General features: G+C 39.6%; 5 protein-coding genes and 2 long non-coding RNA genes across 10 annotated transcripts in view; 3 read left to right on the forward strand and 4 right to left on the reverse strand.

Annotated features, from left to right (window-relative positions):
* Positions 1-16,665, forward strand: part of CCT2 (chaperonin containing TCP1 subunit 2) — an 18,307-nt gene extending 1,642 nt beyond the window's left edge. For both annotated transcript variants that reach the window (XM_004281881.3, XM_049694989.1), the window contains exons 4-16: positions 232-343; positions 1,163-1,239; positions 1,372-1,484; positions 2,330-2,532; positions 3,603-3,703; positions 3,999-4,126; positions 6,237-6,340; positions 9,748-9,867; positions 10,234-10,362; positions 10,559-10,662; positions 10,951-11,050; positions 12,471-12,612; positions 16,384-16,665. In XM_004281881.3, coding sequence (XP_004281929.1) covers positions 232-343; positions 1,163-1,239; positions 1,372-1,484; positions 2,330-2,532; positions 3,603-3,703; positions 3,999-4,126; positions 6,237-6,340; positions 9,748-9,867; positions 10,234-10,362; positions 10,559-10,662; positions 10,951-11,050; positions 12,471-12,612; positions 16,384-16,414 — 1,464 coding nt within the window. In that variant the 3' untranslated portion in view covers positions 16,415-16,665. The remainder of the gene's footprint in view (positions 1-231; positions 344-1,162; positions 1,240-1,371; positions 1,485-2,329; positions 2,533-3,602; positions 3,704-3,998; positions 4,127-6,236; positions 6,341-9,747; positions 9,868-10,233; positions 10,363-10,558; positions 10,663-10,950; positions 11,051-12,470; positions 12,613-16,383) is intronic.
* Positions 16,666-23,347: 6,682 nt separating this feature from the next.
* On the reverse strand, positions 23,348-24,944 carry LRRC10 (leucine rich repeat containing 10). Its single transcript, XM_004281882.3, has one exon. It carries the CDS (start codon positions 24,327-24,329, stop codon positions 23,490-23,492), a length of 840 nt encoding a protein of 279 aa, XP_004281930.1. The 5' UTR covers positions 24,330-24,944; the 3' UTR covers positions 23,348-23,489.
* A 4,101-nt stretch (positions 24,945-29,045) lies between these two features.
* On the forward strand, positions 29,046-196,671 carry RAB3IP (RAB3A interacting protein). Of its 3 annotated transcripts, XM_049694991.1 has the most exons (13): positions 29,046-29,335; positions 29,838-30,049; positions 34,345-34,428; positions 159,303-159,578; positions 160,285-160,543; positions 174,264-174,359; positions 180,291-180,368; positions 181,034-181,237; positions 185,757-185,885; positions 187,132-187,244; positions 190,714-190,813; positions 191,174-191,243; positions 195,442-196,671. In XM_049694991.1, the coding sequence occupies exons 2-13, from the start codon at positions 30,003-30,005 to the stop codon at positions 195,522-195,524; spliced, it is 1,539 nt and encodes a 512-aa protein (XP_049550948.1). In that variant the 5' UTR covers positions 29,046-29,335; positions 29,838-30,002; the 3' UTR covers positions 195,525-196,671. The 3 variants fall into 3 exon arrangements, 1 of the variants encoding a protein (XP_049550948.1); XR_007470348.1 differs by lacking the exons at positions 29,046-29,335; positions 29,838-30,049; positions 34,345-34,428 and adding exons at positions 146,783-146,977; positions 194,025-194,346; XR_007470349.1 differs by lacking the exons at positions 29,046-29,335; positions 29,838-30,049; positions 34,345-34,428 and adding exons at positions 147,804-148,066; positions 194,025-194,346.
* Positions 56,040-98,196, reverse strand: BEST3 (bestrophin 3). The gene is made up of 10 exons (XM_033409615.2): positions 98,053-98,196; positions 96,247-96,422; positions 92,253-92,347; positions 91,556-91,789; positions 80,564-80,718; positions 79,071-79,148; positions 78,810-78,962; positions 75,770-75,850; positions 74,844-74,995; positions 56,040-57,290 (listed from the first exon to the last, which is right to left on the reverse strand). Exons 2-10 carry the CDS (start codon positions 96,396-96,398, stop codon positions 56,360-56,362), a joined length of 2,031 nt encoding a protein of 676 aa, XP_033265506.1. The 5' UTR covers positions 96,399-96,422; positions 98,053-98,196; the 3' UTR covers positions 56,040-56,359.
* A 5,183-nt stretch (positions 196,672-201,854) lies between the features above and the next one.
* On the forward strand, positions 201,855-317,633 carry MYRFL (myelin regulatory factor like). Its single transcript, XM_012537447.3, has 25 exons — positions 201,855-206,983; positions 240,068-240,158; positions 249,266-249,333; positions 249,439-249,697; positions 250,494-250,585; positions 256,960-257,110; positions 260,375-260,570; positions 262,538-262,614; positions 263,762-263,872; positions 266,004-266,094; positions 272,031-272,231; positions 278,458-278,566; positions 279,355-279,464; positions 295,646-295,809; positions 296,438-296,501; positions 301,102-301,187; positions 303,726-303,800; positions 303,884-303,936; positions 304,058-304,237; positions 311,080-311,142; positions 311,793-311,880; positions 313,833-313,907; positions 316,704-316,824; positions 317,150-317,224; positions 317,357-317,633. Exons 1-25 carry the CDS (start codon positions 206,938-206,940, stop codon positions 317,441-317,443), a joined length of 2,733 nt encoding a protein of 910 aa, XP_012392901.1. The 5' UTR covers positions 201,855-206,937; the 3' UTR covers positions 317,444-317,633.
* Positions 258,938-261,659, reverse strand: LOC125960562 (uncharacterized). The gene is made up of 2 exons (XR_007470361.1): positions 261,339-261,659; positions 258,938-259,284 (listed from the first exon to the last, which is right to left on the reverse strand). It is a non-coding gene; the product is annotated as an uncharacterized LOC125960562 (long non-coding RNA).
* On the reverse strand, positions 271,172-278,462 carry LOC125960560 (uncharacterized). Its single transcript, XR_007470355.1, has 3 exons — positions 274,701-278,462; positions 272,443-274,603; positions 271,172-272,336 (listed from the first exon to the last, which is right to left on the reverse strand). It is a non-coding gene; the product is annotated as an uncharacterized LOC125960560 (long non-coding RNA).
* Positions 317,634-498,645: the final 181,012 nt, after the last annotated feature.

Below are 498,645 nucleotides of genomic sequence, written 5' to 3' on the forward strand. Positions count from 1 at the left end.
GAACAGCCTTGTTCATGTCTCTCTGTTCTTCTGCTGTCTTTAGGGGTAGACAAAGGTTAGGACACCAAGGTTTGCTTTTGGGGGGAGTGTATGCAATGAAAAAATTTAAATGTATTCTGCCAAATAACCATCCAGAGTATTTACACATTAGCAATATATGAGAGTACTGATGAATCTGCGTTCTTCCAGATGTACTTATATCTTAACTTGAACCAAATATGTTCCTTTTAGGACAAAATTCTGTTAAGCAGTGGACGAGATGCTTCTCTTATGGTAACCAATGATGGTGCAACTATTTTAAAAAACATTGGTGTGGACAATCCAGCTGCTAAAGTTTTAGTTGGTGAGTCTGAGGATGACATTTTGTTAACATTTGGAAACAATTTTAAATAGGCTGTGTTGACTGTCCTTTCTATTCATTGATTATTTACTTTTTAATTGATTATTATCGTTATTAAAATGCAAGCTTCTCGATGTGGTATATATACACAATGGAATATTTCTCAGCTATAAAAAAGAATGAAATAATGCCATTTTCAGCAACATGGTTGGACCTAGAGATTATCGTACAAAGTGAAGTAAGTCAGAGAAAGACAAATACCACATACTATCACTTATATGTGGAATCAAATATGACACAAATGAACCTGTCTATGAAACAGGAACAGACTCACATACAGAACAGACTTGTGGTTGCCAAGGGTGGAGGGGGAGGGATGGATTGGGAGTTTGGGATTAGCAGATGCAAACTATTATATATAGAATGGATAAACAACAAGGTCCTACTGTGTAGCATAGAGAATTATATTCAGTATTCTGTGTTAAACCATAATGGAAAAGAATATGAAAAAGAATATATATATGTGTACAACTGAACCACTTTGCTGTACAGCAAAAATTAGCACAGCATTGTAAGTCAGTTATACTTCAGTAAAATTTTTTTTTAAATACAGTCTTCTGGAGTGCCATGTACTTACTGATGGTAAAACTACTGTATTTCGGGCTGAAAAGTTCAAAGAATTTGTCAGGTGAGGAAACCTAGATAAGTGAGGTTTAGATTGGTAGTGGATATATTTGGAGAATTAGGTAAGCTACCAAGAAGTAATTTAAAAAGCAGAATCAAATGTAAGTGAGTTAATAACTAGCTTTTTTTCCCCCCAAGATATGTCAAGGGTTCAAGACGATGAAGTTGGTGATGGCACTACCTCTGTTACTGTTTTAGCAGCAGAATTACTAAGGGTAAGAATATCTGAGCAACTTCAACTTCGTCTTATTGGGGGTTTTTTGCTACTGTGGTTTTGAGTATCAGAAGTAATCAACCTCTTACTACAGATTTAGTATTCATGCTTGTCTTCCACTGTTTATTAATAGGAAGCAGAATCTTTAATTGCAAAAAAGATTCATCCACAGACCATTATTGCGGGTTGGAGAGAAGCCACAAAGGCGGCAAGACAGGCTCTGTTGAATTCTGCAGTCGATCATGGGTCGGTATACCAAAACACTACTGTTTCAAACATTTAATGTTTAAATGTTCTTTTCGAAATACAGTCAATGCAGGAAGTCTAGAGAGCAGTGAAAAGCATACACAAACATGATTCTATTGGCTCATCCTGCCTCAATAAAACCCAGAAAAACCCCACCTTACCCCCCAGAGGTAGTAACTAAAGTTAAAGTTTGGGTTTCCAGGGGTTTTTTTGCACGTATAATCACAATAAATAGTATCATTGTATAGAGGGTTTTTTAGCCTCTTTAACCTAGTTGAATAACTAGAAAAGTTTCGAGGTGTCATTGTTCTCTGTAATATTAGTTTTAGTAGAGGTATGCATTTGATTTTGTGACTGCTGTAATTCATGTATCTATAATTGGAGATTTGTGTTTCGACAGTTTTTAGCTTTATAGTGTTGTGACAGACTTGTTATTTTAAAAAGTAAGTATAATTGCTGTGTCCAAAGATACGTATGTATTTAAAGGCAATTTTATTTACAAGTAGTGCTCTAGAAAAAATTCATTAATTTACAGTCCCACTAGCTGTATAACAATGCCTCGTTTCCCATGTTCTTGAAATTTTTGTTTGCTTGTGTTTCTCTTTTGGTACTTTGCCAGCTTGGTGGGGAAAATAGTATCCTTTAATTTGTATTTCTTGATTACTGATAAGGTTTAATTTTTTTCATGGGACTTAGAGCCCTGACTGGTTGAGGTGAAAGTCTATTGACAAAAAAGTATCTGGATAGATTTTGAAAAGTAAAACAGGGTTGATAACTTCAGAGAAGCATTTTAAGAACCGGCCTGAGTTTTTTTGTTTGTTTTTTGTTTTGTTTTGCTTTTTTAGTTCTGACGAAGTTAAATTCCGTCAAGATTTAATGAACATTGCAGGAACAACATTATCCTCAAAACTTCTTACTCATCACAAAGACCACTTTACTAAGTTAGCTGTGGAAGCCGTTCTCAGACTGAAAGGCTCTGGTAATCTGGAGGCAATTCATGTCATCAAGAAGCTAGGAGGAAGTATGGTAGATTCCTATTTAGATGAAGGTATGTACATATTGAATACGGGAAAGGAAGCCTTGACCAGTTGTTGAAAGCTAAGTACTGAGTGAATCCACTTTTAGTTAGTCCGGACTAGTGACACTGTGCAAAGCCAGAAAACTTATCTTTAAGGACACAAATCATATTGCAACCATTTTTGTCATCTTAATTCATTTGTTATATTGACAGTGTGCTTGATCTTCTCAAACTATCCCAGCATTTCTTTTGATAATCTCTAGGTTTTACTTTATACCATGAAGTAAGTTAGTCTCTAATAAAGAGAAGTAGTTGGTTTTGTTTTTGTTTTTTTGTTCTGTTTTGTTTTGTTTTGTTTTTGCGGCACACAGGCCTCTCATTGTTGTGGCCTCTCCCGTTGCGGAGCACAGGCTCCGGACTTCCAGGCTCAGTGGCCATGGCTCACGGGCCCAGCCGCTCCACGGCATGTGGGATCTTCCCGGACCGGGGCACGAACCCGTGTTCCCTGCATCGGCAGGCGGACTCTCAACCACTGCGCCACCAGGGAAGCTCCGAGTAGTTTGTTTGTTTGTTTGTTTTTACTAGAAGTCAGCTATTGTCAAATGGCACTTTTTCCAGGATTACATGTATTCTCTAGGAAGGGTTTGGGTAGGTCATACCAATTAGTTGGCAGGTGTTGAGAATATAGTTTCTGGTGTTCTTGAAGAGTGATAAATGAGTTAGCAGCTGCAGTTTCCTTAATAATAGTATGTTTTGTTCTTAGAGTGTGGATTTTTCAAAGCGTCTTCACAGTGTATTCACAAAACAAACGGTAGAAAGTGTAGGCATTCTATTCTACAGAGAAGGAAAAAATGGGGTAAATTGTGCTTTACAGTTTCTGCTCTACCAGTTCGTGATTTGGAGTCTGGGTTTTGTTGCAAAAATGCATGTTGTTTGTCTCTGTTTCACAGGAGTAACAATTCTGAAAATATTCTTGATTGAATTTATATGTAAGGGCTGTATAGCATTTCTAAAAGACTAATTTGATAAAGCAGATTACCTTAAGAGATTTATTAACACAGCCTTGAAATATTTAATGCAATACTATCCTTATATTGTAGGCTTTCTGTTGGATAAAAAAATTGGAGTAAATCAACCAAAGCGAATTGAAAATGCTAAAATTCTTATTGCAAATACTGGTATGGATACAGACAAAATTAAGGTACGTTAAACTACATTTCTTGGAATTCTAATTGCTAGCTGCTGTAAACTTGGGCTGGTAATCAGTTGCACTAATAAAAACCCTTATAGGGTTTATATACATTTGAATGTATATTTATTCTTATATAGTTTCTTAGTTTCTGATTTTATATATATAAATATATGTTTATATTGTACACATGCATACACACATGCACACATAGTTTTTGGTGTATTTACATTAAAAAGTTTAAATATGCTATGAAACTTGCGAGTAAGGAAAGTGATGCTATTTTTTATGATTTCCTTTGTCTTAGATATTTGGTTCCCGGGTAAGAGTTGATTCTACAGCAAAAGTTGCCGAAATAGAACATGCAGAAAAGGAAAAAATGAAGGAGAAAGTTGAACGTATTCTTAAGCATGGGATAAATTGCTTTATTAACAGGTCTGTGTATGCTTGTGCTGACAATATTTATAATAATCCAAGAAAGGATTGTTTTCTGCAAAGATTTAGGAAAATTCTTTTATATTGAATTTGTTATTTAGGAAGTGTTTTTTTCCAAATGTAAATAAAATTGTACAGCAAGGCATTTGCCTTACAATGATTTTAGTGAAAATGTATGTTAATATACTTTATTAAACCTTTTTGTGTCAACAATAACAGTTTTCTGTTTTGGCAGTTACATTATTAGTTTGGGCTGTAGTATACCTGTATTTGGAAGAGAGATTTAATTCCACATTAAATGATGGGGGTTTGAAGTAGGAAAAAGCTAATGGTAGCATAGGAATAAAACAAGGATGAAGAGGTGAAAGGTATTAAGGGTTTTAGGGCTTATCTTTAATTTGTGTGAAGAAAATATGTGTAAACCTTCCCCATGTATTCTTAATATTCAGTATCTAAGGTTTTTATGGATTATTATTTTTTTTTTATGGATTATTTTGAATGGAGAAAAATACCAAGAGAAACAGGGCATTTCAGTGAAAAGGCAGTAGTTAACTTTGAGAGAGATTTACCATTTGATGGAAAATAATTGTTTTAAGCCAAATGTATGTGGGCTTTTAGAAGTTAGTTACTAGGGACTTCCCTGGTGGTACAGTGGTTGGGAATCCGCCTGCCAATGCAGGGAACAGGGGTTTGAGCCCTGGTCTGGGAAGCTCCCACATGCGGCGGAGCAGCTAAGCCCGTGTGGCACAACTACTGAGCCTGCGCTCTAGAGCCCACGACCCACAACTACTGAGCCCACGCGCCTAGAGCCCATGCTCCGCAACAAAAGAAGGCACCACAATGAGAAGCCTGTGCACCGCAATGAAGAGTAGCTGCTGCTTGCCGCAATTAGAGAAAGCCTGCGTGCAGCAACAAGACCCAACGCAGCCAAAAATAAATTAAATAAATAAATTAAAAAAAGAAAAAAAGCTAGTTTCTAAACTTCTGTGAGATCTATGATTCTGATAAGGCACATTTTGCTTAGCAGTGCTTTATACTAGTTATGAAATTTTTTTCTTTGGCTTTTTTTAAGTTACAAACTTTTAAACAGATGTCCTTTTTACTCCTGTTGTATGAGTAACATTTGCTCATTTTGGGACGTTTGAAAGTATAAAGAAGGAACAGAATTCTCCCAGAAATTCTTTTATTAAATTGATTCGTGGTGTGTGTGTATGTTGTTTCAATTCTTCATTTAGTTGTGATCATATGGTATAAACTTTTATAACATGCTTTTTTAACCTAACAGTATATATATTTTACTTAAAATTACAAATTTTTCATAATTGGTAAGTTGAGATTTACACAAATACTCTCTTCACAGACATTGGAATGTTTTCTACATAAAAATTCTTACATATATCTTCATTTAATTAATATCTGAATTTTCTTGCTGTAGATTCTCAGGAGTAGAATCAAAGCATATAAACATAGATAAGAGTTTTGTTTTGGTTTTTTACTAAATTTATTTTTTTAATTTATTTATTTTTGGCTGCGTTGGGTCTTGTTGCTGCGCGCGGGCTTTATGTAGTTGCGGCGAGCGGGGGCTACTCTTCGTTGCGGTGCGCGGGCTTCTCATTGTGGTGGCTTCTCTTGTGGAGCACAGGCTCTAGGCGTGCGGGCTTCAGTAGTTGTGGCTTGTGGGCTCTAGAGCACAGGCTCACCAGTTGTGGCACATGGGCTTAGTTGTTCTGCGGCATGTCGGATCGTCCTGGACCAGGGCTTGAACCCGTGTCCCCTGCATTGGCAGGCGGATCTTAACCACTGAGCCACCAGGGGAGCCCATAGATACGGGTTTTGATGCACTACTGCTAAATTGCTTTTCAGAATTATTGGTTCATTTTATACTGTCAATGGCAATATATAAAACAATACCCATTTTCAGTACTAACATGGATGCACTAGTATAATTTATAAAGTATTATACAATAATAAGTAAGAAATGTTATCTTGTTCTAATTTGCATTTCTTTGATTACTGGTGAGATAAAAATATTTTCATGTCTTTTAGTCTAATGTATTTTATCTTGTGAAGTAACCACTTTGAACAATATTTTTTTATATTTTATTTATAGGCAATTAATTTATAATTATCCTGAACAGCTCTTTGGTGCTGCTGGTGTTATGGCTATTGAGCATGCAGATTTTGCAGGTGTGGAACGCCTCGCTCTTGTCACAGGTATGGGAAAAAGGCATTAATTTCTAACATAATAATTACTCTTGGATTTACTGAGTGTTGGTGTATTTAACTCATTGCTAAGAGGACAAAGAGATTCAAGGATCCTAGAATCTAAAGTTATTCTGAAATCTGACATACTTTTTGATATCTTTACATTATTTTTATTTATTTATTTATTTTTTTGCGGTACGCGCGCCTCTCACTGCTGTGGCCTCTCCCGTTGCGGAGCACAGGCTCCGGACGCGAAGGCTCAGCGGCCATGGCTCACGGGCCCAGCCGCTCCGCAGCATGTGGGATCTTCCCGGACCGGGGCACGAACCCGTGTCCCCTGCATCGGCAGGCGGACTCTCAACCACTGTGCCACCAGGGAAGCCCTACATTATTTTTAATATACCAAGTTAAATGCCAGCTTCGCCATAGGTGTAGGTTTATTTTTGCCGTTTTTTTTTTTTTTTTTTGCGGTCCGCGGGCCTCTGACTGTTGTGGCCTCTCCCGTTGCGGAGCACAGTCTCCAGACGCTCGGGCCCAGCGGCCATGGCTCACGGGCCCAGCACTCTGCGACATGTGGAATCTTCCCGGACCGGGGCACGAACCCGCGTCCCCTGCAATGGCAGGCGGACTCTCAACCACTGTGCCACCAGGGTAGCCCCTGTGTTGTTTTAAAGATACTGTCTTTTCTCACAAACCCACAGGACCACTGTTCTAAACATAGTCTAAATAAACTGAAGCTTAAAAAAAGGAGTCTTTTTTTTGTTTTTTGTTTCTTTTGGCTGTGTCGGGTCTTAGTTGCGGTATGCTGGATCTTTGTTGCGGCACGCGGGCTTCTCTTCATTAATGGAGTGCAGTTTAGTTGATCCGCAGCATGTGGGATCTTAGTTCCCCGACCACGGAACGAGCCCACGTCCCCTGTGTTGAAAGGCGGATTCTTAACCACTGAACCACCAGGGAAGTCCCAAAAAAAGGAGTCTTAAGTCTTACCTAGTTTATTCATTTAATTTTAGTGCTAAGTGAGTAGTTGAATGCTTTGTGCCCTGTGTGATAGTGCAGTTGGAATAGTAACCTTTATTGAACATTTAACTATATGCCAGACAGTGGGTCAAATACTTAAGCATTACTTCTGTTAATTTTTAAAAATTTATGAAAGTAATAAACGTTGAATAAGTGTGAAACATTCCAGCAACGTATGATGAAAAGTAGTTTACTCCAGTATCCTTCAGTAGAGGTATATGAGTTTTATAATCCCAGTATAGACTAGGAAGTGTGTCTACAGGTATGTGTACATCAAAGAGACATAGAGTGCAGCTGTTCACTTAAATTTGTTCTAGTAATGGTTTTTAAAGTAACCTCTATAAACAGCCCTTGAAAACTAAGTATAACAGTCTTTATCCTCTAACTTTCAGGCGCTTGAAAATGAATGAATAGGCTGGAAAGTTGGCTTGCTATCTGGCAGTGAGAATTAAGGAGAGTGGGGTTTTAGACGTAAAGCCACTAGGAACATCAGATTCAGTTCAGAACTGCTCTGTATTAGAAGAAATTAAATTATACTAAGTAGATGGTAGGATTGGTCTCATTTCAAAATAACTTCTTAAGCCATTTTTAATAATTTGAGAAGTATAGTGTTCTGACCTAAAAAGAGACATTTTACTTTCATTAATTATTTGGAAATGGGTTTACCTGATTTAAAAGTTATTACATACTTGATGCTTAAGGTAATAAAACTTATGATGCTCATGTTTACTTAATTCTTCCCTTAATGCAACAGAATTAAAGACATGACATAAGAACTGTGAATGATACAGCACATTCATGGGATAAGTTGATAACATAAGGACTTGATAACATGAAATTGCCACATACACTCAGGAGAAAATTAACTGCACCAAGCACACCAAACTGTATGGCTGTGAAGTAGACTCCATGGTGGCTCCCATCCTTAGTAACATCTGTTGTCAAGATGTGTGAAATTGCTTCTTGCAAATGTCTAGATATATTTTGTAAGCAGATGCACATGAATGAGTATAGGATAAGTGAAAATTCTCATAAGCCAAATTGGTCTCATTTGGGGGATATGATGTCCCGAACATCTATTGTGTCTCACATCTAGATACAAAGCAGTCTCAGGAATTTGCCAACCACAAGTAAGAAGAGCTTCAGCTATACAGATTATGAGTATAAATTAGTGGAGTTGGGAAGACCAGAGTCCCTTTTATAAATTAATTGTAAAATAGAAATAAAGCATCAGTTATTCAGCAGATTTATCAGTAAGGTGTAGGGAAAGGGGTTGGTTGATGATTGAGGGAATCTATTAAAAGAGAGAGTAATGAACTAGAGAAAAGGATTTAATTTTATTTATATATTTTTTGGCCAAGCCGCGTGGCATAAGTTACCCAATCAGGGATTGAACCCATACCCCCTGCAGTGGAATTGCAGAGTCTTAACCACTGGACTGCCAGGGAAGTCTGAGAAAAGGATTTTAAAATTGAAACCTAACTTTTGCTTAATTAAGAACCAGGAAAGGAAGTGTTTATAGCATGGAAGATGGAGGGAAAATAGGAATAAAAATAATACCTAAGGAATAAAATGAATTTAGTTTTTTTTTTTTTTTTTTTTTTGCGGTACGCGGGCCTCTCACTGTTGTGGCCTCTCCCTTTGCGGAGCACAGGCTCTGGACGCGCAGGCCCAGCGGCCATGGCTCACGGGCCTAGCCGCTCCGCGGCATGTGGGATCTTCCCGGACCAGGGCACGAACCCATGTCCCCTGCATCGGCAGGCAGACTCTCAACCACTGTGCCACCAGGGAAGCCCGAATTTAGTTTTTTGACTTCTCCTTAAGTTTGCTCTGGGAAATCCTCAGTATACATTTCCCCTTTTTTCTAGGCCCAAGTGCTCACTATTTTAAGCAGTTCCTAGCGTCAGTACATCTGTTGATATAATAAGATTAGTTAAATATTTTCATGTTTTGTTTCGGGATATTGGATCATAAGAGTACTGGTCTCCTATATTGAATTCAGAAGAGAATCTGAATTTAAATTCAGGCTTAAAGGTAAATGTCAGAATCTCAATTGAGGTGGTATTATTACACAGTGTGTCTGTCCATATAGGTCTGAAGCCAGATTGCTTGTATTTGAATTTCAGCTTCATATTTGTTCAAACTATGTAACCTTGGATAAGAAACTAAACATTTCTTTGCCTCAGTTTTACCACTTCTAAATGGGGTGATGATAAATGAAGCCTGTCTTATTAGGGTTGTTGTGAAGATTAAATAATTAGTTTGTATGAATTGCTTCAGAGTGCTTGGTGTATAGTAAGCAGTCAACTTAAATATTGTGTTTTCTGTTCATTACTGCTTGTTAGAAAACAAATTTTAAACCTGTTATGCATTTAATTAATGTATATTTTTGTTCATAGGTGGTGAAATTGCATCTACCTTTGACCACCCAGAACTAGTGAAGCTTGGAAGTTGCAAACTTATTGAGGAAGTCATGATTGGAGAAGACAAACTGATTCACTTTTCTGGGGTAGCCCTTGGTGAGGGATTATGTAGATCCTGGTTTAGGTTCCTAAATCTTTAGTAGGCTCTTTTGAAGTGAAAGAAACAATTACTCGTTACTATAGTTACTAGAATGTATGTCTTAGTTCCTGAGAAATTCTAATTTCAATCTCTTGAGGGCAGCCTCATGTTAACTTTGTGAACAGTACATATTCAATATAGTTGTTTTAGATAGCTTAGAACTGTTAGGAATGTGGATTGTTAGCAAAGAGAAGGTAGCAATGGAAGACATGTCAGCTTTCAAAACCAAGTATAACCTATATAAGTAATAGAAGGCAAACTTTTATGTGTTATAACTAAGTGTTCACTATGACATAAGAATATTATTATTTTTTTAACTTTAGGTGAGGCTTGCACCATTGTTCTGCGTGGTGCCACCCAACAAATTTTAGATGAAGCAGAAAGATCTCTGCATGATGCTCTTTGTGTTCTTGCCCAAACTGTGAAAGATTCTAGAACAGTTTATGGAGGAGGTAAGCATTTGAAAAATATTGAACATATTTTATTTCTTGAAGTGTAGTAGTGGCTTTGGCTTTAATGTTTCTTATAGGAACTTCATATTGTTTTCGCACTTAATAGTTAATGCTTAATATATCTTAAGGGAAGTCTAATTTAGTGTCTGGGAGACAGCTAAGCATAATGATATGTTCTTGGATTTTTAATCTGCAGGCTGTTCTGAGATGCTGATGGCTCATGCTGTGACACAGCTTGCAAGTAGAACACCAGGCAAAGAAGCCGTTGCAATGGAGTCTTATGCTAAAGCACTGAGAATGGTAAGTTAATGAAAAAGAGAGCCTTGAATTTAAATTTTGTAGGCATTGATGGTTTTTAAATGAATCCATTCTTCTCTCTTGGGCAGAAAATACTTAACTTTCTTGGCTTTAAGAATTGGTTCACACTGCTTAAATTTGATTTTGGAGTTTATCCTCTTTATGAGCAGTAATTAAAAGGAAGCAGGTTTTACGTTGTCTCTAAATGTATAATTTTAGAAAGCTTTTCTTATAGTTAGTAAATTAATTTTCTTTTAGTAGAATAGTTACCATGTCTTCTTCACTTCATAGTTGCCAACTATCATAGCTGACAATGCAGGCTATGACAGTGCAGATCTGGTGGCACAGCTTCGAGCAGCCCATAGTGAAGGCAATACAACTGCTGGACTGGGTAAGAAATTAATTGGGACCATGTGGTCTTTTTTTTTTTTTTTTTTTTTGGCTGCGTTGGGTCTATGTTGCTGTGCGTGGGCTTACTCTAGTTGCAGAAAGTGAGGGCTACCTTTTGTTGATGTGCACAGGCTTCTCTTGTTGCAGAGCACAGGCTTAGGCACATGGGCTCAGTAGTTATGGCACACAGGCTTAGTTGCTCTGTGACATGTGGGATCTTCCTGGACCAGGGCTCGAACCCGTGTCCGCTGCGTTGGCAGGTGGATTCTTCACCACTGCGCCACCAGGGAAGCTCCTGTGGTAGTTGTTCAGAGTAACTCTTGACCAGGTTCTTTTTTTTTTATTTTTTAAAAATGATGAATTCTCATAACCATATAAAAGATTCCTGTGACCTTTGCCTTTATAGCCGTTATACATTCTAGAAAAATGTTTAACTTCATAATCTCTACACTGTCAAAATTTTATTATTCTCTAAGGGGGGGGTGTAACATTAGTTAGAAGATTTTTAACTTGTTTGTTATGTAATGACCGTAGGATTTAAGTATATAAAAACAGTACTTACGTTCTCAAATGAGTGTAAATGTTACTGTATCTCTTATAATCAGTATTAACTCCTAATCTCACAGTAAACTTATTCTGAGACATTCTTTTTTTTTCATTGCGGTACGCGGGCCTCTCACTGCTGTGGCCTCTCCCGTTGCGGAGCACAGGCTCCAGACGCGCAGGCTCAGCGGCCATGGCTCACAGGCCCAGCCGCTCCACGGCATGTGGGATCCTCCTGGACCAGGGCAAGAACCCGTGTCCCCGGCATCAGCAGGTGGACTCTCAAGCACTGTGCCACCAGGGAAGCCCTATTCTGAGACATTCTTGAGAGTAGATCTCTGTTACATAACATAAAAATGGCCAAAAAGAGGACTTAATTCAGATTGGAAAATTTCCCAGCAAAATGTCTAGGACATATAAAAGGAACAATTTTAGAGGGTAGATAGTCTTGCCACTGGACAAGAGAGAGGTTAAGGAATAATCTGTCAGAAAATGAAGGGGCATTCTAATAAGAAAAGTAGATGACTTCTAAATTCTCTTCCAGTTCTTAAGAATCCATGGTGTGTTCAGTGATGAGCAAATTTTCTGCAGTTTTATTTGTAGATAGAGAAAGATGGGTGATACAGTGTTGTGTATAAATTTTTCATTATTTGACATAGTTACTCTCCATTGATACAGATGATCAGTAGTTGACCTTCCAGTTTTCTAAAAGGCTTTCCTTGAGTGATAGTCTGATGCGAATGCTCTAACTAAATTGAGTAGTTAGTTGTAATCTTATGTTTTAGAAGTCAGGATTAATTTTGTGACATCATTAGATATGTTTTGTAACATCATTAGATATGTTAAGATTAGTTGTTTATTTAGTAAATACTTTCCAGATATGAAGGAAGGTACCATTGGAGATATGGCAATGCTGGGTATAACAGAAAGTTTCCAAGTGAAGCGACAAGTTCTTTTAAGTGCAGCTGAAGCAGCAGAGGTGATTCTACGTGTGGACAACATCATCAAGGCAGCACCAAGGTATCGTAACACTTTAAAGAACATTTCTTAGGAAAAATTAACATGGAAACAAAAAATAGGTATATTTTTGATAATTGTAGTTGATGGGAAGTGGAGCCATTTTGTTTAGATAACAGTATTTTGCAAGGTATTTAAAATATGTAATCACACAACTCTTAGATTTAAGCCAGAAAAGCTTAGGTGGGGAGAAGGGTGTGGGTAACACAGGGTAGCCCTCAAGATTGAAAGGGCACATAAAGAGCCAGGCTTGGGAAGGTCAAAAACCAGAGAACTTGGGGGTGGGCGTGTAGTAGTAAGAACTGATGTCTGTTTACCAGGATGAGTTGGGTTCAGTCATTTTCTGTCCTGGGTACACTTTTTCATATATACATTCTTAAGCACATAATATGCAGAGTTCCCTACATGTTCCTATTCCAGCAGCATTTTTTTTTTCTTTTTTCTTTTGGCCGTGCCGTGTGGCATGCGGGATCTTAGTTCCTTGAGGCTTTGCCCTCTGCAGTGGAAGTGTGGAGTCTTAACCGCTGGACCGCCAGGGAAGTCCCTCCAGCAGCTTTTCTGAGATGAAAATTCTTTTAAAAACTCATTCACACAAAAATGATTGGCCAGAGAAATCTTAACATTTGAAGATTCAGTTAATAATTTTAATTAATTAAATTAACTACTAATTGCTAATTAGTAGTTACGAAAACCATTTATTTTACCTGTTAGTGGAAGTTCAGGGAGAGGGAAGGGGATGGTGGCTTGGACCAGTAGATAGAGGTGAAGGTGATGAGAAGGGATTGATAATAGATGTATTTTTGAAGGTAGAGCCGGCAGAATTTGATGATGGGATGGATATAAGGTCTGTGATGAAAGGGATTGGATAATTCAAGGGTGTTTGGGGCGGGGGGGGTGTCTTATAAGGTTTTTATTCAGAGCGCCTTAATAATTGCCACATTTCTCCAATACGTTAAACACACTTCCATTTCTTCAAGGGTAGAAAGAAAAAAAGAACAATTCTAAATAAATTTCATCAGAAAAATCTGAATTGTGGTTTTTTTTTTTGCGGTACGCGGGCCTCTCACTGTCGTGGCCTCTCCCGTTGCGGAGCACAGGCTCCGGACGCGTAGGCTCAGCGGCCATGGCTCACGGGCCCAGCCACTCCACGGCATGTGGGATCTTCCCGGACCGGGGCACGAACCTGTGTCCCCTGCATCGGCAGGTGGACTCTCAACCACTGCGCCACCAGGGAAGCCCTGAATTGTGTTTTAACATGACAGTATTAAACATTTTTAGTTCAGGAATAAAACATGGAAATTCCCAGCAAACAAAACAACAGTTACAAACAAAAAAAAAGAAAAAAGAGTACTGGGGCCCGTAATTCAAGGTTTTTGTTGAGAAAAATAAGAGTTTCTCTTAGGTGGAGGAAGGCTTTGGGAGGGAAGATGGGGGTTTTCCGTTTTTGGACATTTGAGATGTCTGTTGAGAAAGCGGTTAGTTGGATAGTTGAGTCTGTAGTTCAGGGGAGAAGTTTGAGCTGTAGTTATAAATTTAGGAGTTGTCAGCCTGTACGTGTTATATAAGGCCATGAGACTGATTGAGTCCCCAAGAGAGTGAACGTAGCTAAAGAAGGGAAAGGGGTTTTTTTAGGACTGAGTGCTTGAGAATTCCAGTAATAGGTTTGGGAAGATTCAGAGCAACCATCAAGGGTCACTAAGAAGGATTGTGAAGTATAGGTAATTATTAAACTGGATGATGGATACATGAGGATTCATTATACAACCTCTACTTTTATACATACTTTTGAAATTTCCCATAATACAAAATGCTAAGGGAGCGGGGTGCCACTGAGATAGGAGGAAAACCAAGGGAATGTGTGTCCCAGAAGCCAAATTAAGAAGTATTTGGGGAGGAGGAGTGGTCAACTGCCAAGATGATGCAAATGGGTCGAGTAAGATAAGGACTGAAAATTGATCCTAAAAATTCGATTTAGCAACAGAGGTCGGTGGTAGTCTTAACGAGCAGTTTTAGTGGAATAGAGGGGGCAGAAGTCTGAAGTAAATTCGATAGAGGCTGGGAAAAGAGGAGTTGGAGGAAATGTACATAGACTGCTTCTTCGGGGAGTGTATTGTGAATGGGAGTCGAGAAGTGGGATAGTAGCTAGAGGAGGTATGGGTCATTACTGTGACAATTCAGTGTGTGTAAGTGGGAGCAGTTTCATAGATAGGAATGATCGATGCAGAAGAGGCGTGCAGTCCACCAGCAGCTGCTGGATCTGGAGAACAGAGGAGGACAGGAGGGAAGTAGGAATGTTATTAGGAAAGTATGCCCTAAGTGGACTAAGTTCTTTGTGCAGAATCCTGCAGCACTCCTTTCACTGGCTCTCTTCTATGAATGGCAACTATCCTCTTACTATTAAAGGAAGGAAAGAGTAGAAAATAATGATTTGGATGTGGAGAGAAAGGCTGAAACGCTATTCAAATCTACTGTCGTGAGTGGAAAGGACTGGGCTGAAAAATCTAGATTCTCTGCTCCTGGTATTGGGAGGATAGGGTAATAAGGAGCACTCATACTTTGAAATGGAAAAATAGTGAGAGAAGGAAAAATTGACACAGTTTTCCTGGAAGCAGTGCCGCCAAAGGTGGTTAAATACAGTTACAGGGTCTGATGTCTTCTAGCAGAATGATAGCAAAAGGAAACTGAGTTCTATAAGTAAAATTTTCTGACTTGGGAGCAAGGTCACATAGCTGCACCCACCCTCAGAAATCTTTGTTATACCTTAGTACCTTCAACCACATTTGAAATATAAGCTATAGTACCTCGTTTGATCTGATATCACTGTTTTCAAAGTTTAAGTGTCTCTTTTAAATATATTAGAAATTTGCGTAATTTGCAGTAAAGAGACATGAGTAATTTTGTTTAACTCAGCCTTCCCAAATGTACTGGGCTATGCACTTCTTTTCAAACTGATTATTAACCTCCAGGGAATTAATTTTTCAGATCAGTGCTTTGTGACAGCTGCTTGATAACTTCTTCTATATTGACATTCTTGGGTCATACTCCTATAAGCTACCGAGGTTGGAAGGTTTATACTGTATGATCCCAGTATGCTGTACTCTCTGGATCTGTTTTTATGCCTTTTCTTCTTCTCAAGTGTTGTGCTTGCCTCTGGAAGCAGTGTTTCCACAGTCATTAAGTAAAAAATTTCGCTAGTATCCCTACCACGTCCCCTTCCTGATTCACTATGTATGGTCACCAGAAAATAAAAGTTTTAACATCACAGATGTGAGAGGTACTGTTGGCATACTTTAGTGAATTACCTAACCCCATCACCAGCTTATCTATTGGCATTTGTTTTTGTTCATTTAGAATAGTGATCCAGAGGTTTTAATGTAGAAACCCCAAAACCTTGTCATTTTACAACTTCTGATTGAGAGAACCATCTTTGACTAATTTAGTAAAATTCACTAACATATTGGTTAAAAACATGAATTAACCATTTTCTGGAGAATACATATTTGGTAAGTAGGTTGTTTGGATAAGAAGCTGAGAACTGCTGAATACCTACAGGCCTTCACATTCCACAGATTTTTCCTGTCCTCTTACTAATACAATAATTAAGGGATGTTAATTGTGAGGTAGAAACATTCTGTTTATACATTTAAAATTGGTTTTAGTAAAAGTAGGATTATAGCTGTGTTTGTATTTAATATAGACCTTTGGTTACAATCATGCTTTTCATTGTCACCGTTGCCTTTGTTTTCTTAACTGTACGTTTTATGATTCTTGCAGGAAACGTGTCCCTGATCACCTCCCCTGTTAAGCATTCCCATATGCTCTTGAGCTCTGGAGCAGTTCATAGTAAAGTTGTGTTTGAAAGACCTTGACCTCCTGAAAGAAGACTATAGAATTGAAGTTTACCTGTGGCTGTTATATCCTTAAGATTTGGACATTTAACTGACCTTCTATTTTAACATGGGTCTAATTTATTTGCTATTTCATTTTCCATAAGATTCAGTTGATTTAAGAGTTCATTTCTCATACTGTGCATCAAAATAAAAATTTGAACAGTTACCTAGTTCTTACCTGACTTTAGTGATTTGTATCCCGTTTTAACTCTGCTTAATGGGAGTGAATGATTATAGTTTCAGTGTAGAGTTTCCAGCTTAACTAATGATTGATGTTACACATTTTTGAAAAAAATTATCCTGATTAATGTAAGTCCAAGTGAGATGTGATAAACTTACATTAATCTTTTTTTTTTTTTTTGCGGTACGTGGGCCTCTCACTGTCATGGCCTCTCCCGCCGCGGAGCACAGGCTCCGGACGCGCAGGCTCAGCGGCCATGGCTGACGGGCCCAGCCACTCCGCAGCATGTGGGATCTTCCCAGGCTGGGGCACGAACCCGTGTCCCCTGCATCGGCGGGCGGACTCTCAACCACTGCGCCACCAGGGAAGCCCACATTAATCTTTTGATTCTCAATCATACATAACATTTATTAACCATTTTGTTTTGTGAAAGTACCATATACTTTAGTACCCTTCTACTTTTCTATAGTCTAAGTACTGTCTCTTACATAGGAAAAAATTTATGGTGGCTTCTGTTACTTCAAGGTGAAAGATATTTTAAATGTTGGTAGCTACAAGCTGCTTCAGGCACCTCTTTTTATAGGGTATGGATATAGTTAGACGTAAGCATTGTTGTTTGTTGTTTTGTTAGGGTTTCTTGTTTTTGTTTTTGGCAAATGGATCCTAGATAGAGTGTAAGTATGTGCCGAGTTTGATGGTTTAAATGTGAATTTAGATTTGGAGGTTATTGATTTGTCAGTATAGAGCAGAATGCACAAGAAATTAAACAAAAACCCAGCAGTAGTTTTTACTGAGTATCTCTGCTAGCATCATGGAGAGAGATTGTATTTGCACAGAGGAGTGAAAGTGTTTTCAAAGAAACACTGATAAACCAGCCTGTTCTGTTTTTGTCCAAAAGTGTGTCTCAGCATTTTAATACTACTTTGTATAAGCTATGAAAACTGGAAAAATTTGTTTTTTGTTGTGATAATAGCTTATATCCTCCAACGTTCACATAAAGGAGAAACTTCTGAGATCATCAGAGAATTATACAGATTTTTACTTTTTTCACTTTTAGAAACATAGCAGTATGTTTGCTATGTAATTTTTTAAAGTACTTTATCACACATCATAACATCAGTGTTCAGCCCACAACTCAGGTAGGTGGAACAGTTGAGCGTATCATGATCTAGAAAATGTGCAGAGGTTTCAGTGGGAGAGGTAAGTGGGTTTAAACATTTATCCTGAGGGACCAGGTAGCTTGGAGTAGGATTTTAATCTAAAGTGTATTTGGGCTCATTTTCTACAAAGGTCTTAAAAAGGATACACCAGTAAGTATTAAAGTTAATCTAAAAAGAGGTAGAAATGTGGGAGCTTAATTATATATCCAAGAATACACCCATGCTGCTTTTCCTCTGAATTCATATCCTTTGAAGCCTTTATAGATCTTTACATCATAGGCCTAGAATATCCCGAGTTCACAAATTACAAAGTTTTTTCCATTTCAGAGATAAAGTACCAACCTAGGGCCCTCTAATTCCTGTAAGAGTTTTAAGATGGAGTTTTTTTAAACTCAGAAACAGTTATGTAAGCAGTAAGTTTTTATTTTTGCAGTAAGTTATTATTTTGTGACATAGAAATGGAGATTTTTGTAATGTACATTAACAGTTAACTGTGTAGAAATTGTCTAAGTGCTTAGAATTTTAAAATCCATTTCAGTAGCCTGTTTTTCTTTGAAGAAGGATAATATGTGTGCTGGTTTTTCTTTTACTCTCCTCAAGTCAGAATCCATTCTTTGCCTGCTTGGAGGCCATGGGACTTATCCCTGCTAACTGCCTCACAGCTCCCTGTGGACTGGTTTCCTGTGGTTTAATTCAGGAGGCACTGGTAGGATTTGGGGAGAGGGAATTGGTATTTTCTTCCTGGTTTTGCTCTTTGTCTCTGGAATTGGCTGCATCCCTGTGAGACCTACCAGTATAGCTCTCTGGGCAAGCCCTCTTTTCATGACTCAGCTCTTACTGCATTTTGGTAACATTTCTGTTCCCACTTTCACTCAGCCTTATGGGTGGGGCTGGCGGCTGCTGTGACTCATGCCAAATACAATCACTTGTATTACCCTGATCTTTCTCCCCTTAATTCTGTTTAGTAACAGTTCCTTTGTGAAAAGTCTCTTTGTAAATCGTTTGAGGTGAATGCATTTTCTTGTCAGGACCGTGACTCATAGAAGTTAATAGGATACTTTGTATGAAATACTTTTCCGAAGTCTGCCTTGTCTTGTACCTACTCTGGTGTTTTAGAGTATTACTAGAGCAGAAATGTAAAGAGGACTTAACCTTTTTTTAATCATAGTATTATTGTAGAACGTTGTTGATTCCCAATATGAATAAAGAGTAAAGATTTTAAAATTCTGAGTGGTACATAACACCTCTTTCAAAGAGGTATTGAAAAGACTATATGAATAAATCTACACAAGACCCTGAGGATAGTGCCTGACCTACAGTAGTGCTCCGTAAGTGTCAGTGTGTCCCCCTGTCCTGTGGCCTTGGTGCAGGATAAAATCTCCAAAATTCAGGGCTTCCCTGGTGGCGCAGTGGTTGGGGGTCCGCCTGCCAATGCGGGGAACGCGGGTTCGTGCCCCGGTCTGGGGTGATTCCACATGCCGCGGAGCGGCTGGGCCCGTGAGCCGTGGCCGCTGGGCCTGCGCGTCTGGAGCCTGTGCTCCTCAACGGGAGAGGCCACAACCACCCCAAGTGCAATTTTCCAGTTGTTGAAATTATGTATAGACAAGAATTTATTCTTTTAAAGAATTTTGCACATACTGGTCAAGTTAGAATGAGCTTATCAAATTTACTTGAAGCAGTGGTTTTTTTTTTTTTGGCCACGCTGCAGCTTGCCAGATCTTAGTTCCCTGACCAGGGATCGAACCTGGGCCCCTGGCAGTGAGAGCGCCGTGTCCTAACCACTGGACTACCACGGAATTCCAGAAGCAGCAGTTTCTCATGTGTATCACATTCCTCATTCATTTACCGGTCATTTATTATGTGCTGTGCCATGTTCCAGTTAGCACACGACATGCCAGGTATACAAAATGAATAAAATGTAATCTCTGCTCTCAGGGACATTTTTTTTTTTTTTTTGCACGTGGCTTGTGGGATCTCAGCTTGAACCCGGGCCATGGTAGTGAAAGCCTGGACTCCTAACGACTAGGCCACCAGGGAACTCCCTCTCAGGGACCTTTTTTAGTGAGAGGCCCCCGTATCGCAAAAAAAAAAAAAAATCTCCAAAATTCAAGTAATGTGGTCGAATTATACCAGCCACTGGGGATTCAAAGATAAATATCACCTGTTTCGTGTTCTCAGAAGTGGACAGTCCAGAAAGGGGGAAAAGCATGTAAACTTGTTTTTTAATGGCATTAATATTCTTTCTAAGATAGAGTACAAGGTGTATCTTTTTTGTTACAGTGGCAAAGGCAGTAAATTATCTAGCAGACACACACCCGTGTCTTCAGTCTCATGTCTCTTGCCCTCATGACACGAATGGGTTTAGTGCCAAGGAATAGTCTCACATTTTCATGTACTTTGGTGATTTTGCAAATTCTAGCATAACAGGCAGAGGGCAAAGTATATTCGTTTAGATGTTTAAAAAAATGAATCCTTGGTAATCTTATCTGTGTTTTCCTGTATATGTAAACCAGAAGTGTTTGACCACTTTGCAGTTATATTTCTTATATTCAAGACTGGAGATAATATTGAAAATTCTGAGAAAAAGCTTTTTTTGTTTAATTGCTACTTACATTTTTTTCCTTCAAACAAGGAGTTGTACTGATTGTACGGTAAATATAAGTATTGTACTGCCATCGTATAACACTTAGTAAAAGAACATGTTAAGTAAACATTAGCCATCACCTGCCAATCACTGTTCCATGCACTTCATACACAGTAATTTGTTTAAACCTAACGGGGCCCTGAGAGACAGAAACTGTTACCACCTTACTGATGAGAAAACTGAGGCACACAGGTAGGTAACTGACCAGTAAATATACAAAGGTAGAATGTGATCTCAGGTAGTTTGAAGCGTCATGCTCTTAACCATCGTAGTACACTGCCTCCAGGTTACTGTGTGTAAGATATGGGCTTTTAGTTAAAGTTGAGTAGTTGATTTTTAGAGTACAAGCTGACTTTTCAAGTGTGAAATTGCAAACTTAGTATTGTTTTAGGACAAAAACCTTGGGAATGTCCTTAGAATCCACGTTAAAGATTTTAGTTGGCATCATTCATTTTTTTATATATATATATATAACTCCTTTAGATTATTGGAGCACTTTTTTATTATTTTTGGCTGTGTTGGGTCTTCGTTTCTGTGCGAGGGCTTTCTCTAGTTGCGGCAAGCAGGGTCCACTCTTCATTGCGGTGCGCAGGCCTCTCACTGTCGCAGTCCCCCGTTGCGGACCACAGGCTCCAGACGCGCACGCTCAGTAGCTGTGGCTCACGGGTCTAGTTGCTCCGCAGCATGTGGGATCCTCCCAGACCAGGGCTCGAACCAGTGTCCCCTGCATTGGCAGGAAGATTCTCAACCACTGGGCCACCAGGGAAGCCCCGGCATCATTCATATTTGTGGAAGCTAAAATCCTACATGAACTTCTGGAAGAGATTTTCCTCTGATGCACTTTGGGTTTCAGAACTTTTAAAAGTAAAAATGTTGGGGATTCCCTGGTGGTCCAGTGGTTAAGACTCGGCGCTATCACTGCCATGGCCCGGGTTCAATCCCTGGTTGGGGAACTAAGATTTTCGCAGGTCGTGTGGTGCACCAAATAAAAGAAGTTAACTTTTGGTGCTTCAGCATTTTTCCCTTTTTAAGTTTATAATTACGTTAGAATTTCAAGAAAACATCAGAGGGTTATGGAAATGTAAATATGCACTTACGTAGTCAATTTATAAAATTGATTGAAATCCTATAGTGAAAACTTGGACAGCAAAATTCATGGTGAACACTTAACGATGTTGTTTAAGAAGTGTTTATTTGTTGTGTATTGATTATTTTAGAACAAAACAGTTTAATTTTGTGTCAGAATGTTTATAATTGATATCTGTTTCAGACTAGTTAGCTCATTAGATGAAAATTCTGTAGGTCAATAGCTACAGCTTATGGCTTCCTTGGAAAAGATGGGCCCCGTAATCTTAGGAGGGGGAAGAGAGGGTCAAAAGAAAATCGTAGCCATTGTGAAGGATGAGCTGTGATTCAGCTCAGGAGGCAGTCTTGTTGGCAGAAAGTTTCTAGTATCAACTGAGTATAGTGTAATTGCAGTCATTAGGAGTGAGTAAATAGACTGAATCCTAGCTGTCTAATAGAAATCTGGACTCATTATTAAAGGAGTTAAGTATTTGACAATTTAGTGATTAAAAGGACCCTTTAGCAGTCTGATCAATGGGTTGTAGATACTCTACAGACTGGGAGGTGGTGACAGGAAGAGATTATGTGAAACCATGAAACTTTTTCTTCCTCAGGTTTAGCAAGAAATAATTGTGGTAGGAAAACATGAAAATAGTCTGCTGTATAATGTCATTTTAGAACCAAACTTTGCTGGGTTAAGATGCTTTTATGGCAAAAGTACTTTTTAAAAGCTAAATTCAGTATGTTTTAGTTAAGATGACACTTTTGTGTCCTTGACTACTGAAAGGGTTCAAGAACATAAAGGATTGTGTTATTAAACTACCCACTGACAGCAGTTTGTTTAAAATTGATGTATTCATGGGGAGAAGAAAAGGTCATGATTAACATCCTTCAGAGAAATAGCGGCCTGACTACCTAGGTTTATACACCGACCATCAAAAGATTTTATCTACAAAAATCAAACCAGAGCAAGGGCAGAGATACTGAGGCTGAAGAGGCAGACACTTCCTATATATACCACAACCTGCAATTCCAATTTCCAAATGGTTGTTGCAAGCGAACAGATTTCTCACCTACAACTTTTAACCTAATATGATTCTGGAAATGCCCTGCATGGCAAGAGATTCAATTCAATTCTGGTTCATTATGTGAGTAAACAGGAGGGCTCTGCTCCACAGAGGCAGCCATTCACAACGAGGCTTGATTTTGATGTGACCTCACTGCCAAGGAGAGATTCTGTTTTCTAGATGACTTTCAGCATTGCCCGTGACAGTCTACAGGTGGGTCAAGGAAAATGAGCGAAATCAGCATGAACCACTGTCAAGTTTTAAAGTGGCAGCTGGATTCCACCAGGGGGCATTCCCAGCCGGGGTGTCTTCTCAGCAGCCACTAAATTTCAGGGGAAAAGCTTCATCTTGAGCCTTTGCAACAACGAAGAGTCTGAATCGGACTGACTAGGTAGACATGTCATTTTTAAGTGGCCTGAATCGGTAATGTCTTCTTACCATTATGGTCATTCATAGTAAGAAAATACATCCTGCAAAGGGGTGGAGACAAGCCCCCTGAACTTTTAGATGAGCTCTGTAACAAATACCTTGTTTGAGGGGCTCATTGGCCTCATGACCAGCCACTCCTGGAGACTGGAGGAGGCCAAAGGGTCCCAGCCTTTCTTGCTCTTAAGTGTTTCAAAATACCTGCTCAGAGGGTGATTTTCTTGCAAAGAAGTTGTCATGCCACCTATAGCACACAATTTCTTCTGGGAGAGATGTTGGCCTTGAGTATTTTCTTCTTGGTGTGAGGTAGGCATTTCATTTGACTATTCCATTTTCCACTGGCAGAGCTGCCCCACCTGTCCTGCAGAAGTCCTTTGCATTCTAATGGAGAGGTCTCCAGAAGATGCTGGAGTTGGGTCCTTGGCATTGAACTACACCTGAAGCTTCTCAGGAGTTGCTAGGCGGAAGTAGAGGAGGCAGGGCAGGCACTTGTGCCTCCTGGCTTTCCTGCCTGGCCAGTGCGTAGCGCCTGGCTTTTCTGGGGTCAGGCTCTGGGGTCTCCTCCGCCCATCTTCCCACGCGACGCACCCCTTTGGCCACCTTGGGCGCATTCCTGCAAGGATTGTGGTCATAGATGACCAGCTTCAGGCTTGACAGGTGGGCCAGGCTGGGGAAGTAGCGGATGCTGTTCCAGTCCACATCGATCACCTCCAGGGAAGGCATGTGAAGCAGCACAGGGGGGAAGTCTGTCAGCAGGTTGCCTGAGAGCCAGATGGTCCTCAGCTCCCGGAGGCGCCGGAGCCGGCCTGGCAGCAGACGCAAGGCGTTGGAGCCAGCATGCAGAGTCTTAAGGAGACTCAGCTCACACACCACATCTGGCAGCTGGGTGAGGTAATTGGCCTCGACCCACAGGGTCTGGAGATTCTGGAGCAGGCTCAGCTCACCGGGGAGGTCGCAGAGTTTGTTGTTGCCCAGGTAGAGGATGCAGAGCTGTTTCAAGGTACATACTACCTGGGGCAGAGCCTTGAAGTTGTTGAAATCCAGGGCCAGGATTTGCAGATTTTGCAGCTGCCCCAGCTCCGGAGGCAGGCTGTTGAGGCGATTGTCACTCAGGTAGAGCTTGGCCAGCTGCTGGAAGGAGCACACGTGCACGGGGAAGCGACGGAGCATGTTCCCGCTCAGATCCACTGTCTTGTCCAGCGGCATCTCCTGGAGGTCTCTGACCATGTAGTTCTGGCAGCGGTCAGCCGGGACGAAGGCCACGAGGGCCCTGATGGTGTTCCCCATGGCAAGCCGCAGCCCGCCGACCCTGGGGCTGCTGCCTCTGCCCTGAGGCCTGTCCTCCCCTCTCTTTATAACCTGGGGATTGCGTGACAGAAGCCAGTCACTGCAACAGAGAGAAGTGCTCCTGATAGCAACTTGAGTGTTGGGTGACAGGCAGGGTCCTGAAGGCGGGGTCTCACATACTTGCTTTCAGTCACCTAAGCCCCAGTCCTCTTTATCTACATTTTTTTGTTTGTTTGTTTCAAACGGAAAATAGCTTCACTGTTTTTTTCTAATGATAAAACGTTGAGACATTACATAAAGGTGGAAAAGAAGAAAGTGAGAACAACAATAGTTACACCCACCAGGGATAAACACTGTAAACGTTTTATTTAACAGATGTCCTCCAGCCTTTTGCTACACATAATCAATTTGTTTAAAAAAAACATACACTGTTTAGGAGTCTTGTTTTTTATCAGAACATATGGACATATTTTTATGTTTGCAGGTATCCATGCAATTATTTTAAACACCTGCAAAGCATTCCATTATATGGATGCACTGTAATTTAAACAGGTCTGTTGTTGGGCATCTAGGTTGCTTACAATGTGTCGCTATTATAAATATCCTTGTACATACAGCGTGAGCAGTTATCCACTAATTTCTTTAGGAAATGTCCTTAGAAGTGTTACTGGGTCAAAGATATGCATTCTTTAAAGGCTTTTCATTGGTAGTGTCTCCCCCCTAACCCCACCAGATCTGAATGAGTGTATACGCTCCACAAGTGTCCGTTTTCTTATTTCTTCATTCTTACCAGTTAGTAGTTTTCTACACTTAAAAAAATTTGCCTTTGACAAAAGACAAGTAGAAAAACAAGAAAGAGAAGAGGAAAATCAGCCTTCTAAAGCTTAGTGAGGGTGTATTCCTACAATGTGTCTGTGTGGGATGTGGCTCACTGCCTCAAAGGTTTGAGCTTCCTTCCATGGAGCTGAGTTACTGTGGGAAGAAGCTGTCCATCTGGGACATTTCCTAGTACTAGTCTAGGGCAGTCAGGCTAGTTCTGGCCAATGGAAAGTGAGCAGAAGTGGTATAAAACATTTCTAGGCCTGGTTCATTTAGAACAAACCTCACCTTCCTCCACACACTTTCCCCATCTAATACCCAGGGTGACCTTAGAAGCCACCAAGTACGTGGAAGTCATATGTTGGAAGTCCTGGGTATCCTGGATCTTTGAATAAGTGCTAGGGTCAGAACACCTCCCCTCCCACACACACTACCACCAGTTGGATTGAGGTAAATGAGAAACTTCAATTGTGTTAAGCGTGGAGATCTGGGGGCTTATCTCTTAACTTATCTTAATGAATAGAGTAGTTGTTAAAAATGAGATAAATCCTTATATACTGATGTGCAAAGATATTAAGGATAAATAAAGGGCAAAAAAACAAGTTTCAGAACTCTTTTTACCATTCCATCTGGGGAAAAATACACATATTCTTGCATATGCCTAAAAGTATCTGTAAGACAAAACAGTGATTATCTCTGGGAAATCTGCCTGAAGGTTTGGGGGTGATAGGAATGCTGACTCTTCCATTTACACCCTCTTGTATTGTTTGATTTTTTTTAACTATATACATATATTACTTTCAAAAACTCTATTCCAAAAGAAACGGATTGTTTCCATTTCCAGAAGAAATGGGTTTCCATTTCTAGCAGCCTGCCTGCTGTCTGGATAGAGTGCCAGGTTTGAGGGGAAGGCTTCATGCACCATTTAGCCTCCTCCAGTGCCTTTACTGCTAAATTGCTTATAATAGACTGAACAGAGCAATACAGGAGCATTCCATGTGAATGACCATTCTACAGAGCTATTTGGCAGTGCGGCATCACTACCCACCTTCTTTCTTCTCAGTCATGACTAAAGCCAGTGTCCTTGGACTTTCTAAACATTAAACGTCAAGGGCTTATCTTAAGCCCTCTCTTTGCTTTGCTGATTTGTCCTGTAATAACTAGCCTCTCAACAGGTACTGTGCTTTGGCTCTATATTTAGCATGGTCAGTGGTGACCACAAATGGTCATGAAGCTGCTGCCCTGATGTCCCTAAAAATGATAACAATAATAATGATTGCTACCCATTATTATTTATAACTAAGTGCTAAGCACTGAACTTGTGCTTTACATACACTGTCTTTTCTCAAAACTCCTGCCAGGTAAATATTTTTTATCCTAAATTTTCAGATGAGAAAACTGAGGCTTAGAGAGGTTTAAGAATAACATCAAATATCTATTGAGCACCTGTTGTGTTCTAGATGCAGGGAATCTGGTGGCTAACAAGATAGATAGGATCCTGATCTCACAGAGTATACAGTTCTATCAGAGTGGAGTTAGGTCACACCAGTTGACAAACTACCCTCACACACACTTCCACTCAGCACTTTAATGCCAACCCCTAAATATGAGCAGGTGGCTAAGGATAACCACACATGAGACAAGCTGCCTCTGTGAGAGGTGGAGATTGAAATAAGCAGAGTAAAAGAAATCAAACAAAAACGATGGACAGAGCAGAGGAAATTCTTAACTAATTTTACTACAGTATCTTCAGAGAGTTAACTCTAACACTTGTGTGCTGCTTACAGTATTATTAGCTCACTTAATTCTTACAACCCTAAAATGTAGGCACTTGTGAGATAATAGAAAATATATATATTGGTTTCTACCCCTGTTTCCTGGTACAGAGCTCGTAAAACCCTTGTGATTTCCTGTGTGATAAGACCACTAGGAGCATCCCTTGTTCTAATATTTGGTCTTTGAACCCATCCAGACACAGCTCTCCTAAAACCCTTGTAAATTCCTAAGTGATAAGAACACTAGGATCATATTTGTTCTAATGAGCAACTCGGGGTGGGCTCCCGGGTGACTACTGGATAGGGGCTGGTCACTCGAAAGACCAAGTCATGATTAGAAGCTTGGAATGTTCATTCCCGCTCCGCCATCCTCCAGAGAAGGCAGAGGGGCTGGAAATAGAGTTAATGATGGTTCATGCCTACGTGAGGGAAGTCTCATAAAATCCCAGTACTAGGGGGCTCCGGGAACTTCCAAGTGGGTGAACACATCCACACTGGGAGGATAACACACCCTAATGCCACGGGAACAGAGGATCCTGTGTTCAGGACCCTTCCAGACCTCGCTCAATGTTTCTTTTCATCTGATTTTTCATCTATATCCTTTATCATATTCTTTAACAAACTGGTAAACCTAAGTGTTTCCCGGAGTTCTGTGAGCCGCTGGCAGGAGGGTGCATTGCTGTGCCAGGGGAGGGTGGAGGGTCCCAAAAGAACTTCCAGGAACCAGCCAGCATTTGAATATCTGCCATGACAGAAGGCCAGTTTCCACCAAAGGAGAACTAAAACTGTGCATCTGGAGTGAAGGAAATCACCTCTCTCTCCTGCTGGACCCAACCCCCAGGGGATCTAGGGGGAGGGGAGGGGAGAGGGAGCCTAGGGAGTAAAAGAAAAGACTGTGTATCCTACCTCCAGTGCCAACTGCTTTCTCTTTGTCGGTCCTCAAGCCACAGGCCAGGCCTCAGCTGGGCAGAAATAAGTTTGAAATTGGATGAGATGTTAAAATGTTGAGGTAGACTTGACTAAACTTTTAACTATCTGAAAGTGTCAAGAAAGCTGTAGGATCTGCCCAAGCTGCTCTCCAGGGCTTGGGGTAGGAATACGCAAGGAGTGTGTGTGAGATAGGAAGAATATGGCTGATCTTCACTACACTCTACTGGATTCAGTACCCATGGTAAGCTGGTATAAAATTAGCAAAGTGGCCCCTAGAAGAACAGCCTATATCAAAAGGAGAACACACTCTCGTGCACAGATATACACATCCCAATGAAAAGACAATCCATGTTGCAAGAGACATCCAGAAAACTCTTGAAAACAGAAAACATAAAGTGAATTGTGTTCCAGTAATTAGCTTTGAGGTACAGCTGGCTTTTCCTTTGTTAAAATTCATGGGGACCATGGTGCCGGATGCTGAGAAGGGTGTCCACTGCCAGAGTCCTGGGCCTTCAAGAAGAGTGATCCAGAAGCAAGCTTATCCTCCTCAAGCCTGAAACCAAGCCTAGACTCCTGCCTGACCATGGGCACCTGTTGGTTTTGACTCCAGACTCCTCCACTGGGGTGTCTGCACAAAAATTTTGTCTAGAACTAAGTGATGTCGGGTCTTCGGATGCTTCCAGGTTCAGTTCTAGTATTAGGGTTCTTAATTGCAATGCAATAAAAAAAAAAAACATCTTTGGATGATTCAGTGAACAGGAATTTATGACAAGGTGTTAGGATGCTCACAGACTCCCTGGGTGCCCTGAGGAACCTGGCTTGGATGCTGCAGCCAGGATCATGTCCTAACTCAGTGCAGAACTGGCACCCCTGGGCTCAGCCCCTCTACTTCTCCCTTTGACTCCCTGGTGCTGAACGCTACCCCTAAACCTGAATGTAGCCACGTTCCCCCTGACCCCCCGAAGGGATTTTTCATAGGCCCTGCTTCTTTGCATCACTGGCAGTTGAATCTGATGGAGAGATCTCACTGGCCACATGCACACCCTAACGTAAGAGAGGCTAAGGTTGAGGTTTTGGATTTTGTGATGGGGGGTGGCCTTTTTCCACCACCAAGATTCCTAAGGTGAGAAATTCCCCAAACACAGGAAGGTGAGTTGTATACTGACAGCCGAAAAGAATCACAGATACCCATCACAACTAGCCTGTAGTTTTAACTCTGACCCTCCCGTGGCTGTCTGACCTTGCACAGTTAATTTTTCTTCCTATATCTACAGGACTATTGGAGCAGTTTATTAAAGCAGACTTACTTAATATGGAATATATGTGGATTTCCCAGAGCTGGAACATGGCTAGTTTCCTAAACAATTGTGTAATGTTAAAAGACTGAATGGAAGCATTATAATCTTAAGGCCTTCAAAAGAATCCAGGAACATTCAGTGTGACAGCTGTATCAGCAGATGACAATACTACTTGGGGAAAATGGTATGTCAATTAAACATTAATGGGTAAGAACTATTTCCATCAGTTACTAGTAAACGTTTATTGAAATGAAATGAAAGCAATCTATCAAAACAGGACTCCTGCTAGGTAGCATTTTGTTAGCCTGGTTCTGTTATGTACTTAAAAGGAAAAAAGAAAAGATTTCATATTACTATAATCTATAATTTAGATTTATGATTAATTCTGACTTTTACTATCTTATTATGGTTTATGAGATGGCAGTACAGTTTAGTATTAAAAGCAAAAAGGTTTTGGCATTAAAGAGACCTTGTACAGTTTGAACCTGGACTCTGTTATTTATTAGTTTGGGGGCTTTGGGCAAAGTTTCTGTGCCTTGGTCTCCTCATCTTGGGAATGAGGAGAATTCCCATGAGGAGAAATGGGAATCACCTTGGGCTCCACCTCATTGAGTTACTGCGAGGATTAAATAAGATAATGTACTTAAAGTAATTAGCACAGCATCTGACTTACTAACCATGAGCAGGTATTATTGCTGTGCTTTCTTAAGACACTGTGCTGGGCTCATTGAAGAGTGAGTGAGCTGCAAATGTGTCCTCTGCCTACAAGCTGCCTACAACCTGAGCGAGTGCGTGGCTTAGCGACCCCCTGTCAGCTGAAGTAGAGCTGGGGTTTTGGAAGACTTCTGGGAATGTTTGCCCAGCATCTTGAACAGGACAGACACACAGTTGGCACTTGGTAAGTGTATGTGAATTACCGGAATGGATAGACTAAGTATCTGATGAGAGGCAATTGTATGCTTACACAATAAAGCCAAGGTAACCTGGGACCCTGTTTTCACATGGTGTTGCATCAAAAAAAAAAAGTCATACAGCATCCCAAAATAATGAAACCCAATTTAAATCTTTATCATAGTCACTTGGGAAACTGACAGAGGACAGATCACTTTCACGATGCCCAGCATTTCTTCTTAAGACTCCCTCTGCCTGCCTTTCCCTCCTCCATCTCCCACCGAGGCGCTCTCCCTGAGCACTGCCTCCATACTGTTCCAGGGGCTACGGGAGATGGTGCGGCCACCCTGCCCCAGCTCCCCGCCGTTTTCCTATTCCCACTCCCTGGCAGGCTGTCCTGTCTCACTTTCTCCTCGCTCTCTTTGTAGCCATTCTTTTTCTCCCCCAAACAGCTGTCAGCAGCCCTTTGAGGGCTGTCTCCAGATTGCATTTTCTCAATTTGCACAGTAAAGACCCAAAGCAGATGGGAAACCTCATTTGGGCACTTCCTGGGGGGCAGCCCAGACCGAAAATACCAGGCAGATCTGAATATCCCATTGCTTGTGTGGTTCTTGTTGCTCTGCAGATGGTTCCCCTTTCCAGGAGCCCTGTTCTCCCTCCCCTCTCCTTCCACTGGATTTCAACACCAGGATTCCCCAGAAAGCCGGTTTCCAAGGCAGAAAGGATCCCATCCTTCTTACTGACAGAGCAGAAGGGCAGTCCCGGAGACCCCTTCCCACTGAGGCTCCGCCTGTGGGAGTTGAAATCATTTAACCCTTTCTAGTGGATTTTTTCTGCTGTCTGGGTTTGTCCTGCCCTTGTTACCAAACTGAACTTCGGTCTGCTTGCCCTCCCTGCAGCAAAGCCAACCTACTGACACCAAGTTGTGGTGAAGGAACGTAAGTGCTTACTGCAGGACCAAGCAAGGAGAATGGGCAGTTCATGCTCAAAAGACCCAAACTCCCTGATAACTTTCAGGGAAGGGTTTTTAAAGATAACATTTGGGGTGAGGGCTGCAGGTTCCCTTGAACCAAAGGGTGTATGTTTGTGTGTGTGTATATGTGCATATCTGTATGTGTGTGTATTTATGTGGGTATGTATGTATGAATGTATTGCACATGTATGTATAGGTGTGTGTATGTGTGCATCCCTGCAAGTGTGTATGTGTATTTATATGTATATATGTGGTTTGCATGTATGTAGTGTGTGTGTGTGTGTGTGTGTGTGTGTGTGTGTGTATGTGTGTGTGTTCCCTTGAAAATCTTTTCAGGCCAGCTCCTGTTCTTCAGGTCTCAGCTTAATGGGTATTTTCTCAAAGAGGATCTCCCTGACCACCTTATTTGAGCTGGCTGCTTCCACTCCCCAGTTTCTCTCCACTTAGCTCTTACCACAATTTGTGATTGTTTTATTTACTTCTTAGTTCTCTTTTTTTTTTTTTTGTGGTACGCGGGCCTCTCACTGTTGTGGCCTCTCCCATTGCGGAGCACAGGCTCCGGACGCGCAGGCTCAGCAGCCATGGCTCACGGGCCCAGCCGCTCCGCGGCATGTGGGATCCTCCCGGACCGGAGCACGAACCCATGTCCCCTGCATCGGCAGGCGGACTGTCAACCACTGCGCCACCAGGGAAGCCCTACTTCTTAGTTCTCTTGCTGCAGGAGACCTGCCTGAAGGCAGGGCTTGTGCCAATCCTATTCACTGTTGAATGCTTAGCACTAACGACAGCACCTCAAACGAAGTGGGCATTAATTTACTCAACAAATAAGGACAGAATTCCCTGCCTTCCTGGAGCATTTGAATGAAAGAATGAGTAATGTATTACTCTCAGTTTGATAATGTAAACTCAAATTGCTGGTAGCCAATGACTTAATATATTTATGAATCCATAGATTTTTTTCCCTTACCATCGATGATCACTGAGGTAAAAGAGAGTGGCTCTGAGAAAGACTCAGAATTTATTGAGAATAGTTAACAAGATATACACAGGGTTGGAAAAACCTGGAAAGGAGCTCATATTTGCTTGGCAACCTGTAGGATAAACTCCAATTTTGTGCTTTCCTAGAGCACAATGCTGGGATGAAGACGAAGATTTCCCCTGAGAGTTCAGCCTACCACTATGAAATGTGCCTGCTCTGTGGACTTGCCCACAGCTGGATTCCAGAGAAGTCTCCCAAAGTACTCTGTGAAGTTGATTAGATTCTCACTCAATGTCGAACTGCTGGAACCTGTTCAGTAGCATTGCTGAGCTAAGACAATTATTCTGAGAAAGGGGGCTTCAGAAGTGAGCAGTGAAGTGAAACACAAACCCTGAAGGAGTTCCATCAACTCGATTCACAACTCACGGGTGGAGAGCCAGGGGGAAATGAACAGAAGTAGGAAAGGCAGCCTTTTTATAGCCTGTGTGTGAGTGAAAGGAACCAAAGCCAGGAAGATGGACCTTGAGGGGACTCAATCCCTACGAACCAGCAATGAGGGATACGCTCTCTGAAGCTGTGTTTCTTGACGGCCCTGGATAACGAACGGGCCTTACTCGTGATTACAGCCTAAGGCCATTTCAGTGACCATCTGCCCCCTGCTTTACAGAGTAGGATTTGCTATCAGAACATGCCTCAGTCCTTCTTACTTCATTGGCATGTTTCCTGGCTCTATAAGGTTTAGTGCAGCCCTTTGAGTAAATAGGTCCTTCTAGTTTATCAGCCTTTGCCAGTGGTTTTTAACTAGTGGTGGGCTTGCCCTTCAGGAGACAGCTGGCGATGTCTGAAGACAGTTCTGGTTGTCACAGCTGAGAGAGTGCTCCTGGCATCTGACAGGTAGAGGCCAAGGACCCTGCTAAACATTCTCCAATGCACAGGACAGCACCCACAGCAAAGAGTTATCTGGCCCAAAATGTCAATAGTGCCAAGGTTACCCTGGGTTATCCTAAAGCCGGAAGTTTTCTTGCAGGGAAATGCATCACTGTAATTGGAAAATGGGTACAACAGCTAGTATTTCATCTTCTTGACTAGAATACATTTTTTTTTCAGTTGTAGGGAAGATTTTCTTTCAATTTAATAAAGAGAGGTAAGATTGACTAGAAATACCCCATATTTAAGTATATTTTCAGGAATGTCCTTTGGCATTTTTGATACTCCTAGATCTTCCTGATAAGTAAAGGGCTGGTAATAGGAAAGCAGCTTTGGGTTTGGACCTGTGAAATTTGAATTAACTTAAACCTTATAAAGGAATCACGAAGTCTCTTGGAAGCTGTGTTTTGTTTTCTCAGGGAATGGGGGGTAGGAGAGTAGCAGGTGTATAGATCTGTTAATGCATTTTCCAGTAGAAATTATGCTATAAATGGTGATATCCCAGGTTAATCTCTAAGGGTTGTCTTAACCCACAGAACAGAAGTGTGCTGGTGATGCAGTGATGGCAGTCTTACTGACTATTGTGTGTAAGATGGTTTCTGAGGAAACGGATTCTGAGCTGCAGCTCAAGCGTCCGTCCAGTAGCTAGAGGTGATTTCAGAGGATGGTAGATGCTACTAAACTCTGGGGCCACCTGGAGCTGGGCACATTGTTGCCTCAATGCAACCAGGATTCTGTCAACAAGGAAGAAAGGAGAGGTTAGGTAGGAAACCAGCATTGCCTGCCATGGGGACGTCTGCTGTGTGTGGGTTGGCAGTTAGGTTTGGAATTTTAGTTCGACCGTTTCCTGTCTTTCTAGCCTTGGGGAACTTGCTGAACCTCTTTGAAAGTCTTTCTACATTTATCAACTGGAGATGATAGTAATATCATGGTGGAGATTAAATGACAGTAAATACCAGGAACACAGAAGCTTAATACATGTCAACTTTTCCCCCTCCGACTGCAAACTTTCTTATCAATACTTGGTTGATACCACCTCACATCTTTAAGGCATGTCAGTATTTGCCCAAGTTTGTGGTCAGCTCTAGCCACATGGTTAAAACTACTGCCAATGTAGAACCTTCTAGGATTAATGGAACAAGCTCATAACTTTGGGAACCAGTGAGCTATCAAAAAGCCTGGAGCGTTGCAAGCAACCACTGAACAAGGACAATGAAACTGGTCCTGGTGGCTCTGGTGTCTTTAAGGTCATCATGGCATGGAGAGCTAAGGGAAGCTTGGCGCAGCTGGAGGCTGTGACATCGTCTCTCCATGACTGACACCTACCATCCTCCACACACTGCTGAGTTGATGTTGAAAGAGATGAACTGAAACACGGTGGGACTGACACCACGAGCTCACTCATCCTTCTCTATCTTTTCAGGATTTCTTTGATCCAAGTTAAGTCCAGCAGACATCATCTTGGAGAAGCAGGGACCTTGGAGGAGTTCATGGAAGGCCACCAACCGTAAGTTTTTGCTTGTAGACATCTGTGATGCTTCCCTCAGGAAGTCTATTTATAGGAGAGAATGACAGAAGAGCAGTTATGTGATTACAAGACTATATTATGTGAGTAGATTGGGGATCTGGAGACATCTGGCTCTGAAAGGCCACAAACCAACCTGGACTCCCCAGAGGCTGTGTTTTTCTCTTGTTGGAGAGTTTCTTTCTTTAATTAAAAAAAGGTGTTTTTTTGGCCCGACCAGGGATCGAACCCAGGCCCTCAGTGGGGAAAGTGCGGAGTCCTAACCACTGGACCACCAGGGACTTCCCTCTCCCATTTACTTTTGGAAGGAACAGTGGCGTGGGCTCAATATTGCTCCATCTCAGGTGTCTTTGAGACGGGAGGGCTTAGTCTGAGTCCTGGTCAGTTAGGATCGTATTGATGGGATGGGGTTGATACTGCGGGAGGGGCTCCAGACTTGGACTCTGCAGATCTGTGTTTGCATTACTCTATGGCCTTGGGCAAGTTGTTGAACTTCTTGCTCTTCTTTCCCTCTTCTGGAGACAAGAGGGTTGGATCAGGTGGTCCGTAAGGTCCCCATCAAGCTTGGCAGCAGACATGTATCACTCAGCTGCAAATGCAGGGAAGTGTGGGGTAAATGGAGTGGGAACTGTGCTTAGAAAAACATCGTTGTTTTTGCTTCAGTTTAAATTCTGGGACACTAAGTTAAAACGGCAAAGAGCTTGACCCAGTCTCCTTTTGTGTAACCCCCTCCAAGACAGTTAGGGGGGCCAGCATGACAAATGAAAAGAAGATGTATAGGGTTTGGAGTCAGAAAAATTTAAGTTTGCATATCAGCTCTACCATTCAGTGGGCAGAAGGTAAACAAATTCTCTGAGGCTTAGTTCACTTACCTGCAAAATTGGAGTAATAACACCTACAGCATGGGATTGTCCCAAAGTCAATACCGTAATGTGTTTAAAGTATTTTGCACACAGAAGATGCTTGAAAAGGGTTAATATTATTATACTCTTATTGTTAATGTTATTATTAGCTGTTGGGTTATGTTTATTCTGAGGAGTTCTAATAGATGCCCAAGTGAGCTGAGCCCTGAGCCAGCTCTGGGGCTGTTTCTCTCAATTCCTGGGCCCTACCTGGCTTCCTGGTTTGGTGTTGGGAAGACCTAAAACTGACTGGGCCAACTCTACATCCTTTTGGTTCACTATCTACTCTCCCAACTCCTCCCACCATGATGATTAAAACATAAATTAATCCTACGGTCTCTCAAGCAGATATTTGCTTCCTTACAGCAAAAAAAAAAAAAAAAAAAAAAAAAAAGTCCCTTTATCGGCCTTAAATGGTATTCTTTGAAATGTTGGCAAGATGCTATTGTTTGAATAGTCTTATGTCCTCCTTATGTACAATGTCTTATGCCTCCCTTCCTGGGGCAGAAAGCAGTATCACACCGGCTTCTCTCAGCTGGGGAATGAGCTGGCGTTTTACAAGTCCTTTGATTAAAAGTTTTCGATGGTGGTCTACAAACCTGCAGAAAATGAGCCCTAAGGCAAACCAGTGGAAGTGGCTTGTTGTTCAGCGGCTATACCTTGGGACAGAGCTGGCTTGCTCCTTTGTCAGAAGAACAGCCCTGACAAGAATGCCTTTCTCTAAAAATAGGACAGTTGGAGGCATAGCTGCACCAGCAGATAGTCTTCCCAGCGGCTTTGGGACAGGCCAGCTGATAAAGCTTTCTGCCCCGGGTGCCCCAGATTACTCACAGCTGTTTTCTAGACCAAAGGGCGCTGGGGATGCTGGCCTCACGCCACACGTCAGGTGCTCTTCATCACACACTACCCGGGAGGCAGCCGTCGGCTTCATCAGCTATGGAGCCTTGCCCGCCCTCTAGAAGGGATGAGGGAGGGTTGGCAACCTGAACAGTAGGCACATTCCAAAACCCAGCAACCTCTCTGTTTTACTTTATATGTACATATTTTTTTCTTTTTTACTTCAATCAAAAGTTGGGTTGCCCTTCCATTAGAAGTTGGGAGATGGTATAATGCGGTGGTTAAAGGGGTGTGCTCTGGAACCAAACTCCTGGATTTGAAGCCTGTGTTTTATTTGGTTTTCTAATTAATACACTGTATTTTTAAGAGCCGTTTTAGGTTCACAGAAAAATTGAGCAGAAAGTACAGAGAGTTCTTATCTACCCTGCCGCCCGCAACCTCCCCCATTATGGACATCCTACACCACAGTGTATATTTGTTACAATCAATGGACTCACATTCACACATCATTCTCACCCAAAGGCCATAGTCCAGCTGGGGTTCACTCTTGGTGTTGTACCTTCTTTGGGTTTGGACAATGTATAAAGACATGTATCTCCTGCTGTAGCATCGTACAGAATAGTTGCACTACCCTAAAATCCTCTGAGTTCTGCCTGTTCATTTCTCCTTCTCGCATAATAGGCAACCACTGATCTTTTTATTGTCTCCGTAGTTTTGCCTTTTATGTCATATAGTTGGAATCATGCAGTATGTAGCCTTTTCAGATTGTCTTCTTTCACTTAATAATATGCTGTTAAGTTTCTTCCATGCCTTGTCATGGCTTGATAGCTCATTTCTCTTTAGCGCCGACTAATACTCTATTGTCTGGACGTACCACAATTTACCCATTCACCTACTGAAGGACATCTTGGTTACTTCCAAGTTTGGGCAGTTATTTGTAAATATCTGTGTGCAGGTTTTTGTGTGTATATAGGTTTGAGTAAACATCAGGGAACATGATTGCTGGACTACATGGGAAGAAAATGCTTAGTTTTGTCAAAAACTACCAAACTGTCTTCTAAGGTAGCAATAACATTTTGCATTCTCACTAGCAATGAATGAGAGTTCCTGTTTCTCCACATCCTTGCCAGCATTTGGTATTGTCAGTGTTGTGGATTTTTGAAGGCTTAGATGACCTGAGGCAAGTTACTAAACCTCTCTGCCTTGGTTTCCTAATTTGTGAAACCCGGAAAACAGTAACACCTCCATTATTGGGTTTTCGTGAGGATTAATTAAAGTAACCCATGTAAGGCATGTAGGACTGGGCTGGCCTATGTAAATTCTCAATAACCATTAGCTGTGTTGTTTGGATTAGGTTGGATTTCTGTTCTAAAAAGCACTTGAGATTCTTGGGCACAAAATGATGTTTAGGTTAGGGGTGGATTCCACAAAGCTATTTTAATAATAAGAGTCAACCGCATGCCATTCACCATGCTGAGGACTTCATATACCATCTCATTTGAATATTACAGAGTAGATACCAGCATTGCTCTCCATTTTCAGATGTGGAAATTACCACCTAGAGAGGTTGAATTAACTTAGCTAAGGTCACCCAGCTCAGAAGTAGAGTTGGGACTTGAACCTGAGTTTATGCAGTACCAAAATCCAGCACTTAGCCCCTTGCGACACTGTCCCTGGCGTCCCTGCCACCTTGCACCTTTGGTTTGGAAATTTAGATTTACAGGGTTACAGTCTTCCCAAACCATTCTCTAGTTAAGCAATAAGCCCGGCCCACGTGTTAGAATTAATTGCACCCCAAACTTGACACATTAACATGATTATATTGAAGTCCAGGTCAACTGTTTTGTTCTCCTGAGGGCTCAGCCAATCTCTGGTCTTTGCACATGCTGCTCCGTGCTTCCCCCACCTCTTCATCTGGCTAGCTTCCACTCTCCCCTCAAGTCTTGTCTTAGACATTACTTCCTACAGTGAGACTTCTGGGTTAGGTGCACTCCTTTGCTGCCTTAGCACCCTCTCTTTTCCCTATTGTAGCTCTTGTCACCCTGTATTATAGTTTTATGTCTGGCTCCACGAGTGCAGATACCCTATGGGTCTTGCTCACTGACGTATGCCCAGCCCACAGGAAGTGGACTTAATGAGTATTAGTGGAATGAAAGACTGAATGAATGCAAGGGGCTGGTGTTGGGCTGCAATATGAGTTTGGTGTATTCTTCTTACAGGCCCAGTCTCTGGGGCTGTCAGCCCTGACACCCGACTGCAGAAATTCACAATGGTGTTTGACTTAGGATCATCCAGCTTCTGGGTCCCTTCGTCCTATTGCGTCAGCAAGGCATGCAGTAAGGAATGACATGGATAGGGGAGTTGTAGCACTTGAGTAGACTCTTGGGCAATGAAGTCCTTTTCCCCAACTCACTTACTCTGCAACAAGGCATGGGCCCCAGATGGGCTTAACATAGTCTCTGGTCTCTGTGTTCTTCAGGGGTGTCCCACAATGACCTTCCCAGGGTCTCACCTCGGGGTAAATCAGTTGGTACTTGATGGTTTGGCCATATTGGTTGTTAAAATGTAAACTGATATTTCCATATCAGCTGGTAAAGAACCCTTTCCCAGAGGCTGCTAAGTATTCTTTCCATTGCTCCAGTTTCCCTGCCCCTGTCCTAGGACCCCTCACCTCCCCACAATCCAGGAAACAAGGTGGTAACACCTGGTACAACAGGAAGCTCCCAAGACCCTGTTTCAGCTCCATGGCTGGCACCATATTGCTTCAGTCTGAGTCTTTACATAATTTGAGTATTACCCCTGGTATGGTCCATCTGTATTCTTGGGAAATGGCACAGGAAGGAGGGGAGAGAGGTGAGGGGAGCAAGAGAGAACTCAGGCAGTGTCTCTGCTCCCCTGGCACTTGCACAGAGCTAAGAGGATGCAGGAATTTGGACATGCCAGGTGAATGACTAGTTGTTTACGTGTGGTGTCCAGCTACCCACTGCACAGACAGCTGCTCTACACCCTCCTTCACTAGCTCTCTGTAGAAGGTTTCGAGAACAACAGCCACCATACACTGAGGTCTTTCTGTGTGCTCAGTACTCAACTAAATGGCTATTTACTTTTCCTGACAACTCTGCGAGTATGAACAATTATTATCCTCATTTTCCAGATGAGGAAACAGGTCTGAGAGGTTAAGTTGGCACCCAGGTCACGGAGCTAGTAAGTGACAAAGTTGGGAGTCTGACTCTGGAGGCCCCGCAGGGACTGCATTCGTAGGGAGTATCTTAGTTCTAAGGTAGAGGCACAGAGGCTTCTGGTGAGGGGAAGGCGCTTTTCAAGAAACAGTGCAGAAAAATGGAACAGGTTCATGAGAAGGCTGCCACAGAGCCATGTCACTATGGTGGCCAGAGGAAAACTTCCCAAGAATCCTAGGTCCTTTGGATGGCTGCCCTGGGGCTCTCCATGGTCTGAGCCTCTGTGCTGACAGAAGTGAGTCAGCTACAGTCCCCAGAGTTCCCTCTGGGACACCTCCCCTGAGGGCAGTGCATTCAGAAGACTGAACCTGTGACCTGTCCTGAGGTTTCATGCTACGCTCAGTCTCCATAGTAACCCTGGCTCTCTGGGTGGTGCCCCAGGGCAGGCTAGGGTATTACAGAGCTCCTGGCTGGGAGCTCCAGGTCAGACTCTTGCTGGATGTCCAAGTAAATACCTGTTGCTTTGAGTAAAAAATGTGAAACTCACATCTAAGAACAGAAAATTCTTGAAGGAAAAAAAATCTTAAAGAATATTCTTCAGGGAATTCCCTGGAAGTCCAGTGGTTACGACTCAGCACTTTCACTGCAGGGGCCCGGGTTCCATGCCTTGTTGGGGAGCTAAGGTCCTGCAAGCTCTGCAGCACGGCCAAAAAACAAAAACAAAAATTCAAACCTTTTGGGACTTCCCTGGTGGCACAGTGGTTAAGAATCTGCCTGCCAATGCAGGGGACACGGGTTTGATCCCTGGTCCAGGAAGATCCCACATGCTGCGGAGCAACTAAGCCCGTGCACCACAATTACTGAGCCTGTGCACTAGAGCCTGCGAGCCACAACTACTGAGCCTGTGTGCCGCAACTACTGAGGCTGCGTGCTGCAACTACTGAAGCCTGCATACCTAGAGCCTGTGCTCCGCAACAAGAGAAGCCACCGCAGTGAGAAGCCTGCGCACTGCAACGAAGAGTAGCCCCTGCTCACCGCGACTAGAGAGAAATCCCGCATGCAGCAACGAAGACCCAATGCAGCCAAAAAATAAATAAATAAATGTTAAAAAAAATATATTCTTCAATGAAGAATTTATATTATACCTTGCTCATAATTAAGGGAAAAAAAGATGAAAAGGAGAAAAAAAAGATTGAAAGAAAGCATTTTTAAAGTGCTGATATGGTTTTTATAATAGGCAATTTATTTTTCTTTCCAATTTTTCCAAAATATGTAATGTGTTTACTTTTAAATGAAAAACATAGATATTTAAATTCCCCCTTAAGTTCTAGGATGGCTTATGTCTTTCTTTAGGAGTTAGAAAGGGATAGATGCCCAGGAGGAGACCAGCCAACCTCCTCCGCCCTTGGTGACTTTTAGTAAATCACCTGATTGCTTTGATCAATTTCTCCTTTGTAAAACGGGGAAAACAGTAGAATAGTAGGACTTCATAAGATTAGGATGAGCAGGGAATGGGTTAATCTGGGTAATTTTTATTAGGTCTGGCTCATGGTAAATGCTCCTGGTAAGTGTCAGTTATTCTGATCACTGGCTAACTAGCTCATGGTGTTAGTTATTCTCATAATCGTCAGTGTTATTATGACCACCAGAGGGCACTCCTGGCTCTGGGAGTCTGCCTGGGGATACGGTGTTTCATGGGACACCAGGATTCCAGTGTTGTGTGCCTGTCCTAGGTAGGTAGATGTGAGAAGAAAGCACACAGATGCCCCTTCCTCCCTTGTTGATCTCTAAGTTTCCGGCCATGTGCTGAGAAAGAAATCAGCTTTAGAGTTGGAAGGGCTGACCTTCTCTAGCAGTGGTGGAAACTGACTATGTCGTCACTCCCAGAAATGCACATGGCATTCAGATCTTTCCTCTGGAGTTCCCACAGACAAGGAGGGCAGACGTTTTCCCTTCAGTACCTGACAGGGACCTCCTGGGGATGGTGAGGGTGGATGGCGGGAAGGTGAGCGGGCCTGACAGAGGGAAGTTAGGTGTGGTGGACAGAGGAGAGGCCCATATTCTCTGTTTTACTGGTCACTGGCTCTGGGAGGCCACATGGAAAGAGGGTAGAATCCTGGATTAGTTAAATTCCTAGGCAATTTCATGCAATAACGTGGCTTCATTCTCTGTGAGTTGGTGACTCCACGACCTCTCTCCAGCCCTGAGCTCTCTTCTAAGCTCCAGACGTGTCTGTCTATCCAGTTGTCTATTTGATTGTCTTCTTGGATGGGGTTTAATATACATGAAATAAAACTGTTCCTCCTGACTATTAACAGCAAGTACCAACTACTACTGCAACAAAAACAAAACAAAGAGTGAGCCTGTATTCTCAATATGTCATTCATTTACTAAACAAGTGCTCCTTGAGTGTCCACCCAGTGCCAGACAGTGGACTCATCTCTTGGGGGGGTGGGCGGGTAGAGCAGTGAACACAACAGACGCAACCCCCCCATCACCGGGCTACATGAAGAGAAGCCGAGTGTCTATGGCAAGGAAGCTGACTATGCTGCTCTGCTGTGCACTGGTGAAGAGCAAAACACACAAAAATATGAGGAGTGTTGTGCTCGCTTCTGGGCACACATTTGAGTAGAGCCATTGTGAAATTATGACACATCCAGCAGAGAGAGATCAGGATGTGAAGGGACTCAAAATCATGAAATGCAAAGAACAATTTGGGTCTTGGTTTGGCAAGATTTGGTCTCAAGAAAACACTGTGTGTGTGTGTGTGTGTGTGCGCGCGCGCGCACACGTGCGTGCTCTGGGAGCTTGTATAGATGCACCATAATGGCATTCTTCAAATGTCTGAGGCTAGTCCCTAGTGTGGAGAAGGATGGACTACTTAGGTATGGACCCAGAGGCAGACTGAGAACCAGTGGGATCTGGTTGCAGCTTTCCTTCCAGGGTGGAGAAGGCCACTTCCCGAGTGTGACGTTCCAGCGTACAGTGGCTCGCTTTGCGGAGGTGAATTGTCTTTCCCTTGAGGGATTCGGCTAGATGAATCTTGGCAGGGATATTATAGGGAGAATGCTATCACACAATGGGGCACTGAACTAGGTGATGCCAAGATTTCCTTTCCACCCCAAGGTTCTGGGAACTGGCAGATCAATGGCATAGAGACCCAACATGAATGCATTCACTGTCACCAGCCTGGTGCCAGCGGGCTATCAGCAGCCTCTGAGGTCTGTTCCTTGGTGTCCTGCAGATGAAGAGACTCTCTATTCAATAATGTCCCATTGATTCAAAGAGAGAGGAGCAGCTAGATCTGAGGGGCCCCAAGATATGATGAGGCTGAAGCCCCCAGCTCGGCTCAGACTGGGGCATTAGGCTTCTTTTGCTGCAGCCTTGCCTTCTCTGTCCCCATCCTGATCTACCTCCCTCACCTGGCTAACATCCCCAGTCACCGGCTCACCCGGGACGGGAAGGAGCTTGTTCAGTCACATCCTTGATCTCAGATAACACACTCATCTTTATTGCATTTTCCCTCCTGATAAGCCTCTTAGCTGCCGATTTCTTGGTTGTTCTCTTTGGTAAACAACGTATTTGGGGCTTCCCTGGTGGCGCAGTGGTTGAGAGTCCACCTGCCGATGCAGGGGACACGGATTCGAGCTCTGGTCTGGGAAGATCCCACATGCTGCAGAGCAACTAAGCCCGTGTGCCACAACTGGTGAGCCTGCACTCTAGAGCCCACGAGCCACAACTACTGAGCCCGCGCACCACGACTACTGAAGCCCACGCGCCTAGTGCCTGTGCTCCGCAACAAGAGAAGCCACCGCAATGAGAAGCTCATGCACTGCAACAAAGAGTAGCCCCCGCTCGCCGCAAGTAGAGAAAGCCCGCACACAGCAATGAAGACCAAACGCAGCCAATAAATAAATAAATAACAAAAAACCCAACCTATTTGGAAGAGATTTTAAATGTTAACAGAGATTTTAAGAAATAAGTGTGTGAGACGGGCTGTCCTCAGCCCCAGTCTGGTGACGCCCCTGGGATTACTGAGGCTGTGTGGGCCTGCTGTTCAGTGTAAGGAGGGTCCAGGCCACCCACAGCCCTGGGGGCACTGGGTGGGCCTGGGAGGTTGTATGGGACACCCTTTCCCCATTTTGGGCTGCTAGGGAATGCCCCCGCTTTCATCCCTCTCTGTGGCCTTTGCCTTTGCAAGTGGAGTTTGCTATATGCTGTTTTATCAAATGGGCTTAAGGCAGAAAATTTAAGAAATTAGGTACTTAGATCTTTGACTCAGCAAGAGTCATTTTTGTGCTTCGGGTAAGAAACCTTAAACATTCTCAAATCTTACTTTTGTTCTAAAATCAAGCCCATTTCTTTAAATAATAATGAAGATAGTTAACAATTATTGGGCCATAACTTTGTACTAGACCCTGAATTAATTGCTTTAAATAAAGTATTTCATTTAATTGTTAAAACAACCCGATGAGGAAGGTACTGGCATGAATGTCATTTTATAGTTGATGAAATTAGGGCTAAGGCACATTGAGTAGCTTGACCAGGTTGCACAGTTAGTAAGTGTCTGAGCCTGACTAGAACCCGCTACCCCACTTCTTAATCACCATGCTATTTAATAACATGATGATATAATAATGAGAGCAAACATTCATCAAGTTCTTACTATATGATAGGCAATGTACTATGAGTTTTGTATGTACTAACTCATTTAATACTCACAATAATAGGGATTACTATTATCCCCATTTTATCTGTGAGGAAACCAAGTCACAACAAGGTTAGGTAACTTCACAGATAGTGGTGGATCTGGGATTTGAACCCATGTAATCTGAGTCCAAAAGCTCACATTCTTACTCTCTCTGTTCTCTTCTTAACACAGGTTGATTAGGCCACATTTGAAGTTTAGTTTTATCAGTGGAACATAAAGTAAAAACAAGAGCTCACTCTGTTTTCTGCACCCTTGGTATAGTGTGGACCACAAAAGACGAATAACTTACTTAACCTTTACCACTGACCAACAGAAGTGCACCCTGTCTACTGAATACCACATCAGAAAGGTGTGAGCATGGTACCCAGCCAGCCTCGTGTTGTGGATGCAGGGTGACTGTGATGCCCACATGACCCACGTCTGCTCTTTTTGATTCCAGGAGGCCCTGAGGGATGGGATTGTGTGTATCCGCAGCTTTCAAGTTCTAGATGTCACCACCAACTCTGGATGGCTCTGGATCGTAGGAGCTGTGTTTATATCAGAATTGTACTACATGTTTGATGGGGTACCAACAGGGTGGGGTTTGCAAGAGCTGTGCATGGGGGTGGCATCAACCCCCTCGATCTTGGGTAGTGGGTGAGGAAGCTTCCAGAACCGCCCTGGTGGCTGTGGGGCTGACCCCCATAGAGGCTGATGGGACAGAGGGAGAGGGTCACTTCTAATCTGACGCTGGGCTTTCTACTCTTTGTTCTCAAACTCCTCAGGGCTCCTCCCGCAGACTCTCTGAGTATCCCTTAGAGTATATTCTGAGGAAAGCGACCCTGGACTTGGTGTTGGCTAAAACACAAGCCAATGCCCTTCTGGGAAAGCACTACGAACAGGGGAGTGTTCTTCTCTCTTGTATTTGGTGCTTCTCCGGACATCCGGTCTTTTATGTTTCCTTTGTGGCTTTTAGAGGTTTTATTTCCCAGGCAGTGAGTGGGTTTGATCTACTTCCCCGCCATCACTTGCCCCTACTCCAGCAGGCTTTACCAACTATGGCTTAGCTGTTTCTTCTTCTCCCACTTACTGACTTGCCCTTTTCCCTAGGAGAGTGAAGTCGGCTTTTAAAAATTACACATCCTCTCCCCTCCCCTCCCTGTGGAGCAGCCCCTGTTATTCAGTGCTCCGTGCCACTTGCTCTGGAGCTGACCTCAGAGTGACTGATGGGTCCTGAGGTCGATGGCTGGAAATAGCACGAGGGCTCCAGGCTGCCTCTGCCCATAGACAGTGACAACCAGCCTGCTGGTGACTATGACCAGCAGCTGCAGCTACGCAAACCCCAGTGGAGAGGCTCAGGTTTCTCCAGTGGGAATGACACAGAAATGACATGCTGTTCTTGGGTCATCTGGGATGTGACAGCCCTACAAGGCCTGCTGCCAGTGGGGCTGTCAAGCAAGGTTGGTTAGTGTCATGAGTCCCTGTATCTCGAATGATCTGCACTGTTGTTGAGCCAGGGAGAATACTGAGACTGTACAGTTCTCCCGGAGACACAGGTCAGAAAAGAAATGAATGCAGGTTTAACATGTCTGATTGGCAGTATGGGGCTGCTGGAGTCTATAGCAATCCGTAGAAAGATGCTCTGAGATGATTGGCTTTGCATCTTCTTATTCTTTCCCTCTTTGCACAGTTTAGGGAACTCACAGTGGTTGAGGTCTCCATGGAGCTGGTGATGCTTTAGTAAAAGAGTTGCACTCTCAACTTACCCACCAGGGCCAAATAGGCAACGCAACTGATTGAAGTGGGCCTAGCATAGGGCAATGGGGAGTGGTGGAGACTGTGGTAAATTGGAGAATCCTGGCCAAGCAAGAGCTATCCGAAAGTCAGGCTCAGACCACCAACCACCACTTTCCCACCACAGACCAAAGCTGTGAGTCTAATTTTGTCTCAGACTGCTAAGTAAAGGAGCTTATTAGTAAACATTATTCCACTTAATGTAAAAAAAAAAAAAAAAAAAAAGACAAAAAACCAGATTCAGTAAAATTACTTTGTTTCTACTGGTGCACTTTCTCTTCATGGAAACTGGTACTTCCAGGATGCCCCAGTGTAAACACTTGGGTAATGAACGTGTCACGGGACCTTACACAGAGTTTAGGCCCTAAAGTCAGCAAACAAGGAGAACACTGGCAGAGTGAAAATTACCATTGAAAATCTCTTAAGGAGGTTACACGGCAGGCACTTTATTAGTACTTTTTCAGGAAGTCCACATGCCTGGATGCTAAACGTTGTTGGAAGTCTTTCTGTTGAACAGCAGATGAAATGGTTGGCTTGTGTTTAGGAGCCAAGTTGTTTGGGAAATCCTAGTGCTGTGCCTTTAAGCACCGGAGTCACTCTTAGCACATTGGAATTGGGGCTGATCGAGTGGGCTTTACATCTTGCATTTCCCACTCGCTCTGAGGGCTGTGTTCCCTGGGGAGAGGGTGAAAGTAAGGGGGGTCTTTCCTTTATGTGTGTACACAGTGCTTCTCTTTCCTTTGCCAAGCTCACTTAGTTGAATTCATATGGGTCACACACATTCAATATGATTTCAGCATTTGGAAGGATACACATGTACACCTCACATGTGCGCAGAGCAGAAGGAATTGGCAGTCTTGCACTGTATCCATACACTTGTTTCAGGCTTTGACTAGTGGCAAAATACAATCCTAGATTGTAGACAAGAGTTTAAGCTTGTTTCAGTGAAGGCAGGGATCATGCAGGCAGGTTTGATTGCAGGGAAGGTGTTTACAGAGAAATAGGCTCTGGGGTTGGGCTATTCTTTAGGGAAACAATGTATTTGCCTCATAGTTTATGTACAGACCTGATTTTGCATCCTTCCTCTGCCCATTAACAGCTCTGTGACACGAGTACACTATTTCACTTCCCTGGACCTCAGTTACCTTATCTGTAAAACGAGCATAGTGACACCTCACAGTTTGTTAAGAGAACTAGATATGATAATGTACCTACAGCATTTAAACTGTAGCATTTGGCGCATAATACGTGTTCAATAAAAGCTGGCTCCCAAGGTTCCCCACTAGTCTCTGAAGGCTGTCAGTGGGGCTGCTCGAGTGGTTATGGCAATTGACTGCTCAACTACATACAGAAATTTCTGTCCTCCCCTAGTTCATTGTTTTTTGGATGCAGAATAGGGTAGTAGAATCAGTAATGCACCTTAGAGACCTGGGTTGAAATCCCAGATTGAAATTTTAACTGTTATGAAACCCTTGGCAAGTTATTTAACTTCTCTATTTCTTCCTACACAATGGGTAGTAGTACCTTGTGAGGGTTGATTGAAATGATGTATGTGAAACACGAGGCGCACCCCAAGTACCCAACAGGTGTTAATTCTCCTCTCGCTCGCCCCACTCCCCTTTTTGTTTCTTTCTGCCACTTGGGTCCATTTTTTTAATATTCATCGTGAACGTCTCTTCCTTCCTCCCTGTGTATAGAATCTTCAGAAATGTTATTGGAACCAGCCTTTGAGAGGGACCTTAAATCACTTAGTCCAACCACTCATTTCAGAGCTGAACAAGATGAAGTCCCAAGGTCTGAGTAACTTGATTGAGTCCACACAGCTAAGGTTGTGGTCGCATTTGACTGAGATTTTCAGTTTTCCTAACTTTAGATCCAGGTCTAATTTGGTTTATTCATTCATTCATTTTTTTCTTTATTTCAAGCATTCATTCAGCTAAGGTTTTTTTGTTTTGTTTTGTTTTGTTTGAGTCATTTCAGACACTGTTGTAAGCACGGGGATACACTGGTTGAATAAGACAGTGAATGGAGCTTACATCCCAGTGGGCAGGGCATGGCTGCCTCCTAGGACAGGTCAGCATATGCCCCGTTTCCACTCTGCCTACGAGGCTGACCTCTCACAGCTAAACCTGAACCTTCTTCCTTGGTATATAGCCTCTGAACGGGGACCAGGGAAGGCAAACTTATGTTGAAGACAGGTGAATGTGTCATTTAGGAACTGGCCTGTGTTCTCACATTCTTTCATAATGAAAGTAATCAGAATCCACTTTCACTGGCAAAAAATATGATTGATCCTTTGTTCGAAGGTGTTTTCTAATCTTGAAAAGTGCTTTTCCCTTTGGAGTTTGTAGGGTCCCCTGACCATGTGTATGAATAACAAGCTTATCATTAGTGTCAAGGATGCTGCCCATTTTGGAAAGCTTTGTTTCTTGAGGAATAATGAGAAGGTGAGATTAGTTCTTTTCTGAAACCATCTGCAACTGTCTCAAGCATGGCAGCTGATTCCTAAGGACAGGGCCTGGGTAGCAGTAAATACCTGACATCCACCATCTTTGAGCACAGCCTGTTACAGGAGAGTAAAGACAGACTGTGGGAAAGTCCCAAAGGCCCAGGGCAGTCTCAGCCAGTGAGACAAGTGATGCTGGCCTCCTAGCATAGCCCCTCCTCCTCTCCGATCCCGGGCCCTAAATATAGTTTGGTCGTGGACTCCACCACTGTGGATTCGATCCTGCCTCCTTCTGAGTGTGGAAGGGTTCCAGACTATCCCTGTGACACCATCACCTTTTCTTCTTTAACAAGAGCACCTTATGTATCAAGCTTTACTCTTGCAGTTTAATCTCAGCCTGATCAAAGAGATGGCCTATTTTTAGTGGGCTTTTGTGCAGAGGTGTGTCGGAAGAGTTTACACACTCCAGGCACCAAAGGGGAAAAATCACCAGTTGAAAGGTAACAAGAGGGGGATGCATTTAGGAGAACACTTTATTTAGTGGGGAGGAGCATGAGTTTTATGAGGCTAAGGGTCGGCTTTCTTTTTTCCCATTCATACCACTCTGTCTTTCAGTTCTCTCCATTGCTATTTTGTTTCAAACCAGTGCCTCTGATTTACAGGAAATATGTAGAACTTATTAGATGTAATTGTTTAGTAGGGAGTATTGGGGGGAAATTGGCTCACTCTATGGAGAAAAATAAACCAGATCCCTACCTAACATTATAAAGATAACAGAGGGCTTCCCTGGTGGCGCAGTGGTTGAGAGTCCGCCTGTCGATGCAGGGGACACGGGTTCATGCCCCGGGCTGGGCAGATCCCACATGCCGCGGAGCCTGCGTGTCCGGAGCCTGTGCTCCGCAACAGGAGAGGCCACAGCAGTGAGAGGCCCGCTTACCGCAAAAAAAACCCAAAAAACAAAAAAAATAACAGAAAAAAGGGTGGGAGAATATTGTGACATGATGTGGAGAAAGATTTCAAACAACTTTCAAAAACGTAAAACAAAAAAAAGGATGAACTTGATTATATCAAAGTTAAGGATTTCACAGCAAACAATACCATGGACGCTTTTAACAGACACACAAAAAACTGGAAAAGACTATTGCAACGTCCAAAATTAACAAGGGTCTGCTGTCGTTCTGGAATATAAAAGGGACTCCCAAAAACAAACAAGAAAGATATAGAATCCCCGTTAGATAAAAGGGCAAAGAATTTGAAAAGGCAGTTTTCAGAAGAGGAGTCCCCAAAGAATGAACAAGTATATGAAGAGATACTTGATGTCATTAATAACTCAGATAACTGTCATGCAGTAACCAGTAATGTATAATTGGCAGGTAAATGTCAGTTAAACAGCAAGTAGGTGCCACTTTACACTTGTTAGACTGGAAAAATTAGAAACCTAGGTGATGCCAGGCATGTGGTGGGGAAGGGGCAGTGGAGATACGATGTGCAGTTGGTGGGGGGCTGCCCCTCGGTGCCGTTATTCTGGAGCGCCATCTGGCAAGAGCGGTCAGGTTAAATATATTCCCACCCTGTGACCCAGTGACTCTGCTCATGGGTTTACACCCCAAAGAAACTCCTACGGGGCCATAAAGGAACGCCTCTGAGGTGCTTACTGTGGAGGGTGGGGGGTGGAGGCAACCTGGGGAGTGGATAAGTCAGCTCCCAGACATCTTAGACTGTGCCGGACTTAGAAGCAATGGATGAGACGTACACAGGGAACTTGGGAGGACCTTAAAACATGGTATGGAGTGAAAAACAAACCAACAAAGAAACAGATGAAGCCTACAGTATAAACATTTACAGAAGTTAAGAACACTTGCACACAAAACAGTAACACACCTTTTGTAAGACTGCAAATAAAGGGCTTTACATTAAACAAACTAAAATGGTTGGGAGGGGGAACAAGATTGGGGATGAAAGGAAGCAAACAGACATACAAACAAGCAAACGAGCTGAACTTCAGAGGGCATTTTGATATTTACCTAGACCTGCAGAAGAGAGTAGCAGATGGGTGAGGAGGGTGAGAGGGACAGATCGCCCACCCACCCAGTTTTAGCTGAAACTGTAGTTGCTAATGTTTCATGAATGATTATGAATAAAAGTCCAACTGGTGACATCATCCAGAACTGCACTAGCCCTCTGATGTTAGCCTCCTGGAAGTGCTGGAGAATGCATGAGGTGGAGGAATCCGTGAGTTTGCTTGGCCCATGGGGAGCAGGTATACTGATCCTACCCATTTTAACTATTTTCTACTGAAAAATAAAGTACCAGATTATCCATCTAGAAGATACGGTTTATTTCTTTGGTCCTAAGTAAGACATATATAAAGGCCAAAGCTGGATCAGGTGTCTATCCATGGTCTAGCAGTTTATTGGCACAAACCCTTGCATAATATTTGGCAAAATCTATTGTCACCCTTTATATAAGCTACATTCTCAGAAAATTATAGTCATGCTAGCAATAGTGTTCAATTAATCTTACTGGTAAGAGCCATCCAAGGAATTCTCTAAGGGTGAAACTCAGGGTTTCCATCCAGTTTTTCGGGATTTGACATATCAGATCCTTTAGCATCGAGGGAGGAATGGTGATTAGTTCATAGCTTGTACACAGAATAAGAATTTCACCAGTTGCTGGGTTCATCTGTTCTCTTTTAGTTCTATTTCTTTCTCTGGATTATCTCTCTTCATTAATCTCCTTGGTGGTTGTCTCATTTACACCTTCCTGTTGGCCTAAGTCAGATTTCCCAATCTGATTATTTTTGGGCTCCACAGTTGTTGTGCCTGTCTGTCCTGTGCATTGCAGGATGTTTAGCAACATCCCTGGCCTCTATCCACTAGATGCCAGTAACGCTCCCCAGTGTGACAACCCAGAATGTCTCCAGACATTGCCAAATGTTTCCTGGGTACAAAAGTGCCTCAGGTTAATAACCATTAACTAGACAAAGAACTTGGAACACATCAGCATTTCTGTATAAAAGGTATTTTAGAAATGTTCTTATCCTCTTTCAGGAGACAAGATACAGCATTCCTTTTGCTGCTTCTGTTATGTAAATATCTAAAACTAGAAGTTCAGAAAAGATGGTTCCAGGGAACCATCTGGCCAAATCTACTTGTGGTGAAAGGAAGAGTTGGGCCCATTTTCTGAACTAATTCAGAAACAAAACACAAAAACTGACTCTCCACACATTGTTAACAGGGTACTTAGGGCAAATGTGTTTTTTGTGCCTCTGTTTTCCAGGGTAATTGCTTCCGTTTTCTTTTTGCCACATCTAGGGTTCTCTAAGATTTGCAATAGGAGAACAATTCTGGTATTCTTGAATTGGTTCCTTTGACTCAATAGCCACTGCCATAAATACTGTCTTAAAAATTAGGGTTCACAGAAAGCATGCGAGGGGACTTCCCTGGTGACACAGCGGTTAAGAATCCACCTGCCAATGCAGGGGACATGGGTTCGAACTCTGGTCCGGGAAGATCCCACATGCCGCGGAGCAACTAAGCCCGTGCACCACAACTACTGAGCCTGTGCTCTAGAGCCTGTGAGCCACAACTACTGAGCCCACGAGCCACAACTACTGAGCCCGCGTACCACAAATACTGAAACCTGGGCTCCTAGAGCCTGTGCTCCGCAACAAGAGAAGCCACCACATGAGAAGCCCACACACTGCAACGAAGAGTAGCCCCCGCTTGCTGCAACTAGAGAAAGCCCGCGCGCAGCAACGAAGACACAACACAGCCAAAAATAAAGAAATAAATAAATTTATGAAAAAAGGAAAGAAAGCATGTGAAAGGATTGAGGATCTACCTGAGAGTATTCCATAAGACAAAATGAGGAAGATCCTTGCTTATTCCTATTGATACCACAGCACTTCAGAAAATGACTGATGTTGATCAGATAGATGATGATTGTGAAGAGGAAAAGGAATTAGATTCTAAACTGGCTCCTGCTTAGGAATTTTTTACAGTTGTAGTTATTATTCCCCCTTAACTGATATAGGACCAGGTTTAGGGAGATTAGATGCCCTAAGAGGGTCCTCCAACTGCAAACCAGAGGTGCTAAATCCTCTAGAATTATAGTGGAAAGAACAAAGGCAATTGATTTTTTTTCTAGTTCCATATTTTGATTGAGGAGATTAATACGTAAAATGGGTAAGGAGCAGAATTTATCACCATGATGATGAGGCCGGCTTTTGTGGGGAGTGAAGGTTTGAGAAAAACGCTGGAGAAAAGGAAGATGTGGTAGACATTGGGAAGCATATGAAACAAAACAAAAATAGACGCCCAAAGAGAAGTGGCAAGCTGTCTGAATGAAAGAGCTCAGCAGCCTGGAGAACAGGGGATCCCGATAAGCAAATTACTCAAGTGGAAAGGGAGAAAAGGATGCCTTTTCTCTGCAGTTCGTGGTGAATCCACGGGGGCATCAATTCCCAGTTGGGCCAGTCACCTACACAGTGCTGCCTGGGGCTCCCCGCCTTTTCACATAAACTCCCTCAGCTCCTCATGCGGCCAGTGAGGTGGGGCAGAGAAGAGCCCATTTCACAGATAAGGATAGGAGAGATAGAGGAGGGGGCCTTGTTCAAGTTCACAAAGCCACTCAGAGGGAAGTCACACACCGGGTTTCTCATCCTCATTCCATCACACCACATGGCTGCCTGGGCTCAGCAGACTTTATGATGAGAAGGTCTTAGAACAATGAATGAGGATTGAATTAATTTCTCTGGAGAAGGAGGAAGCTAGAGGGGAAACAGTAAATAAGAGGGGTGTATAGTTGAGTGAGTCTTTTCTTTAAACTAATGGTAAATTATATATTTCTCCATTCTATTGAAAATATGTTTTCCAAAGCTTAGCTGAACTGGGCTGCAATGGATGCCTGGAGCTGTGGAGGCGATGCCCCAAGAAATAGACGGTACCGTTAAAGAGGGGAGAGAGTAACCTTCTTTGTTCTGGAGGGGCAGTCATCCCTAAATTCTTGGATGACAGAGAAAAAGCTCCTGGGCTTTTATCTTTGCTGACCTGGGGATCCTGGCATCAGGGCAGAGTCATCATCTCTGGAGAACAGAGAGAGAATGCAGTAAGTAGGGCTTGGCCTCATTGCACCTCTGGCTTGTGGATTACGTTTAATGCAGAGCAGAGATGAGCCTGTTCTTGGAATGGATGAGCCCAAACGACTAAGCCGCTGGACGTTGTGACCATTCATCCAGCGGGTGGAAGTTTCCAGAGCTCAGGAGAAGATGGGCTAGGCAGGCAATACAATCAGTCACAGGAGAAGAAATCATTTTGTTTTTGCAACTTCAGTCTGCATTGGGTAAAAACTCATGTAAGAGTGAAGAGAGAATTTCTTCATCTGATCTGGGCAACTGCTGGCTTGAATTTATAGCTGAATTCAACCACCTGGGCTCATTGAATGAGCCATTATTCAGTTTTCAGTGCAAGGAGGAAATAGAGGCCACCTCAAATTTTGATGAAATATTGAGGAAATTAAATAATTCTTTGGACAAAGATGCATAAGGGATGGAGGGAAGCAGAGATAAATGAACTCTCCCGGTCCTCCACAAAATGTATGATTCTATTTGTGTATAATATCTCACTTTGGATTTAGGAACACAAATTGATTATATTTCAAAAGCAGCTAAGTAGAAACTTATTTGAATTTGAGCAATAGATAAAGCCAAAGAGAAGAGAATAGAAGATTTCAGTTGAAACATCCAAGAAAATAGTGTTAGGAGGCTGGGAGAAGGTTAGGGTTCCTGCGTTTTAGCAGCGTTGCATTGGGGCCTGATTGCATAGTCCATATATAATGCTCCAGGAACATGGGTGCCTTTCCCAGGTGCTAACACTATTGACCAACACAGAGAACCATCAACGTAGAGCATTTCTTCCAACATTATTACCTTTTAGTCCTTTGAGAAAAATTAGTTCAAGAAAATGTCATTGCTGTCATGTAGCTGGGATGGCCCAGTTGGATGCAATGTCTTGTAAAAATGTGCTAATGTTATAGCACATGATAACATTGCATAATGAGAGGAGCTGGGGAAGGAAGGAGAGGGTTCTGCTAACTTTCATCTGTCAGAAAAATGAAGAGGACCATGGCTAGGCTTCAAGTTGGAGCACTGCCCTCCTGTACACATGCATATAAGGTCCAGGTGGACTTAAGCAGGGAGGACCCAGAAAGGCCTCCAAGGCTGGAGAGACTTAGGCCTGGCTCCCGTGGGGCATCCTCCGGAATTCTGGGCAAATTGCTGGTAGATTCAGGGCCCTACAGAGAGCACAGCATTGTCGAAGTGCACTGGACAAGAGTGTGGGCTCTTGAGTCAGATAAACCTGGGCTTGAACCCAAGCCCTGCCACTTCCTAGCTATGTGATTTTAGTCAAATTACTTCTCTAAAGCCTCTGTTTTCTTCATCTTTAAAATGGAGATAGGGACTTCCCCGGTGGTCCAGTGGTTAAGACTCTGCGCTTCCACTGCAGGGGGGTGTGGGTTTGATCCCAGTCGGGGGAACTAAGATCCCACCTGCCGCGCGGCCAAAAAGAAAAATAATAATAATAAAGAAAGCATTGGTCTGCTAAGGTATATTATTTGGATAAAAGAATAACAACTAACATTGAGAAATGAAAGACTCTTTTAAAAAATAATAAAGTAAAATAGAGATAATAGTATATCAATTCATAGGGTTCCTGCGAGGATTAGTGGGATTATCTGTTTTTACATGCTATTGTGAACACTCAATAAGTGGTAGCAATTAGGGCTATTTTGTTTTTGAGCTCGTAGTCAAGCTTCATCATATGACAGAAATAGTGAGAGCAGCACTCATTAGCATGGCCTTCCAGTTAAAGTTGGGAGCTGCCAACAAACAGCCACCCAGGAGCTCCTTGGAGGAAGTTAGTCAATGTCCCATCCCCATCATACAGTCCTGGACCCCCTTAACCTCCCAGCTCCAATACCCTACTTCATCCCAAACAACCTGGCAGACACAGTAACTGGTCCCATGTCATGACACGATGGGGATTTTTCTTTAAGAGTCTGAGTGGAACAGTTTGTTATTTGGTTATTGGTTATTTGTTATTTGGAAACCTTGTTATTTGGTTCCATAGCATTTGGTTATGCAGGTCTCATGCCCTCGTGGCTTCTCCGGTGTTCAAGACCTAAGAGTGGAGGCAGAGAGAGACGGACACGGCTGAGAGGGCATGGGGGACACAGCAGGTCCCATGCCCCTTTCCTCGAGGCTGGGAGGAGCCCGGCTGCATTTACTGACACTTTGATCGCTCTGTAGGAGGCTTTGCCAATGCCTCGTGCTTTTAAAACTGTGGCAAGAAGTAAGCAACAGAGTTGGCAGGAGAAAATGTTACAGCCTGAAAGGTGGGACGGATGAGAATCACCGGAGAAGGAGCAAGACTAGGGGGACGAGAAGAACAATAGGATGAGGGAATAAAGGGGGAAGAGAGAAAAATGAAGTCCGGGAGGTCGGAGGTCGGAAAGGAAATTGAAGGGAGATGGAGCTTCCTGATGCTGATGAGGCTTAAGAATTAGGAAAGATAAGAGTTATAGAAAGTGGAGTGAGATGGTTAGAAAGCCTCAAACAAGGAATCAGCATTAGGAAGGGGCTTTTGAGGCATCGTATGATCCATCTGCCTGTCTTTATAACTGAAGGAAAGAAGAAAGGGAAAAAAAAAAGGGAAGAGAGAATCCTTTGTTTCTCTATTGGCAAAACTAGGGGATTGGACCATGATCTATAAAGCCCTTTGCAAAGCTAACAATCTATGAATTTATAAGGCGTATATATTTATATATTTAAGGTTCCTTATTTGGTTAAGATACCTCACTGTGGTCTGCGTAACTTCCATGAAAGTCACTTTGTAGTGGGTGGCGTGAATGTGTTTGATTTTCTCAGGTCTCAGAAAGTCAGGATCATAATGCCCTTCAAAGTTTTAAGTAGCTTATACGGTATGATCATTTAAAAAAAAATTGACCAGCCCCCAGGGATGTTCTGGAACTAATACTTGAACTTTTGGGAAAGTAAGAATCTAGGCTAGAGCCAGGTCCTAGAACTTTCTGGCCTTCCTTTGGGTGACTCCTCCGTTTGCTCGTGGTTAAACTCTATGATATCCGTTTCCTTGGTGTCCAGGTTTTCTATTAAATACAGCACATCAGGAGAGACTCGAGAACCAGCCACAATGTTGATTCCACCGGTCTCTGAGGATGTTTCTGTGTCAAGTAAAGGAACTGGCTCAGGGCTCACGGGATCCGGACTTAGGCCTGCCAGGGAGGTGCGGCTGGACTCCACCAACCTCGGGAGGCTCCACCTTTCTGGGGACTTGTCACTCTCATGAGGGTCCTCCTCAGAGGCAAACTGGAGGAGGTTTCTCTCAGCTTTGGCTGGAACAGTCTGGGAACTGGGGTCCCTAGAAGGTGCCCCTTTCTCTGAGGGGAACGGGACTGACCCCACAGGGTCCTCCTGCTGCCCAGTCCTGCTCGGCTGAACCCCAGTGAAGTCAGAGCTCTGGATAGAGGCCATGGAGTCGTGGTGGTCGTCCTCTGCCCTGGACACTGCCGCTTCGGCTGCTGTGACCAGTACCTCAGGGACCCGCGGCGGTTTGGTGGGGTAGCCCCTCACACTGGACGGTGGAGTCAGGCTGGCCTGTCGGAGGGTGGGCAGCTCTCCCAGGCTGGCGTGCAGCTTGGGGCTCCCCTCTGGGGTGCAGGGGTGCTTCCAGGTGGCTGAGGCATGGTGGGGACTTCTCGAGGGCACGTGCAGCAGGTCCCTGGCTGGGCTGAGGTCGCCCGGGGGTAAGAACGTGGAGCTGTCGCTGGCCTGTCTCCTGTAGCTTCTCCTCCTGGGGCTGGAGGCGCGTTCGTGGGTGCTCAGGAACCTCTTGACTCTTCCGATCATGGAGCGGCGATGGCCATGCTTCTCGTAATCCCACAGCCAGTCCTCGCCAGGCAGGTCAGACCCCGACAGCCTGAAACACACAAGGACAAAATGCAGGCAGAGCAGCTTCAGGGGCCTAACTTTGTGTTGGGGCCAGAGGCTCAAAGGTAAGGACTGAGTTCGGTATTTTCACATTACAGATTTTGAAAGGGAGGAGGGAGGGGGACTTTAACTGGAGATAATCTAGCAGAGGTTCTCAAACTTTTGGGTCACTGGACCCTTTTAAACTTCTAAAAAATTACTGAGTACCCTGGCGAGATTTGTTTATGTGGTTATAGCTATTGCTATTTACTGTGTGAGAAATGATGACTGAGGAATATGAAAAAGCACAAGAATGTGCAAGCACTCATTCCATTAACTAAGTGATGACATCACTACATAGCCTCTGGAAAATTCTACCGTACCCTCACAAAAGGACAAGAGTGAAAAAGGCAGATAAGTTTCATGTTATTATGAAAATACTTTTGACCTTAAGGACTTGGGTCTTGGGGTCTTGGTTCTTGCGGATTTCCAGAGGTCCCCAGCCCATATTTTGAGAATCACTGATCTAGAGACTTAGACGTTGAAAAAAAAAAAAGATATAGTATGTGTTCTTTCTCCCTTGTTACAGGTGAACTAAAGTCATGTTTTCCCAGGACCCATATAACCCCCCAAAACAATGGATCACAGCTAAATTCAAGACAGTCCAAACAACAGCTAACATTTACCGACTATGCACCTTCCATGTATTAATTCATTCAATTATCACAGTAATCGTGTATGTTAGTATCATTATTATTCACATTCTGCAGGTGAGGAAACTGAGGCCCTGAGAGATTCATTAAGGCCATGTAGCTAATGAGGGCTAAACCCAGAAGTCTGATTCCAGAGCCTTTGTTCTTAATCTCTTCTATATAAAGTCTGCTATGTAGGTGTCAAGAGATGAGGTAGAGCCAGGGGCAAAATAATGTGTAAAATACAGTCCTTGCCCAGAGGTCATTTGCTGACATTCCTGGTCCATGCTTTGCACTTCTGTACTTGTGGGAAAGAGTACATCCATGAAGGTGATGTGGACTCGCAATGCACTTGGGCTCCGCTGGTGATTAAGTCTGATGGATTTGTTATTGCTAAGAATATCCTGCTGAATTTTTAACATTTCAGACATAAAACAAATAATCCTCCCTTTTTTTTTTTTTTTTTTGCGGTACGCGGGCCTCTCACTGCTGTGGCCTCCCCCGCTGCGGAGCACAGGCTCCGGACGCACAGGCCCAGCGGCCATGGCTCACGGGCCCAGCCACTCCGCGGCATGTGGGATCCTCCTGGACCGGGGCACGAACCCGTGTCCCCCACATCAGCAGGCAGACTCTCAACCACTGCGCCACCAGGGAAGCCCCAATCCTCCCATTTTTAATCTTCTCATTCAAGGCTGAGATAAAAGGATAACTGAGAAAACAGTAAGGGATGTTGGTTAGTAAGGCAGGCTCCTGCCTCAGATTCTGTGGTTATTTGTCTCACATCTCTGTGGATATACAGTCTTAACGAAGTTCCAAGAGAAAATGCTTAAAGCCCTGCCCGTGATCAGGCCAGCCTAGTCCAGTGTTCGCACTGACATCCATGGTGACAAGATGCTTTAACCAGGTGCATTTTATGGGACATAAAGGGAAAACTTGGAACAGCGTAATATTGGTGTAACCTGAAAGGGCAAAGTGAGCAGCCAAAGAAAACGTTGTTCCTCCATGTGTATGAATAAAAGATGGATGATTGAGATGATTAACTGGCTAAATGTCCCGGGATAGCATTCGGTTACAACCTTGTGCTGTTATTCTAAAGCCTCGGCAGTGCCCTTGGCTACCAGATAGCCTTCTGGCCCACCTTCCACTGTTCACGGCTCGGATTCTGTTACATTGACTTGAGAAACGCAGACTCATGCTTCAGCAGCCTTGGTGACGCTGCTTGTTGCATTTCATTAGGTCAGATCTCCAGTCACACTTCAGGAACCCATTTCGTTACGGAGGACACCAGAGCAGTTGGTCACTAAGATTGCTGTGCCGGATGTGCTCTGGGAATCCGAGGTGGAGCTGGCAGTGTCTCTTTATAGGACAGGCCTCTGTCCTCCATTTGGGATCTTCACTTTTTATTTGGGATTTGCCTTCCTTAATTACTCTTTAAGCCACACAACCTTGTAAGAATGACAGAATCTTCTAGGAAAAAAATGTTTGTATTACGGTTACTTCAAAACTTCGTGAACCCTAAGGAAAAAACTTTCTAACTATGCACTGATGTAGTGGATATGTACACTCAACTGAGGCAAAGGATTAAGGCCTTGGGTCACACACTGGAGAAAAACAAACCAGTTGCAGAGAGCAAACAGGCCAGTGCTCTTGCTGATGTTCTACTGATTCACCCACCGACGTCGGGCAGGACTGCCCATGAGGTCCTATTGCACCTTCCTGCCTCTGAGACTGTGGTGTGGACGCGTGAGATTTATCCACATAGCCAGCTAAATGCATTGAGCATCTGCCATGAACACATTTGTTGCATTAAGTTCTGTATAACATAGTTTAGAAGGAGGAAGAAGGCATGTATATAAATAGCTAAATTGGGGGCAAAGTAAGTTGTTGAGCTGGTCTTTGACACTGCAAAGGAAACAGATAAGCAGAGAAGGGACAGAATATTGCAGGTGGAAGAAGTGACTTGAGAAAATTAGACAGCAGGGAACTTCAGGTGTTTGTGAGGAATGGGAAATACTTGGATTAGTGTACAGAATAGTGTCAGGCATAAAACTGGTAGCCTTGGACTGCGTCATGAAGAGTCTTATATACCAGGTAGAGGGATTAGGGCTTTCCCCCAGAGGCAGTGGGCAGCTGTGGGTTGTCTTTGCGAGTGGAGGGCATAACTAGAATTGTGTCATTTGGTAGTCGTGTCCAAGTGGGAAAAGCTACATGGAAAGCAACACTGTTGAATGTTCTCATCCAGAAATGTTTTGGATAAGAAACATGACTTGGGAACTTTCTTTCTTTCTTTTTTTTAAATAAATAAATAAATAAATTTATTTATTTAAAAAAAAACAAGAAAACTGGGAAAGGCAAAGGAGAGAATTAAGAGACAAGAGACAGGTCTTGGCAGGGTGAACATTTTTAAAGGGTTATTAAGAAATAAGGCAAATAAAATGAATATTGATAGGAATGAAGCAAAGAGGAAAATGAGAGGAGAGAAGGACTTCCCTGGCGGTCCAGTGGCCAAGACTCCGCTGTTCCACTGCAGGGGGCATGGGCTCAATCCTTGGTCGGGATCCCGCATCCCACATCCCACATGACGTGTGGCACGGCAAAAAAACAAAACAAAACAAAAATCAGGGGGCTAGCAACCTGGGAGAAGGCGAACGTGAGTCCCAGAACCAGCTCTGGAGATTCTGCTTGGCCATGAAAGTTTTTAAAGGGGAAAAAGGGGAGGTAATCTCAATGACTTGGGAACTTTCCACACCATTAGTCAGAAAGACCCATTAGTGGGTCTTTGGAAGAACACTTGGTGGTCTGTGATCTGGGGGGGCAGTTTTCTGAATCTCATGCTGGAGTGATGAAGGAAGTCCTCGAGCTCTTCACGCTATCAAAGTGCAGAAGTGAAACTCCCCAGCGTGACAGACCTAATGACCTTTCTTCCAAATGTTTCTGTGATGGAGGTTTCATTGCCAACACACAAGACCCATCTCCTTTCTCTGGTTCCCAATATGACAGCAGAAACTGAGGTTTGAGGACAAAATGGTTTAAGGCTGAAAACATGCAGAATAGAATACATTAAAGATTATTTTTTTCCCAGTTGAAAGGATGTACCTTTTAGGTCCTTTGAGACTTTCTGCTCCTCCTTATTTGATTTCTATTTTATTTTATTATATTTTAAAGGGAACTTTATTATTTTTATTTATTTATTTTTGGCTGCGTTGGGTCTTCATTGCTGCACATGGGCTTCTCTAGTTGCAGCAAGCAGGGGCCACTCTTCGTTGTGGTGCGCGGGCTTCTCATTGCAGTGGCTTCTCTTGTTGCGGAGCACGGGCTCTAGGCGCGCGGGCTTTAGTAGTTGTGGCACGAGGGCTCAGTAGTTGTGCACGGGCTTAGTTGCTCTGTGGCATGTGGGATCTTCCCGGGCCAGGGATTGAACCCGTGTCCTCTGCATTGGCAGGTGGGTTCTTAACCACTGTGCCACCAGGGAAGCCCCTTATTTGATTTTTAAAGACCTTTAGTATAGGATTAGTACAATCCTGAGGTCCAAATATAACACCACTTAAAATGCCCCAAAACAATTATAGCAGAAACATTGTATGATAGAATGTAAGCACCCTCATTATATTGCTATATTTTAGAGAAGATCAGCTGAAAAACCTAGGTCTGATGTTCTGGAATTCACTCAGACTGAGATAGGCAGGTAATTAGAGACTGGAGGATGTGCATGGAAAGTGCCATGCAGCCATTAGTGTCCAGCAGGTGGAATTTGAGAATTGCCTCTGTGGTGAGGAGAATGATTTATTTCGGGGGCTTGCAGAGCCAGGTTTACTGCTGCCTAGGCTGACCCCAGCTGTATGACCTTCGGAGAGTCACTTAACCTCCCTGTGGCTTAGCATCATACTTGAGTACAACAATACTTACTTTACCTGCTTTGCAAGGGTGTTTGGAAGTTCAAAAGGAATAATATACATGGAAACGCTTTGAAAAGTAGACGATATAAAAAGGACTCTGTCAATGACTGGCACACTTTCAGAGATGGTTTCCAAATCATCATCGACTACGCATGGTTAGAGGAAATAATAGTGTCTGTCCAAAAGTCACTCCCTTTTCTCCTTCAAGCGTGTCCTTTAAAAATGCTGCTACACCTCGAAGCTGCCACCTAACAATTAACATGTTGGAAGGGATGACTCCAACAGTTGTTTATTGATGAGACTAGGGTACTGAGTAGGTGGAGGGGAAATATAGGATGGGAGGAAGCTGGGTTTTTTGAGAGAAAGAAGATAAGACCAGTCAGGTGGTGGCACAATATACATCATCAATGCAGAAAAAGTGAGAATGAGAAAGGTTGTGGCACGTATTGGGCTATTTGTGAAAGGGAGGAGAAGTGTACGTGGCGGGAGAGAGAATAGATCACGTTAAGCTCGGCGGGCTAGTTGGTTCTAGTTGAGTCTGGAAGGAGGCAGAGCATGCATTATTTCTACAGGTCAAATCGATGTCAGGATTGGGATGTGTTCTGATTTCAATCTCAAGTGTTAAAAAAAGACCCCCAATTTTCAAGATGCCTATTGAGCACCTACAAACCGTCAACCCCTCAGTCTCCCTTGCCAATGACTAATGTCTGAGGGCTCCAGCAGCTGTGATTTAATTAAGGCCTCTTGAAAAGATGCTTGGATGCTCAGGGGTGCAGAAGAATACTTGTCACCTCCTGTTACCATAACAAAGAGGCAGGACACAGGACTGTGGAAGATGGCTGTAATGTATTTTTTTCAAAGCAAGCTTTTTGCAAAGGAAACCCCTTCTCATTAGTGTGATCAAGTAACTATAGAGCTTCAAAGACTGAAGAATAAAACTAGATGATCCTTGTCTTTCCTTCTCTGTGGCCACTTTTAAAGTGGAATTTTGACAATTTAAATTCCAATGATAGGTCATTTTAACAGAACTGAAATGAGGAATTTAGGAAAATGATACTTAATACGATGAATTCTACTTCTCACATCAGATTTATTGTTTTCAAATTGTTTGTGTACTCAAAGTCAGGCGGCTGCCTTGGAGGAAGCCAGTAATTGCCTGAAAATCCGTCGGGGCAGAGGCACATGTGCAGGAGCCTTTATTCATGGACAAAGCAAAATGTACTCTTCAAACCCATTAGAGGCACACACTGTAATTTTTAACCTTCTACGCTACAGAATCACTGTCAAAGCTGTAGCCAGGGATTTATAAAATGAGTAAATAACCCTCATGCTAAGCTGGGAGGGGCGGGCTGAGTGTTGTGAGAAAACTCCAGTGGACAGAACGTTGTATCCACCCAGCAACACTCCTCCCCGAGCCCCTTCCCCCAGCGCCCTGCCCCACCGGCTAGGAAAGAGTTTCAAGCTGTGGAGCATCAGTGGAGGTTGTTGAGGCCAGAGAGCTGGACACCACCTACCCGCTGCCTCTCTGTTGCCTCTCTGATAGTTTGGACCAAGGATTATGGCAAATCTGGTTAAAGAACAAGCATATCTAGCCTCACATTACCATTATTCTCACCTGGCCTCCATTGGCTGTCACAAAAAGAAATTGTGGCCCAAAGTTAAAGTCCCCACCTTTCCGTACTCTTGTATCCTATGAGAGTTTTGTCAGAAAAGGAAAGTAAGCCATCTATACCTCTCATACCACTTAGAAGGTGAAAACTAAGCACCAGTGGTGACCCCATGCCGGTAAATGAAAGAATCCCTGAGCAAGTTCTAAAATTATGAACTTAATGCACATTCATCTCCTTGGGAGTTTCCATCTCTCCTTTCCCTTCTGGTACATTAAGTAAAAATCAATGTTCCAAGAATACGTTTTTGTAGAAGTTAGTGATTCAGAATTTGAGATATTTTTGGCTGTTTATGGCACAAGCGTGCAATAGTGTGTGTGTGTGTGTGTGTGTGTGTGTGTGTGTATATATATAATCAGACTATGTTTTTTCTTGTAAAGTTAAAATATTTGAATATAGTTGGCTAAGAAGGGATTACTGAATAAAACATCCATCTAGAAATATAGTTAACCACACTTTAATAAAGTCTTTGCTTGCTTGAAAATGTATTTTGATATATTTGAAGTATTATGTCACTAAGAATACTTCTGACTGTACTGTAAAATCCTAAATGCTTTGTGCACATTAAATACATATACGTTTCACTGCAAAAAAAGTACTGTATTATTTCTACATATTCTTAGGACCGTGGGAATGAAGATAGATACGTAAAAGTCATTATTTCTGGGTATGTGGTTGTAGTTTCACAGAACCAAATAAATCTTAACTTCCTCAACCCCTAACCAGGAGGGACTCTTACAAAAATTTGAATGTTACTCCTCTTTGTTAAGTGGATCCTTAATTCACATACCCATTCCTTAAGATCACTACCAACGTGAGGAAATTTTGACATATTTGAACCATGGCAGAAAGGCCAATAATACAACAGTGTTTTATGAACTGGACTGCAGTCAGCAGTTAAGGTTGCCAGGCTGAGAGCCTGCCTTTAGATTAGCAGGGCAGAGTGAGCACAGTCCCACGAAGACACCCCTCACGACACACTCAAGTGATCTATTTCATAAGCAGCTGCAGACTCTCTCCTCCAGAATTTCGAATCCTTTAGCTGTTATGGATGGATATTTCGTTAGGGTTTTTCCTATGCCTTTAAGGAATTATTGCTGTTTGGATTTCCAAGACAGGATTTAAAGGGAGTTATGAGACTTCAGGTCTTTAATTTCCATGTGTTCCATTCCTCAGAGCCTTAAAACTCTGTGCTAATGGATAATCCCAAGTATTTAAAAAATAATAAGAATTTTGGAGTGAACTCATGATATTACAATGTGAAGACAAGCATTCTACCTCAAGCTAGCTGTGGTAGGCTGGGCCGGGACCTCATTTAAAAAAAATTTATTTTCAGCAATGTTGGCTTGCATTTGAGCATTCTAGGTTTGTTTTGGTTAAGTGAGGTTTATCAAGCATAAGTGTCCACTGTTTCCCAAAGAAGACCTTTTTCATTTTAGGGCTTGTGCATGTTTTCCTGATAGGCAACTTCTGGACAACTCTTCTTCTGGCTGCTTATGAATGTTTTCTTAATCTTGGTTACTAGTGTCTCCATGGTTAAGCTAATGAAAAGATTCCTTAATTAAAATAGTAGATCAGAAAGCATTCTATATTATGACAAAGAACAAACTAAAGAGCTTCAACTGAAATTATCTCAGGTGTGGTAATGGGAACAGAGTTCAAATAGGAAAGATTCTTTTTCATTGTTCAGTTAATTCATAGGATGGTTTATTAAATGGAGATTAGTAGTTTATTACAATAATTAACATGGTTTATTAAATGCTTAAGACGAGTATATCTATGAAAGCATTTCTATTCTGGGTGCTCAGGTCAGATTTTCAACTGGCCTTTTTTCATTCAAAGTGGTCATTCTGAAGCTGATTTTGTCTAATTGAGTGCTTTTTATTTATTTATTTTGGCCACACCATGTGGCACGTGGGATCTTAGTTCCCCCATCAGGGATTGAACCCATGCCAGCTGAAGTGGAAGGACGAAGTCCTAACCACTGGACCGCCAGGGAATTCCCTGAAGTTGATTTTTAACATGCCACATACAAAGATTGGGAGTTGGAACTTCAGCATTGGTTTGGTGTTAGAAATGATAAAATGCTGTTTTAAAACAGAAGCTTTTGGTCTTAGATTCAACAGAGAAAGATGGGCTTTGTTAGTTATAACTTCCTTCGGATTAAGACATGATGATGCTTGGATGTGGTGAGAACATTGGTTCCTGCTTCACTAGCTGAACAGGCACCATCTCCCCATCGCCCTTTACAACATCCATCTTCAGCTCCCTCCCTCCAGCTCAGGCTCTGAGGCCTCCTCTCTCCCTGCCGCCCCCGCCCCATGTCTTCTTTAGGCCCTTCTCTGTCAATTCCTCTGGCTCCTGTGTCTTCCCTCTCCTCCAGGAAGCTCCTTTCACTCTGCCTGTCCTTTTTTGTTCCTTTCTCAGAGCAACAAGAGTTATCAATTTATTTCTTTATTACATCTTGCTTCATCTTATAAAGGATTTGAGGTAGCTTATACAAATAAACACAATGCAATAATATATAAAGTTAGGCTAAGATGATAGAGCTAGAATAAGGAACACTAACAAGATGAGACCAAAAGAAACATGCCAAAAAATCTCACAGACTGACTAAAGGTGGTCTACAACTTGGGTTTTCAGCTTTCAGCAGCCAAAATGAAAAGACCCTCCTCAATTACAAAATTCACAGTCTGTAAGAGAAATAGTGTAAGAGTTACCCAGAAGAGGCAAAACTTTCTTTTTTCCCACAGATGTCTGAGATAAATTTTCCCCCGTAGGACCTCTGATAAAAGGGATGCTAAGTCATACAGTGGACAGAACTACAGTAAATACCACAGGGAGTCTTAATGGGTCTGTCCAGACAAGACCGGGGCATAACGGTAAAGTGAAATTCAGTAGAGATGGTTAAAGTAATTCCAAGGATTGGTGGTGGGGTGGGGAGGGCAGGTTCCTCTTTCCCTCTAAACATGCTTAAGGTGTTCCCATCCTAAAATGTTATAAAACAAATAAAAAATATGACATTACCCTCGACTATGTCTCATTGGATACTGTCTGGTCTATCTCTTCCCCCCAGTCCAGACTTCTCAAAAAGATAGTACATGGATAGTTAATGAGTTAAGGAATTATTGTGACTTTTTGGTCTTTTTTTTTTTTTAGGCATGAAAATGGTATTGTGCTTATATTTGCTTCACAATGGTTCAGTGGTGGGTACTGTAAAGGTGGGTGGGAAGATGGGTGACACCAGGTTGGCCATGACTTGATAGTTGAAAGTGGGTGATGGCTACGTGAGGTTCATTATAGTTTGTCCTCTACTTCTGTATATGTTTGAATTTTTCCATTATAAAATTATTTTGAAAACAGTTTTCGTTGGCAATCTTGATCTCCTTGCCTCCCAATTTAGCTTCTGCTCAGCACTCTCACTTAAGTCTCCAATGACCTTAAAATGCAAACTCCTATGGTGTTTTACAGACTTTATGTTGAAACTTCCACCCTCGGTCTCTATGACAGGGCATTCTCTGGGTTATTCTCCTGCACCTGTAGTGATCATTCTTGCTCTCTCTCAAGGACTCCTTTTCCTCTGACCACCCTTTAAGTGACAGTGTTCTACCCTTTGTATTTTGTCCTACTCACTTGACACAGTTCCTGGGTGCTCCCACCCACTCTTTTTTTTGCGGTACGCGGGCCTCTCACTGTCGTGGCCTCTCCCGTTGCGGAGCACAGGCTCCAGACGCGCAGGCTCAGCGGCCATGGCTCACGGGCCCAGCCGCTCCGCGGCATGTGGGATCCTCCTGGACTGGGGCACGAACCCATGTCCCCTGCATCGGCAGGCGGACTCTCAACCACTGCGCCACCAGGGAAGCCCGCACCCACTCTTTAGGTTGTAACACACCCATGTACTGATAGCAGTCAAATGCATCCCCCTGCCTAGACTTTGTCTCTGTGCACCCTGCCCGCTGGCCATCTCCATGTGAATTGCCCACAGATGGCTCAAAGGCAACCCACGCAAAAGGAAGCTCATCATCTTTCCCTTTCAGCAGCTCCTCCTTGCTACTCTCTATCATCCTTGGTTCATTACCAACCACCCCGTCATACTTCACTCCTTCTCCTTTCTCGAATCTGTCCCTTCTGCCATCTCCACTGTCCGCATCCCTGGAAGCGCCACCCTAGTCTGGCCCTTATCCTCTCCCGTCTAAACTATACTAAGGGCCTGCTCACTGGCTCTCTGGCTCTGGTCTTATCCCCAGGCATCCATCTTTCAGCCAGCTGCTAGGACAACCTGCCTAAAACACAAATGTGACCATGTCATTTAATAGCTTTGGAAAAAGGCTGAAACTCTTTACTCAGGCTGTAAAGTCCCCCATAATCCCCCCTTACCTCCCCCTCCAGATTCATTTCTTGGCTTTTCTGCTTGCATATCAAATTGTTACTCTAATAGAAGCACAGAGTAGAAAGACAGTTGCCAGGGGCTAGGAGGTTGGGGGAAATAGGGAGAAAATAGGTAAAAAGGTACAAACTTTCAGCTATAAGATGAATAGGGTTTGAGAAACTAATTAAAACATGGTGATTATAGTTGATAACACTATTGCAAAATTGGAATTTGCTAAAAGAGAACTTAAATGTTCTCACCAAAATAAAAAAAAAGATAAATATGTAAGGTGATGGATGTGTTAATTAACTAGGTGGGGGAATCCTTTCACAATGTATACATATATCAAATCACCACAATGTGTACTTTAATTATCTTATAATTTTATATGTCAACTATACCTCAAAAAAGCTGAAAATTTTAAAAATTGTCACTTTGAATACACTATCATTCCTTTCTGCCTTTGCTCATATGGCCTGGAATGTACCTTCTGCTGAATCCCCTCACTCTTGTGTGCTAGCTCTAAATTCATTCTTTTTTTTTTTTTTTTTTTGGTGGTACGTGGGCCTCTCACTGCTGTGGCCTCTCCCGTCGCAGAGCACAGGCTCCGGACGTGCAGGCTCAGCGGCCATGGCTCACAGGCCCAGCCGCTCCGCGGCATGCGGTATCTTCCCGGACCGGGGCAGGAACCCGTGTCCCCTGCATCGACAGGTGGACTCTCAACCACTGCGCCACCAGGGAAGCCCCTAAATTCATTCTTAAAGATGCACATTAGACTCCCCAACTCTAAGGGCCTTCTTTGATTCACCAGACCCTGTGAAGTGTACCTTCACTGTGTTCCCATAAGACTCTCAGCATTTCTCTATTGCTGCATTTACCACATTGTATTGTGACTTGTCTCCTCATTATGTCTGTGAGCTTAAAAGGTGTGTTTTTTTGTTTGTTTGTTTTTGCCTGTCTGTAGCATCTGGCATAGAACCTACCATATACTAGGCCCTAAAAGAAAATATTGCCTGAATAAATGAATGAGTACATTCCACATGTGAAGATACAAGGAAAAACGTGATAATTTAAATTTGCACTTGAGATAAAAATGAGAGGGGGGAATTACTTTATTTCAGTAATGTATATTTGGTAAATGTGTAGAAAATAGGGCAATATTTTGGCCATGTTCCTGAATATAGAGAACAAAAGAATTGTCTCCAAGGAATTCCCTTTTTATATGGAAATGAGTAGTGTGCTGAATGTGAAAGAATGTAGGAGGCAGCGTGATTTCTCAGGTTGCCCTTGGATAGTACTTTTGCTCAGTTATTGAAGGGCATTGCCTCGATTTTGGAATTTCTGGGTCATGGGAATTGTGATTACAAACCTGAAACATTGATATGAAAAGATGAGGCAAATCTGATTTCTGAATTAAATATGCTGGGAACATATGTTCTAAATAGAATAAGAAAATAAAAAAACTCATCCAGGAAAGGATTTTTCATGTGCATCAAGCAGCAAACACTGAAATGTTTGCATCCATACCATGTTGACGCCTAGTCTTCATCCTAATGCAAAGAACTCATTGGCTCAGTCATCATCAACCACCTGTGCTACAGTAATCCTTACTTCTACCTTCCTTTTTCCCTGAGCCTCTTTCAGATTGTTTACTTGGTATTGATGTTGTATTTGAGTGAACAATTCAATGCTTAGGGAATTAGCTTTTAAGATTTTAGAGGACATCTATTGTTTCTGCCAGCCCAGAAAACCATTCACCCTTCTCCTGGTAATAGCACCGTGATTTTTCTTAAGGTATCATTTACTCCGTATGGCTGGTTGGGGCTGACCACACTCCTTGGTCCAAAGATGGATGCAGGAACCAACTTTAGCTAATCAAAATATTGTGTCTTCCTGTTGATAGTTATTAGTTCAGGAATCGGCATGTTAGCCAAGCCCAGACAATCATAATAAATCCAGTACTTTAGTTTTAAGAGTTAGAAAGGAGGTGTGCTCTTTCCATAGGATTTGCTGAGAAGATAGGTTGGACATCTGGAGCTGCTGGCTGCCATCTTGCCTTTCTGCTGTCAGGAGGGGAGAGCCTCCTGAAACCTGAGCCAGTGGAGAGAAAAGTAGAACTGAGGGACAGGGAGGGCAATGCGGGTCTTGGTGACATATCTGAGCCTCTGGATCCAGTCACACCCAAAGCTAGACTACTTTCTGAATGTGACCCAAGAAACCCCTTGTTGCTTAAGTTAGTTTGAGTTGGTTTTCTGTCATAGGCAACCAGAAACATCTTGTCTAATAGCACAATCATTGAAAGAATCGACACTAATGGATCAAAGAGGGCATTCCTGTGAATGCTGGCTTCCAAAAGCCTGAATTCCTGCAGTGACCTTTCCTGGACTGTGAGGCTCCCCTTTAGGGTCCTCATTCATGCAGAAAGTCAAGATCAAGTGAGCTTTTGCCTAGTTGTTTCTTTGATCAATTGGTTCTAGCAGAGTCCAGTTAAACGTCTCAGAAAAGCCTCCCCTAATAGACCCTGGCCTTTGCCTGTGCCTGGTCCATCCTGCTAGTAAATAGGCCATCTTAACTACAGGATTCTCTCTGACAACTGGTAACTTTTTGCTCCATTCTTTTTTTTTTTTTTAAAGTAGGTGATGAGTCTTTATTTATTTTTAAAAATCATAGACCTGTTTATTTTCACTAACATTTTGTGACTCTAGAACTAGAACATTTACTTTTTAAAAATTTATTTATTTATTTATTTTGGCTGCGTTGGGTCTTCGTTGCAGTGCGCGGGCTTTTCATTGCAGTGGCTTCTCTTGTTGCAGAGTACGGGCTCTAGGCGTGCAGGCTTCAGTAGTTGTGGCACGCAGGCTCAAGAGTTGTGGCTCGTGGGCTCTAGAGCTCAGGCTCAGTAGTTGTGGCACACGGGCTTAGTTGCTCCGCGACATGTGGGATCTTTCCGGACCAGGGCTAGAACCTGTGTCCCCTACATTAGCAGGAGGATTCTTAACCACTGTGCCACCAGGGAAGTCCCTTCTTTCTTTTTAAATAATTTTTATTTTTTAGGCCGTGCCGTGCGCATGTGGGATCCTGGTTCCCTGACCGGGGATCAAACCCGTGCCCCCTGCATTGGAAACGTGGAGTCTCAACCACTGGCCCACCAGGGAAGTCCCTTTTGCTCCATTCTTAAACACCCTACCTCCTGGTTTCCTCTCAAGCATTTTATTTTCTTTCCCAAATTTCCAAGGTTAGTTTAATATGAAAAATAGCTTAGATTTGTTTAATCTTTCTGTGCCTCCGTTTGACATCCACAAATAAGAAATCTGTACTAGTTGATAATAATGCTCTACATTTATATCTAGAGTGTTTTTATGCTTACCATCTAGTTTAATCTTCCCAGTAATCATTTGGGTTATGTATTTTCTCCAAGGTCTTGTAAATTCCTAATGCTATGTTTCTGTATTTAGAAATAGGAGAAATATGTATTTTAATTCTTTCTAAAGAACATGGACACTTGCAAAGGAATGCAAAATTATGATGATTAGGATGAATATGTAGATCAAGATAAAAATCTTGAGGACCAAAATAAATTATCATTTTAACCATCATGCAAAAACAATTCAATGGACATTAGAAATGGAGAACAAGTGGTACTTGCAGTCCAAATAGAGTCATTACGATGATTCCCCGGCCCTATCAATGGTGCTGGTCTCTTTTCTTTTACAAGGCAGATCTTCAGATACTTTGCATTAATTAATGACGGGAGTGGAGGGGAAGTTTAAAGCTTACTCAGTGATCTGAAAACAAACTCACAGAAAAACCTCTCCTATTAATTTTCAAAATTGAGAGGGTTGCCAGATATCCATGAAACTGCCACTGCAGAATATATTGGGTTGGTCAAAAAGTTCCTTTGGTTTTTAAGTAAAAATAAAAGACACATTTTTCATTTTCACCAAGATCTTTATTGGACAACGTATTCACCCTTTTATTCCGCTACGTTCTGCCATTTTTCACGTAACTTCATAATTCCATCTTCCCCAAACTTTTTATCTTTTTGAGCATAGAACTGTTCAGGGTGCCTTTTACAGTCTTCCAGGGTATTGAAATTTTTTCCATTAAGAGAATTTTGTAAAGACCAAAATAAATGGAAATCCGAAGGTGCAATGTCTGGTGAATACGGTGGATGAATCAGAACTTCCCAGCCCAGCTGTAACAGTTTTTGCCTGGTCATCAAAGAAACATGCGGTCTTGCATTATCCTGATGGAAGATTATGCGTTTTCTGTTGACTAATTCCTGATGCTTTTTGTCGAGTGCCACTTTCAGTTGGTCTAATTGGGAGCAGTACTTGTTGGAATTAATCATTTGGTTTTCCGGAAGGAGCTCTAATAGAGGGCTCCCTCCCAATCCCACCATATACACAGCGTCACCTTCTTGGGATGAAGACCGGCCTTTGGTGTGGTTGTTGGTGGTTCATTTCACCTGCCCCACGATGTCTTCTGTTCCACATTATTGTACAGTATCCATTTTTCATCGCCCGTCACAATTTGTTTTAAAAATGGAACATTTTTGTTACATTTAAGTAGAGAATCACACACGGAAATACGGTCAAGAGGTTTTTTTCGCTTAACTTATGTGGGACCCAAACATCAAAGCGATTAACAACCAAGCTGGTGCAAATGATTTTCAACGCTTGATTTGGATATTTTGAGTATGTGGACTATCTCCTGCGTGGTATAACATCGATTGCTCTCAGTTAGTGTCTCGATTTGATTGCTATCAACTTCAACTGGTTTACCCGACTGTGGAGCATCGTCCAGCGAGAAATCTCCAGCACGAAACTTCGCAAACCACTTTTGACACGTTTGATCAGTCACAGCACCTTCTCCATACACTGCACAAATCTTTTTTTGCGTTTCAGTTACGTTTTTGCCTTTCTTGAAATAATAAAGCATAATATGCCGAAAATGCTGCTTTTTTCCTTCCATCTTCAATATTAAAATGGCTACACAAAATTTCACCAATTTCGGTAAGTATTTTTTAAATGCACACTGATATGACAGCTGTCACAATACAACCTAACAAAATTGTTTTGAATGAGGACTAAAGACAACTAAGCGCTACTAGAGCCATCTTACGGAAAAAACCGAACGAACGTTTTTGCCAACCCAATTTTATAAAAGGCTGAGAACGTTTTTGCCAACCCAATATTACAAAAGGCTGAGAAGTGCACAGCAGGAAATTACCGTTTATGGAGACTGAGCAGTCTGCTGGGGTAGGGATGAGTACCTTGGTCTGGAGGAGGTCCTGGACAGGAGGGCCCAGGCTTGGCAGGCATCTAGAAGCTGAAGCAAGGAGTAGGCAACCTTCACCAAGCTGTGCTTTGAGGGCAGCAAGGTGAGCGTCCCGGCTCCTGCATCATCTCATTATTTGCCACAATTCCTGAGATTCCACTTTCAGTCATCTTTTTCTTTGGGTCTTGAAGAGGTTTCAGCCTCAGAGGTTGTTTTGGAGGAGCACCCCAAACCATTATTTTTGAGGATTAGGAGACATTGAGCTAAAAATAAAGCCTTATAGGGATAGGATTGAAGCTAGATATTCTCATACTCGTATTAAAAACAAGACAACAGGCCCAAAATAGAGTCACTTATGCTAAGCCCCATGTCACCAAACGGAGACATGGTTTCGGTTCTTCCAGAAATGGAATCTTAAACCAATCAATCAGGATTTGCCTGATCAGCACTGCTTAGGTAGTCTGCCTTCTAGACCCCTGCCATCTCCTATAGGAAAGTGACCTTGTAATAACCAACCCACTTTTTTGCCTGGTGTAACAGCCTTTTTCCTGCCCCCTTCTGCCTAGACAAGTCTTTCGCTTGTATGGCCCCTTGAAGCTCCTTTCTCTTTGCTAGATTGGATGCTGCCCAATTCATGAATTGTTGAATAAAGCAGTAAGATCTTTAAAATTTACTCAGTTGAATTTTGATTTTTAACAGTAGAGAAAGAGGAGGGCTGAACTGTATTGGGGGAAGAGAAAGAAGGTCACAGGTGGCAACTTTAGACACGATCTCACTTCACAAATCTGCTTAGAACTGACCTCAGGGAAGAACGAACCATAGTTTTGCCAAAAAGTTATAAGAAAAACTCCGTAGAAGTTTTTCTTTTTACTGTAATTTTTTGGAGGGGCTCTTTTTACTTTTCTAAATTTGTCCATACTCTTCTCTTTAAGTTACTTGGAAACTGTAGCATCTGCCTTCAGCAAATATACTTAAACTTGCCCCACATTCACACATTTCTCCAAAATCAGATACATTATCAGATTTAATAAAATTATTCAAGAACTGTGCATGATTTACGGCAGGCCTCAGCCCCTTTATTTAAAGCTCATAGTACATAGGGACAGATTGTTATGTTGAAACAACTGAACAGACACTGGCTTGTATACTAAACAAGTCAGTTTGATCAAAATATAATCTTAGAGAACACTTTTGATAAAATTTATCTTAAGGCTTGCTTGTCTCAGAATAGTCTAACACAGTGCCTACACATGGTATATACTCAACAAATACTTGTTAAGGTGCATTTCATTATGATAGTCATAATTAAATAATAAACAACTGTATAATTAAAATAGTAAACTACTCTTCAAGTTGGAAGGAAAGACAGAGGATAGTTTCACAACTACTGGAAAATTTGCTGTGGTATAAAAGCAAGGTACAATGCAAATTACCTCAAAACACACATACACACACACCATATTTAAATCAGAAACTACAGTCTCTTTAATTTCTCACTCTCTTGGACATATTAATTATGTCTGAAAATTTGAAAAGGCTACCATTGTAAGATATTAATAATTGAGAGTTCTTATGAAAGTAACTTCAGGACCACATCACAAAAAGATCAGAACAGTGACTTCTCTTCTAAATATTGATGATTTTTAAAAATGCGCTTACCCCATTTCAACTGTTGACCCCAGAAATGAGGGTATGCAGTAGTCAGCAGCTGCCAGTGTATACGGTGGTCGAGCAGCAGAATCGTCCCAGTAAATGTCCTTCTTCATTTTGGGTAAGCTCATGTGCATTTCATCCACGGCTAAAAGGGAGACCTAAAATCATCATTATAGTGTTAGAATAATTCAGATGTGAATTGTATTTATAAAGAAAGAATAAGTTTAGTGGGTGCTGGGGTTTGGAATGGGATAGAACACAGTGTGAATGAGTGAATATACAAATGTCTCTAGTTCATATTTGCTTCAACCAGTGCTGCTACAGAGAGTTATACATGTCGTTCACTGCATAAGAGCACTTGGCAATGGGGATAAGTGGAGCCATAAAACTGTGTGGCTGCCACTTTATGTCATTGTTAATTTTTTTAGGTGGCAATAGGAAATAGATTAAAGAATGAATTAAAATATTGGTCTGTACTGAGATGGAAGTGGCTATGTAAAGTTAGTAAAGAAACCTACAAAGAAAACTGGCTTGAAATTGTATTTAAAAGGGACTAAATTGGGCTTCCCTGGTGGCGCAGTTGGTGAGAGTCCGCCTGCCGATGCAGGGGACACGGGTTCGTGCCCCGGTACAGGAAGATCCCACATGCCACGGAGCGGCTAGGCCCGTGAGCCATGGCCGCTGAGCCTGCGCGTCCGGAGCCTGTGCTCCGCAATGGGAGAGGCCACAACAGTGAGAGGCCCATGTACCGCAAAAAAAAAAAAAGGGACTAAATTTTACTGGAACTGAGATCCAGGACCCGTGACCTCGAAACAACATACTGAATAGCCAAACCTCTTTTGTTTGTGGCTAAAGCACTCAAGTTCAGGGGCCGGCATTCAGAGTCTGTTTAGATTATTAATGTTTGTAAAGGAAAGAAAAACTCCTCTAACCTGCAGATTTCTGTCAATGCACCAGTTAGTTTCAAAGTCATCATCATCTTCTCCAAAAGGGTTGATAAGTTGCTCAGCTACCTGCAATTGAGAACATAGAATAAGTCCACTGTGATGCTGTGAAGACTAAGAGTGAAGGTTGAAGAGGATTCCTGTTTCACTCTCTGCTTTCATGGGTCACCTTTCATAATAGGAAGCCTAGAGCGGAGTGGGTTGTTCTGCAGATGCAGATATTTATCAGCCAGTGAGAATGGACTCAGACCGTGAGTCATGCACCTGCAGAGTCTGCTCTCCAAAGACTCTGTCTATTCAGCTGGTGACAATGCAGGCCCCAACTAGGAGAAGCCATGGGCTGTTTAGGAGCCAAATGACTGATTCTCAGGTACAAATCAGCCAGCAGATATCAAAAAAGCATTGTGATAGGCACTGTGCTAGGCACTTTGAGGGGTACGTAGCCTGTGCTCTGAAAGAATTTACAAAGGGCCAGGTGATGAGATAAAATGTAAATGTGGGCAAGGTTAAAGAGCAAAGAAAGACTTCACAAAATAATACAAGGAGATTTCATAATTATTGGACATAACTGCTAAATGAATGAGTCACAGAGCTAGTAAGTCATAAAGCTGGAATTTTTCTTACTTAGTTTTACCTTAAAGGATTTATGGCTATCTAGTAAGTTACTTTGAAGTTAAGTAACTTCTTATCATATATCTTCTAACAGTTGGTAAGTATTAGATGTTCTTACCATGTTCCTGAACTGAATACCTTTCTTGATGAGAGATTTATATGCCAAATATGTCTCACCTGTTAGTCTCTATTTTCATTAATTCCCTTTGATTTTTATTACCTGGACGCGCGCGCACGTGCATGTGTGTGTGTGTGTGTGTGTGTGTGTGTGTGTGTGTGTGTGGTTTTACATTGGGCCTAGATGTAAAAAACATACAAGTGTATAAAACAAAGGCGCCATTGATTAGTTGAGTTCCTAGATTCTGAGACTATTTGGTAGAAAATCTACCTACTTTTTTTTAGGATTTAAGTCTAACCACTACATCAAAATCACCTGGAGAGCTTTTAAAGAAAATTGATGCCTGGGTCCACACCCCACCACCCCCCGAGATTCTGATTTAATGGGTGTGAGGTTGAGCCCAGGCATCATTATTGAGTAGAGCTCCCAGGAGTTTTTGATGTGTGGCCATTGTTGACAACCACTGACTTAGAGAAGGACATCCCTTTGTTCTAAGGGACAGCCTGTGGCAGGGCCCATGCCCCTGGATCAGTCACAGCAATATCCATTGTCAGAGTCCTTCATTGCAAGTTCCAAGGGGCTGTCTACCTTTCTTGTCTGGGGTTTTCCTTAAATTAAATGGGCCACTGGATGGGTCCTGAAAATATTTTCATTACATCCAGAATTTCACTTTTATGGGATCCATCCTGCATATAGTATTAGAGTCTACATTTAACTACAAAAATGATATCCATGTTTCTGAATTGACTATGTCACAAAAGTGTCCTTTACTCACTTGGAGGCTCCATTTCCAGCCAACAACTGAGTAATACACCATTCATAAGATTAAGATGGGTTTTCACACTTTGAAAAGATTTATAAATATTAGAATTGTCAAGACAAAACTGTTTAGAAACTGAGATCCAGTCCACTGGGTGGGAAAACTCCCTTCTCTTAGGGTTACCTGTCTCTTAATAGGGCTAAGATTGTCTTTTCATATTTTGCCTTCAAAATATTTTATAAAGGAAAAGACTGTTAATATTTTAGAGAGCACTTCAGAAGGCAGGAACTGCTGGCTCTTCCTTCCAGGCTGGCCAAACATCTCATGTGGACACAAAGTGAAAAATAAAAAGCTCAGCACAACTCAGGGGAAAGGACAATAGAAGACCAGAGTGATTGAGTGTTTGGGCCAATTGTGGTGAGTTTGTGTTTATAGAAGTAGAGTCTACTTTTTTCTCTAATGGGAGATGAGAGCTATTAGTTTCTATTACTCTTTCTCTGTCTTAAATGAGTAAAAATAATTGAGTCACTGTCATCTGGTTAAAACTGTTTTTGCCATTTGTAAAGGAAATGCCTTTACTCTTTGGAGGATAACTTGAAGTGCCAGCATATTTATTTTTCCTGGTTAAAATTCAAACCAATGAAAGTAAAGGCATCTGCAGAGAAAATGCTTCCACAACCTGGAAGGCCTCGATGATGCACTGTGGCAGTTTGGAAGGTCAAACATTTGAAATTCTATTTTATTAAAATTATCTTCAAACTGTCTTTAGATTTCAGTTAACTTAATGAAGCCATTGTCTTTGATCTTTTTCTGTCACATACAAAAGAGATGGAAGAATCAGGCCTCTGACACTTTTACATACATCTGGGGTTGGGGGAAGATGGTAGTGGGAACAAATAAAATTCTACACTGATGATTGGACTAGTTGTTTTCACTGCTCTGACCTGTTTTTAATTTCCTGGCAAACCAAATATTGTCATTAATCCTGGCGTTTCTGGTTTTGATTCCGATGAATTCCTTTGAATCTCAGTTCTGGTTTTGAAAATGGAATGCATTTAATGTCGTGGCACAGCTAGTGGGATTTCAGGGGATAGAAGCTAACTATCTACAGAGCTGAGCAGAACCAAGATAATAATATAATACTAATGCTTAAGTCTGAGATACAAGGCTTCTTATTTACTCTCTTTTACTCTGCTTAGTTGCTTGTTGTGGTATAAAGTATCAATGCAGGTACACTCATTACTTTAATTACAGTATTGTAATCCTAATGCGAGCACACAAAGACTTAAAACAATCAGTGGCCATAAAAGAGTAGCGTCTGCATAAATGAGCTGCTTCAGACCCCTACAGTACAGTACTCACCACATCCCTGCCACTTTAATGCCCGGTTGAAAAGTAATAACATCTCCGAGCTATTAAGTGTTAAATCTACCTTTGACTCACTCATGAATGAGTGATTCAGTAAGGGATCAGTGTGCAGAGTCTGGAACATGACAGAGATTACAGAGCAGGTCTCAGGCACTAAGACTGTTGGCTACCTTGAGCCATCCTGCATAGAAGAAGAATTGTAGGAGAGTAAAGATCGGAATGTAAAGATCTAAGTCATGCCCTGAGTAGCCTTTGGTGGGATCCAAAAACTGGCGTCCAATCAGGCACGCAAAGAAGAAGGTGTAGACAGCTAGCGTGACAACCTGAAACAGAGAGAAACCCGAGTAAGAGCACAGCGCTGGCTGCCCGAGAGAGACAGCATGCCAAAGTGGGCAAGTAGAAAGAAAAATCACATGTCAAGGATTTGATACCTGGGTGTAGACCAGCGGAATCCCAACCCAGTCATAACCAAATAAGAGGCTGCACCAGGAGCGAAACCGGTTCATTTCCTAAGCCAGAAACAAATTAAACACGATTTACTAAGGTGATGGGTGTGGTAATAAATATTTACTGGGATTCAGAATATGGCCATGACTTTTAGGAATACACCTGTAAAATGATGAGAGAGACTTTGAAAGGCTAGAAACTGGTTCTGAAATCCACTCCAAAAGGAAAATTTTGAAAATGACAAGCTATCAACATAATTCAACAATGTGCAAAAGGGATTAAGTATAGTTGGACATTTAAAAAAAGATTAAGATAAATCAGGACTATATAGAAATATCCCCTACTCTGTTGAATTCATAATTTCCAACATATATATTGGCCCCAAGTGGTGGTAGGAAGGCAGTGGTTAATATTTTAAATAAATCATTTCTAAATTATGTGGAGAGCAGATTATTTTTTGTTTCCTCGATTGCTTTTGAAAACATGCTTACTGTAGATCTTAGAAAAAAGAACTAAATACATCCTAAACCGTTCCCCCAACAAATGAAGACTTTAGAATGCTTCTATTGACAGAAAATCTATCCCTGTTTAAAGCAGGAAGGACTGGGATCCATTGATTTCTTTTTTCTCTATTGAACACAAGTTATTATTTAAGACTGGGAGAAAGAGTATACGTTAAATTGGGAGCTTTTTTTTTTTTTTTTTTTTGTGGTACGCGGGCCTCTCACTGTTGTGGCCTCTCCCGTTGCGGAGCACAGGTTCCGGACGCGCAGGCTCAGCGGCCATGGCTCACGGGCCCAGCCACTCCATGGCATGTGGGATCCTCCCAGACCGGGACACGAACCCGTGTCCCCTGCATCGGCAGGCGGACTCTCAACCACTGCGCCACCAGGGAAGCCCAGGAGCTATTTTTAAATCATTCACTCCTTTTAGCCTAATCGAGGCAGGAGACTGTCATGACACAAATCTCTCTAGCCCTTCTATAAATTCGTTTCTCAAATGAATTCAGGATTATTTCATTTAATGAAAACGTGGTTTTGTTTCCTGGAGCATCTGGAAAGCTGGGTTAACCTTGGGATATTCCTATTTTGGGGAACTGACTAGGGGGGGTTATTTCTACTCCAGATTTGGTCTGGGATCCTGGAGCTAGGGATGGCAAATATGCCTTGAGGGTGCCAGATCCTTCCGAGCCCTGGCAGACATTGCTGATCAATCAAAGAACATTTTCTTACAGAGCCTATTACAAAGCCTACTTCTGTTTAAAACAGAGCCTCTAAGCAACCACCTGCAATCAATCTGAGTTAAACTGGGTACTATTCTCCTCCTGCATTTGAGGGTTCTGATACTAGCCCAGTCTTTCTGGTTCTTTTGGAACCAGGATTGAACAAATTGGACTTGTCCAGCTCCAACCTGTTGCATCCAGGTCCCTTTTGGTCTCTGATTAGCATCTTTTACTGACAGTTTACTATGTACTTACAGTCATCAATGATTGCAGATCAACACTGTCTCTGATTCTACCTTCCTTCCGGGCTTTAGCTGCAAGATTTCCAAACCAGATGAATGGAACCCAGTATTTCAGATGAGGAGATTTGAGGTGTTCAAATAATTTTCTTTCATCTGCTGTCATAAAACCTTTACACAAAATAAAAATAGCTAGATTATACAGACTTGGTTTAGCGCTAATATATTACCCTATATATTTCAGTGTCTACTATGTGAGCAAATAATGGGGGATATTCAAGAAATATAAAATAAAGGTTCCTGTCTCAAGTAGTTTTTACTTGTATCAGAGATAAGGAATATGTACTCACGAGCGCGCGTGCACACATGCACACACACACACAAGTTATATATCGGTATAGGAGGCAATGCATGTGAGCAATCCCTAACAGAGGCGGCCAGTAGGAAGTGAGGTGACATTAAATGTGGACTAGGACATCTGGGGAAGGTCTCTTCTTTAGGTTTTGGTTTATTCATCTAAAATTGGGAACAAGAATACTTAGAATTGTTTGGATTAAAAGAATAAAACGTGATAATGTATACAAAGCACTTAGTACAGTGCCGAACATGTGAATCGCATAACATTTCATCCTGGCCCCTCCTTTCAAACTCCTAATTAACCAGGACCTCTTCTTTGAAGCCTTCCTTGATTCCTTCCTTCTCCTTCCCCAGGGATTTCTCCCCTTCAAAGCTCCACCACTTTCTCTTGCCTTGTATTATGATAATGTTAGACACAAATGTTTCCCCTGCTAAGACCCTTTGGAAGGGCAAAGAGCATATTATCTTCGTAGTCCCCACAGCATTTCGCATATACTTTTTACAAATTTTATTATTTATTTTATTTTTGGCTGCATTGGGTCTTTGTTGCTGTGCGCGGGCTTTCTCTAGTTGCAGTGAGCGGGGACTACTCTTCATTGCGGTGCACGGGCTTCTCATTGCGGTGGCTTCTTTTGCTGTGGAGCACGGGCTCTATGCACGCCAGCTTCAGTAGTTGTGGCACATGGGCTTCAGTAGTTGTGGCTCGCAGGATCTAGAGCACAGGCTCAGTAGCTGTGGCACATGGGCTTAGTTGCTCTGTGGCACGTGGGATCTTCCTGGACCAGGACTCGAACCCATGTTTCTTGCATTGGCAGGCGGATTCTTAACCACTGGGCCACCAGGCAAGTCCCATTCTTTCTAATGGCTGCATTCTAGTTAACTGTGTACAGTATTTTATATAAGTAGTTCTCTTTTGAATAGAGTTTTAAGTTGTTTTAATTTTCTTGCTACTAAAAATAATGCTGCAGTGACTATCCTTGTACTTACCACCTTGACTTTTTTTTTTTAAGGATTATATAGGGGCATGAGGAATCATTTTCTTTTATTTATTTATTTATTGGCTTCATCGGGTCAGTTGTGGCACGCGGGATCTTTCATTGTGGCACACAGGCTCTGTAGTTGCGGCGCGAGGGCTTAGTTGCCCCACGGCATGTGAGATCTTAGTTCCCTGACCAGGAATCGGACCCGTATCCCCTGCATTGGAAGGCAGATTCTTAACCACTGGACCACCAGGGAAGTCCCCCCACCTTGACTTTTTAAGTGGACTTTTAAATGTTCAGTATGATTTAGTATAAATGTTTTCTGAATTAAAGCTTGTTTCTAAAACTGATTTTTGTTAGATATGAATTTTGAGTTACTTTTGATTGAGAAATGCAATCATTTGCTTATGAAATTCTAACACATTCAGATGAAAATCAACTTTTGCCCTAATGTGACACAGTTTGTATCCTTAACCATCTGTAATCGGTTTATGAATCTGGTTTTCCTGCTTAAAGTAATCCTCCCTCCTTACCATGCAGACTGAGTTTTATTTAAGAGGTGTTGCTATAACAGAAAAGAACTCAAAGGAGAAGTGAGATATGCCATTTTGAAAGTCACTGACCCATAGAGCTTTGGAGTTACCTAGATCCTTGATGTGATCCAGGCCAGTGCTTTGAGAACATGGTCCACAGGTCGTGGGTGTCTGAATCACTTGTGACACCTATTATATATGGAGAGGGCTAGGCTCTACCATCACCTGCTAAACCAGACTCAATAGGGCAGGAATTCTTGACCCAGTGTTGCACCTTTGCCTTATCCTGAGTGCCTTTTAGAAAATACCAGTGCCTTCACCTTATCCCTTGAGATTCTGATTCAGTTGGTCTAGAGTGAGGTCCAGGTGTAAGCATCCTTTTAACCTTCCTGGGTAATTTAATGAAATTGGGTCCAGGCATTTACATGTTTACCAAGCTCTGCAGGAAATTCTGACCTACAGCAATGTTCAAAAATCACTGCCCCACTGAATGAAGATTCTGTTTATTCAGTATTTGAAATAAACAGAGTAACAACTACAGAGCCAATATTTACCAACAAGAGGCTAGTTTTAGATAAAACTCAGGTTATTTATATTAGCTTTGAAGGGGTCTGACCATGCCTGGGGAATTGGACTCTCTCTGGTGGTCAAAGAATGAGTCTGAGAATTCTTGTCTTGTTTCTCAGTGCATTTCAAAGTTGTTGCATGATCTAGATAATCTGTTTGGTTTTTTTTTAAGACTTGCAGAGTATGATTAAATCTGATGATAAGAAGTTAATAGATGAACTTGACCTGTCTTGGCTCTGTGCTTGAAGACTTGCAACCCTTCACCTTTTCCCTGGAAGACTATTCTCAGACATTTCATATCAATTGTCTAACAGTTATAGTCTTGGGATTCATAGTGCAGTTTCCAAAAATGCCTGCATTTATATACTGGCTGCAATCTCTGTCATTTGACCAAAGAATAACTTTACCTCTGGTTATTTTTTATTCAGGAATATGGATCAACTTATGCTGGCAAGTCCTTTCTTGGCTTCTTAGCAAAAAGCAAATATGCAGAGTGAGGGTTAATTTAATGCAAACCCTAAAGCGAGAGTTAGGTAACCTCCCCCCAGTCCCTGCCGTGTAGCACACCCACTGATTGGAAAGGGACATGTAGAGCTAGGAAAGCAGGTGGGGGGGGTTAAATGTTCAGCCCAAATTTATTGCGTACTTTACTAGGTGCTGTGAAAGATGAACTAGACATTATTGTATGCTCCAAGAGTGTACAGGCAGAATAATTTTTGTTATTTCCTGCAGGGTTACACATCTTATCCAAAGTAACCCCATCTTTGGAAATTGAGTTGTTGGTCCATTGAAAGGAAAGTCTAGATTGTTAATCAATTCAATCAAATCAATTCAAAGAGCATTTGTTATTACATGGAATGTTATCCTCATCAGCGCCTCAGGCCATTTTAACCAGAGACTGATGATATATTCAGAATGTGGTCATTATCCTCATCTCTAAGGCTATGTTAACCACAGGTATTGATTTGCTACAGTTTGGCTGCACCATCAGTTGGCTGGTCCTCACACTACCCTGTCTCCTTCACATGTCTGTCTTCATGCCACGCTCCCTCAGACCCTATCCACACCCTGACGTTGCTATTTTATTCAATATCTTGCCATTACATTTGCCTTGAATTTCTCTTGCTATCTTTTTTCCTTCTGGTTTTCTGGCTAGTTCAGCTCTGCTCAGCAATTTTCATATTGCATATCCCGAAGAACCCTTTCTAATATTTCAAATCAGAGTAAAAAAAAATATATATATATATATACACACACATATACACACACACAAACACACACACACACATATATGTTTGTATTTACTTGTGTCTTGAATTGTGGCTTGATGGAGTAGGATCTGCTACTTTAAGGCAAAATTTTATTGCCTTCAAACCGAAGGACCAATTAAGTCCATTAATAAACAATATTCCAGTAATCGCAGATTCAGTTGAAACTGAGGCAGATGTCTTTTGCCTTTAAAGCAGAGTGCGTACATGAGGCTCTGTTAGGAGAAGAGCTAAAAGCTCTGCTTCTCAAAACTTTTAGGCAGGATGGGTTTATTGCCAGTTCTTTCTGAAAGAGAAAGTTGTGCATTCAGCATCTGAGCCCTTCTCAGAGATGACTTTTTCAGGCACATTGCAACAAGCCTGGCTCATTTTCCTCTCTGTACTTTCCAAATGAATGGAATGAAGCCACCAGATTCAACTGCAGCCACTCTTTAAATTCAGTGGTAGACATTTAGAAATCCCTGTCAACCGGGAAAATCAAAGTGAGGCAAAATGGGATTCAGAGAGAGATGGAATCACACTGTGAAGACATTGTGGAGGGCAGTATTGAGATATATATATATATTTTTTTAACCATGAACTATAGTAAGATATATTTGTGGTTCCCAAAACAATTATTGGCTCTTCTGTGTGAGGTGCTCTCTAATATTTTCTGTTCTATTCCATTCCATTCCATAAAAAATGCTGGCTCAAAGCCATTAAAATGATTTAAGAGCCCAATAATAAGTTACAACCCACAGTTTGAGAAGCTTGAAGTAGGATATGGTTGATTAAAATCAGTTTCTGGGTTAGCAATGCTGAACGGAGACAGAGAAACTCCTCTATTTTCCTAATGAGTCAAACACGAGTGAAACATCTCTAGTCAGCCGTATTCCTGTCTCTAAATTAGTATCCTGTTTGGTAGTTCACTGCCTTCTACACATGACGCACAGGAAATATCATTCACAAAATCAGTGCTCTTAACTCCTGGCCTGTCCAGGTGGCCCAGAATTCCATTTGCTTTGGGTAAATAGATCTGAGGCAATTTGCAGATAAAGTTGGAGGAGTTAATAGATGCACTGTGGTGCAGTGGTTCCTAGACTTTGCTGCACATTAGGATGGTCTGAGGAGCTTAAAAACTCCTGATGCCCAGGTTGCACCGTACACCTATTGAATCCTAATGTCTGGGGGTGTGAGCCACCATCAGTATTTTTAGAAGATCCCTAGCGGCTCCATCTTGTAACAAAGTTTGGGAACAACTGCACCTAGTACAGAGTCACACAGCAAGCTGGCCATTTTAGCATCCTTGTTCTGGCTCAAACATAGTGCTTCTGGGGAGCTTGTTTAGAAGTGGATTTCTGGGTCCCACGCCCCAGAGATTCAGATTTCATAGGCTGTCTGGGAACCTGCAATTTAAATAAACACCCTGATAATTCAATGAATGTGGTGGTCTACGATCATCCTTTGAGAAGCGTTGATTGGCAAGCCATGATTTAACTCCTAAAACAGAGCTGTGGTGAACCTTCAAACAGTGGGCAGAGACTGCCCATCCATGGCACTAATGCAAGGAGGTGTGTACTTTCTCTCCCATGAAGAGCCAGCGCACATAGGTGAGTCAAGTTGCACTCACAAGACGACATTCAGTCTGTTCTGGGCTCATCACGTGAGACTATAGGGGTAACTGACTCAGCCTGTAAAAGTTCAGCCAACAGAGGAAAAACTGGCACAGCCATGAATACCACCATCCCCTTGATCATCTCTCCTGTAACACAGAGCAGTGAGAGATTTCAGAGACCAGGGAACCCCAGTAGCACAGAATGCATCAGGAAAAACGTGAACAGCAGATCACAGGGCAGAAAGTCAATATTATACAAAATCCATTCGATTTTACTTAGCGAGAGAAGATTAGAGATTAAATGATCTAAGTGTGGGGCTAGCCTTCCAGACAGTGCATCTAAAGTTAGAACTTTTATCTCAACAGTCACTTGACAATTGGGAGCTCGTTCGGTTGTATTTATGCCTGTTAACTGTATGTCACTAAGAATCCTGATGGGGTCTCCACAGGCTCTCTCTCGTCAGGGCAGAAGCTCAAGGAACTTCATGTTAAGATTCCAGGCCTTTAAGAAAACAAAACGGTGTCCTTTCCTTAAAATTTACTGTCTTTTAACCACTCTTACAGGCTACCAGGCACAGAAGGAAACTATTTTAGAGAAATAGAAATGCAATGGAGTGATGTGAAGTTCAGCTGTAAATATATTTATGCTTGTCTCTGAAAGTGATTCATAGAAGGAAACACTTGTAGTAATCTTTACTGATCCTCGAGGACAGGGACCTCGCTTTCAGCTGTGCTCCAGTGCTCAGCACAATGCCTAGCGTACCGTATACACTCAGTAAATCTTTGTTAAATGAGCAAAAGCATGACAGATTTAGTAACAGATTTAGTAACGTTTCTTTTAGAGGAATGCATATAATTTCCCATTTCCTTTTTTTGTGCTTCTGGTGAAGGATTTTGAAGGAAAATGTTTTCTCTCCTGATCACTGTGAAACCCCAGATAAAATGTTTTGATTCAGTCTCATACCATAACGTAAGCACCCAATTAAGGCCATCACTTAAATTGGCAAAGATCTGGAATTGTGCACATGACTTGACTTAGAATGAGTGACATCTTCCAAGGCAGGTGATTGAAACGACTGGCATTTTCCAGGGCAGGCTTGTAGCCAAGAGGGAAAATAACAGAGACTCCTGGGTTACAGCTCCTCTGCGAAGTAACTGTTTGATAACAGACCAGTTCAGGGAATTTCCAGCAGAATACACATTATTTTGCATTTAGCTGTTACATTTCTATTTTCATGGGAGCATAAATAAAGAAATTTTAATTTGAGAAATGTAACCTGTAACATCAAAGCATATGTATTTCCCAGAATAATGTAACTTGAGTGTCCAGCTTAACAGGAAGGAATGTAAGGGACCGGCGGGTAACTGACCTAGCTCACCAGCTGTAGTCAAGCAATGGCCAGATGCTTCAGAAGGAGGTGCTGACCTTCATTCTCTCCATCCTCTCACTGTTTTTGTCCTGCTAGTCCTGAATCTTTGTGACAGGGACCCTCCCTGAAGCAATACAAAGAGCTTGGAGGGCAACTCCCATTGCCTTAAATCCCCCTGTTTCTCAGAGTGTGATCCAGGGACCCCCTTCCTCAAAGTCTCCAGGGGCTTGTTAAACACACTCATTCCTGGACCCCAGCCTAGACCTACTGAATCAGAATCTCTGGGGGTGGTGTCTTCGGATCTGCGTTTTTAGCAGTATTGATTTTTTTTTTTTTTTTTTTTTTTTTTTTTGCGGTACGCGGGCCTCTCACTGTTGTGGCCTCTCCCGTTGTGGAGCACAGGCTCCGGACGCGCAGGCTCAGTGGCCATGGCTCACGGGCCCAGGCGCTCCGCGGCATGTGGGATCTTCCTGGACCGGGGTGCGAACCCGTGTCCCCTGCATCGGCAGGCAGACTCTCAACCACTGCGCCACCAGGGAAGCCCCTAGCAGTATTGAGTTTTTAACACTATCTAAAGTGCACTGAAGTTTGAGAACATGTACTTTCCCAGACAGGTGGGTTTATGTAGGGAGTCACCTGACAAGAGGTTTTTTTTGTGCCCTCAGCATTGCCTCCTGCCTTTGCCCCTACAGTTTTGGGGCCCCTGTGCTTTACCACCAGCCCTCTCTGCCCTCAGTCAGAGCAGGTGCCCTGGCTCTGGGCTCAGGGCACCTGCCAAACATTTTCCGCCATCCCTGAACTTCCTGTTCTTCCCAGAAACGTTGGCACAGGCCAAGGACAGAGAGAGGTGGAGACACGTACCCAGTTGGGAGAGCTTGGAAACTGACCCCACGTGCAGAATGAATCAGCCTTCTCTGCTGGGGAGCGGGAAGTCTGGTAAGTCTGTGCGGCCAGCCGACAGAGAGTCTGTGCCCATCCATGTGGGTGGCCATGAGGCAGACCAGGAAGGACCCTGCCTGTGAATCATGGCCCCCAGCTTGGAAGGCAGTGGCTCAGAACCTTTGTCCCACCACCTAGCATGCAAACCTTGTGTTCCTGTTGGGCACATGCTGGTCCACTACCCCTTCTTCTGCCTTTCGAGAAAACACTTAGGGGTGAAAGAAAGTAGTAGAGACCTTTACACTGCAGTCATCAGTGATGGCCCCAGACGGCACCTGCCAAGGCTTCAGCCCCCTCCTGTCGCCCTCAGTACTCTTCCTCCTTCAGACGCGGCACAAAAACTGACCAAAAACTTGAAGTGAGAGCGATGCTCGTTGTGTCCAGGCAGGTCTAATTCAAGTCCCCTAGATGGTAGTCTCTGAGCAGACTGCTCAGAGGCTACCATCCAGAGCAATTCTGGAGCCTCCAGCATGGTCGAAACCTTGAATTCACCCTTTTCTTAACTGTTGCAGTTTTGTTATTAGTAATGAATTATTTGACGAATGCCAAAATCTTTTACCCCGGGGGTGAGAAAAAGCGTTAAAAAAATAAGCATCCCAGAAAAGACTCCTTACTTCTCAAACTGCAGTGTATAAAAAGAGCAACATAAGAGCATGTTTAAATGCAGGTTTTCCAGGCCTTACATACAATGGTTCTGATTCAGTAGGTCTGACGTGGGGCTCAGGAGTATGCATTTTATTTTATTATATTTATTTATTTATTAATAAATTTTATTTATTTATTTTTGGCTGCATTGGGTGTTCATTGCTGTGCACGGGCTTTCTCTAGTTGTGGTGAGCGGAGGTACTCTTTGTTGCGGTGCGTTGGCTTCTCATTGCGGTGGCTTAGGCTCTAGGCACTTGGGCTTCAGTAGTTGTGGCTTGCGGGCTCCAGAGTGCAGGCTCAGTAGTTGTGGCACATGGGCTTAGTTGCTCCATGGCATGTGGGATCTTCCCGGACCAGGGCTTGAACCCATGTCCCCTGCATTGGCAGGCAGATTCTTAACCACTGCGCCACCAGGGAAGTCCCAGGAGTATGCATTTTAAATAAACAACTCAAGTTATTCAAGATGTAAAGGGCCCATGGGTTTGTGGATCACACCTTGATACATACTCAAGTAAATGCACCTCAAGGAGCAAATGATTCTCCTATGCCCTTGGAATGGTTGGGGGTACTGGTGGTACGGGAGAGAGGAGTACTTGAGTGTTCCAAATGCCTTGGAAAGGGGGAAAGTGTCGATGCAAGTACTGACCGGTGTTTGTGTAAGTTTGATAGGGAGTGAGTGTCGGTATTATGAAAAGTGCACCTAAAGGAAGTGAACTCAGATCATTCCCCCATTCATCTCGCCGTTTCTACTTGCCCCTCAGACCTGAGCACAACTCAGGCCTTGCTGAGCTCACGTCTAACCAGAGGCCCTAAAGGCCTCTCTGTCACCAGCCACCCCCTCTGCTTTTAATATGATGGTGACGCTGAGAGGATAGATTCGCTCTGAGAATTGGGCCTGGAGTCTGATTCCTGTCAGAATGCGCTTTCTTCTTTCCAAGAATGTGTCAGGACTACAGAAATGTCACCTTTCTTCATCCAAGTAAACTTTAGCTGTCACTCATCCATTTGGAATGGGCCAAACGTTTCTCGTTTGTTTTTATGACTTTTTTCATAGGTCGAAATGCTTATCACATTTGATCCTTTAGACATTAGGGTAAGCAAAATAAGTTATCAAGTGGCATTTTAAACTTGGTCATTCTGATGCAGTATTCCACTTTTAAATTTGGAGGAAGGGTGGCAGTTAATTTTATTTTAAGTTCCGACTGGTTTTACATCATAATATACCTGTACATTTGCCAAGCCCTTTGTACCCTTCATCTGAATCTGTAACCGACTCCTTGCTCCCCATTACTTTCTCACATCTTGCTCTGTAGCCCTAACAACGGCCTCTACACTCCTCCTTCCTTATTTCCACCTTACCTTTCACAGTCTCCTGGTCATAGGGGCTCAAGAAGACCTAGGATGTCATATCAAATGAGTCTTCTAAAGTGACCAAAGGACTATGTTATGCTGTTGTACTAGATGATTTCATTATTAATAGCAAGAACTCATGTCACACCATGTGCCGGGTACTGCTCTAGACACTGCAAGTATTAACTTATTTAATCATCACAACAAGCCTATGAGGTATATGAGGTAAAAGGTATTATAAATCACTCTAAACTCACTCTATGAATGAGGGAACTGAAGCATTAGAAAGGTAAAGTAACTCAGACAAGGTCATGTAGCCGGTACGCGATAGAGAAGGATTTGAACTCTTACTCTGTGTTCTGAGTCACTCTCTATGTCGCCATCTGAGAAGACAAAACCAAATCAAACAAAAGCCCCCAAACCTCCAAAAACAAACAAAACATGCTACTCTTAAATATATATATGTATTTTCAAGGACATTCAGAAAAGGAGACTGGATAAAGCAACCTAATTCGAGACTGTACTCAATATAAAGGCAGAATCATCTCGTGGTTCCTATACCTACTATATATTCATTTATACATTCCAGCATACTCTCAGATGGATCAAAGACAACCCAGCACAAAACCCCATTTTTATTCTGTACGTGCCAACAATGATCTCATTTAATCCTCATCCCCTTGAAGGCTGGTTTAACAGCTTCTTTGCTAAGTATTAACACACCAAAGAGCACCATTCTTCAAACATGATTTGTCCTCAGCATCCTGTGTCCAGAAGCCCAGGTACAAAACTGCATCTACTCTGAGGAATAGGAGAGACAACAGACCCCCACTAAAGCAGCCTTTTACTGCCACCTCTCAGGCTCTGCCTAGATGAAAAGCCGCATTTCTGGTTCCTACCAGAATCTTCTGTGTTTGGTAGGTGCGGGGGGAAGGATTAAGTTAGGAGTTCTGAGCCTGAATTGAAATTTTGGCTCTCCCACTAATGAGCTATGTGATCCAGGACAGGTCATAACCTCTCTGAATCTCTCATGGTTTTTTTGAGGTCCATATGAAATAATATTTATGAAAGTGCATCAACTGTAAAGTGCTAGAAAATGTAAGGTGATATTACAGAAGGTTTGAATACATATGATAATTATTATATTATGGGCCATGTGACTGTTTACAACTTAATTTGAGGTTGACTGTCTGCTGTTTCCTTTGCTTTGCCCCCCAAGTAAACTTCTTGAGGGCAGGAACCATGGTATTCATTTTTACCTCTTAAGACTATTTCTGGCACATGATAGGTAATCAGTAAATGTTTCTTGAATGAATGAATAAATAAAAGGCATTTTCCAAGGAACTTTGAAAGTTCTGATCGAGGTCAAGAGGAGACCCATGGAAGGAAAAGTCATTTACAATACCTGCTTCAACCACATGGTCCATCGTCGGAAACCTCTTGTACACGGCCGTGCTCACCGAGCGGAAGATGAGCAGGGATGTGAGGTTGACGTAGCGCATCAGTATCCTCCTGAGCAGGCGCCCATGCTCGTCACTTCCGTGAACACTGCTGGAGATGAGGAACATCAGCCTGTCTGGCCAGGGCAGATTCACAAACTGGTTCCACCATCGGTTCACCACCAGAGTAACATAAAACCCTGTAGAATAACAGGAAATTGTAAAGCAATTCCTTACTGTAGACATATTGTTGACACTGATGCTTTCAGCAGAATTTTAGTTTTTTTAGGGATCGGGGTGTAAAAAATATGTTGTTATCCGTATCTGATGATTTTGCCCTCCAGAAAAAAAATGTAATTTGTGCCTCGCAATGCTGTAGCACCCAGTAAGTGGGTATTAGAACTCAAATATTGACGGCAAAAATGGAGAGTTAGTGAAAAGAAAGCCGAATTGTCCAAGAGCAGATTATTACCTCAAACTTGTTGGTGGTTAATTTAGCGAAAGCAGCCTTGAAGGTAAACCTTATGGATGATTCTGGTTCTATTGCAAGCAGTGACTTTTCAGGCATGCCTCTCAGCTTGGAAACACTCCCATGCAGAGTCATTGGTGTTATCCTAACGGAGACAGCTGTGTGGCTGCATTCTGCATGTGACCTATACTTACCAAGCACAAAGGTTACTGGAATTTGTTCAGCATATCTGTCACAGTAAATTGATAATTTTTCAAAGTAACGTTTTTGGGCTCCTGTAAGTAACAATCTGGAGCAAAAATAAAATGCACAGCCCTTTATGATATTATACTTCTGCACCTGCTTTGCAAGTGACATTCAGTGCAAACAATTAAGCGAAAATAACCTCAATTTTTTTTTTTTAAGGAGCAATAACTTTTTCTTTTCTACCTAAGCTGATGTATCTCAAAACCTTTTTAACTGCTGAATGTTTTAAGTACTAACGTTTTTAGTACATAAATGTTGTTGGTCATTACACAGTGGGACATAATAACCATTTTATTTTTAAATACTTCATATTTAAAAATTTTTTATATGATTAATGCATTGGATTTAGAGCAAAATACTTCATAAAAGAGTCCATTTTCCAATTATTCATCATATGTACTTAAAAAAGAGTGCCTTAAGTGGATGACACTTATTAAGTAATTATTGAATAATAACCCTGGATTCGACATCCTGATCCTTACTTTTTCATGAATATGCTACTTAGTACATTCTTAATTATACATGTTGTACTTCAAGGGATGTTATAACTGGTTTTTTTTTTTGTTTTGTTTTTGTTTTTGCGGTACGCGGGCCTCTCACTGCTGTGGCCTCTCCCGTTGTGGAGCACAGGCTCCGGACGCACAGGCTCAGCGGCCATGGCTCACGGGCCCAGCCGCTCCGCAGCATGTGGGATCTTCCCGGACCAGGGCATGAACCTGTGTCCCCTGCATCGGCAGGCGGACTCTCAACCACTGCGCCACCAGGGAAGCCCTATAACTGTTTATTTTAAAGCCTACAGTTATTTAAGGGACTTCCCTGGTGGTCAAGTGGTTGAGATTTTGCCTTGTAATGCATGGGATATGGGGTCGATCCCTGGTCAGGGAGCTAAGATCCCACATGCCTTGGGGCCAAAACACCAAAACATAAAACAGAAGCAATATTGTAACAAATTCAATAAAGACTTTAAAAATGGTCCACATCAAAAAAAAAAAATCTTAAAAAACATTTTCAAAATAAAAAAATTAAAAATATACATTTAAAATATAAAACAACACAGATTTAACAATTAGTAGTGAAATTTTTATAATTATGTTTGGTGGGTTTTTATTTCTATAGTATAAATATAAAAATTTATATTATGGATCTGACACAAACCCATTTTCTGGTATTGTTAAACATAAATCCATTTAATGAAGCTATTATTGGTATTTATGTTGCAAGGAGGAGATTCAGAATCAGAAGAACTATCTCAAGGCAGGTTAATAATAATGATCAAAATCCAGAAAGAAAACACAGATCAATTTGAATAAATGAATGAATGCAGCTTTTCCAAGGGAGGAAGGAATCCCTTGAAAACACTCATCATAGCATGTGTCAGAGGCCTATTTGGGTCAGTAGAACTTTGAAGAAGGACACAGAGAGATAATGAATTGACAGTGAGCCACCGACCAGACTGCAGATGAAGACCTGGGAGCTGGTGCTGACCAAGAAGGTGTGTGGGTGCAGGGTGGGCTTGGAGTTCCTGCCTCAGCTTGGAAGAGGTGTCAGAAATTCTGAAATCAAGAAAAGCTGACAAGAGAGGCATCACCTGGTGGACAGGCCTATCGAGGTCATGCTGATGAAAAGTTACAGCTAGAATGGTTTCTGGTACTCAAATAAAAATGATCAGAGAGAATTTAAACGTGGAGAGCACAGACCGTAGGGTTTAACAGAGCCAGGTTTGAATCCCAGATCTGCCACTTAACAGATTTGGATTTGGAGCATATTTTTAAATCTCTCTGAGTCTCAGTTTTCTCATTTGTAAATGGGGATAATTAATACCTATTGATATGTATCAGGAATGTTATGAGGATTAAAGAATATATGATATATAAAACCACTTAGCATATGTTGTCACCCTTAATCAATAATAAAGTGGTTGTTACTATTAATAGTTGGCCAAAGGAAAAAATATTTAGCTGATAGACACATAGAAATTTTACTAGCTAGAAAGTACCACAGCGAGTATTTTGTCAAATCCATCCCCAAATAAAAAGAGGTATAGGGCTTCCCTGGTGGCGCAGTGGTTGAGAGTCCGCCTGCCGATGCGGGGGACTCGGGTTCATGCCCCGGTCCGGGAGGATCCCACATGCGGAGCGGCTGGGCCCGTGGGCCATGGCCGCTGGGCCTGCGCGTCCGGAGCCTGTGCTCCGCAGTGGGGGAGGCCACAGCAGTGGGAGGCCCACATAACGCAAAAAAAAGAGGTATAATCAAACTAGTGAATTCTTGTTCTGTCTTATGTTTTTTTTGCTAGGTATAACTATTTGCTTATAACAGGATTAAAAAACTTAGCATCATTAGTAGACATGAGAATGAAACTATGTCTGTATTTGTCTACAGATATGTCTGACTTTCTCGACAGATTCAACCTGTAGTTCTTGGTAGAGCTTTGATCAACATATAAGGGTCTATTTTAAAAAACTTTTACATTTGAACTTTAAAAAATGAAAAATGGCTTGAACTAATGATTATTGTTATAAATGTAAGCCCTCTTTGGTCTTTAGAAAACATATGTGCATACAATTTTGTGGGGTATAAATAAGACATTGGAGTCAAAGTTAAGGCCCCATGGAGCATTTCTGGCTACAGTGCAACTGTTCTAAGAGCTATTCTATTCTAAGAGGCAGTAGCAGCAATAAATTCACATTAGTAAAAATAAACTAATTATCCTGAAACGTCATGTGTCTTCCACCATTTCATATTCTGAAGGAGTAGGTGACACATAAAATAAATCATCAAAATAATACCGTATTTAGAAGACAAATCTGAAAAATTATTAGAGGTTTTTAATAAAACTTTCCTTGTAAAGATATTTTGCCAAAATGTATACCAATATATACAGTTGTTTGGAACTGTAGTTTTGATATGGAGCAAAGTAACTCTTCCTATTCTACTTTTGGTCATTATCAGCTATAGCCAAATTAAGGTCCCTCTTCTTCACATGGTGTCCTGTCGCTGCAAGGAAGAATGTAGGTGAAAACAATGATACACAAATTTATCCATTGTATGCAGAAGAAAAAGAACAAACTGATGAACACAGTAAAGGTGGAAATACAGCCTCAAAAACCTTTAGCTTTTCTATTTTAAGTTTTAACTTTCCCCAGAGAAGAAATGTATGCAATCAATATTAATTAAAAAAACTAATAAAACTTCCCTTTTATAATACTGATAAAATTTTATTAAGACTATAATTTTTAGTTATAAAAGTATTTCTTGGACATGATGTTACTCATATTTCCTGTCAATCTGACAGGCAAAGTTTGTGAGGTTATAAAGAATAAACGTCTTTTATGAATATAATGTGCCCTGAACTCAGAAGATATAAAGAAAATAAATTAGTTTTCAGGCCTTTTCTTTAATTGAGATATTGGTAAAGTTGGGGGCACCAACTTGGATAAGATTTCGTCATTCCAGGAAAGAGGAAGGAAAGTTGCCTGATACACACTATTCACGAACATGTTAACTATGTAGGTAGTCGCTGCAAGCCGTCAAATCAGAAACTCAAACTATGAATAACATAGTTCAGAGAAGCACAAATAATTATTTGTCTGTGGACTTTGCCATTCAAAATCATCACTTAGTGAGGTTCTAGGTATAAATCTTTCATTTTACGCCTATAGCAAAATTCTTGAAGCACAACTAATACCTCATCATGACCAATTAAAGTGGGGCTGGAATGAGAGCCACCTGAACATGACGGTTAGAGTCTATTTAACATCCTAAAAATGGTTAGGTGTGGATTAAAATACCCAGTCCTGGGGAGAAGTAGGCAACAGAGGATCATGCAAAGGAGGAGGTTACATAATGCAAAAGTCAGCGGCAGCAAAAAGGGCTTGGATTTTTGAGACTGTATTCATATATGCTATCTAATGGCCATTTAAGGACACATGCAAAGGAAAGTACCTGTACATAAAACTTATTGCTGTGTAAAGTACAGCAAAAACAATAAATTCCCTGTATAGTAGTTTGTAGATGCTGCCTCTCCACTTGAGGAGTAACCTATGAAATCCAAAAAAAGTCGCATTTGCTACTTTACTGGAGTAAGTGACAGTCATCTTGGATAGTTTTTCTTTTTTTTTCTAGAAGAGCAAGAAGACAACACACAAGTAAAAAGCAATGTTTAAGACAGCGCATAAATCTGTATCTCAAAAGAAACCCTAACCAGCAGCCAGTCAACCATCTCTACTTTTTGCCTTTCTCAGCTTGAACAATTTGGAATTTGGAGATAACCACCAACTCAGTGCTAAATCTTTTAGTAGAAAAAGGGAAGAAAGGAGTGTCTGGAAAAAGAAATATTAGAAATCTTAAGCTTGCCTTCATTTCTAAATATTTTGAGATTATATAGCCATTACTCAATAAATATTTGAATGACTAAACGAGATATATGAGAGATGGTGTATTATGATCTGTCATATATTTTCTGAATCCATGGGAAGATCTAAGGTATTGATATGCTATATTAATTGACCTTTTCAAAAGCAGTGGTCAAACTTATTGTTTGGGGCTTTATTTGCTAAAATGTGTAAAGAGGTATTTACTTCACCCTTAAATTTCCTAAAAGAAAGTTATGGCTCTCTTAGAAATCAGGAGAAGCCAGCCCCTTGTGGGAATTTAATTGATGGGTTACTTTTGGTTGTTTTAATTTAATTGTCTCTCTAGTGGAGCTCTGAGTGCATAGTTAGCAATCTGTGCACTTCACAAGGTAGACAAAACGTCGGGCCACAGTGATACTAAGTAAGGTGCATTTTCCCATTGAAAAGTCCCACATAAAATGCTTAGGGATGGGGCACCTTCTGTTTGGAGCTGAAAAAATGAGGCCATTATTTAGGACTCTTTCCACCTGGACTGTTCCATGGATGTGGGTGGGTTGAGAACTGGGCCCCAAAGCCTAGTTTTTAGTGGATTCTCTGGAATTCCGTTGCTCTTCACCAAGACACTAAACATTCAGGTTTTGAGAAGATGCCCCAAAGCTAATCTTTGTTTGAAAATCCTGCTCCACAGCTTTCTAACACAAAGCATACACAGTGAACATGAAATTTCTTTGAAACCTTTTGCTTTCAAAAGGATCTATGAGGAGTCTTATAGAGCTACTTCGACTGAAATGATCGAGTTTTTAGGTAGAACTGTACTAAACATAAGTAATAAATCCTATAGCAGATTTCTTATACAAAGTAGCCTACAGCACACATTTTATCATAAACAAGGACATTTTCTGTCTTTATTTAGAGGTAGAGGAAAAACCCAATTCTCATTTGCCTAGTTTCCCTAAAAAAAAGAAAAGAAAAGAAAAGAAAAAAAAGTGAAACTTTGGAACTATATTCTGGAGCGGTATTTTTTTTTTTTCTAATCACCAGCCTAAGGCTTCAACTACTGATTTTAACAAAGAAACCAGAGATTTTTTTGGCAAAAGTAGGTATCATTACGAAAGGTTGGGACTCAGGCCACAAAAGCAGTTTCATTTTTCCATTTTCACTTTGTCTCTTTGTCTCTTTGTCTAATGTGAATACAGCCAAAACTGGGAGAGGAGCATAATAAATTAAACCCATTTCATAATTTGTTCTCACGGGCACTGGACTTTTGAATAACAGTCCTTAAATAACTCTCTTTCCTTTAACAGTTCACCCTTCTGGTACAGCTCTGTCAGAAAAACCAAGATCACATCGAGTAGAGGTCAGAGGTAAAATGCATAGGTATACTCTGTGCACTAACCTATTTGTTTGGTTTGGAGTCTCCGACAGGAAAGACAATCTCCAGGCTCCCCCTGCAGAGGTGCCTTCGGGTCGGTGTTGTACTCTCGGCTCACCCTTCGCTCATGCGGAGTCTGGAGAACTGTTTATGCCAATTTGTCCACTGGTGACGGTGATAGCCGGGAACAAGCAGGAGCAACAGCTGCTGATGTGGTTTTTTTCTCATGTATAATTATAACTCCACCTGTCGCCCAAAGCACCACTTTGAATGAGAAGGCGGAGGTAATGTGAAGGAGCTTGGGTCACCTAAGTCTGTTATTTTCATTTTGACTCTCCCCTGGGATCAAGGGAGAAAGAGCCATTTGCCCCTAAAGTGCTCTGAAGAGGCTCCGCCAGCCAAAAACAGGGAATTGGGACAGTCTGTGTGTGCTTAAAACAAGAATAAATTCTTGTGAAGCCTTAAACTGGGGCAGACAAGAACATAAACAGGATTTTCATTCATTTGAGAGGTACTGAGAATGCTCTACCATTAAAAACAATAAGCATGAGAAAAAACCCAGGCCCAACTGGAAAGGACCCAGAGAAAGGATCACTGAAGAGTCTTAAGGCCAGGAGAGTGCCATCATAGTGCTGACCACTAGGGACTCACCATTTCTCAGTTTCTGCCTCATTGGCTCCTTATTAACCAGGATGGCTGAGAAGTTAGAGGCCTGCAATGTGAGTCACAAGAGAGTCTAGAATGGGCTTTCTGCTGAGATGGAAGTAGGCTCGTGCAGCAGTCCCAGAAGACTTGCACAAGGAGAGTTTCAGACAACAGAAAATAATCCTAAGCGACTGTGCAGTGGGTTTCCATTGAAAGTGATTTTTGCTGGATTTGGAGGACGTAAAGTTGTAAGCATTGAATCTTTGAATGAGATTCATCCATCTGAAGATGGCAGAGGAGTAAGACATGGAGATTACTTTCCTCCCCACAAATACATCAAAAATACATCTACACTCCTACTGAATGCTGGCAGAAGAACTCAGACTTCCCAAAAGGCAAGAAACTCCCCACATACCTGTCCGAGTGGCTGACAGCGTATTGGTGCTCTGGCCAGGTGTCAGGCCTGAGCCTCTGAGGTGGGAGAGCCGAGTTCAGGACACTGGTCCACCAGAGACCTCCCGGCTCCATGTAATATCAAATGGCAAGAGGTCTCCCAGAGATCTCCATCTCAACACTAAGACCCAGATCCACTCAACGGCCATCAAGCCCCAGTGCTGGACACCCCATACCAAACAACTAGCAAGACAGAAACACAACCCCACTCATTAGCAGAGAGGGTGCCTAAAATCATACTAAGTTCACAGACACCACAAAACACACCACTAGACGTGGTCCTGTCCACCAGAAAGACAAGATACAGCCTCATCCATCAGAAAACAGGCACCAGTCCCCTCCAACAGGAAGCCTACATAACCCACTGAACCAACCTTACCCACTCGGGGCAGACACCAAAAAAAATGAGAAGTACAAACCTGCAGCCTGTGAAAAGGAAACCCCAAACACAGTAAGTTAAGCAAAATGAGAAGACAGAGAAATATGCAGCAGATGAAGCAGCAAGGTTAAAACCCACCAGACCAAACAAATGAGGAGGAAATAGGCAGTCTACCTGAAAAAGAATTCAGAGTAATGATAGTAAAGATGATCCAAAATCTTGGAAATAGAATGCAGAAAATACAAGAAACGTTTAACAAGGACCTAGAAAAACTGAAGAGCAAACAAAAAGTGATGAACAACACAGTAAATGAAATTTAAAAATTCTCTAGAAGGAATCAATAGCAGAATAACTGAGGCAGAAGAAAGGATAAGTGACCTGTAAGATAAAATAGTGGAGATAACTACCACAGAGCAGAATAAAGAAAAAAGAATGAAAAGAATTGAGGACAGTCTCAGAGACCTCTGGGACAACATTAAATGCACTAACATTCAAACTATAGGGGTCTCAGAAGAAGAAGAGTAAAAGAAAGGGACTGAGAAAATATTTGAAGAGATTATAGTTGAAAACTTCCCTAATATGGAAAAGGAAATAGTCAATCAAGTCCAGGTCTTCCAAAATATAACAGAGGGAGGAACACTCCCAAACTCATTCTATGAGGCCACCATCACCCTGATACCAAAACCAGACAAAGGTGTCACAAAAAAAGAAAACTACAAGCCAATATCACTGATGAACACAGATGAAAAAATCCTCAACACAATACTAGCAAACAGAATCCAATAGCACAATAAAAGGATCATACACCATGATCAAGTAGGGTTTAATCCCAGGAATGCAAGGATTCTTCAGTATATGCAAATCAGTCAGTGTGATACACCATATTAACAAATTGAAGGAGAAAAACCATATGATCATCTCAATAGATGCAGAAAAAGCTTTTGACAAAATTCAACACCCATTTAAGATAAAAATCCTCCAGAAAGGAGGCATAGAGGGAACTTACCTCAACGTAATAAAGGCCGTATATGACAAACCCACAGCCAACCTTGTTCTCAGTGGTGAAAAACTGAAACCATTTCCACTAAGATCAGGAACAAGACAAGGTTGCCCAATCTCACCCCTATTATTCAACATAGTTTTGGAAGCTTTAGCCACAGCAGTCAGAGAAGAAAAAGAAATAAAAGGAATCCAAATTGGAAAAGAAGAAGTAAAACTGTCACTCTTTGCAGATGGCATGATATTATACATAGAGAATCCTAGAGATGCTACCAGAAAACTACTAGAGCTAATCAATGAATTTGGTAAAGTAGCAGGATACAAAATTAATGCAGAGAAATCTCTTGCATTTCTATACACTAATGATGAAAAATCTGAAAGAGAAATTAAAGAAACACTCCCATTTACCATTGCAACAAAAAGAATAAAATACCTAGGAATAAACCTACCTAAAGAGACAAAAGACCTGTATGCAGAAAACTATAAGACACTGATGAAAGAAATTAAAGATGATATAAACAGATGGAGAGATATACCATGTTCTTGGATGGGAAGAATGAACACTGTGAAAATGACTGCAGCAGTCTACTGATTCAATGGAATCCCTATCAAACTACCAATGTCATGTTTCACAGAACTAGAACAAAAAATTTCACAATTTGTATGGAAACACAAAAGACGCTGAATAGCCAAAGCAATCTTGAGAAAGAAAAACAGAGCTGGAGGAATCAGGCTCCCTGACTTCAGACTATACTACAAAGCTACAGTAATCAAGACAGTATGGTACTGGCACAAAAACAGAAATACAGATCAATGGAACAGAAGAGAAAGCCCAGAGATAAACCCATGCACATATGGTCAACTTATCTTTGATAAAGGAGGCAAGAATATACAATGGAGAAAAGACAGCCTCTTCAACAAGTGGTGCTGGGAAAACTGGACAGCTACATGTAAAAGAATGAAATTAGAACACTTCCTAATACCATACACAAAAATAAACTCAAAATGGATTAAAGACATAAATGTAAGGCCAGACAATATAAAACTCTTAGAGGAAAACATAGGCAGAACACTCTACGACATAAATTACAGCAAGATCCTTTTTGACCCACCTCCTAGGGAAATGGAAATAAAAACAAAAATAAACAAATGGGACCTAATGAAACTTAAAATCTTTTGCACAGCAAAGGAAACCATAAACAAGACGAAAAGACAACCCTCAAGATGGGAGAAAATATTTGCAAATGAAGCAACTGATAAAGGATTAATCTCCAAAATATATAAGCAGCACATGCAGCTCAATATCAAAGAAACAAACAACCTAATAAAAAAAATGGGCAGAAGACCTAAATAGACATTTCTCCAAAGAAGATATACAGATTGCCAACAAACACATGAAAGGATGCTCAACATCACTAATCAGTAGAGAAATGCAAATCAAAACTACAATGAGATATCACCTCACACTGGTCAGAATGGCCATCATCAAAAAGTCTACAGACAATAAATGCTGGAGAGGGTCTGGAGATAAGGGAACCCTCTTGCACTGTTGGTGGGAATGTAAATAGATAGAGCCACTATGGAGAACAGTATGGAGTTCCTTAAAAAACTAAAAATAGAACTACCATATGAGCCAGCAATCTCACTACTGGGCATATACCCTGAGAAAACCATAATTCAAAAAGAGTCATGTACCACAATGTTCTTTGCAGCACTATTCACAATAGCCAGGACATGGAAGCAGCCTAAGTGTCCATTGACAGATGAATGGATAAAGAAGATGTGGCACATATATACAATGGAATAGTACTCAGCCATAGATAGAAACGAAATTGAGTTATTTGTAGTGAGGTGGATGGACCTCGAGTCAGTCATACAGAGTGAAGTAAGTCAGAAAGAGGAAAACAAATACAATATGCTAACACATATATACGGAATCAAAAAAAAAATGTTCTGAAGATCATAGGGACCAGACAGGAATAAAGGTGCAGACGTAGAGAATGGACTGGGGACACGGGGACGGGGAAGGATAAGCTGGGATGAAGTGAGAGAGTGGTAAGGACATATATACACTACCAAATGTAAAGTAGATAACTAGTGGGAAGCACCTAGAGGCATGGGATAGGGCTGGTGGGAGGGAGATGCAAGAGGGAGGGGATATGGGGATATACATATATGTATAGCTGATTCACTTTGTGATACAGCAGAAACTTACACACCATTGTAAAGCAATTATACTCCAATAAATATGTTAAAAAACAGCAACAAGCATGTATGTTTGATTGCGGTGTGTGTGTGTGCTTGTGTGTATGTGAAGAAGAGCGTAGACAATTACTACATGTGATGGCATACAGTAGTGGAAACTGATAACACACTGATTCGTTACATGTGTCATCCTTCCACGGTCAGCTAGAAACATGCTTAGTTATTCAAAACGTTTTCTCTTAGGTTTATTGTGCTTCCATACTTTCCTTCTTGAAAGAGAGAGTTCATCAGCATTCTTTAAATAATGCAGTAAATAATTTCGGGGTCAATTCCCGGAAGATTTCCAACCTTCTAAAGTAACGTGTGCACTAACTAAGTGCTGTGCCTTAAGCTTAAATAAAGTGACTATTAAAAATAAGAAAAAAGATGCTTATTCTAAAATTGAAAGTAAATACATTTGAAATTTTTTCTATAGTATCTTAAGTTTTATATGTACTTGACTGGTTTCTTTATCAAACTATAAGTACCTTAGAGCAAAAATAGAGTTGTCGGTGTCTGATTTCTTGCCCCTATCCCTGTACATAGCTCCAGCACAGAGCCCTGTGCATACTGGATATTGAATATCTATTTCTCATCTGATTATCACCTTGTCACTATGATACTTCTCTTAGTACATTTGGGGGAGTTTGTGAACATTTTAAAAGCGTATCTACACTGCTGCACGTTTTATATTTGGGTTGCCATGAGAAGTGGCTGGATAGACCCAATGTTACATTTAGAAAGGTTTGCAAAGCTGATCAATGCTGTAGAGTTTGAGCAAATCTAAACCCAAGGGCTTATGAAATAGAAATGTTGGAGCTATTTAAAAACAATCTTGCTCTTGGGTGTCTTACTGGATGTGTGGTGGCCCTGAAACGTGGCATGATTCCCAGCAGTTATGACTGCATACCTGGGGGAATCGGCTTCCTCTATGGGGCTCCGTTGGCTGGTCCCACTTTTAAGCAGGGTTAATTACATTCATCTTTCCTATTGGACAGTTTTGAGGAATGACTAAGTAATAGTTGAATTAGCATTCTAAAATGCAAATTAGTCAATAATGATTGGATTGAATGAACAAACTCCCATTGCTGGGCTCTGAGTCTGTTGGCTATTTCTAATAGGTACTGAGATGCCATTCAGAAATTAATTCATTAGAGGGGACAAGCCAGTACAGCCAATTTCAAGTATCCGACAAATACCAAATTTCAAAGTTAACTGTTCATATGAATTTTTGAAGAAAACTTTAGTTTCTTGTTTAAAATAGACATCTTTTTTTTCCAGATTCTAAAGGTAATGTGTATTAAAAAATAAAATGTAAAACAACATATAAAGAACAGAGTGGTACTCTATCATGCCACCCTAGAGAGGTGATACTCATTTAGCATAAAGCTCAACTTTTTAGGCTTTTGTAGAAGATATTTTAAATCCTATAATTAATAGCAAACAATATAAGAGACACGCAGTGTCAGGGCTCTATGAAATAACTATACCAGCCATATTTTCTTTTGAAAGCAAGTATCAAATTTTCCAGTCCTGGCCACTATGATTTTCAACAGCCCTGATAAACACATTTGTCTTTGATTCCAGTAAACCTCCCGTGACAGGACAATTCACAAAAAAGAGTAACTGATCATTTCTAAGTGATGGAAATGCTGATATTCATCCATAGATGTCAAGATAAATCACCCTTTGTTCCTTAAGGAAACAAAAAGCAAATTTAGGTAGGCAACACCACTTCCTAAAGGAGAGCCAGCTATTCATTTCCATTGATGTGAAAAATCTTTTGCCAAATTTCTCTTGAGCACTTGGTTGGACATAGTCATGTGTATGTGAAACTTTGCATTCAAATAGTAACCAAATGCAAGAAATTGTTTTATTTTGGAGGCTTTGATTCTGACTCTAACACTTTTGGACATTATTAAATGGGGAATAAGAAATCAGTAAACATTTTTGAACAGGCAAAGGGCTTGACAAAAATCTGTGTTGCAGAAAGGTGAGTCTATGAGATGGGGATGTGCTGGATTTGAGTGGGTGGGGATTATAGGAAGGGAATCAGTTTGAAGGTTATTATGGTTGTTCTGGTATGAACTGGGGTGGTTGGCAAGTGGAATGCAGAGGAAGGATGGTATGACAGAACCCAGAGGCAAACTACCACTGGAGGAGAAGGAAAGGAGGGAGATGGGGGGAGGGAGAGGAGGAGGAGGAAAGAGAAGTCTGATATGACTCTTGCTTTGTCCTTTGAGCCCATTTGCACATGAAGAGCAAAACCTACAGAATATGATTTCAGATTTGTTCAGGTGACATGGTTCTTTGCAGGGCACCATGTAATTTTGATGTGTTTTATTTGATCTTGCAAATAAGAACATTTTTATCAGCAAAAATGGATGGAAACTAAAATCACAAGTAGGAGCTCATGTGTCTATAAAAATCAAGTTGAATTGAATGTGATTGGGTGAGCCTCAGTTTTTCTGCTATTGCTTCTGGTACTTATTCACGTTGCTATGTGCTGGATCTGTCTAGAAAAAGACAGTGGTTAGTGCTAAAGATTCAAGAAAAATTCATAGAGCAAGCTTTCAATTGAGAACATTCATTCATCAGTTTTTTTCAACAGCAGAATACCTTGGTTCAGTTGGCTTGAGAATCATTCACAGTGATATTTTTTCCCTAAAACTAAATTTTTATTGGCTTAGTGGAACTGTGAGCTTCTTGAGAACTCGTGCCTTACTCTTTCTTATTTTTTTCCTATTTACTGGATACCATGATGGATGCAATAGCTGCATAACAAGCAGCTGATTGGGATAAACCATGTGTCAGTCTAGGTGTGGAGGTTTCTGATACATGTTCTTGGAGACAGAACTCTGCCAAAAAATCAAACTGAAGTGGGCTTGATTTGTTTTTCTTTTTCAATTAATTTTTTTCTCTTTGATTTCAGGGAAGAAACAGTGAACTCCTAAGACTAGAAAGACTATTGAGTTTTATTACAGATGAATATCTAAACTCATACACTGGTTATTTTAGGAGTCATCATTACTTTCTTTACACAGAGTAATTGCCAACTCAACAAAACAGAAATGCATTAGTTCACATTCTGAAGGTTATCTTTTCCTAATGGAAGGTACAGAAACTGTTCTATTTTAGGGATGAAAGCCTAGAGTCTAGAGAATTGTTACTACAGTGCTTAAAGTGTATCCTGTACTTTATAATCAATGATATTTCTCAAATGGATGGTACCGCTTAGCTCAGGCATATTCCAGATGGATAAAGAAAAAATTGCAAGATAAGACCAATTAAAAATCAGTTTAATTTCATAAGAAAAGGCATGCAAATCCAAGTATATTGTTTATTCCAAACAGCTGTGAAATTCTGTTACTTTGTCACCATAATGGTGGAAGATGGCCATTCTGGAAATTATATTACTGTGTAAGTAAAGGGAAGATACAGAGATATGGGGAAAAAACTATGCATAAATGCTTGAACAATTATAAAGCACCTTTGCTTGTGTGATAAAATGCATGTGAAACTGAAAAACAACTGTTGGTTCTGGTTCTCCGATATGGCAGATTGTACGTTCTGAAGACATTTTTCGTTTCTTAACACATACTAGCTCCTTAATAATGTTACTGCTGGAAAAGGTCGTAGGTTTGGAGTAAAAGAGTGAAGGAGAAACTCAGCTTTTGCTCCACATAATTTTGTCTTGTTAGAACAACATCCATGTTTTCATATTTAATCATATGCAGTAAAAAATCTTATGTGATGCCACTTCCAAATTTATACCTCCAACCCAGATTTTCACCCAGCTCCAGACCTATTCTTGATACTCTCCTAAACATCTTAAGCCCAACATGCCCAAAGCTGACCTCATTTTTTCCCTAAAACACGCTCCTCCTGCCACTTTTTATCTCAGCTGGTGAAAATTCCTTCCTTCCAAAAGGTCAAAAGCCTTGGAGTCGTCCTCAGCTCCTCCCTTTCTTCATACCATAGTCCACTCTGTCAGTAAGTCCCGTTGGCTGCACCTTCCAAAACTACTCAGCATCTGTCACCTCACTCTCTCCTCTCACATCCCTGTCTCCACTCCTCTCACCTCATCAGGGCAGCAGATCCTTCTCCCATCTTATTCTAGCAGGAGGTCTCCTCGCCTCTCTATTTGCCCCCTTCAGTCTCTTCTGACAAAAAGGTGGAGTGAAAGGCAAGTCAGGTGAATCATGTCACACCTCTGCTAAAACCCCTCCCTGGCTCCCTCCTTCTCTCAGCTTCAAGCCCAAGTTCTTAAGCAGTCCAAGGTCTGTCACGACTTGCTCCCATTTGCTCTCTGATCTCGTTTCCTATTACTCTCACCTCTCCTATGGACCCTCTCCAGCCACACTTGCCTCCTCTCCTTCCTTGAACACACCAGGCATGGTCCCACCTGAAAGCCTTAGTCACGGCTGGTCTTCCTCCAGGTATCTGAGGGAATGGCTCCCGCACCTCTTCCAAGTCTTTGGTCAAACATTGTCTCAGGGTGCTGATCTCTCTACTGAAAGCTGCATCCTGGCCCTGCACACCTCCCTCCCTCCTGATCCCCCTTCTTACCCTGCTCAACTATTGCTTTTTATCCACACCACTTACCTCCCTTGACTATACCATATAATTCACACATTTATTGTGTTTATTGTCTATCTATCCCTGCTAAACCGAAGGTTTCATGAGGGCATGAAGCTGTATTATTTACTGATGATAATAAAGTGCCACCAGTAGTCCTAGTTCAATTAATATTTATTGAATGAATAAATTTAAAAAGAGGCTAGACAGTATTCCACTTTTTCTCGCAATTGTAAATGTCATGAGGACAGATTCCATGACTATTTAAAAAAATTTTTTTAATTTTACAATGTTGTGTCAGTTATACATATACATATATATATATATATATATATATATATATAATTCTCCAGTATGGTTTATTATTGGATATAGTTCCCTGTGCTATTATTTATTGCACATGGTTTATTATTGGATATAGTTCCCTGTGCTATGTATAACTGACAATGTTGTGTCAGTTATACATATATATATATATATATATATATATATAATTCTCCAGTATGGTTTATTATTGGATATAGTTCCCTGTGCTATAGGGTAGGACCTTATTGTTTATCTATTTTATATATAGTAGTTTGTATCTGCTAATCGCAAACTCCTAATTTATCCCTTTCCCCCTTTGTTAACCATAAGTTTGTTTTCTATGTCTGTGAGTCTGTTTCTGTTTTGTAAATAAGTTCATTTGTATCATATTTTAGATTATACATATAAGTGATATCATACGATATTTGTCTTTCACTTTCTGACTTACTTCACTTAATATGATAATCTCTAGATCCATCCATGTTGCTACAGATGGCATTATTTTTTTTTTAACATCTTTATTGGAGTATAATTGCTTTATAATGTTGTGTTAGTTTCTGCTGTATAACAAAGTGAATCAGCAATATGTATACATATATCCCCATATCCCCTCCATCTTGTGTATCCCTCCCAGCCTCCCTTATCCCACCCCTCTAGGTCACAAAGTACCAAGCTGATCTCCCTGTGGAATGCAGCCGCTTCCCACTAGCTGTCTGTTTTACATTTTGTACTGTATATATTTCAATGCTACTCTCTCAGTTCGTCCCAGCTTACCCTTGCCCCTCCCTGTGTGCTCAAGTCCATTCTCTACATCTGCATCTTTATTTCTGTCCTACCCCTAGGTTCATCAAACCATTTTTCCTTTTTTTTTTAGATTCCATATATATGTGTTAGCATACGGTATTTGTTTTTCTCTTTCTGACTTACTTCACTCTGTATGACTGACTCGAGGTCCATCCACCTCACTACAAATAACTCAATTTCGTTTCTATCTATGGCTGAGTACTATTCCATTGTATATATGTGCCACATCTTCTTTATCCATTCATCTGTTGATGGACACTTAGGCTGTTTCCATGTCCTGGCTATTGTAAATAGAGCTGCAATGAACATTGTGGTACATGACTCTTTTTGAATTATGGTTTTCTCAGGGTATATGCCCAGTAGTGGGATTGCTGGGTCGTATGGTAGTTCTATTTTTAGTTTTTTAAGGAACCTCCACACTGTTCTCCATAGTGGCTGTATCAATTTACATTCCCACCAACAGTGCAAGAGGGTTCCCTTTTCTCCACAGCCTCTCCAGCATTTATTGTCTGTAGACTTTTTGATGATGGCTGTTCTGACCAGTGTGAGGTGATATCTCATTGTAGTTTTGATTTGCATTTCTCTACTGATTAGTGATGTTGAGCATCCTTTTGTTTGTTTGCTGGCAATTTGTATATCTTCTTTGGAGAAATGTCTATTTAGGTCTTCTGCCCATTTTTTTTATTAGGTTGTTTGTTTCTTTGATATTGAGCTGCATGTGCTGCTTATATATTTTGGAGATTAATCCTTTGTCGGTTGCTTCATTTGCAAATATTTTCTCCTATCCTGAGGGTTGTCTTTTCGTCTTGTTTATGGTTTCCTTTGCTGTGCAAAAGATTTTAAGTTTCATTAGGTCCCATTTGTTTATTTTTGTTTTTATTTCCAATTCCCTAGGAGGTGGGTCATAAAGGTTCTTGCTGTGATTTATGTCAAAGAGTGTTCTTCCTATGTTTTCCTCTAAGAGTTTTATAGTGTCTGGCCTTACATTTATGTCTTTAATCCATTTTGAGTTTATTTTTATATATGGTATTAGGAAGTGTTCTAATTTCATTCTTTAACATGTAGCTGTCCAGTTTTCCCAGCACCACTTGTTGAAGAGGCTGTCTTTTCTTCATTGTATATTCTTGTCTCTTTTATCAAAGATAAGGTGACCATATGTGCGTGGGTTTATCTCTGGGTTTTTCTCTTCTGTTCCATTGATCTATATTTCTGTTTTTGTGCCAGTATCATACTGTCTTGATTACTGTAGCTTTGTAGTATAGTCTGAAGTCAGGGAGTCTGATTCCTCCAGCTCTGTTTTTCTTTCTCAAGATTGCTTTGGCTATTCAGCGTCTTTTGTGTTTCCATACAAATTGTGAAATTTTTTGTTCTAATTCTGTGAAAAATGCCATCGATAGTTTGATAGGGATTCCATTGAATCTGTAGATTGCTTTGGGTAGTATAGTCATTTTCATAATGTTGATTCTTCCCATCCAAGAACATGATACATCTCTCCATCTGTTTGTATCATCTTTAATTTCTTTCATCAGTGTCTTATAGTTTTCTGCATACAGGTCTTTTGCCTCCTTAGGTAGGTTTATTCCTAGGTATTTTATTCTTTTTGTTGCAATGGTAAATGGGAGTGTTTCCTTAATTTCTCTTTCAGATTTTTCATCATTAGTGTATAGGAATGCAAGAGATTTCTCTGCATTAATTTTGTATCCTGCTATTTTACCAAATTCATTGATTAGCTCTAGTAATTTTCTAGTAGCATCTTTAGGAATCTCTATGTATAATATCATGTCATCTGCAAACAGTGGCAGCTTTACTTCTTTTCCAATTTGGATTCCTTTTATTTCTTTTACTTCTCTGACTGCTGTGGCTAAAGCTTCCAAAACTATGTTGAATAATAGGGGTGAGAGTGGGCAACCTTGTCTTGTTCCTGATCTTAATGGAAATGGTTTCAGTTTTTCACCATTGTGAACAATGTTGGCTGTGGGTTTGTCATATATGGTCTTTATTAAGTTGAGGTAAGTTTCCTCTATGCCTCCTTTCTGGAGGATTTTTATCATAAGTGGGTGTTGAATTTTGTCCAAAGCTTTTTCTGCCTCTATTGAGATGATCATATGGTTTTTCTCCTTCAGTTTGTTAATATGGTGTATCACATTGATTGATTTGTGTATATTGAAGAATCCTTGCATTCCTTGGATAAACCCCAGTTGATCATGGTGTATGATCCTTTTATTGTGCTATTGGATTCTGTTTGCTAGTATTTTGTTGAGGATTTTTGCATCTGTGTTCATCAGTGATATTGGCCTGTAGTTTTCTTTCTTTGTGACATCTTTGTCTGGTTTTGGTATCAGGGTGATGGTGGCCTCATAGAATGAGTTTGGGAGTGTTCCTCCTTCTACTATATTTTGGAAGAGTTTGAGAAGGATAGGTGTTATCTCTTCTCTAAATGTTTGATAGAATTTGCCTGTGAAGCCATCTGGTCCTGGGCTTTTGTTTTTTGGAAGATTTTTAATCACAGTTTCAATTTTAGTGCTTGTGACTGGTCTGTTTATATTTTCTATTTCTCCCTGGTTCTGTCTCAGAAGGTTGTGCTTTTCTAAGAATTTGTCCATTTCTTCCAGGTTGTCCATTTTATTGAAAGTCTATTTTGTCTGATATGAGAATTGCTACTCCAGCTTTCTTTTGATTTCCATTTGCATGGAATATCTTTTTCCATCCCCTCACTTTCAGTCTGTATGTGTCCCTAGGTCTGAAGTCTCTTGTAGACAGCATATATATGGGTCTTGTTTTTGTATCCATTCAGCCATTCTACGTCTTTTGGTTGGTGCATTTAATCCATTTACATTTAAGGTAATTATTGATACACATGTTCCTGTTACCATTTTCTTAATTGTTTTGGGTTTGTTTTTGTAGGTCTTTTCCTTCTCTTGTTCTTCCTGCTTAGAGAAGTTCCTTTAGCATTGGTTGTAAAGCTGGTTTGGTGGTGCTGAATTCTCTTAACTTTTGATTGTCTGTAAAGGTTTTAATTTCTTTGTCAAATCTGAATGAGATCCTTACTGGGTAGAGTAATCTTGGTTGTAGGTTTTTCCCTTTCATCACTTTAAATATGTCCTGCCACTCCCTTCTGGCTTGCAGAGTTTCTGCTGAAAGATCAGCTGTTAACATTATGGGGATTCTGTTGTATGTTATTTGTTGCTTTTCCCTTGCTGCTTTTAATATTTTTTCTTTGTATTTAATTTTTGATAGTTTGATTAATCTGTGTCTTGGCATGTTTCTCCTGGAATTTATCCTGTATGGGACTCTCTGTGCTTCTCGGACTTGATTGACTATTTCCTTTCCCATGTTAAGGAAGGTTTCAACTATAATCTCTTCAAATATTTTCTCAGACCCTTTCTTTTCCTCTTCTTCTGGGACCCCTATAATTCGAATGTTGGTGCGTTTAATGTTGTCCCAGACGTCTCTGAGACTGTCCTCAATTCTTTTCATTCTTTTTTCTTTATTCTGCTCTGTGGTAGTTATTTCCACTATTTTATCTCCCAGATCACTTATCTGTTCTTCTGCCTCAGTTATTCTGCTATTGATTCATTCCAGAGAATTTTCAATTTCATTTATTGTGTTGTTCATTATTGTATGTTTGCTCTTTAGTTCTTCTAGGTCCTTGTTAAACGTTTCTTGTGTTTTCTCCATTCTATTTCCAAGATTTTGGATCATCTTTACTATCATTACTCTGAATTCTTTTTCAGGTAGACTGCCTATTTCCTCTTCATTTGTTTGGTCTGGTGGGTTTTAACCTTGCTGCTTCATCTGCTGCATATTTCTCTGTCTTCCCATTTTGCATAACTTACTGTGTTTGGGGTCTCCTTTTCGCAGGCTGCAGGTTCATAGTTCCCATTTTTTTTGGTGTCTGCACCCAGTGGGTAAGGTTGGCTCAGCCGCTTGTGTAGGCTTCCTGGTGGAGGGGACTGGTGCCTGTGTTCTGGTGGGTGGGGCTGGATCTTGTCTTTGGTGGGCAGGGCTGCGTCCAGTGGTGTGTTTTGGGGTGTCTGCGAACTTAGTATGATTTTAAGCAGCCTCTCTCCTAATGGGTGGGGTTGTGTTCCTGTCTTGCTAATTGTTTGGCATGGGGTGTCCAGCAGTGGAGCTTGCTGGCCATTGGGTGGAGCTGGGTCTTAGCAATGAGATGCAGATCTCTGGGAGAGCTCTCATCAATTGTTATAGATCAGGCTGGGAGTTCTCTGGTGGTCCAATGTCCTGAACTCTGCTCTCCCACCTCAGGGGCTCAGGCCTGACATCAGGCCGGAGCACCAAGACCCTGTCAGCCACATGGCTCAGAAGAAAAGGGAGAAAAAAAAGAAAGAAAATAAATACAAATAAAATAAAATAATTAAAATTTTAAAAATTATTAAAATAAAATAAAATTAAAAAGTAATTAAAAAAAAGAAGAGAGCAACCAAACAAATCCACCAATGATAACAAGCGCTAAAATCTATACTAAGATAAACATAAAAATCAGAAACAAGTCAGTCTCAGACAGCAAACCCCAAGTCTACAGTTGCTCCCAAAATCCACTGCCTCAATTTTGGGTTGATTTGTTGTCTATTCAGGTATTCCACAGATGCAGGGTACCTCAAGTTGCTTGTGGAGATTTAATCCACTACTCCTGAGGCTGCATGGAGAAATTTCCCTTTCTCTTCTTTGTTCACAGAGCTCTTGGGGTTCAGCTTTGGTTTTTGCCCCACCTCTGCCTGTAGGTTGCCCTCAGGCTTCTGTTCCCACCCAGACAGGATGGGGTTAAAGCATCAGCTGATTAGGGGGCTCTTGCTCACTCAGGCTGTGGGGAGGGAGGGGTATGGAATGTGGGGTGAGCCTGTGGCGGCAGAGGCCAGCCTGACCTTGCAACAGCCTGAGGCACACCATGCATTCTCCCAGGGAAGTTGTCCCTGGATCACAGGACCATGGCAGTGGCAGGCTGCACAGGCTCCCGGGGTGGGGGGTAGGGGTCACGTGTGGATAGTGACCTGTGCTTGCACACAGGACTGTTGGTGGCTGCAGCAGCAGTGTTAGTGTTTCATGCCTGTCTCTGGTGTCCGAGGTGATAGCTATGGCTTGCTCCTGTCTTTGGAGCTCATTTAGGTGGTGCTCTGAATCCCCTCTCCTTGCTCATCCTGAAACAATAGTCTCTTCCCTCTTAGGTCCAGAGTTTTTCCTGGACTCCCTCCCAGCTAGCTGTGGTGCACTAGCCCCCTTCAGGCTGTGTTCACGGAGCCAACCCCAGTCCTCTCCTTGGGATCTGACCTCTGAGGCCGGAGCCCAGGTGAGCAGACAAGCCTCTCGGGCTGGTGAGTGCTGGTTGGCACCGATCCTCTGTGCGGGAATCTCTCCGCTTTGCCCTCTGCACCCCTGTTGCTGCGCTCTTCTCTGTGGCTCCGAAGCTTCCACCCCAGCCACCCCCCGTCTCCACCCGCGAAGGGGCTTCCTAGTGCATGGAAACTTTTCCTCCCTCACAGCTCCCTCCCAGAGGTGCAGGTCCCTATTCTTTTGTCTCTGTTTTTCCTTTTGCCCTACCCAGGTATGTGGGGAGTTTCTTGCCTTTTGGGAAGTCTGAGGTCTTCTGCCAGCGTTCAGTAGGTGATCTGTAGGAGTTGTTCTACATGTAGATGTATTTTTGATGTATTTGTGGGGAGGAAGGTGATCTCCACGTCTTACTCCTCCACCATCTTGAAGGTCTCTCCTATTTCATCCTTTTTTATGGCTAATATTCCATTGTGTATATATACCACATCTTCTTTATCCATTCATTTGTCAATGAACATTTAGGTTGCTTCCGTGTCTTGGCTATTGTAAATGACACTGCTTTGAACATTGTGGTGCATGTATCTTTTCGAATTAGAGTTTTCTCTGGATATACGTCCAGGAGTGGGATTGCTGGATCATATGACAACCATATTTTTAGTTTTTTAAGGAATCTCCATACTGTTTTCCATAGTGGCTGCACCAATTTACATTCCCACCAACAGTACAAGAGGGTTCCCTTTTCCCCACACCCTCTCCAGCATTTGTTATTTGTAGACTTTTTAATGATGGCCATTCTGACCCGTGTGAGGTGATCCTCACTGTAGTTTTGATTTGCATTTCTCTAACAATTAGTGATGTTGAGCATCTTTTCATGTTCCTGTTGGTCATCTGTATGTCTTCTTTGGAGAAATGTCTATTCAGTTGTTCTGCCCATTTTTTGATTGGGTTGTTTGTTTTTGTTTTGTTTGTTTGTTATTGAGTTGTACAAGCTGTTGGTATATTGTGGAAACTAAGCCCTTGTTGGTCACATCATTTGCAAATATTTTCTCCAGTCTGTGGGTTGCCATGACTCTTTTGTTAATTGCTTTATATCCAATGTCCAGAAAAGTGTCTGGCATCTAGTAGGCACTTAATAAATATTTGTGGAGTGAATAAGTGAACATATATTTTTATTCAGATGTTTAGCCCATATTTTTCATATATATGGTTTTTATAGAATTAAAAAAAGACAATATTTTTCCTGCAGAGGTATAGGTTTTACAGTATTCCAGACTGCTAAAGACAGATTTCATTTAGGGACCCCTGAGTACTGACTTTGCATTCTCTTTATACTGTGGAATGCTACCTCTCTGCATTCTGTGTGGTCACCTGTCTTCTGAGTTTCTGTATCCTTAGCTAACTACTCAGAACTTAGAGTAGGGATGAGAATGATATCTTCTATGTGACCCATTTGGAACAGTGCCTCTCACCTTCTTTTTTTTTTAACTGACCTCAAGGAGATTCAGTTGAGGATACCACTGCACACTAAAAAGCCATAAGGGTAGAGGCAGCAATAACTTGATTCCTTCTACTTCCTGTTGACCACTTCATAGCATTATTTGGTCCAGGCATGGACTGAATGCTAACTTAGCTAGTGACAAATACATTAAACACCCCTTAAGATAACAGTGAAATGAAAGGATGACTACAGTAAATGTTCTTTGATGATGATCTAGCTGGTGGTGATATCATTCTTGTGGCTCATAAGGTGCCTTGGGGTTCTTGACCTTGAAGATCCTTCTGGACTAGGAGATATGATTCCTGGTGAAGATTAAATTATAAAAGCCCTTTAGTGGAATTTTCATGACTAAATCCCAATGGTAGAGCAATAGTACATGAGATATGTGGATATTCAGATCCACTGTTAAAGTGATATCTCAGGGAACATTCTGATATATTTCAATATTTCTGTGACATAAAAACGGAAGTAAATTGAGAATTAAGTGTATCTTCTCTATTCACTCCTTACCACCCCCTACATACCCTCATAGTTTTGGGATGACTCATGATTCTTATCCTGTTTTTCACACAGAGTTAAAATTAGATTAAATTAAAAACACAAGGGCTTCCCTGGTGGTGCAGTGGTTGAGAGTCCATCTGCCGATGCAGGGGACACAGGTTCATGCCCTGGTCCTGGAAGATCCCACATGCCACGGAGCGGCTGGGCCCATGAGCCATGGCCACTGGGCCGGCGTGTCCGGAGCCTGTGCTACACAATGGGAGAGGCCACAACAGTGAGAGGCCCGCATACCCCCCCCCAAAAAAAAACAATAAAAAACACAAAAATGGGTTGCATAAAAGCACACTCAGGACTCAGCTTCTACTAGACCTCATGGAATCCCATTTCCACCTGAAGTATGAGGAATCCACCCTGAAGAATGCCTCTAGTAAAATGAAAATACATATGTACCAAGTTATTAAATGCAGAATTGTTTTAAATTGCAAAATGTTGGAAAAAACCTAAATGCCCATACTTAAGCAAGTGGTTGAATAAACCATGGTAATCCACAAAATTCACCTACTATGCAGGTGCAAAAGAAATAACAATCTTTGTGAATTGATATGGAGTGACTTCCAGCATGTATTGGGTAAAAAAACCAAAATACAAAAGCATAATTATGGCAAATTAAGCATATGAAAAGATGATCAACATCATTAGTCATTAGGAAAATGTAAATCAAAACCACAATGAGATACCACATTACACCCACTAGGATGGCTGTAATTTAAAAAACAAACAAATACACACAACGCTGTGTATTTGTTTTTTAAATTACAGCTAGGCCTGTGGAAAGCTTGGAACCCTCATCCACTGCTGGTGGGAATGTAAAGTGATGCAGCTACTGTGGAAAATAGTTTGGTGGTTCCTCAAAAAATTAAAAATACCATACAATCCAGCAATTCTACTCCTAGGTATCTATTCCAACATATTAAAATAGATATTCAAATACTTGTCCATGAATATTCATAGTAGCACTATTCACAATAGCCAAAAGGTGGAAACAACTGAAATGTTCTCAACTGATGGATAGATAAAGAAAATGTGGTATATCCACACAATGGAATATTATTCAGCCATAAAAAGAAATGAAGTACTGATACATGCTACAATGTGGATGAACCTCAAAAACATTATGCTAAGTGAAAGAAGCCAGAAACAAAATGTCACACATATTGTATGATTGCATTTATGTTAAGCATTCAGAATAGGTAAATCCCTAGAGACAGAAAGCAGATTAGTCATTTCTGGGGACCGTGGGGTGGGGGAAATGAGGAGTAACTTTTCAATGGTATGGGGATTCCTTTTGGGGTGATGGAAATGTTGTGGAACAAAATAGAGATGGTGGTTTTACAACATGTGAATATACTAAATACCAGTGAATTTAACACTTTAAAATGATTTATTTCATATTATGAGAATTGTACTTCAATAACAACATCAAAAGAAGAGTTGCTATAACGTGCCCCCTTTCATGAAAGACACAAGGAGAGGTAACAAAATATACATGTATCTGTTCATCTGTGCAAAAGAAACTAAGCAGGATTAAACCTAATGAGACTATTTACTGAGGGATGGGACGGGAGTGCCGTGGAAAGAGTAAGGAAGTGGGAATGGGGTAGTAGGGGTGGGGGAGTGACATTTACCTGATATTCTTTTTTTTGTATGGCTCTCACTCTTAGAACCAAAATACCCCCAAAATAAATAATTAAAATCAACCAGAATGGGGGGCGGAGCCCAAATTAGAATACAAAGAGTAACAAATGGATACAATTGTATTACCAACGGACATCATGACCATACTAAAGAAGTTGGGGAAAATCCAACTAAGTTTGGAAAACAGTATTTTGACCTTACATTGTAAGACTAAAGACAGAACTGTGCACAAATATTAGACTCTAGTTAGTAAAAATTTTCCTGAAGTGATATGGGTCAGGAATTCTGAAACTACTTGACGTGTGTACTAGGATTGAGCAAATAGGTAATAGGCTTCTTGCCAAAATGATTGATTCCAAGGAAAATATAAGATGACCCTGGAACATTTTATGGTGTCAGAAGGTCGGGAAGTACTAAAAAATTATGGGGTATATGAAAATGATACAGGAACCAATTTGAAGGAACTCCTGATATTACGATTTATGGCCTTCAGGGGCAGGATACAAACAACCCATGGTAACCAAGCAGGGGAATCAGGTTAACAAATGGTCCAATCTTACTCCCATTCTGCCTTCCAAGCTCGTGGCAGGGCCTCCCATTGGCTGCACCCAACCAGAAGCTAGAGGTCAAGGGAGCCCAGTGATGCAGTTTAAACATATCCATCTCGGGGGTCCAGAGCAGAGTGGAGAAGTTTAGAGAATGGGAGGAAAAAAGAAAAGGTATCTAACACTGAGATCGGCTAGTCTAGCGCTCTCATTTTGCAGGTGATTAAAATAAGCCTCGACAAGGGAAAAGATTTATCCGAGATCGCTATAAAGGGCAATGTGATAGAGCTGAAACCCCATTAGTCTGCATTTTGGAAGACCTAGGTTCTAGTCTTGATTTGGCCACTGCACTGGGCTGCAGTTTACATATCTATGAATAAAGGAGGTGGACTAAAGCACTGGCCTTCAAACTGGGCTACACACATCCCTGAGCACACATGAGAGTTTCCAGGGGGTAAAGGGACATGGATAGTTTTAAGTGAATCATTTTCCAGACTCACAACTTCCTAATGTATATTCTCTCCTAAAATTACCTGCTTTCCCTTTCATAATAGTCCTCTCGCTTGACAAAAGAAAAGTCTTCCTCTCACCCATCTCAAATATTACTGTGGTGCACTACTCCAGGATGTGAAAATCCGGGGTCACCAAACATAGCAACATTTTGAAAATGCATAGCTTTTGAGGCAGATTCCTGTGACAGCAAACCAGAGAGGTTCAGTGAAGTAATACCGAAGGGGCAGCCCTTACTGTTGGCAAATGTGCATTCATACGTAGTCTTTCTGAGAAGGGTTTGAATCTCATAAATGAAGTTTCACATTTTAAACATAAGGTTGAAAGTGGGTCTTTGTCCCTGAAGGAGGAAAGAAGATTCTAATCCTACTCAAATGATGAGCAGTTTGAGCTCTTCCAGGAACTGGTCGTGCCACATACCAGGCTGACTGGTTCAACCACAGATGATAATATGCAATTACCTCTACCTCTTACACACATCGTCTTATTCTTATTTTATTTTATTTATTTTGGCTGCGTTGGGTCTTTGTTGCTGCGCACGGGCTTTCTCTAGTTGCGGCGAGCGGGGGCTACTCTGTTGTGGTGCGCGGGCTTCTCATTGCGGTGGCTTCTCTTGTTGCAGAGCATGGGCTCTAGGCGCGTGGGCTTCAGCAGTCGAGGCACTCGGGCTCAGTAGTTGTGTCGCGTGGGCTTAGTTGCTCCGCGGCATGTGGGATCTTCCGGGACCGGAGCTCGAACCCATGTCCCCTGCATTGGCAGGCGGATTCTTAATCATTGTGCCACCAGGGAAGTCCCCATCATCTTATTCTTGTATGGCGCTCTGTGTCTTCACAGAAAAACCAGTTCATGGTGAGCTAGATGGAACCAGGAATTTCCAAGACCACTTGTCACTTGCTTTGAATCCGCCTAAACTTGGACACAGGAATTGCCACGCTTGGTCAGCCTTATGATTTATCTTACCCTGTTGTCTGCTTGGAGAGCATCAGTGATCTCTTTGATGCCAACTTTACGGTTAATAATTTCCAAATTTCTATTAGTTGCCAATTGTGATTCTGCCTTCCTTACATTTCTCTAAATAACTCCTCCAATTCCTGAAAATACTATTATTGTTTTGTTAAGATGACAGCATGCTTGCTATAACAATTCAAACAATTCAGAGTGTGTAAAAAGGAAGGACAAGAATATCCCAAATGCCACCAATCAACAATAACCATTAACATTTGGTCTTCCCAGAGCCATTCCATGTCTCGACACACATGCATATTATTTTCCATAAGTGAGACGATCTTATATGGTGCTGTGTGGTAATCAGCTCTTTAACTGAACAATATGCTGTGACATGTATGTTGCCTATCACACGTTTTATGTATGTGTCGACACTCCCTTACTGAAGTCCATTTAGATCGTTTCCAGTTTTTTACTTTCAAACAGTGCTGTGATGAACATCCTTGTGCATATTTCTTTTCATGTTTCTATAAATTGTTCTTTGCCTTATTTTTGGATCATAGGACCTTTGAGAATCTAATGAGAGCTATGCATCACCTCCCTCGCAAAATGCACATATTCATATACCTCATTTTGACTTTGATTTTTTTTTGTGGTTCATAGATAAGCCCCCTGAAGTCCATCCTTGGCCTTGCTAAGGCTCCATGGACCCCAAATTAAGAATACCTACTTTAGGGTTAATCCCAAGATATGAATTTTTAATAGCCTTTAAATTTATTTATATTAACGTATCACTTGCTGTGCAAAGTACTTGTGTGTCCCTCTGTCTGTTTTAATTGGGTCCACCCTCCAGTCTGTGTCCAACTCTGGAGGTTTGGTGACATTATAAATAATCAGATCACATAAATTTCCATTGACTGCCATAGGGGCTAAGGGGATTTTGAGCACAAAACAACACATTCCACCTTATTTTATAGGCTTTAAGGAAGTTTCATAAATAAAAACGTTTCACAGGTTAAAAAAGGGAAAAAAATGTATCTGAGTATTTGATTCCTTCATTCAAGAAGTAGATATTGAGTAGCAGCCATGCACCGAGCTTGGTGCTAGGAGCCAGGGATACAAATATGAATAAGACTCCATCTCTGCCTTTAAGGGATTCACTGTCTAGATGGGGAGACAGACATATAGAAAAGCCATTGTCAGGTAAGGAGAGATTACATTCTATATATACAAAGGTGTGAAATAGCACAGACCCAGGGAACTTTGGGGGTCAGTTTTCAGAGGGTCTCGGTCAGGAGAAATGATCCGTCCTCTCTGATGTATATTAGCAAACCTGATCCCTTCCCATGGCCCATTCTCCAGCCCCACCCATCTGAATCTTCTTCCCTTTTCTCTACACAATATTTATTTCACTTCTCAGGGAGACTCAATACTAACTTGAAACTCAGTGAGCTCTAGGATGGCTGAAATGAATCTAGGAAGCCAAATGGTACAAGAAATACTCACGTTACATCCAGGCTGTTTGATGATAACATTCACTTCAGCAAATTTGCAAATATAGATGTTCTAGCAATTAAATCATTCCAGCAGATGAAAAGCTGGAGAAACCACAGGTCAAGTTTACATATATATGTAAGTCGATTGCTTGCTGTCCAATGGAGTGTGTACTTATTGTAAACACAAAGCAACAGGCTACCTAAGAAGCTTATTTTTGTGTTTTTAGCCATACTTTATACCTCTCAGTTCAGACTTAACAGTTCAGTACCCTTAGAAATAAACTATTTCATTTGTCTCCTCTACAGCCCAGGGATCTCTTAGCAGCTTGATTTCCTTTTGAGATAGGTGAACTTACCTATCTGCTGGCTTTCATGCCATTTTAGTCCTCTATCTATATCCCTTCCTCTCATTTCCCCCCATGTCTGTATTTTTCCTCTTTCCTCGCTGACCACCATCTCCTCTTTCTCTAGGCTTCTCACACGTGGATTGCCACTCACTGGCAATTCTTCTAGATCTCCACATTTGCAGCCATCTCCAGTCCCTGCTTACTTGTCTCCCTGAGTCAGGCCGGGATTCCTAGGAGCCGGCAGGAGACCATCCCTCCGCTAAGGTCTTCCCCTACATTTGGGAAATAGGAGGAAGAAGATGAGTGTAATTGTTTCCCTTAATGTCATATTTATTGACAGTGCTTATAAAAATATTGAAGTTATATTGACCTTGCCTAGGGTTTTGATGTATGGTTGTTCTCAGGATAAAGATTGATTTGTTAAAAAAAGTGTTTGTGTGCATGTGCACTTTTCATTCAAAATGAAAGTGTACGTTGATGCACAAAATATGTGTTTCATACATTTATTATTTACAAATATGAGTCACAGGCATCTGAATCAAGCATTAAGCCTATTGAGAATAGGGCTAAGTGATATTTAAATAGCACAAAGGAGGATGACTGCAACATCTGTCAGTATCTCTGTCGATCTTGTAGGTTAGTGACCGTCTCTTTTCCAAGATTTCATGGTAAAAAGAAAACTATTTAAAAATTTCTGCAATGTTTCTTGCCCATTCAATGTTCATAAAAATCTTTATATGTTAGTGTCTAATGTTACTCAATTTTGTTTTTGGTGCAAAATATAACTTACTTCCCTTAACTTTCTGTATTTCACTGATGTGAAAACACTTTGTATTGTGTTTTTCAAATCTGGTTCACACCTAGAGCCAGGGATCCTTTTAAGGTTTGAACAGCATCTTATGTTATGCTTTCATAATTTGTATAAAGTCTCTGTTTTCTCATCAGTAAAAGGGGGATCACAGTAGGGTTATCACAGGTCACAGGGTTCTAATGAGTTTAAATGAAATTAATACATATAATGACAGCAACAACTCCCATTACTCAAATATCTTCCATGTACCAGGCACCACTTACTTCATTTACTCTTCCCCACAACTCTGGGTGGTAAGTACTATTGTCATCACAGCCCTGTTTTTTTGCTTTTATTTTTAACACATGAGGAAACTGAGAGCACTGAGTATTTGAGTAATGTTCCCAGGCTACAAGGTGGCAAATGGCAAAGCTGGGAGTAAAACGCAGGCAGATGGATTTCAGAGGCTGCACTCTTATTCACTGTGCTATACTAACTTTCAGATAAAATAGTACCTAAAAGAACTAGGCTGAAGATAGGTAGGAATTTTTATAAAAATTGAAAACGATAATGAAGAGCGTGTGAATATTTTTGTTACTGATGTTCAGTATAGTCTGGCTAAGACATCTCTAATACTTGATAGATGCTATTTCAGTAAATGTTTTAGGTCCTTGGCTTCCTCGTTTTCCTGAATGCTTTTAAACATGTGACTTCAGGTTAAAGGCACGTTAATGGAAAGAACATGAGGTTCTGAATCAGAAAGGGTTGGACTCCTTACCAGTCGTGTGGTCCTGAGTAAGTTACCTGTCTGTCTGAACCCCTGTTTTCTTATCTGCAAGGATGGCAATAACGTCTGCTTCAGTTTCTATTGCAGTAGGCAGAAAGGATTAAATATTCAAACACAGAGAGAACAATCAGGAAACTAAGACTGTGAATACAGAGTATGACACACTGACCAGGGCTGAGAGCAGTGCCTTAGCTGCCTCCCTGGGTCAGAGTTTTATCAATTCTCAATGTGGTTGGAAATTAATATCAAGATCTCACTGAATTTCACAATTTTGTTGCTTAAATACTTATGTTTAAAATTTTCTATATAGAAAATTGTACATTATTCTCATTCCATAACCCATGAAATAATTCTTAGTGTATCTTTTTGTTATTTTTATTAAGTCTGAACATAAAGAAGTTTTTAAAGGTATGCTATACATATTTCTGATTTGTGATTTTAGTAAAAATTCTGGTGAGCAAATGATGTGAACAAACAATTCATGGAATAGAATATACAATTAGTTATCCAGGATAAGAGAAACAGCTAGGCCTCTCTAGAAATCAAAGAAATGCAAAACACAAAACATATATCATGTTTTACATAAGAAAATATTCTATGCTGCTGAGGGTCATATTCATTTTTGAATATGGATAAATATTTATAAACTGGATAAAAACCTGTTGGACAGCATTTTGAAATATGTGACAAGAATCTTAAATATGTTCATATATTTTAAGATAATTTCAGTTTCTGGAATCTAGCTTCAAGAAATAACATGAAGTACAGAAAAATCTTTTAGTACAAAGTGTTCATTGTGGCATTGTTTATAAGAAGAAGAAGTTGGAAACAACCTAAATGCCCTACAAGCTGGGAATAGTTAAGGAAACAAGATGTTCTCCACATAATAGATTAATGTACAATTGCTTAAAGTTATGCTTATAAGTAATTTTTAATGACACGGGAAATACATGGAATATAATTTAAGTGAAAAGCAGGATACGTTTTATATGTATAATAGTATGATCACAACTAAGTAAAAAAAAGTCATATAGATATAAATATTTGGAAATAAATATACCAGAATGCTAATCATAGCTACTTGAGAGGTGGTGATTGTGGGTGATTTGTTTTCCGGCTTCTAACTTTTCTATATTTTCACTTTTTTTTCACAACGAGTATATGTTATTTTACAATATTAAAATATGAGTAAGGATTTCGTTGCTAGGGTGGGCAGCAGTATCTAATCCAGGATGATGCCTGACAAGGCAGAGTCCTGTCTGATGTGATCTATATTACGCTGCACCACAGGGTTTGTGTGGGATTTAAATATTCTACTACATGTAACTGGCCGGTGTAGATTACTATCTAGTAAGAAACTGTTTTAGAAAATTTAAATTTTACACTTTTACATAAGAGATGGGAAGGTGCATCATGAAAGGGTTTTTATTTACATTTCCAAAGCATTCACAAATTTCCCTAACTTGCTAGCATTCCTATGCATCCTATAGCATGCAACTTCTCAGGAATATTTTCTTTTCCTGTGACATAGGATACATTTGTAGATACTGGCACCTTTATCAGATGCAGACCAAGAAAGAACAACAAACGTTAATTCAGTCAGTTGTTTTTTTAAAAAAAGTTTTCACCTTTTATTGGGGGGTGATAAGTAGGGTCCTGGTTTATACCTCTTGTCCTGGCATAATTATTAATACACAGTGCCCGCTTTTTCTCTCCAAATTGCTCTGGTTTAGACAATAAGTTATATGGTCACCCTAGTAATATCAGATATGGGGGGGAGGGAAGAGTGGTACTGTCTGGATGCTGACTCTTGGAGTGGAGGGGTGTGTGGGAGAGGGACAGCTGGCTCTCGACAGCCAGCACACAGGAGGAGCCAGAAACCATACTCGAAGGGACAGAAAGTAGCCCGTTGCCAATGAACACTGGCCCACGGGCCGTATTACTTAGTCTAATTAGTCGTATATCTATTACTTGATACTGATTCTGACAGCATTGGTTCTACCTGAAGGTGGAACAGAAAATCTATCTGGGTGATTTAAGATAGCAAAGACACGTGCCTTAGAATCTTTTTCCATCAGCCCACTCTGGTGCCTGGCATTTCTACCATTAGAGTTGTAATGAAATGTTATCAAAATAATTCAAATTTTCATCTGGAGAGAGCAGCACAAAGGAGAGGGACGCAGCATGGTTCAGGGGCTGGAAGGATTCCCATACCATCTGCTCTTCCCAGTTGCATGACCCTGGGCAAACAATTCACTTTTCTGAGGTTTAGTCTAAAAAGAGGGAGACAAAACCTGCCCTGCCCTATCTCTGGAGGTAGTAGGGTGAACAAAATGGTCACTGTATGTGAAAATGCTCTGTTAATACAAAAGCACTCTGCAAATATCAGAGACCCTTAGTATTATGAACTTAGTAAATGAGGTAACACATTAGTTTGAGCTAATAGCACCACCTTGGAATGCAGTAAGCATATTTTGGGGAAAAAGACACAAATTGGGTAAATTCTGATGGGTGGTTACAAGGAGGAGAGAGAGAACTGGAGCAGGCTGGCTGATCATCTGAGCCATCTGGAGAGCTTTTTAGAAACAAAACAAAACAAAACAGCAACAGATTAGCGGACTCCATCACAAGACCTTGAGATTCAGCTGACCAGACACACAGCCCCAAGTAAGTAGTTAGGGTTTTGGGGCGGGGAAGCTGCGAAGCATGGTGCAAAAGGGGCCAGACGGGGCTAGAGAGTGATGGGGGGGAGAAAACAACAGAACTCTGCTGCTTTAACAAGTTTTTTTCAGAGCTAGCCTTGCTAAGAAACTAAGGGCTAAAATGAATTTCTGAAATTTTTGGTTACTGTCCTTCCAACCCACTCCCCCCCAGTTCTAGAATATAAACGCCATGTGGGTGGGGATTTTTGTCCCTTTGCTTCACTGCTGAATCTCAAGCACTTAGAATATTTCCTGCCACATTGTAGGATAATAAAAATTGCATATATGAATATCATTTGCCTGTATCGACTGTTTTTCCCGCTTGTGTCTGTAAGTTAAAGTTGACTAAGTTTTGTTATTGCAGTTCTGGAGCTACTAAAGGGGAGGATTGTCAGACCGGGTTTAGGACAAGGGCCTTGATCTAGGTCACAAAATGATAGCTCTCACTTGGGGTAACTGCTGCTTCCATCACCCACCTGAACTCTTTGTTTGTGACTCATCTATTTCCGTTGTCTTAATATCTTATTTATACTCTTCTTTTCAAGTATTTACTATGATTACTGTACCAAAACCAGAATTCTTTTAAAAGTTGTTTTTAATTGGTTATATCTAGAAAAATATGGAAACAGGAGTCTGATCTTTTAATTTTCACTGCAGTTTGCTGCTATCCTTTAGACAGTGCAATATGATACGATTTAAATAATGCAGCTTGGTGATTATTGTTAACTTTACTGAGAGCCTTAAGCTTTTTGGATGAGAAGTGATTTGGATTTTCTTGTGTGTACCTTACCTTCTCTGTTATTTTATAACCTCCCACTGGATGTATAATATGTAAATTACAGATTGAGGTGAATGGAGTTTGTCAGTTCAATTCAAGAAATGTTTGTTGACCTCCTACAATGTGTAGGTGCCATGTTAGGAGCTGAGGACATGAAGGTAAATAAGACAAATATAACTTCTCATGATACCCTGTATCTGATGGTAATATATATAGTACATTACATATTATTATGTATATAAAGTCAGACATACACACACGCACATACATATACATATAAAGAGTCACCCCAGGATGGTTTGAAGGCAACCAACAGAATATACAATTTAAAGTGTCTTAAACACTGAGCACATTTTTTTTTTTTTTAATAAATTTATTTATTTATTTATTTATGCTGTGTTGGGTCTTCGTTTCTGTGCGAGGGCTTTCTCTAGTTGTGGCGAGCGGGAGCCACTCTTCATCGCGGTGCATGGGCCTCTTACTATCGTGGCCTCTTTTGCCACGGAGCACAGGCTCCAGACGCGCAGGCTCAGTAGCTGTGGCTCACGGGCTCAGTTGCTCTGCGGCATGTGGGATCTTCCCACACCAGGGCTCGAACCCGTGTCCCCTGCATTAGCAGGCAGATTCTCAACCACTGCGCCACCAGGGAAGCCCTGAGCACATTTTTTATCTCACAAACCAAGAATTTTGGGGGTGGGAGTCTTCACTGTTGCTTAATACACGACCTTCATGATATCATGGCTCTGATCTGCTTTTCTGCACTTTTTTTGGCTTGTCCCTCATGCTCCCAAGGTGACAAGGGGAACAACTGGAAGGGTGAATACAAATAGAACTGTAGTCTGCCAGCAGGGAGGAAGTGTGTGTATTTGTGTGTGTCGGGGGTGGCTGTGTGTGAGTGGGGGAAGTGTGTGATCAACTGTCACACAGATTAAAAATTTTAAGAATATTATAGACTAATTTTGCCTGAGAAATACAATGATTTATTGCCTGCAAAGGAGTAAAGCAGGGGAGCATATGCTAGGCTTGTTAATATGGCATGGTCTTATGGTATTAACTTACTGTTTAGATAAATACATAAAGGTAATACATATTTATTAAAAAACGTAAGCAAAGGCGAACTACTGTTTAAGGTCTGAGGTGTATCCTTCTCATATTTCTATGCATTTACAAGCAAAGAGTTAGGTCTACGCATGTGTAATACATTCACTACAAATGTATATAGAGCCTCAATATCTAGTTTGCTCGTGGTTTTGGCTTGGGTCCTCTAGACTGGAGAAGCAGAGGCAAGGATTAACATGTGGCCTCTTTACTTGGGAAATGCAAGCTGAAGATGGTGAGGGTGAGGAAACAGTGGAAGTGAGGTAAGAAAGATGCAAAGCAGTGTGATGTGATATGTCACTGCTCTGGCCCCATTTCACAATAGGCCTGGTAAAGACATAGCAGGTGAGCAGAAGGTGTGTCTGGAAGGGCTGCAAGAAGAAATCACACTTCAGAGTGGTCCACGGCAGAGAGGAAGGGGAGGGAATTTTTCTGCTCAAATGCCTCCTGCCTTTCACTTCCGATTGGCCAAGTTTCACCTCATAGCAGAGTAACTCTCCATATTTTCAGCCCTTGACAGCCACCCAGGAAGCCAATTCCTATGCTTCACAGTGCGGCATTTCAAGTGATGACTTGATGTTGATAGGACTCAGTGTGTGGGAAGCAAGGGCTACGCAGGCCCGAAGTTCCAACTTGAACTCCAGCCATCTCAGGGAGCTCAGCAAAGGCAATGATTGTGGTCAGGGTGTAATAAGGGTGTTGAGGTTCCCTTCAGAAAAAGAGGCAGTAGAGGAAATCTGAGAAGGTGCACAAAGATTGCATCCAGTAACTTGCTTTGCAAAATGGAAATGTTGCAAAAATGGAAAATCTGTAAAAATGGAATCGTATATACATTGTTCTGATATTTGTTTTGTTAAAAAAAAAATAGCCATTTTTCCCTGCCAGGGTTTTGAGACAAAACTCATTCTTTTAAACAAATGCCTAAGATTCCAGAGAATGGATATGCCATAATTTATTTTGCCATTTCCTTATGAGGGACATTCAAGCTGTCCCCAGTTTCCCACATGATAGTAATTATCTTTAAGGAGCATGTACAGTCTTTCTGCAGGACAAATCTAAAGTGTTAAAAATAATTTGAAACGAAAGATCTTATTTGAAATCAGTCTCCACACTTGTCTGGAGCTTTACTGATCTGATCCTTGCGGCTGCATTAATTATGTCCCATTGCGTTTTTCACAGGGTCTGGCAGTTCTGGGCTTATGCCCCTGACTGGGATCTGCTGGGTTTTCAAATGGAGGTCTACAACACTGATAAGGCATGCTACTCTACAGGTGACTCCTAGCCCTGAGCGGAAATTACTTTCCATTTTTGCATATGCACAAAGCCTTTCCATCTGAGTTATCTTGTCAGTGAATAAATGTCTTGAATAAATACAGAAATGAAATTCCATGCATTCTGACTTTGCCCAGCCTGGGTTTCCCTACCTCTATTATTTAGGCAGATATAACTAGTCAGGCAATAGCCTAGGGGTGAGAACATGAGGAGGATACTGTGCATTCCCTAACATTGGGCTTGAAGTGTTCATTGATAAGAAAAACACCACCTCATGGGAAATTTTACATATCTCCTACATCAGAAAACACCTTGGGTTTTAGGTATGTTTTAGAGGAAAACTGTTTTACCTTATATGTATATTTTTAATCTTGTAAATGCTTTGACATCTTGACAGTTTTGAAGGTAATGACCCCTTATGGGAAGCAACAGGGACTCCATCTGCTTCTCCTCTTTTCTAGGACAGCTCGTCCTCTTCACTGTCCAGTGCACTGCTACAGCCTCTGATCTCTCTGGTACCCTTCCCCCACTTTCCCTTAAATGGTTAACTGTGGCATTTCTGAAATCTTCAATTTTCTTGACCTTAATAAGCACATCACTTTAAGAGTCAGCTAACACCTTTAAACAGTAGATTTTATTGTGTTATAGAATATGAAATATTCTTTATTCTTGGGCACTTTTGATTTCTTTCTCGGAGAAGCTTAATAACATAGACCTGCTGTAAAATAAAAATCAAAATATGCCTGAAACTATGTAAAATACTGATCAGACAAAATAGGAAAGACAAAATTATTATTATTTTTAAATATTTATTTATTATCTTTTTATTGATGTATAGTTGATTTAATATAATAGAATATTATATTCGTTTCTGATACACAGCACACTGATACAGTATTTTTATAGATTATACTGCTTTAAAGGGTATTACAAAATAATGGCTATAATTCCCTGTGCAGTACAATATATCCTTGTTGCTTATCTATTTTATACATAGTAGTTTGTTTCTCTTAATCCCGTACCCCTACATGCTCCTCCCCCCTTCCCTCTCCCCACAGGTAACCACTAGTTTTGTTTTCTATATCTGTGAGTCTGCTTCTGTTTTGCTATATACATTCGTTTGTATTATTTTTTAGATTACATGTATAAGTGATATCACTTTCTCTGTCTGACTTATTTCACTAAACATAATATTCTCTAGGTCCATCCACATTGCTGCAGATGGCAGAATTTCATTCTTTTTTATGGCTGAGTAATATTCCATTGTATATATGTAACACATCTTTATCCATTCATCCGTTGATGGATACTTGAGTTGCTTCCGTATCTTGGCTATTGTAAATAGCACTTCTATGAACTCACGAGTGCTTGTATCTTTTCAAATTAGTGTTTTTATTTTTTTACAGATATATACTTAGGAGTAGAGTTGCTGGATCATATGGTAGTTCTATTTTTAGTTTTTTGAGGAACCTCCATCCTGTTTTCCAGAGTGGCTGCACCAATTTACATTCCTACCAACAGTGTACAAGGGTTTCCTTTTCTCCACATCCTTGCCAACATTTGTTATTTGTAGACTTTTTGATGATAGCCATTCATAGGTGTGAGGTTATATCTCATTGTTGTTTTAATTTGTATTTCTCTAACAATTAGTAATGTTGAGCATCTTTCCACGTGTCTGTTAGCCTCTGTATGTCTCCTTTGGAATATGTCTATTCAAGTCTTTTGCCCAATTTCTGATAGGGTTGGTTTTTTTATATTGAGTTGTATGAGCTGTTTATATATTTTGGATATTAACCCCTTGTTGGTCATAGAATTTGCAAATATTTTCTCCCATTCAGTAGGTTGTCTTTTCATCTTGTTGATGGTTTCCTTTGCTGCACAAAAGCTTTTAAGTTTAATTAGGTCCTATTTGTTTATTTTTGCTTTTATTTTTACTTTTATTTTTTTTTTGCCTTAGGTAACAGATCCAAAAAAATATGGCTATCATTTATGTCAAAGAGTGTTCTTCTGGGAGTTTTATGGTTTGGGGTCTTACATTTGGGTCTTTAATCCATTTCTAGTTTACTTTTGTATATTGTGTGACAAAATGTTCTAATCTCATTCTTTTACACATAGTTGTCCAGCACCATCTATTGAAGAGACTGTCTTTTCTCCATTGTATATTCTTGCCCTCTTTGTTATATTAATTGACCTTAGTGAATGGGTTTATTTCTGGGCCCTCTATTTTGTTCCATTGATCTATGTGTCTGTTTTTGTGCCAGCACTATGCTGTCAGGATTACTGTGGCTTTGTACTATAGTCTGAAGTCAGGAAGGGTGATACCTCCAGCTTTGTTCTTTTTTTCTCAAGATTTCTGTGGCAATTCAGGCTCTTTTGTGGTTCTATATAAACTTTAGGATTATTTGTTCTAGTTCTGTGAACGATATCATGGGTATTTTGATAGGGATTGCATTAAATCTATAAATTTCTTTGGGTAGTATGGCCATTTTAATATTAATTCTTCAAATCCAAGAGCGTGGGGTGTCTTTCCATTTCTTTGTATCCTCTTCAATTTTGTACATCAGGTTTTATAGTTTTCAGAGTATAGGTCTTACACCTCCTTGGTTAAGTTTATTCCTAGGTATTTTATTCTTTTTGATGTGATTTTAAATGGGAATTTTTTTGCTTTCTCTTTCTGATAATTTCTTGTGTATACAAAAACAATAGATTTCTGTATACTAATATTGTATCCTGCAACTTTAATGAATTAATTTATTACTTCTAATAGTTATTTGGTGGAGACTTTAGGGTTTTCTATGTGTAGTATCATGTTATCTGCAAATAGTGACAGTTTTACTTCTTCCCTTCCAATTTGGATACCTTTTATTTCTTTCTCTTGTCAGATTGCTATGGCTAGGACTTCCAATGCTATGTTAAATAGAAGTGGTAAGATTGGGCATCCTTGTCTTCTTCCTGAATTTAGAGGAAGACTGTCAACTTTTCACTGCTGACTATGAGGTAAGCTGTGGGTTTGTTGTAAGTGGCCTTTGTTATGTTGAGATATGTTCCCTCTATACCAATTCTGATGAGAGTTTTTATAATTAATCGGTGTTGAATTTTGTCAAATGCTTCTTCTGTATCTATTGAGATGATCATGTGATTTTTATACTTCCTTTAGTTAATGTGGTGTATCACATTGATTGATTTGCGAATAATGAACCACCCTGGCATCCCTGGAATAATTCATGGTGTATGATCCTTTTTATATATTGTTGGATTTGATTTGCCAATATTTTGTTGAGGATTTTTGCATCTATATTCATAGAAGATATTGGTCTGTAATTTTCTTTTATTGTAGTGTCTTTGGCTTTGGTATCAGGGTAATAGTACTCTTGTAGAATGAATTTTGGAGTTCCATCCTCTTCAATTTTTTGGGATAGTTTGAGAAAGATATGTATTAGCTCTTTTTTATATGCTTGGTAGAATTCCCCTGTGAAACTGTCCAGTCCTGAAATTTTGTTTGCTAGGAGTTTTTTTTTTTTTTTTTTTTTCAAATTACAAATTCAATTTCACTACTAGTGATCGGTCTGTTCAAATTGTCTGTTTCTTCTTGATTCAGTCATGGCACTTTGTATGTTTCTAGAAATTTGTCCATTTCTTCTAAGTTGCCCAATTTGTTAACTGTACATAGTATTCTCTTGTGATTTTTTTCTTTGTGTACAGACCTTATTTGTTAAAATACCATTAGATTATGCCTCAGGACAAGAGCAAAGACCACCCTCTGCAGAAACTTAGGAATTATGTACAGAATTTTACAGGACAGAGGACAACACTTTAGCTGAAGCCTGTCTGCTGACCAGAGAAGGGTGTTCTGAGTGGACTCAGCAAAGAAAAGGAAATCAGGCAGGGAAGGTAAGGTGCCCATCTGAATCAAATTTCAGCTGCCATCAGGGCAAGTCTTGTGATGGTCACAGATTGGAGGCTTCGTTTTTGGAAGGTTTGAGTACAGCACAAGAGTTCCATGTGTCTTTATGGCTACACCCCAGGCTGAGGTCAATGTCACTCAAATTCCTGGCCAGCCAGACTCTGGCAGCAAAGAGTCCCAAATTGAGGATCAAGTTCCTCCGAAAGTCATTCCTATTGGTAGCGAAGTGGTAGACGCCCTGAAGCCGATCTCCCACATTGTCTGGAATTTTGGGAGCTTCATTTGCCGAGCCTTGCAGCGGTCATGCCAACCCCACTGGAAGCCATAGTAGCACCTCCGCTCTCTTATGATTTTTTGTATCTCTGTGTTATTGGTTGTTACTTCTCCTCTTTCATTTCTTGTTCTGTTTATGCAGGTCCTCTCTCTTTTCTTCTTGGTAAGCCTGGCTAAAGGTTTATCAATTTTGTTTATCTTTTTAAAAAAACAGCTATTGGTTTCATGTATCTTTTCTATTGTATTTTCGTCTCTATTTTATTTATTTCCTCTCTAATGTTTATGATTTCCTTCCATCTGCAGACTTTGGGCTTTGTTAATTCTTCTTTTTCTAATTCCTTTAGGTGGTAGTTTAAGTTGTTTATTTGAGATTTTTCTTGTTTCTTGAGGAAGGCCTGTATTGCCATAAACTTCCCTCTTAGAACTGCTTTTACTGCATTCCACAGATTTTGGAAAGTTGTGTTTCCATTTTCATTCGTCTCAAGGTATTTTTCGATTTCCTCTTTGCTTTTTCATTGACCCACTGGGTTTTAGTCACGTGTTGTTTAGTTTCCACGTTTGTGCTTTTCCCGTTTTTCTTTCTGCAATTGATTTAGTTTTATACTGTTGTGAAAAAATGCCTTATATAATTTCTATCCTTTTAAATTCGTTGTGACTTGTTTTGTGACCTAGTATGTGATGCATCATGGAGAATGTTCCAGGTGTACCTGAAAGGAATGTGTATTCTGCTGGTTTTGGATGTAATGTCCTGTAGATATCTACTAAGTTTAACTGGTCTATTGTGTCATTTAATATAATACCACTGTTGCCTTATTGAATTTCTGCCTGGATGATATATCCATTGTTGTAAGTGGGGTGTTAAAGTCCTCTCCTATTATTGTCAGCTTCTCCCTTTATGTCTGTTAATATTTGCTTTATATATTTAGATGCTCCTGTATTTGGTGCATATATGTTAATGAGTGTAATATCCTCTTCTTTTATTGATGGCTTTATCATTATGTAATGCCCTTCTTTGTCTTTTGGTATAGTCTTTGTTTTAAAGTCTATTTTGTCTGATATGAGTATTGCTACCTCCGCTTTCTTGTTTTTTCCATTTGTGTGAAATATCTTTTCCCATCCTTTCACTTTCAGTCTGTGTGTGTCTTTAAGTCTGAAGTGAGTATCTTGTAGGCAGCATACAGATGGGTCTTTTTTATCCAATCAGCCATCCTATGTCTTTTGATTGGACCAATTAGTCCATTAACATTTAAAGTAATTATTGATAGTTATGTACTAATTGCCATTTTATTACTTGTTTTCTGGTTGTTTTTGTAGTTCTTCTCTGTTATTTCTTCCTTTTGTTTCTCCCCTTGTGAATTGATGATTTTCTTTTGCAATATGCTTGAGTAACTTCCTTTTTGTTTTTTGTGTATCTGTGTAGGTTCTCACCAGATGTCCTCTCTATTTCTTTGGAATAGTGATGTTCATATTTTATGGATAATGAGGCACTCATATGAGTGTGGCCTGAATTCTCTCCTGATAATATTCAAAATTACCAATTTTTTAGGATAATATAAAAAGAGTCCTTCAAAATTATTTAGTCACTATTAATAAAAATGCACATGTAGCCTACAAAAACTAGGGATGACTCACAACTTTTGGCTAGGCCTTACTCAAAGCCTCATAATCACAATATGATGGAAATTTCAAGACCCCCAAGAGACAGACTAATTAAGAGTTTGTATTGTTCATTTACTCTTTATAAAGTATTATGGTAAGCAATACTCAGATATTTCTTACACTGCTCCCACATCATTGCCTCAAGGTCAGATTCTATAATTATCTGAGTCATCTGGGCCTTGAGCTGGCATTGCTGGCTCAAGCAATTGGTGACAGATGCCCATTCCTTGCAGCCAAAAGTGTCTGCCTGTCTGGCAACATTTATCTCACATGGGAATGATGTCAGAGTATTTCTCGTCCTGAAAGATATTTACCTAAAGCAAAAACTCGTTGATTAATTTTGATTATGTTAGTGACAATACTGTTATGTATGCAGCTGAACAATTCCTCAGATGTCTGGACTGTATTCAAAAAGTGTATCCTGAATTTCTACTCCAAATTTATGTTTCTGATAGTTGCTATCAGCCTGAATTTCAGCAGTTTCATGAAAGGAAGCTATGTGGACAGAAATTTAGGACAATTTTGTGATTCATAAGCCACTTCTCAAATTCTAATTGTGCCTTTTTTGATAACACAGTTTCCTTTTGGGTCTGTGAAATTAAATTCCTTTTATAACCAAGCTGCACAGATAGGAGAGATACTTGGTAATCCAAACACATCTTGAGGTTTGCACATCAAAAACAGCTGCAGAAACTTAAAGTATGGTTCATATTCATCAAAATATGTGTATTCTGAAATTTGGACTTTATTTCTACCAAAATAGTACAGCAACTCCTCAAATCTATAATTCCATTAAGCTCAGAGAAGTTGCCATGAGCTCAACTTACATGGCTGGTTTGAGCCAGAGATCTTCACTTCCTGAAACAAAAGCCATTCCTTTCCCCTGTGGTTTCAAGCTCAGTACATTCAGATGTTTCATCAGACCAGAAAGAAAGCACAATCTCTTGGGTCCCTGCATGTTGAGCAAGTTGGGCCTCTGAGAGCCCTTTCATTCACCAAAGTCCTTGACCTCAAAACAACTCTTTAACAAGTTCCCATAACCTAGCCTTCTGATTTCATTAAAATAAACCCCAACTGTACACACTGCTTTGTCTTTGTCCAGTCTGGTGATGGTTAAGAACACAGGCACAAAACATATTGACAACCATGGTAACTTCCTTTTTTACACCAGGAAAAGAATATTTCTTGTACAGCTCAAGTCACAAATTTGCCTGATGAATGATGCAAGGAGCATCAGACTTCTCCTTTGTCTTGAATTAGTATCAAAGCATCCCTACCCCCTCTTTCATTTACAGGTACCCCACCTATAAAAGACATCCATGTTTATACCAGACTTCTCAAATTCCTTAGTGGCAGAGACAGCCCTTGAAAAGGTCTGTGTTCTAGCTAATCAGGGTCAGTTAGGTCACCTACTTTATAGCATTCCAGTCCATACATTTGGCACGTGGACTGTACATTTTAAATTTAAAATAAAATAAATATTTTTACATTGTTGTTTAAGTGTGTGTGTGTGTGTGTGTGTGTGTGTGACAGTGGTTTTCAAACTTTTTTTTGTTTAATACATCTGGAAGTTCAATATGTGAAGGAAATAAAAGAGAAGCCAGTTGTACTAAAAGGGGGCTGAGACACAAAATCCCCAGGCCTGTTTGAAGCCCATTTTGATGCATAGTCAATTTTTGTGACTAGTCCCTGGGTAAATGAAGAGAAGATATATTATTTGCATATATATATATTTATGCCTTTATATAAATGTATATAAATACATATATATGTATGTATATAACCTACCATATTAATTATGTTACTTAAGTCTTCTCTATCCTTACTTATTTTGTTATTTTTTATGATGTGATTAGTCATGGTTTCTGTGGATTTCTTCTTGAATTTCCTGTAATTCTTGCTTTATGAATTTGAATGCTATGTTATTTGGTGCATGGATGTTCCTACGTGTGACATCTTAATTTTTCAGCTCACACTTTATTGTTATAAACAAATAATCCTTGTCTTCGTCTCATTTATTGCTTTTTCCATGAATTAAGCTTTGTTTGAGATATAATTTTGATCTTGGCTTCATTTGCTTGGTATCCCTTTGTCTATTTTATTTTTGTTTTAAATCACTTTGTTTTCATTATCTTACGTATATAGCACATAGTTGGGGCTTGGTTTGATATTCCATCTGGGAAAAGTTTTCAATTAATTGGTAAATTTAATCTTTTTATAGTTACTGAAATAAAAATTATGTTTTATTTTAGTCTACTTGTCATTTTTTGTTATGATTTTGTTTTATATAACTCATTTAATTTTTTGTCAGTATACGGCCTGTATATTCTCTGTATATGCATGTTTTTTGAACTTGAAAGGCATGTATTTTTGCTCTAGTGGATAGCTTAATAACTTTATAACTGTTACTATTTTTAGATATTATTCAAAGCAGAGAGCAGTATATTTCCTGTTCTTCCCCTCCCCATTCACTAACTATACATTTCTTTGTAATGTTTACCTTATTTCTTTTCTCTTTCATCTTCTGTTGGTTGTTTCATTGCTATATTGTCAGGATTTTAAAAAATTTACTCTCTGTTCTCTGACCATAATTCTCACATTTGCTTTAGACTTAATTCTGCAGATAAGTGGATTTGAGGATCACTGCCAGCTTTTTAAATTTTTTTCTAAATTCATGGTTGGCTAAATTTCATCCTCTACTAATGTCCTATAGAAGGGCACATGAAAACCATATTGCTTGCATTTTCAAAAATGTTGTCTATTACATTTATACTTGAACAAGTTTCTCTGGTATCAAATTCTTGGATATAAAATCCTTTGGTTCAGATTTTGATTTTTCCCCCCCTTATAGAGATCTTGATCATTTTTAACTAGCTATCCAAAAGATTTTCATTAGCTTTGAAATCCGTTAACTTTACTAGATTATGTCTAGTTTGACTATTCTGTGCCATTTTTTTTCTTTGGGATACTATATGCCCCTTCTATCTATAAATTTAGGTCCTCTTATATTTCTGGAAAGTCACTCAAAATATTTATGTAAGCTTTTTTTTTCTGTCTCAATATCTAGATTATTTTCTTGGTTTTCTTTCTTAATTATGCATATACTGACTTTCTTTTGTCTCTCTAACATTTACATAATTTTCTTTCTAATCCTTTAAAACTGTTTATTTCCATTTCATTTTACTTGCTTTTCTCAATATGGTATTCCCTGACTCTAAAAATATTTTATTTTGTTTTTGTTGTTTTCCTTAATAAGTGTTTATTTTCCTTTGTGCTATTTCTAAGTCTGCCTTCATTTTTGAGATAGTTTAATTTTGTTTCCTCCCACTTCTTTCAATTCATATTTGAATTCCTTTTGTGGTTTTGCTTTATTTTAAAAAATTTCAAGTGAAGAGAGTTAGGAAAGTTGAGTTAATCATAATTGTCAGTACTTGCTACATTAACAGTTGACTCTTGCAAGTTCAGCCTTATTTATTTCTTCCTTTTTATTCATATTCCTTTACCCCCATAGGCAATCATTCGCATATGTTAAATGTGCATCTTTCAATGTGTTTTTGTTATATGTGTATTGTTTTTATGTATATACTTTTTTAATGAACATACATGGTAATGATCATATATCTTTATTTTTCACTTAGCATTATGTTTTTAAGATCCATCCATGTTGCTTTGTGGCCCTCTAATCAGTTGCTTCTAATGTGGCATAAAACTCCATGATGTGCATTTACTACTTTTTACTTATTCACTCTCCTGGTGATAGTTACCAGAGTGCTTCCAACTCCCCGCCACCACAAATAACCCTGCTGTCTTAACCCATTCGGGTTGCTATAACAAAATACCATAGAATGGGTAGCTCATAAACAGCAGAAATTCATTTCAAAGATCCTCTTCCAAGTTGCACCCATAACTTTTAAAATTTATGGCTGTACATTTGGTTAAAATTTTCTTTTGCTTAATGGCAACATTTTTTAATGAGAATTTTAATTTGCCATTTTTTTCCTATTCTCTTCTTTTTTTCTTATGGTATCTTTGTATGCTGGTTCCTTTTTGATTGACTACTCATCTTTGAAGGAAAAGTTTTTCAAAATATGCAACTTACCAAAGGTTTATGCTGAGGAGGGGCCTCCCCAAACATGTTCCAGCCCAATAGGAATTCTCCTTATGACACAAAGTTTATGTGGATGAGTTCCTTCAGCTTCTACTTCTAAGAGAAACTGGTGGTTGCAGGGCTGCTCACATTGCAGAGTCCATCTTGCCTCAGCAACAGAATGCTTCCTGCATATATGGCATGTCTGAATGATTCCTCTTCCAACTGTGCCTTACCTCCTTCTCTTTCATAATAAATCAAATTGAGAGGAGGCATTGCTGCCAATACACATACTTGATTCCCTTGTTTCAGATGAAGGATTTTTGGTTTTGCCCCTAAGTTAAGTCAGTTGTTGAAGTGTATTTTGTTGATGTTTTCTGAGATCTGTAGCCATCGACATTTTTTATCAGTCTTCCTGTCCTTCACTGTACCTCTGCACATATTGTAGTTTAGGGTTTCAGGTGTCTCCTGTTTTCAGTGAAAATGGATTTTGCATTTTTGTGTGTCATTATCTTTGCTACTGGGTAAGTTCTGAGAGTAGAAGGACTTGTAGAAGATGCTGTATTTACTCCACCATTTTAATTCTGGATGTTTCTCCATAATACATTTTAAAAGTCACTGTTTTATGTATATATTATGTTATCTCACTGTTGATTCTTAAAGTTTAGCATTATAAGAATTGCTTCCAATGTTTGTTAAAAATTTCAGTAATTAGGCCCAGTCCTCAAAGATTCTGATTCATAGGGCCTGGGCTAAACAAACACCTCAGGTGATTCTGATGCTGGTGGCTCACCAACCGCATCTTGTAGGCGGCCGCTTAATAGTATTAACTGACTGAATTACAAGGGTATTTGCGTGAGAACTCTTGGTATACGTAGTAGAAAATATATTGTTTTTATAAATAAGACTGGCTGAGATAACATATGTAGCGCTAGAGAAGTACTGAGGCAGGGATGTTTTCTTTAGAGAATGGAGAAACATTTTTTTTCCTACCTCAGAAATATTATGTGATCCATTCAGTTGAGTGGTATTTAGCACATTAATTATATGCAATAAATATTGATGAATGGCAACATCAAAATAAGGCATAGTTTAATAGGTAGAAAGTCTCAGACTCCCCAAAAGTGACCCAAGAAATACAAGTTATCTATAGTTTATGTGACCAATCAGGCAAGTACTCCCTTAGGGTCAACTTAACCATATGGTGGATTATCTGTTAATTTGTGGACGTGTTAGATACAGTGCATGTAACTTCACCCCTCTTCCTCCCCCCACAGTATTCTTTGTGGCAGACTGCTAGTTCTCCATTTTTCCTGGGCAGATGACTTTCAATGTAAAGACTACATTTCCCAGCCTTCCTTATAGCCATGTTTGGCCATGTGACCAAGTTCTCATGAACTAATGAGTCCTCCTTTATTTTTCTTCATAGCGTGCCTCATTACCTATCATGTTATTATATATCTATTCCTATATTGACTGTCTCCTGCACTAGAATATAAGAGCCATAAAGGCCAGGACATTGTCTTATTCTCTGTCATATTCCCAGCATCTAAATCAGCATTTGGCATGTAAGGGACACTCAGGAAATAAGGGAATGAATGCATAAAAGAATTACTGCAAAGATATAAGGATTATTAGATATTGCAGGACATGTGGCTTCCCAATATTCCTATAATGAGGATGACTAATAGGCCTCATAAAGGATAGTTTATTCTGCTTTGGGTTACCAGTTGAGCTTGAATAATCACTCTCCCTGAGTACACTTATTTTCAAATTCATATTTTCAAAGAGAAGGGAATTGACTGGGTTTATCTCATTCAACAGAATGAAGGATCCCAGATGTGGATCCCTGTTGTTGAAGGTTGACTTTCCTCATATCCATTCTAAACACACAGGGTTGCTTTTGGCTCAGGTAACTATACAGGTCCAGTTATAAATGGTCAACACAGCATGGTTGGTTTCTCTTAAATTGTATACTGGCATGAGTCTCGGCAACCTTGTGCAGAAAGACCATCTATCCTCACAAGAATGTGGTGAATATCGCTGGCACTCCCAGGCTTTCAAATGTTGCTTCATGGGAAGTTGTTTGTGCTGTATTACATGTGTTTCACATGTATTTGAAAGCATTTTTTAGATGTCCTGTTCTGAAGTGTCAGAATGATATAATGAAAATATACAGACTAGTATTCCAAAGACCTGGGTTCAAGACCAGCACATATTAGCTCTGTGACTTTGAATAAATCACCTCATCTTTCTGGGTCTCAGTTTCCTCATTTGTGAAAACAGGTGATGAGGTGAGATGACTTAAAGGTCTCCTCCAGCTCCAATATTTTATGACTCTGTAAGTACTTTTAGAGATTTCACAGCATAATTGTGAACATTCCCAACTATATCAAACATCCTCTCTTTGAATGTAGATTTGATTTTTTGGAACAGATAAAATTTATCAGAACCATGTGTTTTAATACTATATAAGACAAATGTAGATGGTAATGTTTTTAAGGCTTGGAATTATCATGCTTGCCTTTATTTCCTGTATATTCATTTGCAAGTGGCAGAAAATGCAACACAAATTGGCTTAAGCTAAGAGATAATTACTGGCTTATATAACTAAAAAGTTCAGCGTCTCCACCTTCAGTCACAGCTTGATCCAGGAAGTGAGATAATGTCCTCAGGACCCACACTTGGTTTTCTTATCTCTCAGTTCTGCCTTCTCCCTGTTAGTTCCATTCTCAGGCATGTTCTCCATTGGGTGGCAAGATCACTGCCCGCAGCCTCAGGCTTACATTTAATCTTCTTAGCAATCCTCATAGAAAGAGAGATTCACTTTTCTCAACAATTTCCCATAAGTCCCAGAATTGATTTTTATCAGCCGTGCTTGAGTCATTTGCTTATCATGAACTAATCACAGAGACCAGGAGGATTCTCTGACTGGTTAAGCCTGGGTCACATGCTCACCCCTGAAGTGGCGGGAATTCAGTTCTACTTGAGTCACATGTACTGAATATGGTAGGAGGGTACTTCCCCAAATAAAATCACTGCGCTGATCTCAAAAAGGTAGAATGATGCTAACATTAGAGAAGGAGGGTGCGGGGAAAGAAAGAGGGGAAGACATCTACTCAGTTGTTGCATTTGACAAATTCATCCTTTGAAATGTTTCCCCTTTCCTGTTTTTTTTTTTTTGCAGTATAGACACTCACTATCTCGTAGTAGCTTCCTAGTAATTTCCTTGCCTTGAGTCATCCCCCGCCTGCCCCTGCCCCCGCCATCCCAAGTACATTCTAGGCATTGCCACCATGTTATTCTTCCTAAAGCACTGGTTCGATCATTTCACTCTCCAGCTCAAAATCTTCCAGGAACTCTCTTCTGACTACTGTACTGGATTCCATATTCTTCAGTCTGGCATTTAAATCTTCCACAATCTGGCTCCCACATATTTCCAGGCTTATCTATCTACCTATGCTTGTCCCAGGTGCACTGTTCACCATCATGTTTTCCTTACAATGCCTTTGCTCTATTTGTACGTTCTACCCTATCACCATTTCTCCCATCCTAAGTGTGATATCAGATGATGAGCCAGATACTGCAGGTTGTTTCCAATATCTGTTCTCCCCTTTTTCTTTAGTATTAGAACCATTGATTTCTAGCTGGACACGTGGCCACTCAATAGAGACTATATGTTTCAACATCACTTATAGTTAAGTGTTGACCAATGTGGTGTAAGTGCAGTGATGTATACAACTTCTGCAAGTGTTTCTAAATAGAGGGATGTTCTCTTCTGCCCCATCACCTTTCTGCTGCCTGGAATAAGGATGTGATGGCTGGAGCTTGAGCAGCCTGCTTGATGGTAGAAGCTGCATCTTCAGGATGGTGAAGCCACAAGATAGAAGGAGCCTGTGTCCATGATGATGAGAGAGCCACCATATCAACCCTACACTGCCTACACATACATGAGAGGGATACACTTTATTTTGTTTAAGTTAGTGTTATTTTGAGTTTTTAACTGCAACAGAAACCAATCTTTCCATTAAAATATGTTACTTAGGAAAATTTTCTGGTGGCCAATAACAGGAATCCATTCAAAGAAGAATGGGGGAATTATTTTAAGGATATAGGATTGTTTTCAGAACCCATGGGCAGGGATGAAAGAAGACTCAGGAATAGACCTGAACCTGGGACTGAAACATTGTGGGGAAGCTAGGAGGTCTTCTCGTTGTGTCTCATCTCTCCTTCTCTTCCCTCTTACTGCAGATTATTTATGTACCTGGTGTAGAGAAGCAGTAAATAAATATTTGTTTAACGGATGGCAATTTGTGTGTCTGTGAAATAAACTGGATCCAAAGCCAAGTCTCAAAACATTTCCTTATAAATATGTAGCTTGTTAAAGTGACTCATTTGTAGGGGATCATACATTTTAGAGTCTAAGCCCTTCTGTCAGCCCTTTCTCTCAGCCCTCTGATTTTTTCAGTTGCCTATTCTGACATCAGAAAAAGGGCATGAAATGCAGAGTTGTGCACAACTGATCTCATGAAAGATACATTAAAGACAACTCTGCTTTGTACAGGAGTTGCAAAAGCAAATTTTTATGTGACACAAGCACTGGTCCACAAGTAAGCATTTTGCTAGACAAGGAAATGAGAGGTTATTTTTGGTACATTTTTTTCCCTAACCAGCTTTTTTGTTTGTCTGTTTGTTTCATTTTGCATTGTTATTATTTACTGTCTAGGTTCTTGCTTTTACCTAGTTTTTGCCCTTGAGGGCTTCTTATGTTCTTGTCAGCTTATTGATATGTTTCATAAGATGTTTTATATATTTAATCTAGCATTTGGTGGGAGAATCAGCCAATCTCTTGTCTGCCATTCCAGCTGGACACGAAGCCCAGTGTGTTTTTTAAAAGCGTTTTTAAAAAAGTTCATTTGTTTGTAGGTACTACCCTGAGTTCTGAAGACCAGGGCCCTAACTCTGGTGGTCCAAGCTCCCGATCTGTAAAGATGAACTACCTTTACACCTACATCAAATTGCTTTTTATAAAAGGCTTATGAGATAATTAATCTGAAGTCAGTTTGAAACCAGAAAGTACCATGTAAACATACAACACTTTCTGAGCTTTGAAAATAAAACAGAGGCAAACGAGCAATAAAAGTTGTAACTAAGGATAGCAACCTTAGAATGATTTGTTCAATTTAAAATTTTTAGATATTTGCAGTCCTTTGTTTTCTGGCCCTTGATATGGATGGGAAAGTCTGAAGGTTAAAAAAAATTACTTTATTTGACATTAATTATATAACTTATATTTTAGTGAAAGAAAAAGAAGGCAAACCTGAGCACACTATAAAATCCATCATCATGTTTTTAAAGTTTGTGAGGAGTCTGTTACTTTAGTATATGGCTGAGCAATCTAACTTAGGATGCTTACAACGCTTTATGTATTTTGCAGGCTGAGATTCTGAGTGTATAACATTCTGTAATGCATCTTGGTCTCTGTGCTGCAAGGACACTAAAGTCCTACTACAGGTAACTACTCAGATAGCTCTTCTCATTCTCAAACTGTGCTAGCAGGTGAAACACCTCCAAGTCCATTCCAGAGAGCCTTGTGGATGACAGGTGGGCCAACATGGGACTCGGGCCCATGGCTACTGCTCACTATTTCCTGTAGATGCATGATATCTTAGGTCCTATGTAGAACACAGCATAGGGCCTGTCCTCTAAACATTTATATACCAAGACAGTGTATCTACATGTATATCATTAACTCATTCTGCATTTCCTGAGCCAGTCCTCCTACATGTCAGGCTTTGTTCCTGTTCTCAAAAAGTTCATAAGGAAATAGACAAAACTACAATTACCGTTCTATGTGATAAGTGCTAGAAAGAGAGAAAGTGCTATAAGAGTACAGTAAAGGGCACCTAGCCCACACTGGGGTGGGATAAGGCTGGGTGGCAAGGAACAGGGAAGGGTTCACAATGGAATTGATGCCTGGGCAGAATAATGAAGGATAAGCAAGAATTAGCTAGGTAAGGAAAAGATGGAGGGTCAGGGCATAACAAGAAAAAGGAGCAGCATATGTAAAGACAGCATGTACGAAGGAGTATGGCAAGACTGGAGAACCCAAGTAGTTTGCTGTATGATGAGTTTATTTATTTCACTTAGTTGTTGTTGACACATTTGTTTTCTTCACTATGTTTGAGTGCTTGGATGATGGAGATTGTGTGTAATGGTTTCTCTGTTCCTATGTCTAGCAGTAGGCACGTAGATCGAGCATAAAAAATGTTTGATGAATGAACGACATGGTATAAGGGAGAATAGTTAGAAGTCCATTAATGAGTAGGGTCATGTCTAGTCCCAGTGAATAACAGATGGGGTAGATTTAAGAATTATTTGCAAAATAAGATGGATAGGACTTGATATATTGGAGATGGAGTATAAAAGAGTAAATAATGACTTTCTAGGTTTCTGTTTTTATTATAGGTTGATGATAATAATGATGTTATTAATAATAGCTAATATTCATTAGGCACTTTGTGTCATGAAGTACACTAAGTATTTCACATATATTAAGCCATTTAATTTCTTAACGACTTAGTTACGTAGGTAATCTTATTATCCCCGTTTACTGAGCTGTTAGAGATCAACTAGCCCAAGGTCACTGACACAGCTAGTAGGTGCCAAGCTCAAACCCAGGAATTCTGATTCCTATAGCCATCCACATAACCTACTCTTCTTTACTGCCTCTAATAAATGTGATCAATATACAGAGCAGGGGTCCTACTCAATACATATATCACACAAATTGCATGTAACTCTTTTACTAAACATAGAGACACATACTATGATGTGACTGCCTCTTTTGGATCAGATTTTCGGAAGCCTGGTTTATATTTTCACGTTTCCTCTCTGGAGGACCTAAAGTGGGGTGGAAGTTATCAAAGAGTTGACACAAAAGATGAGAGAAGGCAGGTGCAGAAACGACATTTTCGAATGCTCTAGCAGCTGCTAGAATGCTGGAATCTAGGTTCTATCAGACTCCCCCTCCTCCCATCCATCCCCCCAGAGACAACAGACACGCACGAGCGCACCCACACCCACACCCACACACAGACACACACGTTGTAAGGTACATATGCACGCCGTGTGTCAGGTTGGTTCTAGCTGTCCTCAACTCACATCGAAGGTTCATTTTCCGACTCCTGGAAAGCCCAACGCACTCGAAGTGAACCCGAGACCGCCTGTCGAGCCCAGGGCAACAAGGCTTAGCGCCAGCTCGCCCTGTTCCCAAGGAAACCGCCCGCTGAGGCACCTGGGGCCCGCGCCGGGCACCTGCGAAAGCCCCGGCTGTCGCCAGGGGGCGCGGGAGCGCGTCGGCCCCACCGGCCCCACGCCCGCCCCGCCCCCATCCCCGCCTTCCCTCCCCGGGGCCGGACCGCTCCCGGCTCCCAGCTCCGCTGCCGGCGCAGGCGCAGTCCCGCGCTCCCTCGGCGGCTGCCCCCCGGTAGTGCACCCGCCGCGGCTGAGTGTAGCGGCGTCGGCCCGCCGTTCTCCTCCGCCTGTGACTCCTTCGGCGCGCGTTGTGTGCGGTTCTGCGCGCGCTCCTGAGCGCCGGCCGCGGCGGGTTGGTCAGGTGAGTGCATCCGCGGGAGGGAGAGGCCCGGGGCGCGGAGCACCGCCCCCCTCGGTGCCCGCGCGCCCGCCGCCCGCGAGTCGGCCTGGAGGGGCGGCCGCGGCAGGTGCAGGTGAGGGCGCGGCGCGCGGGGACCCGGCCGACTGTCCTGGCCCAGCGAGCGCGCTCCCCCGCCTGGGCTCGCGGGCTCCGGGACCCCGGCGGCGGCGGCGGCGGCGGCGGCGGGGGTTCGGCGCTACGGAGCATCTGGGCGCCCCCTGGGGCCGCTGGTGGGCGTCGGGCGGCGGCGGCTCGTCCCCTGTCCTCCGGGCCCCGGCGCGTTACTCATTAACTGCGCGGTTCCGAGCGCTGAGGCTGGGAGCCCGGCGCCCGGTTACCTGTCGGCTGGGCGCGCGCGGCCGGGAGCTGGGGCCCCGGGGTTGCGGAGGGGGCTGTAAGGAGAGTTCGCGAACAAGTCTGGAGGCCGGCGCTGGACGGGGCGAGGCAGTAGGCGTGGAACGCAGACGGCGAGCGGGGCACCGAGTCGAGGCGTAGAGGTCACCCTCGGGAGGTTTCGGCGAAACCTGGTGGGCAAGAGCCGGCACCCGGGATCGCGCCTTAGGAGGCAGCTCAGTTCAGCCTGACTTTTGTTTCGGGGAGTTGAGGCGAGCTGCACAGACGTAATTGTAATTACACAGCCCTTCCAGCGTGGATAACTCGCTCCGACCGCCCGGGGAAAAGAGAGCTTAATGGACTCTGGAAGTGATGGTGGTAGGTGGAATCTGCAGCACGTGAAGAGTTGTCAGTTGTTATGGGATTTAAAAAAGAAAAAAAATCTGTAATGGCTAAAGGGTAAGGTCTTGAAAATTAAGAGCGCTCAGTTAATACTGATTCCGAAGAGGCAGTTTAGTTTCGTGGAAATGTAGCATATTCCGAGGATACCTGTTTCCTACTCTTCTGTTTCCCCCTCCAACTTATCCCTTGCAGGGTAGGGAAACAGCCATGTAATCTTTTGCCGTGGAATGATTACATAATTGGAGGAGAGGCCGATAAGAGGATTAAAAACAAAACCGTTCTATTGTAAATCTGTTGAAAGACCTGGTTTCTGTTCATTATCCTCATTCGTATTTTGTTGTTCTTGCCCTTTTAAAGAAAAAAAAATGGTGAATGGCGCTTCAAGGAGAAAAGAGGCAGAATAGATTTGTAGACCAATCATAGTAAATATTTGATACTGGTAAATATTCCACCAGTTTTATGGGGCCTTGTCCTGTTAACATTTGCTATTTATTTACTAGTGCCGTGCATTTTGATAGGACACTTCATGTTTGGACAGACACGTATCCTAAATATGGTTTATGTGATATAATCCTAAAGCCCTTGTGGAATGTATAGAAATAAACTTAGCAGTTATACAGTTTTACTACAGTAGTGTACGTCTTACTATTAGAAAAAAAGCCTTTTTATTTTTTTCTTTTTCCATTTCAGTAATATTATATATTGGTACATACCTTTGTGAACCAAACTGGATACATTTAGTATAACTCTTCCTTGTGTGTTTGGCGAACACCTATCTGTGGTATGGAATACCCCTCTGACTTTTCACCAGGATGGATATTTGATGTTCAGCTGTTTTGTGAATTTGCTAATTCGTGGAGTTTCTAATTAGATCCAGCTGTACTGTTTGAATTGGTGTAGTTATGCATGTGCTTCCTTTGATGATATTATTTTCCTTTAATTTTCACTAAACCCTCAACCTCTGCAACACACGCACAGACACTCTACAAATAATTTTTTAAATTGAAAGAGTCTTAGAAGACAATCTACATCATCTTGTTTTTTGATATGGCAGAACAAAAACTTGTAGGTTACAGTAGTTTCACATGTATTATTGTAGTTAACCTTTTTCCCCCTCCCTTTCTGAGCAGGACTCGCTGAACCAATTTTAATGAAAAACTGTCTATTTTTAAAGTTTTAGCTCCATTACTTACCGTGCATATGACCTTGAGTAAAGCATTTAACCTCTGAGCTTATTTTCTCCATTTGTAAATGGATGTAGTGTTAGGTTGAACCATATGAATTTGCCAGTATTCAGCTGTTTTTAATATGGCTCAACCTAATATGAACTTCATAATGGTGGGATCAGAATTAAATGAGATACTCCACGTGGGAGGTGGAGGAGAGGAACAGATGTTAACGCAACAGTGTGCCATGCATCCTGCTCGTTACTTCAAGTACCTTGACTCCTCTAGTCCTCAGCATATTCCTGGAGTGTAGATGGTGTTGTTGCATGTTACAAACCAGGAAATTGAGGATCAGAGAAGTGAAATAACTCGCCTCTGGTTACTTAGTTGTCGGTGTTCCTATAGCTGCCTAATGGCAGAGCCAGGATTAAACACTGAGAGTGACTGCCCCAAATGGAACTCCTACCAGTTTTGCTCCTTCCATTCCTGAACTACACCTTCTGTAAAAGAGCTTTGTGACTATAAGAAGACACATAGATGAAAAGTGTTATTATTATTTGTATTTCTGGTTAAAAAATATCCAAGTTTTCTGATGATGGTGATAACCAGCACTGCTGCTACTACTACGGAGTCTAGAGCTTATGGTGTATCAGGTTCTGGTGTAAACACTATGCCAACTCATTTATTCTCACAGTGACCTAGGAATTAGGTAATACTTCATCCCATCTTATAGTTGGGAAGGTTGAGGCACTGAGTGGTTATGGAGCTTAAGGTGATGGATGCTTAAGGTCAAAGCTAATTAAGTGAGGGCACTAAATTAGGAGTCTGGTAGTTTGTCTTTGATGTCCATGATCTTAACCACTACACTCTACTACCTCTTCATGCATAGGTTGTAATACTGAAGAATTGGTTTTAATTTAGCTTTTATGAGATACTTAATATTGGTGTAATAAGTAATTCTTAATGTATCACTGGAGATTTTTAAATCAAATATTCATTGAGTATCTACTCTGCAAGTCACAGCGGGGGTTAAAGGAAAGACTTTAAGGCATCTGGAAGGTGGGCTGTGTAATCATTCCCATATCTTTTGTAAGTTCCTCAAAATTTAGAAAGCACTTTCACAGATGTTGTTGTTGTAATTTTAATGAGTGCCAGATAAGACACAGTGCTAGAATAGTTGGAGAGTGGGGAGGAAGGAAGGATGAGTTGGTAGAGGTACTTGCGTGTTGAGGGAAAGCTTTGAGGATATTCTGAGGGGAGTGCACCTTTTCAAACTAAACCTTTGCCCTATATAGTGCTAGTCAAGGTGTAGTTCAACAAAGCGTAGTAAATTGGTTACTAAATGAATTACCTAAATACACCTGATATCCTAAAATAAAATATCTGAGTTTTTGAAAGCTCCTTTCTAGCTAGTTTCTCTTTTTTTTTCCTGTACTGCTGCCCTTACCTTTGCCATGTAGTACGTATCTTTTTTTTCTTTTATGCTTCCAAAGCATGGAGTATATGCCTCTATTTTGGTATTTATTTTGATATTTACATTGTTTGTAAACGTTTGTTGACAATGAGGTGTCTTTTTCTAGGGTACACATGCTTTGGAGGCAGGGCTTTAATTCATCTTACCCCATTTTATAGCTTTAGCATTGGGCCTGGAACCCGGTAGATGCTGTGCTGTTTGGTGATGGATGGTCAGTGAGAAAAAATGTTAGGATGTATTGAAATTGATCTAGCAGTAGAAATGGAAATGAGTGTTCAAAGCGGGAATTGAGGGGACTAAGGGAAGGGGAGGGGTTACTTACAACAGGTAACATTAACTTGCCAGCTCTGTTTCCCTTCTGCTTTCTCTTTCAACTTAAAGCTAAATGAGGTAGTTTCATAAGCTTCAATTGTATATAGAAAAAAGTGAAAAAGTAATATTGATTTATCTTAGGATATCAACAACACGAAATTCCATAGCTATAACCATAAGCTAAGATTACTTAGATCAGAGGGAAAAGAATGGAAATTATTGAAATAGTTCAAGTTTGAGAGATTTGTTGCTTATAGTTAACACCTGTAAAGGAGCATACTGATGATAGCTTAGAACCAATTAAATAAGTGAATTGTCATTTGATGTGTCCAGATAATAGTATTGAGTATTTGTTTGTGGGCATCTGATTGACAGATCAGGATAAAGTGTAAAAGAACAACTAAGGTAAGTTAGAAAAACAGTAAGTAAATGTGCATTAATTAATTTCCTGTTGGGAAGAGAATTACATTTGAACACTATACCTCAGAAGGGCTTGTTTTCCCCTTCCTTCTCCTTTATCTAGGATAAACAAGGATCTCTTCTGTTTTGTAAGACAGACTCCTTTCTGTGCTCTTGTTATTTTCCCCATCATTTGTTCCTTCTTAGGTCTTTATAGATATTATACATTTGTGTTATGCTTTACAATCTTTAGAACATTTTTACATTGACAGTTAAGCCATTTGATTTCCTCAAATGTAGGCAGGGGAGATAACACCACTGTTACAGATGTTGAAACTGAAGCTCAGAGAAAGTAAGTGACTTGCCCAAGTTCACACAGCCAGTTAATAACAGAATCTGAACTAGAAAGAAGGTTTTCTGAAGCTTGTTTGATCAAATGCTCAGGTTTCCCCAAACTTTAAAAATTCAGTTTCATCAATCTTGCTACAGGGTACTTGCTGTTTTATCTCTAAATTTTAAAGGTGGCAGGGAGTCACTATCTCTACTCTTCGCTGCTCTGCTATTTATTCCCTCTCTAAAGAGTCTTACTGTTTGTTTATCCAGTCAATATATACTTCAGTGCCTATTGAATATTTAGTTGACATATATTCTTACATACATAAGATAAAGAGGCTTACACTTTTAAGAAGAAGAAACCTGGAAAACAATTACTTTTTACATTTTTGTTCCAGGAATTTGTAATTAAATACAGTGTTAGTAACCCAGTAAGTTCTGAGAATTTTCTGAAAACCTTTAATTTTAAGAATCTGCAATAACTAACATCTCTCAATATGTTAGGTTGTACATTTAAATCCTGTGGAATTAGTAAATGGAAATTAATTTGTGGTCTGTTTTAATAAGAGTGGGAAGATTGTGAGCTTGACAGACCACCTGACTAATATTTCCCTTGGGTTATGAATTAAATTCACACTTATAAACATAGACTGCTTCCTAAAATGTAAATGTGAATTTTTTTTTTTTTTTGCTACAACCAAAATGTTAGTTTGGAAAACCAACTTTATAATTATAGGGAAAGTTAATGAGAAAATTATTTTTTATATATACACCTTTTTGTTTTGTTTTTTCTTCCTTTATATAGTATTTGAATAAATCTCAAAACTTTCTAATTATTGAGAATTTAAAATACAATAAGTAGATGCAAAAGTATGATGAACCTCAAATTTCCCATCATCTAGCCCATCAGCAACGGTCAGTCCTGCCCCATATACTTCCCTGTATTATTCCCCCTCCTGTACTATTTTGAGCAAATTCCAGGAATTGTAAATATTTCAGTATGTATCTCTAAAAGATAAGGGCAGTTAGCTACAATACTATGACACACTTTACAAAATTAACACGAATTCCTTAGTGTCAAATATGCACACTGTTTTTGAATACATAAGGCCACTATAGTAAAATCAGGCTTCTGTTGATTTTTATTTATATGCTATTCCTCCCCTCCCCATCAAGAACTATAAGGGGCTGAGTGAGTATTTTAAACCCCAGCAGGGCAGCAGAATAGATAAGGAAATGATGATAGCAAAGAGAATATAGGAAAAAACCCAGAAAGAACACAAAGTAATAGCAAATGCTCATTTCAATAGCAGTGCATTAGAGAAACTTTAGTTTTTTCTTTCTGAAATTAAACAAGCGTTCAGAGATTAAATAGGATTCTTCTATTTGGATTGTTCTTTTCTTACGGTTGGTTGGGTAAGACTGCCTTAGAGATCCTCTGTCTTGATGTAACCTTCATCTGAGTCTTACCCCTGACCTCCAATCAGTTTTACCTTTTAAGTGATTCTTAGATGTAGTGGAGTCAGGTGTTGGAGTCAGACGCACCAGGGCTTGAATCCTAGCTCTGTGGTTTATTGACTGTTTGACCTCGACAAAATTAATTTAATCTCTCTGATCCTCAGTTTCTATACCTGTAAAATAGACATAAGAATCATTTCAAAGGGATGCTGTGAGGAATAACAGAATAATGTACATAATGTATATGTGTATATGTCACACATATAGAATGTAATAACGTAATGCATATGTGTGTATATGTAGAAATATAAATGAATTGTTCTGAATGTTTTTCATATATATAGATAAATATGCCTCCGTCTCCTCATTTGCAATGCGTGATCTTGGCATTAGATCAGACCTTCATAATCTCTTGCCTAGCCTGTTGCAATAACCTCTTAATCAATTGCCTCTAGTCTCCTCTCTCTAGTTAAAGTCCTCGGGAGTCATTTTTCTCATGACATCACAGTACATCTGTACTTCCTAAAACATAGATCTGAGAATCTCTTGGATAAACTCCAAGCAGCAGTTCCCATGTTAAATGAAGCTTTTAATTATCTGTCGCATATCTGCCTCTCCAGCCTGATTTTGTCACTCTTTTTTTTTTTTTTTTTTTGGTTAGTTTCATCAGTGCCAAACCCTTATTCCTTGACTGTCCTGTCGTATTTCCTTGCCTAGCCCACCTACAGACTCTTTATTCAGCATTTCAAATCTAACTTATATTTTATTTCTCCTTGAAACATTCTCTTCCTCCTCTCCCCCCCAACCCACAGGGTAATCATTTAGTGGCTCATGATAGGCTATGCACCTTCTTTTTAGTCCATTTTCATATCTGTGTTCTCAGAACTTAGTACCAGCATGTGCCTGGAGGAGTTGAAGCTGGCAGACATCTTCCATTCCAACTAGAATAAATATAATTGATAAAAATTATTAAGTACACTTATTTTATACTAAAATAATATAAAATATATTTAATAAGTATATAAATCATTAAGATTTTTTCTAGGCATTCGTTAAATGAGTTAATACACGTGAAGTTCTTAACAACACATAGTTAACTGATACATAGTTAACTTTCAGTAAATGACTGCTGTTTTTGCTGTGATAGTGCTGACTTTTGCAAAGAAGAAATAACATGAAATGCGTACTAGAAATCAGAAGCAAATGGTTTTGATCAACTTTTTTTAAATTGGAAATCAGCTTTATTACCTAAAGCTGAGTAATAATAAAGCCATCCAAGCTGTGTTGGTAATTCACCCATAAGAATTTAATGCTGTTGTCCTTTTTACTCATTTTTAGTGATCTTTGACAAGTTTAGTTTATGAATTGGGATAATCTCCACTTGAAATTAGTTTTTTAAATTACTTATTACTGGGCTTCCCTGGTGGCGCAGTGGTTGAGAATCCGCCTGCCAATGCAGGGGACACGGGTTCGTGCCCCGGTCCGGGAAGATCCCACGTGCCACGGAGTGGCTGGGCCCGTGAGCCATGGCCACTGAGCCTGCGCGTGTGGAGCCTGTGCTCCGCAACGGGAGGGGCCGCAGCAGTGAGAGGCCCGCGTACTGCAAAAAAAAAAAAAAAAAAGTTTAAATTACTTATTACTTAACGCAAAGAGTACTACTGCTTAAAAATAGTTTATGTTATTCATATAAGAACTCTGAATACAAAATAAATCTTAAAGCTTCCATGTACTATTTGAAAGAGCAAAAGATTTTCAGTCTGGTTGGCAGCTCATTACCAGCTAAGCTAAACATTTTATGGAAATTTCACATGCTTGATAAAGGGACTACATTTAATCTTAAAATAATCTCCTTTTCGGGAGTGACTGGAATTTAAACAATGTGTTGTAGGTAGAGGCACTGCTCAGAGGTGCTCTACTCTACGAAATACTACTTGCATTTCTCTTTTAATTCTCACCCTGTGAGGAAGAAAACCGAGCTGCAGGTTTCTAGATGAGAGAACCTAGGCACACATTGGCCCAGTAACTTGATAGAAGCAGAATTCAGACCTGCCTCTCTTTGAGGTTTGGGTCTTATGTTCCTAGCCTGTGCTCCAGTTTATGCAACCTTTGTATTTTCCATAAATACTTTGCTTTCATACCTTAGACATACCTGGAAAGTCCTTCCAGGGGGTTTATCTTTCTCATTATTTCCTACTCTTCTTTGGGTCTTTTCTTTGGCTTCACTTTTCTGGGAGTCCTTTCCTTCTGATTTATTTGCCCCTCCTGTGTGGTCTCTTAGTAGCCTCTGCATATTCTATAGCATTTATCACACTATCATTGCCACTATCGGTGTCTCCTACTATATTGATACTATTTGGGAGCAGAGATGATTTATCATCTTCTTTCCCCAGAGCCTGGCACATAGTAGACTCTCAATGAATATTTGTTGAAAGAATAGTTGAGTGTTTATAGGAAAAATAGGGTGGATGTTGCAGGGATGATGGATTTTAATTCAGCTTAAGCAGAAACATATTTACATGAACCATCTAACAGTGGAAAGGCAAAGCAATTCTAGTAGTAGTAGTGTGGTGTGGTGGTGAAGAGCTAGGACTCTGGAGTCCAACAGACATAGGTTTTATTTATTTATTTATTTTTAAAGTCTTTTATTGAATTTGTTGCAATATTGCTTCTGTTTTATGTTTTGGTTCTTTGGCTGTGAGGCATGTGGGATCTTAGCTTCTGGACCAGGGATTGAACCTGCACCCCCTGCATTGGAAGGCAAAATCTCAACCACTGGACCGTCAGGGAAGTCCCAGACATAGGTTTTAATACTGGCTACCCTAAGCTGCAGCTTCCTCAACTGTACGTGGGCTGGAGCTATACCTGATATTTAGTAAACGGTCAGTAAATATTAGCTGTTATTATGAGAGAAACCACCCTATAATCCTGTGTGACTGGGGGGGGACTGGAAGTTTGATGGCCCAGCTCCCCATACCCTTTTTCTCCCCCTGGATTATTTTGAAGCAAATCCAGGTAATTTTATTTCATCTATAAATACTTTCGTGTGTATCTCTAAAAGGTAAGAATTTTTTTTTATGTAACCATTATACCATTATCTCTAAAAATGGACAGAAATTCATAATAATATCAGTAATATCCAGTGTTCAAGTTCCCTTTATTGTCTTATAATATGATTTTACAGTTGGCTAATTCAAATAAGAATTCAAACAAGGTCCATATATTATATTTCATTATGTCTCTTAAGTTTCTTTATAAATTCCCTCTTTTTTTCCACTTTTATTTATTGAAAAAACCAGGTGGTTTATCCTGTAAGAGTTTCCCAAGGTTTAGATTTTGCCGTTATTGTCCATATGGTATTATTATTTTTTTTATTTTTATTTTTCGGTACACGGGCCTCTCACTGCTGTAGCCTCTCCCGTTCCGGAGCACAGCCTCCGGACGCGCAGGCTCAGCGGCCATGGCTCACGGGCCCAGCCGCTCCGCGGCATGTGGGATCTTCCCGGACCGGGACACGAACCTATGTCCCCTGCATCGGCAGGTGGACTCTCAACCACTGCGCCACGAGGGAAGCCCCATATGGTATTATTTTTAATATGTTCCTCTAGGCTCTGTATTTCCTATAAACTGATGAAGATGTTATTTTTAGTATGTTCCTCTAGCCTCTTTCCTATAAACTGATAAAGACCTAAAGGCTTGATTGGATTGGGATCTTTTTTTTTCTTATTAGGGTGGCAAGAATGATTCATGGATGGTGGTAGTGTTCATTTCCTGTTTTACCACATAATTCTCATAATGTCTGATTTTCTCCCTTTTTGTGATAATAATGTCATCAGTGAGTTCAGGTACTGTCATTCTGATCCATTAATTATAAAGTATCCCAGGTTTTACCTTAGGGTTTTAATAGTTATTGATAAGTGTTGCCTAGACTCATTATTTCATTAGGATTGCAAAGTTATATTTATTAAATGGGATTCTTTTAAAAGAAGGATTTTTCCTCATAAACTATTTAGTTCTTTAACGTATAGGAAAGTCAGGCTAAATACTGGATTCTTTCCTTTATTTTACCAGTTTTCAAAATAGTGAATTTGTTCCATAGCACTGATCAAAAGGGACCAGTGAGAGGCTTCCCTGGTGGCTCAGTGGTTGAGAGTCCGCCTGCCGATCCAGGGCACACGGGCTCGTGACCTGGTCTGGGCAGATCCCAGCCGTGGAACGGCTGGGCCCGTGAGCCATGGCCGCTGAGCCTGTGCGTCCGGAGCCTGTGCTCTGCAACGGGAGAGGCCACAACAGTGAGAGGCCCACATACTGCAAAAAAAAAAAAAAAAAAAAAAAAAAAAAAAAAAAGGGACCAGTGAGATTTTTTTGTTTTGTCTTATTTTTAGTATAATCATGAACTCATGGGTTTAGAATTATTTTTTGTTCTTTACAGGTATTATCCTTTTTGATGTTCAGATTGTCCCATTTTTGGTTAGTGGGAGTCCTTTTGATACCACTCCAGTAGTCTTTGATAGCTTTCTTGCTTCCTGGTAAAACAAGATGTTGCAAGGACTTTTTGTACATTACTGCCCTGGGCTTGGAATCAGCCATTTCTCCCAGGAGTCCTTGTTCTTTTTTCATAGGAAATGGTATTACGCTGGGTACAAGGGGTACTCATTGCTCCTGAGTTGGTTGCTGTTGTTATACCTTTTCAGTGGATAAAGGTAGACATCTTTTTAAATAAAAAAAATTTCCTGGGCTTCCCTGGTGGTGCAGTGGTTGAGAGTCCGCCTGCCGATGAGGGGATGCGGGTTCGTGCCCCGGTCCGGGAAGATCCCACATGCGCGGACCGCTGGGCCCGTGAGCCATGGCCCCTGAGTCTGCACATCTGGAGCCTGTGCTCCGCAACGGGAGAGGCCACAACAGTGAGAGGCCCGCATACCGCCAAAAAAAAAAATTTCCTGATATTTCTGATTCAAATTTAGGACTTCAGAGTTTTAAATTCCTTGATTTTGTATTTGTATCTCTTTTCTCATATGTTGAAAATCTTAGTTCTGAATGATATTAATGTAATTTGTTTTATCTTTTGTAATAGTTTCAGAATAGCAGTATCAACATTACTTACTAATATGATTACTGAAAATAGTGTATGATTTTTTTAACTTCCTTTGACCTTAGAGTATATTCCACTAGGGATATATACAGTTTTATTACTATGTTTTAAAATCATTTGAAATAGTTCTTTTTGATGTTGGTTAAAACTACCATGTTAGTACACAGCTAGATTCATTTGTTTTATTTTTAGATATTCTTTTTTAAAATCTAATTTTGTTTTATCATTTATGTGGTTCCAAGTTCAAATTCAAATCTACAAAGCAGGGTACATTTGGAAAAGTATAGCTTTTATGCCTGTCTCCTCTTCCTGTTCTCGCCCTTTCCTAAAAGTAACAGTTTTTTTTTTAAAATTAGTTTTTGGTGTATCCTTCCATTTCTAAAATATAAGTACATGTGAAAAAGTATATATATAATTATATATGTATAAATAAATTTGTATTTTCTCCCTTCTTAGATAAAAAGTAGCTTACTACTTTTACTTGTCTTATTTTCAATGCTTTTTTTATTGAGTGTGAGAGTAAAATTTTTCAGTTTAATGAATGAGGTGGGGGTTTTTTGTATTTTATGATGAAATTATATGGTATATTGGTGCTTGTGTTTGGGAATTTTTTGAAGTTCTGGGAAAGTATTAGTCATGATTATCAAAGTACTATTGTAGGAAAGAAAAAAATTGGGAAGAGAGATTGGATTCAGATCGTAGAAGACCTTGATTTTCCGGATAACAAGTTTGGAATTTATGCTATAGACAGTGGGAAATCAGTAAAGGTTTATAAGATTTCTTTATATTTTTTAAGTGAAAAACTTGAGTGGTACACTTTTTAGTTTTCATGTAAATTTTTTATATAATTGTGAAGTTGCATGAAATATTTTTTACTGATGGAGAAACTGAAGCATACATGTTATTACTAACAGCTGACTGGTAACAGATGTTTATTTGTACTCTGTGCCAGTTACATAGTACACTACTAAATACTTTATGTGGAGTGTCTGACTTAATCCTCACAGCAACCTGGAGAAGGGAGGGAATATTATTATTCCCATTCTCATCCCATTAGAGGAGAAATTTAAGGCTTAGAGAAATGTAATGCATTATCCTGGATTGGATCTTGGGCCTATCCAGAACATTATTAGGATAATCAGTGAACTTTGATTGGGGTCAGTTGTTTAGATGGTAATAGTGATCAGTGTTAACATCCTGATTTTGGTGATGGTTTACTTAGGATATATACACTGAGATAGTAAGGGGTAATGGGCATCATGCTTAAAACCTATTCTCAAATGGTTTGAAAATGTTAACAGTTTCATAATCTGGGTGAAATATGTACAGGAGCTCTGCAACTCTTACGTAAATTTGAAATTATTTCAGAATAAAAGAAAAAAAACACAGACTCATCCAAAGTCAGAATAAAAGAAAAAAAACACAGACTCATCCAAAGTCAGAACAAAGTCTGTTCTGAGGCAGAACAGAACAGTTAGTTGAACTACACACATGTGTCTCTATCTTTACTGCCTCTTCTCCTTATTCTAACCAAAGTCACATATGATAGCAAAGTTAAAAATATCAAGCAGAGCTTCCCTGGTGGCGCAGTGGTTGAGAGTCTGCCTGCCGATGCAGGGGACACGGGTTCGTGCCCCGGTCTGGGAAGATCCAACATGCCGCGGAGCGGCTGGGCCCGTGAGCCATGGCCGCTGAGCCTGCACGTCCGGAACCTGTGCTCTGCAACGGGAGAGGCCACAGCAGTGAGAGGCCTGCATATCGCAAAAAAAAAAAAAAAAAAATCAAGCAAATTTTTATTGCTTCCTCATTGTTAAATATTTATTAATTACTCACTGTAACAGTGTTAGCCATCACTTTCAAGTTTATTCTGAATCAGAGTGTTTGCCTTCTGTAGTGTTTATTGTCTGAGATCACTTAATACATTTTAAATGTAGTTTCTTTCCTTTGCTGTCTCTTTTCGTTGTAAGTTTATAGTTTATAATGGACTGTTAAATACATTTTATAAACATACATCTTAATTTAATTTTAAATGTCACTATCTCAAAATAATTTCCTGCTTTTTTAACATAGGTTATCCTATGATGAGGCATTTGCTATGGCTAATGACCCCTTGGAAGGCTTCCATGAAGTAAACCTCGCTTCACCTACTTCTCCAGACCTTCTTGGTGTGTATGAACCAGGAACTCAAGAGCAGACTACCTCACCAAGTGTCATCTACAGGCCACATCCTTCAGCTTTATGCTCCGCCCCTATCCAGGCTAATGCCTTAGATGTTTCCGACCTTCCTACACAACCTGTGTATTCATCCCCCAGACGTTTAAATTGTGCAGAAATATCTAGTGTCAGGTAGGAGATCATCAAAATGCTTGTTTTAGAGTATTGTATTAAACAAACGAAGTTTGCTTGGTTAACTTATTTTAAGTTTTATTGTTTTAGAAAATTTGAATAATACAAGGTTGTTCATGAAGAGCAATACATGTTAATGCTCAAGAGCAGGGGTCGCAAACTTTTTATGTAAAGGGCCAAATAGTAAATATTTTAGGCTTTGTGGGCTACACAGTCTCTGTTGCAACTGTTGGACTCTGCTGTTAAAGTGTGCAAGCAGCCGTAGACAGTATGTAAATGAATACGCTCCAATAAGACTTTATATATAGACACTGAATTTTGAATTTTATATAATTTTCTTGTGCCACAAAATATTATTGTTTTTTTTCAACCATTGAAAATGTAAAAATCATTCTTGGCTTGTAGGCCTTAAAAAACAGGTGGCAGGCTGGATTTATCCTGCATTTAGTTTGCAGACCCCTGTTCTAAAGTAGCACTATCCAATAGAACTTTCTGGGATGATGAAAATGTTCTGTTTCTGTGCTGTTTAATATGATAGCCATTAGACATATGTGGCTATGAAGGACTTGAAATGTGGTTACTTTGGCTCAGGACATGCTATTAATTAGATATAGTGGTGAACAGATTGGATAATGCAGTTATAGACGTGTGTTTATGCCAGTTATATTTAAGCACATGCTGATGTTTTTTGAACTCTCCTTTACAGCATCCATGTTACAGACCCAGCACCTTGTTCTACCTCTGGAGTCACAGCTGGGTTAACTAAATTAACTACAAGAAAGGACAACTGTAATGCAGAGAGGGAGTTTTTACAGGGTGCTACCATAACAGAGGCCTGTGATGGCAGTGATGATATTTTTGGGTTGAGTACTGATAGTCTGTCCCGCTTACGAAGCCCATCTGTTTTGGAAGTTAGAGAAAAGGGCTATGAAAGATTAAAAGAAGAACTTGCAAAAGCTCAGAGGGTAAGCAAAAAGATATTTTATTCTTCCATATGTTATATTCAAAATTAATATTTATCCATGGGGGGGCAACTCAAGTGAAATCATGACAGTTCTACACTTATCTTTTGAATATGCACAGTCTCAGCTCCTATTGGGCAGCATTTAGGAATCTGTGAAATTGAGTAGGAAAGAAGCTCATCTAAGAATACAAACTAGAAAAAAGAGATTCTTAAATTCTTTTTGTGCCCCCCGCCTACATTGCCTGTTCCCTGTCTTGCATTATCTGTAATGCAAATTTGGTGAGTTATGTTCCATGTGTGGGTTTTTTCCTCTCTGTATGTAATTGACTTTGTGATTATTTACTTGAAGCCATTCAGTCCAAGTCATTATGTTTTGAGGAACTGTTGTAGTAATGGTGCGTTGCCATTCAGCTGGGTATGAATGTTTTCTGTACCTTACCTTGGAGAATTTCTTCTCCTAGTAATTTGTTCTGTTTCTCACTTGGTCATCTTTTAAATTTCTATTTATTCCCAAATTTGTGACTATATCTCATTCTTTTTCTGCATCTGTAATTAAATTTTTAAAGGGAAATATATAGCACTAAATATTCATACATTAGAAAAAAGGAAAAATTTCAAATCAACAATCTAGTCTCCCACTTAAACTAGAAGAACAGCAAAATAAAACCAGGAGCAAGCAGAAGGAAGGAAATAGTAAAGAGCAGAAATCAATGAAATTGACAACAGAAAAGACAGAGAAAATGAATGAAACAAAGTGCTGGTTCTTTAAAAAGATCAGTAAAATTGACAAACCTCTAATAAGACTGATAAAAAAGAACATAAGACACATTTTCAATAGCAGGAATGAAACAGAGGGTATCACTACAGACCCTGCAGACATGGAAAGTATAATAAAGGAATAATACGAACAACTCTACGTATATAAATTTCACAGCTTAGGTGAAATGGACCAGTGCACATTTAGAAAATTGAAGCAATAGGGAAAACATTCTATGACATGATTTCCAGCATATTATGACATTTTACAAACATATATTCCCATCTTCTCCCCACCGGACTTTTCTCTCAAGAGCATAACATTGATTTTTGTATCCCCAGTGCCTAGAATAATACAGAACGATGCCTGGCATATATGTCTCTTTATAATGCTTCAATGAATGGCTAATGGTTAAACATCCATGAAGATATGCTAAAACATTTTTGGTTGAATGTACATTTATCAGAAAGAAAAATCAATAGCCTTTTTAATCTTTTCCCAAAGGTAGGGGGTGTGGTGAGATGTGGCTATATTTGGCATCTGTCATTTGGCTCAGACTCTCATCTTAATACAGAGTATTAAGTGAAATAACAATTTATATAGAGGTAAACTATTGAACATATATATCCATCTTTGGGAATACATTGTGGTTACTGATTGATCAGAATATATTGCTAATTTCTTAGCTCAAGTTTGGAGTTATTTTTGAAATCTTTAGTTTGTTGTATTTAGAAGTACTGTCGAGGTAATTGAAATGATAATGATGTGTGAACACGTGCATATGGTGAATTTTATTATGAAGAGTACAAGATAGTGTTAATACTTACTTAGAGCTCAAGACTTGAAAAGGACTGTTGAATATGAAAATACTTGCTGAATTAATGGCAACTTGTGAATCAGAATTATGTCAATAGTCATTCTGTTTATTCTGATTATGCTTTTAAGAGTGGCCAGAAAGTTACCATTTTTTCCATCCTTTTACTCTTAACCTATTTTTGTCTCCCTATTTAAAGTGGGCTTTCTTGAAGGCAGCATATTATTAGATCTTGCTTTTTTATCCTTTCTGATAATCTCTGCCTTTTAATTGGTGTGTTTATGTTAGACTATTTACATTTAATGTGATACAGTTTGGTTTAAATCTGCCATCTTACTGTTTTCTGTTTGTCTCTTCTGTTTCTTTTTCCCTTTTTTCTCCTTTTATGCCTTCTTTTGGATTAATTCCATATGTTTTTGTGATTTCATCTTACCTCCTTTGGCTTATTGGCTGTATATCTTCATTTTGCTAATTTAGTGATTGCTTTAGGGTTTGTAGTATACAACTTTAACTTATCACTCCCTACGTTCTGATAATATTATACTATCTCACACACAGTATAAGAACTTTACAAAAGTATGCGGTTGACCCTTGGACAAAGTGGGGTTAGGGGCATTGACCCCTGTGCAATTGAAAATCTGCATATGACTTTATGTGGTTCTGTATCTGTGGATTCAGCCAACCACTGATTGTGTGCTACTGTAGTATGTATTTATTTTTAAAAATCCACATATAACTGAACACATGCAGTTCAAACCCATGTTGTTCAGGGCTCAACTGTACTTTTGTTTTCGCCTTTCAGTTTTTTTGCTGTGATTGCCATAATTTTACTTCTTTATATGTTTTATTTAAATTCCACAATACATTTAAATTACTTTTTCATTAAACAGCTGGTTATTTTTTAAAGGGATTTAAATATAAGAATCCTCATATTTACCCATATAGTTACTATTTCCAGTGCTCTTCATTCCTTCATGTGGATCCAGATTTCCATCTGATACCATTTTCCTGCTGCTTGGAGGACATCCTTTAACATATTTGTTATGTGTGTGCTACTGATAAATTATTTTCAGCTGTTGTGTATTTTAAAAGGTTTGTTTTTCACCTTTGCTTTTGAAATATAGTTTCACTGGGTAAAGAATTTTAGGTTGATAGTTTTTTTCTTTTAGTATTTTAAAGATGTTGCTCTAGTGTCTTCTGGCTTGCACTGTCTCTCACGAGAAGTCAGCTGTTATCCTTACCTTTGTTTTTCTGCATGTGATGTGATATTCCTCTTTATCACTGGCTGTAAGCTATTTGATTATGGTGTGCCTTGGTGCAGTTCTCTTCAGGTTTCCTGAACTTGGAATTTGTTGAGCAGTTCTCTTCGGGTTTCTTGAACTTGGAATTTGTTGAGCTTCTTGAATTTGTGGGTTGTTGGTTTTCATAGAAATTGGGAAATTTGGGCCATTATTTCTTCAAAAACATTTACTTACCTCCCCTATCTCTCCTCTCCTTCAGGACTCCTATTATGTGTACATTAAACTGCTTAAAGTTGTCCCATAGCTCACTGATGCTCTATTCATTTATTTTTAAAATCTTTTTTTCTCTCTGTTTCATTGTGTATAATTTCTGTTGCTGTGTCTTCAATTTCACTACTCTTCTTTTTTCCCCCTGTAGTATCTAATATGTTAATTCTATACAATGTATTTTTTATCACAGACATGTTAGTCTTCATCCCTGAAAGTTCGATTGGGTCTTTTAAGTATTTCATTTGTTCTGTTTAACATGTTTAGTCTGTCTTCTAGCTTCTTGAACATATGAAATACAGTTTAATAACAGTTAATCCTTGTCTAATACTGCTTTTATCTCTTCAGGTGAAATGCTGGAACAGATCATAGGCCTCACTTTATTGTCTCCCGTTTCTGGAGGATCACTGTCTTTTTTGCCTGATGTCCAATGTCTTAAAAATCATTTCACAATTTTTTTCTGGTTTTGTTTTTAGTTCTGTCAGGCAGGGTGGTAAATATGATCCCTGGTACTCTATCTTGATTGAGAGTGAAAGTTCTATTTCTTTATTTGTATTGTTTGCTCTGCCCCATCCCAGTTAACCCCAACACAGAAGTCTACACTTAAACATACACTTCAATAATTTTGAGCTTCATGAAGATAAGGATTATATGTATTTTTGCTCATGATTATATCTTGAGTACATAATGGCTTCTCAACACATTCTGTTGATTAAATTAATATATACATGTGTATGCAGTTACACTGTTGTGTAAGTAGACACACATGCATAATATATTAGTTAGGGATGTGCTAGCTTCTTGTAAGTTACCCCTAAATTTTAGTGACTTAATAGAAGTTCATTTTTATTCATTTAACACTTTAAAGCAAATGTTCATAGTTCACAGGCAATTCTTTGTGAAATAATTCGGGAATCTGTGTTTCTTCTGTCTTGGATCTTTGTAATCTTTTAGAGTTTTATTATCGTATCTAACCAGTGAAGTGAAGGGAAAAGAAAACTTGGAGAAAGCACACCTGCTTCTAAAAAGCTTTGACTTAGAAGTGATACACATAACTTTTACTTATATTCCATTGGTGTGAACCAGTTTCATGCTGATACTTAAATGTGTGATGGGCTGGGAAATGTAGTCTTTGGTGGAGTAACCACTTACCAGCAACAAATCCATACTGTATGTAGGGGGAGCAACCATGTGGTTATTGATTTTCAGGTGCAGGGATGCCAGAGGTGGTGATGTAGTCCTTCACTTGTTTGGCCTTCTGCAGGTCATTGCTGAAGAACAACTTTTGGTGGAATCCTGAGACAGAAGTTGGGTTTTAGTACATCACTTTTAAAATGTAGATTCTACCCCAGAATCTGTCTACCCCAGATTCTCTTGAAACAAAATTATTGTATTGAGGCTTGAGGATATGCATTTTCAATAAACTACGCTATTGATTCTTTTTTTAATATGTATAAATTTATTTATTTATTTTTGGCTGTGTTGGGTCTTCATTGCTGCTAGCGGGCTTTCTCTAGTTGCGGTGAGTGGGGGCTACTCTTTGTTGCAGTGTGTGAACCTCCCATTGTGGTGGCTTCTCTTGTTGCAGAGCATGGGTTCTAGGTGCACGGGCTTTAGTAGTTGTGGCATGTGGGCTCGGTAGTGGTGGCTCGCAGACTCTAGAACGCAGACTCAGTAGTTGTGGCTCACGGGCTCAGTTGCTCCACGGCATGTGGGATCTTCCCAGACCAGGGCTCAAACCCGTGTCGCCTGCATTGGCAGGTGGATTCTTAACCACTGTGCCACCAGGGAGGCCCTCCTTTTTGTTTTTTAATTGAAGTATAATTGATTTACAATGTTGTGTTAGTTTCTGGTGTACAGCACCCTATTGATTCTTATATTCACTAAAGTGTGAGACCTACTGATATAAGGTGTTACTTTCAACTTTTAATTATTCTTCCTTAAAAGATAATGAAAATGACTTAGAAAATAAAATCTGGTGGAATAGCTTGCAGCCAGAGAAAGTCATTCAAAACATGTACTCGTACAGATCCATGTTAAGCATGACCCTACTAACTGTGACCAAGGATGCTTATAAACATTTACTGTGTTCTTTTATGAACAAACATTTCTTGAGTAACCAAAGTTCTCACAGCTTGTATTAGGCCCTGTAGAGGGAAAAATAAATTAGACTTCACCCTACTCTTAAGGTGCTTACTAGTTGGGGAGAAAAGACATGTATGCGTGGTGATGTTTCATTGATCCTTAGTTGTACGTTGTCCCTCATTTTAACATCTCTGAAATCAGTATGAGTTTTAAAATTGCTCCCAGCTAGGCAACAGTCATAAGAGTTGTCATTGCCAGCTTGCGTGCTAACTTGCCTGTAGCCATACATGTTGTTATTAAATCAGTTGAATTATATGAGCTGGGTGCTGAATTACTGGGTTAAATGTCCTAAAAGGATCTCACTATGATAGGACATCAAAACAAAGAGAAAGGTACAAAAGAGAATGACATACGATAAAAATTTGTGTCTCCATCAGTTTAAAAGAGTTCTTCCTATAAGTACAAAATGAAAATTCTAAGTGAAAAAAACCCAAAACCCATCAGATCATAGTTTCATTGCCAGCATTTTTCTTTCTTGATGTATAAAATGTTTATCGTAAAATTAATGAGTCTTCAATTTGATGGAATATACTTGATCATAGAGTCCTGATTTTCTGTGTTTGAAATATCCCTCAAATTTCTTTTCTCTAGTACTACTACTCTTAAGTCTGTGTCTCTTGCCTGAAATACTTCAGTAATCAACTGTCTTCTCTGTCTCCAGTCTTTTTTTTTTAACCTAACCACACTGTTCAAGGTACTGTTCTGAATTGCAGTCTAATTGTCACTGTCCTGTTTAAAATCCTTCAGTGACTTCCCATTGCCTTTGGGATGATTTCCCCTTTTCTTTGAAGTAAGTTCCACTTTCTTAGCCAAGGCTTTTCAGGACTCACCATAAACTTAACTTTCTGACATTATCTGTGGCATCCACCCCTCCCCATCTTTAGCCACTGTGGAATGCACTGTTTTAGTCTTTACATTTGGCAGGCTCCTACTTTATCTAATATGTGCACATCACTACGATAGCCCTTATCAGTTTTCCTTGTGAATCTGTTTAAAGATTTGCTGCCCTCAGTAGGCTATGGCTTTGTGAAAAGCATGGACTGGGCCTCGTTCCTTTTCTCTTTCCAGCACCTAGATGAATGCCTGATGCATTGTTAGCATGAAATTAATATTTGTTTAAGGAGTGAATTTCGAATAGCTATTTTACAGTATAAGGTACTGATAATGAAAAGTGCAAATGACATTCTAAAAAGTATTCACATGAAATACAAATCTGAGTTCATATGGGTAGATTGATTTAGACCTAGAAGCATAAAGAGTCAGAGATTTATGCCCAGTCCAGGTGGATGAGATCAAATTGGGGAATGAAACAGGAATGAATCAGACCAGTTTAACTCTAGTTTTAGAGTATGGATCAAGGGTAATAACTCTGAAAAGGGAAACTGAGCACATATTGTAGAGGGTCTTTAGTATCAGGGTGAGGTTTACTTTGGTAAATGGTAGGGAATGATTCAAGAATTTGCCTTTGTGAATGACATATGTGTTGCTCTGAGGATTGGAAGCTTCTCAAGGGGACAGTATCTTACTTGGTTTTGTATCCTGAGGGATTACTGTAGTACCTACATAGTAGGAAATGTTGAATGAATTGACTTTTCATATATAATTATAAAATTGTGACATTTTAGAGTTCAGAAGGATCTGGAATTAAACGTATGCATTTACAGAGTTATAAATTAACTCAGGGAGAATTGGCATCTTTATGATGACTTTCTATTCAAGAACATAATATGTCTTTCTTCCTATTTATTTAGGTCTACTTTTGTATTTGAGAGTATTCCATTTTGTGTTGTAGTCTCTAGCATTATGAAGTTTCCTTTATCTACTTTACTGACTTTTGCCCTGCCTAGTCTTATATCAATATTGAGGTCTCTGTTTTGTTATTTGTATTATATTTTTTGTGCACTTCTATCCATCCTTTTATTTTTAATCTGTCTGAATCACTTAGTTTTAGGTGTGTCTCTTGTATAGAGAATAGAGATGGATTTTGCTTTTTTAGCCGATCTAAAAATCATTTTCTTTTAATAAGTGAGTTGCACACGTTTGTATTTATTGATAAGTATTCTGCATTGGGGCTTGTTTCTGTCACATAGCTTTCAAATGTCTACTCTATGAATACAATTCTTTTCACTATGTGCTCTGTTTTCTTTGTGCCCTCTTCCTTTTTTTCCTATTTGGTATTTTGGAAGGTTTGATTTCCATTCTAGTTGTTACCTTTAATCAAAGAATTTCTCTTAGCCTTTCTTTAGGTACTGACTTTGTTCCCTACTATAAGCAATACCATAAAATTAGTAACTGTTTCTTTCCTTCTCCTCTATCATTTAGTTTTAGTTAAAGGTATTATCTTAATGTTAATCTCTATGGTGTTAAATATGTTTAGGTTTATACTAATTGATTTGTGAGTCTCAAGTTATATCCCTTTATTCCCAGTTTATATTTAAGAAGTTAGTGAATTTAGTTTCATCTTTCTCCTATTTTGTTGGTTTTTTTTTTTTTTTTTTTTTTTTTTTTGCTCTGTACGCGGGCCCCTCACTGCTGCGGCCTCTCCCGTTGTGGAGCACAGGCTCCAGATGCGCAGGCTCAGTGGCCATGGCCCACGGACCCAGCCGCTCCATGGCACGCGGGATCCTCCCAGACCGGGGCACGAACCCGCGTCCCCTGCATCGGCAGGCGGACCCCCAACCACTGCGCCACCAGGGAAGCCCTGTTGTTGTTTTTTTTGTGTGTTATTTTTACGTTTTTAAAACTTATAACATTTATGTAACTGTTTTCTCAACTTTATCCCCATTTAAAAAAAACAGACTTTTTTGAGAGCAATTTTAAGCTCATAGCAGAAATTGAGAGGAAAGTACAGAGTTGCTATATATCCCCTTTCCCCACATATGCATAGCCACTCCCACTATCAACATCTCACCCCAGAATGGTACATTTGTTATTGTTGCTGAACCTATATTGACATGTTATTATCCCCCATTTACTTTAGTGTTTACATTAGGGTTCACTCTTGGTGTTGTACATTCTGTGGATTTTGACAAAAATATAATAATGTGTATCTATCATTATAGTATCATATGGAACAGTTTCACTGTCCTGAAAAATCCTCTGTTCTCTACCTATTCATCCCTCCCTACCCCTCAGTCCCTGGCCGCCCAGTGATGTTTTTACCATCTCCATAGTTTGCCCGTTTTCAGAATGTCACGTAGTTGGAGTCATACAGTAAGTAGCCTTTTCAGATTGAATTCTTTTATTTAGTCATGCATTTATTTTCCTCCATGTCTTTTCATGGCTTGATAGCTCATTTCCACTTAATGCTGTGTAATGGTTCGTTATTCGGATGTACAAAAGTTTAATTATTCATTTACTTACTGAAGGATATTTGGTTGCTTCCAAGTTTTGGCAATTATGAATGTGTAAACATCTATGTGCAGGCTTTTGTGTAGATGCAAGTTTTCATGTCCTTTGGGTAAATACCAAGGTGTATGATTGCTGGATCGTGTGGTAAGAGTATGTTTGGTTTTGTAAAAAATTGCAAGCTGTCTTCCAAAGTGGCTGTACCATTTTGTATTCCCACCAGCAGTGCATGAGAATTCGTGTTGCTCTCCATCCTTGTCAGTATATACTGTTCTCAGTGTTTTGGTTTTTGGCCATTCTGATAGGTGTATGGTGGTATCTCGTTGTTGTTGTTGTCGTCTCCTCGTTTGCATTTCCCTGATGACACGTAATATGGAATGTCTTTTCATATGCTTATTTGCCATTTGTATATCTTTGGTGAGGTGTCTGTTCAGATCTTTTGCACATTTTTAAATCAGATTGTTTTCTAACTAAGAATTCTTTGTATATTTTGGTTAACAGTCCTTTATCAGATGTCTTCTGCAAATATTTTCTCCCAGTCTGTGGCTTGTCTTTTCATTCTTGTGTATTCCCGTCTTCTAGTTGTAGTTCTACAGTTAAATACATTTGCTTCTCACGCCCAGTTCTTAATGTTAAAGCTTCTCCAGTTTTTTTTTTTTTTTTTCCAGTTTTTTCTTGATTACGTGAAACTCATTTGCTGCTTGATAACTCAGCCAGGCTCATGGAGGATATATTTTCTAAAGTTTTACAGTTTTATAATTTTCTGTCTCTGGTCTGACATTTGAAGGATACTTTGGCTGGATATAAAATCCTCAACTCATAGTTTTTTCCTTTGAGTATCTTAAAAATGTGATTCCATTGTTTTCTAGCATAAAATGCTGTTGAAATTTGATACCTATCTGATTTTCTTTCCCTTGTATCAATAGTTGACTTGGCTTTATGTTTAACTTTTTTATTATGGTAACTTCACATATCTTCTGTTTGTTTGTTTTTCATGTTTAAATGAATTGGATTTCCCAGGATTATTAGGAAGAGATTCCTGTGAAGGAGTAGGATAAACCAGGATAGCTCTCTCAGTCTCATGTTCCAGGGCTTTCCCTTCTGTTGTTGGTGGTGTATCTGTGTAGCCACTTCTGTCTCTCAGAGGTAAGCCTTGTTCAAGGTTTTCTTGAGAAGGTGGTTCAAGATGATGGTGTTGGAAGATCCTGAACCCACCTCCTTCCATGGACACACCAGATCTACAGCCACATATGGAATAATTCCCTCTGAAAAAGAACTAGTTGAACAGCTTCTCCACACAAAGGATAAAAAGGCCACATAGAGACAGGTAGGAGAGGCAGACATGCAGTCTCACCAGGAATCCCACCCCTGGTGCGGCTGACCCACAGTCAGGGGGGAATCTCACAAACACAGAGCTTCTCCCTGAGAAGCAAGGGGTTTGTGCCCCACATCAGGCACCTTGGGACCTGCACTGGACAGATGAGCCCCCAAAATGTTTGGCTTTGAAAACCAATGGGGCTTATGTCCAGGAGACCCAAAAGGCTGTAGGGAACTGAGATTTCACTCTTAAAGGCTCACATGCAGACTCTCTTACCCTGGGACCCAGCACAAAAGCAGCAGTTTGAAAAGTGCCTAGACCATAAGTGAGGAGATTCATCTGCTAATCTTAAAGCATCTGCCAGAGCGGGAGGGGCTTATTGGGACTCTCTCTGGGGATGGAAGTGCTGGCAGGCTCTGTTTTTGCATTCTCTATCTTGCAAGCACTGGCAGGTGCCATTTTTGCACTCTCATACTACCTTGCTTGTGTTCTCCATCCCTGTGCTCTCCCACAGCCTCAGGAAAGCCAGTGGGCACACGCCACCCCCTTGCTCTCCTGCAGCCCTGCTAAAGCCAGTGGGTGCACACAGTCCACACAGAGCCTTGAATGCCTGGCTCTAGAGGCCAGAGGGGGGCTTGTGTTTTTGGGGCTCCACGGGACTGAAACAGTTGGAGAGACAGTTCTTGGCAGACTGCCATCCCCAGGGTATGGCATAGATAGCTGACTGAAACACACTCCCAGTCTTCCTGTGAAAAATCCTATTTACTTGTCCTGGAGCTTCAGCCTGTTCTGAAGGGCGTGACAAGTTCTCAGGGAATGTAAGCCAGGGGATGCCATCTTTGCTGTCTCCCTTGGCCTTGCTACAGCTTGCAGGTACCTCCCAGAAAGGAGCTTGAGCACTTGTCTGGAGCCCTGATTTTTGCAACTGTTGCCAAGGGGACACCTCAAGATCACCTGGTCTGGAGGCTGGCGAGGTTTTCAATTGTGGTCCTGTGGGACTGTATATATTTTCATACTTTAAAAGCTGCTGCCTAAGGGTCTGGCTTCTCATCAACTTGAAACTAGATGCTGATTAAGGTCCCGCCCTTTGGAACACTGACAGGTCTTGGCAAACCCTCACAGTTGGGACCTGTCAAGTATAAATCAGGCTGCCTAGATAGTCACAAAGGTTCAAGAGGCAACCAAGAGCTAGGACCTGAACAATAAAGTTCATTTTTTATTTATTTATTTATTTTTGCGGTATGCGGGCCTCTCACTGTTGCGGCCTCTCCCGTTGTGGAGCACAGGCTCTGGACACGCAGGCTCAGCGGCCATGGCCCACGGGCCCAGCCGCTCTGCAGCATGTGGGATCCTCCCGGACCAGGGCACGAACCCGTGTCCCCTGCATCGGCAGGCGGACTCTCAACCACTCTGCCACCAGGGAAGCCCAAGTTCATTTTTTAAATGAGGCCACTCCTCCAAGACTGGGAAAGGGAGCTATTTTGCATAATACATGGAAACAAACACAGAGAGTCAAAATTAGGAAACAGAGAAATATATTCCAAATGAAAGAACAAGGTAAAACCACAGAAAATAGCCTTAATGAAACAGAAAAGTAATTTACCTGATAAAGAGTTCAAAATAATGGTCTCACCAAACCTGGGAGAAGAATGGATGAACATAGTGGGAACTTCAACAGAGAGAGAGAAAATATAAGAAAGTACCAAACACAGGTCACAGAGCCAAAGAATCTAATAATAGAACTGAAAAATACACTAGAGGGGTTCAACAAGAGGATAGATGATGAAGAAGAAGAAAGCATCAGTGATCTGGAAGACAGGGCAGTAGAACTCAGCCAAATAGAGCAGCAAAAAGAAAAAAGAATGAAAAAAAGTGAAGGTAGCTTAAGGGGCCTGTGGAACACTATCAAGTGGAACAACATTCACTTTATAGGGGTCCCAGAGGAGAAGGGAGACAGGAGGGGGCAGAGAACTTTTTGAAGAAATAATGGCTGAAAACTTCCTCAACCTGGGGAAGGAAACAGGTATCCAGGTCCAGGAAACAGAGAGTTCCAAAAAAGAACTCAGAGACACCAAGACATATTATAATCAAAATGTCCAAAGTTAAAGAGAATATCAAAATCAGCAAGTGAAAACCAGCTTGTTACATACAAGGGAACTCCCAAAAGACTTATCAGCAGATTTTTCAGCAGAAACTTTGCAGGCCAGAAGGGACTGGCATGATACATTCAAAGTGCTGAAAGGAAAAAACTTTCAGCCAAGAATACTCTACCCAGCAAGATTATCATTCACAATTGAAGGAGAGATCAACAGGTTTCCAGACAAGTAAAAGCTAAAGGAGTTCACCGTTATACCAGCCTTACAAGAAATGTAAAAGGACTTCTTGAAAGCTGAAAAGAAAAGGCACTAATTAATAACAAGAAAACCCATGAAAGTGAAAGAAGGTTTTCTCCATCAGCCTAGTGTCTCAGTGCTTAGCATTACATCCTGAGATATTTTTTTTTCTAATAATACTTCCAGTGATCTGTTTCCTTTGGAACCTTGCCACTCCTTCCTCCTTTAATATCTGAACCTTCTCTCTTGCTATCTCCATTATTCCCATCCTGCAATTTGGTTTTATATTCCAAGAGTTCTCCCCTTATGGTGGGGCTCTGTCCTTCTGGAAAGGCCTCTTTGCTGGATGCTTTGAGATTCCCGAGTGTGTAGAGCTTCACTGTACTGTTAGCTGCCTCTGTACTGCGTATGATTTTTGCACTCATCTCTAACTTGGAGCCTGTGAAAACCCTTCCCTTTTTCTCCATTTGTTCTCACATTTTTTTCTTCCAGTTTTTACCAAGGGTATAGTCCTCTGCTTTGGGGGCGTTTGTAATGATTTTTGGGTTCTGAGGCTTTATACAGTATCTCTGTAGTCCCTTTCACTTCCTGCTGCTCCCTTCCACACAGTGACTGATCCTGTGGTCTGGGCAGTGTAGCCACATTTTCTCATGGTCTAAGATATGTTGGGATTTTCTTTTACCTAGTTTTGTTGAAGATGTAGTCATTTGGTTCTTTTGATATCCCAGTTGGAATATTTGGTTGTCGGGAATTGTCAGGGGATTCAAAAACTATGCTGCCACCACAATTAAAGAATAACTGTATTTGTGGCTGATATATAGAGAGTTTGGATTTTTTTTTAATCTCTAAGTTTGAAAGATAAATTTAGGGTAACATAAAATTGCATATTTAACATCTTAATAAAGGAATTTTTAGCATCTATTTATGACCTATTGAGGAGTCACGTATAAATGTAGGATTTTTGTCATTAATATTCTTCTTAATTTTAAATGTAATATACATTGTTTGCCTCTGGTTGCAGTGTTAAATGGGTATAGTCTCCTAATGGAAATTTTAGGCTAATTGCAGTATGGTACATGGAATTATAGGTAAACAATTTTTAAAGTAAACATGAAAAAACTTCACTGAACATTTATTGAAATGAATCAGTGTAATTGAAGAAATTCCTTGGTTGATAGAAATAAATATGTTCAGAGAAAAGTTAAGGAAAAAAGAATGAAGTTATTTGTTTATTTTCACATGTAATGAATAATTATACTTAATCTTTGGATATTTTATGAAAAAACATGAAAATTTAATATGTGAGTTAGAATTATTTGTAATTTTAGACTTGCCTGATTGTTTCCACATAGCAAGTGCTAAATAAACACTTTCAGTGTGAATGTTGTAGGTGGGGGCAGTATTAATATTTTGTAATTTTATTAGTAAAAATTGTATAGTCTGCTGAAACTAACTTCGAACTTTGGAAATAAAAAATAAAATGATCAATTTCTCATAGGAACTGAAGTTAAAAGATGAAGAGTGTGAGAGGCTTTCTAAAGTACGAGATCAACTTGGACAGGAATTGGAGGAACTCACAGCTAGTCTATTTGAGGTTGGTCTGTTTACATCTTGGCCAAGAGCAACGTCATGATTTTTATATATTGATAGATTTGTTTTATGAGGGAATCTTGAAAAAGATATGCTTAGCTTCATGCATATTTATAAGTCCTCTAAAAAGATAAAATCTTTAAGAAATGTAAAGTCTACAACTTAAAATGATATGAAAAGAAAAAAACACTGTGGGTTACCAGAATCAGGTGGTTTAAAAATGTGTATGTGGAAAGAAAGGAGGTAAATTTTAATTTTGATTTTACCAACTATTTAGGGGCTGCTTTAGAGTATCTTTATATGATTCCGTAACAAAGATGGCAAACCCTTGAGGTAGTCTTCTGATAGGGGATGATTTGAGGAAAGTTAGAAGGCACACATCTTTATTTCCAGCCTGCCACAGGATCAAAATTCCTACCCAGTTCAAGCAGTGTTTCTCAGTAGGGGGGCCATTGACTTTGCTGGACATTTAGAATCCTTGGTGTATTAGGGTTTTCCAAGAAACAGAACCAATAGGATGTGTGCATATACATATATACATTTACATGTATGTAGAAAGAGACTTATGTAAGGAATTGACTCATGCAGTTATGGAGGTTGGCAAGTCCCAAAATCTGGAGGATGAGTTGGTAGGCTGGAGACCCAGGAGAGATGATGGTGTAGTTCCAGTCTTGAGTCCAAAGGCTGACAGACTTGAGACCAAAGAAGAGCTAATGTTTCAATTTGAGTCTGAAGGCAGGAAGAATACTCTTACTCTTTGGGGATGAGCCTTTTTGTTCTAACAGGCCTTCAGCTGATTGGATGAGCCTCACCCACATTATGGAGGGCAGTCTGCTTTACTCAGTTTACCAATTCAGATGTTAGTCTCATCCAGAAGCATCTTCACAGAAACATCCAGAATGTTTGACTAAAGTATGTGGCCCAGTCAAGTTGGACACACAAAGTTAACCATCACACTTAGCCCAAATTCTAGTAATACTCCCTCATCATTTTGACAGCTTTTAAATATCCTTGTGGAGGATGGGGAGAGGGTATTATTCTTGGTTAAGAACCACTACCTTTAGGTTATAAGACCTTTAGCCTTCAGAAGTTGCTTATTAAAAACATTGATGTGTTACTAGAATGACTAGTGTCATTATCACTTTACCAGTATTTTCCTTTTTTCCCTAAAAATTTGTTCTTAAAAATTTTAATGTAAAAAAAGATTTTGCCGCCTGCCGATGCAGGGGACACGGGTTCGTGCCCCGGTCCGGGAAAATCCCACATGCCGCTGAGCGGCTGGGCCCGTGAGCCATGGCCGCTGAGCCTGCGCGTCTGGAGCCTGTGCTCCGCAACGGGAGAGGCCACAACAGTGAGAGGCCCGCGTACCGCAAAAGAAAAAAAAAAAAAAAGATTTTGGAGGAAAAATTTCTTTACCTTTTGTTATTTTTGTATATGCAGAGTCTTTTTTAGTTTTAGCTGTATGTATTTGCTTACCTAGTTGTAATCCTAATATATTTTGTACTTTAAATAACATCTTTTCATGTTACTACATAGTGAATGTAATGATAATCATAATCTATCAGGTGTACATTCCACAGTTTCTATCATTACAAGTAATATTGCAGAAGATATTTTCAAACATGGGCTTTCCGTGCCCCATCTGCTCCACAACCCTTTGCCCTCTCCCCTGTCTTTTTGGGTGTCATTTGCTTTCATGGACGTTTAAAAACTAACTTATTTTCTTGTTTAGTTAGCTAGTTATCAGAGATTAGAGGAAGATAAATTTAAGCATAGAGGTAGTGGGAAGTTAAAGATCTGGAACAGGAGCTGTGTAACTTGTTACATTTTTATATGTAGAAGGACTCGGAAACATAAGACTTTTCTTCCAGCAATGTCTGGTTAGAAATGTTTATAATATATGGATAGTAGATAAGCAAACAAATATATTATGCTACTTACGTTAATTTTGATTTCCTATCTGCCTGCCCTTAATTTTAACCCTGCTTATTTCCATCCATCTGCACTTAAATGTGCATTTTGTTAGATGAAGTAGGAGGAGAACAAACAAACTCCCTCTCTATAGTAGGATGTGAAGTACCAGAAATGCAGTTCATGCAGTGAATGAAAAAGTTATCTAAAAAACATAGTTTTGGGATCCGTAACTTATCCCCAACCTAACAATGGCTAATAGCCTTAACTGTGTATACTTTCTGGGAAAGAAACTACACTGATTAAAGATGATTTCAGTAATGAAGAAAGTTGTATTCAAACCAATACAAATTTAGAAAAAAAGGGCAAAACGTTTTTCTGTGGTCTCAGTTGTGCCTTCATGATTTCGGTTTACCATTGTCTTATGAAAAGATGTTTTTTGCCTACATTTTATGTATATGTGTCTGTAGTTTTTTTAAGAATTAAAGATTTTTCTGAATAAACTCAATTTGTACAATTTTGGTAAACTTGTAAACTCAGATTAGGAATTTATTATGAATGATGAATAATCTTGAATATAATTATACTTTGTATTTAGCAAACGTGAGTCTTAAATGTATCAAATACAGGACTCTAAAATTTTATGTATGTGTGTGTATATATATATTTTTTTCTTCTAGTATTTTAGATTTTGAGATAATGTAAAATATAAAATGAAGTTGGTTGAAAGAATGCTTTACAAAGTAGTCTACATTTAACATGGAAAAAAAAGATATGTAGTCTTAAGATGTTTTTATATTTTTTCAGCCAGTTTTAATAAATGTCTATGATATGCTTAGTTTTCTCTCAACAATGCCATATGGCACATATAGTATAAATTGTTATTTTGTCTGTGAAGAAAATGAGGCATAATTAGAGTAAGGAGCAAAGTTGGGACTCAGATTCATGACCTTGATCTTGCTTTAAGTGCTATGAAAGTCATAAATGGAACTTCCATTTGTCTCAAGCCACAGAGACAAATTTGAGCATGGACCTTCATTATGATAAAGATACCTACTATTTATTGAGAGTTTCCTGTGTACTAGACACTGTTCTAAGAGCATATGTACTTACTTACAAATTATGCACATACACTAACACACATATAATATGTTACATACAGTATAAAACAAAAGTTTTAAAAAGAGTGAGATAAAAAAATGCTTAAATTTTTTATAATAGTACAAAAATATTTTATTCTCACTAAAACATATTGTGTGTGTGTATATTTATTTAGTGAGAGCAGTGTGATTGAATATGTTACCTTGTTTTTGAAATCTTCTTTTAAATTTATGATCCAGATGAAGGTCTGGTCTAAATTCCATTTTTAAAATTTAGATGTAATGCTGCTGCTGACTCACAGATACACTGATCCAAAAGGAACAAGTACTTCTTTTCCTGTAATAAGTCATTATACTGTATTTTCAGTCCCATTGCCAGTTATGTGAAGGCTTTTCCAGAACATTCTCTAGTGAATTTTTGTCTTCTCTAATACCAACAAATTGTTTTTGCAAATTAATCAGAAGATGTTTAAACACTTTTTTAAAAAAAAAAGAGAAGAAAATCCCCTTCATTTGAATCACTGCTAACCAGATAGGAAAAAAATTCTGTTTTCAAAGTTTGTAAGTATACAGACATGAATATTTGTATAGATCAGAGGTCTGCAGCCTACAGCCTGCAGGGCAAAACTGGCCTGTATATACTTTTGTACAGCCTAATGAGACAAGATTGGTTTTTACATTTCCAAATGGTAAGAGGTGGGGAAAAAAAAATCAAAAGAGGAATATTTGGTGACATATGAAAACTATATGAAGCTCATATTTCAGTGCCCATGAATTTTTATTGGAATGGCCTCACTCATTGTTTTACTGTCTATGGCTGCTTTCACACTGCAGCAGCAGAGTTGAGTAGTTACAATAGAGACCATATGGCTTACAAAGCTCAAACTTCTTACTATCTGGCCTTTCTAGAAAGTTTGCTGACTTCTCATATAGATGATACTTATATCATTTTTCATTTTCAGAATGAGAGTGATAGAAAAGTTTTCAAACTTTTTTGAATATATCCTTTGATGTCTTTTGTCAATTTGCTAAAACCTATGAATTATCATTTTAGATACTGCTCCTGCCTCATTCTAGCTCTTTTCTCTTTCCTTTTTGGACTCCAATAACATGTATGTTATACCTTTTCAATGTATCCCTTATATCTCTAGGGGACAAGTCACCCCAAATCCCAGCTCACTTTCCTGGATTTACCTGTTCTCCTGGATCTTGGTCCCCTGATTCTTCACTCTTTTGTTAGCTCTCTAATGTCTTCAAACACATTTTTAAAAAATGTCCCACTTTTAAAAATTGTTCTCTGTAGGAAGTTTGTTTCAAGTTGCATAGTCCGCTATTTATGAAACCAGAGTCCATTTCCAAACATTTAAACAAATATTCTCTCCTTAGCACGAGTTACTTCTGCATTCGTAGTTTAAATGTCACTTATCTTGGTGGGTCAGATAGATATGTTTATTATTTTGAAACTACCTGTCAAGTAGTGTTTTATTGACAGCGACATCACAGAAAAATCTAGCACAGCTGAAACATTTGTTATTTTTAAAAGAAAAATGCTTACCTCATTATTAAATTTGATAGCTCTTACAGACTTTGACACAAGATAACCAGCATAATTGTGCATGGCATATTCTCACAGTTAATCTCATTATAAAGCATTGATAGTAAAGCTTCTCTTATTTAAAATAATATAATCTGTAAACTCACATTCATGGGCACATTCAAGCTGCAGTTCATTACAGTACTCTAAGAGCAAATGGACAAATGGGAGTGCCACCGTGGAATTCTGGTGTGGAGAACTTCTACTCTCCCCTGAACAGTCAACAGACCTCGTGAGGGTTCTGTTGTCAAATGATTAAATGTCTTTGAAGCTGATTTCCTTCCTTCCTTCCTCCTTCCCTCACGTCCTTCCTTCTCATGAACTGTAAACTGAAGTTCTAAAATACATGTTCTTAAATCCTGGGGGATTATCTTGAGCACCCTGTATACTGTTCCAGTCTATTCTTACTCTTTATAGGGATTATTCCATACAGGAGAGTAAGCTTTTTAAAGTACAAGTAAGATCATGTCACTCTCTTCCTTAAAAAACCATAAGGCTTCATAGTGGATTTAGAATAAAATCCAGAATTTGTACTCAGATATTTTATTTGATTATTAGAGTGTAATCAGAATGTAAGCTCCTTAAGAGCAGGGACCTTGTCTCTTTTCCCAGTGTATTATCAGCACCTGGAACAGTACCTCATGAAGAGGTGTCATGACTAAGTGTTTGATGAATAAGTGATATATGAATAAAGGGGAATTAAATACCTAGAGTTTCATATTTGTGGTACTGAAAAGTTATGATCTTATTAAAGAGTTAACTCTGATTTGCCTTTTTATATTGCTCTGCACAAAATTGTCATTTAATATCATTTTGTGAATACTTTTATTGGAAGCTCTAAGGTTTCTCAACTGTTATTCCTATAAACTGCAACATTATTGATGTGTTAGTATTTTTACTTGTCCCTTCTGTATGCTTTTGCTGTGGGTAGTAATATGAATGAATTGTGTGTGTGTGTGTGTCTGTGTGTCTGTGTGTGTGTATATACCAAATTATAAAAACCTAACTGCAAAGAAGTTGGATTTGACATGTGGGTTATGTGTTTTCCTTCATCACATTTGCAGTCCTTACACAGGGATTGATCAGAATGATCAAACTCAACTTGGCTGCCTCAGTGGTAATAGATACTAAGAGAAGGTACCTATTCCTTATTCCTAGAAGTTGGTCTGGCTGATGACAACTGCTATTTCAGCAGTTTACACTGGATACTTAATTTTAGGCAAAATTTTGTTAGTGTATCTTTGCCTCAATCATAGACACATGTTGAAAGATTTTTGAAAACAAATGCTAAATACTTTGTTTCCAAAATTTGAGATGTTAACTTTTTCAGGAAGCTCATAAGATGGTGAGAGAAGCAAATGTCAAGCAGGCAACAGCAGAAAAACAGCTAAAAGAAGCACAAGGAAAAGTAAGTTGCTGCTGCTTTTAATACTGTAAAATGTAAAGAAATTAGTGATTACTATTTTAAAAATACCTTAACATTTATTGGATTTGTTCTGATTATAAAAGCAGTGCTTACTTTAGAAGATTTTTAAAACTACAGGAAACTATAAAGAAGAAAATAGCTACTACCTATATATAATTAATAATGAATGTTTGGTGTCCATTTATATTAGAAGCAAATGATTTAACGCCTTGTGAATCACATGTATTATCAAAAGGGTTACATAATCACATTTTAAAGTTAATATTTATTTTCTTAATTCACTAAAAAAAAGCCAACTGAAATGTTATTAGATTTTACTATTTTAGGAACGAACAGCAACTAATCATAAGCTATTTTTTAATATATTTTGAAGATTTTGAAAATTCACATAAGTGAAATGTTAGACATTTTGATAATTTAAAAAATTCCATCTGATGTGAATAGCAGCTGAATCCAGACTGTATGGAAACATCAAAAAACTTGGTTTAAAAAAAAAAACCATTTGGTTTTACTTTCCTTTTATTAATCCATAGGAAATACAGATTAAACTTATATTTCATCTTTGAAAGTAACCGAATTGCTAACATTTAGCTGCATCTGTCATAAAACATATTCAGTGTATGTGACTGTGTTGATTTCTTTTCAAGATTGATGTACTTCAAGCTGAAGTAGCTGCATTGAAGACACTTGTATTGTCCAGTTCTCCAACATCACCTACACAAGAGCCTCTGCCAGGTGGAAAGACACATTTTAAAAAGGGGCATACAAGAAATAAAAGTACAAGCAGTGCTATGAGTGGCAGTCATCAGGACCTCAGTGTGATACAGCCAATTGTAAAAGACTGCAAAGAGGTAACTCGTCCAGGACTGTCCCCTCTGACTCTGTTGATACTTACTAATTCTCATCACTGAGGTGTTGGTTATGATTTTTGCCAGCAAAATTTTTAGTACAAAATATTCAGTATTAAGATGGGGGAGGCATTATCTAGAGCTGGCTGCTTTCAGGGATTCTTCATTTCCCTTCTGTACCTGGCTGACTTTGGAGTACCTGCTGGAAACTTGGTAAGTTTCTTAATCTCGATGTTTCATTTAGGGAGCAAACTGTCATGTGTTGTATAAAGGAGAGTGGGTGGCTTTAATGATATGACTAGTCAAAATTTATTGCTAGGGTGCTCTAGCAAAATATGAATATAAGAATGTGAAAATATTTAGGTGGTTTTCTTGAAGAATGGCACATTGCTTTTACTTAAATTCTGGGAGAAGCAGAATTTTGTATCAGTAAGGTAGTCCTAGAGTTCAGATAATTAAGCAACAAAAAATAGAACTAATGGTAGCCGTATCATTTTAAAAGATATGTTATAAAGATAACTGAGATAATAACTGGAAATATTTTGAGGTTTTTTTTTTTTTTTTTTTTTTTGCGGTACGCGGGCTGTTGTGGCCTCTCCCATTGCGGAGCACAGGCTCCGGACACGCAGGCCCAGTGGCCATGGCTCACAGGCCCAGCCGCTCCGTGGCATGCGGGATCTTCCCAGACCGGGGCACGAACCCGCGTCCCCTGCATCGGCAGGCGGACTCTCAACCACTGCGCCACCAGGGAAGCCCCTTTTTGAGGTGTTCTGAGTAAAATAGTTTTTACTTACATATGATGAGAAAACATTTCCAAGGGGATTGATCACTAATTAATGAGCAGCCTTCTCCCATTTTTTTCTTAAAAACTATATTTTACATTGTGAATTCAGGTTCATCATTATTCATTAAGAAGCTGTGTGTGCTTGTTCAGATTTTTGCATGGAAGCCAGGAGTTTATTAAATTGAATAACCAAGGTTGTTACTTATTTTAATTGAATTGCATTTTTAGTTATTAATAAAAAGGATGCTAGTGAGAGAGAAGTTCAGTACTTGGTCAAATCTGAATGTGACAAAATCTGAAATTCACATTGGTTTCTATTAAATATTTAAGAAGCTTTTTTAGTCATAACTTTAATTCTGATTTCTTTTAATTTAGATAGTATTTATTTTTTGGCTGCGTTGGGTCTTCGTTGCTGTGCGCAGGCTTTCTCTAGTTGCAGCAAGCAGGGGCTGCTCTTCATTGTGGTGCTCAGCCTTCTCATTGTGGTGGCTTCTCTTGTTGTGGAGCACAGGCTCTAGGCGTGTGGGCTTCAGTAGTTGTAGCACGTGGGCTCAGTAGTTGTGGCTCATGGGCTCTAGAGCGCAGGCCCAGTAGTTGTGGTGCACGGGCTTAGTTACTCCACGGCATGTGGGATCTTCCCAGACCAGGGATTGAACCTGTGTCCCCTGCATTGGCAGGTGGATTCTTAACCACTGTGCCACCAGGGAAGCCCTAGATAGCATTTTTCATTGCTTGGTACAACTTGTATTTTTGCTATGGTTTCTCAGTGTGTGTAATTATGTACCTTTTTTCCCTATTGTCTACACTAAGAAAATTTAAATATTTTCTCATGGAAAATTTTAAAGTTTTGTTTTTAATTTACAAAATTCCTTAACATATGAATAGGCAGTATATAACTTTTTGCTTTCCACATATATCCTGTTTTCTGATACATGTGAAAAACTTGTCAAATAGTTTCATTAGACAGCGGAAACACATAAATTTGACTTGTGTAAGTCTTAGAAAACGATCTAACAATTGGAAGGAAAATGAAACATGTCCATGTTTCTGCAGAAAATGTGATGGGGGCATTTGGTCATAACGTATCTTCTGAAAGCATTTAAAACACACGTGCATGCATGCACACACATGTAATGAGGCAAGGCTTTGAGATCAAGTCACCCAGATGTCAACTTTTACTGATTTCTTGCTCTGTAACCTTGGTCAAGTTATTTTATTTCTCTAAACCCTAGTTTCCTTGTCAATAAATGGAGATTATAATATTTATCTTGCTCAGCTTTTAGGATTAAATGTTTGTGAAGTGCTTACCATAGTTCCTGACAGAGTCAGCTCTTAATAAATTAATTACTGCCTTTAATCTAGAATCTTTCCTTAGAACACTACTTACCTACTTTGAGCTTTATATCCATCAAAGGGTAGACTTTACAAAGAAAGTGAATTTGAAAATGTAAGTATTACTTATCTGCTAATATTTTTATCCTTTCACCTTTAGCTTTGATTCAAGGAATTTATGGATTGGGATGAAAAATATTCACATTGAGATTGCCATTATACACCTTAAAGGAAAGTCTGTAGGAAACCTGGGGTACAGTCAGCCTTTTGTTACTTTTGTGTAGACTCCCTGCACATCTGATTGAGCTGTGCTAGAGGCCATAGCTGCAGTCAGTGCTTCATTTATAGTGTATCCAGTGCTTCTGGCTTAGAGTGCCAGGCGAGTGAGAGACACTACTCTGTGTTTGGGTGGCTGTGGGTGGATGTAGCTTTGTATGTTGACAGGTAGTGTTGAGCTGGGCTGAGGGAATCTGTAGAGAAGAATACTTGGGAAAATTTATTAAATTGGATGGGTAGAGAAAGGACAACTGGAAGAGTGAATAGGAAGGTGGGTGCCAGCCTGGATTATTACAGATAATTCAGATGGTAGATACTGGATGTTGAAATGCCAAAACAATCTAAATAAATGTTATATTTTAAGATAGTCTATTTAGGAGGCTATGTGTGTGCTGCTTTTAGTCTTGCAGCTTATACAGTAAATATTTTGGAAATTCTTTTGGAAATGCCTTAAGGTAATAGCAGAAGAATTGGTGTCACTTTTGACCCCAAACGAGGTTTCACGGTTTAGTCAGTCTCTGTTTATTCAAACATGTTATTTTTAAATTCTTTTTTTTAATTATTTAATTAATTTATTTTTGTGTGCGTTGGGTCTTGGCTGCTGCGCGGGCTTGCTAGAGTTGCAGCGAGAGGAGGCTGCTCTTCGTTGTGGCACGCAGGCTTCTCATTGTGGTGGCTTCTCGTTGCGAAGCATGGGCTCCAGGCGCACAGGCTCAGTAGTTGCGGCGCACAGGCTTAGTTGCTCCGCGGCACGTGGGATCTTCCCGGACCAGGGCTTGAACCCATGTCCCCTGCATTGGCAGGTGGATTCTTAACCACTGCGCCTCCAGGGAAGCCCCTCAAACACTTTATTTAATTAACTTGGCTCCCAATTACTTTTTGATTATTTTCACAAAAGACTTATCATCTTTTGTATTCAGAACAGTGTGCACTTGTATCTTTTTTTTTTTAATTTTTTTTTGCGATACGTGGGCCTCTCACTGTTGTGGCCTCTCCCGTTGCAGGGCACAGGCTCAGCGGCCAAGGCTCACGGGCCCAGTCGCTCCGCGGCATGTGGGATCTTCCTGGCCCGGGGCATGAATCCGTGTCCCCTTCATCGGCAGGCGGACTCTCAACCACTGCGCCACCAGGGAAGCCCTGCACTTGTATCTTAAGGGGAGCCCCAACATTGCTATTATTTTTTTTTGGCGAGGTGGATAATAGTAGTGTCCTTGGACACCATAGTGGATACATTGAAAAGCGCCAGCTAGTCATTTGGGAGTTTGGATTGTTTTTTTAAAAGAAAAATTGCGGGGCTTCCCTGGTGGCGCAGTGGTTGAGAGTCCGCCTGCCGATGCAGGGGACACGGGTTCGTGCCCCGGTCTGGGAGGATCCCACATGCCGCGGAGCAGCTGGGCCCGTGAGCCATGGCCGCTGAGCCTGCGCGTCCGGAGCCTGTGCTCTGCAACGGGAGAGGCCACAACAGTGAGAGGCCCGCGTACCGCAAAAAAAAAAAGAAGAAGAAAAGAAAAATTGCTGCAATGGAATATTACTCAGCCATAAAAAAGAATGAAATATTGCCATTTGTAGCAACATGGATGGACCTAGAGATTATCATACTAAGTGAAGTAAGTTAGAAAGAGAAAGACAAATATGATATCACTTATATGTGGAATCTAAAAAAAGATGCAAATGAATTTATTTACAGAACAGAAACAGACTCACAGACGTAGAAAACAAACTCACGGATACCAAAGGGGAAAGGACGGGGGAGGGATAAACTAGGAGTATGGGATTAACAGACATACATTACTATATATAAAATAAACAACAAGAATTTACTGTATAGTACAGGGAGCTATATTCAGTATCTTGTAATAACCTATAATAGAAAAGAATCTGAAAAATATATGTATAACTGAATCACTTTGCTATATACCTGAAATTAACACAATATTGTAAATCAACTATACTTCAGTTAAAAAAAAAGAAAAATTACAACTGTGTATTATAACTAATCAAGAATGGTTCAATTATTATTTTAAATAAAGAGTATTTCTTTTTCAGTAATATTTAAATTAGGTTTCAGTTTTATAAAGTTATTTTATGTTTGTACTTCTTAAAAAGTTATTTTGTGTTTTCTTTTGTCAGGCTGACTTATCCCTGTATAATGAATTCAGATCTTGGAAGGATGAGCCCATAATGGACAGAACATGTCCTTTCTTAGACAAAATCTATCAGGAAGATATTTTTCCATGTTTAACCTTCTCAAAAAGTGAGGTAATTAAAAACACATTTTAACAGAAATGCATTAGAGTTGTTCCTATATCTTTTACTAAGTCATGTTACATATTTTAATATCTCTTACATAAATAAGTTATAAAGTGTCATATTTTACCATTTTATCCGTTCCATATTAGGATCGTAATAATTTCTTGGCATTCACTTACTGAACCTCTTTCCTTATTTGAGCAGAGGATCACTTATGCTGCAGTGTGTTGCATTGGAGTGAAGTATTAAATATGTAAGGGGGTAGGACTTAATTTTTAGTCCAAGGTTCAGTGCAAGGGAAGTTATGTACACTCTAAAGTGTTTGTTGGGTTTATCTGTATGTGATTAAAAAGAAGTCCTATTTAGTTTCTTCATCTTTAAAACGGGGAAAAAATGCCTTCCTTGCCTGTGTCACAGGATTGTTAAGATAAAATGAAGTGAATTAAGTAGATAGAAAAATTTTTTTTTAAAATACTACACGGCAGTATACAAATGTAAGGTCATAATTTTAATTTGTTCTTACATGTGGAAAGTTTGTCTACAAATATCCTGTTAATCAGTGTTTGAGAAAGTTAATCCTAAGAGTCTTTTGTTAAGTCTTTAGAGGATTTAATTATATAACACTGCTTGTAAGGAAAAGTTAAGATGAACAGTAAAATGCTTTTGATATGTAGATATGTCAGTCATTGTGGCTCTGGTTTTAGGTAGGCTGTTCAGTATGAGTAATCTTGCCAGAATGAAATTTGTCTGTTTCATCAATTGTTTATCAGTTACTACTGTCTCCATCTGGGCATTTAATATTTGATAACTCAGTTAATTCTTTTGTAGACTCTTGTGCACATAAATACATGATCAGTAAATATATAGCTATAATTAACACATATTGCTGTGTTATGAATGACCAATAGGAAAAAATAATGCATAAATTTAGCAAAATAAAGCCTTAGGATATTCATTGTGAAGTGACGTAACCAGTGGATGTTAATTGTGGGTAAGGGGTGGCGTGGAATTAATGTCTTTAATCTCCTTCTAGATAATAAAAGTTATTTAGCTATAACTGAATTGCCTTTCATAACAATGTTTGAATTATAAAAGAATTCAAACCGAGATTATGTGGTTTCCTTCTTTTTCATTAGCTAAGGCAAATCTAGTGGACCTTGGGAGAAATAATTTTTAAAAACCAGTTTATTATAGAATAGAATTTTTATATTTTCCTGCCAGCATAGCATCTAATACTTCTTTGTTTTTTTTGAAGTTGGCTTCGGCTGTTCTGGAGGCTGTGGAAAACAATACTCTAAGCATTGAACCAGTGGGACTACAACCTATTCGATTTGTGAAAGCGTCTGCAGTTGAATGTGGAGGACCAAAGTATGTTTTCAAAACCATGTCTTAGGGAAGATACTGAGCTTTTAAAATTTTATGTGTTGTAGTTATTTAATATTTTCTGGTTTTAAATGTTAAATCTCTTGTCAGTTTTCTATTTAAAGTCTGTGCAGCCCAAAGACCAATCCCTGGGCAGTGTGGGGATTTCAAATTTAGCATCAGTGGAGAGCCCTTCTAATTACAAACGTATATGTGGGATCCAGGTAGATCAGGTGTTAGAAACTTCTTTAAAAACCGCATGTTATAATCCATTAGTTGATTATGAAATCTCTTTAGTGGGTCATAAGCAGAATTTTTGTTTGTTATACTTATATGTACAGCTGTGTGTTCTGGGCTTTTGTGTAAATTATTTCTTTTTGAGGCTTGCCATCAAAAATAGTTTGAGAAGACAGTGAATTAGACCAAGTCTTACCAAGCATGAAAACAGGGTACCAGAAGGCTTGGTTAGTCCTATCCTTTACTACTCTTGCTATAAAACTTTCTCACTTTGGTAAGTAAACAGCTCTGTCTCCCATATGTGAGAGATATTTGGCAGTTTTATACCTTCAGGGGTGACTCCCACACTTCGTAGCAGGGCAAGCTGTCTTCCAACTGGTCCTGGGAGGAGGAAAGACTGAAACCAACAGTACATAAAACGTTTGCCACAGCTGTTTAAAAAGTGACTTCAAAAGATTTTGAGGAAGCTGCTTAGTTGGTGGTGAAGAACTAGATCGGTATAGGGGACCGAAGAGCCCGAGAGAGCTCACAGCAAGCAATAATTGAATCCCATCAGGCCATTTTGAAGGCAGAGGAGGAAATAGCTGGTTGAGATTAACTACTAGGTCTGTTAAAGCCAGTCGTAGGAGTTGTGTAGTTCTTGTTTCCTGTTATGCACGTCACACTCTCAGCAGCATCACACAGTGTTGGTATTTGGGTAACTTAATCCTGTATTTGCTCTGTGAGCCACACGTCTACCTAGAGTTATGTCCTGTTTGACACTCCCCCATGCCACACCTGTAGTATGGTGGCCTCTGAATTTTGGGGAAGAGATTTTCATTCCTAAATTCTATCCTTCAACAAACACCTGGGTATTTTTATCCTGGTCATGAATACTTTTTGTACTTTTAGTTTCTATGTTATACCTTATTTTAAATATAGCAGTTTTTACTGTAGGATTTTAAATTTATACTTGCGTTATATATCACACATTAAACATGTGCAAATGATAACAAATCAGAGTCTCAGTTAAAGTAGGTTTTTACAGTATTTTTGTAAAATAATTATACAGATTAGGTTTAGAGAATAATTTACATCGTTAAGAATATTGTTGTTCTTGTGGGAATGGGGCCAGAAACCAAGGTGTTTGTGGTGCATATTGTGTGGAGAATACTAAAGAAGACGTTGTCCTCTTTTATGAAACGTGAAGTATGGCTCTTGTGGATGAGGTTATCAAGATGAACACTACACGAATGGCACAGTGCTCGGGGAATTTTGTGGAAGGCAAGATCATTCTACTGGTGGTGATCAGGGACTGTTCTTGGGATTTGATTTGATCTGGGCTTTTGAAGCATGGGTGGAATTGGGGAGATAAGGAACAGTACATATGACTGAATAAAGGAACAAGAAAACAGTGTGCTCAGAGGATGGTGAGTGTATGGAGAGGGAAGATGTGAAAAAAAGGAATTAGAGGTGACTGATTAGAGGGATACCGTGAGCTTTTGGAAATCAGTAGGAAGGGCTCTGATTTTGGAAACAAGATGATACGTCTAGATTTAGACACGTTGACATCCCTAAGTGAAAATGGCAAGCAAGGATTTGAAATGTTGGGACTAGAGCTGTTAAGGGATACTGAGGTAGTGTGGCATGTTAAAAAAAACATTGGAATTAGAGGTCAGAAGACTTAATGTTGAATCCTGGCTCAAATAAAAATATATTGGCTTTAGAAATGAGATAACTTAAACACTTTTTTATTATTTTAAAAGTTGATACTTAAAACCACTTTACCTGAGTCCTTTCAAAAGTAGAAAAATAGTAGACAAACAGGTATGTCTGCTTTCAAAAGGTGATTTTTATCAGTTTGATGGTTACTTTTTTCTCTTGTGTAAATTGTGCTTAAAATAGTATAGTTCCAAAGACTTTTACCACTTGTGCCTTAAATTTCTTGATTGTCTATCCTCCCCAAGCTAGTAGTTAGTGCTTTTAAATATTGTTATAGATCATTAAAGGAATTTTCTAATAAAGGAACAATGAGGCTAAATCTCTTTGAAAAGGTAAGAATTCTTTTGTGATTTGAATGGCCACTTCCAGAATTACCCTTTTAAATGCACATTCTCCGTGTGTTTGCTTAATATGGAGGCACATTTGTATCATATTTCTGGTAAGTATAGCTGAAAATTAACGTTCATTTAATATATTTTTCTTTATTATATAATTTATAATGTTGTATAAAATGCTATTGGCCACTTTATGTTACTTAGAGCTACACTAATTTTGCATTGCCAAGGAATGATAGCTATCTTCAGTCAAGCTTCTAATTTAGGAGGTTGACACCTGGGCTGCTGTGAGTCCAGCCTGATCCTGTTGAGCAGTGGAGTGACAGGTGGCCTGTCACTTAACCAACAGTCATTGAATGTCTGCTGTGTGCTGGGCCATGCTTGGTGCCAGGCATTTAAAGATGAATAAAATACATTTACTGTTCTCAAGAGGCTTTCAGGGGGACTTCCCTGGCAGTCCAGTGGTTAAGACCCTGCACTTCCAGTGCAGGGAGTGCAGGTTCAATCCCTGGTCAGGGAACTGAGATTCCACATGCCAAGTGGTGTGGCAAAAAAAAAAAAAAAAAAAAAAAGAGGCTTTCAGCCTAATCGCAGCCAGAAAGCCCTCATACCAAATTTTACATGTTGTAGTATTCAAAGAGAAAGGTTGGTATGTCTAAATGTAGTGTACCCTTGGTGTAATTGTTAAGATTCAGTGTATTTGTACGGTAGCTTAATTCCTTTGTACTTCTTAGGCCTAGGTGCCACGTTAAATGCATATGCATATATACCAACCCAACACACCAAAAAGTATCCCATCTGGAAGCTGTTCTCCTGCAAAGCTGTCAATAACATGTTTTGAGACCTAAGCAGTCACTTTTAAGTTTTTTTCAACTGAGAGAGAAGTTGAAGTCCCAATGGAAAGCTGAGAGCTGCCCTGCAGCTGATTACTCATTTGTAAATGTGCCCCAGGACATATATGAACACATTTAGCTTCTATTTCTAGAACCATGGTTAAAGCTATGTCTGTAAGCTTATACTAGAATGTAAGCCCCAAAGGGCAGGGCTTTTGTCTTTTTCATCATTATAGTCCAGCATCACAAAGTGCCTGGTACATGGTCGGTTCTAAGATATTAGTTGTCTTAATGAATATACAACTTGTCCAGAAGGTAGAGGCAAAATGCTTTTAATTTAAAAAACTAAAATTTATCCTTGTTTTACAGAAAATGTGCTCTCACAGGTCAGAGTAAGTCCTGTAAACACAGAATTAAATTAGGGGACTCAAGCAATTATTATTATATTTCTCCTTTTTGCAGATACAGGGTAAGTAATTTAACCACAAATTTCTTTTTTTAATTAATTTATTTATTTTTGGCTGCATTGGGTCTTTGTTGCTGCGCGTGGGCTTTCTCTAGTTGCGACGAGTGGGGGCTACTCTTCGTTGTGCTGCGCGGGCTTCTAGTTGCGGTGGCTTCTCTTGTTGCAGAGCATGGGCTCTGGGTGCGCAGGCTGCAGTAGTTGTTGCTCATGGGCTCAGTAGTTGTGGCTCAAAGGCTCTAGAGCGCAGGCTCAGTAGTTGTGGCGCACGGGCTTAGTTGCTCCTGATTAACCACAAGTTTTAATAAAGCTTGCTTTGATGTGAGATATTTGACTGTTTAACATTTTTTTTTCTTTTTGGCATAGATCACTTCTGTATGTAACTTTTTCACGTATATTCGATATATTCAACAGGGACTTGTGAAACAGCAGGATGGTGAGTGTTCTTAATTCATTATAAAATATTTGCATGAAATTCAGTAAAAAGTATGGAACATAATAGTAAGCGCAAGTCAGCTTTATCATTGGTACATTTATATTGAATCTCTTTTGTAGGTCTAATAAAATGTGTGAAGAATTTGGGAGCAAATGCATCTTTTAAACATGTTGTATTTAATCCTTATATTTGCCTCATTTTACTCTAATTTTAAGCAGGATCAGTTTTAACTTTTAAGGGGTATATGATAAACCAGATGGTAAGTGTGAGAGGAGCATAAAGCCCATTGAATTTACTCCTTAAGAAATAAAAATGAACAAGCTCTAGACATGGTCAGATTTATTTTATTTTATTTATTTTTTAATAGATTTTTTAGTTTTGGCCATGCCACGTGGCATGTGGGATCTTAGTTCCCTGACCAGGGATCAAACCCATGTCCCCTGCAGTGGAAGTGCAGAGTCCTAACCACTGGACCACCAGGGAATTCCCCAGATTTATTTTAATTACTGGAACCCACAAGGCACTAACAATAAATTTTTTTCTGTATTTTTCTACTATCATGTGTAAGTTAATAAAGCAGTCCTGAGCATAATTCTGAGTGGAATAAAGATGACTGTGTTCTAAATCAGCTGAGACATGCGGATGATATATCCAGGATAGTCAGCCCAGGACTCTGCTGGATATTTTTTAATGTAGTCTTTCATGGCATTTTTAATGTAGTCTTTCATGATTACTTATGGTTTTATAGCCGAATGTCTTAAATACCAGGCGTAGAAACTAATATGGCCTGACAGCTCAAAAGCAGTGTTTGTTTTGTGTTTTTTCTTTAAATATGTATCATTGTTTTAAAACAGAAATAGCAGATACTAGGCTAGGGACAAGTCCATGCCAATTTTGTATTTGAAGTTGTGGGAAATTTTCCTGTTTTTGTTTTTCTAAACATTGAAAATTTTCTTATACTTAAAAACTAGTAGATGCCTACTATCTTTCTGTCATGTAAACCAGTGAATCTTAATTCTTTGGAAAAATCAGTCGTGTTGATAAAAACTTAGTTTAGCGTTTTCAAGCTCTAGTACGTTGAAAATAGTCATTTATTTATAATCCCATATAATTAGGTTTTAATGCATAAAAGAAAAGAGGTGAAACCTGTCTCTAATTAACGTTGAATTTCAAAAGGCCACAGAGCATAAAAGCAGTCTTTAAACTATACAGTACTTTTTATGACTTTAATAAAATTTAAATCTTTTTTAATACCTATTGGTAGATAATATGATTTAAGCTGAAGAACAGATGATTTGTGTTGTCAAGCATATTTTTTCTCCTTGTTAAAAAAAGAAGTTTTATGTAAAAGAATGAAATTAGAGCACTCCCTAACACCATACACAAAAATAAACTCAAAATGGATTCGAGACCTAAATGTAAGACTGGACACTATAAAACTCTTAGAGGGAAACATAGGAAGAACACTCTTTGACATAAATCACAGCAGGATCTTTTATGATCCACCTCCTAGAGTAATGGAAATAAAAACAAAAATAAACAAATGGGACCTAATGAAACTTCAAAGCTTTTGCACAGCAAAGGAAACCATAAACAAGACGAAAAGACAACCCTCAGAATGGGAGAAAATATTTGCAAACGAATCAGCGGACAAAGGATTAATCTCCAAAATATTTAAACAGCTCATGCAGCCCAGTATTAAAGAAACAAACAACCCAACCCAAAAACGGGCAGAAGACCTAAATAGACATTTCTCCAAAGAAGATATACAGATGGCCAAGAAGCACATGAAAAGCTGCTCAACACCACTAATTATTAGAGAAATGCAAATCAAAACTACAATGAGCTATCACCTCACACCACTTAGAATGGGCATCATCAGAAAATCTACAAACAACAAATGCTGGAGAGGGTGTGGAGAAAAGGGAACCCTCTTGCACTGTTGGTAGGAATGTAAATTGGTACAGCCACCATGGAGAACAGTATGGAGGTTCCTTAAAAAACTAAAAATAGAATTACCATATGATCCAACAATCCCACTATTGGGCATATACCTAGAGGAAACCATAATTCAAAAAGACACATGCACCCCAATGTTCATTGCAGCACTATTTACAATAGCCAAGTCATGGAAGCAACCTAAATGCCCGTCGACAGACAAATGGTTAAAGAAGATGTGGTACATATATACAATGGAATATTACTCAGCCATAAAAAGGAACAAAATTGAGTCATTTGTTGAGACATGGATGGATCTAGAGACTGTCATACAGAGTGAAGTAAGTCAGAAAGAGAAAAACAAATATCGTATATTAACACATGGATGTGGAACCTAGAAGAATGGTACGGATGAACTGGTTTGCAGGGCAGAAGTTGAGACACAGTTGTAGAGAACAAACGTATGGACACCAAGGGGGGAAAACCGCGGTGGGGTGGGGATGGTGGTGTGCTGAATTGGGCGATTGGGATTGACATGTATACACTGATGTGTATTATATTGATGACTAATAAGAACCTGCAGTATAAAAAAACAAAAAGACAACTAATACTAAACTTTCTTTGGGTTATTTGTATGGAAATATGTTAATATAAATGTTTCAGACATTACATGAAATTTCTAAAAATCTTATCTGTGCTGCTATAATGTTATAAGTCATAATTCTAGTTATTACTTTAAAATGTATGTCTCAGAAACAACTAAATTTCCTTGTCAATTGCATTATTATGAACTTTCATCAGATCTTTAACCATGGTCATTTTTAAGTCTTTTGTCATTTACAGATAGTTCTGGGTGTACTCTGATGCTTTTGCAAAAATGTTCCTATAAAAGGGTTTCATCTTCAATGAATTCATGGAAAAGACTCTGACAAGTACAGGTTTCTGGTAACTGATCCATCCATACTGCTGAACTGAATGAATGAGCATTTTCAGAACTCTAATGGAAAACTGATGAATTCATAAAAGTGCTAACAAAAGGTCAAGATGGAAAAAAAAGTTACATGGGACTGAGTGAACTGATGAGGATGACTATAATTTTTGTGACTTTCTGTTTGAATAAAAAAAAAGAAAAGAAAAAAGAAGTTTTTGTAGGGAAGAATGAAAGGTACTCTACTTTGTGAAAACAGGAAGAAGGGATCATGAGTGGTTGTGGTGATGGTGATAAAAGTGATATCTTGTCTGGTTCCTCTTTCCCTTTCACTTCACAGCATTTGTTACACATTGTATACTGAGTGGGTTTGTAGTAAATTACTGTTAATTTTACAATCTGTTTATTATCTGTGCCTTGTGCTAAAAGGGATTTAAGGCAGTTAAATATAAAGCAGGGTTTCTCAGCCTTGGTACTATTATTATTTTAAACTGGATAATTCTTTGTTGTGGGAGGCTGTCTTGTGCATTGTAGGATGTTTAATAGCATCCCTGGGCTTTACTCACTAGATGCTAGTAATGAAAAATATATCCAGACATTGCCAAATGCACACCTGGGGACACATTCTCCCAGGTTGAGAACCACTGATCTAAATCAATCTAATCTGATCATATGTCAGAGAGAGACCTTTTATTATCTAAAACATAGAGCAAATTTCTTCCCACTTATAGAGGGGACTTTCAGAAGCACAGATAATTGAAATTTACAGTTCATCCTCTGCATTTATTTTTATTTCTAATTGAGCCATACACAGAATCTTTCCCTATTATTACTCACAAAGAATGTTACTAAGTTCTCTGGGCTGTCTCTTGTTTTCCTTTTTTTTTCCTGTTTACTCTGTTGGTTTTAATGAAAAGTGAAAAATGGCCAAGATACAGCAAACTATAGCAAGAAGATGCATAAGTTAGATAATAACTGTTGTGTAATTGAGCATTGAGTGTAGTTACTCAAGAAGGCAGCAGCATTGCCAGTTACTCAGGACATTGAGATGCCTACCTTCTTTTGGGCTAAAATGGTAGTCAGTCATTGAAGTATCTAACAAATCGTTGTAGCAAAATTGGTAAATACTGCTTATTTATTCGTAAAACTGGGATGCTCACAAGTACATGGAGAAGTTAGTGTGAAGCAGTGATAGCATGTCTAAGCATTAGGTACATCATTAGGAGATGCCCAACTGGCATTTCAGCTAATCTTAAATTTTCAGTGAAACAGATTAAAAATAATTAAGATAATAGTTTATGATTTATGTGTTTCTCTTTTCTGTTTGTATAGTTGATCAAATGTTTTGGGAAGTTATGCAGTTGAGAAAAGAGATGTCATTGGCAAAGCTGGGATATTTCAAAGAGGAACTGTGATGCTCTGCCTGGGACCGTGCATGAACCTCCCTGAAGACCTGGAAAATGACTGAATATTTTTATGGTTACTTCATATTTATTTCCTTTCAAGGAGTGGGTCCAAGACTTTTTCCCTCTTTTGCAAATTACACTGAAAAGTACTATGATTTCTTTTAAACTGACCTATGCTGTGTTTGCTTATTTAGTTGAACACACTATAAAGAATTACAGGTGTACTAGTGATTGTAATTTATAGTTGCAAAAAAAAAGCTAAATAAATAAATATTAGATTGAGTGTATTTTTGCTTTCTCTTCTAGCTCTGACATGATATATAGGGTCAGCTGAATATATTGAATTGTAGTTTTCAAACTTCATAGCAGCCTGCAAAAGACAAGAGAAGGGTAAGTGAACAGGATCAGCTTCCTTCCCCCCCCACTACAATGACTCTATTTTTGTCTGTTTTATATGTTAGGATTGAAAAACATTTTATTTAAAGAAAGATTTCTTCTGAAAAGAAAGTTACTTTTATTCATTCTGTTCTCTGTAACTTAAAGAATCCCTTTATTATGGTGATTAATAGAGGACAATCACATTTTATTCTAGAGATGCATTCTTGAACATCTTGATGTAGTGTATTTATACTTTACATACATTGAGCACTGTAGTAATCATTGAAAGGGTATAAAGATAAATTAGGAGTTTGATGTGTGCTCAGGGGAGTTGGAAAGGGTGTGGGTTGAAAGAGTGATACTTGCAAAGGATACACTGATCCCAGAGCCACTCGATCTGTCAGTTTCAAATTGTAAAACAAATGGTGTGCAAAAGCAAAAAGAAGAAATGAGAAACCACTTTAGTCCCTCCATCTAGAGAAAGCTACTCAATATTTTTGAAGAATAGACTTTCAGATATTTTCTACCTATGTGTGTACATTTCTGAAACAAAGTAGACTTTCTTTTTTTTTTACTTAAAAATTCTACAAATCTGGATCAATGTAAGGTTTTGATGATAGGATGTTAACTAATTGTGTTTGGACATTAGTTTGTTTTAAATTTCTTTTTCTTGTCATAATGCTGTGATGAGGATCCTTTTGTATACTTCTTGGAACATTGTTGGCTTATTTCCTTCATGTAGATGCCTAGAAGTAAAATTGTTGGGTCAAGCAAGGTACATGTGTGTTTTAAAATATTTGATCTGCATTGCCAAATTGCCATCTAGAAAAGTTGAACCAGTTTATATTCACAGCAGATGTGTGTGAGAGAACTGGTGTTCTGAAGGTGGTATTACTTTCAGTCCTGTCTCAAAGGTTTGGTCAGCCTTACGTATAGAAGACTCAGTCACCAGGATGGATGGAAGCGCACAGACAAAAGGATATTTGAGAATGGTATGGTAGAAACCATCATTACCATGCCCAGCTCAAGAATATGAAATTGAACATGAAAAGAAATTTGAAACTAGAATTTTATGTCTTGATAGTTCATGTGAGGGCATAATAAACGTGCTCAGACTTTCAAAGCTTCAGAAGATTTTCCACACAAAGATGCAAATTAAAAACACTTTGGGGGGACTTCCCTGGTGGCACACTGGTGAAGAATCTGCCTGCCATTACAGGGGACTCGGGTTCGAGCCCTGGTCTGGGAAGATCCCACATGCCACGGAGCAGCTAAGACCGTGTACCACAACTACCGAGCCTGTGCTCTAGAATCTGCGAGCCACAACTCCTGAGCCCACACGCCACAACTACTGAAGCCTGCATGCCCTAGAGCCCGCATGCCGCAACTACTGAGCCTGTGTGATGCAACTACTGAAGCCCATGCACCTAGAGCCTGTGCTCCACAAGAGAAGCCACTGCAATGAGAAGCCAGTGCACCGCGACGAAGAGTAGTCCGCACTCACTGCAACTAGAGAAAGCCTGTGCACAGCAACAAAGACCCAGCGCAGCTGGAAAAAAAAAAATTGGGGGAGCTTCCCTGGTGGTCCAGTGGTTAAGATTCCATGCTGCCAATGCAGGGGGCACAGGTTCGATCCCTGGTCAGGGAACTAGGATCCTGCATGCCGCATGGCATGGCCAATAAATAAATAAATTAAAAAAAAAAAGAAAACACTTGGAGAAAATACTAAAACTAAAAGAGAAACAAATCCAGGAGATGCTTTGAGATTTGGGAAGAAAAGTGATCAGATACGTAGAGAAAGTTTGTTGATAACTTTAAAAGAATAAAAAGTAAGGCTAAAGAAAATTTTAAAACTTCAGGTAGATCCTTAACAATCTAGAACTAAAATTCTTTACAATATCAACACAATGGGAATGGGAGAAGACCAGAGAGCATGGGGATATATTAAAGTTCTTGTTAGATGAAAAATGGAGATAATCAGTTAAAAGTGAAGAGACCAAGTAGAGAAAGAATATGATACGGAAATAAAAAGTAAGTAAAAATATAGTCAAGTTGGATTAAAGTATATGATAACAAAGCATAAGGACATGGAAATGTTGGAATAAAAGAATGGAAAAAAGATGCCAGGAAAATACCAAAAGAAAGCTAGAGTGGTTATACTGTTATCAGAAAAGAACATGATAGGACAAAAATATTATTAGACATAGAGTTGGGTTTTACATAATACTAAAAATTGAGTGCACCAAGAAGACTTAATGAGAAAATAGAAATAATAAAAATGGAGAAATTTAAAAATACTAAGAGCTGACTAATAATGAATATCAGAACTTACAAGGATACAGAGAAAGTGCTTCAAGGAAAAGTTTATAGCTTTAAATCCTTATTTATATTTTTAAAATGAGCTGAGTGTCCAATTAAGTTATAGGAGAACAAGATGAAGGAGATAAGAGCAGAAACAGAAAACAAGAATGCAGTAGAAGATTATCAAAGCTATTGAGTCTTTGAAAAGATGAACAAAATAGACGAAAATTTCTGGCAAGTTTATCCTGGAGAAAGAGAAAATGTACAAATAACCCATACTGGGAATGAAAAGGCCTATGTCACTGCACATACTAATGGATGTTATGAACAACATGGCAATAAGTTTCAAAATTTAGGCAAAAGGGAAAATTCCTAGAAAAAAATGTGTTATATTTTGGTTAAGAAGAAGTCAGAAGCCTGAGCAGTACTACTACTATTAAAGGAAAGGAAGTAGTTAGAAATCCTTCTGTGAAGAAAACTCTAGGCATAGGTGGTTTTACCAAACTTTATGGGTATTCTAATCTTAGATATATTCTGGAGAACAGAATGTCTCCTACATCAGAAACCAATATAACTGATAGTAAAACTAGATGGGGGCAATACAAAAAAGGAAAATTATAGGCCCGTTTTGTCGTGAATATATATGCAAAGGCAAACTGAATGTAATCTACTGAGCAAGTGGTGTTTATTACAGGAATACAGAGATGGTATATTAGAAAATTTATAAATATTTGCTGCATTTACAGAATAAAAGTGAAAAACCATCTGCTCAATAGATGGAGAAAAACATTTGATAAAAATACTCATTAATTAATAACTTTTAGTAATCTGTAGATGAAAGGGTACTTCTCAGCTTGGTAAAGGGTATCTTCAAGCATCCTATAATAAACATCACCCTAAGAGAGGAAACATTAGAAACATTCTCTTTGAAATGAACAACAGAATAAAGATGACCACTGTCTTCACTTTTATTCAGAATTGTACTATAAATGTTAGTGCAGCACCATGAGGAAGATAAAGATATTGGAAAGGAGAAAGTAAACTGTCATTATTTACTTATGATGTGATTATCTACATAGGAAATTTAAAACATCTTCCATCAAATTATTAGATGGCTAAATAAGGGATCAGTATATAATTGTGAATTATACTTACATACACCGACCTCAAACAATTAGAAAATAGACTTTTTAAGACCAAACAATTGCAAACATAATTCTAAAGTGCTAAGTAATCTAACCAAAGATTAGATTTGGTTAGATTACTGTGTAATCTGTATACAGACCTGTGTACAGAAAGTTAAATAACTTCACTAAAAGACAGTAAGGAGGACTAGATTGATCCTATGTTCATGGATAGAAAGACAATATGAAAGATGTTAATTCTCTCCAAGTTGATATATAGATTCAGTGCATCTCCAAACTAAATCCCAGCATTTCTCCTTGAATTGACAAAATGAAATTTATGTGACGCGGTGAAGGATGAAGAATGACCAAGGCACTTTTGAAGAAAAAGAAAGGAGGGATAATTTGTCCTGTGAGAAGGACTTCTTATAAGGCTGAAGTACTTAAGAGTGTGATGTGAATGCAGAAACAGGAAAAATGGCCAGTGGAATAGAATAGAGAGCCCCAATGCAGACCCATGCATAGGTGTAAATTTCACATTGACAGAGAAGGCATGGTAGATCAATGATAGGACTATTAAGCAGAGCTGACAAAAAAAGAGGAATATACAGAATTGGATCTCTTCTTCACACCATACATAAAAACAACTGTTTTAAGTGTCCTGAAACTTTAGAAATTTTGATGTAGAAAATATAGTTAAAACTATAGGTGAAACATATTTCAAAAACGTAGGTGAATATCTTCGTGATCCTGCTTTAAGAAGGACTTCTTAAACTGGAAGCAAAAGAGACCATGAAAGATAAATAAATGTAAAAGAAAATAGTGCGTTGTTATAAATTATTAATTTAGACATATTAAAGCCAAACTGTAAACTGTAAGAGGAAATTTGCAAAACTCATAACCAATATCGATTAATATTAAGAATATATACAGAAATTCTACAAATCCATAAGAAAAAAAAACAACAGAAAAATGGCCGAAAGACTGAAACAGGTCCTTCGCAGAATTGGAAGTGCATATGGGCCAAACACATATTAAGAGGTTTTCATTTCTGTTAATAATCAGATAAACTAAGTCAAGACCTCAGTGATATGTTTAAATTTATCCAACTAGCAAAAGTTAAAAAATGCAACACAGTCAAGTTTTGAAGAGAATTTCAGTCAACAGGATTACTCATATTGCTAATGGGAATGTTAATGTGTATCTACTACTGAAAAACCATTCATTTGAAAAGTTGAACATTAGTTGCCCATAGCCTAGCAATTCCACTTTTAGGCACATACTCGAGAAATAATTGCACAAAGTGTCCCAGAATACATATATAATAATGTCCTGGGAAAAACCCAAAGTCCATCTACAGGAGGGTAAAGTATTGTGTGCTCACATGGAACATAGCAACATAAATTGAATGAAAAAGTAAAACACTCAGAAGGCTACACATGGCATAATACTTTTCTCATGAAGTTCAAAAACTAAAACAATTGTTTAGGCATCTGTGTATATGAGACAAAACTATTAATAAAAAACCACAAGATAGTAATAAAGTTCAGGATAGGGTTACCTTTGGATGAGGGGGAGATAAGGAGAGAGAACTGAGAGCAGCAAATATGTGAGTAAATCATTGTTAATGTTCTAGTCCCTGGATTGGATGATGGGTTCATTTGTCATTTAAAGTAAATGCATGAACAAATGAATTAATAGAATCATGCACAGACCATGATGGTGGGGTGTTACAAACCAAGGATTATGACTAGTCCAATTATATAAACCTGAATTCCAAAACCTAAAAGGGATAACAGGACCTGTTGATGAATTGGAAGAAGGAAAGGAAAGAGAAGTCGGTTCTGAATCCTAGGCTTTTGGCTTTAGCTATTGCTGCAATTTACTGAGATGAGCAAACCTGGGATGGGGCATATTACACATGGTGGAATAGAGACAAGAATTTAGTGTCTAACACATTGTTTGAGATGCCCGTTAAGCATCAAAGTGGAAATGTTAAGTAGGTATTGGATATACAAGTCTAAATTCAATGATATGGTCAGACCAGCAGATAAGTTTGGGAGTAGTTAGCCATGAGATCAGACGAGAGCTTTAGGGATACTTTCGAGTAGGAGAAGTACGGCACCGGGCCCTGAGCTATGACAGAGAGAGGAAAAGCCTACGAAAAAGACTGACTACAGAGGAGCTAGTTGGAATGACAAGGCGGAGGAGAGGGTAGAGTTAGGGTGCTGACTAACAATTTAGATTCTTGAGAGTATTTCTATAAAGAATTTAATCGCCCTGATTACCAATTCTGAAAAAAGAGGGAACGATTTTGATACATTTCTATAAGTAAGTTCAGAGCTGGGGAGAGATCCTGGCCCAGTGGAGAGAACTCTGGATTGGGAGTTGCTCAGAAGACATACATTCTGGTCCAGGCTTGGTTCCCCCAAACCTGAGAGGTTAGGTAGGTGGCCACTCCTCTCTGACCTCCTCCATAAAGCTGGATCAAGCATTCTCCAAGCATCTCTCCCAGCTCTGAAAACCCACAGCCTTTGACTAAGCATCTACACTGAAAGAACAAAGGTTTGTTCAGTCCTGGAAAGAAGTTGCAACCACCAACCTACCCACTTCCACACCACCATATAAATCCTGTGTTTTTTTGTTTTGTGCACTCAGAGTCTAAAACGGGTCTACTTTTATTCAGAAGCTTTTATTTTCAAAGATTTTCTTCACTGTTTTTCCCTACATAGATTTTTTTCTTTCCTATAAGGCACAATGTTTAAAACAGTCCAAAGCAGTATGAATATGTATTTGTGTTTAACGTTTGTGCTAGAAAATACTTTTCTGTTTTCCTCATGGGATGCAGTACCATCTTAGGAGATGCTAAGTTTCTTGTCTTTGATATGTGGGCAAATAAAGACCCAGTAATATCTACAATTTGTAGAACTTCTAGAAAGAGAATTCCTCCACACTAAATCCATTCATTCTTTCATTCACACATATTTGAGAGGCTTATATGTGTCAGGAGCTGTTGTAGGTGTTACAGGAGCAGCAGTGAGCAAGACAGGCAAGGTCCGAATTCTCATGGAGCTCTCAGTGTAGTGAGAAATGGACAAAAAGACAAATGTTAAAAGATGGGACACGTTCTCTATATATAATTAAAATGAGATAATGGCTAGAGAGAATGAATGACTACTTCAGATTAGGTGGTGAGGAAAGGCCACATTTAGGACTTGACATTTTTAGGCAGGGCTCTGAGGAGATCCATTCTTGAGAAGGGAGGAGAGTAGGGAGAGCATTTTAAAGCGGGTGTAAACCCCTGAGGAAGAAACAAAAAACGGCAAGAAGAGCTGGTGTGCAGTTGGTGGTAGGAAGAGAAAATTGGAAGGTTAAGCAGGGCCCGACTGTGTAGGTCTTTCTAAGTCATGGTTGGAAATTGGGAGCTTTCTGTGACATCTGTGGTCAAGCTCTAGCTGGCTGTTTCTCAGCACAGCTTTTAAATACTGGAATCCCCAGATTTTTGCCCTGGGCCCCTTTCTCTTTCAATATTCTTTAGATCGTCTCATTTAGGCTCACGGTCTTAAAAACTTTATGTAACCATTGCTCATAACTGTGCATCTCCAACCCTGGCATTAATCCTTCCCTAGCTCCAGACTCTTGTATCCATTTGCCTATAAAGTCACTCCACTTGGATTTCAAATGGGCATCTCAAATCTAACATGGCTGAATACCTGCCCAGTTGCTTAAGCAACAATCTAGGGCTTATTCTTGATTTCTCCATTTCTGTCACCACCACCCCAGTCCAATCCATCAGCAAGTCCCGTCAACTCTCTCCAAAACATATCTTGGATCCATCCACTCCTCTCCGTGTCCACTACGTCCACTCAGTCCAAGCCATCATCATCTTTCACCTGGACTCCTGCAATAATCTCTTACTTGGTGTCCTTGCTTCCACTCCTGCCCTTCTACAATCACTGACAACACCCAACATGATCCTTTTAAAAACAAAAATCAGAATGTCACTTCCTACTTAATGTCCTCTCATGGCTTCTTAGAAAAATAAATCCAGGGACTTCCCTGGTGGTCCAGTGATTAAGACTCTGCACTTCCACTGCAGGAGGTGCATGTTTGATCCCTGGTCAGGGAACTAAGATCCTGCATGCTGCATGGTGTGGCCAAAAAAAAAGGAAAAATAAATCCATAAACCCAAACTCAACCCAAACTCATTAAGTTTCCACAGTGATAATTGTTAACAGAGAAATAATAAAAATCAGCTTGGAAAACTGCATGAACCTATTTAAAATGAAAAAAAATATCAGAGAAGAGGAGCAAGCTTGCTAAAGAATAGAAACCCTTGCCAAAGGCAGCTGTCAAGGAAGTACAAGCCCACAAACAGTCTGAGTTCAAGAGGAAGGACTGTGATATGAATACGAGAATTCTGGAGCTATCAGTCTCAGGGACAGTCTTAAGAGAGACAAGGTTCCCATCATTACATCCCCAGATTTAACCACAGCTGCTCAGCTTTGATCAATTTATCTGTTGATGTTCTTAGGAAATGTCAATACCAAAACAAATCCAAATGACAACTACGTTAGATTGCTATTCAAGAGGATGAGTCTCCATTGAATTTGTGCAAAATGGGATGCCCAGTAGAACCGGAAAATCTTAGACCATTGGAGATGTAAAGACCAGAATCAAGGAAATATGGGTAATATTTGTTATTTACTGTGAGGGAGAAACTTCCACTTAAATCCCAGTTGCCTCCAGCTGCATTGTGCTCAGCTGTGTGCTCTGGACTCATTAATTAATACAGAGGTATTTTCTAGCCCTTCCAACATCTTTCTTCCAAATTCTCTTTGCTTTCCTCAAACCCTGTTGGTTGTTATAATTTAGCCTCCAACCCAGATGTTGCAAACTGAAGGCTGAATTGCCCTTTCATACGTGTGCTATTTGTCCTTGACAATGTTTTGGTGTATTGTTCTGTTTGTTTTGTTTTTAAACGTATTCGTTGCAACATTTAAAAATGAGATTTAAAATTAAAATCTGCATTTCCAGCTTCTCTTTTAAAGTTGGCCCTTTCAAGAACCTTGAGTCCATATCCTTGAGTGGCAGCATGTGGAGGAAGCCGAGTGACACTCCACCTTTTGGGCGGCTCTACCCTTAGGGCAGGTACTCTCTGGTTTGCTCTCTGCTCCACCACCCCTAAGTGTCTCCCTGACGGAGACACAGCTAAGGGTCAGTTGTCGGTTATAAATATGCTCTCATGGTTGTTTTTTTGCTTATTTTGACCCATTTTACTCACTTACCCGCCTGGTCCTATAATTATTTGAGATTGGGACTCCAATTCTCACCTTTGTCTCTCAGCTTATTAAATGGAATCTAATTTCTTTCCTATCACTCATTACTCTGCTGCTGACTATGTGAAGTCTCTGGGTGAACTGTTGGATAGAATCCAGAATCATCATCTGGCAGAGGATATAGTATAGTGACTTAACTTCCAACAGCCTCCAGAAAACTTGGCTGGGAGCTTCCAGCTAAAACATAGGCTACATGTTTTAGACATCTTAATTCATACTGCACCTAAAGGCATGGAAGTCCTTTTAAAAAATCACATTTGATTTCTCCCTTGCTCCCCATATCCAGTTGGTAGCCAACTCTTCTTGGTTCTATAGCATCTTCAGGCTTTGTTACTGCCTATCTGGATTCGCAGTAGCTTCTCAGCTGGTGTAAATTTAGTTACTGCCCCAATCAACACACTCTAACACAGCTTCTTTCTAAATTAGACTTAATTATATCATGCATCACAACTACCCAAATAGAAAATATCAATAGATATGCTTAGAATGAACATGCATGGAATCAAATTCAGATTTAGCCTAACATTCAAAAGCTACCCAAACCCTTCTTCAGCCTACTTCTCATCTTTTTTTCTCACTCCACCATCCATACACCGTAACTCCAGTCGCTGTACCTGGGCTTTCTCCCCTCCAAGCCATTGCTCATGTTTTTAAAAACATGTCCATTGTTTAAGTCTCTTCAAATCCCAGCTCTTTATGATACCTTTCCAGATCTTCCCAGATGAAATTAACCTTTCCTTCCTCTGTTTTCTTGGGATGTTTTCCCCAGCTCTTATCAGAGTCTGCCTTTCTCCCCAGCTCTTATCAGAGTTATAGTTCCTTGTATTTTTCTCATGCCCTACATTTGAGCCTATGGAGGGCAGGGACCATAATTTACACATCTTTTTATTTCCTGCACCCAGCAGAGAGTTTAGCACAAGTTGAACTGAAACAAATAGAAAATCTATTTCTTGAAGCAACTTAATGACTTGTCCTTAAAGATCTGGGGTCCAATATAACTTTCAAAATAGGATTCTAAGCCTCTTTTTTTCCCCAGGATAAAATTAATTTTTTTGTTTAAACAGTTTATATGTGTGAAGTTTTAAAATACTTATTGGGAAGCATACCACATCACCCATACCAATTCTAACAAAAATGAAATAATCTGACAAATGCAGAATGTGGGACATTATATAAGACAGTGCTCCAGGACTGTTAAACAAGTGTCAATGTTATAAAAACCAACCAACCAAAAATGACAAGGATATATATATATATATAGAGAGAGAGAGAGAGAGAGAGAGGGACACAAAAAGCAAAAGTGAGAAAATATTAGCAATTAGTAAATCTAGATGAAGAGTATAGGGTATTTCATGGTACTATTCTTTGAGTTCTTCTATAGGTTAAAAACTTTCAAAATAAAAAGTTGGGGAAAAAGGAAACAGGAAGGAGCTGAAAGGACTAGTTTGATTTCCTAACTGTATTCCTTTTAGTATATTATTAGATAAGTTAATAGCTAAATAGTGAAAACAAAACATTTATTTGGGTATACCTTTCTATTTAGGAGTAAAACCAGCTAGGAGTGAACCACATAGTTGGTTGTAAGAATTACTAAATCAGAAACGCAGTTTTATTGCTCCTTAGAGGGACTTCTCATACTTTATGCTTTCTACTTTCAAAGAAAATAAACTGTAGGAAATGGACGAGGTGCGTATCAAGGAATTTTTTTCACTGCGAGTAGATTTGGAAATATTTAACAAATCCTAACCTTTCATTATCACAAGCCTCGGTATCTATGAAAGTGATTATATTGATTTGCCCTCTTTCTCTAGGTGAAAAAAAAACCCCTATATCTTTGCTAGGCTGTAGCTAAATTGATCTGGTTGATGGAGGCAGAGAAATAAATATATTGGTGTAAAAGGACAAATAGGAGATAAGGCTGTGTATTTATTGCCCATTTATGTAATTACATGTGTCACTAAGGACAAAGGTCCTTAAAACAAAGACGAAAGGCAGAGTAGAAACAGTTCCCTATAGAAAGAGAGATGGATTTTCTACCACTTCCCTCTTCATGAATTTTTCTTTTGCGTGGTTACATATCCTTCTGGTTTTGTGATCACATTTGAAAACTTAACCATCTTTTTGGGCACAGTTTGATGGCTGAAGATATGCTTCACTCCAATAAAAAGAAAATGAACGTTTTTCAAGAGCATTCGTAGGCTTCGAGCTGAGAGGACAGCACTTAGTTCCTGAGGTCTGATAATCATTCTGTGCGGAAGTAACTACCAGGACCACGGCACCATGGATGTGGTAGGCGAAAACGAGGCCCTACAGCAGTTCTTCGAAGGTAAGAAGCCCGTTTCCAACATCTGAGAAATGGTACTGCTTACTATCACTGTCTTTACCTTTTGGGAATTCACTTGGGCTTTGAAAGAAATACTATTGTACTAACTGTCGTGAAGTCAGAAGTGCATGTTTATTTGCTGTGTTTGTAGCAAAAAATCAACGGTATAGGGCTTCCCTGGTGACGCGGTGGTTGAGAGTCCGCCTGCCGATGCAGGGGACGCGGGTTCGTGCCCCGGTCCGGGAGGTATCCCACATGCCGCGGAGTGGCTAGGCCTGTGAGCCATGGCCGCTGAGCCTGCGCGTCCGGAGCCTGTGCTCCACAACGGGAGAGGCCACAGCAGTGAGAGGCCCACGTACCACAAAAAAAAAAAAAAAAAAAAAAATCAATGGTATAGGCAGTGATTTTTAAAAATTCAGGATTTCCATCTTACAGCTTAGTTGTTAAAAGAATCAAGAGGTCAGCATACCTATGTTATTAGAATTTGTCCCTTTTTTTTCTAATCCCTATGTTTCATAAGACTAGATTTTTCTTATCTCTCAAATTATTGAATACAACACAGGAGAAATGTAAGAGTTTACTTAAGATGGTTTTTCTGTTAATATAATTAAATACAAAACAGCCTAACAGTAAAGGAACACCTCTTCCCCCATTCCATTCTTTGTTTTTCACAACACTTTAAAAATGTGTAACTATTGAATGATGATTTTTTTTTTTGAGGTTAAATATATTTTTCCCCAAGCGAAGGCTTACTATAGGACATGGTTACAAAGATTTTTTCCCTAAAAACCTGAAATAGTGGTACCCCTTCTCATATTCAGTTGGGTTGAGATTCTCATGGTGGGTCTGCTGAAAACGTCAGGAAAGGCTTGCCTTCTTGTGACACCTTTCAGGGAGCCATTGGGAGACTGCGTGTTAGTGCAGCTGCAGTTCCTTACCAGTCAGTCATGCTCAGACTTCCCCGGGAAGGGAAATGTTGCCAGAGCTTTTTGCACATTTCCAGGTATTTCCCAGGAGGGAGTATGAGAATAATTGAGCGCAGACCAGCTCACTCACAGAATCCAGAGGGCAGTTAGCAGCACATGGAGAAAGTGCTTTTGGCATTTCTTGTGATTAGCAGAGTGTCTGACAAATACTAGACGTTTAAAGAGTGAATGGAATTGACCCAACACCATATTGTATCGAACACTAAAGAGTGTTTATGTCAAAGAAACAGTGACGTCACTATCAGAAGAAATTAGTACAATACAGTAGGTTCTGTGGCTCGGATTTTGCCACATGGGATAAGAAGGAATATGAGACCTAGAGAATTATGATGTTATTTCAGCCCTATGATCCATCCCATCATGTTCTGTCTCTGACAGTGCTCAAGTCAGTGTGTCCACTTGGGTCACACAGTAGGCACACTAATGTTGCTTAATTGTTGTTGCCTGATTTTATATCCTATGTAACTTTCATTTGAGCAGTAGGTAGCAAGCTCCAAGCTACAGTTATATCTGCTTTATTTTCGGGAAACCACCAATTGATTTTATAAATACACAAAGTCTAGTTGATTTCTTTACAGAGCTAGAGAAGACCTGAAAAGTTCATCTGGTCTACCTTCCGTTTTTTGGAAGTGCTGTTATACCTATAGGGTCACTATACTGTCCTTGTTTATGCTATTTTCAGAAGTCTTTGGGGATATAGTTTCCACAAGTCCTCTGTACAGCTGATTACAAAATCTGATTTATTTTATTATTATTATTATTATAGTATCTTTCTTAGCCCAAACTAAACTCTGGCTCTTTTGGAAGCCTTTTTAACTAGGGAGGAGTAATTTCTCCATGGAAAGAGAATAAAATAGTCAGTGTACATTATCTTTGAATGAATAAATGGAAAAGGTGGTAAGTTTTGGAAATAAAAAATGGAAGCACTAACTTAAGTTATTCCCCTTCCCCCGAAAGTCACACAGCTGGTTGTCTATTTTTTATTATCTGTTTAGCAAATATCGATCACTGACGTGCCAAGTCCAACAACCACATCTTTTAAATGATAGCCTGGAGGGCTTTGAGACATTTCCTTTAGATCATGGTTTCCTTTCTGAAATATTCCTTAGAATGAGGACAGCAAGACTGGATCGGATATTCTCATGAGGAGGGCCAGTTGTTCTATGTTGTGCTCCTGTCGATACGTCAGCTTCTAATTAAATGCAAATTCATATAAAAAATCAAGGTCTGAAAAGCAAGAAAAGTTTTTGTAATTTATTACCCACCTGAAAATTATTTTTGCTTTGCTTTCTCAGACTCTTCATTCTAAGAATCTGGATCCTAAATAATATATGTTTTTCATATGAACACTTTCGTATTAAAAACTATCTGTACTGACAGTATCATCACGAATTAAATGGCCTTGAACATCAGATCTCATGCTGATCATGCTGAATCTTTATGGTGTGTCTCAGGAAGATGATGAGAACAAAGCGTGGTTCCAGGTAGCTGGCAAACCTCATTCTATTGCCTGCCACTGATGCAATAGGTAGGCCCATTAGCTAAAGCAGAAGAGGTGGATCAAGTTCTCTAGGGATCCCAACATCCACTGGAAACTCAGATACCACGTGAAATGTTTGGCTTTTTCAGCAAAGCTGATACCACTGCAAGAGAAAGGTTGTCAGAGGAGAGGCACATTATTTTATTTCTAATAACTAAAAATGGGTTACAACTTAAAATTCTAATAGTGGTAGATTAGTTAAATAGATTATGGTTCTTTCACATAATGGAATATTTTGTAGCTATTAAAAATGACAATGATGGGCTTCCCTGGTGGTGCAGTGGTTGAGAGTCTGCCTGCCGATGCAGGGGACACGGGTTCGTGCCCCGGTTGGGAAAGATCCCACATGCCACGGAGCGGCTGGGCCCGTGAGCCATGGACGCTGAGCCTGCGCGTCTGGAGCCTGTGCTCCGCAATGGGAGAGGCCACAACAGTGAGAGGCCCGAGTACAGCAAAAAAAAAAAAAAAAAAAAAAATGACGATAATAAGGAAAAGTGTTTATGATATAAAGGGGAAAAGCAGATTACAAATTGGTATATATAATAGAATTGAATATATATGTATTTTTCTAGAAAAAAGGTCATTAAAACTGATGTGAAAACAGTTGCTATATATACATACATGCATACCTATATATGTAGAAACAATTGGATGAATACACTACAAGTATTAACAGTAGTTATTTCTTAGTGGTAGGAATATGGGGATTTTTATTTTCTTCTTTATACTTTATTATCTCAGTGCTTCAAAGTTGGAATGCATGATGTCATAGTCAGTTTTTCTTACATAAAGGAGACGGTTTAATTACACAAAACTCCTCTGTTTAAGAGTTTCTTTTCTGTGTAAAGAAAAATTGTATGAAATGGATGAAAAAGAAGATTATTAGGTGTCTTCCATAGAAAACTGTACCTGGATCATGTCCTTTGGGCTGTCAGATTCTATGGGATTTTCACCCTTTATTGTCTTAGAGCTATTCTGAAACTCTGTAAATTGTAGATAATTGATATCAATGCAATGAATTTTGTCTATAGATATGTAAATGAATTATCTCCTTTTGGGGATCAATAGTTTCAGTAAAACCCAGTTTTCCATTTATTTGTAAATTCATTCCATGGCATAGCCAGATTTAGATTATCTATCTGCTTACCTATCTCTATATACATCTGTCGATCTATCTCTATTTATCTATCTAGATACCTAGATCTAGCTCTGCTGTTTGAATTCTCCTTGAACCACTTGTAACATCTTCCTGCTTCCTTCATGAAGTAAATAAAAATCTTTGACATGTGTTCATCTTACATTTATATGAGTCATGATTTTTTTTAATGTGCTAGGATTTACATTTATTGAGCTAACATTTATTTTATTTTATTTTTTTAAAGGGAACGCTATTTATTTATTTATTTATTTTGGCTGTGTTGGGTCTTCGTTTCTGTGCGAGGGCTTTCTCTAGTTGCGGCGAGCGGGGGGCACTCTTCATCGCGGTGCACGGGCCTTTCACTGTCGCGGCCTCTCCTGTTGCAGAGCACAGGCTCCAGACGTGCAGGCTCAGTAGTTGTGGCTCACGGGCCTAGTTGCTCCGCGGCATGTGGGATCTTCCCAGACCAGGGCTCGAACCCGTGTCCCCTGCATTGGCAGGCAGATTCTCAACCACTGCGCCACCAGGGAAGCCCATGAGTCATGATTTTATCTTTAAAAATATATATCCTTTAACACTAGCCAAGTTTTAAGTTAGTTAACTTCGACTTTGTTTTATCTTAAGTTTGCACCAGATTAATAACGTTTCCTGTGCATTTACCATGCATGAAGCACTGTTCCATTCACTTTACATTCATTACCTCATTTACTTAGACTTTGTTTTATCTTAAGTTTGTGCCAGATTAATAATGTTTGCTGAGCATTTACCATGCATGAAGTACTGTTCCATTCACTTTACATTCATTACCTCATTTACTTCTTACAGCAACCCCTCAGGTAAAAAAGGAATAGAAAATGAAGTATGGAAAATCCCATTCCTCAGTTTACCTCACTTGTTTTCCATAGCTGTGACCTTACATTCTTAATTTGGTTCCTTATGGGTATTTCTTTTGGGCTACTGTGATAGCAAGATTCATCTTTTATTTCCCAGCTTTTTAGAACAGTTTATAAAAACTAATTTGAGAATATTTTATTGTTCATTATATTTAATCTTTAAAAAGGAACTTTCTAAATTGGTGAGAAGCTGTTTAGCTCATCCTCTTCATAAAGTCCTGAAGTAGGTTCTCAAATGCTTTTTGGCTTATCACGAAAGCAAAAGAGGAGATGCCTGCCCTGACTGAGCAGAGTGGGAAAAACTACATACAGTTGTGCCTTGGAAGCCGGGAGGAGATTGGTTCTAGGATCCCCTCTGATACCAAAACCCCCAAATGCTCAAGTCCCTTACGTAAAATGGCAGTAGTATCTGCATATTAACCTGTGTACATCCTCTAGTACATGTTAAATAATCTCTAGATTATTCCTAGTACCCAATACAATGTAACTGCTATGTGAGTAGTTGCTAGCACGTGACAAAATCAAGTCTTGCCTTTTGGAACTTTCTGGGATCTTTTTTCCCAAATATTTTCCATCCTCGGTTGGTTGAAATCTGCAAATGTGGAACCTGCAGACACAGAGGGCTGACTCTCCTGAAGAGATCACATGAAAGCAGAAGAGAGAAACTAGCTGAAGAAACTCCCACTCACCCATTGAAGTTTGGGAGGTGAGGGGTAGCTCCTAAAACCAGAAGCTGTGGATGGGCAGGAACCACTGGACAGCTCCTGAGATCTAAGAGAAATTACAGTCCCTTTAGGAAGCTGCTGTCAAACAAGCTTCAAGGTATTTTCTGCCCTCCTCTCTCTGCCTGAGATTTAAATTTCTAGTTAGCTATTTTTAAAGTAGGATGGTAGGGATGCAGGGTAGGCAAAAACATCTGCTACCCATGAGCTGTACAGGAATATGATGGAGGTGTCAAGTTTTTGGGAAAATGAAGAAAATGCTGAAGATTCTGGAGCAGAAAAGCAGAGACTCAAGGGACTGACCCAGATGGAATGAATCTAGAGAGGCTTCAAGGGAGGGTTGGTAGAATTGTTGAGCACGAGAGGGATGTAGCTTGGAAAAGTGCCCAAATGGTGCCGGCACATAGTAGACAGTAATCTTTATAGAATAAAAATGAATGAAGAACAGTGCGCAGACTATTCTGTTCAACAGTTTGAACTCTAGGTTCGGAGCACCCAGCAAGTTCAAATATGGGAAGAAGAAAAACTTGCCCAGTAAGCAGAGCAGAAAGCAGCAGAAAGGTTCAGTGAATAAAACAAACAGAGGCCACTGAGACAAGTGCTGCCAGTTTGTGGGAAGCCCCAGATTCCATTATTACCAGAGGTAAAGTCGTAAATGTCTTATGTGGTTCCTGTGTATTCCTTCTCCAAAAGTGAAACCAACTCTGATTGGTTGATGTTTCTGAATTCCTGTGATTGGAATCAGAAGCTCTGAGCAGCTGAATGCAGTGTAGAGGGCTGGCCCTGGGCAAGACTGTATTGCAGGTAAAGGGTATCTTTGGCCTCCGGCCAGTCTCTCAGTCTTTGTCTTTCTTTCACTTTAAGACCACCAATTTTTCACCCTCTCACATAACCAGCATCTTTATGCCCTCTTCTTCTGTCCCAATAAAACCTGAGTTTGCACAGAAGGTACAAATGGCAAAGGATCTGATGACACCTTACATCTCTAAAGAGTTTTGTATTCAATGTGCTTTCACAGAATACAAAGTCGTTTTGATCATACAAGTCAAAAAGATTACCTTCTCGAAGAGTAGGTTTGGTTGATCTCTAATGGTGGAATTTTAGACATCATGTTGCATCCTAGAAACGCTGAAATTATCCCACAGAGGCAGGTTCTCCTTGTTTATTGATGAGGCCACCTCTGTTTCTGTTTTTGGAGACACTATGGACTTTCTAGGGGACTGGGAATGAGAATACGTCAGGGACAAGAAGAACAACCCAAATCATGCAAGCTGCTTATAATTATTTGAACACGTCTGTCTGATGTTGGCAGGTGATTAGAAATTGTGTTGATTGTCATGAAGCATCCAGAACAAAGAGGCGTGGGCTTGGTGCCATTAAGGAAAAAAATCCCTTTTCTTCTTTCACGCTGGGATCCCCAAGGTGAAGCCGATTTCATTAGAATTTAAAATGTGCTGTAACTAGGTCAGAGCTAACTTCTGTCACCTGCACACACCCTACATTTGAGAACTGCCAACGTCATCAGCAACTGGAGGGAATCCGGGAGCAAAATCACTCAGACAGACGCTTCTAAGAGGAGACTACACCACCTTCTTTGGTGTTATTGATGTTGTCATCTTTTCAGCTTGGGAGTTAGAAGTCAGCTTCTGGAAGACTCCACAATATCTTGGAAGCTAAACATTGAATACATGGACAATTGTGGAAAAAATAGATAACATAAAACAAGAAATAGTTATCACCTGTAATCTCACCACTTAGTGATAACAGCTGTTCACATTTTGGTGTTGATCTTGTGTGTATTTTTTTTTAATGGGATCATACTCTTTATATTCTTTAATAATGGAGTTTTTCATGGAGTATAGAGGGAAACATCTCTTCTTGTCATTACTTATTCATTTATAGCAGGAGTCTGAAAGTAATGGCCCACAGGCTAAATCCGGCCTGCAGCCTGATTTTGTAAATTAAGTTTTATTCACTCATTCATTTAAATATTATCTGTGGGACTTCCCTGGTGGCACAGTGGTTAAGAATCGGCCTGCCAATGCAGGGGACATGGGTTTGACCCTTGGTCTGGGAAGATCCCACATGCCACGGAGCAACTAAGCCCGTGCGCCGCAACTACTGAACCTGCACTCTAGAGCCCGCGAGCCACAACTACTGAAGCCCACACGTCCTAGAGCCCATGCTCCGCAACAAGAGAAGCCACCGCAATGAGAAACCCACGCACTGCAACGAAGAGTAGCCCCTGCTCGCTGCAACTAGAGAAAGCCCGTGTGCAGCAACGAAGACCCAACACAGCCAAAAATAAATAATAAATAAGTAAATTTAAAAAAAAATATTATCTGTGGCTGCTTGGATGCTGTGATGGCAGAGTTGAATGGTGGCAACAGAGACCTTATGGCCCTCAAAATCTAAAATAGTATCTGGCTCTTTATAGAAAATGTTTGCTAACCCTTGATCTAAACCTAATTAATAATAACTATTATTTATTGAGCACCTACTATGTACTGGGTATAGAATCATAATCCTCCATAGGAAGAACATTCCAGGAAAAGGGAATACCAGTGTGAAGTCCCTAAGCTTGAAGTGGTTAGGGGCAGGGCTGGAGTGGGAAGGGGCAGGGGACAGTGTTGAATGACAATGGGGTGGGCGGTCGAAGATGACGTCAGAGTTTGGATTTTTATTCTCAGTGTGATAGGAAACCAGTGGAGGGTTTTAAGCAGGAGAACAGGCAGAACTTGCAGATGGATGGGATGTGGGGGTGAGGAAGGCAGAGGATCAAGGGTGATGCCTAGGTGTTGGTGTCAATAATCGGTGGATTTAGTACAATGTATTCAGCTGTGGAGTAATGGGTGCAAGTGCACTTGTGTGTGTGTGTGTGTGTGTGTGTGTGTGTGTGTGTTCATGTGCATATGTGTGAAATCAAGAATTCATTTGGGGCACTTTACGTTTTAGCTGCCTTTTAGAGAACCAGGCAGAAGTGATGACGAGGCAGTTGGATGTTTGAATCTGGAACCCAAGGGAGGGGTCTGGGCTATAGATATCAATTTGGGAGTTATCCGCGTATGGTTGGTGTTTAAAGCCCTGAGACTAGATGAGGTCACTAAGAAGGGAGTCGGACAAGAGGACCCCACGATAACATTTAGGGACCCAAGTGAGAGCAACCAGCTAAGGATGTTAAATGAGGTGGGAGGAAAGCCAGGAGAGTGTGGTGTTAAGCTAGGAAAGATTAGTGTTTCAAAGAGGGTGTGGTCAAATGTTTTAAATGTTTCTGAAATGCCAGTTAATTGAGCATAGAATTTGGGAAGGAAGGTTGTGGGTGACCGTGACAAGTGGTTTCCATGCAGTAGGGGAAGAAGAGAGAATGGAAGGTGAGTGGCTAATATGGATAATGCTTTTGAGAAGTGCTGTTGTGCCAGGAGCAGAGAAATGCGGCAATAGCCAGAGGAAGTGCAGAGGCAAGAGGGTTTTTACTTGATAATTTTGTTTTTAAGACGGGAGATACGAAAGCTTGATGTGCAGATGGAATGATTCATTGTGGAGGAATAAGCGTTTGATGCGGAAGAGGGAGGGGGATAATTGTGGGAGGGGAACCTTGAGAAGGTGGGTGAGGATGGGGTGGAGAGAGCTTGCCCTTAGGTACCAGGAACACTTACTGTCTTGCAAGGGAGGAAAAGAGGAGTATCTGGAACACATGCAGGTAGTGTGGTAGGTTTCAGGGTGGGAAGCTGAGACAGGTTACTTCTGCTTTACCTGTGAAGCCAGGTGGTGGGAGTGTGGTGGGGGACTGTTGGGGGCTTTAGGAGGGAGGATAAATTATGAAATGATCTTCTTAGTTAGTGTATTAATTTCCTAGGGCGGACATAAAAAAATTACCACAAACAGGTGGCTTAAAGCAACAGAAATTTATTCTCACAATTCTGGAGATAAGAAGTCTGAAATCAAGGAGTTGGCAAGGCCACAAACGCTGAAGGCTTGAGGGAAGAATCCACTCCATGACTCTCTCTAGCTTCAGGTGGTGCTGATGATATCCTTGGTATTCCTTGACTTGTAGACTAATCACTCTCATCTCTGCCTCCATCTTTACATCACCTTCTCCATAGGTCTCTTGTATCTGTCACTTCTCTTACAAGGACACTCATCATTGCCCTTAGGGCCCACCCTAATCCAGGATGATCTCATCTTGAAACACTTAACTTTATTATACCTGCCAACACCCCTTTTCCAGTTAAGTTTGCACTCACAGGTCTGAGTGGTCATACATTTTGGGGTCCATTTTTCAACTCACTACACAGAGTAAAAAGCAAATCGGCCAGGAAATAGTAAGAATGCTAGTCAGTGCCATGTTCATTTGAGATTTGTGGTTAATTACTTTAAGTGAGGTTAGTCACTACATTTGTATGATTTTCTCAGCAACATTCAGCTACTCGGTGCAGTCTTGGAGTGGGTGAAGAATTGGGTTTAACCAAAGTCAGGATTTTCTCATGTGAGTTCCACAGGTGGAAAGAAGAAAAGGGACTTAGAAGTCTTTGCAAGGGAGTAATTAGAGTGATGGACCCTGGAATTTAAGCTGGGTAACAAAGGAGTGGAAGGGGGATGAAGAGGTTTGGAAAAGTGGGGATAAGGTTCATGAGCAGAGGATCTCAATAGGTGAAGGTATTAGAGTAGGGGTATAAATGTCGGGAAGGTCAAGCTGGTCAAAGAACATGACACTTGAAACTGAGATTTCAGAGAATGGTGCGATTATTGGTGATGCCGAGGTTTAGGAGAGGGTCATGGGAAGTGGTGGCTGAGGTAGGATAGAGGTGAGGAGTTTAAGAACCTGAGAGGCTGTGATATTATTGGGTGGATGTTGAAGCAACCAGCAGCGATGGCAGGAGTAGTGTTAGAGGGAGGGAGGTACCAGATGCTGAATGTTCAATGAGAAAGGAATAGTGACCGAGAGGTTGGTAGATGCTATTATTAGCAGGAGGTGGCCTGGTCATTGGCATATACCAAAGCTCGTGAAGGAGGGAGGAAGAAAATTGATCTGGAAGCAGCAATGCAGAGCAAGGAGAACACCTCTCCCGTTTTCAGGCCCCAGGTACATGTGGGAAAACCTTTATTTGAGATGTTCCATAATTTAACCATTTCTTATCATTGGACATGTAGGCTTGTGCTAGGTTTTTCCCTGTTAAATACATACCATTATAACAATTTCCCCCCAAACCCTTAGTTATTAACTTTGTATGAATCTCCCCAAAATATAATTGTTGGAACATAGTATTTTTTTTTTAATTTTGGTCTTTGGTATTGCCAAATTATCTGCTAGGAAGTTTTAAAAAAAAAATCCATCTGCAGACTGTCCCTATCACCACTACCTGATACTAATTTACATTTTTTGACATAAAAAAAGTTACTCTCTGTTCAGAGTCCTTAATTTGGGATGAGATTCTGGAGGGGACTTGAACCCTCTGAAATTGGGTGGAAATGTGTATATGTGTAGGCACATACTTATAGGGAAAGTCTCTGTAGTTTTCATCAGATGATCAGTGAGGTCTGTGGTCTACAAGAGCTTAGAAACTCTGCTCTAGCCCCAGGGCAGGTGAGGCTGCTTCTCTCACCTGCCCTGCCTGGAGCAGCCCACAGTTGAGGAGGGTGTGCTCTGAACCAGGCGGGAGATTCTGGACTGGAGCATGCTTTAACAATCAAAGAATCTAGGAACAGATTCTACTCAAAATGTTGTTAAGGGATGGGAAAGGGAGATTTGATAGCATGATTAAAAGCAATGATGAGGGACTTCCCTGGTGGAGCAGTGGTTGGGACTCTGCACTCCCAATGCAGGGGGCCCGGGTTTGATCCCTGGTCGGTAACTAGATCCCACATACGTGCCTCAACTAAGAGTTTGTATGCCACAGCTAAGGAGCCCACGACCTGCAACTAAGGAGCCCGCCTGCTGCAACTAAGACCTGGCACAACCAAATAAATAAATATTTTTTTTAAAAAAAAAGCAATGATGAAAAAAATCCCTGTTTCATCATCTTCTGAGCTGTAACAGTAGCAGTAATCATTTACACCATAAAAGTATACTGCAACCAGAAAGGGAGCAAATTCTTAAAAGTCTGTTCTCAGTTTTAATGGTGGATATAGAAAATCAGATGCCGTCTCCCTGAGCAGTTGACCTGGCCAGGAAAAGTGGTTATTTCCTCTACTTTGGGCTTCCTTCTATCCCTGGGGCCACATCAGTGGCATTTGAAGAGATGCTTCCAGGGGTCCAGGTGGTGCCCAGTTTGATAGGAGGAAGCCCCTGGCAGTGGGTCAACATCTGTTGGTTATCTGCTTCTAAAAAGATTCTGGAATTAGGTTAAATTAAAAGATACCTTAAAAAATTGATGTATATAAGGGAAGGGAGAGAGTAACAGAACTTCCTCAGGGGAACAATAGTGAAATTAAGTTATCTGTGGGTCAGCAAGGGATTCAGATCTCTTTCCTTGACTCTACCTCTCCTTCCAAATATTCATCAATCTTTCTCCTCCCTTTCATCACCAAACTCTGAAAAATACCCACTCCCTTCATTCTTCACATCCCATTCACTTTTCAACCCAATCTTCTCTGGCTTCTGCTCCAACTTACCCTTCTGAAATTTCTCCTAATTGCTAGATCGTATTAAAGATCGTCGGCCCTCATCCTCCTGGTGTCCTCTCTTCATCGACGTTTGCTCACAGAAACTTTCCTGTTTGATCCCATGGCATCTTCGCCTCTGATTCTCATCCAGTGTCTCTGTTACCTCTCAGGGGCGCTCGCTAGTACACCCTCCTCCTTCTCTGCCCCAGGGTCCTGTTTTGGAAACAGGATATATTTTTTAAATATTTTTGAGCACCAAAAACTCACCCTGAATGGTTTCATTTACTCCCATGGATCAGCATTTCCCCAACCCTATTGCCACATTCCAGACCTATAGTTACAGGTGTTTAATGTACACTCGTATGTGCCGAGTGTGCCTTAGTTTCACCAAAGCAGTACGTTCAAAGTGGAACCCATTATCCTTCCCCTCCCTGATTCCAGTCTTCGCTGCTTCCTATACACCCTTCGGTGTTCACCAAACCTCCCAAACTAGAAACCAGGGTGTCACCCTTACGGGCTCCTCCCATGCTCTACAGCTAATTGTTTACCAAACTGTTGCTAAATGTTTTCAACTGCAGCCTCCCCTTTGGATCGTCACCTCTTGCAAGAGCCTCCTAATTTGTTTCCCTGAGCTGACCACCTTCCACTTCACTATTGGCTCACGTGAACGCCATTACTTAAACATTTCTGTTGACTCTCCATTGCCTGAGCTTAGCATATGGTCCCAAGGTAACATTTCAGTGTCCTTATCTCTGAGACTCCCCCATCCTCACAGTTGTGAGAGGCAGTTTAATGTAGTGGATAGGAGCTTGTTCCAAGGCCAGAGTTCTAATCCTGACTCTGCCCCTTGCTAGCTATGTGATCTTAGGCAAGTTACTTAATCTCTCTGTGCCTCAGTTCTGTATCTATAAAATTAGATACTACTACTACCTATCTAATAAGGTTATTGTGAAGGTTCAGTGATTCAATATGCATGAGGTTCAGAACAGTATCTCAGTTACTATGTTTATCACCATCATCATCATCAGTATTGTTATTAATGTTTCTATACCCCAGCTATGCTGAGCTTTTCATGGTTTCTTAAAAACACCTTTTTATAACACTGGGTGTTTGTGCTGTTTGCCCCAAATGCACTTTCCTACTTCTTCATCCTGTGAAGCAAAATTCTCCATGCTTCTCCAGCACTTTTTCCGTACCTTTGGATGTGCACCTTTCGCGCTGAGGTTTAGTTTATAGGTCTACTTGTCTATCTCCCCAGAAGATAGCGAGTACCTCCAGGTGAGGACCTGACTTTGTCTCATTATCTATGCAGGCTTATTGTCTTGAATGTAGCTGTTACAAAAAAAAAAGAAATATTTGTTAAATATGTGTTAAGTCAAAGAGATTCTTGACCAAAACTTCTGATAGAAAGGCAGGCACCTTTATTGCATCATACAAAGGTTGTGCTCCTTTTCTTATGTATATATATATATATTTTTTTTTTTGCTGTACACGGGCCTCTCACTGTTGTGGCCTGTCCCGCTGCGGAGCACAGGCTCTGGACGCACAGGCTCAGAGGCCATGTCTCACGGGCCCAGCCGCTCCGCGGCATGTGGGATCCTCCCGGACCGGGGCACGAACCCGTGTCCCATGCATCGGCAGGCAAACTCTCAACCACTGTGCCACCAGGGAAGCCCCTTATGTATATTTTAATATCAGAATCAACTCTGGTGGGGGGGAAATCGCAGCTCCTCATAAACATTTTTTTATGTAGATTACTCTTAGATCTGTGACCCATGGCAGATATCTTCCCCTAGGTGTGATAACTCTGTTTCCCCTAAAAAGAACTCTTTATTAGCAGGAAGGGAGTGGAGGTGGTGTAGTGTTCAGTAGGAAACATGGCAGAGATGCTATCTGGGGATGGAGAGAATTCAAAAACCCAGTCCCTCCGTGAGAGGTTCAGGCTATAACTCAAAATGAGTTATAGCTGAGATTCATAATCATTACCTGGGAGTCACTGGGAGATACTAGGAGAAAAACAGAAGAGTAGACTCTCTAGTTTTGACAAAAGTAGAGATCTAGGCACCAGGAAACCAGTCAAGGTAATGGACCCTGGGTTGCAGGAATGATCTTGGAGTTTATCTGATCACAGCATCTTTCCCATTTCTGAGGTTGCATTTCACAGGCCACCCATATCAGCTCTGGAAACTGGGCACCAGTGCACATCATGCACACTGTCTCTGAGCTCCCGACACCAGCCTGCATGTGTGGTGATGAGCGACACAGTAGTCAGAGCATAGGCTTTGTATCCAGATTTCCCTGGGCTCAAATCCCTCCTCTACCATGCACTCGAGATGCTGCTTTAGCAAATGACTGGGTCTCTCTGAGACTGTTTCCTCATCTATTAAATGAAGCAGGTATTACTTCATAGGAGAAAAATGAGAATTAAGTAAAATGATATACGTGAAGTACTTTGAATAGTGCCTGACCTACAGTTATTGCCCAATGAAACAGTATTATCAGTCTTTTGTAATTAAGAAAAATGTTTATTCTTTTAATGGAGCTCCCGGAAGCCGTCTGTGATCAGTAAGGAAACCTCTACCATTTAATGAATGCTTGACTTTATGCTAGACCTTATACAAAGGCCTTTAGCTGTATGTATTCTTAATTTGTACAACAAAATGAACAGGCAAATAATGTTATCATTTTAGTGATGAAGAAACAGAGATTCAGAAAAGGTTTGTACCTTGCCCAAGGTGACACAGCTATTATGTATCAGAGCTTAGAGTTGGACAGATGTCTGTCTTTCTCCAAAGGCCTGTGCTCCTTGCCACTCTGCAGTGTCCTCCAAACAGGTTGCAAGGGGGCATCTGCAAAGTTAGCTGGAACTTAATGGCTCCTCTTAAAATAACCAGAGCTCTTGTGTGTGTGTGTGACAATGTGCGTGTAATTCCATTGTATAGATGAAATTATTCTGGGATGTGAGCTGTTGGAACTTAAGTGCCATGTGGCATTTTTTGGCAAAGCCCAGCTCTGGCACCATAAGATGAAGTGCTAGCAGTAAAAAGGCAGTGGTTTATGTTCATGGAGCAGGCAGCTACAGAAACTCAAAAGATAAGGCTACTAATAAGCATGCAAAGATATAAGAACACCAACACTGACCTGTAGTACTGCTTGATGCAAAACAAGAATCCACAGAGGGAATTTAGGAAGTTGGGTTTGCTCAGAAGTGTAGTAGAAAATATTAACTCTCAATATTGTCCTTTTTGGTACCCAGGCTCAAGACATAAAGTCCAGTAAGATGGTACCCCAATATTTGACACCTTGGTATTAGCAATATAAGAAACCATTGTCATGTAAAGCAACGGGGAGTAATGTGTTCTAAGGCTAACATCATATGACTTGGTAATTGGAAATAGTATCGCTCTCATGGGATTAAAATGATCAATATCCTCAAGTATTAGAAGCCAAGAAAAATGCTTCCTAGAAATCTCTATGATATGCACTTGATGGCAGAAGCCTTAGTTCAGGCAGACCTGGGTTCAAATTCTGATTCCTCTGCTTCTGAATTTTGTGACCTTGGGCCAATAACATAACATTGTAAGTTTCAGTTTTCTCCACCTGTAAAATGGAGATAATAACACCTTCCTCTTGGCGTTGTGAGCATTAATGATAAAATATTAAAATGATGAAGTAAATGATGGTTATTGATTTTTATTATAACATTTGCAAGTGTGGAGAAACAAAATTGCTTGCTCTATTTATTTTGAAACAAGAATGAGTAAAAGCTACATATATATATTCATACTTTTTTTTCAAAGAAACACTCCTGTCCCCAGGGAGTTATTACAACTTTTCGTGTTCACATTAATTCCAGAGCCTTTATAATCGTAAAACCCATTTATAGCCTTTAGTTGCCAAGCAACAAAGGACAAAGTACTGAGTATTTCTTTTTATTGCAAAAGGTTCAGCTTTTCCATGTTGGTCTTGAAATCAACATTTTTCAGAAAAAAACAGAACAGTGAAACTTAATACCATATCTTTAAGGGTTAGTGGGCATTCCTTGTTTGGAGGTTGAATCAAAGCTGAAAGGAATAAGTTGTTATCATTGTTCTTGACTAGTCTACAGCACTTGTCCTAATTTTATAGTAAATCTGTAAGAGGTTCTGAAGTTGGGACACTGCAAACTCAGTTTAAAGAGAGAACTTGTTTCATTTTACCTCTATTCTGTGATGCTCTACCTGTAAGAAAACTAGTTCTTTGATCTGTCAGTTGTCTTTCGGAAAAGGCTAGGGTGGTGTAAAATACATATGAAAAATGTTATCTGCTGACCTCAAACAGGTTATTCAACCATGCATTGGCAGGGTTTGAGAAGTTGGCTTTGAAGCACATAACTAAATTCCCTAATTCTTTGAAAGGTATCAAAGCTTTTAATTACTTCTATTATTTTTGTCTGTGGATAATCAGTAAGTAAAGGTTGGGAACCCCAAAAGAATCGTAAGAATATATTACTGTTTAACATCCTATAAAATATCCTAGTTGAACTAATATTTTTAAAAGCTTATAAAAGCATGTATGGAAACAGTTTTTTAAATTTGCATAGCTATTTCTCTATTTGTGCATACTAAAACAATACAAAAGCAGATCAGAGTATCTTGATGGGAATTTTACTCTCTTGGCCCATGTGCATTCTGTGTGTGCAGTGGGATTCTGTGGATGGAAAGTGTGGAGACAAGGATCCTCGTTCTTTTCTTCCCGTGTGGGTTAGAGAAGCTTGCTGCTTTGAAACAAATCTGTAAAGTCACATAAGATGTTTATATGCGGGAAGAGGCAGAAATGACACCTACAAACTATTTCTTATAAATTCTACAAGGTAACAACTAGTCAAGGTTCTTCTGCTGAGAGTAATGTCCTTTGGGACGATTTTTGTGCCCGAATATAAAAGTGTAAGAGCTAGCTATTAGCGTGACTAGGCTAATTCCTATGGACCAGAAGAGGGACACTATTATCCACACATCTCAAGAAGTGCTGTGCCTTAAGAAGCATTTGGAGTACTACTGTTTCTTCTTTTTATTTACATGGGCATAAGACAGACACACACACATCTCTCTCCCTTCCCCTGGGAGAAGCAGGCTTCTGTGTGAAGATCTGAATGGACCTTTCATGGTGGTGAGGACGACAGGGCTGTAAACCGTGCTCAGGACCTGGTTCTCCTTTTACTGGCTATTTATGGAAATGTTGGGGAAAAACCCCAAAATCCATACCCAGCCACCAATTTTTACAGTTCCTTATTTTGCCAGTTCTTTCCTAACCCATCTTCGAAGTTTCCTTCTCACGCTTCCATTTGTATTATGCTTGTTTATAGAGTTTGAAATTTTACAAACTCTTTCACTTCCTTCAACTCATTGGTCCCTCATGCAACCCTGAGAGGAAGACTTTTTATGGTGAAAGAAATGGATCCTTAAAGAAGTTGACAGATGTGTCTAAAATCACAGGGCTGGTGGCCAAAGCTTTGTCTTTTTCTTCCAAGCCCAGAGCTCTTTCCATCTGCATACCACTTTGCCTTCCCAAAGGAAAAAGTGGGTAAGGACATGTATTGGCTTATTGGCTTCCATATTCTAGGGCTCGATGTCAGAAAAATACTTAAGTCAACATGGTAGATCTTTGGAGAAAACTCCTCTTTTTTATCCTCTCCCTCACTTAACTCTAGTTACTACATACTCTACTGGCCACTGGCTACCCGACTCCTCTCCAGAACAGAGCCAGCAAGTGCCTATATTTCAGGCTTTCCCCTAACCACCTACTTTGATGAAACTGATCTTCCCTGAGTTTAGCAGTTGTTTTACTCTTCTGACTCCTGTGTTTGGGGTAGGGGTGAAGAACAGAGAAGGAATAGGAAGGAATGAACACTTAGTATGTACCAAGCACTAGTAGTAGTAAAGGAAAAAATTCAATGACTCTTGTTAAAGCATGATAAGGAGGACTTTATTCAAGGGAGGGACTGTCGTAGTAGGCAGTAACCACTGGGATGGAATTTTGCAGTGGGTGAGAGAGATTGGGCTCAACTCCAAATACAGCAAGTGGGAAATTATAGCCAAGGAGCAGGGTAAGGGGGAGATTCTTCATAAACTGGCCTAACAAGATTCTTCCTGAAAGTAGGCTCGGTGATCTGACACCACCTGGGGGCTGGTGGAGGATGAGGAACTCGATGGATATCGAGCGTGATCAGATATGAAGGACGAGGGATTCTGGTTAAACTGATTTATCATGATTCTTGCTAAAACTGGAAAATGAAGAGAGAAACATGGAAATAGACCTCACTGAAAAGTTCAAGGGAGCCTGAATACAGTCCGGTCAGGGAGAGAATCTGTTAGTAGTGGGATTATAGATAGATGTTATCACTTTTAGTCTGCAAGCAATGCTTTAAGGTGATAAAACCCACCTCCTTTTTTTGATAAGGAAACAGTCCCAGAGAGTTTCAAGACCTGGAATTTAACCCAAGTCTGCCTGACTTGCGATTTCCCAAAGCTCCTGCTTTCCTTGCCTCCAGGTTACATGGGGCTCCCTCCTTCCAGAACACCCTCGCCCCCCGCCTTGTCCACCTGGCTAACTGCCTTTCACTCTCGGGGTCTCTGCTTTGGCACCCTCCCTTCAGAGCTAGCACATATTCCATAGACCTTTGCATTTCACCCTTCGAAGCATGTATTGCCTTTTTCTGTGTCCGTCTCCTGTGGACAGCTAGAAGGAAGGAACTATGTCTGATTCATTCCTGTAGCCTCAGCAGCTAGGGACTGGCACATAGTGGGCACTCAACCATATTTGCTGAGTCAATAAATAAACTCCAAGCCTGGTCTCTTTTCAGGATCCCAAGTCTTCTGGATTTCCCTCCTTTATTTCTTGCATCGGAGAGGACATGAGCCTGTCCTACACCTGGCTGAAGACTCAGCCCTCAGCCAGTGCTCTGCTGGGCTGTCCCCTCCCTATGAGGGTTGGTAGGAAGGAAGGCATTGCCGAGGCAGGCAGGAACCCTGAAAGCCACACGGTGAGAAGCTTCCTTGTCATATTTTCCTGAATTTGTGCAGGGTCTGCCCATGAGGCATTGATTTAATATTCAGCACTGCCTGTTGCAGATAAGCCAACTCCCCTGTAAAGCCTGTGTGTGGTGTCTCCTCTTTGGCTTCCCTTCCTTTGGGATGTCTTCCTCTTCATCCTTCTCTTTCTCCTTCTTCCTTCTTCCTCTTCCTCCTCCATTTTGGTCTTTGGCAAAATTAGACTTTCTAATAGAACAAATCACAACAATAATTCTTCAAACCCTGGGCATAAAATAAATGAGAGGCCTTGATGAATTTCTATACCATTTAAAAGAAATGTGCTCGGTTTCAGTTTCCCAAATTTGTCTTCCATGGTTAAAAATTAATATTGGTTAACATGCAGTTGATTATGTTTTATTTCTCTTCTTTTGTTTTATTATTCCTGTATGTATTAACATTAGTATGTGCTTTTGAAAAGAAAATGGACAAAGCTTAACCTTCATGTTGAAGGGCTGGGAGGAGGCTTAGTTGTAAGGTTCCAAAACTCCTGGAGAAATGAATCCCCAGGCTCCCAGAAAGGCCAGAGGATCTTGCTTAGTTTATATTTCAAATAATTAATTTAAAAGGAGAATAAGTATGAACCTGATAATCAGCTAGTGAAGACACTGAAACACTTTCATGAAAATTGAGATACCTAATGCAGTAGACAGACCGTTTCCCTCTCCTACCTTAAATCCTACCAATTGTTAGATTATTCACCCAGAAGCTGTGCCACAAGGGCAGATCTTAAAAGGTACCGAGCCAACCAGCCGTCATTTATTATTTACACTGAGCGACCCTGGGTTTGTGAAAAAGCAATACAGGACACAGTCACGTGGAACTGTAATAATGTTAATGCTGAAAGATCTTAGATCTATATTTCTAAGTTATAAATGGCAGGCACCATCAGCCGTTCCACCTTCTTTCCTCCTAACAGAAGCTTAATCTGTTCAGACAGAGGAGAGTCCTTGAGCCCAGGAAGGATAGGTTCTAATGTAATTGATCTAAACCAGTTATCCTAATCTCAGTGGCCTCCTCCCTCTTCCCTTGCCCTCATAATTCAGCAACCATAACTCTTCCAACAACCTTTTTATAAAGGGTAAATTCCTATATTTTCTGAAGTACTTAACAATATTAATTATAGTTTGATGTGTCCTTTAAATTTCTATTAGGAATGTTATTGTTTTTATTAGTTTTTGACTGGTTTGCTCCAACCCAACTTTCTTTCATTATTTTGCATGATTTTGCAGAAGGCAGGGTGGTTCAGGAATATGTATGTTATGTTACAGTAGAAAACACTGCAGTAAGAACCCCTGCAATAACAACTGTGTTATTGCGACTTGAGCAAGTTACTTAAGCTTGCTGAGGCTGTTTGCTCCTCTGAAAAATGGGAGTAGTACTAGACCTATCTGACAATAAAATTATTGTTCGGATTAAGTGAAAAAGTAAATGTAAAATTCTTAGCAAGGTATTGGTACGTAAAATGTGCTCAACAAATTTACCAAGTATTATTATTCTCCATTGACCGTCTCTCATGTGGCTTGACTTCTGATTCTTTCCTGCTTTGTTGGATCTCCGCCAGACACCCTACTATTTGTCCACATTCCTCTTAAGGTATGGGGCCCAGGTCATCAAGATTGGACCTGTGCCTAGAGGAACAGGGACCTTACCCTCCCAGTTCTGTCCTCAGTGCTTTCATTATTATAAGCCTACATTAGTTTCTTTGTCTCCCCAATACTTCTTCATGATGACAAAATTAAACTGATGTCTTTATCACTTATTTACACAAAAGCCAAGTTTCCCCATCTCATATTTACATAATGGAAAAAAATCAATGGAAAGCTGAATGCTTAATCTACTAAATTCCATCGTGTCAGAGTCAGCCATCAATCCAGTTGCCAAGATTTGACCTGACTCTTTTTTTTTTTATTGGCGTATAGTTGATTTACAACGTTGTGTTAGTTTCTGCTGTACAGCAAAAATGAGTCAGTTATACATATAAATATATCCATTCTTTTTTTTAATTCTATTCCCATATGGGTCATCACAGAGTAGTGAATAGAGTTCCCTGTGCTATAGGTTCTTAGTAGTTAACTATTTTATGTATGGTACTATGTCTATGTCAATCCCAATCTCCCAATTTATCTCTCTCCCCTGCTTCCACCTTGGTAACAAATAAGTTTGTTTTCTACACCTGTGACTCAATTTCTGTTTTGTAAATAGGTTCATTTGTACCATTTTTTTAGATTCCACACATAAGCGATATCATATGATATTCGTCTTTCTCTGTCTGACTTACTTCATTCAGTGTGACAATCTCTAGTGACCTGAGTCTTTTATACTGTATTTTTACCTTGTTCATCTCCTTCAGGCCATTTGCATACATGGCAGGTTTGCCTTTTCTATACTTGTCCAAATCACAAATAGCATTATTGAGAAGGATGAGAGCAGAGTCATTTTATAGTACATTTTAGGATTTTCTCCGGGTTAGCATGTTAGGGTTCAGTTCTCCCAGATACAAATTCACCTAATTCTAATGTAATTTCTTTTACCTTTCTCTGTCTTAGCTACAAGTATAGCCATCCTTGACTGCCCTCCCCCCAGTTGGATTGGAAGGCCCTCTTATGTGTCTCCTGGGCCTGAGGTACCACATTGTGTTAGTCCTGCCTTTTTACTGTCTGTGCTCCCGTCCCCTGGCTTGAGGGTAAGATTGCGTGTTGCTCACTGTTGTATCCCAGTGCCTAGCACATGCACTTCATTAAATATTTATTATTGGATGGGTGAGTTAACAATTTTGTTAAGGGTCTAGTTGAAATCAAGGTATACATTTCCATGCACAGGCTCTTAATCTGCTGATCAGGAAAGCAGATGAAATCCATCCACAGCACTTGTTCTTGGTGGGCACTTGCAGGCTCCTGGATGTCTTCTGCTGTTCTCAGAGGCCAGCAGCCAAGTGTTCAGCAATCCTTTCTAGAATTTTGTGTCTGTGACAGTTATTGAAAAGCCATGTGGGTGTTGCCATCCTGTTACACAACGTGCTTGAACCATTTATTTACTCAAGTTGAATAAAGGTTAATTTTCATTTTATCTTGTGAGTATCAGGCATGTAAGTTTCAGGTGATTCATATCATGTTAAAGTCCAGAGACAGTCTTTTAATTTGGTCACTGTTTCCAACAATGGGTCATGTTAACTCTGCTTGAAAGAACTGATTAGCTTCTTCCTGGATCAGTGCAGGACTACGTGTACAAGGAAGACTGGGGAGACTTCTGGGATTCCAGGTCATTAGGTGGAGGTTTTCTTGGGGGCAGTGCCCTGCAGTTCACTTCTCTCTCCAAGAGTGCAAAAACAGGATTGACATGACATGACCTGGAGCAGATGAACCCCTCCAGCTCCTTCCAGTCTCCTCAGCCAGTTCTCTCCTGTTGCCTATCTCAAGGCACCAACACCACCTCCTACCCAGCCACCAAAACAGAGATGGGAGAATCCAGTCAGTAACAAAGTCCAGTAGGATTCTCCTCTCAAATACTACTCACAGCCAGGGGTATGCTGGTAAATGTTTAACAACCAAATCTTTGGAAAGAAATTCTCAATTTGTAATATTTCCATGGTGTAAATCTTCCCACTATTGCCGATTTCAAGTTACTAACGTGAAGACTCTAAATATGGAATTGGGAAGAGATGTGCCCAAGCTTGTACGAGCTGGCTCCAGCACGCCACTGCACACTCTTCCACCTTCCTGACCCCACTTCCACTGCACCAGATCAGAATTTCATGGCATTCAAGGCTCCAGGATCTGCCCCTGAGGACAGTTCAAGCCTCATGGACCCCGTTCCTGGAAGCTTTACCTGGCACCCTTTTGCTCCTGTTGAATCATTTAGGTGACCTGTAATGCTCTGTGTACACTCAGTTGTCACATCGAGCACTATGGTATGCCTTTATGTCAGTCTTTCTCATTGGTTTATGAACCTCTTGAGCACAGCAACTGATGGTTATGACAAAGGGTAGTATTTATTGAGCTGGGAACTGTGCTAAGCACCTTATATGCATTATCTCATTTAATCCTCACAACTCCGTGAAGGAAATGCTCTTATTATCCCTATTCTATAGATAAGGAAACTGAAGCACAGAGAGGGTAGGTAATTTGCCCAAGGTTGCACAGCTGGGAAATGTTTCGGCCAGAATTGACCTAAGGCCTGATTGTAGAACCAGGACCCTTAACTACTAAGTCACCCTTGTCTTTGTGTCTCTAGCACTTGGCACTGTGCCTGCTCCACAGCAGGTGCCCGTTGATTGTGTGTTGGGTGACTTAGTGAGGGAAGGCTAATGCTGGCAGTGTCCTTGACTAGTCTCTTTGCTCTGGTCTCACCCAGCTTCACTCCCAAGAGCAGGCAGAAAGGCCTTTCAGAAATATAAACCTGATCATGTCTGATGAAAAATTGCAATGTCTTCATAACCCGTAAGGCAAATTCCTTACCTTGATACCTATGAACCTTCATGATCAGGTTTCTGAGATACGCCAGTTTCTCCAGATACACCTTCCACCATTCATAATCACATTTATTCATTCAAATGTTATTACTTATCTGAGAAATTCAATATTTATTGAATAACTACCACATTCCAGGCCTTGTTCTGGGTGTGTAGGATCTGTATAGAAAGAGGCAGTTTCTACCCTGGAGGGGCTTAAAGTTGAGTGGAGAAACAGACACACCACATGTAATTTCTACAGTGGCTGAAATAAAAGTACACAGAGCTTGCAGCGGGGTCCGTGAAGGGTGCTGTTCTGTCTGTGCCGCGTTCTTCGCCTGCCTTCCAGCTCTGGCCAGACCGCACACTCAGTTCCACGGGAGTCCTGCTGCTGACTCCATGAATTCATTGGCACATACTCTTTTCAGTTCCTGGAATGTTTTTTTAAATCACCTTCTGCTTATCCTTAAAAATTCCTCTCAAGTGTTACCTGCAGGAAGCCCTTGCCCCAGCCCGGCCAGCCTAACAAAAAGGCTCCTGCAGTAGGATGCCCACCGCCATCCCGGCACTTATCACCCTCTGCTGCTGTGGCCAATCTTCCTGTCCCTTTTGCTGGACTGTGAGCTCGTCCCCAATTTTATTCCTGGACACATGGTGAACACTAAGTCAATGTTGAATAAATGAGTGAAACAATTAGTCTTTTAATGATTGGAAATGTCTCTGGGAAAATGTTATCTCCACTAGCTAACTGAACGGGCTGTGGCTCTCACCACTGACATTAGATTTTAAATCCAGTTTTATTTTCAGTGGATTTTCAAGACAAAAGTAACCTTAGCAAATGAGGGTCTGGTTTCTCCTCCGACTTCTCCTCTGCTTCCCCCTTCCTCCTTCTTTGGAAGAGCATGAACATTTCAGCTCCAGTTCCTCATGAGCCCTGGCACATCAGAGGGAAACTATATGTTTAACTTTAAAGGGCAATCAAAGGGGGAAGGGGGAGACACTCATTGTCGCTTTTTAGAATCTTTAAAATACCTAGAGCTGCTGTAACAGACAACTTTTGTCATCTTGCCTGTCGTTTGAATACTCTGGGCAGCACTGTTTTGGGACAAAGGGCAAAAGAGTAGATCAAGAAGGGAGGGGGGTGTCTGGGTTTGGGGATGTGATGTGGGAAGGGAGTCCCTAGGGTGGAAAGAAGAAGTGTCCTTACACAGGACTGGGGGGCGGTGGCGGCTGGGCAGGTGGGTGGGAAGCAGAAAGGGAGGTCCTTGCTGGGTACACCCTATCCATACCTTTGGAGAAGCCCTGTTTCCCCAAAGGCATGTGTATGTCTATCAGCGGGTCTTGCGGATGCAACTTAGATGTGTCTGGGGCGTCCCTGGTGGGTTGATCCTCATAACCACTCCCTTTTTTCTTGTCTGCCTTGTAAGGCCAAGGGCAACAGCACAGGTGACCATTCTGCAGCTGTTGCGTGCCTGGAAGGGAAGGCAGAAAACTAGGGTGAAGAAGGGGGGCCCTTGTTTCCTAGAGCAGTTCTCCGGCACTCCCCGGAGGCCTGGGTAGCTTCTGCGTTTGTGAGCAAAACTGTGACAGCCCTTCCCGGCCACAGACAGAAACGTAGAAAAGGTTGGAATCGAGGTCTGAAACTGAGCCTCCATGACGGGGCGGGATGCCCAAGGACACACTCTTTGCAGGTTTGGGTGTTATAAACCAGCGTTTAAGACATTTAGAGCAAAGTGATTATTTTTAAAAGCATGCAACTTATTTTAAGAGGCTTTTGAGTGTTGCCCTGTGTGTGCAGAACCTCCTGAACACCGTTTTATCTGACACTGTGGATTTATCTTGTTGAGGAATTTCCTTAGGGTCTGGAAAGCACAGCTGTGACTTTGGAGTCCTAGAGAAAGTCAGCTACTCCAGGGCTCATCTATCCTTGTTCATTAAGAGGTTTGCACAAGCCACACGGGCAGGTCCTGTATGCTGTGGACCATCTCTTATTTCTACCTGGTGATGGAGGTTGGAGAGGGTGAGTGATGTAAAGCAAGTGGCACAAAGGTCAGGTCTGAGAATCTATGGGCCACTTCCTACTTCTATGTGGGGAATTGTGTGTATGTGTTTGTTGGGCGGGGGGCGGTGCTGTATAAAGCAGATTGGACACCAGCAGGGGCTTCAGTGGGAAACTAAACAGATCTTTTCCTCCATCTGCTTCTCTTAGCAATTGGCTTGACCAAAGCCCAGTGAAGTAGTAGTGTCAAGTTGCTTGTCTGCAGTTGGCTGGCATTGTTGGGAAAGGAAGAGGAACACGGGACGAGGTGTGGGAGTAATGGGGCTGGGGGTGAGAACACCCTCAAGAATCAGGGTAGGTCTCGTTGGCTTCCCTGCAGGTCACTTACTAGCTGTGTGACCCTGGGCAAGCTAGTTAACCTGTGTAATCACTTTGCCTTCTCTGTACACTGGGAATAATATTAATGTCCACCCCCTAGGGCTGTCATGAGGATTGACGAGGTCGGGCAAAGTGCTTCTTCTTTTGCTTGGTCCAGAGTAAGAATTCCCTCTGAAAGTCCCTGAACAACCGCGATAGCGTGCAAGTTGACCTCCCTTCTTCTGTTCTTGTTCCCTTATAGTCCTTTCCCTCAAAGCAACCAGAGTGACCTTTTTATAAAAGCATATTAAAGCATATTATTTCACTTTCCAAAGGCTTCTCATTGCTCTGGCCACCTCCTCTCCCCGCCCTACCCCGCCCCGTGCTCCTGTGCTCTGGCCACACTGGAATGATTTGTTTCTCAAACACGCAAGCACAGTCCAGCCCTGGGCTCTCGCGGTGCTGTTCCCTCTACCTGGCATGCTCTGCCCTTGATGTTTGCATGGCTGGCTCCTTCCTGAGAAAGCCCTACACACTGAAAGGAGCTCCTTCCCCCACCATCTATCATGCCACTCTGTTCTGTTTTCATCACCACCCGAAAAGATCCTGTTTATTTATTGTTTCTCATATGTCATGTAAGTCCTTCCCCACTGTTGCTACCTTTCCCTCCATTAGACTCCAAGCCTCCTGAGGGGATCGTGTTAATTTTTTTCATGGCTGTGTCCTCAGAACCTTGTACAGTGCTTGGCACATAGTAGGTGCTTAATAAAGAATGAATGAGCCTTGTCTTGCTCTTTCTTCCTTCAAAGTCTAGCTCAAGACAAAACTCCACTATGAGGTCATCTCTGACCATCTCAACTTTTAAAAATATCTTCCATCCATTTCCCTCTGAGTTCTTGTCACTGAATGGAGTTGGCAATCTCTCTTCTCTTCCCTTTCCCTTCTCTTTTTTTCTTCCTCCCTTCCACCTGTCTCTGGCACCCATCAATTTTTACCATTTGGGAGGTGCTCAAGATTTTTAAAATTTTGTTTTAATGCCCTTGGATGAATTAGCAAGCCCAAAGATAAAGATGAAATGGCCCTCCTATACCTCCTATAACCAGTGCAGGGATCTAGTGCAAAGGTACCTTACCCATGGGAAGAATTCAAGGCTCTGGATTACATGAGGGTTATGGGTGTGCAGGATAGACAGCTGAAGTATTGCATATTTAAATTATACCTGGAAAAAAAGTCCACAGAGTTTAACAAAGTTCTCATTAAATTATCGATAATCTATTTCAGATTTCATTACAATGAAAGAAAAAACTTTTGGCTTACCACTGTTGGCAAAAGCAAAAAGAATACCAGTTGTTTCAGATCCTATTCTATTTTATTTTCCTGGGCATTTTTACATTATTACACTTTAGAATCATTTTGTTATTTTAAGATATTTTTTATTGTGGATGTTTTAAATGTATAGATTAATTTAGGGGTGTTGACACATTGTGTAATAGCGAGGTAATGAAAATACATATTTCTAATATTAACGAAAATAGTTCTAATTTTCTAACCATTGAACGTGATGCTGTTATTTAATGTAGGTTTTCTATCACATATATGTATACGAGAGATATAGATACGTGTATATGTATGTGTATAAATATATATAATCTTAAGCATGTATTCATTGGAATCAATATTGAATGTTTAATGCCTTCTTGGCATCAGTTGAGAAGGTCAAATACTGTTTTACCTTTGATATATGAATTCCAATATTGAATTATCTTTTTGTTTCTTGATGAATTTTTCTCTTAATGGAAATGTTAAATTCTATTTGATGGCATCTTATTTAGGATTTTGGTATATTATTCACAAATGATATTAGTCTGTAGTTTTCTTTATGCATCTCATCTCTGTCAGCTTTTGGCATCAGTTTTATGCTGGCTTCATAAAAAATTTTGGGTACTTCTCTTTTTTTCTATGTTCCAGAATTGTGAAAATGGCAGAGGAATTATCACCTTGTTAGAGTTTTAGAAGCATGACCCATGATGCCATTGGGACTTTTATCTTTTATGCAAGGGTGGGGGGATGGTCATGAGTGGACATTTTCTCTATTTACTCCAGGGTTTGTCAGTTTAGACTTTTTCTATATTTTTTCGTTTATTTTAGCAATTTGATTGCCTACTTTTTTAGAAAATCATTTTATTCAAAATTGTGCAAAATAATTTTCCAAAGCGTATAGTAGGGATTTAAAAAAAAAGATAACTCATTCTACATTCTACCATCTAACTAGTGTCAACTATGGTGGAATATTATTTCATCATCTTTCTATGAATAGCTGCAGATAGAAGGATGGATAATTAGATAGTAGAAATAACTTAGTAAGAAATGGATCTTAGCTCACATGCACTATTTAAAGAAAATATTAAATATAATATAAAATATTAATTTTAGTTGAATTTAATGGAATAAAAAGAAGGGAAACTGAAGGAATTACAGAATTTAAATAATTATTTCTTTGCTGTTAGAGATATCAGTTCTAAAGGAGTCTTCCAAGATTAAGAAAGGGGATTTAAAAGTTACTACAAAGTTGGAATAGTTATTTTTTTATTAAGTGGTTCAGGTTTAGGGTAATGAAGATGAACTCTGAGATATGAATAATAAGGTGATTAATACCACATCTCTTCCCATTTTCCCTCACCCTACCTTCTAATCTTTGTTGCTGATATTTTTTCCTTTTTAAGGGTTTATTACTTTTACATTTTGATCTGTAACCATAATTCCCTCAGATATTCCCTATATTTATATGATATATTATATATTTATATATAATATATATAAATGATATATTTATATATTTATGATATATTATATTTATGATATATGATATCATATATGATATCATATATGATATATGATATCATACATGATATATGATATCATATATGATATAATATATCATATATCATAATATATAATATATATTATATATTTATGATATATTATATATAGATATTCCCTATATTTATATGATATATTTATATCTATCCCTATATTTATATAGATATATTCCTTATATTTATATGAATTCACTGTTCACCATAGTTTTTCCTCTTTGATTTCTAAATTTCTGAGTTCTTTATTTTGATTCATGTTTTGCTTGGCTGAATTTCACTGTCAAGGAATTATTTTCAAGAGGAAGTCATGGGGGCTTTATACCCTGAACTTTTAAATTTTGGAATTGTCTGTTGCCTTTACGTTTGAAAACAAATTGGGTGGGTATAAGATTTTGCAAGCCACCTTCTCTTGAAACGCTGTAGAATTTATTGAATGGCTGCAGAGTATTGATATTTCATTGAATGAATGTCAATTAATGGTCATTTATTCTCAAAGATGCAGATGTAGAGGATGGACTTGAGGACACAGGGAGGGGGAAGGGTAAGCTGGGACGAAGTGGGAGAGTGGCATTGACATATATACACTACCAAATGTAAAATAGATAGCTAGTGGGAAGCAGCTGCATAGCACAGGGAGGTCATTTCGGTGCTTTGTGTCCCACTAGAAGGGTGGGATAGGGAGGGTGGGAGGGAGATGCAAGAGGAAGGGGATATGGGGATATATGTATACATATAGCTGATTCACTTTGTTATACAGCAGAAACTAACACACCATTGTAAAGCAGTTATACTCCAATAAAGATGTTAAAAAAAAAAGGGTCATTTATTCTCAATTTTCTGTTATTAAGTGTATTATCGTAAGTGTATTAAGTGGAATTTCTGGATCAAAGTATACATGCACATTCTTTCTTTTTGGAAACGTATGCTAAACACTTTGCAGACAGATTATTTAATATATACTCCTATCAGCAGTGCATAAGAGGGTTATCTTATTTCCATCAGCATTAACAGTGGATTTTATTAATTCCTTGAATATATGCCAATTTGGTAGGCAAAAAGAAAATTTTCTCATATTTTAAATTCTGTTTCTTACTAATGTTTAACATGTTTTGTGCATTTATTAACCAATTTGATTTTTTATTTTATGAACTGCCTTTTAAAGCCCTTTACTATTTTCTGTTGGGGTGTAGCTGTTCCCTTATTGATTTGAAAGAACATTTTGGATATTATGGATATTTACTCTTTTTCACGTATATTGAAAATATTCCTCACTTGGTCTTTAACTTTTTTCACGGATTAAAATGCTTATGATCACGAATGGATACTAAAACTATTAGATAAAAATTTAATGTGGAACAAAATATTTGCACAATCTCAAAGTATCTTGCCACAAATTACAAAAAAAATAGTAGTAACTTTATAGTGGAGAAAGTTGGCAGATAGTACCTTAACCAAGGGATGAAAATTAACATCAATAATGAGACACTGTGATCCTCCTGATATAAGGCACTAAGAGAGACATAATATCATTTGTGTAATATTCTTGCCAAACATACAAAACTTGAATTTAACCTTGAGAAGATATGAGGCAAACAAGAATTGAGAGGCGTTCTGTAAAACAGTTAGCCTACACACTTCAAAAAATATCTAAAGAGGCATGACAGCTACATGTACTATGTTATACTGGATTGAATTCTGGACCAGAAAAAAATGCTATAAATGACGTTATTGAGACAGTTGACAAAATTTGAATATGGAATGTAGATTGTACAATAAAACTGTGTCAATGTTAAGTTTTCGGATTTTGATAATTTAATTGTGGTTGTGAAGATAATGTTTTTGTACCTAGGAATATATACTGAAGTATTCACGGGTAAAGGCACTTGTTCTCAAATGGTTCAGAATGGTATGTATAGGTGGGTGTGTATCATTGTGTTTTGTGTGTGTGTGTGTGAGAGAGAGAGAGAGAGAAAGAGACAAGACAGAGAGAATAATGCAAATGTAGCACAATGTTAATAATGATGAATATGAGTGAAGGGTATATGTGACTTCCTTTGTATTCTTGTAGCTTCTCTTTTTTTTTTTTTTTTGCGGTACGCGGGCCTCTCACTGTTGTGGCCTCTCCCGTTGCGGAGCACAGGCTCCAGACGCGCAGGCTCAGCGGCCATGGCTCACGGGCCCAGTCGCTCCGCGGCATGTGGGATCTTCCCAGACCGGGGCACAAACCAGTGTCCCCTGCATTGGCAGGCGGACTCTCAACCACTGCGCCACCAGGGAAACCCTGTAGCTTCTCTTTAGGATAGAAATTATTTCAAAGTAAAATGTGAAACATTCTTCTCTCCTCAAAAAAAGGATAAAGTAAAATTTTATCAATCTTTTTTTAAAAATAGTTTTTGGCTTTCATGCCATGCTTGGGAAAACCTTCTTTATGTCAAAATCATAAGAATAGTCACTGATGTTTTCTTTCTATCGTTTCATTTATTTATGTTGAAATCTTTGATCTATCCGCAGATTTGGTGCGGAAGCAGGAAAATGATCCAGGTTTTTTTTCTCCCAAATGTATAATCAGTATTCCCTACAACATTTATTGAATAATGAATCTTTCCTCACTAGTGTCAAAGGATATGCTTATCATGCATCTATCGTGTGTGTGTATATATATATATAATATTTATATAAGTATAAAATATATGTTCCATATATAAGTATAAAATATATGTTCCATATATATATAATATTTCTTGATATATCCTGGACTTGTTTGTGTTCCTTTGATGTGTTCACTTGTGTGTTTCTCAGTACTTATTTACCCCCTTCCTCCCTAATTTTTCTGGTCATTTTTATGTATTTATTTTTCCAGATGAACTTCAGAACATTTTCCTTGAGGATTATTTGATTTCAGATAACATACAAACCAATTCAAAAGGGTTTATTGGATGTATACAGGACTTTGTCATGTAATTAGAGTAGAAGGGGAACAACCAGCCTTATTAAGGGTAAAAAATCATGAAGGACCTGGGTAAAGGACCTGGCAGAAATATTTAGACTATCACTCCTGTCCTCTGCCTTAGCTATTAGGTGACTTAATCTCAACCACCAGCTTTAAAGTCTATTAGTTTGAATTTTGGGAGAAATAACTGAAGTGGTCACTGGCCAACCAATGGATTTTTTCTTTCTGATTCAAGTGCCTGTAAAGGTTGCAGGAGACTGTTTTTATAAGGCGAAAGTTCTCAGAAAATGACTGTGTATTTGGCAGACATCATAAATAATGTCTAGTAAAAGCTTTGCAATATTGAATCTTTCAGTCTAAGAACAATGAAGTTCTTTCCATTTATTGAAATCTCTTCTTATGACCCTTCATAGAGTTTATTAGCTTTTTAAAAAAATATGTTGTCCCTAAATATATGTTTAGATATTTTAGGCTTTTTGTTATTTTGAATGGAATCTTCTTTTTTTTTCATTATATTTATCTGAATTTTTGACTGGTTATTTTTTTGTACATGCGAAAGTAATTAGTTTTTATATTTAACTTTAACCATTTATTTACTTTTCTGATCATTTCTAATCGTCAGTTGTTTCTCTTGAATTTTCTAGGTATAGAGTCATGTTATCTGCAAAGAAAGATTGTTTTGTCTTCTTTATAACATATTTTTATATTTTATATTCTTTTTTTGTTATGTATATATTTATTTATTTATTTGGCTGCACCAGGTCTTAGTTGCAGCATGCAGGATCTTTAGTTGCAGCATGTGAACTCTTAGTTGCGGCATGTGGGATCTAGTTCCCTGACCAGGGATCGAACCTGGGCCCCCTGCATTGGGAGCGCAGAGTCTTAGCCACTGGACCACCAGGGAAATCCCTATATTTTATATTCTTTAAAAATTCTAGTGTCTTTGTTATGGTCAGAAAGAAACCAATAAGCTTATTTTCATTTTGTAAATCAAGAAAAAGGACAGAACTATTGTGTTGCATTTTGGGAAGTCTAACAAAAATGTGAAGCAAGATATTGAACTTCTTGAACTTAACTGGAAGTAATCTATCAGACCAACATGCCAATCATCAGTCTATCCATTCATCCAGCCAGCCAGCCAGCTAGCCAATAAATGTTAATTGCTGCCTTTTTCATAACATAGATACAATAAGAAAGACATAGTCCTCGCCCTTAAAGACATTAGATAGAGGAATAAACACAAAAGCAAGCAATTATAATAGTGTGTAAGGCAAAGTACATGGTGTTAATGAATGCACATAAAAAAGCACCTAAACCTGCCTTGGACAGTCAGGGAAGGCTGCTCGAGGAGGGTAACATCTAAAAAGATTTCTGAAGGAGATATTTGAATGGAAGAAAGGCCACACTGTCAATAAATGCATTATGCCATTTAGCTGCTTTGAAATTTTAGCGATTAGCCATTCTGAAAAATTCATGAATCTCAAGATTTTCAATTTGCCTTTGCAGCTCAAGGGGCCAGTGGCACTCTGGGGAACCCGACGCTGGATACAAGTCTGCTGGAGGAATTCTTGGGCAATGATTTTGATTTGGCGGCCTTGTAAGTAATGAGGGCACTGCTCTCCATTTGGTCGTTTTTTTTTTTTATGTTTGACTTTTTTTTTAATATACATTTATTTATTATTTATGTTTGGCTGCGTTGGGTCTTCGCTGCTGCACACGGGCTTTCTCTAGTTGTAGCGAGTGGGGACTACGCTTCGTTGCGGTGTGGTGGCTTCTCTTGCTGTGGAGCACGGGCTCTAGGCACACGGGCTTCAGTAGTTGTGGTTCATGGGCTCTAGAGCGCAGGCTCAGTAGTTGTGGCTCATGGACTTAGTTGCTCCGTGGCATGTGGGATCTTCCCAGACCAGGGATTGAACGCATGTTCCCTGCATTGGCAGGCGGATTCTTAACCACTGCACCACCAGGGAAGTCCCTCCATTTGGTGTTTTTAAAATTATGAAATAATTAAATGAACTGGGAAGTGCTTCCTTCTTTTCTGTTTTCCAGAAGAGCTTGAGTAGAGTTGGTCTTATTTCTTTTACAAATCTTCGGCAGATTTCACCAGTGAAGCCAGCTAGGCCTGGAGTTTTTTGTTTATATGTTTTTGTTTTTGTTTTATTTAGTTTTAATCTGAAAGCCCTCACCTTCCAATTCAATATCATTAATAGATATGGGGCTATTCAGGTTATCAATTAGTAGTTATCAACTTAGGCAGTTTATATCTTTCAATGAATTTGTATATTTCTGAATTTACTGGCATAAAGTTGTTCATCATATTTCCTTTTTATACTTTTAATGTCTGTAGAATCTATAGTGAACAACAAGTGTTGTTCTTGATGTCAGTAATTCATGTCTTTTTTTTTCTTGATCAATCTAGCAAGAGGTTTATCAGTTTTCCTAACCTTTTAAAGAACTGGCTTTTGGTTACATTTATATTCTTAATTGTTTTTCTATTTTCCATGTCATTGATTTCTGCTCTTATTTTCTAATATTAATATAGCCATGCCAGCTTTCTTTTAAAAAACTTACATGCAATAAAATTCCATTTTTGTCTTGTGTGTGGTTTTGTGAGTTTTGACAAATTCATAGAGTTGTACAACTACTGCCATGATTACCACACACAACAGTTCCCTCACCTGAAACGTTGCCCCTACATTTCCACTTTGTGGTCAAACCCAACACACACCCCTAACCTCTGGTGACCACTGATCTTTTCTCTGTCCTTATAGTTTTGCTTTTTCCGGAATGTCATATAAATGAAGCCATATGGTATATATAAGTCCAGTTTCTCTCACTAAGCATAATGTCTTTGCTCATTCTTTTTTATTGCTGAGAAAAACTCTGTTGGATTTTTGTAACAGAGTTTGTTTATCCAGTCACTCAGTCAAGGACGTTTTGATTATTTCCAGTTTTTGGCAATTATGAATAATTTCTATAAATATTCATGCACAGGTGTTTGTGTGATCAAGAGTTTTAATTTCTCTAGGGTAATACCTTGGATAGTCTGCTGGGTCGTGTTGTAAGTGGAAACTTAACTTTATAAAAATTGCCAAATTTTCTAGAGTGGCCATACCATTTTACATTACCACTAGCTCTATATTCTAATAGGCGTATAGTGGTATCTCATTTTGTTTTAATTTGCATTTTCTTATCAACGAATGATGTTGAGTCTTATTTCATGTGGTTGTTTGCCATTCGTACGTTTTCTTTGGTGAAGTCTTTTTTCAAATTTTTTGCCCATTTTAAAAAATTAAAGTTTTCTTATTTTTGAGTTTAGAAAATTCTTTAAGTATTCTGGATATAAGAACTTTATTGGGTATGTGATTTATGAATACTTTCTCCAAGTCTATAACTTATGTTTTCATTCTCTTAACAACGTCTTTCCCAGAGCAGAAGTTTTAAATTTTGATGATATCCAATAGATCAAATTTTTCTTATGTGGTTTGTTGTTTATATCTAAGAAATATAGATATTGCCTAATTTAAGTTCCCAAGGATTTTCTCCTGTTTCCTTCTAAAAGTATAGTTTTACATTTAGGTCTATGATCCATTTTGAATTAATTTCCGTATAAGTTTTGAGATATAAGTTGAGATTAATTTCTTTGTGTATAGATGTCCAGTTACTTTCAGAATCCCTTGCTGGATAACCTTTCTCTATTGAACTGTCTTTACACTGTTGTGAAAAATCAGATGACCATATTTGTGTGGATCTATATCTAAACTCTTTATTCTGTTCCACTGATCTATATATCTGTTATTTTGTCAGTACCACATTATCTTGACTACTGTACTTTTATCATAAGTCTTAAAACCATATAGTGTAAGTTCTCCAAATTTGTCTTCTTTTGTAAAATTGTTTTGGTTATTCTAATTCCTTTGACTTCTCACATAAATATTAAAATCAGCTTGTTTATATCTATACAGTGCTGCTGAGGTATAGATTAGGATTGTATTAAGTATAGAGATCCATTTGGGGAAAATCGACATCTTTACAAAATTGAGTCTTCCAATCCTGAACGTAGTATACCTCTCCATTTATTTAGGCCTTCTTTGCTTTTTTTCATCAGCATTTTACAATTTTAGCATACAAATCTTGTATATATTTTGTTTAGAGCTACACCTAAATGTTTCATGTTTTTCTTTGAGTTATTGTAAGTAACAATAAATTTTTTAAAATTTTTTTCAAATTTAAAATTTCAATTTTTTAAAATTTTTTTCAAATTTAATTCCCAATCATTCATTGCCAGTATACAGAACTATTACTGGTTTTATATTTTGGGCTTAGGTCCTATAATCTTTTTTTTTTAATTTTTTAAATTAAAAAAAAAATTTTTTTATTTGGTCTGGCCACATGGCTTGAGGGATTTTAGTTCCCTGACCAGGGATCAAACCTGGGCCCCGGCAGTGAAAGGGCCGAGTCCTAACCACTGGGCTGCCAGGGAATTCCCGGGCCCTGAAATCTTAATGAAGCCATTTACTAGTTTAAGAGCTTTTTGTAGATTTCTTGGCTTTTTATATCTTGACAATCATGTCTTCTGCACATTGGAACAGTTGTATGTCTTTCTTTCAAAACTATGCCTTTGAATATTTTTTCTTGCCTTATTGAACTGGGTAGAACTTTGGCTATGTTGCTGAATAGGGAAATAGAGAGATCAGACATCCTTGTCTTGTCCCTGATCTTAGAGGGCAGTCACTCAATTTTTTATTATTATGTATGATTCAGCTATAAGATTTTTTTGTAATGCCCTTTATTAGGTCAAGGAGATTCTCTTCTACTCCTAGTTTGTTGAGAATTATTTTAACATGCATGGCTCTTGAATTTTGTCAAATGTTATTTCTGTATTTATTAATATGATCATATGTTTGTTTCCCCTGTCTGTTATTATGGTGGATTACTTTGCTAATTTTTGAATATTGAACCAACCTTGTATTCCTGGGATAAACCTCAGTTAGTTTTAAAGTATTATCTTTTTATGTATAGCCGGATTCAATTTGCTAAAATTACTTTGAGGATTTTGCATCTATTGGTCTCCAGTTTTCTTATACTGTATTTTTATGGTTTTGATATCAGGATATTGATAGACTTCTAAAATTAGTTGGAAAGTGTTTTTATATCCTTTTAAATTCTCTGGGTGAATTGTGTGGAATTGGATTTATTTTTTCCTTAAATGTTTGATAGAATTCACCATGAAATCTTCTGTGCCTGTAGCTTTCTTTGTTGGAAGACCTTACTATGAATTAAGTTTATCCAATAAATTCAGGACTATTTATGTTATCTCTTTCTCCTTAAATAAGTTTTGGTAGCTTGTTTTCTTTTTTCCCCAGGGAATTGATCCATTTCATTGTCAAACTTATAGGCAAAGAGTTGTTCATAGTATTTATTATGCTTTTATAGGCTTTTACTGACTCTAAGGAGTCTACTGATATTCTCTTCTGTTTCTTATATTGGTAATCACTTTCCTCTCTCTCTCTCTCTTTTAATTAGTCTCTTTAGAAATGTATAAGTTTTGTTGACCTTTTCAAATAAGTGTCTATTGGTTTCATTGATCTCTATTGTGTTTGTTTTCAATTTCACTGATTTCTACTCATTATTTCCTTCTGATTGCTTTGGGTTTAGTTCGCTCCTCTTTGTTTCGTTTCTTAAGGTGGAAGCTTAGTTCTTGATTTAAAGTCATCCTTTGCTTTCTAATTTAATCACTCAATGCTATACATTTCCCTCTCCATATGGCTTTAGCTGCCTTTCTCAATTTTTGATATGCTATATTTTGATTTTCTTTCAGCTTAAAATATTTCCTAATTTTCCTTGAGACATCCTCTTTAACTCTGGGTGGCTGGAATTGGGTTAATTTCCAAATATTCGGGAACTTTCCATGTATTTTTCTGTCACTGACTTGTAGTTTAATTCCATTATGGACAGAGAACATACTCTATATAATTCTAATTCTTTTAAATTTGTTAAGGTTTGCTTTATGACCCAGGAAATGGTCTATCTTGGTGAATGTTGCATGTGCACTTGAAAAGGTGCACTAATTAAAGGACTAATTTCTGCCAAGGCCCTTTCCCATCCCAACTTCCGGGTAGTGGGTACAAACCCTATGCAAGCTTGGTCAAGTATTTATCAAGTGCCTACTGCGTGCTCACCAGTGGGCGCTATGCAGGAGATACACACACACACACACACACACACACACACACACACAGTATTAAGACATGCTCTTAAATGAATGTCTGCGTGGGAGGACATGAATCATACACATGAAAAACTGGAGAAAATACTTTCAGTAACAACTATTTTTATGCTGTAATTGGGTGATGGGGTACAACAGTGAACAAAACAGATGAAGTTCCTGCTAACAGTTTACCAAGGGCAATGTGGTGGAAAACGGTCTGCCCTGCAGGGCACCCAGGCATTTTTCTTTGAGTTGGTGGTGTGTGGTAATAATGATAAATAGCAGATTGACTTTCTGTGGATTTAAGTATTGTTTTTAAGTTCTCAGCAGGCAATGCATTTCCTTATCACCTGCTCCTGGGGAGAGCCATTCCCATCCCTTCACTCTTGGTGCTCCATTGTTGTGATGCGACTCCAGTGGGAAGAGAAAGACAATGGTGTATAGTATAAAGTCATTCAGTAAAAAGGTGAAGAAAAATAAGTGTAAGGCAGGGGAGTAGAAAGTGAGGGGTGAGAGAAGGCTACCATGTTAGATTGGTGGTCAGGAATGCCCTCTCTTGATATATGAATTTATATAAACAACATATTTATGGCCACATGTCAGGTAAAAAGCAGTAATTCATACTTATTAAGTAATAACTCTGTACCAGGCAGTGTGCTGAGTTGATATCAATGTGCAATAGAGCTTTAGAGAAGGTGTAATTTGTATGTGAAGACCCCGGGGGAGTCATTGGAGAAAACTGAGAATTGGACTGTTGAATTGTGAATAGTCCCAGATGGGTGTTCACGGGAAGCCCTGTGTCTTAATACTGTGAGTCCTGCAGTCCTGCCTAGTGTTTAGTAGAGTTATGAACACGTACTAGGCACTCAGTAAATGCTTGATCGAGCCTGGCTGCGATCTGAAAGAAATCCTGGCTGCTTTGGTTGCAGCATGCAGATGTCATGGATGTGCTAACCTCAGCCAGCTGGAGAGAAAAGTCTGTTTTGCACTCCTTTTGGTTTACATGGCATTCAACCCCCAGGAGACCACACTTTGCCATTCACCCTCCAAAAAACAAAAGCGAGTTATGTGTCTGAGAGGAAGGGATTTAGAAAGCAAATTATTCATTTTATAAAATCATTTTATAAGAATTTCTTGATTTTTATAACCATTTCCTGTAGAAGGTAGAGATAGAGACAGCCCCTCAAGGAGTGACCAATGGTTCTGTCAATTTCTAGGTCCCTTCATGGAAATCCCTTCATCATAATAGGAAAATTCAGAGCACTGAAGGCCCAAAACAGTCTAATGTGCATTGCTGACATCATGATTGTGAGTAGGGAGGAGTTAACTGCTTAGAAACAGTCTCAGACAACAGTGTTTTTCTTAAAGTTAATCATTGCCCTTGTTTTAAACAATTTGCTTAGTTTTGAAGGTAGCTATCCTTAAATCTTAGGGGCTTCCCTGGTGGCGCAGTGGTTGAGAGTCCGCCTGCTGATGCAGGAGACGCGGGTTCGTGCCCCGGTCCGGGAAGATCCCACATGCCGCGGAGCGGCTGGGCCCATGAGCCATGGCCGCTGAGCCTGCGCGTCCGGAGCCTGTGCTCCGCAACGGGAGAGGCCACAGCAGTGAGAGGCCCGCGTACCGCAAAAAAAAAAAAAACAAACAAAAAAACTTAAACCTTACGTGAAATTTTCTGAAAAGGAATGCAAAATTTCTCCCAATACAGTAAAATGCATTGAACACGAAATGCAATGAAATAAAGGAGTAGCCAGAGTGAGTTTGGGAAGGGAGAGTAAACTGTAAGGAAAGTATTAAAACTTTTAAATTCGCCTTTTAAAACCACCAACACATGTTCCTGCTTCTCAACACAGGGACCTTTGGTTCTCCACAAGGACCTGCTGGGTGGGGCATGCATGCCAGTCTGTGATGTGCCGTGCCATATTTCTCGAGTGTATTGATAATTTGCTTGTGATTTTCAGTTTTCATGAATGTTATTGAATTCAGTGGTGCCGCAAATGTAAAGGAAAGGAAACAACTGCCTTGAACCTTGAATGTGGAATTGTGAGATCACAGAGTCAATCACAAAATTTAATTTGTAAATTTTAAAACAATTAATTTATTTTTGGCTGCGTTGGGTCTTCGTTGCTGCGTGCGGGCTTTCTCTAGTTGCGGCGAGCAGGGGCTACTCTTCGTTGCGGTGTGCGGGCTTCTCATTGCAGTGGCTTCTCTTGTTCCGGAGCACGGGCTCTAGGCGTGCGGGCTTCAGTAGTTGTGGTGCGCAGGCTCAGTAGTTGTGGCACACGGGCTTAGTTGCTCCACGGCATGTGGAATCTTCCCGGACCAGGGATCGAACCCGTGTCCCCTGCATTGGCAGGAGGATTCTTAACCACTGCGCCACCAGGGAAGTCCTCGTTTGTAGATTTATACATGTAGAGTGATACGAAGTTGAATGGTGCCATATATACGGCTTATAATGAAAACCAGTAATCCTTTGCCCCACTCCTCCCCATGTCCCCAAGTTTGGCTCTCCCAGAGGCAGATACTTTCCAACTCTTTTAGATGTTTCAACCACCTTTTATCTGAATAATGGTTTATATTACTGTTCTTGCTTTATACATCTTAAGAACTTACTATCATCTTCCAGGAGGATTTAACTTTCTTATATCCTATCCGACACCCACTTCTATCCCCAGCCTCCCAGTATCATAAAATTGTATAAGAATTTTTGGTTAGGTTTATATTCAGGGATTACATTACTATCACTGTGTGTTCACATATAATTTACTACGATTATATTTTCTTTCTTGAGTTTTTTTTTTCTCTGCTTTTATTTGCGTTTATTTTTTTCAGCATTTATTCCCGGGCCCTAAGTTTTTGTTTCTTCAGTCTCTTCTAGGATGTCTTTTCTTCTGTGCAACCTCTTCTTCTGGTTTAGGAACAGTGTGTTCTTTTTCAGTAAGGATCATCTCAAGGTGGAAGGGAGAGCTCATGTATGGATTGATCCAACCATGAGCTGTGTAAATCCTGCGCCGAATCTTGGGAGTTTTGTTTACCTGGATGTGCTCAATGAGTCCTTCCATTTTTCGCCCAATAGCTCTACAATCTCCCTGGATCCGTTTCTCCAGAGAATAAAACTTTCCAATTTCTGTTGGGATGATAGAGGTAGTTGCCTGACTCTACAGGTGGGAGAAGTTGATTTAAGGGTCCAGCTGTTCTTTAATTAAATTGTCAATCAATTCTTTCACTTTTAGCTCTACCTTACCCCTGAATTCAGAAACTGCTGGTGATGCCAATGTCTTGGGCTTTTCTGGAGTTGTTTTCAAATTGGACAATGTCTTGTTGGTTCCTACATCCCCTCTGCCATCCCCAGGCAGCTTTTCCCTTCTGGTAATTCAGTTACCATCCGTCCTATTTCTGTCTGCCATACTGTTACTGAAATGTGGTCTGTTGTAGTCTCTATTCGCGTCCTCTGTGTCTTTTTCTGTTTATGCCTCTTTATTCCTTTACTTTTATTTCAGTGGAGTTTTTGGAGTTTCATTTCGGCGGAGTTTTTTCGGTGGAGTTTTTGGAGGAAGGGAAATGTATGTTTTCTATTCCCTTATTAATAAAAAGTGAATAAACGATAAAGGACCAATTTGAGGAGAAAACATAAGTTTTCTAGTAAATAATAAAAACAGATTTCTCTCTTCATTGCATGATGTTGAAATCTTAATGAACCAAGAAAAATATGATAGCTTACTCTCTAGCAAGAGAATCAAGTGGAGGATGGTGGTGATTATATATAACTTAGAACCACAGAGTTTCTGAGCCATAAGAAACTTTTTGAACAGAAAAGGTAGCGTTTTTTTGAACAGACATTTTCACACTTAGTGATGGTACTCATTTTTTAAAATGAAATTTTACTTGCACCTCAATATATAAAACAGAAAAAAAGTTATAAAATATTTCCCCCAGGCATTTAAAATTTTTCTTTTGTAAAACACCTGAGCTCCTTCCAAGAGCTTGGCGATTCCCCAGAGCACAGGTGGAAAACCATTGCTTTAGTGGTGACATTTTATACTGCTTTAGCCCAACCATCTCTCTGGCGTAAGTGCTTTGAGAATGTTAAGAAGACACAATAATGTTAATTAAGCTTTGTTGAGCACTCACTGTGTTTGGGGCTGTATGTTGTGGGCTTTACACACAGTATCTCATGTAATTTTCACTATGATGCTATGAGGAAGGCATAATGATTATTCCCATTTTATAGGTGAGGAAGTGGAGGCCTGAAGAGGTTAAGTACTTGTTCATGGATACACAGCTAGGAAGTGGAAGAGCTGGGACTCAAACCCGGGTCTGTTTGACTCAGAGCTCACTCAACACGACACTGGGCGTGTTCTGGTGGGCTTTGGCCCCCAGGAGCACCTGGAACCCTCCCTAGGGGTGCTGTACACAGAGGGCTGCTACCAGTTTGTGAAAAAAAAATATAATGATGGAATAAGTTACAAACAAAAGGAATGCATGTCTCTAATCCTCAGGCAACGCCAGCTCCCAGATACCCCACCCTATTCTGCGTCAGACTCCTGCTCTCCTCCACAGGTCAAAGGTGAGTGGGACCCACCTCCCTCCCGCACGTCTGGCCCTTGATTCTCTTCTTTTGGACTCTGCATGGTGAGAAAGAGGGGCCTTTCTCACTTGTGTGTTTCCCCAGGTGCTTGCTGCCCAACTCTGACACCTGCCGCCGGGGGGATGCCAGCTGCTTTCCTCCTCTCAGCAGCTGCTCCTGGGATGCTGCCTGCACACCTGCCGCAGGGCTCGTCTGAGATGAGCGACTCTGCTCATTCCCACAGTGCCTTTCACAACTGCTACCCAGACGCCCGTCATCTCAGGACCCCTCTGGACAAGTCTGTGTCCTCCCATCTGGGAACTGGTTGTTCTTACCATCCGCAGCCTCTGTGCCACAGTCCTGGGTAAAGGGCAAGATATTTAGTTATGAAAGACCAGCCAGCCCCTCTACCCCGCAGTGCTGGTAAAGAGTGAACTGTGGAGTCCTCTCCAGGAGATGGCAGTGTTGAGACATATATCAGACCCCCAGTGCCCTTGGCTTCAAACCAACTTTTAATCAACAATCCACTGAACCCAAGGCCCTCATTCAGTGGAAAGCTAAAATGTCAGAAATGTATAGGGAGATTCTGGGTGCTGGAGAAAGCACTGTTTGCATTTGCAGCCTCAACTAGACCACTCAAGTGATTTGTGAATGAGCTCTCTGAAAAATATCTGTCAACTGTCTTAATTAATATTCTTTTCTTCTCTTTCCCTTCCTCTCCGCCTTCCCTCTCTTTCGTTCCTCCTTCTGGATCTAGAGGATGGCAAAAAGAGTAAAGGCCATCAAAAACTGTGATAAAATTCTATGTGAAAAACATTTTCAGGTATAAAATATACCCTTAGATTTTAAGTATCTTCTGTCTTTGTCTCAATGAGTCCTCTGCCTTTGGAAATGTTGTCAGTTTATTTTTCAAATAGGTGAATCCCAGATCCACTGGAGAGTGAAAAACTAAGCTTCAGACTAGTAGGGCTCATAGAATAGGAGCTTGCCCGTCCACTCCATGTGTCCACCTGGTGTTGCAGACTAGTAGGACTCAAGGAACCTTAACTAACTAGAATTAGTCTTAGGAAGAGGCCCAGAGCAGAGTCCTGGGAAATTAAATTTGATTAACTTGGAGAGAAAAGAAGAATCCTAACCTTATTTTGGGTTCTTAATTTTAGACCCTCATTGCCACCGACCAAGAAGAGAAAGTGCACACAGGCGCTGGAAGACTCCGGGGACTGTCACGTGTGGGCCCACCACTCCAGACCAAGTGAGCCAATCCGGGGCCTGTCACTGCCATTAAATCATGGATTTTTCCCAGCCTTGCAATAGCCCTACAAAATTAGTTTCTCTCTCATAGAAGGGCAATGATAGGCTCTGGGAATTTATTTCTTCCCTCTTGACATAATGTTTCATGCAGTGTTAGGTAGGGTCATACAGGTGCTCCTGGGAAGAGATGCCATTGTCTCTCTGGTGGAGATGAGATGCTGGTCCCTTCAGTTTTAGGGGCAATTGTGTCTCAGGGGACCAAGGCTCCAGGCCTGGGGAAGCCGTGCCGTGTGGCAGCACCTACAGGAGCCCGCTGGTGTGCTCGTTGCTTCGTTCAACTCAATCCTTCTCAACTCAGACGTGCACACATGTAACATGGGGATCTTGGTAAAGTGCAGATTCTGGTTCAGTACGCCTGAGGTAGGGGCTGAGATTCTGCATTCCTAACAAGCTCCCAGGCGATGCCCATGCTGCTGGCTCATGGGAGGGACTCGGAGAAGCAGGACTTTAGAGCAGCGGTCCCCAACCCTTCTGGCACCAGGGACCAGTTTCGTGGAAGACAGTTTTTCCATGCATGGCGGGTGGGGATGATGGTTCAGGTGCTCATGCAAGCGATGGGGAGCGATGGAGAGCCGCAGATGAAGCTTTGATCGCACGCCCGCCGCTCACCTCCTGCTGTGCGGCCTGGTCCCTAACAGGCCATGGACCTTACCGGTCTGCAGCCCAGGGGTTGGGGACCCCTGCTTTAGAGGGTTTCTCCAGGGCAGCAGGAAGGTAGAAAGTTGAGCTTCCCTAGTACTTGCTTCCAATTAGCAAGTTCCCAGTAGATCTTTGAAATTCTGGAAAATCATTTTAAAAGTCTTTCAGCAGCATTATACGATGCCCAAGTGGTCAGCCCCCCTCATTCTTTGTCTTATATATCATGGGACATACCATGTTTTGAGCTTAGAGACCTGATCAAGTTGAGAACAAACTGAGGCTTCTGAGCCTGAAGGCTTGAACTTCTGAATCTCCAGAGTAAACGCTGTGATGCTTATTAGGGGAAAGGAGAATCCTCCGTGCCAGTGCTATTAGCCACTATAAATACTTAATGTAGGCAGTGAGAATAGTGCCCCAAATACAGGGTACCAGGTCACATCTCTTTTACTCCCAGGCATCAGCTTGGCAAGGATTCAAGATTTCCCTCTCGAGGCTCCCCTCCCTCTGTGGTCCCTACACTCCAGGGGTTTATGCTGCCTGGACAGGAGGTGCCCGTGGCTTTCTCCCCTGCTCCGGTTGCTGCCTTTGCCCTTCACAGCCACATGATGAGAGCTGGTCCTCTGTGTCCTGTGGAGCCTGCTGGTCCTTTCAGGGACGTCTGGCCTCAGCTCCATCATGGGCAGTGAGGGTCCTTCAGTGGACGATGACGTCACTTGGCCTTGTCCCACAGATCGTAACCCCCTGGGCATGCTGTGGTAGCACTGCACGGGGCATGCAGCCGTTGTATAAACCAAACCTCTGCTGCCTTCTTATCTTTTGCATATGGATCCACCATGGCCGGCAGCTGCTTGACTTTTCTTATTCAACCTTAGAAACGCAAAATGCTAAATTCAAGCCTTGTTTCTGGATAATGTAGAGCTCTCCATCCACCTTCCTGCGCATGGTTACTCTAATTTCTTCAGGTATCCCTGCATCCTGCCTGCAGCTTCTTTATGCTTCTCAAATACAGAAAGCTGGGTAAATTTCTAGCCAGATGAGGGACCCATCTGTTCACTCTCCCACAGATGCAACAGCTCCCTGAGAGTACTGGGCAAGTCACCCAAACCTTCCAAGAGTTTTCGCATCAAACCAGTTTGCTCCTCAAATTCTCCTGGCTATTTCAGAGTTAAGTTCCATCCTGTGATGATGTTCTGTGGCCTGTCCCTAGAGAGGGCATTGAGAACAGCCATAGAAAAGTAACTGAAATGTTCCAACAGATAGGAAATCTTGCATCCCTTGTTTAAATCCTATTCAAAGGTCACTGAAAAGCCACCTAAAGATAACTGGCTCCAGACAACAGTTCCAGAATGAAAAATGAGCAGGTTCCCAGGGGAATTAAAAAAAAAAACAATCCAAATGCCATGTTTTCAGCAGAAGTTTTCCAGTGGAGAACTCGTATTTGATGTTGCAGAGGCCAAGGGTTTCATAAAGGTCCTGGGGAAACGGCATACGGGTAGTGGAAGGAGGGGCTAGTCTTATGGGCAGGATTTTGATGGGGGAAGATGTTCTAAATCAATGAGTAAGACTTTTCCAATGACCTTTTCCCCAGCAGTTCACTTTGGCCAAGGATGCCAAGAACCCCCTTTATAAGGATCACAATGTAGAATTACTGGGTTGCTGGGGGCAAATGTAAAATCTTGCCTAGAGAGAATGTAGCTGCTGGGCAGGCTCCTGCCAGCTAGCTGGTTCCTGTCCCCCCATGGTCTGGACCCCAAATACAAGAGGGTTCCTGGTCCCACCTGATCCTAACTCTAAATAAAAGAGGGCTCATAGCCTCATATGGTTTGAACTTCCAATGCATGAGGATTTTTCAGCCCCAGAGTCGTAGCTTTTGGTCCACAGTGAGAGGTGCCTGGGCTGAAGTCACACTGTAGAGTCAGGAAAAGCCTCATGTCTCCAGTAATCGGGGACTTTTCAAGCCTGACTTTTCTTGATTATCAAATGAGAATCACAATTTCTACTTCACCCATTTCCAAGACTTTTAAAAAAAGTAATGTATAAGAAAATATTTTGAAAGACATTCAAATGCAAGCTGTGAATTTTCTCCAAAAAGTTGGGACTTGGGCAGTTTGCTACCTTCATACTTCTGTTTCTCTCTTCTGTTACATTTTCTCAAGAAATCCTCACTGTAGCATGAAGAGAAGAGAAGGTTTGAATCCCATCTCTTCCACATAACAGCTGTGACACTGGACTAGTTATTTCAGGTCTTTGAACCCCAGTTTCCACATTTGTTAAATGGGATTAAGAATCCTTACCTTGTAACCACTTTATAAATCTGTTTGGCTGCATCTACTAAAACATATCCAATGACCCAGTGATTCCCCACCTAGGAATATGCCTAACAGAAGTGTATACACATGCCCACTAAAAGACATCCCCCCAAATATTCATAGCAGCACTGGTTGTAATAACCATAAACTTAAAGTAACCTAAATGGCCATCAGGGATAAACTGGGGTATATTCATGCAATGGAGTACTATACAGCAATGAAAACGAACAGACTACTGCCATTTGCAACAACAATGAGTGAATCTCATAAACATGATGTTGGGCAAAAGAAGCCAACACATAAGAGTACATATCATATTATACCATTTCTATAAACTCCTCTATGGTTTGGATTTCAGAATAGTGATTATTCCTGGGCAGGAGAAAGTAGTAACCAGAAAAGGGCATGAGCGCTTCTTCTAGAGTGCTGGAAGTGTCCTATTTCTTGATCTAGTGGTAGTTACCTAGTATAATTCATTTTATAAGAAGGTATCAAATTGTGTACTAATGATCTGTGTACTCTCCTTCATATATATTATACTTTAATAATGAACATTTATTGAAAAAAAAGGGATCTTTACCTTGAAGATGAGTTAACGAGTTGATGAGAAACTATGCCAAGTGTCTGGGACAGTGCCTGCAGCACAGAAAGCACACAGGACCAGTAGATATCATTATTATTATCATTAATCTTGAGGTCCCAGATTGCCATCCCTGGGGCTCACCAGCTGATAGCTAGCTCCCAGGGAAGCCAGGACTATGTCAGTCCTATGGAATGGCTGCCCCGAAAGTCTTGCTGCTGTGATGGGAAAGGTCTGGAAATACCTTTATCCTTGAGGACAATGTCCCCTACCCACTGCCCACCCTCCCTACCAGCACTTGGAGGAGTGGCACTGACCTTTGGTTGATTCCCCTGGCGCCTTACTGCCATACTTGAGTAGGAAAGGGTCCCAGTTAGCTGGTATTCACTCAGGCCCATGACATTAATTATTTCACATTAGATAGAGTTACTATGGAGGCCAAGAACAGAAGTACTTGCCAAGGCTTGTTAGGAATAACTGAGTCACCTGAGTTGAAACAGATACGTGTGATAATGACAGTGCCGCTAATACTAACCAAAGGCACCATTGTTTAAACTCTTACTGGTGGCAGACACTGTGCTAAGCACTTACCGACATGACTCGCTGAATTCCTTCAACAGTCCTGGGAGGCATCATATTGTTACTCACATTTTGCAGGTGAAGAAACTGAAGCCTAGAGACATTAGACCATTTTCCTAATTGTGTAGCCAGTATATGTAGAGTTGTGATTCAAACCCAGTTCTGTCTGATTGCAAACTCCAAGCTCCTGAACTTCCTTTATCCTCTCTCTGCTGGAGGAGGGAGGAAGGAAAGATGGAAGAACTAGTTTCTCCCTTTCTCTGAACTTGGTATAAGCAGGCAAACCATGGAAGGTTTTTTGTTTGTTTTTAAAAGCTTTTGAGCCAGGTAACTTTTGGAGGAGTGAGGGCGTGAAGAGCTACTTGCATTGCTGACCTCCTGTATCCTTTTTATTTTATTTTGGCTGTGCCGGGTCTTAGTAGCCGCACGCAGGATCTTTTTTTAGTTGCGGCACATGGGCTTCTTAGTTGTGGCATGCATGTGGGATCTAGTTCCCTGACCAGGGATTGAACCTGGGCCCCCTGCATTGGGAGCGCAGAATCTTACCCACTGGACCACCAGGGAAGTCCCTGACCTCCTGTATTCTTAACTGGGAAAAAGTTTTTCAGGATTTTGAGAAAATCCTTTTCCAAAACGGTTGTTTACAAAACCCCCAAAACAGATGTTCTGCTTAGGTGACAGGAAATAGTGATACCCCAAGAAAAACACAATTTCTGTGACATTTGGGATCCAAAGTAACCTGAGGCAGCTCTGCTATTTACTTAAGAAGTCCTCAATAAAAGTATAAAGAAAGCAAGCTAGGTGAGTGAAGGAAAAACCAGCCACATGCCCCTGCATTTTCCAAGCTGTGGGCTAAGTGCACATGCTGTATAGAAGCTGGTGTCATGTCCCGTGTTGTTGCTTACAGCCGACACCTGATCTTATGTACACACACTATTTCCCTTTCACTCCTGATATCAGGCATGAGTAAAGGTAGGGGAGCTCACAGAAAAGGGTAACAGCAAACATCCTAATGGAATTTACATAAACTTCTGCGGTTGAATTGTACCATTTGGTACAATTAGACAAACTCAAATTAGACAAACAACTTGCAAAGATTATGCAAAAATAGTGGCTTGCACTTGTGAAATTGCTGTTATTGGACCATTTTTGAATACAAAAGTAGCAATTTCATATAGTTAGTACTACCGTCTAACAAGATATTCTGTGTTACTTTATCTTGGTATTAGCTTTGAAAGTCCTTTCACTTGTATTATGATATTCTCTCTGCTTGTGTGATGTTGCAAGATGGGCAGGACACCTGTTTCAATTTCCATTTTGCCCTTGAGGGAATTAAGACACTAAGTGAATAAATAACTCATCTAAGTTCAAAAAGTAGAGACCACAGAATCTTGGTGCCACAAGGGACCTATAATAGATTAGAGTGTATTGGTTGCAATGAACAAAAACAAAGAAAAAAAGGACAAAACCAAAACCAAAAAAACAAAAACCCTCAAACTGCCTTAAGCAAAAACAAAACAAACAAAAAATCAAAATGAGGGGTTTTACTGGCTCCTGTAACCCAAGATTTAGGAGTGGATCCCAGAACTCAAATCATGCCATCAGGACTGGGTACCCTTCACTCTCAACTCTGCCTTCCGCTGTGCTGGCTTCATTCCCAGACAGGCTTTTCCCTCATGTCCCAAAATGGTGCCAGCAGGTCTTGGGGATGTGACTTATAGGTTCAAACCTCATGGAAAAGAATCAGCATCTTTGAACTCGTTTCCCCTAACATGCTGAGATCCACTTTGCTTGGATTGAATTAGGCCATGTGTCTACCTGGTGCAATTACTGATGCAAATAGCGAATGCTGTAGTTTGATTGATCAGTCCTGCGTCCCCTCCCCTCCTCAGGCTGGGAGTGGACTGCACCTGAATCACACAAACTGGGAGTGAGGAGACGCCATGACAGAAATGGGGTCGACAGATACTGAGGGAAAAGTTTCTGACAAGTGCTTGCCATGGTACCTTAGAATCACTGACCCCAAGCTGCTCATTTTACAGATGAGGAAACAAGGCCAGCCCCATGCCCCCTGCCCCCCAACACTTGTCACTCCCCACACGGTCCCTCTGCCTCATACATGGCCTATGCATTAGCTCCATGCAGCTGTCTGTGAGTCTAGGAGAAACAGCCTCGGAGGAAAGATTTAATGCACTGATTTCTTTGCAGTGACAAGTAGGAGTCACAGCAGCGAAGTGCAAGACCACGACAGTGAGAGACAGAACATGATGCCTGTGGACCAGTGCTCTCCTGCTTTGAAGTGGCAGCCATACCGAAGCGTTCCTTGGCATAGTTTATTCAACAGTCAATATGAAAAACTGTAAGTGGCCTTCGGAACCCTGTGCTTGGCCGGAGAATGAGGGGAGAAAGGCAGTGCTGACTTTCAAAACCAAAGCCAAGTATTTGAGCTTTGATGCCACCCCTGATCAAATGGGATGCATCAGCCAGAAAGTGTGTCTTACTCCTTATATTTTGCATTTTAACAATAAATAGTTGGTTTTCTGGCCTTCAGGAATCCAGACCTGTAATTCTAACTCATAATTTACCCACTAAATGATGGAGGAAGAGGGAATCTTTCTGAGATCACATGCCCAGTTTAAACTAAAAGCTGGAAAATGGAGATTTCCCAAATCATTAACATTTAATCCTGCAGTTAGTTAAAAATTCCATAGAATAGTTTTGGGGGGCCACATTAAATTGTTAGCCGCCCCAACATCTATGCTGCAAATCAGTATTGTCAATTTATTTTCAATGCAACCTACAGCGATCATAGTTGATGGTGACTTTATATTAAGAGACTGAAATCAAACCATACAAAATATCCTTAAACTGGAAAATTTTCATCCTATTCTTATGCCATTATAGTTTCGAGAAATAAATGTGGACTTATGCATTATTGCTCTTAAACATCCTTCAAGCCTTCTCTTTATTCCTTAGGATATAATTTACCTACCCAACTCTTCTAGAATTTTCACTGATTACAAATGCCTTCTTGAAACACTGAAGCGTGTTAATGGTTAAAGAATAGGATTTTCAATTAATAAACATAATATGAAATGAGAAACGCTGGGCTACAGACTTGAGGGTCTTCAGGGTATTTTCCAAACTCAAATATAGCTTCATTAAGAGCAAAACTTATCACTAGGACTTTTATGTTGGATGAACTAGACGGAAGAAATCTTTTCCCTAAAATCTAAGGAGTTAAACAGACTTTGGGAGTTGATATGTTTAATAGGAGACAAAAGGAAGCAAGTTGCTACTTGTTTCATTGAAATGTCACAACTTGTATCTTTGCCACTGTGTGCAATAGAAGAAGAAAGGAAGGATCCATAGATCTTGGTTTTGAGTCAGCCTTCATTTGATGATTTTTTGGCAATTCTTCCATATTCTATCCTAAGTACGAGTACCAAGGTATGAAACTGTCACACATATGCACAGTATTTTAATTGAAGCCTATAATGCTTCCTAGTCTGTATGTATTTGAGTTGATCAAGTTTTCAAGGTAACATTTATCTCTCTTCTTACTTGAGTAGGTTTTTTAAGTTTATTTGGACAGCCAATCTATGCTCCACTGATCTGGAAAAAAAGGAGAACACAAGCAGTATCAACTCAAAGGTGTAGAGGCAGATTTATTTTGAAGGCTTAGCCGTAATTCACTTTTCTTAAGCAAAAAAGGAAGGCGATATTCTTCTGGATTAGAACTCAGGCCATCTTGAATTCACTACTCACATCATTGAGACAGAAAATCACTTGTCTCTTCTTAGATTATTATGTCTAACTTGTTACAAAAATACCATTTTCCTAAATAACCTAAAAGCAATAAAGTTAGGGGATTAAAGTTTTATTACATCTTTTTTTGGGGGGAGTGATATTTACAACATGTGTTAAAAAGAACTTTAAAAAGGCCAGTTTAGTTGACTTTATAATTAACTTTTGATATCAAAAACAGAATTGCTACTCTTAGGTAGGTAGAATAGTTTCTATAACCAGAGATTTGTGTTTAAGATTCAGAATACTCTTCAACTGTATGTGTTGATTCAGTTTCTGCTTACAGCTGTCCCTCAATTTCGGGCTAATGCTCATATATGAGCTGCAAATCTTACCTTCTTTCCTTAGAGTTTTTGACAGTGAAACATGGAAGATCACAGAAAGATATTTCCTTTTATTTTTCTCAACCAAGAGAGTTCTTACTACCCTCTGTAGTAAAATGTATACAATTCAATCCATCCAGCCTTTCCACAAGCAAATTACAGATTAGTTCTAGAAACCTGAGTCAGTATGAAGTTCCCAGATGGCATAAGACGTGTGGTCTTTATCAAATTCTTCATTCAGTGGTTTTTGCCTTTGCTGCTGGCGGGCAGTGTGGTTGTTGGGCCTTTGATCAGCATCTTGAGGGTAATCAGTGACCTAGTGAGTTGATCCATTGGTGAGGTGCTTAACTTGCAAAGAACACAAACACTCTTTTCCCAGGAGACCCATTCATAGTTTCTGTCTCTGAAATTAGAGGAAAATTTAGAAACTCTATGTTGTTCATTAAATGGCAGCCATCCAAATTGAGATCCCAGGAAGCAAAGATCCACAGAGTGACCGAGAGCTAGCAAAGCAGTTGAGTACTGCCCTCCTCTGTGTGTTATCTGAGGAAGGAGCTCCCTTCCTGAGGAACATTTAGGAAACTTGATGCATTAAAAATCATCAAGATATGTTCCATATCTACAACATATATGGAAAAAATTACCAAAGGAGTTTTCAACTTCTGTATTTTCTTCTCTACTTGATAATGTTACATGTTTAATAGGTTTTATTTTTACTAACATTTAAAAGTATTTAAATAAACATATAATATGCAAAGCATTGCTATTGAAAATGATTTGATAAAACAAATAAAGCAAGAGTCTGATCAGCCACCCCACCATCATCCCATTTTTTTTTCTTGCAGAAGTAAACAGCATAGTAGGTATTCAGTGCTATTACCAGATCAGGAAGATAAAAAGGAAATGACCATACTTTAGTGAAAACATGTTTTCAGTCAGTAGTCTGACTGGCTCTGGTTTAAAGCTATTGCTGGTAGTTCTGACCAGTCTGCTTTTTTCATATGACTGCCAGGAGGCTGAACATTCATTCATCTGAGTGATATGCATTCATTCATTCGTTTGAGTGTGGTGTTGCTGATGAAATTAGAGATTTTTTTTTAAGGAGGAAAGAGATGAATTCTATCCCAGATATTTCATATGTCTGATTAATGTACTAACTTCTCAACTTCTAGCCTCCGTCTTTCTATTGTACAGTGGAGTCAAATTAGAAGTCTAGGGAGCACAAAGGGAAAAGGCAGGCTGAGGAAACAATGCTTTCATTTGGCAGGAATTGTGCTTCTTCCTCATGAACATAAAAAGCTGGGAGAGCGCCAGCTGTACTCTGAAATACTATTTTCATTTCCTTGGTGAAAATTAACGAAATTGATTAAATATAGCAACAGGTACTTTCCACAATATATTTTCCTGAAATGGTTGTATAATTAATATTGTTCATGAAAGAAAATGTGTAGAAAATATTTGTAAAACCGGTTTCTTGCTTCCACTTTTCATAGACCTGATATAGGCTATCGAGTTGTTACAGACAAAGGATTTAATTTTTCACCAGCAGATGAAGCTTTTGTTTGCCAAAAGAAGAACCACTTTCAGATCACCATCCACATCCAAGTTTGGGGAAGCCCAAAATTTGTCAAAACCCAAATGGGTCCAAAGCCAATAGAAATGTTCTACTTGAAAGCTTTTGGGATTAAGGTAAGTCTTTTATTTAGTTCAGTTTAATTCAGCCAGCATTTACTAAGTGTTCCAGTTGTCTGTTGCTGCATAACAATCTACCCCCAAACTTGGCAACTGAAAATAATCAGTCATTGATTTGGGTCACATATCTGTAACTTGGTCAGGGCTTGGCTCTGACAGCTCATCTCTGCTCAGGAGTCATCAGCTGGGGCAGCTCATCTGGGCCTGGATCCAGTTTCCAAGATGGCTCACTCACATGTCTGTCAAGTCTGTGCTGGCCATCAGCCAGGAGCTCACAGGGGGCTGTAGCTGGGAGGCCTTGGCTCTTCTCCATGTAGATTTCTCTGTGGGACAGCTTGTGCTTCCTCACAGCATGGTGAACGGCTTCTAAGAATAAAGGCTTCAAGGCACAGGAAATGAAAGCTGCCAATTTCTTAAGCCTGGGCTCAGAATCTGGCAGAACCTCACTTCAAACTACAGTATTAAAGTCTTTTAGTGTATAAATCTTGCACTTCTTTTGCTGAGTGTAATTATTTTATTATTTTTGATGCTGGTGCATTTTCTCATGCAGTAAGTTCATAGTTTTCACCGAAATCTCAAAGAGGTCTCTAACTTAAAAAAGCCAAGCTAATCTAGTCAATGCCCCCGCTTTTCCAGTTTAACAGAGGGGAAAACCAGGCCCAGTAAAGTCACACAGTTCATCCAAAATATTAAATGATAGAGCTGGGATTAGAATGCAGGTAGGATGACTTCTGAGTGATCAACAAGTATTTATTACATTATTACCTGAGATCCAGCTCCTTAGGGTGAGGAACATCCATTACCTGCATATTGTTTTTCTGACCTGGGCTCAGGCACTGAGTCTCCCAAAGTGGGGCTTGACTGCTGAACACACCAGCTGATCTTGCTCCAAACCAAACCAAAAGAAAACAACAAACAAACAATAATGAAGTATATTTTTCTGAGTACGGAATTAATATGAGTCCATTGTGAACATTATGGAACATAATAGAAAAGTATGAAGAAGAGTAAAATTCATTCATATTTGGGATCCACCACTTGGTAGCCTAATTTTTCCTCATTGTTTTCTATTATTAAAATTACTCTCATATTAATAATATTATACTGTGAAAATGGCATTATATAATATCATTGAAGTCTATAAAATATTATTTACAAAAATGATATGGTTTTCCATTATATCGAGATACTACCATATTAATTCCTGTATTATTGTAAATTTTGTTTATTTCCAATTTTTTATTGTCATTGATAAAACTGCAGTGAACATCCAGGTACATCCATCCTTGTATGAGGATAAATTCCAAAAGAGGGGTTGCACATCGGACATAGGATCGGTATTAAAAACACTTGATGTTGGTGGCCCAGTTGCTTTCCAGAAAGACTGTTACTATGCAAATACCTACAAACCATATATGATAGGGCAGATCTCACCAGGCCCTTGCCACTGTCTTCACTAATAGCAAGAGTTTGTAGCAACTACTGAATAAATGTCATTCCTATATTTTATTTATTTTATTGTTTTTTGTTGTTTCTTCTTATTAGAATGCAAGCTCTGCAAGGGCTGGGATTTCTGTTAGTCTCGTCTTCTCATCTGTAATGCCTGCTGCACAGCAGGTGCTCAACAAGTATTTATAAAATGAATGACTGACTGAATGAATGAGTACATGTATCCTTTGAGCTGCCTTGCTCCTGTGTTTTACTAGTCCACTCTATATTCCCTGTTTACCTGAAATCCTCTGTTGTCTTGTGTTTTCTTTGTTTAGTTCTACAGGTATTTGTTTCTTTTCTCACCAATAACGCACTGCTTTAAGGTGCCCTACATCCCTTCAGCGACTTGCCCCTCCTGCAAAGTGCCTAACATGATGCCTTGGGAAACTTTAAGTATTTGAAAATTATTTACTAATGAACTTTTTAATTAATAAAGAAATTAATTATTAATTACTTTTTGTTGTTCTACACAGGTAGAGGCCACCAATCAGATAATTGCTATTGAACAGTCCCAAGCAGATAGAAGCAAAAAGATTTTCAATCCTGTTAAGTAAGAATTTCTTTTCTGAATTCCCTTGTGAATGTTTTGGGAAGAAGGCCTATTGCCAAATTTATTTTGTTTATTTAAAATGAATTCTGCTGTAGGAACTAAATTAGTAATAATATGTTAATATTATGAACACATGCTTATCAACAAAAGTAGGTAAAACCATTGAAATAATCGCAAAAAAGCCTTATAAAAAGCTCCACTTTAAGGTCATCATTATTTATATGATCATTTATTACTGACAACCTTGCTAACAACTTTGGTTCCTGGAGATAGATTATGATTAGATCTTTCTTTTAATTTTTCATTTAAATCAGCATGAGGCTGATTGAATTGATTTCAAGGCTCTGGATCCATGCTGTGCTTACAATTCATTTTTTCTTGTTTTTTTTTTTTTAAGCAGTGTTGATAGATTGCCTAATGGGTTCCAAAATAGCATACAGGACTGGGATTATTCAAAACAATGTGGTGGTCCAAAGCAATATGGCAGTAAAGCAAGAGGTTGCCCTACAGAATGAATGGGATTTGCTTTTCGACTGATTTGGCTGGGATGATTTGACCCTGAGTCAATCCTATTTGGGGGAAGAAGATGGTCTTACAGCCTGGACAGGCCAGCGGGAGCTCAGCCTGAAGCTCAAGCAGGAGCCGCAGTACAGACAGCTCTGCTCTTGCCTGGTACCTCCGGGTCTCCCTCGCTGCGAGGCTGTGTGTGCTCTTCCTTGGGAGCACGCTGCCTTCCACAGCCAGGTCAGGAGAGGGCAAATACGTGAAGGAGATGCGAAGGAGTTCATGAGGAGCCTAGAGGAACCGCTTCAGTCAGGAGGCGAGTGTTCTAGCAACTGTGGCACAGGTGAAACAGCTTTTCTCCTGTTGTCGCGGTCAAAGAACCCGTCTGTGGGAGCGTGCGACCCTTACGAGTCCGAAACTCCGGGCTTGAGCTGCTGCTGGATGAACGTTTCTAACTAGTCAAGAATTACTCCCTGGCAGCCATTCCTGACCAGGCTGTGGGTACTTTACTAAAAATCAGTGTCCTGCGCAGTGTGATGAGAGCAGGGGACTGAACATACCTGAGAAGCTAAGAATGAGTCCGATATGGTCAAAGACTTTGTGTTCTCTTACAGTCTCTCGATATTTTTGTTGTTTGTTTTAGAATCGACCTGTTGGCCGACCAGGTAACCAAAGTAACGCTGGGCCGGTTACACTTCAGCGAAACCACGGCAAATAACATGAGAAAGAAGGGAAAGCCAAACCCTGACCAGAGGTACTGGCGTGGTGTGCATGCCTCAGGCTGGCTGGTTACGTTACCTGATGGCCCAGGGCCCTCCAGCAGCCCCTCTGATCCTGTTGGTCCTACCAGCCGGCAGGCCGGGCCTCCCTCAGTTGCTTCCCTCCCTTCTCTGACTCTTTCCGTTTGTTGACCCATCTCATTTACTCTTAGACATCTTTCTTCTTCCATCCTCACTCCCCACAGTGCCTCCTCTCCTGCCCAGCGCCTGGTCATCTTGTCTTGATTCTCTCCATGATCCTCTAGAGGGACCATATGTTCATGTCTCAAGGCTGGCCGAGGGTTGAGGATTGACTGCATTTCTTGAGAATTCTGTGTGCTGGCCACTAGTTTAATGACCCGAGCCCTGCAGCTCTGCTGTAGCATTTTTTTGAAAAGAAAATAAATTTGCATTAATGATTTATACCTGTGGTTCTCATAATGTGGTCCCAGGACTAGGAGAGATGGCATCACCTGGACACTTACTAGAAATGCAAGTTGTCAGGCCTCACCGAGAACCTACGGGATCAACAACTAGGGGTGGGGTCCAGCAATCTGTATTTTAACAAGCTCCCAGGTGATTTGATGCATGCAAGTTTAAGAACCACTGGTTTTAGAACATAGGTTTTGGAGTTGGAGGGAATTGAGTTTGAATATTTCATACTGCCATTTACTAGCTGGGTGACCCTGAGCATGGAACTTAACCTTCTGAGGTTTCCTATTCTGTAAAATGGGGACAATATCCATATTTTACTCCAATAAGGTTGTTTCAGGGTTCTAAATGAAATAATATAGATAAACTGCTTAGCCCAGTGCATGGCACATTTTGAGCACCCAGTAGATGATGGCTAATCATCATCATAACAATTACTACTATTACTGACTTACTTTAGATAAAGGGGAGAACTCTTGCCCTCCAGGGATTAGAGACTTTAGAGTGTTACAGAAGTTGGTGAAGTGTTTTTTTTTTTTTTTTATGCAGTTCTTAAAGCAAAAGCTTTTCTGATAGGGATAGTTTTAATTTTGACTTTCAAGAAATGGTCTAATAAGGACCTAACTGTATATAGCACAGGTAACTCTACTCAGTATGCTGTAATGACCTATGTGGGAAAAGATTCTAAAAAAGAGTGGACATATGTGTATGTAGAACTGATTCACTTTGCTGTACACCTGAAACTAACACAACATTGTAAATTAACTATACTCTGATAAAGTTTTTTTAAAAAATGCATCATGCTTTATAAAAAAACAAAAAGAAATAGTCTTATCTTAAAAATGTCTCATCAATGGTACACATGAAGAAGCAATTAAAATCACAGTGAGGGGCTTCCCTGGTGGCGCAGTGGTTGAGAGTCCGCCTGCCGATGCAGGGGACACGGGTTCGTGCCCCGGTCCGGGAAGATCCCACATGCCGCGGAGCAGCTGGGCCCGTGAGCCATGGCCGCTGAGCCTGCGCGTCCGGAGCCTGTGCTCCGCAACGGGAGAGGCCACAACAGTGAGAGGCCCGCGTACTGCAAAAAAAAAAAATCACAGTGAGGAAGGTTGCCTTGATAACAATCGGAAGGGAGGGTTCTGGTCTTTGACTAAAGTCATGGCCAGAGGATGTGAAAGGTGCAGTTTCCATGGCCAAGAGCAGATCAGGGTGGAAGGAGACTGTGTGGCTGGGCAAGCCCTGCTGGGTCACCATCCATTATGGCCTAGGATGTGTGGCTTGGATGGCTCTGGACAAGGGGACCTGGAAGGTGGCTTTTTGTTGTGCAAGTGCGCGGCAGCAGTGCTGTGTTGAGGGCCCAGGAATGCAGTAGAGTAAGGTCTGCACCAGGCCAGCGCAGATGGGCTGAACGCAGGCCCCCAGCAGGATGTCTGCTCAATGAAGGCTGCTTTGGGCCTGCAAAACAGCTCACACATCCCTCAAGCTGGGCAAAGGGCAGACCCAGAACAACAGCGAGTGAATCAGCTCCTCTCTGGTTTCGCAGGAGGGGCAACTTAGAGCAGCAGAGAAACTCTTTAAATACGCGAACCCATCTGGGTAAATTCACTCTTGATTAACTGTTGGGTGGCATTCGATTGCACAAATGATGTCTCTGTTTCCTGATGTGTTGGCATTGGTCTGCTCTTTCTGAACTAGATACTTCATGTTGGTGGTCGGACTGTATGCTGCTAACCAAGACCAGTTCTACCTGTTGTCTGCTCACATCTCTGAACGGATCATTGTAAGGGTAAGCTCAGTTCTTTGACTTTTCTGGATCCCACCTGCTTTTTCACCTGTAAGTAGACTTTGCATATTCAGTGGAATGCATGAAGTATGCAGTTTCTCAATTGCCAATGATGACAAAGATGATAGCAATAGCAGATACTGTTATTTTTAGTTTTTACGCAGTGGTTCTCAACCAGAACTTTTGTCTCCCAAGGGTCGTTTGGCAACGTCTGCAAACATTTTCGGTTGTCACAACTGGGGGTGCTACTGGCATCTAGTGGATAAAGGCCAGGGTTGCTGCTCAACACCTTATGAGGCACAGGACAGTCCCCACAACAGAGTTATCCCTCCCCAAACGTCAGTGTGCTTCAGTTGAGAAGGTTTTTACAGTATGTTCTAGGCACTGGGCTAAATAATTTCTATATGACATCATTTTACATTGTTTCATTTTTACATCACATTCTTTATACCCAGAGAAGCTAAGGCTTAGGAGGAAGAGACAGTCATCCATGAGCACAAAGCTGATAAATGATGGAGCCCAGGTTATAACCCAGTTCCTCTGACCCCAAAGCCCACAGGGTAGGGAAAGAGGTAGGAAGGCATTCCATGCCCCAAAGTGATTGGTGACCCCAGGGACATCTGGGCCACTGCGCAGCACAGAGTAATGGCTCAGCACGTTTTGCTGAATGAATGATTGGTCACAGCTGTGGACGGGAGCTGTTGGCAGCTGTAGCAGCATCTGTGAGGGGCCGGGCCAGCCAGCACAGAGAATGCCAGGGCCATGAGGTAACAGGTGACCACAGGCCTTGCAGCCCTGGGAGGGACTGCTTTGTTATGGATCTTTGAAGTGGCACAGGGGGGCATGCACGCTCCAGTAGGGAAAATGGTTTACGATGGGCACGTCCACTTACATGGCTGTTAAACTTTGGCCTGGGGACAAGATCTGCCCATCTGGGGAAGTGAGTCTTCCCTTGCTTGCCTTGAGCTATTCTGAAACAAAGGACCCTCTGTGTACTTCTTCTAGTCAATAAAAAATAAGGCATCTATCAGTGGAACTCTTGACACTGCATCTCAGAGTTTCAATGGAAGTAAAGTAATGATGGAAATGAGGTAAAGCACTGATGCTGAGGGCCGGTTATGTGCCTGCCAGCATGCACGCCCTGGGCTGTGTTTTTATGGGGCCTGATCTAAGCTGTGGCAGAACAGCCTCCCTCGTGGCAAAGGCAGGTGGGGTCCTCTCCTTTGGTCATAAGCCAAGGGCAGAGGTTCCTGCCCTTCCCTCAGAAGGGGTCAGAGGGGTCTTTGACGCCTTACCTGATGTAATCTGGGATTGCTTTGCTGCGCTAACAAATCCGATTTAAGTCAAGTCTGGAAACCTAGGTTGCTTACTTTTTCTGATTCCTCACAGGAAGGCATAAAGACAGACAACGCCTTTCTTTTCAGAGTTAGGGTAGATTGGATATCATGAAAGTGCCTCTCTGAGCTGTGGAATTCATGCTTGAGTCAGGCAGTCTGCTAGTCACCTGCATACTTAAATAATTTACCTGGTGTTGAGGTTTCTCCATTTCCTGCTGACAGCCCCTGCAAAGCTATACTTTGGCTGCCGTGCGAGTCTACACAGCAGCATCGTGAGAGGGGCCACACCCCTGGACATTCTGTTACCAGCACTCTCTGTTAACGGGCACCTTCTCGTATCCAAAGCACAATAATTTCACTCATAATGATGACTTTGAGAAGTTGAAAGTGTCTGCAATTTATGTTAAGTATGAATACTAAAAAAATAAATAAATTAGTATAGATTTGGTGTCATATTATTCACTACGTTTTAATTTTTTTAAAATGATTGTATTCCAGATTCAATGGCTTTCTTCCAGCCATAATTTTTGGTTAAAGGGAATACCCTATTCTATGTGTGCTGGGTAACACAACAATGAGGAAAAAATGATAGTAATAATATCTTCCCCTCAAACTGGAAGTATCTTATTGATATTATTTCATTCTAACCCCAAAACGCTGAGTGAAAATGAATGCAGACTTTTGAATTTGTTTAATCATATAATGTTTAAACCAACCAAGAGAAAAACTGAATTTAAGAAATGGCATTATTGGTTGAATCAGTGAGTTTTAGAAATGTCCCCAGAGCACACGTCTTGCCCCTGAGATTCTAGAGGGCACTAAACAGGTATATGTATCATGGGTTGAGCAGAGGGCAGACCAGTCTACATTCTATAAAAAAGCTAGATGTGCCCTCTTGGGTCATGGTCTGGGTCTGTTAGTTTGAGTTCTAGAACGAAGGAAGAAAAATGTGACAATTAAGACATTACAAGACCTGACCACATTACATGGAGACCTGCAAATTGCATTCAGCAGATCCAGATTCATTTTGAGACCTAAGAGTCATTTCTCCCCATAGCAGAAATTAACATAAGGGCAATTGTATGAAGGCTGGAGTAGATGAATTTTAGGGCTGCAGGAGGGGTTCAGGAGACCAGGCTGGTCAGAATTCTCCTTGGAGAGAGAATGGTGGGCAGGACACAGCAATTATTCATCCGGGTTGTCAATCAAAACAGCTTTGGAAATATATTTTGGTCCCATACTGTAAACTGACCAATTTAATGGAAATTAAAATTTACTCCAAAGAACAGATTTATTTCCCAGGTCTTTGTTTTGGGGAGCATTCCCCAGCAGGATTCCTTCAGATTCTCCTTGTTAATGACTAGGCTTCCCTTCAGCTCTACTTTTCTTCTAAAACACATAATTAAACCTGGTTTGAAGTGTTGCAAGCAGGAGGGATGATTATTTTTGTCTGCCTTTCAAAGACATGCCAGGGTTTCCTAGTTTTGAACACTAATAAATTATTCCAGTTATCTTCCAGAAGAATAGAAATGGGAACGTCCCCCAAAAGTCCTCCTTTATGGCTCTGCAACCGCAGGGTCGTGAAGGTGGGAAACCAACACCAAGGGCCAGGAGAGACAAGGGAAGCGATGCAGTTGCAAGGATGGCAAGGTATGGGGGGAGAGCAGAGCCATTTCAGGTGCCATCTCAGTTTTTTCACTGGCTCTTGCCCATTTCTGACCACAAATCTCCCTTCCCTTTCCCAACACACTAGAGCTACACACACACACGCACGCACACACACGCACACCTCCTCTGGAGTTCAGTTGAATTTTTATTTACCCAAAGGAATCAGTGTGTGGAGCAATGTCTGTTTCACTCTGCAGTTGGGATTCAACAGAACCGTCTACTAACTATGAAAGGGGTAACTCATGACCCCTTTCATAGTAGTAGCATGGAAGTAGTGTATGACATAAAGAAGTCCTTCTTAAACTTTATGGAGAATAAGAATACCCTGGAGAGCTTGTGAAAACACAGATACCTGGGTCCCACCTCCACAATTTTTGATTCAGTAGGTTGGAGATGTCTGAGAATATGCATTTCTAACAAGCTTCCTGGAGACGCTGATACTGCTGGCCTGTGGACCACACTTAGAGTAGCATCGGTAGATAGCATTTCTAGGCCCATTTTCTATAGTCTTTGCACAAGGTACAAGAATGAATTTCTCATGAACTGCCTTCCTCAGCTCAAGCTTTCCTATTATGCTCTTTGACTGCTCTTTAGAAGCCCAAACAATGGTAAAGCAAAGAAATTCCAGCTTTCCATTCCAAACTTGAATGGCCTCAAATTACTACTAGTGTTTCCTATTCCAAGCATCTGCAGGGGGCACCATTTACATTGTATTCTTTGTGAATAGAGTTCCCTTGGAATTGTGCAGCTCTGCAGATGCGTTACTGAGAGCAGATTCATTGAGTGTAGGTTGAATGGTTGTTACTCTGCACAGCAGAGTGTGTGGAGGATGAACTTGAGACTAGGCATCCTCATTTTTACGAAGTGTTCATGCATACGTGATTTCATTTAATTCCCACAGCCCTGTGAGAGGTAAAGAAGACACTATTATCTTTATTCTTCAGGGGAGAAAACTGGTACAGAGAGGTCAAGTAACTGTCCCAAAGTCACACAGCTAGTTTGTGTCACAATATAGACTAGAATGTTCGGGTCTTCCCTAAATATATGAGGCTGTGTGATAAATAATAAAAGTATTTTAGAAACTGTAATTCATTCTGATGTTTGATAGCAATCAACCACTATTGGGCCACATCTGAACACAACTTCATGACTCCAGAATGTTTTTCTGTGATTCCATTTCAGTTTGCTTTGACCCATTAACATTCTAGATACCAGAGAAGGGAAATAAGTTCACACATTTTATAATAACATTTCGCATTACTGATGAGGACTCCTCCTTAGGGCTCTATATTTAAACCATTGTAGATATGTGACCCGTTCCAAAATGATTTGAACATGTTTTAGGGATTTGAGTTTTCATTTGATGAAATCCAAGTGAGATGGTTGTTCCCCAAAATCGAATCTACTTATATCCGCTGTTCCAGTACTGTCAGGTTACAAACAGGATAATAATTATCCCAAAGCTCATTAAGAAAAAGAAAATCCATCACTGTCCTATTCTCTTCCTTGAAGTGGCTCATTATGTTCAGAGCAGAGTAAAATGCATCAACATTTTATATGGCATACCTTTGGATTTAGTTGATTGCTCGCTATAAAAGGATTTGAGTCAAAGCCAATTTGCCATCCTCCACCAAGGAGGCTCTAGGGATCTTGCGGAAAAGCTCTTTGTTCAAGTGAATTCACACAAAATAATGTTCAAAGTTGTTACTTTATATTCTTTCCCTGCTTTTGTCTATCCAGTGTCAATAGTTGAGTCTTCCAAGCAGCTCAGGGTTCAGACAGGTAGGAATGAAACAGGAAGTTGCACACACCTAAGTTTTTTAACTGAACCCAAACTTAGATCTGAACTTTGAGATTTCTTTTAATTATTATTTGTAAATTGGTAACGCATGCCTATGGTAAAAACATTCAAATAATACCAAGAGAGTAAGAGAAGGATAGGTCATAATTTAAAAAACAAATTAATTTCGTTGTGAGGATTTTGGTGGATTCATAGATCCCTACTTAAAGATATGTGGAAATATATTCAGTGGCAACAGGGAAATGGGGAGGAGGGAAGGCAGTACAGTGGAAAATTCTTTGGCAAAAAAAATTTATTTAACAGTAAAATCTCCAGAACTTTCTCTAGTCGAATAGATTCACTTGGATTTTCTTTGAAGACTGCATTTGGCCAGGGCTTTTTTAGGCAATACCACAAAACTCAAAGTTAGAATCATTATTTAATCATCAAAGGAAGCATAATCGCAGCTCTAGAACTCATTAGCTTTGTGGCCTGGGGCAATCTGTTTATTCTTTCAGAGTCTCAGCGTCAGTAAAAGGAAGATAATGGTCCTTTCGCATGGAATTGGGGTGTGGATTAGCACACAGCAAATGCAGCTGTTACAGTTCTTCTGTCAGAATCATCTGTGTTTAGGGAATAGCTGAGGTGTACTAAATATATTTGTATTGTCATTTGCTTGTCAATTGTGTATGAAATCATAAACATGAAGGTGTTTTGAAACTATGGAAGGGCTAGCTAAATGCAAGGGTTTTTTTTGAAATTATCTGAGCTTTAATAAACTTGTGAGATTTTCTGATGTAATATTCTGGTTTTAAATCATTATTATTATTCTCCCTGAAAAAATACTCATTTTGAGTGTTCTTCTTCTCCTTATCATCCACCTACTATAACTGACACATTCTCAATTCCATATAGAGACTGGACATTGCAAACCAAGACACGCTGAGCTTCTGCTGGTGGGGGCAGAACAGTTAGGAGAGTCTCCCTGGCTCTCCTGGGGTCACAGTTATTCAGATATGTCAGAGTGTCCCATCCAACATGTGATTCTCAAGTGAAAGACTTGGCTAACATTCTGTTTTCCTTTGGGGAATAAAGCGATCATCTATTCCTGCATCTATAACTTTAATTGTAATATATTTATGTATTTTCTCCAGGCCTCCAACCCTGGGCAATTTGAAAATGACATTGATGCATTATGGCAGCGAGGACAAGTTCCAGAATCTGTTGTTTGTCATGGTCGAGTGGGCATAAACACAGATGCACCGGACGAAGCCCTGGTTGTCTGTGGCAACATGAAAGTGATGGGGACGATTATGCATCCCTCTGACAGCCGGGCGAAGCAGAACATCCAGGAGGTGAGCGCGGGGCGGGCCTCGGACACCTCCTCTGACACCCGAGTCAGGAGTTCTGGGCCCTCCTGGCCCCCGACACGCCTGGCACAAGGCATCTCTCCCTGTCACCTGTTGGTGTGAGACGAACATGCTGCTTAACAGTTACAGGTGTTGGAGTCGTTAGGCATCTCTGCTGAAATTGTAAAGCAGTTCATACCCAAGAGAATGCACTTACCTGCCAGGAGCAGTGGCCATGGCAGCACAGCACTGGCTTCACAAGCAGGAAATCTCTGAGTTATTTCCCACAGGCCGTTGCCTTTCCATTGTCAACTGCTGGAGCTTGCCTTTTCCTTTCCATCTCCAAACTTCCATCTCCTTGTTCATCTTTCAAACGCTGTCTCAGTCCAGTTCCTGCCCATGTTTCTCCTGGACCTCTCCAGCCCCTTCCTCCCGGAGTCCCTGGCACCAGGCCTGCCAGCCACTGTCTTCCCCACTCAGCATCCTTCTCTGAGGAGCAGTTAGAGAAACTCCACCTCCTCACGCCTCACTCGGGCAATCCCATTTCCCCAGGTTACGGGTCAAGACTTCCTCCTCCTGCGGGGAGGCAGGCGCCTAGTGGCAATCAGAAGTCAGGCCCCGAAACCAGGAGGCTCCACTTCGGACTTGCCTGGATAAAACGCCTAACCTCGCCGAAACTCAGTGTCCTTATCTATAAGTTGGAAACGGTGCCTCTCTGCCTGGACCCACAGAGTCTTTAATAATCTTTAACCCATCGAGATACTAAGTACTGAATCATCTCCGAAAGTCACAGCTGCTATGAAGACCTAAGGGATCCCGATGACGATGCCAGGTCACTCCTGGTTCCACCATTCAGTTCTGTGTCCCATTCAGTGCTTCTGCCACCTCCCCACCTTGTCACTCACACTGCTTCTCCTGTAAACATTTTCGAGGCGGGGTGGCAGAACAGTTTTTAAACCTCCTTTCCTTATTCTTTCTTAGTTAATAGGAGACTTAATCTGTAAATCATTGGCCATTCTTCCAGACTGCATTCCTTTCCCAGTGCAGATCTGCACTGGTTTTTCTAAACCAGCCAAGGAATGTCCTCGTTGGCTGAGAGGATTCCAAAGAATGGTTGTAATTGTAGACTTTTATACTGATCGCGAAGCTGCGGTTCGTGTTCGAAGAGCTGTGACCTCCTAACCTGATGGGAACTCTCAGGGCTAGAAGGTTCTCACATACATTTCAAGATACAAGTCTTAGATACCGTGCCTCTGCCTTTTAGAAAGAAATGAACTGGCTGTGTTTCAGATCACACCAACTTAAACTTATCCTTGCAACTGGCTATACAATTCTCCACCAGGCCTTATCTAAATGTAAATGGAAGATGACAAGTGGGGAAAGTCCTCCACCACCACTCCTGCCACCACTGGGCTTTCCCCAGAACTTCTTTTACTAAACGTCCTCAAATGGTGTTCCTTGGTTTGAAGAAAACATATTGTCTCAAAATAACAAGGTTCCCTAGAACTTCTCAAATCCCTCTAGGAAGACTTCTCCATGAAGTGAAATGTCACTTAATCCAGGCTCTCGACATGAAGTTCCTGTATCGCCTTCCTGCTCACAGAAGCAGGAGGAAATAAAGAGGAGGTGGTCTCTGGTTAGAAGGCAGAGTTTTAGTCCTGATTCTGGCACCCACTCGCCCAGGAACTTTGGCCCAGACACGCTCTATGACTCTACTCTTCTCTGAACAGGGAATGCCCATATTTACTCACGTTAAGAACTTTTTCTAAGCTCATATACGGGAAACATTTTTTAGCTGTATAAGGCTAAGCAAATAGATATTACTATTATTTACTTGCGAAAAATGCAAATTACATGTAATTCATCTATTAAGTTATTTCACATTAATATATTTGTCCTTAATAATTTGTCCACATTTATGAAATACATGTTTCTAGAAATCTTGTCTATCCTATTCACCATTTATTACAGACAAGAGACATGATGGTAATGTTGATGATGGTGCTGACAGATGTGTGAACTTCATCTTCACCTCTCTCTGACTCAGTTTTTCCAACTTTTAAAAGAAGGCCATTCTTCCAAATGTGCTGGGAAGTGAACCTTTGGTTGACCTGATTGCAAGCGTAGGACTGGAGGCATTTCCCATCACGGACGCACGGCAGCCAGAGCTGGCTTCTGAATTAGCTGCTGTGAGACAACTGTAGTGGCCAAACATGTTGCCTGATACCGTGTTGGGAGGATGAACATCCGTTGCTGCCGTGCCTGACCCTGCGTCTCCTCGCTCAAGGCAGCGAACGTGGCTTTGCAGATATTAAGCACACAAGCACTCTGCGTGGAGAGGCCTGGAGGAGATCTCTGGGGCTCATCTGGACACACATCTAAGACACAGAGACAATAAAGCAGATATGACTGAAACCTGTGAAACGGAGGCACTGGGAAATGAGGTCAGCTTCGGGGAAGAGCAGTTTCACTTACCCAGACTTGGTGTTTACAGAGGTGATGATAGACTGGAGAGGAAATGCAGCTTTTACAAGCAAAAATTAGGGTGAAAAGGGTATGCTGCAAACCAAAGGGGCGTGAAGAACAGCAATGTCAATGCAAAAAAAAGGAAGTTGAACGTTGAATGCACCAAATTCTGTGGTGAAGGCTGAAAATAAGGCAGCAAACGGCTAAAAAGAAAAGGCAGGGGAAAAAAGATCAGTTAAGGTGAAATGCTCAAAGGTAATTTCTCCCAAGTGCACCAGCAGTAAACTTGTTAAAGACAAATGTGTGAAGAGCTCAAGAAAGTCAAACATGCAAAGTCTCCCCTCAGGGCCACGAGCCAAATGCAGAAGTTCAGGGTGAGCCAATGCCATTCAAGCTGCTCCTGATGGGAGACTGATAGTCCGGGCTGCGGGCCATGGGTAATGAGATATCCCTCCCTGAACGGACTGGAGTTCACGGTCTACAATGTCTTCTCTGCGGTGAAAGGCTTGAGTTAAGATACAGAAACCTTGGGTGTGAGGCAGCATGACAGCGATGGCCCTTTGCATTCATGGTCAAAACTTTCCAAAATTGCTGTGGGCAAGATCAGATTAGACACCCAAGTTCACTTCCTACCCTCTTACTCAGCACACATGGATGAGCAAGGCATGGTGTTGAGTCGTGGCCTTTGTACAGTTCTTTGTAGAGGATTCCAAGGGGGCACAGTCCTTGCCTCAAGTGTTTTTCCTGGGCCAAGAGTACAGGCCATAGGGAGCATGCAATACAAGCAGTTTATATTTAGCTTTGGAAAGTCTACAACACGGCATTAGAAATCACAAGAGCATTTCCTTAGAAAAAGATTGTTACAGAAGGTGTTTAGGTCCCCAAGCCAACCCTCAGAATTTTGTGTGGCCAAAAATCTGTCTGAAATACAGTGGTGGTAGTACTAGCGAACCTAACTGCTATGTCTAGGAATATGTCTTTGGGGAAAATGCAGTCAAGGATCCAACTTAGACAGCAGGGGTCATTTTCCCTCTGTGTAGCCTGGACAGTTGGAGTGAAGGGCACATCCTCCTCTGCTTTCCCCTTGCAGCAAATGAACTGACACTGCCTCTGCTTTGGTCTCTGATGGGGCCTCATGCAGGAACCAAGGGGATAATGAGAAGCAGGCAGGTGGGCACGGGACCCCCAGAGTGCAGGGAGTGGGGAACAGGGCAGGGCCTGGCTAGTGCAAGGCCAGACTAGCCGGCTCCTGACTGACCCCCTGCCTTTGATTCTGTTAGCATCAGGGATTGTTCTGCCATTTCACTACCTCCATTCTTTCATTCCTTCTTTCCTTCATTCAAAGTTTGGGTGCCTGTTACCTGTCAGACACTGTGCTAGGCACTGTGCAGGTCCTAAAACAAACAAAACACAGGCCTCACCCTCAGGAAAGGAACTTTCATTAAAATTTAAGCTCCAAATAAGAAAAACTCATTGAATCTCCAGGGCCTGGCATAGTATCTGGCACATAGTAGCTACTCATTAAATATTTGTTGAATGAATGTAGGAGCTCAGAGTGACAGGTGTATGCACAGGGCAATATGAGATTGTGACTGTTCCTTCCTAGCATGGCCTGCAAGGCCCTCCCTGCTCTGACCTTGATCTTTACAGTCTAGTCACGCCAAACCCTGCCTTGGTTGTGCAGGCATAATTCAGGGGATTTGCTGCCTCAGGACTTGGCTTATGGTGTTCTTTCTGCCCAGCATCCTTATCTTAGTCTTACCCTTTCCACCCTCTTCCCCACCCTTCATCTTTCCCTGACTAACTCCTATCTTAAAGTTATTAATTTATTTTATAAATATTAGTTAAGCACCTACTACATGCAAGGAATGGTACTAGAAACCGGTGATGTGGTGACGAACAGAAAATCATGGCCTCAAATATGTCCTTGCCCTCATGGGGTGTTTATTCTGTAGGAGAAGACAGATAGTAAAAGTGACTCACTAGTTGTCTGGTGGTAACTTTGATTAATGCTATGAAGGAAAAGAACGGGTGCCATTAGCACATAAGGCAGAGGGAAACTTCCTAGTCTTGGAGGTCAAGCAATCCTTCTCTGGTGAAGAGGTGTTTTAAATGGGGAGAGGCGGAGGTAGAGGAGTGGAAGGGAAGAGCTTCTGAGGCAGGGAAATGCCCTGAGCAAGGGCCTTGTAGTGAAATGGGCAGAGCGTGTTTGAGAACTGAAACAAGCCGAGATCTCGGTTGGGCTTCACCATCTCTGGGAAGCCGCCTTTTACGGTCCCCTGACAATCTTTTAGGTGCTTCCTTGGAGTTGCCATGATTCTCTGTTCATAACTCCATCATCACCCTGCATTTCTCACATTGTAATATAATCTTATGGGATGAGTCTGTTTTCCTGTCTAGACCATGAACTTTAAAAAGGCAATCATTTTGAAGTTCCAACACTCAGGGTAGTGCCTGGTATGTTGAAGGTGATTGGTAAATATTAGTCAAATGAAGCAATGAATGAAAGAACTGAACCAAGCTTTTGATAACAGCAATGATCAAAACAGCAGTGAGCTCAAAATTAGACTCCCCAGCAAGTACCTGAACTAAAGTTAGTCCATTTATCCAGTTAAGCACAAAGTCACAGCATTTGATAACCCACCAAACTGGTGAAGGAAAGAGAACCTTTATGATATTGGAGGAACTTTCCTGCTCACTTGACAGAGTGGGTCCAGGGAGGGGTTCAGGGCCAAAGCAGGGGTTTCTTAAAACAACAGAAAAGCATTTCTGGTTGCTCCAACATATGGATGAATGTCCAGGTGGTATATTTTTAATTGCCAAGAGACAACTGGTTTCATAATCCAGTTATGTTCTCTAAAAGAAAATTTAAGGACCCACATAGGACTGCCAACTTTTTACTTGTGGAATAAGGTCATTTAAAAAAATCAATCATGCTATTACCATGAATTCATTAAAAAAAAAAACATCAAAAGGGAAGCCTTTGAATCAGCACATTTAGCTTTAGGAAAAATCCACTATATTGTCTTTATTGTTATCATTTTGCTGGGACCCAGTGAAATTTTTTTTGAGGAACTTGCAGTGACAGTTCTGAGTGCTTTTAACTACCTGTGAGAGTGGTTGGCTCCAAGGAGGACACCATCGCTGACCAGGGGGGTCTGGGGGAGAAGCCATCTGTAGGAATGTAGCCTGGATTTTGAGGGACCAGCAGATGGGTAATCCGGGCTAGCAAACTGCCACTTGGAACAATTTTCTCCAGCCAAGATGTCCATAAGCAATTCAATGATGTACGATATACCCATTCTTAATAGGTTGTTACTTAAACTAAGCACTGCATTTTTAATTTATAAATACAAGGTCAGCCTGTATTTCTTAGCTGCTTATATTGCATGCTCAATTGGAAATGATACCTTGCTATCCTGGACAGAAATTGTTTCTCTCCAAGGTGATCAACCCCCATTCTCAGAAGGACGGTTCAACTCTCAGTGGACAGAAGTGAGGCCAGAGTAATGAATGAGGGAGGTTTTGCCCTGTAATTTAGCCACATAAACTCTGGCTCAGTTTATAAGTCAGTGGATGGAAGTCGCCGACATGAACCTTGAAATTTTTGCTTCTTGGAGGAGAAAAACATAAATTTCTCTTAAAATAGTTTGGGCAAGAGGAAAGGACATTCCCAGCATTCTTCATCTCTCTGGGCCACTCTGGGCCTTGATTCGAATAGCAACTATCTAAGCGGGTGAAATCTGATCTTCTTTAATTAAATTAGGTTGACACAAATGAACAGCTGAGAAGAATAGCCCAAATGAGGATTGTCGAATACGACTACAAGCCTGAATTCGCATCTGCGATGGGAATAAACACTGCCCATCAAACAGGTACACACACAGCTCCCTTCTTTATTTTATACTGTCAGCTATTAAAGTTCTAGTTCCCTCTTCACCTGGAGGCTGCATGCTACAGCACTTGACGACATCCTGTCGGTCTAACTTGTCCTCTTTGAAAGCCATAATCACCAGAGCAGGCAAAGTTAAAGAAATTTCTGTCATCTTTCCTCAACACCCCCATCCCCACTCCTGCCCCCTAAGGTACTGGTGGAGGATTTTGAACACATTGTCTCCTTTCACTGGAGGCCTCTTGCTCATGGGATGAGGGCCGAGGGGCGGATGGCAGCGCAAACTGTATGACAGGCAGCACTGGGCAGCATCGGGATAGAGAGGGAAGGTGGCGGGACAGGCAGGTCCAGGTCAGAGAAGTGCAGAGTGATGTTTATACTCCAGTCCAGGAATTCTAAAGAAAAAAGGACCATTTAGAGGGCAGGGCCCTCCTGCAGAAGAAGAAAGAAAATCAAGCCGATGCCCTAGCCTCATGTCTGTGTACAGGGATCTGAAGGTACTTAACCCCTTCCAACATTCGGCTCAGAGTCTCAAGAAAGAGTGGGGAAAACAACACTCCCTCTTTTAATCCTCTAGTGGTCCTTGGCTCCAAATTCCTCCTTTGCTTTTTAAATGCCTCGTAGATCAAAGCAAATGCTGAGGGGGGATAAGCATCTATTCGCAGAGGCATCCTGTGTAGTTGTCAGGGTTCCCATTCTGAGGTAGGCCTGAGAGGATTTTCTCCAGAAAGGTCTTTTCCTGACAAAACCTGTTGGAGTGTTTGTGTCTAGGAATGATCGCCCAGGAGGTGCGAGAGATCCTGCCCAGAGCCGTGAGGGAGGTTGGCCATGTCACCTGTGAAAACGGAGAGATGCTGGAGAACTTCCTCATGGTGGATAAGGTAACCCTGAACAGATACCTGCCCTAGAGCTCTAACCGCACGGGCAAACCCCCTTCTGTGGTATCACAATGCACGGAACATCCACTGAGTTGTGGAGTAAGTAGGTATCAGTTATCCCACACTGGTCATAGGTACCAAAAAGAAGTCTCATAAGCAAAAAAGGAAAAAGGACTACGCAACAGTAAGCACTGGAATCCAGTGAGTCTTGTGGGAGGAACACCGGCCCTGGGACAGTCCACTGAGCAGAAGTGCCCTTCAAACAGGGACCAAACATCAGGAGAAATAGTGACAGCAAGTTCTGATTAGACTTTGGCTTGAAAAATGGAACTAAAACTTACGAAAGTGTCATTTCTCTCACATAATATCATTTAAGTTATTAAAACAATGTGCTCCTCCTTAGAATGATTGAAGACTGAGTGAAGTGTTGAAATATTATTTTTTTTTTGGAGCATAGTTTTTCAACAAAACTATATGTTTAACTCTCGCAGCACAATCATAAAGTGGGTCATTTTTACAAAGATATTCATGAGCCTCATCGTTTTTCCTCAAGGGCCTGTCAGAATTCTTTGATATTCAAATCATTCTCTTTGGAAGGAATGTCACCATCCTTGTAGATTATTTCCTCTTCGCTTGTGAAGGAGTCTACGCCTGCCATTTCCTCGCTTGCCAACGCTTTGGTTGTGATCTGAGTGGTTCTCCGAGATCACGTCTATGAATTCTGTGAAACCTGCATCTTTTGCGAGGTTTGCAGATTCACTCTGCGGCTGATTTGCTTTATGTCCCGTTATTATATTTGATGCTGGAGGGAAGGCTGATAGGCACGGGGATTTCAGGGCAGTAGGTAGAGATGTGTGAGTGGAGACTAATTCGTAATTTGTCAGTTCCTCGGGGCGGTACTTCCCAAACTTCAAAGTGTACACGAATCAGTAAGGGAGTTATTAAAATGCAGATTCCAGTTCAGCAAGAATGGAGTGAGACCTGAGATCCTGAGTTTCTGACCAGTCTCCAGGTGAAGCCAGTTTTGCCAGTCCTGCTGGTCAGCGAGGCACACTTGGAGTAGCAAGGTAGCGGGTATGTCTGCATGTTGGGCCCTTCCACAGTCTTCTACCTACAAGCTCTTGGACAACAAATACTTCGATAACAGCGCCGGATGGCCTGCTCACTGGGCCGCAAGGGCCAAGTGGCGGAAGTCAAGTTACTTCCTCCTGTCTCCCAGGACCACATCCTCCACAGAAGAAATTCTTTGGTCTCTCACAGCAAGGCTATCACTTCGCTTGAGAGGTGTTACCATCAGAAATTTATCTTTTTTTAACTAAAATAATTGTTTTGGCCATGTCATGCAGCGGGTGGGATCTTAGTTCCCTGACCAGGGATCGAACCTGGGCCCCAGCACTGAGCACGCTGAGTCCTAACCACCGGACCACCAGGGAATTCCCCAGAAATTTATTTTTAATAATAAAACACAAGTTTTTTATGTAATTTGCTTAAAATATAAACTATTTTATATATACTAAAATATTATATTCAGAGGTATCTGTAAAATAAAGTCACCCTCATTCTCTTGCATTTTCATAAGCTTCCTAGGTTGAGAGAAAAGAGCAGAGGCACAGCTGTCAGCCTCAGGGTACAGCCTTGGGAGTGTGTCACCAGGCGGCCAAGGTGGGGCTCTTGGGGTTTCATCTGGTAGCAGCTGTATCACTTCTGGGTGTGGCCCTTCCCTAGAACACTCAGGAAAGAGATTTCTATGTTTCCTGTGTGGGTAACGCCGGCTCGGGGCCTTAGGACTGTCACTGTTCAGCAAAATAATTAGTTCTCCCCTGGCCCAGTGTTTTCCCGTTCCCAGGTGAGTTGAAGGGAGACAGTCAAGATGATTAGCAACAGGAGTTCTGAGGGCCAACCCCTCACTTTCCCAGGGGAGGTTACACCTGAAGTTCATTCCTAGGAAGCCAAGTGCAGAGACCTGGGAAAGCGGGGCGTGGCATTCCCGTTCCAGGCAGCCAGGTTCATTCATCACCTGAGGAGCAATCCATGCCAAGGGGGCACTGAGTTTATAAATAAGTAAAACTGACAGGAGTCCAGAATGGAAAAGGGGCGATTCTCTTAGTAACAGGATCTTGTAGTGATACAATCTATGGTGACGTCACTAAGGCCACACCTCCATACTCCGAAGGCTGGCTTTCTTCTTTGGCTCACTTCTGTGGATAGACTTCAATTGCTGGTTTAATCCTCAACACTGTGGAATATCCCTCTTCTACATTATAAGTACTTCCCAGAATACCCTTTATTCTCTCATTAAGAACGCAGGGTATGTGGCTCCTGTTGTCCCGTGCTCTTTGTTAACTGATAAGAAAGATGTACAGATAACCTCTTGCTTTCCTGGACTCTTCCTTATTCACGTGGGCGCCATGGCAACCTTGATTGCCACGCCCAGGGCTGTTGGTTTTCAAGACCTTCGCTAGGATTTCCCGGGCTTTGTGTGCTATAGTAACAGGTGGAGATCCAATTAAGATACAGTCTCTCCCTCTGCACTCCAGTTCTCTTCCTCCAAATGTCTCTTTTTTATAAGGAAATTCTCATTGAAGCTAAAATGCAAACTAGAACATGGAAATGTTAAAATGTTGTGCTCCGTGACTGCTGTATCATTTCCACATGTACTTTGCAACGTGGTGCCGAAATAGGAAAGAGAATGGCTGGATCTTTACAGGCTGTCCATACAACCAGCGAACGCTGGAGATCAGAGATGTCAGCCAAAGTTGGTACAACCCACTTTTTTCTCTTCTTAACAGGAGAAATAACCTTGCAAGATAAACTTCTCTTATACAGGGTGATTTACTGCTTCTCATAAATTTCTCATGGTTCGCGTGGCCCAGTGAAAGCTCAGCCAGGGGAGGTAGAGTGAAAGGACTCGGGGCTGATACTGAGAGCAAGGGGGCCTTAGAGTGGACACCATCGTCTCCTCCTGCATTCGACCACTGGGGCTCTGCTTTTTGGCGTGTTCATCTATCTCTTTACTTGGCAACTTTTACAATTTGTTTCTGTGATTATTTGGGAACAGGTGGTTACATTCCTGAGCGTTATTATTAGGTGTGCTTGGTGTAAGAAAAATGCACACAATAAATGGAAGAACTGCCTTAAACAAATTCACAACCGAGTCTATGTAAAGATGAGGTTCATCTTATCATTCACTAGCCTTGAATAATCTGTATGTGCGTGTTTCTAAGACTGCATGTCACAAGCCGCCCTGCCATAACTTAGTATGTGGCTACTTTTTACTCATTGATTCTATTTTTCCTGCAACCATAATGTGGCAGAGATTGTCTATTTGAGTCATGAAAGGGTAAATAACACTTGGTTCCTATCTTCAAGTAGCTGACAGTCTAAGCAGGATGACGTGACAGGTACACAAGAAATAATGCTCTAAGTTACAACGTGAGACATAATAAACCTGTGGGATGCATAAAGTGCCGCATCAGTTCAGAGGAAGGAGAGAGGCTCTCTGGAGACTAGGCAAGTGTTCTCAGATGGAAAGGAAGGGGGGAGATTGAGAGACAAGGGAAGGAAGACATTGGTGGACCGTGGGGACTGAGGGTGTAGCTGGCGGCAGTGGGGAGAGCATCACAAGAGGCCTCCCAAGCCTTCCTTTTTCTCATCCATGGGGTCCAGTTAGACAAGTCCTGCTGTTCTTACTTAGGTACTATCTCTTGTATATCACATTCCTTCTTTATTCTCTTTATTTTCTCCATTTTTATTCCTAGCTATTATAACAACCTCCTAACTGACCAGCTAGCTGCCAGTAGAATCATTTTCCTTAAAAACAAAACAAAACAAAACGAATCTCTGATCCTATAATCTCCCTTTCCCAGTTTTGGCTCTTCACTGGCTTATTATCATAACCCTCCACAATCTGGATGGAATCTTCTCTTTCTGACTCATTTCCTAACACTCATACCCCCCAACCCCCAAACACCTTCAGAATATGATGTGTCTGCGCACACACGCACAGTCTTGTTCCTAGCTTCTCCCCCGCCAGCCTTTTTTCTGTTCCTCACACTCCAAGTTTGTTTCTGCCTCGAGCTGTTCTGTTGATTGTTCTCTGCCACGAAGACTCTCCCTTCAGATGATCTCATCATTTGGATTGCAAAGCAAGACCTTCCCTGACCACCTTGTCTAAGAGTCTCCATGGCACTCGGATTTCACTTTGTAAGATCCAGGGCCACCGCGAGGGTGTAGAGTGCCTTTGCAGTAATTAGAAAAAGGAGCTCCCTCTGGCTGGCGCAGACCTCGTCCTCCCCCTCAGCTGGGTCTCTGTGCAGGGGATACACTGCAAACTTGCTCACAGCAGCCTGGAGACTTCTGTCCCTAACGGAAATGATCTTGTTTATTTGCCTACTTGTTTTTTGCCAGTCTCCCTGGGTAGTTGTATGAGAACAAAAAAATCTATATTTTTCAAAACTGTACCTCCAATTAACCCCAGGGCTTAGAGTACTGGAGGAATTCAACATATCTTGGTGGATTGAGTGAATGAATTCCGTGATGCCTGGATACTCCTGTCCTCACACTGCCTTAGGCCTCTGGATAGACAGCTTCTAGAGTATGCATCACATTGTGTTGTCATTCTCTATTTGGTATCTCCTCCACTGGACTGTGAGCTTCTTGAGGCCAGAGAATGTGTCTTGTCAATCCTGTGTTGTTTAGAACAGTATCTGATACCTCGTGGGTTCTCAATAAGACTTTATGTTAATGCATGAGTTTTTGAATCTCAGTGAAAGGAAGAGACGTGGTTCTATCAACATAGGGGAGTTTGAAGGAGAAGTGATTTTCTAGGGGAAAAGATGGGTTCAGTTTCGAGTTTGAGATGTCAGCTGAACATTCAGATGAAAACATCCAGAGGTGACTGGGAGTGTGGAACATGAGAGAGAAGTTGGGGGTCAAGGGGGAGCTACAGACAGGGGTGAAGATATTAATTCATAAGGAAAAGGTCATGGACACAGGTCACAGATGGGAAGCCTGTGGCCCAGTCTGGCCTGCAGACGTTTTTCCCTCACGGTGTTTTAAAAATTTTCAAATGTGTTGCTTACCTTTAAAAATTAGGAGATCTTCACACACATTGTGGATTTCCAGTTCCCTTGAAACATCAGATCTGGTGACGTGGTGCTGAGCAGCGACTCCCCCAGAGGGGCTTCGGCAGCCTCACATCTCTGCTTCCTGGGTTTTTTTTGTTTTTTTAAAAAATTTATTTATTTTATTTATTTATTTTTGGCGCGTTGGGTCTTCATTGCTGCGCGTGGACTTTCTCTAGTTGGTGGCGAGCGAGGGCTACTCTTCCTTGCGGTGCGTGGGCTTCTCATTGTCATGGCTTCTCTTGTTGCGGAGCACGGGCTCTACACACGTGGGCTTCAGTAGTTGTGGCGCATGGGCTCAGTAGTTGTGGCTCACGGGCTCTAGAGCACAGGCTCAGTAGTTGTGGTGCTCGGGCTTAGCTGCTCCGTGGCATGTGGGATCTTCCCGGACCAGGGCTTGAACCCATGTCCCCTGCATTGGCAGGCGGATTCTTAACCACTGCACCACCAGGGAAGCCCTCTGCTTCCTGTTACCTGCCTGGCCCAGCAGGCGCTCGAGTTCATATAGGATGAGAAACAAAGAGGGCTAAAGACAGCAGAACACTTCCAGGAGGGTCTATAGGAGAAAGAGAGGCCCTGGGAAGGCTGAGGATTGGGTGAAGGTAGGAGGAGAACATGGGGCAAACACAGTGTCAAAAAGCCAAGTGGGCAGAGAGGATCGATAAGGAAATGGGGAGGAGATGGAGGAGATGGGAGGAAAATGAACCTCACCGAAATCTCTTTGATGATTAAAAATTCCCTGATCGTACATGGCACACCAGTTTAAGAGCATGAATTTCAGCATCAGATAAAAGTTTGTCCAGAACTTGGCTCAGCCAGTGTGGGGGATTATAAGGTCATCTTTAAAGCTATTCAAAACAAATTATTTTATTCTTTACAGTTCTACAGTAAACTAACTTTAGTGTGGTGAGTTGAAATTCTACCTTAATCACTTTTTCCCCCAATGAAGCAGTTGCTTTCATAAATGAATTTTTTTTAATGCAGATCTTCTTAGGACCACAACTTTTAAGTCCACAACACAGTATAACTGATAAATGGTTAATCGTTAATACATTTTTTTCAGGTGCCGCTCAAAGATACCACCACTTTGGGTGTCTCTGAAATGACTTATTTTTTTTTATAGAGTGACAAATACTATTTTTCATTTTTAAATATAGAAAAACTGAGTTATAAAAAATTATATTAGTTTAAGTTCATATAGCCAGACCAGAATCTAAATGGTTTTTTTTTAAAGGTCCTACTCAGCAGTTAGTTTAAAAGTCCCTTCTTTTCTCATCAAGAGAGGAAATAAAATTCATTCATTAGTTGCAGTGATGTTCCCCACAGGAGGTTAGTATTCCCTGTTGCACTCACTGATTGATTTGACTCCAAGCCGAAGGATTAGAGTTAATATGCTATTAAAACCAACCCTGGATATTTTAACAACTGATCACCTGTTTGTAGATCATCTTCTTTCCCAGGAACTTCTTACACTGGCAGCAGGGAGAAAATTCTCTTGTTTCTAAATTTTAGAGAGAAATATGCCATTTATTGTTTTCTTGGAAAATTTCTTTCTGTAGTTATGTCTTCTTAAAAAGTAATTGCTATTTATTTTTTTCCATGCATTTAAACAAGATGGGTTGATGGATGGACAGACAGATGGAGAGACGTGTGATAAAGGAAATAGAGCACTATGCTAATTGTGGAATTTACGTGTGGGGGGGTATATGGGCATTTACTCTACAATTTTTTAAAAACTTTTCTGTATGCTTGGAAATTTTAGTTATAAAATGTTGGGAAAAGGATAATTGTTCCAGACATCTAAAACTGCAATTTAAATATTGTGTCAGAAGGTGATGGCAATGCTTTGAACATCAGATAGCCCCGTTTATTCAGGCCTTCAATGATTGAGTACCTGGAATTTCACATTTTATTTACCAAAGTGGAATTTAGTTAAAATGGCTGAACTTATGCCAGAGTTTTCAAAGAGACTATTTTTTAGTAATTTCTTATAAAGTGTTTAAGGATACTTCAGTCCCTTTCTGATGATGCTGTCTTTTCTTCACCTGTGAAATCTGGCCACTAGGTCAGAACTGCTTCCTCCCTGTAGGTATAGTTTAGTTCCCTTGGGCTTCATCCATGAAGTTCCCAGTCTACTGAGCTCAGTCTCAGATATTCAGAGTCTGTCACTGCCTTCAAGCTACTCAAACTGAGTAAGAGCACTGAGAGTAAGTAAATAAACTTTGGACTAGAGTGGTAGCTCTCAAGATGTGAAATCTCTTTCATTTTTTTTTTTTTCCTCCAGTAGATTTTCCTCTTTCCTCTTTATTATTGGAACTTTAGAGTGGAGGTACTACCCTCTTCTTTGTACTGCTCTTTTCCTTCATTACATTTTTTCTTCTCTGCATTCTCATTTCCTCTTCCATCCAACTCCCCACAACGATGGCAGCCACGCTAATGTGTTTCATATATATCCTTGGATAGTCAGGCTTTCTGGAACATTATTAGTGTTGTTTTTGAATCTGTTTTAAATTTCTTTGAATTATATACATCTGCTCAGAGTCTGATACGTGGAATTCCTTGGCATATGTCCTTACGTTCTCCTCCTCGAGTGATGGCCTCTTCCAACTCTGCTGACCACAACTGTGCAGTGATGAACGTTCTCACACAGGCCTCCTTGTGAACCTGTGGGAGGTTTTCTCTGGCACGCATACTGGAGGTGGGGTATAGGATACACACAGCCTTAATTCTATGAAATGCTGTCAGATTGTTGGTCAGCTCCAACTCATAACAGCAGCACATGAGGTTGACTGCTTCTCTGTATCCTCATCAACACCTGACATTATCAGACTTTCTAAATTTTTCAATCCTAATTGGGGTAAAGTGGTATCTTACTGTTTTAATTTGTCTTTCTCTGATGAGTAACAAAGTTGTGCATCTCTTTCTTATGTTAGCTATTCAGATTTCTCCTTCTATGAATTGTTTGCCCAGTTTTCCATTGGGTTACCTGTCTTTTTCAGGATGAGAATATACTTTTCCACTTGATGCTGTTATTTTATTTTTTCCCAGTGCTCTCAAAGATAAAATAGACCAAATCTATAGCAATGGCTTAAGATAGTAACAATTATTTTCTCTTTCAATGGTTTCCTTCCTGGTGCTAATTACAACTTAAAACTATATCATATACTTCTGGTTTACTTGCTCTTGGCCAATCTCCCCACTAAGGAAACATGCTCTATGAGGGCAGAGATCCTGTCTACCTTATCTAATTGTTTTCTCCCTGTACTTAAGACAGTGGTTAGCACATCATAGGTGCTTGATAAAGAACTATTGATTCTGTTCATTAGCTGAATATTGAGCTACGTGTGCCAGGTACTGAGTTGGCCCTAAGACACTGCCCTCAAAAGGAGCTCATTGGTCACCCAGAAAGAGAAGAAATCAAAGAATTACAATAAACGGTGCCATGTGTTAGTTCAACTGGAAACTTGCCTCAGTCAAAGGACTCAAGCCCTTCCACAGAAAATTACAGTTAAACTGAGATAACAAAAATTAAGCAAGAGTTCTAAAGCAAACAAAGGGCAACAATTAAAACACATAATTTGAAACAGTTTTATGAACTTGTGCTCTCCCCATTTAAGGCAGAGGTCAAAATACAACATCCAGGGAAATGAGCCCAGGAGTTGTCCTCTTTGCAAGAGAACTCTGCATGGGAGGGAAAGCTCACCTCCAGGGATCTGTGGGAAGTTCAGCTGAAGTCTGAGCTCCTGCACCATCTCAGCAGCCTGCTTTTCTGGTTTGAGGATTCTAGTTTTTTTTTTAAATCCATGTCAAGGCCTGGTGAGCTTTGTACACTCTTGGACAAAGATCTAAAGCTGAGTTTATCCAAAGCCTAAACAATTGCCAGGCACACCCATTGGCTAAAAGACCGTTTTTCTCCCTTTGACAATCACTTTCATAATACTCAATTACAGGCTGTTTTAGTCCCATGATTTTATCATAAAAACATCAGTCCATGCAACATCAGATGCCACAAGGAGAGATTTTCAAGTCTGTGACTCTCACTGGAAAAGAAAGAAGAGCCTATTTCAACTTCTCAAAGCATTCTTTGCTCGCAGGCTTTGTTACCCTTACTCTGTTTTTGGACAGAGGACAAGCTGTAGTTCCCAAAGAGAGGAGAAATCAAGTCCACTGCCTGGCTCCTCCCCAGCATTGGGGCTCATTTATCGTCAGTCCTGCAAGGGACCCAGGAGCTTGCAAACTGCCTTCTACAGAGTCTAAGTGTTTCCTAGGGGATGAAGGGGAACTGAAGGGATGGTCATCTGTTTCCATCAGTGGAGGCCACGTGGCTGGTTACAAGAGAGTCACTAGCCCATTGCACTGAGGATGTTGAACACTAGTGTTTCTTTCCTTAATTCACCTGCATTTCCTAACGTGGAAAGGGAATTTGGAATATAGACTTTGCTTTTCTGAGAAAAACCTCAGGTAAAAAAATAAACTGGACGTTTGGCCACTTTCTTCAATTTCACCGGAGAGCAAGGTTATGAGTGCCTCAGGGCATGCATCACCACTGTAAGAATATTCACTCATTTAATCTTCAAGTCTGTCCTGTGTTACTGCCCTGTGCTGGAGAATCTGCTGTGGACAAGAGGCCGGCCCTGTCTCCAGGGGTGTGTAACACTGGTAAACATGACACCAAGTGAAAGGAAGGTGGGCGGAGAGGGAGGACAGCTGGTTTAGGCAGAGGGAGCAGGCAGAGACGAGGGGATACATGATCCATGTTCTGTGACCGGCACAAGGTTCAATATGATTACAGCACAGCGTGTAAAGGGGGCTATGTGAAAGGAGAGGCTTCAACAGAGACACACGTTAAGCTAAATAATGTCTCTGATTTCACAAACACCTCCCTGTTTTCCTGTGCACTTATACTTGCCAAACTGCCCTACGTGTCCTTTCAAAAAATATGCTCACGCTGTCCATAAGTCCCCTCACCCCAAAGCAAGTCTTTTAAACAGTGGGTGAAGATTCTCATGTGATTTGAAGCAGTTGCCACTGCCCCCAAACCCAATCTCATGAGCAATTTTTGGTGGCAAGCTGGTTTAATCATTTTTACATCACAATTATAAAGCTACATTTTAGTTGAGGTAGTGGATTCCATCTGAAATGGTTAATAATAACTGGACAGAGTTGATTAATTAAATTAGATTCAATTATAAAATAGTTCTTAACCAACACTGGGTGTCAGATGGGGAAGCTTTTCAAAATGCCCCAGCCTTATGCCCTTCTCTGTCCTAACGAATACGAACCTCTATCTGCGAGTTGGACACTTAGAAAAAGGTCCTGAGGCATCTAGGTGCACATTCGTGGTTAAAATGAACCCATGGAGACCTCACCACTTGCATTGAAAAGGTTATTTTCAGAAAACTCTAGATTATGTTTTTGAACATATTTGTACTGACTTTACTGTGATGATAGAGGACAAGAAATCAGAAGTCTTTTAATAAGAAGCAATCCCAATAACATGTCCTAGAAATTAATTTTTTTGGTAACCTCCGATTGGATCCATAAAGTCAGGGCCATCATTACTATCAGGAAGGTAGTAGTAAATTCCCTCTCCACCTCTATTTCCTCTTAGATAGGAAAACACATGAATTATCTTCATTCCCGTTGAATCTACTGGGAAGATGTATGGTGTTGTCATATTTGAGTTGCAGAAATCAGAGCTGGCTTTTCATCATTATTGACACATAACTGGACAATTGCAGCGATCGCTTCTATGCCATTAGCAGCATTAAAAGTCCTGTGGGGAGACATGGCAGAAAGAACTGACTGTGGTTTAGAGGGGACATTAATATCATTCTCCACTGTCTGCTTTGGTTTGAGCTAAATCACAAATTACTGTATCAAGCAAACATTTTTTTAAAAGAGGGAGGAAAAAAGGGAGCCAGTTGCCAAGAGAAATTAAAAATATTATTAGGTATGGTAGTGCCAGTGAGGATGGAGAGAAGTAGGTAGATCCAGGAGATTTAGGATGTTGAACTGACAGCACTGTGTGACGGATTTCCTGTGGGGGAAGGAGTCAGAGATGATGGCTGGGAAGCTGTGCTGGACTGCTGGGTGGACATCGACTGACCATGTGACCGACTCTAAATATTACAGTTAAAATTCTACTATAAGGCTTTCTACTAAACACAGTAAATAGTCATATGACATTTACTATGATTTACAACCATAGAAAGTCATTCTTATCTTCATGATTTCTGCCTTATTTTTATAAAACAAATTTAGAAGGAAAATCTATACCAGAATTAGAAAATTTAGAACAGCTTGTGTCAAGAGATTTTTTTTTTTGCTTTGTTTTTGTTTTGTGATTTATTTATTTTTTAACTTTCTTTTTTTTTTTTTTTTTTTGCTGTATGCGGGCCTCTCACTGCTGTGGCCTCTCCTGTTGCAGAGCACAGGCTCCAGACGCGCAGGCTCAGCGGCCATGGCTCACAGGCCCAGCCACTCCGCGGCATGTGGGATCTTCCCCGAACGGGGCACAAACCCACGTCCTCTGCATCGGCAGGTGGACTCTCAACCACTGCGCCACCAGGGAAGCCCTTATTTTTTAACATTTTTAATGAAAAATTTCAAACATATACAAAATAAGAGAGAATAGTAATGAAACACATTTATACATTTCACTCAGATTCCAGTTATTAATTCACGTCCAATCTTGTTTTATTTAAATAAACTCTCCTCCCATACCGCTACATTTTTTTAGCTTTGTTGAGATAAAATTGACATACAGCACAGGGTAAGTTTAAGGTGTACAACGTCATGATTTGATAAACTTATGTATTGCAAAATGAGTACCACAATAAGGTTAGTTGACATACACATCACTTCATATAATTACATTTTGTGTGTGTGTGTGGTGAGAACATTTAAGATTTACTTTCTTACCAACTTTCAAGTATATAATATAGTATTGTTAATTATAGTCACAATGCTGCACATTAGATCCCCAGAATTTATTCATCCTAAACTGAGTTTGTACATTTTGACCAACATTCCCTCATTTCCCCCACTATCTCAACCTTTGGCAACCACCAATCTATTCTGTTTCCACATATAAGTGATGTTATACAGTACTTATATTTCTGTGTCTCACTTACTTCACTTAGTATGACTCCTTCGAGGTCCATCCATGTTTTCACAAATGGCAAAATGTCCTTCATTATCATAGCTGAATAATACATATGTATATACACACACACACACACACACACACACACACACACTTTCTTCATCCATCCACTGATGGACACTTAGGTTGTTTCCATATCTTGGTTATTGTGAATAATGCTGTAATGAACATGGGGGTGCAGATATTTCTTTGAGATAGTGATATCATTTCCTTTGGACATATACCCAGATATGGGATTGCTGGATCATATTCATATGGTAGTTCTATTTTTAACTTTTGTATAACTTCCAAGCTGTTTGCCATGGTGCCTATGCCAATTTACATTCCCACCAACAGAAGGATTCCCTTTTTTCCAGATCCTTGTTCTCTCTTGTCTTTTTGATAATAGCCATCCTAACAGGTGTGAGGTGATATCTCATTGTGGTTTTTATTTGCATTTCCCTGATGATTAGTAATGTTGAGTGTCTTTTCTTGTACATGTTGCCCATTTGTATGTCTTCTTTGGAAAAATATTTATTCAGGTTTTCTGCCCATTTTTAAACTGGAATATTTGTTTATTGCTATTGAGTTGTATGTATTCCTTATATATTTTGAATATTAAACCCTTATCAGGTATATATGGCTTGCAAGTATTTTCTCCCATTCAGTAGATTGCCTTTTAATTTTGTTGGTTATTTCGTTTGCTACACAGAAGTTTTGGTTTGATGTAGTCCCACTTTTGTTTGTTTTGTTTGTTTGTTTGCTTTTGTGGATTGTACTTTTGGTCTTGTCCAAAATATGGTTGCCAAGACAAGGAGATTTTTCCCTGTTTTCTTCTAGTAGTTTTACAATTTTACGTTTTACATTTAAGTCTTTAACACATTTTGAGTTAATTTTTGTAAGTGGTGTAAGATAGAGGTCCAATTTCTTTTGCATGTGAATATCAGATTTTCCCAACACCATTTATTGAGGAAACTATCTTTTCCCCATTGAGTATTCTTGACTTCCTTGTCAAATATTAATTGACCGTATGTGTATGTTTATTTCTGGGCTCTCAGTTTTGTTCCATTGGTCTATGTATCTATTTTTATGCCAGTACCATACTGTTTTGATTATGATAGCTGCTTTGTATTATAGTTTGAAATCAGGAAGTGTGATGCCTCCAGCCTTGTTATTTCTCAGAATTGCTTTGAATATTTGGGATCTTTTGTTGTTCTGTACCAATTTTATGATTAGTTTTTCTAGTTCTGTGAAAAATGCCATTGGAATTTTGACGGGGATTGCATTGGATCTATAGATGGCTTTGAGTAGGATGGACGTGCTAACAATGTTAATTCTTCCAATCCAAGAGCACAGGATATTTTTCCATTTATTTGTGTCTTCATCATTTCTTTCACCAATGTCTAATAATTTTCAGTGTACAGATATTTCACCTCATTGGTTAAATTTATCCCTAAGTATTTTTGTTTTTAATGCTATTGTAAATGGGATTCTTTATTTCTTTTTCAAATTGTTCATTATTAGTGTATGGAAACTAGCTTATTTCTGTAAGTTGATTTTTCATCCTACAACTTTACTGAATTCACTTATTAGTTCTATTTTTTGATGGAGTCTTTAGGATTTTCTGTATCCAAGATATCATCTTCAACAGAAACAGTCTTACTTTTTCATTCCCAAATTGGATGCCTTTTATTTCTTTTTATTGTCTAGTTGCTCTGTCTAGGACTTCCAGTACTGTGCTGAATAGAAACAGGGAGAGTGGGCATGTCTTGTCTTGTTCTTGACCTTAGAGGAAGAGCTTTCAGCTTTTCATCATTAAGTGTACATGTTAGCTGTGGTCTTGTCATATATGGCTTCTATTATGTTGAGGTATATTTTATCTAGACGTAATTTGTTGAGAGTTTTCATCATGAAAGGATGTTGAATTTTGTCAAAATCTTTTTCTCCATCTATTGAAATGACCATATAAGTTTTATCCTTCATTTTGTTAGTGGAGTGTATCACATTGATTGATTTGCATATATTGAACCATTCTTTTATCCCAGGAATAAATCCATCTTGATCATGACATATGATTCTTTTAATGTATTGTTGAATTCAGTTTGCTAATATTTTGTTGAAGACTTTTGCATGTATGTTCATCAGGGATATTGACCTTGACCTGTAATTGTCTCTTCTTGTAGTGTTCTTATCTTGCCTTGGTATTAGGGTAATGATGGCCTTTTAAAATGAGTTTGTAGTGGATGGAGTTTCCATTTTTTGGAGGAGTTTGAGAAAGATTTTTATTAATTCTTCTTTAAATGATCATCTTATTGTTTTCTAGCTGTTTTGTAGTTCATTTGTTCTTTTCTTCCTTTGCTGTCTTCGTTTGTGAATCAATGATTTTTGTAGTGTTATGCTTTGATTCTCTTCTCTTTACCTTTTGTGTATCTACTGTAGGTTTTGCTTTGTGATTACCATGAGGCTTACATAAAATATTTTATAGATTTAACAGTCTATTTTAGGCCAATAATAATTTAACTTTGATCACATACAAAACTCTTCCCTTTTACTCCCCCCCCACCCCATGTTTTATGCTTTTGGTGTCATAATTTACCTCTTTTTATGTGTGTACCATTAACAGATTATTGAAGCTATAGTTATTTTTAATACTTTTGTCCTTTAACCTTTATGCTAGAGTTAAGTGATTTATATACCATTATATAATGGTATTAGAGTATTCTTAAACTGACTATATACTTACCTTTACCAGTGTGTTTTATACCAGTGTGTATGCCTTTAAACTCTATGAACTAAGCCTTAAATCTATAACATTCAGCTTCTGAATCCTTTCCAAGTGGTTGCTTTACAGTGTTTGAAACCCAGAAAACTTCGGTTTGCATGATGAGAATCTCAAAGACACACAGCTCTGAGTTTGATCCCCAGCCACAAAACAGTCTTTCTATTTTGGCCTTGAGCTCATCACTTTACAACAGTGGACCAGCCTCTATGAGCCCCAAAGAGCGCCATGACATTCTAAACTTGTAAACACAGAGGGGTGGGGAAGAGGAGTGGTTATGGGATTGGGGTGTGAGTTGATGAGAGCTTTCCAGGATTTTTGTATGGCTAAGAAACAGACACACATGTTCCCAAAACAACTGACGTGTGTGGGTGGGGGAAGGGGTGTCTGGATCCCTGTGGTTTTGGTTGATCTCTCCTTTCTTGCTCTTTCTGACATGTCAGTAACTTTCTTTGAATAGGAAGAATTAAGTGCTGTTGTTTTAAATTTTGTTTAAGCTAAAATGTAAACTGCATGTAATAGCTTATGGGATATTAAGACAGAAATCAACATCTCAAGAATCATCCTCTCATTTATAAATGAAGAAACTGAAGCTCAGAGAAGTTGTTACATTTTACTCAGGATCTCACATCTAGCAGGTGGCAGAACTCAGAGAAAAGCCCAGGTCTTCTTTCCTCCCTCCTTCACCTGAGCAATTTGATGCACATTTTACCAGGGAGAACTGAAGTCATTCCTTCTGATTTAGTGATGCAAACACAAATCAACATTCAGAAGCCTGTTCTGACTTTCTTTACATGAGTTTTAAATAGAGCATAATGGCCACTGAAAATAAATCTTTGGATTGGAAACTTGACAGTGTCCTTCAGCTCTGTTCTCTCTCTTGGAATACAAGGACATATTTCCATTTTATTGCAAATTGAACATAAGCAGTTTTACTACATAGCCAGAAGTTTGGCAAGACCACTTTAAATTTCAAGCCTCCAGATTTATCTTGAATGAACTTGAGGCTGGGTGTGTGTGTGTGTGTGTGTGTATGTAGCCGTTTTCAATGGAGTTTTCCAGCTGTCTTTGGATGGGCCATGGACAGTTGTCTAGTGGTCTCAAACTGTATGTGCTCTGAATTTTTCATTTTTAGGACCAGATCTTTATGGAAAATGTGGGTGCAGTGAAGCAGCTTTGCAAACTAACCAACAACCTTGAAGAAAGAATAGAAGAGTTAGAAATATGGAACAGAAGGCTGGCCAGGCTGAAGCGGCTCAGTAGTTGGAAGTCCTCTGCCAGTGAAGTGAGCTCAATCAGGTACTTCCAGGATTGCCATAGAAATCTGGAGAAAGGAGAGAATGGGGTCTTTCCATAACTAGATCACTCTGAATGGTCTGTTCTACCAAGCAGCAACCATTACTTTCTTTTAATTAAGTCCCTATTCTTCTTTCAGAATGTTTTGGAACACAGTTGTTTTATGTGATAATTTTCTTACTTTTTCTGTTGCTGCTTTTAAAATAAAACAAAATATAATGCATCTGTTTAAGAGTAGTGATTATAGGAAGTGCTACATTTTAACAAAAGGGTGGCCTTTCCTTTAAGGAGGAAAGGTGGCCATTTCTAAATTTAGAGAACCATGTTTGGTCCTCAGGGAAAAAACTTTTATTCTATTTTTTTTATTACTTAAGGAGGCACGTGCACATTTTCTGGGATATATTTTGAGAAAAAGGGAAATGTAACTTTTAATGCATTTATTTATACTTACTAAGTTTCTTGTACACAAAAAGAACTCTCAATTGCCTCGACTCTTCCTTTTTTAAATTACCACTGAATAATAATAATAAAAAAAAGCATACTGCTGTGTTAGTGACAGTCTGGGCCTTTGTCATATAACTCTTGGAGAGGCAGCTGAATCAAAACTAATTTTCTCTTTCTCTTTTTAAAGCAAATGTAGCAGAGCTCTTAGTGCATCTTCTCCAAAAAGGACCATTCCCAAAAAAACCAGCAAGGTAAATAGACTTAAATTTATAATGAACAGAGGTGATATTTTCTATTCAAATAGTCTTTAGAAAAATTGATCAGGAATTTTTTTCTTCATTTATTTGTCGATGGGTTCCCTAGGCATCCTTATGCACTTAAGGCATTTAAATATTATCCTTTTAATAGATATTAACTGGTTTTTCAAAGAGGAGTTTAGAGATATGAGTATAGAACCTGTTCATTTCAGAAATATTGTTCTGCCGCTTTTTGAGTGTATAGTCCCCATCAGGTGAAATTCATCAGCAGATGACTCTGGGCTGCAAGATCTGTGTGGATGCCTTGACTCAACTCAGGCCCTTATCTTTGTCTCCAGAAGATCTCAAAGGGATGTCAGTTAATCCACAAATCCCTCTTTTCCCTTTGATATTTAGTACCATATATGCAAATGGAGACTAGGTGTTCACTTGCTTGCAAAGGATAAAATGTGAAAGCTATATTAATGAATAGAGCATTTCATCAAACAGGATAACATTTACATTAAAGGTGAAGGTTAATCATTTATTAACTTAGAGGACACCCTCTCCATTGCAGAGAAGTGTCAGTGAGGGAGAAGCTGCAATACTGTCTTCCTAGCTGCCATTCATAGATAGCTGTGAACCTCAGCTCACTCCCTCAGATCCACTAGTTTTCCAAAGGTGGCCTTTCCTGGAGGACGGTATTTATGACTTTAACCTATATCCTGTTACGGGCTGACCTGATGTTTGGGCCATTGTCCCAATTTACTCTCTACTCCTCATGTTGTACATCACTGAACTATTCTAAGAGGGTTTAGAAAGTTGAATATTCTACTAAAAACTACTAAAATGTTATGCTGTGGACAAGCTTCTTACTATACCAATAGGCATAAATACATGGATAAATGTATATGTAGAAGTGTTTTGGGGCAAGTTTACTTAATTGCATTGGGAAACAGATAATAATAATGTCTACCTTACAAAGAGTATTGATAGGATTAAATGAGCGAAAGCCCTTAGCACAATGCCCAGCACATAGCAGGTTGCTCAATAAACACAAAATACTAAAAATATTGTGTAGGGAAGGTGCTCTTTGTACTAAGGGGATAGAGGGAATTCTATCTACATCCATGGAGGCCCTGATTGGTACAATTCAGTTCCTGTGCAACCTCTGTAGTGCCCATCTTGCACACAAAGAATCTTTATTTTGCAGTTTTCTCAGAATATTAACTAGAACATACGGTCCATGAGAACAGGCTCTGTGTCAGCCTTCCTCATTCTGTGTCCCCAGGGACAGACACAGAGCAGGTACTCAAGAAATATTTGTCAAATGAATGAATGAATGGAGAGCCCAGTCTGAAAATATTCCCTGAAGGCTCACAATCTAAATTTAAAGCATTAAGAGATTCAGTGTCTTGGGTGTATGGGTGGTGGGGGAGTTGGGGTGTGGACACAGGCTCAGGAACTTATATGGACATCCAGACATTAAAGAGCACCCATTCAATTCAGAGACTTCATGCAGTCACTGTCCTACGCCCCTGTGCATGCAAAAGTTAGTAAGATGTGGCCCCTTCTAAAGAATTTTCAGGTAGCCAGGGAAGATCAGAAGAGAAAACAAAGAACAGTTGTACCCGGATGTGATAAATATTGCAGAGGCTCAGAGCACCATGGGAGTATCATGGGACCCGGGCCTTCAAGGGGGGGCGTAAGCTTTGGCTAGAAAGTAGCAGGTGCTGCTGGAGAGGTTTCAGATGGAATGGCACAAGCCAAGGTCTGGGAGCTGGCACCAGCTTCCTTGAAGGACTAGGTGGGAGTTTGTTAGGGAGGAGAGTCGAAGTTAAGGCTGAAAATATGTTAGGCTGTTTCTGGATCACCAGTTAAGGAGTTCATTTGGCAGCCATGAAGACTTTTTGAATAATAACAATAATATCTAAGTTGTATAGTGCATCCTTTCTTTACAGACAGAAAACGGAGGCAGCATGGCATTGGGGTTAAGAGCACAGATTCCGGAACCAAGTGTTTTTTGGTTCAAATCCTGGCTCTGTGACTTACTAGCAGTGTGATCTTGAGTAAGGAACTTAGCCTTCCTGGGACTCATGTTTCCACATCTCTAAAATAGGGATGATAACAGTACTTGCCTTATAGAGTAGTTGAGGATTACTGTGAGGTTAAATAAATTAGCATACATAAAGCACTCAAGAGTGTGTGGCACATTAAGTGCTATGTAAGTGTCCACCGCTATTTAGTATTTTCAAACCCACTGTTTCAGTGGTTCTCATACTTTGGCATGTATCAGTCTTCCAGGGAGCTTGATAAAATACAGGAATGGTGGTGTTTTGCTCTCCCTGTACTGTCTTTCTAGGAGGTTTTGGCTATTTCTCCGAGGTTAACTTGCCCTTGCCATACACCAACCCCCTAGGTAACCTTTATTCCTCAAAGCCTCCAAGATCCTTGGAGCATTGAAACACAAGTGTATGGGTGGAGAGTGGTCCTCCTGGGTTGAGTGGGGGCATTAATGAGCAAAGTATGAGCAGTTGGTGGGCTCTACCTGATGGTGAGAAGCCTGGCTGGGCCAATGCTGGCCAAGATGATGCTCATTCTGGAGGAAGATTAAGGTCTCATCCAGTCCAAACGGTTCCTCTCCTTTCCTTCTCTTTCTTTACTTCCAAGAGGTAGGTGGGTGATTCCTGCTGTGTGTTGATGATTGGGGCGAGGTGAGAAAGACCTCAGGGTTCGAGTAAAAATTCAGAGTATGTGGAGAAGGGAGAGAGGGAAGGAACACAGGCTTCTTCTGAGAGCCCGCCTCCCCCCACAATTCAGGGTATTATGAAAATTAGTAACATAGAGGTCAAATGGATCATACTGAATAAATGATGTATCATCTCAATGAGTACGTTTATTTTTAAATTTATTTATTTATTTATTGTTTTAATCGGGGTATAGTTGTCTTACAATGTTGTGTTAGTTTCTACTGTACAGTGAAGTGCAGTTTCCTGTGCTATACAGCAGGTTCTTATTAGTTATCTATTCTAAACATATTAGCAAACACAGATACTTTTCATTATCTCACTTCTTACAGATTCACAGCCCCCCAACTCACGCTACATGGAAACCTATTGAATCAGAATTTTTCAGGGCATTTAGATTTTTTAACAAACTCCATAGTAATTCTCATGCAGACTTGAACTTGAGAAACATTTCTCTCTTAATCAGGTCCACCCAATAACTCTGAAAGGTAGGCAGGTATGATTTTATCTTTCCTATTTTATTGATGAGGAAAATGAGGATCAATGACACTTAGATGACTTGTTCAGGGCTTGACTCCAGGTCTGACCCCAGGTCTTAGGCCATTTTCCTATACAAGGTCAAAGGCTTTTGAGCAAAAGCATGGAGACTTAAAATAATCTGGCAGCTTTGGGGAGTAGGTTGGAAGGGGAAGCTCTTATTCTGAGATTAATACTATTTAATTCTAATCAATTCAGCAAATTTCATTGCATTGAGTTCTTTCTTTGCATAGCACACTATTAGGATGTCCTCAAAACCGTTCCAGTGGGATGTAGGAATGGTATAAACCATCCACTTCTTGGTATTCAAAGTGGCTTCCTACTGCACTTATGGATGACTCAGTTATGATAACCCTAAAATTTGGGTACTTGTTAAAAAGCGTGTGGTTAATTCCGCCCCCCCGACCCCCGATATTACATTGAAGAACATTTTCTTTATGCAGATAACCTGCCCAAGAAATTCAAAGACCAATTTTAAACTATTTCTTAACTACCACCATCCTCCAATTCCCTTCCAATCCTGTACCCGCAGAAGGAAGCAAACATAATACTCTGTATTGCATTAGTAGGAAACTCATATTTAAGGAGCATCATATTTAACTGGGCAGAAAGCCTCTCGTATCTCCAGCGAGATTCCTCACCAGTTGCACAGCTGTCTCTCCTATGGTTCTTGGCTCATTCCTTATGTGCAAGTTTTTAATGCCAGTACCAGTCCTAAAGGTTTGTCTCACTCACTTCCTAGAGAGTGTAATTTACTTATTTTCATATCCCCCTATAACGTTGCTCATAGTAGTGCTTAATGAATATTTGTTGAATGGATATAAGAATAAATAAGACATAGGCCCAGAACAGTCCTCAAAAATAGGTGGCAGCATTGGAAAAAACTGTATATGATTTAAGGAGTAATTAATAGTATTTCATGCCACAAAAATCTTTCCTACAATTTGTCATGCTGCCTGAAGTTCTTCCATTGGGATTTATTCTATTATGTCTTGAAGACTTTTTGATTTTCAAAAGTATCCTATTAAAAGAAATGGACCTCTGGGTTCTGACAGTATATTGTCTGGTAGGTCTTCTCTCATAAAACTTCAAGAAAAAGCACTAATGAATGGCACAGACAGTTGTCCTGCAGGGAAGAGAGAGTGTAGCCTGGAGTGCCAAGAAAAGGGAAGAACTTGGCTTTGAAAGGACTTTGTTTTCAGAGGCAGAGGGGAGGAGGGAGATGTAGGCTGAAGGGAGCAGCGAAGATCCCCTGGGGAGTGAGTCTTCAGGCATCCTTCTCAAAGTTGGCATCACTGATTTTTCATTTCTCATTGCTGAATTTTTTATAGGTTTCTTTTTCAGGAAAAAAACAGTCGTGTCCCAGTTGGGTTTTCCAGACCTTGGTTATAACTCTCATTGCTGTGATGGCATTTTGGTAAGAAAAACATCAGTGTTGTGCTATGTCAAGCTCTTTTTCTCTTCCCATCTCCCTTTTCTCACACATGAACTGGGGACTGACTTTCTATTTACTTTGAAGACAAGGAGCCCTTTAAACCAGACATTGGCCTTTGATTTAGCTTAGAGATACAGGAGCCCTTTATAAACTCATACTTTGAAGAAAAGAAGCACAGGCTTTCTGCTCTTAAATATGAGATAAAGGATGATCTTTTTTTTAATCAACTGATATTTCTTACCAGCTCCCTGTGCCTTTCGTGTGTGTGTGTGTATCTTTTTTAGCCTTGCAAATAACTTTCTCAAAATCTTTGCTCTCCTTCCTATCTACTTACTTAGGCGAAAAGAGTGAGTAGGTAATCAGGTACAATCCACTCTCCCATGGATATTCATATTATTAGAATTCTTCTGGATTTTATACCAAAAGAGACTGAGATTACCCCAAGATATGCAATATGATGAAATGGTAGCCAAATGTACTAAGCAGTTAAAGCAAATACATTTGCTATGCAAGCATCACGTGCCTTTTGACTGCCATCCCTCCTTCGCAGGGAGGAGGGGTCATCCTTTACTGGGATGAGGGGTCTTTATCAGGTCTCTGGTCTTCAGGCTCGTGCTGCTGCTATGATGGCTCCTCAGCCTTTGAGCCCTGGTCATCTTTCCTGTGTCCTCCTCGCCTTCTTGTTTTCGGTCTGTTTACATGGTGGAAGGGGTATTTATCTATCCCTCCAAAAATGCTTTGTTAGCGTGGAAAAGGACTAGCTTCTGGGCCTTGTCTCAGAGGAGACAATTATCCTCAGAGGCTAAGTAAGGGATGGTCCCAAGGATGCTTCCAGTTTCTTGATCCAAAGCAGCTTCTCAGTTATAGGAGACATTGTGGGTCTCTCTGTACCCTTCTCTCCCCTCAGCATTTTAACTTTTCACTTGCTACTGCCCACTGCAGGAAGCATCCCCAAGTATTTGACACCACTACATAGAATTCCCAGTAGAAGCTGGTGTACTTTTCTCACTCTCCTAAGTGAACTTGTCTTCTTCTGGGATTCCCAACTCAGGAGAGTGTGAGCATCTACTTTTCACAGACATGCTTAACATCCTCTAGAGACACAGATTCCCATGAAAATCCAATGCAAAGCTTATAGGAAGTCTAATTTTGATATGAAGAGACTGCTTTTTAAATGTGCTTATCAGATCGTACAAATTCCAATGTTGTTGACCTCTAAGACCAGAAATGGGAGGTATTGGGCTTCTTGTCTTGTTTCCAGCCTGTGGTGTACCTGAGAAGGGTCAAAACCCTAAAGAAAGAAGCAGATGTCTATTTCATTCTATGATCCTAGAAGTTGCCCAGGCCATGCAATGATGCAGATGGTAAACAAATCAGAAAGAGTATTTAAGGATTAGTAATAGGGAGATAGAAAATGGGGAATGTGGGAGAACAAAGTCAGGGAGACTGGACCACAGCAAGTAGTTGCCAGGGCGACGCCACAAATTCTGTCTAACGGCATCTTTGGAGCTCAGCACCACGTTTCCCAGGCAGGGCTCTGCCCACTGGGCAGTAACCAGCTGCTGCTGAGAACACTCTGGGGATCCTTTCTTCATGAGCAGAATTCAAATGTGTGGCACATTTCTTTGTGTATATTTAATGATGGTAAATCCACGACCTTTGGTGGGGAAAGATATCAATACTAATGAGGAGTTGAGTCTAGAGAACCAGATGTGACATCAAGCCGGCAAGAGGTCACGTAAGGTCCCCTGTGTCAGGCCCAGCACACGGCGGGATTGTAGAGAGAGTTCTAGAGACACCCTCGAAAGAGGAGAATGCTGAGTGTTTGGATGTGTGAGCAATATTGGGAAGAGCTTCCCAAAGCTCAGGACCTTTAAGGTAAGCTTCCTTTTGGCTATATAAGTGCTGATAATTGGGGGGAAAGATACACTCATTATTTTGAAGTCATGTAGTGTGGAAATAGATGCTTTATTGTACTTTTTTCCTTCCTTTGTCCAATTTGGTGTATTGTGCTCTGAAAAGACAGGCAGCAGGAAGATGTCAGAAGCGGCCAAAGGGTTTGGCACCTACTGCTGACTAAACCTGTGTGGCCTTTCATTTCCCAACACCACAGTGTGGATGCCCTCCACCAGGGGGATATGAACTTTGCTCTGAGTTTTTCCTGCAAGGAGCAGAGGGCTGCCTCCAGTGATTTACATGCTTCCTCTTGTAATCTTCCACTAGTGACAGACGTTTCTGAGACAGCTTGCCAGGGCCAGGGGGCTGCTTTGTGGAAAAATCCGTCAGCCCGGAGTAGCCAGGGAGCCTCTGAGCTCCGGGAAGATTGGGGGCTTTTTCTCACCAGGGCTGAGAGGCAGAACTGTGCTGGCTTCCATGGCGCTTCTGTCAGCCCTGGCCGCCTGCCCCCTCCTCTCCCATCTGTGTGGCCTGGGAGAGGACATCTCTGGCCAGCTGGTTGTGTGAGATATATCTGGAATCAAATCTGCCACATAACTCTTTCTTTCTTTTTTTTTTTAACAGTGGCTTGACAATAGTCTCCCTTTACATACTTAGCTTAAAAGATCAAGACCAATGTACCCCAAGTCTCCCTTTGAGGTGAGAGTTCCAGTCTTGTTTTCCTTTGGGGAGAAGGATTCTTGAAGGCCTCTTTCATTAATTATTTTGTTCTCCTCCTCCAGCAACCTCACCAGCTCCCAGGATCCGGCTCTGCCACCCACAGCTTCCCCCTTGGGTAAGATCGTCACATTCCTCACCCTCAAACCCAGCCTGGGTTTCATGTGAATTGTCAAGAGAAGAACCAGCCTTTCAGGTTAACCTTGTCACTCTCCTCCCCTCTGTCCAATGCCTTGCAGCACCTAATACATCTCTGGCAACCACACAACCCCCCTTCCAAGTACCAGAGATCACTTTCTGTGAGATCCTGCCATGTCAGGAGACTTACTGCTGTCCCAACTGGGGAACAAGAAGAGTCCTCTCAAGCCCTGTGCAAAGACAGCCCAAGGAGAAGGAGCCCCATCAGAGGCCATGGGCAGGTAAAGAATGTTCAAAGAGTAACAACTAGTGCTTTGAACCTGAGGTTTTTCCCTCCTCACTATTTACTTGGATAGTCTGTTAATGGTTCCACTCTTCTATTTGGGGTGGCAAGATCTTTGAAAACACAAATACACAAACTTGTAATCACTTGCAATATTGAGTTCCCCACCCAGGGATGAAATTTTGGTTGATTCAAGTGAAAGGGTCTCATTTGTTCACTGCCAACCAAGATAGTAATAGTAGCACAAGAGAAGTAATTATGTGAAGACGGGTAGATCTTTTGGCTCACTTAGAACTTATAAAATGATGTGGCATCTGGGCTCTCTGCCCAAACCAAGCAGGGCAAAATGTAAAAGGCTATGAAGATTCCGATGAGTTCAGGGTAAGCTTTAAGTCCCTGAAAAAGGCTTCCACTTTCAGATTATCTTCTTCCTCCTCCTTGGGACACACACACACACACACACACAGACACACACACACAGACACACACACACACACACACACACACACACACACACACACACACACACGCTCTCGCGCTCTCTCTCTCTCTCACACACACACACACACACACACAGACACACACACACACTGATGCTCTTTAAGTAACAGAATTTTCATGTTAAAAAAATTGGGACTTCCCTGGCGGTCCAGTGGTTAGGACTCTGTGCTTCCACTGAAGGGGGCACGGGTTTGATCCCTGGTCTGGGAACTAAGATCCCACATGCCGCGTGGCCAAAAAAATAAATAAATAAATAAATTATGGAAACTTGATCAAGGACTAAAAGTGTAATTATGTCTGTAAGATCAAATACTATACATCCCAGTGTATACTAAGTTATTGTTTCTAGAAATCTCCTCTGTATACACACATTTTAACAAGTGTCTAAAATAATGATGATGATGATGCTAATAATAACAGTACATACATATCAGTGTGACTTATCAGTTAAGATGCTGTGGTAACAACAACTCCCAAATCACTGTGGCTTAATGTGACAAACATTTATTTGACTCTCTCTATATGTCAAATGTCGATCAAAAGAGGGATCTTGTTCATCACGCCATTCAGGACTCAGCTGATAGAGACTCCTTCTCAGTACGTATTTCCACAGCCTCTATAGAGGTGGTAAAAGAATGGGGCAAATTGTGCACTGGCTCTTACAGCTTCCATGTGGGTGTAACACAAGTCACTTCTGCTTACATGTTACTGGCCAAAGCAAGTGACATTGGTCATGTCTAATTTAAAAACAGTTGGTGAAGTGCAGACCTAACACATGCCTGGAAGAAGATGAGCCAGAATATTTTTGAGTAGACCTAATGACTAATGACATGTAGACTATGGTCAGTGGTTGAAGTTTGGGGGCAGAAGTGTAATTTCCTTTGATATTATTTCATATTCGAGGCTTGAATAAATAACTTCTACAAATCATCACCATCATCAGTAACACCACATAATGACGTATTACTACTGTATGCAAGGCACTGTCATAAGTAGGCTACACGAGTAAGTCCTTTAGTCCTCACAAGCTTGAAAGATAGATAGGCACTGTTATTATCCCCTTTTTTTTCCAGTGAGGAAGCTAAGGCACAGAGAGTTTTCCCCTGCACCTATAGGAGGCAATGCTTGTAGTGTTTTTCTCATGAAAGCAATTTTTCATTGAACTTGGGAACAGATGCATCACTATAGAGTGAGGATAAAAGTTCAATGTGAAGGAAGAAATTTTCAGTTTCGGAGATCATATCCTCAATAGTTTTAAATATGGAAAAATCCATTACTGTCTCAGAAATGCCCCAGAACCTCCCTTCCCTTTTTAAAGCACGTGGAACCTTGTGGCTGGTAACCCTTTTCCTCACCTTGGGAGTCCACCTTGAGGATACTGGGTGTCATTTTCTGAGAGCAGTGCTCACATGAGACCATCTGACCCCTGTGAGGTGGATAACAATGAATCCTGAACAGGAAGAGGTTGGGAACTGGCCCAATCTTCATTTTCAGAAAGTTTTTTGACCCTTGAGCAAATTCACTCCTATAGCAACCAGCTCTTCACATCAAGGGGATATTGGGAAGAGTAGCCCTTATCAAACCACATGAAGGTTTATTGCCATCTTCTCTGGGACAATGAGTGTCTGCTCATCTTCTGTTTCCATAACGATGAGAGACACTGAAGAGACTCCTAAGAAAGAAGATTTGCTCCAAGGTGTCTGGCTGTGTCCTCCTAGACACAACTATCATCAGCTTCTCTGGCTAAAAACGGAGTTTAAATTCTGCTTTATCAGGCTCTCTGACACACTGGGAAAGTGGTTTCCCTCTTCCCTCTTTCAACTTGAGAAAAAGAACGGAAAGGATTTAAATGTTCTATTTACTATAACCTTCAGGAAACTTGAAAACTCTGGGGGATTTAGAGTCATAGAAGGTCAGAGAGCAGCTACACCAGTGGCTCCCTGACTTTTTGACCCCGAGATTATGCAAATTATTTTTGTTAATTCAACAGCAACATTTGAAAAATGGTACAAATCTATGGGAGAGATTGTTACTTTTCAAGTCCACAGCCAACACCACAGACCCCTTTATGTAATCATCTGGGATTCCAGAGTCCCCAGGTCAGAAGAATCTCTGATTTATACCAATTTACCCATTTTATGACTGATGAAATAGAGGCTGAGGACTTTGCTTAAGATTCTGCAGTGAATTATGAGCAAAGTAGAAATCGAAATCTGGGTCCCCTGTCCCCACCATTCTGCCTCCACTTATTTGGGCTTGGTGTGTGCATGTACCTGGGATCACCTCTAGAAGATGCAGAAAGTATCTACTCTATGGCTCTAGAAAGCCCTTTCAGCACCCTCTGCCCCCTCCCCTTTGCCTACAGCCATTAAAAAAAAATGTTATGGAAATACAGTTGATTTACAATGTTGTTAGTTTCAGGTGTACAGCAAAGTGAGATAAAAATATATATCAGATTATTTTCCATTATTTGTTATTACAAGATATTGAGTATAGTTCCCTGTGCTATACAGTAGGTCCTTGTTGGTTATCTATTTTATATATAGTAATGTGTATATTTTAATCCCAACCTCCTAATTTATCCCTCCTCCCCTTTCCCCTTTGGTGCTATAAGTTTGCTTTCTATGTCTGTGAGTCTCTGTTTTGTAAATAAGTTCATCTGTATCATCTTTTTAGATTCCACATATAAGTGATATCATATGATATTTGTCTTTGTCTGACTTACTTCAGTTAGTGTGATAATCTCTAGGTCCATCCATGTTGCTGCAAATGGCATTATTTCACTCTTTTTATGGCTGAGTAATATTCCGTTGTGTGCCTATAGCCACTGAGATGTTGTCCCCAGTGTGGGATATTTCTGGGGGCCCGAAGAAAAGCATTTCTCCTCTGCTGCTGCTCCATCTTTTGCCTCTGTCCAGGGCAACATATGACATCAGGGTTCCTAAATCCAAAAGAAGAGAAAACCAGGCAAATATTCTTTTCAACAAGATGTTTCTGAGGCATTTAAGACCAATTACAAATTTAAAAATAAAAATTTTTTAATTAAAAAAAAACTTAGACTAACTCTCAGTGAGATGTGGAGTAATGTTTAATAGTTTACCAAGCCCCAGAACACATTTATGAGCCTCCTTCCTGAGGAGTAAGACGACTAGTAAAATAAGTACAGGGAAATCAGCATTTTCATGACATGCTGAGCTCAAGCCATTATTCTTCCTTTGGGCCTAAGTTGGTTGCTTAAAATGTCTTTCAGAAAGGTTATCCCCTCTTCTCACAAACCTTTAATAAAAGGTTTGCGTAAGACTAATAGGAAGTGGAAAGTGGGTATTTCAAAATATTCAGCTTCTCCTCTGAGGAACTGAGTGTGATGCATCAGATTTTAATCTATGGAACTAATAAAGATTTAAATAGGCAGCAGAGTTAGGTATTAAAAACTTAAGAGCCTGTGGGAAAAAGCATCAGTGGAGTTCTACAGATTTTAAGAGATTTGGTAAAGACTTTTAAAATCTCACAAAGCAAAAGGCATCTGTAATTCATGCTTATTTTGATTTGGAGACCAGACCTCTGAGAAGAGTCAGTGATTGAAAGAAAATGTTTCCCCATGTTAAAGGACTCAGTCATCGATTGGTTGGGCTCATTGACTTTTTCTTGGCCTGAGCCTGTTTCAGTCATGAAAGAAAAAGGTATCCAAGATGTACTGGGAATCAGCCATCGGTGCAGTTTTACAAGTAGCGCAATACACACATTCTACCACGACAGGATATACTTTGGTTGGACACCATCTTAAGTCTCTCCTCTCCAGAAGTTTCTGATTTAGTTTATGGGGAGATCTCATCTGCTGATTGTGAAATATATCTCCAACTTTACGATGGAAACCACTGGGAATGTATATTAACTTTATAGGGAATATTGCTGGAAGGCACTTGTAAAATGAGAGCCACCCCTGTATGACTACAGGAGAATTTATGGTTTTCCAATAACCAGCCTTTCGGAATTGAATAGTCTTGCCTCAGAGAAGTGACAAAGTCGAGGTGTTTTACAGGAGACTCAAAATTTATTTCCAATCCTGCTTTTGAAAAGCCATTTTCATAATTCTAAGCTGTAAGATTATCTCTCCTCAACTTCACCTTTTTATTACTGTTAAAAAACACTTTATCCCATTAGATGCTAAATCTTAATCACAGGGTTCTACGTCTCCAGGAACCCAGAAATACACTTCTGTGGAAGTAAGACAACTCTGTAGTTCTATTGCCAGACTTTACAATGACGTTTTTCCTGAAAATTCGGCAGGAAAATAGAACAAAAGGTAGGGAAAGAAAACAGACGGGATAGAGAAGTCGGGTTTCCCCTTCTCTTTATGCCTCATTTGCCTTGTAAATAAGCCTTCTATGGAAGCAGTCATAAGCAAAACTCATAGCAGGAGACATGTGCTCGAAAATTACTATTTGAATAGCTGGAATCCAAGAAATCTGGAGGCCTTTTAGACAGTACATACATTTTTAGGTAAAGGGAAATATTCAGTTTTCTAGAAAATCACCATATATCAAGGTCCATTTCTTCTTAAAGGGAAGCATCACGCTGGGGAGGAATTTCAGGAAACTTGCCTCACCTTCAAGTTGTCTCACTCCCATTTGCTAACAGGATGAAGAAGCCCAGCTCCCCCCGAGTCCACTCCTAGCACCCCTCTGCACCCATCCCCTAGGGGTGTCTCCTTTGAGTGTGGAAGAGGAAACATTTTTCTAGAAGCTACATGATTGGCTTTCCCTCCTCCCTTCCTCTTTCCCTGACTCTCCTCCTTCCATCCTTCCACAGATATGTAGTGAGCCCCACAGTTGAGCCTGGCATTGCCTTATGTGGGGATACAATAGTGAACAAGATGCAGTCTTCCAAAAGCTCACAGTTAGGTTTCTAGACAGGAAAACCAGCCCTTCCACTTAGTGTGAGAAGTACTAACCTGGACAGATACTTAGGAGCGACTAACCCCCAGAAGTCTGCACCGTTGCTTTGCTTTCTACCCTGAAATTCCATACAGAAACTTGTTTTAGCTCTTGTCTCTTTTTCTTTCCCATGAAAGCAGCACATATTGTTTTAACTTACGTCTCTTGTTAAATAAGGTTAACGTCTTTGTGTTTTGCCCCAAATTATATTGAAAAACATAGATATTGTTTAATGAAAATGAAGGACTGCAATAAATAGTACATATACTTGAGAAAACATCTGCAAATTTAAAAACTGACTGCAAAAACTTTAAAATTCTTTTGTTAGGTTTGCTGAACAACTCACTAAATGGTTGCTTTTACCATCCACTTTAAAAAGATACATTTTTTTCCCCATAGCCTTAACAATAGTCATCTGAGTGATTACCTTTTCAATATTGCTTTTAAAATGCCTTTTCAGCTCTGACGGGTCATAACCACTCCCCTGGCTTCCTTCCCCACAAGCGAGCTCTGGCCCCATACCAGTGATTTGAGTCCTCTCCTCAGCTGGCTGCAGCTCAGTTTTTAACTTAAGCTCGCTTTTTTCCTGAGTGGATCACATTATGCTTGGAGTTATAGATGATTCAAAGAATGTTAGTAGAGGTTCCCTAGTCTGGAGTTTTTGAGAAAGGGCAAAGATACAAGAAAAGTAACAATCCAGAGATAATGTGCCCTTTGGTACAGTGATAGAGAAGGTATCACTGATTGATCACCACTTAGAGGATTCGGTAATAATACATGCCATGGCAGTGGAAGTGGGGGAGCTGTGAGCTGCAGTGATCTAATCCGGGATGGTGTCTTAGTCGGCTGGGGTTGCCATAACGTAATGCCACAGACTAGGTGACTTAAGCAACAGAAATTTATTTTCTCACAGTTCTGGAGGCTAGAAGTCCAAATTAAGGTGCTACCAGGTCTGGTTTCTTGAGGCCTCACTCCTTGGCTCGAAGATGGCCGCTTTCTCTCTGTGTCCTTACAAGGTCTCTCCTCCATGCAAGCAGGCCTCTTCATGTCCTAATCTCCTCTTCTTATAAGAATGCCATTCAGATTGGATTAGGGCCCACACTAACAGCCTCATTTTAATTTAATTATCACTTTAAAGGCCCATCTCCAAACACAGTCACATTCTGAGTGAGTTACCAGGGGTTAGGGCTTCATGCATAAGAATTTGGAGGACATAATTCAGTCCGAAACAGGTGGCTTTTTGGAGAAGGGTGACAGTAAACTAGCTCTGTATGAAATGGCATAGGGATGTGATGGGTTGAAAGGTGGGGGAAACATTCAACTGACAGAGACAAACTAGGGCACACATTGGGTTTCTTCCCATCCTGAACAAGCTTCAAGACTGACAGACTTTCTTCCTCTTCAGGAGACAGGAGCACATCATTCTTGGCAGGACAGGCGCTAACCAACCTTGACTGGGGGAGCGACTGTAAGTTTATATTTAAGTGACTCTCTTCTTTGTTTTTGTGGAGCCAGGCAGAATACTAACAAGCTGTGAAAGCATTACTGGAGTAAGGCACAGGGACGGAGGCTGCACTCTGCCACAAACACCCGTGGGAGTACATTTTGATAATCGAGGCCTCCCTAACCATTAAGGAGGCATTAGAAATGGTTGCATACCGCTAGGCCTTTTGGTTGATCTTCATGGATTTTAATAATTTATTTGAACTTCCTGCTCTCTTCTTCTATTTTTCTGCTAAATTTTTAGTTGGTTTTCTGTTTTCTGATTTTTGTTGAATCTTCCTTTATTGGCCAGATTGCATATCACATTGCGCTGTCCATTTTCAATAAATCTCAATTTAGTAGGACTTCCACGATCCAGGCATTGTTTTGGATATTATGAGGCTGTCTATTGGAGCTTGTTTTTTTTTTGTTTTTTTTTTTAGTTTTCTTAAAACTTACTGTAACAACAACAAAAGCCTTCTCCCCTTTCTTCTCCTTTTTTTCCCCCATTTGAATGCAAATGGAATCCATTTATCTAAGAAACTCTTATTTCACAATCTGCAATTTGGAGCCTGCGCTGGAGCACAATGCTCTTTTTCTCTGCAGAAAAGTTTACTTTATTTCTTCTCAATTCAGGGATTGATACAACCATCAGTTCTATTCAGATTATGGAAATCCAGCAAATAATAGATCGTCGGTATTGCAGTAGAAGCCTCCAGTGCGGGTGGGTAAGCCTCCCCATTATCCCCTGATTGTTTCTGGAATTTACTCAGGGCTCTGGGTTTTTGAGACTGGAATGAAAGCTAATGCTACCCGGTAAAACCGATGTGTGCTTACATTGCTCCTTAAGTGAAAACACATTTGTTGCATGGTGGAAGAGGGAATCATAAAATGGTTGGTATTAGCAAATGTCAATAAACCACGGCTCCAAAGATTGCAGTCTCCTGGTTTAATGGGTAAGTCCAAAGCTAAAAGCTTAGGGGGCAGCTCTGTGGCTGACTCTCTGAGGCCACATACCATAGGCACAGAGCTGTTAGTTAATTTTATAGAAAAGAAAGACATTATTACTGATGGCTCCAAGTTATGAGTGAGCTGACATTTGTATATTTTAATAACAAGGGATATCATTATTTTAATTGCTGAAAAATATAGCTTATCCTAACCTTTTCAGTTAAGAGAAAAAAATCTGGGTACTGCAAAAGTTATCAGCAATGTTCATCTCTAGTGTATCGCCTGCATCAAGGTAACAATGCATCTAGACGCATAGAGGGCAAGCATAGAAGCTTCAGCAAACACAATATGCAAGTTGTAGGCATTAAGAATAAGGAGTTATTTTTCTTTATTTGATCAGTATTTACTGGTTTAGTTAAGCCTGCTAATATTTAAGCCTGCTAGGTTAAAGGCAAGGCTGTATATTTTGAATTGGTGTCACAAATCCTACGGATTCTCAGCCTTATTTCTTTTTCAGCCTAATGTACCTTAGGCTTCAGGCTGATGGTCCTGACTTTTGAAAATAACCTGTATGGTGCTTTATGAGTTGTTTATGACCTTTACATTCATTATGTCATTGAATTCTCACAAAATCACATGAGGTTGGTATTATCCCCATTTTGCTGTTACAAAACTTGAGGCTCAGTGAGCTTGAAAAAGTCAGAGACAGACATAATTGGTTTGGTAGAATGACATAATGAAGAGTGAGATGATTTGGGTTCAAATTCCAGCACTTTGACAAGATGTTTATTCTCCCTGCGTACCTGTTTCTCATCTGTAAGATGAGGATACTTACTAGCTAAGGAGTTGGGTGCCTGGAAAGCACACAGATGTTGGGAGGCACATAGTAGGAAAAGAATTCTATTTACCCAAGCTTCCTCCAGTAGGACAAAGCCTTCCCGATCCCAGTTCAGATCTATTGCTTTTATTTTTGCTTTCTTATTTTTAACAGCCCAGTTTAATATTCATTAATGGAAATTTTAAATGATTGGCTCTTTCCCCCATTTATCTGGTTTTAAGTTATTTCTCCATATAATTCAAGGGATGGCCAGTCATAAGAACTTGTATTAGATACAATAAGCCTTTTTGCTAGGGTTTTCATTACAGTAGGGATCAGTGGAACTCCCCCCTTTCCCTAAGCATCCCTTGTCAAGGGCGGGAGGAATGTCTGTATAAGCATTTCTGTCTTGCAGTTTTCTCCATTACTAAATGGTAATTAGGACTATTAATAATTTTAGTTGATTCCAGTTCTGAAAGTACATGATATTTCCTGCTAATGTTGCCTAAAAGGGAGTGGTTTACTGTAAAAAAGCTGGTATTTATTATTTCCAATTTTCTTTCCAGAGGGATTGTTAGTTTGAGGACTTTGCCTCATTTGTCTTCTGAAATCTGTATCTCCTTAAGGGGAACTGAAGTCATTTCCTATTTGTTTAGTTTTGTGCATATGGTCTGGGATTTAACTTTCTGTCATTTCTTCTGTGTATTTTAACAAACCATAAATCTTTGTGGTATATTTCATATATAGTAAGATCCGAAAGAGATCACTTTGAAATTTAAACTTGATTTTCTGTATCTGTTACGTATTATAGAATATTTCACAGTTTACATAGTATACAAAAAGTAGAAAAAACCCTTTTGAACCCTTTCCTGAGTATTTTGATTTGTGGTTTTTTTTTCCATAATTAGGTCTGGAAATTACAATTACCATATTCCTGTTAATAAGTACACACCTACCAATGTCAAATTCTCTCTGGAAATCAAGTAAGTGCATAGCTGTAAAAGACAATTCTGTTTTTATCATTATTTGAATAACAATACTGAATTTCCTTCACAATTTGATCAATAAGTTAGGAGGTGGAAAATTATCAGTTAAAGAATAATGGTTGGGTTGAGAGTTAGGCCAGCTTGAGGGAGGGGTTTTCAAAATGAAGGTTGGGGCCTTCCAGGCTCCCTCCAGTGGAATGGAAAGGCTCTGTGCTGTATACTCATACCTACAAAGTGACAATGACCCTGGGTTTGATGCTCTCAGACTGCCCCTGGCTGTGTCCCTTTGAATTGGGGTGGGAACTAGAGTAATAGTGTGGCCCTGGCCCCCTGGATGTGGGGGGCTGCACATTTTTGTGAGCTTCTGGGAGCAATGCTAATGCAGACACCACCCCCTTCCCCCAAGGGAGTTGAAAAAAAGAAGTCAGAGTTTGGAGGTGGGCAGACCAGTGTTCAGATTTTGTCTCTGTCACTTACTAATTCTGTAATCTTGGGGAAACCAGTCATCCTCTCTGAGCTACTGTTTATTCATTTGTAAGATGTGTTTGACATTATACCATAACAAGGAGAGCTGCTGTGAGAATCACAGATAATAGTGAAATTAATAACTACCATTTGCTGAGCACAGACTATATGCCAGACACTCTACACTTTACTACTGGGTCATATAATCCTCTCAACAATCCGCTGAGGTTGGCATTTTTTTTCTGGTTTATATTTTTCAGATGGGAACAGTTAGTTTAGAGAGGTCAAAAAGCCTGTCCCAAAACTCATAGCGAGTAAGTGGTGGAGCTGGGCTTCAAATCAGCCCTTCCTTTTAGCCATCACTTTCCTGCCTCCCCAGTGACATGAGATATTTAAGAACATTGCCCCTTCCTGGCACATAGCAGGCACTTCATATTATGACTGCCTTTCCTCCAAAAATCACAAAACTCTAATCTATTTTATCAGCTATTTAAAATAATTATGGTACTTTAAGACTTTTGCAGAAATTATGCAGTGAGATACCATGCAGATAGATGGTGTTTATTTTGTGTCTCTTGATGTCAGTTTCTCCTTTGTCCCTTCCACATTTCCTCTCTTCTCCCTTTCCTTTCTCCCTTTCCTCTGTCCTCCCCACTTTCCCTCTGTTTCCCCAGCTCTGTTACTCTTCCTCCATCAGTCCCTCCCCCCTCCCCACCCCATCTCTTCCTCTGTTTCACTCAGACTTCATACTCCTTCTCTCATCCACTTTGCTTCTACAATGAGCTAATGACACACGCCAACTGCTTGCCTTGGAAAGGTTTGTTTCAAGCAGCTAAAATTCCATGACTTAGAACCCACCATATTTACAGGCAGAGCAAAAGCCAAATGTACTATTCTCTAGCACTCTCTAAGCAACCTGGAATATCGTTTCCTCATTCGTCCCTAGCTTCGATGGAGGGAAATAAGTGAAGTGGTATATCCCCTGAAGTGGCAGATGGTCATCTTGAACCACTAAATCAGGCTTTCTATTTTTTTTTAATATAAATTTACTTATTTATTTTTTGGCTGTGTTGGGTCTTTGTTGCTGCTTGTGGGCTTTCTCTAGTTGCGGTGAGCGGGGGCTACTCTTCGTTTTGGTGTGTGGGCTTCTCATTGCAGTGGCTTCTCTTGTTGCAGAGCACGAGCTCTAGGCATGTGGGCTTCAGCAGTTGTGGCGCACAGGCTTAGTTGCTCTGCGGCATGTGGGATCTTCCCGGACCAGGGCTCGAACCCGTGTCCCCTGCATTTGCAGGCGGATTCTTAACCACTGCGCCACAAGGGAAGCCCCTAAATCAGGCTTTTTAGATTAAGAACCATTTTTTTCTAACATGGGTGATCTTAAAATAACACATATACTCAACCGAGATTGTAGGTTGTCCCACTTGTGCAAAAATATTGTTTCCAAAGACAGATGGATCTCATCTTGATGATGATTCTTGGGCCAGCCTGCAGAGAAGAACCATTCTTTCTGACAGGTCTTCCACCCTGATACTTGAAGGGCTTATAATTCCTAACGGGGCTCACCTGCACATCCCTACCTGTGTTGTTTGCCTCTCTGATTCAAACAATACCTACTCAGAGCAGGAGTCTGCAGAATCTGAAATCCTGGAAACTTCAGATGGAAGCAAATTCAGCTGCCAGTGAAAAGAGAAGGAATACATCCAAAAATTATTTAAAAATCTAGGAAGATAAGAAGTTCTGATGTTGAGGTGATTTAAGTCATGAGATTAGGTTTTAAAGACTGTCATATGTTATCTCAGTTTTAGTTTTAGTCAGTTCCAGGCTACTATAACAAGAACCCCATAGACTGGGTGGCTTAAACCACATTCATTCCTCACAGTTCTGGAGATTGGGAAGTCCAAGATCAAGGCACTAGCAGATTCGGTGTCTGGTGAGAGTCCACTTCCTGGTTGATAGGTAGCCGTCTTCTATGTCCTCACACGGCAGAAGGGATGAGAGACCTGGGCTCCTTTTTATGAGGTCACTATTTCCACTCATGAGGGCTCCTAACACCATCACATTAGAGGTTAAGATTTAAACATACGAATTTTGGAGAGGACACAAACATTCAGTCCATAACAGTAGTCATCTGAGATTGAGTTTCTGTTATAATGAGATGTGAACTAGTATATTGGCATCCGTGAGCTTTGTGTAATAACATGCCTATTTGGAACTTTGAATGGATTTCCAAGGTATGTTCCCATTAGTCCCTCTTCTTATCAAGATGTAGCCTAGTGGGAGCTGGTAACTTCTTTTCCATTTGCCCTTTCTTTTCTTTGTCTCTTGAAGCACAACAGAGCCATTGATAGTCTTCCAGTGCAAGTTCACCCTTGGAAGTATGTGTTTCCATAGTAAAAGGGAAGCCAAAGGCATGCAAAGACACCAAGAAGTCTCCCAGGAGATGACACAGGTAACGTTTTCCAGCTCCTCGGCATTCCGTCCCCATTCTAGAAGAAGTGTGTCTACAGTTTTGGCACAGCCTCTGTTCTTCACTGAGAGAGATGCCATGAGCCACAGGCCAATGTTTCCCTTTGCTGACTCTGATCACAGAGCTTTGTTCAGCATCTTCTGTGCATCCTTCAGAAGCTGCAGACTTTTCCAGCAACACCATCAAAAGCTGTTGTCACAAATACCTCTCCTACAGCAGTCAAGGGAATGCTTTTTCAGCCTATGTTCTTTCCAACTGAGTGTAAAATACAGTTATGAAATGGATCTCTCTTTCATTCATTATTTAGGGATATCAGCACATTTGGAGCCTCCCTGCAGCCCCGTTCTTTGACAGCGCATACCATTTCCGGGTAGCTGCGCCGGTAAGCTCTCTTTTTTTCTTTTCAGTGAGAAAGAAATGGGCCATTAGATAAATAAATAGATAAATAAACTTTAGCTACAATTAATTCTTACATTAATCATTCTCTCTTTTCTTTTCCCCCTTGTTCTGACAGGATTTAGCTGACTGTTCAACGGATCCTTATTTTGCTGGGATATTCTTTACAGACTACTTCTTTTACTTCTATCGACACTGTGTCTAATTTATTCAAGTTTGTTTGGGGACTTTACCAAAGAAAAATACTCAAATACAGTTAACGGAAACTTACAACCTCTTGCAACTTCTTTCTTCTCTTTGTAAAACATTCACATTTATTGCCAAAGGGCTTTTTCCAGGCTTTGGCTTCCAACAGTTTTGAGACATTAATGAGGAGAATAAAGTGTTTGCTGGAACTTGAGATAATGTGGTGTTTGATTTTGCCATGACTATGAGGAAAACGTTTCCTGGAGTAAACAGCACTGTTGGATTTGAAAATACTGCTTCTGTTACTAAGGAAGCTGTGAAGTCAAAATGGGTAGGTTTAACTTTACTTTGTTTTAATGTATCTCAATGCTTTTGAGAAAAACAAAAAGGCCTATTTCAGCCATGTCAACTTGGACCCACTAAACACAGACTCTTGAGAATTTGTGATAACCAAATGTGTGTTGGGGGAGGGGTGGGTGGTGTCTGATGCTGAGCTCACATTTAGGCAAACTATTGCTATGTGTAGGTATGTGTGTGTGCACACGCATGCACACTACATACACTAGCGTAGAGAATGTAGCTTGCTAATAAATTGGGCTTAAGAAAAATAATTGCAGTTCTACTTTGTAAGATTTGATGGATGCTAACTTTCTGTATCCTCTTGGGAAGCACTAGCTTGTGACAAGTCCTTTAAGGTAACCCAGACAGTCTAGGCTCAGATAGTTGCATTTGATCTTCCAGTTGTCATTGATTTGTTTTGTTGTTCTTCCTCTACTTATAAGGGGTTCTCTTACAGACCATTAAGACCCATTTCCATTGTTTATAGCTGAATTAGCTTTGGATATTTCTACGTGGTTTATGGGTAGATTTGTATGCCCTTCCCAACTTAGAAGAGCCGGAAATCCTCTAGCTGGAGTGTTATCAACTATATCTTTTATTTTCTGTATTCTGATGTTTTGACGTCTTGGGGTCTTGCTGACCCTCATGGAACACCACCTCCCAGGGTTAGCCAGTTCCTAGAGATAGTAAACAACTTGCCCACCTGCGATTTTTCAAATACAAACCAGCAAATCTGGAGCTCACACTCCAACCACCTCCTTTATCAAGTTCTCATACTGGGGGCCACTATCCACCTGCCCCAATCACTCCAGGGCCATGTACCAGACAACTAGGGACAGCCCCTATAGCCCAGCGCCTGCTACGATTACTCAACTAGCCAGTCCCAAGCCTGTTTCCCCTGCCTCACCTGTTCCTTCCGTGGGAACCACAAAAAAGGCTTTTACCCAAGGTTGCTCCCTCTCCCCCTGCCTCCTGACTGACCCTGCTGCTTCCCAGTGTGGTCCCCCAAGGCATGGCATGTCTCCTCCTCTTGGGAACTGTAACAAACTACCTTTTCAATGGTGATCATCTTCTGATCTGTTGACCTTCCTACCTTAAAATTTTCATTAATACACTATATTTTAGGACATGGCGATTCAAGCCGCTCTAGCTTCAGGTAGCAGGGCTGCTGAATGGCTTATCTTACTGTTGGCATGTGTGATACTGTAATTTACAATAAGAAATGTATATTTGATTTTGTCCCCAGTTCCTGGCACAGAGCTCCTAAAACCTTTGGAATTCCCTAAGTGCTGAGAGAGATAAAGGTGTCTTTTGTTTTGTCAGTGAGGTGACATTTGGATGGCACAAAAGGATGGGGCTGGTTGCCAGGACAACCAATCATATGATTAGAGGGTTTGAACTTCCAGTCCCACCCGTGATTTCTGGGGAGGGACAAGGAGCTGGAGGTTGATTTCAATCAATTAATCAATCATAATTAATCAATCAATCATAATTTAATCATGCCTATATAATGAATCCAGAGTTCGGAGAGCTTATGGATTGGTGAACACGTGGAGATTTGGGAAGACTGGCAGCCTTGGAGAGGGCATGCATGTTCTTTACCCTTTCTCTGCCCCTAACCCTGTGTAACTCTTCCATCTGGCTGTTCCTGAGTTATATTCTTTTATAATAAACACATAATCTAGTAAGTAAAATGTTTCTCTGAGTTCTGTGAGCCACTTTAGCAAATTAATCAAACCCAAAGCAGGAGATGGGGTCAACTCTAATCTATAGCTGGTAGGTCAGAAGCAAACATGATAACCTGGGCTTGCAACTGGCATCTGAAGTGGGCAGGAGGGGGGTGGGGGTGGGGCGTCCTGTAGGACTGAGCCCTCGGCCGGTGGAATCTGCAGCCGTGCCCCGAGAGACAGTACGAGAACCGAGCTGAGTTGCTGGACACCTCACTAGTGTCTGAGAATGGTCTGGTGCTGTGCGGGTGGGACTCCTCCATACAGTGGAATTGGGTCCCAGAACCGTGTTTAGCCTATGAGTCAAGTAGGATGAGGCGGATGGATATTTTTTCGCCCATGACAGTGGTAATCAGTAGAAATAAGTCCCCATTTGCTTATTTTCAAATGTGATTAAACACGTGCCACATGGATGGAAATTACAAGAGCTATTAAGAAAAGACACGTTCCTTACTGACACAAAAGGCATTTCGAAATAACTTAGGGACACAAAGGTAGTTTAACCCAGTAGGACCTGAGATTTTGGAGCCAAACAGTCCTTGCCTTGGTCCTGAATCCAGACTTTGTGTATCCTTGAGCGAGTTACTTAACTGCTCTAAGCCTCAATTTCCTCATTTATAGAAGAGGATAGTGAGTATCTGCAATAGATAGGATTAAATGAGATAAAATACATAAAGCACAGATAGGCTCTAAATAAATATAAGCTGTTATTGTTATACAGAACAGAATAGTTATAAAGATTACAGTGGGATAATAAAGGGACTGAGTAACTGAACACTCACACACAGAGGCATTCCATCAACTGTAAAAACCAAACTGCAGATAGAGCATATGCATGTGTATTACATAATTAATTACATTAATTTGACTCTTCTACTGTTAAATACTGGTCAGTAGCCAAGTTACAGGAGTTCCTTTCGGCACATAAATCCCATGTTCTTATTCACTCACATATGTTCAGGATAATATGGGGGTTTCAGATATCTAGTTGAGTAATGTTGCCTATAAGGAGATTTCTGTAAAATGAATAGTTTCCCCACTAATCCATAAAAAACTGAAAGTCTTTTCCCCACAGAAAACTTATTACAGGAGATGTGTTGAAAGACTTCAGAACGAAAGGATTTAAGATAGTGAACAGACCTGTGGCAATCTGTGGCTTCTTGGAATCAGTTAGGACTAGAATAGACTTCGCTGCAAGTTTCTTTGTATTTACAGCACTTCTCCAGTTGTTAGACGTCCACTGTGGACCGGGCTGCTTCAGGCCAAAAAATTTTTCCTTGTGCCAGAGAATTTTCTGAATTTCTACTGGAGTATTCCCAAATTCACAGGATTAAAATGTCTATAAGAGTATTCCTCTCAAAAGCCCATAACCCCAGTCTAATCATGAGCAGAACATCAGACCAATCCCAGACAAGAGGCATTCTACAAAATACCTGACCAGCACTACTCAAAATTCTGGAGGTTACCAAAAACAAAGGAAGTCTAGGAAATGGTCACAGCCAAGAGGAGCTTTTTTATGTTTTTTAAAAATTTTGGCCGTGCCGCATGGCTTGCGGGATCTTAGTTCCTGGACCAGGGATCGAACCTGGGCCCACAGCAGTGAAAGTGCAGAGTCCTAACCACTGGACCGCCAAGGAATTCCCAAGAGGAGCTTAAAAAGACATGGTAACTAAATGTGGTGTTCTAGAGGGCACCCTGGAACCAAAAAAGGAGATTAGATACAAACTAAGCAATTTGAATAAAGTGTGGACTTAATAATAATGTACAATATCAATATTGGTTCATTTTCTGTGACAGATATACCATACTAACGTTAAGATGTTAATAATGGGGGAAACTAGCTGTGGGGTTTTATGGGAACTCTGTGTACCAGCTTCATAATTTTTCAAAATAAATCTAAATTTGTTCTAAAATAAAAAAATTATTTAAAAAAAGTAAGAAATGAAGTCCATAACAGCTGGGCTGAAATATCACATGCTGCCACAAGGTGTCATTTGTGATAACATGAGTTCAATTCTGCGCATTAATTTAATTAGCTTCCAAATACCATAAAGAATACTATATGATATAAAATATAAATACTATAAAATATACAATAATACATAACAAGTAAGATTACAATGATTTTTCTTGAGTTCTAATATAGGAACTCAAGCTCTGTCAGATTTTTTTTTTAAACTACCACACCATAAAAATTCACTTAAAACAATTAGCATGTATGGGTTCAGACCTCCAGCATTTAAAACTAGAAACATTTTGTAGAGCTCTTAACCTACCTCTTCTTCCATTTTTATTTTTATTTATTTTTCCTACACAATTTTTCAATTTCAACTTTAGTGGCAGATTCCCAACAACACGTTATTTGAGTCGTGAAACTAAAGATCCTCAAGAGGAGAGCAACAAAGGAATTCTGTTGGCAGTTTACAAACCTCCTCTTACTGGATTCTCACAAGAACCTTGTGATGTTGGGAATGAGGGGAGTTACTCACAGCTCCCCACTCTACAGGTAAGGAGACTGAGGCAGAAATAGGTTAAGCAAGGATAAGAGGTGAGCCAGATTTTCTGGTGTTAAATTAATCCACTTCCACTATATACATATCTTATTCAGCATGGGCTGTCATACAAAATTGAAGCTTGGGTGGCTTAAACAACAGGAATTTATTTCTCACTGTTCTGGAGACTGGAAAGTCTAAGATCAAGCTGCCAGCAGGCTCAGTGTCTGGAAAGGGCTGTATTCTTGAGCTGAGACAGCCACCTTCTCACTGTGTCCTCACATGATCTGTCCTTAATGCATGCATAAGTAGGGAGGGAGAGAGAGAGAGAGAAATCAAGTTCTTTGGTCTCTCTTTTTACAAGGGCATTAATCCCATCATGAGGGCCCTATCTTCATGACATTGTCTAAACCTAATTACCTTCCCCAAATCAGATCTCCAGATACCATCACACTGGGGACTAGACTTCAACATAAAACTGAGCAGAAGGGCTTCCCTGGCGGCGCAGGGGACATGGGTTCGTGCCCCAGTCCGGGAAGATCCCGTACCACAAAAAACAAACAAACCGAGCAGAACGCCGAAGGGGCCTTTCCAGGAACAGACCACCCCCTTATCCCTCACCTCTTGTTTATAGAAAAGCTTTAGCCTCCTAGGCCTTCTCCGAGTTCCAAAGAGCAAATTTAATCAGAGAAGTGAGAAAATGAAGAAACAAAGGAAAACAGTCAAGCAGACAAAAATAATAGTTTAGCCATAAAACAAAGTCAAGGACCTTTAGTTTCTCCTCAAGGGCTAATATATCCTGATATATCCTGATAATATCCTGAGCCGTATTCTTGAATTGCTTTGCAGATACTAAAACCCCCATCAGGGGGAAGAAGTTAATTGCACGCTGACCACCAGCACGTAAACCCCAGACTGGTTGGAACCAGAAGGTTGATGGTTGAGATTCCTGAAATATCACCCTGTTACCTCATCATCAACCAATCAGAGAATTGCGCACAAGCCGATCAAGCACCCTGCAACCCTCTCCCTCACACTGTCTTTAAACACCCTTCTCTAAAAATTCATTGGGGAGTTTGGATCTTTGAGCATAAGTTGCCCAATTCTCCTTGATTGGAGATAAACCCTGCAATAAATGCTGTACTTTCCTTCACCACAACTGTTGTCAGTAGATTGGCTTTGCTTCAATGTCAGGTGAATGGACCCAAGTTTGGTTCAGTAACAAGCAAATGAATTCAACAGTGAGACAATTCAGTCAATATCATTCCATCACTTTACCCTTTGGAAATTTTTTCCTTTCTTCACAACTCTTTGAAGTTTGCAAAAGACCACCAACACAGATAATGACCCACCAAAAAGGCACTAACATGTTAATGGCTCTGGTAAGTGATACACTTACCAGGCCCTGTGAGCTGATAGGATTTATTAGAGTCCATTTAGTCATAATACAGAATAGAGGGCAGAGGGACACACATGAGGGGAATCTCCTGTCACCAGCCACTAAGTTACATCTATTTATATTGCACCAGGGCTTAACAGCTCACTTAAGAATGCTAAATATCAACCTCACTCTGAGGAACACTTTAGGAAAAACTTCACTTGGCAAAGCTAAAAGTGTTTTGGTTTTCATTTCTTCAAGGACATATGTGATTGATTTTTGTGTCTTATACTAAAGAGCCAGTTGAGCTCTTAAGAAGCATCCAAGGATTTAAAATCTAGTGCATTTTTGATGAGTGGTTTTTTAAAGCTTGCAGAAGCACAGCTTCAGAAACCTCCAGTTTACCAACAGTGTTCCATATACAGCTCCCTCTTTTCTTGGCTGGATTCTGTGAATGGAGAAAGTCTTTGTCAATTCTTAGGATGTATTATTGGAGGAAGGGATGGATGCCAAAGATCACAATCTCAATCCTTCAATTTCTTCATGGCCCCACACAAATATAAACAAGATCACATTTTAGAAAGACTCTTGATAACATGTCTTTGCCAGAGTTGAATTCTCAAGCCATTTTTAGCTGCATCAGTCTGACCTCCTGTTGAAATGCAGAATAACTGAGCAAAGAACTAGACTCAGAGCCAGAAAACTTGGTCCTGGTCCTGGCTCAGTAACTCGCCATTGGTGTCATCTTGGATACTTTACTTCACTTCCCCAGTTGCAAAATTGGATCCATAATAGTCCTGCCTACACTAAGGATTACTGTGGACCCTACGTGAGATATTTATGTAAAACCCCTTTGTAAAGTGGAAAGTGTACAAGAATCATTAACGATGGTCCCTGGGATTTTGAAAGAGTAAGTTACAAGTTAGAAATTCTCACTTCCTTTAATGAGCTTCAGTCCATCATACTTAGAGTAAGTTACTTACATTTCCATCCACCATCTTCTTCAACTGGAAAACATGTAGCGCACAACGGATGCTCAATCAACATTTGTTAAATGAAAGGTGAGTAAATAGAAACACTGCCTCTCATTCACCAGGGAGTATGGCAAGATGACATACTGAAACAGATTTGAATTCCTCTCACTCTTTCATCGTGATATTTTTTGCTATTATTTGGAATAATAGAGTGTTATTATTTTCTTCTCCCAGCACATCTAAAACATCCATAAATGACTTGCAATAGAAACTAGAAAGTCAAATGGTCTATTGTCTGTTAGAGGATTCTAGACCCTAGTAGTCCCTTATGGCTTATTATTCATCATTTATATTTATACTTCTGCATTTTATTCTGTACAGCACAACTATGTAAGTTTCTAAATTAATTTCATATTAATTGTAACGTCTTTAATGAGTGTTTCATACTGTATCCAAACATTGAATGAATTATGACAGTAATTAAACTACTGTAGTCTTCCCCTGAAGTGAGTTGTAAGATCTCAAGCGTCTCATCCTATACAATTATGGAAAAACATTTCCTTTTAGTGTAGGTATTCTTGGCTCTTAGGAGCAGTCTCTGGAATTATCTACCGTAGAGAAGCTACTCAAGATTATGTTAAGAAGAAAAAGGTTCTTAGTCACTTCATGGAGGGCCATTTACCTCTAAGAAAACACTCCACTATAGATGATCTTCTACATATTCAACCCCCGAGCTCTGTAACAGGTTTGCTCATTTTCATTCTCACTCTCTCACTCACTTTAACATCTGTGGAGGACTTTCTATTGCCAGACTCTGAGTACAGTGCTGAGGCACAAGAGAAGCCTGGCATCCTTCCTGACCTTTCTGAGGCATCCACTGTCTGGTGGACTAGCCAGACAGCCATCACACAATATGAAAAGCGCTGTAACTGTGACATTGACATTGTGCTGTGAGAGTACAGGGAAGGGGTGATACATCCTGCCTCTCAGGTAAATAAGAAAGTGGATTTAAGGGAGGAAAAGGAGAGGCTTCAAGCAGGAAGAGATCTCTGACCTATTTGGATTTAAAAGAATGATAAGTATTCTGTGTGTGTGTGTGTGTGTGTGTGTGTGTTTAAACAGAGCAATGGAAAAAGGTAGCAGTTACATAGGAATCAATTTTTTCTACGAAAGAAGCTGCTTTTAAATGCACCAGGAACTGCGAAGTGAATAATTAACGCCTCCACCCACCTGAGCCAGCTCTTCTGCTAGCTTTGCTTACGGGAGAGGCACTCCTCTTTCTGAAAGACACCCCTTCTCTTCTTCGGCTCCAAGAGCTGGTCATCTGTCCCAGAAGATTCAAGGAAACTGTGGGAAAGGCAAAACAAGTTGGGTGGGGCACGGGATGACTCAGGGAACTGGCGATGAGACTTTGGATGAGGAGGAAGGAGGCTGAGCCTCAGGACAGGGACTGACTCATCCACAGGTACCGCTTGCGCTCTCTCTGTGGTAGAGGCATGATAAACATTTGTGCAGTGGGCAAGGGCCAGCCGTATGTAACAAATGCCCACAAGTCTTTTGGTCACTCTGCCCATTTTAAAATAAAGAGGTTTTCCTTCCTAAAGAAAGCTTACTTCTCATTTTTAAGTCTCAGGTGCTTATGCTCATGGTATCTCCTGGAATGCCTTCCTCCTTATTTTGGTTGTAGCACCCACTGATTTTCTTTTTGCAATTACCTTGCCCAGCTTTCAGTCCCTGTGAATCAGGTGAGGTTGACACCATTCCCTCACTCGAGAGAAGAACCCAAGCCTGAGCAAAGAAAATATTGCATTCCCTTGGCAACCGTGACTGGTTTAGCGGTAAGCATGTGACCCAGATCAGGCCCATCGGAACCATCCCTGGGAGTCTGACTGGAACTCTAAGCAAAGAGGTATTCTCCATGGGAGTTGTTAAGCTGGTAGGAGTAAGCCCGGAGCCGCTGGGGCCTCCCAGCATCATGGTGGATTGCTCGCCTGAGAATGAAGCTAACACAAAGGAAAGTGGAGCTGAGATAGCAGGACAGATTTCCAAGCCTGATATCTGCTCCCCTTCCCTCTGCCCCCTTCCATGGATGTAGCACTTAGGTGGTCTAACACACTTCCACTTTGCTTTAGTAGATTAAATTTGGATTCTGCCACATAGCCAAAAGAATTGTGATGAATCTCAGCCCTAATCAAGATGACTCCAGATCCTGATACCTTATTTATGAGTGTGTTGGTCACTTTCAGGGTTTGGAAGGTGGTACCTAGAGCTGCTCTTGCCTGGAAGGCCAGGCTGCTTATCCATTCCTCCTTTCCCTAATGGCTGCTATGTCCTAGGTGACAATCAAAGACAAAATTAATCTCATATTTGTATGGTGATTTCCATGTTACGATCTTACAATTATTTCTCTCCTTTTTTTTGCAAGCAACAAAAACTTAAAGGAGCTAAACTAAAACTATAACAGTGGGTTTACTGTATTAGAATATAGAAGAATTACACACCAAATGTAGGGAGTAAATTTGAGCTGAGCTTTATGGGGACTAGAGAGTTACTAGAAGTTTCTCCCACCATCTCTCCTCTTTTGGGAAACACACAGCATCTTGCCTGTTTCTCTCTGAAAGGCCACTTCATTCTTTTTTCTACAGGCCAGCTTCTCTATCCACTCATTTGCTTGCACCCATTAGAGCTACTCCTAAATGTAATCTCAGGCCCCAAGTCTCCATCAACTTCCAACTTGGCTCTCCAGGGCTAAATGACTCAGTCTCTCAAATTTCAAATTCCTGTGAAAGAGACTCTGACTGGTCCAGCTGGCTCAGCTGTCCACTGGCATCTAATCAGCTGAGGCCAGGTAAGAGGGTCGTGTGGCATGTAGGGCTGCCCCTTTTAGGCTGGAGGTAGTGGTGGATAGATTCTCTAAGTAGGGAATGTGGAAGGGAAGGAAATTATATCTTCAGTTAAACCTCTTTGTCTCATTTGATCCCCATATTTCTGACAGATAGAAATGATTCTCATCCCCCATTTAACGTAACTATGGATCTTGAAGAATGCACTGTTATCCATTAATGAAGAAGTGAGCACGAATGAGAATTCTATTAGGAAACGTTCAACAGAAAACACAGTTGGAGAATGGTGGACCCTGTGCTCCTGGCATCGTGTGGCTTATCAGCCGCTGCGGCGGTTTTGGCAGTAGTTGAGGTGGCTGAAAATCTGATTTTTTTCTTCAAGTGACAGTATTATAGTACTATCATTTTTCATACGATGCATTTTATTTATTATTTTATTATCATTTTTTAATTGTGCTAAAATTGGCATATAATATTTTACTGCAGATAAGCAATGCCAATCTGTCCGGAGGAGAAGAGAGAATCAAAAATAAAATTGAATCTGACAAAAAACTTTATAAGTTTGAGTAGTAAATGCTGCCAACTGAATAGTTGTATTTTGTGTTATTTTAACAAAATAATAGTATTTTGTTAAAAGTTCCCCATTTGGGCCTTCTGTGAGCACGGATGGCTGAATCTCGGATTTATAGCTCATTCTTCCACAAACTTGGACTATTCTGTCCTTTGTTTCCCATATCCCACCAGTCTTGGGCTGGGGAGAGGGAAGCAAAAAGTTCATTGTATTTCTTTGTCTCTGATGTGACCTGCTGTGCAGGACTCACCCCACACCCCCAATCTCACCCCTCTTAAATTCAATCTTAAATAGTTCTCAGAGTCCCTGAGGGTATGCCATTCATGCAAAGTGGTCATCCTTAGTTGTGATGTGACAGCTGCCATTCTCCTTTTCTCTTTTGTGGTACCTTGGTGAGTTATCTTGGTCACTACCACTGCCAAATTTAATGGCTCGCCCACTGATAGCACAGACGGCCACTGAAGGTTCTGCTGTTACTGGCCATCAGTGTCTGCACCTCAACAGCCTCTGCCAAGCCTGTGTTGAGAGCTCTGTCTGCCACCACTGCCACCGGACTGCGTGTCTTCCAGAGAACCTGTGCTGAGGTAGCTTTTTTTGGGCAGTCTCCTCTTCTGAGAACTCAGCCTTGATTGAATCACATGGCTCAGGGGATGATCTGAAAGATGGACTTTATTAAAAACACTTCCTAGGAGACTACTTTTTTTTTTTTTTTTTTTTTTTAGGAGACTACTTTTTGTCCTAGAACCAAACTTGTGGATCTCTACTTGCTTTCCCTGGGATGAGCCCCTTTGTGTCTCATTTAAAAGACCCTGGGCACTCACTCCATGGCCAGAGATGCTTGAATCGTGGGTGAATGTAGATTTCAGAACAGAATGTAAATAAATATATGCGACTGTATGGGCACCTTCTGACAGACTTTCAGAAGTCTGTTATTGAATAGTGCTATATATATATAATCCTACCTCTGAGGTAGAGTAAAATCAACTCATGTAGAAGCTTTTTGGAAGTGCAAATGTGTCCCGGAAGACACACAGCTCTCCCATGTTCTGGGCCCGGGAGGATCTCGATAGCCAAGTCCTCCCAGGCAACTCTCCATGCCTTACACCAGATAATCGCTGCTCAAGGAGAGGGTGCCACTGGCCCTGCCAATGTGCTAGCTTCCATTTTCTTTTGTGGTAAGAGCTAAAACAAACAATTTGGAATTGTATAACTCCTGAGGAGCACATAATCCCAACTGGGATATTCTCCAGTTGAGACTTTCTCCAATTGGGAGAGTTTTCCCTCTCCTGATCCACTTCTATTCAGCAGAGATCTCCAGCCTTTGAAGTTTTAGAACAATGCACAATTATTTAAGTCTGTGCACTAATACTTCATTAATGCATTTTAGTTTGTCATTCATGTCTTAGTCATAGACTTTCTGGAAAAGGCTGTTTCTTAAACCAAATTTAGGACATCTAAATTTTGCACTTTTGAAATGCAAAAAAAAAAAAATTTGTCAGTAGTGATTTACAAGTGGAATCATTCCACTTCCATTATGACATTTTTGACAGATTATATATATTAAAATTTGTGTGCTCACTTGGTTAATCTTTGACCAGGGAAATGGAAGATGGAGAAGAATGATAACAGTGATGATTAAAGAAGTAACAGTGATGCCTGTGTGCATCTATACATATAAAATGGAGTTAAGCTAGTGCAAGGGAGGGAAAAAAGTTTTTCTTGACGCTTTTAGGGTCCCTGGCCGAGTCTGAAAATTAAACCGACAAAGACAGATAAAGAGGAGAAAAGCATACAAATGTATTTAGTATACATTTTACATGATATGGGAGCCTTCATAAGGAAATGACCTGAAGAAATAGTTAAACCTGAGTATTTTTATGCTGGGTTTGATGAAGAGTGAACAGTTGAAGAGAAATATTTTAGGTCAAAGAACATGAGGTAATTGTAGTAAACTGGGGGAAACTTAGTGAGACCTGTTTGTTCAGATTCTTCTGGTGGTGTCACTTTGTTTTCTGAGATAAGGACGCTCCTTTCCTTAGGGTGTAGGGAGAGCGCCTCTCACATGGGGTTCTTGTGCCAGTGTTTCAGAGGAGAAAGAAGGACAGTGGCGGAGTGGGGAGAAGTCCTGTTTTCTCAAACTCCTTCAGCTTAAAATATTCAATATCCCAAAGTGCTATGTTTTGGGGTAGCATATCCTGAACCCCCTAACTAGTCAAACATCAGAGAGTCCTTACATTCTATCTATCCAACCCCTGGTGTCGTAGCAGTTTCACAATTAAAGATCTCTTAACAGGTAGGGGGCTGATAGAGTTTTCAACCCAGTTTAACATGTTCAACCCTGTTACATGTCTCCCATACATAACAGGGATCTAATAAAAGACAAATTTATGACAAGAAGCCCTCCCACTCTGAGCTGCTTCCTTTAGCTGCTGTTCTCAGGGGCCCTGAGCAGGAAAGATTAGCACCCACTTCTACTACTCCCCTTCAGTCTCATATTTAACAACCTTTCCCAGGGCTGAGACAGTTATGAATATGTGGGTTTGCATTTTATTGGTTCTCCTAACTCAAAAATGGCCAAGGATTTTACAAGGCAATGCCTCTCTCAGGTGGTCCTTTCCTGAGCAGATGGAACTACTCTCTAGGAATAACCTGCTTGGTCATATGGGTGGCAACTGTAGCCCCACACTGGGCACACTCATCAGGGCCCAGGAAAGGAGGATGTAGAAGCCTTTGAGAAGACCCAGTCCTTGAAATGTGGCCGTATTATATCTCATTGGTGGTATATGTAAGGAAAACAGAGCCCCAAATTGCAACAGGCTACATTTATTTGGTGCCTTAGAGCAGAGCTTCTCAAATTTAATGTGCTTATGACTAACCTGGGGAGCCTGTTGAAGTACAGATTCTGACTCAGTAGATCTGGGGTCAGGGCCTGAGATCTGCCTTTCTAACGAACTCCTGAGTGATGCTGAAGCTGCCGGTCTGTGGCACCACTATGAGTAGCAAGTCTTTAAAGTTTGCCACGTATTCTCCTTGTCATCCCATTCAATCCTCATGACAAGCCTGTGAGGTACTTGACACATCCCCATTTTACAGAAGTGGAGGCAGTTTCAATGAGGTAAACAGACTTGCCCAGGGTTGTACAGCCATTCAATCATCGAAAGCCAAGTCCTGTGCTTTTCTTCCCACATGACTGGGGCTCCTCTGCATACCTCAGCTCTTGGCCCGTAAGGTTGCTTAGGGAAATTACAGATCAAGTCTCCCCATTTCAGGGAGCTGGTAGAGCAGTACACACACAGCTATGTATAATCCCAGTCCTTGTATCCTGTTAGATCTGCTCCTTTATGTTGCCTGTTAGCATGTTTTGGTTGGCGATTCTGTCATCCAACATACTTGCTATCCCTGTTCACTTTATACTGTATCCACAGGTAGGTACAAAATTCCTGATTTCTCATATTTGGATTATAAATAGGCTTTTCAGCGATGTTTGGAGGATCAAGTATTGATGGGTACATGGAGGAGAAGTAATAACAGGCATATACATAGAATTGCAAGAAGAGATTAAACATCTTCCCATTGATGATAACAATTGACAAAATGAGAATAATAATAATATAAGCTAGAAGCCGACAAAAGCAAAGTGGGTAAGCACATGGGCTTTTTTTTTTTTTTTAAAGCACATGGGCTTTGAAATTTTGAATCTTGCTTCTGCCTCTTACCAAATGAATAAATTTGGACCAGTTACTAGCCTCTCTGTGCTTTGATTTCCTTGTATGTTAAAAGGAGATATGGTTTTTTGGACAACTAAAGGATTTAATTAATTCACAACAGTGCCCAGCACACAGTAATTGCTCCGTAAATAACAGTAGGCATCATTATTACCAATATACCAACCTCCTTATTTTTACGATACAGCAGAAGAGGCCCAAAAAGCTTAAGTGACTTCAACATTTATTAACAAACAATTATGGAGCTTTTGCTTTGTAGTGGACATTTACTAGTTGGTAACTAGACTAATGTTATAAGTTGGGAAGTAGTGGAGCTGATAACTGAACACAGACCCTTTGATTTCTAGTCCATTATGATGAGTGTATGTTCAACACACTCGCTGCCACTCTGGGTTTGTAATGGTTCCTTGATATTTCAAACAGTTCCACAGGCAGCAGTGACAGCAGTAGCCACCAAACTGTATCTTCTGTCGCCATTTATCTTCTTGAGACAGAGGAGCCTGGGAGCGTGGACTGAAAGGCAGGGGGCCTGGAGCTGAGCCATAGGCGCTACAGAGCTGGCGGATGGGGTGCCTGGCATGCAGGTTGGGAGTGCTCAAGCCCAGTGCCTGGTATTGTTCGCTCCAGGAATAACTTTCCAACCCCACCCAGAGATTGTTGGGTTTAGAATTGGCATCGTTTACCTGGCTGAAGGTAGTGCTCCTGGTGTCTCTTCCCAAGTACTGCAGGGAATCTGGTTACCCTGTGCTGAGAGGCAGGGCACCCCTTGCAGCTGACCCTTCTGCTGTTTTATGCAGTTCTCCGTTTCGACTGGATTTAAAAGCCTTTGTTACCAGGGCATCTCTGGCTCTGAGCTTTGGTAGTTTTGTTTGGAACAGCCTCTCCCCAGTGTTCAAGTTTCAGGTAAGGCCTCTGGCGTGTAACTAAAAGATAAGAACAAAGAGAAATAAAAATCTTTTATTACTTCTGTGAAACCAGGTATGTGCAAATAAACAACGAAGAAGTACAACTGAATTCAAGAGAATTGTGTGAACTCCCAAGGGGCTATTACCCTTCTCTTCAAACCAAGAGTTGCTATTTCACTACTTTGTTTTCCTCTTCCTTTAGAATGTAAATTTATGGTCACCAGTGGCAATTGGAAGGGTGCGTTCCTTTAAAAACAGCCTCTTACTGCCAATATTTGTCTCACTGCAAATTATTTCAATGTTAGCAAATAATTCCTTCAACAAAACTACCAAACCAATAATATCTCCTGTATATGAAGGCTGTGTGTGCAGAAAACCCAAGAATGTTGAAAACAGACCTTCATAGAGACTCTAGCCCAGGGGAATTCACTGTCCCAGTTACAGTGTTTTTGGATTGCAAGGCATAGAGGGCTCCAAATTGTGGAGTGTGCAAGCTGGGAGATGCTGTGGTCCTTTGCCTTTACACAGGGAATGAGAAGTTAGTAATGCTGACTTCCCAATGCATTTGTGATTTATGGAATTGGACAAAGTTCAATTATTTTAAATGTTGTTTTATCACAGTAATACATGAATGTGATTTCAGAAGTTGAATGGGACTAGTAAGCTTCCTGCTGGAGCTACATTTCTCTCACGCATACACATTTCACACTCCAAAGGCAACTATTTTCTATTCTTTAAGCTCTTTATTCTTGAACTGGGTCCATTTTTCTAAATAATACACACACGCTGCTGTCGTTTATCAATTTAGACATTAAAGTGTATGAGGATTCTAGCTCTCTTACCTTCTACCCCATCCTGCAATATATCAAAGTTTTATAGCAATTCAGATTCTGGGTTTTCATTATTTTGCATGGAAATATCATTCATTGCCAAGCCTAGAAGTATGATTATATTTTCCGTAAATGTTGTTACTGTTGTTGTTTTCTGGGCTCAGTTTTCTGCAGCTGTTGGGACATTTTTCATCAAACACTCTCTCCCCCTTCAATGACCAGAATTTGCTGGGTTCTGTGGTCGATAGACCTCTCCACTGCCAGCATCTCTTCTGTCAGCACATTCATCTAGATTGATTCCCTCTGGCTTCCGCCCAACCTCCCTGAACAGCAAGATGTGAGGCCCCACAATGGCCTAAGATTCGTAAGTAGGCAAGAAGAGAGGACAATGTAAATAAAGGGAGGAGGCAATCTTGAGCATGCAACTGTCTAGAAAGAGTTTTCTGAGCTCTTTAGATGCTGCGAGCTATAAAATCTTATCATAGTGTAAATGTGGACACTGAGTCAGGGGACAGCTTTAGAATCAAGTGGGGGTTGTCTGTTCTCTTCATAAATATGCCGTGTACATTTGGACAGCCTGAAAATCGATTCCATTCAGAAACACATCATCTGGCTCACAAAACTCGGACTCACTCATCCCATGTTTAACCATCAGGTCCCCTTTGACTGTCTTCCTACTCTTCCTTTTCTCATCACTAGTTGAGGAAAGTCAAGCATCTGCCAACACTTACATTCCAGCCTCTATCACAGATCCCTAGAAGTACCAAGCACAAAGGGAATCAGTGCCTGAGCAACCACACACAGGCATGCACATACGTACACACATCCCCAGATATAACAAAGGGATCAAAACGTGTGCATGTATGCATGCACACACGTGCACACACACGTATACACACACATATTGATCTGCTCTGGGTTTTTAATTCTCTGTGATTCTTATAAGACCTTGAACACAGACATCAGAACACCTTTTAAACTCTGAGATGGAGACAACATGTGACATATTTGCCAGACTTTATGTGTATTCCTGTCTATGAGGATGAGAACCACTCCGGAATGTCTGTTTCTTTCTGGCTAGAGAAATAGAAAACGTAATAATGGATAGAGGCATTGGCAGGGAAGGGATGGTGGAAAGCCTGAAGACCAATTCTGTTGCATTTTTGCTTTCAAACCCAGGATACAGGAAAACATCATTTACAATAACCAATGCAAGTTATTCCAGATTATAAGCCAAGGACATGACAAGAAAAATTCTGGTAAGTAGTTTTAATAAAAACTGAAAATTTCCCATGTCCTTGCTAGGGATGGAAATAACTCTCAAAAGATTTATATAGTTGTCAGTCTTCTCATGGCCAAGGGAGACTCCTACACTTTCTTCCAGGCTTGTTACTGGTATTTAGTCCACTACAGCATCAACTGAGATTTTCTTTATGAAAATTTCACGTTAAAAGGCATAAATTCCAAGTGGGAAAAACAAAGCCTAAAAGTGCATTCAAATCTTGTCTAAAAGGAAAAGAAATGTTTGATTAATTGTTGGAATTAATATATGCGAAGGTAGGATTTGTGGTCCATAAACCAAACGGGGTGGTCTGCAGATGATCTAAAGACAGAAAAATTGTGAGTCTTTAGCATTGTTCTTAGGAGAAGCTGCTAAGAAGCTGGCATTATAAGAATTGGGGCCACATAGCAGGTGTATCCCCAAACCCGGAGATGGATCTCAGAGGATATTAACCTGAAGCCCGGGCCTTGCTCTTGACTCCTGTTCCTCTGACTCCACATTTGATAAGAACACGTTTGATTATAATCTGGCTTTCAGTATAGAGTTTCCTATAGGGAATGAATACTTGATCAAATGGCATGAACATCCCAGGTGGCCTGTCAACTTTGGTTCTCATTGCAAAAAAACTGGCCATCGGTTTGTGCACCACTTGCTTGAGAGGTGGGTTTTGTTTTGTTTTTTTTAATATATCTTCATTGGAGTATAATTGCTTTACAATGGTGTGTTAGTTTCTGTTGTACAACAAAGTGAATCAGCTGTAAGTACACATATATCCCCACATCACCTCCCTCTTGAGCCTCCCTCCCATCCTCCCTATCTCAACCCTCTAGGTCGTCACGAGTGGTGGGTTTTGCATAAGCCTGACTTCTAGAGAGCTAGCACGTTATGGTATAAAATCAGATTCATTAACCTGCAAATTTGAGGTGATCCAACTAATTCACTCCTCTCTCCCCCTACGGTCCTGTTCCTGCCATTTGCAGAGCCCAGGGCAAAAGTACAAATGGAGGACTCAAGCCTGTCTTACCCCACTTTTCTTCCCACCAACAGCTCTAACCATCACAACAGGGGGGTGGGGGGTAGTTGGGGGGGCCAGGTGAGCATCCATAGGGACACCCCAGTCATCAAGTCCAAGATCTGTCCCTGTCCCTGCCTACCCAGTAGCCACTGCTTGGCCATTTCTGGAGCCCAGGGGTGTGGATATGGCAATGGCTATCTTTGGGAGAACAGACTCAAGGAAGAGTCTGGCATTTGCTATAGGCCATTTGGCGAGGATGTTCTGGGGCTGAGGGCTGACCTCAGGGCAGACACACCTCCTTGGCTTCATGGACGCCCTCACTATGTGGAGAGGGGTTTGCCCAGAGGAAGACCAGAGTGGGGCCCAGGCCATTGGACAGAGTTGCCCAGTTCTAAGGGTGACACTGCCCACATGACCAACCTTTCTCTACTTTTAGGACATTCAGGAGTGACCGTATTACCTCTTGGGAGGACCTCTCTATCTCAGCTCTCTAAAACTGCAAGACTTCCGAATAGAATGTTATTTGCCAACTTGTGATCCAAGGGGTATCTGATGCAAGTCTGTGGGCCATAAACAAAGCCATATACTGTTTGAAATTGCTCTTCAGAGAACTGGAAGTAACTTTGGGGTTCTCTATTAACATTTATAGAGGTTCCTCAGGCAATTAGACTGAATTCTGACCTATGTAGAAATGAAGGCCAGGGTCACAGCCTCATCTCTCCTAATTACAGGGTCAAAGACATGAGACTTGACTTAACTGCTAATGGAAATCCTTAATCTGAATGAACCCGAAACGCTTGGCCCAGGGAAATTAGCACATAGTGTTAGCAAATGACATTCAAATTGTTTTAAAATAATCTAATCTTCCAGAGCTCTGTGCTTGGCTGATGGAAACAAAAATTTGAAAGGAACAACCTGGAACTTACTGGCTCATAAATGTGCTTTGGGGCAGAATGATTGCAAAAGCGATCACATTTTGTTCCAAGAGATTTCACTGCTTTTTCACAAACACTCTATCCAATCTTGCTTATAGAACAAAACCACAGAGCTGCATTAAGAGTGGAGCAGAAAAGGATTTTAACCTACTCAGCCAGCTGGTCTATCACCTAGATTATACGGGGTGAGGAGGAAGAGAAAGATGTAAACATAATGTGACACACAGAGCAATTTCATGTGATTACCTGATAGAAGATGCCTTAAAGGTAAATGGATGGGAAATCAATATTTACAAAGTTCAGGGTGGGATGACCAGTTGGTCGTTTCTGATAATATTGATATAGCTAAAGAGCTGTGGCCAGGAGAAGACTGGCCTCATTGGCTGTTCATATAATTTTATTTTTATTTTATTTTTTAATTTCATGTCAATCATTCATCCAGCAAATATTTAAGTACCAGCCAAATGCAAGGCATTGTTCAACATGAGAGCATTTCTATAGATTCTTTTCCTTTGCTTCCTTTCTTATGTTTTCTTCTACTTTCCATCTTTATTCCATCACTAGGGAGGTAGTATAACAAAATAATTAGTCATGCAGGCCATGTAACCTACAGGAAGTTATTTCACATCTCTGAATCTTGTCTTCCTCATCTGGGATAAATAAATAGGGATAGTGAAAGTGCTTAGCTTACACTGGTGGCTCAGCACACTCTAAGCTCCCAATAAAAGTTAAATATGAAAAAAGGTTAGGAAAGAGATCATGATAATTTGCTGTATAGGCTGCTGAAGCTAACTTAGAGGCCACTTTTAGGAAAGAGTAGTATTAGCCAGAAATGAGTCAAGGATGATATTTGTGACTTCCAATGTTTTATATTTCTTGAGCATAAAGAAACCACCAACATTAGCTGAGCATATACCTTTTCAGGATATAAACAAAACTTTTTGAATATGTGATATTGGTTGGGGAGAAACCCAAAAACTTTTCCTCTACCCTCTTAGGTTTGGTGGCTGAGGCCCTGAAAAAGAAACTGACATAAGACAGATTATCAGGAGAAGAAGGTTTATTTCATATCAATAGGGAAGGTCTCACAGAAATGAAGCGAAAACTCCAAAGAGGCAGATAGACCTGGAGGTTTATGTACCATTTTAACAAAGAGTGATAAATGTGGAGACATGACAAAAGAAAAAGGATCTGAGCTTCCAGGAGTAGTAAATTATGGGAAGGTAAATACATGAGAAAGCTAATGGAAGATAAGGGTTGTTCATTTTTGTAAGGTTTGTAAGGCAGATTCCTCTCAGTGCCATCTCTGGGCTAAGGGTCTAGAGTTGTCTCCAGTGACTACGAATCACTCTACCCTTCCTGGTACTAGAGTGTTGGGCAGGGAGGACATCTTCATGAAGGGAAATTTATGTCCTGCTTTTAGGCAAATAGGATGGAAGCTAGAGAGCTTTGTTCTGTGTCTGTTTCTCAGTTGCCTTCAGCTCAAAATAATCCTTATGCCAAAGTGGCATATTTGGGGTGGCGTAGTCTTATCCCTTTATATTATAAGGGGACAAGCCACTGTACTTACTCTCAGCTGTGATTCCATAGGGACCAATCATTCCTTCCTCCTTGGTTTGCCCACTGGAGATCAGAAACTGTGTTTGGCACTTGGCAGAGTCCTTGTGCATTTAAGTGGCTCCCTGTTTGTGGAATGAGAAAATTTTGGTAGATTGGTGCTCCTCTCTGTAGATGAAACAAAAAATACCACACAACTGGATAAAAACAATTCGGGCCATTAAAAAATCTTTAGGGTGGGCTAATCTGGCTTTATTAGATAATCAGTGTGTATGAAATGAGCAAAGAGAAACTAGTTACAGAATCCTGCCATGCACAAGGTTTCTTTGGTGGTTGTTGTTGTTTTTGTTTTAACTCAACAAATGTAAATTCTCAAAGCCTAACTTCAACTCATCAAATTCAATTCTCAAGCAATTGGTTCTATTGTTTTGCCTGCAAATTTATCATGAGTCTTGATTACTTGGTCTGCCTTGCTACTAGAGGACCTCCAGAATTCATTGACAGGTCCTTTGGTTTTCCCACTGAATGGCTCTGAATGTGTTTCTTCTTGCAGGGGGTGGTGGAATTCTGGAACCATTTTGAGTTGGGAAACCATTTGTCAGTTGATGCCTGGTCAAATAGGTTCAGTCCCCACCCAATCCCATACCCATGTAAGGCCAAAGTAGCTTGAGGCTAGAGCAAGTATGAAGGTAAATTCAGACTATTGAATACATATACTCTAATACTGGGGTACAGAAACATATCGATTATTTATTTATTTTATATATAATTTATTATAATATATATGTTATTATTTACTTATTATTTCCACACCAAACTCTCTCTCCTGTGGATAAAGTCTAGGCTCCTTTACACAAGAGGAAGTCTGGTGTAGTGGTTAAGAATGCAGTCCTGGAGACGGTCTGCCCAGCCATTGGTCTGCTACAGCCATCTTGCTACTAGGAGAAGGGGGTCTGCTGAGGGTGAGGCCAACATGGCCAAAAGCAAAGCTAGGACAGAGTGAGAAACCAGGTCCTGGAAATGCTGTGGGGGAAAAACTATGCCACCCCCAAGTATGCCATTTTGCCATAAGGATTATTTTGAGCTGGAGGAAAATGAGAATCAACAGATGCCAAAAGAAGCCTTCCTGGAGCTTCTCTTATCTGACTAAAAGCAGAAACTTCTGAGAAATGAAGACTGCCATAAATCTCCTCTTCTGGGGAAGTTTTATGGCCGTGAAGAGATGGAAAGTTGGCTCCGAGATGGACCTACACAAACAAACCTTCCTCCATTAGTTTTCCTATATTTACCTTCCCAGAGTTTGCTGCCCTTGGAAGCCTAAAACCTTTCCATTGTCTTGTCACTTCTCTACAAATGTACTGTTCTTTGTTAAGATGCTATGTAAGCCCCAAGTTCTAATCACCCCTTTGAGTTACTCATCACTGAGTCTTTTTCACGAAGTATATGCACACTGCACATATTAATAAACTCTGTTTTTCTCTTGTTAATCTTTCATCAGTGAAATCTGCAGGGCTCCAGCTGGAGAACATAGGAGGGTAGAAAAAAAAGTTTTCTTTTCCTCCCCTACAATGCTATTAAAGAGCCCTGATCAAGCTGAGCTCAAAGCCAGAACTATCCCTAGATTTTTCAAACATGTAAGCCAAAAACATTTTTGTTTTGCCTAAACTATTTTAGGTGGGGTTTTTCCATCATTCACATTCTCTTCTCCATCTATCAAAATTTTCCCCGGTATCCAAGCCCAGTTCAAACGCACACTCTATGAAGCCTTCCTTGTTCCCTCCAGGCAGAATGGCGTCTGCCTGCCTCTCTCCCTCTTTTCTGTTCCTGTGTAATACTCAATTAACACTTCTCTTAATGCCCTTACCAATTATGCCATGGGCCGTTAAGCGCCTGAGAACTCTAAAGCTAGATTGCTTATGTTGCAGTCCTGGCTATAACACCTGCTAGCTGTGTCATATCTTCCCTAATAGAATATAAGGGGCTCAAGACAGAGATCTTGGCTTAAGCCATTTTCCTGTTGTGCCACCCATCTTGTTGTCCTATTCCCTTGAACAAGGCCTGTTTATAGACCTACCTATGAATCCTTGCATTGCCCTCCACCCACTCTCTCAATTCTCTCAATTAGAAGACTGATGTTCCCTTGGTCTTCCTACTATGCTCAGTCTCAAGGTCTTTGCCAGGCCCTGAAAACATGTTAGAATCCAGGACTTCCTAAACCTTCTCCATTCTGTTGATGCCTGATCAAGGTTATGACATAAACATACAATCTCAGTGACTGACTCTTCCTTTCTGGATTCTGGAAATGGCTGGTACTTAAAGACAGATGAATGTTGCTTCAGTGGTCTATCTTGACTGCAGTTGACTCATTCCCAGAAATACGAAGTAATTTCTATTCCCTGGCTACTAATAAATGTCAGTTCCAGATCCATACTGTCTTGCCTTTGCTTTCCTGAAAGGCAGTCTGAAGGGTTAACTGTTGACATAAACCCTTTATTCAAATGAACAGACTCCAAAGAGTTTGTGGAAAGAATATTAAATCCAGATGTTCTACTAAGATGTTGCCCTTGAGCTAATGGGAAAATAAAAACAACGTAATTTAATAGAGTCAAATGCATATAAACACAGAACAGAAAAGATTGAAGGCTTTTAGACAATGACCTATGTTATGGTCCCATTTCTGTCACTTAATAAATGGATGACAGTGGGCAAATCACATAATTTCTGTGTTCCCTTCAGCAAAATGGGATTAATAATAAGCTATTTTACCTCTATTACTGAGATCATCACTGAGTTGTGATGATGACCAAATTGGCTGGTGTATAGTGGCTTTGCTACACATACAAGGTATTGTTGTTACTATTACTATTACCAAGTGATCCAGGGTGTGAAATCTAATTTCTTAGTGAGACTTTTACACAACAACATTTGGTAATGGTTGAAATCCAACATCCTTGTGAAAAGCAAGTTTGACTCTTTATGAATTGGTCCCATTTATTTTGTGGGTAAATAAAGTAATGTATGAGTTTCTGAAGTCTGTTCCTGCTACTTTCATGTTTAGAGCGGACAACCATAATTAGATTAGGAAACAATAATGTAATATAACTACATAATTATAATTCTTATGACAGATCAATGAAATGGAGCAGAAAAGCAAGTGGGAGTATTGAACTGGAGGAATCCAAGTTTGGGTGTTGGGTAAAAGGTTCTTTAGGCTCCTTGTTCATGCTGCTTGAGCTTACCCCATCCCAATCGGCATTGGTTTTCCTGCTTTAACATCATACAGGTTACACTCAGACTTCTTCTCACCATGGTGTGAACTTAGATTCTTAGGAGCTATGAAATTTGTCTCCCTAAAGTACTCCTTGGCAAGATTAATTTAGCTGATGTCTGCCTGTAGAGTTACCATGTTGACATTGCAAAAGCAATCTGGGTAAAACTGATGGTGCCCTAGCACTAATCAAAGCAGTGACACCTAACCTTACTAATAGTCACTGATGGTACTCCTTAACACCAGCAACTCCCAACCTCGACTCCCTGAACACCTCTACACAGACAAGGTCTCCTCATAGGTTGGCCACGCAGCGTCTTTGGGAGGCTGGACTACTGAGGCATTGAGCACAGGCAAAGATGCCCTATGCATGCCAGGGAAGCTGACAGCATCTGGACTTTGGTTTGAGCAACGAGGAACTCAGGAGGAACTGGGATATACTAGAGATTAGAAGACCTTCTCTCAGTTCTGGGTCCTAAGAATTCTCCTGCTTTCTTGTCTTATCTAGGAAGCAGTTTCAGGCTTCAATAATGTCTAATGAAACTTTGCACCAGACAGGTAGGATGAGCACTCAGAGGAAAAAATGAAATTGATTTAAAGGAAATGAGAAAACGCAAAGGGAATAATTCTGGCACACACTTTGTAGATCAAGATAAATATCTGCTACTACGATAAAGGGTACTGCATTTGTATTCTCCCTGTTTAGGGGACTGCTTATTTTATGAAAGATGTGTCATTGAAGTGTATATCTGTTTGACATTTGTCCTACAGCCAAGCTGAAGTTTATTACGCTCTGCTGAGCCATTAATGTCTTGCAGAGTGGAAGTGTTTTTAAGGCAATTGATGACACCACAGAAAGGGCAAGATCAGAATTTGGAAAACCTTTGGTATATCCTTTGGAAAATGGACAAACATAAGCAGAAAGGAATCTAATAGGGAGAAAAGCAATTCACTAAAAGAGGAAAAATAAATGGGGTAGAGAAGATTGACTTTGCACACACATCTTCCACTTAGTCATTGGATCAGAGGACAAACACAAATCAACAGTTCCAGTCAACTCCCTGAATTCTCATTTTCTCTAAATAACACCACCTCTCATTTTATTTTTTCTTATTGCAGTATAGCTGATGTACAATATTATATAAGTTACAGGCGTACAATATAGTGGTTCACAATTTTTAAAGGTTATACTGAATTTGTAGTTATTATAAAACATCAGCTATATTCCCCATTTGTACAATATATCCTTGTAGCTTATTTTACACATAATACACCCTCTCATTTTAAATCTACCGAGATCAGAACTTTCCTTTTGCTGCAGGAATGCAATTAACCCTCCTCATTTATTTTCTTCATTTGGGAAATATTTACTGAATACTTCCTAGGTGCCAGTCATCACATATACAAAGAAAATGCCACATGATCTTTGCTGTAATAACAAAGATGAGCCCAGTGCAGCAGCAAACCCTGTTTCTTTTTTTTTCTAGGCACATAGATAGATGGAAATAGGCTGAGAGAAGGCTAAATAAGTTGCCTAAGGTCATACAGCTAGTAAAGTTGCAGAGCAGGATTTAAACTTAGGGTAGAGCAAATTTCAAATGTAGGTGACAGGCTCAAAAACAGACCATTCACTGACCATTGCCTGTATTTAAATCTCATGCCTATCCGAATTTCAGAAAGGACTTCACTAGAAGGTAAAGTTCACATGAGCTGCCAACTTGCCCTGCAGTTAAGTAGCACCATGTGACTGAGTCTAGACCAGTAGAATGTAGGTGGAAATGGTAAGAAAATATTATATACCCCCAAATTTCTTGACAATTAGAGCTAGAAAGGGCCACTTAGGGACATCTAGGTGATATCTCCCACAAGAGAACTATGGCTTCAATGGACAAATTTACTTGTAGACAGTTATCATTTAGCCAGTATGGTTTTTAAATGTTTTGGTATGGATGTGCCATTTTCTAGTTTGGACCCATTTCCCATGACACCCACTGTCTCACATTTGACTACTGTCACATACTCGCTCACACTCATGGATGTAAATGCCTGGCCCTTCCAGGCCTGACCCCTAAACACTTCTCTCACATTCCTTCAGGGGTGTTATTTTCCCCACCTGCCAGCCAAATGCTGATGAGCTAGTGGAAGATTCTGAGGACTTAGAGGATAAAAGAAATCACAAGATGGAAGAACCTGGGATCCTGAATGACTGTGTGGGGTAAATCATGCCACATTGGACTATGACATGAGTGCAAAAAAACCCCAAACCAAACACACTACTGTGTTAAGTCATTGATTGTTGAGGCTGATTTGTTTTAGCAGTTAGACTACCATGGCTAAACTGTGCCCTAGAAAAAAAAAAAGTGCATAGTCCAGTATTTTTATATTTATAGAAATATAAAAATATCACATCCCATAATAATTACTCCTCTCAGAGACTTCATGGTATTTATAAACTCTCTTTGGTAACATATTCATAGAATTTCAGCCCTAAAAGGGAACATGGCAGCTCTTTCTACATGTGATATTGGAAATAGGAATAAAACACACAAACGTTTCAGGGGCCAGGCTTCACATGCAAGAGTGTGAGAGAATATGTGACAGCAGTCAAATGTGAGACAGTGGGTGTCACGGGAAATGGATCCAAACTAGAAAATGGCACACCCATTCCAAACAGCAAGCAAACTGACTTTAAAACTTTACTGGGTAAATAATAAATGTTTACAAGTAAATTCGTCCATTGAAGTCACAGTTGTCATGTGGGAGATGTCACCTAGATGTCTCTGAGTGGCCCCTTCTAGCTGAGACTGTCAAGAAGTTCTTGGGTGTATATTTCTTATCCATTTCCCTTGAAAATATCATACAAAGGAGAACTTCCTAGTCCAAGATGCCACTGTTTCTGGATCTTAGTGCTTTATTCCATTCACCTCTAAGAGTCTAAGTCATTAACCTAATACATAATTATTGACAGGACTAGCTACATAATTTGTGGGGGCGCTTTGCAAAATGAAAATGTGTGGCCCCATGCAAAAAGCAGGAAAACAATAGCATTAAAAGTACTAAAACAAACTTTTCCTTCTTTTGTGATCTCTCTCTATCTGTCATGGTGTTTTTTACTTAATGTTTACTTAATTTAATTTTGCTACTTAATGTGTGCTCCCTCAGGTACAGGGATGCTCTTGGGGAAATGCAGATCCTCACAGGCAGGTAGGGCCCCACTCTAAGACTTGCTGCGCAGCACCGTGCCTGATGCGTCGGGCCCTGGGTGGGACAGGTACGTCCTCTGAGGCAAGTGCACCTCCATACCAGCGTGCACTTGGCACCTGGATCAGGTGTGAACGAGAGCCTTGCCGCCTCAGTTGCCCTCTGAATGCATGGTGGTGTCGCGGGTCCAGGGCAGGATGGCTGCTGCCCAAGCCCCTCCCGGAGAAACCACGGCCACTCGCATCCAGGCTTCACACCACGTCCAGACCCCTGCCTGAGTCACAGTCCCCCTCACCCCCACCAGGTAACCGAGCTCCCACCCAAGGCACAGAGAGTGAAGAGTGGGCAGCCAAGAACCCAGGGAGGCGAGTAGGTGCAGAGGTGGCCGGAAGTGGGACTACACGTGAGCTGAGCCAAGACTCCAAGTGCCCTGCCCAAGTTTCATTGTCCCATCAGACTTCACCCATGAAATACAAATTCAAAGGTAAAATTATTAAGAATTTCAAGATGGCGACCACAGAGCGTTAACCCCAAGTGTGGAGCTCTTCTGAGAGGGGCCCTGATTATGGAGCACCTACTAGCTGCTAAGCACCAGGGATACAGTTATGATCAAAATAGACCAAGTCCCTACCCTGATGGAGTTTACATTCTAATAAAGTCCTTACTGAAGTGCAGATAAGTGTGGGAGGGGTCATACTTTGATGAACAGTTTAATTATAAGAAAGAGTTAGCAAATGGTCAGTTTTTAAGCCTATCAAAGAGACCTGAACTTTGCACAGCCCTGGGGTTGGACACTGCTCTTCCACATTTACTAGCCTGTGACATTGTGCAACTTACTTAACACTCTCTCAGCCTATTTCCTCATCTGTAAAGTGGGAATGGTAGTAATACCAATTTCTATAGGCAAAGAGGCTAGATGGGCACATCCTCATGTTCCGTTACTACTTTTTTCTCTTTTTAATTGAGGTATAGTTAGTTGATGTACAATTATTATATGTTACAGGTGTACAACATAATGATTCACAATTTTAAAGGTTATACTCCATTTAAAGTTATTATAAAATATTGGCTATGTTTCCTGTGCTGTACAGTATACCCTTGTAGCTTATTTATTTTATACATAGTAGTTTGTACCTCTTAGTCCTCTACCCCTATCTTGCCCCTCCCCCCTTCCCTCTCTCCACTGGTAACCACCAGTTTGTTCTCTGAGTCTGTTTCTTTTTTGTTATATTTACTAGTTTGTTTTATTTTTTGATTCCGCATATAAGTGATATCATACAGTATTTGTCTGCCTCTGCCTGACTTATTTCACTCAGCATAATACCCTCTAAGTTCATCCATGTTGTTGCAAATGGCAAAATGTCATTCTTTTTTATGGCCGAATAGTATTCTTATATATATTTATATATATATGTATATGTATACACACACACACACACACACACACACACACACACACACACACACACACACATATATATATAACTTCTTCTTTATCCATTCATCTGTTGATGGATACTTAGGTTGCTTCCATATCTTGACAATTGTAAATAACGCTGCTATGAATATTGGGTGCATATATCTTTTCAAATTAGTGTTTTCAGTTTTTTTGGATGTATACCCAGGAGTGGAATTGCTGGGTCATATGGTAGCTCTATTTTTTTTTGAGAAATCTCCATACTGTTTTCCCCAGTGGTTGTACCAGTTTACATTCCCATCAACACTGTACTAGGGTTCACTTTTCTCCACATCCTCACCAACATGTTCTTTTTGATGACAGCCATTCTGACAGGTGTGAGGTGATATCTCATTGTGGTTTTAATTTGTATTTCCCTAATGATTAACAATACTGAACATTTTTTCATGTGCCTGTTAGTCATCTGTATGCCTTCTTTTGAAAAATGTCTTATCAGGTCTTCTGCCCATTTTTTTTTTTTTTTTTTTACTATTTTTGCTGTTACTATTTTTTAGTAGTAGTTCATAGTATTAATATCCATTAGCTTTAGCTTAAATGAACAGAAATAAAATGCATGGAATTGGAGAAGTGACAGTGTGGGAAAGAACAAGAGTATTCAGGTGGAGGAAGCATTTTTTTACCTTATTGCAGCTAACTAACCCAAATTTAGGTTGTTTTTACTTATGTAATGCCAGCTGAACGAGACTGTATCTTTTTTACTTTACTGAATTGACTGAACGATTTGGTGCTGTATGAAAAAGGAATCTAATAGTATAGCTTCCTTTTATTTTTGTAAAGGAAAATTAAGTTTTAAAGTTAAATGAAGCACAGTTTATTTCTGATTTCTAGAGGCAAGAAAACGATCATATGTCATGGATTTCTCACTAAACTATGAGTAATGAAATTTGGTGTTTATATTCACTTCCACCACTGACCTGTTAAGTGCATTCTTTTTAATCTCTGGAGAATTGTAGTGGTAACACTTGTCACATTTCCTACTGAGATATTTTGAGGATTAGGTCAAATTCTTAAAATACTAGCAGTTTAATGAAAGGCACTTAACTTGAAGAGGAGAAAAAGTAATGCAGGGGCACTGTTTCCTGATTTTTAAAAAGAATATAAGAATTGTTTGAAATACAGTTGGATTTCTACACACTTGATTGTGACCTTCCAGAAAAGCATTCATAAGTCTGGAATTTCCCAGAATGCTTTGCCAGGAATTAGAGTTGAATTACCAGAAAATCAGTATGACATGTAGCACACATTTTTCTAGATAGTAATTCACACACACACACACACACACACACACTCACTCACAAACACCTTTCACTGTGGAGCTCCAGTTCAGGAGAAAAAGGAGTGTCCTACTCAGAGATGGAAAGGATTTGTTTACAATTTGTTCTAAAGAATCATTCCCAGCTGGAAATATACTTTTATTCATGAGGAAATACAACCTCTTTAGTTTTTATACCTTCCCTGAAAAATAGATTTTCTTTCAGATTTTAGATTTTATTTTCATAACTTGTCATACAATTCCGTCAAGTCCTGCCTAGCATCTCATTAATATAAACTGCACCTGATCTAATCTAAGTCATCTACATTTTCCCCTCCATCTTCTTTCCTCCCATTTCGTGTGTGTGTGTGTGTGTGTGTTTTCAGCAATTTTCCTTTAGCATAATGATGCTATGAATCTTTGTTAGAATTCAGCCATAGCCCTTTTCCTGAGAGCATGGGTGAAGCCTCCACAAATCTGGTCAGGAATTGCTCCTTATTTTGTCTGAGGATTTCTTTTCCACCCCTGGGTCTTCACGTTTCCATACTGCCAGAAGTCCTTTCTGTGCCTGGCTGAAAGCCCAAGATATTTAGACTCTCTTGCAAAATAAATCCTTTTCGTCTCTGGTTAGTATGCTTCTTGAAAATCTGTGTGCTCGGAGGGATCATAGGGTTAAAAACTTGAAGAACTGGGGGGCGGGGGGCAGAGAGAAAGAGAAGGGAGCCTGGGAAAAGTAAGATAGAAAACTTCTGGCTTTTCATCTGGACTGAATTACTTAATCACTGTACCTTCAACTAGATTCTCAAGAGACCCCAAGAGAATTCCTCAACTCTCTCAGGAAACAGATTACTCCATCTGAGTGAAATCTGCCTTGGAAAATAAACTGTACAAAGACAGAAAAGATAATGTAAAGAGCTCAGCAAATGTGTTCAGCAGTAGTTAGCTGTTATCATTATAATAATATATCATTATTATATATCTTATAGATATAACATATCTTATTTAATTTTCTCAAAGCCCCTATAAAGTTGGTGTCATCATATCTATTTTTTACTCACGAGGAAACAACAGGAGGTTAGGTAACGTACACGTTTGCTTAGCTACTAAGAGATAGAGCAGGAAAATTTAAATTCAGGTCTTTCTTGATTCCAAACTTGTTCTTTTTTCACTATGTTGCAAAAAAATTCACCAATTTATTGTATAGAAACATTGGCTTCTGCCCTGTGGCTGCAGGGTTTCTTATTGCCTACGACCCTGCTCACAGGTCAGAACTTCGTCCCAACAGCTTTGCTGAGAAGAGGGATGGGCATTCCCTTTGGAATGTGAGGGTATTTCCACAGATGGGTTCAGTTGTTGCTGTCATTATGTACCCTTCCCCAACTCTCTGCCTGGGAGAGGTCCTGGTACTACCACCACTACCACCACCACCATCACCTTGCTCTGACTAACCCTTGCTCACCTTCCAAGGCTTGGTTCAAACATTATGTTCTTAGGAAGGCCTTACCCGAACCTTGACCTTCTATTCTTTTAGTCATTTATTCAGCAAATATTTAATGAGGGCCAACCAGTGTCAAGTACTCTTCTGGAAGCTAAGGTACAGTATTGAAAACTCCCTCTGTCAAGGCACTTTCATTCTTGTTTAGGTAAGGTTCCCCACGGCATCCTGACATTCTTATTCCTAACACTGCATGCTTGTGGTTATTTATTTGTCGGAATTTGAATTAATGTCATTCTTTCCCATGAATTCCCAAATCCAAAAAAAGGCACAGACCCCATGAGATTTTATTCATTAGCATGGAGCTTTGCACTTAGTAGGCACTCAATAAATGACTGAACAGCAGTGAGATACATTAATCCACCTTTCTTCCACGGCGCCCAAGCAACGAGTATTCTCAGTACCAACTCCCAAGAGTTCCTCAAGTGCTGTGCTCAGGCATTCAGTGTGGGAGCAAGACACAAAAAGTCCATAATCTAAAAGGGAAGGGCTCCTCCATATGGAGACCTACCTCTTATAAATGGTTCCTGCCCTGGGGATGTGGAGAGAGGAATTTTTACACAGTGCTAATGCAAGTAGAGGTTGGTGCAGCCATTCTGATAAGCAATCTTGCAGAATTTAGTCAAATTAAGTATACATACATTCAGCGTTCCTACAATATAACTCCTGGATATATGTGCCAGGGATATTCTCACATAGGTCCATAAGAGGACATATACAATGGTGTTAATTGCAATATTATTTGTGAGTGTCTGTCTATCCCTGGTAAAGCAGATGGGTAAAGCATGAGGCACATGACTGGGCATGAGATGGCAGTTAGGAAAAATAGATTATATATTCATACAGCAATAGATATACATACAGCGATAGGGAATATAGCAACATATAGCTAATATTAATAGACTAATATTTAGTGATTTAGAGGAAGAGGTAGAAAACAGAATGAGATGGTTAACATAACCATTTATGTAATTTAAAAATCCATGGGGAATTCCCTGGTGGTCCAGTGGTTAGGACTCTGCACTTTCACTGCTAAGGGCATGGGTTCAATCCCTGATCAGGGAATTAAGATCCCGCAAGCCACACAGTGCAGCCAAAAAAAAAAAAAAAAATCCATGAACACAAAACATTATGCATTCTGCAAACACACCTGCAAATAAAAATATCCATACTAAACGCATTAAAATGACTGTCTATGGTGAAAGGAGCATGAGGGTGGTGGTGGGAATAAATGGAAATTAATTTATGTAACAATTATTTAATAACATAATTTATTACATAAATTAATTTATAAGTAAAATAAGGGAGAAGCCTTGTGTGGACACTGATGTCACTGAACAGAATGTTCAAAAGCAAACAAACAAAATTGTTTTCCAGAGCATTTGCCCTGTCTGTGGCACCACTTGCCAGACTTGTCTGTGTGTTGTGCCCATTCCTGATGCCACCTATAGATCACATGTCTTGCAGAGGTGCTTTGGAGTATCTTAAATTTGTGTCTTCTTCCGTGATGGTCACCCTTGCTCAGTTGCCCACGGTAACTGCTTGAGTACTCTGAGTTCCCAGTGTCTGCTCCTGTCCAGCTTACAGGGGAATTTGGCAAAACAAGGAATGTTGCTGCGGTTGGCTCAGCTGGTTCTGCCCCAGGAAATCACTGTGAGTGATCCATCTCTGTCTTGCTGAGAACGCTGAAGCCTTGTCTGCCCAATCATTCAAATGTAGCATGTGGGCAGGGCCTAGTCTCTCAGTTATGTAGAAAAGTTGACCTAACTCCTGCTTTCAGTTTGGAGCGTGATGCCACATTAGTGCAGGTGTAGTCTTGGTCTCGATCTGTTTTTGTATGTTTCTCTGAACATAGGCAAGTGTCTAATGCTCCTTGGTCCACCTCTCGCCCTGTGGTTCCCCATCACTGACATTGTCATCTTGTCACAGCTCCCAAATCACTATTTCTAGAACTTTGGTTCTTCAGGCAACAGAGAAACCACAGCACCATGATGTGGTATTGGGCCCTTACTAGGTTGCATATATATATATATATATATATATATATATATATATATATATATGCGCTAAGGGCCTAAAAAAATGGAAATGGCCTGAACATCTCAACCTCTGAGAAGCCTGAGGTAGAGGTCCAACTAGCAGATGTCATGAAAAAAGCAGGATCAGAATTAATTTTAACTAGAGGGTTAAAACTAAAGGAAGAGGACAACCAGATATCACTAGTTCTTAGGGAATTTTTTCTTATGTAAATTTTTTTTCTAAAATATATAATACATGCTCATTCCTGAGAATTCAGAAAGTACAGAAAAATATAAAGCTTAAAATTAGGCTGAGAAATAACTGCTGTAAAAATTGTGCTGTTCAGATTTTTTTCTCTGTGTGCACACACACACACACCCCCCCCCCACATAGAATCAGAGGACACATAGTTTTTTCCCCACTTAGCAACATATAAATCTATATTTTCATGTCTATAAATATATATCCATATCATTCTAGTTAATGGCTTCATGGTTTTCATTGCGTAGATATGTCAAATTATTTAACTAAATTCTTTTTTTTTTTTTTTTTTGTGGTGCGCGGGCCTCTCACTGTTGTGGCCTCTCCCGTTGCGCAGCACAGGCTCCGGACGCACAGGCTCAGCGGCCATGGCTCACGGGCCCAGCCGCTCCGCGGCATGTGGGATCTTCCCAGACCAGGGCACGAACCCGCGTCCCCTGCATCGGCAGGCGGACTCTCAACCACTGCGCCACCAGGGAAGCCCCCAAATTCTTAAATGACTACGTTTGTGTCATTTCAAATTTATCAGTACCGTAAAGTCGCCAGCAGCTAACATCCTGTTTGTTCATCCTAACACATTTATCCAACTATTGGCTTAGGGTAAGTTTCTAGGGGTGGAACTTCTAAGTCAAAGACTTCAAAAAGGCTTTTCTACATGTCGCCAAATTTTCCCCTAGGAAGATTGCACCAATTTACACTCCCACCAAAAGTACATGCTTGTACCTGTTTCCCCAAATTCTCAGCAGCACTAGATACCATCCGTCTTCTTGATCATTACCATTCTGACATCTGGTTCTTTGTTTGAAGCCTGGACTCCATCACCGGTAGCTTGACCTTTTTCAAGGATAAGCAGGCACGGCATTTTATTATCTAAAGAGCTCGCTTCTCAAGGAGACAAATCAGCTTTCTCCATAAACCAGTGAATGTTTAGCCTGGTCTTCATGGTTGAACCAAAGTTTCCTTTAACTGTGTGCCTGGATTTCTGAGTTTTATTGGCAAGGACAGATTGGGCTTGTTTCAAAGCTGAGTAAAATTAATGGCCAAGTGAAGGATCATCTGTGGTCAGGGCTGACCTAAACTGGAAAATCATTGTCAGGACACAACTCAATTGTACCCAGGTCACCATCCCTCTGGTTTATCTTAGAACTCAAGCTAAACAGTTATTTATGTTCTACATAAAAATCTATCTGTTATTCAGTCATACTATCTGTTTTAGGCATTTAAAAATGTTTTGTTAATAGTGAAACATTTCACTTAGATCTAAGAATATTAACATTTTAGGACTTCCCTGATGGCGCAGTGGTTAAGAATCCTCCTGCCAATGCAGGGGACATGGGTTCAAGCCCCGGTCTGGGAAGATCCCACATGCTGCAGAGCAACTAAGACCATGTGTCACAACTACTGAGCCTGCGCTCTACAGCCCACGCTGTAGAGCTTCAGTAGTTGAAGCTGAAGCGCCTAGAGCCTGAGCTCCACAACGAGAAGCCAACGCAATGAGAAGCCCGCGCACCGCAATGAAGAGTAGGTCCCACTCACCGCAACTAAAGAAAGCCCAGGCGCAGCAACAAAGACCCAACACAGCCAAAAAAATTAAATAAAAAAATTAAAAATTAACATTTTAAATTTGCTTCATCTGAATTCTTTTTCACTAAAGTAGTGGTAAGGTAATTACAGAAATTATGACATTTAATCTCCTAGGAATAATTTAACCTTATAATTTATGTTTTCTTCCTATTTATGAATATTACTTCCATAAACACACACGCATACACACATACAATAATTTTTTTCCCGCCAGGAGTCACTGTCCTCTCAAGAATTAGTTTTCTTTCCCTTCTTTGAAATAGTGTGAAGCAAAACTCCTAGCTTTGTCCTCCCAGTCAAGGGCGAAGTCCAGCCAGGGTCTCTGCTTCCATTCTCACACAACCCAGATGCCTCTTTTTAGCCTGATTTTTTGAAAATATATTGCAAGTGCTACTCAACCTATTTCCATATTTTACGGAGTTCTTAAAAAAAGATAAAGTTGCAAGTGACTTTGCTCATCTTATTGTTCTTCTGGGATAAGTTTGTTGGATGGCTTCTAGGGCCTGTGAATGGGGAGAAAAGAAATGAAAGAGGGAGTAGCTGCAAGCGACTGGCTGAAGGAGGGTAAATATATGAATTGGTGGTAAGTACTCCACATTATTTCCTGCACACAAGACCCTGGATTTCAAACAGGGGTGGCATAGGCTAAAAGTACAAGTTTCAAATTAGGGAAAAATGGGTTGAAACCCCAGCCATCTCTGCCATGTTCCCACTGTGTGACTTTGGTCATGGTATTTTTCTTCCCTAAACCTCAATAACAGTGTTTATTTTTGGATCATGTTAAGGATTAAATGAGTGAATGTATATAAATCTCTTAGGATAGCACTTGGTACATACACTACTCAATAATGAGAGTTGTTATTTCTATTCATTGAAACCTGGCAATCATCTTTTCCTTCTTCAACACTTTTATTATACAATATTATACTTCAAGGCAAAGTATAGCCCCTGGGCTATACTTTGTATAATTAGGCAAACTACAGCCCATGGGCCAAATCCAGCCCACTACCTGATTTTGTATAACTGGTGAGTTAAGAATGGAGTTTACAATTATAAATGATTGAAAAGAGATCAAAAGAAGAATAATATTTTGTGACACATGAAAATGATATGAAATTCAAATTTCAGTATCCATAAATAAAATTCTGTTGGAACACAGCCATACCCAACATTTACACATTGTCTTTGGTTGTTTTTGTGCTACAAAGGCAGAGTTGAATAGTAGCAATAGTGACCAGATGACCTGCAAGGCTGAAAATATTGACTATCTGGTCCTTTACAAAGTTTGCCAACCTCTGCTTCAGGCAGTTGTTGAGCATGGAGCACGTGAGGGCTTTCGTCCTTGCTCAGGATCAAGAAGGATACTGATCTCTGTCCCCTTTTACAAGTTTTGTCTTGTTTTTGCTAAAGGAACCATTTGGTCAAAGCTGTTCCCTGCAATTTAGAAGGATCATCCTTAGCAATGGTGTGCTAGTAAATACATAACAACCAAGGAAAAGAAGACCTGATGTGTACTGTTGGCTAATTTCTATGGTTTCAATACTCCCACCATAGCTGATTTCAAGCTACAAAATGTGTCATCAACTGGTTTACAAAATTCTTAAAACTTCAACCTTTGGTTCTTGTGAGCCATGCCAGCCAACATCAGCATGTCACTGTCCTTCATTTCCACTGAGAGCCTCACTACTGAACTGCAGCCTGGAGCTCCGGGGGCCAAGTCTTACTGCACAGAGGGACCATGATTGTTATTGAGTCACCAAGGAGAGGACTCACTTAGTTTCTGTTAGGGCCTTACATGAGAATACATGATCAGAAATACTGATCACCTATGAGAGATTTAGCACAGGGGAAAGCTGACACACACGTGGGGAAAATAAGTGCTGTGAGCAAAGAAGTTGTTGATTAATATGGTAAGAGATTTGGTACATTTGGTCTTTGATCAGAAGATCTTAGGGATGCCACAGACCCTATAGATTCACCCATCTTATCCTTTTTTCCTGATGCTGGCCCTTTTCTGAGCATGGCTGAAAGGGTAAGCCATGAAGATATCTCAGGAGAGAGCATCCAACCAGAGAGAATTACAAGTGCAAAGGTCCTGGCTTGACTGCCTCTTAATTAACTTCCTCCTCTGTTATTCTTGTGGGTCCTGACTCATCAATTCTGCTTTTATTTTTGGAAAGTATTGGGTTTACTGTTTACACATTGATTAGATTGTGAGCTCCTAGAGGCTAGAATTCTCTTATTGGCCTTTGCGTCTCCAGTGTCCACCACAATGCTAGTTACATAGTAAATATGCAATACACAGGACACATCATACAACACCTGATTAATCTACCTCCCTCTCTGTGCCTCTTCTCGGTGTTCTTCCAGCAATTTGTTTAGGCTTTCTGAGAGAGAAGCTTATCTCCATGAAACAAGCACTTTCACACTGGCCCACTAGGTCCTTTTCCTCCCCCTTTTGCAGCCCACACTTTCCTCTTTCCAATATTCATACATGTTGAGGATGAATTTTCTTCTTTACACATCCTAGGAAAAAATTTGCAAGCTGAGACAGAGAGGCATAGCAAGGATTTGTAAACAAGGGTTGCCCACAGAGTGAACAGAGCTGTAGAAGAGGCTAAGGCTCCACCCCGATTTTCCACTTTCAGATCAAGTCAGAGGCTGGAGGCAGGGAAAGACATGAATTGCAGTTCCCTGTTTGACCAGTGTGTGAAAATGAAAGAAAATGAACCCCGGTCAATGAAAACTGTCTGAAGAGCTTTCATTTAGTCATCTTTCTTCTTCAAAGCAAGTGCCAATCAGTTTCACACTCATCCCTCTCTTTTGCTTCCTCACACCTTCCCTGTGTTCCATCAATTCATCACCTTTTTGTGGTCCATGATTTTATATGGAGACAGGTGGTCTTGAATCTGCGTGACGCGGAGTCAATTCCAGGCTGTTTCCCAATGTAATCAGGGCTGTGCAGTGCCAGCTAGAGTAAGAACTTATTTGCGGCAGGAAATCCATTGACTCATAAAGTGTTATTTTTGCATTCCTTGTTTTTCTGATTATAACTATACTCTAGAAACATACTTGGACTGAAGCTTAAGCATGATGCATAAAAGCCCACAGAGTGTTCTGAACAGAGGATAATTTTAGTTCAAACCATTGGTCATGCTAATAAGCAAGGACACTTTCCATTTTAGGTTCTCATTCCTTCTCAGTTTGAGCCGAGCTCCCAGGCTGATCCCCTGCCTTCCAAAGCCCCCTCCAGGCCACGTGGGTCCTGGGGGCATAGGAGGGAGGCCAGGGAGATCAGGAGAGGTGGGCGGGAGGGGCCCTCCCAGACCAGAGGAGCAGGAGAGGAGAGGAGGGCATTTGCCCCGCTTACTGGAGCCCAGGAAGCCTGCTGGGGTCCCAGGTGAGGTCCCCTGCCCTCTGAGATGGGGGGAGGCGGGGGGGCATGCCTGGACCCTTTCTGTTCCTTGAGCCTAAGCCCCACCCCCCACAGCCCTCAGGGCCTTTTCCAGCCCTGGGGGTCCTGAGCATTGGCCCTGCCCACCGCCCAAACCTCGCCCTTGCTTAGGTCCCACCCTCCACAGCCAAGGCCTTTCCCCCTCCGCTTTTTTATTTCTTTTCCCTCTCCTCTTTTATACTCTTGTGGTACTGATGTGCCTTCCAGTTGTTGATTCATCTATATTTTTGTTTCTATATTCTTCCTAACATATCTGTTAGTTTCCTAGTCTAATTTTATTTTTTACTTTGTTGTTTGTTTTTTTGCCACCCCAGGGCTTGTGGGATCTTGGTTCATGAGCCTGGAGTCAGGCCAAAGCTCCTGCAGTGGGAGCTCTGAGTCTGAACCACTGGACTAAGAGAGAACCTCAGACCCCAAGGAATATTCATCAGAGTGAGGTCTCACAGAGTTCCTCATCTCAGCACCAAGACCCAGCTCTACCCAATAGCCTACAAAGCCCAGTGTTGGAAGCCTCAGGCCAAACAATCAATAAGACAGAAACAAAATCCCACTCATTAAAAAAAAAAAATGAGATGGCAAAAAAACACATCACAGAAGAAGGAGCAAGGTAAAAACCTTCAAGACCAAATAAATGAAGAGGAAACAGGCAATCTACCTGAAAAAGAATTCAGAGTAATGATAGTAAAGATGATCCAGAATCTTGGAAATAGAATGGAGGCATGGATTGAGAAAATACAAGAAATGTTTAACAAAGATCTAGAAGAACTAAACAAACAAACCAGAGATGAACAACACAATAACTGAAATGAAAAATACACTAGAAGGAATCAATAACAGAATAACTGAGGCAGAAGAACGAATAAGTGAGCTGGAAGACAAAATGGTGGAAATAACTGCCGAATAAAGAAAAAAGAATGAAAAGAATAAAGATAAAAGAATGAAAAGAATTGAAGACAATCTCAGAGACCTCTGGGACAACACTAAATGCACCAACATTCGAATTACAGAGGTCCCAGAAGAAGAAGAGAAAAAGAAAGTGTCTGAGAAAATATTTGAAGAGATTATAGTGGAAAACTTCCCTAACATGGGAAAGGAAATAGTCACCCAAGTCCAGGAAGCACAGAGTCCCATACAGGACAAACCCTAGGAAAAACAAAGGCACATATTAATCACTCTAACAAAAATTAAATTCAAAGAAAAAAATATTAAAAGCAGCAAGGGAGAAACAAAAAATAACATACAAAGGAATCCCCATAAGGTTATCAGCTGATTTTTCAGTGGAAACTCTACAGGCCTGAAGGGAGTGGCAGGATATACTTAAAGTGATGAAAGAGAAAAACCTACAGCCAAGATTACTCTACCCAGCAAGGATCTCATTCAGATTCGATGGAGAAGTCAAAAGCTTTTCAGATAAGCAAAAGCTAAGAGAATTCAGCACCACCAAACCAGCTCTACAACAAATGCTAAAGAAACTTCTCTAGGTGGGAAACACAAGAGAAGAAAAAGACCCCCCAAAAACCACCAAAACAATTAATAAAATGGTAATAGGAACATACATATCGATAATAACCTGAAATGTAAATGGACTAAATGCCCCAACCAAAAGACACAGACTGGTTGAATGGATACAAAAGCAAGACCCATATATATGCTGTCTACAAGAGACCCACTTCAGACCTAGGGACACATACAGACTGAAAGTGAGGGGATGGAAAAAGATATTCCATGCAAATGGAAATCAAAAGAAAGCTGGGGTAGCAATACTTGTATCAGATAAAATAGACTTTAAAATAAAGACTGTTACAAGAGATAAGGAGGGACACTACATAATGATCAAAGGATCAATCCAAGAAGAAGATATAACAATTATAAATGTTTATGCACCCAACACAGGAGCACCTCAATACATAAGGCAAATGCTAACAACCATGAAGGGAAAAATTGACATTAACACAATAATAGTAGGGGACTTTAACACCCCACTTACACCAATGGACAGATCATCCAAACAGAAAACAAATAAGGAAACACAAGCTTTAAATGATACAACAGACCAGATAGATCTAATTGATATTTATAGAACATTCCACCCAAAAGTGGCAGAATACACTTTCTTCTCAATTGCACACAGAACATTCTCCAGGATAGATCACATCTTGGGTCACAAATCAAGCCTCGGAAAATTTAAGAAAATTGAAATCATATCAAGCATCTTTTCTGACCACAACACTATGAGATTGGAAATCAATTACAGGAAAAAAACTGTGGGCGTTAAACAGTGCACTACTAAATGACCAAGAGATCACTACAGAAATCAAAAAAGAAATAAAAAAATACATAGAAACAAATGACAATGAAAACCTGACGACCCCAAACCTATGGGATGCAGCAAAAGCAGTTCTAAGGGGGACGTTTATAGCAATACAATCTCACCTCAAGAAACAAGAAAAATCTCAAATAAACAATCTAACCCTACACTTAAAACAACCAGAGAAAGAAGAACAAAGAAAACCCAAAGTCAGTAAAAGGAAAGAAATCATAAAGAGCAGAGCAGAAATAAACGAAATAGAAACAAAGAAAACAATAGCAAAGAACAAGAAAACTAAAAGCTGGTTCGAGAAGGTAAACAAAATGGATAAACCCTTAGCCAAACTCATCAAGAAAAAAAGGGAGAGGACACAAATCAATAAAATTGGAAATGAAAAAGAAGAAATCACAACTGACACTGCAGAAATACAAAGGATATTAAGAGACTACTACAAACAACTATATGCCAATAAAATGGACAACCATGAAGAAATGGACAAATTCTTGGAAAGGTACAATTTTCCGAGACTGAACTAGGAAGAATTAGAAAATATAAATAGACCTATCACAAGTAATGAAATTGAAACCACAATTAAAAATCTTCCAACAAGCAAAAGCCCAGGACCAGATGGTTTCACAGGCAAATTCTATCAAACATATAGAGAAGAGCTAACACTGATCCTTCTCAAACTCTTCCAAAAAACTGCAGAGGGAAAAACACACCCAAATTCATTCTACAGAGCCACCATCACCCTCATACCAAAACCAGAAAAATATATCACAAAAAAAGAAAATTACAGACCAATATCACTGATGAACATAGAGGCAAAAATCCTGAACAAAGTACTAGCAAACAGAATCCAACAGCACATTAAAAGGATCATAGGGCTTCCCTGGTGGCGCAGTGGTTGAGAGTCCGCCCGCCGATGCAGGGGACACGGGTTCGTGCCCCGGTCCGGGGAGATCCCGCATGCCGCGGAGCGGCTGGGCCCGTGAGCCATGGCCGCTGAGCCTGCGCGTCCGGAGCCTGTGCTCTGCAATGGGAGAGGTCACAACAGTGAGAGGCCTGCGTATCGCAAAAAAAAAAAAAAAAAAGGATCATAGACCATGATGAAGTGGGATTTATCCCAGGGATGCAAGGATTCTTCAGTATACACAAATCAATCAATGTGATACACCACATTAACAAATTAAGCAATAAAACCCATATGATCATCTCAATAGATGCAGAAAAAGCTTCTGACAAAATTCAACACCAATTTATGATAAAAATTCTCCAGAAAATGGGCATAGAGGGAAACTACCTCAGCATAATGAAGGCCATATATGACAAAACCACAGCAAGCATCATACTCAATAGTGAAAAACTGAAAGCATTTCCAGTAAGATCAGGAACAAGACAAGGAGGTCCACTCTTGCCACTCTTATTCAACATAATTTTGGAAGTCCTAGCCACAGCAATCAGAGAAGAAAAAGAAATAAAAGGAATACAAATTGGAAAAAAAAGAAGTAAAACTGTCACTGTTTACAGATGACACGATACTATACATAGAAAATCCTAAAGATGCCACCACAAAACTACTAGAACTAATCAATGAATTTGGTAAGGTTGCAGGATACAAAATTAATGCACAGAAATCTCTGGCATTCCTATACACCAAAAACAAAAAATCAGAAAGAGAAATTAAGGAAACACTCCCATTTACCATTGCAACAAAAAGAATAAAACATCTAGGAATAAACCTGACTAAGGAAGTGAAAGACCTGTACTCAGAAAACTATAAAACACTGATGAAAGAAATCAAAGATGACATAAACAGATGGAGAAATATATACCATGTTCTTGGATTGGAAGAATCAATATTGTGAAAATGAGTATACTACCCATAGCAATCTACAGATTAAATGCAATCCCTATCAAACTACCAATGGCATTCTTCACAGAATTAGAACAAAAAATTTTACAATTCGTATGGAAACACAAAAGACTCTGAATAGGCAAAGCAATCTTGAGAAAGAAAAACAGAGCTGGAGGAATCAGGCTCCCTGACTTCAAACTATACCACAAAGCTACAGTAATCAAGACAGTATGGTACTGGCACAGAAACAGAAATATAGATTAATGGTGCAAGACAGAATGCCCAGAGATAAACCCACGCACATATGGGCACCTAATTTACCACAAAGGAGGCAAGAACATACAATGGAGAAAAGACAGTCTCTTCAATAAGTGGTGCTGGGAAAACTGGACAGCTACATGTAAAAGAATGAAATTAGAACACTACCTAACACCATACACAAAAATAAGCTTAAAATGGATTAAAGACTTAAATGTAAGACCAGACACTATAAAACTCTTAGAGGAAAACAGAGGAAAAACACTCTTTGACATAAACCACAGCAAGATCTTTTATGACCCACCTCCTAGAGTAAAGGAAGTAAAAACAAACAAATGGGACTTAAAGTTAAAAGCTTTTGCACAGCAAAGGAAACCATAAACAAGATAAAAAGACAACTCTCAGAATGGGAAAAAATATTTGTAAATGAAACAATGGATAAAGGATTAATCTCCAAAATATACAAAGAGCTCATGGAGCTCAATATCAAAAGTACAAACAATCCAGTTAAATGGGCAGAAGACCTAAACAGACATTTCACTAAGGAAGACATACAGATGGTCAAGAGGCACATGAAAAGATGCTCAATATCACTAATTATTAGAGAAATGCAAATCAAAACTACAATGAGGTATCACCTCACACCAGTCAGAATGGCCATTACCAAAAAATCTAGAAACAATAAGTGCTGGAAAGGGTGTGGTGAAAAGGGAACCCTCCTGCACTATTGGTGGGAATGTAAATTGATACAACCACTATGGAAAACAGTATGGAGGTTCCTTAAAAAACTAAAAATAGAACTACCATATGACCCAGCAATCCCACTACTGGGCATATACCCTGAGAAAACCATAATTCAAAAAGAGACATGTACCACAATGTTCACTGCAGCACTATTTACGATAGCTAGGACATGGAACCAACCTAAATGTTAGATGTGGCACATATATACAATGGAATATTACTCAGAAATAAAAAGAAACTTAACTGAGTTATTTGTAGTGAGGTGGATGTACCTAGAGTCTGTCATACAGAGTGAAGTAAGTCAGAAAGAGAAAAACAAATACCACATGCTAACGCATATATATGGAATCTAAAAAAAAATAAATGGTACTGATGAACCTAGTTGCAGGGCAGGAATAAAGAGGTAGACATAGAAAATGGACTTGAGGACATGGGTTGGGAGGGCGAAGCTGGGGCGAAGTGAGAGTAGCATCAACATACATACACTACCAAATGTAAAATAGTTGGCTGGTGGGAAGCAGCAGCATAGCACAGGGAGATCAGCTCGGTGCTTTGTGATGACCTAGAGGGGTGGGATAGGGAGGATGGGAGTGAGGCTCAAGAGGGAGGGTATATGGGGACATGTGTATGCATATGGCTGATTTGCTTTGTTATGCAACAGAAACTAACACAGTATTGTGAAGCAATTGTACCCCAATAAAGATCTATTAAAAACCAAACCAAAACAAAACAGAAAGAGGCAGACTAAACCAAAGGAAAGATCTATTTTGTTGGGGCCAATTTCCAATTGTTGGCTTCCTCAGGGACCCTCGAATGAGGATCCATACAGGGCCAGGACATGCTTTTCTTCTTCACCTTTCCTAATTGCTTGTGGGTATGTATTTTTAATGTTGGCATAGAGGTAGAAATAAAGAATGACTATAGATCCATTCGAGGGTTACCTGAAGTTCACCATAGTTTAATGTAAATACAGTTGTCCCTTGTTATCCATAGGGGATTGGTTCCAAAACCTTCCATGGAGACCAAAATCCATGGATTCTCAAGTCCTTTGTATAAAATGGTGTAGTATTTGCATATAACCTATGCACATCTCTCATATACTTTAAGTCATCTCTAAATTACTTATAGTAATACAATGTAAATGCTATGTAAATAGTTACCTGCACACAGCAAATTAAAGTTTTGCTTTTTGGATCTTTCTGGAATTAAAAAAAATTTCTTTTGATCCACAGTTGACCGAATACATTGTTGTGGTACCCGCAGATACAGAGGGCTGACTATACCATGTTTCATCAATTCTAAGGCACACATTTTTTTTCCCATTTTAATATTTCTAATATCAGAATGAGCCTCACAAACTATAATATACCATAGCTTAATTGGTAGTGATTTTTTATTTTCTTAGTGATACACAGAATTAATGGTGTGTTTGACAATCAGTGGTGTCTTAGATTCAATGACATATGATATCTGACTTGGTTACTTTATCTGTGCCTGGAGCTGTAAAGGCAGAGCACACCTGTCAAAGTCTTCAAAGGTCATAAAGGTAAGGTATTGCTCCATGAAAGCCCATCTGTGTCACCTTCAGTATTACTGTCCAAATGTGCTGCTGTGTCTCTATGTATTATATAGTTCACAGTTATTGGGTTGTTAATACAGCCAGGCCATATTCTAAGCGCTTTCTACACCTAGCCTCACAATTCCATGAAGTTGGTGTTACCCTGTTTCAGTCAGGATCCAGGTAGGAAACAGAGAATGTATTAGTCATTTAAAAAGGAACAGGAAGCAGGCAGGAGGAACAAATCCCTTCTTCCTTCTCAGCCAGTTGGCAAAGCCAGAATGTGGTCTGCAAGAGTCACAGCCCCAGAGACACAAAGCAGAGCATGGAAGGGTGGTTTGGATATACAAAAAAAATAGCGAAATATCTGGAACATAGTTTGTTTTGACATATTAAGATATCGAGATGCAAAACTATTAAAAGTAATGAGTAGATTACCCCAAATCACAAAAATCTGAAGATACAAAACCAATATCTGAACTCAGGTCCACCTGTACTTAATGACTACACAGACTCCTATCTGTTGCCTTCTATGTGTTTCTTTGTCTCACTTTTTCATTTATTCAGTCAACAACTATTTATTGTCTATCTACTCTATGTCAGGCACTGTGCTTGGCTCTGGAGAAAAGAGCAGCAAACAGACATAGTACCTGTCCTCAGGGAACTGCTCTCCTTCTGTGGACAGTATTTTGTTTTTCTGTGGCTTTCTCTCTCTCTCTCTCTCTGACTCTCTTTCCATCAGCATGTCTAGTCTGCAGGTGTATGGTTCTTTCTTTTTCAATTATTTAATGTCTGCTCTTCTCTGCCTTGCCATCTTAATCTCTTTATGTCTTTTTAATCTGTCCTGACCCCTTTCTCTTCTTCTGTTACCTTCTTTTTCCTTCCTCATATTTTTCTTCATAACAATGGCCAAAATGTAGACCCAAATGTAGGTTCTGTTTTTGTTTTCTTCCCACAAGTCTCACAAACTTTGTCCTTAAAATTTTTTAAGTGAATGAGTGAAACAGTTTATGGTTCTGTCTTAAAACACAGACAAATCAGTGCAGTGCACAGACCTCTGGCAAAGCAGAGAGGGTGGATTTGCTGGGGAGGATGAGGCTGGATTCCTCTGAGAGGAGCCAAGCACTGAGAAACTGGGCAGAACCCAAAGAGTCTGTCAACGCCCCAATTTCCCTGGTGGGGCTCTGAGAGCTGAGCGGGAGCCGGTGAACCAGCTAGCAGGAATGGCTGGGCTGGGGGCAGCAGTGTGGAATCCTTGAAAGCTGGAAGCCTTGGACCCCAGAGTCAGGGAGTTCAGGATAAGACCTCTGGCCAAAGGAATTAGGAACTCGGTGGCCAGGACAGTTGTTTCCAAGCTCTGAAAATTTAGGCATGGCCAAGGACTTCATGCTGTGCTGCGCTGGAAATGCAGGCAGAGGCCCACTGAGACCCCGTGAAGCTGTTTGGATGACCTGCTCTGCGGCCAAATGTTGGTGCTTCTGTATCTGTTACCCCAGTGACTCCCAGGTGTTTACTTCCTGTGCCGGTGGAGACTGACAAAGGCTGCTTGTACCCAGAATGTCATCCTTCGGGAAGTCTGGAGGCCGGGAGCTAGCAGTGTAGGAAGAGGACTGAAGGCTGGAAAGCCTTTTTTTCTGACCTGCCTCTGCTATGCAGGTGGCTGCAGTGTTTACAGACTGGGTGTGTGGGGGGGGCGGAGGGGGAGGAGGTGGCCCATCTCTTTCATCCCTTCTCAGGGAGGTTGCAAAGGTGCCTGAGGGAAGTCATGTTTCATTTCTGACAAAACTTGGTCGAGGGCCACAAAAGTAATTCATTGTTTTGTGGGATCTTTCTGGAAGGCAGAAATACAAAATGTTCTAATTCATCTGCTTTAAAATTAAAAGCAGGAATCACAGTATGGAGGTTCCTTAAAAAACTGAAAATAGAGCTACCATATGATCCTGCAATCCCAATCCTGGGCATATATCCAGAGAAAAACATAATTTGAAAAGACACATGCACCCCAGTGTTCATTGTAGCATTATTTACAATAACCAGGACATGGAAGCAACTTAAGTGTCCATCAACAGATGAATGGATAAAGAAGATGTGGTGTGTGTGTGTGTATACACACACACACACACATATATATACACACACATATATATAAATATATACACAATGGAATATTACTCAGCCATAAAAAAGAATGAAGTAACGCCATTTGCAGCAACGTGGATGGACCTAGAGATTATCATACTAAGTGAAGTAAGCCAAAGACAAATATCATATATCACTTATATGTGGAATCTAAACAAATGATACCAATGAATTTATTTACAAAACAGAAATAGACTCATAGACATAGAAAACAAACTTGTGGTCACCAAAGGGGAGGGGAGGAGGGATAAATTAGGAATTTGGGATTAAAATATACACTACTATATGTAAAATAAAGAACCAACAAGGACCTATGGTGTAGCACAGAGAACCATACTCAATATCTTGTAATACCCTATAATGGAAAAGAAGGTAAAAAAAGAATATTTATATATATGTATAACTGAAACTAACACAACATTGTAAATTAACTATATTTCAATAAAAATTTTTTAAAAAGAAAAAAAAAGCAGGAACCATATGAGTGTTCAGTAAAAACAAGTAATAAAAAGCACATATAGCTGTTGCCCATCTATTAAACTTTGGACAGGGATGACATGTCCAAAAAAAACCTCCCACAATTTTAATGTTCTATAACATTTTTCTTTTGACTTTTAAAACTTTATATATTTTGCTGCCTGCTAAACCAGAGTATATGGAGTACAATCTAATCACCTTTTGGTGAATCAGCATTGTCCTTATAGACATAAATTACAGTAAGTATCTCCAGAATCATACTTTTCCTAGTTTTCTTTCTCTCATCTCTGTTAGGGTTTTACTTATTGCTGCTGTGAATGTTCTCTTCTAGAAGCAGACTACATATGCTCATTTTTTGTTCCAATTTTTTGTCCTACTGTAGGGCATGAAACTAGATGCACTTATTAGAATTCTACCTAAACCCCGACTTTTAGATATAGACACAGAGACACACATAGTGCACATGGACATGTTTTTTAAAAAAGAAATTTAGATTAATTCACTAAATATTTATAGACCTCCATCTGAATGCCAGGCACTAGGTTAGACAATGGAGATCAAAGGAAATGTCTCAGTGTCTTTCATTGGAAAACACACAGTTCATGGGGTAGACAAGACACCCATAATGGTCCCTGACAAGATGATCAAATGTTTTAAGTAAGTGCCAGAGAAGCACTGCTGGACTACCAAGGAGGGGTCTTAGCCAGGTCTGGCCTCGTGGAGAAATATTCCTCAGGGTGAGCCACAGAAGATTATATTTACAGGACTTGGCTTACCTCCCCTGCCTTACCACAGCCATTTAAGTTACAATTTTGTAATGGGATTTTCTTTCTTTTACCCTTAAAATAGTTTAAGTCCGTAGGCTTTAAATTAAAAGCAAACTAATGGGGGGCTTCCCTGGTGGCGCAGTGGTTGAGAGTTCGCCTGCCGACGCAGGGGACACGGGTTCGTGCCTCGGTCCAGGAGGATCCCACATGCCGTGGAGCGGCTGGGCCCGTGAGCCATGGCCGCTGAGCCTGCGCATCCAGAACCTGTGCTCCGCAACGGGAGAGGCCACAACAGTGAGAGGCCCGCGTATCACAAAAAAAAAAAAAAAGCAAACTAATGCATTTTTAGTATAAACTTAACAGTTTGAATTTAGGCACAAATGTCATGTTTGAAAACTAAGAGTGTAATTGGTACTTAATGAGGTAAAATGTAGTCATAGCCCTTACAGAGAGCAGTTAATGATTAAAGGGCCAGGCGGTTCATACTAAAGAAATCCACCAAATCTTTAAAAAATGACATTATCAAATGCTAGTTCTTTCTTCCTCCAGCCTGGTTGTTCCAATTCTTTCCTTAGTTCCATGATCGAATCAATATGCAGGCAATAAATTCCATTAAAAAAATAAATAAAAACAAATTGAAATCAATCTAGTCATACCATACCCTCATTTTTAAATTGCCCAAAGATAACAACAAGATATTCATAAAAGAATTACAAGTAATCTGTAGGTACGTTAGAAGTGATCAGTCTTATGAATAATGAAAGAAATGTTTCTCCTAAAAGCAAGGATATTTTCCTTCATAATCATAATGACTAAGATTAAATTCAGGAAATTTGATGTTGATTTAATACTATCATCTAAAATGCATTCTGTGCTTAATTTTGACAGGTGTCCCAGTAGCATTTTTATAACATTCTCCCCTGCCAGTATAACACATTGTGTTTAGCTGTCACATCTCTTTAGCCTCCTTTTATTTGGAACATTTCACCAGCTTTTGTCTTTCATGACATTGATATTTTTAAAGCGTATATTTCACTTGTTTTGAAGGATGTCCCTCAGTTTGGTTTGCTTTCTCTTGATTAGATTCAGTTTACCATTTTTGGCAGGAATGCATTTTGTGTATTTTTTTGAGGGTGAAAATCTGTGTCATCTCTCTTCATGTAACACCGTGGGCTCTGGAGCCCCATGAGATTTGGTTTGAAATCCTGCCTGTGCCATTTCTTGGATGTGTCATCTTGGCCAGGTTTCTTACTTCAGCCCAGCATCCACAGCCTCAGGATATATTATCTATCTCTATGAGCTACAGTAAAGATTAAGAGAATTAATGAATTAAAAGAAGCTAAAACAATGCCTAACCACTAAAAAGTGCTTCACCATTTTTATTTTAAATATCAAAGGACTATTAAATAGGCTAAATTGATTGGTTTTGAAGAATTATTTTGGGCAACGGTACTGTTTTGGGGTAGTGGTATAGCCTCTACCCCAACTGTGCTCTGGGATATATAATTTCTAAATTTTGAAATTTATGTTAAGAAACATAAATGACAGACAGATTTTTGTCAATGTACTCTCTTAATGTGGGAGACTAGCCATGATACCACCAGATAATCCCTTCCTGAGAATTCCTTATATTTGTTACCAGATAGGTCCATTGGACTCTTCCCAATACACAATTTCAAGCTGATATGCACAAGGCCCTAGTAAAGATGTTGACTGACTTCATATAGGCAGAGACTGCCTAAATGAAGTGACCTTGTCATTTGAAAGAAATGGAAGTAATTGGGAAATATCTTGATGCAGTACTTGAGTGTGTGATGCAAATTTCCTTTTCATTTTGTTTTGCTGTGTTGAGTACATAAACAATACTTGAAAACACTCTTTTTGTAAAAAATACAAGAAAAAGTGTACAGAGTAAAAGACACAAGTCTACACTTATTTCTCCCACTCCTTTCCCCAGAGGTGGCCACTATTATTATTTGCGTTTGTAGTCTCTCAGAAGTTCTCTACACATTTACAAATGTATACATACATGAAGAAATGTGCCATTTTGTTTGGTGATACTGCATTTTGCTTTTATCACATAATAATGGTTTGGGGATTCCATGTCAGTGTGTATAACCCATCAAGTTCTTTTTAACTGCTACAGAGCAATCCACAGACTGTAGGTAAGGGACTAGGCTAGGTTTAAATAAGGAAGGAACATATTAAAGGATATTAGCCAGTTCACAGAATTTGTGGAAGGGCAGCAGGACAGAGCCTGAAGCCATGCAATCAGGAATGCCCACCCACACTATATGTGTGTTTGGAGGGGGGGGGTTCTGTAGTGGATACCCCACTGCCACCACTTCCCAGTCCAGTGGGGCTCAGGGCTGCACTCTCAGAGCTCCTCAAATGCCGTAATGAAGGACCCAGATGTCTCTACCCCAAACTTGCTGGAAAATTTCTTTCCCCTCAGCAGTCTCCTCCTCTATCACCATCATGGTCACCTTTCCACCCTCAAGGGGACTGAGCAATAGAGTGATCTTTAAGAGAAGATCAAATCTTGGGTTGCCAAAATGAGCCACGAAAATATAATGGTACATGTTAGCCATAACCAGTTAACCATTAAATAGAAAAATAGATCTCATACTCAATAGGAGCAAAAGCCATGAAATATGTAGGAACAAAGCACACAATTTAATTAGATCCCGGCTTCTGGTATCTAGGTTCCACGTGGAAGCAAGGGGGATAGAGTCAGTGACTGAAGAGTTCGTCCTCTTTCATTACTCTGCCAGGAAAGGTGAAATGTAATTTCACTTCAGCACCTCTCACAGGCACTAAAATTTATTGACATAATCATAATTAAAATGACAGGTGTGCTCTTGAATTAATCAAGTCCTCACTTTTATGAAGGATATACTGCAACATGAAGCTTATTTGTCTACTCATGCTGAGTATCCCTCTACTAACCTCCACCACACACACACAAAGTGAGGAGGAGAGAGAGAGAGACTGGCACGTGGCTCTTCCAATGTAACAGCATGAATAAAATCTCAGTTTTAAGAAGCATTTTTGATGATTTCCTATTATCATGTTACATTTACATTGGTCATACTTTCTGAACCATAACTCAGCTGCCTGCTTTGAGTAAAAAATTTTGCTGAGTTTTCTCTTGGTTTCATTGGTCCTCCCCTCCCATGGCCCCGAGTTCAGTAATGTGGTAAGGATTATTTGTAATGAATGTATTGTGCTGTGATATACATAGCTTTGAGTCATGTTCACTTAAAAAAATCTGTTCCACGTTGGGTGTGGACCTTGGGCAAGTCATTTGGAATCTCTTGGTCTCTTGGAAACTAAAAAAATTACACATACCTGGCAAAAAATAAGAGTTAAGTGAGGTAATATGTAAGAGAACATTTTTGGGGGGAGTGAAATAAGCTGTCCAAATGCAAATGATCTCTCCTTAGGTTGAGCTCCTGGGGGGTCTAGAGAATGATTCTGTCCTTATTGTATTTGGTGGTCTCCCCATTGCCTGGCCCACTGCCCAGTGCAGAGGCAAAGCTGAATAATTGAAGCCACAGCAGCAGCAGCAGCAGCAGTAGCAGCAGACATTTATCAATCACTTACTTTTGTATGTGGCACGGGGCTAGACATATGCACTTTCTCACTTTATACCTCAAAAATTCTTTTGTATAGATACTATTATTGTAATCTGCGTTTTACAGATAGGAAATGGTGATTTATTTATTAAATTAAAATTCTAAACACCAATAAGATCTCACCCTGCAAACTTCTCCAAAGCGTCTTTCTACTGATGCCTAAAACTATACAATTAGAGATCGCTTCGTTTGACAAGAAGCTTTGTTGCCTCTTAAAATGCAAACACTTTGGGACTGTGCCTCCTCAGTGCAAGCCAGGTTATCAAGTCTTCTGGGACCAGGTTTCATAAGAAGGACAGAGACAATCAGAGGAATTTTGGGGGTTGATGAATAAAAAAATGGATTTTTCTCAGAGCTCTTTAATCAAATATCCAAGCCCACTAACAGAAACAAGATGGGAGAGCAGGAAGGGGGCTGGCAAGCAAACTGAGCTGGGCAGCAGCCAGACATTAAGATGCCCTGTGGAACAGAGGCAAGAAGCTGAAGGCACAAGGACAGAGACGCACAGACAGCTGCAGTGCTAGCCTATAAACATACTGCACGCACACAATTGCACATCTATCTCTGAGGCACAGGCCCAGCAGAGCAACCCATCAGTCTACAGATAAGAGGCTTCATTCTCTCAACTTATTAGGGACTTAGGCCCTCATTTCCTCCTCCCAGGAAAATATTTTCCTCTCCACCCATTCCTACTGCCCTTCCATCACCTGTCATGTAGTCTGCCTGAAAACAGGTTTAAGGTTGTAGGCCAAGTCCTACATAGTAGTTTTATTTCCTCATGCACTCAGCCCCCAACAGGCCACTGGTCTGCCTAATGAGGGGAGCACAGTTAAAACAAGTTCGTGCTTGAATAACAGGGAAGAGAGCAGGCTCACCTTGCTCAACACACTGCTTACCAGACCAGCTGGATGGGAGGAGGCCCTCTCTGGCACAAGTTTCCCATGTAAAAGGCCTCTGTTTCCTATTAAGGTTACACATTCAAATCCAAAGACTCCACTGTCAGGTCTGAAAGAATGGAATGCTCATCATACATTTTAAAATGAGAAGACTACATCCTGGGTATGAATTTTTTTAAATATCAATAAAATCTAGAATTTTTTCTTAAAGGACACAATCATATTATTCATTTTTATGTTAAAAGCATTAATGTGTTAAATGCAAACAATTATAACATGCCATACTATTAAAAATCTTGTTTGGACATTTTTTTCATTTTCTAATACAAAGAGGCTCTCTGAGAAGACATTATTTGGCTAACTTCACTGTTCACTTTAAAATTAGGAAAGCGAGGAGACTGTCCATTTGCTTATTATTCCTATCACTGAATTTTTAACATCTTTTTTTCAAGTTCTATGATTGTTTAACTATTTTTCTTTTCCCACCTACAGTTGTCCCAGGCCATTTTCACATCCCACCTAGTCCTAGCTGGGTTCAGTTGTTGATTAGAATATATGTATTTAACTAACTTTTTAATACCCCCCCCCCCAATCTTTTTGAGGTGTGGAGCTTTCCAGGGGTCTTTGGGCTCTCACTCCATGGACAGTCTGGAGTTCTGAGTCTCTCTCCCCGCCCTCTCTTTCAGTAGCCCTACTGGCCTTCCTTCTCCAGAGTCTAGAACCTAGGTGTAGGTGAGAAAGTGATTTAACTCTGATTTTACTGCTTGCTTTGCCAGTTGAATGATTTCACAATGCTCAAAAGTAGAAGTTCTGTCCAATATTTAGAAGCCATTACATCACTCTTCTAGAAGAAGCCATCTGAATAAGTTAACTAGTAACAGCTGTTGCTAAACTGAGTGTGGGTACAAATATCCTCTTTGGAAGGCAGTTGAGGGACCCTAGAGGAGGAAGGATGGTGGGGCTACGGGAAAGAACTGGCTGGGAGGGGAAGTTAGAATCCCAGGCTGTCTCTGAGAGCTTAGGGTGAAGGAACCTAAAGGTCCCTGCAAGATTTCATATCTCAGAAAGATTTGAGGAGTATTAAAAAGCCAAATACCTATATTCTAATTAGCTGCTTAGAACATAGCTGGATAGGTGGGACAGATTAAAATGGCCTGGGTCAACCCTTAGTGGGAGAAGATAAATAATAAAATATTTATAGATCTTAAAAGAAGAGATGTTAAAAGTTAAATAAGAGCAGTAAACAAAATATTATAAAGTGAACAGTGAAGGTGGCCAAAGTATGCAGGGCTTCTCAGAAAGGCTTTTTGTATGAAAAAGTGAAATGCCAAAACAGCATTTCAAAAAGTGTAGTGTATGGTAATTGTCCATATTTAACAAATGCAAACATAAACAGGACGACTACCTGCACAAAATAAGATTAAAGAGGAAACAGAGTAATCTCCAGGATAGAAATGAAATCACTTGTCCTACAAAGAACCAGGAAAATCTCAATTTGAATTAGAAAAGACAATCAACAAATGTTAACAAGGAAATGACACAGACTTTGGAGTTGTCTGACAGGATTTTAAAACAGCCATCATGAAAATACTTTAACAAGCAATTGTGAACATAAGTGAAACAAATCTTTTTAAAAATAGAAAGTCTAGGATTAGAAACAGAAGATACAAGAAAGAATAAAATGGAAACTTTAGAACTGAAAAGCACAACTGTTTTGTGTGTGTGTGTGTATGTCTGTATGTGTGTGACTATCAAGCCTATTTTTTTTTTTACTGGGGACATGGAGAATTCATGAATACACAAACTACTAAGAGATAATGGGAAAACAACAAGATATACCAAGGCAATTCAAAGAATTATAAGGGAATGCTTTGGCTAGCCCCCAAACTGGATAAAATAGTTACTAGGAAAATAAAAAGTTACCAATATTTTCTTGAAAAAGAGATAGAAATTAGACCAATAACCTCAGAAAAAGTTGACAATTGTTTCAGATCCAAAATAATTTCAGATATCAAGAAAAAACTGACCTGTGAAAAAATGTTTCACAGGTGAGTTTTTTTAACCTTTAAGGAACAGATGCCACTTTAATCCCCACATCATTTTAACTATTCCAAAATATAAGGAATGCTATAAATACTTCCAAACATTTTTTATTGTGGCAAAATGAAATTTACCGTTTTTAAGTGTACAATTCAATGGCATTAAGTACATTCACATTGTTGCACAATTATCACCACCATCCATTTCCAGAACTTGTTCATCTTCTCAAACTGACACTGTACCCATTAAACAATAACTTCTCACTTCCCCATCCTCCTAGCCCCTGGTAATCCCTATTCTGCTTTCTGTTTCTATGAATTTGACTATTCTACATACTTCATATAAGTGGAATCACACAATATTTGTCTTTTTATGTTTACTTATTTCACTTAGCATAATGCCTTTGAGATTCATACACCTTGTAGCATGTGTAAGAATTTCATTCCTTCTTAAGGCTGAATAATATTCCATTGTATGTATATTCCACGTTTTGTTTATCCATTCATCCATCAATGGACATTTTGGTTGTTTCCACCTTATGGGTACTGTGAATAATGTTGCTATGAACACTGATGAATATTGAATATCCATTTGAGTCCCTGCTTTCAATTCTTTTGAGTACATAACCTCCAAATTAGTTTTTAATATATTTTAAAGCCAACTTTATGCAAAATACCTGAAGAATTCCTATTGAAGCTGGAGCAACCAAAGGGTGGCCACAATTAAACTTATATATCATTATTGTTCTGAAGGTCCCAGCCAAAGCATATGGACCAAAAAAGAAAAGGAAGGTACAAATTTTCCAGTGTTTGTACTGGAAAAGAAAAGGAAGTCGGCAAAGTTGTCCATACGTGTGATGTATATTCGTATAGCTGAAAAACCCAAATTTATTCAATTGAAATTATTACAGAAAAAAATTTAGTAGATTTTCAGTATATGAAAATGATAATAGAATATATAATAAAAGTAAGTAAGCTGTGGCCAATAACAATAGAAATATTGGGGGAAAACTTGAAGTATACTTTTATTATTATTTTTTTAAAATAAATTTATTTAGGGCTTCCCTGGTGGCGCAGTGGTTGAGAGTCCGCCTGCCGATGCAGGGGACACGGGTTTGTGCCCCGGTCCGGGAAGATCCCACATGCCGCGGAGCGGCTGGGCCCGTGAGCCATGGCCGCTGAGCCTGCATGTCCGGAGCCTGTGCTCCGTAATGGGAGAGGCCACAACAGTGACAGGCCCGCATACCGCAAAACTAAATAAATAATAATAAATAAATTTATTTATTTATGTATTTATGGCTGTGTTGGGTCTCCGTTGTTGCGTGTGGGCTTTTCTCTAGTTGCAATGAGCGGGCATTACTCTTTGCTGTGGTGTGCGGACTTCTCAGTGCAGTGGCTTCTCTTGTTGTGGATCAGGGGCCCTAGGTGCACGGGCTTCAGTAGTTGTGGCACGTGGGCTCTAGAGCGCAGGCTCAGTAGTTGTGGCGCACGGGCTTAGTTGCTCCGCAGCACGTAGGATCTTCCAGGACCAGGGATTGAACCTGTGTCCCCTGCATTGGCAGGCAGATTCTTAACCATTGTGCACGAGGGAAGTCCCGAAGTATATATATATATTTTGTTTGTTTGTTTTTTGCGGTACGCGGGCCTCTCACTGTTGTGGCCTCTCCCGTTGTGGAGCACAGGCTCCGGACGCGCAGGCTCAGCGGCCATGGCTCACGGGCCTAGCCGCTCCGCGGCATGTGGGATCTTCCCAGACCGGGGCACAAACCCGTGTTCCCTGCATCGGCAGGCAGACTCTTAACCACTGCGCCACCAGGGAAGCCCCCCGAAGTATATTTTTTAAAGGGATAATTTACATGATAACAGGTGGAATCCTTGATTGAGTGACTGGATAATACCCACTTTGGATCTCTGCCCATCTTGACTAGGTGGTAAATCGTGCTCCCACAACACTGCTAAGCTACTTTCAAGTACAAAACCTTATGTCACTAGAGTCATTTACAGGTCCATTTCCTCCAATAGTCTGGGAGCTCCATGGATAGGGATGGAGTCACATTAGTATTTGAATTCCTACCTAACAAATGTGTTTTATTTGACCTGCCCATATTTTTAAGTTTAAATTTTAATTTCTTTGGGTAAGGTATGCACTCTGCATTTTACCATGGGCTCAGCCACTCTCTATCGTATTACAGCTAGCCTCATTCAGCCATTTATGTTACCAGACTTATCTCTGTAGGAATTTTATTTTTCTACCATTGCATGAATCTAGCATATTATTTTATATATAGTATATAACAAGGTTGTATGAATAAATTAATTAAATTAACTGATCACTATTTTCAAATATACAATACAGTATTATTAACTGTAGTCACTATGCTGTATATTATACCCCCAGACCTTACTTATCTAACTGGAAGTTTGTATATTTTGACCACCTTCATATAAATCCTTCTCTTGTATAGACCTTTCTTTCTTGGCAGTTTTGCCTGCTATTTCACTTTACTTTCCAGCTCAAACTGCTAATGTCAGCCTACCCATCTCATGAAAGCCTTAGTAGTAAAAGGATCGACATTTACAGCATAGGGAGGCTATTAAAATGTCCTCCTGTTTATCTGGGTTCTGGCTGCTATGGCCCCTAAAAGAAACAAATCAAAGAAACACATTTTCCCCAAATCCCAACCCTTAGCCTGATAAAACAATTTTCCCCTAAATCTGTGAATTTATTTATATAAAAGTTTCCACAAAAATCATATTATTGCACTTTTCATAAATCACCCTTGCTAAAAAGAGTAAGCTACATGAAATTGGGACTATCTAAGGAAATTTCCAATCCTCTAGCTGAAGTTTGAAATGTGCTCTTTCAATTCATTCCTGGTTTTATTTCCACGTATACATTGGCCTTTTATACCTTTGACTATATTAACATTTTTTTATTTATACCTTGAATATAAATATTTCCCAGTGCCCTTGGATTTAGTATTTCAAAGATCATTCTTTTTTCCCATAGCTTCCGTTACATTTTTGAGTTTTTTCACCTAGATATAGTGGATGCTTGATCTCTTTTTGTGTATACTTCCTTCATTTTTAAAATGTGCATTCCAGGACCTGAGGCAATTGCTGTCTTGTATTGCTGAAGCTGGGATTCCAAACCTGTTAGGTGATAATTCTGAGAGCCAGTATATTATTTCACCAGAGCCCCACATCCTGTGATTATTACTGCCTATCTGCTAGGGGTACTGTCTGAAGCTGACAGTGTTTTCTCCTCACTGGTATCCCCAGTCAATCTGAAGCTACACTCCAGAAAGCAGCAATAAAAGCTGGATGGCTTATGGGCTTGTATATTTGCTTTGGAAGTGTTCTCCAGTGCCCCATTTCTGGGCTAATAATTTTCAAACATTAATTTGTTACGGTAGTATAAGACTCTCTTCAAATATAATCTTACGTGGTAGCCCAAAAGGTAAACTAGATAAAAAGGTTGTTGCTCTGCTTGATGCAAGGATAGGGCCTAGATTCCTGTGTGCTCAGTGCTCCTCATCCCCTGCTCATTCACCTAGAATAGCACCGAAATGTCTTGGTAGATAGAAGTCCTAGCGTGAAGGTCTCAAGATGGAAAAGTCACAAATAGTAGACCTTAAGTTAAATGGTTCTGTTAATGTATTTTATTTGGCCTCCATAGTGTTCTTCTTCCCTGTATTTTTTTCCAACTGCTTTATTTTCAAAATAATCACAATGAACTCTTTCAGCTGCTTAATTTGATACTTACCTCCACACTTCTAAATATTATGTGTTTGCTGCCATTTTTTTCCTTTTTCCTTTTTTACTGGTTGGTATTTACAAACATACCAAAAAGGCTGGTATTTGGAGACACAAAATCCAGAATTTGGATACATAGCAGCCAAAAGGTGGAAAGTTATGTTTTACTATAAGTTACCATCAGCCACTTTCTTTCTACCACTAAGCAAACCAAGGATTTGAGAATGTCTTCTACAGCACCCCTGTAGATTTTCTTTGGCCAGAGGAGCCTGAAATGGTTTCAAAAAAAGACAAATTGCTATATGCTCCTGAGCTTAGCAATCTCACAATTAAATTTTCATATCAATTAGATTTTGACCAAAGGTCAAATATATGAATAGATATACTAGTGAAGTGTTATATGAGACTTTGATCATGTTAAAGTTATTTGTATTAAATATCAGGATAAATGTAATGAAAAAAAGGAGTTACTAGAAAACAGGGAGAACAAAACTAAGACTATGTGTTATATTCAGTTTAGTATGGTATTTGGTTCTCATAAATGTGACTCGGAAAACACCACAGAAAAAGTAGAAATTACTGATTTTTTGGTAATGCAAAAAAAATCTGATCTGGAAACAGTTTCTTCCAGAACTCCAAGTCTAACTTACATATTTGAATAGAAGAATTAGTTTCTATTTGAAAAACAAAAATTCAGTTTGTTCTTGTGGGGGGAAAAAAGGGAGAAAGATATATGAAATATCAGACAAAGAATAAACTCTATAGCCAATTCTGCTGCTGTGGAAATGCAGAAAGTCCAAGGTCCTGCCTCTAAAAAGCCCCCCTTTCAGATAAGTGTTGTGATAACTTCAGATTCTTCATATTAACTGCACCAGAACTCTGAAATATCCGATACATCACAGATTAGGCCAGTTCAAAGATCATGTTATTGTGACAACTGATTATTACTTTTTTTTTTTTTTTTTTTTTTTTGCTGTACGCGGGCCTCTCACTGTTGTGGCCTCTCCCGTTGCGGAGCACAGGCTCCAGACGTGCAGGCTCAGCGGCCATGGCTCATGGGCCCAGCCACTCCATGGCATGTGGGATCTTCCCGGACCGGGGCACGAACCCGTGTCCCCTTCATGGGCAGGCAGACTCTCAACCACTGCGCCACCAGGGAAGCCCCGATCATTACTTTTTAAGGAAGCATATAAAATTGTGCTTTTGTGATAAGCATATTTTTTAAAACCTTAATCCTGAAAATGCCATTTGGGTTCCTAGTGCCTAAGGAACATAATTTTTCAATATTAAAAACTACAATGATATAAACTCTATTAACTGGTTAAAGAAGAAATAACATGATTATCTCAATAAATAATTTAACCAAATCTTATATTCTAAATCAAAATCTTAATAACAGGATTTTATATACCTAATCTTCCTTAACATATTTTAAAAAATCTCTATGTCATACCAACAAATGACATTATGCTTAATAGTGAAACTCTATAAGCTTTCCTAATTGTGCAAATGTGATTTACTATAATTACTATTATTTTATTGTACTCTATAAGAACAGACATGAGAAATATGGGAAAGATAAAAATATATCAAGAACCTACTATGTTTCAAGTACTCCATTAAGATGTTTTTATGTATTATTCATTTAATCTTCACAACTTTATGAGGTAGATACTATTGCAACACCAAATTACTGATAAAAAAGGAAACTGAGGCTAAGGAAATTTAACTCAGAGATGTAGTAACATATCCAATGATGGCAAATTGAAATTATAATGGAGTAATCACAGTTAAGGCATACAAAAATGGAGTTGGGTAGCCACTGAGGATCTGGTCTCAGACATGTCCCTGTACCACTGAGAACCTTAATTTCTTTGAACTGTACCAGACCCAAGGACACCATCAGGCATATTCAGAAGAACACCTGCCAGCTGCAACTTTATGGTCTCAAGGTCTCCCCTTGTAACTATGCAACCATTTCAAACCTCAACCAATCCTTGCTTAATAAGCACTGTCACTTCTTGCCAGCTCCAATTATAATTCTTGACAAACAACTTACGTAACTAACTAACTGTGGCCCTGCAGCTTTTTGCCTTTATATGCTTCCTCCATTTTGTAGGCCAGCAGAACACAATTCAAGTGTTTACTGAATCTGTGTTTCCAAGGTGCAGTTCTAATAAACCCCAAATAAATACCTTTCTATTTCAATCATGTCTCCATTTCTGAAATTTTGATTAACACCAGCAAGTAGTAGAGCTAGGATTCAAACCCAGGAACTTTGACTCCAGCTCTTAATTATTGTAGTATATTAATTTTAATTAAAAAATGTGTATTGAGTGTCTACCATGTGTCAGGCCTATGGGCACTTAGAGATATAGCAGTACATAAAAGAGACAAAAATCCCTGCCCTTATGCAGCTTACAATACAGAAAAAAACCCAAAAAAGATTGATTTTGGAAAGAAAGGCAAAATTATGATTTTATGTGGATGATATAATTGTATACATAGAAAACCTGCAAATTTCAAATGTATAATTATGAGAAACAGGAACTCTCAGCCATTGAATAGTTTCTAATTAATATACAAATCAATATTTTCTATATTCAAGCAATAATAAACTGGAAAATTATAGAATATTAGTTTCTATTTATGATAGCAAAAATGATAAGATATTTGTGTGAAAATTTCCAAGAAGATGTAGAGGACTTATATATAAAAAAATTTTTAAACCAATGAGGTTCATACAAGAAGATAAATAAATGAAAATTTTCTCTAAATTTCATGTTAATTTTTTCTAAATTTAGATTGAAGTGTAATTTAGTCCCAAACAAAATACTAATAGTAAACTTTTTGTTATCTGTCAAAATTATATAAAATCTCATCTGAAAATGCACAAATTAGCAGAGGCATTCTCAAAAATAAGAGAGATGAGAGAGTATTGGCTTTACCAGATAGTAAATATGTCATAAAACTATATAATGAACCACTTTGGAACTGGTAAAGGAATAATAAAGACAAGATCATTGAAACATAATAGAAAATTGAGAAATAAATAGGCCTACAAAAGAAAATTTAATGTTTGATAAAGATGACAATTCAAATGAATAGAAAAAAGGATAAACAAAAATCTTGTTGGGACAACTGGAAAACTGTTACATAACAAATTACCCTAAAACTAGTGGCTACAACAAAACTATTTGATTATATCTTGTGATTTTGGGGTCAGGAATGTGGGTAGGATGTGGCTAGGTGATTATTTTGCTCCACATGGTGGTGACTATGTCACTTAGTGATATTCAGCTAACAGCTGAACTCGTCTAGAGTGTCCAAGAGAGGATCACTCATATGCCTGGAACTTTGGCAGAAAGAGCTAGAAGACTGAGCTCTTCTTGGCTCCCCTCTCTCTCCAGATAGCCCCAGGGCCTCGCCATACAACTTCTCCAGCAGGGTGATCAATCCTCTGACATGGCAACTTAGGGCGCTAAGAAACTAAGGTGGAAATTATCACTGCTATCAAATGCTAAGCCCAGAACTGGCAAGCATCACCTCTGCTGTTTTTTACTGGCCATGGACATCACTAAGACAGATCAGAATCAAGGAAAGGGGAAATAGAATCCACCTCTCATTGGGTCCACAAATTTATGAATGTCTTTAACCTTCTACTCTAGTTAGCTGAAAACAACAACAACAAAAACCTGTATACTACCTTCACTCCTTACATCAAAATAAATCCAGAGAAATCAAAGATTTAAATGTAAAAAAGTAAACCAATTACTAAAAGAAAATGGATGAAATTTTAATAGTAATTTATTAGAAAAGGTCTTTCATAGCATTAAAGAAAACCAAAAAGTTTGCTAAATTTAACTTTTTATAAAATTCTTAAACTTCTAGACAGCAAAGAAAGAAAACCACCAGAAAATTGAAAAGACAAAACATGGATTTCTGCTTCTGTCCATGATGGAGTAAATGGTACTGCACTATCACTACCAAAATAAACAATTGTCTTCAGACATTGGACAATAGGCAGCCCAGAACTGGAATCTCTAGGAGAAGGAAAACAAATGAAATGAGCCCTACAATTCTGCTGGCTTTTTACTTGGGCACACTTTCTGGACTGCGGTAAAGAGTGTGGGCGCCCAAATAGAGCACAGTCTTCTTAGTGAGTTGAAGAGACAAAGAGTGGAATTTGGGGAGGCTAAGGCAGAATTTGTAGGACAGAGTACTGTAGATGAAAAATTACCTAGAGAACTAGATCTTCACAAATCTGCAGAGGGGTCCCTTGAGCTCTTGATTAAACTGTAAGTTAAGTGTATATAGGGTAAGATTCCACAAGGATGGGCAAAAACCAAATATTGATAGAGCTGCCAGATTTAACAAATATAAACATAGGATGCCCAGTTAAAAGTGAATTTTAATAAACAACAAATAATTGTTGAGCATCAGCATGTACCTGTTGTATTTCATCTGGCAACCCTAATTACTAGAGAATAAACTGAACCATTACCAGAACTTGCACTTGGCGGGGAGATGTTCAAGTTCCAATTAACCTAGGTGGAGAGGCAGAGTAGACACCTGGAGAATTCAGTCAAGACTCCTTTTTAGGGACTAAACAAGCCTTAGAGTGTAAGTCAACCCAGACCCATGATGACAAAGCTTACAGAGACTGGATGAGATCACCAGGGTAGTAAATGTAGATAGAATAGAGAAGAGCCCCAAAGGCTGAACTTGTTAATAACCAATGTTAAGAAGTCTGGGAAAAAAAGATGGAATCAGTGGAGGAAAATGAGAAGTTACCAGTGAAGTGTGAAGAAAACCAAGATTATGTAGTGTCTTGGAAGTTAAGTTAAGAATATATATTAGAGAGAAGAATAGGAATATGGTAAATGCTCCTGAGACTGACCATGGAAGTTAATCATGTAAAAGTCATTGGTGGAGTTGATAAGAGCAGTTACAATGGCACCATGGGGGCAACAGCCTGACTGCAGTGGGTTATTCAAGACACAAGGGGAGGAGAGGAATTGGAGAGAAGAGGTATAAACAATTTTTTGAGGAGTTTTGCTGTTAAAAGTAACAGAGAAATGGGACAGTAGCTGTAGGAGGGACTGGGCCCAAGAGATTTGTTTGTTTTCAATGAAAGAAATAATATAATGTTTAGCAGCTAATCCAGAGAGGAAGAAAAATACAATGCTGCAGGAGAAGGAGAAGAAATTTACTGGAAGAAATATACTAGAGTAATATCTTTGCATACATGTGAAAGGGATTGGAGGTTCTGGCCTTAGCTAGGTGCATGGATAGCTCATCTCTGGGAAGAGGCAGAAAGGTAATGTATATTGTACAGATGCTGCTAGAGGGTAAATGTGTAGCAAGGGTCTGAAAAAATACTCTTCTCAGTGCTTCAGTTTTCTTAAGGCAGCAGGCAGGAAGGTTATCATCTGAGGGCAAAGATGGAGGAGGGAGTCTGTTAAGAGTTTGAGGAAAAGATGGCAAATAGTTGTTTAAGAAAGTTGAATGACAAATGGACCAGGGAAATACAGTGATATTGCCAGGCAGCTTTAGGTCCATTTGATGTTTGTCGTTATGAATTTAAAATGGGGCTAATCAAAAGGAAGTGTGGCTGCCTTCAGCCATATATTGTACATAGTAGGTGGAGAGTTAGATTTAATCAGGTTTGTGTTTTTCCAAGTTAACATGAGGGAGAGGCATTTCTGTACATGCACAGAAATGATGATAGTGGCTGTCACAGACTTTAAGATGGTAAAGGAGGGATGTGAAAGTGGGGTGAGGGACAGGAAAAAGGTAACAGGACTAATATACTAGAAGTCCTGATGAGGTCAAAGGATGGTTAAAGTTGAAATCTAAAGGGAGTGAACTGGAAAGATAAGAGATGGGGATGTGAAACTGAGAAAATAAAGGAGCCGCAGTTATTAGTAATAACAAGATTTACAGTATGATCATGGGAATGAGTGGCTGGGGTAGGTAGGGTGGAGGACAAAATCACCAGAGGAAAGGAAGTCAAAGGAACAGATGGATCAGGCTATTGGAAAAATCATATTTGCTTATAATGAAGTGACTAAGAATTTAGACAGGAGAAGTGTCGGAGAGAATGACTCTAAGCATGAAACGAATTCTTTTGATTTGATCGATTTCTTTTGACCAATAGGATGACAATGCACGTACTATAGGCTAAGACAACTGATGTGTTGGTAAAGACCCAACGAAACATTCTAACAAGGTGTTCTCAATTCTACCTGGTCCTCAGAGGGCTTCAGCTTTATGCTTCAGAGAGAGGTAAAGGTTAATTTTTCTGGACTACCCCCTGGCAGGCCTCCCAGAGTGAGAGGTATCTTCCTGCAGGGTGGGACCATTTGGCAAATGTCCTGAGAGAATACTGAGGTGGAAGCACAGGACTGGAGGCCAAGGTTCCACACACAGACATCTGAGACTGCAAGACTTGTACCTGACCTCTTGTTCACTCCAAAGAGGACCTAGTGCTGCCCCAGCCATAAATGCTGAGATGGGAGAACAGGGGAAGCCCAACAAGGCTTGGACCCCAGGCCCTCATTGCATCAGAGTTGATGCTGGTGCTTCCTTAAGCATGCAGCTTATTAGCCCAAAGTTTAGACTGCAGTCCTGGTGATCACTTTGTACTATCCCAGAGAGCAAATGGCAAACAAGGAACTGCACATCTGCTCCTCTTCCTGCCTCTGTAAATTTCTCTGAATAAATGCTATTCCAGGCCTAGTGTGTGTGGTGTCAGGTCATTCACTGTGTGTGGTCTATCAGCAAACATTATCAAACTCCCCTCTTTTCTTCTTCCTAGTTTTATATTTCGAGAACACAAAGGAAAAAAAAAGATATATTTTTCCTTAACCATACATCCAGTATCACATATTATAATGACTTGTTTTGAAAGGGTTTGAGGAGCTGGCCTGGGAAGTCCTGTAGAAGGAGGAAACTCAAAGCATTAAGGCATTTTTTCAGTACCAGCAATGGGTTGCTAAGGTAGAAATGGCAAGTATAAATTTCCCTACGCATCCATTGTACTCCAGAGTACTCCATAGATGTCAAGGCCCTCTTTTCTGCTGATTCACTCCCAGAGGGATTTTTGCACAGTACTCCAGAGAACCACTGCAGTTAGTTGGAGTTAGCACCAAACATCCTCATATGTGCCTTCTGTGATAAAGATGGCATTGATCATAATACTCAAAGGGTATCCAAGGTATCCAAGACTGGCTGGGAGCCAGTGCAACACATCTGAAAATTTTTATTTAAAACAACAATTACAACAAAAAGTTTTTGAAGATCTATTCACTTCCTCAATAAATGCATAGACCAACAGGCTCTAACAGCCTTTTTGCTTCTACCTCATTGCCACCAATTCACATATTAGCAGTCTTGGCTCAATTACTGGTTGTATTTAAAGCTGATTATAAGTCAAACCACAGTTTTTTAATGCTTAATTCCACCACGAAACTGAGCTACTGTGAGATTACTGACAAAAAGGAGATACTATACTGTAGTACAGTATTGTGGATTTTAAAGTCAAACATATGAATTTGTATAAAATTACCATCTCTTTCACCTTAACTAAGTTTCCTAATATTCTCAAACCTCAGTTTCTCTTCTACGGAATGGAGATAATAATACTAACAATCCTGAGGGTAATTTTGATCTATCATGAAAACTTAATATTATATGTAAAGTATCTAGTATAGATGCTAGAACAGAATCATTGCCCAATTTATGATAACGACTACTATAAATGTATAAGTAACACACTCAACTCACTCTGGTCACATGCAATTTTCCTATGCAAGGGTAGACTTCTCCACTCACTACCATTAGCCAAAAAAGAAAAAAAAATTGAGACAGCTGTTTCCATGTGGATTTCTGATCATGTGAGTCACTGTTAAAAACCTTGGCTGCACTGACCAAAACTCTGATAGTTTTGCAAGCTGTTCCAGAATGGGTCACAGTATTTTTTTCTCTTTTAGTGGGAAAATAGAAGGATGGGGTTTTAATGTGTGAATACTGCAATTTGTTAGTCTTTTTGTTTCTTATAAACTTATTACCTTCTAGAAGGAAGCAACTAGGTGATTTTAACCACAACTATACCCCTGTGCACAAGGAGGTACAATTAAACTGTAAGGATTGTGTCCCCAGTCAATTATTCTAATCCCAGAACAAAGGACAGGGGTTATCATCATGTTTTCCCCAAAGCCAAAAAACTCTGAAGCCGCAGAGGAGACATCACCATTGCTGGAGAGGGTTTCCTGAGCCAGAAAAAAGAGATAGAAATGTCCTAGTTTCTCCCTTTTGCTCGCCTTCCAATCTCCAACCAGTCTCTTCTGTTGACTCTGTTCAGCAGAGCCATCTGACAAGACAGCCTTAAACAACCTGCAGAGTCAGGTCCCTGTTATGCCAGCATTCCAGGGCCTGGGGCAGGGGCAGGAATTGATCTGAGAACCAACAAGAAAACAACTGCTAGACAGCCTTCTTTCAGTTCCTTGGAAAGGCCAAGCTCTTCCCAATATCAAGATATTTACATATTCTTTAGCCCCTGCCTACAGTTGTTTTCCCTCAGCTCTTTACCTGGCTGACTCTTTCTTCATGTCCCAACTAAAATATCATTTCCTCAAAGAGGTCTCCCCTGATTATTAATATAGAGTAGTCTCCCCTATTATTCTTTCTTTAAACTCTCTTCTTAGTAACCTTTCTAATTATATATACATATATGTGTAATTATCTGTTTAATATCTACTTATCCAGGGGCAAGACATATCTGTTTTGCTTCCTACTGCATTGCCAGAATTCAGCACAGTGCCTAGCATACAGTCAGCACTCAGTAAAAGGTAGCCATAATTATTACCACCTATTATTTTTATTTTATTTATTTATTTATTTTTGGCTGTGTTGGGTCTTCGTTTCTGTGCGAGGGCTTTCTCTAGTTGTGGCAAGCTGGGGCCACTCTTCATCGCAGTGCGTGGGCCTCTCGCTGTCGCGGCCTCTGTTGTTGCGGAGCACAGGCTCCAGATGCGCAGGCTCAGTAGTTGTGGCTCACGGGCTTAGTTGCTCCACGGCATGTGGGATCTTCCCAGAGCAGGGCTCGAACCCGTGTCCCCTGCATTGGCAGGCAGATTCTCAACCACTGCGTCACCAGGGAAGCCCACTACCTATTATTTTTAATGATAGTTGAATAATCAGAGATATCAACCCTTTCTGGAGTGTACGTTAATTCCTTTCCGATTCCACTTTCTATTTTTTCTTCCTAATGTTTAGTTAACACAAGTTGTAAGTCCCAGTTCCATGAATATTTTTTAAACATTGTCTAGAATACCAAATTTCTACATCTCGGGCTTCAAAGGCCATTGGAGAAAGTTGATACATTCCCTGAACTGTCAAAACAAAAACTGTGTTGGCAAAGTTGGACTAAACAAATTCTTTTCATCAGATGATCTGTAACTGAAATGAGAAAAATGTGTACAGTGGAGCAATTTATCATCTGCAAAATCTGTTTATGTTTCACACATTCTGGTTTGGATCTTTTGATTTTTGTTCTTTAAAACTACTGAATGATATATTTTCCTTGACATTTCCCAGGGGATCTTCATTATTTTTTTTTCTACAATCAATTAATTTTTTTTCCCCAATAAAATTCAGCTCCCTTTTCTCTCTTCATGTGGAGTAGAGGAATGCACCATCTTTTGTAGATAAAATAAATCTGGACTCCACATAAGGAAGGGCTGTTTTGTCTTTAGAGACTTTGTCTCTAAGGTTCCCAGGCTTTCATAACCCCAGGCTTCCCGACCCCATCTGTCAAATCTTCCCATGTTATCATACGCAGAAAAAAAAAATCCTGCAAGCTCAGGAAGTGAGGCGTTAGGAAGGTCAACAGGCTGGCACTGGGGAGACTAAGGTGACCATCTTGGGGCAATCAGCACATATGCAGCTAAAGAGTCCACTTCCAGGTTCATTTTTGTCATCACTCTAAGATTTCATCTTCAAACATTTATTGAATGCCTACCATGTACTGAACACTATGCTAGAGTTAGAGATTTAATTATGAATAAGCTGTGGTTTCTGTTCTCAAGGTGCTCACTTTGTGGTATAGGGAGACAGGCAGGTAACAAATATTTATAACTCATTATGTCAAGTGCTCTAAGAAAAGTAAACACAAAGCACAGATCCTAGAAACCTAGGAACCTAGGAGAAGGTCCCTAAAACCTAATCTTGGGCAAGTGTGAGGTGGGGATGCTACAGCAAATGCTTCCTGGAGGAAGTGATGTTTGAGCTGAAAGATAAGTAGGAGTTGCCTGGACAAAGAGTAGAAGAATGTTCCAGGAAAGAAGAAATAGTATGTGTAGAAATAGTATGTGTAGAAGTTCATAGCAATGTGTTTGGGGGAATTCTAAGTAACTTAGGCCAGGGTCAGGGCAGGGAAGGGAGTTGGAGATGAGCTGAGGAGGTAAGCGCAGGACAGGGTGTTGACAGCCTTTACAGCAGGTGAGAACCCATTCTTTTTTTTTTTTAACATCTTTATTGGAGGATAATTTCTTTACAATGGTTAGTTTCTGCTGTATAACTAAGTGAATCAGCTATACATATACATATATCCCCATATCTCCTCCCTGTTGTATCTCCCTCCCACCCTCCCTATCCCACCCCTCTAGGTGGACACAAAGCACAGAGCTGATCTCCCTGTGCTATGCGGCTGCTTCCCACTAGCTATCTATTTTACATTTGGAGAACCCATTCTTTATGAGCAGGTCTTTCTGAACTAACTCTGGTTAAAAGGAATTGATGATAGACAGTGGAAAGAAGGCGGACTTTTGGAGTCCGGCAATTTGGGTTTGAAACTTCGTCCTGTCACTAGTTTGTGACCTTGGGCAAAATTACTTAGCCTCTCTATGCCTCAGCGGTTTCATCAATAAAATGGAGATAATTATATCTTCTCTAAAGGATAATTATTAGGATTAAAAATATAATATCTGTACTATCCATTATATTGCATGGTATCATGTTAAGCCTCAACTATCATGGAATAAACTGCTATAATCAGGATTATCCATGCAAAGCCTTGAGTCACACGGTTAAGTGAACACAAAGTAGACTCTGGTTTGTCTCTAGTTACCAAAGAGACATTATCCTTGCTTGGACCTGTCTGGATCCTTTTGTTTGGTCTCTTTCGCTCTTTTATTTTAATGGTAACATATATATCTCACAGTTTGGTGTTAATTCACTGCCTAATAAATGAGTTGTTTGGAAGTGAATTATTATGTCCTCAGACTCATACTCATTTCATTTCCTTCATGCCACAGAAGTTTTGAGCTAAGAGAGTCTGTAGAACTCATCTACAGAAGCTGGGAATAGAAACATGGGCTACCAGCAAACAAACTAAATATCCACCAGTTGGGAAATGGATAAATAAACTTGTTATCTCTATGCTGTGAAATACTATGCAGGAGCTAACAGGAATGAGATAGCTCTCTATGTACTTATTTACCTAGATCTCCAAGATCTACTGTTAAATGAAACAATAAGCTGCACAAAGATACTTGCAGAATGATACCATCATTTTTTGTAGCAAAGTATACAAACAAACATATATATATAAACACTATTATATGCTTTCTAAGGTTACATGCATAGAAAAACTGTGGTAGGATATACACTAAAATGATAAGAAGGTTATATATGGTGACATGAGAAGGGAGGAGGGCTAGCAGTCTAAGGAGACTTATTGTAAAGACTGAAAATAAAACTCCTTGTACATTATCAGTACTCCCATGTGTTAGTTTTCTTTCCCCTATCGCAGTTAGTTTTCTTTCCCCTATCGCAAGTCCAATGGCTTTTCTTTCTTTCTTTGTTTTCTTTAAATTTTTTTTTTAAAAAACAGATTAGGAAATCAAAGTAATTAAGTCACTTCCTCAAGGTCACACAGCTGGTTGATGTGAGAGCAAGAGCTGTAACCCAGGTTTCCTATATCACAATAAATCAGCCTTAACTCTACTTGGGAGTTGGATTACTATGTGTGACATGGTTGTTTCTGCTAGTGGTTCCAATATTCAGATTCCATGTGGCAGGTTTTGCAGATTTGTAATGCAGAGCAATATATTCTGGGCTTGGGCAGCTGTTCGACCAACCAAACCAAGGAAGGCCAGGCAGGGAGTATTATGTAGACCTGCAGGGTTATGTCTGGCATGATTTTGTTCTTTTAACTTTGCTAGCTATCAAGGAAGTCTAGCAGGAAATATCAGGGACCTAGCTACAAGGAGAACATTGGAATCAGGAAAAGAATCAGTTAACAGGAAAGGGAATGGGGGCAAAAACGTACGGACATCTGACATTCTTTTTGGCTACCTAGAATCTGAACCCCCTTCCTATGTTTGAGTAATTTTTCTAATTTGTGAGGCAAAGATCGACACCCACTATATTAGTTGATAATGACAGATACTTTCCCAGTTGCCCTTGTAGCTTGGGTATAATCAGGTGGCTTAGGCTCTAGCAATCAGAAGTACCTCCCTCATCAGGGTCCACTTTCCTCCAGAACTATGGGGATTGGTTTCAGGGCTGTGGACAGTTATCTACCAAGGGCTTTTTACCATTAATTTTAATGGAAGCCCTAAATTTTAATTTTAACTAAAACTAATTTTAACTGTCACAGACTCCTGCTGGGCTTATGGCTGTTATTATCTTGCTGAGTTCAAAACAAAGGGGATTTTGTTTTCTGAAGCCATTGCTTAGGAGCAAGACACTCTACCAGACTCGAGGTCAGGGCACTGCACAATGGTATTCTAAGTAGTTCAATGGTCTTAACCCAGATGGTCCAACCTGGGTGAAACCACACCATAGTTGGTTGCACTTCCCACTCCAGGAAAGAAGGTGCACTTCTTGAGAACCTCCATGAACTTTTTGGATCCCACTGGTTAATTTTCTGGGAAGAATTAATGACTAAGTGGCTATTCTTATATTCCTCTTCTCTACTTTTGACCCTTTTTGTGCTTTGTAACTACTGTTTGTCCAAGGTGCCTCAAGGCTGTGCTTTCTGGACTAGAGCATGAGAATTTGCTTCAATGTCTTTGTGAGGTTACAAACTACCTTCCTTTAGTCATTAATAGGCATCCCAACTACTTGTAACATTCTAGAACTGAGTTGCTTCTTTCTAACCTGCAGAAGAGAAGGACACGTATGTCTCAGACACCTCTGAGGTCTCAGATCCTCTCAGCTTTATCTGTCTCTTGTTTTAATACCAGCAGTTCTATATGGGCTCCTGCTGACAGTACCTCACATCAGGCTGCACCATGTGCCTCTCATTTCCAACCCCAGGGAGGTGTTAATGCCACAGGATTCTGCTTGTGGCACACATATGTAAAACACTGAAGTGCATGGAGTTAGTGCCGCAAGAGGCAAACTTTTGCAAAAGAAGACAGCTAGTAAGTATATTCTTCTCTCTTTCTCCATCTAGATGGACTGTTTTGAGATGCTGTTTATGTGACTTCCTGGAGGATGAGCCTGTGGATTTGAACAATCAGTCTCACTTGACAGCTACCAACTTGATAAGGTAGTCTTATATTGGCTCCTCCTTTTCTGCTTCACTTTCCTTGTCCTTCACAGCTGGAAATGCACTCCCTAATCACGTAGAATTACTACAAGCTCCTTGCCTCAGGCTCTGCTGTCTGGGTTACACAAGCTAAGACAACACCACAGGATTCATAGACAAAATCATGCCAATTTCACCATCATTAGTAGCTTTCCTTACTTAGGGATAATTTCTGGCTTTTCACTCAGTTCTATCCTAAATGTGAGACTTTGGAAAAATTACTTAATCTCTCCGAGCCTCCTATTCTTCAAGGTAATATGGAGATAATAATAATGCTTATCATGGGCTTCCCTGGTGGTGCAGTGGTTGAGAGTCCGCCTGCCGATGCAGGGGACACAGCTTCGTGCCCTGGTCCAGAAGGATCCCACATGCCGCGAAGCGGCTGGGCCCGTGAGCCATGGCCGCTGAGCCTGCGCGTCCGGAGCCTGTGCTCTGCAACGGGAGAGGCCACAACAGTGAGAGGCCCGCATACCGCAAAAACAATAAATAAATAAAAATTTAAAAAATAATGCTTATCTTGTGAAGAGTTGGAGGAATTAAAATTTAAAAACGATTGTAATCACTGAGTATAATGCTTGGCATATAGTGAATGCTCAGTAAATGTCAGTTGTTGTTGCTGTTATTATTATAAAAATCAGTCCTATTTGCAACATGATGGAGCTCTAGGGGAGATGGAAAAAGGAAAGGGGTTTCATTTACAGATACTTTAGGGAGGTTGGAAAGATATGTTGGCATACCTTTGAGTACATATGATAATGTTACACAATAAACCATCAAGGTTCTATTCCATTATCCAAAGAAAAAATAATTTAGAAACGGGGCTAAAATTCCTTCCAGAATTAGACTTTTGTGGCCATAATAAAAGTGATCATTTTGAGCATTTGAGCATTTTGAAGGGATTAGTAAGTTTAAACAACTAGGACCACAGTTGTTCCAGGCTTTGTTTGACATTTTCATCTATGGCTTCCCTCCCAAGGGGCTGGCACAGCCAATGGATGGCCAGGCTTCTCTCATCTGAAGCTCTGTTCGTCAGTTCTGAGCTATACCTGGGGTTCCTGACAGTAGATGGCTTGCCTCTCACATCTTGCCATCGTTTGATCCCAGGGTTTCAGTTGTATTGTTTTGGGCTTTTACTTCCTGATGAAGAGATTTATGTGGATTTAATTTTCTTTAGTCTCTGGGTGCCAAAGATTTTGGTGTTTGTAATGTTCGTAGGCAACTAGGTCCACTACAACAATTTTTTTTGCTGGGTGTAGGTTTTCACAGTAGTGGGAAGTCAGAAGTGATTTGTAGGTTACTAAATCTTGGGCTTTGTTTAACATATAATTTTTATGGCCAGTGAGAATGAGTAAGGTCCTAATATTTCAGAACTTCATACAGGAAGTAAGCCAGGATGAAAAATCACACTGTTTACCCACCAAACCTAGCAACTGCATAACGTATCTTCTCAGAAAACATAATCCTGACCCCTCTTCCAATCTCATTTTTGTCCCCCAAGTCTGGAATGAACTTTTGGTGCTTGTTTTTCTTTGGTAATGCAGTAAATACAAAATGTCCCTCATACCACACACAAATGTGCAGAGCAGATGTGGTTTCTTCGAGTGCCTCTCAACTGATGTTTTCTCCCTGATGATCCCTCAGCCTGCTAGATAACGGAAAATTAAAAACCAAGTTTTAGTCTAAATATGGAACCTTAGTCTGGTCCAATCATTTTAAATCTCTTTAGGGAATTCAATTTCTGGTCAGCTAACTCCAGTAAATACTAAATGCTTCATTGCTTCTTTTGCTCCACTCTAAGGTGGTGTCCGGGTGTGGGGAGTAATATAGGTGTGGTTTAGGTGGTAAGATGGGGGTCCTCAAATCTATACTGGTCTCAGAATCCTCCTGGTCTTAGATGTACAGTGGCTGGAAAGGGATGCTCCCTCAAATGGCACTCACCAAGGGGCTACTGGCCCTATTTGTCTGCAAATCTACCCAGCAGTCTCTTCATCATAACCTCAGGACTTTATTGGGTCACCCACCCTCTTAGTACTCAGAGCATGCCCCTTTGGGACTAACATGTATTTCAGAGTCCTTCAGGAAAGGGGAATTGGGAACTTTGTCTCCAACCCAATTGTGGTTGACTTAAGGATCACTGCTCAGATTCCCCTTCAAGGAAAGACTTGCTGCCTTGGCAACTGAGAGAGTGGTCAGCAGATAGCATCTGACTTACAGCTCCTTCAGGATCTGCTTCAGCTACAGAAAGGCATCTCATCCAAGGTCATACCCTTCCCAAGGCAACCCTAAGTGAGGCGGGGTATAAAGACCTGGCCAATTCAGCAGACTGCAAAACAATGTTAATGGGCAGTTCTCACTTCTAGAGTTTCCCTTTGGGTTGGCTGAGGCTTTGTTGAGTCTCATCACAATCTCATCAATTTCTCTTCTGTCCAATCCTGCTTCCTTCCCCCTTTTTCACAGGTACTGATCCCTAATGAACATCTTGCACCCCAAACTCTGTCTCAGCATCTATTTCTGGAAAAGCTAACTTACAACACTGATCCTTTCATCTGTTTTCTGTCACTACCTTCAATGCCATCCCTTTCCAACATGGGAATTAGCTTCGTGTAGGCTGTTTCCAAAGGCTTTCTTTAAAAGACTGACTTTCAAATTCACTGTCTTGTTGCATATCCAAAAAGCCTATTTTGAATGCCAGAAACTACACACTAGGTCTTTTTTTCTCTCTGCATTTCTGTATGACAGTCTGAATTCCTCTCCTGTTTTTCTCATAGGTTCATGGCCCTACCCTCAAGGCAACTTTTCATTCTAATTTTAGTAGGGGTTGTAACCAGTTCTTGGTGTAAATACATGCTATACATTGATTTTTAAGTATCTCTCACAGGCTCTTACATGAGGCAAGATGTGCAAAGGAACTGTACTTCATATTGCCTACATCTTATCTAACCCAGGAGATCCACCCACCAGGTAGGAGAAGAAAATACACTATATTTTGGTACAATCCAGTGATATCAGTCTGACCTATGGTTTAATCTCTACAGTCTCTGCCTGGATGCCTCAGGAAAATTCTCAGTCGTTCAGAGTTTTGCTCTTTTCTCCTGTTCCTCTCCAAGCTGGTATTAAGAGAAAAGGGGAGGGGAGGTCTACAGGCTAACGTTTAGCTGTGAGGAAAGACAGCTGGAAAGCCCTTGCTGGTCGCTGCTGTGCAGCTGCTGATTTGGATTGCTCCTGGGCCCGGTGGTCACTGAGGTGTAGCTAGAACTATCACAATTTGTAAGGAGACATGCCAGCACCCACTACTGGAATCTGTATTTTCTGTTACCAATTCCTAGAATGGGAGTCTTTGCTCTTCACTCTAACCCTAGGCCTCTGCTGATTTCTGGCCTCTTTAGAGCTTCTGCTTACTTTCCTGCACACGTTTGCCACCTCTGGGCTCCAGGGAAACAGGAGCGCTGCTGAGGCTCATTGATGTGGTCTTCTCTTGCCACCACCTCCGTGCTCTTCTTCCCACACGACGTGGGTGTAACAATTAGCCCCAAACTGGGCTTCTCCCAGAGGCCTACAACCTCCCCACATTATACCCCAACCAGAGAAGCTGGCCATAAACCTTGAGGTTTCTGGATGCTTCTTAACCTCTCTGGGTGTTTCTGAAAGTGCCTCCTTCTACCAGCTTTCTTGAGGTGCTTTCTGGGGCTCCCAGTCCTAAGGAAAACGGGCTGCTCCAAGGAATCTGCTAGTTGACTTCCTTAATCTACTTGTGCAATGCTTCTTACTATAATTCCTACTTCCTCTACGTTATGTTCTCATTACAGTCTAGACAGAGAGCCAGCCAAGAAAGACTTCAGAAGTCTTTTCCCTACTCAAGGGAATAAATTTACATTTCAGACATTCAGGCCCAATTTTCAGTATGCTAATAAAGGTAAAAGAAATTAAAAATTATTTCTTTCTTAGCAAAACTTGGCTTTTGAGACTAATGTCTTGCTTCGATCTCAAGCAAATCGATAAGCAACAATCTCTTTGTTTAAATAGGTATCTATCCTTCTCCTGAAGCACATGAACTCCCTTTAAAGGGTGATAAGTTATCAGTTAACAAGATTTATAAGACATGGAAATATATCTGAATGTAATTCAAAGGCATATGTATAACAATAGTAAATTTGAGAGTTATTACCTATGCTCCAGTGATTGTGCTTTGCATATATTATCTCATTTAATTTTAATAATAACCTGTGGGAAAAGTATTATTATCCCAATTTTGAAAATGATAAATGAGGCCTGGGAGGGCTAGGCTACATGCCTAAGGTCACGTACTTAATAAGGTGAACCAGTATTCACTTTCAGGTCTGACTGACCCCAAAACCTCCAACAACTGTAATTCCTCCATTAGCAAAGATCTGGCTACAAAACAGAATTTTGATCACACAGCATCTCATTTATCGTTTAACTTTTTTATTCAGCAAGAAACAGCTAGGCATAGTGTCTGAGAACCAGGCTTTGAATTTGGGCTGTGTTCCTCTGCTCTATCACCTGTAAAATGGAGATAATATTATCCCTAACCCACGAGATCACTGTGAGGTTTAAATGAGTTAATACATGACAAGCAATTGGCACAGTGCTTGGCACCTACGAAACTTTAATAACTGTTAGCTATTGCTGTCTTGAATTCTCAGGATAATATTGTCTTTTTGATTAGCCTGAAGATTTCAAAATCAAATATGAAAAAAAGGGTCTTTAATTTTTGGCATTCATAAATATTTGAATTGTGTTCTGTTGTTTCTTTTTCCCCTTTTTCTCTTAGAAATTAGCCTCTGTTCAACTGTAGGAAGGAGAATTGAAGCTTTGAATGTATCACCCTGTCAGATATAGCACTGTTTTAATTCGCTTGTTATTTTGCTCTCTGCTAGAAGAAACAATTGCTTTAATGAAACATTTCCATGTGTTGTTGTTGTTATTATTATCATTATGTCATTATTATTGATAGTTTGGCTTTGCAGAGAGCTGGGGAAAAAGTAGAGGAAAGTGCCTGGTCTTTGCAGTCAGACATATCCAAGTCTGAATCCAGTTTCTAACTGATCCAGTTCTACTTAAGTAACTTAATTACCAAAACTTGGTTTTTGTTATTTATGCCTATCTATCTCCCTGATAAAACTGATATCAGGTTATATGATATATGCTTCAAATGCCTAAATATTTACTGACACATTACAAGAGTTCAGTGAAAGTTATTTCACTTTCTTATCTCTGCCTTGTATTTGTCCTTTACAATTACCTTTATTTTAGAAAGGTGGCTGTATGAATTGGTGGGGGACATTTTTATTCTTAGAGGTCTTTATTATATAGTAAATGTTACAAGTTAAATTATGTTTTGATATCCATATAAATTATGAATTAACTAAATTCATATATAGATGTCCTATACCTCAGAATGTGAACCTATTTGGAAATAGGGTTGTTTCAAATGTACTCACAACAGTTCCCCCCTTACCCACAGTTTCAGTTTTCCATGGTAAACCATGGTCCAAAATTATTAAATGGAAAATTTCTGAAATAAACAACTCAGAAGTTTTAAATTGCCCATCGTTCTGAGCAGCATGATGAAATCTCACACCACCTCACTCAGTCCTGACCAGGACATAAATCATCCCTTTGTCCAGCGTATCCTGCCCAGTAGTCACTTAGTAGCCGTCTGGGTTACAAGACTGACTGTCATGGTATCGCAGTGCTTGTGTTCAAGCAGCTTATTTTACTTAATGATGGCCCCAAAGCACAAGTGAAGTGATGCTGGCAATTCGGATATGCCAAAGAGAAGCCGTAAAGTGCTTCTTTTAAGTTAAAGGAGAAAATTCCTGACTTTATAAGGAAAGAAAAAAATTGTGTGCCGAGGTTGTTAAGTTCTACTGTAAGAACGAATCATGAAGAAGGAAAAAGAAATTCATAGTGTTTTGCTGTCGCCCCTCAAACTGCAAAAGTTATAGCCACAGTGCCATAAGCGGTTAGTTAAGATAGAAAAAGCACTAAATTTGTATATTTTGAGAGAGTGAGAGAGAGCATATTCACATAACATTTATTACAGTATATTGTTATAATTGTTCTATTTTATTATTTGCAATTGTTGTTAATCTTTTACTGTGCTAAATTTATAAATTTTATCTTAGGTATGTATGCATAAGAAAAAACATAGTATATACAGGGCTCAGTGCTCTGCGCATTTTCAGGCATTCACTGGCAGTCTTGGATTGCATCTCCACAGATAAGGGTGTACTACTGTAGTTAAGATGAATTCATACTGGAGTGGGGTGGGCCCCTAATCCAATATGACTAGTGTCCTTACAAAAAGGGAAAATCTGGATTTGCATGGAATTTCAGATGTTAGCTGCAAGCCCCTAGCCACTTTCTGACCTATGGCCATAAATCAGGGGTTCCCACGACCACCTCCTCAGGTTTGATAATTTGCCAGAATGGCTCACAAACACAGGGAAGCACTTCATTTGCACCTACCAGTTTATTATAAAGGATACAACTCAGGAACAGCCAGATGGAAGAGATCATAGGGCAAGGTATGGGGAGAGGGGTGCAGAGCTTCCAAGTCCTCTCCAGGGCAACACCCTTCCAGCACTTGGATGTGTTCAACCCAGAAGCTCATCACATGTTGTTGTTCATGAGTTTTTATAGAACTTACTCTCTAGTCCTTCCTCCCGCCCCTCCCCAAAGGTCAGGAATGCGGCTAAAAGTTCCAACCTTCTAATAACTTGGTCTTTTGGGTGACCAGCCCCAGCCTGAGACTATCTAGGGGGCCCTCTCTTCATTAGCATAAACGCAGGTGTGCTCTCAAGGGACTTGAGAATAAAAAAACACTCCAATCACTCGGGAAATTCCAAGGGTTTTAGGAGCTCTGTATCAGGAATCTGGGACAAAAAACAAATTTATTTATTATTATACCACACCCTTCCATTGGGATTGCACCATTTTGCATTCTCACTAACATTGTTCCAGTGCCCAGTTCCTTCTCAGCCCTGTTAAAGCTTAAATTTTTGCAAACCTGATGTTCGGATGTAGTATTTCAGTTTCCTTTAGATTTGAATTTCTCTTATAAATAAAATTGGACATTTCTTCATACGTTTAATGGAAATATATATATACATATATACATGTATTCAATACAAATGTATAAATAAACATTTTTTGTTTATATCTTATGTCCATTTTCTTCTATAGGACTTTTGGTCTTTTTTTTTTCTTCAATCTTTATAAGTTTTACATATTGGGGAAATTAGTACTTTATCTGTGACATATGTTTCAAATATTTATTCTCAATTTGTTGTTTGTCCTTTGACTTTACTCACGGTGCTTTTTTGTCATGCAAAAGTTTTTTATTTTTATGTAGTCAAATTTATCAATTCCTTTTACTGCATCTGAATTTAAAGTCATATTTAGATAGCTTTCCCTCCACCTAGGCTATAGAGAAAATCATTTATGTTTTCTTCTAGCATTGTACAGATCAGTTTTTTTTCATGATTATTTATTTTATTTTAAATATGTTTAAATGAATACAACATTTCTAACCATTAGTGACATACTAAAGGTTACTGAGATGGTTTTGAATATATCTATAATTTTTTAACACCATAGGGCGAGATTATATATTTAGCTACAAAAATTCTGTTGGGAGAGATAACACCTATCCTTCTCAAACTCTTCCAAAATATAGCAGAGGCAGGAACACTCCAAAACTCATTCTACGAGGCCACCATCACCCTGACACCAAAATCAGACAAAGATGTCACAAAGAAAGAAAACTACAGGCCAATATCACTGACAAACATAGATGCAAAAATACTAGCAAGCAGAATCCAACGGCACATTAAATGGATCATACACCGGGGCTTCCCTGGTGGCACAGTGGTTGAGAGTCCGCCTGCCAGTGCAGGGGACACGGGTTCGTGCCCCGGTCCGGGAAGATCCCACATGCTGCGGAGCGGCTGGGCCAGTGAGCCATGGCCGCTGAGCCTGCGCGTCCGGAGCCTGTGCTCCGCAACGGGAGAGGCCACAACAGTGAGAGGCCCGCATACGGCAAAAAAAAAAAAAAAAGGATCATACACCATGATCAAGTGGGGTTTATCCCAGGAATGCAAGGATTCTTCAATATACGCAAATCAATCAATGTGATATACCATATTAACAAACTGAAGGAGAAAAACCATATGATCATCTCAATAGATGCAGAGAAAGCTTTCAACAAAATTCAACACCCATTTATGATAAAAACTCTCCAGTAAGTAGGCATAGAGGGAACTTTCCTCAACATAATAAAGGCCATATATGACAAACTCACAGCCAACATCATCCTCAATGGTGAAAAACTGAAACCATTTCCACTAAGATCAGGAACAAGACAAGGTTGCTCACTCTCACCACTATTATTCAACATACTTTTAGAAGTTTTAGCCACAGCAATCAGAGAAGAAAAAGAAATAAAAGGAATACAAATCGGAAAAGAAGTAAAGCTGTCACTGTTTGCAGATGACATGATACTATACATAGAGAATCCCAAAGATGCTACCAGAAAACTACTAGAGCTAATCAATGAATTTGGTAAAGTAGCAGGATACTAAATTAATGCACAGAAATCTCTAGCATTCCTATACACTAATGATGAAAAATCTGAAAGTGAAATTAAGAAAACACTCCCACTTACCACTGCAACAAAAAGAATAAAATATCTAGGAATAAACCTACCGAAGGAGACAGAAGACCTGTATGCAGAAAATTATAAGACACTGATGAAAGAAATTAAAGATGATACAAATAGATGGAGAGATATACCATGTTCTTGGATTGGAAGAATCAACATTGTGAAAATGACTAAACTACCCAAGTAATCTACAGATTCAATGCAATCCCTATCAAACTACCAGTGGCATTTTTCACAGAACTAGAACAAAAAGTTTCACAATTTGTACGGAAACACAAAAGACCCCGAATAGCCAAAGCAATCTTGAGAAAGAAAAACGGAGCAGGAGGAATCAGGCTCCCTGACTTCAGACTATACTACAAAGCTACAGTAATCAAGACAGTATGGTACTGGCACAAAAAAGAAATATAGATCAATGGAACAGGATAGAAAGCCCAAGATAAACCCACACACCTATGGTCACGCTATCTTTGATAAAGGAGGCAAGAATATACAGTGGAGAAAAGACAGCCTCTTCAATAAGTGGTGCTGGGAAAACTGGATAGCTACATGTAAAAGTATGAAATTAGAACACTCCCCAACACCATACACAAAAATAAACTCAAAATGGATTAAAGACCTAAATGTAAGGCCAGACACTATAAAACTCTTAGAGGAAAACATAGGCAGAACACTCTATGACAGAAATCACAGAAAGATCCTTTTTGACCCACTTCCTAGAGAAATGGAAATAAAAACAAAAATAAACAAATGGGACCTAATTAAACTTAAAAGCTTTTCATAGCAAAGGAAACCATAAACAAGACGGAAAGACAACCCTCAGGATGGGAGAAAATATTTGCAAATGAAGCAACTGACAAAATAATCTCCAAAATATACAAGCAGCTCATGCAGCTCAATATCAAAAAAACAAACAACCCAATCCAAAAATGGGCAGAAGACCGAAACAGACATTTCTCCAAAGAAGATATACAGATTGCCAACAAACACATGAAATAATGCTCAACATCATTAATCATTAGAGAAATGCAAAACAAAACTACAGTGAGATATCATCTCACAGTGGTCAGAATGGCCATCATCAAAAAATCTACAAACAATAAATGCTGGAGAGGGTATGGAGAAAAGGGAACCCTCTTGCACTGTTGGTGGGAATGTAAATTGATATAGCCACTATGGAGAACAGTATGGAGATTCCTTAAAAAACTAAAAATAGAACTACCATACGACCCAGCAATCCCACTACTGGGCATATATATACCCTGAGAAAACCATAATTCAAAAAGAGTCATGTACCAAAATGTTCATTGCAGCTCTATTTACAATAGCCAGGATATGGCAGCAACCTAAGTGTCCATCAACAGATGAATGGATAAAGAAGATGTGGTACATATATACAATGGAATATTACCCAGCTATAAAAAGAAACAAAATTGACTTATTTGTAGTGAGGTGGATGCACCTAGAGTCTGTCATACAGAGTGAAGTAATTCAGAAAGAGGAAAACAAATACCGTATGCTAACACATATATATGTAATCTAGAAAAAAGGTCCTGAAGAACCTAGGGGTAAGATGGGAATAAAGACACAGACCTACTAGAGAATGGACTTGAGGATATGGGGAAGGAGAAGGGTAAGCTGTGACAAAGTGAGAGAGTGGCATGGACATATATATACTACGAAACGTAAAACAGATAGCTAGTGGGAAGCAGCCGCATAGCATAGGGAGATCAGCTCTGTGCTTTGTGACCACCTAGAGGGGTGGGATAGGGAGGGTGGGAGGGAGGGAGATGCAAGAGGGAAGAGATATGGGAACATATGTATATGTATAACTGATTCACTTTGTTAAAAAGCAGAAACTAGCACACCATTGTAAAGCAGTTATACTCCAATAAAGATGTAAAAAAAAAAAATTCTGTTGGGAAATGGGTTCATTTTACCAACTAAACATGGGAACTGTCAAATAAATATCAGCTTGATGTACAGATCAGTTTTTAAACATTTAGATCTCTGATTCACTTAGAGTTTATTCTTGTGTGTGGAATGATTAATTGATCACATTTTATCTTTACAAGAATTTTCAATAATGTGGAAAAATGCACCTAATAACTCAAAAAACTTAAAAAAGGAAAGATACAAAATTATATGTTTAATATGACCCTTACAAATATACATAGAAAACGTATTAGAAAGGAAATGCACCAAAATGTAATATATGTTTACATCTGGTTAATAGCATTATGGGAAACAATTATTTTTAATATGCTTTTTATATTTCCTATAATGAATATTTATAACCAGAAAGAAAAGCAGTATGTGTCTTTAATTTAAAAAAATAAAACTTGGGTCTGCTTTTTTTTTTTGGTAGTCTGAAAAAGAGACTTAGAAAATATTAATATATACTTAGTTGAAGTGAAAAAGAATAGGATCAATATACACTTCTTCCTTTTCCTCTTTGCACATCTCTCTCTGCCTCTCCTCATGCTTTTTCTCTCCCATTTTCTCACTCCCCATGTCTTACATAGTAGTAAAATATATGCAGAAAATGAACAAGCCTTCTACAGAATATTATTTTATTGCTTCCAAAGCTACTTGGGGTTAATTCTTTCATAAAATACCATGTTATGACAAGAACTCAAAGAGACCACAATGCTAATGGATAATGGAAAGCCTTCTGGCATACAAAATATCCCTTCCCCCTTAGCTAACAGTCTTGAAACCAGCAACATGGTAACCTATTACAAGGCTTTCTCTGTGTTATACTACAGGGTGTAAAATTCCAGGTCCCTTCAATATGCAGCTTGTCCCCAGGATTTTTCAGTGATGTGCAGCTGAAAAATCAATGTCAGATGGCTCAGTAGGAGACAGGTCTAATGGTTCTATGTTGCTCTCAATCTCCCCAAGAGGACAGCTCTGCAGTGGGGGTACTCAGGATTGTCACATCCGGCGGTTAATAATAACATTTGTTGAGTGTTCACAGTGTGCTGAAGTCTGTTTTACATTCATGTCTCCTGAAATCATCACAGTCTGTAAGGTAGGCACTATTATTATGTCATATATATATATCTATCTATATATCTATATATATATATATATCTATCTATCATACATGTCACAGGTGTGGATAAATATATTTCCTTATATCGACAGCCTTGGGATGGCAGAACTAGAATTTGAAACCATGCGTGTTAGACTCTAAAGTCAGTACTTTAAAGGCTATTTTAATGCCATTGGGTGAGGTGTCAGTACCAAGAAACAATAGTTTAACAACTCTCAATATATCAGTGAAACCTATGACACATCCAGATGGGACAAGGCCTCCTCTGAAAACATTTTCTAGCAGGCTTTCTCAATGCAGCTTCCACAAGAAAATTAAACTCTACCAAAAAATAATTTGAAAATTATACTCTCATTTCTTCCAAGGATGGTGGCACAGAACAACTAATAACATTCTAGATGCAAGGGAGGGAAGTTATTCATTACATACAATGGATACCTTAGGGCATTAAGGCTTATTTCTCAACCTCTCTCTCTCTCTCTCCCTTTTTGTCACTGTTTTCCTTTCTCTCCTGAGAAAGTTGTATGGGTAACAAGCCTGCACTGCAATTATCACCTGAATCCTCCACAGTTCTGTTAGCAGTGCCTCAGGAGTTTATATTGATGATAAAAGGATAAATGCTATATTACATATTGCTACTCTGCTACCAATCTAAGCAACCATTCATAACACAACAGACTACAAATGCTTCTGGTATTTGCTCTAATCCTTCCTTGTTAAGGGATAGGTAAATCCTGAGCTGGGAGGACCAAAGTGGGAGTCCCTACCCTCTCTTGTCTAGATGTTCTTCTTTATTTATTTTATTCTTCTTTGCTTGGTGGCTCTCTTTGGAACTTCCCATTCCCTACTGCAGTATGGTTTACACACTATTACTTATGTTATTGTAATTGCTTAGAATTCAAATTTTAATGACAAAATCTTTATCAATGCTATTTTATACCTCTAAGCACTGCTACTTCTAATTTGTTTTTCATGAAACGAAGGCACTTGGAGTACTTTGTTTCACTAACGTATGTTCTTTATATACCCAATAACCAGAACTTCCTTTTCTCTTTCTCTCTCTTTTTCTCACTGTCCCTCAACCTTGCCATTTTTTTCCAAGAGATTAACATTCAGGTTAAGTACTAGCTGAAAAATTCTTTCCCTTTGATACTGATGTCCCCATAACTTAATGTATCTTGTGGCTTCTGGGTAGATGCAACAATTTGGTTGCTTCATGCTGGCTTTCATTTAAGCAAAACCAGCATTGTTAGCTATCAATGATTGTTTGATGTTCCAGAAAATATCCTCATGCTAGATAGTTCAGTGCCAAAGAACATCTTTTTTCCAAACAAAAATGAAATGTTTCAGTTATGTTGGCCTTTTTATGGAAAAGAAAAACAGCATGACATTCTTGAAGTGTTTTCAGGGAAGTTTGTGGGATGTCTTGTAGACTGCAATTTGGATTGAGTGGTCTAAATATCAGCAACATTGGTGACAACATGAGAAATGTCACGAGGCATCCTAAGTTCTCTTATTTTTCACTCTTGGATACCTGATATAGTAGAATGATGCCAGAATTTCTGAACTCTTTCTTTGATTCATCCTCTCTTAAACCTCCAGTCACAGGGAGATGGTGATTAAGAATATGAGCTTTAGAGTCAGAGGATTCAAGCATGGCTCCACCGTTCCTAGGTAATAATACTACCACCTGAGAAGGTGGGAAAATAGAGGAAACAAGGGAGCACTTAGCACAGTACCTGCACAAAGACATGATAATAATCATTCTAATTGTAATCAAAATTGACATTTATTGAGTGCTCAATAAGTGCCAGACATTATACTAATAACTTCTATGAGCTGGCTCATTTACTCCCCACAACTACCCCTACTATTATAATTATTTTCATTTTATAGGTGAGAAAATTATTGTGAAGAGAGGTTAAGTCACTTGTCCAAGGTCACACAGCCTGTGCAATGGAGCCTAGATTCAAACTCAGGCAATCTGACCACACTGTACTACAGTGTTCTGTTAAATAAATAATAACTATTAGCAAAATATTAGCTACCAGTAATATTAGCTACTGCTAATATTTTGCAAGCAGCTTAAAGTATTGGATGTTCAAGCAGAAATTCCTCACTCAAAGAACTAAGCTCAGAAGCCTTTTAATGGTGCTAAATTCTGAGACTAAGCAGATAAAGGAGCATCATCCATAATCACTTGCCACTATCCTTGAGAATTGAAAGTTTGACCAAAAAAAATTTCCACCAAGAATAGCAATGAGTTTATTTTCTGTGAGATTAGGATGTGTGAACAGCTTAAATCCCCATTTAAAGACTCTAATCCTTTCCCTCTTCTTCAATTTCTTCCTTCTTAGGATGGCATCTGGTTGCAAGGGAACTTTACACATTCTAATGGCATTGGGTACACAGACCTATGTTCTATATGTGGCCCTTTGTGTTTTAAAAAGTACCCAGGATTTCTGATAATCAGGTATGGTAAGACACGCAGATATGGAAATGACTGTCATCAAGGAAGAAGTTTATACTCACAGAGTCCTAGAAATAGGAGGCATGGCACACTGCAGGGCCACACAGGTCAGGAGTCAGAGGGAGTGAGGGAAAAATTTGGGCAAGCGCCTTCATTGTATATTTTTGGGGGAAAGAATGGGCAAGGCAGGCTAAACAGGGTAGACAGACCTAGGATTGACTAGTTTGGTGGGCTCTGGGACTTAGGAACTGCCCCTGGCTATCTGATGCCTGGCTCTGGGATGAGGTACAGTGGCTCCCAGTAAAGGAAGTAGTTGAGGATATGGGTTCTGGATTGGTTGATTTGCATCTGAAGATTGTGCTCTCAGGCAAGTGTTTACTATCTCTAGGAATTAGCTAACCCTGGAAGGGACAGTCTCTCCACAGTGGGTGAGGCCCCAAGAGGTCAAAACATCATAAAATACAAAAAATTAAAAATATGATGAATACATTCTAGTTGAAGTATCTCATCCCTCTGTCTAATTGTCCTTGGTCTTCACTACTTCTACTCCTGAAGTATCTGTAACTCATGGCACCTTGGCCTTACACAAGCAAGCAGGTTGCTTCAGGAGAGCTCAACTTTCTCTCTGACTGACTTGACCCAATGCCCTCAATTGCAGTAGAGTCAAAATGGCAGTATGGTGTGTTTAGGCAGAGAGAGAGAGACTGGGCTAGCACTACCAAATTTTTATCAGCTTCTGTTTGACATGCAAGAAATCCAGAAGTTTACTAGTATACTGCATGAGGGTAAGAAGGAGGATGTCCCCTGGGGTAAAGAAATATGTGACTTTTTTGCATATCTAAGATGCAGTGTATAAACTGTCGACTCCAATAAACAGAGAATATTTGGTAATAATAGTATGGAGAATAATAACAAAATACATAAATTTCTAGGTAGACTGACCAAAACAAAAAGTGACAAAAAAGCAATATTAGGAATTGCAAATGCAATAGTTTTTAAATAATTATTATAAGTAATTTTATGCCAATAAATTTGAAAATTTCACTGAAATAGGTAATTTTCTAGGGAAAAAATACCAAATTATTTTTCAAACATGTCAGAAATGTTCCTACTTGAAGTAACTTCTGCTTCCTCTGCTTAGAATATTCTTCATCCAGCTAGCTGCATAGCTAGATCCTCTCACTTCCTACAGCCCTATCCTCAAATTTACATTTTTGTGAAGACTTCCCTGGACATTCAATTTAAAGTCCAACACTTCTCACAGATTTCACATCCTTTCTCTCTCCTTGTTCTCTTCTTTAATGGCAATCACTATCTAACATACTACATATTTTACTTATTAATCTTGCTTTTGACTGCTTCCTTAAGTGTAATCTATAAGGGCAAAGATATTTTAAAAATTTATTTTGTTCACTGTTGTACTTCTATTGCCTAATGTCCTGGAACACATGAAGTACTCAATGACTATGTTAAATGATATAATTAATTAATTAAAAAGTCCCAAAATTACCATAATGAGTGTATATATGTGTGTGTGTGTATACGTGGGTATATATATACACACATATATATGCTATATATATACACACACACACACATATATGCCATATATATATATATGGATCCTGACCAAATGGATTAAGATTAGGAAGGCAAGGACGATTTAACATTAGAAAATCCTATGAATTTAAATCACTACATTTACTGCTTTAAGAGATCAATAGAGAAATGCCATGTATTCCTCTCAATAAAGCAGAAAAATATAAACTAAAAAAACGTGCAAGAAGACAAATTCTCCTAACTAATCAAGAGAATCTACCAAACACTAACAACAAACATTAGTCTAAATGGTAAAACTTTAGAAGCGTTTCCAGTAACATAAGGAGACAAGGATGCCTGAAAAATTAAACTGGAGCTCCTAATCAAAGGAATAGGAAAAAAGAGGTATCAGGATTGGAAAGGAAGATGCAAAATTTTAATTTGTAGACCATATAAACACCTTCCTAAAATATTCAAAAGAACGTTCAGATAAGTAAAATTAAGAGAATTCAGATTATCTGACTTGAGATTGATAGACAAAAACAATAACATACTTAAATACTAGCAATAACAAATAGGAAATACAATTAAAATTTTTTAATTGGGTAAGACATTTATGGAGAATATTATAAAACTATGTTAAAGAACATAAAATTAATATAGTACAAAAATATAATTTGGATACATACACCAGATGATGCTGACCTTTGGAAAGAGAAGAGAATGGGCCAAAGAAAACATAGAGATTTTAATGTTTTATTTAAAAAAGAAAAAAATCTGAAGGGAATAAAAGTTAATATTTGTTCATTTTGGAGGTGAATATTTATCATAGATGTTTATTACATTTTCTATATATTGAGACTTCTTCCCAAATATAAATAAATGCAGCGAGGGATCTCATTGATCAGAAAGGAGGATCTCAGGGAAAAACATTAAGAAAGATGTCTTCATTGATTACTGAATCAATTACCATCCAGTGCACATGGCTATTTATAATATTTTTAGAAATACTACAATATCCTTAAATACCCTATCCTGGGCATTTTAGGTATGATCCACTTCTTGGGCTTCAAAAGTATTTGAGACCAGATGACATAAACTGCTGCAATGATTTCTGGGCTTTATTACAGTAGTTTTAAAAAGTCTATTTGCGAGTGGGCTTTTGGCAGAATCTGCACCCTCGTCTTTGAAAGTACAAGTAGAGTATGAGTATTAAATAGCTGAGAAGGGGGGCTTCCCTGGTGGCGCAGTGGCTGAGAGTCCGCCTGCCGATGCAGGGGACACGGGTTCATGCCCCAGTCCGGGAAGATCCCACATCCCGCGGAGCGGATAGGCCCGTGAGCCTGCGCGTCCGGAGCCTGTGCTCCGCAACAGGAGAGGCCACAACAGTGAGAGGCCCGCGTACCGCAAAAAAAAAAAAAAAAAAAAAAAAAAAAATCTGAGAAGGACATGTAGGAAGATCTTCCAAAGCTTGCTTTTTCTACCTTTTGCTGACCTGTTTGGCAAGAGATCCGTGCCCAAACATTAAATAAAGCCTTTTATTGGAAGTGATTCAAAATTCTACGGCACAGTGAGGCAGTCTCACATGTTTTTAGAATCTTGAGTTATTTTTCCATTTTGAACTATGGGAAATTCTAGTGTGTGGAGGGAGACTGTCTGAGGCTGGTTTTATTTATCTAATTGTTCCAGACTTTATGCACTGTTCAAAATATGCTTTATAACTTAATTTATATGTTAATAAGAACCACCCAAAGGGCAAAATTGATATATAAATTATTAAATCAGTTTGCATATTCTCTCTCTTTTAGACAATTACTTTTGCCAAATAATACCAGCCAATCAGACAATATAATTACTTTGTGCTCTGCTAATAGAGGTTTGGTAGAGAGCTAACAGTCAAAGAAATCCTTTATCTGTAGCTACAAGGAAGATTGCTCCTTGGAATGTCTTACAAACATACGTTCCATTTAAATAATGAGAAAATTACTACGTGTCTTCATCAGAGCAGTATAAATGTTTTGACCTAAAATGTGAACATTTTGGCTTATTTTTTATTCACTGATCTGCTTTGTAACAACTCTCAGCATGAAACTGCTTCTGTGCATGTAGAAGTCAGGAACTCAGATGTGACCACAAAGAAAAAAACATTCAAAACAAGCATCAAAGTGGGGAGGAGAGTAAACTCAAAGTGTTTGTTACTCCCTAACCCTTTACTAAAGGGTTAGCTCTGAAACAGAGCCACCATTTGGCAAAACTGAGACAGAAAAACTTATCTGAATTCTGTGCCCTTCTACTTCTTTTCTGTGCCTTTCTCCTCTCTCCTATTCCCTTGCAAGCCAGATTTCCATAGCATCCAGCACTGCCCTTCGTAGTTTTCTATATAGACTTGGGCAATGCCCAGGGCTTCAAAATTATACTTCCTACGTCCTCCACATCAAAATCCTATTTCTCCAGTGCTGAGCTCTGAGGTGATAGCTCTGGAATAAAGCAATCCCCCACTAAATTGCTAATGATTAGGTATGACTCCATATAAGCATGCGTATGGAGGGTAATTCTATAAGAGCAGTCTAGAGTTCCTCTGCTTGCTCCTTGGGCCTGCTCACACACCCCATGTCTCCTGGTAAGCAAATCAATTCAGGGACCTGAGAGGCTGCAGGGTTACAAAGCAACTTCAGAACTAAACTCAGAGCAAAGACCCAGCTCTATCAAACCTAGTGTGATGGTTACCCTGCTAATACACCTGGATATCCCATATATCCCCCCAATACTGGGAATTGGGTACACATTGCTGTGAGAGTAACAAAGGATCCAGTTAAGCTATGCATATCTAAAGCCATCAATCCCACTGGTAGAAAAAAAATGATACTTTCCACTTTCAAAGTGGAAACTATGAATGTACCATTATCTACCTCTCAAATTCAAAAATTTTCTTCCTAGAACAAAACAAAAAGTACTCAAGAACAAGCCATGTTGACTTTGTCTTCCTGAGTATTTTAGAAGACGTGGCAGTAAAAAGATCACAGATAAATCATAATATTGGAAAAATACTTTGTGTGACTCAGAGCTCTGATAGCACTCTGAATGTCATAATAATTCTATAAAGTCTATCAGACCTTCAGAGGGGATTATCCTGGGATTCTGGGGAGGGAAACACAGTATAGTTACTGAGCATCCCAAGAAGTCGCTCTTTTGCAAATAACATTAGACAAACCATTCTAATATTTTGTAAGCAGATAACAGTCAGAAAGAGTGTGGAAAATATTTTTTAAAGTGGATACTGGAAGATGAGATGGTTCTTGTTAAAATTTAAAACATAGTGAGGAGGCATCTCCCTAGAATTCAGAATACAGCCTGGGTAACTAAAATCTATTTTTTAAAATTTCAGTTAAAGACTTCAGAGTCTATCTTTGAGAACTAAATCCAAAGTAAATCCAGCAGGAGGAGTATAAGTTAAATATACAGATGTTTGGGATGAGATTTTTTTTTTTTGTCCTTAGAAGTAATTATGCACATGAAAGAGGATTGACCTGTAAAAGGACATAGATTTAACTTTACTATTAAAACACTGTGGAGTATTTTAGTTTCTTTCTGTAGTGTGTGTGTGTGTGTGTGTGTGTGTGTGTGTGTGTGTGTGTGTGTGTGTGTGTGTGTGTGTGTGTGTGTGTGTGTGTGTGTGTGTGTGTGTGTGTGTGTGTGTGGGGTACGCGGGCCTCTCACTGTTGTGGCCTCTCCCGTTGCGGAGCACAGGCTCCGGACACGCAGGCTCAGCGGCCATGGCTCACAGGCCCAGCTGCTCCGCGGCATGTGGGATCCTCCCGGACCAGGGCACGAACCCGTGTCCCCTGCATCGGCAGGCGGACTCTCAATCACTGCGCCACCAGGGAAGCCCTAAATGGGAATTTTAAAGAGCTTAAGTGACTTTGTTTTCCTCTGTTAGAAAGTCATAGTCACTCAATTCCCACTACAAACTTTTATTCTGAGAAGTGAGTAAATAAACATCTAACAGAAATTACCATTAGGGAACAATATTCTGTGTTTTCTACTGCTACTTTTGAGAAAAGAGAATGTAGATGGCAAATATAAGAGATTTAGATGAGAGTTTCAAGTTATCTCAGGGGAATTTTCAAATGAGTAAAGTATTGATACATATTTCTATCCCCACAAATTTCTTACCTAAATAGCTATTTTTAACTTGTGAGGAAAACTAAGACTACTAGAAGGGGCCAAGATGGAGGAGTAGAAACACCCTGAACTTACCTCCTCTGACAGATGAAATTTCTAACTACTTACAGGGCAACTATCTATGAGAATGACCTGAAGACTAGTAGAAAAGATTGCCCACAACTAAAGATATGAAGAAGGAACCACAAGTAGATTGACAGGAAGGGTAGAGAAGAAGCACAGTCAGGACCCACATCCTTGGGTTAGTGATCCACAAATGGGAGGAATATCACAACTGTAGAGGTCCTCCCCAGAGAGTGAGGTGTCTGAAATCCACACTGGGCTCCCCAGAGGGCCTGACCTGGAAAATAAACCCCTAGGACACTTGGCTTTGAAAACCAGCAGGGTTTATATCCAGGAGAGGTTGAAGGCTATAGGAAACACAAATTCTGCTCCTAAAGGGCATGCACAAAATCTCACATGTTCTAAGTCCCAGCACAGAGGCAGTAATTTGAAAGAAGCCTGGATCAGACCCACATACTGATTTTTGAGAGCCCCCTAAAGAGGCAGGGGCTAACTGGGACCTCCTTGGGAAGACAGACACTGGCAGCAGCTATTGTTAGAAGCTTGTTCTACCATGATGACATAGTGCGGGCAAGCAACATTTTTAAATCCTCCTTATAGCCTCCTAGCACTGGGGCATGGTCCCGTGCACCAGCAGATAAAGGCAAACATACAGTAAAGGTAATAGATGAACCACTTATAAAGCTAGTAAGAAGGTTAAAATACAAAAGTAGTAAATCATCTATATCCACAATAAGTAGTTAAGGGATACACAAAACAAAAAGATGTGAAATATGACATCAAAAATATTAAACATTGCTGGGACTATGAATGTGGTTAAATGCATTTGAACTTAAGAGATCATCACCTTTAAATACATACATATATATGTATATACACATATATGTATATATATATACACATACATACATATATATGTGTGTGTATATATATATATATATATATATATGCAGAAAAAGCTTTGGACAAAATTCAACATCCACTTATGTTGAAAATGTTCATCAAAGTAGGTAGAGAGAGAACATACCTCAAAAGTAGGTACAGAGAGAACATACCTCAACATAATAAAGGCCATACATGGCAAACCCATGCCAACATCATAATCAATGGTGAAAAGATGAAAGCATTTCCTCTAAGATCAGGAACAATACAAGGATGCCCACTTTTGCCACTTTTATTCACACAGTGTTGGAAATCCTAACCACAACAATCAGACAAGAAAAAGAAATAAAAGGAATCCAAGATGGAAAGAATGAAGTAGAACTACCACTGTTTGCAGAGGACATGATACTATACATAGAAAATCCTAAAGATGCTACCCCCAAATTATTATAACTAATAAATGAATTCAGTAAAGTTGCATGTTATACCATTAATATACAGAAATCTGTTGCATTTCTATACACTAGCAATGAACTATCAGAAAGAGAAATTAAGGAAACAATACCAATTACAGTTGCCTCAAAAGGAATAAAATACCTAGCAATAAATCTAACGAAGGAGGTAGATGGCCAGTACTTGAAAAACTGTAAGACACCAATGAAAGGAATTGAAGATGACGCAAACAGATGCAAAGATACAGCATGTTCATGGACTGGAAGAATTAACATGTTAAAAATGACCATCTACTAAAAACAATGTACAGATTTAATGCAATCCCTATCTAAATACCAATAGCATTTTTCACAGAAATAGAACAAATAATTTTAAAATTTGTATGGAAACACAAAAGACCCTGAATAACAAAAAACAATCTTGAGAAAAAAGAACAAAGCTGGAGGTATCATGCTCCCTGATTTCAAACTATGCTACAAAGCTACAGTAATCAAATCAGTATGGTACTGGCAAAACAACAGACACTAGATCAGTGGAGCAGAATAGAGAGTCCAGAAATGAATGATCTTATGGGATCAATTAATCTGTGACAAAGAAGGCAAGAATATACAATGGGGAGAAGACAGCCTCTTTAATAAACTGGAAAACTGGACAGCTACATGCGAAAGATTCAAACTGGACTACTTTCCCATATCATATACAAAAATAAACTCAAAATGGATTAAATATTTAAATGTAAGACTGGAAACCATAAACCTCCTAGAAGATAACACAGGCATTACGTTCTTTGACATTTGTCTTAGCAATATTATTTTTGGATATGTCTCCTCAGGCAAAGGAAACAAAAGCAAAAATAAACAAATGGGACTACATCAAACTAAAAAGCTTTCTGCAGCATAAGAAACTATCAAGAAAATGAAAAGGCCACCCACTTACTGGGAAAATATAGTTGTCATTGGGACTCACCATCTCTCTGTCTTTCCAACTCATAGCTCTACTTTTTCTCTTTGTTGGTTTTTCTTTCAGGTAGATTCTCCCCTTATGATACCAAGATGGCTACCAGCAGCTCCAAACTGACATCTCTACCAGTATGAAAACCCTAAAGAAAAAAACAATTCTATTTTCAATTGTCCGTATAAAATCCCAGGATTGAGTCTCATTAAACCATCATGGAAGCATGATATTCATCATTATACCCAACACAGAATTAGCACAGTGACCAGGTGTATGATATACACTGAGTGGCTTTTGCATGTAACTAAAAAGTCAAGTGCTAGTCTTTATTACGTAGTAGCACACAGCTAGTTAATTGTCTGCTGATTCTTGGGATTCAGACAGTACACTTAATAAGAATGCAACATTCAGAGCCTTGGAAGGACAAACCTGGATGTTATAATGTGTTGACTATTCTTTGAGGCCTCAGGTAGGTTTCTCCAAGAAGTTGACAACTTTCAGTTGAACTAGAAATGGGAAAAGAAGCACATACATCTTTGTTCAAAAGGCTTTTTCTGCCTAATAGCCAAGATGGATGACAGTCTAGTAATCTGGAGATGTATAAGACTGGAAAATATAAATTCCTGTTCTATACTAAGGTTAGTGCCAGGAAAAGCATGGAGGAAAAAACTAACTGGGAAATAATTGTGGAGAAAATTTGATTCCCCAGGACACTTCTAAAGGTTTATTTTTCTGCTGAAGTATGATTGAGAAGTTGCAAAATATTGTACATATGACTATGTCTCCCCAAGGATGTCCACATCCTAGTCCCCAGAACCTTTGAATATGTTACTTTACATGGCAATAGGGACTCTGCAGATGTGATTAAATTAAGGATCTTGAAATGAGAGCACTATCCTGGATTAGCCAGGTAGATCCAATGTAATCACAAGAGTCCTTAGAAGAAGGAGACAGGGGATCAGAGTGAGAGAAGGAGGTGTTACAATAGAAACAGAAGTTGGAGTCATGCAGGATCAGGAGGATAGAAATGTGGATGTAGTCTCTAGAAACTGGAAAAGGCAAGAAAACAAATTCTCTCCTAGAACATCCAGAAGGAATGCAGCCCTACCAACCCATTTTAAACTTCTTAACTACTGAACTGTAAGATAATAAATGTGTACTGTTATAGGGCACCAAGTTTATGATAATTTGTTATAGCAGCAATAGGAAACTACATGACAGAGGCAAATAATGCAAGCAGAAAAGAAATGTAAACAGAAACCCAGGAAAAACAAAATAAAATAAAAATACATGAAACACATGGTCTAAGAAAAAAATTAAAATGAAGCTACTGGTTAATAAAAGTGTAACAAAGAGTATACAGTTGACCTTAAAACTAGTAACATTTTCCTTCAAAAAGGCAGGAAGTTTTACTTTGACTCTATAAAGAAGAAAATATAATCTTGGCATAGTAAATTGGGCTGGCCTTGGATAAATTTTACTATCATAATAATATAAAGACCCTCTAGTGCTTTTCAACTTTAAGAGTTAACTTATGGCAAAATATAGAAGACTTAGTTGTGTTTGTAAGACAAAATGCAAATTTCAACATCCCTGACAGCAAATTTTAAAGTTTAGTTGACAGGAGGTAGGATATGGAAAGAGGATGAAAAGTAAAAAATAAAATAGATGCATTCATACTATGAACTTAAAAAAATGGGAGTTAAAAGAGATTGTTGAAAGCTAATGGAACAAGAAATAGAGGGTTATGAGTATACACTAGAGCTATAAAGATGTACAGTAGAAGAACTAAAAATAATACAAATATCAAACATATGGAGGAAAGGAGAAAAGACAGGAATAATGTTAAGTGAGCTAAACTCTCATTTTTCTTATCAAGTTATGACTAGTTTTTAACTATCAGTCTCAGGCAGTATCTATTTATCAACAAATACTCTTTGGTTAAGTAATTAATATCCAGAATAGTTCAAGTCAGAAATTGTTAGAAAAGACTAACTGTGATAATAGGACAAAAGGGGCAATCAGAAGGTGAGAAGTTTCACTGATGAATTCTATCATGCATTTAAGGAAGGAAAAGTGGTAATCCCACACAATATAGAAAGTAAACAACAAGGGAACACTTCACAACTTTTTTTATGAGGCCACACTATCCTGATACCAAAATCAGATAGGCATTACAAGAAGAAAAAAATTAAAAATTTAAAATTAAATATTATGAATTCAAATCTAGCAACATATAAAAAAGTTAATACATCTAGACAATGAGATCTGTCCTAGAAATGCAAAGTTGGTTAATATTCAAAAATTAATCAATGTAATTCACCAAATTAAAGTAGCAAAAGCAAATGATCATCATAATAGATGCTGAATAAACATTTGACAAAATTCAGGAGCTGTCATGATAAAAAAAATAATCATTGGTGATATACATGGAAAATCTAAAGCTAACATCATACTTAATGGTGAAAAATTGAACACTTTTCCCTTGTAATTGAGAATAAGGAAGGATGTTCACTCATACAACCAACCTGTATTCAATATAGCCAGTGTAAAATAAGTCAAGAAAAAGAAATAAGGAGCATACACATTGGAAATATAAAACACTTTTTTCCCTCATAAACATGATTGTTTACACAGAAAATCCAAAATAATCTACAAAAATAGCTATTAAAATAAATGTGAGTATAGCAAGGCCACAGGATACTATGTCAATATACAAATATTATATATATATATATAATTATATATATATATTTCTAGAAGAAAACAGAAGAAAGTATTCATGGACTTGGGGTACATAAATGTTTCATAGAAAGTAGAAAAAATAAAATTAATCATCAAAGAAAAAACTGATAAATTGGACTAAGTCAATATTAAAATCTTACTCTTCAAAAAGATTCTCTTAAAAAATCAAAAGAGGGCTTCCCTGGTGGCACAGTGGTTGAGAGTCCGTCTGCCGATGCAGGGGACATGGGTTTGTGCCCCAGTCCGGGAAGATCCCACATCCCGCAGAGTGGATAGGCCCGTGAGCCATGGCTGCTGAGCCTGCGCGTCCGGAGCGCTCCGCAATGGGAGAGGCCACAAGAGTGAGAGGCCCACGTACCGGGAAAAAAAAAAAAAAAAAAATCAAAAGAGCAAGCCAAAGATTGGGTAGAAAATATTCACTATACATACATCAGACAAAAGACTTGTATCCAAAACATATAAAGCATTCTTACAGCAAAAAATAAGAAGAAAAAAAAATTTTAATGGGCAAAAGATTTAAATAAGTACCTCACAAAATAAAATATATTAATAATCAATAGGCACATGAAAAAAAGTTCAACATCATTAGTCATCATAGGTATGTAAAATGAAACCACAATAAGATGCCACTTCACACCTACTAGAATGGCTTAAATTAGAAAGACTGATAATACAAAGTGTTGGTGAAAATACAGAGCAATTGGAGCACTCGTATATTGCTTGTGGGAATTTTAAATGGCACAACCACTTTGGAAAACAATTTGGCAGTTCCCTATAATGTTAAACACATACAACCTAGTAACCCTACTTCTAGATATTTACCAAAGAGAAATGAAAAGAGATCCACACAAAGCCTTTACATGAGTATTCACAGCAGCTTCGTTAACAAAAGCCCACAACTAGAAACAATCCAAATGTCCATCAGCAGGTGACTAGATAAACAAACTGCTCTAAATCCATGCCATGGAATACTACTCAGCAATAAAATGAAACAAACTTCAGATGCATGCAACAATATAGATGAATCTTGAAAACATGCTGAGTAAAAAAAAAAAAAAAAAAAAAGACTCAAAATTTTCACACTGTATGCTTCCAGTTGTATAAAATTTAGAACAGGCAAACTAATCTATAGTGACAGAAAACAGATTAGTAGTTGCCTGGGATTAAGTGTGGGAAGGATTAAAAGGGAAAGGACACAAAGGATGATAGAAATGTTCTATATGTTGCTTGTGGTACTTACTACATAGTTGTATTCATTTCTCAAAATACATTGAACAGTATGCATATAATAGGTGCATTTTATTGTATGTAAAGTATACTTCAATAAAGATTACTTTTAAATTTGGGAAAAAATGTTACTTTCAAAAAATGAATTGTTACAGAATTGTGATTTAAAGACTGGATTATAAAAAAGGATGAATAAGTACCACAGATGCATGATACTAAATTATGAAGTAGGTTAAACTTCTTTTTTTATGCTCTTTAACATTTTCTGTAATCTGCTCCTTTCTCCCTCCCAACCTCTGAAAATGCCTGGAACATTATTTTCAAAGAGAAACATGAGAGTAACAGTAGAAGTAATAATACCTCACTTTTGATTAGTCACTATGGTTTACTAACCTCATATACTATCTCATTCTATTTTTAACAACCCCATAAGGTAGACCTTTATTATTTTTCATTTTACAGTTGAGAAAACTAAAGCTCAGAAACTACTAAAATTCCCTAAAGCAATATCTTTGCTTCATTTAAGTCTCAGCTCCAATGACACCTTCTCAGAGACGTCTTTCCTGACCTCGCTTTCTAAAATAGTACTTGTCTATTCCCTTATGGGCTTTATTTCCTCAAATATGTACCACTAAACTGACATGAAGACAGGAACTTTGTCTACGATGTTCACTACCATATACACCTAGTTCAGTGTTTGACGCATAGTCAGTTTCCAATAAATGTGTTGAACATTGAAGTAGTTTGCCTGAAGTTATAGAGCAAGGCCAAGGTTCTAACCCAGACTTTTCAACTCAGAAAATCTATTTCAGATTCTATTTCATTCTAGAGTCTGAAGCAAAACCCTGTCTCCTGACCCCAAACACTTCAAGTTCCATTTGTCCCTTTCTCCTGATCCTATGACCCTTTTTATTATTTCTTCTGAATCATCCAAGTAGAAATTGTAGTTTTGGTTAGTGATACCAATGAGGGATGAGCTAGTTCTAGGTCTGAACAACATTATCTCTTGAAATTCTTTTTTTTTAAAGCAAATTTTATTTTCTATAGGCTACAATACAGAAAACCCAAGGAATAAACCTCTAATAACTCAAATGAATTAAAAAGCAAAGGCAAAATACTACGTACATGAAGCCTGTGTCTTATTTATCTTTGTATCCCTGTTGCCAGGTATACAGGCATACTTCGGGGATACTGTAGGTTCAGTTCCAGACCACCTCAACAAAGTGAATATTGCTATAAAGAGAGTCACACTAATTTCTTGGTTTTCCAGTGCATATAAAAGTTATGTTTATACTATATTGTAATCTATTAAGTGTGTAATAGCATTAGATCTAAAAAAATGGACATATATAAAAAGTACTTTATTGCCAAAAAAATGCTAACCATCATCTGAGGCTTCAGTGAGTCCTAATCTTTTTACTGGTGGAGGGTCTTGCCTCGATGTTGACGGCAGCTGACTGATCAGGGTGGTGGTTGCTGAAGGCTGGGGAGGTTGTGGCAGTTTCTTAAAATAAGACAGCAATGACATCTGCCACATTGGTTGATTCTTCCTTTCACCAACGATTTGTCTGTAGCATACAATGCTGTTTGGTAAAATTTTACCCACAATAGAACTTCTTTCAAAATTGAGGTCAATCCTCTCAAATCCTGCTGCTGCTTTATCAACTAAATTGATATAATATTCTAAATCCTTTACTGTCATTTCAACAATCTTCACAGCATTTTCACCAGGAGTAGATTCCATCTCAAGAAATCACTTTTCTTTGTTCATCCTTAAGAAGCAACTCCTCATCTGTTCAAGATTTAGCATGAGATTGCGGCAATTCAGTCACATCTTCAGGCTCCACTTCTAATTCTAGTTTTCCTGCTATTTCTACCACATCTGCAGTTACTTCCTCCGCTGAAGTCTTGAGCCCCTCAGAGTCATCCATGAGGGTTGAAATCAACTTCTTCCAAACTCCTGTTCGTGCTGATATTTTGACCTCTTCCCATGAATCACGAATGTTCTTAATGGTATCTAGAATGGTGAACGCTTTGCAGAAAGTTTTCAAGTTACTTTGCCCAAATCCATCAGAGGAATCACTATCTGTGAAGGCAGCCATAGCCTTACGAAATGTATTTCTTAAATCATAAGACTTGAAAGTTGAAATGACTCCTTGATCCATAGGCCGCAAGATGGATGTTGTGTTAGCAGGCATGAAAACAACATAAATCTCATTGTACATCATCAGAGCTCTTGGGTGACGAGGTGCACTGTCAATGAGCAGTCGTATTTTAAAAGAAATTTCTTTTTCTGAGCAGTAGGTCTCAATGGTGAGCTGAGAATATTTAGTAAACTGTGTCATAAACGGATGTGCTGTCATCCAGGCTCTGTTATTCCACTGATAGAGCACAGGCAAAGTAGATTTTGCATAATTCTTAAGGTTCCTAGGATTTTCAGAATGACAAATGAGCACTGGCTTCAACTTCAAGTCACCAGCTGCATTAGCCTGTCCTTTGACGCTTTGAAGCAAGGCATCGACTTCTCTATGAAAGTCTGAGATGGCACTGTCCTCAATGGAAGGCTGTTTCCTCTACACTGAAAATCTGTTGCTTAGTGTAGCTACCTTCATTAATTATCTTAACTAGATCCTCTGGATAACTTGCTGCTGCTTCTACATCAGCACTCTCTGCTTTACCTTGCATTTTTATGTTATGGAGATGACTTCTTTCCTTAAACTACATGAACCAATCTCTGCTAGCTTCTTCAGTTTCCTCACCTGTCTCAGCCTTCATAGACTTGAAGGGAGTTAGGGCCTTGCTTGCTCTGGATTAGGCTTTGGCTTAAGGAGAATGCTGTGATTGGTTTTATCTTCTATCCAGAACGCTAAAACTTTCTCCATATGCGCAATAAGGCTGTTTCACTTTCTTATCATTCATGTGTTCACTGGAGTAGCAGTTTTAATTTCCTTCGAAAACATCTCCTTTGCATTCACAACTTGGCTAACTGTTTGGTACAAGAGGCCTAGTTTTTGGCCTATCTCGGCTTTCAACATGCCTTTCTCACTAAGCTTAATCATTTCTAGCTTCTGATTTAAAGTGAAAGGTGTATAATTCTTCCTTTCATTTGAACACTTAGAGGATATTGTAGGATTATTAATTGGTCTAATTTCAATACTGCTGTGGCTCAGGGAATAGGGAGGCCCGAAGGGGGAGAGAGAGAGAGAGATTGAAACATGAGGGAACAGTCAGTCAATGGAGCGGACAGAACACACAACATCTATGGATTAAGTTCTCTGTCTTATATGGTCATGGTTCATGGGGCGCCAAAACAATTACAATAGTAACATCAAAGATCACTGATCGGGACTTCGCTGGTGGCGTAGTGGTTAAGAATCCACCTGCCGGGCTTCCCTGGTGGCTCAGTGGTTGAGAGTCCACCTGCTGATGCAGAGGACATGGGTTCGTGCCCCGGTCCGGGAAGATCCCACATGCCGTGGAGCGGTTAGACCCGTGAGCCATGGCCGCTGAGCCTGCTCATCCGTTGCCTGTGCTCCGCAACGGGAGAGGCCACGACAGTGAGAGGCCCACGTACCGCAAAAAAAAAAAAAAAAAAAGAATCCACCTGCCAACGCAGGGCACATGGGTTTGATCCCTGGTCCAGGAAGATTCCCACGTCTCGGGCCAACTAAGCCCATGTGCCACAACTACTGAGCCTGCACTCTAGAGCCCGCAAGCCATAACTACTGAGCCTGTGTGCCACAACTACTGAAGCCCACATGCTGCAACTACTGAAGCCCGCACGCCTAGAGTCCATGCTCTGCGACAAGAGAAGCTACTGCAATGAGAAGCCCGCGCACCACAATGAAGAGTAGCCCCCGCTCGCCACACCTAGAGAAAGCCCACATGCAGCAACGAAGACCCAACGCAGCCAAAAAAAAAAAAAAAAGATCACTGATCATAGATCACCATAACAAATATAATAATAATGAAAAAGTTTGGAATGGTGTAAGAATTACCAAAATGTGACACAGGGACACAAAGTGAGCAAATGCTGCTGGAAAAATGGAGCTGATAGGCTTCCTTGACACCAGGTTGCCACAAATCTTTGACTTGTAAAAAACACAATATCTGTGAAGCACGATAAAGTGAAGTGCAATAAAATGAGGTATGCCTGCAGTGCCTGACAATTAGTGAACTCAAATATTTGTTATTTATATGACTTAGACCACATCCTCTCTCCCAATACCACACACTCACAACTGTCTCCTGAAGATATTGGTGTGTTTTTAATCTCAGTACTTCCTGCTTTTCAATCGTAAAGTAACACTTTGCTAGAGTTCAGTTCTACCTAACTCATACCCTTCCTGCTACTGAGGCTTCCCCAGATAAAAAGAGCAATACTGTATACCCACCACTATGTTGCTCATGTAAGTAGAGACTATACTTGTATCTACTGATGACATTCTCCTGTAATTAAAAAATATATACAAGCAATAAGAATCTTATATAGTTGAAAGGTTAATTCTTCTAATAGTCTCAGAGCTTCCCTTCAGTTATATATCAGAAAAGGAAACATCACAGAAAATGACTCCTTGGGTACACAGAGTTATAACCTCATTAATAATGTTACAAGAAGAAGCTGCAGATAGAATCAAAGGGGTAAACAAGATAACTGGAAATGGCCCATCCCACTTGTTTTATTACCTTTAATAATAATGTGTATTAAACTCTCTGCTTTTTCTTGATGAAGAAAGTGGGATATGGGGAGGGGGATGTTTTACTATCTGCAACTGACATTTCTACAAGGCCACACTAGCAGAGGAAACAAAAATCCTGGAAGGCTCAGTAGCAAAATGTGGGAGATACAGCAAGGACTATGTAGTCAAACAACCCTGAATCTGAATCCTTGTGCCGTTTAGTAGCTATGGAATCTTGAGTACGTTGCTTAACTTGTCTGAACCTCAATTTAGCAACCTATAAAATAGGGATATTAGTACTGTCTTGAGAGTGTGGTCAAGAGAACTGAATGAGATAATATGTACAAATGCTTAGAGCATTGGTACCTAATGCCTGGTACAAAGTAGTCCTCAACAAATAGGTGAATTAGAGTATAGGTTACACCATTATAATAAAGAGACCCCAAAAACAGTGGGTTAAAAAATGGTTGTTTTTTTCTCACTTCTCACTTAACAGTCCCAAATTGGTGGGTTCAATTTGGTGAGATCATCCTGGGACCCAGATTGCTATTTCTGCCACTCTTCACATCAAGGACACTGCTGCAGTTGTAGCCACTATCCAGCCAGTGGAAAGAAGGAAAGTAGGAGTCCCAAGCAAGCAGCTTTATTCTTAAGGAAATGATGCTGAAGTTGCACACATCATTTCCAGTCACATCACCCTGGCAAAACTTAGTCTTCTATAGGCCACATCTTGCTGCCTGGGATGCTGAGAAATAAAGTTGGGCAGTCATGTGATCAGCCAAATTCAGGTGTTCTCTTCCTAATAGGAAGAAGGGTTAGCAATTTCTGCCATAGCAAACTGGCTTTATTGCAAGAAACATCACAAAGGATGCTCTATAAGGGAAATATACCACAAAGTAGATGAGTACCTGAAAAAGTGATTAACTTTCAGCAATGAATAACTGCAGAGCTAACAACATTCACAGATTTATGCATTTAAGCAAATTTGATCAGTTGTAGATTCTGATATCTTCAACCTGTGGACTCAGCTGCACTTGGTCCCTGAGCCACTTCTGAGCAATATGAGGAAGCATCAGCAGCTGGTTGGATCTAAAAATAGTCATGGTGTTGTGTTGACCATGATTTGAGGGAAGTCCAGGGATCTCAGCCTTCTCTTAAGGCCTTCTAAGATGTATTCTGCATTGGCTTCCTTATTTGATCTTTATTAATATCTGAGCATCTATATACTTGACTGTCATACCTCCTCCCTACTTCTTCCAGCACTTTCCACTAGGAAGGCCTTGTTTCCTTATAGTCCCAGCTGCTAGCTAAGGATCTTGCTACAAAATAAATCCAGGACTTAAAACCACAATGTTGCTACCCATCTGAGTTTTACTACTCCCTGATGCCTTGCACTCCCACTTCCTATCAGATAAGACTAACTTGGATATTAATGACAGCTGGAAGTAAGCTTACTATGTCCTTTGGACTTGCCATAGTAGGCTGCCAACTATCAGTTTGTTGGGACTGAGTGTGCTTGAAGGTGGGCAATAAAGGAACCTTCAGCCTGGCAAATCTACAAATCTTATTACTGGCTTCTTTTCCCTACCAGTCTCTGCCACTAAGGTCCCAGGCATGCCTTTCAGTTACACTTGCCCGAGTTATGACTAGAGCAGACAGGAAGCTTCAGGATAGAAGGGTCACGACAAAATGGCAGTTCCTTAAGAAAAAACTGAACAAGGCAGTAACTCTAGGACTGGGGTAAACTTGGCTTGACACTATGTTCCACGACAAAGAACCAAATCTGTCTTGTTCACTGAGTGTTTTCAGTGCCTAGCACAGAATAGTACCTATTAGGAGCCAATATTTTCTGTTAAGATGAATGAGGCACTAAGCAGTGATGTGAGTTCAAAGAAGGGAGAAGCCTAGTTTTGAAAATCAAGACTCTAAATACACCAAATTTTCCTATCGCCAGTATCTCCTTATAAGAGAATCTACTCACACCACCTAATCTTGCCCCACAGCTGAGCCCAGCGACAGAACTGGCTACATCATTTATGGGGCCCTCATTTGAAAATTAAGAATTTCATGACAGTGACAGTGGAACATTAAAGTGAGTGTGGAGAGCCCTTCTGAGCCCAGGACCCCGTGTGACTGCACAGGTCGCACACCTATGAAGCTGCTTGCCCAGCAGCCATGTTTACACAAGTAACCTTGCTCCCCAGACACAGGTGATCCAAGCTGGCTCAATGATATCCTCTCCAAAGAACTAAATCTAAGAGACATAGAGATTAAGTCAGTTAGATGGTGGTGGGCACTGAGTGATTAGTTAATGTGGACTTTTAAAGTGGTGGCCATTTGCAACCATGTGCATGCAGTTTCATAAGCAGAAAAGCCAGTTGTAAGAAAAACTGGAGAATGTAGCAGCATTAGGTGAGATAACCAAGACACCATGTGACCACAGAGAGCATCAGAGGAGAGAGAGAAGCTACCTGATGAGTTCTCAGGAGGCCGGATTATAGAGACTGCTTTCCTGTTCCCATGAGGCCCAGCTGTACTTGAAGTCCCCTATGCCATCTTAGACAGAACTAGGTTGTGTGTACTAACCACAAACAGATCTATAATTGTTTCTGTATCTATCCATTTGTGTATGTATTAAGTGGATGCATAAGATGTCTCAGACTCTAATCCAGTATCACAGAAGGCTAGTTCATTCTAGACTTCTCTTCTTGCTCATCTGTAACTTCCCTCTTCAACAGAGAGAAACCTGGCTCTTAACATCCACCATCCATTACTTATTTGTTCAATCCTTTTGATCATTTTTAAATTGGGCTGTTTATTATTTTTTTACATATAATAAATATTGAATAATCTTATTGAATTGTAAGAGTTCTTATTCTTTACTATTGTGGATATGTCTTTTACCAAGTATATGTGTTGCAAATATTTTCTCCCAGTTCAAGCTTTTCTTTTCATCTTCTTTCAAAGATCAAAATGTTTTCATTTCAATGAAGTTCAATGTATTGTTTTTTTTTCTTTTATAGTTTGTGCTTTTTGTGTTCCATCTAAAAAACTTTAGCTTAAGCCAAGGTTTCAAAGATTGTCTCCTATGTTTTCTTCTAGATGTTTTATAGTTTTAGCTTTAGGTCAAATGATCCATTTTGAGTTAATTTTTGTCAACACAGTTCTCACAAGATAGCATTTTTATTTTTGCATTCACATTTCTTTGGTTATATAATATTCAAATTACATTACTGCAGTAACAAGTCCAACTATTATGAACAGCTTAGAAAAGCACAACCAAGTCTTGGTAAGTGTACTACTCAACTGAGAGAGGGACATGCAGAGTATACTAGAGAATAGCCTCCCTAGCCTTCAGTCTTCAGCACTGTGGGCCTCAATGGGCAAGTTTTACTGACAGATGGTAAATTTTGGTTAATCTGGTATATAGGTAAACAGGCAATGGGTTAAAGAACATCTACCAGATATAAACAAGTGAGTTGACAGATCATTTTTGTGCCTGCCGAACTAGCCCCAAATTATGTCCTTATTTTCGGATGTCACAATTTTTAAAAACTGGCAGACTCGAGTGGATTACAAACTGCTCTTCAGAGTTCTGTGACTCCATGGCGGTTAACTCAGTAATTCAAGTGAAAGAAGTTGCTTTTTTTGTTTTTCTATTTTGCACGGAATTATTTTTTCTTTTCTAGCAGCTCCATAGCTTAAAAGAAAGGGAGTAAAAGTTGGAAATAATGATTGAACAGATACTTACTCAGAGGAAATCAATCAGATATGAGTGTGCTGGATAGTACCTGTGGAAGACAGTGTTTGTTCCCTAACCAACAGCCATTTCCTCCTCTTCGCTGCACAGAACCCTGATTTTGTACCAGTAACAATGTACCCAATATAGCTGACACTAACAAAGCAGCAAAGTGTTGCCAGCTGCAGAGACCCAGTGCTGAGCCCCCATCCTGCTTGATCCTACCTCAAGAAAATTCTACAGTCCTCAGGCATTTCTCTGAGTTTTCACTTCTTAGTTAGTTGGCCTTTATAACATCCAAATAAGGTTGACAGGTAAATGAATAAATGGTGACAAGGTGATATTATAAAGAGGTCTTGATTCATTTTAGTTATTTAAGGTTGATTCATGAATTGCTTCACCAGGTTGATTCACATTTACATGTCTCAAGGGAGACCATTTTCTCTAGTTTCCTTGGAAGACAGTTTACCAGCCTTACCAGTCTTGATGTCAAAATGTAAATATACTTGTTTAGTTCTCCTGAGAAGAATTTCTCTCTGTAAAAGTGAGCTTAGAACATCGTTTTACTTACCTTCAAAATATTTTTAAGCTTGAGTGATAATGTGCTATGGAAGAAAAACCTTATTTGATCTGATTTAATAAAATCAGAAGTCCTATTTTATGATTTAAGTATACATAATTTTACATTACAATCATTTTGTTTTATTAATTTGGACTATGTTGAGAAAATCATTTTTGCTGTTAAAAGAGCCTGCCTAATTTATTCTCTGAATTGTGAACAGATAAATTTAATTATTAGTCTCTTTAAATTTCCTTTGGAAACATCTTCTCCAAACTACAAATCATAAAAGCCAAGACTGATGTTTTGACTAACCTAAAATACAATGATTGGTAGGCAAAAAATAAAGAATAGTTTAAAACGCCATTCCAGATAAATTTGAGAAGACATAGAAATGTAACAAAAAGAAAATACCTACCTCAGCTCCATCACTTGAAGGCATGGCTGGAAGAGGAATCAGCAATGATGCCAAATAAGAAACATGAAAGTCATTTACTCCCAACCACAATTTCACAGAAGTGGCAACTAGGGCTCAGAAAGATTGAGTGATTAACTTTAGATCATATTCCTTGTCATTGGCAGGAGTCTAAATCCACGTTTCCTTACTTCCAGTCGTGTGTTATTAATGGTTGTTGTTTTCCATTAAATTATCTGTAGTGGGGATGATCACATCTGTTATGGCCATCTTTATGCTGGATATCAATGACTAGTCTAATTGGTCAGTCATCATTATCCTGGTGATCAAAATGATTAGGGAGGTTGACCCCTCTGTCTCATTCACTTCTGATGGATGAACTTCAACCTTGTCATAGCTGCCCTGGCTTTTCGACCTGGTTTTGTGAGCATAAATTCATCAACTTTTCCAGTTTTCCATTTCAATCCTGGGGAAAAAGAATTAAGAGATCTAAGTCTAGCATGTAGAGTTGTATAAGTTAATCAAAGAATGAGACTATCTCACATTTGTAAAGCACTTCACAGATGATGAAGTGCTATACGTCACAACTCTGTGAGATATTATTCCCACTTTACAGGTAAGAGATATGACTTGTCCAACTGAGTTGCAGAACCAGACTAGAAACAAGTTCCTCTATCCCCAAATCCAGTGCTCTTTCCACATTTTACCTATTGCAAATCACTTAAGAAAATATTTACCTTCTATTATAATGGACACGATTAACTCATTTCCGTTAAAAAAAAATGAGGAAAGGCCAAATGTTTTTCTCATCTATTATTATTCTAATACTTGGAGAAACACAAACCTGAACTAGGAAGGTTTAAACATTTGTAGTAGAATGAATTAATTAATTCACAACAAACATGTATACTGAGCACTTACTATGCACCACAAGCTTTTAGTTATGAAGGGACAAACCTGTTTCTGGGAGTAATATGTAAACTGTAAACACTAATGTAGAGTGTCATTATTTTAAAAGAAAATTCACAAATTAGTCACAGCCTGTAAATCTCTGGATATCATTAGACAAAGGCCCAAATTAAACACTCAGAAATGCTTACTAAAAAGAAATCTTCCCAGTCACCTACTTCAATGGCCACCCCTTCAAGATAAGGAAACCTAGAAGGTAGAGGTTAACTGACTTGCCAAACATCACTTCACCAGTTAGTGTCAAAGCAAGATAATTGCTTTAGAAAAGTTTAAAGTTTCAGGACACAATGAGAAGTCTTGAGACTTATTTGAAACTTCAACATCCCGGACCAAACAATGGTTTAACTTGTCTACAGCAAGTAAACATAAAACACAAAGGAAGCTTCTAGTTTCTTTTTCAGTAATGTGGCAATTCCCTGGTCCCTAATTGTGGAGAGATGACTAACTGGTTTATACATAACAGCTATCAGTAATGGAAATCGCCTGACACAACGATCAGGCAAAGTTGGACATTTACATTTCAACTACTTTGTTGTTTTTACAAAACTGAAAAGTACTGTTGGTGTTGATACAGTACCCCCCTCCCTCAAAGCTCAAGTTATCACTTTCAACTGTTATGTAGGATACTTTGAGCTGGAAAATTTTAAAGGTGTTATTTCCACAGCACATTAGCATAACAAACACAAAACACCTTAAGTCAATGAGCATGGCACTACATAGAATTAATGGAATGTAGACAAATGAGATGTGATCAGTAAGTGAATGCTTTGTTTTCAGTCCACTGTATTCATATCAAAGAGTCTCCTCAAAATTCAAAGCAATCTTAACTATCTGTCATTAACTTCCACTGAAAGAAATGGAAAAATCCATTAATAAACACTGCTTGTCAAATTGGAATCTACATTCTTTTAAATCAGTGGAACACTGTAGGCATAGAACCCAAGCATAAATAATGCTGTTAGCAATTGGGTATCCATTCACTTTACTGAATGGCAAATAAAAAAAGCATGCGAACAGATATGAAGTACTGGCCAACTTGATTGCTCTTTAAAATACCTGTCTCAACACACCTTGCAAAGTATATACCGGAGGATAAAAGGAGAATGAGGCAAAGGAGGAAATCAGGTACAGAAGGATCTATGATGATGTCAGCTTAATTTTAGCTATAGCACCAAATTGGCCTCTGCTTACTTTGTTCATTCTGGGCATTAGGGTTCTGACTGCCAATGTTAACTGGGTCCATCAAATTTGGATATTTCACCTAACTGAAAATCTTTGAGAATTTCCTTGTAAAAGCACTAATTTAAAAGAATAAAACCTCCTGTATGGAGGTTTAACAGACATAAATGTACACAGTGAATTATAAATCAAGTAATAGGAATAAATACTCATAGCAAATTACAAATAATCCCACTTTACCGAGCATCAATAAAACACAATAAAACTGAGTAATGAAGATAGACTCTTTATCCTCCATGTTAAAGTATAATTTTCGAAAAATAAAATCATGACTCTCAAGCAAATATAAAATTAACACATGTAAAAGATTTTCTTTAACTCATTAACCCTAATGAGAGAGCCAGTAAGATGTTACGATAAATTCAAAAAGAATTTAAGAAGCTGGAGTATTTACAGGAAATTTAACAAAGAAATATTAAAATAAGATTGCTGGGTTAAGATATAAGCTGGTGATGACCAAAAGGCCATAAATCTCTGGGGTTATCTGTTTGGAAGATAAGGACTGTGATTAAATGAAACTATAACTCCATCTGAAATCCCTCCTCATCCCCCAAATCAAAGACTAGTGGGAATTTGAAAAACAATGAGTTGAGAGAATCATCCTTTTACCTAAATTTGTATTTGAATCTCTAGTTATTCCTTTATGATAGTTTTTCTGGAAATGGAATTAGAGTTTCAAAGGCTATGAACTCTGGAGTCAGACCCAGGATTATGTCCCCCTCCCCCCTTCCCCTTATTACTAGCTTTGTGACCTTGGTAACTAAGGCCTAGGTTTGCTCATCTGTAATGTGGACATCGTATTACAGAGATGCTACATAATATATTTAAAAATTTAGCTCAGACCTATAGCTCAAATAGATGGTAGCAACCAAAAGCAACACCTCACCTCTACCCCACTTTATCACGCATTCCATTTAAAGGTCATCTCTTCATAGAGGTCTTCTTTGTCTATCTCCTTCACCCCAGATATTCCCTACCTATAGGTGATGGATGCCTATAATTTATACATCTAGAAATCTAATCTATCATTACTTTGGGAAGAAAAGCATTTTATACGGTCAAGGACTGGCTACCTTTATAAATCTCTTACATTTTGGAATTCTCATAAGTTAAACAAATTTAGTTTCATTTATATTTAGGTATGCAATACAAAATGAATATTTGTACATTTTAAATAGAAGTATATGGGACTTCCCTGGTGGCTCAGTGGTTAAGAATCTTCCTGCCAATGCAGGGGACACAGGTTCGAGCGCTGGTGCTGGAAGATCCCACATGCCATGGAGCAACTAAGCCCATGTGCCACAACTACTGAGCCTGCACTCTAGAGACCGCACACCACAATTACTGAGCCCAAGTGCCGCTACTGAAGCCTGCGTGCCTAGAGCCTGTGCTCCACAACAAGAGAAGCCACTGCCAACGAGAAGCCTGCCCACAACAAAGAGTAGCCCCCGCTCGCAACTAGAGAAAGCCCATGCACAGCAACGAAGACCCAACACAGCCAAAAATAAAAAATAATAAATAATATTTTAAAAAATAAATAAATAGAAATATATTTGGCATATAACACTGTGTAAATGTAAGGGATACAACATACTGATTTTGATACCTTTATATATTGTAGTATGATTGTCATTTTATCAATAATTAGCACCTCTATCATTTTACCTAATTATCATTTCTCATCATTTGAGTGGTTAGAATAACTAAGTTCTTATCTCTAAGGCTTATTTACTACTTGTTGCAAGGTTGTACCCTTAAACAACATATGTTCTATCCCATTCCTCCCCTGCCCCCATCCCCTGGGAACCACCATTTTACTCTGTTTCTATGAATTTGGCTTTTTTAGATTCCACATATGAGTGATCATATAGTACTTATCTTTCTCTGTCTGACTTACCTCACTTAGCATAATGTCCTCAAGATTCATCCAGGTTATCACAAATGACAAGATGTCCTTCTTTGTCATGACTTAATAATATTCCATTTGTGTGTATTATACCACAACTTCTTAACAATTCATCTGTTGGTGGGCCTTAGGTTGTTTCCATATCTTGGCTATTGTGAATAATGCTGCAATAAACATGGGAGTGCATATATCTCTCAATATCCTGTTTTCATTTCCTTTAGGTATACACCCAGAAGTAGCATTGATGGGTCATATGGTAGATTTATTTTTAATATTTTGAGGAATTTCCATATTGTTTTCCATAGTGGCTGAACCAATTTATATTCCCACTAACTGTACAAGGTTTCTCTTTTCTCCACATCCTTGCCAACACTTGTTATCAATTGTCTTCTTAATGATAACCATTTAACAGGTGTGAGGTAATATCTCACTGTGGCTTTGATTTGCATTTCCCTGATGATTAATGATATTGAGCATCTTTTCAGGTACCTGTTGGCCATTTGGATGTCTTTGGGAAAATGTCTGTTTAGTTCTTCTACCCATTTTTTTATTGAATTGTTTGGTTTTTTTGTTATTGAGTTGTATGAGTTTGTACATTTTAATATTCACAATTATACAGTATTCAAAAATATCCTATATCCTGTATCCTTCGGCACATGACTAAAAGAAAATTTATGCATCCAGAAATCCTTTTCTCAATTCCCTGACAGTGGTAAAGCCTGAAGGAAAAAATACAGGTTTCCCCTTTTTTTATGATAAGCCCTATTCTATGATGCTGGGTAATGCTGTCCTATGTGGGGCTTAGATTCATTTATTATCAAATATTTTCTAAATGTCTACTATATGCCAATCACTGGGCTTGATTCTGGATACACAGTGGTGAATGAGATATACATTATCCTGCTTCCTGAAGCTTCCAGTCCCATGGTCAAGACAGACAAGATAGACCCAATACAGCCAAAAGTAAATTAATTAATTAAAAAAAAAAGAAAATCCATACATGCTTATTTGAAATGCGTATTATAGTAAATGTCCTGGGTGTGGTGCTGACAGAGCTTAGTTTTGTAAAGCATATACTTATTCAAATGACATTTCACAGAATTATTTCATAAGTCTACAAATCTGAAAACATCTGCCCTTACTATCTATTCTTATTCAGTCTTCTGGGAATTTCAGCTCACTTTATCGGAAGAAAACTAAATAGACATTCTGTTCTCATCATTTCTATCTAATGAGAAATGTTCTTGTTATTTCTGCAACCTAATTATTTTAAATAGTCAAACTCAGAGGGTCAAGATCAAGCTTAAGGTCAAAACCAATGGGAAAGAAAGTACCTTCCAGACTAAAGGTAAAGTGGCTTCAGTAATGGCCTTGAGTTCTGGATTGAAGAGAAGCACTGAATTTCATGATGGAAAAATTCAGAATGAACTCTTCCAAGGCAAGTAGACTTGAGACCAATCATAAGAATTCAAACAGAAATAGATCTACATGCATCAATTTATCCTTTTATTTTCTAAACTACTTTTTCTGTTAAACTACGCAAAGGGACTGTGTTTTATACTTTTGTTTCATTTGGTTAGTTTTTGTGTTTGATATGTTTTTCTATAAAAAAAATTATAACAAAGAGCCAATAAGAGAAAAAGAACACACATTATAACATGAAACCATTTCAGACATAACTTCTGCCTTATGTGGTTCCATATAAATTGAAACAACACATAGGACAGATGGTACAGAAAATGTTTCACATGGGCATTTTAAAACTTAGGAATATGAACTGGTTGAATCTCAAGTGATTCTGTTGATAAAATCAGAAAGACACAAAGCCTTGAAAGTAAATATTAGCCACTGTGTGCCTTGGCCTAAAAAACTGGAACCTAGAGAAAATCATCTAGCAGGTGGAAAAACAATACTCTTCAAAGTCCATTCAAAATCATTTTGTTTCATCAGATTCATCTACCTTATGAAACAAAGAAGCCTCGGTGTGACCAGAAAGTTCTAGATTGAGAGAATCAAGAGACACAGATTCTAGGCCATACTCTATTATTGCCAAGAAATTATAATCTCACCTCTCTAGGCTTCCATTTTTTATCTGTAAATTGAAGGAATGAGATCATACTTAGTATAGCTAGATAACTTAGTAGAACTCTAGATGCCAGATCTAATGTTCTAGAGGTCAATGCTCCCTACGAACATCATAATGTTCAAAGTATCTCACCTACCTTAATACAGAAAGCCCTTAATGAATACCCTTCTTCCCATCAAAGACTATTTTTTAAAAAGGGCTCCTACTGGATGGGAATTAAGAGCACTAAACACAGACTTCTGCCTTCACAATTTTGTCTAGGCATGGCTTTTCTTTGCCCTTACATGCTACAGTAGCATAGTGGCTTTGAGATCAGGTTGACCTGAGAGTAAATGTCAGCTTTGCCACTAACTAGTTTATGACCATCTTAAGCAAGTCATTTACTTTCCCTGAGATTTAGTTTCCTCATCAGTAAAATGAGCACATTAATAGTATCTTTATCATAAGGCTTTGTGAGGATTAAATGAGATAAAACACAAAAAGTCATTGGTAAGGTATCTGCCACATGTGTTCAATTAGTATCATTGACTATCTCTTCCTATTTTGACATGTCCTGTGGATTTGTGTGGTTGGGGGTGGGGACTTTTGGCTTACACTTGAAGGTGAGCAAAGATTGGTACAATGGAGTGAGTGAAAGGGATTGGGATGGGGGAGAGGCAAATGTAAACCACCAAATTTAAGCTTCAAAAATAAAATCTGCTGGATAATTATTTTTGAAGAATATTTTTAAAGCTAAATTAAGGGCTGCTAAGGGAACTCTTGTCTAACTAATTGGTAACTAAATGCATGTTTAGAATTAGAAGAATTCCCAAACTAGGCTCAGTAAAGCCCAAATTTTTATTATTTCATTAAAAAACATTTTCTGCAAATAAAAGAAAATACATCAAGATACTAATAGTGGATATATCTGGATGGTAAAAGTATAGATAATATTTATTTGCTCCTTTATATATACTTCATTTCTTTTCCAAGTTATTGTTTTCTAAAGTAAATGTTTTATAATCAGAAAATTAATCATTATAAGATATATAATAACTGGAGAAGAAAAGGATATGGATCTTTTATGGATCTGTTTTTCACATTGGTTAGATTCTCCGGCAGTTGTTTAACATTTGCACTTTTTTTTCTTGTTAATGATGTAATTATTTAATCTTCCTCTGAGTCTGTAGCATTAAAGTCACTGCCTCAAAGACTGAAATTCTAAGATGATTTCAGTACATCAAACACTCTCATTAGAACACAGTAGAAAGATTCAAGTGAGGAATGAGGGGGCAAAGCAGGCAGAAGAAACAAGATTTTTAAAAAGTGTTTACACATTTAATTTCTTACACACACATATATATATACACATACACATACAAGTACATAAATACATACATATTCATACACATACATATACACATTGCCCCCATCTCACTTCCTGTTGCTTTTTATCTTGGATAAGGTTTGATTATTGCTAATGATACCCAGCTGTGCCAATTCCTTGGGCTCTTTACCCATGTTTTCCTTTCTCTAGGATGTAATTTCTCTTGCCATTTAAATAGTCCTTCAAAATGAGGCCATTCTGACCGGCCCTGATCTAGCATATGGTTGGCAAATATCCAATGAGTTCAGGATGCTTAGCCAGATAATTCAGATACCGCAGATGTGGCCTCTGCTTAAATGACCTTAAATGGACTCCAGGGCCTAGAGGCTGAAGGCATGCTAAGAGACCAAATAAGAAGTTGCAGTTAATGGGAAACTGCATTATCCCTGAATCTATTCATCTAGGAATAGGCATATGTTCAGAATTATTAAAGACTTCTAAGGAGGGCAACCTTATACATTTATTTCTTTTTATAATTAGAGAAGAAATTAGAAACCATGTAGTTCGACCACTTCCTTTTCACACATGAGAAAAATAAAACCAGACATGCTAAGTATTTCACGCAGAGCCATCACGTCTCCTGATACCTTGAGTCGGATGTCAGTCTTTGGTTGTAAGCAGCAGAAACCCCCCTGGCTATCCTAAGAAAGAAGGAATGTGCTAGAAGATAATGCAATTCTCACAGAAGTAAAGCAAAGCCTCAAGTGCCAAGATCAGAAAGTACAAAACCAGGTAGCTACAGTGGGCTCAGGAACAGGAACTGTTCAATGTTTTGACAGAGAGCAATCATAGAACATGAGGAACCAACTGTTGTCTTTATTCCTGGATCATTCCATTAACAAGTCCAAGGACCAGGAAGAAAAAGTCAGATTGACTCTTGGGTCATCCACCCACCTCTTAGTCAGTGAGGCACGTACCTTGATTTATGGTCTCAGAAAGTTTTCACTTAATAGGGGAGAGGTAATTCCACAGAAGGAAATTGTAATACTATTATGCTATTGCTCAAAAAGGGAGAATGGATGAAAAAACCTCCTATGCCCACTATGCTTGTCCAGTGTTCATTTTACCACATCAAACTGTCTTATTTAGGTGTAAAAATCCGTGAGTTCATTAAACATATTCCTTATACTCCTTACAGAATCATATATTTCTCAAATTGACTATACATATATTCCTCTGACTTTGTCCTGCCTCCTTATTGACCAGAAAATACCCTTGAGGGAGGTAATACGCTTACAAATTAGAGTTAATTTAACAGAACCTCCAATAAAGGAGAAAGGGGAAAGCACTGGAGAGCCCTGTATACCCAAGATGGAGGAGTGAAAGGAGAGATCAGGAACACCAAAGACAAACACTGTCTTCTTCACATTTTTGTCTAGTCTTCACCCAACTATAGGGCTCATAAAACTTTGCATTTTTGTCCTATTGCCTTTTACATAAATCTTCTAACTTGTAGGAATTTACTAAGCAGCTGAAGATTAGTTCTTTTCTATGTGAGCCTTAGTCAGGTGAACCAATTTTTTTCTCTTCATGATGATTGTGGAAAGATCATAGAAAAATTCAGTTACAGAAAAAAGAAAATCCGTACCAAAGAGCTCCTTTTCCCTCAGATAGCTCTTTGGAATAGGAGAAATAAAAATTGATTAATATTTTTCAGTTTACCAAGAACAAGGCTTGCTTTCCAAAACTTCTGCACATGCCAAAAATTTGTAGCAATACTAACGTTCAGGATAGAAATTGTGCAGTTTCAGAGTTTTTCATTGTCAGATAGTCCTAAAGTAATTGGAAGCAGTCTATTTTATCTTCCTCTCTTTCAAAACCCATGTTCAACATATAGTTTCTGGAAAGAGGAAAGAACTGACATTGTTTGAAGACCACACATTAACCCTGCACAGTAAGTATTTCATTGCCATTTTCTTTAGAGATAAAGAAACAAGGCTCAAATTTATTCTGTAACTTGCCAAGGTTTAAATTTCAGAATGAGTCCTGCTCTGGAATTTAAATATATCTGTTTAATCACAACATGTATATTTTTTTCCATTATGTCATTGTCCTATCCATTAAACCCAAACACACAAAAAAATCTTCAGTGCAGGAGTTGAAAATTAAAAGAGAATTTTCTTATCATATAATGCTGAAAACATATAGCATGGGAGTCTATTTTAATCTGACAAAATATTCAACTGTCATGCAAGATCTGTGTGTGTGTGTTTTAGATGTATAATATTTAATTAATCCACTGTATTTTAGGCTCCTTGTTGTGGGGAGGGTGGAACATCTGTTTGAGTTACCTTTATATCACCAGTGCCTAGTATGGGAACTGGCACATAGTAAGAGCTCAATAAATTCTGGTTGAATGCAAGTTGTTGGGTGCTAAAATTAGCTCATTATCTCACAGATTATTAAGACTTTTATTGATTCCTAATCTACAAGTTTCTTCTTTAATCAGTTTGCTAATTCATTCAGCTTCTGATACACAGAAATGAATAAAATCTAATAACCCATAATGCCATTGTAGAATGTACATTGCTGTTGTTGTTGCTGTATGCTACCATGCTGATCCTGTTAGACACAACATATTTATGAACCACTTTTACAGTGGATGCAGTTGGTGCCTCAACAAGATCCACTTTATAAGGTGCCAATACAGCTACCCTATTCTCCAGAGAATTGCCCTAAGCTGACAGAAACCGCCAGGCCTGCAAGGTTTTGCTCCCCACCCTTCACAAACTGCCTTCCACCATCCCTTCCAGAGTTTCCCACAGGTAATAACTGACTGACATGTGGGTATCAGAAGGCAGTCTGCTCAGCTCCGTGTAAGATTAATTCTATGGTATAATTTGTGTGTCAGAACTTCCTGTGAAATCAGACTGAATGTAAACAAAATAGTGGCGGGGGGGACAGTCAGTAGAAACTTGCTAAGCATAGAGGGAGGAAAGTTTGAATGCAAAGGTCCTGAGGCAAGAGCTCATGGTATCTTCAGAGAATGGCAAGAAAAACGTAAGACTTGAGCAGAGATTTCATGGGGGAGAATAGTGGAGAGGAAGTTGTGAGTTAATACAAGGATACACACTATAAAGGTTTAGATGTTTATGGACAGTCTTTGAAAACTTCTGCCTGTAAAGTAATTCTCTAATGGCAGTATGGAATGTTTATTTTATTTTCTCAGGGATATATTCACAATTTTCCTTTAAAATGGTTACTTTAAAGGATTTGCTGCTTTCCTAAGAGTGATTTTACTATTTCTTGGGGCCAACATATTTTCTGTAGACACATCTGTCTGTTAAAGGAAGCAATGGAAAAACTGGATTTAAAATCTTTACATGAAACCCTTAAAACACACATTTATTCCTTATATAGACTAGTATCTGTTCTCACATGCAGCAGGGTCATATGGTATGAATTCAGTGATTATTCTGAGCCCTTCGACTTACAGCTCAAGCGATGCGAAACAAGGACAAAAGTGAGAAGTGATAGTTAAAAAAATAACCTATAAAAATCATATTTTTAGACAAAGCTTTACTTGGTGATATTTTTTCCCATATGGGTTAAATCCAAATATACAAAATTACTGTTGTACAACATATTGGAGTGACTTGCTACAGTCAATCTAACTGCATGCTTTGCGATCAGTCATGAAAATATCCAGTATGAACACACAGGCATGCTTCAGTTCTCATCCCACTGACACAGTCATGGTATATGGGCAACTGTGGCATTCAAGCCTATACAAGTTCATGGTCTTGATTATGTACAATAGTAAACAGAAAATAATGTAATGCTAAATAATAATACCATAGCCAAATCAAGGCACATTGCTGAAAATCACTTTAATGCTGTACTCAAGTGTTCCCTATTGGAAAATTACAAGATCCCCCAAATTATAGCATTCACTATTATCAAACTGCTATTTTTCTTTTTTTTTTTTTTTTTGCGGTACGCGGCCCTCTCACTGCTGTGGCCTCTCCCGTTGCGGAGCACAGGCTCCGGACGCGCAGGCTCAGTAGCCATGCCTCACGGGCCCAGCCGCTCCGCGGCATGTGGGATCTTCCCAGACTGGGGCACGAACCCGTGTCCCCTGCATCGGCAGGTGGACTCTCAACCACTGTGCCACCAGGGAAGCCCCAAACTGCTATTTCAAAAAAACTGCTTGCTTTCAAAAAAAATTTGAGTATGGCTTACAGGGAAAAAATGTTTGTTTAATTTAACAGACTGTGTGACTACAGATCTGAAAAAAATTTTTACTTTCAGGAATTTAGGGGTGGTACATTATCCCAATTTTAGAATCAATCAAGAAAAAAGATTAGAATTCCAAAAAATACCTTCCTGGAAACTTTAAGCCTGTATGTTTTATGTGGAATATAAAAAGTCTATTTAAACCTTGAATCCCTGGAAGAAATAAAGGAAATTCTTTGATTATTGTAAAAGGTCATTCTATGCTTAATTAACTGGTCTCCATTTTGGCTTGTCACATCTAAGCTTCAACATTTTAATTAAATCATTATGCCACTGAATCACAGGTCTATTAACACCAAAAATTATTCTCTACAGCCATGAAAAAGTCATTGGTCAATACAGGGACAGTCCTGGCCAGAAGTAGAGAAGTAGACACAATTTGTTCTGGAGTTCCCCTCTCTTCCATATCAGGAACTCTTTCAGACCGTCAATAAGTAAGCAAAAATAATTTTTTAAAGACAACTTAAACAATAAATAAGGAAATTAAAAAAAAGGATAATATATCAGAAAAACAAGTCTCAAAAGAGGCTACCACAATTAAATACAAAACTAAGGGCTTCCCTGGTGGCACAGTGGTTAAGAATCCGCCTGCCAGTGCAGGGGACACGGGTTCAATCCCTGTTCCGGAAGACCCCACATGCCACGAAGCAACTAAGCCCGTGCACCACAACTACTAAGCCTGTGCTCTAGAGCCAGAGAGCCACAACTACTGAGCCCGTGCACCACAACTACTGAAGCCTGCGTACCTAGAGCCCGTGCTCTGCAACAAGAGAAGCCACCACAATGAGAAGCCCGCGAACCACAACGAAGAGTAGCCCCCACTTGGCGCATCTAGAGAAAAGTCCACGCACAGCAACAAAGACCCAATGCAGGCAAAAATAAATATATAAATTTATTTTTTAAAAAATACAAAACTAAGCACTAAGCTTCCTGGTAGCCATGGTAAAAAAGAAAAACATAGGGAGGAGGGGTATGTGAATCCCATAAGATAATTAAAGTACAAGATCATCAAAACAAATACAGATCTCTGAGAAGAATTTACCTCTTGAGTCTTCATAATATTAATGATATTTTCCATTGGCCATTTTATATGCCATTTTAATTCCCTCATTCAGTTTCACACACCCATGTTCTCTCAACCTTTCATATTTTTTAGTATGCTATTTCCTCTGAATTTAATGCCCTTTCCTCTTCACGTTGACCTGGATTACTTCTTATTGATCCTAAGGTGTCAATCACTGCAGGAAAACTTTTTTCACCCATCTCCTGAGAACTCTTTCTGTTTCTCTGCATTTCTCTCTCTTTCTCTCTCTCTCTTTCTCATACACACACACACACACACACACACACACATACATCAGCTAAGTATCCCTCCTCATGCTATCACAGCACCTTGGTCATACTTTTGTCCTAACTCTTAGAGATGCTAAATGGTGAAGCAGTTTTGAACTGAACAGGGGAAAGGTGATTGTTGCTTGTGGCATTTAGTCCTTGTCATGTTGCTCCTAGTTTCTTTATCTCTACAATGAAGGGAATTGATTGGGCTTGAGGATCCTTAATGATCCTTTCAAGTTCAATCATTTTATGATGGCCTGTGTTTTTTTTCTTTGTTTGTTTCAAGGACTCAGGATCATTGAAGTAGCAGTAAGGAAACTAACAGGAATAATAACATCAAGACAAAAGCTGACACAAACAAAACAATAACCAAGACCTATTTCACCTATGGCCAGAAGAGTCACAGACACCTGACTTATCTAATAATGAGAGTTTTCCATGCTCTAAGATTAAATGAGATCATTATCTAAAGGGCCTAACACAGTGCTTTTTTAGTTCCTTATCCCTTTCTTATTCTCTGCCTGGTAGGGTTGGCCAAGAGAAAAAGAAATGGAATTAGAGATCAAATGCAAGGCACAAAGAAGCCCTACTAAACAGGAGAAAAGACACTAGGAAAATTAAGATTAAAAATACAAAAGTTATTATTATTTTACATTTGCACAGCACTCCATATTTTTCAAAGTACTTTGATACAAATTATATGCTTTTGTTTTAACCATGAAATATGGATACCTTTTAATTGTTAATTCCTTTAATTGCTGTATTTCCTAAGGAATATTCCATTGACATGTTGTCAAAAGATAAATGGGTAGATCATATTTTCTAAGAATAATTTATTTTGTAGCCTTGGGAATTAATTAACATACCATGCTATGCAACTATCAACATGAGAGTTAGTAACAGAAAGAAAGCCAAAGCAAACAGCAAGATGTCGCTATTTTCTACTTTGCTAAAAACATAAAAATTTTTGAGCTTTAATTTAATCTTTAATTAGAGTAAATATAGAGTAGATCAATTATAAAAATTTGTTTATTATTGATATTTATTTTCATAATAGAAAACTTTCTCATTTAGATATCTTCTTTTATCAAACTTTCAGATGAAAAATTTTACAATATCTTTTCAGCTTTGAGGGTTTTGTTTTTGTTTTTAACAAGTACATACTTGCAACAGGCTTGAATGTTGTTTTTTTTTTTTTTGCAGTATGCGGGCCTCTCACTGTTGTGGCCTCTCCCGTTGCGGAGCACAGGCTCCGGTCATGCAGGCTCAGCGGCCATGGCTCATGGGCCTAGCCGCTCCGCAGCATGTGGGATCTTCCCGGACCGGGGCACGAATCCGTGTCCCCTGCATCGGCAGGCGGACTCTCAACCACTGCGCCACCAGGGAAGCCCTTGAATTTTTAATGTATACAAAATGGCATAAATAATCCCATCATCAATTCTATTCCAGTTGATAAAAATGGTGGCAAGAACAGGGAAAATGTAAAGTCTTTCAAAATACAATTTTCAAGAATTAAAATAAGATACTGCATCTTGGTTTTAGATAACTTTTGGTAGTAAACTAGAGGTATATTTGTTTACATTTAAATTGTTCTGTCTTCCACTGAGATTTAATGGTGTAACAATGATGAATTTTCTGCGGTTTATAGTCTTGGAGCACATAATTTTCTAGAAATTTCATGAAAGTATATGCATATCATATTAAAGGAGACAGCAAATTAGTTGTAGTTCTAGATGCAGTTCATTAGCAGAAGACCCGCAATACAGGCATACCTCATTTTATTGCACTTTGATTTACTGTGATTCACAGATACTGTGTTATTTACAAATTGTGAGTTTGTGTCGAGCAAGTCTATTAGTGACCCTTTTCCAATAGCATTTGCTTACTCTGTGTCTCTGTGTCACATTTTGGTAATTCTTGCAATATTTCAAGGTTTTTCACTATTATATTTGTTATGGTGATTATGATCAGGGATCTTTCATGTAACTATTGTAATTGTTTTGAGGTGCCATGATGGCACCCATGTAAGACAGCGAACTTAATCCATAAATGTTGTGTGTGTCCTGACTGCTCCACCAACCAGCCATTCCCCTGTCTCTCTACCCTCCTCAGGCTTTCCCATTCCCTGAGACACATCAATATTAAAATTAGACCAAGTAATAACCCTAAATGTCCTCTAAGTGTTCAAGTGAAAGGAAGAGTCACATGTCTCTCACTAAATCAAAAGCTAGACATGATTAAGCTTAGTGAGAAAGGCATGTTGAAAGCTGAGATAGGCCAAAACCTAGGTCTCTTGGGCCAAGCAGTTAGCCAAGTTGTAAATGCAAAGGAGATGTTTTTGAAGGAAATAAAAAAATGCTACTCCAGTGAACACATGAATGGTAAGAAAGTGAAATAGCCTTATTGCTGATATGGAGAAAGTTTTAGCGGTCTGGATAGAAGATCAAACCAACCACAATATTCCCTTAAGTGAAAGCTTAAACCAGAGCAAAGCCCTAACCCCTTCAAGTCTATGAATGAAGGCTGAGAGAGATGAGGAAATGGCAGAAGAAAAGCTTGAAGCTAGCACAGATTGATTCATGAGGTTTAAGGAAAGAAGTCATCTCCATAACACAAGGTGAAGCAGCAAGGGCTGATGCAGAAGCCGCAGCAAGTTATCCAGAAGATCTAGCTAAGACTTCAGACAATAGTACAAAGCAACAGTAATCAAGACTGTATGGTACTGGCACAAAAACAGAAATATAGATCAATGAAACAGGATAGAAAGCCCAGAGATAAACCCATACACCTATGGTCACCTAATCTATGACAAAGGAGGCAAGAATATACAATGGAGAAAAGACAGCCTCTTCAATAAGTGGTCCTGGGAAAACTGGACACTTACATGTGAAAAAGAATGAAATTAGAACACTCCCTAACACCATACACAAAAATAAACACAAAATGGATTAAAGACCTAAATGTAAGGCCAGACACTATCAAACTCTTAGAGGAAAACATAGGCAGAACACTCTTTGACATACATCGCAGCAAGATCTTTTTTGACCCACCTCCTAGAGTAATGAAAAAAAAAACAAAAATAAACAAATGGGACCTAATTAAGCTTAAAAGCTTTTGCACAGCGAAGGAAACCATAAACAAGATGAAAAGACAACCCTCAGGATGGGAGGAAATATTTGCAAATGAAGCAACTGACAAAGGATTCATCTTCAAAATATACAAGCAGCTCAGGCAGCTCAATATCAAAAAACCAAACAACCCAATCAAAAAATGGGCGGAAAACCTAAACAGACATTTCTCTAAAGAAGACATACAGATGGCCAACAAACACATGAAAAGATGCTCAACATCACTAATTATTAAAGAAATATAAATCAAAACTGCAATGAGGTATCACCTCACACTGGTCAGAATGTCCATCATCAAAAAGTCTACAAGCAATAAATGCTGGAGAGAGTGTGGAGAAAAGGGAACCCTCTTACACTATTGGTGTGAATGTAAACTGGTACAACCATTATGGAGAACAGTATAGAGTTTCCTTAAAAAACTAAAAATGGAACTACCATATGACCTAGCAATCCCACTACTAGGCATATACCCAGAGAAAGCCATAATTCAAAAAAACATATACACCCCAATGTTCATAGCAGCACTATTTGCAATAGCCAGGACATGGAAGCAAGCTAGATGTCCATCAACAGAGGAATGGGTAAAGCAGATGTGGTACATATATATGACGGAATATTACTCAGCCATAAAAAGGAACAAAATTGTGTCATTTGTAGATACGTGGATGGAGCTAGAGAGTGTCATACAGAGTGAAGTAAGACAGAAAAACAAATCCTGTATATTAACGCATATATGTGGAATCTAGATAAATGGTATAGATGACCTTATGTGCAAAGCAGAAATAGAGACACAGATGTAGAGAACAAATGTACGGATACCAAGGGGGAAAGGGGTGGGGTGGGATGAATTGGGAGATCGGGATTGACACATATACACTATTGATACTGTGTATAAAATAGACAACTGAGGGGAACATACTGTATAGCACAGTGAACTCTACTTAATGCACTGTGGTGTCCTAAATGGGAGGGAAATCCAAAAGCAATGGGATATATGTATATGTATGGTTGATTCATTTTGCTGTGCAGTAGAAGCTAATACAACATTGTAAAGCAACCATACTCCAAGAAAAACTAATTTAAAAAAAGGATATTAATGAAGGTGGCCGCACTAAACAACAAACTTTCAGTGTAGAGGAAACAGCCTTCTATTGAAGACAATGCCATCTTGGACTTTCATAGAGAAGTCAATGCCTTGCTTCAGAGCTTCAGAGGACAGGCTAATGCAGCTGGTGACTTGAAGTTGAAGCCAATGTTCATTTACCATTCTGAAAATCCTAGAGACCTTAAGAATTATGTGCAAAATCTGCTCTGCCTGTGCTCTATGAATGGAACAACAGAGCCTGGATGACTGTACGTCTGTTTACTACATGGTTTACTAAATTGAAAACCTTCTGAAAAGGCTTCCCCATTTGAGATACCATTAAGAACATCCGTGATTCATGGGAAGAGGTCAAAATATCAGCACGAACAGGAGTTTGGAAGAAGTTGATTTCAACCCTCATGGATGACTCTGAGGGGCTCAAGACTTCAGCGGAGGAAGTAACTGCAGATGTGGTGGAAATAGCAGGAGAACTAGAATTAGAAGTGGAGCCTGAAGATATGACTGAATTGCTGCAGTCTCATGCTAAATCTTGAATAGATGAGGAGTTGCTTCTTATGGATGAACAAAGAAAGTGATTTCTTGAGATGGAATCTACTCCTGGTGAAGACTGTTGAAATGACAACATAGGATTTAGAATATGATATAAACTTAGTTGATAAAGCAAGTGGCAGAGTTTGAAATCCAATTTTGAAAGAAGTTCTATTTTGGGTAAAATTCTATCAAACAGCATTGAATGCCACAGAGAAATGCTGGTCAAAGGAAGAGTCAGCCGATGTGGCAGATGTCATTGCTGTCTTATTTAAGAAATTGTCAGGCACCTCAACCTTCAGCAACCACCACCCTGATCAGTCAGCAGCCATCAACACTGAGGCAAGACCCTCCACTAGCAAAAAGATTAGGACTTGCTGAAAGCTCAGATGATGGTTAGCATTTTTTGGCAATAAAGTAATTATTTAAATTAAGGTATATATACTGCTTTTAAAAACATAATGCTATTGCACACTTAATAGACTACAGTATAGTGTAAACATTAATTTTATATGCACTGGGAAATGAAAAAATTCATGTGACTCACTTTATTGCAATTTGTGCTTATTGAGGTGGTCTGCAACTGAACTTGCAGTATCTCTGAGATGTGCCTGTAGTGAGAATATCTGACTATCTAAATCTAGCAGAGAGGTTAAACAGAGAACAAATATGTTTACTTTTAATGTTGAACGTTATAACCTAATTTAAAATATATACATGTAGTGCAATAAGCTTCATAGCCAGTATTCCACATTCCTTTTTAACCTCTGAATCACTTAAATCGCAGCAATAATTTTATCCACAGATAAAGTAACATTCTGAAAAGTGAAAACGTTTGCACCTTCTCTGTCTCCTCATATTTTTACCTCAGAACACAGGCAGTTAAAATTCTGCTCAAGACTGGGATGAGAGCACTGTGAGTCTTAATAAGAAACACTTGAATCATCTCTGGGCTCACCCTGACCACTGAGATGAGGACTTGCTCATCCTATCAGTCAGAATCTGAGTTTTATGGAGCCATATTTTGCTGGCAGACAGGGACACCATGTTAAAGGTAGGTGTTCATGCACACCATGCCCGCCTGGCCTCTCTTCCACTTCCTGGTTTCATACCAGTCTAGTAAGAAAGCCAAGGCCTGCTCCTTTTTCCCACATGTGGAAGGAGGCTGGTCCTTCCCTCTCTGTTCCCTTCTTGATGACAGCTGTGCAACATATTTTAAAATCTTGTTTGTATTTAAAATTAAAGTTTTATTTCTTTATTTCATTTCCTAAATTAGAGGAGTTATCTATTTATGGGTGAAAAACATTTAAAAAACCATGAACATTAAAATATGCTCACACATTTTGCTTTATCATTTATATACAGTAAATCTCTTTGTAGCAACTACGCGTTATAAAACCATCGTTTATTATATTGGAAGACATCACATCATATATTGTTGCTTTAAAAGTTTCCTGGAATAATGGAAAAAGCATCTATAGTTTTCCAGAAAATTAATGTTATCTCATGTGCCATAAAAATTGCTATGTGATATTAATTCCAGGAAAAAAGTAAAACCCCACTTCATTTGTAAACAAATCTTTATTGTATTTCTAAAAAAATAAAAAAATGCAGTTAACTAAAAATAATGGTAATATTACCTTGACCTCTTACTTTGACCACTACAAAAAATAGGAAAGTGATTTATATATTTAGCTTGTTCCACTTCCCTTTTATGAGTTCCTTGAAACCAGAAATTACATCTTTCTTATTTTTTAATTTCTAGTGCCAATCACAGTGTTAAAAACCACACATTAAGGACTTCCCTGGTGGCGCAGTGGTTAAGAATCCGCCTGCCAATGCAGGGGACACGGGTTCGAGCCCTGGCCCGGGAAGATCCCACATGCCACGGAGCAACTAAGCCTGTGCGCCACAACTACTGAGCCTGAGCTGTAGAGCCCATGCACCACAACTATTGAGCCTGTACGCCACAGCTACTGAAGCCCGCATGCCTAGAGCCCGTGCTCCGCAACAACAGAAGCCACCACAATGAGAAGCCCGTGCACCACAACATAGCGTATCCCCAGCTCGCGGCAACTAGAGAAAGCCCGCATGCAACAACGAAGACCCAACACAGTCAAAAAAAAAAAAAGGAAATCACATATTAAGTGCTTTCTGGATAGAAGGATGGATGAATGGGACAGATAGAATGGAGAGATAGGATGGACAGACAGCATGATAGAATAGATGAACAGATGAATAAAATTGATGGGTGGATAGATGGGATGTATGGAATAGAGAGATGGATGGAATGGGTGGATGGGATGGATAAATGAATGAGTGGGATAAATGGAAGGCCAAATAGTTCAGAAGCTTAGGGGTTAGGTAAGTCAAGGTACAAGAACACTGCATTGTTAAGTGTCAGTTAACACATTTACTAGAGGCAAAATGTGTGATAGGTAGTGAGGCTCACAATGATGTAAGGGATGTAGAGGACAATTAAAAGTAATAATACAATGTAATACATACTAGAACAGAAGTAAGTAATGTCACTAGAAGACTAGAAAGAGATTTACAAAAAACGAAGTAATTGATTTGGATCTGATGAAGATGATCCTTAACAGTATGCCCTGAAACACTGCATGAGGAAAGCACACATATAATGTACTGGCTCATTGGGAAGAGTCCACTAAACGGACAAAAGTGGTAGAAAAAGAGGGAATTCCAGGAAGATGAAACAATATGTGTCAAGGTACAGAGATATAAAAATGCATAGTATGGCCAAGAAAGTGTAAGTAATTTAGAATGGCTTGAATTTATAGCAAAAGAACACACTGAGTCATTTATTTCAATGCTACAAATTCACTTATGTCTTAGGACTTGTATTTCCAATTTCTGCCTCACTCAGTATGACTTATTACTTTTATTCCTCAACTCTGTATTTTGAAAGAAATATTCTCTTGTAATCCATACCAGAGAAAAAAATAAAAGTTACTTGGTTTCTTTTTTTTTTTTTTTGGCTGCACCCATGGCTTGTGGGATCTCAGTTCCCCAACCAGCAGTTGAACCCAGGCTATGGCAGTGAAAGTGCCAAATCCAAACCACAAGATCACCAGGGAACTCCCCACAAAATTACTTGACCTTTTAATGTGTGAACTCCTACTGATATCAATACTCATATCTCTCCTATAGTTAAGAGTAAAAATCCTTAATAAAAAACTTGGAACCAGTGAGATTCTGATTAGAATATTAGAAGGAAGTGGATAGTGTTGTAGAATCAATTACAGAATTCATTATTTCTCCAAGATTTTATATTTTACTGGATCAACTCAAATTAAAATTTTTAATGCAGTAAAATGCATACCACTTTTTAAAGTAAGTAAATGGTACTACGGTAAAAATTCTGAGCTTGCGTGAATCTAGGTTTCTGTAGTTTCTAGCATTTTCTTTAATATTCATTAGTATTTACTAAAGTTTTTTTTTTTTTTAATTCTAGCCATATTTGAGCCAAAACGTTAAAGGTGGGAAAGGGTATCCCAAGGGACCAGTGTGTGGTAGTAGTAGTGGAAATTAGATTGAGAGATCCAAAATGTAAGTAACATCTAGTTAAAACAAAAACATAAAGACTTGTCTTTAATCTCCGGGAATAAGGGATGAGAGAAAGAGCAGCCAACTTGTGTCTTCAATTGCTAATAAGAGAATCTGAAAGCATGAGACTGTGAAGGGGTAAAAATTTAACTAATAACTAATTAGGAAGGTGGCTGTATACATAATCACCCTGCAAAGATAAGTATCTTTCTTATACACTGCCGATAATGTTTGTAAAATATTATAAAGATTCCATTCACAGTAGCAACAAGAACTATAAAATTTTGAGGAGTAAATGAAACAAGAAATGTACAAAACCCATGTGAAAACAATGGAACTTTTACAAACATGTAAAACAACCTACTAAATGGGGACATATCACTTTCCTGAATAGAAAGACTCAATATTATAAAGCAAAGCAATTATGGTCCAAATCCCCTCAGGATTTTTTAAAAAGTGAACCTTGATTAGCTTATTCTAAAAATTACATAGAAGGAAAAATTTATAAACATTATTTGGCTTCAAAAAGAATTACAATAGTGCTTTTGCACAGCAAAGGAAACCATAAACAAAACGAAAAGACAACCTACAGAATGGGAGAAAATATTTGCAAACAATGTGACTGACAAGGGATTAATTTCCAAAATATACAAACAGTTCATACAGCTCAATATAAAAAAAAAGAAAAATCACAATCAGAAAATGGGCAGAAGATCTAAATAGACATTTCTCCAAAGAAGACATACAGGTGGCCAATAGGCATTTGAAAAAATGCTCAACATTGCTAATTATCAGAGAAATGCAAATCAAAACTACTATGTGTTACCACCTCACACTGGTCAGAATGGACATCATCAAGAAGTCTATAAATAATAAATGCTGGAGAGGGTGTGGGGAAAAAGGATCCCTCCTACACTGTTGGTGGGAATGTAAATTGGTACAGCCACTATGGAGAACAGTATGGAGGTTCCTTAAAAAACTAAAAATAGAGTTACCATATGATCCAGCAATCCCACTCCTGGGCATATATCCAGAGAAAACTATAATTCAAAAAGATACATGCACCCCCAATGTTCACTGCACCACTATTTACAATAGCCAAGACACGGAAGCAACCTAAATGTCTGTCAGTAGGTGAATGGATAAAGAAGATGTGGTATGTATCTGTATCTATACCTATTTCTACATATAATGGAATATTACTCAGCCATAAAAAAGAATGGAATAAAGCCATTTGCAGCAACATGGATGGACCTAGAAATTACCATACTAAGCCAGACAAATATATATCACTTATATGTGGAATCTAAAAAAATGAAACGAAAATTATTTACAAACAAAATTATTTACAAAACAGAAGTAAACTGACAAAGACAGAAAACAAACTTATGGTTACCAAAGGGGAAAGGGGTTGGAGGGATAAATTATGAATTTGGGATTAACATATACACACTATTAAATATAAAATAGATAACCAAAAAGGACCTACTGTATAGCACATGGAACTACTCAATATCTTGTAATAATCTATAAGGGAAAGGAATCTTATATATATATATATATATATATATATATATATATATATATATATATATATATCAGCCTCACCCTTCAATCCCTGGGAAAGGTAGAGGGGCAGAAGTTGAAAACCCCGAAGGACAGGGTTCAGAGAGCTCCTGGATTGCTGAACACATGAAGGTGCTAGAAGGGTGGCATGCCTTAAAAGGGCATGAAACCTCCACCCCCCTTCCCGCATATCTTGCCCTATGCATCTCTTCCATCTGGCTCTTCCTGAGTTGTATCCTTAGTAATAAACTAATAATCTAGTACATAAACTGTTTTCCTGAGTTCTGTGAGCCATTCTGGCAAATTATAAAACCTGAGGTGGGTGTTGTGGGAACCTCTGATTTACAGCTGTTCAGTCAGAACCCCAGGTAACAACCTGGACTTGCAATTGGCATGTGAAATGAGATAGCAGTCTTGTGAGATTGAGTCCTTAATTTATGGGATCTGACGCTACCTCTGGGTAGATGGTGTCAGAATTGAATTAAATTGCAAGACATCTGGTATCTGTAGAGAACCAAAGACTTGCTTAATATGGGAAAACCCCACACACATTGGAGTACAGAAGTATTCAGTGAGTGGTAAGTAGAGGATGAAAACAAGGAGTTTCCCATTACATCTATACTTCAGCCATTTTCTCAGAATCTGCTTTTGGGGGCATCCAAATTAAGATAAGAGGTACTTCAGTTTTCACTCTGTATGCTTCTGTATAATATTAATTTTTCACAATAACGATACATTCATGTAGGACATGTGTAATTCAAAAAATATAATTAAAAATTATTGGGGGGGGGACGTTCAAGATGTTGGAGGAGTAAGACATGGAGATCACCTTCCTCCCCACAAATACATCAAAAATACATCTACATGTGGAACAACTCCTACTGAACACTGGCAGAAGACCTTAGACTTCCCAAAAGGCAAGAAACTCCCCACATGCCTGGGTAGGGCAAAGAAGAAAGGAAAAACAGAGACAAAAGAATAGGGATGGGACCTGCACCTCTGGGAGGGCACTATGAAGGAGGAAAAGTTTCCACACATGAGGAAGCCCCTTCACTGGTGGAGACGGGGTGGGTGGGGGGAAAGCTTTGGAACCACGGAGGAGAGAGCAGTAACAGGGGTGCAGAGGGCAAAGTGGAGAGATTCCTGCACAGAGGATCAGTGCCGACCAGCACTCATCAGCCTGAGAGGCTTGTCTGCTCACCTGCCAGGGTGGGTTGGGGCTGGGAGCTGAGGCTCTAGTATATATCCTGCTGATATATACTTAAAATGAAGTAATTTGAAAAATAGGTGAAAGCTTAACATAATGTATTCTGGCAGCTTTCAAGAGACCTCTTGAAGAAGCATTCAGTCAGCTACTTCAAGGTCAGAGCAAGATGACACAATGCCCTAAAGAGACCTCTGGCGTCTAGCAAGCTGTGGGGTTTTGTTTTGTTTTGGCCCAATTTAAAATTTTTTTCTAGTTACGTCCTCATTAAGGGAAGGCTCCAACACACATAAAGAAATCCACATTTTCTCAGGTTTCCAACGAGAAACTAAAGGTGGGAAGTGAATCAAGGTGAGCCCTCAAACTAATAATTCATTTCTTTTCATCTTCCATAATGTAGACGGGATACAGAATCTTGGTGATTTATTCTCAACATCAAAGTGACCCACAACTACAAGGTCCACCACCAAGCTGGAAGAGCTGTAAGACGTAAGGTTGATTTTTTTAAATTGAGGTATAGTTGATGTACAATACTATATAAGTTTCAGGTGTACAACACAGTGATTCAAAATTTTTATATATTATACTCCATTTAAAGTTATTATAAAATATTGGCTATGTTTCCTGTGCTGTACAGTATATCCTTGTAGCTTATTTATTTTATGCATAGTAGTTGAATTTCTTAATTGCCTACCCCTGTTGTGCTCCTCCCCCCTTCTCTCTCCCCATGGGTTACCACTAGACGCACATATGTGTGCATCTGTTTCTGTTTTGTTATATTCGTTTTTTAGATTCCACATATAAGTGATAACACACAGTATTTGTCTTTCTCTGTCAGACTTATTTCACTAAGAATAATACCTTCCAGGTCCATACATGTTGTCGTAAATGGCAAAATTTCATTCTTTTTCATGGCCGAATAGTATTCCATTGTGTGTGTGTATGTATATATATATATACATATATATATATATATATATATACACACATACACACACACCACTTTTTAAAATTAATTAATTTGTTTATTTATTTATTTGGCCACACCGGATCTTAGCTGTGGCATGCAGGACCCTCGTTGCAGTGTGTGGGATCTTTTTTTTTAGTTGCAGCATGCGGGATCTTTAGTTGCGGCATGTGGGATCCTCAGTTGCAGCATGCAAACTTTTGGTTGCGGCATGTGGGACCCAGTTCCCTAACAAGGGATCAAATCCAGGCCTCCCCAATGGCAGCGCAGAGTCTTAGCCACTGGACCACCAGGGAAGCCCCTATACCACTTCTGTATCTAGTCATCTGTTGATGGACATTTTGGTTGTTTCCTTATCTTGGCTATTGTAAGTAATGCTGCTATAAACATGGGGGTGCATGTATCTATTCAAATTAGTGTTTTCATTTTTTTTCAGATATATTCCTAGGAGTGGAATTGCTGGATCATATGGTAGTTCTACTTTTAGTTTTTTGAGGAACGTCCATACTTTTTTCCATATGGCTGCACAAATTTACATTCCCAGCAACAGTGCATGAGGGTTCCCTTTTCTCCACATCCCTACTAACACTTGTTATTTGTTGTCTTTTTGATAATAGCCATTCTGAGAGGTGTGAGGTGATCTCTCATTGTGGTTTTAATTTGCATTTCTCTGATGATTAGTGACACTGAGCATCTTTTCATGTGCCTGTTGGCTATCTGTATGTCTTTGAAAAAGTATCTATTCAAGTCTTCTGTCCATTTTTAAATCAGGTTGGTTGTTTTCTTGATATTGAGTTGTATGAGCTGTTTTTATATTTGGGATATTAGCCTCTTATCAGCCATATCATTTGCAAATATTTTCTCCCATTCAGTAGGTTGTCTATTCGTTTTGTCAATGGTTTCCTTTGCTGTGCAAAAGCTTTTATATTTAATTAGGTCCTATTTGTTTATTTTTGCTTTTATTTCCTTTGCTTTACGAGACAGATCCAAAAAAACATTGCTACGATTTATGTCAAAGAGTGTTCTGCCTATGTTTTCTTCTAGGAGTTTTATAGTTTCCAGTCTTACATTTAGGTCTTTAATTCATTTTGAGTTTATTTTCGTTTATGGTGTTAGAGAATGTTTTAATTTCATTCTTTTACATGTAGCTGTCCAGTTTTCCCAGCACCATCTATTGAACAGGATGTCTTTTCCCCATTGGATATTCTTGCCTCCTTTGTCATAGATTAATTGACCATAAGTGCATGGGTTTATTTCTGGGCTCTCTATTCTGTTCCACTGACCTATGCATCTGTTTTTATGCCAGTACCAAACTGTTTTGATGACTGTAGCTTTGTAGTGTAATCTGCAGTCAGGGAGCATGATACCTCCGGCTCTGTTCTTCTTTCTCAAAATTGTTTTGGCTGGGGTTGGGGCCAAGCACATCCCAGGGCTGGTGCTGGCCTGCTGGTGGTTGGGCTGGGTCCCGCCTCATCAGGCTGTGGGGCTGTGGTGGTCCTGCAGCTGGTGTTCACTTGCTGATGGGCAGGGCCATGTCCAGGAATGGCTGTGGGCTCAGGGCATCTTAAAGCAATCTGCCTGCTGGTGGCAGGGGCTATGTCCCCACCTGGCTAGTTGCTTAGCTTGAGGTATCCCAGTAGTGGTACCTAACGACTGGTGAGCAGGGGCAGAGCTGAGTCCAAAAGCTAATAAGCTAGAGGGAGAATTCCAACATGGTAGAATGAGCTTCCAAAAATGGCTGCCACCATTGTCTATGTCCCCAGTGTGAGATCCAGTTGCCTCCTGCCTCTCTGGGAGACTCTCCAAGATCAATAGGTAGGCCTGACCCAGGCACTTTTCAAATTACTGCTTCTACCCTGGGTCCTGGAGTATGTGAGAGTTTGTATGCACCTTTAAGAGTCTCTGTCTCCCACAGCCCTCTGGGTCTCCCCAAAGAAATCCCCACTGGCCTTCAAAGCCAAGTGTTCTGGCAGCTCATCTTCCTGGTACAGAACCCCTGGGCTGGGGAACCTGATGTGGAGTTCAGACACCTTGCTCCTTGTGGAGAGCATCTGGGATTGTAACTATTCTGTTCATCTGCTGACCAACTGGGGGTATAGGTCTTAACTATATCGTGACTCTAACCCCTCCTACCCATCTCATTGTGGTTCCTTCCTTATATCTTTAGCCATCAAAGATCTTTTCTGGTACACTCCAGTCTTTCTCATCCATAGTTGCTCTGTAAATAGTTGTAATTTTGGTGTGCCCATGAGAGGAGGTGAACTCAGGGTAATGGTTTTCCTATACTGCCACCTTGCAGCAATCCCTGAAGTCTAGCTAGTTTCTTAATGATTTATTGGTGTATAACAAACTTAATGATAACCATTTCATTTCCTTATAATTCTATGGATCAGAAATTTGAGCTGAGTTCAGTTGGATGGTTCTTTTGCTGATCTCACTCATTCTGATGATGGTCACTCATTGTAGAAGTTATCAGCTAGAGGCCATTAGGGTTGCATGGTCCAAGCTGGTTTTACTCAAAATTCTGGTGGTTGGTGATGGCTTTGGCTGGGCTTCTCTGTCTCCATGTGGTCTCTCATTCTCAAGGAGACTGGCTGTGGCTTTTTTGTATGGTAATGTCAGTGTTCCAAGAAGACAAGAACAGAAGCTTCAAAGGCCTCTTGAAGCCTACACTCACAAGTCCCACAGTGTTACTTCCGCTGCATTCTATTGGTAAAGCAAGTGACAAGGCCTGCCCAGATTCAAGGGTATGGAGAAATAATTTCACCTCTTGATAAGTAACAAGGTCACAGCTGCAAAGAAACAGTTGCAGAAAGATGGAAGGAATCATTGCAGATGTCTTTATAAACAATTACTTCAGCTAGGTAATTGCTTATAAAGCCTTTCTTCTTTAGGAGCTGAGACATAAGCTGAGAAGGTCACAAGAGGCCTCCATACAAGAGGCCACCAAATACATTTATAGTGGAATCTTAGACGCAGACTAGACCACTGAGTGCTTGAACACTGAAAGAGTTAGGGGAAACACCAAGACAAACTGAAGCTCTTTTTATTCACCAAAATATTGCCAATCTTGAAACAGTTTAGGACATCCATATTTAACAATCAAATTATTTCCCCAATATTTATTTCATCTGAAATGTTTTCCTGCTAGATCTTCAGATGGCCAACTTCTTCAATATTTGAGAATAGACTCAAATTTTGCCTCCTCAGTCACCACCGTAATTAAAGTTAACCTCCCCCATTTCACCATCACATTTTCTGTATAGCACTATCACTATCTGAAATTACTTTAATATTTGTTTACTTGTTTATGATCTGTTTCCCTCCCTATAATGTAATTCCACAGGATTTGAGATTCTATTCATTTGTTTAGCATAGTAGTATCAGCGAGTGATGAGTGTTTGAAAAGGTAGCAAGACGAGGACAGGATTTTATTAATGACTTCTCCACTAATATCCCAAATTTGGTCCAAGTCTTAATCTCTGCTATAAAGCACAAAGTAGATAACGTCATCTAATCACCCCTGGGCTTAGAGTTTACTAAGCTTTTCCTGTACAAACACGCCTGCTTGGAACTTTCCATTTAAATAACAGATTCTAGTCTTTGAAACACATCTAATTAACCTCAATTTCTTTCATTTGTAAACATGAGAAAATATTAATCTCATTTATTATGTAAATTAAATGAGGTTCCATTTGTAAAATTCATAGTACAGTACCTGGCATAAGGTATATAATAAATTGTAGTTACTATTATTATCCACATTTCATTTGTGACTAACTGGACTTCCACATATCTCAAGCTCAATCAACAGTCCATTCACTTTTTGTTTTCAATTACCAATTCCAGTCTTCTATTTCTGAAGGAAGGTTCTATAAAAAGTCTGATCATTGATGTTTACAATTTACAATGTCAAAAACAGAAATGCAACACTACTAGCATTCATAGAGTCAGAATAACACATAGGATATCAGCTAAGATGTTCTTGCATATGTGGCCATTGGTGTTATTGCCTGCTGAGCAGTCTCTCCAGGTTTCTTAATCTTCTGATATTCTAGCCATGCCTTTCCCCTTCTTCACAAAACCCAGGGACTCTTTCACTTAAGCTTAAGCTGCTCCTCCAGGTGGTGATCTCTCCACTTTCTCTAGTCCTTACAACTCCATATTACAGCAGTGGGTAACTGCTCTTAGTAATGGCTTTCTTAAGACTATTCATGCCTCAGACATTTTATCATCTTACTTTTATTCATGTTATTATAATACTTTCTAGTCACATTTTGTAGTCACAGTGTGAAATCTTTTTCATTAAGCTAAAATTGCATTAATGTAACAGCTGAACCACCCTGCATCTGAAAAGCCTGCTGTGTTTATCCTAAGAGGGTGTTTTCCTCAGAAATGAGAACATTAGTTTGCTCAAATTACAGATTCCTTTTCAGCCACCTGTTAAATACTTCCTGTTTATTCTTGTTGGTATGTTACATACCATCCCATTGGGGAAGACAGCATGTAATTATGGCCTTGTCACCTTCCTCCCTTTTGGCTCTCTAGAGCACCATCTTGGACTCATTTGGCCATTTCACTGCATTCATGTCTTATAAAAAACATTTTACTTTACATTTCTCAACTGTTCTCAAATAGTCCCCTTTTCTTCTTTATTCATCCCTGTGAGAGGGATTTAATGAACAATTAGTTTCAGTTATGTCACTTAGCTGACATAAACAGCTAGTGGCTGGTTTAATGACAGAAGCCCAGCCTTCTTGACTCCCCACACAGGGCTCAAAAAACTACCCTCAGGAAAAGAAATAGGACCTTGTTAGCTCTATCAGAGGAAAGCTCCATTAACCTAAGAAAAATGGGGTATAGCTGTTACCAAAGTAAATTCTGGGGTTTTTTTTCTCTTGGTAAAGAGGATTAGTAAATCCGATATAGGGATTTTTAAGAATATGTAAAGATGGTGTACCACGATGGTCAATTAGAGAGACCCTTATCAATGATATCACAGTTTAAATGAAAACACTGAAGAAATTATGTGATTTTGGTGCCTTGGTGAAAAATTTGGTCTGTTTTGAAAATTTGAGATGTTTTGTAGATTGTGACAGTTATACAAAAGGGAATATGAAGTTGGCTAGAGACTAATGTGAGGGATGCAAAAATGATTTCTAAAGAAGGCCCATTTGCTCTGTGAGCATTTTACTGGCCTTGGATAGGCCTAGATGTACCTCAAGCTGAGTTTGGCAGTAAGGGGCATAGACAGCTAAATTATTCTACCACTAAAGAGTTGGAGAAATTGAAGTTGTGTTCCTTAGAGGACAGGACAAGAAAAGTTAGAAGAGTAAGAAAAATACAGGAGGCTGACATCAAGTTGAGTTGTTTTCTGTTACTGTGATATGATGAGAATCCCTGCACATTACCACCTTCAGCAAAGTCATCTCTACATATAAACATCTTTGAATGTTTTTAATGGCCATTAGGGGAAAAGGCCAAAATCTACAGCTGGGTTAACATGATATGAAACAGATAACATGAGCAGGATGATGCATAATTTGTAAACTAGACTAAGTCAACGGAAGCAGGAGCTCAGAGCCAGAAATTATTATGAGATCTCAAGACCTCAGGGAACACAGATAAATCTTTAGGAAAATGGACATCTACAATCCACAGGATGATGATGGATTGAGCTAATATCATCCATGTCTTAGGTGGCCCCAGAGAACCAAGATGACCTCTGAGTTATACAAGTTATGTTTGACCATTTTATAAAAGAAAAAAATATTAAGTATTGCTTATGATCTGAAATGCTACTCTTAAATTGAGTTCTGAAAATAATATCCATACACGTAGCATCAACTTAAAACCTTCTTTATCTTTTTATCTCTGAAGTTAAGTAACTGTTGGAAAACATTTAAAGAAAGTGTGCCCAAGAAAACATCAAAATATTAAACATTTAGGCACATTTATGAATAATTTTATCAGTTACAGCTGAAACTTCAACATGCCTTGGCAATCCTTTTTCCTGTCCTTGACAAGTTTATATTCCACTCCTTATAGCTGTTTCCAAACCTTCACTGCTATCTTCAAGTCCCCATCTTTTGTTCTTTTGGCCATGTCGGGTCTTAGTTGAAGCACACGGGGTTTTTTGGTTTGTTTTTGTTTTCTTTCTTTATTTATTTTGGCTACATTGAGTCTTCGTTGCTGAGCGTGGGCTTTCTCTAGTTGCAGTGAGTGGGGGCTACTCTTTGTTGCGGCGCGCAGGCTTCTCATTGCGGTGGCTTCTCTTGTTGCAGAGCATGGGCTCTAGGCGCATGGGCTTCAGTAGTTGTGGCATGTCGGCTTCAGTAGCTGTAGCTCGCGGACTCTAGAGCGTAGGCTCAGTAGTTGTGACGCATGGGCTTAGTTGCTCTGTGGCATGTGGGATCTTCCCAGACCAGGGATCAAACCCATGTCCCCTCATTGGCAGGCAGATTCTTAACCACTGCGCCACCAGGGAAGTCCCGGCACACAGGGTCTTTGTTGAGGCATGCAGGATCTTTTTTGTTATGGTGCGCAGTCTGCTTGGGGTTCTCTCTAGTTGTGGTGCATGGGCTTCTCTCTAGTTGTGGCACATGGGTTCCAGAGTATGTGGCCTCTAGTTTGCAGCACGCAGGCTCTCTAGTTGAGGAGCACTAGCTCAATAGTTGTGGCACGTGGGCTTGGTTGCCCTGCGGCATGTGGGATCTTAGTTCCCTGACCAGGGATCAAACCCGCATCCCCTGCATTGGAAGGTGGATTCTTTACCACTGGACCACCAGGGAAGTCCCAATGTGTGATCTTTTCTTGTCTGGTTTCTTTTACTATGGCTGAATCTTATTCTATTGTATGAATATATCACATTTTGTTTATCTATTCATCAGGTGATGCACATTTGGGTTCTTTCCACTTTTGGGGCTATTATGAAAATGCTGCTATGAACAGTTACGTATAAGGTTTAGTGTGGACACGTGTTCTCCATTCTTTTGGGTATATGTCAAAGAGTGGAATTTCTGGGTCACATGGTAATTCTATGTTTAACGTTCTGAGGAACTGCCAAAATGTTTTCGCAAAGTGGTTGAACCATTTTTACAGGTTCACCGACAATTAATGAGGGTTCCAGTTTCTCCACATCCTCACTAATGCTTGTTATTGTCTGTCTTTTTTATGTTAGCCATCCTAGTATGTGTGAAATGGTATCGCATTGTGGTTTCAATTTGCATTTATCTAACAGTTAATGATGTCAAGCATCCTCTCATGTGCTACTGGCCACTTATATAGCCCATAAATATTTTATGAATCATTGTATACAATCAGAGACACTAAGGCAGGCTCTCAAGGATGCCATCCATAGTTATTCAGATAGTTACTATTAGACAGTAATAGCAATGAATGATCAGCAGAGGTAGGGAGTACCTTATGGCACAAATGATCGCATACCCAACCACCTTACTCAGTCAATGTAGCTGATGTCTAAACTTGGTTTGTTCTGTTAAATATTGACATGTGATTTTGATATTACCAAAGATGATCAGTGCTTCTTGTTCTGATTCCAAATTCTTTCAAGCAAATATAAAAAGAAGAAAAAGTCAAGGAGTTATAAGAAAAAACAACTGTCAGAGGGGGATGACTGGCTTACACCATTTGGGGGACCAAGAGTGAGGAGTTACCTTGGCTCTAATCTATCTTGATTTCCCTGTTCAAATGCTAATAAGCAATATGTGTAAGGAATCATTTTTGAGGTAACTGTACTGTAATTTTATAGAAAGGTAGTGGGCTTAGGCTGCCTAGCTTCTATTGTCCCATCCTGACAGCAACTCTATTGCCTTTTGGGGAATAGCTTCTAATCCAATGAATATAGTATGATGGGACTGTAATTCCCCTAACCAACAGATATCCTTGTCCCTCATACTAGGCCAGTTGGAAACTTCTTTTCTAGAATGTTATTTTTCTAAATGTTAGTCTTTTTATTATTAAATAAAGCACAGGTACATAAAACCACACAAAATAAATGTATAAAATGTATAAAAGTGAATTATTAAAAGCAAACACCCCTGAAACCACTATACACATTACGAAAAAGAATTTTTCCAATTACTCCAGAAGTCCCTTCATGTTGCCCATCCCAAAGGCTATTCCTTTCCTATAAAATAATCATCCTACTGACTCTTATAGCAATCTCTTCTTAAGTTTCTTTATGATTTAATCATTTAAAGTATCTCTAGATATTGTAGTTTAGTCTTGCCCCATTTTTAAAAAATCTGATATGTCTTTTAAGTATCTTTTAACCTATATACTCTCTCTCTACCATTTCTCTTCCCTAAAATACATTTTTTGAAGAACCTAGAACCATTTGACCTATAGAGTACTCCAGAGCCTGGATTTTGCTGATTACACACTCATGGTGCCGTTAAAATGCTCCTCTTTCCTACCTATAAAGTAGCAGTTGAATCCAGAGACCTAATCAAATTTGTCAGGAAACACATAATGTGTTTTCCCACTTTTCTGATGTTAGCAGCTATTGATGCCCAAGGCTTAGATCCATTAATTCACTGAAGATTGCAAAAATGCTGATATTTTAATTTTATCATTTCATTTTCATTTATCAGCTGAAATAATTTTACATTACTTGGCTACCCTATGGTACAGTTCATATAGGAAAGGCAGGTTAAATATATGATTCTTTTCTATTCTTTCCCTAGTTTTCGAGATAACGAACTGGTTCTCTGTTATCCACAAAAGGTAACCAATTGTTTTTTTTCCCAATGTCATTATGATAACTCATTATCACATATTTAAACTTATCTAATGCACTTTGATCCACTGTAATTCTTATCCTCATTGAAGCTTAAATTATCTCATGTTTGGTCAGTGGGAGCTTACTCCAGTTGCTTCCTGTATTCTATTGGCATGAATTTTTTTTTTTCTAGAAAGAAGATATTTTATTTTCAGTATGTAAGTTGTATATTTCATGGTTTAGTGTATGTTTTTACTTTGAGTTACTCCTTGAGGGAGAAGCATCATATTTTCTGTGATTAGATGTTAATGGTCATAATTCAGTCAGAACCACAGCACAACAAAAAGACAGAGTTGGGAAAATCTGCAGAGTTCACACAGTCCATACTATTCCACTCAACCCCACTCCTGGAATTAATGTAGATTGATAAAGCCAGGCCAATTCAGAGGCTATCATCAATTTATGTTTCTGATTTTTTCCTATGATTAGATTCAGGCTATGCATTTTTGGCAGAAACACCACAGAAGTGGTAAAAATATAAAAAATGGTATTTACAATCAAAACCTAGGCTCAGATATGCTCATTGCTACTAGAACTCATTGCTTTTAGACCCACTCAGTGTAAATCAAAGATTACTAGAATGAGTTGCTTTCAGTAATAACAGAGTAGCATGTATCAGACTAACTCTCTTGCAGATGATAAATTTAAAATCTGGACAACATATATTTAAAAAAATGTTTTTTAAACCAACCAGTTGAAGGCTCCGAAGAACAAAAAAGGCAGGCAAACTCTAAAGGATGTTGACTCTTGAAATAAGGGATGTACTGTGTGATATCTCTATTCCTATGGCTTTTTGCTTGAGGGAAATCCCGAGTCTGTGAGGCATAGGGTAGCTAGAACTCAGGTAGAAAGCTGCAGTCTTAGTGGCATGAGGAATAAGACAGAGTGTGGAGCTGCCTTAAAGCCTGGAATGGGGAACCCTGAGAATTAGGAATTCTGAAAATCTGCATAAAAATTCCATCCAAATCTTTGGCTGATCACAGAACTATACACATGTAAGGGGAAACTCTAAAGAACTCAGTAGAAAACAACAGCTGAAAGAGTGAAGGAATTTAGCACATTTCAGCTACTGTCCATCACAAGGGAGACAGAGTTCTGAGTTTGTATCTAGTCAGGTTAACTTCTGCTCAAAAAAACAACCAACATGCTTCAGGGGAAGATAAAAAAATCCAGTGTCCCTATAATGTCCAGTATACAATAAAAATAATTAATATGCAAAGAAAGAGAAGAATATGACCCATGGATCAGAGGAAAAACAATCAATAGAAAGCAAGCCTGAATGGCCTAAATGTTGGAATTAGCAGAAAATAATTTTAAAACAGCTATTAAAATTTAGTCATAATGGATCAACTAAAGGAAGATTTCAGTAGAGAAATGAAAACTATTTTTTCTAATCCAAATGGAAATTTCTGGGTATTATTCTGTTCTTAGGTCTGTCAGATGCCTTAGTGCTTCTCCCAGCTTTCTTCCAGCAAGACAGTGATAACACACAGGCCTGTGGATACTACTGTTTTGGGGCTTGGAGGGACATCTTATTCATCCAATCCTGTTATAAATGCTCTCCAGATGGTTTTTGCTATCTAGTTGTTTGCTCTATTTTACGTAAGGATTCAAGGAAATTCTGCTGCCATTCCTGCCACCTTCTTCCCAGAATTCCTGAAATTTGAATCTTGATTAGACTAATAAAGGTACTGAAAATAGTTGAAATACATTCATCTCAGTGGAGATGTCCTAACTAAAATTTTGCTAATAAAACTTTTCCTATTGTTCTTGTTAAATGATGCCCAGAGCTGCTTTGGTTCTCAATATCCTTCTGATAAATATCTTTTTACTTAAGTTAGTGAAGGCTAGCTTCTTTTGTCTGAAAACAAAGAACCCAAACCACATTGAAAATTTAAGAGTCAGTAGTGAAACTTCTAATTCAGCTCTGACATATAGAGCTTGGAAGTTTGTCACTGCCACCCTTACAACAAGAGAAATCTGGACAAACTGAAAAATCAATTACTTTTCTTGGATCCAAATGGCAATTCTGATGAATTGCTAAAGGTTAAGTGTGGACTAATGTGAGCGTGAGAAACTCCTGGGGACTATAGTCTTGAAGGGCTCCTACACTTTCATGGGCTTTCTCTCTCGGAACCCCACCAAGTGCTTATGGTGAGGGTCCCAGAAAAATTCTCTCTTGGTTCTAAGAGGGAGAGGGGAGGAGTAACAATTGCAAACCACACCCTGAGTTTTCTCCATAACAAAAAGCTATTCTCCAGGGGAAAAGTTGTTGCCAGAGTACAATTTTGAAAACTTATCCCAGGAAGGGAAAGGGAATTCCTTCCCATTGCAGTCCCCTTTTGCATTCCTATCTCACATAAAAGAAAAAACAAAAACCCCAAAACCTCACTTAACAGGGAACAAAGCTTCAAGGAAATAGGTTGAGAACACTGCAGCCAGAGAATATGGAGTAGGGGGTAAAAACTGTTCAACTGAAGATGGGATAGAAACTTTTGTGAAGGCCACAGCCCCAAGGCAAAGGCCCACTAAAAGACAAAGACTCAATTAAAAGATTATAAAATGTTCTTCCTCCCACACACTCTACTACCATACCAGCAAGGCTCTAGTGTAGCAATACATTACAGCTGCAAAAGCTGCAAAACACAGACTGATATCTCCTCAAGAGGGAAAACAAACAAACAAAAAATAAGAACACTGGAGAAATTTGAAGCTTTGGCACTTGTAGCTACAATAAGCATTGAACAGCACACTTTCTAGACAGATTAACATCCATCCTCTAAAGGCCTATTTGCCTCAGTTTCAATTACCTGATACAACATGTCTGCTTTTAACATAAAACTACAAGGCATGCTAAAAGACAATAAAAAACACAGTCTGAAAAGATAAAGCAACCATCAGAACCAGAGTCAGATATGTCGTGGATGTTGGAATTATAAGACTGGGAATTTAAAATATATGTTAAGCACTCTAAAGGAAAAAGTAGACAACATGCAAGAACAAATGGGTGACATAAGCAGAAAGATGAGAACTTTCAGAAAGAATCAAAAGGAAATGCTAGAAATAAAAATCACAGTAACAGAAATGAAAAATGCCTTCAGTGGACTCAACATAGCTGAAGAAAGAATCAGTGAACTTGAAGACAGGGCCACAGAAACATTCCAGCTGAAATGCAAAGAGATAAAGGAATGAAAAACATAACAGAACATCCAAGAACTGTAGGACAATAGCAAAAGGTCTAACATAACTATAATTATAATACCAGAAGGAGAAGAAAAACAGAGCAGGAGAAATATCTGAAGTAATAATAACCAATACTCTTCCTAGATTAATGATAGACACTAAACCACAGATCCAGGGCTTCCCTGGTGGCGCAGTGGTTGAGAGTCCGCCTGCCGATGCAGGGGACACGGGTTCGTGCCCAGGTCCAGGAGGATCCCACATGACGCGGAGCGGCTGGGCCCACGGGCCATGGCCACTGGGCCTGCGCGTCCGGAGCCTGTGCTCCACAACGGGAGAGGCCACAGCAGTGAGAGGCCCGTGTATCGTTAAAAAAAAAACAAAAAAACCCACAGATCCAGGAAGCTCAGAGAACACCAAGCAGTATAAATACAAAAATAAAAACAAAAAAATCTACACCTAGGCATATTATATTTAAATTTCAGGAAATCAAAGGCAAAGAGAAAATACTGAAAGAAGACAGAGGGGGGAAAAAACTCTTTACCTATAGAGGAAGAGGAATTTCAGCAGGTTTCTGATTAGAAACTATGCAAGCAAGAAGAGAGTAAAGTATTTAAAATGTTGAAAGAAAAAAAAAAAACACAAACCTACAATTCTATATCCAGTGAAATTATCCTTCAAAAGTGAAAGAGAAATAAAAATGTTAGTAGATTAAAGATCTTAAAATCTTCCTACCACAGAATATCTAAAATGTTCTAGAAAACTGAAGATAATTTATTTTAAATTATTGAATGAGCCTAAAACACAGTAATGGAAATCCAGTGAAGACAGGACTGAACAGTAAGATATATGAACTTTGAAGCCACCAAATTCTTGGTCAACTATATGAGTCATGGTAGCTTAGAACAACAATACTGAAAAGTATGTGGGAACAATCTTGAGTAAACTAGAAATCATGCTGTATAAAGGTGGAATCCTTTAAGACCTATAATCTCAGGAAAAGAGTTGAATAGAAAAACAATTGACCCTGTTAATAATAAAATAGATGACCAGTCTCAGAATTGGCTCTGGGCAGAAGTTAAAAGAAGTCTCTCCCCAAAATTCTGGAGCGCTTATTCAATCTTCACAAGCACTTGGGTCCTAAATCTACCCTAATGGAGTGTTGAAATTGAAGTGGCTTTGGTATGTTGTGTTTCTAGGCCCCTGGAAGAAGAAACTAAACCCTCCCTGGAAGAGTATACTCTTGTGTTAGCCTTAATTTCTACAGATAGAGTTCCAAGTATTATTTAATAATAATTAAAAAATCATAAACACAAAAGGAAACAAACCACCAGGAACAAGAATAAATAATATACTAGAGAACCAGACCTTAACAGACTTCAGATATTGAAATTATCAGATAAAAACACAAAATTACTATGTTTAATATATTTTCAGGAATATAAGAAGAGATTGAAATATCTGAGTATTTAGAAAATGGTAACAGGGAATGATCAGGAAGATTTGAAAACTAACACATTGAACTCATAAAAATGAAAATGTAATAAATTTAAAACTCAACCAAAGGATTAAAAAGCAGATTAGATACAGCTGATTAGAATGAATGAATTGTAGAACTGAAAACACATGCAGATTGCAGCTCGAAGAGACAAATTGGTGTAAAACACTAAAATGAGTTTTGGAGACATAAAGTATAGAGTGAGAGGGCTAATTAGAATTCCTGGAAAAGGCAATTCAAATAAGGAAAGGCAATATATGAAGAAATAATGGCTAAGGATCCCTGGCGGTCCAGTGGTTATTAGGATTCTGCGCTTCCACTGCCAGGGGCCCAGGTTCAGTCTCTGGTCAGGGAACTAAGATCCTGCAAGCCATGTGGTGTAGCCAAATAAATAAATAAGAAAGAAAGAAAGAATGGCTAAGAATTTTCTAAAATTGAGAAAGACACAATCATATTCAAGGAAGCCCAACAAATGCCCAACAGTATAAATAAAAAGAAATCCATAGCTACACACAGAATAAAGCTGCAGAATAACAAAGACAGGAAGAAGATCTTAAATGCAACTAGAAAGAAAAGATAGATTACCCACAACGGAGACAGTTAAACTGGTAGCTAATTTCTTAATAATAATAATGGGAGCCAGAAGATAGTGAAATAATATATAATTGGAGTGATCTTCTGAAAATGAAAATGAAACATACTATCAAAAAAAAAAAAACACAAAAAACAAACAGAGGATTTACCACTAAAAGATTCTCATTGAGGGAACAACTCAAGAATGTACTTCAAGAAGGTGAGTGATTCCAGTAGGATGTCCTGACATGCATTTCTCAAGAAGGAAAAGTTGAAACTACTTAAACAGGACACTAGTGATCCTAAGAGCCATGTCTAAGGAAAACTGTTTATTTCTTCCAAACATGGTTTTAGATTTACTTATATTTGACTTTGCCAACAGGTTCAAAAGCTTCTGTCATTAAGACCTTGAATGTTTTCCAGGCATTATACGTAAAAAAAAAAAAAAACTCAATGGTTTTCTTGAACATTACTAGGTGGGGTGAATTTTATATTTCTGTAGTCCAAGGGACTTGCTTTTGGCTAACAAAAACATTCCAGGTACAGCTTGCTCCATATGAATCATGAAGCAGAGAAAAGCAGCAGTCAGATCAGCAGGAAGAACAAATGTTGCAAATGGAAGAAAACACAGACAGATGGTTGAATCTGTGTTAGATCACACTGAACCATTGTGAAGGCAAGTAAGGACATTAATTGTTCAGAGCACGCACATAGTGAAATGGGGGGAAATTATTCAATATATTGCATGTGAATTTCCTGATACTCTATAGAGAAGGATCACTAATACACATGCATGATGTTTTCCTGAAAGAAATGAAAATTTGGGCATTTCCCCTCAAAGCCCAGCTTAGTTTTACATTTCCAGAGAAAGGGTCTTCACTAGATTATTTATCCTTATGGTTATTTTGTTTGATGGCTTTTCCATTGGTCCAAAGCAGGGAGATATTAGAGAACTTTGGAGACATTTGCTCACTAAAAGAAGTCAGGCTAAGTCCTCATTACTTCAATTGTTGCCAGATGTCCTTAAATTACTGTCATCAAAAAATGTGAGAATTTTCCCTGTGAAAGGCAAAATTGTGAAGAAGGCAATAGTTTTTGTTTTGTGTTGTTTTTATTATAAATATGTATGTTTATAAAGTCATGGAACTGATTTTTTTTAAACATTTTTATAGGAGTATAACTGCTTTACAATGGTGTGTTAGTTTCTCCTGTATAACAAAGTGAGTCAGCTGTACGTATACATATATCCCCATATCCCCTCCCTCTTGCATCTCCCTCCCACCCTCCCTATCCCACCCCTCTAGGTGGACACAAAGCACTGAGCTGATCTTCCTGTGCTATGCGGTTGAAGAAGGCAATAGTTTCTCCCACCATACCCTAAATTAAAAATTAACTTTTTTTCTTTCTCCCTCCTGAAGATTTGACATCCAGAGCCAAAATTACTGTTCTTGGCTACATTTATCTCAGCTGTGTATTAAGACTCCAATATTATGTAACTAACTTACACTACAGTATTTCTAATTGGTAACCCTTCCAGGGCTGCATTTTTAAAAGAATTCTTTTTAACCAGAATGAAACACTACTTGGTAGACTGTCTAGTAATTTAGCAAATTTTGGAACATCTACTATATCAAGATGGGATGTCAACTCATTACGGAAAAGATATTTTGGAGACAACTGGCTAGCCATTTGGGGGAAAAGTGAAATTAGATCCCTACCTCATACAATAAAAGATTCAAGATTAATTATCATAAAGTTAAAAATAAAAATCATAAAAATTCAGAATAAAATAGAGTAAATTTTTTTATTATTCTTCATATTAAGCCTTCCTTAGTATGAAACAAAACAGAGCAAAATTTTTTTAAATACTAAAAATTTCACTACGTAAAAATTTAAATGTCTATACATTGAAGGACACCATACACAAAGTTAAGATGCTAAATGAAAAATGGAGGAAATATTTGCAACACATAAAATAGACAAAGCCAGCACAGGTGGTGTTTAAGAGCACAGGCTCAGGAATGAAATTGCCATAGGTTCAAATACTAGCTACAACACATTCTAGACTTTTGACCTTGGGCAAGTTATTTAATACCCTTTGGGCCTCAAATTTATTCATTTATAAAATGGAGATAATGATAAAATCTACTTTCTTGGGATAGCTGAGAGCTATTATTATTGCTCATAGTATACAAAGAGTTAATTAAATCAATAAGAAAAAGGCAACCAATCCACTAGATGTGCAACATCAATTAATATCTATCTACCCTTTCACCTTATTTTCTGATACTCCCTGACACAATTTTGATATATCAAATTGCCCTAGTTCATATTCTCTTTAAATTGGCTTTATACTTCTTTGCTTCATACTCTGCTGTCACTGTTACCTCAGTCTAAAAATTCTCCATCCAGTCTTTGCAGGAGAAAATACTATCCATATTCTATAATAAATCCTAACTGAAATCCTGACTTCTCTATAGAGTGTTTCTGATTAGAGAATGGTGCATTTTCTCTCTTTCTCTGAATTTCTAAGGTGCTTAAAATAATAGTTTCTACATATAATCAAACTTTGTTTTTTCCTTTCAGTGTAATATATGTACATGTTTTACCTCCTATAGGAATTTGTAAATTTTCACAGGATAGAATCACATATTCTACTTCTACATTCTCACAGCACATAGTAAGTATTCACTGTATAAATGTTTATTTTGTTTATTTCCCATAACTTGATCTACTACAAAGCAATCAGTGAGGAGATATATAAAATTTTCACACCCATAATTGCCCACCCCACACATCCCACCCACCCACACACAGAGAGAAAAAACCAAACATTTTCCAAACAGCACATAGCTCCTTTCTTTATTTACACTTCACTATAAATACATGAGACATGATCTGAGCTATGCTGTTAAAGGCTACAGTGTGGAGTGCAGGCCAAAGTGTGTGTGTGTGGGAGGGCGTTGGGTGGAAGGATTAAGGATATACTTTCAGTCGTTTGGGTGAGAGCTGATGGTAGCTTGGGCAGGATGGTAGCAGAGGAGGTTGAGAGGGGCTCAGATTCTGGATACATTTTGAAGGTAGAGGCAGTAGATTTGTCTGCGGACTGGTTGTAGTGTGAAAGAAAGTAGTCAAGGATGATGCTGTGTTCTAGAATATCAGCTGTATAGCAGACGTCAGAGAATAACCAGCCCAGATCACAGCAGGAGGATGGAGATGTGAAGGGCATCGGTTTCCAAATGGGTTGAACATTTGGAATATCTCAGAGTTCTATATTTGAAAATTATATTAGTAGGTATGTAACAGATATAGTGGAGTGTGTAAAAAATTAAGAATAGATATATCGAAAGCAAACCAATAAACAAACCAGGCAATTACTGATAAAAAAAATACCAGTAAGTATGTAAGAAAGGTATAAACTTGGCTTTGCAGGAAACAATATTTTTATGGTATTAATAATGTTAACATAGACTGCTTGATTTAGGAAAAAAACTGAGATATAACTCTACTGGAAGGATGAGGGCAGGAGAAAAGGTACAAAGAACTAAATAAATCCTTATTTACCATAACAGCTAGTCAACAGATGAAGTAGAAAACTGTCAGATCAAGAAACAGGATTATGAACACATTAATCAGGCATGGAGGCAAACAGAGAGGAAATTACTAAAAATAATCGAAAATGGTAGCCTATACAGTAAGGATTCTCAAATCCTTACTTTTAACATGAGTAAGAATCACAGTTTCCTGGGCCCCATCCTCAGATACTCTGATTCAACAGGCTGGGGTGGACCCCATGAATATATTTTTTAAAAATTTTATTGGAGTAAAATTGCTTTACAATGTTGTGTTAGTTTCCGCTGTACAATGAAGTGAATCAGCTATATGTATACCTATATCCCCTCCCTCTTGGACCTCCCTCCCTCACTGGTGATGCCAATGCTGTTTACCCTAGGTCCAAACTTTGAGAACAACTGCTACAGGAAGTAGAACTAAGGAGTTAGAAAGGAAGGCAAAGGACACCTGTTTTTCATTATAATTATTTTAGTACAGTGATTCTCAAACTTGGCTGCTCATTAGAATCACTTGGGGAGCTTTGAAAACTAGTGATGCTGGGTCCCATCCCCAGATGCTGTAATGTAATTGATCTGGGATGTAGTCTGGTGTTGGTAGTTTAAACAGCAATCCAGGTGATTTTAATGAGTCTAAAATGAGGGACCACTTGTTTAGTATAATTTTATTTTTAACTATATGCATAAATTTAAGTTTTAATATAGCAGTAAATATCTGTGTGCACGGGAGAGAGAAGAATACAAAACTGAAAGTTAGAAGATGTGGGATCATGTCCGGTATGATCTTCTGCCATGAGCCAGATCTCTGTCCTTGGGAAGGTCACCTAATCTATATGGGCTTTAGTCTTCTTATATGCAAAATTGGGATGCTGGACTAAACATTCTCAAATGTTCTTTCCAACTTCACATTTTTTTGGGTAATAGCTATAATGTCCTATGCTATAAAACCTGAATTTTTAAAAAGTATGCAGCAACAGAAATTCTCCATATGATGTTATGAGTGATTATTATCATTCTTTATTTAGTGATTATCATAAATATTTTCATTATGTCTTTTAAACTAATTACTTTTCATACATACATATCATGATTTTCCCCAGTACCTATTTACTGTACTCAGTACAATAATCGGCTCACCCAGGGAAATAAAGATCAAAACAGTTGAGATGAATTTATACTTGATGGCAGAGCAGGACATCATTTCATTTCTCCAAAACAACATTTGCTAAATTGCATCCAAGAAAATGATAAAAAGCTCACTCTTGGGTTACTGTGAGTTACTTTCCCACTAGTGATGATGTGGAGATCTTGATCCTTATACTGGCTCCATACCTCTTTCTACCAGCAGCACCTACTTGTCTGCCCTCGGCTAATTTTTTTTTTTTTTTTTTTTTTTCAGTACGCGGGTCTCTCTGTGCTGTGGCCTCTCCCGTTGCGGAGCACAGGCTCCGGAAACGCAGGCTCAGCAGCCATGGCTCACGGGCCCAGCCGCTCCGTGGCATGTGGGATCTTCCCGGACCGGAGCACGAACCCGTGTCCCCTGCATCAGCAGGTGGACTCTCAACCACTGCGCCACCAGGGAAGCCCTGCCCTCGGCTAATTTTAAGGGAGCAATACGTGGTCATAAATTCAGGGAAAACAAAGCAATTGATTAGAGTGGTGGCTAAGCTCCTAGTGACTCATTACTGAAAAGCCTTACCCTGATTATCCTAGAGGCTTATGATAAAGGCTGTCAATTCTCAATCACGAATACTAACAAAGGGAGACGTGGGGAATGAGGATTGATACAGATAATTCAAGGAATTTTATACTGAGTTTAGAATGCACTATATACAGAGAACTTTCAATACGCCTTCGTAATTATGTTTTCTTTAAAATAATTTAAAATCAGCTTTCATTTCTTGAGTCAATAGAGGTAACTATTATGTAGGTAGAGAAGAAATCCTGGTCTGAAACAAAAAATCAGTTGTGCATAATTACAGATGAAGAATGAAGATTAAGCTATTTATAAAACTAAATATATTTGTGTGCACATGTGTTTGCCTGTGACTTTGACCGTCTGCCTTTTAAGGAACTTTTTTGCCCAGATAGAAACTGGAAGCTATAGTAATCTAGTGCTGAGACAAAAGGTGAACTCTAAAATGAAAGGGCAGAGCCATGTGTCATGATTTTGCAGGTAGTTAAAAATGAACTGAGAAGTCACCATCTGGTGGGAGGCATCTTAGGGAAGCAGCTACCTTCTGTTGGGCATAAATAGAATGAAACTTGTTGAGCTATTTATTCTTAGATAGTTGTAATCATGTGTTGCTCCTCCACTGAAATGTGCCCATCTTACTATCTCACTTTTAGAATGGATATTTTTAGCTAATTCTGGGTTAATGTAATCAATTGATTTGTGCTAACCGAAGTTCAAAAGATAGTCTCCTCTCTCAACCCCTAAGTTAGCCTTAGCTTTCCAGGTAAAATATGAACGTGTTATCAGAAGTTAGACCCTTCTTGTCTATCCTACTAGAAACACTAATTGAGAAATTTCAGTTAAAGAAGGAAAGCAGCTCAGCACCAAGGAGAAGAAAGATCAGTGGGCTAGTGGAACCTTACAACATTATCTGCAATCACAGCATCTATGTATAAGGTCTAGAAAATATACATCTACTTCTAAAATGTTGTTTATATGTGAGTGGAGGTTTCAGCTCTGTTTTCTGGCAGAAAAACATGGAGTGTTATTCTAAATAACTTGAGAGAGAATTATAAATAACATAAAAAAGTAACCTGCACAATAAATAATAATGCTAACTCGTATTTGTATAGTATTTTACAAGTGCTTCAACAATAATGATCTTATTCCTCATAACAACCTTGTGAGGTAGGTAAAATATGTAAAATTTCAATTTTACACATGAAGAAACTGAGATTCAAAGGATTCAAAGAGATTAAATGGAATACCAGCAATGGTATATAGTTAGTCAATACATGGTGGGAAGTGAGAGAGGTGAAAGGGCTTGCATTCAAGTGACTATAATAACAACTACCATTTATTGAATACTTACTATGTCCAGTCATTATGTTAAGCATTTGTAAGGATATTATTGCATTATAAAATATTATTACTTCTTGGACTTCCCTGGTGGCACAATGGTTAAGAATCTGCCTGCCAATGCAGGGGACATGGGTTCAAGCCCTGGTCTGGGAAGATCCCACATGCCACTGACTAACTAAGCCCACGCGCCACAACTACTGAGCCTGTGCTCTAAAGCCCATGCACCACAACTACTGAGCCCACATGCCACAACTACTGAAGCCTGCTTGCCTAGAGCCCATGCTCCACAACAGAAGCCACTGCAATAAGAAGCCCGTGCACCGCAATGAAGAGTAGCCCCCGCTCGCCGCACTAGAGAAAGCCCACGCAAAGCAACAAAGACCCAATGCAGCCAAAAATAAACAAATTAATTAATTAAAAAATATATTATTACTCCTTAAAGCCCACAGATGAGTATCTACTAACAAAAGGGAAATAAAAAATAGACTTGCAAAAAATTTTAATTCAGCAAAATAATTTAAGGCAGATAATGATAACTATCATTTGCTGAATAGCTACTATTTGTCAGACACTGTGCTAATAAGCACTTAACTTATATTTTATCTAATTCTTACTACCCAATAAGGCATATAATATTTATCTCATGTACACATGAAAAATTTGAGGCATAGAGTGATTAAGTGACTTGCCTAAGATCACACAGCTGGTAAGTGATGGAACATTCTAATACATGTCAAGTATTGAATAGTACCCAATATCTGGTTACACATGATTTTTCCCTCTTTAAATGACTTTCTGTCATGAAAACTCACATATCATAGACTTACCTATATTTCTGGTATTTAAAACAATTTATTTGTGCTTATCACTTTTTAAGCTTTTCAATGTGAGTTCTTTCTCCTATCCTTGGGTTAAAACTCAGGCAGGCCCCATATTTTTTCTGGCCACCCTTAGGTAAAGTCCTATAATCACAAAGTCTGAGTACAGTTATTATAAATGTCCAATAACAGATAATAATCAAAATGCCAAGATTGTTTTAACATTGGAACCTTCCTGCAAGCGCCTGCTGCAGGCTGGACACATGCAAGTTGGGAGTGAGTACAGTCCTTTCTTTCCTTGGTCCTCTTCCCCTAGTTTATTAACTATGGTTTCTGATTTTTCTGTTTCCACCAGTTGAAGTTGGGATGGGGACAGAAGAAGATATAAAAGAAATGAGAAATTTCTTATATGGCTACTATTATTGTAAGGTGGCTTTGTGTTCTCTGGGACTGGAAGATATGTAACTTTGACTTTTCTTCCCATGGGATATATTTATTGGCTCTTTGGAAATCTCCAACCCCGTTAAGTGCCTCTCAACTTCAGTTCCCTTGATCCACATGGATGGATGTTATTCTGGCAGTTAGTTACTCTCTTGCAGCTCCTAGAATCCTGCAGCACACTTTTACTTCTGTCCCTCATCACCCCTCCAAGTAACACTATTGAACAGAATCTAGTTTGAATGTTAATGCTGGCTAAGGCAGATTGCCTTTAAAGCTAGTTTTAATATTTGCCCTTCATTCCATTTCATTTTTGCAATGAGAGTTTTTTGTTTTGTTTTGTTTTGTTTGCGGTACACGGGCCTCTCACTGTTGTGGCCTCTCCTGCTGCGGAGCACAGGCTCCGGACGCGCAGGCCCAGCGGCCATGGTCCACGGGCCTAGCGGCACGTGGGATCCTCCCGGACCAGGGCACGAACCCGCGTCCCCTGCATCGGCAGGCGGACTCCCAACCACTGCGCCACCAGGGAAGCCCTGCAATGAGAGTTTTACACTCCTCCCATGAAGAACTGGAGTCTATTTTCCTTCCTTTTGAAAATAGGATGGTCCCAATAAGATGTGGCAAAAGTGATGCTATGTGACTTCCAGGCCTAGACTTTAAGAGATGTTGCAGCTTCTGGGTTTTATTTTTTGTTCGTTTTTGTTTTTGTTTTTACCCTTTTGGAGTCTGTCATCATGTAAAATAGTTCAATTTTTCAGCTGGAGAGAGAGGTTTAGCCAGACCCCAGGTGTTCCAGCCATGCCAGATGAAGTAAGTACCAGGTATGGGAGTAATGACAATTTAAATCTTTCCTCAACACAGAGCAGAGGCAGCCCAGCCAACACAACACAGACAAGCCAGCCCTGAGCCCTGCCCACATCACACAATTGTAAGCAAATAAATTATTGTTTTTATTTCAAGCTTCTATATTTTGGGGTATGTTTTATTTACTTATTTTTTTTTAGCAGTACTATATAACTGATACAAAGGCTATCCGGTTTACAGTAAGCACACATGTATTCCTTACCCCAGCATACTCTGAGAGAACAGACAGCTTTCCTTCATTCTGCTGCTAAAGTTGTTCATCAACCCATCTTGCAGATTTCCCAAGTAGAGTCAAACAGCCATCCAATAAAGTTAAACATACACTTAACATATTGTCCCAGAAACCCCACTCCTAGCTCAAGAGAAATGAGGGCATGTTTACAAAAGAGATCTATAAGCAAATGCTTAAAACAGCTTTATTCATAATTGCCAAAACCTGGGAGCAACCCCCAAATTTATCAACTGGGGAATAGAACAAATTCATGTATGAAACAACATGAATGAATCTCAAAAGTAATATGTTAATTGAAAGAAGGAAGATGAGAAAAGCTACATACTATATGATTCTATTTATATGACATTCTGTAAAAGACAAAACTATAGGGACACAAATCAAATTAGTGTGTGTTAGTGGCTATGAGTAAGGGGAGAGAACTGACTACAAAGCAGCACCAGGGAAGTTTGGGGGATAACGATGTGGTGTTATTAACATGACTGTATACGTTTGTCAAAGCTCACAGGACTGTTCACCTAAAAAGAGGTGAAATAGTAACTGTATATAAATCTCAATAAACATTAATCAATCAATTAATTAAAATAAATCCACTATGCCCTTCAATCACATAAAGCTATCTAAATGGTTGGTCCCACTGAAGCCCTTTTCATTGGACAATTAGTGCCAGAACCCCTACCCCAATCCCTTTGGATGACAGAGGTTGGTAATCACAGCACAGCATAGCTCTAAGTTAATCATCCTCAAAAATCTCTTCGACTGTCCGAAAATTCAAACCTTTTATATTCTTAACATGGGTGAATCATCTAATTTATTATTAGCTATTTCCTTTGAAAACTTGCATCTGGATTACCATATCCTTTGGAATGTGCACTTTCTAAGACACCTTGGATCTTGGTGTCTAATTGAAACTTTTGATCTAATATTCTTTCACATATATTTATACACATTACTGTAAAGTAACACTACATAGAGAAACCATTATTTTCATGTCAATTGCTAGGAAATACTTATCTACCCACATATTTACCATTTGAAAAGCTCGTCATTCTTTCCTAAAGATCTGAATTTCCACCTGTTATCATTTTCCACCTGCCTGAAGAACTTCTTTCTGCATTTCTTGCAGCATGGGTCTACAGGCAATGAATTCTCTTGGCTTTCTTTTATCTGAAAACGTGCTTGTATTGCCTTCATACTGAAGGATTTTTTTTTTGCTGAGTACAGAATTCTGGGTTTTCTGGTTTTTCTTTTAGCACTTTAAATATATTGTTCCTCTGCTTTCTAGTCTCATTGTAACTGAGAAGGAGTCAGCAGTCATTTAAATTGTTCTCCTGTACACAATGTGTCATTGTCTCAGCCCTCTTTCAAGATTTTCTCTTCACCTTTGGTTTACAACACTTTGACTGTGATGTGACTAGATGTGGCTTTTCTTTGGACTTGTCCTGCTTGAGGCTTCCTGAAATTTCAGATGCTGTAAATTTCTTTCTTTCACCAAATAGAGAAAATTTCAGGCATTATTTTTTCACATATCTTGCTGTGTCCATTTTCTCTCTTCTCTCCTTCTGGGATTCCATTTACAGAATGTTAGACCTTTGGATATTATTCCTCAGGCCCTTGAGGCAGTTAATTTTCTTCAGTCTTTTCTCTCTGGTCTCCAAGTTGTATACTTTCTATTGATCTATATTTGAGTTCATTAATTTTTTTCTTTTATCATATTCATTTTGTGACAATCCCATTCAGTGAATATTTTTATTTCAGATACTGTATTTTTTAGTTCTAGAATTTTTATTTTTTATAGTTTCTAGTTCCCTGTTGAGATTTCTTATCTTTTCATTCATTACCAGCATATTTTTCCTTACATCCTTGAGCAGAGTTATAATAGCTGCTTTAAAATCCTTGTCTGATACTTCCAACATCAGTGTTTTTTAGAGCTCAGGCTTTGATAACTGTCTTTTCTCTTTAAAATTGTTTATGGTTCCTGTTTTTTTTCATTAAGTAACTATGGGTTGTATTTTAGACATTGTGAATGATGTGTTGTAGAGAATGAATTCTTTTATATTTCTCTGAAAAATGTCAATTGCTTTAACAGACACTTAACTTGGCTGGACTCAAGCTACTAACTCTCTCCTGCAATAGGCAGAAGCTTAAATCACAGTATTTGTTCTTTTAAGTTTCATTGGCCTGCATGAGTCTGCCGCAAGCAGCTGTGATTCAGGGGTCAGCCAAGAATTTGGGAGGAGTTTATACATAGAATTTGAGGCTCTCTCTTTCCAGAACTCTCCTTTCTTGGATTTCTTACCTCAATTTCTAGTGGCTGTAGTTGCCCTAAATTCTGTCCTCTGGTTCTTCAGTAAGTAAGACTGTAGGTTTTCTATTGGATTTTTTAGCCTCCCCATCTGGAGAAGACTTGGGTCTGCCCTCAGTGTAAAAGCTAAAAATGAGAAATTCACCGTATGCTGTTCCCTTCATCCAAGAATTAACTCTCCTCCAGTATCTGCCGGCTTTGGGCCATTATCCAATTCCATCAGACAGTTGATTTAATATTTTGTCAGGAGTTTACAGTTGTTATCTATAGGAGATTTGATTCAACAGGCACTACTCAGCTATACCAGAGCTGGAAAATGTGTGCTAAATATGAATTCAAATGTTAGAGCCCTCTCACACTCCATGATATCCACATATATAATCTCCTTACAAAAAAAAATATATGAGGGAGGTATTATTTTCCTCATTTTATAAATAAAGAGATGTGGCTCAAAGAAGTTAAAGAGACTGGCTTTATGAACCAGGGTCCAGGAGGGAAACAGAATTTAACTCAGATAGTTCAAAAGAAGATTATAATAGACTACCTACAGAGATATAGGCAAAGTTAGGGAAACCAAAAAGAATGCTGAGGCATCCAGAGATTAGCAACAAAGAAAAGCTGTTGCTACTCCCAAGGCAGAAAGATCCATGGGAGGAAAAAAATGTGACCAGAGTCCCAGGAGAGCTGAAGTCTCATAGGAGGAACTGTCATGCATGAGTTGTAGCTATAGAGGAATAGTGCCACCACCAGAGAAGCTTTGCTGAGGCAAGGAAGAAGACCTGGTGCCTCTCTCCTCCTATTGTCTACTCTCCTCCCAGTTCCTCCCACTGGCTGAATTCAACAAGAAGCCAACTGGCATGGAAATACAGGAAATAAGAGATCAAGGAGTCAGCCTCCAGGAGGGACACAGAGTAGGGCAGAATAGGGGGATGCATTTTGGCAGACTATAAATAACCAGCACACTTGCCTAAAATAGGTTTGCCAGACTCAGGAAATAATAACACAGTATGCCCTGTTAAAGTGGAATTTCATAGTTTAAAAAAAAGTAATTTTTTAGTGTATGTTCCACGTGATGGGGTATACTTAAAATGAAAAATTATTCCTTGTTTACTTAAAATTCAAATTTAACTGGGTGTCAACTTAGCCTAGACCAGTAAGTAAGAGAACCTTATTTTGAATCCACACCTAAGATACAATCATAGTACTCTTCTTTTTACCATCTCACAGCTTTTTTATATTTTACATGCTTACTTTGTACAAGTATATCTCTCTTACCAGACTGGAAGTTCCCTGGGGAGAAAGACCGTGTCTTATTCATCTGTATATCTTATTATTTTTCATCTCCTCCAACCTCATTCCCAGAATTTTGCAATGTCTTATACATAGAAGGTGCTTAATACATTTTTGTTTAGCATGTTGAGCCCTTTTTGAGTATTTCATTGAATCTGATTTTTCACTATCTGTTTCTTTAAAATACATTTCTGCTGAAGTCACATATTGACCGAAATGAAAGTCTGATGTCAGGTCAATTTTCATAAGTATTCAGAGTCCATTTTCTGCCTTTTCATCACTTCCTCTTAGAACTCCATAGTGACCATATAACAAAACTATTATCCAGGCATCTTGCTACTCAGGTTTTATGAGGTTTCTCTGAATCAAGTGACTGAGCACTGGGTCAACACAGACTAAACTGAAAAACAAAACAAAACAAAAAGCCTTTAAAAATGTATTCTATCATCAAAGCTACAAGGGAGAAAAAAAACCTGCTCTACTATAAAAGACTTCCAAATCCCAATAAGACTACATTCCTGAGAATAAAAGCTTACTTTCTCACTGATTTTTTAAAATTCCATTGTTTATTCTCTAATTCTGGAGCAAGTTATTAATAGATAATTTCTTTCAGGATAATTTGCTGGGTTCTAGTATTTATTATTAATGAGCTTTTGCTCATTGTGTGTGTATATATATATATATATATATATATATACACACACACACACACACAAGTTTAATGAACAATAATTTCTGAGTAGGTAAATAGCTATCAATTACTTAATTTTGGCTCTTTACAAAAAATCCCTCTAATGGGATAAGTTTTGCATTAATATTGAAAATCAACAAACCTCAAATATAAAAAATATGAAAAGAACCCTGTTGCCTTCAGAGCTCCTAGAATTATATACTTAGACACTCAATTTCTATCTGCATTGAGTGAATAAATATATTTTTTAAATGGGACTAAAAAGAATACTGTGTACAACCCAGGACATCATGTGCTTAGCTCACCGGTCTCAGAAAAGTGATTTTATGGTCTATGATCTTTAAAACATGAGCAGATTTGTCTGAATAATATGTGATAATTGAAATTTCTCAGACGGTAATGAAACTCTAATCAGTGTCTTGCAGTGAAAGAAAAACTTTTGAGTTAAGGCCTATTTTTCCAAAGGTTTCCACATGATCCTTCCACATGACCTTTTCCAGTCATACAAGTACATAACCTTTTTTACTGTAAACTATATACTAAGTGCTTTACATTCATCATTAAATTTACTCTTCAAGTAATCCTATGAGGTAGGTCTTATATGATTATTACCATTCCACAGATGAGGGCATTGAGGCGTAGAGAGGTTATATAACTTGCCTAAGAACATATAGCTAGTAAGTGCTGAAGGTAATAAGAATCAAATCTAAGTCTATCAGACTACTAAACAAGTGTTCTTAATCTTTACACTTCTGACTTCCTAACTTCTTTGACCTTACACCCCAGCAGTAAAAAAAATTTTTACTGGTATACACATGTTCTACTAGACTAACATATTATGAAAATATTATTTACATTCTAAAACATGCAAAGATTGAAATTTTAAGAGGATAAGAAACCATAAATAGAAATAGAAGCACCCATAGTTTTATCACATGCTCCATGTGATAACATATCACAACATATCACATCATCTTGCACAAACCCTGTGTGCTGAATGTCCATTCTAGAGAATGTTGCTCTAAACTAGATTCTCTAGAAATTGTTTGATTTTTTAAATGAAAATATTATTCACAGCTTTTGCCAAATCTAGTATACTAGTATCATACTATGTTCAAACATAGTATACTAGGACCAGCTTTGAGCTCCTATGAGATGCAATTTGCTATCTCTGCTCTAAATTTGCAAAGACTCTATTGATATAAAATGCCCTTTCTTTGGCATTCTTTGAAAGAAAACAGTCTTTGGAAATATTAAGTGTTGCTATTGCTTTATTCCTTTAACTAAACATCATCTCTTGTACTAATGTGCAGGCCACGCATTAACCATTCTCAGCACATCACAATAAACATTGTTTTGATCATGAACCTGGGCATTAAAAACCACATTGACTTCATTAAGCTTCAACTTAATTGTGCCCATTGCAAGGATTCCAGACAAACCTGCCTTCTGCAAAGCTGTATTTGGAGTAAGTATATACACCAGAGATACTGCCTCCGTTTTTTCCAAAGTTACAATAACTACATGACAAGACAAATTTTTTTAATGCCTACATTACTCTTGGGAAGAAAACTCTGTGCCAAAGAAACTAATTGTTTTAATTCTTCAAATCAATGAAGTATAATCTATTGAACTACTCTTTTAACTGATATACACACAGAATATGTCATTATTTTATTTTATTTATTTATTTATTTTGTCCGGTATGCGGGCCTCTCACTGTTGTGGCCTCTCCCGTTGCAGAGCACAGGCTCCCGACGCGCAGGCTCAGCGGCCATGGCTCACGGGCCCAGCCGCTCTGCGGCATGTGGGATCTTCCCGGACTGGGGTATGAACCCGTGTCCCCTGCACCAGCAGGCGGACTCTCAACCACTGTGCCACCAGGGAAGCCCCATTATTTTATTTTTAAGTTTGTTCTGTTTTCCTTAATACTCTTTGACATTCAGATAACATAAACTTGCAACACACAAACACCAAAGTATGTCATTTACAACATAAGAGTGAATTAGATAAATAATTTATTTTATTATTCAGAATCAGTATACTTACTTACTAATTTTTATTTATACTCTGACTCTTTCCACAAAGGATTTAGATGGTTATATAAAAATTTTAATATCTACAATATAAAGTCTGAGAGCCAACAGTGTATCAAGCAAAGTTATGTTTTGCCATGGATGACGGTATTTTAAAGTTCTACCACAGTGCTCTTAAAAAGCAACTTCACCACAAAACGACTAGAGTTCATCAGTGAATTTGGTAAAGTTGGAGGATACAAAATTAATACACAAAAATCTCCTGCATTCCTATACACTAACAACAAAAGATCAGAAAGAGAAATCAAGGAAACAATCCCATTTACCATCGCATCAAAAAGAATAAAATACCTAGGAAGAAACCTACCTAAATTTAGAGACAAAAGACCTCTTTTCTGAAAACTATAAGACGCTGATGAAAGAAACCAGAGATGACACAAACAGATGGAAGGATATACTATGTTTCTTGGATTGGAAGAATCAATATTGTAAAAATGAATATACTACCCAAGGCAATCTACAGAGTCAATGCAATCCCTATCAAATTACCAATGGGATTTTTCATAGAACTAGAACAAAAAAATTCTAAAATTTATATGGAAACACAAAAGACCCTGAATAGCCAAAGCAATCCTGAGAAAGGAAAAAGGAGCTGGAGGAATCAGACTCCCTGACTTCAATTATACAACAGAGCTACAGTAATCAAAACAGTATGGTACTGGCACAAAAACAGAAATATAAATCAATGGAACAGAACAGAAAGCCCAGAAGTAAACTCATGTACCTATGGTCAACTAATCTATGACAAAGGAGGCAAGAATATACAATGGAGAAAGACAGTCTCTTCAATAAGTGGTGCTGGGAAAACTGGACAGCTACATGTAAAAAAAATGAAATTAGAACACTCTCTAACACCATACACAAAAGTAAACTTGAAATGGATCAAAGACCTCAATGTAAGGCCAGACAATATAAAACTCTTAGAGGAAAACATAGGCAGAACACCCTTTGACATAAATTGCAGCAATATCTTTTTGGATCTACCTTCTAGAGTAATGAAAATAAAAACAAAAATAAACAAATGGGACCTAATTAAACTTAAAAACATCTGCACAGCAAAGGAAAACATAAAAAAAAATGAAAAGGCAACACAGAATGGGAGAATATTTGCAAATGAAGCAACTGACAAGGAATTAATCTCCAAAATATACAAACAGCTCATATAGCTCTCTTCCAAAAAACAAACAACCTAATCAAAAAATGGGCAGAAGATCTAAATAGACATTTCTCCAAAGAAGACATACAGATGGCCAAAACGCACATGAAAAGATGCTCAACATCACTAATTATCAGAGAAATGCAAATCAAAACTACAATGAGGTAGCATCTCACACCAGTCAGAAAGACCATCATCAAAAAGTCTACAAACAATAAATGCTGGAGAGGGTGTGGAAGAAAGGGAACCCTCCTACACTGTTGGTGGGAATGTAAAGTGGTATAACCATTATGGAGAAAAGTATGGAGTTTCCTTAAAAAACTAAAAATAGAACTACCACATAATCCAGCAATCCCACTCCTGGGCATATACCTGGAGCAAACTCTAATTTGAAAAGATACATATACCCCAATGTTCATAGCAGCACTATTTACAATAGCCAAGACATGCCTAAATGTCCATCGACAGATGAATGGATAAAGAAGATGTGGTACTTATATATAATGGAATATTACTCAGCCATAAAAAAGAATGAAATAATAATATTTGCAGCAACATGGATGGACCTAGATTATCATACTAAGTGAAGTAAGACAGAGAAATACAAATATCATATCACTTATATGTGGAATCTAAAAAAAAGGACACAGGGGCTTCCCTGGTGGCGCAGTGGTTGAGAGTGCGCCTGCCGATGCAGGGGACACGGGTTCGTGCCCCGGTCCGGGAAGATCCCACATGCCACGGAGCAGCTAGGCCCGTGAGCCATGGCCGCTGAGCCTGCACGTCGGGAGCCTGTGCTCCGCAACGGGAGAGGCCACAACAGTTAGAGGCCCGTGTACCGCAAAAAAAAAAAAGGATACAAATGAGCTTATTTACAAAACAGAAATAGAGTCACAGATGTAGAAAACAAACTTATAGTTACCAGGGGGAAGGAGGAGGAGGGATACATTGGGAGATTGGGATTGACATATACATACTACTATATATAAAACAGATAACTAATAAGGACCTACTGTATAGCACAGGGAACTCAACTCAATACTCTGTAATGACCTATATGGGAAAAGAATCTAAAAAAGGATATATGTATATGTATAACTGATTCACTTTGCCGTATAACAGAAACACAACATTGTAAATCAACTATACTCCAATAAAAATTTTTTTAAAAAGCAACTTCAATGTACTAAAGAACAGAATGCTGATAGGTAATTTAATCAAAAATATAAATTAGGTTAATAAATATATGACAAAGATGTGGTGTAGCACAATTTAGTTGTAGGAGACATTTTTCAGATTGACATATTGTTAGTTACTTAGAGGGTTAATTTTAATATCAGCTGGCAATTTTAATTACCACACATTTAATTATGTGAAAGAGCAGTCATGGGGCCAAGTGGAGGCTCTATGGAAAATTCAGCTCCCTTCACTCCATGCATAATTTTCATCGACCCCCAATATCCCCAAATAAATGCTTAATCTTAGTTTAAAAAATGTCCTACATAAGCCTTGCCTTAGCACCTTCTTTCAACCAGATGGCCTCCCCAAGCCCTTGTTGAAATTTTGGAGCCACCACTAGCAATCTGCAAAATCAAAGGTTTGAATATGACAGCCTCAGTTTAAACCTCTACTTGCTACTGAATCTCTCTATTTTCAAAGAGTAACTAAAAGGGAGAAAGCACTTCTAAGTTTTAAAAAAATTAAAATTCTGGTAATTTAATTGGAGTGGGAATGGAGAATGCTTGTTAAAATATTTGATATAAATCAATATAAAGTCTAAGAAAGAAAAGACATGAACTTAATGTAGATCCAAAATCATCATTGAAATAGACCTAATATTGTGTTGTTGGTGTTTTAAATAGCAACGTGTGTTTATGGTTTGAGTTGACTCAAGGTTTTGAAGTTGTTATGTATGTAAACAAATTCCCCCTGGCTCTCATCCTTTGTCCATATTTCCCCTAATACTACTTGATTTCTAATACTGTCATAATTTTAACTACACCTATATGCTGTTGACTACCAAATCTGGGTATTTAACAGGAGTTTCACTCTCATATCCATTTATTTCCTAAAATCTCTACCCGATGTGACATAGACTTCCTCAATCTCAACTTGCCCAAAACTAAACTCATGGTATCTTCCCTACCCGAAACCCTCCTCTTATAATTACTTTATTGTTGTTATCCCATCCACTGGATCACCCATATTAGAAACTTTGAATACTTCCTATCCCTCACTCTCTTTACATTTAATCAGTGATCAAGTTCTGTCATTCTAACCTCCTAAACATTTTTAAAATCCTTATCTTCCTTCTACTACCTTTCGCTCCCCTGGAACAATGGTCTCCTTACTTATTTCTCTGCCATCAATTTTGTCCTCCTACAATTGTCTCCTACACCGCTGCTGGAGAGGTCTGAAATGCTGTCAGTGTGTTCTAAAATGCAAACCTATCCATATCATCGATCTATTTAAAATTCTTAATGATCCCCCAAAGATTTGTACATTACTTCCCAAGTGTGCTTCTCAGAACTCTAGTCCCCAAAGATGATCTTTCGTAAGTGTTTCACGGTCAGAAACTGTATAGTATACCCTTGTTTTGGAGAGTCACAATACATATTGGCATATACATATGTATACATATATACAATACATATTGGCATATTGGCATAAGTTTCTAAGAGACTCTACATTAAAGAAGTCTTTTTGATGCAATGTTTTCCAAAGTTCTTTTCCCATAGAATTCTCCGGCTAGGAATAAAATATTCTATCAAGTATTTGCTAGGAAAGCTCCTTAACGTGTCACACGAGGCCTTGAGTGACCTGGACTCTGCCCGATCTTCAGCCATCATTCCCAACCCCCAACCCCCCAACATCTTGCTCTGTTCTCTAGCGCCACTCAAGCATTTGTTCTCAGCCCTTGGCCCTAGCTCAAGCTGCTGCTTCTCTCTAGTCTTTTTCACGACTTGTTTCAAAAGTCACTTCTGCAGAAAACCTTGCCCAACGCCTCCTATGTGCCTCCACAGCCCTCCACGCTTGCTTCTCTCCTTACACTTACTATATTGTTGCTGAATGTAACTATCTATTTGGAATTTCTCTCCCCTACTAGACTGTGAGCCTCCTGAAGGCAATGAGTACATTTTATTCACTTTGTGTCCCCAGCGTAAGTGCAATACTTGGCATTTAGTGAGACTGAAATGAAATAAATAGTGCCTGGCCCATGTAGCAGGTACCCATAAATAAATCTCAAAAATATTAGTTGTATCAGAAAGAGGTTTCTCTCAGCCATAAAGCACTTATTTGAAGGTCTTTGAATATAAATCAGTTCTTTCAATGATGATTTTTATCTGATGCATTCAATAAATTCTTTATAATCACCACTGTGCCATCACAGACACTGGCGTGCCTTTTACTGCTCTGACAGCACATACAATACCGTTCTAGGAATCTAAAGAGTTGTGGCCTTTCCTTGAGTTTCTTTTCAAGCTAAATGTTTCAGGTACACAGAACTGAGTAGGCAAAAGAAGGAGGATGTCGTTTCGGAGTCCCTGGATTGGTTCATGAAAGGATATAGTGAGGTAAAGTAATGTTGACACAGTGCCCTCTATCAAAATAATGTGCTAGTCTAAGAAAATGATCACAAGCAGCATATGTGCTGGTTGAGGAAAAGTAGTGCATTTCTGATGCTATGTTACATCTGAAATTTTTAAGCAGGCAGACTTTCAGAATAGAGATAGGAAAAATCTGGTATCCAGGTCATTCCTAACTCTTCTCCTGGGAGATCATCTGAAGTTGTTTTTAAGCTCCCAGCAACCCTGACTGGTAAATAATAACTACTTCGTTGTAAGGCAGATGGTTCTCTTAGAACTGAAGGCTGGATGGATGTTTACTAAAAATCATGCTAAAGTATCTTTTCTTATAATTCTGTTCCTTTTTTTACTTATCATACGTCACACCTATCATTTCTCTTATACTTCTGCAGAACAATTAAATCCCTACATACCTGCAGCTTAGTGAGAATTTGTGTATTTGGATCCTTTAATATTTCTGGGTAAGTGAGCTTTCAATCTAAACATCTCTTGCAATCTTTAATGGGTTCCTTCCACCATGGAATAGAAGTATGTGCCAAAAGGGCACACCTCCATCAAGCTGTGTAGGGAAGATCCACCTCTGGTCCAGTGGCATATGATTTCTGAAATAATCTCATTACATAGCAATCACATGTGCTGTATTTCATTATGATGTTACTTATACAGCAGAGAACAGACTGCTATATTCTCTGATAAGGAACTTTGAAAGGATTCTAACCCTACAAATTCCAAAAATGTGGGAGGATGATAAAAATTGAACACTACTGAGACATCAAGAATGCTCCTAGGATTATAGAGGGAGCCTCAGCTTCACCACCTTGCCATGTGTTATAACAGCGACCTGGCTACTCTTTTCCAGACCTAGAAATTGGCAAGGATAAGGAAGAAAATTCTGTTTATTCTTTTCTCAATGAAGCAGCAGAGAAGAAAAAGCATAATAGAAAAGAGAAGGCAGAAACAGCAATTTCCTTCTTTTTCTCTCTCTCTTTTCAATTCTACCTCTTTTGTCTTTAATTTACATGGGATCCTGAGGATATTACCAACACCTTCACATTGCACTCACAGTCCCTTTTATGTGCAACTCATCTCTTTACTTGGTTATTTTGATACCATCTCCACTTCCACACCAAATATGTTTATATCTCCAATATAATAACAGAAATATTTTTATTCATAGGTTTTGAGATGAAAGGTTTATATAAATGTATTTAAGTGCATAGTTGCACCTTTTCGTTTGGGGTATTTTTTCCTCTATTCTGTATTATAACCTTCTATCATTTTGCAAACAGTTATAAGTCCCCTTTTCTTTTTTAGTCATTATCATTTTCTATGACTTTCCTATCCTTAGAATTTCTGGAACATATTTCCATCCCAAGCTGTTGTTAGGTTTCTTTTGAAGTGAAGTCCTGCTGTATCTTCCCTGGTATATATGTCTAAACTGTATTTACTTATTTTACTTTTCTTTCCTAATTCACATTGACAATGCCTCCCAATTTAGGTTACCAATGTACTTCATTATCATGCTCTTTGCCTTCTTAGAGTCTAGATAAGGAATAAAATGTCCAATAGAATAAACATGACCTTATTCTGACTCCTTTGGCACTCAGCCAGCCATCTTAACACAACAGCCTCATTCTTACTCTTTGTCTATGGCTAATAACTATTGCCCAAATTAGTTGAAGCCAGATTTCAAATGATGTACATCATATCATATCAAAAAATGTCTCAGGGCCCAAATAAGTAGCAACCTATATTCCCTTCTTTTGTTTAGCAGTTTTAGTAGGACACAATCATTTAATACAGTTGATATAATCTACTTTTTATAAAAGGCAACATGGCTTGAGATTCTATTCCACCTAACGTTTACACATTTTCTCCCCCGTGTTTGATGTCAGACTTGCAGGATCTCGCTTTTGGCTTTTTGACTTGCTTTGTTTGGTGTTTTTGTGGGCTTTGAAGGTGTGTATCTAATACCTAGACTTGAGGCAACTTGATACTGTGGGAAACCCATTAGATTTGCAGCTAAGAGACCTGGGTTCTAATCCTGGCTCTGCTATTAATTAGTGATAATCTTGGGTAAGACAATCAAGTTGTCAAGACTTGAATTTTTTCATCTGTACAATGAAACAGATTAAAATTTATCACATCTCTACATATTCTGAATCTCTGACTTTCTGTATGTTTTTAAAACTTCTTTCCTTTGGACTGATCCTATAGAAGACTGAACAGAGGCTGCCAATACAACTTGATTTAAAAGCCTCTGAAAGGTCCATCTAGCACAAACATCCACAAACATCTGGCCTTCGATTCCATCGTAAAGAGTTGTCAGCATGTGTGACAGCCAAGGAAGAAGAGGTACAGTCTCCAGAAGGCCTTGATTAACTAGTATATATATTTTTCCTGGGTATGGTTCATTCACTATGTCCTTTTAGTGGGTAGGTATTAATTTCTTTAATTACTGAGGCAACTCTTTGGAATTTGAAGGTGTGAAAGGCAAAATAATAAACATATATTGCTTAGGTAAAGGACTTTGATGTCTATCTCAAAGAAGGAGCAAGCAGCAAGGGACCATGGGAGTAAATGGTCACTGATAAATGCCACTTAAAGGAGAATACAAGCTTAATAACTAAATACAAGCCCACTAAATAAATACATTTTGAATGATTCTTGCATCCACATTTTGTATTCTCTCTCCTTTTTCTCTCCCTTCTATCTACCTACTAACCTTACAAAGTACTCACTACACTGAACTGTCCAGGATACCCACCACAGAATCCTGCCTAGAATTGCTCTGCTCTTGTCATCTCTATAGATGTAGGTCTTTACCAAAACTGCCAAAATATTCTTCATCAGAATGTCCTGAGTCTCATACAGTAACCGATGCTTATGTGTCAATGGGGGCTAACTTTCTATATGAAATAAGGTAGGTTTCATAGGAAGAAAGACAAAAGAACTTTAAACAAAAGACGATGCTTCATAGGAATTTTAAGGGCTGATGCAACCAGTGAGGGAGATACTTTGAGACACTTAGGGACCTGTAGCAATCTTTAAGTCACACCTTTAAAGAAAGCCTACCAATGGAATAAGCTTTTTTTTTTTTTTTTTTTTTTTTTTTTTTGCGGTACGCGGGCCTCTCACTGCTGTGGCCTCTCCCGTTGCGGAGCACAGCCTCCGGACGCGCAGGCCCAGCGGCCATGGCTCACGGGCCCAGCCGCTCCACGGCATGTGGGATCCTCCCGGACCGGGGCACGAACCCGTGTCCCCTGCATCACCAGGCGGACTCTAACCCAACCACTGCGCCACCAGGGAAGCCCTGGAATAAGCTTTAATACACTGAATAATATATAAATTCATATGCCTCTTACCACAATTTGCCTTCTTACATTCTATGCCATACTAAAGACATACATTAACCTGAATTCAAGTTGATAAATATATTTATGAAAATTATTTATTATTAATACTATGATTAATTAGTTTCAACAATCCTGACCAGTGTTTATAATATGACCTCCCTAATCTTGAATTCTTTCTCATTGTACTTTTTTTCTGATTATTCAAAAAACATAGATTTGTTGTAAAAAGTTAGAAAAAACATAAAAGTATAAATAAGCAAAAGGTAGTAATCCAAACAAATAATCTATGAGCCAGAGAGAACCACTGTTAATAAGCAGGTATATTTCTTTTCAGTCATTTTTTTCCCTAAAAACTATAACAATGTTATATATTAATTATATACATATATGTGTCTCAGTTAACCAATATCCTAAAAAAAGGTGCTTATCCGTCCTATGTATGTAGCATAGTTTATGTAATGATTTTCCTTTTTTTTTTGGTTTTTCTTTTTACGGCACACGGGCCTCTCACCGTTGCGGCCTCTGCCGTTGCGGAGCACAGGCTCTGGACGCGCAGGCTCAGCGGCCATGGCTCACGGGCCCAGCCGCTCCGCGGCATGTGGGATCTTCCCGGACCGGGGCACGAACCCGTGTCCCCTGCATCAGCAGGCGGACCCTCAACCACTGCGCCACCAGGGAAGCCCCATTTTCCTATTTTTAGACATTTAAATTATTTCAAATTTTAATTATAAGAAACAGTGAGAAAAAAATGATTATAAAAAATTATCCCCATCTATAATTATTGCCATAAAAATTCCTATGCAATTACTGGTTTAAAAATATAAATATTTCAAGACTCTTGGTAGTATAGTGAAGTTATGCTTAAATAGCAGAAACAGTAAATATATGTGTAAGTGTAAAAAAATATAATTTTTTCTTTTCTTCCCTTATTTAAAAGATGTATGACTTTTTAAAGCAAAAAATTATGACAGTGTATCGATGAACTTACAACAAATATAAATGCAATATATATGACAGTAATAGCATTAAAGAAAAGAGATAAATGGAATTATACTACTGCAAGTTTTCTATATTTTATCTGGAGTAATTCAATACAGCTCTAAGCAGATTAGCATAAGTTAAAGATGCATTTTTTAAACCCTAGAGAAACTAAAAAATAATGAAAAGAATAGTAGTTAGAAAGTCAACAGAGGAATTAAAATGAAATATTTTAAAACAGTCAACACAAAAGGAAGGAAATGAGGAACAGAAGAACAAAAACGAATCAATGAAATAAATAGAAAACAGCAAAATGGCAGACCTAAATACACCCAAATGAGCAATTACATTAAAGCAAACTAAACACTCCAATCAGAAGGCAGAGATTACAAGAATGGTAAAAATCAAGTACTAACTATATACTGTCTACATGAGATGCACTTTAAATACAAAGACAAATAGATTTAAAGTAAAAAAGGTAAAGGTATCCCACGCAAACAGTAAACACAAGAAAGCAGGAGTTGTTAATTAATATCAGACAAAATAGACTTCAAGAAAAGGAGTGTTGGGCTTCCCTGGTGGCGCAGTGGTTGAGAGTCCACCTGCCGATACAGGGGACACAGGTTCGTGCTCTGGTCCGGGAAGATCCCACATGCCGCGGAGCGGCTGAGCCCGTGGGCCACGGCCGCTGAGCCTGCGCGTCCGGAGCCTGTGCTCCGCAACGGGAGAGGCCACAACGGTGAAAGGCCCGCGTACCGCAAAAAAAAAAAAAAAAAAAAAAAAAAAAAAGAAAAGAAAAGGAGTGTTACTAGGGACAAAAAGAGATACTTCAATAATGATAAAGGATCAATATATTAGGAAGATACAACAGTTATGAATATGTATGTAGTCTATAATGGATGGTAAATTCTCAATGAAAACTCCATTTCTAGAGGACGAGCATGAATTCTGGGTAGACAGCTAGCCATTTCTGCCACAGGCAGATTACTTACCCTCTCTGTAAAATAGGATAATACTTTATAGGGTTGTGAGAATTAAGCGACTGCCCATAGTGAGCACTTAATCAAGTGGGTTGTTGTTGATCTTAATGTTACTATCATCTTACGGCAGACTGCACAATACTCAAAGTATTCACTGAGCAAAGGCTCAGGTAAAATAGCTGTCCCTCTTCACAGGTAAAAAACCCCTGAGGAAGGGCCGAAGCAAGCAGAATACCCACCCAAGTGTCATTATAGTATAAGAGATATGGAAGTGGGACTCTAAGAAAGGAAAAAAAAATATATTACAGGTGGTTCGGGTGGGGGGAGAGGGTCTAAAGAGAATTTGGATTTGGGAAGAGACTAGAGAGAGAACTTGTATAATGAAAAGATTAAGTTTGCTGTGTGGTGTGAAATGTTGCCTTCTCCTCCACCCATCATGAAAACAAAATCTACATTACTCACCAAACTGGTTAGGATAAAGTTCAGCAGAGAGTAACTCTGAAGAGCAATATCATAAACAAAACAGATGCTTCTTTCTTGCTCATTAAAGTCAAGAGACAGTCAGTCCAAGGCTGGTATGGTAGCTCTACACCATACAAAGATCCTTCCAGTTTTCTGCTGTATATAGCCTTAGGTATAGCCGTTAGGTATAGCTGTTGAACTCTTGGTCCAATACCAGTTTTGGAGCATCAGTCACCACAACTGTATTCCAAGCAGCAAGATGAAAGAAGGGAAAGAATAGATACACACTCCTCCTTTCAAGAGTTTCTGTAAATATCACACAATACTTCTTAGATCTCATTGGCAAATACTCATCATATGGCCACTCTTAGCAGAGCTCTAGGCTAGGAAATGTAGCCTTTTAGCTGGACCATAATGCACCCAACTAAAATTCAGCGTTCTCTTATTGAAAAAGGAGACTTAACAATACTTATAGATTGTATTTGTAGACGTGTTATTTGTATATGTTATGTGCGGAAAAAAGATATGCACGATAGCTGGGCCTACTGAATGAAAAGCAAAAGGCTGTCAATGGGAGCCAGTTTCACAAGAGTTAGGTCATCAAACAGATGTTTCCCTTCCTTCTCATTAAATTCTTATTACAGTTATAAGCTAGCACTTAATTATTCCATGTAAGCTTGCTTCTTACCCTTAGCTCTCCAATTAGCTTTAACTTTACTGAAGGTTTGGTAGGCCTACAGGTCTAGTGTAGGGTAGATGATGCAGCAGGAAACAAACATAAAGATATTGCTGTAGGGTAAAAATAAATTTTTATGGTAGTGGAATAGATCCTTAAGTATGACCCTTTACCCAGTCTAATGTTACAAAGGTCTGCAGTTCTGAAACTCTTTGATCTGATTCCTCATGGGCTGCTTCAGTTACCGTACCTGGGCATTTATGAAGTACAAGGAAGGCATTAGGGAGTGGCATCTACACATTTGTATCCTTATTTGTATCCCTAGCACTGCCTGTTTGGTAGTTTAGCAGTAAACTGAAGTGAAAGTAGCCTTGAACTGAGTTGCCATTCTCATCAATCTTCGAACCTGAATTGGATTTTATCAACTGGCACAGCTCAAAGGGAAAAAGATTATGCTATACACATTTTTCAGCAGTTTTTCTGCACTCTTTCCTACCACATTTTTGTATCATTAGGCCAGCCTGACCCATGTACCTATGACCAGAACAAAAAGAAAAGCTAATGATGTTTCAGCTCTGTTCAAGGTTATCATACTGTGTCATCTATCCTTTTATTCAACAAACATTCACTAAACACTATGTACCAGGCATTGTGTTCAGCTCTGGAAATGTAGCAAAGAACAAGTGCTTAAAGGTCTTATCAGAAATGCCTTTCCTCAAAGTCTCATCCAAAGTTGCTTCCCTCGACTACCCAATATTCTCTCTCTCTCTCTCTCCTCCTTGTTTTATTCATAGCTTCTTTTAGCAATCTGTTTGTCATTTTATTTCTTTTTTAGTCTTAACTCTAAGTTCCATGAAGGGAGATTCTATCTGCTCCTTTTACCACTGCATCCCATCTCTAGCACAGTATGATACTTAAACACTTAAATAATAATTGACTAATGAACTAACATAATGGACCTTCAATACATATTTTTGGTTTTTCTGATTAGAGTTCAGTATTTAGAATAAAGAAATTCCCCCAAAAAAAGCTTTGAGAAAAATCTCTTTAATAATTGAATTATTCAGTTACTAAATCAAATCATTTTCCACAATGATTCAAATAACTAGTATCTGCTTTATATAAAACAAGTTTATTGTTCTAATCTCCCAACATAATTCTTATTTTTGTTTGCCAAACGCTACTGGACTTAATTTACCAGCAGGTGGCACTCCAAAGTAAAGCTGAAAAGGCTATTACTACCCACTCTCTCCCCACAACTTTTTTCCCATTGGTTATAGAGTAATTAGTAAGTGGTTATTGGTGAGAAAAGCCTTCCACATTTTTCTTTCTAATAAATTCTTTACGCTTTAACATGGCATTTAGATAATTCTTGTTAAAGGAGAATCCCTAGACAAAGATATGTGACATGTAAGAAATTCTAAGGAAAGAGCTAAAAGTAAAAAATTTAGAACTGAGGAGAGGTAAATTATAAAAACAAGATCAAAGAAAATAAAAAAGCAAATAGTTGTTACGTTTTCCCAAACCAGTTCATGTAGAGATCTGACAAACTTGAACCAGGTAATTAGCAGTCTGGGTTATTAAAACTTCTTCAAAAACAATTTCCCTATGACTTCCTATTACATCAGATGGTCCAAATATTCGATTTTATATATACCCATTATGTTTTATAGAAGTGTGATTGTAAAGTTTATATATATATATATATGGCAAGTATCATATATGAGACTTTACAAAGCACTCTAATATATATTAGCTTATTTCATATTTGATCTTCACACCAATCCCGCAGGCATGGCAAATGTTTTTATACTGACTCAGAAAGACTCGGTGATTTAAGTGAGCTGGTAAATTGCAGAGCAGGCAACAGAACCCCAAATTTTTGACAACTTCAATGCTCATTTTTCTATATCATATTAACTTCTGGGGAACACATTCAATCCAATACAAATAACTTTTACCAATAAGACAAAAATAAAGTAGTCCAATAGACCATAACCATTCTTTATTAAAAGTATGTATTTTCTTTACGGCACAAATTGATTTTTTTTCACTTCTTTATTATCTGTCTCTCTCAAATAGAATCTAAGCTTCCTGAAGGTAGGAACCAGCTTAGTGTCTAGCATTCAGTTGAGATTCAAAAAACATTTCAAAGATGAATTAGTTGATTCTGACTGGGAGAAATAAAGAAAGAAACTTTTGTATAAAATAAAAAGTTCTTAGCCATTGCTGCAGGAAATTTTCCATCACTTTCAAGTCACATTTTTATTGTGATCAGTAGATAACCAAAATAAATCAGTTAAATATTGAAAAAGTAAGCCAATTAACCAAGTGTTCCAGCCACAACATGGGCTTTAAATGTCATTCTAAGTCCTGTGATTTATAAGTATTCCATTAGAGGTTACAAGGGGAAATGGGAGAGGAAAATGGGCAGGGAGCAAACAGCCTCTACCTCCCACTTGCACCCTTGCTTCAACCCTTCTCATTTGTTTTACATAGCTTTAGTTTGGGGAAGAGAAATAGCTATTCTAAATTTTTTTTTTTTAAGTTTGGAAATCATTGATCTACAGACAAGCAAACAGATCATCAGATTATTTTTTCTCTTAAATATTTTGTCTAAGTATTCTCTTAACAGCAAAAATAACTAATTGTTGTTTGGTATTGCCCTCCTGATAATGAGAGCTAATTTACAACCTCATACTTACCTTGGAATATTTAGTTGAGTTTTAAGAGTAAAGCAATAATTTGGTTGTTTGGTTATTTTTTTAACTTCTAAAAACTATCTTCAATCAACATCACAGATTTGTAAATTTGCCCTAATATTTAGATTCCAACCATTTACATAGGGTGTAGAGCTGAGAAAACATGAGTTTAGGAGTCAGATAGAACTGGCTTGAAATGATCTTGGTATTTCCTATGTGTGATCTTAGGTAGGTCATTTCTTTCAGTTTCTTATCTGCAAAATAGGGGTAATGATCCCTATTCCACAGGATTATTATGAGAGTTATATAAACAAATTATGTAAAAGCACCTTGCACATAACATGTACCAAATAAATGTTAGTTTCTCTCCCTCAAATAGTATATTCAAAACTTCTTTCAGGGATTTGTTATAATGCTTTTTCTAATTTCAACTTTTTCATGCTGAAGAAGCCTAGTATTACTTAGCAAAGTTAAATTTTTGCTTATATTTTGCTTTCTACACATGCCTAATTAAAGTTATCTCAAATCAGTAAGTGGCTAAATTCTTTCTAAAAACATAACTCGAAGAGATTAAATAATAGATGATTTACATCTCAAAAATATACATTGCCAGGACTTCCCTGGTGGCGCAGTGGTTAAGAATCCACCTGCTGATGAAGGAGACACGGGTTATATCCCTGGTCCAGGAAGATCCCACATGCCACGGAGCAACTAAGCCCATGCACCACAACTACTGAACCTGCACTCTAGAGCCCCCAAGCCACAACTATTTAGCCCGCACACCATAACTACCAAAGCCCGCGCACCCTAGAGCCTACGCACCGCAACTACTGAGCCCACACGCCCCAACAACTGAAGCCTGTGTGCTCTAGAGTCCGCATGCTGCAACTACTGAGACTGCATGCTGCAACTACTGAAGCCTGCGCACCTAGAGCCCATGCTCCGCAATAAGAGAAGCCCACACACCACAACCAAGAGTAGCCCCCGCTCACCACTAGAGAAAGCCCCTGCGCAGCAACAAAGACCCAATGCAGCCAAAAAAAAATTTTTTTTAATTAAAAAAAATATATACATTGCCTATCTTGATTTACACATGACTTTTTGAAACTGGCATAAATCTCATGAATGGGCATAGTGCCCTATAAACAGATGGATGTGAATGCTCAGGTGCCAGAAATCCATCCTGGCCAGTTCATGTAGAATGTTAAAATGGTGACAGTTCTTGAAACTGGTCATCTGTTCCTAGTAATAATTAAGGTTATCAGAAATCAAATTCCAAAATACAAGAATATTTATTCAATCTTGAGCAAGAATTTATAAATATTTCATATTCAAATATTTTTGGTGTCCTTTGAACTATCAATGTGCATCTGATGTAGATAATCTTTCTATGGTTATGGCTGAAAAAATACCAATCTAGGTTGCTGGTTTATAGTAATAGCTGTGCTTTTCTAGTTTCTGCCTTTGTAGTTTCTCCTTTCTAGTTCTCCTTAAGCAGAGTCATTCCTAAAATCAACAGACATTCCTAAATTATGTAGTAATTATATTAGCAAAGATAGAACAATGAAGATGCTCATTTTAGTGGTATTTATGATAGAGGAAAACTGGGAAGTGCTTAGACAGTTACCAACAGAGGACGGTTAAATAAATTGTTCTAAACATACAATGGCTAAATTGTGCTATATCCAAACTGTACTATGCAACCAATAACATTATGTGGTAGGAGAATAAAGAAATGAGAATTGATCATAGTATTTTACCATGGAAATGTATAACACAAATGATTATTTAAAAAACAATCAATGACAAGCTAAATACATTCAGGAGCTCTTTATTCTATATTCAGAATCTGACCATTTATCACCTCCTCTGCTACTGCTCTTGTCCAAGTCATCATCTTTTACCGAACTATTGCTATTGCATGGTATCTGGCCTTCCTGCTTCTGCTTCTTGCCCCACTTCTGTCAGCTCTTAATAAATCACGTCACCCCTCCGCTCCAAATCCTCCAATGGATTGTTAGCTCACTTAGAGTAAAAGTAACCAAAATAGCTTACGATGACCTATGTGATTGAAGCCTGTACCCTTCTCCTCAGGACTCTCTCCACCCTCACCTCATTCTTTCTTTCACCTTGTCTCCTACTGTACTCCCACCTGCTCACTCCTTTCTAGTCTTCCAATTTTCTTGCGGAACCTTGAACACACCAGGACTTTGCATTTGCAGTTCCCTCTCGCCTGGAATGCTCTTCCCCTGGTATTCAATGGCTCATACTTTCTCTTTCTCCAGGTTTCTCTTTAGTCATCTTTTCAGAGAGGACTTCCTTTCATCCTGTTTAGCATTACAACCCTCCTCTATCCCCAATCCTACTCTGGACTTCCTATATTTCTTCTCTGCTTTCTCTTTTTCCCTTGTACTTAACCACACCTAACATACCAAAATTTTACTTATATATTTTTGTCTATTGCCTGCCTCATTGTCTCTACTGTTTAAGTTTCATGAGGCAAGGATTTTGGTCTGCTTTGCTAACTGTGTTATCTCCATCTGGCACACAGAAGATAGCTAGAGAGAGGGTAGTGTGAGAAGAGATTTTGTTAACAGGGAAGAGCCGATTTTGACTCCACGTTGGATGTTTCTTTGACTTTAGCTTTTGCTTTTCGTTGCTTTTGTTACTACAATCATACATAATGGCCTGTCTCAGGGAACCCTAGCCACCTGTGAATGGCTGCAAGAAAGAATTAACGCATCCCCTCCCCGAGGCTGGCCATTCCAGGAGATGTTTTGCAAGACTGAGGCCCTTTTTACTTTACTTCCCTCTCTGATTCTATAAAAGAAACTGGCATCCAGACCCCCGAAGGATGTTTTCTGTGGGGACTCTAGTCCACCATCTTCTCTGTCTGCTGGCTTTCCAAATAAAGCCGTACTCCTTGCCTCAACACCTCATCTCCCGATTTATTGACCTGTCGTGCGGTGAGCAGAGCGAGCTCGGACTCAGTAACAAATTCATTCAGTGATCCAATTTCTCAAGGCCAAGAATAAGTTGTAAAATTTAAGAGAGTAATTTAGGGGGGTTGAAACTTGTTCTGTATTTATATAGCCATTAATTTGTTTTACAAACAACTGTAGAGTGAGAATTAATAATGTCTGTTCATCAACTTCATCCACTAATCTGGTAGCCATTCTAAAAATCCCAGCAAGAAATTGAAAAAAATAAAGTTAGACTTTCTACACTGTTGTAAAGTTTTTGAGAGAAAGGGTATTAAATCTGTTGTAACAGAATAGGTTGTGACAGATGGAATATTTATAAATGGAATGGAATATTTCCTGCCATATCAATAAACAAAGGATGTCACAGTCATCAAGGATTGCAGCCCTCCAACATAAGCCTGTGAGCCCTGAGGAAACTCAGGGCTGAAAAGAATACCTGCCATCTAGCAGCCACTCCCTGCGGTGAGCCCTGAAGAAACTCAGGATGTGACAATACAGGATACTGACCCCAGATAGCTGAGGTGCATATCAAATGAATGAATTCAGTGAGCCCAGACTCTAGCATCTTCCCATACATAGAAAAGCGCTAAATTCCTTAAATTGAGATATCTCGGTTTTTTTAAATTAGCAATAATCTTTTGACGTTCCGGACTACCTGCCCTTTGTTGCAAAATTATATATCCTGGCTCCTCTCCTGGCCTCCTCGGGCTGCACTCCTCACTTTGCCCCAAATAAAACTTGACTCGCAACTCTCACGTTGTGCATTTTTTCAAGTCAACAATTGAAAGGTTCTTGGTCAAATTCCACTTTCCACATTATAAGAATATGTAAACTAAGCAAGCTTGATTAAGCACATTGCAATTTAACTGCTGTACTTTTTAAGTTCTAAAGTCATAAGCTTGTCTGATAAATGTGAATTTTTCCCCCTATTTGTCTAGTGATTATTGATGATCAAGCTAATGAAGCAGTTATTTGGCATAATACTAGGGTTCCTTCACTCAAACATAACTTTTTATTAATGAGGCCAAAAGAATGTTCTATTGAAACTATGATAATTCAAGCTAATGTCATTAACTTACAGAAAATAAGACCTAAGACTTCTTATTAAAATTTTATCCTTTTATAAGAACTGAAAAGTAACTTTTTTTCTCCTTAGAAAATCAGAATTTTTATCTGTTTAGAAAAATAACAAAAATTATGGTTTAACCAATACTGATTTCTGAATTTTTAACATTACTAAACATTTTAATTTGGACTAAGAAAATATGCTAATGACAACTCTTTACAATTATGATATCAAATAATTTTCCAAATAAAACCTTAATAAGCACAGGTACTCTTTTTTTTAATAAATGTATTTATTTTATTTATTTATTTTTGGCTGCATTGCGTCTTCGTTGCTGCGTGTGGGCTTTCTCTAGTTGCAGCGAGTGGGAGCTACTCTTCGTTGTGGTGCATGGGCTTCTCATTG

This window comes from Orcinus orca, chromosome 11, assembly GCF_937001465.1.
Source record: "Orcinus orca chromosome 11, mOrcOrc1.1, whole genome shotgun sequence".
In the NCBI taxonomy this organism is placed as follows: Eukaryota; Metazoa; Chordata; class Mammalia; order Artiodactyla; family Delphinidae; genus Orcinus; species Orcinus orca.

Coding starts and splice junctions, on each gene's coding strand:
- LRRC10 (XM_004281882.3), bottom strand. CDS start 24,329: ATGGGGAACACCATCAGGGCCCTCGTGGCCTTCGTCCCGGCTGACCGC.
- RAB3IP (XM_049694991.1), top strand. CDS start 30,003: ATGTTTGCCCAGCATCTTGAACAGGACAGACACACAGTTGGCACTTG. Junction 174,360..180,290: donor TCACAGCTAGTCTATTTGAG/GTTGGTCTGTTT, acceptor TAACTTTTTCAG/GAAGCTCATAAGATGGTGAG. Junction 191,244..195,441: donor ACTTGTGAAACAGCAGGATG/GTGAGTGTTCTT, acceptor CTGTTTGTATAG/TTGATCAAATGTTTTGGGAA.
- BEST3 (XM_033409615.2), bottom strand. CDS start 96,398: ATGACTGTCACTTACTCCAGTAAAGTAGCAAATGCGACTTTTTTTGGA. Junction 80,719..91,555: donor GGACCATGTGGTTGAAGCAG/GTATTGTAAATG, acceptor TTTTGTGTAAAG/GTTTTATGACAGCAGATGAA. Junction 75,851..78,809: donor TCTATGCAGGATGGCTCAAG/GTAGCCAACAGT, acceptor TCTCAATTGCAG/GTAGCTGAGCAACTTATCAA.
- MYRFL (XM_012537447.3), top strand. CDS start 206,938: ATGGATGTGGTAGGCGAAAACGAGGCCCTACAGCAGTTCTTCGAAG. Junction 250,586..256,959: donor GGCCCACCACTCCAGACCAA/GTGAGCCAATCC, acceptor ATTTCTTTGCAG/TGACAAGTAGGAGTCACAGC. Junction 279,465..295,645: donor ACTTCCTCATGGTGGATAAG/GTAACCCTGAAC, acceptor TTTCATTTTTAG/GACCAGATCTTTATGGAAAA.